The 562,126-nt window shown below is 55.9% G+C and overlaps 7 protein-coding genes and 3 long non-coding RNA genes across 31 annotated transcripts; 6 read left to right on the top strand and 4 right to left on the bottom strand.

Annotated features, from left to right (window-relative positions):
- The first annotated feature begins 3,712 nt into the window (after positions 1-3,712).
- On the top strand, positions 3,713-19,620 carry TSPAN32 (tetraspanin 32). Of its 11 annotated transcripts, XR_011564845.1 has the most exons (10): positions 3,713-3,821; positions 4,747-4,861; positions 5,560-5,657; positions 10,895-10,969; positions 16,354-16,396; positions 16,661-16,762; positions 17,208-17,294; positions 18,580-18,663; positions 18,845-18,915; positions 19,313-19,451. XR_011564845.1 is itself a non-coding variant. In XM_019955336.2 (9 exons), exons 1-9 carry the CDS (start codon positions 3,756-3,758, stop codon positions 19,509-19,511), a joined length of 897 nt encoding a protein of 298 aa, XP_019810895.2. In that variant the 5' UTR covers positions 3,713-3,755; the 3' UTR covers positions 19,512-19,615. The 11 variants fall into 11 exon arrangements, 10 of the variants coding, with proteins under 10 accessions (XP_019810895.2, XP_070638643.1, XP_070638639.1 ...); XM_019955336.2 differs by lacking the exon at positions 16,354-16,396 and having other exon boundaries at positions 19,313-19,615; XM_070782542.1 differs by lacking the exon at positions 18,845-18,915 and having other exon boundaries at positions 19,313-19,557.
- A 38-nt stretch (positions 19,621-19,658) lies between these two features.
- Positions 19,659-24,720, top strand: LOC139180616 (uncharacterized). Its single transcript, XR_011564850.1, has 2 exons — positions 19,659-21,440; positions 23,049-24,720. It is a non-coding gene; the product is annotated as an uncharacterized lncRNA (long non-coding RNA).
- On the bottom strand, positions 21,919-67,365 carry LOC109554675 (uncharacterized). 4 transcript variants are annotated; one of them, XR_011564848.1, is made up of 6 exons: positions 65,776-67,365; positions 52,799-52,950; positions 33,455-47,733; positions 25,810-25,925; positions 23,094-23,249; positions 21,919-22,928 (listed from the first exon to the last, which is right to left on the bottom strand). It is a non-coding gene; the product is annotated as an uncharacterized lncRNA (long non-coding RNA). The 4 variants fall into 4 exon arrangements; XR_011564849.1 differs by having other exon boundaries at positions 21,919-23,249; positions 33,455-38,304; positions 47,608-47,733; XR_011564846.1 differs by having other exon boundaries at positions 21,919-23,249.
- A 79-nt stretch (positions 67,366-67,444) lies between these two features.
- Positions 67,445-87,215, top strand: CD81 (CD81 molecule). The gene is made up of 8 exons (XM_070782532.1): positions 67,445-67,739; positions 80,715-80,829; positions 84,252-84,349; positions 85,111-85,185; positions 85,463-85,567; positions 85,901-86,002; positions 86,386-86,472; positions 86,621-87,215. The coding sequence occupies exons 1-8, from the start codon at positions 67,674-67,676 to the stop codon at positions 86,681-86,683; spliced, it is 711 nt and encodes a 236-aa protein (XP_070638633.1). The 5' UTR covers positions 67,445-67,673; the 3' UTR covers positions 86,684-87,215.
- Positions 87,216-88,818: 1,603 nt separating this feature from the next.
- On the top strand, positions 88,819-93,228 carry TSSC4 (tumor suppressing subtransferable candidate 4). 5 transcript variants are annotated; one of them, XM_070782533.1, is made up of 3 exons: positions 88,819-89,628; positions 91,750-91,865; positions 91,998-93,228. In XM_070782533.1, the coding sequence occupies exon 3, from the start codon at positions 92,020-92,022 to the stop codon at positions 92,995-92,997; it is 978 nt and encodes a 325-aa protein (XP_070638634.1). In that variant the 5' UTR covers positions 88,819-89,628; positions 91,750-91,865; positions 91,998-92,019; the 3' UTR covers positions 92,998-93,228. The 5 variants fall into 5 exon arrangements, with proteins under 5 accessions (XP_070638634.1, XP_070638637.1, XP_070638636.1 ...); XM_070782536.1 differs by having other exon boundaries at positions 91,718-91,865; XM_070782535.1 differs by lacking the exon at positions 88,819-89,628 and adding an exon at positions 89,635-90,032.
- A 776-nt stretch (positions 93,229-94,004) lies between these two features.
- On the bottom strand, positions 94,005-112,827 carry TRPM5 (transient receptor potential cation channel subfamily M member 5). Its single transcript, XM_070782531.1, has 24 exons — positions 112,710-112,827; positions 112,173-112,353; positions 110,465-110,631; positions 109,560-109,743; positions 108,196-108,260; positions 107,907-108,098; positions 107,562-107,664; positions 106,118-106,236; positions 105,463-105,804; positions 105,104-105,244; positions 104,831-104,954; positions 104,388-104,533; positions 101,448-101,560; positions 101,109-101,201; positions 100,738-100,996; positions 100,511-100,629; positions 100,212-100,344; positions 99,956-100,130; positions 96,776-96,929; positions 96,079-96,260; positions 95,783-95,915; positions 95,183-95,255; positions 94,800-94,866; positions 94,005-94,459 (listed from the first exon to the last, which is right to left on the bottom strand). The coding sequence occupies exons 1-24, from the start codon at positions 112,824-112,826 to the stop codon at positions 94,353-94,355; spliced, it is 3,489 nt and encodes a 1,162-aa protein (XP_070638632.1). The 5' UTR covers position 112,827; the 3' UTR covers positions 94,005-94,352.
- A 4,210-nt stretch (positions 112,828-117,037) lies between these two features.
- On the top strand, positions 117,038-125,169 carry LOC139180570 (uncharacterized). 4 transcript variants are annotated; one of them, XR_011564797.1, is made up of 6 exons: positions 117,038-117,154; positions 117,746-117,852; positions 121,406-121,534; positions 121,828-121,879; positions 122,689-122,805; positions 124,832-125,169. It is a non-coding gene; the product is annotated as an uncharacterized lncRNA (long non-coding RNA). The 4 variants fall into 4 exon arrangements; XR_011564794.1 differs by having other exon boundaries at positions 122,689-125,169; XR_011564795.1 differs by having other exon boundaries at positions 122,319-125,169.
- A 19,698-nt stretch (positions 125,170-144,867) lies between these two features.
- KCNQ1 (potassium voltage-gated channel subfamily Q member 1) lies at positions 144,868-526,023 on the top strand. 2 transcript variants are annotated; one of them, XM_019954464.2, is made up of 16 exons: positions 144,868-145,333; positions 200,777-200,867; positions 239,769-239,895; positions 240,325-240,403; positions 240,931-241,027; positions 241,619-241,759; positions 249,694-249,804; positions 250,072-250,167; positions 252,042-252,164; positions 253,044-253,188; positions 332,636-332,756; positions 448,636-448,711; positions 453,981-454,075; positions 454,964-455,010; positions 455,829-455,890; positions 524,790-526,023. In XM_019954464.2, the coding sequence occupies exons 1-16, from the start codon at positions 144,963-144,965 to the stop codon at positions 525,018-525,020; spliced, it is 2,013 nt and encodes a 670-aa protein (XP_019810023.2). In that variant the 5' UTR covers positions 144,868-144,962; the 3' UTR covers positions 525,021-526,023. The 2 variants fall into 2 exon arrangements, with proteins under 2 accessions (XP_019810023.2, XP_070638530.1); XM_070782429.1 differs by lacking the exons at positions 453,981-454,075; positions 454,964-455,010; positions 455,829-455,890; positions 524,790-526,023 and adding an exon at positions 449,139-449,381 and having other exon boundaries at positions 144,875-145,333.
- Positions 292,758-377,328, bottom strand: LOC139180554 (uncharacterized). Its single transcript, XM_070782402.1, has 2 exons — positions 376,359-377,328; positions 292,758-373,728 (listed from the first exon to the last, which is right to left on the bottom strand). The coding sequence occupies exons 1-2, from the start codon at positions 377,326-377,328 to the stop codon at positions 373,682-373,684; spliced, it is 1,017 nt and encodes a 338-aa protein (XP_070638503.1). The 3' UTR covers positions 292,758-373,681.
- Positions 526,024-554,335: 28,312 nt separating the features above from the next.
- On the bottom strand, positions 554,336-556,785 carry CDKN1C (cyclin dependent kinase inhibitor 1C). The gene is made up of 4 exons (XM_070783379.1): positions 556,623-556,785; positions 555,812-556,440; positions 555,142-555,278; positions 554,336-555,036 (listed from the first exon to the last, which is right to left on the bottom strand). Exons 2-3 carry the CDS (start codon positions 556,428-556,430, stop codon positions 555,145-555,147), a joined length of 753 nt encoding a protein of 250 aa, XP_070639480.1. The 5' UTR covers positions 556,431-556,440; positions 556,623-556,785; the 3' UTR covers positions 554,336-555,036; positions 555,142-555,144.
- Positions 556,786-562,126: the final 5,341 nt, after the last annotated feature.

Here is a 562,126-nt window from a genome sequence, read left to right as displayed (position 1 = left end):
TTCTCAGCCCTCAGACCTGCCCTAGGAGGATGGCAGAGCCCCACACTCCACGCTGCAGGGAGGCATTGTGCTCACGGCTGGCCCGGAGCTCCTTCCTGGGTGGGGGCGCCGTGGCACCAGCCCGTGAGGCCGAACATCGCCTCTGATGGAGAAGGAGGAGGGATGTCTCCCTCGGGGCAGCTGTTACGAAGCCGGGCAGAGGCTGCCACCTCCTCGCCCAGGGAAGTTGCCTCGTGGTAGGAGCGGCCTGCTTCATGGCTAACACCCCCACTCGGATTCCCAGAGGCCATTGCCCTGGTAAACTGAGGCGGGCGGCAGACAGAAGACAGGAGCAAGGGGCCAAGTACTGAAGCCACAACTGCATGAGAGGGTGTGAGAGGGAAGAAGGGAGCGAGGGGGGAGGAGGGAGGACAGATGGGCAGGTGAGCAGGCGGACAGGTCAGCAGGGGCACAGGTGGGCAGGTAGATAAGGGGACGGGGGATAGGTGGGCAGGTCAGCAGGGGGACTCGTGGGCGGGGGACAGGTGGGCAGGGGACAGGTAGACAGGTGGGCAGGTCAGCAGGGGGACAGGTGGGCAGGGGGACTCGTGGGCGGGGGACAGGTGGGCAGGTAGATAAGGGGACAGGGGGACAGTGACATCACCGAGTCCGTGAACATCTTGGTGACAAGCAGTTAGTGAAGTGGGGCTCTGCCAGGCCTGGGGCCAAGAGTTCAAGCCCCGGTAAGTGGACCGGCAGAGCCAACCCCAAGGAGCCTGGTCCCCTCTGCGCCCTGAGACGGGGGGGGGCAGCTAACACCACGTTCTTAAATAAACTCTATCTGAGGGTAGTCTAGACTCACAAAGGAGAGCCAACCAGAGCCTGGTCCCCTCTGTGCCCTGAGACGGGGGGGCAGCTAACACCACGTTCTTAAATAAACTCTATCTGAGGGTAGTCTAGATCCACAAAGGAGCTGCAAAGGTAAGTTCACCGATACCACCGCGCCCCTGCTGCTGCTGCTGCGGCTAAGTCGCTCCAATCGTGTCCGACTGTGTGCAACCCCACAGACGGCCCACCAGGCTCCCCCGTCCACGCCTACCGCCTCCCAATACCAGCATCTGAGCAGCGTGCAGGGTGTCGGTCACAGCGGTTCACTTCCCAGGACTCCGCTGTTACTGACTAGAGCCCACACGACACTCAGCTTTCGCTAGTCCTTGCCTGCTCGCTCTTTTCTGTACTGCGCCCCATCCCAGGACCCACACCCATTGGTCGTCACATCTCCTTGGGCTCCTCTGGGACATGACAGTTTCGATGACCTTGGCCGTGTGGGGGTCAGGGGTACAGGAGGACACCCCTCTGCTGGGGTTTGCCGGGTGTCTGTGCTGCAGTCAGACCAGGGCTGTGCATTTGGGCAGGAAGATGCAGGAGTGAAGCGCCTGCCCGTCGCGGCCCATGGACACAGCCCGCGATCACCTGGCTGAGGGGCGCTTGCCGGAGCCCGAGGAGGGGCCGGAAGGAGGTGCTCCCCACCAACAGGGGAGAATCCACACACGTTCCTTGGGATTCTCCTGCACAGGCAGTCTCCCTCCCCTCCCACTGGTGTGTTCATCCTTCCGCTGGGCCAGCACGTATTGCGGATGTCTGTTTAACATCGTGGGTTGTCATCAATCTGTTATTTATTCTGTTGCTCAAAGCATCCCAGCCATGGCCATGGGGAGCTCTGTCAGTCGGCTCCCCTGACAAAACAGCTTTCTATTAATCGAGTAATTATTAGATGAGGGCAGGAAGAGGGAGAAACAAGAAGGTCACTGGCCAGCAAAGACCGTTACACAGACGCACGTATGCACCAGCAGACATGCGCACACACTTGCACACCTGCGCACACACACCCCCCGTGGACACAGACAGGAGCGGCCTGGGCAGCTCACGGCGGGACCCTTGGCACAGGGTCCGTGCAGGGTGGGGGTCTATCCCCCAGCCCAGCGCCTCCGACAGAAGCTGCTGCTTTCTGCACCCTGCTGGCTCCCACGAGCCTGCCCTGCCCTCAGGAGGGGTGGCCGCCCTGGGTGCCAGAGGGGACAGGCGAGGGGCTGAGGGTCAGGGAGCTGGGCGAGGCCAGCACTTCCCCTCCAGATGTCATTTCCTGTCTCTGACTGGCTGTCAGAGCCGGAGGGAGTGGAAACAGGCTTCCTGGGGCAGGTGTGGACGGCTCCCCATGTGGGCCAGGCTCCCTGCCCAGGCAGCGGGCCCAGGGCAAGGGGGCCTCAATCAGAGGCTTGGACTTGAGGGGGTCTGAGCCGCGCTCAGTCCCCAGCAGCCCAGTCCCCAAGGAAGCCTCGTTCTTGCCCACAGAGGGGCTGATGTGGGGAAACATGCAGGGTCGGCACTCGGCAGGCCAGATCAAGGAGCCAGCTCTGACCTCTGGGAAAAGGTCAGGACATCTGCTTCCAAGTCAGAGGCAGACAGTTCCAGAAGTGAGGCCAGCACGGTGGTGACTGGCTCGTCTCTGCAGGAGGGCGGGTCCAGGCGGCCAGCCCCAGCCCACGGCCCGACTCCCACCCCTATCCAGGACTTCCACTCCCGCTGGCCCCTCAGGCTGCAGCTTGGCTTCACCAGCTCAAAGCACAGGCTGGGATGTTGGGGGCCCCCTCCTGCCCCTGTGGACACGAGGCAGGATTCCTGGCGCCAAGGGGCAGCTGAGGGCACAGGGGTAGATGAGGGGTCCTGGCTGCCCCTGCTCTGAACAGGGAGAGGAAGGAGGTGGCAGAGCTGCCGGCTAGCACAGGCCGCACTCTGCTGGCTTCTAGAAGGCCAAGGTCTCACCGCAGACACGGTGACAGCTGTCTGGGCACCTGTCCTCCCCAGCTGAGGCCCCCGAGCGCCCTGAGGACCCACATGATGAGATGTGGAAGAGGGGTGATTTCAGCACGAGAGGGGAGCTGTGCCCAGGCAGCCCTGGAGGACTGCAGCGGGGGACCCCGCTGGCCCAGCTGGCCCAGAAGGGACCCAGACTGGGGGCTCACCACGTGCCTCCCCCCCGGCTGCACTGGGTCCAGCCGCCCACGAGCACAGCCCCAGGGTCACATCAGGAGGTTTAATCACAGATTCGTGTTCCGACAGAGCCTCAATGTGGGTGCAGAGAGGGGCCCAGCCCCCTCCCCCTGCACACTCCGCTCTAAATTACTCATCTGTGCCGCTGAAGCATCGAAAATCAAGTGGCTTTTTGGAAAATTTTGATGTCACAGAACATTTCGAAAGATGTTTCGTAAGACAGTGTTTCGATAGAGAAGTTTATATACAGCCTCTCTCCCAAAGTCCTGCAAGGACAGCAGCCCGAGGCAGGACTCACGGGGGTCCAGCCTCTGCTTGCACACTCCCAGGATGGGAAGCTCACCCCCACCCAGGCGCCCTCTATCACCCGCCCACTTCCTCCCAGGGTCCTCCAAGGCCCTGCCAGGAGCAGGGCGCACCCCTCAGGGAGGCCTCGTTTATCTGCTCGTGTCCTGGGGGCCTGGGCCAGGGGAGGGGCTGCAGGGGGGCGGAAGCTGGCCTTGCCCCGCTCCCCTTCCTCCCTGCCCTTTTTCTGGGGCACCCAGAGGCTCAGTTCCTGGGTATGCTGACAGGCAGATGGGTGACCAACCTAACCCAGCTCCTTGTGGGGAACTGTGGTCTGAGGTCCCCGCCCAGCTGGAAACCAAAACCACAGAGGGAGGGGAGGGGAGGAGAGGAGAGGGTGGGGAGGGGAGTGGAGAGCAGAGGAGAGCAGACGGACCTCCATGGAGCCTTGCAGTCGAGTCAGGGTGGCCAAATGCCAGATGCTGGCCACCAGCCTCTTTGTTCTGGTAAGAGGCAGGCTGGGCAGGACGCGGCGGGGGTGGGGTGCGCCGTGCTCCTGGGTCTCCAGAACTGTGGGTCCTCCCCCTAACACACACACCTGCCTTCCCGCCCCCGTGAGCGTGCACCTGGGGTCCTGGGGGCAAAGTCTCGGCGGCGAAAGGTGCCCCCTGAGCAGTGTGCATCCTCCTGCTGGGCAGCAAGGGGCCTGCTGGAGGCCTGAGGGCCTTGGGTGGCTGGGGAACTGGGGTCGGAGAGGGGTCCCCCAGGGGTGCGGGCTGGGGGCTGGCCTCCTGCCCTTGGAGGTGCTCTCACAGAGAGGGGGAGCTGAGAGGACTGGGGGTGTCCACCCTCAGACGGAACCACCGGAGGTTCTGGGCCCTTGGAGGCGCAGGATAGTGAGTGTCGTGCTGGCAAGGGGGGTGTGAGCGTGAGTCTGTGTGGTGTGTGTGGTGGCGTCTGTGTGTGTGATGGGGCATCTGTGTGTGATGGGGTGTCTGTGCATGTAGTGGGGTGTCTGTGATGGGGTATCTGTGTGTGATGGGGTATCTGTGTGTGTGATGGGGTATCTGTGTGTGTAGCGGGGTGTCTGTGATGGGGCATCTTTGTGTGTGATAGGGTGTCTGTGTGTGTGATGGAGTATCTGTGTGTGATGGGTGGTGTGTGTGTGTGGTGTGGTGTCTGTGATGGGATGTCTGTGTGTGACGGTGTGGGGGTAGCTGTCTGCAGTAAAGACACCCCTGAGGCCACCCCCAGAACACCTGGAAGCCCTGAAGCTGACCCTGTCCCATGAGACCAGGATGCGGAGACAGGTGGGGCAGTCGGTGCCCAGCCCTGCAGCTGACCCTGTCTCATGAGACCAGGATGCTGGAGACGGCTGGTGGGGGTCGGTGCCCAGCCCCGCGCCTACCAGCTGTACGTGCCTGCCTGCAGCTCCTGGGCTCCGCCATGGCCGCCACAGCCGCGCTCAGCTACTTTGGGCCCCACTTCACTGTCATCGGCCCCGTGTCCGCAGACAGGACCACCTATGAGGCCTTGCACCACTGGGGTGAGTGATGCTGTGGGCAGCCATTGCTGGGGAGGGGCTTCAGAAGCAAAGGCAGCTGGGGAGGAGCCCTGGGCTGGGGTGAGGACTGCTGAGAGAAGCTGGGCTGGGGCAGGCAGCGGGGTCAGAGGCAGGAGGGGCTGCCCTGAGGTCCCAGCTCCCCCCGCAGAGCCTAGGTCTGCCTGGATCTTCCCTGGGCCTCTAGGGCAGCGTGGGTATGTCGGGAGGTAGGAAGGGGTGCTCACCCCCAATGAGGCCTTGAACAGCTCACAGAGATGGCATCCTATCCCCCCAACCCCACCCCTGGGGGTCTTGGCCTCAGGAGAGACCACGAGAGGCTGAGGAGGGCAGATGTGGTGAAAGCCGAGGCTGGCGGGGTTACCATGGTCCTAGCCCCAGGCCTCCCGTGTTTATCTCGAGCCCCAAACCCCAGAGCCCCGGGAGCAGGAAGCCTGGGGCTGGGCCTGGACTGATAAGATTACCAGCCTGTCAGCTGGGCCTGGGGGCAGGGACGGGCTTCTGACGGCCCCCAGGGGAGGGGAGAGGGGACGGGTGGGAGGGGCAGCGCAGGAAGGTGGGGGCACATCCCTGCTGAGGAGACGAGGCCCCTTCAGGGCCCCCGGGAGCCCAGCAGCCCCGAGTCCATTCTTGCGCACCCAGGACCCCTGCCTGGGCACCCTGACGCCTCTCTCTACCCCCAGCCTTCTCCGCTGGAATTGCCCTGGCTGCACTCCTGACCCTGGGGGCCATGCTGAGCGCCGCAGCCACTGTGAGAGGGGCCGGGGGCCTCATGGCTGCGGTGAGTGCCCCAAGCTGGGGGCTGAGGGAGCCCACCTCACCCCTGTGTCCCTAAGGAAAGCAAAGCCCAAGGGGTGTGGGACGGCCAAGACCCCCTCACCCGGGAGTCAGGACCCCCCACCCAGGAGTCAGGACCCCTCCACCCAGAACAGTTGCAAACCCCCGACCTGGGAGTCAGGACCCCCTCACCCAGGACAGTTGGAATTCCCCACCCCGGAGTCAGGACCCCTCCACCTGGGACAGTAGGAACCCCCCACCTGGGAGTCAGGATACCCCCCAACCCAGGACAGTCAGAACCCCCCACCCAGGACCCCCCACCTGGGAGTCAGGACCCCTCCACCCGGGAGTCAGGACCCCTCCGCCCAGAACAGTCGGAAACCTGCACCCAGGAGTCAGGACCCCCCTCAACCTGGGAGTCAGGACCCCCCCACCCAGGACAGTCGGAACCCCCCACCCAGGACAGTCGGAACCCCCCACCCAGGACCCCCCATCCGGGAGTCAGGACCTCTCCACCTGGGAGTCAGGACCTCCCCACCTGGGAGTCAGGACCCCTCCACCCAGGAGTCAGGACCCCTCAACCAGGGACAGTCGGGACCCTTCCACCCGGGAATCAGGACCCCCCCAACCTGGGAGTCAGGACCCCTCCACCAGGGACAGTCGGAGCCCCCCCACCTGGAGTCAGGACCCCTCCACCCGGGAGTCAGGACCCCTCCACCCAGGAGTCAGGACCCCTCAACCAGGGACAGTCGGGACCCCTCCACCCGGGTCAGGACCCCTCCACCCGGGAGTCAGGACCTCCCCACCTGGGAGTCAGGACCCCTCCACCCGGGAATCAAGAGCCCCCCACCCAGGACAGTCGGAACCCCCCACCCAGGACCCCCCACCTGGGAGTCAGTACCCCTCAGCCAGGGACAGTTGGGACCCCTCCACCCGGGAGTCAGGACCCCTCCACCTGGGAGTCAGGACCCCTCCATCCGGGAGTCAGGACCCCCCCACCCAGGAGTCAGGACCCCTCAACCACCCAGGAGTCAGGACCCCTCAACCAGGGACAGTCGGGACCCCTCCACCCGGGTCAGGACCCCTCCACCCGGGAGTCAGGACCCCCCACCTGGGAGCCAGGACCCCTCCACCCGGGACAGTCAGAACCCCCTACCTGGGATTCAGGACCCCTCCACCCAGGAGTCAGGACCCCTCAACTTGGGACAGTTGGAACCCCCCCACCTGGGAGTCAGGACCCCTCCACCCGGAGGAGTCAGGACCCCTCAACCTGGGACAGTCGGAACCCTCTACCCGGGAGTCAGGACCCCTCCACCTGGGACATTTGGGACCCCCTCCACCCAGGAGAGTCAGGACTCTTACCCAGGACAGCCAGGACCCCTGCACCTGGGCACCCTTCCCCAGGGGTGGTGTGACGGGCGTTCTACCTCACCCCCATCATCCATTGGGGCTTTGAAAGGCAGCATCGGCCCTCCCAGCCTTGGGTGCTGGTCCGAGGCCCGAGACGGTCTGGTTCTGTGACACAGGAAGCTCTGGGAACACAGTTCGGATGAATTCCACCCTTTAGGACGAGGCCAGGCCCGATCGGTTCGCCCATAGGTCAGGACTGGCCGTGGCCCCTAGACCCCGGGCTCCTCCCGAGCTGCATGCCCTCCGTGGCAGCTGCCAGCGGTGGGGCTCCCTCCCCTGCCCTGATCTCGCCCCTTGCAGGGGCCCTTGCTGCCCCCATACCTGCTCCTCCAAGTGGCCTGTCCTGCTGCACCTACCAGCCCCGCCTCCCCAAGGACTGTGGTGTCCGCTGTGGGCTCAAGCTGCCGTCTCTTGCCTGAACTAGGGCCTCAGCTCCTGGCTGGTGCCCCGTGGTGTCAGCTGCACCCCCAGTCCCTCTCAGGCTCCCCGAAACACCAAGTCTAGCCTTCCTGGGCCTCCAAGGGTCCCTGCGGTGCCCACTTTCTGGCTTCCAGCCCTCTGCGCCTGCAGACCCCACCCCTACCCTGGGAGCAGTTCATGAGGCGGCCCCCCCGGGAGCTCCTGCTGGGGGCTGTTTCCCCAGGTGTACTCTGAAGCTGACAACCCTGGGCTCCCTGGCAGCCTTCTGGGTCCCCACGGCTGGCAGGGGTCTCGGCCAGTGGTGTCAGCAAATGTGTTGAGTGACTCCTGGGTTACAGACACCTCCAAGGCCAGGTAGCTCAGTCGGTAAAGAATCTGCCTGCAGTGCAGGAGACCCAGGTTTGATCCCTGGGTCGGGAAGATCCCCTGGAGGAGGAAATGGCAACCCACTCCAGTATCTTTGCCTGCAAAATCCCATGGACAGAGGAGCCTGGTGGGCTGCAGTCCATGGGATCGCAGAGTCGGACACGACTGAGCCACACACCAAGGCCGGGGCAGTCACGTCCCAGAGCCGGGCCCGGGGCCTGGTGTGCTAGAGGCCCATCTGGCAGCTGGGTCGCAACCAGGACCCCACAGGAGCGTGGGCAGTGCTACCAACTTGGCCTGTATGGTCCGGCTGGGCAGGGGAGGAAGGGAGGCCCCAGGGGCATCCGACTAGGCAAGTGGACTGTCCCGTCGGAGGGGAGCCCTAAGGCCTGGGGCTGCCACAGGGGCTCACTGCTGGAGGTCAAGGCTGCCGGCAGCGGGGCCAGACCCGGAGGTCCCGGCGGCGACAGTCTGCCGCGTCCGCCGCCAGGGGGCGCCATGGTGTTAGGCGCAAATCTGCGGCCTGAAGCTGCTTCTGCCGAAGGCTCCAGTTGGCCAGGGTCTTCCCAGCTCCCCCGACCACCGCGCTCTGCGCCCTGCTCTGGGGCAGGGACCCGGGAGCACCAGGGCCTCGGTTCTGCTTCCCTGCCAGGGACGCGGCTTGGGCCCCACGACTGGCCTCCTGCTGCACCCCAGCCTCCCGTGGGCCCCCAGCACTGCCCCCGGAGGGGTGAGGGGGAGCAGGGGGCCGGGGGACCCCATCCCGCGCCCGCCCGGTGAGCAGGGCCCATGTGTGCACCCCGGGGTGCGGTGTTGTGTCTGGCCTCTGTGTGTGTCAGGAGCGTGCGAGCCCCCGGGAGGGCTAGGAGAGGGCGATCTTTCCCGTCCTGCCCCGCATCTTCCTGCTGCTCCCCCTTCCTGCCCCCGCCCCCTCCCAAACCAGCCTCGCACACAGGAAATGCGCGGCTGAGAGCATGGCTGGCCGCTGCGCCAAGGAGGCCATTTGGATTTATTTATGTTGCTGTTTAGAATCAGCAGAGAGGGCGGCAGGCATGGGGCCCACCGCACCCAGTGCCTCAGCGCACAGGCGGCCCGTGTGCCACCCAGGACCCTTCGTGCAAGGCGAACGGGTGGGCGGGCGGGCCGGAGTGATGCTCCCTCTCCTGGGGAATGGAACAGTTCCTGGAAAATGCTAGTCCCTTGAGCTGGCTCCGGGCCTCCAGCCTGGGAGGAAGCGCTGGGCAATGGCTTCCAGATGGGGAAAGGGGCCCTTGGCCAGCCTGGGGGCGGGAGGAGGAGGAGCGGGAGGAATAGAAGAGGGAGGAGGAGGGAGGGGAGGAGGAGGGAGGGGAGGAGGAGGGAGGGGAGGAGGAGGGAGGGGAGGAGGAGGGAGGGGAGGAGGGAAGAGAGGGAAGGGAGGAGGGGAGGAAGGAAGGGAGGAGGGGAGGAGGGAAGAGAGGGAAGGGAGGAGGGAGAAGAGGAGAGGGAAGTGAGGAGGAAGGGGAGGAGGGAGAAGGAAGAGAGGGAGGGGGAGGAGGGAGAAGAGGGAAGGGAGGAGGGGGAGGGAGGAGGGGGAAGGGGAGGAGGGAGAGGAAAGAGAGGAGGAGGGGGAGGAGGGAGGGGAGGAAGAGGCATCCTAGAGCCATCTGGAGACTGAGGCCTGGTGGACCCCTGGGAAGGCAGGAGAAAACGTGGGGTGGAAGCTGGTGGGCCTCCTACCCCTGAGGGGAGCTGGAGGTCCCTGCCCCTGCATGGAGTCTGGGAGCCGGTGGGCTGGCCCCCCATCTCCTGGTTGCAGCCCCTCCACCAAGTGTGGAACAGAACAGTCTTCGCCCCGTGCAGCCCGGGCACTGTCAGCGTGTCTGTCTGCACCTGCGTGTCCCTCCATGCTGGCCACGGACCCCGTGCTGGTCGTGGACTCTCTGGTGTCACCCCAGTAAGACCCTGGGTTGGGAGAGCCTGGCCACACCGGCCCCAGGCGGCAGACAGTCCCGCTCCCGGGAAGGAGCGATACCGGACTCCAGACCCCTGGGCCAGGTGGTCAGCAGGCGGACTGACCGTCCAGAGCTCCCGGAGGAGGCTCAGCCTGAATGGGAGCATCCCCAGCACGAAGTGACCAGTCAGACTACAGTGGGGGACGTCCCAGGGGCAGCCTGGGGTGAGCCTCTGAAATGACCCACAAAAGAGCTTTGGGGACATTTGTGTGTTTTCGGGGGAGGGGACAAACACTCGTCAGCTTCAGAACCCCCATGAGAGAAAGGGTCCGCCAAAGCCCGAGGCCCAGGCATGGGCAGGAGGTGGACAGGCCCGCTGGGTCCTGGGGAGCACACCGGTGGGAAGAAGAGCACCTCCGCTGGGAGTCACCCCATCTCAGGGTGGCCACTGGGCCATGCTCTTGGCTAGAACCCCAGCTCCTGAACCTCTGGGAGGCCTGTTTCAGAAAACCAAGCAAAACCAGCTGTCGCTTCTGGAAAAGGCCCTTCCTATCCAAGCGATTCCCTGATGGCTCAGTCAGTAAAGAGTCTACCTGCAATGCAGGAGACCCGGGTTTGATCCCTGGGTCAGGAAGATCCCCTGGAGGAGGGCATGGCAACCCACTCCAGTATTCTTGGCTGGAGACTCCCACGGACAGAGGAGCCTGGCGGGCGCCAGTCCATGGGGTCACAGAGTCGGACACGACTGAGTGACTAAGCACAGCACTTCCAAGTGCAGCCAACATCCCCAAGCCGCCCCTCCAGGCCAGGCCACTTGAAAGGGGGCACTTGTTCTGAATCTGACTCTCAGGCTCAGGGAAGGTTTGCCCGGCCCTTCTGGGGTTGGTGCCTTTCCTGGCCGCAGGCACAGAGGGCTGCCTCATCCGGGGGCCTGACCGCCGCCTCCCTGGGGTCCTGGGAAGCCAAAGCCAGCCGTGGGGGCCTCCTGAGAAGGGCCTAGCGAGGCCTGGGAGCCAGCGTGCCCGCCGCCCCAGGTCTGCCTGTGGCAGGGGGAGCCGCCAGGCCGCGGCGGGGCCTGGACTCAGGGTGCCTCCTCCCCTGCCCCTCCCAGGCCTTCCTGAGCTTTGCCCTGGTGTTCTGCGCCCTCGTACAGGCGGCCTTCTGGAGGGCCCACAGCCCCACTCAGGTAAGCGCGGCCCCGCCACGCAGGGGAGGCCCTGCTCCCTCTCTCCTGCGGCCCCAGGGGGAGGCAGGCGGGTGTGGGGACCATGCTGGGGACACTCTTTGCCTGCGGGCCGGCCCTCTGCTAGGCTGAGAGCGGCAGCTCCTGGGGCAGGAAGGGGGCAGGCCCCCCCGGGGCCCGGAAGATGGCACCTGGGGGGTTGGTGGAAGGGAGCCTCCCAGGCCTGCAGGGTTGACTGGAGGGGTCGGCTCCAGAAAAACGCACCTTCGAGGACTGCACCCTGACGGGGGCCGGGCCTGGCCAGGAGAGAGGCCCGTTAGCAGCAGGGGCTGCGGGACAGGGGACAGGGTGTCCAGCGGTCCTTCAGGGCAGCCCTGACCTGCCTGCAGGCGGGCTGCCTGGTGACCTGCTCCTTCCATTGTCACCGGGGGCTGTTCCCAGGGATGTTCACTTTGGTGGTGACCGTGGCGATGGTGGGCGTGGGTCCCTTTGCGGGGGCGGGGGGGGGGGGGTGCTCCGTTCTCCTCTCCTTCCTCCGTCCACCCACCCCTCCATCTCTGGGTGCTGCTGGTTCTGAGGGACCCCGGGGCGGCTCGAGGCTGGCAGGGAGGGAGGCCCCAGTTCTGAGATAACGCAGTCACGCGGGACGCCAGCCCCTGGACAATGGGGCTTGAGGCCTGCGGGCCCGGGTCTAGGGTGGGTGCCACCCCAGGGAGGAGGGCAGGACCATAGCTCGGGAGGGACCGCTCCCAAGTGACGGGGGGCGGGGACCGCCTGGCCTTCCAGAAATTCTGCCTGAACTCCAGGCCCTGAGACACAGCTGAAAGCCTGCCTGGGAAACGGGACTGGTCAAGTCCATGAGTGAAGCTGAGTCCTCCCAGACCAGGGCTCGGGGTCAAGGTCAGAACTTCTGTGGCCAGACAGAGGAAATGGGTGCCCAAGAGGTTCAGAGAGACGGGGGACGCAGCCCCAGATGGGCTTCTGTTTGCAGAGGCCGAGGCCTGGCGGGGCCAGGAGGGTCCGCAGTCTGTTGAGGAGGGGGCGCCGCTGGTCCATGTGGCCGATCCCAAGGGCAGAGCAGGGCTGGCCAGCACCCCCCGTGCCCTGTGCCTGTGGCCCTGACAGGCTCAGCTTCGCTCCCAGCCGAGCTGTGAGTCTGAAGGGCAGCTCCTGGGTGCCCCTCCCAAAGGGGCTTCTCTGTAGAGGCCTCCCCCCAGCCCCCAGGAGCGGACACAAGCCAGGCAGGAGAACCCAGGCCCAGGCTTCGCCTGAGGGAGCCCAGACCAGGCCAGACCCCAGAGCAGACCCTGGGGAGCCCAGCCCCACAGGCCCTGTCCAGACAGACTTTCCGAGACCCCGAGCGCGCGCCTTTCTCCTCTCTTTGGGCTTAAGATTCCCCTGCACTCCATAAGGACAAGCCCGGGGAGACCACGGCGAGTCCTGCTGGAGGACACTGGTGAGGGGAGCGGTTTAGTCTCTAAGTCGTGTCTGACTCTTGCGACTGTAACAAGCCGGCCTTCTCTGGCCACAGGATTTTCCAAGCAGGAATACTGGAGTGGGTTGCCATTTCCTTCTCCAGGTGGGGGGTCTTCCTGACCCAGGGATTGAACCCAGGTCTCCCACATTGCAGACAGATTCTTTATCGACTGAGCCACTAGGGAAGCCCTGGAGGATCCTGGGTTTCCAGGCAGGCAGGTGACCAGCGGCGTGTTTGACCGTGTATCAGGGATCCCAGCGGCCCTGGCCCCTGGTTGCACGGGCGCCCCAAGGTGTTCATGAAGCATGCAGGACAGCTGGGTCAGGAGACCAAGTTTGTGCTGTGCGTTTTCAGGCGTGTGGTTACCCACGCTAAAGCCCAGAGGGCTTCCCTGGTGACAGCGGGTAAGTCTGCCTGCAGTGCGGGAGAGCCGTGTTCGAGCCCTAGCTTGGGAAGATCCCCTGGAGAAGGAAATGGCAACCCACTCCAGGATTCTTGCCTGCACAATTCCATGCACAGTGGAGCCTGGTGGGCTGCAGTCCATGGGGTCACAAGAGTCGGACGCGACTGAGCGACTCACACTTTCACCCTCTCTCTTTACCCACTCTGGCCTGCCCTGCCTTATCCACAGCACCGGCCTGGTTCCCCTGTCCCCGCCCCGCCACCGCTGAACTTCTTGGAGTTGAGGGGGCATCCCCAGACCTTGCAGGGCGGTGCCATCCTCTTGGTCTGCAGATGGAGGGGCTCAGGCCCATGGGGGTGGGGAGGGGACCAGGTCACCCTGGCAGAGCCGGAGCAAGAGGGGCCACTGTCAGGGCTCTTAGACCTGAGTCAACGCCTCTTTTCCCGTAGCTGCCCAAAGATCACCCCAAACCGTTCACCACTATTCTGGGATCATCTGGGGTCACCCACCCCTGACCAGAGGGGAAAAGAGCATTCCTTCTGGTTCTTGGGGGGTCGGAGCCTGGAAAGGCAGCCTCGGCTCTCGGAGACCAGGGAGCACCGAGCCAGGCTGCTGGCCCCCCACCCAGGAGCTGCCGGGCCAGGCGAGGTCAGGGTCACCACACGGGTGGTCCCTGCCAAGACAGCTGCCAGGGTGCCCGGCCGGGCAGCTCCCCCGGGGCAGCTGCAGCCCCCTGTCTTGACTCTGACCCTGTGTGTTTACAGCTCCCAGATCAGGGCTGGCGGTTCTGCAGGGGCGGGGCCCACAGGCCGAAACCCTTCTGGGGCTCCCGCTCTGGGAAGGGGAAGGGGTGGAAGCAGACAGGACCCAGCTGGGCTTCCTCCCTGCACAGCCCCTGCCACCCCCGACAGAAATCATTCTGGTCTGGTCTGTGCTGCAGCTGGCCTTTGGGGTCCAGGGTTCAGGGCCCTGGCAGGCCCCAGTGGGGGCTGGGGCTTCCTCCCACACCTGAGTGGGCGCAGGGGGGCCTGGGTGGGGTCAGCCCTGCGTCCTGCGCTCTTGGGCGATCGGCCCACCTTCCTGGGCCTCCGTGTCCTCGTCTGTAAAGGAGTATGAAGACCTCCCCGTGTGCGGGAATGAATCAGCACAGGTGAAGGGACAAGCGGAACCCACTTGCAGCCGCTGAGCCCGGGTCTGACCTCCGTCACTCGCTCTCACGAGGGTGCGGGCCCCAGGTGGCAGGGGCCGAGGAGCCACCTGTCCTGTGCCCCCGACCCCGGGCACCTGGGGGCCCTTGGCATCGAGGCCAACCTGGGCCAGCAGATCCCTCTTTCCATGGGGTCCTCCTGGAGGCCGGAGCAGAGACCCTCAAAGGGCCGCGCTGTTTGCTCTAAGGGGTCTGTTCACCCCCATTTCTCCCCTGGCACCCCCTGAGAGATCCTGAAACACGGGGTCCAGATGGCCTGTCTACCTGAGGATGGCCTTGACTTCCAGTGGTCCCGAAGCCATCCCGCAGGCCCTGACCACTCCCTGCCCCCCTCTCCCGGCCCCTGGCCCCCCTCCCAGCCTCAGGCCCTGGTAGGTGCCCTGAAGCTTGGCGGGCATTCAGCAGGACTAGGCAGTCGTGCTGTGAATACAGAGCTTGAGGGCGCCTGAGAGCCGCTCTGCCCAGTCCCCAGACAGGCCTGCGGGCGATGAATTGCCAGGCCCCGCTTAATAATTCAGGCACGGATTGAGTGCGCGGTGCCTGAGCTGGGGAAAGGCTGCGCGTCCCCCAGCTCCAGGGCTGGGCCCCGCCCCTCGGGGCCACTCCCCGCCCCCACGGTCCAGTAGCCGCCAGAGCCGGCCCTGGGCCACCGGGGGCTGCTCCACACCACCTGCAGCTCCTACTGCCCCCGCCCCCCAGGCATCCCCCGCCAGGCAGGTTAGCAGACTATGGGAGGGTGGTCAGTGGTAAGATTGGGAGGGGTCCTCGTGGGGAGCTGGCCTGGCAGGGACGCCCCAGGCCCTTGGTTTGTATTCAGCAGCCCAGAAGCCCTGTCCTGAGGGGTGTCCCCCAGAGCCCTGGGAGATCGGGCTTAAAGATTAGGGCGCCCTGCAGGGAGCACCCAAATCTTGGGATCCAAGGGCCTCTGAGACCTCCCAGCCCCCCATGAATTTCTCTCCTAAAGACACACAGGACCCCTGAGCCCGGGGATGGGGTCCGTCTGTGGAGCACCACCCACCCAGGCACCGGGCCTCAGGAGAGTCAGACGAGCCCCACATCCAGGCCAGGGGTCTCCGGCAGGGGTGTGGCTTTGTCGGATCCACCTCTTCACCTGGAGGAGGAGCTCATGGCCCCCACTTGGAAAGAGGAGCCCATGGCCCCCCTTTCTGGGGTCGGGAGCGGGTGGGGAGCTAGGAGGGGGAAGAACCCACAGCTCAGCCCCGGTGGGCGTGCCCCTCCAGCCAGTGTTCCTGGTAGCACTCAGAGGGGCCAGGGTCTCCCTGGGCCCTAGTGAGGGGTAGGGGGGCTGGCCCCTGTCACGGCCTCCTGTACCCCTGACCCCAGGCTGGCTCTGCTCCCCCCACAGGCCCCCCCGAGACCTCCTCCCACAGAGACTAGGACAGCCCAGCCGGTCTCCACCCCCAGGAGAGGGCCCCCTCGCCAGGCCTCCTGCAGGGGTGGCCAGCCTGGCGCCTGGCCCCCCGCCCAGGACGCTGCCCACCTCCCCCTCGGGTAGTGAACAGAGCGGCCGGAGCATCTGCGAGGCTCGGAGATCTGGGTCTCACCAAGAGAGCAATGAGCTCGGAGCGCGATGTTGGGGGTGCAGATCCGCCTGTCCCTACAGGGGCACCAGGGCTTTGGGCAGCACTGGGCAAGAGCCCCCCCGCCGCCCGCCGGCCCCCAAGTCCTCCAGGCTGGGAGTGGGGAAGCCGGGTCCTTTCCGGAGGGTGGGGTGAGTGGCCAGAGCAGGGTACCCCCGAGCACCCGCCCACCTATCCCAGCGGGCACACGACTCAGGGGCAGGAAGGGAAGGGAGGCTGGGCTCAGGGTCTCTGAGGTGGGGAAGGAGGGCAGGGGAGCTCAGAGGCCTTGCCTGTGCCAGACCAGTGACTCCAGCACAATCACCAAAGACTCCCTGGAGGAGGCAAGATTCCAGTCTGCCTCTGGCGAAGTAACTTGGCAAGGGGAGGGCACTTCAGAAGGCGCAGGAGGGGACGTTTAGCTGGGCAGATGGAAGGAGGCCTGGGGAAGGGGCACAGGGTGACCGCACAGCTGGCCAGGCCCTTTTGCTGCTCTTCTCCATCGGCCCCAAGGGGCCTCTTCAGCCCTGGGTGCCCATGGCCAGCCCTGGGCTCTTAGGCCTTGCCTGCACCCCAGCTGCCTGGGCCTTCTGGAATGTACCAGATGGTTCTGGGGGACGACCTGGACCATCCCTGTGAGCTGAACTCCGGCACGAGGCGGCTCCTGGCTGTCTCCCCCAGGCCCACCCTTCGCTCTCCCTCCCCACTGTCCATTTCCAGATCAACAGAAGCAGGTGGACACAGGCCAGGCCCTCCTCCCACCGTAAGACAAGAGCTGGTTTACCCTGCGGGACCCCAGGGCATGAGTGGCATCAACAACCATTCTTGGGGGGAAGTCCCCACAGCTGGAGCACGGGAACCCCTGTGACCAGCACCCGGGGACGCAGGCCCTGCTCCTGGGGGGCCCGGTCCCAAGGAAGCAAGAGGAGGAGGCCGGTTGAGCGCCACTCAGCACCTGAGGGTCGTCAGGGGGTCCGTCAGGGACGTGAGCTTCACCAGCACGGCCTTCCCGCTGCCCTGTGTGCAGATGGAGGACGCCGTGCTGGACGCCTACGACCGGGCCTACGAGCGGGCGCTGAGGAGCGCATCCGGAAGCGGGCGGCAGGAGCTGGTGGCCATCCAGGACACGGTGAGCACGTGGGGGAGGTCTCCTCCAGCGCAGCTCTGAGCAGCCTGCCATCCAGAAAAGGGGCACAGGGGAGCAGTCCCCCAGAGCCAGCTGGCCAGGTGCGGAGCTGAGGGTCCTGGGTCACCGATGCCACGGCGGGGCAAGGCGCAGGGCAGAGCGCGCCTGTCTTCCTCCGCCCTGGGAGGCCTGGCTTCTGAGTCCGTGGGGTCAGAGTGGAGTGTGAGAGCCCGTGTGCACACGTGAGCTTCCAGCTGGAGGTGGCACAGCCGGTCTCGGTGCCCGCAGGCCGGGCTGCTGGGAGCTGGGTGTCCCCTACAGAGCCAGCCTCCTGGCCCTGCGCCCCCGTGCTGGCTGGGGGCAGGGCGGGGGGAGGACGTCATGCCTCAGTTTCCCCTCTGCCCCTGGGGTTCTCAGAGCAGACCGCCTCCCTTTTCCGCTCCTGCAGTTCCGGTGTTGTGGCAAGAGCTCGCCCCTTGGGCTCCTGGGGGGCTTGGAAGCCGACCTGTGTCAGGGGGAGGAGGCTGCCAGACAGGTGAGGGGAGGGCTCGCCACCATCCCTGGGCTCTCAGCCCCAGAGCAGCGCACACCCACCCACTGGCCCCCCAGACCCTCCCAGGGAGGCGGCTGGCCTGGGCTGGGTTCACTTGACCCGGCTGGGCCCAGGTGCTCACTCCTTCGTACAGCTCCCAGCTTGAGGGACTGAGACCCTCCCGTCAGAACCGTCTAGAAGGGCAGGGGAAGGTAGGAGACCCAGGGGCTGAGCTGTGCGGAGCGCCCGCAGAGCGCGGTGGGCAGCTCTGCCTGTGCCGGGGACCCCGAAGCGGGAAGGACATTTCCTGGAAGGTCAGCCTGGGCCTGAATCTGGCCACGAGGGCGTCGGAGGCAGGGACAGTGGCCTCCCCTCACCCCCGCCCCCTGGCTCCCCTCCCCCACCAGTCAGGAACAAACTCACCCCATCTCTGGCAAGAGGCTCCTGGCCACCCTCCAAGAAACAGACAGGAGGATGCAAATGGCTGGAAGCCCAGCCCTGACGGAGCCAGCACAGTGCCCTGGGCCCTGGCGCTGGGGGGGAGGTGAGGGCAGTGGAGGGATGGGGGGTGGGAGGCCCCAGGTCCTCGCCTGCAAAGTGGGGGTGAAGGCCGGCTTCCTGCACCTTCTGAGGCAGGCGACATGGGAAACTGCGAAAGCCTTGTGGGGAGAGACCCCTGGGGGAGGGGGTGGGAGGGTGGACCCCAGTCGCATTCCAAGAGGAAGTGCAGCCGCAGGGGCGGGGATGAGAGCCTGTCAAAGGGATTCAGGGGCAGATGGATAGACAAACACCAAGCCGGCCTCCACCCCTGCCTGCCCGCAAACGCCAAGTCCTTCCCCGGAGCCGAACGCCACCTCTGAGTGGTTCAGAGTGGGGGGGGTCCCCTCCCTCTTCCCTGCAGACAGGGTGCCTTTGTGGGCGCCACGGCCTGGGGAGGCCGGGGAGGTTCAGACGCGGCAGGAACGCCCCTCCCTGTTAGCCAGTGCCCTCTCCTCACCCTCAGTGGGGTACCTGGGACTCAGCCTGCCCTGGAGGGGCAGACACATGGCCTAACACCCAGAGGCAGGCTCCGCTGGGCCTCTGGAGCCCCTCGTCCCCACAGAGACAGGTTCCATCCTGCTTGTCTTTGCCTGTTTTCAGTACCTGTCTGGAGCTCGGGGCAGTTGTCCTGGGACGGGTGGCACCCCTAGCCTGGGTCCCAGTGTCCGCTAGGGCCCCCCGCCCCTGCGGAGGTGCCATGCCCGGGTCGGGAGGGGTGGTCCGGGCCCACACGCTGCCCTCTGCCCAGGACTGCCTGCGGGGGATCCAGAGCTTCCTGAGGGTGCACAGGAACATCGTCTCCACCCTGATCGGCCTGGGCCTCGCCTTCACGGTAGCTCTCACCACCCCCGCGGCCCCTACCCCCAGGGTCCTGGGGACCCGCAGGGCTCGCCCTGCACAGGGAGCAGGGAGGAGCAGGCCTGGGGGTGACAGGACCTCCTTGACCCCCTTCCCCGGGGGGCGGTGAGCCCCCAGAGCTGCTGGGACATGTGCTCTGTCCCCCCGCCCACCAGGTGTACGCAATGCTGCTTAGCTCCTTCATCTGGTTCACCATCCGCTTGGGCAGATACCCCGTGAGCCAACGGTAGGCCCACCCACCCCCCGCCCCCACCGCCACCTCCCCAGAAGGGTCCTAAGGGCCTGCAGGTGCGGGCAGGGGGCAGACAGCACCACCCCTTCCCGCTCCCAAGATCCCGCCTCTGCCCAGCTGTGGGGCCCCTGGACCGAGGGCCCAGGCCGACACCCTAGAGCAGGCCCTTGGGGGGCAGCAAGCACTCCGCCAGGCAGGCTCCGCCCCCTCCCCGCCCCCGCAGACACCCGGTCTCACAGCGGCGTCTCTGGGGCCCCCAGGACAGCCCCCTGCCTCCATCCATGCCGCAGGCTCCTCCACCGCTGACCCAGCCCCTCTGCTCTGGCCACCTGCCCGCCCTCCGGGCCCAGATCCCGGCCCCTCACGTCCTCACTGTCCCTCTGCCCCTCAGGGCCCGCAACCACCCTCCCCAGGAGCCCAGAGTCTACAGATGCATCCGGGAGGGATCCCCGTCTCCGCGCCCGTCCAAAGCAGATGCTCCTGGGGGCCGTCTGAGTCCAAGCAGACGCTCGGGTCAGCTTCTGCTGCTCCAGGACACCCACCCGCCTACCCACGGGAGCGGAGAAGCTACGGTCTCGACTCGCATGTGACCCTCGTGGGAGGGGAGGAGCTGTTTCCCTCCACGTGGTGGGGGGTCAGGGAAGAGGAGGCTTGACCAGACCAGCACCTCCATTGAAGCAGACGGGGGTTGGGGGAGCAGGGGTCAACTGCAGACTCTGGGGAGAGGCTGGGGGGTGAGAGTGCGGGCAGAGGGAATAGAGGGTGGGTTTGGCAGGGCTCCCTGGCCCCCCACTCCCAGGCTCTGGGGAGAAGGGAGGACCCACTGCAGGCTCAAGCAGACTGGAGGCAGTTCAGTTCTGCGCAGCGTCAGGACTGAGGCCCCACCCGTGTCGGCTGTCCACGGGCTGCTCGGCTCCGGAGACCACTTCCCCTCCTCACACGGCCCCCCATCCTCACATCGCAGGCAGGAGGGCTCCTGCTCCCCTCTGACCCTCCAAGCAGGACTATCTGCAGGCCCAGGTGACTAGGTGAGGGCCACCCGGGTGACTTCCCTGTTGTAAGGAGAAATCACTCGTGTAGTGATGCTGCGTGTACAGTCCCGGGGGTGCGTCTGAGAAATCCTGCCTGCTGCCGCCCCCGTGTCCGCCATCTGACCACCTGACGACTGGCATCCTCGGCTCAAGCCCCAGAGTCCTGGGCGGGACACCGGACTGGCCCAGCCCAGCTTGGGGGCCCCGCCGTAGCTGCCAAAGGAGAAGGAGACACGGCCCGTGGAGCTTCCACCAAGCGGGTGCGGCCCCGCCCCACCGAAACCGGCAGAGTCTGCTTCTTCCCCAGTGAGGAGCAGCGTCTGTGAGGTGCAGCCAAACGGGGACAAAGTGAACAACGCCCGCTGCCCGCAGTCACACACAGGCCGTAGTACACCTCCCAGAACAAGCAGCTCCCCAGGGACAGACGAGCAGCCTTGTGCCGGAAGCTCGTGGGCAGAAGTCTCGCGGTTCTGCGGTTCTGGGTTTGGTAACCGTCCAGGGCCTCTTGGGAGGTGTGTTCCTCTCCCAGTCTGTTCTTCTCATCTTACAAAATAAACTTTAAGGAAGGCACCAGCAGTGGTGGGAAGAAGAGGGAACAGGCTCGTATCAGGGACTTTCCTGGCAGTCGAGCGGTGTACGCTTGACGCTTCCACGGCAGGGGCCGTGCAGCATGGTGAAAACCGAAGAAGAAGAGAAGAGAAGGGGTGTGTCACGGTCAGAGTTCGTAGAATCGGATGTGAGAGTGCAGGAGAAGAGTCTGCGCCGGAAGCTGTGGCCGGCACCCTCTGCCATCAGGCTCGCCGCTCCCCTCCCACGCCCACCCGCTCCGAGCCCTCCCACCTGCTTCTCCTGCTGGCGAGCCCACTCTTCTTGGGGAGGGTGCTGGGAAGGAAGGCCTCCTCCCGGTGGTGACCTCTGCCATGCACCCTCATCACCCCCTCATCCCGCCCTCACTCAGGAGCAGGACCGCATTTCCTCTTGATCCCATCACCGTGGCCCCCTTCGGGGCCCCTTAATCCAGTGGCAAAGGAGCCCGGGTGGGCCAGGTGGGACCGCTCCCCCTTCCAGCTCAAGGTCACCACTGTTTTGTTCAAAGCATCCCTTTGCTGGGGCTGAAAACCAGGCGAGCAGGGCCCAACGGGGACGAGAGACAGAGCGTGTGTGAGCAGCCCGCTCATTCTAATCACAGGAAGCGGGCCCTCCCGCCGTGGCCTCCACCCCCGTGCATCCCGATTTGGGGGAGATGGCGGCGTTGACTAGCATGTCCTAAGGACACAGGGCCACGGTCACCCCACTGTCCCAGCCGTGGTCCTAAACGACGCCAAGGCCCCATCCCATGGGGTCTCCTCCTTGAGGAGCTGGGTATGGGGTGGCTCTCGGGGAGCCCAGGGCATCTCCGCTTGCCTTGCTCCTCTGGCTGTAAGGTCAGGTCCTTGCCCAGAAACAGGGATCCGGGAGGAACCAGCCCAGCAGCACGGCATTAAGTCGGTAAATAAGGGAAGGACGGGCGCGGGTGGGGGGCAATCCAAGTGCAGGGCCAGGGCCCGGCCGGTGGGAACCATCGCTGCCCTTCTCGTGAAGGGGGAGCCGGGTTCAGCAGTGTTTCAGCATGACCCGCCAGAGGGGACGCGACTTCTGGGGAGGCTGTGGGGGTAGTGTTTCCCGGGGAGGTTGGCACTGAACTGTGGACGCAGGAGAGTAGGCGGCCTCCCCCATGTTGGGGGGCACCAGCCAGTTCCCCGAGGCCTGAACGGAGCACATGGGGGAAAGGAGAACGCCCCTCCTCCGGCCCCACCGCCTGACCTGGGGCGGCTCCAGGCACCGCCTCCTGCCCTCAGACTGCGGTTTCCAGCATCAGGGGGCTCAGGCCTCCAGACTCAGGCTGGATGACGTCACCAAACTGGCCTTCCTGGGCCGCCAGTGTGCCCACAGCAGGTCATTCCCAGCCCCGTAACCACGCGAGCTGTTTCCTCGTAGTACATGCTTTATAGAGGGGTAGGTAGGTAATTGGCTGGATGATAGGTGGAGGGGTGTATGGATGGAAGGATGGAGAGATGGAAGGGTGGATGAATGGAAGATGGACGGATGGGTATAGATGGATATCCCACTGGTGGGCTTCCCAGGGGGCACCAGTGGTGAAAAACCCGCCCGCCAAGGCACGAGATGCAAGAGACGTGATTCCACCCCTGGGTGGGAAAGATCCCCTGGAGGAGGACAAGGGGCCCACTCCAGCGTTCTTGCCTGGAGAATCCCATCGACAGAGGAGCCTGGTGGGCTACAGTCCAGGGGGGTCACAAAGAGTCAGACATGACTGAGTGACTGAGCATGCATGCAGGCAGCCCACTGGTGCGGTTTCTCTGGAGACTCCTGACCCACACGGGGTCTCACGTCACTGAACCTGCTACCAGGGGGCAGGCCGGTTTCCCGGAGGTCCGGCATTGTGGTGCAGAGCTGGACGCGCGACTGTGACAGGCTGGGCACCCAGCTGTAGGGGTGTCCTGCTGGGCCCAGGGGCAGCTCCTCTCCCTGCCCTCTGCTTTGCGCGGGCCCAGCAGGCAGCATGGGGCTGACTGGGGAAGGAGACACTGCCTGCCTGCCCTGGGCTCCAAGGGCCTTACAGGAGTCCAGACCCCCAACCTCACTGGGCAGTGGGGCGCTGCTGGCCTGCCCAGCTACATGACCCAGTGCCCAATGACACCCCCTTCAGGACGGGCAGCTAGGTCACCCTGCCGCCCCATGTGCAGGGGTCCACCTCTTCCCCAGCCCAGAGGGGAGCCAAACAAGGTGTCCCAAAGGGAGGTGAGGTCCTGGCAAAGGGCACAACTATGTGCCCGCACAGGACTGGCACTGACCTTCTGCATCTCAGCTTCCCCAGCAGCCCTGGGGCCCCTGGGTCACAAGGACCAAGTCCTGTAACCCCGGGGGCACCTCCACCAACTCTGCATGTCGCTCAAAGTCAGCACCCCAATGCGCCGCCTGGATGCAGGTGAAAGCAAAGCAGATGCCCAAACAAGGCCTCCGCCTCCTGTGCACAGGGTCCAAGGCACGGGGCACACAGCTCTGTCCCCTGGGCCCAGTGAGGATCTGTTTTCACAGGGATTACTCGCGCTCTGCCATGCGGTTTTCACCCAAGTGGCCTACCATGCCTCCTCCAGATCTCCTCGGCAGGGGTCAGCAGCCCGTGGACTGAGCCGACGAAAGCAAGTGTCTGAGTGGTCCTGACGCAGGGCACGCTGCTGTCCCTGCAGGTGAGGGCACAGATGTCCGGCCTCTGGCTTTCTGCATCTTAGGACAGACCTAAAAACTCAAAAACAAAGCCAGGTACTGACTGGCCGGGCAGCCACACACCGGGGGCGGGGGGTGGGCACGTGCGTAGGTTTGTGCCGACTAAGAACACCTGGAGCAGGGCTTCCCTGGTGGTCCAGTGGTTAAGCTTTTGCCTTCAAACGCAGGGGATGTGGGTTCAGTCCCTAGCTGGGGAGCCAAGATCCCGTATGCTTTGGGGCCACAAAACCCAAACATAAAAAAAACATAAAACAGAAGCTATACAGTAACAAAGTCTCAATAAAGACTTATAGAAGCCCTGAAGCTAGGGCTGCCCGTACGCCACCACCTGATTTTTAAGGTTCACTCCTACCCCCATGGGGCGCATCTCACAGGCTGGGGACCCAATCCAGGGTCCCGTCCAGAGGTGGGGTGCCGAATCGCCGCACGTGCAGAAGCCACCCTCCTGGACATGGCCCATCGGTCCTCACACTGCTCGCTCCAATTCCAGTGCTCGCAGCAGCGCACGCGTGTTCTTGCCCAAAACCTGAAGACGTCTGTGCGTCCAGGAGACATGACTTTCCGTTCGCATGATTATTGGCTGTTTCTGTTTCCTGTTCTGCCAAATGTCTGCCTTTTGCCCATTTTTAAAATCAGATCCTATGTCTCTATCTTCTGAGGCGTGGGGAAGTCTGTATTACTGGGTAGAAGTCATTTGTTACTTGCATGGATTGTAAATACTGTCTCATATTTGCGACCTGACTTTCACTTTCCTTATAGTGACGTCTGTAAACAAAGGTTCTTTGTTCTTTAGCTTTTGATGAAAACTTTAATACAGAAAAGAAGTAGAAAGAGTAATATAACGAATACACATATATCCACGGGAAAGGCTAATTTTATGTGTCAGCTCGGCCAGGTCCTGGTGTCCAGCTATTTGGTCAAACACCAGTCAGATATTGCAGAAGGTATTTTTCGATGAGATTACCATTTTTGTGTGTTTGCACTGAGTCTTCCTTGCTGCGTGTGGCTCTTCTCTAGCTGCGGCGAGCGGGGCTCCTCGATAGATGCAGGCGCAGGCTTCTCAATGCGGCGGCTTCTCCTGTGACAAAGCCCGTGCTCCAGAGTGAGGGCTCAGTAGTGGTGCTCACGGGCTCAGTTACCCCATGGCGTGTGGGATCCTCTTGGATCAGGGATCAAACCCATGTTCCCTGCATTGGCGGGTGGATTCTTAACCTCTGGACCAACAGCAAAGTCTGATTGAACATTTCAACCAGAAGATTTGGAGTAAAACAGATCACCTTCATTGAGTGGGTGGACCTTGCCCAATCATCGAAGGCCTTCAGAGCAAAGACTGAGTTTTCCCAGAAGAAGGATTTCAACCTCAAGAGTGAAACACAGGGAGCCAGCGCCTGGGTTCCTGCCTGCCGACCTGCTCATGGAGCTCAGATGTGGCCCTCTCCCAACTGCATGAACCAGTTCCGTAGAATAAATACCTCGTTCTTCATTCTCTCTCTTTATATATAGACACACATACACATACACACACGTGTGTTTACTTTAAGATATGTGTGTATGTAAGACTCTTAAAGTCGATTCCATATGTCATGACACAGAAATTGCATAGACAAGTAGTTCAGCATTCATCTCCAAAAAAGGAAGCTGTTTCCCAGCAGACCCACAATCCCACTGCTGTGCGGCCACGTTAGCAATAATTCCCTGGCAGCGCTGAGAACACGATCTGCATTCCATTTCCACCACGTTTCCATCTTAGCTCTTATTGCTGGCTTGTTCACGCCTAGAGTCTGTCGAGCCCCCTGCCCTGGGTGTGTCTCCTCAGTCTTTTCGGATTCACAGCAGTTTCCTCCCACCCTCAGCATTTCTCCCTGAGCCACGAGCCCATTTCGGGAGCCCGGGTCAGTGGCCTGAAGGTCCCAGGTTCTGGAGGTGACGTCCTCCTGGTGCCCGTCTAAATGTGCCTCTCTCCCCTGTTTTTCATGTAACTGGAAGTGATCACTGAAGGCTTGGTGAGATGGCAAGTCACCCGCCTTAGAGGGAACCCTGCACAGGTGAGGCGTGGGGTCCTTGCTGCCCCTGCTTGGGAAGCACGGGCCTGCTTGTCACACAGGGGACGGCAGCATTTCCACTGTCAAGTTACATCTCTCCCTTGCCACGAGCAAGCACTCCATGGTCGTCCTGGTGACAGCCGTTCCCCAGCAGGCAGCCTCCTCCTGGCTGAGCGTCTGTTGGATTGATTATGACACTAGATGTGGCAACACGGCAAGTCGCTGTCGTGATAGTGAAAGTGATAGTCACTCAGTCAGGCTCGGCTCTTTTCAACTCTATGGACTGTAGCCCACCAGGCTCCTCTGTCCATAGGATGCTCCAGGCAAGAATGCTGGAGTGGGTAGCCATTCCCTTCTCCAGGGGATCTTCCTGACCCAGGGATTGAACCCAGGTCTCCTGCAGATTCTTTACCATCTGTTGTGATAGGCAGCATATACATTAGTCTCATCAAGCCCTGCCTCCTACTGGTCACACCCCCATGCAACCCACTTTGTCTAGAGCATGTGGGCTGATCTAGTGACTGACTTACCTCCAACAACTGAATGAGGGACAGTGATGAGGTGTCTTCTGAGGCCAGACCCAGCTTCTGTTTTCTTATCGTCCTTGCTCACTCTGCTGGGAGTGGTGACCGTACGGAGGGCTGTCCTGTGAAGGAAGAATTGATGCTTTTGAACAGTGGTGTTGGAGCAGACTCTTGACAGTCCCTTGGACTGCAAGGAGGTCCAACCAGTCCATCCTAAAGGAGATCAACCCTGAATATTCATTGGAAGGACTGAGGCTGAAGCTGAAGCTCCAATACTTTGGCCACCTGATGTGAAGAACTGACTCATTGGAAAAGACCCTGATGCTGGGAGAGATTGAAGGCAGCAGGAGAAGGGGACAACAGAGGATGAGATGGCTGGATGGCATCACCGACTTAATGGACATGGGTTTGAGTAAACTCGGTGCTGCAGTCCATGGGGTCACAAAGAGTCAGACGTGACTTAGCAACTGAACCACACGTATAAGATTTAAAATGTTTTCTTCATTTTTTGTGTTTTTTTTTTTTTTTATGTATTATTTGTGTGAAAAGTATTATAAACCTATCACAGTACAGGACCACATAGCCGACAGTGTTAGTTAGATACCCGGGCCGACCTTTTTAGACTTACAAGCGTGATCTCAGAACAGAGCTTGTGTGCATGCAGGGGACTTGCTGTACCACACTTGGGGCCAAGTCGCCTCATACCACCGCAGACAGCTAACATGGTGTATTTGTTACTCCTTCTGCGTCCCTTAGATGACCCTTCTCTAGGAAGACACTTTCCTTCAACTGAGACTACTCGTGAACCAGGACGATTCTTCATCTGACTTCTTCTTGAGTCAGTTCGGTCCATTCATAATTTTCTATCAATGTTTTGTTTCATTGAGGTTTTCAAATTTCACAGCCTACAACTTTTTTTCTGACACCCTACTTTGAAATAATTATAGCTTTACAGGAAGTTGCAAAGAAATATATGGAGACATCCTGGGCACGCTTCTCCCCTCCTCTAGAAAGCCTGATGGCAGAAACTGCTCTCAGCTGACCCCTCCCCGGGTCTAACAGTCGCTACTCAAAACATAACTAACCAACAAGAAAATGGGGAAAGGGACAGCCGGCCTCAAGGACTCTTCCCAGGAGGGTGGAATCTTTAGATCATCGTTAAGAAATAGATTAATAAAAGGGACATCGAAGGGGGCAAAACAAAGGTCTTAATACAGCTGTCTCAAGGATGGCTGGGCCAAAGGGAGGTCTTGCCGGTCTCCCACCATTAACGGGCCCTGAGCAAGCTTGGCCTGTTTCCACCAGTTTGGAGGAAAGCAAGAAGCAGGAAGGCAGCAGGCACAAAGAGGAAGCGGACCTACACTCTCTGGGGACAATGATCAGGCAACTTAATCAGAATAAAAGTTGACACTATCTTCAATAGTCAGGACATGGAAGCAACCCAAATGTCCACCTGCAGATAAATGGTGTGTGTATATATATACACACTATGGAATATTACTCAGCCACAAAAAGGAACAAAATAATGCTATTTGCAGCAGCATGGATGGATGTAGAGATGGTCATACTGAGTGAGGTAATTCAGACAGAGGAAAACAAATACATGAGTTGCTTTTGTGTGGAATCTAAAATACACAAATGAGCGTATTTACAAAAGGGAAATAGAGCCACAGGTGCAGAGAACAGAAGTATGGTGACCAGGGAGGAAGAGGGATACGTTGGGAGACTGGGATTCACACAGACACACCACTGCATTTGCTGCTGTTGCTCCGTCGCTCGGTCGCGTCTGACTCTTTGTGACCCCACGGACTGCAGCACGCCAGGCTTCCCTGTCCTTCACTATCTCCCAGGCTTCGGTAAAATTTATGTCCATTGAGTCGGTGATGCTATCTAACCATCTCATCTTCTGCGGCTCCCTTCTCCTCCTGCCCTCAGTCTTTCCCAGAATCAGGGTCTTGCCCAGTAAGTCAGCTCTTCACATCAGGTGGCCAAAGTATTGGAGCTTCAGCATCAGTCCTTGCAATGAATATTCAGGACTGACTTCCTTCAGGATCGATCAGCTTGATCTTGCTGTCCAAGGGGCTCTCTCAAGAGTCTTCTCCAACAACACATTTCATATACAAAATAGATAACTAATAAGATAATAATAATATAAAATAGATAACTAATAATGAGTATAGCACAGGAAACTCTACTCAAAACTCTGTAACGAACTATATGGGAAAAGAATCTGAAAGGGCGGGGCACGTGTATACGTGAAACCGGTGCACTGCGCGGCACACCGCAGCCGACACAGCACCGCACACAGAGCAGCTCAGCTCAGCTCGGTCGCTCAGTCGTGTCCGACTCTGCGACCCCACGGACTGCAGCAAACCAGGCTTCCCGTCCATCACCAACTCCCGGAGCTCACTCAAACTCATGTCCATCAAGCCAGTGATGCCATCCAGCCATCTCATCCTCTGTCGTCCCCTTCTCCTCCTGCCCCCAATCCCTCCCAGCATCAGGGTCTTTTCCAGTGAGTCGGTTCTTCTCATCAGGTGGCCAAACAATCAGAGTTTCAGCTTTAGCATCATTCCTTCCAAAGAAATCCCAGGGCTGATCTCCTTCAGAATGGGCTGGTTGGATCTCTTTGCAGTCCAAGGGACTCTCAAGAGTCTTCTCCAACACCACAGTTCAAAAGCATCAATTCTTTGGCCCTCAGCTTTCTTTTTGGTCCAGCTCTCACATCCATACATGATCACAGGAAAAACCACAGCTTTGACTAGATGGACCTTTGTTGGCAAAGTAATGTCTGTGCTTTTTAATATGCTGTCTAGGTTGGTCATAGCTTTTCTTCCAAGGAGCAAGAGTCTTTTAAATTCATGGCTGCAGTCACCATCTGCAGTGATTTGGGAGCCCCCCAAAAATGAAGTCAGCCACTGTTTCCCCATCTATTTGCCATAAAGTGATGGGAGCAGATGCCATGATCTTAGTTTTCTGAATGTTGACTTTTAAGCCAGCTTTTTCACTCTCCTCTTTCACCTTCATCAAAGGCTCTTTAGTTCTTCTTCACTTTCTGCCATAAGGGTGGTGTCATCTGCATATCTGAGATTATTGATATTTCTCCCAGCAATCTTGATTTCAGCTTGTGCTTCATCCAGCCCAGCATTTCTCATGATGTACTCTGCATATAAGTTAAATAAGCAGGGTTACAATATACAGCCTTAACATCCTCCTTTCCCAATTTGGAACCAGTCTGTGGTTCCATGTCCAGTTCTAACTGTTGCTTCTTAACCTGCATACAGGTTTCTCAGGAGGCAGGTCAGGTCGTCTGGTATTCCCATCTCTTTCAGAATTTTCCACAGTTTGTTGTGATCCACACAAAGGCTTTTGCATAGTCAATAAAGCAGAAGTAGATGTTTTTCTGGAACTCTCTTGCTTTTTCCATGATCCAGCGGATGTTGGCAATTTGATCTCTGGTTCCTCTGCCTTTTCTAAAACCAGCTTGAATATCAGGAAGTTCACGGTTCACGTATGGCTGAAGCCTGGCTTGGAGAATTTTGAGCATTACTTTACTAGCGTGTGAGATGAGTGCAATTGTGCGGTAGTTTGAGCATTCTTTGGCATTGCCTTTCTTTGGGATTGGAATGAAAACTGACTTTTTCCAGTCCTGTGGCCACTGCTGAGTTTTCCAAATTTGCTGGCATATTGAGGGCAGCACTTTCACAGCATCATCTTTTAAGATTTGAAATAGCTCAACTGGTATTCCATCACCTCCACTAGCTTTGTTCGTAGTGATGCTTTCTAAGGCCCACTTGACTTCACATTCCAGGATGTCTGGCTCTAGGTGTGATCACACCATCATGATTATCTGGGTCCTGAAGATCTTTTTTGTACAGTTCTTCTGTGTATTCTTGCCATCTCTTCTTAATACCTTCTGCTTCTGTTAGGTCCATACCATTTCTGTCCTTTATCGAGCTCATCTTTGCATGAAATTTTCCCTTGGTATCTCTAGTTTTCTTGAAGAGATCTCTAGTCTTTCCTATTCTATTCTTTTCCTCTATTTCTTTGCATTGATCGCTGAGGAAGGCTTTCTTATCTCTCCTTGCTATTCTTTGGAACCTTGCATTTAGATAGGTATATCTTTCCTTTTCTCCTTTGCTTTTAGCTTTTCTTCTTTTCTCAGCTATTTGTAAGGCCTCCTCAGACAACCATTTTGCTTTTTTGCATTTCTTTTTCTTGGGGATGGTCTTGATCCCTGCCTCCTGTACAGTGTCACAAACCTCCATCCATAGTTCTTCACGCATTCTGTCTATCAGATCTAAACCCTTGAGTCTATTTCTCACTTCTACTGTATAATCGTAAGGGATTTGATTTAGGTCATACCTGATGGTCTAGTGGTTTTCCCTACTTTCTTCAATTTAAGTCTGAATTTGGCAATAAGGAGTTCTTCACCTGAGCCACAGTCAGCTCCCGGTCTTGTTTTTGCTGTATGTATAAATCAACTGTACTCCAAGTATAAACAAAGAAAGTAAGAGTGGACCCCAGTGTCCCTCAGCTCAGCCCTCTGCTGGGGCCACAGAGCCTTGTGCAGAGTGGACACCAGGGTCAGGGGTGGAGAGACAGGGTCCAGGAGTCCTCAGTGCCAGAGCCCTGCGCACGGTGGGACCGACACGGGCTGGAGAAGCCAACAGTCAGAACAGCGGGTGAGAGGAGCACAGGGCCACGGGCCATGGCAGGATGATGCAGTGAGGACGTCTGGGCGGCTCTTGGTGCAGCAGTCATGCCCCCTTTACCTAGTGGTTTGTGATGTGGACATTATGCCGCAGTAAGGGATGCGTCCCCTGCCTAGTATTATGAAACCAGGCCCTGTAGATGGACCCCAGTGGAGGCCACTGGGAGGAACGTCAGGGTCGATGGAATTAAGGTCGAAGTTCAGAGAAGCCTCGGGATGCTTGGACAGGCTTTATGTGATGCCACTGAGCCTCTTCCACCGGATTGTGCTGGGGGATGGGGTGGACGTGGTGTCCGGCTCGGGGATGTCTCTCCTGCCTGGTCTTGTAAAGCTCGTAACTCTGCCCTTCAAGCCATGTTCACCGGACATGCTGAATGGGAACCAGTGAGATGACCTGAGCCACCCACCAGGGAGTAGAAGCTGGGGCGCCAGGCGGGCAGGTCCTTGAGCGATGCCCTGTGTGCAACCAAGACAGGGGCTCAGGGCAGCAGCCGTGGGCACCTCCTAGTGATGACCACCGGGACCTCAGACGAGAGAACTTCTATCTGCGTGGAGTCATCAAACACCCGCTTGCGTTTGCCTTGTTATCAGACACCCACTGGAGCTGTCCTGATGGCTGAAGGACGCAAAATGATCATGAAGGGCTTTCCTGGCGGTGCAGTGGTTAAGAATCCACTTTTCAATGCTAGAGATGCCAGTCTGATCCTTGGTCCGGGAAGATCCCACAGGCCACAGGGCAACTAAGCCTGTGCGCCCCAACAATTGAGGCTGAGCTCGAGAGCCCGTGAGCCGCAACGAGAGAAGTCACCGCAATGAGAAGCTGGAGCTCGGCAACCAGAGAGAGGCTGGCATGCAACAACGAAGACCCAGCACAGCCCCAAAATAAAACACATGAATTTAGAAAAAAAGACCATGAAACCTGAAATCCCCCTGAAGTCCAGGATGACACGGGGGGTGGAGCTCTAAGGGAGCAGAGGTGCCCCGGAGAGCTTTCTATAGGGTGGTGCCGCCTGGGGAACACAAGGCCCACCACCACCCCCCACCCCGCACAGGGAGCCTCTGCTTCCCCGGGACTGACCTCGGGAGGAGCTGCTGGGCTGTGCTGTCCCTGGGACGCAGCCCGACTTGCAGCTCTCCCCTGGCCGACCGAAAGCAGCTTGTCTGGATGGCCCCGCTCTGGCCGAGCTGTACGCAGCTCAGCCTGGCATCGAGCAGGCTGGCATGTGCTCTCCTCGAAGCGGGGGGAAGCACCGGATGGCAGGGGAAGTCCTGACATTTGGGTTTTTACTGACATGTAGGCAAGCCAAAGACCTGACCATCTGGTCGGGCAGGAAGCCCGTGGACCTGGCCTGTTACAGGGACGTCCGTGAAGGACGCGGGCCCATGGAAATCTCTGTGGGAATCTGGGGTGCGCTCAGGTAGGCATGTCGATGCCCCTCAGCACAACCCCGTCGCAGGCTCAGAGGCGACTGGAATCAGCAAGCGGATCCCGGGTTCTCACCTGAGGCATACACCTGGGACCCCGGGGTGGGCAGACGTGGGGGCACCGCAGGGGGATGGGGTCCACAGCCTCAGAGGCACGGCACCCCGGGAAGAGACGGGGGTGGCTGATGGCCATGTGGCCAGTTCTCAGGGCTGGGGGGAGGCCCCGATGGAAGCCGGCAGGCGAGACTGAGGCTGGGAGCCCATGGTCTGCACGGGGGTCCTGACGGGAACAGACGCTTGGCCCGGATGGTGTCTGGCTGACCCAGACACAGACACTCAGAGCCCTGAGAAGCCGGAAGAGGTGGGTCCCGCCAATCTGGGCAGCCAACTGCCATGGCTTCCGAACGAGGAACTCTGTAGGACCCAGAATGTGCAGCCTGGAGCGCAGGTCTGAGGGACCAGGGACCAGCGGGTAGAACGTGGGAGGGGGCACGCACGTGGGGGCCAGCGGCAACCCCCCTGGACCGAGACTTCCGTCTCCCGGGTGGGTCGGGGGCAGCGAGGGCAGAGAGGACGCTGGCATCATTGTGCAATTCCCGCCGGGCTGGGGGCGGGGGGCAGGCCCTGTTCTTTCTTCCCCAAAACACTTCAGTTTTTTCCTACCTGATGCAACACCAAAAAGACCAAGTCTGCAATGACCAGGGGCAGAAGTGGGGGGTTTCTTATGCAAGAAACGGCAACTGTGTTTTACATTTTAATTTCACTTTTTATTGGAGTAGAATTGCTTTGCAATCTTCTGTTAGTTTCTGCTGTGCAATGAAGTGATACACACCGTATAGCTCTTCCCTCTTGGACCTCTCTCCCGCCCCACCCCCGACTGGAATTGATATAAATACACTTGCTTTTAGTCACTAAGTCCTGTCCGACTCTTTTGTGACCCCACGCACTACAATGCGTAAACAGGTAACTGGTGGGGAGCCGCCGTGTAACACGGGGGTCAGCCCAGCGCTCTGTGCTGACCCACAGGCCGGGGATGTAACTGTGGTTTTAAACCTGAACGCCTTCGGGCCTAAAGCGGCCAGTGGAGCCGTGCTGCGCCGTTTGGCAAACCTGGGCTGACAGCAGATGTGGCTAGCCCGGCACTCGCCCGGAGAGGGGTGGACTGAGGGGAGGCATTCTCGGGGCTCCTATCCCAGCTGAAATCTAGACCAGCTCGTCCGGGAACCAGGGAGAGAAGGAACAGCAGCTGGGGGCAACGGGATGAACCCGCAGGTCCTGGGACGTGAGAAAGGAAACCAGCGTTACGCCAACACCCGAGAGAGGCTCAGGGCCGGCGACGCTGGTCCTCGTTTCAGCTTCACCAGAGGCCTGAGAGGTCAGGCCGCCGGGCCAAGGCCAGTCCTGCTTTGCAGCCTGACCAGATGGGCCTGCGGGCCTGAGGAGCCTCGCCCTGGGGGACGTTCCCACCCGACGTGACAATGCACTGCGCTGATTCTAGCGAGGCGCACATACCGTGTGAATTTTACCATCGTTTTGCTGGAAGGGATCCTGTCGGTGACCCGAGAGTGGCCTGTGATACAAGAAAAAAACAAATATTTGGCCTTTGTTCTGGCCCTTGACACACAGTCGCTAGAGTCCGTGGTATCTCTTGGGACGTCCCTAGCTGTCCAGTGGCTAGGACTCTGCACGTCCGCTGCAGAGGACGGGGTTCCATCCCTGGTCAGGAAACTAAGGTACCGTATCCTGCACAGAGTGGCAAAAAAAAAAAAAAAAAAAAGGAATTAATTAAATAAGACCCTTTCATCTGTGAAGTAATGAGCATGCTTCGTGAGCTGAGGGGACGACAGGTGTCTGGGGGCCCCAGGTCCTTTCAGGACGAGCTCTGGTCTCCGAAAGGACCCGGTGTGATTAGAGGGTTGGCCCTGGCAGCCCCACCCCTTGACCCCTGGGCGGGGAGAGCGGCTGGGGGCTCAGTCCTGCAGCCGGGGTGTGGATGGGGGCCCCGTGGAGGGGCCAGGAGGGCCGTGTCCCCAGGAGGCCACGGACGCTCCATGGGCTCCCCTCCCTCCCCTCCTCCCCCGAGCACCGCATCCATCCGGCTGTTCCCGAGTTGTGTCTTTTTTAATAAACAGGTGCTAGTGAGTGAAGCCCCTTCCTGGGTTCTGTGAGCCGTCCCAGGAAACAATCAAAGCTGGGGGGTGGGGTTGGGAACCCCCTATTCACCGTCATAGTTGGAGGCGGTCTGGACTCGGTACAGGTGTGGGGACCGTCTTGTGGGGCTGAGTCCTTAACCTGGGGGTCTGAGTAAACCAGGCTGACGCTGTCAGAATAGACTTGGACGCCCCCCCAACTGGGGTCCAGAGACTCAGAAAAGTGGATGTGGTGTTGGAACAGCCCCCTCCCCCAACCAGGGGCTGCGACAAGCAACGCTGCTACGGACATCTGTGTGCACTGTCTTGAGTGGGCGTAAATTTTCAGTTCTTTTGGAGAAATGCCCCAGAGTGTAATTGCTGGGTTGTGTGATACTCGCATGCTTAGTTTTACTGAAATGAATAAAAAGCCGCACGGTAGTCAAATGCGCTCTCACCATCCTTTTAATCTCCCGCTGTATCTGTTCGTAGGCCCCTTTCGCTTTCCTGATGCTTTTTCATTGGTTTCGTCTTTTCGTGATCCAACTTGCCAGACTTTGATCATCATGTCCATCTTTCCAGGCAAACCAGGGGCTGCGGTCCCTCCCGCACCCGCCCCGTCCCACCTCGTTACCTCTTGCTGTCGCTGGGCATTGCTATCGGCCATTCATTGCTTGGGGTAAAGGCTTTAAATTCTCTTGTTCCTGACTCCTGGCCTCCCGAGTCCTCGCCTTCACAGAGACGGTCCCGTGGGTGAGAGTGCAGGGCGGGCTCCAGGCCCCGCGTCCGTGCCAGGGAGGCTGGCCCTGCGTCCTGCCCACATGACCGTCGGCACCCCCTCCCCCTGCCTGGGGTCAGCCGGGGACGCTCACCCCACTGCGGGCTCCGGGGACAGGCCTGGGCCCTGGGCCGCATTCCCACACACAGTCTAGAGTCTGGTCTCTGGCTGCCCTTCCTCCACCGACAGAGGGGCCTGGTGGGGCCGCAGTCCACGGGGTCGCAAAGAGTCGGGCACGACTGAGCACTCACAGAAACGCAGCCACATGCGGCCCTGCTAACGGGCCAGCGCCCCGGCCTTCCTCACACCCGCATCTCCCCACAGGGGCTCCTTGCAGAGTCTCGAGGGCGGCAGACAGACCTGCAGACAGACGGGCAGGCAGCCCGTGCTCAGAGGCTCTGCTGGGCTCCACCCCCGGAGCCTCTTCCTTCCCGGTGGGCGTCTGCCGGCCTCTCGGCTCTTCAGCACCGACCAGTAAGCCCCCCAGCCCTGGATCACCCTGGCGGGTGAAGGCGGTGCACTGGTGGCTGTGGCCTGCTGGGACCCTGGGGGTGCTGCTGTCCGTCTTGTCACCTGCACACTGACACACCTTCCGTATGTGCAAAAACACGGCCCAGTTTCACAAATGTGGACAGGACGCAGAGGCCGGGCCGCCCCCTCAGCGCCCTCGGCCCCTGTGCTCCGGGGGCCATATGGGTCCCTGAAGTCACTTGGTGCCCGCCCTCCCCTCCAGGTGCTGACCGGCTCCTGTCCCGGGGGCGCACAGGCTGTGCTTCGGGGGACACAGACGACACGGGCAAGTAGCAGGCGGGGACAGCCCCCCTCCCGATCTGCAGCTCTCACACGGGGCAGGGCAGTGGGGCCGGAAGCCTGATGCACACAGTCGGGTGCAGCCCTGGGGTCCTGGCTGGTGGCAGGAAGGGGCAACCTCTGAGGAGCCCCCACCAGGAGTTCCCCCCCCACACTCTGTACCGTGGCCCACAGAGGCCCGGGCGCCTCTCCAGACGGTCAGAGTGACCCAGGAGGACAAACACTCGGGCGGTCAGACCAGGGGGGTTTCAAGTCCACATCATGCAGGAGGGGGACAGGTGGGCACCAGTGGCTTCTGCCCTCCTGGCCCGAGAGAATGGAAAGCCCCCAGTCCAGGGACAAGTGCAGCAAGGGAGGCCCCGGTCCTGGCTCAGGGGCCCTGCAAGGCCTCAGGGGCTGTGGTCAAGCAGCAACCCCGCAGCCAGGCCCCAGGTGTCCGCACCCGAGACCTCACCCTTCCCTGAGGGCTGTCGAGCACCTCCGAGCAGCTCTGGGGATGGCGAGGCTGGGGGTCTTGTCTGAGCCAACACATCTGGGGGCTCAAGGACCTCAGGGGGCAAGGTCTGAGAAGCCCCCGGGGACTGAAGTCTGCTTTGCGGGTCCCTCACATCCCCATCCCCACAGCAAGCGGCTGGGCAAGGACCCCTTGCCACCCGCTGGCAGCTTCAGGGACCACCCCCCCCACACCCAGGCCCAAGTCTCTTCCAGGCTGCAAGGATCCTGACACAAAGAGGCTGGAGTTGGGTGGGGGCCCCGGCGGCACCAGAGAACAGCCACTGCGCTGCTCAGGATCAGAACCCTGGACCCGCCGGCTGCTGCCTGTGTCCTGCCCTCAGCCTCAGAGCTGAAGGCTCCAGTAAAGCTGGGACTGGGGTCCCCCAAGCCCCGCCCCCCCCCCAGGCTGCCTGGTGCCCAAGTGGCAGCAGCTCTGGGCCGTGAGCTCACTCTCGGGTCCAGCACGTGTGGCCCAGCCTGGGGGTCCCTTCACAGCCTCCACGGAGGGCGCCCAGGGTCCCCAGGGTCAGTCCTGACCCCGCACACCAGCTTGGAGGCCACGGTCTGTCTCACTCCCGTGCACTCAGCCGGGCCCCCCTCTGCCCATGGCACCAAAGCCCACGGAGCCCACCCGGGCACCAGGGCCCAGCTCAGAGCCGGCAACACCAGCAGTGCCAGAGGAAGACCCGCCAGGGACGTGGAGGAAGGAAGACAGGGCTGGGGTGGGCCCGTGGTGGGTGCTGCGGGGGTCTCAGCCCAGCTGGTGGGCAAGCTCCAGGCTGAGGCCCAAAAGGCCAGGGGAGAAGAGTGTGAGTGTGTGTGTGCACGTTGGCGTGCGTGTGTGAACACACGTGTGTGTGCACATCAGTGGGCTGCATGTGTGCGCACAGGCATGTATGCACACGGGGTGTGCGTGGGTACATGTGGCTTTGTATGCACATGTGTGGGCATATGGCTGTGCTTGCATGTGTATGTGCGTGTTGAGGAGGGTGGCGTTCCAAGCAGGAGAAACCAAATGTCCAGCTGCTGGGAGGTGTGGGGCCCTGTGCCAGGAACGAGCACGCCTGAACGTCCAGTCTGGGGAGGGGTGGCGGGTCAGCTGTGGCCTCAGACTGGAGGAGTGTGAGGCTGTGACCAAAGGAGGACGGGACAGGAGACACGGGTGTGCACGGCGCCCTCTCCCTTCCAGGCTGGTGCATGTGGGCGGGCGGGACATACACACCCCACCACCCAGGCCTGGCCCTCCCGCCCCCTTGCCCACAACCCCAAAGGCCACCTGTCCCGTCGGCCAAGCTGCAGGTGGAGGACGGCTGCCAACCCGCGTCAGATGTGCCACCAGCTGCTGACACAGCCTTGAGCGCGTGTGGGGCCGTGTGCACTCCCACTTCTCTGCCCTGGCAGCAGCCACCTGGGCCCTCAGGCTCGATACACAGGTCTGACCCTTCCTCTAACCTTTGCTCCGCTTGCCCCAGCTCAGACGTTCTCCTGGGCCTCTGTTACCAAGCTTTGACTTTGCCAAGTTCTGAATTTCTGAATATGTTTTCATATTCACTTTCCTTTCTGCAATGTGTGCTCATATTCATTTTCATTTCTGTTTGCAAAGTGGACCTTCTTAATCCCACCTCTTCCTCGAACACACAAGTCCAACAGCAAGCAACACACACAGCACCCTAATACACACACACAGCGACCAACACACACACACAGCACCCTAACACACACACAGCATTCTGTTTCCAACTTTCACCCTTGGCTTTTGGCTCAGTCTCCTCGCGGTCCACTTGCAAAGTGACCACGAAGTGTTCTTTACTCAATGCCCCGGCACCACATGAACCATAGCTCCAGCCTCTGCTCTCACAGCCACTGTAACTGAGCAGGACCCGAGGGGGCTTCCCACAACAGAACTCCCCCCCGCCAATGTCCTCCACCTGCCTTTTGTCTGTAGAGAAACTTTAGTCAAAGGATAAATTTAATCAGAGAAACGAGAAAATGTAGAAACAAAGAAAAAAGTCAAATAAGACAAAATAATAATAGTTTAGCCACTAAACAGAGTCAAGGACCTTTAGTTCCTCCTCCAGGGCTGAGCCATATCCTTTGAGCTGTTTTGCAGATACTGAGCTTCCCTGTGGCTCAGATGGTAAAGAATCCACCTGCAACACAGGAGACCTGGGTTCAATCTCTGGGTCGGGAAGATCCCTTGAAGAAGGAAATGGCAACCCACTTCAGTATTCTTGCCTGGAGAATTCCATGGACAGAGGAGTCTGGCGGGCTACAGTCCGAGGAATCACAAAGAGTCGGACACAACAGAGTGACTAAACCCACAAGCCCCCACCAGGTGGAGGAAGTTAATTGTGTGCTGCCCACCTGCATGGAGACCCCAGACCCGTTGGAACCAAAAGGTTGATGATGCTGACTCCCAGTTACCTCACCACCAACCAATCGGAAGAGTATCCACAAGCGATCACCCTCCCCACAATCCCCTCCCTCACCCTGGAAGCCTCCGGGGAGTTCAGCCTTTTGAGCACCAGCAGCCTGTACTCCTTGCTCGGAGCCTGCAATAGCCGCCGCTCTTTCCTCCACCGTGACTCAGTGTGCGTAGACTGGCCGGACTGCACACAGGCAGGTGGATGCAGGTCTGGTTTGGTAACACCAGCAGCCTGTCTGCTAAGCCGGGGCCACGTCATCTCAGGTCACGTCATCTCAGGTCTGGAGCCTATTTGTCACCACAGCACAACCTGGCCTACATGACTAATACGGGAAAAGTTTTTGACTGTTGTCACAGCAGAACACCAAAATGAGCAACTACCCAACAGGTCGCCCGGATGCCAGGCGGTGCGCTCTGCAGAGCCTGAAGCAGGGCTCAGACTGCCTGGGCTCATGGCCCTGTCCGGGCGTTGGCTGCTGTCCCCAGACCTGGCTCCATGCCACCTGTGCCTCATCCTTGAGAAGGCTGGCCTGGCTGCGTCATCTTGATGAGAACAAGAGTGAGTCATATGACTAAGACTACAGTCAAGGGCAAAACTCCCCAGCGACAGTGGGCAGGCACCCCCAGGTCCCACAGCAGAAGTGTGGGCACAGACAAGGCTGAGGGTCTGGGGACACCAACACGATGCCAACTTTTCAAGTCAAAAGCTGCAGGACCAAGAGGAGGCACATGCCAACCTGACATGTCACCAGCTGGTGGCCTGGACTTGGCATGGCCATAGCCACAGGCGGGGCAGGCGGGGATGTGTTCTGTGTGTGAGAAGTCATCTGGTGGGCAGGCGGCCCTGTGGGAAGAGGTAAGGCTAGGTGCTGGGCAAACAGAAAGACTGCCATCCCCCATGTCCAATACGGGCACTCGGGGTCATGTGACTGTGTTCCGACCAGTGGGATTGCAGGGGGAGGGAAGCAAGCTACTTCCCACCTGGTCCCCCCTTTCAAGGTGACCTTGGAGGCCACAAGTTTCCAAAAAACAGAACATGAGGAAGAGTTGGTGGAGAGATCTGACAGAATGTGGTCCACTGGAGAAGGGAATGGCAAACCACTTCAGTATTCTTGCCTTGAGAACCCCATGAACAGTATGAAAAGGCATAATGATAGGATACTGAAAGAGGAACTCCCCAGGTCAGTAGGTGCCCAATATGCTACTGGAGATCAGTGGAGAAATAACTCCAGAAAGAATGAAAGGATGGAACCAAAGCAAAAACAATACCCAGCTGTGGATGTGACTGGTGATAGAAGCAAGGTCCGATGCTGTAAAGAGCAATATTGCATAGGAACCTAGAATGTCAGGTCCATGAATCAAGGCAAATTGGAAGTGGTCAAACAAGAGATGGCAAGAGTGAATGTCGACATTCTAGGAATCAGCGAACTGAAATGGACTGGAATGGGTGAATTTAACTCAGATGACCATTAAATCTACTACTGCGGGCAGGAATCCCTCAGAAGAAATGGAGTAGCCATCATGGTCAACAAAAGAGTCCGAAATGCAGTACTTGGATGCAATCTCAAAAACAACAGAATGATCTCTGTTCGTTTCCAAGGCAAACCATTCAATATCACAGTAATCCAAGTCTATGCCCCAACCAGTAACACTGAAGAAGCTGAAGTTGAAAGGTTCTATGAAGACCTACAAGACCTTTTAGAACTAACACCCAAAAAAGATGTCCTTTTCATTATAGGTGACGGGAATGCAAAAGTAGGAAGTCAAGAAACACCTGGAGTAACAGGCAAATTTGGCCTTGGAATACAGAATGAAGCAGGGCAAAGGCTAATAGAGTTTTGCCAAGAAAATGCACTGGTCATAGCAAACACCCTCTTCCAACAACACAGAGAAGACTCTATACATGGACATCACCAGATGGTCAACACCGAAATCAGATTAATTATATTCTTTGCAGCCAAAGATGGAGAAGCTCTATACAGTCACCAAAAACAAGACCAGGAGCTGACTGTGGCTCAGACCATGAACTCCTTATTGCCCAATTCAGACTGAAATTGAAGAAAGTAGGGAAAACCACTAGACCATTCAGGTATGACCTAAATCAAATCCCTTCTGATTATACACTGGAAGTGAGAAATAGATTTAAGGGCCTAGATCTGATAGATAAGAGTGCCTGATGAATTATGGAATGAGGTTCATGACACTGTACAGGAAACAGGGATCAAGACCATCCCCATGGAAAAGAAATGCAAAAAAAGCAAAATGGCTGTCTGGGGAGGCCTTACAAATAGCTGTGAAAAGAAGAGAAGCGAAAAGCAAAGGAGAAAAGGAAAGATATAAACATCTGAATGCAGAGTTCCAAAGAATAGCAAGAAGAGATAAGAAAGCCTTCTTCAGCGATCAATGCAAAGAAATAGAGGAAAACAACAGAATGGGAAAGACTAGAGATCTCTTCGAGAAAATCAGAGATACCAAAGGAACATTTCATGCAAAGATGGGCTCGATAAAGGACAGAAATGGTATGGACCTAACAGAAGCAGAAGATATTAAGAAGAGATGGTAAGAATACACAGAAGAACTATACAAAAAAGATCTTCAGGACCCAGATAACCATGATGGTGTGATCACTCACCCAGAGCCAGACATTTTGGAATGTGAAGTCAAGTGGGCCTTAGGAAGCATCACTACGAACAAAGCTAGTGGAGGTGATAGAATTCCAGTTGAGCTATTCCAAATCCTGAAAGATGATGCTGTGAAAGTGCTGCACTCAATATGCCAGCAAATTTGGAAAACTCAGCAGTGGCCACAAGACTGGAAAAGGCAGTTTTCATTCCAATCCCAAAGAAAGGCAATGCCAAAGAATGCTCAAACTACCACACAATTGCACTCATCTCACACGCTAGTAAAATAATGCTCAAAATTCTCCAAGCCAGGCTTCAGCAGTACGTGAACCGTGAACTTCCTGATGTTCAAGGTGGTTTTAGAAAAGGCAGAGGAATCAGAGATCAAATTGCCAACATCCGCTGGATCATGGAAAAAGCAAGAGAGTTCCAGAAAAACATCTATTTCTGCTTTATTGACTATGCCAAAGCCTTTGACTGTGTGGATCACAATAAACTGTGGACAATTCTGAAAGAGATGGGAATACCAGACCACCTGATCTGCCTGTTGAGAAATTTGTATGCAGGTCAGGAAGCAACAGTTAGAACTGGACATGGAACAACAGACTGGTTCCAAATAGGAAAAGGAGTACGTCAAGGCTGTATATTGTCACCCTGCTTATTTAACCTATATGCAGAGTACATCATGAGAAATGCTGGACTGGAAGAAACACAAGCTGGAATCAAGATTGCCAGGAGAAATATCAACAACCTCAGATATGCAGATGACACTACCCTTATGGCAGAAAGTGAAGCGCAACTAAAAAGCCTCTTGATGAAAGTGAAGTGGAGAGTGAAAAAGTTGGCTTAAAGCTCAACATTCAGAAAACGAAGATCATGGCATCCGGTCCCATCACTTCATGGGAAATAGATGGGGAAACAGTGGAAACAGTGTCAGACTTATTTTCTGGGGCTCCAAAATCACTGCAGATGGTGACTGTAGCCATGAATTTAAATGACGCTTACTCCTTGGAAAGAAAGTTATGACCAAGCTAGATAGCATGTTTAAAAGCAGAGACATTACTTTGCCAACAAAGGTCCGTCTAGTCAAGGCTATGGTTTTTCCTGTGGTCATGTACGGATGTGAGAGTTGGACTGTGAAGAAACCTGAGTGCCAAAGAAGTGATGCTTTTGAAATGTGGTGTTGAAGAATCTTGAGAGTCCCTTAGACTGCAAGGAGATCCAACCAGCCCATTCTGAAGGAGATCAGCCCTGGGATTTCTTTGGAAGGAATGATGCTAAAGCTGAAACTCCAGTACTTTGGCCACCTCATGTGAAGAGTTGACTCATCGGAAAAGTGCCGTGACTGGGATTTAACCTGGCTGAAACAACCTCTGCGTGGAATAGGCCAAGCACAGCAGGAGCCCAACTCAGCGAAACTCCCGCGCTAGAAGCGGAAGGCGAAGAAACCCAGCGCAGGGGAAGGCCCATCGTGCTGGAAAGCGGGACAGCGAAAAACGAACTCAGCAGGAAGCTCACAAGGCCCGGTCTCAGATTCCGGAAGACCTCTGGTTAAGGTAAGAGGTCCTCGCTCCTATGGCTGGAGGGACCTTTACAATCTCTCGTTTCTTGTTTCCTCGAACCTCCTGAGAACAGGCGGGTGGCAGGAGGCACAATTGAGAGACTCTGGAGAGGCTACTCCTCAGCATGTCCCAAAGGCGCTATCTGCTGAGCCCCTGTAGCTGTTACAGAAGCCGGTGGGAGTTCTTCTGTCCTTTCTCTTCTCTGTGCCAAAGATCAGACCAATGAAACTGTGAGCACCGGTCAGATATTTAGCAAATTTTCCAGCGGGCTATGAAGGGGATTCCTTGGCATGTTTTTCCCACTACTTTTTCCTTCTGTCCTTCAGCTCTCTCCCAGGACTCAAACCCGGCCAAAACGAATGAAACTCAGGCTCTGATGTTGCAAAAATTCTTTGAGAGACAAAGAGATAAGAGGTAGATTTGTTAGGATCCAGAGAGAAGCCACCCTTCAGGGTGTGAACCATTGCCGAGGGCAAGGGCTGAGGCCATGGAATTAGGCCTGGCTAGGTTTTGTGAGGGGGTGGAATTCATATGCTAATGAGCGAGAGGACCATCCCAGCCATTGGGGAACCACCCTCTCCTCCCTCGTGACCTTGTGCCTTGGAGCTGTCCTGCCACCTCTGGTGTGTCTGTTGGCTTATAGACTGGGGATTAAGGTTGTGATGGGAAGTTTTCCAGCCCCTAGAGCTCTGCAGCTCCTGTTACTACTGAAGAAGCCATTACACCTTCAATAGAGAGGGATCAAAAACTATGGGAAGACAAAATCAACCCCCAGGTGTGGGACCAGGGATCCCTGGACGAGCCCACCAGGATGAACCGGTCATCATTGTCCTCCGAGATCCCACTCGGTTTCCTAACCGGAAACAATATCCTCTCAAAAGAGAGGCTCGGGAGGGACTACAGCCTTTAATAAATAAATTCCCTGCTTGTGGGCTATTGGTCCCCACCAGCTCACCATGTAACACCCCAATCCTCTCAGTAAAGAAAAAAGACTGGTTCAAGATCTCCGGATCATAAATGAAGCTGTCATCCCCCTCCATCCCACAGTACCCAATCCCTATGTAATCTTGGGAGAAATCCCACCCAGTGCCAAGTGGTTTACAGTCTTGGGTCTCAAAGATGCCTTTTTTTGCATACCACTGGCTAAAGAATCTCAATACCTCTTTGCCTTTGAGTGGGAGGCCCCAGGAGAAAAACACCAACAGATGACTTGGACAGTATTACCTCAGGGGTTCAGAGATAGCCCCCACCTGTTTGGACAGGCCCTTAGCCAGGATCTCCTAGATCTGGACCTGGGACCTAATGGGAAAATATTACAATACGTAGATGACCTACTGATCTGCTCTCCAGATGAGAAAAGTGCCCAACAACATGCAATTCAGGTTCTAAACTTCTTGGCAGAAAGGGGATATAAAGTCTCCCGTGCTAAGGCACAGATGGTCGAGACAAAGGTCACTTACCTGGGAGGTCAGATTACACAGGGGTCCAGGAGGCTGTCCTCTGATCGGGTACAAGGAATCCTCCAGTTGCCCTCCCCCACGACTCGAAAACAACTGCGAGCTTTCCTGGGGCTAACTGGTTATTGTAGAATCTGGATACCCAACTATGGTCTAATTGCCCCGCCCTTATATGAAAGTTTAAAGGGACGAGATGATTCAATCCCACTGATGTGGGGAACTCCTCAAAAGAAGGCAGAGGCTACACTAAAACAGGCCTTAACTCAGGCGCCTGCCTTGAGGTTGCCAGACCCAGAAAAAGCATTCCAACTTTATGTCCATGAAAGAGAGGGAATAGCCTTGGGAGTGTTAACTCAAAGGTGGGGATCTAAGCCCCAGCCTGTAGCTTACTTATCCAAGAGGCTTGATCCAACTTCCCGAGGTTGGCCTCCCTGCCTTCGAAATCTTGCAGCTATTGCAATCATGATAGAAGATGCTTTAAAACTCTCCTTTCAGGGCAAACTAACTATTTTTACCAGCCACCAAGTAAAACAACTCCTAAATGGGAGAGGCTACTTATGGATGTCTGATCAAAGAATCCTCAGATATCAAGTAATGCTGATGGAAAATCCAGGCCTCACTATATCCCCCTGTGAGGTTCTTAACCCAGCCACCCTCCTACCTACCCCCGAGGGCTCTCTCCCCTTTCACTCTTGTCTAGAAACCTTGGACCACTGGACAAAACCCCAAGAGGGATTGTCAGAAGATCCTCTGACCAATCCTGAGGAAATCTGGCACACTGATGGAAGCAGCTTTGTCTTGGATGGAAAAAGAAGAGCCGGGTATGCAGTAGTCTCCAATTTTGAGACCATAGAAGCTAAGCCTCTGCCACCAGATACTTCAGCCCAATTAGCTGAGCTCGTAGCCCTGACTCGAGCTTTAGAGCTGGGAAACGGAAAAAGAACAGCCATTTACACTGACTCCAAGTATGCCTTTCTGGTGCTACATGCACATGCGGCTGTTTGGAAAGAAAGGGGCCACTTGACCACCCGAGGGTCCCCAATCAAATATGGTGATCAGATTCTTCGACTCTTGGAGGCGGTCCACCTGCCCACTGAGGTTTCAGTCTCCCACTGTAAAGGACACCAAAAAGGGAACACGGAAGTGGCACGAGGGAACCAAGCAGCTGATCAGGCAGCTAGGAGAGCAGCATTACAGAACCATGACCTAATAGGGATTGCCACCTTAGTTCCACAGACTAACTTGCCAGAAACTCCTTCATATACTGAAGGTGAGACTCTTAAAGCTAAGAGCGAGGGCTTTCAAGATCATATGGGGTGGTTCCAAAAGGAGGGACTCCTTTTCCTGCCTGGAAACCTCCAGTGGAAGCTGGTTAACTCCTTACATGCCACCACTCATTTAGGAGAAAAGGCCCTCCAAAGATGACTAGAAAGGTCCTTCAGAGGAACAGGCCTCCAAACAACTGTAAGACAGGTGGTCTCCTCTTGTCCCACTTGCCAGTTAAACAACCCCCAAGGAGCTCAAAGACCCCAGCTGGCCCAGCCCGTCCAACGACGTGGGGCCTACCCAGGAGAGGACTGGCAGATGGACTTCACCCAGATGCCAGTTTCTCAAGGGTATAAATACCTATTAGTCATGATAGATACATTCACAGGATGGATTGAAGGCTTTCCCATCTGGACTGAGAAGGCCAAGGAGATGGTAAAAAAACCGCTTCATGAAATCATTCCAAGATTTGGTCTGCCCAGGTCATTCCAGAGTGACAATGGGACATCATTTACTTCTAAGATCACCCAAGGGGTCTCGAAAGCATTGGGCATTACTTATTATCTCCATTGTGCCTGGAGGCCTCAATCTTCAGGAAAAGTAGAAAGAGCCAATCAATTCTTAAAATCAGCGATAAAAAAGATAACCCAGGAGACCTCCCTGGGATGGAAGGAGGCTTTACCAATGGCTCTCCTCCGCACCCGCATTGCCCCTAAGGAACAGGTTGGTCTTAGTCCTTATGAGATGCTATATGGGAGACCTTTTGTTTATGTCAGTGACCTTCCTAGATCCAGAGGCTCAGACCCTCCAGTCTTATACCATGGCCATTGGGCAATTCCACCAGGATATACGCTTGTGGGGTATGAACCAGGACCCAAAAGATTCTAAAGAGCCACCACTATATGCTCCAGGAACACAAGTCCTAAATAAAGTCTGGAAAGATGGGTCCCCAAAGGCTCAACTCCAGCCCACATGGAAGGGCCCCTACCCTGTAATACTTTCTACCCCCACAGCAGTCAAGGTACCAGGACGTGACTCCTGGATTCACTATTCACGAGTCAAGCTGTGGAAGAAAACAGAAGAGGACACTCAATACACCTGTGAGTCCCTGGGAGATCTCAGATACCTATTCAGAAGCACCAAGGAGTGCCATTCTAATGAACACCCCCAAAATCTGGTTTCTGGGGATAAGATTTCTCAGGATAACTCTAAGGAGCCAACACAGCTTGACAGAGATTGTACTCCAAGACAGACAGGAGATAGATCTTCTGATCCCTGAGCAAGGAGGGACTTGAGCCATCCTGGCGATGTGAATTTAAAATTGACCAATGTCCCTACTAGTCCTCGTTATGCTATATCGATGATGCTTATGATTATTCCATGTACTGTCAATCGTCTAACCTGTTTTGTCTCTGCCCAGGTCAACCAGCTACAACATGCAGTGCCAGTTCAACAAAGATATAAAACTACAGCTGACCATGGAAGATATCACACACCCTTGGACACCGCTATAAGGACTCTGAGGCTTGAGACTAGCAAGAGGGGGAGGCCCAATACCCCTCGCCGCCCCAGTTCAGCAGGAAGTAGCCAGAAAGACCTCGACGCCCCTATTCCCAAAGAATTGGGCCTCCCATCTCTTGAGGGGGGAATGTTAGGTAGGTAGAATAGGGAAAAGGAGTCCAAAATGGTGGTGGCTAAAAGACAAGGAAGGTCAAAGGAAGGTCCGAGGACCAGAGTGAAGACTTAAGGCAGAACAAACAGCACTCCTGGCTAAGCCCAGTTTGCATAGGGCAGGCCCAGGTGGAGGGAAAAACATATAAAAGGAGGAGCCAAAGTGCTTTCTCAGGGACTCTCTCTCCCGCGTGCGTGCGCACGCGCGCGCTCTCTCTCTCTCTCTCTCCCCCCGCCACCTCCTTCCCCACGCACTCCTCCACTCTCTTCTCTTTGAGTCTTGGATTCTCCTGCTATCTTCTAAATACAATGGAGCGGTAACACTGATTTGCCTAAGAGCTGTAGCATGGTTTGTCCAAGACCCAAGAGCTGTGACGCACCGAGGGCTTTAATGTCCGTCGCTCCAAATCTTTGTTGTGACGAGACAAAGAACTGAGGAACATACACTCACGTGACAGTCATGTATGGATGTGAGAGTTGGACTGTGAAGAAGGCTGAGTGCCGAAGAATTGATGCTTTTGGAGGTGACCCTCCTCCCTCCTGGCTGGTCTCAGGCTCTGGCCCCAGCTGACTGCTCCTGTGGAAATTGGAATGAGGATGAACTCCAGGCAGCTGGAAAAGTACCAGGCCACCCTGGAAGGGCTGCTGCGCGAAGTGCTGCCACCCTCCCGGAACGCCCAGTGACAGGCCACTCAGGGGAGAAGGTGGACAGAACTTGGATCCCCTCCACCCAGAGAGGCCCCAGAAATGTGCGCAGCTCATCCACTGTTAAAAAAAAAAAAAAAAGAATTGATGCTTTTGAACTGTGGTGTTGGAGAAGACTCTTGAGAGTCCCTTGGACTGCAAGGAGATCCAACAAGTCCATTCTGAAGGAGATCAGCCCTGGGATTTCTTTGGAAGGAATGATGCTAAAGCTGAAACTCCAGTACTTTGGCCACCTCATGCAAAGAGTTGACTCATTGGAAAAGACTCTGATGCTGGGAGGGATTGGGGGCAAGAGGAGAAGGGGACGACAGAGGATGAGATGGCTGGATGGCATCACTGACTCGATGGACGTGAGTCTGAGTGAACTCCGGGAGTTGGTGATGGACAGGGAGGCCTGGCGTGCTGCGATTCATGGGGTCGCAAAGAGTCGGACACAACTGAGTGACTGATCTGATCTGATCTGATCTAACCCATGTAAGACTGTGTGTGGGAGGAAGGAAAGGAATGAGAGCTTAGGGTGACTTTGTTACTGCAACAGAATCTAGCTTCAGAGTGGTGGCTGGACCAGCAAGCAGCCCCTGAACGGGGTGGAAATTCAGATCCTCATGGCACCCCCACCCCCCTGCCCCTGATGACCTCATGACTCAGAAACACTAGGCTGGGGCCCAGCAATTGTGTTCGGACAAAGTGCCCCCACTAGGGGAATGTGATGTCCACCGAAACCCCACCCCGTAGACCCCACGGGGATCCTGGGCATGGAAGTCTTTCAGACAGTTGCTAATCAGGGAAGGGCAGGGATGTGGAGACAAAGGAGGAGCAGCTGAGATACAATAGTGAAGGCTTGAGCAGGGTCCTGGTTCCACCTGAAGAGACACACAGAACAGGATCTTTGACCTCTTAAACCCCAAACAAATGGCAGATGTTAGCATCTTCATTCCAGAGAAGGCTGCAGTTTGATAACCTTGAGAACCAGAGAAGCTCATCGGGAGACCCACTGGTACCTGTGCTCAGCTTCCTCAGTCGTGTCTGACTGTGTGACCCTGTGGACCGCAGCCCAGCAGGCTCCTCTGTCCATGGGATTTTCCAGGCAAGAACACTGAAGGGGATTGCCATGCCCTCCTCCAGGGGATCTTCCTGACCCAGGGATCAAACCTGCATCTCCTGCATTGGCAGGCAGATTCTTCCACTTGAGTGCAGGGCCTGCACACACCCTGATCCTTGTTAGCAACCCTGCCTTTGAACCATCACTATCAAATTCCTCATCAATTTGCCCCAGGGTGGGGGCACACAGGTTTCAGGGCAGGAGCCCATGTGTCCCCCTCTGCCTGCTAAAGCTATTCTTTTCTACTTCACCCAAAACTCTATCTCTGGGGTTCAATTTGGGACCAGTGCACAGAGGCAGAGCTTTCGGTATCAACAGGAGCAAGGGCAGGATTAGCGTGAAGGATGGGTGTTCTAGGTTGGTGACTAAGACGTGAAGACAGGAAACGGCAGGAGAGTAGGTGACAAAGCAGATGTGAGATGAACTCAAGGCAGGCTGGAAAGACGGACGTGGGGAGCGGGCTGGAAGGACGGACGTGGGGAGCTGGGGTCCTCAGCCTCAGGTGAGGCAGGGCCAAGGCTGACGAGATCCAAGGGGCAACAGTGGGCTCTCACAAGCGGGGCTAAGGTCACTGGAGACGGGCGGCCGTGGTGTTGAGTGTGTTGTCCTGAACTCAGATTGGGATTTGAACCCATAAGGCTGGGACTCAAACATGGCCCAAACTCGTCCTTTAACTGAGATCTCACACCTGGTTTCAGGAGTTAATGCAGCTTGGGTTCTTGATCTCTCATCTCAGAAAGAATTCAGTGAGAGATGAAGTAGGAAATCAATTTATTCAAAAAGAAACACTCTCCACTGGCAGAGTGTGGGCCATCTCAGAAGGTGAGAGCGGCCTCGAAATATGCAGTGGCTGGCTTTTACGGGCTGGGTGATTTCATGGAGTAGTAATAAGGGGTTGGGATTATTCTAACTATTTGGGGGAAACAGTGGAGATTTCCAGGAAATGGGCCACAGCCCACGTTTTGGTCTTTGATGATTGATGTCAGAACTGTCAGGGCACCCGTGGGCATGCCGCTGGCTTGCTAAGGGCCACAGTGAGTGTGCACTGTGACAGTGTGCACTGTGACTGTACACCAAGGGAACGCGTGTGTGTGTGCCACAGTGAGTGTGCACTGTGACTGTACACCACGGGAACGTGTGTGTGTCTGCACACATATGAGATGAAGTGAAGTGAAAGTCCTTCAGTCGTGTCCGACTCTGTACAGTCCATGGAATTCCTAGACCAGAATACTGGAGTGGGTACCCTCTCCCTTCTCCAGGGGACCTTCCCAAACCAGGGACTGAATCCAGGTCTCCTGCATTGCAGGCAGATTCTTTACCAGCCGAGCCACAAGGGAAGCCCTCTGTGTGTGTGTGTGTGTATATATATATGTATATACACATATGTGTTTTATATATATGTGTGTGTGTGTGTGTGTGTATACACCAAGGGAACATTTTATGCAAAGATGGCCACAATAAAGGACAGAAATGGTATGGACCTAACAGAAGCAGAAGATATTAAAAAGAGGTGGCAAGAATACACAGAAGAACTATACAAAAAAAGATCTTCATGACCCAGATAATCATGATGGTGTGATCACTCACCTAGAGTCAGACATCCTGGAATGCAAAGTCAAGTGGGCCTTAGAAAGCATCACTATGAACAAAGCTGATGGAGGTGATGGAATTCTAGCTGAGCTATTTCAAATCCTAAATCCTAAAAGATGATGCTTTTAAAGTGCTGCTCAATATGCCAGCAAATTTGGAAAACTCAGCAGTGGCCACAGGACTGGAAAAGGTCAGTTTTCATTCCAATCCCAAAGAAAGGCAATGCCAGAGAATTTTCAAACCACCGCACAATTGTTCTCATTTCACATGCTAGCAAAGTGATGCTCAAAATCCTTCAAGCCAAGCTTCAACAGTATGTGAACCAAGAACTCCCAGATGTTCAAGCTGCATTTAGAAAAGGCAGATGAACCAGAGATTAGATCAAATTGTCAACAGCCATTGGATCATAGAAAAGGCAGGAGAATTCCAGAAAAACATCTACTTCTGCTTCATTGACTACACTAAAGCCTTTGACTGTGTGGATCACAATAAACTGAAAAATTCTTAAAGGGATGGGAATATCAGACCACCTGACCGACCTCCTGCGAAAACTGTATGCAGGTCAGGAAGCAGCAGTTAGACCTGGACATGGAACAGCAGACTGGTTCCAGATTGGGAAAGGAGTACGTCAAAGCTGTATATTGTCACCCTGTTTATTTAACTTATATGCAGAGTACATCATGAGAAATGCCAGGCTGCAAGAAGCACACTGGAATCAAGATTGCCAGGAGAAACATAAATAATCTGAGATATGCAGAAGAAACCACCCCAGTGGCAGAAAGCAAAGAGCAACCAAAGAATCTCTTGATGAAGGTAAAAGAGGAGAGTGAGAAAGCTGGCTTAACATACAACATTACAAAAGACAAAATTCATGGCATCCAGTTCCATCACTTCATGGCAAATAGATGGGAAAACAATGGAAACAGTGACATTCTTTATTTTCTTGGGCTCCAAAATCACTGCAGATGGTGACTGCAGCCATGAAATTGAAGCAAGACACTTGCTCCTTGGAAGAAAAGCTATGGCAAACCTAGTCAGCAGATTAAAAAGCAGAGACATTACTTTGCCAACAAAAATCCATATAGTCAAAGTTACGGTTTTTTCCAGTAGTCATGTATGGATGTGAGAACTGGACCATAAAGAAGGCTGAGCACCTAAGAATTGATACTTATGAACAGTTGTGTTGGAGAAGACTCTTGAGAGTCCCTTGGACTGTGTCAACTACAAATTGGCACTTACTAAGAGCATCGCCAACAGCTAAACAACAAAGATACTTGCCATCTGACTCTCCGGAGATTACACCCCATGCTGCGATGGCTGCTGACCTTCAGCAACCCCTGAGTGAGTTCAGGGTGGGTGGAGGCCGTCTGTGCTCCAGGGAATCTGGTGGGACAGGTCTTTAGACAGTTGGATGTTTTTAGGAACAGATTTTATGATCTCAATCCTTGCATCTCCTCATATCTAGAGAAGCCCTAAGTCCCTTCATGGTGACCTCAGAGCCTCACAACTAACAAAACACCTTTTGTAAAATGAGCGCTTCATGGTATTGAGCTCCCCCTTCTCCAAGACCGTATGTATTGTCTTTCCCCCACTGCTGCTTTGCAGCAGGCTCTCAGAGCTCTCTGAGATGCTGTCCCTGGGCTGCAGTCCTAATTTTGCCCCAAATAGAACTCAACACACAACGCTCAAGTTGTATATTTTTTTCAGTCGACAACTGCAAGGTGATCAAGCCAGTCAGTCCTGAAGGAAATCAGGCCTGGTGTTCATTGAAAGGACTGATGCTGAAACTGAAGCTCCAGTACTTCGGCCACCTGATGAGAAGAACTGACTCACTGGAAAAGACCCTGATGCTGGGAAAGATTGAGGGCAGGAGGAGAAGGGGACGACAGAGGATGAGACGGTTGGATGGCATCACTCGCTCAATAGACATGAGTCTGAGAAAACTCCAGGAGATGGTGAAGGACAGAAAAGCCTGACGTGCTGCAGTCCATGGCGTCACAAAGAGTCGGACACAACTGAGCGACTGAACAACAACAGTACTGAGACTCAAGGTCTAGTGGAGGTCAGCCCGTCCACCATCCTGGACCCACCTGGTTCTAGCCCGTCTCTGCCGCGCCCTCGGGCTCGGCCATTCTTTCAAAGGCTGTGCCCTGTCCGCTTCCCTCCTGTCTCAGCCCCACCTGGGACGGACATGGGGCTTGGCTGGGAAGAGTCCCATAGGCCAGTCCCCTCCAGATCCACACACCTGGCTCCAGGGATGGCGGGGCAGTCCCCTGCTGATGTCAGGCTCCTGTAGCAGAAGACACAGCGTAGAAATCAGGGTTCCGATGACAAGGAACTGGCTCACACCATCGGGGAGGCTGAGCAGCCCCGGGACCTGCAGTCAGCGCGTGGGACCTGGAGAACAGAAGGTATCAGTTCTAGTCCAAAAGCCAGTGGGCTCGGGTCTGCAGGAGGGCCCACATTGCAGCCTGAGTCTGAAGGCAGGGAAAGACTGTCCCTGTGTCCGGGCTCCTGACCAGGCCGGGGGAGTTCCCTCTCACTGAGCCTTTTGCTCTTTGTGGGCTTCACATGATTGGACAAGGCCCACCTTCAGGGGCAGGCCTCCTGCTTTATCCAGTCTACACGCTCCAACACTAAGTTCCTCTAGAAACACAGATATACCCAGGAGAATGTTTGAATAAATACCTGTGCTCCCCGTGACCCAGTCAGGTTGACACATGAAGCCCCTCATGTGGCTTCTGTCCTTTTAATGGTGTGGAATTCCATCTCCCACCCACTTCAGGACCAAGGCTGCCGTAAGCCCTGAGCTGGTTCAGACATGACGAGGACAAGACACAGAGGAAACCGCAGGACCTCGCTGGGCACTGGGAGAGGCCGTAGAAGCGGGTCTTGAGTGTGCTGCCTCACAGAGAATTTGAATAAGTGTGTGGATATTGAACACACTCTCCTGTGACACACCCCATAAAGAAGGCTGAGCACCGAAGAATTGATGCTTTTGAACTGTGGTGTTGGAGAAGACTCTTGAGAATCCCTTGGATTGCAAGGAGATACAACCAGTCCATCATAACGGAAATCAGTCCTGAATATTCATTGGAAGGACTGATGCTGAAGCTGCAGCTCCAATACTTTGGCCACCTTATGTGAAGAGCTGACTCATTGGAAAAGACCCCGATGCTGGGAAAGATTGAAGGCAGGAGGAGAAGGGGACGACAGAGGATGGAATGGTTGGATGGCATCACCAACTCAATGGACATGAATCTGAGCAAGCTCTGGGAGATGGTGAAGGATGGGGAAGCCTGATGTGCTGTGGTCCATGGGGTCGCAAAGAGTCAGACATGACTGAGTGACTGAACTGAGTAACTGAGATAGCATATTAGAAAGCAAAGACACCACTTTACCAACAAGGTCCATAGAGTCAATGCTATGGTTCTTCCAGTGGTCATGTATGGATGTGAGAGTTGGACTATAAAGAAGGCTGAGTGTCAAAGAATTGATTCCTTTAAACTGTGGTGTTGGAGAAGATTCTTGAGAGTCCCTTGGACGGCAAGGAGATCCAACCAGTCCATCCTAAAGGAAAGCAGTCCGAGTATTCATTGGAAGGACTGATGCTGAAGCGGAAGCTCCGGTACTACGGCACCTGATGCGAAGAGCTGTTGCTGTGGTGCAGTCGCCCAGGCACGTCTGACTCTGTGACCCCGTGGACTGCGGCTCGCCAGGGTTCTCTGTCCCTCACCATCTCCCGAAGGTTGCCCGTTTATGTCCTCTGCATCAGCGATGCAATCCAGCCCTTGTATCCTCTGACGCCCTCTTCTCCTTCTGTCCTCAATCTTTCCCAGCATCAGGGTCTTTTCCCATGAGTCAGCTGTTCCCAGCCGACGATCAAAATACTGGCGTTTCAGCTTCTGCATCAGTCCTTCCAAGGAGTATTCAGGGTTGATTTCCCTTAAGACTGACTGGTTTGATTTCCTTGCTGTCCAAGGGACTCTCAGGAGTCTTCTCCAACACCACAGCTCGAAAGCATCAGTTCATCCGTGCTCAGCTTGTTCATGGTCCAACTCTCACATCCGCACGTGATGACTACTGGAGAAACCATAGCTTTGACTAGACAGACCTTTGTTGGCAAAGTAACGTCTCTGCTTTTTAATATGCTCTTTAGGTTTCCTTCCAAGGAGTAAGCATCTTTTAATTTCATGGCTGCAGTCACCATCTGCAGTGATTTGGGAACCCCAAAAAATAGAGTCTGCCACTTTTTCCACTGTTTCTCCATCTATTTGCCATGAAGTGATGGGACTGGATTCCATGATTTTTTTTCTGAGTGTTGAGCTTTAAGCCAACTTTTTGACTCTCCTCTTTCACTTTCATCAAGAGGCTCTTTATTTCTTCGTTACTTTCTGCCATAAAGGTGGTATCATCTGCATATCTGAGGTTAATTGATATTTGTCCCAGCAATCTTGATTCCAGCTTGTGCTTCATCCAGCCCAGCGTTTCTCATGATGTACTCTGCACAGAAGTTAAATACGTCCGACTCTTTGCGACCCTATGGACTGCAGCACGTCGGGCATTCCTGTCCCTAACCATCTCCCAGAGTTTGCCCCAGTTCATGTCCATTGAATCGGTGATGCCATTCAACCATCTCACCCTCTGTCACCCTCTTCTCCTCTGCCTGCAATCTTTGCCAGTATCAGGGTCTTTTCCAATGAGTTGGCTCTTTGCATCAAAGTATTGGAGCTTCAGCATCAGTCCTCCAGTGAGTAGTCAGCGTTGATTTCCTTTAGAATTGACAAACTGTGGTCCTGGAGAAGACAACCGAGAGTTCCTTAGACTGCAAGGAGATCAGAGCCATTACACTCCAGTTAAAAAAAAAAGAACCAAATCTAAGTGTCACAGTCATCTAGGGCTACTGTGGAACAAAATACCACAGCCTGGATGAATCAGGTAGTAGAGGTTTACTCTCTCACAGCCTGGAGGCCAGAAGTCCAAGGTCAGGGTGTGGGCTTGGCTGGTTCCTCCAAGGGCTGTGAAGGGCCACTGGGAAAGGCCTGTCCCCAGCTCCTGGTGGTTTGCTGGGTTCCTCGGCTTGGAGAAGCCCACCCCCGGCCTCCGCCTTCATCTCCACATGGCCTCTCCCTGTGTCGGGGTCCAGTCTCCACATCCCTTGTGGAGAACACTTGCCCCTGGACTTAGGATCCACTCCAAATGCCAATTCAATAACTCTCCATGAAGGCCCTATTCCCAAATACAGTCACATTCTCAGGTACTGGGGGTTAGGACGTCAACATACAAGTTTGTCGGGGACACAATTCAACCCACAGCTCACCCCCGCTATCGTGGGAGCAGAGCAGCAGGTGAGACGCAGAGGGTTGGCTGGAGAGGGAGGCGGGCAGACATCACACGGCTGGGGGCGGCGGCTCCTCTGGAGGCCCAGCAGCACGAGGTACAGGAGCCATAAGGCTGTCCAGGCCTGTGCCTCCCAGTCCAGGCCCTGCCGGGGGGCCCCATGCAGCCTCAGCAGCAGCAGAACCCAGGCCCTTCCTTATACATGTTCTGTCCTTCACAACCTTGGATCCCAGGGCCCTGCAGGGATCAGGGTCTCGCCAGCATCCTTTGATCTGGTCAAAGGTGAAAAGATAACAGCCTGGGAGACACTGGGTGCCCGAGTCTCTGGACTTGGAGCAGGAGGTCTGGTGAAAGCCCAACCGTTAGAAGCAAAGGGACTAGGAGGGGCGGCGCCCGGGAGGAGGGGGCCGCTGCGCCCTGGACTTCTCGGGTCTGTCCCGGGAGCTGCCCTGGCCCCGCGCCTGTGATCGGAGGTCTGTCCTGGTCACTGAAGGGTCCTCCCAGCTCCCTCCCCACCAAAACCTACTTTCCTGGTGATACGCAGAAACTACTCTGGAGATGGAAAAACAAAGAGGAAGAGAGGACTCGGGGGAACTGGGAGTGGGGTGTGGGCAGGACGTCACCTGGAGCGAAGGAAAACCGAGAACCTCCACAGACGGCTCCGCGTGACCCCAGAGCCTGCGCGGCACAGACAGAGGAGCACGGCAGGGCGCGCGCTCTCGGAGCGGGACACCGGGTGCGGGAGGCACGGCGGCCCCCCCTGCCCTGGGAGGGATGCTGAGGGGCTGGCAGAGCTCGGGAGGCAGGTGGGGAGCCTCATGGGTGGGCCAGACAGGCAACGCCCATGGAGACCTGCAGGTCCTCAGCTCCAGCCCGGCCCCAGGGGACCCGGGCACGTAGCGGGTGGCATGAGGGGGCGCGGAACAGGGTCTGGAGTTAGAGACCGAGACAGAGAAGACGCCATCCCCCCCCAGCCCGGGGGTGCTGTGCCCGACCCGCACCCCGTACGGAGGGGCTCCTGGGAAACAAGGCGGAGCTGGACCGGGAGCACGGATGCTGCTGATCAGGCTCAGCACGGAGACGGCCGCGTCCAGGGAGACCGCGTTCTCGCGGCTCGGGGCTCTGTGAGATGGAAGGAGCAGGGAGGGGGACATGGTCCGGGCCAAGGTCTGAGGGAAGAGGGCGGCCCTACGGGCCAGTGGTCAGTCACTCAGGGCCATGCCCGCCTGCCCCTGGGCAGCCAGGCCAGGAGGGTGGAGGGCTGTGGGCTCCGCGTACTCATTTACACACGTTGGCTAAACCCTGACAATCCACAGCAGACGGCGCGAACGCCCCCAGGGTGCAGCAGGGCCCAGACTGGGTGGGGAGGCAAGGCTCGGCATCAGCCCAGCACAGGACCTCAGGCGGGCACCCATTGGGGAACGGGGGGAGGCGTCCTGGCATCAGCCCAGCCCAGCACCTCAGGCCGGGCACCCAGTGGGGAACGGGGGGAGGCGGGGATGAGGCCTCGGCGGGGCCTCCAAGCCCCGCCCCCCCACGCCTACCTCTCCTGAATGACGGACTCTGGGGAGACAGGAGGACAGACGGCAGGGGGAGCCTCGTCTCGCCCCCTGCTGAGGCCCAGTCGGACCCCGAGCCCCCAGATCCAGGCCCTGCCCTGCACCCTGCCCCCCTCAGGAAATGGCCTCTTCACCCCCACAGGGCAGCCAAGTCCCTCGGTGCCCCTCTTGTCAGTCTCCTGGCCTGCCCCCCGATAGTCAGGCCTTCACTGCCTCTTCCTCACCACCCACCTGGGCCCCTGAGGACCCCTGCCCACCTTGAATCCAGCCCCAGAGTCACCCCCGAGGCATCCGAACACGGGGAACATCCCACCCTCCTCCAGCTCCTCCCGGAGCCCCACCGTACTTGGGGTCAGCTTCTGTGCGGGGGGCCCTTGAGACCCCAGACCTGTCCCTGCCCCCTGCCCCCTGCCCCCTCCCCCATCCACTGCTGCCCTCCCACCTCTTTCTGCTGGTCTTGATTTTAAATTTTCTCTCCCAGTTTATTTGATTATTTAGTATTGATTTAGAAACCAGAGCTGAGTCCTTTGGTAGGCAGCATTGATTGCTATTCATTTTCCTTAATCTTAAGAATGGAAGCCGTATTAACCACCCCCACCCCCACCACCAAGCTTTCGATCCTGAGGGCCCTGCCCCCACTCCCCAGCCCGCGTCTCCACCAGCACGGCCCTCCTCGTCACAGTGGGCTGCTTGGGGGCCTCCGGGCGTCCTCTGGAAAGACCCACCAGCTCGTCAGTGGGAAGCGCCAGCAGGATGCGTCTCAGCCCCACTCTCTGCTGCACGCACCAGACGGGCCCCCTGGGGCCTGGGTGCTCCCCGTCTCAGGATAGAGAGAGCCCCCTTCGACCACATTTCCCGCTCCCAGTGGACCCGTCGTGATTCGGGGCCCCCTCCCCACACATGTGGGAACGAGCAGTGGACAGAGAACGTGGGCACCGCCTATGTCTCCCTGGGGTCTCAGCTGGGCAGCCGGGACTCAGCTTCCCCTCTGTGTCTGGATCTCACTGACACAAAGGAGATAATGGTACCATAGACTGTATCGGAAGGAAGACCCAGGAGCCTCTAGCTGAGGGCTTGGGAGGCTGGGGACACATTTAAGGGGCCCCGCCTCCCTCCGCCTGAGGCCCCCACCCCCCAAACCGGACACAGACCCTCTCTGTGCTTCTCCCCAAGGCGGGAGCTCCTCCAGCTCCTCTGGGCTAAGATTTCCACCCTGCCAGGGCTCCTGTGGCCGAGCAGTAACCAGACGCCTCAGCCTGTGACCAGCAGGAGCCCCGGGTCCATATGAGTATCCAGGGTTAATCTCCTTTAGGACTGACTGGCCTGATCTCCTTGCGGTCCAAGGGACTCTCAAGAGTCTTCTCCAGCACCACAGTCAGAAAACGTCAGTTCTTCGGTGATGGTTGGATGGCCTCACTGACTCAATGGACATGAGTTTGGGTAGATTCCGAGAGTTGGTGATGGACAGGGAGGCCTGGCGTGCTGCAGTCCATGAGGTCGCAGAGTCAGACACGACCGAGCGACTGAACTGATGCCTTCTTTATGGTTCAGTTCTCACATTTTTCAGCTTTATTGAGATGCAATTCGTGTACCATCAAATTCACCGATGTAAAATACACAGTTCAGGGGTCTTTGTACACCCACAGAGCTGTGCTACCTAATGCAACATTTCAACACCCGAAGAAGACAGCCCACGTGTACCACCTGCCCGTGTTACAAACCTTCTCCATAAGCTGGCTCCGCCCCTCGCCTCCTCTCAGGGTCACTGGGGACACTGTCTCCCTGTCTCCTGGGCTTGAAGGTCTTACAAATACCCACAGAACAGAACTAACTCTCAGCTTTTAGGTGGTGAATTTTGTTTTTTGGTTGACAGCCTATTCTGGACATTAGCCATAAACAGAATCATTTAACCCATGGCCTACTGTGACGGGTTTCTTTTGCTCAGCATCATGGTTTCAGGGTTAGCCACTGTGTGGCCTGTGTCACGACTTCCTTCCTGTGTATGGCTGAACGGTACAGGTGGCCCACACTTGTGTATCTGATCATCCATCCGTGGGCACACGAGTTGCTTCCACCCTTTAGCTGTTATGAACAACGCTGGACACGGCTTTGAATGGACGTGTGGTTTCATTTCTCTTGGGAATGTACCTAAGAGGCCTTGCTGGATCATGTGGGAACTCTGTTTAGCATTTTGAAGAACTGCCAGACTACTTTCCAAAAGGACTGCGTCATTTCACATCCCCACCAGCAGGGTCTGAGGGCTCCGGTTGCTCCGAGTTCTTCAAAGCACTTGGTACTGTCTGTCTTTTCTGTAGCAGGCATCCCGGCGGGTGTGAAGTGATGACTCACGGTGGTTTTGATTTGCGTTTCCCCGATGATTAACGACACTGAGATCTTTCCCTGTGCTTACTGGCCACACGACCCATCTTCTTTGGGAAATGTCTATTCAGGGAATTCCCTGGCGGTCCAGTGGTTAGGACTCCACTCTCACTGCAGAGGGTGTGGGTTCTCTCCTTGTTTGGGGAACTAAGATCCCACAAGCTGCTTAGTCCAAACAAAAAAAGTTTATTCAGATTCTCTGTCCATTTTTAAGTTGAGTTGTTTGCCTTTTTGCTGTTGCTACGCATTCTTTACATCTTGAGGATACTAGTCTCTTATCAGATATCAGACTTATCAATACTATCCCCCACTTCCTGGGCTGTGCCCCACTCCCCCACTTTCCCAATGGCGGTGTCTTGTTAGGGGGTGGCGGATCATGCCGAGGGACTGAGATTATCTTTGCCAGCGCTTCATTTAGCACAGGTTCACTGCCACGCCACGCTTGTCTGACTACTTATGACCCCGTGGACTGCAGCCCGCCAGGCTCCTCTGTCCATGGGATTCTCCAGGCAAGAAGACTGGAGTGGGTTGCCATTTCCTTCCCCAGGGGATCTTCCCAACCCAGGATCGAACTCACGTTTCTTGCGTCTCCTGCACTGGCAGGCGGGTTCTTTACCACTGCACCGTTACTGCAGGAGTAACAACAGTATCATGAGCATACAGGGTAATGTCTCTTCATGAGCCAATAAAGAAATAACACGCTCCAAACAAATGACGGATTACTCCATTGCTCCAGCCAGAGGGCAGTAAAAAGCACGAAGTCTAAATTCGGCCGAGATGTACCTTTTGAATAAAGTTTGGGCTCCTCCACAGACATGTCCAGCTGCCAGTGCAAAAATAAAAGTCTCTCCTGTTGCTGGGGAACCGAGGTGCTGCTGTTGGGTGGAAGGCTGATCTCCTTGGCGAGACAGCTGCACCATTCGTCACCATTTCTCATAAAGGAGTCACCTCTACCAAGCCGAGGGCTTCAGAGAGCTGGATCAGCAGTCTGGCTCCGCGGTCACAGACTCTTGGTATTTACAGCCCTAATGTCCGGGCACCACGGTGGCTTTTTCACATATTCTTATTGATAAGCCCCCAGGGGCCCTTTGAGCAGCTGAGCTCTGATAAATACGATGACATCCTGACACAGCCTATTCTTATATCGAAACAACCTTACTTCTTTCCTGCTTGCTTTGTTTTTAATTTTTATGTTATGTGGGTGCAGGTTTCATTAACAATGTTGTGTTAGTTTCGAGCATACAGCAAAGTGAATTGGTTATATATATATATATTTTTTTTTTTCAGATCCTTTTCCCATACAGGTTAATACAGAATATTGAGTGGAGTTCCCTGTGCTATAAGTAGGTCTTTGTTGGTTATCTATTTTGTATATAGTAGTGTGTGTTAATCCCAACCTCCTAATTTGTCCCTCCTCTCCAAACAACTTTACTTCTAAAAACATTTGTCTCTGCCATAATCAGTGGATTAATACATTGTCACTTATATTGTCAAAAGTAGATTTGAAAAAAAAAGAGTAGATTTGAAATCATATAATCTCAATACACAGTATCCTTTGATACACAAGAGTTTAACATTTTTACCAAGTCCAATTTACCTACTTTTTCCTTTTTCTTTTCTTTCAGCCACACCGCATGGCTTGCAGGATCTGAACTCCCCAACCAGGGATTGAACCCAGGCCATAGCAGTGGAAGCACCGAGTTCTAACCACTAGACCACCAGGGAACTCCCTACCTGCTGTTTTTTTCTAATTTTGTGTGTGCTTTGGGGTTAGTGTATATGAAATGGGGTTAGTGTATATGGGGTTAGTGTATATGGGGTTAGTGTATATGAGTGGGGTTAGTGTATATGAAATCACTGTCTAACTCAAGGTCATGAAGGTTCGCGTTTTTCTCTAAGAGTTTTACAGCTTCCGCTCTCACACTGAGGTCTGTGGCCGCTCTGAGCTGCTGTCTGTGTGTGGTGTGAGGTGCGGCCCTCCCTTCTTTCTTTTGCCTTTGGAGTTTCAGCTGTCTCAGCACCAGTTGTTGAAAAGACTATTCTTTTTCTCCTCGAATCGTCTGGGTGTCCTTGTGGAAAGCGAGTGGCTGTGGATGCGAATGTTTATTTCTGGACTCTCGATGCCGTTCCACCGATACGCTTGTCTGTCCTTAGGCCAGTGCCACACTGCCTTGATCTCTGTAGCTTTGCGGTAAGTTTGAATCGGGAATGTGACTCCAACAGCTTTCTTCTTCTTTTTTTGAGATTGTTTCGGCTATTCTGGGGCCCTTGCGTCCCCACAAGAATGTTGGGATCAGACTGTGAAAGGCCAGCTGGAGTTTTGATAGGGATTTCAACGCAGCTGCAGATCAATTTGGGAGCACTAGCAGTACAGCCATATTGCCGTAGCTTCTGATCCGTGAGCGCTGGCTGTCTTCGCGTTTCGTCAGACCTTCTTTAACTGCTTTTGGCAATGTCTTGTAGTTTTCAGCGTACTACAAGAAGTACAGTTAGCTTATGCAAAAGAAGTCTTACATAAGTCCGCAAAAGAAGTCTTATGCTTCTTTTGCCACATTTATTGCTAGGTATTTTGTTACTGCTGTTACACATGGGACTGTCTTCTTAATTCCACGTTTGGATTGCCCATTGCTAGTGTATAGCCGTACAACTGACTTTTGTGTATTGATCTCTCTTTTTTCGTCTGTGTTGGGTCTCGGTTGCGGCACGCGGGGTCTTTCCTTGGGCACATGGACTCTCTAGATGTGGCCTGTGGGACATGGGAGCTGCCGCACGCAGGCCTAGCTGCTCTGTGGCATGCGGAATCTCAGTTCCCCGACCAGAGATCAAACCCACGTCCCCTGCATTGCAAGGCAGATTCCTAACTACTGGACCAGCAGGGGAGTTCCTGTATATTGACCTTGTATTCTGCCCACTGTTGAACATATTTATTTATTGTTTTAACTTTCTGTATGTGGATTTCTTAGGATTTTCCATACAAGACATCATGTCATCTGCAAATAGAGATAGGTTATGCCTTCCTTTCCCATATGGGTGTCTTTTTATTCCTTCATCTTGCTTAAATGCCCTGGGCACAACTTGTAGCACAGTGTTGAACAGACGTGGCAGGAGTATGCGGCAACACGGATGGCCCTAGAGATGACCAAGTAAGTCAGAAAGAGAAAGACAAACAGCAGATCAGGAGTATGCGGCAACACGGATGGCCCTAGAGATGACCAAGCAAGTCAGAAAGAGAAAGACAAACAGCAGATGTTATCACTTACACGTGGAATCTAAAATACGAAACAAATGAATTCATACAAAACAGAAAGAGACTCACAAACACAGAGAACAGACTTGTGGTTACCGAGGGGAAGGTGGATCAGGGAGGGAAGGACTGGGCTTAGCAGATGCAAACGATTATGTATAAGATGGGTAAACCACACGGTCCTACTGTAGAGCAGAGGGGACTATATTCAATGTCCTGTGAATATATATTCGATACATGTATAACTGAATCACTTCGCTGTACAGCAGAAATTAACACAACATTGTAAGTCAACTATATTTCAATAAAATATATACATATATATATGGAAAGAGAAGGAGAGAAAGACAGAGAGAGGGAGAGAGACAGAAGTGGCAGGCTTTGGAGTCCTTCCCTTGACCCTGATCTCATGGGGGCCATGCTCAGAGTTCACCATTAGCTGTGATGTTAGCTGTGGTCATTTGTAAACACCCCTGATCCAATGGAGGACGTTCCTTTCTATTTTGAGCCTGTTGAGTGTTTTCATCATAAAAGAATGTTGAGTTTTGTCAAATGCTCTTCCCGCTTCTATTGAGATGATCATATAATTAGTTTTTTATTTTATTAATATGGTGTAGCACCTTTTTCAGATGTTAAGTTCTTTTTGTTTGTTCGTTTGTTTTTTAATGTAAACTTGTCTCCCTTGGGGGCGGCCTTGAGACCCTGTCAAATGCAGACCCTTCACAGGCAGACTCCCTGTGAAGCAGGCTTTGCAGAAACAGCCTGTCTCCTTTAGGTGGTCTTTGCTTATATCCACAGGAAATGGAAGGCAAGGAGGCGGGTCCAGTGATCCCACACCCCCTCCCACAACACACACACAGTGCTCGTGTCCCAGAAAAGCAGTGAGTCACCAGCCCCGGGCACAGAAGCCTCTCCGTCAAACACACGTGAAGAAGGCCCTGGCCTCCTGCCTCTCGGGAGCCAGGCCTTGCTCCGAGCGCCTGGGCCTGTGGTCGCGTTCACTGCAGACGGGACACGGACGAACCAGCCCCAAATCACTGGGAGGAGAAGACCCAGGCCAAGTCCAGCTGGGCAGTGAGGCCTGCTGGGCCTGCCGAGCTGCTGGCAACGCCCCCCATCAGCTCCCCATCTGTGCTGGGGCAGTCAGGGGAGGGCAGGGGTGGCACAGGTCAGGGAGGTGGGGGAGTTGGGGAGTGAGGGGTGGGAGGGTGGCCGGCGTGGGGGGCTCCCCTCCCAGGCTGGCAGGCCCTGCCTCCGCCCCCTCATTCTCGAATGCAGCCCATCTGGGAGCTTGTCCAAGTGTCCCGGCCCAGAGCTGGAACGGGAGCTCTGTGGCCCAGCCGACATCAGCAGCCTTGCCCAGGCCGTGCCCCCGGGGTGCCCCCACCCCCTCCTCAGGCCTTGCCTCTGGGGCGCACCCCCCCATCCCCAGCTCACACTGGCACACACGACATGCCACCTCTGTGAGATGTGGGCCCCTGTGTCAGTGTGACCCCTCCCCGGGCACCCTGAAGGGGCACGCCTTCTGGGGGAGTCTGGGGGTGCTCCCAGGTGGGGTCAGTACTGAACGTGGATGCAGGAGAACAGGTGCCATCCCCCAAAGCCTGAACGGAACACATGGGTGAAAGGAGGACACGCCCTCCTCCGGCCCCACCCCGTGAGCTGGGGTGGCTCCTGGCATCTCTTCCTGCCCTCAGACTGCAGTTTCCAGCATCGCTGGGGCTCAGGCCTCCAGACTCAGGCTGGATGACGTCACCAAACTGGCCCTCCTGGGTCACCAGCATGCCCACGCAGTTCATTCCCAGCCCTGTAACCATGCGAGCCGATTCCTCCAGGGCCAGGCCTGACGCTCTCCTGTGGAAACCCTCTAGTCACCTCCACTGGGGCCAGAATCCAGGGCAGCACCACCCTTCAGGGCCAAGAGCCAGCCTCGCCCTGACCTCACCACCAGCCCCCACCTCAGACCTTACAGTCTATCCCTCTTCCCACATTCTTCTGCTACCACCCACCAGCTTCCTGTTTCCAACCTCCCCCTCTGCCTGAAATGCTCCCCCCAATACCCCAACAAAGGTCCGTATAGTCAAAGTTATGGTTTTTCCAGTAGTCATGTACACATGTGAGAGGTGAACCATAAGAAGGCGGAGCGCCAAAGAATTGATGCTTTCAAACTGTGGTGCTGGAGAAGACTCTTGAGAGTCTCTTGGACTGCAAGGAGAGCAAACTAGTCAATCCTAAATATATATTGGATTGAATTGGATTCATTTATTCAGTCAACCCTGAATATTCATTGGAAGGGCTGAAGCTGAAGCTCCAATACTTTGGCCATGTGATGCGAAGAACTGACTCACTGGAAAAGACCCTGAATGTGGGAGAGATTGAGGACAGGATAAGAGGGGGCGACAGAGGATGAGATGGTCGGATGGCATCTCAATGGACACGAGTTTGAGCAAATTCTGGGAGATAGTGCAGGACTGGGAAGCCTGGTGTGCTGCTGTCCATGGGGTTGCAGAGTCGGACACGATTTAGCCCTAGCGACTCAACAACAAAAGCACCCCACAGGGCTGGCTCCGTCACTGACTTCTCCTGGAACCCACGGAGGAGTGGCCCCCATCCCCGGTGGCCTTCCATCCAGCATCCTCCGAACAGTGTCCCTTCCCAGCACTGCCATGACCATCATCGGGGGACATCTGTCACCCTCACCAGGGCCTGAGGTCTTCAAGCGAAGGGGTCCTGGCTGTCCAGCTGCTCACAGCGCCTGGCACATAGTTGGCACCTGCAGGACTGAAGGAGAGGACAGTAGAAGCGGGGTGCTGGGCCAAGGACGCAGGCACACGGTTCTGCGGCTCCCTGAGCTTGGGCTCTCTGCCCTACCACCCCCTTCCCAGAAGGCCCAGGAAGAGACAGCCCACAACGTTGGCAGGGAATGTCTGCATCACTGAAGGGAGAGGATGGGAGGACAGGGTGCCCAGGGCACCCAGACAAAAGTGAAAGTGTTAGTCGCTCAGTCATGTCCGACTCTTTGTGACCCCATGGACTGTAGCCAGCTAGCCTCCTCTGTCCATGGAATTCTCCAGGCAAGAATACTGGAGTGGGTTGCTGTTCCCTTCTCCAGGGGATCTTCCCAACCCAGGGATCGAACCCAGATCTCCCACATTGCAGGCGGAGTCTTAACCATCTGAGCCACCAGGGAAACCCCCTGTATGAGCGACTCTTCAGACTGAAGTCCTGTTGTGCCTCCTGGTCAGCAAAAAGAATCCAAGCAGACCCCTCAAAGACGTTACTTCTTTTGGTTACAACCTTCAACATGCACAAACCCCTCACCTGTGCTCCTGGCTCTTCCAGAAGCATGAAGCCAAAACAAATTTTTAAATAAACCACCGAGAAAGCTACAGGACTGGCAGAGCCTCTCGATGGATACGACACAGTAGCCACTGGCCTTCTTCAGCTACTGAAATGCAAACCCCTGCACCATGAGCAAAATCAGCACGTCAGTCCCGGGCGGCGGCACTGGCCATGTTTCAAGCGGTCAGTAGTTACTCGTGCCAGGGTGACTGCAGAGGCAGAGCTCCCGTCTCTCCAGCTGCTGTCACCTTGCTGTCACCTGGGCAGAAAGCTTGACGAATCACCTCTTTGCCCCCTGGTTAGCTCAGGCAGTGAGGGCAGCAGGGAACTCAGGAGACAGCAGGGCTGTGGGTAATGGCACCACCAGGGTGTGCGTGAAACACGCCCTATGTTCCTGAGGCGGCCTGGGCCTCTTGGACGCAACACTGGCCGGGGGGACACTCTCTCTGTGACCTTTCTAGCACAGACTCCTCTACCAGCTCTCAGCGATTCCCCGTTTCCATGGGGCAAGGGCTCAGCGACCTAGACTCGGCTTCTATGATCTTCACGCCAGGGCCTCCTCCACGGCCGCCTCACTCCCAACCCGACCCGGCTTTCTGTCCCGGAAAGCACTGTGAACAAAGCGCACTGTTTAGCTGTTGGCCGGTGCATCACCTCCTCCACGGGGCCTTCGAGGATCGTCCCCAGGAGCCTGAAGGAGGAGGGGAAGTGAGTCTTCCCTGGCTGCAGGCCAGTCCTCCCGCGCGGCCCCTCGGGGAATCGAGCGTGCCCGCAGCCTAGGGATGCATGCGGCGCCTGGCACTGCGCGCCCAGGCCCCTGCGTCCTGACTGCACTATTTGACACCCCGAAGTGTGTGAGCCACAGGGGGAGGGTCGTGCGCCCCTTCCTCGGGGGCCAGGCTGCTGGCTGGGGCTGCGTCCACTCCGCGCTCCGGCAGCAGGGGCGGGGGGGGGGGGGGGCCTCGGGGCGGAGCCTGTGGGCGTGGCTTCGGCGCCCTATTAATACCGGAGCGGGGCGCGCGCCCGAGCTCAGAGTGAGCGCGCAGCGGCTGCGAAGACTCAGGCGCGTGCCGGCCAGGCCTCCCGCTCGCCTAGTCCGCGTTCCTCGGCGCCCCTCGTCCGCGCCTGCCCCGCGCCTCCCGTCTGCGCACCCCAGCCGCCCGCCAGGCCCCCAGCCGCTCTCCAGGCCGCCAGGCCCCGCGCCCGACACCCAGGACAGGCACGCGCCCCGCAGGCCGCCCGCCGCCCGCGCCGCCATGGGGGTAGAGGGCTGCACCAAGTGCATCAAATACCTGCTCTTCGTCTTCAATTTCGTCTTCTGGGTGAGCCTGCACCGGGGTGGGAGGGCGTTCCCCGAGCCCGGCGGGCCGCGCGCTCGGCTAGGCCCCGCCAAGGGGCGCAGCCGGGCCGCTAAGTTGCGGGGCCACCTGTGTGCGCCCAGCCTGGGTGGGTGGGAGGGCCTAGGCCGGCGAGTCGCGAAGGTGGGGGTCGTCCGGGGCCGCCGCGTCCCTCGACGGCGGGTCCGGGGGCTCTAAGACGGGTTTCGGGCCTCTGCGCGTCGGGACCCAGAACCCCGCGGCCGGGCCCTTCGGGGACCTGGGGTCCGTTCCCGGCTGGTGATGGTGGTGGTGCGGTGGGTGCGTGTCCCGAACCCAGCGCCCGGCTACTGCTTAGTTCTCCGGACCGCTGTTTCTGGGGCCGCCCTGCTTCTTGGGGAAAGAGGGGCTCGAGGGCGGGGCTTGAGACACCCCGCCCCCATGAGCTCATCAGAGCCACCGCCCCTAGATGGGCGGCCCGGCCCGGTGCAGTGGCTGGCGGGCGGGCGGGGGGAGGTGGGGTGGCGCGCTACAGTTTGCCTTAGTCTTGGGGACTGTCCATCCCACTCTGGGCCCAACTCAGTTTCATCCTCCTGTTTGCTGTCGCCACCCTGAGGGTCGGTTTGGGGGTCCGTGCCCGGGCAAAGCGCAAACAAGAAGCGCCCTGCACCCGGGTGGCCCGCGTGCCGGGGTGCCTGCATAGTGGTGCCCCCAGTTTGAGGGGCCGAGCCTCCTCACCCAGAGGTAGATTCCAGCCCCTCCTCGCCCTGGGGCGCTGCAGAGGCTGTGAGGGGCGAGGGGCTGAGCGGTGTTCCAAGCTGGCACAGGCAGGGGGCCCGGAGAGCTGGGCGACTCCGAGCCTAAGGGTGCTGGGGCGGGGTGGATGCCCAGCTCCGGGCTTGGAAAGAGGTGCCCACAGGTGAGACGTCTGAGGGGTGCTGGAGGGTCTCCTGGGGCCTCTGGGCAGCAGGCCTGAGTTGTGTTTCCTGATCAGCCTTAACTGCTGGCTGGTGCCTGGTGAAGCTTTGGCTTTTGTTTCCATTTCCTGTTGGTGCTGGAATTAGCGGCGTGGAGATTTCTTGCTGTCCCGGGGGTCCCCAGGCGTGGGCGTCAGGAGCCCCTCTGGCAGCTGTGCGCTGCCACCCCTCGGGGGTCCCCGGGCAGGGACCTGGGCCACTTTCTGGCCCCTCGTTGCTCCTCCACCGCCCCAGGCTGCTCAGCCCTTGTCCCGGAGGACGAGGACTGTCTGCTGGATGTCAAGTCGACAGGGGGAGGCTAAAGTTTTAAAATGGCTCCTGGAGAACTGTGTGGGCCTGGAGACCTCTGTTTGCCCTCCGGACGGCCCAGGGTCAGGTCCCGGGACACCGAGGTGTTGGGGTGGGGAGGGCGGAGACTGGTCTTAGAGTGGAGCTGTCACATCCTGCCTGCAGGGGCACCCGTGGGGGCCCGTGGCCATCAGCCTCTGCTCTGGGGGTGGGAGCAGGGAGGTTGGCAGGATGGGCCAGGGGCCTTGGCAACCTTTGCTGAGGGGCTGGCCTTGGTGTTGATTTAGTAATCGCCTGCTTTGGCCTTGGCAAGGGGTGTCGACCAGACCCCCTCTCCCCGCGGCTTTCAAGCTTTTCCCTTGAGAGCAGAGCTTGGGAGGGCCCTGGTGGGAGGTGGGGGGCAAGGAAGGAGACCGAGCTTCCCGGAGAAGCCCCTCCCACCGCGCGGCCTGGGAGGTCTCCTGCAGACTCCCCCCTCCCCCAGCCCCTCCCAGCTGCCTCTGGTAAAGTCCCAGGTTTCCCAGGCAGCCCAGGCGGAGGCCTGACACATCCCCCGGGGCCACTCTATTCAGGCCGGAGGAATTATTTCCCCTCCCGTCCCCTCCCCGGGCCTGCCCTTCAGAGCTCTGACAATTGGCTTCCAGGGGCACAGAGGCCCCACCCACCCATGGTGGGGAGCGGGGAGTCCCTCTCTGCACCCCCAACCCCAGCCAAGAGTGTGGGGCCGGGGCCTGGACCCTGGTGGAGCCTGCTGCCCTGGTCCTGGCTCCCTCCCTTCTGAACTGGGGGTCCTGTTAGTTTAGGAGCTGGGTGCTGGGCTTGGTGGCCGTAGGGAAGACCGCTCTCCTTGGCAGGTGTAGGCTGTGACGTGGGGAGGCTGGGGTGCGAGCCAGGCGGGAGGTGGAGGCTGCGTGTCTGGATCCGGATCCAGGCACTTTCGCAAGTTTCATTTCAGAGAGTAAAGCCGTCCCCTTGGGAGGCGGCGGCACAGGCCTGCTGGCATGGGGTCCTGGAAGGAGCCCACCCCTACATGCCAGCGCACACGCGTGCGCACATACAGACACACACACAGGCTCACACACACACACGGGCTGACATACACAGGCTCTCACTTGCGTGCGCGCGCACACACACACACACACACACACACACGGGCTCTCACCCATACAGACACATGCAGCCTCTTACACATGCAGACACACACACGGGCTCTCACACACACGGGCTCTCACACACACACACACAGGCTCACACACACACATGGGCTCTCACACATACACACATATATGGTCTCTCACACACACGGGCTCTCACATGCACACACACACACACACACACGCTCTTACACACACACACCCCACGGGCTCTCACACACACACCCCCCACGGGCTCTCACACACACACACAGGCTCACACACACACATGGGCTTTCACACATACACATACACATACACATACGGTCTCTCTCACAAACACACGGGCTCACACACACACAGGCTCTCACGTGCACACACACACACACAGGCTTACACACACACACCCCCCACGGGCTCTCACACACACACACAGGCTTACACACACACACGGGCTCTTACACACACACACCCCCCCCACAGGCTCTCACACACACACACACAGGCTCACACACACACACGCACATACGGTCTCACACACATACACGGGCTCACACACACAGGCTCTCACATGCACACACACACACACACATATGGGCTCTCTCACACACACACACACACACACGGGCTTTCACCCATACAGACACATGCAGGCTCTTACACATGCAGACACACACATGGGCTTTCACACATACATACATACACACACGAGCTCTCTCTCACACACATACACACATACACACCGGCCCTGCGCCCCGCCACCACCCCCCCCCCCCCCCGCCCCGCCACACACACACACATGGGCTCTCCCACGTCTGCACACTAGACCCTGAGCCCCTGTGGAGGTGGCTGAGGGCTGTCAGGTGGCTGGGCTGGCGGACGAGTGGCCCGGCCCGAGCTGGGGAGCGGGGCCTGGAGCTCCTGCCCGCTGGGGTGTGTGTGGGGGAGCCTGGGAGCTCCCTGGGAGGGTGGGGCGGCTGGGACTCAGGGGCCCTGCTGCTGGGGCCGCTCGGGGTCTGTGCAGGCTCCTGGCCCTGCACTCTTGCCCAGCCCAGAGTGTGCAAGCTGTGGGAGCCTGCCAACCACATCTGTGAAATGGGTGTGATCACGGCTTCTCCTCTGGGACAGCGGCAGCCTCGCCCTGACACCCACTGCCCCCATGCACTCACGCCTCCTTCCAGAGGAAGTGGCCGGGGCAGGCGGGGGCAGGCTGGGGCGAGGCTGGTTAGAGGCCTGCTCACCAGCCTTTTGCTGTCGCTTCCAGACGGCACATGGCTGTCTGTCACTTAGCGGTTCTGTCACCTTCCTTCCCGGGAGAGGGGCCAGACCCAGGCGGGCTCTGCTGGGGGGCAGGGACTTTCTGCGCCTTGTTTCAAAGGGGCAGGTGGCCTCCCCTGGTGACCCCGGGCACCTGGCTGCTGAACTTTGGGCTACGGCTGTCGATCTGGGCCAGGCCAAGAAGTGGAAGTCTGTGGTCTGTGCCCAGGTCAGGCTTGCCCAGGGGGAGTGTCTGGGCACCAGGCGGTACAGACGTGGGCGCCCGGGACCCTGCTGGCTCTGCTCCACCCCATGGGGTGCTACCCGCGGCCCCCAGCTCAGTCTCCCTCTGGAAATTTGAGTTCACCCTGATCCCTATCTCTAACTGCTTTGAAGGCCAGACAGAAATAAGCTCGCCAAACCACCCTCCTCCCAGATAATCTACCTACACTCCTTCCCAGTGCCTGAGAGCCGTGGCGGGGGAACCTGGGCCGTGGTCAATAGGGTTTAGAGTCCAGTGCCCGAGGGAGGGGCCGACGGCACGTCTGCACTCGTTTTGGAGAGGGCCCCGGTTAGGGGTGGTGTGGGGGTGCAGGAGCCTGGCCCTGCCCCCCCGGGACCTGGGCCAGGCTGCGGCCAGGCCTGGGTATTTCCACCTTGGAGGCGGCACTGGCCGGTGGCCAGGACCGCCCGCCCTGCAGGAGCAGATTGACTACGACAGGTTAGCAGAGTCTCTCCTGGGCCATTTCCACCTGTCCGCCAGATGTGGTTTGACCCCGCAGGCTTCCTCCCAGAGCCTCTGGACTTTGGTGCCACCCCCGCCCCCCAGCACACACTCTGTTCTGTGGGGCCTGGGCCCCTCCTCGCTACAGCAAAGCCGGTGCCGATTCCCACAAGACCACCGGGGGCCTCCGGGTGGGCGCCCAGATGCTGGGGGAGGCCCTGCAGGGGTGGCCGACCAGCTGAGGGGCAGCCACCCTCCCTGGCCTTGAGGCCTGCTGGGCTCCGCGGACAGGGAGGCACCTTGGAGCTGGGGCTGGGGGTGGCGTCAGGCTCCTGAAGAGCCTGAAGCGTAGTGAGGATGCTTCGGGCAGGGGGCTCCAGAGCCTGGGTGTGGGTCGGGTCGCCACAGAGGCCTGGGGAGCAGGGCCCCCTTCCCCTCTCCACGGAAGCTGTAGCCCTTATACCTTGAGAAAGGTGCTGCTCCCTGCACCCCAACTGCCAGGGAGACGTGATGATTGTGGGGGAGGTGAAGGACAGGAAGCCAGGCCCATGCGGAGCAGGTGGGTGTGGGCGGGCGGCCCCCCCGCATCCCTTGCCCTCACAGTGAGTCTTCTGTTGCGACTCCCACGCCCAGGTCGCCCTGGGCCATAACTCTCCCTCGGGGAGCGTCCAGCAGCGCCCTGGAGCCCTGCCTCGCCTGGCGTGCCGTCTGCCTCACCTGCGGTGCCTGTTGAGTTTGCTTCAGCTCTGCAGCCCGTTGCTGGCTACAGCTCAGGCTGTGACTCTGGGGCTACCAGGTGCCCTGGGCATCGTGGTGGGGGAACATGAGTAAGGACCCCGGGCTGCCTGCCTGCCTGCCCAGCCTCCAGTCTGGGTGCTGGGAGACCCGAGCCCCAGAGCTCGATAGTGTGGGTCTTAGGTGCATGGGGGCTACCAGGGGGCGGTGGGCCTGGGAGCCGCCTTCCGCAGTCCTGCCTGCTCAGGGCTCATGGGGGTGTCTTCCTCACACACAGCCGAGGTCCTCTCTGCTCCCCACCCGAGGGGCTCAGCTGCCCGCTCTCTGGGTGGACAATCTTCCCTTCTGTCCCCAAGATATCAGCTCTAGCCCATGTGAAGCTCCTCAGCGCCTTCCCCTTGCCCACATCTGCGGCCCACTGGGGCGATAAGGAGCCTGAGGTTCCAAGTGGCCCACGTGAGGAAGTGGTAGACGCAGGCTGGAAACCAGGGCCCTTCCTTCAACCGCTATGGTTCAGGGCCGGCATGGCTCCAGGCGGCAGCAGGGTGGTGTAGCATTCCCCCAGGGCGACTGGCTGTGCCCGGGCTTGTGGTGAGCAGGTGCCGGTCAGACATCCTGAGCTGCCCCAGGGGCCCTCTGCTTGCCTCTGCCCCCTACCCGGGCCCACTCACCTGCCCTCTCCCTCTGCAGTGGGCTCCCAGTACCCCCAGACCCTCCTTGTCTGACGTGTGTGGCCCCCTGCAGCTTAGCCTTGGGAGGTCAGTGTCCACATGTGCCCCCCGCCCCCGCACAGGGGCCGAGGGGGCAAAGGGCCATCCACACGAGGGGCTCTTTCAGCTGGTGGGCCGGGTTTGGGGTGGAGGAGCAGGCCACTTCCTGGGCTCCTTGCCCACAGTGGGTGGTAGGCTCGGGAACTGGCCCAGAAAGTGACCAGGCCTGCTCTGCTGGGCCCCGGGAGGCGGCGGGGGGCCTGTGTTCACCTCCCGGCAGGAGGGCGCTCTGGGATCCCCTGCTGGTGGGGCCCTGGGGCCCGAGTCCTTCCCCACCCCCACGCCTATTTTTAGAGGCCGGGCCAGGCGGCTTCCTGAGGTCGAGGGGCTGGAGAGGGGTTTCCGCTTCCTGGCTGAGCCGAGGGTCCTGCTCCTCTGTCCTTCCTTCCTTCCTGCCCTGAGCTGGGCAGCCCTGCTCCCAGAGGGCACGGCAGGACTCCGGGAGGGCAGTCAGGCCCCGGGTCACCGTGTCTGTCCTTGTGGCGGGTGGAGGTGGAGGCTCAGCCTGTGGGGCCGCGTCCCGGCCCCGCCTGAGTGGGGTGCCCTCTGGCCCTCCTGACCCTCCATGCCCATTAGCAGCATCTGGGCTGCACCTCTGCCCTCTGAATTGTCCCAGGGTCTGCAGGGGCACTTCCTGCCTCGCTCTCTTCCTGTGGCCTTCACTGTGCTCCTGGGCGGGTCTCCAGGCCCCAGGACCTCTCGGGTGCCGAGCCATGTGGACACTCCCTGGGTCAGAGCGCCGTCCTCCCTGACAGCGCTGGGCTGAGGGCACGATGAGGGCACGAGCGCCTGGGGGCTGCTGGGGCTCAGCCGCCGATTAAAGGGGCACGGGGTACACGGATGTCCTGTCACTCCTGGAGCGTGTGGGCAGCACTTGGGGCGACCATGCGGCAGGGTTGGGGGTGGGGAGGTGCCCGAGGCCTGGCGGGGTTGGTGGGGGGCAGCAGGCTCAGCTGAGAGGGAAGCAGGGAGACGCCCGCTCCTTCTCCGTTTCAGCTGCTGCTTGGAAACGCAGACTGGCCGGGCGGGAACCCAGTGTACTTGGCAGCTCCCCACCCCCTCTTCCTAGCTGACGCTTTTATTTATTAATTCTGGGAAAGGAGGGAAGAAGAGAGAAACAGAAAGTGAGCCTTCAAAGCACTGCAAACAGCCCGTGCCATTCCCCGGTGTGGAGCCCCCTGGTCATCCCAGCAGCGGGCCAGCCAGCCCCTTCCTGAGCTGCTGCCCAGCCTCGCCCCCAGCAGGAGCGTCTTGGGTGCAAGAGCAGCTGGCAGCAGCCCTTCCGACAGGCCGGCGCTCTGGGATCCCCAGAGGGAAAGGGGAGAGGGGAGAGGAAGCCGTGCAGACCCCACCGGGGACCAGCCTGCCCGACGCTCCCAATGGCCGTCCCAGCAGTCGCCAGCGCTGTCGGGCGCGCTCCGTACACAGCGGCGTCATCCGCGTGCTCTGCCCGTGTCCACATGTGCACCATGAATTCCTCAGTGTGCACGTGAGGACACTGGAGGCAGGAAGACGCCCAGGGGTCCAAGGTGACCAGTAGCCGGAGGTCCCGGTTCCCATGCAATGCCAGGACAGCATGCTTTCCGTTAACACCGGACTCTGTTTTGTAGCGGGCGTATCCTTAGTTATCCAGTCCCTTGTTTGATGTTAAACCTCAGTTCTGTGGACAAGATTTCAACATTTCCAGATGCTTCCTGCTGGTCACTGGAAGCCTGGGGTCCTGACCTCGGTGAAGAAGGCAGCTGGGATCCTTCAGGACTTGCTGCTTAGAAGTCCAGTAGACAGGGATCTGGGTGTGGGGGCTTTTAAACAGCTTTGTGTGACACAGCGTCAACCGCACATTTAAGATGGACAACCTGGGGGCTGCCCTGGTGGCTCGGTGGTGAAGAAGCCACCTACCAGGGCAGGAGGTGCGTGGGTTTGATCCCCGATCCGGGAAGACCGTGCATGCTGCAGGATCACGAAGGCCGTGGGCCGCGGCGGGTGAGCCCGTGCCCTGGAGTTGGTGCCACAGCGATGAGAAGCTTCCCCTGCAACCAGAAAAGGCCCTGCAGCAGTGAAGACCCAGCGCAGCCGCAAACAGAATGTCTTCAAAAGGAAAGGCTTCCCTGGTGGCTCTGACAGTAAAGAATCTGTCTTCAGTGCAGGAGACCCAGGTTCAATCCTTGGATTGGGAAGAACCCCTGGAGAAGGGAATCACTTACTCACTCCAGTATTCTTGCCTGGAGAATCCCACGGGCAGAGGAGCCTGGTGGGCTACAGTCTGTGGGGTCACAAAGAGTTGGAGATGACCTAGTGACAAATTTTCACTTTCGTTTTTACCCAGCCCCCAAGGAAGACCAAACTAAACTTGTGTCCAGAGTACACGTGTGCTCTGTCCCAGCAGCCCTGGGTTTTGACGACCTGCTCAGGGTCTACACTGGCTCCTGAACGATTTTCTCTTTGGCAAACTATAGGGCTTCCTCCTTTTCAGACTGTTCATGGGGTTCTCAAGGCAAGAGCACTGAAGTGGTTTGCATTCCCTCCTCCAGTGGACCATGTTTTGTCAGAACTCTCCACTGTGAGGCGTCCGTCTTGGGTGGTCCTGCATGGCGTGGCTCCTAGTTCCATTGAGTCAGACAAGGCTGTGGTCCATGTGATCAGATGGGTTAGTTTTCTGTGACTGTGGGTTCCAGTCTGCCTGACAGAGAAGGACAAGAGGCTTATGGAATCTTCCTGATGGAAGAGACTGACTGAGGGGGAAACTGGGTCTTTAACTTCTATGCAGAGCACATCATGAGAAATGCTGGGCTGGAGGAAGCACAAGCTGGAATCAAGATTGCCGGCAGAAATATCAATAACCTCTGATACGCAGATGATACCACCCTTACAGCAGAAAGCGAAGAACTAAAGAGCCTCTTGATGAAAGTGAAAGAGGAGAGTGAAAAAGTTGGCTTAAAACTCAACATTCAGAAAACAGATCATGGCATCTGGTCCCATCACTTCATGGCAAATAGATGGGGAAACAATGGAAACAGTGACAGACTTTATCTTTTTGGGCTCTGAAATCACTGTAGATGGTGACTGCAGCCATGAAATTAAAGGACACTTGCTCCTTGGAAGAAAAGTTATGACCAACCTAAGACAGTGTATCAAAAAGCAGAGACATTACTTTGCCAACAAAGGTCCATCTAGTCAAAGCTATGGCTTTTCCAGTAGTCATGTATGAATATGAGAGTTGGACCATAAAGAAGGCTGAGTGCCGAAGAATTGACGCTTTTGAACTGTGGTGTTGGAGAAGACTCTTGAGAGTCCCTTGCACTGCAAGGAGATCCAACCAGTCCATCCTAAAGGAAATCAGTCCTGAATATTCACTGGAAGGACTGATGCTGAAGCTGAAACTCCCAATACTTTGGCCACATGATGTGAAGAGCCGACTCATTTGAAAAGACCCTGATGCTGGGAAAAATTGAAGGCAGGCAGAAAAGGGGACGACAGAGAATGGGATGGTTGGATGGCATCACTGACTCAGTTGACATGAGTTTGAGTAAACTCTGTGACTTGGTGATGGACAGGGAAGCTTGGTGTATTGCGGTCCATGGGGTTGCAGAGAGTTGACATACGACTGAGCGACTGGACTGAACTGACAGGGCTTCCCAGATGGTGCTAGTGGTGAAGACCCATCTGCCGATGCAGGAGATGTTGGTTTGGTCCTTGGGACAGGAAGATCCCCTGCAGGAGGGCATTGCAACCCACTCCAGTCTTCTTGCCTGGAGACTCCCGTGGACAGAGGAGTCTGGCGGGCCGCAGTCCTTGGGGTCGCAAAAGAGTCGGACACAACTGAGCGACTGACACTTTCAGTTTCACAGGACCTGGTAGGTTTTGATGTGGGAGGCCCCTGTGGACACTGAGCCCGCCACCAGGAGGGTGTGCACAGCGCTCACCCCAGCAGAGCCCCAGGGCCTGCCCCCAGGGCACCACCTCCCTGCTCCAGGCAGTCACTAGCCTGCCACTGCTGCCCATGTCTGCATGTCTTAAGTTTGTAAAGAGTTTTTGGACCCTTAGTTCCCTGACCAGGGATTGAACCTGTGTCCTCTGCATTGCAAGCATGGAGTCCTAACCCCTGGACTGCCAGGGAAGTCCCTCTTCTACCTTTTATACGAAGGGAATCAGAAGGTGGGTTGTCCCCGGTTTGGGGGCTTACCGGGAAAGCACATGTGTGTGGGCATGACGTCCACCCCCACTTCGGGCAGTACCTGGGGGTGCAGGGGATGGCACAGGCCTGCGGGGGGAGCATCCTGGGGGCTGGAGCTCTGTCCCTGGGGCCCTCGCCGGCACCTGGTCTGGTCTCCGTCTCACTGTGGTTTCGTTTGCATCTCCCCTGGGGCTGGTGACGTCAGGCATCTTTCCGTGTGTTTATTTGCTGCGCGTGTTTCTTCTGCGGTGAAGTGTCTGTTCAGGCTTAGGTTTTCGTGAGGTTTCTTGGCCTGTTTTTTAAAAATAGGGTTATTTGTGTTCTTGCTGAGTTTTGAAAGTTCTTGATACCTGTTGGATCCGGGTCCTTGTTGCCATTTGCCAGCGCCAGTCCGTGCTAGTCTTTGAAGAGCAGGCTTCTTTCAGACTTGGGGGTTTTCTGGGTCCCCCGCCCTGCCCTCCTGGGGTGGGGTTGGGGGTCGCAGTGCTGCTTTGCCCGTCCTCTGTAGGTGACCGTAGGTGAGTGCTCACCGCCCCCCGGACTGGGCTGGTCACTGCCCATTGCCTTCCCCAGGCCCACCCGAGCGGGCGTGTGCGGGGCCTGGCATGGCCGAGGAGGGGGCACTCTAGCACCAGGCTGCCCCCTGCCCTGTAGGCAGGACGGGCTTCCCTGTCCACCCCTCTGGAGGGTGGGGGAGCACAGGGAAGTCTGGAGACCGCAGCCCCCCTGCACATCCTGAGGTTTGTGCTGGGAAGCTCTTCCCGAGGTGGCAGAGGTGGGGGCTCTGCCTGCCTCTCGGTCCCCCTGCCTCAGCGTCTGGGGGTGGGGCAGGCGTGACCCTCACTGCTTCCGTTAGGACCAGGCGCCCCACATGGGCCTGTGCCCTGGGACCCTGGGGTGAGGGGCTGCAGGGGAAGATGGGTGGTCCCAGCACAGCCAGGGGCGGGAGGGGCCCCTCCGTGTCCGTCGCCCCTTGCAGTGGGGACACCAGGGCCAGGTCGGGGTTGGGGCCCAGCCTCTGGGGCCACAGAGGGAGGCCGGGTGAGGCTCCCCGCCCTGCCCGCTTGTCCCGGACTCTCACAGAGCGCTCTCTGGACCACAGTTTCCAAACAGAATAAGTGGCAGTTTCCAGCCAGAGTTACCACGGCAACCCTCAGCCTCACCACCGCCTTCCCCGGAGGCGCAGATGGCAGCCGGCTGAGCCAGGAGCCGGGACTCCCTCCGGAGCCGCCCGCCTCACCCACCACCCCCCACCTCACCTACTCTCGTCCCCCAGGCCCTCCTGCCCTCTCGCGGGTGTGACGGGCACCTGGGGCAGCCTCAGGATGCCTGCGGCTGGGGCACTGCCCTTCGCGGGGTCTGCAGGGCCTGGGTGCCCTGGGAAGGACCCTGCTGGTCCCGCGTGCTGCCCTCGGTTGGGAAGTGTTGGGGGGCAGGGAGCGCCTCCATCCTGGGGCAGGGGTTTGGAGGGTGTCACCTGCTCCAGGGAGGGGTGCCAGCAGCCTCCCCTGGCAGGGGCAGCCCGGCTGCTGCCAGGCACCAATGGTCCCCAACAGTCCCCGCCTTATCGTGCATGGAGCCAGCCCATTGTGGGAGGGTCTGGGTAGGGCTGCGAGCCTCCCGCCCCAGCAGTGCCCCGTGTCCCCTGCCTGGAGATCCCTGGGGGTGCTTGGGGCTTTCCTGGGGGCAGCCCATGGGGCCGGAGCCTCGAATCTCTCTTGCTCCGCTGAGCGTGGCCCCCACTGGTGACTTTGGGCCTCGCTCGGGGGCCAGCATCGGGCCGCCCAGGTGGTTTTCTTGGGGCCCGTGTTTTGGTTTCTCTTCCTCTTTGGACACAGAGCCAACGGTCTGTGTAGGAGCTGGCGTTCCTAGCTCCAAAAACAGTCACTGCCTCGCTGGTGGGGGAGCCCGGGGGTGCTTGCCTGGCCGGGTCGGATGCTCAGACGTGAGCCTGGCCTGGATGCGCCCTCAAGGGCAGACCCTGCCTACCCCTGAGCCACCGACCTCTGGGGGTGAGTCAGCCGGAAGCCCCCACCCCCATGCCAGGCTCTGCGAGGAGCCCCCTTTCCTGCCCGCTCTCAGGGCGGTCTCACTGCCGGCTGTCTGGGGGGGCACAGCAAGCTTCTTCCTCCCCAGCAGTCTCCCTCTCTCGGACGGTGACTGCCAGCCCTGCCAGGGCCCGGTGGCATCAGATTGCCACCCCTCACCGTGTCCTGGCACCAGAGACTTGGCATTCACTCCTTGGAGTTCCCGGATGAGCCAGCTCAGGGCAGTGCCACCCCCTCGGAGGAGGGCTTGGCCTTCCCCAGGTCGCGGGCTCCCGTGTGGCCTCTGGCCAGATTTAGCAAGTGAAATACAGGGTGTCAGTTACACTTCCGCTCCAGGTGAACAGCGAGTGCTTTTCTGGCGTGAGTGTGTTCCGGGAGCGTTTGGGACACGCTCGATACTAAAGAAGTGCTTGTGAATAACCAGGTGTCTGAGTCTCATCTGACAGCCTGTCCCGCAGTCTCCGGTGGTGCTTGGTGGGAGGGTCTGGATGAGTCCCCAGTTCTCCGTTCCAAAGCCCGCCTGGGGCATCTGGAAAACCAAGGGGGCAAAGCAGACACGAGGCAGTGGGCAGCCCAGACCCCAGGGCCTGTGAGCCCAGAGTCTGTGAGCCCCGGGCCTGTGACCCCAGGGCCTGTGAGCCCAGAGTCTGTGAGCCCCGGGCCTGTGACCCCAGGGCCTGTGACCTCAGGGCCTGTGAGCCCAGAGTCTGTGACCCCAAGGCCTGTGAGCCCCGGGCCTGTGAGCCCTGCCCTTGGTGCTGACCCTGCAGAGCGAGGGCCCAGGGCCCGCCTCTCTGCGCTGCTGCGTGGGAGATCCATGTGCGCCACGGCCAGTCTCTGAGCCGCGTGTGACCAGTGCCCTGCTCTCTCCCCAGCTGGCAGGAGGTGTGATACTGGGCGTGGCCCTGTGGCTTCGCCATGACCCGCAGACCACCAACCTCCTGTATCTGGAGCTCGGAGACCGGCCCGCCCCCAACACCTTCTATGTGGGTAAGTGATAGGGGATGGGTTGCAGACCTGGGCAGCTCTTGGCTGGGAGCCGGCAGGAACAGGCCACTGGGGGGTGTGATTGTAAGCTCAGTGAGGCTGCAGACAGGCAGTCAGGGAGCACTTCCAGGAGGAGGCGACTGAGTGGGCCTTGCTTCTCCCTGGGGCAGGGAGGAGGAGGCCCACCAGGAAGAGCTTGGGGGTGGGTTGCATCAGCCTGGGGATGCTGTAGGGGGTTGCATCAGCCTGGGGACGCTGAGGGGCCTGGGCGCCCTCTGCAGTTGTTCCAGGGCCTGCCTGGGCCAGGGTGCTCCCAGGGAAAGCTGGATGGGAGGGGTGTGGGGCCTGTGGGGATCTCACCAGATCGCCCTTAGGGGTGAGGGGAGCCAGGGCAGGAGCAAGCGGGTGGGAGCAGCTGGGGGGAGCCAGGGCGGGAGCGGGCAGCGGGTGGGGGCGGGGGTGCTGTGTCAGGCCGTGGGCCTTTCAGGGAGGCTCCTGGGCGGGGTGGAGCTGGATGCCTGGGCTGCCTGGGGCCCCTCGGCCACACTGGCTGCCTTATTAGGCCGCGGCCCTTCAGGGCATCTGTCAGGCTGGGTGTGGGGTTGGGGCCTCCAGGAGCAGGGGTTCTGGAGGATGGGGAGGGGTGCCTCCCGCATGCACAGCAGTGCCCCTCCTTCTGGTCCTGCCCCCCTAAGATGGGCCTGGCTCCCAGGGAGCTCAGGGAGGGTGTGCGGAGTCATTTGTGTCCTTTAAAGGACTGGCCCCTGGGCGGGCCCCGCTCGGCCCCACAGGCAGAGCAGCAGGCCGGAAGCCTGCGGGGCTCACGTGGGGCGCGACCACCTGCCATCCTGGGTGGACCCTGCAAGGGGTCCCAGTCCTCCCCGCTGCGTGGGGGTCCCAGTCCTCCCCGCTGCGTGGGGGTCCCAGTCCTCCCCGCTGCGTGGGGGTCCCAGTCCTCCCCGCTCGTGGGGGTCCCAGTCCTCCCCGCTGTGTGGGGGTCCCAGTCCTTCCCCGCTGTGTGGGGGTCCCAGTCCTTCCCCGCTGCAAGGGGTCCCAGTCCTTCCCCGCTGCGTGGGGGTCCCAGTCCTTCCCCGCTGCAAGGGGTCCCAGTCCTCCCCGCTGCGTGGGGGTCCCAGTCTTCCCCGCTGTGTGGGGGCCCAGTCCTCCCCACTGCGTGGGGGCCCCACTCGAGATGCACGCGTGGATGCTGGGCTGGGGTGGCCCACACGCACCATCCCGCTCGGCCACCCCGAGTCGTGGGGGGTCCTCTTTGGGCCAGCCCCAGGAGGGCTGGAGCCCGTGGTCTGGGGGTGGTCCCGGGGCCAGCCCTCCAGGGAGGGTCCCCAGCTCTTGTCTGCAGGGTCCTAGGCTCCCCACCCCCCAGGCTGCGGGGGCCCCCTCAGGTCTGAGTCTCAGGCGGAGAGCATGGGTGTGCACACCCCAAGAGTGCACAGGGGAACCGTGACCCGGCCCCTGCTGTCCCCACGCCAAGCACCCTCAGAGCAAAGCAGCCAGCCTTGCCCACACGTCTAAGGATGCAAGGGTGTCCTTTGGACGCTCGAGAGGAGTTTCTCCCTGGGGCTCCTCCCAGGCCTCTCCTCCCCCTGCCCAGGGCCTGCCCCTGTGTGGTCCCGGTCTTCTGTCCGCGTCCCCCTCTCCGAGCTCTTGGTGCAGGGGGTGTGGGCTCCCCAGGGCGCACCGTTTGGGAAGGGGATCCCTGTCCTCGTGGCTTGGCTGGCTCCTGCTCTCAGCCCAGCGTGTGGCCTGGCAGCTGGGAGAGGAGCTGAAGCCCGCCTGCCTCAGCCTGGACAGGGCAAGGGTGGCAGTGGGCTGCAGACCTGGGTGGCCCCACGCGGCCCCCTGGAGACACATTCCAGGCAGACGCCCGGGGGTCTGGGGAGACCTTGGTAGAAGACTGGAGGCTGGGGCCGGGCCCAGGCCGTGATGGGAAGGGTCCCATAGGGAGGCTTGTGGGGGCATGGCTAGCGTTGCGGGTGCCCCTCCAGCCTGTGCCACAACATGCTGTCGCTGGGCCTGAGGGCTCCCCTCAGGGAAGGAGTGAAAGAGGGCTGGACCACCTGGCAGGCCGGGTACCAGCCCCTGGACTCAGGCTTCTGTTGTGCCACCATGCCACCAGGGGTGGGCGCCTCTCAGAGCCCCTCTGGCCACAGCGTCCCTGCCCACCCGGGGCCAGCCTTTCGGAACCCCCTGGCTGGCAGAAGGATGAAGACGTCCGACGCAGACGAGCCTTGCCAGGGCGGTGGGGACAGACCTGGGCCCTGACGTGAGCTCTGTGTCCACTGCCAGGAAGTAGGGGGTGGTTAGAGGGACTTAAGCAGCACCCGGGCCATGCTGCAGGGCCCGGGAGGGTCCCCAGCCTCACAGGTCAGAGCCAGAGCCTGCTGCAGCAGGAAGGCTGCCCCGTGGGGCGGGCTGGGGGTGCTGGGAGCCAGCACCTGCCAGGACGCCCCTCCGTGGTGCCCTGGGCCGTCCCGCTGAACCTCAGGGAGGGATGTGGGGACGGGAGTCTCGGAACCTGGCCATGTCCAAGTGAGGAGCCCCCAGGGCTTACCCTCAGCCAGGCCCACTCACGGTCGCCCAAAGGCTCTGTCTGGCCCAGAGAGGGCCCTAGGCTTCTTCTGAGCCTGCCAATGGGTCCCAATTCCCAGACTTCTTCTCCAGAGACGGCCAGGCAGGACCAGCGGGCCCTTGGCACCAAAGCCCTGGGACCTGGTGTCCTAGCTCTGCCCTAGCTTCGCCTGCTGCGTAACCATGGCAACTGGGGGGTGGGCGCAGGTCTGCTGGAAGGACTAGGGTTGTGGGAAGTCCTTGGAGAGACGTGGTCAGCGTTTCAAGGGGCAAGGGCCCCTTCTGGGTGGGCTGCAGACTCAGGGAAGGGCCGCATGGCCAGCAGTGAGTGCTGGACAGGCCAGGAGGACAGACTGACCCTGTGTGTCACCCTCAAGTGAGCTGGGGCCAGCAGACCCCGGGCTCCACTCCGCCTCCCAGGCCAGCAGCTGGGCCCTTGGCACCGAGATGCGGGTGGCTCTCCAAGGCCCACCGAGTCCCGGAGGCTCTCAGGGGTCAGTGCGCACAGGTGGCGGGGTCAGGCGGAGACCCCAGAACACTCACCATTGGCCGTTCAGTCCTGGCCCTGGTGATGCCTGACTCCCTCTACGTCACAGAGGAGGAAACTGAGGCCCACAGAGGTGCCCACACGGCCCTGCCAGGCTGCTTCCCCCTCGAGGCTCCTCTCCAAGCCACTTGGCATCTGACCTCCTCCCAGCAGGGTGGGCGCCAGCACCTGGTGGGCCCTCCTGAGCCCTGGGCAGTGGTGTGCGTGCCCAGCGCAGGGAGGAGGGCTTCTGGGGGTTGGGGGTGCTGGGACATTGGGCTGCTGGGGGTGTGACCTCTCTCCACTGCAGGCATCTACATCCTTATCGCCGTGGGTGCTGTGATGATGTTCGTTGGTTTCCTGGGCTGCTACGGGGCCATCCAGGAGTCCCAGTGCCTGCTGGGCACGGTAAGGTCCTGGGCTGGGTATGGGGTCGGGGGGGAGGGCTGCAGGGTGGGCCAGGGGGCAGAACCAGGAGTTCGGTGCCAGCCCGGCCCTGCGAACCTCCCTCAAGTGCCAGCTCTCTGGTTGCCCCAGTTTGTTCTCAGACCCCACCATGGCAGACTGCTGCTATATCGAGTTTTTTGTCTAGTTCCTGGTTATAAGTCCAAGTTGTTTTTCTCTCTCTTCTTTGTTAAAACGAGCCACAGATATAGTAAAGGGTGAGTCCCTGCCCAGGTGTGGCCTCAGGTATCCCTGGGAAGTCACCCATCCACGGGAAGCAGAGGCCTGGCCGTGCTGCCCAGGGCCTGGCGTCTGGGTGGCGTGGGCTGGGGAGTCTGCGCCTGTGTCTCCGTGGGGGGGTCCCGGGTGCACCACAATGACTCCCCCCCCCGCTTCCCACAGGCTTTGCTCCCTGTCCCCTCCCACCTGCCCAGAGCCAGCCTTGCCCTCCCCCCACCCAGCCACCCTGTCCTCCAGAGCCCAGTCTCTCGGGGCTGATGAGAAGGGTGGCAGGTAACTGCCAGCCCGAGTCCTAGACGCTGCTTCACACGGTTCATCCCCCATCAGGGCTGGGGTGGGTGGATACTGCCGAGCGCCCCACATGCGCCCGTGGGCCCCTGGGGTGCTCGTCGTCTGTGGCAGGCGAGCCCCTGCCGGCCTCGGGGAGCCCTGGGCCCTCTCTGGCCTGTTCTGACCTCCTCTCTGCCCGCCCTTCCCCTCCCCAGTTCTTCACCTGCCTGGTGATCCTCTTTGCCTGTGAGGTGGCCGCCGGCATCTGGGGTTTTGTCAACAAGGACCAGGTGAGCCATGTCCAGGTGGAGGGCAGGGGTGCTGGTGGGGAGGGCAGGGGCTCAGGCTGTGGGGAGGGCTTGGCCTGTGGGCGCTTCTCTGGGCAGGCTCTTCAGGTAGGAAGCCACAGAGGGCTTCCTGGAGGAGGGGGCGTGGTGGCCGAGTGAAAGGCAGAGCCACCTCCCAGCTCCGGGTGGGCAGGTCCGTTCTGACCTTCAAAGCGAGCCAGGTGAAGGCACGTCTTGGGGGGGGACAGTCACCCTGCGCTGTGAGCACCTCCTTCCCCAGATCGCCAAGGATGTGAAGCAGTTCTATGACCAGGCCTTGCAGCAGGCCATCGTGGACGACGACGCCAACAACGCCAAGGCCGTGGTGAAGACCTTCCACGAGACGGTGCGGCAGGGCCGGGGCCGGGGCACGGAGGGAGAGGCCGGGGCCGGAGGCTTTGTCCTCTCGGTGTGACCTCAGCCAGGAGCGGGAGGGGCACTGGGGCCTGGCTTCCCCACTCTCGGGAACCTGGGGTCTTCTGGGGGGTCCCCGGCAGGAACTGGGTGGGCCAGCACAGCTAAGTGGAAGGGTGAGGAGGAGTGGGCCGCTCAGCGTGGTTCTCCCCCAGGAGGGGACTGCCCCAAGCCCCCAGCTTCCGGGCCAGGGAGGCTCCTGGGGCCTCTGCAGCCCATGGGACATGTGCCCAGGGCTGACGGCGGGCGCCCTCCATCCCTGCAGCTTAACTGCTGTGGTTCTAACACGCTGATGACACTGACCACCTCTGTGCTCAAGAACAGCCTGTGTCCCTCCAGCGGCAACGTCATCACTAATTTGTTCAAGGTGCGTGATGATTCCCCCGTTTGGCTGCCGCCCCTTGGGTCATGGGTGGTGGCCGGGGCTCCCTCAGGCCATGGTCATGCTGGGCCGTGCGGTGGCTGGAGTTGGAGCTGCTCTGCCTGGGGACCGTGGTCACTTCCGAGCCCCGCGTAGAGGGTGCCCTGGCCTCCCGGGCCAGCCCTGTCCTGACGGTGCCTCGTGGTCTCTGAGCACGGGAGGGTGCCTTTGGCATGCTTGCTGTTCACACCAGGCAGAGACCAGACACCGTTCACACCTCTTTTGGGGGGCCCTGGGGGCGGGGCTGTGCCCCTCCATGGGGCCCCGGGCTGCTGCCCTGTGGGGTCGGAGGATGGGCGCCTCTGATTGCCCTCTGGCCGCCCCTGCAGGAGGACTGCCATGGGAAGATCGACGAGCTCTTCTCGGGAAAACTGTACCTCATTGGCATCGCGGCCATCGTGGTCGCTGTGATCATGGTGAGTGGGGCACACTGGCTCTGCTTGGGGACCCCACCCCAACACCGGGGTCTCCGAGAGCTGACGGACCTGCCCCTGACCCCCCGGGGGTCTCCACCCCCTCCCACAATCTCCGGGAGCTGACCACCCGCCCGCCCCCTCCCTGCAGATCTTCGAGATGATCCTGAGCATGGTGCTCTGCTGTGGCATTCGGAACAGCTCGGTGTACTGAGGCTGCGGCCGCTGAGGCCTCAGGGAGGGCCTCAGGGACCCCGGCAGCGCCCCCCGGAGTGATCCAGACACTTCCAAGAAGGGGCCGCCGCCACCTGTGTATATAACCTCCTGGTACCACTGCTACACTTATCAGCTTTTTTACTTTTGAGGTTTTGTTCATGTCCTGAAGCTCCCTGTTAATTGTCCTTTTGGGGCTGATGTCACCTGTAGGGGCGTGTGAGTGGGCCGTGGGGACTGCAGGGCAGGGCCCCCCTCTGCTGCTTGGGGGCTCTGCTTGCTCAGCCAGGCCTCTCCTGGGGGCCACCAAGGGCCGTCCAGCCGAGCTGCACCCACGCGCCCGTCCCCATGAGCGACACACACGCTCAGCCTTTTTTTAATCCTTGTTCCTTTCCGGCCACCTGTCTCTGGAGCCGGGTCTACGAGCAGCCTTATGCCTTCAACGCGCACCTCTCCTTTCTAACGCGTCACCTTCAATTGTGATTACATCTTGAAAAGTCATTCAATAAAGAAGGAAAAACCAGGCATGCTAACACAGTCTGGCCCCTCCGTGTGCCCGTGGCCTCTGAGATCCGGAGGGCAGCCTGAGGAGCCGAGGAGCCCGGCACAGGTGGTGCTCAGCTCTCTGGACCCTGTTGGTGGGTGCCGGTGGGGCCCCTTTCTTGGGCCTCGTGTCGCCAGCAGCAGCCTTCACCTGGCCCTCACTCCCGTCCCCGCTCCATGGCACTGCTGCCCGGGGGGGCCTACGAGGGGTGCGCAGGACGACCCAAAACACTTGGTACAGGATATGAGGGCCCTGCAAGACTCCCCTTCCTCTTGACAGTCAGCTCCGTAGACGATGGACACACTGCTCCCTCCCTAGGGCCTCTTCTCTTCCTGTCTAGCTGGTTGTAATCTCCTGTAAAGGCGATGGGTGGCCCCATCTTCCAGGGGCTGTAGGTGAAGCCCTCAGCCACTCACTGGGGGAGCCCAACCTGGCCCAGCACCAGGGACTGAGGCCCAGCCAGAGGCTGCTGCCCCTGCCGGGAATGCTGGGTTATGTCGTCATGAGCTGCAGGCAGGTACTGACCTGTCTGTACACTAAACTGACCTCTTGAGAATCCAAGTCCCTGGCTGGAATTTGTATGTTAAGGGCTCCCAGTGGCCACCTTGGGGGCTAATATTGGAAACTAGGTCCCAGCCCTGCATTGGGGGTCACAGGGCTTCTGTATGTGGGTTGGGAGACGGATGGCCCAAGGAACCTGCTCCTTTTTACTTCTCCCTGTGCTGTGAAACCCTCTTCAAGCTGCGATGTGAATTAGTGCCTGGGGTGGCTGGACCCCCTCATTCCTGGTGAGGCCCTGAGTGTGGGCACCTTTAGGGATGACATGTCCCCAGTTCAGTTCAGTCACTCAGTCATATCTGACTCTTTGTGACTCATGGACTGCAGCACGCCAGGCCTCCCTGTCCATCACCAACTCCTGGAGTTTACTCAAACTCATGTCTATTGAGTCTGATGCCATCCAACCATCTCATCCTCTGTTGTCCCCTTCTCCTCCTGCCCTCAGTCTCTCCCCGCATCAGGGTCTTTTCCAATGAGTCAGTTCTTCACATTAGGTGGCCAAAGTATTGGAGTTTCAACTTCAGCATCAGTCCCTCCAAAGAACATTCAGGACTGATCTCCTTCAGAATGGACTGGTTGGATCTCCTTGCAGTCCAAGGGACTCTCAAGAGTCTTCTCCAACACCACAGTTCAAAGGCATCAATTCTTTGGTGCTCAGTTTTCTTTATCGTCCATCTCTCACATCCATACACGACTACTGGAAAAACCACAGCTTTGACTAGACGGACCTTTGTTGGCAAAGTAATGTCTCAGCTTTTTAATAAGCTGTCTAGGTTGGTCATAACTTTCCTTCCAAGAAACAAGTGTCTTAATTTCATGGCTGCAGTCACCATCTGCAGTGATTTTGAAGCCCTCAAAAATACAGTCTGTCACTGTTTCCCCATCTTTCTGCCATGAAGTGATGGGATCAGATGCCATAAGATGTGTCCCAAGGTTGCACATTAAAGTGGGCCCTGTTTCCTCTCTGGGTTCCTGGGCTGGGCAGCAGCACGGCCTGAACCCTGGATTCCTGGGTGCGGCCCTGGCCGAGGGGGCTCGCTCTGGCCGTCCACTAGGGGAGACGAGAATCTGCGCTGAGCTTCAGTGGGTGCTTCCCCGGTGGGTCAGCTGGTAAAGACTCCGCCTGCAATGCAGGAGACCTGGGTTCAATCCCTGGGTTGGGAAGACACCATGGAGAAGGGAAGGGCTACCCACACCAGTATTCTGGCCTGGAGAATTCCATGGACTGTATAGTCCACAGGGTCGCAAAGTCGGACACGACTGGGAGACTTTCACTTTCGGGGCAGAAAAGACCAGTCAGACAATCGGCAGGCGAGGCCAGGGCGCCTCCCTCAGGCGGCTTGCCACGCGGCGGCCGGCCCGAGTCGTCCAGTGGGCGAAACAAATGCACACCGCGGGACACGCCCCGCGGCCCGGTTCCAGGGACCCGAAGGAGCAGGGACGGCTGCTCCGGAACGGGATCGGAAGTGCCTGGAAACCGCGCCGGATACGTTACGCACTTCCGGTTCTTGCGGCTTCCGGCAAAGTGGGCTACAGTACCGAGAACGAGGCTCTGGCCGTTAGCCCTGGAGCATTCTGGGAGTCGCAGCACTGCCTCCTCACCCCGTCTCCCTTCCTGAGTCAATTCCGGTCTCTTCGCGAAGGAGCGCCACAGTTTCCTGTAGGGAAGCTAGCGCATGCGCAAAGACATCACTCCCGATAGGCCTCAGGAGTGGAAGCCAGGTGCCTTGTGGGAGATGTAGTTCTTCAGGCGCGGGAGAAGCGGCCATCGCCTAGCGGGGGACTCGGTTTCCCAAAGGGCTGAGCGTGGCTCAAGATGGAGGCAGCCAGGCCGAAGTGAGCCGGTAGGTTTTTGGTGGGGAGGGCCGTGCTGCTGACCCGTCGGGCTTCAGCGGGCCACTGTCCGTAGTCTGCTGCCCTAACCAGGGAGACCCTCGTGAGGCCCGGACCCTTGGCCCGCCCCCGCCCGACTTGGCCGCAGGACTCAGGCAGCTGACACGAGCGCCTGCTGGGCACGCGCCGACATTCTGGGCGCGTGGAGTGGAGAAAATCAAGGCTCTGCCTCCCGGGGGAGAGAGACAACCCTCAAGGAAGCCAGCGCTCCCTGGGACCTGGCCAGCCCCGACCCCGCGCCTCCGTCAGCCTGGACTCAGCTCTGCCCTGCAGTGAGCTCAGGAAGTTCTCAGAGAACTCAAGAGACGCAGACCTCGCATGCCCGATCTTGGGGCGCGATTCCCGGCTCCCCTCGGTGTGTCCCACTGATCACGGGCGTCCAGGGGACGGGAGTGCAAATTTAGGAAGCCAGAGGCTGGTTGAAACTCCAGCTCTGCCTCCAGTGTACTGAATGACGGGCAAATTATCTCCCCACTCCGGTCCTGCCAGCCTAAAACAGACACCGCTGGCGCTTACTTCGTGTCCCCTTTCTTGGAGTTGTTCCTTCATTTTGGGAGTCATACAAGGCCCAGAGGAATGGAGATCTCGCCTGTGTTTGGCCTGGAGCAGGGCACTCAGAGCCACTCCTGGTCCACCTGGCCTGGTCTTTGGTGGGTGCAGGAGCAACGGAGTCACCCTGGGCGAGCAAGGGAGGCTTGGTGGGAAGAGGAAGTTGGTGGACAGAGGCTGAGCCCTGTCCTCTGAGCCTGGAACCAAGTTTCAGGGTGCCTGGTAACACTGGAATGCTAACCAGGTGTTGGCAGGACTTCTGTGCTCTGCTGGGAAAGTGAAGGTGTGTGGAGGATCACAGATGTCCCTGGAGGTTGCCTCAGGAGCTGTGGGGCTGACCTCTGCCAAACAAGGCTGAGCCAGCTTCCTGAGAGCCTGACCCTCAGATGTCAAGGACCTGGCTGCAGTCCCTTCTGGAGCTCCCAGGGCATCTCTCTGCACTCAGGAGCACCCCTCTTCCCCACAGAGCTGGCAGGTGCCCCCGGCTTTGTGGAGTACTTCCTGCCTGCCCTTTTCCCAGGCAGCATCCCACATCAAGCTCTAACATTCTTTACTGCAGTTATTAGCAAAGTGAATAAATGTACTCGTCATCCACACGACAGATATTTGTGAAGTCCTGACTGAGTCAATTCGAGCTGTTCAGTGAGCCGGTTTGCAGTTACCGCCATGACTGTCAGCTGCTTCCCGTACCTCTGAGCACTCACGGACCTGAAAACGTATGATAAGCTATCACGTGGAGCCACCACAGGACGTGTCAGTTACCAGGATTAGCCTAGTGACTGACACGAAGTAGGTTCCATAATTTCACTTTTTGAAAAGCGTGATCACCCTTCACAACTCCTTGTAATCCATTAGAAAGTATGTATGTTACGAGGACAAAACAATTGAACAGTGCCAGTGTGTGTGTCAGAACGAAACAGTGACGGTCTTTCTCCGAAGTGAAAAAGTACTCAGTCGGTGGCCAGGATGCCCTCAGTTTCCAGTTTGTAGTCCACAGGTTTTTTTTTTTAATGTTTCACACCTGCAGCTGCTAGCCAGTGAAGGAGGACGATACCTGCTTTAGCACAAAATTATGTTATACGTGTCATTCATTCATTTCTTCATTATTTATTGGAGAAGGAAATGGCAGCCCACTCCAGTATTCTTGTCTGGAAAATCCTGTTGGCAGAGGAGCCTGGCAGGCTACAATCCAAAGGGCCGCCAAGAGTCGGACGCGACCGAGCTGCTAAGCATACTGCCTGCCACTACCGCACGTGGCCGACAGAGGGAGCGCAAGGATTGCTGCTGACCCCGGGTTGACACCCAGGCTGGCTGCTCTCTACCAGACCACCCCGTGCGGGTCCCCTAGTGGCTCTAGTCAGACCTGCCTGGCGAGGCCTGAGAGAGGTGACAAGTCACAGGACCAGCTCCTGGGCCTGGCTGTTCCGGGGGCTTTGTAAACCCAGGCCCACTCCGGGGGGTTGGCACCACTTCTGTTTGTCTGCCCTCTAGTCTGATGGCTGGCTGTCCCTCCCTGCCCTTAGCCGGTCACCGAGCCGCTGAGCAGAGCCGTGCGCAGGGGCCTTTGCCACCAAGAACCTTCGTCAGCATTCAATCCACCTGCCCTCCAGCGTCCAGCAGGCGCCCATCAGACGGGGAGGTAAGAGGAGGGCTTTTGGTCGGGGGTGGGGCTGGCCCTTCCTCCTGGGACACCGCTCTTGCTGCTGATCCTGCCCGGGGTGGTGGGTCTGAGCTTGTGTCCTCGGGGACTCCCGGGGCTGTTTTGGTGCAGGTGTGGCGTGGCCTGGTGACACATGGCAGAGGCAGGGCACAGCCAACACTTCCTTGACCCGGAGGTCGACGCCCTGCCTCCCGACACTGTCTCCCTCAGCGACTCGGACTCCGACCTCAGTCTGCCCGATGGTGCTGGGGTGGACGCCCTGTCCCCGGGGGGGCTGCCTGGGGAGGCTTCTGGGGATTCAGGCCCCGATGAGCCCCCCTCGCCCCCCAGGGGCCTCCCCACAGAGGCGGTGCGACCCTTCCACCTGAGAGGCACGAGCTCCACCTTCTCTCAGCGCAGCCACAGCATCTTTGATGGGCTGGAGGGGGCCGCCAGGCGGGCTGTGCCTGCTGTGACTCCAGCCAGCCCGGGTGATGGGGGGGGCTTCCAGCAGCTGCTGACACCCTCCAGCCAGCCTGCAGCGGGGGTCCCAGGTAGGGCTGCTGGGAGCCCTGCTGCCCAAAGGGCGCCCCCTGTCCCTGACTACGTGACCCACCCTGAGCGCTGGACCAGGTACAGCCTGGACGATGTGGCCGAGGCCAGCGAGCAGAGCAACCGGGCCACCGCCTTGGCCTTCCTGGGGCCGCAGAACCTGGCTGCCCCCGGCAACTACATGCCTTCCTTCAACCAGGATCCCTCCAGCTGCGGGGAGGGCCGGCTTGTCTTCACCAAACCCACCCGAGCCAGCGAGGCTCGGCCCGACAGGAAGAGGGTATCCAGGAAGGTGGGGGAACCGGGCAGGGGCGACCCTGGGGTTCCAGGAGCGGCAGGGGGCGAGGGCCCCGTGGAGCTTGCCCACCTGGCCAGGCCCGGGAGCCCCGAAGCCGAGGAGTGGAGTGGACCCCGAGGGGGCCTGCAGGAGGTGGGTGCCTCTGCAGGCGTGGCCCACGCCAGGCCTGGGTCCAGCCCCCCGCTGGTGGAGACAGTGGGTTTCCATGGCAGCAAGAAGCGGAGCAGGGACCACTTCCGGAGCAGGGGTGGCAGCCCCGAGGCCCCAGGTGCAGAGCTGTGAGCTGGGAGACTGCCTGGCCGCCTCCCTGACCTGGCTGTGCTAGAAGGCTGGCCACCGCTGCCCCCAGGGCGGCTTCAGGGCTGGAGCGGGCTCAGGGCTCCAGGGCAGCGAGCTGGCCCGCCGGCTGCCTGTAGGTGCCACCAGGGAACCGAGACCTCGCCAGGGTGTGGGCCAGGGGTGATGGAGGCCCAACCCGTTTCTGCCCGGGAGACAGTAAAGGCTCTACACGTTCCTCTGGCTCCGTGTATCTGTGTGGACCACCTCTCCCCCAGCAACTGCAGCTGGGGCCCTCCGCCCTCCAGCCCCCAGTGTCCTGCGCTCGTCAGGAGGTCTTTCTGTTGACTGAGGCGGGTCCCTCCTCGGGCTTGAGCAAGAGACTGAGACCCCAGCCCATCCCAGGGAGGACTCGCAGCTGCTCGCCTGAAGGCTGGGGTTGGGGGTTGATGTGGATCTGGGGAGAGCGGAGTGTGAGTGTGGCCGGGAAGCGGCTGCCCGTGGCCCTGCACGCTGCGCTGCCCCCGTGTGTGGGGATGACCGGTGTCACCAGGACTGCTGACTCTGTGCAGGGCGCTGAGCCTGGTCCCCAGAGGGCACTGGGAGGCAGACGGGAGCCAGCGTGGCTCCCGTGACTGCTGTCAAGCCCCGGCCTGGCCCTGTCGCTGTGTCCCCTGCCCGAGGGAAGGGGTGACCAGCCTGGCTGCCCACTCGCCTTGTGTGGGGTTCCCAGAGGGGCCGGGACTCCGTCCCTTGTCGCGTGCTTCACTAAGCGGCCGCCTCCCAGGGTCCCCTCTGCCTTGGGCTGCAGCCCCGGGTGTGGGCGCGCTTTCCCAGCTCCAGGGACCGTAAAGCAGTTTTCGGGGGTGGTGGTGGGTCCTCTAGGGTATGACCTGCCACCACTGCCCGGACGGGATGGCCCGGCACTCGCCGTGCGCGCTGTCGGGCGTGGGGGCGGCAGCCGACACAACACTCAGCCTGGGTCTTGGAGACAGAGATTCTAACTCCAAGCGTTTCAGAAAAAGACCAGTCTCTTGGTGGGTGACACAGGTTGGGCGTGGACCCCCAGGCAGCTGCCCACCTAAAGGGAGGCTCCCCACAAGACACTCAGCGAGGCCTGCTCTTCTGGCCCCAGCTGGTTGGCTCTGGATGGGGTTCGGGGGGCCCGTGACACACCGCTGCATTCCCAGGCCTAGGGAGGTGCTGGGCAGGGCGAGGGTGGTACATCGCGCCCGGGGTGCTTGACTGGTGGGGGGTTGTTCAGGCATCTCCACGAGGCCCAGGATAACCAGCCAAGGGCCGTGCCCTCCAGGTCTGGGCCCCTGGGAGTGCAGGGCTCCCTGTGCTCATGTCCAGGTGGCTCAGGGGTTGGAGGGCGGCTGGCCAGCCTCTGGGCACTCTGTGCTACCCAGGGCTCCTCCGTGGTCAGCAGAGGCCGATGGGTTCCCGCTGCTGGAGTTCTGAGAGTCTGGGAGGGAAGGAAGACCCCTTTACAGCTGCTGGGTGCCCAGTAGGGCAGCCCCGGGGAGAGCTGGCCCTGAGCGGGGTGGGTGGGGGAAGCAGCCAGTGGGGCCCATGAACCACGCTCCGGTTGAGTTGGTGGGTTCCCACAGAGGGCCCCAGCGCCCTAAAGACCATGGCCAGCCAAGGACCATCCAAAACCTGGGCCTGTCTTCTCCCAGGACAGGTGGAAAGTGGAGGCCTAAGGTGAGGCAGAGGACACAGCCCCCAGGCCTGCAGGCTGGCAGAGGGCTGCCCGTGCCCACCCGCCCCCCGAGCGCCCGGGGAATGGGGGCCGTCACACTCACTCCAGCTGGTGCTGCCACGGGCCAGCGACTCGGCCACAGAGGAGAGGAGCGCCGCGCAGTAGCCGACCTGGAGGAGGGCAGGCTGGGGGCTCCGGGGCCGAGCCTGCGTCCACGCCCCCCGCCCCCCGCCCCTGCCATCCGGCTGCCCCTGACACCGCTCTGATGGCTGTCACTCAAGAGAGGGAGGAAGAGGCTCCAGCGTGTGTGTGAGGAGTGGACGGGGAGGGGTCTTCAGCGCAGGACCCCTGGGGAGCAGCAGGGTCTCCTCCCGGAGGGGTGGGCACGAGTCCTGAAGCCCCAGGCTCTCTCCGCCCTGCCCCTGCCCTGACTGCATGCCCACCTGCCAGGCCCAGGGAGAAGGGCGCCCTGATCCACCAGCCCACCTGAGACTCCAGACGCCTGACGCGTCTCTCCTGTTCCCTGAGGCCCCCGAGGTACTTGGCTACGACGTCCACCCTGTGGCAGGAGTGGGCAGGCAGCAGGCGGCTGAAGGCCAGTGCCCCACACCGGGGGCCTTCCCACCTCCCTGCCCTGATGCCCAGGCCCTTCGGGTGCATTTGGGGGCCACTGAGCCTCTGTGGGCGCCTGAGTTCAGGGTGCTCCGGCCCCTTGGGCATGGTGGTGAGGGGGCGTCAGGGCTGTCCCCATCCACAGGCAGGACCAGGCGCGTGGGTGTGAGGTTTGCCCCAGAGCAGGAAGAACCCCATGAGTACTGGCACCAACCCCCAAGTGTAGGGCAGGCCTGGCCCAGCAGAGCCCAGTCCAGAGTGAGAGGCTGCTTGTTAGAACCGGGCCATGTCCCCACCCAGTCCAGACCCAGTGACATGAGGGGCCATGCCAGCCTTAACGCAGCTCACCATCCCCAGAGAGCTCCCAGCCCCGCCAGCACCTCCTGGCCCTGCAGGGAGGGCGCTGGCCCCCGTGGGTGGCTCTGTGGGCTCGGTGCCCCCGCGGCCCACCGCACTGGGAGGGCGCCCCCACACCTGTGCGCCGCCTTCCGCAGCAGCTCCTCCTGGCTCTCCCTCCGGCGCTTCTCCAGCTCGCTCAGGAAGTTCTCCTTCTGCACCGCCTCCCAGGTGACCACCTTCTGGTCCAGCGGCTCTGGCAGGTCCCTCTCTGGGGAGCCGGGCAGCCTCAGGGCAGGGCCCAGGCCTGGAAGCCCCATGGTGGGCAGGCCCTCGGGGCTGCCGCAGAGGGGGCCGGGGCCCGCTGCCCCCTGCCCCCGCCCAGGCCCAGGCCCAGGGCCCCTCCGTCCACACGGTTCAGGCAGGAGCCTCACCCAGGCGCGCCCGCTTCTGCGGGGTCCCCCTCTGCAGGAGCCTCTTGAGCACCAGGCTCAGGTGGCTGAGGAGGATGAACGGGGGCGCCAGTGCCGGGCGCTCGTGGTACTCCACGATGAGGTGGAAGCGCTGGAACTTCCAGAAGGCGTCCGCGTTGCCCTGCACCACCTGGAACGTGTAGCTGCGGGCGGCGGCGGGGGCGCTGCGTGGGCGCGGGCCCTGCTCCCCCGGGTCCCCCACCGCCCCCCTGCGCCCCGCCCTGCCCGCCCGCCCCCGGGGTCCCCCACCGCCCCCCTGCGCCCCGCCCCGGGGTCCCCCACCGCCCCCCTGCGCCCCTGGGGTCCCCCACCGCCCCCCTGCACCCCGCCCCGCCCCCCACCGCCCCCCTGCGCCCCGCCCTGCCCGCCCCCGGGTCCCCCACCACCCCTCTGCTGCAGCCTGGCAGACCCAGGCACCTGCCCGCACACACCTGCCAGGCCGGCACCACCTCCTTGGTGCCCTGAGCGCCAGAGGGGAGACCTCCAGAGGGGAGCCCCAGCTCTGGAGTGACACCCCTTATCCAAGCCCTTCCTGAAGGCAGAGAGGCGACTGCCCCCTGCGGTCTGGAGGGCTGGACAGGTCTGGGCTGGGGAGACCAGAACCAAGGCCCCCCCCCCCCCCACCAAAGTGGACAGATCCAGGCAGCAGGGCAGCCACCTGAACATGGCGATGAGCAGGTTCATGAGCAGCACGTTGGTGACCAGCAGGAAGGTGACCAGCAGGAGAATGACCACCCAGTTGGCATAGAGGTTGGGGCAGGAGGGCGAGCCTTCCAGCAGCAGTGGGTGCAGGGAGCAGTTCACGCGGGCTTCTGCAAGGGGCCGGGCGCGGGGGTTGGGGCGGGCCTGAGCCGCCAGCACCCTCGGGCATTGAGAGTCGTGTCCCCGTGGTTGAGGCCACCCGGGGGAAGGGCCCAGGGAGGTGGCCAGTCCCCATGCTTTCCCGGGCACAGTCCGGGCTTCGGCGCTCAGACTCCCAAGTCCTGGGACAACTGGGTCTTGGGTGGTCTGCCTGGCCGTACTGGCCCCGCTTCCACCGCTTTGCTGGGCTGAGGTCACAGCATCCCACGGGCTCTGGAGGCAGAGCCCAGCCCGTGTCACCCCACCCCCACCCAAAGCTCTGCTCACAGCCAGCGTGGGGGGTGCTGGCCTTGGCGAGGGCGTGGGGTCTCTCCCGCAGGACTTCGCAGGCCTGTGGCTCGCTGCCCGCCACTGGAGTCTGAGCCAGGGCAGGTCTGCACCTTCCCAAAGCCTGCAGCGGCAGAATGCCCTTGACACGGGTTACCGCGGCCTTGAGGACGAGCTGGCTCCTCGAGCCGTCTGGGCAGTAGAGGCGCGGGCAGTGAGCACCCAGCCTGGGGCAGGCTGAGCTCCAGGCCCTGGACGGGGATTCTGGAGGGGCCGTTATCCCTGAGGGGCCCCTCCCCTGCCTGTCTCAGGCCCTGCAGGGCCAGCCTGGCCCCCACCCCCACCCCAGGAGATGGGAGGGAGGTGCAGATGGAGGCCAGGGTAGGGCACACGGGTGCGGGGGCCCCAGGGGCTGGGGCGTCTCCCTGGCAGGAGGGCTTGAGGCTGCAGGGGTGACCTCCGCAGGCCGTGTGTGTGTGTGGACCTGGACACGCCTGCACATAGGACTGTGTTTCCCTGACTGCCCCCTCCCTGCCATCTTCATGCTGTACCTCAGTGGGGGGCATGGGGGTCTCTGTTTCTCCGTGTGTGCCCGTGTCCCACCTCTGGGCTTGCGTGTCAGGCTGGCAGGGCCTGTTCCCCTGTGTGTCTCCGTCATGGGATGAACCCCTCCTGACTGAGGTCCTTCATGTGAGACCCCTCCCCAGCCGCCCCTGCCCTTTCGGCCTGCAGATCCGTTCTCGCCCTGGGCACCCCGAGCGGCCTGGAGAGCCTGCCCGTCTGATGGAAGCAGCTCCGTGGTGATGAGGCGCCTGCGTCTCCCCTGGGACTCTCAGAGGCACCACCACGCCCAGCTGGGAGATGGGTCATCCCGGGGCCTCTTGGGGCCCAGAGGGGGGCTCTGCCCAGGACACTTGGAGCCGGCTTCCGCAGCCGCCCAGGACCCCAGCTGGGACCACGGGCTGCGGATGCCTTCCCTCTCAGCCTGTAAATAAGCAAACCACCTTCTGCCTGCCGGCCGGTGGGCTCCAGAGAGGGGCTGGCCAGGGTCCACTCTGAGAGCCGGGGAGGGGGAGGGACCCTCAGCGCACTGGCCCAGGCTGGCACTGCCACAGTGGGGCTCAGCCTGGCAGCTACAGTGGTGTTTAAACTGGACCCCTGGGAACCTGCACCCCCTCGTCCTGCCCAGGTGACCCCAGGCTCCTAGGGACCCCAAACCATAATAGAGTTCCCTCGTACCCATGTGTGGCCATCAGGGCAGGAAGGACCCCACCCCTGCCCGGTCCTGGGTGCCCACTTGTCCCGCCTCTTCCCAAGGAGCCCCGTGAGACTGGGGCAGTTGGAGGTCATGGCAGCGTCCCCCAGGCAGGGCCGCCCAGGCAGGCAGGGGCCCATTAAACTAATGGCCTGGAAAACGGCACCCACGGGAGAGCACACGTGGGGGGGACTAAGAAAACAGCCCAGGAAATGAGCCCGCAAAACCCTCTAATTAGGAGGCAGCTCCCGTGACGGCGCAGCCCCTCAGCCCGGAGCCCGCCGGTCTCAGTCACGTCCTCGTCCCATGGACAAATATTTACCAGGTCACGGGCGCTGACCTGCCTCATTAGCGGCTGTAGTCAGCCTTAGGGACTGCGCCCATGATCGCCCCGTGACACCCACCTGAGTGAAGGACCCCCTGCCCCGCTCCGCACCCTGGGAGCGCCCAGCACAGCTGGAGCCCTGGGCCCCCACAGTGGCCCCCCTTGTGGGAGGGACTGGTTCCCCTTCTCCTCCTCCGCAGTGCACCCCAGCCATGCCGGGGCCCACACAGGTGTTCCGGGTCCAGCCTGGGCCTCCCCGAGCACCCCCTATCCCCTACCGCACTATCATGGGAAATTCTCGGAGGATTCTCTGGGGGCTCAGATGGTAAAGAGTCTGCCTGCAGTACAGGAGACCCAGGTTCCATCCCTGGGTCAGGAAGATCCCCTGGAGAAGGAAATGGCAACCCACTCCAGTATTCCTGCCTGGAAAATCCCATGGATGGAGGAGCCTAGTGGGCTACCGTCCATACGGTACAAAAGAGCTGGACACGACTGAACGACTTCACTTTCACCAGCCCCCACCCCCACCCCTATGCGGGGGCCTCCCTGGAGACACCCCCTCAGGCAAGCCACACAAGCCAGGCATGGTGTTGGGCTCACATGTCAGGTGGGTCCCCAGAAGCTAGGGTGCCCTCAGGAGTGGCCTTCCAGCCGAGGGCCTCTCCAGTGGGTGGGCCGCAAGCATACTGTCAGCGGGGACGTGCTGGGAGGGCCAGCCTGGGGCCCAGACCAGGCAATGGCTGGTGGTGGGGGGCCCAGCCCTGTGCCCTGTGCCCAGCGCCTGCCCACCCCCCTGCAAGGCCCCGGCCCCCGCGGCCCTCTCTGCCCACAGCTCCATCTCTGTCTCCCACCCAGGGCCCGAGGTTGGGGCCTCCACAGCTGGCACCCGTCAGCCCGGACCTGTCCCCCACCGGACATGACCTGGTGGGTGTGCTGGGCCTGGGGGCCAGCCCTGGGGACTCCCCTTCCGTCAGCATCAGGCCAGGGTCTCCTGTGACCCCCAGAGGCCCTGCTGAAGGGCTGGGTGTCCAGGGTCTTACAAAAGGAGTGTGCTGCTAGGGGGTCTCGGTGCTGTGGCTCCCCGGGGTGGGGCCCCACGTGGAGCGCCCCGGCCCAGGCTGAGTGCTGACCGTCGATCTCATCCAGCGGGATCTGCCCGAAGATCTGCAGGTACGGCCGGTACAGCACGCGGCGGAAGATCCACTCCAGGCGGCCGTCATGCGGGTGCAGCAGCGCCTGCGTGGTCACGCCGTAGGCCACGAGCCACACGCTCAGGAAGAAGAGGAAGAAGAAGACGTCCTTCATCTCGGGGGGCGGGGGGCGGGGAGGAGAAGGGTCAGCACCCTCCGGGCGGGGCCCGGCCTCACCGCCCCGGCCCGGGCTCACCATCCGCTCCACGATGATGATCTTGGGGCCCAGCTGCTTGTGGACGGCGAAGATGTGGATGAGCCGGAGCGTGAACACCATGAAGTCAATGGCGAGTACCGTGCGGCCGGCCTCGAAGGCCCAGGGCAGCATCCTGGGTGGGCGGGAGGGCAGGCTGGGCGGCCGCCCGTGCCCAGAGAGGGCTGGGGCTTCCTCCGGGACGCACAGCGCGGGCGCCAGGCCCGGGCGGACCCATCCTGGAGGCAGCCCTGCCCCCCAGCCCCCCGAGGCTGCCCCCGCCAGGCCCCAGGGCCCCAGACCTGCAGGTGACCCCGGCGATGAACAGGAAGATGGCCACCAGGTCACACTTGTTCCAGCTGTCCTCCACGTAGAGCGTGAGCTTCTTCACCAGGTGTGTGTCCTCATCCGTGAAGAAGCCCTGGCGGGCGTAGATGGCCCGGTGATGGCGGCCCGGGCTCCCCCTCGCGGGGCATGGCCCCTCCTGGGCCGGGCTGTGACCCGCAACCCCCCGGGCTCCGTCACTGACCTGCCGGATCTCCTCCAGCACCAGCGTGAAGACCCAGAAGTAGAGGGCGACCTCAGACCCCGACGGCCCCTGAGGAGGCGGCCGGAAGTCCACCAGCAGGACGTAGGTGAACAGGAAGAGGAAGGCAAAGTACATGACCACGTTCCCAAGGAACACGGTGACGGGCGCCCCCCAGAACTTCCTCCAGCGCGTGAGCAGGAAAGCGGCTCTCCGGCCTCGGTCACGCTCACTCCTCAGCGCCTCGGACAGCTCCTCCGCCCTGCACCCGAAGGAGGCCACGGCCAGTGGTAAGACGGGCACCCGGGGTCCAGAGCTCGCCCCTGCCCACGGAAGTCCAGCTCCCCACCACTGCCCCCTCTGCAGGCCCTCACCTGCTGCCCAGGCCGCAGAGCAGGCTCTTCTCTGTGTCCAGACTGTCCAGCTCTTGCAGGTCCTCTGGGCCTGTCCTTAGAGGGGCCTCCTTGCTGTGAGCACAGGAGGCCCTCAGGGTCTTGGGGAGGGCACCCGAGGCTCCTGCTCAGCCCGAGCACCCGACCAGCGGATGAACTGCAGAGGGATGCGGGGAGGGGGCACGCAGAGGGGCCACGAGCATGTGGGGTCAGGGAGGGGGCGCACAGGGGCCACACAGGTGTGGGTCCCGTAGAGGGGAGGCTGGGGTGTGTCGCCACCAGCACAGGTCTGGCGAGCGGCTGCTGTGTGTGCTGACGGACCTGAAGGCGATGAGGTTGGTGTAGATGAGGGCTGGGCAGAAGAAGGCGCCCAGCAGCCGCAGGATGGGGGTGCCCGAGGCCATGTCCCCCCACCAGATCTTGGTCAGGAAGGCCTGAAACAAAGGGGTGCTGTTGCCCCACACACACACCTGCCCCAGTGCCCAGAGCAGCCTCCCTTCAGGGTTCAGCTAAGGCATCAGCCCTCCCAGCCTGCAGCCCCCAGAGCCTCCCTCCTGGTGGAGAAGGAACACCTTCCATGGAGGGAGGCCAGGCTCCGGGTTAGCAGGGTTGACTTGCTGAGACCGGAGGTGGAGAACTAACACCCCAAAAAAGATGTCCTCTTCATTATAGGGGACTGGAATGCAAAAGTAGGAAGTCAAGAGATACCTGGAGTAACAGGCAAATTTGCCCTTGGAGTACAAAACAAAGCTGGGCAAAGGCCAACAGAGTTTTGCCAAGAGAACGCACTGGTCATAGCAAACTCCCTCTTCCAACAACACAAGAGATGACTCTACACATGGACATCACCAGATGGTCAACCCTGAAATTAGACTGATTATATTCTTTGCAGCCAAAGATGGAGAAGCTCCATACAGTCAGCAAAAACAAGACCAGGAGCTGACTGTGGCTCAGATCATGAACTCCTTATTGCCAAATTCAGACTTAAATTGAAGAAAGTAGGGAAAACCACTAGGCCATTCGGGATTGACCTAAATCAAATCCCTTATGATTATACAGTGGAAATGACAAATAGATTCAAGGGATTAGATCTGATAGACAGAGTGCCTGAAGAACTATGGACAGAGGTTCATGACATTGTACAGGAGGCAGGGATCAAGACCATCCCCAAGAAAAAGAAATGCAAAAAGGCAAAATGGTTGTCTGAAGAGGCTTTACAAATAGCTGAGAAAAGAAGAGAAGCTAAAGGCAAAGAAGAAAAGGAAAGATATACCCATTTGAATGCGGAGTTCCAAAGAATAGCAAGGAGAGATAAGAAAGCCTTCCTCAGTGATCAATGCAAAGAAATAGAGGAAAACAACAGCATGGGAAAGACTAGAAATCTCTTCAAGAAAATTAGAGACACCAAGGGAAAATTTCATACAAAGATGAGCACAATAAAGGATGGACCTAACAGACGCAGAAGATATTAAAGAGGGGTGGCAAAAATACACAGAAGAACTATACAAAAAAGATCATCATGACCCAGATAACCACAATGGTGTGATCACTCACCTAGAGCCAGACATCCTGGAATGTGAAGTCAAGTGGGCCTTAGGAAGCATCACTATGAACAAAGCTAATGGAGGTGATGGGATTCCAGTTGAGCTATTTCAAATCCTGAAAGATGATGCTGTGAAAGTGCCGCACTCAATATGCCAGCAAATTTGGAAAACTCAGCGGTGGCCACAGGACTGGAAAAGGTCAGTTTTCATCCCAGTCCCAAAGAAAGGCAATGCCAAAGAATGCTCAAACTACCTCACAATTGCACTCATCTCACACGCTAATAAAGTAATGCTCAAAATTCTCCAAGCCAGGCTTCAGCAATACAAGAATCGTGAACTTCCAGATGTTCAAGCTGGATTTCGAAAAGGCAGAGGAACCAGAGATCGAATTGCCAACATCTGTTGGATCATCGAAAAAGCAAGATAATTCCAGAAAAACATCTGCTTTATTGACTATGCCAAAGCCTTTGACTGTGTGGATCACAATAAACTGTAGAAAATTCTTAAAGAGATGGGAATACCAGACTACCTGACCTGCCTCTTGAGAAACCTATATGCAGGTCAGGAAGCAACGGTTAGAACTGGACATGGAACAACAGACTGGTTCCAAATTGGGAAAGGAGTATGTCAAGGCTATATATTGTCACCCTGGTTATTTAACTTATATGCAGAGTACATTATGCGAAATGCCGAGGTGGATGAAGCACAAGCTGGGATCAGTGTTGCCGGGAGAAATATCAATAACCTCAGATATGCACATGACACCACACTTCTGGCAGAAAGTGAAGAACTAAAGAGCCTCTTGATGAAAGTGAAAGAGGAGAGTGAAAAAGTTGGCCTAAAACTCAACATTCAGAAAACTAAGATCATGGCATCAGGTCCCATCACTTCATGGCAAATAAATGGGGAAACAATGGAAACAGTGACAGACTTTATCTTTTTGGGCTCTGAAATCACTGTAGATGGTGACTGCAGCCATGAAATTAAAGGACACTTGCTCCTTGGAAGAAAAGTTATGACCAACCTAGACAGTGTGTTAAAAAGCAGAGACATTACTTTGCCAACAAAGGTCCATCTAGTCAAAGCTATGGCTTTTCCAGTAGTCATGTATGGATGTGAGAGTTGGATCATAAAGAAGGCTGAGTGCCGAAGAACTGATGCTTTTGAACTGTGGTGTTGGAGAAGACTCTTGAGTGTCCCTTGGGCTGCAAGGAGATCCAACCAATTAATCCTAAAAGAAATCAGTCCTGAATATTCGTTGGAAGGACTGATGTTGAAACTGAAACGTCAATACTTTGGCCACCTGGTGAGAAGAATCAACTCACTGGAAAAGAGCCTGATGCTGGGGAAGATTGAAGGCAGGAGGAGAGGGGGATGACAGAGGATGAGATGGTTGGATGGCATCAGTGACTCGATGGACATGAATTTGAGCAAGCTCCGGGAGTTGGTGATCGACAGGGAAGCCTGGCGTGCTGCAGTCCGTGGGGTTGCAAAGAATCGGACATGACTTAGCAACTGAACTGAACTGAGAGGTGGGGATAGGGCCGGAGTTGGGGCTAGTGGGGAGAGTCGCCAGCAAGGGGGTCAGGGGGGTGGCTTCCAGGAATGGACCTGCCCACCCCCATGGTCTGGACACTGGCCAGGTGAGGGCCTGAGGGAGCCGGCTGGGGCACCTGCTCTCTGCCCAGGCCGCGCCCACAGCATGCCCAGGGCTCACCTGCACCCCGTCGTGGGCAAAGAAGGCCTTGGTGTCGGCCTCGGTGGCCAGGTGCAGGCAGGTGGTTCTGCTCCAGCAGCGGTTCCGACGCACCAGCAGGGCGAAGGCGCGCTCCTCGCTGTGGCGGTAACACTGGGAGAAGAGGTCTGCGGGGGCGGCCGCTGCTGTGACGCCCAGGCCCACCCGCCGGGCTCCTCCCCCACAGAGCTGGACCCGCAGGACGGCCCACGTCTGCGCCCGCCCACCTCCCCCGGGGCTGTGAGAGGCGCCCGTCTGCACCCCGCCTCCCCGTCTGGACGTGGGAGCCTCCCTCTCCCCAAGTGTCCCCACTGGGCAGGCCGAGACGTGGGGCTTTGTTCTCATCACATGTACCCATCCGACCCCGCTGGGAGCACCGGGCCGCTCAGCCCCGCCCCGCCCCCAGTGCCCATCCCCGTGCTCACCCAGGGCCAGCTGCTCGTACTTGGCCTCCCGCAGAGTCCGGCCCACCTCAGCCTCCGTCTCCAGGTGGGACATCTCTTTGAGTATCTTGCAGGCGGCCAGAGCAGCGGCAACTCCCTCCTGGCCCTGGGAGAACGGGCCTAAGTGTGCAGCTACCTCCCAGCCCCCACAGGCCTCTCCCAGCGTCCTCCCAGCCCCCAGTAGGACCCCCCAGGGCCCCTCCCGGTGTCCTCCCAGCCCCCCGGGACCCCCAGGCCCCCTCTTGCCCTCCACACCATGGCCCAGAAGTAGGTGGCCATCTCGTGGCGGTTCTGCAGCACCGCCCACAGGAACAGGTCCCTCCAGGGGTCCTCGCTCCTCTGGTTCAAGTCCAGAAGCCCCTTCTGGCCCGAGGGCCTCCGGGCCAGGCCCCGCTCCTGGAGGGCAGGTGTGTCAGCCTTCGGCCACGGCCCCGCCCTCACTCAAGCCCCCAGCTCCCGGGCACTCGCCGCCCGCCCCCACCCGCACTCACCCGCAGTCACGCCCCCCGCCCCCACCCGCACTCACGCCCCACGCCCACCCCACTCGCCGCCCCCGCCCGCACTCACGCCCCCCGCCCGCCCCCCCGCCCACTGCTGCCCGCGCCCGCACTTACACCCCGGCCCGCACTCACCGCCTGGTAGAGCCCACGGCAGGCATCGTGCAGGAAGTCCTTGAGCACCCGGGACACCTCGTGCAGGGAGAAGGCGGGAGGCCCTGCGGGCGGCTCCCGGGCCTGCTGGGCGCCCAGCCCGGCCAGCGTCAGCCGGCCCTCCTCGTGCTTGCGCTGCAGCAGGTCGAAGAGCAGGCTCTTGGGGGCCACGGAGCGGTAGAGCTGCTGCAGCCTCCCATACGTCAGGAAGTCCGCCACGTCCGCGCCGTTGTCCACAAAGAGGCGCACGAACTCGGGCTTGTTGCTCACCAGTGCGTCCATCATCACCTCCTCCAGGTCGCGGGACTGGGGCGCCAGGTGGAGGGTGAGAGGGAGCCCGTGGGGAAGGGGTCCCACGGGAGGGGCGTGGGGACCCTCGGCAAGACCCCCAGCTCCCAGGTGCCCCGCCCTGCCTGTCCCTCTGCACCGAGGCAGCCTGCACCCACTGATGGACATTTAGCCCATCCTGCCTGGGATGTCGACAACTGAGGCCCAACGGGAGGTATCCTGGCCTCCCCGGCTCCCCTGGCAACAGCCGGGCCAGGCTGGCCCTGGACGCCACCTGCCCCCAGCCCCTCATCAGGGTCCCCGCCTGGCACCGGCCAGAGCCTGGAGCCACCTTCCACTCCACGTCCCCATTGAAGATCTCGCTCTTGGCGATGTCCACGCGGTCCCAGGCCACAGCCAGCTTCAGTTCGTCCAAGTAGTCCTGCGCCTCCTGGCTGTGGCTCTTGCAGGCTGCGGGCAGGGAAGGCGGAGTGGGTGAAGGGGAACCCAGGCGCCAGCAGAGCCAGTGGGCACAGGGTCCCTCAAGGTGGGTCTCCTAGATGTATGCCACGGAAATGATGCCCTGGTTCCCTCCACACCCTCTGAGTACTGGCAGGAGCCTCAAGACATCCACCCGCACCCCACCGCTGGGAGCTCCAGGACCCCAAGGGGACCCCAGGGCTGGGTGGAATAGTGGGGAGCGGGCGCCTGTCTGGAGGAGCCTTCCCGTCCTCAAGGGTGCCCCCTGCCCCACAGAGCCCCTTCCTGTCTGTGTCCCCGCAGCGGTCAGCCCCGCAACAGGTGTTTACATTCAATGAGTAACACACTGAGCGGCAGCCAGGAAGTGGAGGCCACCCGAATGCTCCTCCACAGGGGGCCAGAGAAACAAAATGCGGACTGTCGCTGTCCTAAAGGGCTGGCGCCCCTATACCGGCTACAGCGCACTGGATGACCGCCCAGAGCGTTGTGCTCAGAGAAGGACTCCAAAGGCCACAGGGTGTGTGGTCCCATGTCCAGGAAGTGCCCCCAACGGGCAGGTCCATAGCCACGCAGGCTCGTGATCGCCAGAGGCCGGGGGGAGCGGGGGTCTAGTGGGTCTTCTGGGTGGTGGACATGCTCGGGAGCTAGTAGTAGACATGGCCATCTGGAAAAAACACTAAAAACCCCTGAACTAACTGAGCACTGTAGTTTTCTAAGGACGTCCCTGGTGGTCCAGAGGCTAAGTGTCCGCCCCCAATGCCGAGGAACACAAGCTCACGCCCTGCTCTGGGAGGGCCCCCGTGCCGCGGTGCCCACACAGCACCACCGCTGAGGCCTGGGCGCCCTGGGGCCCATGTCCACGACAAGAGGAGTCTCCAGGGTGAGAGCCTGCACACTGCAACCAGAGCAAAGCCTGAGTGCAGCAACAGAGACCAGGCTCAGCCAAAAAACTAAATAAAAATTAGGAGTAAGTAATTAAATAGTTTAAAAATTTTGTGATAAAATACATCTAACGTAAAACCTCCAAAGACAGAACCTCTCGTGGATTTGCATGTCATCATTGTGTGGAGGCCCTGGAAGGTTCTGTGTTCCTTCAGTCTGGTCACACGTGCTGCCGCCCAAGTGAGCAGCGGCTGTACACACGCTCAAACACTCACACACGCTCACCCGCACTGACACTCGCAGCGGAGTGCAGCCACCCAGGCGCAGGCTCCTGGAGGCCGAGAGCCCGGGGGGTGGGGTGGGGGTGGCTGCCCCACCACCCTCCCCTGCCCGGTGCCTCCCGGGGGGCCCCAGCAGGCGCGGCCCGGCCCCACCTTTCACCAGCGCCTTGAGGATGACTGTGTCCAGCTCCTCGGAGCCCTCCTGCTCGAAGTCGTGCACTGTGAGCAGGTGCCGGTGGGACATGATGGTCTGTAGCTGGGAGCCCAGGACAAAGGCCCGGAGGTGACTCCACGGCCCCCAGCCGGAAGGCCAGCCCGCCGTCCCCTGGGCCCAGGGCAGCCCCACCCTCAGAGCCGGGCATCCCCACTCCACAAGGGCCTGAAGCGGGGGCCAGCCCGGGGGGGTTGCAGCCAGTGGGGCTGGGCACGGACGCGCAGTCCAGGGGCTGGGGTCTAGGGCGGGGGCCAGCACGCAGCCCTCTCTCCGGCGGCTCATACCAGCCCGGTCCAGCGCACGACATCCTCCCAGGAGAAGTGCTCGCTGGGGAACTTCTCCCTAAACTGCTTCTCGGCCACCTGGGGCGTCAGGAGGTGGGGCTGGTTCATGAGGGCAGCGAGCACGTCCGCGATGCCCCCCGAGCCCGCCAGGATCAGCCACGGGGCGGCGTGCTCCACGGCCCTGGAAATCCTCTGAGGCAGGCGGAGGGGGCACAATGGGCTGGGTCAGCGCCAGGCGCCATCCCAGCCCTGGCTGGGGGGCCCCGTGGGAGGTCCCCGCCTGCCCTACCTCCAGGGTGCTGGGGTCCCCATTGACCAGCAGACAGAGAACAGGGATCTCGATGCTGCTGGTTCCTGTGGACAGATGGAGCACAGCGTCCACCCAGGTGCCCGGGTGAGCGGAGGGCGTGGAACCCTCCTGTGGGGTAACCCCCCGGGCCTCAGACCACCAGCCTGCGGCATTTTCTGGGCAAACTCCAGGCAAGAGGCTTTTCCTCTGGAGAGGCTCCCAGCTGCCGTGTGACCCGGGACAAGGCCAGGCCCACACCCCACTCTCCCGTGTGGTGCTTCGTGGCTTTAAACGTCAAGTCGAACATCGGGTCCGTGGCCGCGCCAACCACGTTCCAACAGCGGGCATCTCTCCCCGGCCAGGGCAGGAAGCTCCACTGACCACTTGCCAGGCCATCCGAGTGCCCCAGAGCACCTCAATGTGGTGAAGGAGGGGCGTGGGTCAGTCACTTACCCCCGAAAAAGCAGATGTGAGACTTCGGAATGTGCAGCCCCAGAAGCCCGGGCCTGCCGGGTGGGCTGTGTGGGGAAAGCTTGGCAAACTTCCGGGAGGAGGCAGGACAGACTGGACCGCCCCTGGCCCGAGAACAGTCCCCTCTAACTCACGAGGCGCCTGCCAAGCGGGAAGGATACTGGGCGGAGCGGGTATGAGCCTCCCGGCTTCAGCAGCCCGGGCCAGCCCTGCGTCCTTAAGGTGAGGGGTAAACACGGCTTAGGTTGCATTTTCACTAAAGAGTGCTCAGTTGGTAGACACACACACACTGCTTGTAAATATTGCCAGCGATCACACGTATATTGTGATTGTAAATGTTAGTTGTAAATACACAGGCTTTGGCAAATCCCGCTTTCAGACCCGCCCTGGCCACGCTGGAGGCCGCTCCTGGGGCAGCACTGCCCCCTGCAGGCAGCGAACTTCCGGCGGGGGAGGGAGACAGGCCCCTGGAAACTCGCAAATCTCACTTTCTTGGCAGAGCCTGGAGCCCCCAGCCAGAGCCTCTGGTCGGGGTGGGGTCGGGGGGCACTGGAAACGGACCTTCACCCACTCTGCTGCCTGGGGGAAATGTTACCTCCTGGCAGGGACTCCCCAGTGTCGTGTTCCCCATCACTCTGGCCAGCAGCCCCCTCACCCAGGACCCCCCAGTGGCCCAGGTCTCAACACTCTGGCATGTTTGGTGGCTGGAATGCCCGTCCCGGCCCAAGCTGGTGGTCCTTCAGCCCTGACCACCCCTGCGACCCCCACCACGGTGCTCCCGGCAGCCCCCCCTCCCCCACGGGCAGCCCCTCCCCCGTGGACCGCCCCCCTCTGCCCCTCCCCCGTGGACCGCCTCTCGCCCCTCCCCTGCCCCGCCCCCCGGGCAGACTCACCCCCGTAACCTGTCCTCTGCTCCGAGATATACTTCTCCAGCCGCAGCCGCAGCTCCGTGGGCCCGTCGCCCTTCCCGGGGGACCCTGGCTCCACCAGGATGAAGTGGGAGTGGTTGTTGTCCAGGGGGCAGAAGGGGCCCTGGCCGCCTCCGTCGTCCAAGGGGTAGTGCACTGGGCGGTCCCCCTAGGCACACACACCGTGAGACCAGGGCGTGGCCCGCACCCCCAGATGGAGGAAGGGCCGCTGCTGCTGCAGGGGGCGCCCAGGGAGGGTACCCCCAGGCAGAACCCCGGGTGCCGGGTGGAGGGGGCTCCACTCACGGGGCTGCCTGGCCTTCTGGGGACCTGTCTCAGGCCCCCGTCTGGGTGGGGCAGAGAACACCAGCCAGCCCCAGGTCACAGAGCTTGCGGGGCTGTGGCTGAGCCAGGCGTTTGGGCACCGGTCTGGGTGGGGTCCTGGGAAACCAGGTGCCCACTCCAGGCCTGTGCCGGCTGGGAGCCTGGCAGCCCTCTCCCCACTCGTGTCCTGGGAGATGCTGCCTCCTGCTGGCCGCTCACTGGGCAGGAGGCCCCCGCTCCCTCCCACCTCCCTCCACCCCTCCCGGCTCTGGGTCCAGCCCCCCCTACCCCGCTGTGGCGTCAGGTCACTGCCTCTGTCCCTTAGATCAGCCTCACTCCCTCCCAGGCCCGTGACTGCCGCCCCCACCACCGAGGGTAGGGCTGGTCTGCCCACTGCTGCCCTGGTAGGTGGGGGCTCAGTCACAGATGGTGTAGTGTGGTCAGCCTGCGAGATGGCCCTGGGGGCCTCTGTCAGGCACGCCATCCAGCCCCGAGGCGGCCGACCTCTGGGGGCCTCCCTGATCTGCTGTGTCCCACGATCTGAGCGCCCAGAGCCCGGCGCCCACCTGGGCATGGTCCAGGAGCCGGCGGTGCAGCACGCGGCCCAGCGAGGCGATGCCGATGGCCACCACGCGGGCCTTGGTGGACGTGCTGGCCAGGGAGTGGTCGCGCACAGCCTGCCCGACGTAGCGGGCGAGGCCCACTCGGAGCGCGCTGGTCAGGATCCAGGCTCCTGCAGGCACAGGGGTCCCTGAGCACAGGGGTCTCCCCAGGCACTCTCCAGGACCAAGGTCAGGGTTAGGGCTGGAGGCAGGCCCCTGCTGCCCTCTGGACAGAGACTCTGACCCCAGCCTGTACTGGCCCAGAACCCAGGACGTCCTTCTAGCGCACAGAGCCCTCGGCCCAACAGTCAGCAGGGCCTTTGTCTCTTCTACAGTCATTTCTGGGGTGGAGGAGGGCGGAAACCCCCCTCCCTGACTGGGCTTTCCGAAGGCCCAGCCCCTGAAATCAAAGCCCAGGAGTTTAATTCTGACCCCAGCGACCAGCTGGCCAGAGTGCTGTCCCAAGAGATGGGGTGAGGAGGCCTGGCTGTGGACAGCAGCTTATGGAGGTCTCACCCTTCCCTGGGTCTTCCACTTAGGCCTGTTGGCCCTACACGTGGCCAGGCTTTCCTGGGGGAGGCTCTGAGCCCGGGGACCTTCAGTCCCTTGCCGTGTACCCCAGAGTGGCTCCCACCGCCCCGCAGCGCCGCGGAGGGAGGGCGACCATGGGGATGGCAGCTGAGGGCCGGCGTGGGGCCTCTCAGGTGTTCTGACCCACCTGTGCCCTGACCGGCCTGCCATGACTCACCTGCACCCTGAGCCACCTGCCCCCTGACCCGTCTGCGCCATGAGCCACCCGCTCCCGACCTGCCTGCGCCCTGACCCGCCCGCACCCTGAGCTGCCTGCCCCCTGACCTGCCTGCGCCCTGAGCCGCCTGCCCCCGACCTGTCTGCACCCTGACCCGCCCGCAGCCTGAGCCGCCTGCCCCCTGACCTGTCTGCGCCCTGAGCCACCTGCGCCCTGACTCGCCTGCGCCCTGAGCCACTTGCCCCCTGACCTGTCTGCACCCTGACCCGCCCGCACCCTGAGCCGCCTGCCCCCTGACCTGCCCGCACCCTGAGCCGCCTGCCCCCTGACCTGCCTGCGCCCTGAGCCACTTGCCCCCTGACCTGTCTGCGCCCTGACCCGCCCGCACCCTGAGCCACCTGCCCCCTGACCTGTCTGCGCCCTGAGCCACCTGCGCCCTGACCCGCCTGCGCCCTGAGCCACTTGCCCCCTGACCTGTCTGCACCCTGAGCCGCCTGCTCCCTGACCTGTCTGCGCCCTGACCCGCCTGCACCCTGAGCCACCTGCCCCCTGACCTGTCTGCGCCCTGAGCCGCCTGCGCCCTGAGCCGCCTGCCCCTTGACCTGTCTGCACCCTGAGCCGCCTGCTCCCTGACCTGTCTGCGCCCTGACCCACCTGCACCCTGAGCCACCTGCCCCCTGACCTGTCTGCGCCCTGAGCCGCCTGCGCCCTGAGCCGCCTGCGCCCTGACCTGCCTGCGCCCTGACCCTCCTGCTCCCTGACCCGCTTGCCGTGACCCACCTGCACCCTGAGCCACCCGTGCCCTGAGCCGCCTGCCCCCTGACCTGTCTGCGCCCTGAGCTGCCTGCGCCCTGACCCTCCTGCCCCCTGAGCCGCCTGCCCCCTGACCCTCCTGCCCCCTGACCTGCCTGCGCCCTGACCCACCTGTGCTCTGAGCCGCCTTCACCAGCCCCTTGCGAAGCACATCCCGCAGCCACGGCTTCAAGGCGAAGGGCCGCTCCTCGCCCACCAGCGACACCACCAGGTTGGGGGCTGGCAGGTGCCACTCGGCCAGCAGGAGGTCGAAGAGCACAGACGGGGCCACACCGCTGGGCACCCTCACGAACTGCAGGGTGGGAGCAGGGGTGCAGGGCGAGGGCGCGCTAGGCACAGGGGTGGGCTGGGCTCCAGGGGGTGGGGGCAGGGCCGCAGCTGAAGGCCAGGGCTCCCCAGGCCATCTGGACCCGCTGGGTGACCCGTGAGCGGCCAAGGCTGGCTGGAGGAGGAGCCTGGACCTGCTGTGTGTTGGGGTAGGAGGCAGAAGCCAGAAGGGGCTACCAGCTCCAGAATTCCTCCCTCCTGGGGGCTCCAAACAGACCCCTTATGAGACAGCGGCCCGGAGGAGATGGGCGTCCGGGGCCCAGGGTCCAGGGTAGCACAAGGGGTGGTGCCGGCCAGTCCCCAGGTGGGGGCAGCTCTCACCTTGCCTCGCTTCTTCCCAGACCGTCCGAAGATGATCTCACCCCGGCCCAGGCTCAGCTCCCACGTGTCTCCAGCACCCCTGGGGCTGCCAGGACGGGTGCCCCCCGCGTCCTGCATGGGGTCCTGTCTGCAAGGACAGAGCCCACCCTGAGGGCATGCGAGGCGAGCCCCAGCCCACTTCCTGCTGGAGGCCCTGCCGCCTTCGCAGGGAAGCCCAGGTGCAGGCGGAAAGGGGGAGCACCTGCCCCAGCGCCCTTCCCTGCAGTCCCCAGCCCTGACCGTGACCCCAGCCCTCCTGCAGCCCCTGGGTCTCAGCCTGCCTCCCGTCTGCATTGCTCTCTTCAAGCTGCCAGAGCTTCCGGCCCCAGGCCAGGATGGAAGCTCCTCCTGGCTCCCTCCCCACCCCGCACTTCTACTCACCCTCCCCCAGCACCACTAGCCAGCCCTTCCGTTGCCACTTCTAACAAGCCTTTGGCAGGGGGTGTCCTGGAAACCCCAAAAGGCAGTGGAAGTCTTGCAGCCCGCCCCATACCCCACCATGCCACAGCCCTGTCAACCCAGGACAGGCATGGACCCTGGGCGCTGGCTGCTGAGCAGAGGGGGCGGCAGGCAAACAGGGGCACGAAGCTCAGGTGAGGAGGGATGGGGCCCCCTCCTTACTCCCCACCCCTCCCACCTCCCAGACACCTGCCCACCGAGTCCTCATTCCGGCCCAGCACTGCCCATGTGCCTGGAGAGGTCCCAGGAACGGCCAAGGGACAGGACCTGGGTCCCATCAACCTGCCTGATGGCAAACGCCCCTGTGCCTCCTGGGCCCACCGCAGACCAGCCACCCAGCTCCCTGCCCCCGGGCCACGGCCCACATGCCCCCCCTCCCCCGCAACCTGCTGTCTCCAGCAGCCTCCTCTGCAGACCACGGGAAAGCGCATCCGCCCCGCCCTGGCCCTCCTGTGTCCACAAAAGGAGCAGAGCCGATGGGACCCCAGGTCCCGGCAGAACTGAGACGCTCTGCCCCACCAGGCCCACTCTGGGAAGCTCCAGCTCCATGGCTGCCCCGTCCACCGCCGTCCCCTGGGAGGTGCCCTGGGCAGGGCCCAGCCAGGATGGGCCCTCTGTGAAAGGAGAGTGACTCCCTTGGTTCTCAGGGCCAGGCCAGCCCTTTGATTCTTAGAGAGGGCCACCTGTGCACACAGGCGGGGCCGGCAGGCGTGGGCAGGGCCCCTGCAGGCCGCCACGGGCCCGCCACCGCGTCCCCAAAAGTGACACGTCCCCCAAAGTGACGCGTCCACGCCCTCGCTCCCGGGGCCTGCGAATGCGCTTGTTGTGGAAGTAAGCTCTTTGCAGATGTGATCAGGGAGAGGGGCTCATCAGGATGGGCTCTGATCCACTGGCCAAAGTGGCCTTAGAAGGAGGGGAAGAAGCCGAGTGAGGATGGACACAGAGGCTGGAGGGATGCGGCCAAGGCTGGGGATGCCGGTGCCCAGCAGTGGGAGGAGCAGGAAGGACTCTCCCTGGCCCTGCTGGGAGAGCGGGCCACGCTGCAGTGGGCTTCCGGCCTCCTGAGCAGAGACTCGCTTCCCCTTGTCCTCCACCCTCTGTGGGACTTTGCCACGGCTGCCAGGGCACTCCTACAGCCCGTGTGTTGCCCCCACACCCAGGCCCCGTCCCCACACACAGCCTCCAGGATGAAAGATCGTTAATCACCGGCTTGGAAAGGCCGTATTCAAATTCCCCCCATCCCTGCTCTGGGGGAGGGTGGGGTAGGATTTGCATCCGCCCCACCCTGCACCCTTCTCCCTGCCCCACGCTGGGCCCCCACTGCTGGGACACACACAGGGAGTGGGGGGTCCTGCATCTGACCACAGAGCCAGGGTAGGGGCGAGGGGGGCTAGGCCTGGCCCGGGCTCGGGCACCCCCTTGGCCCTGCCGCCCTTGGGGTTATAACTGCTGGAGGGTCCCAGGCGCCCTAACGAATGACCACCCGCTGGGCGTCTTAAAGCGACAGAAGGCTCTGGAGGCCAGAAACCCCAAATCAAGGTGCGCAGGGCCTCGTGCTCTCAGCAGGCTCTAGGGCCTTCTCACCCCGTCCAGCTCTGGGGGCTCCAGCGTCACTCCAGTCTCTGCCTCCATCTCCCCATCTCCTTATAAGGACACTGGTCACTGCTCAAGGGGCCGCCCCACTCCCTATGACCTCGCCATCACTCAGTGCTTCTGCAAAGACCCTCTTTCCAAGCATTCTGATATTTGGGGTGGACGTGAACTTGGGGGGATGCTCTTCAACCGCAGAGTGTAGGCAGCGATGTGGGGAGCCTTCCCACCGTATGGGGGGGACAGGGCAGGGCCTGTGGGGGTGGCCTCCCTCCCCACCGCTGGACGCGCCCCAGCCCGGCCTGTGGGGAGCCTGGGTAGCACTGGAGTGCTCACGGTCCGTGAGCCCTGGGCTTGCTCCGCCGGGGGGTGGGCCTGGGGCCGGCCTCTGTCTCAGGAGGGGTGCTATGGTGCCCACCCAGCCCATGCCGCCCTTTCCTTGCTGACAGGCAGCTGGTCCTAAGCCCCAGTTTTGCCTTCTCTGGGGCCACCACCTGACCCCTCACCCCACACCCCTCACCCCAGACTCCTCACCCCCAACCCCGAAGGCTGGTCCCTGGCCTCTGGCTTCCCAGCCGAGGGGCTGAGGGGCACTGGGTCCTGTGCCGAGTGCTGGGGGGTCACTGAGCATGGTGGGGGTGGCCGTGAGCGCCAGGGCGGGGGTGAGGGGGGCAGCGAGCGCTGGGGGTGGGAGGGGCGCCAGGCAAATGGGGCCGCGGAGCGGGAAGGACATGCAAACATCGGATTTGCATGAGCAGGTGTCCGGCTCGAGGCCCCTGTTCCTGGAGGGGGCAGTGGAGTCCAGGCGCCCGGGGGTCCTGAGTCGTCCCCGCTGGAATCCCACCCCCTACCCCTGACAGGCAGAAGAGAATGGAGGCGAGCTCTTCAGCTCCGGCAGCTAAGGCGCTGGGGCCCGTGCTCAGGGCGGGCAGAGGGGCAGATGGCCAGCCCTGGTCAGGGGTCTCCTGAAGCGGCCCCCGTGCCGTGGACCTGGGCAGCCAGGCCCTGGGGGTCCCAGCCCGACCCCTCCCAGGGCCATGTCATCGGGGCCAGCCCCTCACCACTCGGGCCCACCCCTCCCTCCCGAGATGGGAGAATGTGGTGACCAGGAGCGGGAGCACAGGGGTCCCATGCTCTGCAGCCAGCACTCAGCCCCCACCCAGACGGGCCCCGGCTGTGAGCGCCGGCTCCCTGCATCTGGCCCCCAAAGCCCTGGGGCTGCTCCTCCAGACCAGACCCTCTGCAGGTTCCTTCCCGGACACCCCACCTCACCCATGGAGGGACCATCCGTCTGCAGCCCCAGGAAGGTTGGACTCGTTCCAGGGTCCAGGGGGAAACCGAGGCACGGGGCAGAAAGTGACCGGCGGCAGGGCGCCCCCTCCTCCCACATGGGGGCTGGCAGCCGGGCTCCTACCTGCCTGCTTTCTCCCTGAGGCCCGGACGTGTGACTGCCGGCCAAGGGGCGGGTGGAGGGGCCCACAGCCCGCCCGCCTGCCCCTCCCCGCCCACCACACCTGGCACCTGGGCAGCCAATGCCGTGAGCAGAGCTGGGTGCCGCCTGACCTCGGCCTGGCCCGGCCCACAGGCCTGCTCTGGCCAAGCCACCAGGCACAAGGGCCAGCCGTCCCTTTCTGATGGGCCCAGGGACCCCTTGGGCAGCGCCAGTCTCCTGGTGTCAAGAGGCGGCCCTGTGGGGGGTGGCAGCGTCGCCCCCTCCTGTGTCTCTGCTTCCTCCCGGGTCTCGCCCATCTCTCCAGCAGGTGGGAGTGGCTGATCCCAGGGGGGTACAGCCCAGCTGTCCCTTCCTGGGTTCCGCCGAGCAGAGGTGTCAGCCCCCAGGAGTGCTGTCCTGGTTGGTGGGCAGGCTGCTGTCAGCAAGCAGGCTTCTCACACGCTCCACCGAGGAGCAGCACAGGGAGGCACCGGGGCCCTGGAGCCCAGGGTCCCGGCTCACGCCCTGCAAATCCTTCTGTCTCTCTAACTCTGGGCATTGGTTTCTCTGGAAAATGCGGATCCAAGCAGCTCGGCTTCTGGGGGTTTGCGGTAACACACGAGAGCAGGTGACACGTCCGTGCGCCCCTTCCCCTGAGCTCGGGGCTGGGTGGGAGGCCGGGTCCAGGCCCAGCTCTAGGACCCCCAACGGCCTCGCCGGTCGGGCCCATCGGCCACCAGAGGGCACCCCAGGACCACGGGCTGAGTCGGGGCCTGTGGACGAGGCCTGGCCCGCAGAGGCCGCTGTGTCTCTGCACACAACGGCTGTCCAGGCCGGAGCAGCCATAGTGTAGCCTGGAGCCCCCCCACCGCTCCCAGGGAGGGGAGGGGCCGCCTGAGATCCCTCAGGAAAGACTGGATTCCAGGTAAGTGGGGCTCCGGGACCCGGACACCACAAGCCCTTGGGGCCTGAGACCCTGAGGACCAGATTCTGGGGGGAGGAGGCCGTCCTTGGGGTTCCTGGGCAGAAGGCCAGACCCAGCCCTGGCAAGGGGTGGGACTGGGTCATACAGCCCTGCTGGCCTGGGGCCCGTCCCCCCGGGGGTCCTGCCAGTGTCCTGCCCAGGCGATGTGGAGGGTGAGGGGTGTCCCCAGAACTTCCGAGCCTGTGGGGCAGGAGGCACATGGTACTTCCCCTCCTCCCACCCTCCATTCCAGCCCTGCCCTCTACCGCTGCCCCCAGGACTCCCCTTTCCGGCCACCTCCAGCCTAGTACCAGGCTCTGCTCGTCCCTGCCTGCAAGTCTCCATGGCTCCCTACTACTCCAGCAATGACACCCAACCCGGAACCCACCGCCCTGGCCTGCCCACTGCCACTTCTCCAGCCACCTGGCCTCCTCGCACCCTCGTCCAACCTCAGAGGCCCCCCTGCTGTCTCCCCGCACCCCCCACCCTGCCACACAAGCTCAGCAGCCTCCCCTGGTCTTTCTCTCTGTGTCACCTGGCATCACTTTTCAGGAGGCCTGACCCTCCGAGGGGAACTCGTGTGCTGCCCGCCTGCTTCCTGCCGGGGACCGTCGGCCACTGAGCCTTCCAGGACCGGAGCTGCAGGGGCGACGCAGCCAGTGAGTGGGCGAGGGGTGCGGGCTGGCGTTTATGTGAGCCAGTGCCATCGGGGAGCCTTGGGAGCAGGGGGCTACAGCCCTCGAGGGGCCACTGCAGGGAGGAGACGCCAGGTGCCGCCTGCGCCCACGACATGGCCGGGGCCTCCCGAGGCCTGAGTCCTGCTCTGCTTTTTCTCAGCTGCCTGCATCCTCCCGGCTCCCTACTCAGGACGGGATTGAGTTCGCTTGACCCCTCATTTGTGGGGAGGTGCCTCGCCTGGCAGAGCGAGTGCCAGGTCCCAGGCCTCTGTCTGGGGACGGCGGGTCCCACTCCTAACCGCAGGCTCTCCACCGAGACACACTCATCTTCTGCTCCTTGCTGAGGCCTGGGAGAGAGGGACACACCCCCCCCTGGACAGGGGGCAGTCCCGGCCCCCGCATGCTGGTGCCACGCAGGGCTGAATTTGAAGGAAGACCCAGCCACCTTTGCTCTTAGTCTCCTGGGACAGAAGCCACAACCCAAAGAGGGGCCCAGCTGGCCCCACGTCTCCCCATCAGCCTGGGGTCCTCGCTTGGGTCTGCATAAGGTCTGGACTCAGGCCCTTGGACAGGAAGGACCCTGCCCTGGTCCTTCGTGGAGGACACCACCTCTGGTCACTTCAGGTTGGAGAGGACAGAGCAGGCCGCCGCCGCCTGCCACCTCTGGGTTGACCTGCACATCTGTGGGGAAGGCTGAGACCTGGTGGGCCACGCTGTGGAAGCCCCCTCCAAGCTGAGTAGCCCAGGCTCGCTCCCCGCCTCACTGACCCCCTTTCTCCCGGGTCTTCTGTGGCTCCCCGCCTGGGACTCAGGAGACGGGCAGGCCCGCAAGAATGTCCACGGCTCTGAGGCTGTGCCTCATGGGTCCTCAGGCCCCTTGACGGTGCCCTCCCCACAGAGTGACCCTCAACGTCTTCCCAGCCCAGGACCCTGCACTGGGCACGCGAAGCCTCGTCTGTGGCCCCAGCAACAGGAGCAGGACTGGGATGAGGAGGGCCAGGGGTGGCAGGAAGGCCCCGGCCCCACAAGCAGCGCCTGCAGTCACCCACCTCCGGGCCAGGTGCCAGTCCTTCCTTCAGCCCCCGGGGGGCGGGGGGAGCGTTAACCCATCACAGACACAGGGAGAGGCTGGCAGGGGCTGAGCGGACCCTCAGGCACAGCCCCCGGCCCGGGCTCACTCCCTCTCCCTCCACCATTCTCTCTGGAGTTTTCTGGAGCTCCAGGAAGGAGCCACCCCCAGCTCACTCCTCCTACCCCCCACTGCCTGAAGGAGGCTGGTGTGTAACACAGGGGGCTCAGCTCCCCGCTCTGTGATGACCTGGACGGGCGCGATGAGGGGCAGGTGGGAGGAGGTCAGAGAGTGAGGGGACTCCTCAAGTTCAGTTCAGTTGCTCAGTCGTGTCCGATTCTGTGACCCCATGGACAGCATCATGCCAGGCCTCCCTGTCCATCACCAACTGCTGGAGCTTGCTCAAACTCCTGTCCATTGAGTCAGTGATGCCATCCAACCATCTCATCCTCTGTCGTCCCCTTCTCCTCCCATCTTCAGTCTTTCCCAGCATCGGGGTCTTTTCCAATGAGTCAGCTCTTCCCATCAGGGGGCCAAAGGATTGGAGCGTCAGCTTCAGCATCAGTCCTTCCAATGACTATTCAGGACTGATCTCCTTCAGAATGGACTGGTTGGACCTTCTTGCAGTCCAAGGGACTCTCAAGAGTCTTCTCCAACACCACAGTTCAAAAGCATAAGTTCTTCGGCCCTCAGCTTTCTTTATGGTCCAACTCTCACATCCATACATGACTACTGAAAAATCATAGCTTTGACTAGACGAACCTTTGTCAGCAAAGTAATGTCTCTTCTTTTTAATATGCTGTCTAGGTTGGTCATAGCTTTTCTTCCAAGAAGCAAGGGTCTTTTAATTACATGGCTGCAGTCACCATCTGCAATGATTTCGGAACCCAAGAAAATAAAGCCTCTCACTGTTTCCATTGTTTCCCCATCTGTTTGCCATGAAGTGATGGGACCAGATGCCATGATCTTAGTTTTTTGAGTGTTGAGTTTTAAGCCAGCTTTTTCACTCTCCTCTTTCACTTTCATCAAGAGGCTCTTTAGTTCCTCTTCACTTTCTGTCATAAGGGTGGTGCCATCTGCATATCTGAGGTTATTGATATTTCTCCCAGCAGTCTTGATTCCAGCTTGTGCTTCATTCAGCCCAGCATTTCACGATGTAGTCTTTATATAAGTTAAATAAGCAGGGTGACAATATACAGCCTTGACATACTCCTTTCCCAATTTGGAACCAGTCCATTGTTCCATGTCCAGTTCTAGCTGTTGCTTCCTGACCTGCATACAGATTTCTCAGGACACAGGTCAGTTGGTCTGGTATTCCCATCTTTTTAAGAATTTCCCACAGTTTGTTGTGAGCCACAAAAAGGTTTTAGAATAGTCAATAAAACAGGAGTAGATGTTTTTCTGGAATTGCCTTTTTTTATGATCCAATGGCTGTTGGCAATTTGATCTCTGGTTCCTCTGCCTTTTCTAAATCCAGCTTGAGCATCTGGAAGTTCTAGGTTCATGTACTGTTGAAGCCTGGCTTGGAAAATTTTGAGCATTACTTTGCTAGTGTGTGAGATGAGTGGAATTGTGCGGTAGTTTGAACATTCTTTGGCACTGCCTTTCTTTGGGATTGGGATGAAAACTGACCTTTTCCAGTCCTGTGGCCACTGCTGAGTTTTCCAGATTTGCTGGCATATCGAGTGTAGCACTTTCACAGCATCATCTTTTAGGATTTGAAATAGCTCAGCTGGAATTCCATCACCTCCACTAGCTTTGTTCGTAGTGATGCTTCCTAAGGCCCACTTGGCTTCGCACTCCAGAATGTCTGGCTCTAGGTGAGGGGATATGTGTCTACACATGGCTGATTCGCGATGTTGTTCAGAAGAAACTAACACGACGTTGTAAAGCGATTGTCTCGCAATAAACAGACGTAAGTGCGGAGTGCGTCCCACCACCCCGTCTCCTGAGGAGCAGCCCTCTCCAGTCACCGAGAGCGGGTCCCACCATGCAGCGCTAGGCTGGCTGGCGGCCCCGGCCTCTGCAGGGTGGTGGGGTGGCCCTCGCTGAGTCCTTGGACAGTTGTGGGTCCAGGTCCTGATGTGAAGTGGGGATGATGATCACACGCTTTGGAGGACCTGCTGGGGAGGGGAGCTCTCAGAACAGAGCTGGCTTTAGCGCCACCAGGGAGTGCCGGTGCAAGGACCATCGGGGTGTGTGTCCAGTGCCTGCAGGCGTGAGAATACCCCGTGTGCGTGCGTGCGTGTGTCTGTGGACACTTGTGCTCTTGCCCTGCGGGTGCAGTTGGAGTGCCAGCATGCGGGCATTAGGCCGGGGGGACCACAGCCTCTCCGGTCCTCAGCTGTCCCTCTGTCCCCTTCCCTTCCTGGCCCCCGAGGAGGCTGAGAAGCAGATTCTCCCTTCTGAGGGTCGGTTAAAGCTCAAAACCAGAGGCCTCCGTGGACCCCCACCTGTTTTTCCAAGCCCACAGTCCCTCCACCTCATCTTCCGCCGTCCCATCGCCTGCCAGCTCGTCATTCAGCGTGGATTTCCTGAGCCACCCCCAGGCACCAGCACCATGGCTCAGGCGATGTGCAGACAACAAAGAAAGAAGTAAGAAACAAATTTAAAAAATGATTAAAATTAAAATCATTTAAAATTAAATGATTAAAGTAGAGCAGTTGAGAACCTGGATGGAGGTAGCTAGATGGTTGGGGCGTTCTACTTTTAAATGTCAAGGGACATCTCAGTGTGAAGGTAACGTTTGTGCCAAGGGGGTTCATCTGCTCATCCTCCTTCCTTAGCCACCCCATCTGTCCACCCACCCATTGTCCATCCGCCTGCCCACCCACCCCTGCCCGCCCGTCTGTCTGTCCCTCCGTCCGTGCTTCCACGCCTCTCTGCAGTCACACACTCACTCCCTGTCAAGTCCTCCCGGGTGCCTGGACTCAGCCGTGGGTGAGTCAGTCTCAGCCCTCAGGGGCCACCTCATGGGGGAGGGTTGGGCAGCTCCTCATGGGGGAGGGTTGGGCAGCTCTCCCCCAGGCTCTGGCCACTGTGGGGGTCGGGAGGAGGAGGCAGCTGGGGGAAGCCCTGCACCGTGTGGTGTGTGAGGTCTTTGTGTGGTGTCTCCCCTGGCCTGTGTGTCTCACAGAGACGCTCTCCACCCACTGCGGGCAGGGCCTCCCCCATGCCATGGCCAAGCCAGGCTGGGAACTCAGTAGGCGCCCCTTGGATAGCGAGCGCCAGGCTGGCTGAGTCACCCTCCCTCGTCCTCCTCCGGCCAGCCCTGCTTTGCTGTTGGCTCCTCCACCCCAGCCTCCCTGGCCCGACTCGCTCGTCTGCCCTCTCTAAGTCCACTCTCAGCTCAGGCCCTGCACGGGCTCTGGTTCTGCAGGGGGAGATCAGGGTAGCTTTGGAGGGCCAGCCGGGTCGGCCAAAGAGCTGGCTCAGCAGCTCTGGCGAGGTGGACGAGGACCCTGACCAGGAAATGGACACACAGCCTCAAAGGACCAAGGACAGGCCACCTCCCAGGTTTCCTGCCCCCTTCTCCCAGGGGCCGGGGACGCTCGCCTGGCTCTCTAGTGAGGAAAGGCCTGATGGCTCCTCAGACGCCCCAGCACAGACACCGTCTGGGCTCCTGGGGTGCACAGTAGCCTGGGGCCCCCAAAGGGTCAGCTGAGGCTGGCGGGCAGTGGGTGGCATGCAGGTGACCTGGGAGGATGGGAAGGTCTCAAGTCGTGCTAATCAGAATCGGGGTGTGTCAGGCCCCAGCCCTCACTCCCCAGGCCAGCTGGGGGCAGACCCAGGTCCTGGGGATCCCATGAAGCTCAGAGGTCCCCGACTTCACACCAGCAGGTCACCCAGGAAACCAAAGGATCAGGGTGAGTGTCTGAGGGAACACCTTTTAGGAGTGATTTCATCAAAGAGGGCCCCAGGCTGTGACCCCGCATCCTTGCAACAGATGCGCTGGCAGTCTGGAACAGATTCAGGTCAGTTTCGTAAGCCACTGGGGCAAATTCCCAGCAAAGATAAAGCAAGGTGGCCCTGCCAGCTGGAAGCTGACCCCGAACCCCAAGCCTGACTTTTCTGCCCAGCGCGATCCCAGCTGCCTGGGGCCCTTGTCACTGGGCTTTGGGTTCTGGAGCTGGTCCCTGAGGCATCCTCTTGGAAGTGGGGGAGGCCCAGCAGCCAGTGGGAGGGTGGCCAGAAGGGACCTTGGGGTGCTTGCAGCTCTGACCACAGTGCCCCGCGCTGAAGCTGACCCCTGCCCCACTGCCCGGAACAAAGCGAGTGCTCAGACTTGCATGGGATTTGGAGGACACGTCTTAGCCCCAGAGCATGTCCAGCAGGGCTCTGTATCAGCAGGGCCGGCCCTGATGGCTATCTGGAGACTTGTGACACAAGGGAGCATGAGCCCAGCTCAGCAATATCAGCTGACTTAACCTCAGATGAAAGGAAACACGCGGGCAGCCGGATCTAGGTCCGGGGTGGGGCGGGGTGAGTGTGGGGTGAGGCTCCGCGGGCCCAGCCCCGGATGACCGGGCCCTGACCCAGGGCCCCAGCTGGTCTGCTTTCCGGGAGCCCTGCTGCCAGCCCCCAGGTCCCACTGCTCTGGGCAGCCTTCGGGAGTGGGGTGGGGTGTCCCCTTTGCCCACGTGGTCCCTAAAGGGCTTGTGTGCCCCACCTGTGGACACATGGCCAGACACGCGTGTGCGATACACGTGTGTGCCGTACCCCCCAAGGGTGCCCACACAACGCACCCCACTCCCAGCGCGTACCTGGGACAGGAGGGCGGCGGCTCCCTGGACCTCGGGCTGCATGGGACCCTCCGCAGGGGGCCACCAGCTGAGCCGCAGGGCTCGACCCCAGGGCTGGGACCGCCTGGGCCGGCCAGCTGCTCAGTGAGCATCTGGCAGTCCCCGGGGGCAGCGGGGAGACAGATGCCCCTGCCTCCGCCCGGCCTCGGGTGCTGTGGGCTCGGGGTCCTCGGTCTCCCCTGCCCAAGAAGGAGGGAGAGGAGGCAGGTGAGAGGCCGAGTCCCGGGCCGGCGGGCCCCCCTGCAGCACAGCCCGCCCCGTCCTCATCCCCTAGTCCTCCTCCCCTCTCTCCCTGCCGCTGACCCCGGGCCTAGGGCGGCCCTCAGGGCTTTGCGGGAGGGAAGGGGTGAGTGGACACTCCAGCTGTGGGGCTGGAGTGGGGTCCCAGCTGGGCAGCTCTGGGGGCAGATTCCTGGCCTGGACTCTGACCACTCCCCCCACCCCAGCCTCAGTTTCTCTCTGTGTCCCTGACAACCTCTGGGCTTCTTGCACATCTGGCCCGGCGTGGGTCTAGGGAGCTGAGGGGTCTTGGCCAAGAGCTGCTGAAGGAAGGCGAGTGTGGTGTTTCCAGAATATTCTGAGGCCCAGAGATGGCCCATGGTGCCTGAGAAGCAGGGAGGGGGCCTCTGGGTCCGCACCCAGCCAGGTGGGCCTGTCAGCTTCTGCCTCCAGAAGCCCAGGGTGTGAAAGGAGCGGTCCCTGGGGAGGCAGGGGGCTTTCCTTGCTGTGGGGGGGGGGGTCCTGGAGGGCAGCTGGGGAGCCCATGGCTGAGCCAGGCCCCCTGAGAGCCCAGGCCTGTGTTTCCTGGGGGCTGGCCCTGCCCCTCCCCGGCCCCAGCCCCCCGCCCACCCTCTGAGCCCCTCCTCACCTGAGCCACAGCCCTGCTTCACGCACCCACTTCCCTCTCCCCCACCCCCCAGTTCTTCTGACCTCCCCAGGCCCCCCAACTCCTCTGAGCTTTCGGGAAACTTGCGGGGACCCCTTGTTGTCTGGCCTCCCATTCAGTCCAACGTCCCACGCTGGGGCCAGGACCCGCAGAACTGGCTCCCCAACTCCCAGGTGCTTGGGTGGCTACTGATTATAATTTCAGAATACGGAGACCTGCACGGAGTAAAGCTCACAGTCCGGAGCCTGAATCCGCCGGCGGCGCAACAGGGGCCAGTTCAGAGCAGGCTGGTCTCGTCTCCTCCGGCCACCGCCCTCCCTCCCGGTCACTTGCAGGCAATCCCCTGACTCCGCGTCGTCTGCCCCGGAGCCTCAGTACACAGGGCATGTGGGGCATCGGTGACCCTGAGGTCCAGTGCGTGCCCAGGAGGAAGGGCAAGCACTCAACTCTGTCCCTTTCTGATTTATTTTATTCCTTTTCAGAATAATGAGCCCTAGCCTCCGACCAAGGCCCAGTGAGAATTCTGTAGTATTCTTTTAAATAAAATGGATTTTAAAGATATTTGGTACATTTTAATCCATACTTTTTTTTTACTTTATAAGAGAAAAAAAATATGCATCAGCTTCAAATGATCATCATTTTCCATTTGATTGCAAAGCTGTCTGTGGATCCTGACACTGAAAACATCTTGAACTCTAAGAGCAGCCTTTACACAAAAAGTTAATGTAAACCATAGATTAGAATCTCTGTAGGATGAATTCATATTGCCATATTTCAAATAACAAGCAGAAAGAATGTCTACAAAGAGAAAAAAGAATGGTTATGGAGAACCCCAACCATGAGGTCTTATATTAAAGTGAAAAGCACTTGAGTTAATAATACTGTTAATTAGAAAGTTTTGGTCAATAACAATCTTACATATAAAGCATCATTTTTCCTGTCTGTAACGGTTTTTCATTTTACATTTCCATCTAACCTATTGTATTTGTAGTTATTTAAAAGCAGATGTTTCTCCTAAAATAGGCTCGCTTTACATGTCATCTTGCTGGTGCTGTTCAGTCGCTCAGCTGTGTCTGACTCTGCGACCCCATGGGCTGCAACACGCCAGGCTTCCCTGTCCTTTCCCACCTCCCAGAGTTTGCTCAAACTCATGTCCATTGACTCGGTGATGTTAAATAACCATCTTGTCCTCTGTCATCCCCTTCTCCTCCTGCTCTCAACCTTTCCCAGAAGCAGGATCTTTTCCAGTGAGTCAGCTCTTTGCATCAGGTGGCCAAAGTATTGGAGCTTCAGCTTCAGTGTCAGCCCTTCCAATGAATATTCAGGACGGATTTCCTTTAGTATTGACTGGTTGGATCTCCTTGCAGTCCAAGGGACTCTCAAGAGTCTTCCCCAGAACCATACTTCAAAAGTATCAGTTCTTCAGCACTCAGCCTTCTTTATGGTCCAGATCTCACATCCATACACGACTACTGGAAAAACCAGAGCTTTGACTATACACACCTTTGTCAGCAAAGTGAAAGAAACCTCACTCAGCTGTGTCTCCTTCTTTGTGACCCTTTGAACTGTAGCCCACTAGGCTCCTCTGTCCATGAAATTCTCCAGGCAAGAATATTGCCTGGATATTTGCCTTTATCCAAATATCCCTTGGATATTTGCCAAGGGATTGCCATTCCCTTTTCCAGAGGATTTTGAGACCCAGGGATCAAACCTGGGTCTCCTGCGTTGCAGGTGGATTCTTCGCTGTCTGAGCCACAGGGGAAGCCCATCGGCAAAGGGACATCTCTGCTTTTTTTTATGGTGTCTAGGCTTGTCATAGCTTTTCTTCCAAAAAACAAGTGTCTCTTAATTTCATGGCTGCAGTCACCATCCACAGTGATTTTGGAGTCCAAGAAAATAAAATCTGCCACTGTTTCCACCCCCCCCCACCTCCATTTATTTCATGTATCATTTTTATGCAATGAAATCCTTACTTCTTTTTGATGAGACAACTTTTCAGCAGTCAGAAATAGAAAGTAGTCTTATTTTGAGAAAACAGCTGAGGAGTTTATGTTAACATTCCCAATTCAAACTTAAGGATGGGTTTGCACTTTGATTTCCTATTTCTCTTTTCTCTTGTACTGAAAATCCTGGTTTCTAAGAAGTTTAACATGACACATGTACTACATATATCACACATATGTGTCATTTCAAAGCAGCAGCACCAGTATCGGTACTAACGGTGTGACTCCTGGGGGTCCTTTCGTCTTTGGAGTGCTAGGGTTAGGACGGTACTGACAACACCGTACGCGGTACCACAGCATGGTTCCGCCCACTGAGGGGCCTTCCGCTGTTTTTATTCTTTCGCTAACACAGATACGGGCTTCCCAGGTGGCGCTAGTGGTAAAGAAACCGCCTGCCGATGCCGGGGATGTGAGAGACCCGGGCTTGACCCCTGGGTGGGGAAGATCACCTGGAGGAGGCGACTCACTCCAGTGTTCTTAGCTGGAGAACCCCGTGGACAGAGGAGCCTGGCGGGCTCCAGTCCAAAGCGCCGCCAAGAGAGGGACAGGACTGAAGCAACTTAGCGCACACGCAGAACACAAATAAGCCACCACTCGTGGCCTTATGCATGTGTTGCTTTCTATTTCTCCTGAGTGTCTGTGGGCCAGTTCTTAGACGTGGAACGAACCAGCCCAACCGAATGATGTGAGCGCTTGTCCTAAAGCCGCCAGGACCCCCTCTGGCAGGTGACATGCCCGAAACACCTGCTCTCCCTCGGCTCCACCCACGGAGCCTGCGGGAATGCCTGGACTCTTGCCCATCAGATAAGAAAGCAAGGATCTCTCTGTGTACCTTCAAATTTACATTCTTTTGTTCCCCGTGACGTTGGGCATTTTTTCCACAAGAACAAAGATCATGAATCCCTTTTCCTATGAGCTGTTCACGTCTTTCACCTGCTTGTCCACAGGACTGTCTCTCATCTTCCCGGTCTCGGACGTTCCTTAGGTATCAGGGCCCTTAACCCTTGACCTGTGCTGCTGTTCGCAAATTCTTCTCCAGGTAGTCATTTGTTTGCTTTGCTTGGTTGATTTCAGTTATTGTCTCTGGGTTTCAGCCGCACTTGGGGATGTTTTTGCTACGTAGTTTGTGGAGGAACTCATTCATATTTTCCTGTAGAGCCCACACGGCTTCGTTTCAGCTTTTCCCGCGAAGCCTCTGAGCCGCTCAGGCTTTGCCCTTGTGCGCTGAGTGCAGGATCGATCAACTCTATTTCTTCCCTTTCTCTTTGGCTCTCCAGTTGTGCCAACACCGCCGATTAAAAGTTCATCTTCCTCCTGCTCAATGGGATGTGGACGTCCTTACCCTTCTCTCACACATGCCTTCATCCGGAAAGCATTGACTGAATGCCCGCAGGTGCCCTGGCTGTGCCCCGCCCTGTGGAGGCCACTTCCCGCCTTCTGGCGGTCTGCCCGCTTTCTGTCCTAAAGGATGTGCTTCCCAGCAAGGCCCTGCTGCCTCGGCCGCCCTGAGTCTCCACGTGCCCGGCACAGTGGGCACCACTTCATTCATTCCTCCTGCGAATACAGGCTGTGCTAGCCACACCAGCCGAAGTGTGGGGAGTCAGGGGGAAGGGCCGAGCTGCATCCGGTCCAGCAACGAGAGCTGACTTTCTTTTTTCTCCTTCTGGGAAGGAGAACATTTTCACTTCTGGTTTTACTCCCTAAATAAATGAACTGATTTTTTAAAAAATGTACGTATTTATTGTAATTTAAATTTTTTAAAATTATAATTACAGGATAATTGCTTTACAATGTTGTGTTGGTTTCTCCCGTACAGCAGTGTGAATGAGCTATAAGTATACATATATCCCTTCTCTCCTGAGCCTCCCTCCACCCCCATCTCACCCCTCTAGGCTGTCACAGAGCGCAGGGTCAAGCCCCCTGTGTTATATAGTAACTCCCACTAGCGATCTATCTTACACATCAGTTCAGTTCACTTCCTCAGTCGTGTCCGACTCTTTGCGACCCCACGAACTGCAGCACGCCAGGCTGTCCCTCACCCTGTCCATCACCAACTCCTGGAGCTTACTCAAACTCCTGTCCATCGAGTCGGTGATGCCATCCAACCATCTCATCCTCTGTCGTCCCCTTCTCCTCTCATCTTCAATCTTTCCCAGCATCAGGGTTTTTTCCAATGAGTCGGTTCTTCACATCAAGTGGCCAAAGTATTGGAGTTTCAGCTCCAGCATCAGTCCTTCCAATGAATATTCAGGACTGATTTCCTTTAGGATGGACTGGTTGGATGTCCTTGCAGTCCAAGGGACTCTCAAGAGTCTTCTCCAACACCACAGTTAAAAAGCATCAGTTCTTTGGCATTCAGCTTTCTTTATAGTCCAACTCTCACACCATATATGACTACTAGAAAAACCATAGCTTTGACTAGATGGACCTTTGTTGGCAAAGTAATGTCTCTGCTTTTTAATATGCTGTCTAGGTTGGTCATAGCTTTTATTCCAAGAAGCAAGCGTCTTTTAATTTCATGGCTGCAGTCACCATCTGCAGTGATTTTGGAACCCACAAAATAAAGTCTCTCACTGTTTCCAGTGTTTCCCCCTTTTATTTGCCATGAAGCTATGGGGCTGGATGCCATGATCTTAGTTTTCTGAATGTTGAGCTTTAAGCCAACTTTTTCACTCTCCTCTTTCACTTTCATCAAGAGGCTCTTTAGTTCTTCTTCACTTTCTGCCATAAGGGTGGTGTCATCTGCATATCTGAGGTTAATGATATTTCTCCTGGCAATCTTGATTCCAGCTTGTGCTTCATCCAGCCCCATATTTCTCATGATGTACTCTGCATAGAAGTTAAATAAGCAGGGTGACAATATACAGCCTTGACGTACTCCTTTCCCAATTTGGAACCAGTCCATTGTTCCATGTCCAGTTCTAGCTGTTGCTTCCTGACCTGCATACAGATTTCTCAGGAGACAGGTCAGGTGGTCTGATATTCCCATCTCTTGAAGAATTTTCCACAGTTTGTTGTGAGCCAAAGGCTTCGGCGTAGTCAATAAAACAGAAGTAGATGTTTTTCTGGAACTCTCTCGCCTTTTTGATGATCCAGCAGATGGTGGCAATTTGATCTCTGGTTCCTCTGCCTTTTCGAAATCCAGCTTGAACATCTGGAAGTTCACGGTTCATGTATTGCTGAAGCCTGGCTTGGAGAATTTTGAGCATTACTTTACTAGCGTGTGAGATGAGTGCAATTGTGCGGTAGTTTGAGCATTCTTTGGCATTGCCTTTCTTTGGAATTGGAATGAAAACTGACCTTTTTCAGTCCTGTGGCCACTGCTGAGTTTTCCAGATTTGCTGGCATATTGAGGGCAGCACTTCAACAGCATCATCTTTCAGGATTTGAAATAGCTCAACTGGAATTCCATCACCTCCACTAGCTTTGTTTGTAGTGATGCTTCCTAAGGCCCACTTGACTTCACATTCCAGGATGTCTGGCTCTAGGTGAATGATCATGCCATCATGATTATCTGGGTCATGAAGACCTTTTTTACAGTTCTTCTGTGTATTCTTGCCACCTTTTCTTAATATCTTCTGCTTCTGTTAGGTCGATACCATTTCTGTCCTTTATCGTGCCCATCTTTGCATGAAATTTTCCCTTAGTATCTCTGATTTTCTTGAAGAGATTTCTAGTCATTCCCATTCTATTTTTTTCCTCTATTTCTTCGCATTAATCGCTGAGGAAGGCTTTCTTATCTCTTCTTGCTATTCTTTGGAACTCTGCATTCAGACGCTTATATCTTTCCTTTTCTCTTTTGCTTTTCACTTCTCTTCTTTTCACAGCTATTTGTAAGCCCTCCCCAGACAGCCACTTTGCTTTTTTGCCTTTCTTTTCCATGGGGATGGTCTTGATCCCTGTCTCCTGTACAATGTCATGAACCTCAGTCCATAGTTCATCAGGCATTCTATCTATCAGATCTAGTCCCTTAAATCTGTTTCTCACTTCCACTGTATAATCATAAGGGATTTGATTTAGGTCATACCTGAATGGTCTAGTGGTTTTCCCTATCTTCAATTTAAGTCTGAATTTGGCAATAAGGAGTTCATGACCTGAGCCAAAATTAGCTCCTGATCTTGTTTTTGCTGACTGTATAGGGCTTCTCCATCTTTGACTGCAGAGAATATAATCAATCTGATTTCGTTATTGATTATGTGGTGATGTCCATGTGTAGAGTCTTCTCTTGTGTTGTTGGAAGTGGATGTTTGCTATGACCAGTGTGTTTTCTTGGCAAAACTCTGTTAGCTTTTGCCCTGCTTTATTCTGTACTCCAAGGCCAAATTTGCCTCTTACTCCAGGTATCTCTTGACTCCCTACTTTTGCATTCCAGTCCCCTATAATGAAAAGGATAGCTTTTTTGGGCATTAGTTGTAGAAGGTCTTGTAGGTCTTCATAGAACTGTTCAACTTCAGCTTCTTCAGCATTACTTGTTGGGGCATAGACTTGGATTACTGTAATATTAAATAGTTTGCCTTGGAAACGAACAGAGACCATTCTATCATTTTTGAGATTGCACCCAAGTACTGCATTTCAGACTCTTTTGTTGACTATGAGGGCTACTCCATTTCTTCTAAGGGAAGTAGTAGATATAATGGTCATCTATATTAAATTCACCCATTCCAGTCCATTTAAGTTTGCTGATTCCTAAAATGTCAACATTCACTTTTTCCATCTCCTGTGTGACCACTTCCAATTTGCCTTGATTCATGGACCTAAATTTCCAGGTTCCTATGTTATATTGCTCTTTACAGCATCGGACTTTACTTCTATCACCAGTCACATCCACAACTGGGTATTGTTTTTGCTTTGGCTCGATCTCTTCATTCTTTCTGGAGTTATTTCTCCACTGATCTTCAGTAGCATATTCGGCACCTACCGACGTGGGGAGTTCATCTTTCAGTGTCCTATCTTTTTGCCTTTTCATACTATTCATGTGGTTCTCAAGGAAAGAATACTGAAGTGGTTTGCCATCTGCTTCTCCAGTGGGCCACATTTTGTCAGAACTCTCCACCGTGACTCATCCGTCTTGGGTGGCCCTGTATGGCATGGCTCCTAGTTTCACTGAATTAGACAAGGCTGTGGGCCATGAGATCAGATTGGTTAGTTTTCTGTGATAGTGGTTTCCAGTCTGTCTGCCCTCTGATGGAGAAGGATAAGAGGCTTATGGAAGCTTTCTGATGGGAGAGACTGACTGAGGGGGAAACTGGGTCTTGTTCTGATGGGCGGGGCCGTGCTCAGTAAATCTTTAACCCAATTTTCTGTTGATGGGCGGGGCTGTGTTTCCTCCCTGTTGTTTGACCTGAGACCAAACTATGGTGGGGGTGATGAGGATAATGGCGACCTCCTTCAGAAGGTCCCATGATGCACTGCTGCACTCAGTGCCCCCAGCCCTGCAGCAGGCCCCCGCCCACCCACGCCTCCCCAGAGACCCCTGGGCACTCCCGGGCAAGTCTGGGTCAGTCTCTTGTGGGGTCACTGCTCCTTTCTCCTGGGTCCTGGTGCCCACAAGGCTTTGTGCCCTTCAAGAGTCTGTTTCCTCAGTCTGGTGTAGGTTCTGCTGGCTCTATGGTGGGGTTAATGGCGACCTCCTCCAAGAGGGCGTATGCCATACCCAGGTCTGCTGCACCCAGAGCCCTGCCCCTGCAGCAGTCCACTGCTGACGCATACCTCCTCAGGAGACACTCACACACAGTGCTGGCTCAGTCTCTGTCTCTGTGGGGTCTCAGAGAACATTCAATGCAAAGATGGGCACAATAAAGGACAGAAATGGTATGGACTTAACAGAGCAGAAGATATTAAGAAGAGGTGGCAAAAATACACAGAAGAACTGTACGAAAAAGATCTTCACGACCCACATAACCACAATGGTGCGATCACTCACCTAGAGCCAGACATCCTGGAATGTGAAGTCAAGTGGGCCTTAGGAAGCATCACTACAAACAAAGCTAGTGGAGGTGATGGAATTCCAGTTGAGCTATTTCAAATCCTGAAAGATGATGCTGTGAAAGTGCTATACACTCGATACGCCAGCAAATCTGGAAAACTCAGCAGTGGCCACAGGACTGGAAGAGGTCAGTTTTCATTCCAATCCCAAAGAAAGGCAATGCCAAAGAATGCTCAGATTACCGCACAATTGCACTCATCTCACATGCTAGCAAAGTAATGCTCAAAATTCTCCAAGCCAGGCTTCAGCAGTAAATGAACCATAAACTTCCAGAAGTTCAAGCTGGATTTCAAAAAGGCAGAGGAACCAGAGATCAGATTGCCAACATCCACTGCATCACCAAAAAAGCAAGAGAGTTCCAGAAAAACATCTACTTCTGTTTTATTGATTATGCCAAAGCCTTTGACTCTGTGGATCACAGCAAACTGTGGAAAATTCTTCAAGTGATGGGAGTACCAGACCACCTGACCTGCCTCTTGAGAAATCTGTATGCAGGTCAGGAAGCAACAGTTAGAACTGGACATGGGACAACGGGCTGGTACCAAATAGGAAAAGGAGTATGTCAAGGCTGTATATTGTCACCCTGCTTATTTAACTTATATGCAGAGTACATCATGCGAAATGCTGGGCTGGAAGAAGCACAAGCTGGAATTAAGATTGCTTGGAGAAATATCAATAACGTGATATGCAGATGACACCATCCTTATGGCAGAAAGTGAAGAAGAACTAAAGAGCCTCTTAATGAAAGTGAAAGAGGAGAGTGAAAAAGTTGGCTTAAAGCTCAACATTCAGAAAACTAAGATCATGGCATCCAGTCCCACCACTTCAAGGCAAATAGATGGGGAAACAAATGGAAAGAGTAAGAGACTTTATTTTTTGGGCTCCAAAATCACTGCAGATGGTGACTGCAGCCATGAAATTAAAAGATGCTTGCTTCTTGGAAGAAAAGCTATGACCAACCTAGACAGCATATTAAAAAGCAGAGACATTACTTTGCCAACAAAGGTCCATCTAGTCAAAGCTATGGTCTTTCCAGTAGTCATGTATAGATGTGGGAGTTGAACTATATAGAAAGCAAAAACTGATGCTTTTGAACTGTGGTGTTGGAGAAGATGCCTGAGAGTCCCTTGGACTGCAAGGAGATCCAACCAGTCCATCCTAAAGGAAATCAGTCCTGAATATTCATTGGAAGGACTGATGCTGAAGCTGAAACTCCAATACTTTGGCCACTTGATGCAAAGAACTGACTAATTGGAAAAGACCCCGATGCTGGGAAAGATTGAAGATGGGAGGAGAAGGGGACGACAGAGGATGAGATGGTTGCATGGCATCACCGACTCGATGGACAGGAGTTTGAGTAAGCTCCAGGAGTTGGTGATGGACAGGGAAGCCTGGCATGCTGTAGTCCATAGGTTCACAAAGAGTCGGACACGACTGAGAGACTGAACTGAGATGAACTCAACTGGACTGAACTGTGGGGTCTCTGGGTCCTGTGCACACAAGGTTTGTCTGAGCGCTCCAAGCGTCTCTGGTGTGTATGGGGTTCAATTTTCAATGCGATTTCGCCCCTCCTACAATTGCTGGGGCTTCTCCTTTGCCATTGGACGTGCGGTATCTTTTTTGGTGGGATCCAGCACTCTCCTGTTGATGGTTGTTCAGTAGGGAGTTGTAATATTTCACAACTTTTTTTTTTTTTTTTTTTACAATTTTACACATGGTAATGTATTTATTTCAATACTACTCTCTCAGTTCATCCCACCTGCTCCTTCCCTAGCTGTGTCCACAAGTCCATTCTCCACATCTGTGTCTTATACCTGTTCTGCAAGTAGACGCATCGGTATCATTTTTCTAGAATCCATATATATGCATTAATATAGATACTACAGAAAAAGAAAATTACAGGCCATTATCAGTGATGAACATAGGAAGATCTTAATTCATTTAGAGTCTGAAATGGGGGCAGGTATTTTTGATGAGTTTCTTGATTGAATTCAACCTGACATTTTGGCTGGGGAAAGTTAAGAATTCCGGGTAGAAATGGGCTAACTCTGTTTTGCGATTCAACGGGCAGTAGTTGTCAGGAAGGTGAATCAAGACTCCAGAGGCATCCGTGAGGGAAACAGTACGTGATGCCTCTCCCGGGACACTCTGCGAAGAGGAAGAAGGACACAGCAATCGGGGTGGCAGTGCTCGCCTTCTGTCTGCGGAGAAGCGACTCTCAGCTGGAGGCTCTGACTCGCAGAAACAAAGGAGGTCATGTACTGTTCATGTATTTATATGTGTGTACAGAAGCCTTTCTACTACGCTTGGTAAGGGCTTGGGAAAGAACATAAAAGAGGAAAATGGAGAAATTGGAAAACACAAACTAAATGAAACGGCAGCACTGAATATGAAATAAACAAAGGGAAACAAACGAGATAAAAGTAAAAGATCATCACACAGTCCAGCTGTTTTAAACACGGCTGCTCACTAGAGACACAGCTGCAGCTTTGGAGGAAAAAAGGCAATACCTGGGCATTTGTCTTTTTCAAAAAATTCCAAGGTAATTCTGATATAAATCTGGATTTTAAAAAGTGATTACAGGTTTTTCTATTAGATGGTAGTTTTAGTGATATGGAATTCTGCTATTTTTTGTTGACCAATCATGATACAATTATTGTACTAAGCAAAATCACAATAGCAGAAGGCATGTATCAGTTTTCACAATGAATAGCCAGACTAAAAATAAAATATCATTACAATTGCAAGCCATACCGGAAACATGATTAACCTAACACTATAAATAATTACATACGATCTGGGGGGTTAAATAGAGTGACGTGGTTAAGTGGAAGCACGTAAATGCACATGTTTGCATCTGCCTGGCCAGTCTGTGTCTTTTGGTTCATGCATTTAATCTATTTATATTTGAGGTAATTATCAATATGTATGATTCTATTGAGAGTCCCTTGGACTACAAGGAGATCAACTCAGTCAATTGTAAAAGGAAATCCTAAAGGAAATCAACCCTGAATATTCCTTGGAAGGACTGATGCTGAAGCTGAGGCTCCAATACTTTGGCCACCTGATGCAAAGAGCCAACTCACTGGAATAGACCCTGATCTGGGAAAGACTGAGGGCAGGAGGAGAAGGGGACGACAGAGGATGAGATGGTTTGATGGCATCACCGACCCAATGGACATGAGTCTGAGCAAGCTCTGGGAGACGGTGAAGGACAGGGAAGCCTGGCGTGCTGCGGTCCATGGGGTCACAAAGAGTCAGACACGACTGAGCAACCGAACAGCAGCCACGTGATCCTACTGGGCTTCCCAGGCAGTGCTAGTGGTAAAGAACCAGCCTGCCAATGCAGAGGTCACAGAGACACAAGTTTGATCCTTGGGTTGGGAAGATCCCCTGGAGGAGGGCAAGGTAACCCACTCCAGCATTCGTGCCTGGAGAATGTCATGGACTATAGCCTGCCAGGCTCCTCTGTCCAAGGGGATTCTCCAGGCAAGAATACTGGAGTGGATTGCCATGCCCTCCTCCAGGGGATCTTCCCAGCCCAGGAGTCAAACCCAGGTCTCCTGCATTGCACATGGATTCTTTACTGTCTGAGACACCAGAGAAGCCCAAGAATACTGTAGTGGGTAGCCTATCCCTTCTCCAAGGGATCTTCCCAACCCAGGAATCAAACTGGGGTCTCCAGCATTGCTTGCAGACTTTTTACCAGCTGAGCTATCGGGGAAGGCCTACGGGTCGGACGTGACTGAAGCAACTTAGCAGGCATGATCCTAACAACTTTCTGAATTGTTTGGGGTTTATTTTGTGTAGGTCTTTCCCTTCTCTTGTGCTTCCTGCTTAGAGAAGTTCCTTTAGCATTTGTTGTAAAGCTGGTTCGGTGGTGCTGCATTCTCTTAACTTTGACTTGTCTTGATTTCTCTGTTAAGTCTGAGTGAGAGTCTTTCTGGGTAGAGTATTTTTGGTTGTAGGTTCTTCTCTTCCATAACTTTAAAATAATCATGACATTCTCTTCTGGCTTGTAGAGTTTCTGTTTTCTGTTGAGAAATCAGCTGATAACCTTATAGGAGTCCCTCTGTATGTTATTTGTCATTTTCCTCTTGTTTCTTTTAATATTTTATCTCTGTTTTTAATTTTTGTCAGTTTTATTGTTATGTGTCTTAGTGTGTTCTCCTGGGGTTTATTCTGCCTCAGACTCTGTGATTCCTGGATCTGGTTAACTATTTCCATTCCCACGTTAGGGACATTTTCAGCTATTATCTCTTCAAATATTTCCTCAGGTCCTTTCTCCTTTTCAGACCCCTATAATGTCCCTATAATGTAAATGTTGGTGTGTTTAGTATTGTCCCTGAGTTCACTTAGGCTGTCTCATTTCTTCTCATTCTTTTTTCTATACTCTGTTCTGTGGCAGCAGTTTCCACCATTCTGTCCTCTAGGTCATTTATCCACTCTTCTGCCTCATCTGCTATTGATTCCTTCTAGTATATTATTCATCTCAGTTTGCTTATTCTTTAGTTTGTCTAGGTCTTTGGTAAACATTTCTTGCAACTTCTACATTGTTTTCCTGAGATCCTGGATTCGTCTTGAAGTGAAGTGAAGCGAAGTCACTCAGTCGTGTCCGACTCTGCGAACTCATGGACTGTAGCCCACCAGGCTCCTTGGTCCCTGGGATTTTCCAGGCATGAATACTGGAGCGGGTTGCCATTTCCTTCTCCAGGGGATCTTCCCAACCCAGGGATCGAACCCAGGTCTCCTGCATTGTAAGCAGACACTTTACCATCTGAGCCACCAGGATTCATCTTTACTATCATTATTCTGAATTCTTTTTCTGGAAGTTTGCCTATCTTCACCTAATATAGTCATTTTTCTGAGGTTTTATCTTGTCCCTTCATCTGAAACATAATTTTATGCTTTTTCATCTGGATTAACTTTCTATAATGTGGTTTTTGTTCTGACCACTGTGGGATTGTGGTTCTTCTTGCTCTGTCTGCTCTCTGATAGAGGCAGCTAAGAGGCTTGTGTAAGCTTCCTGATGGGAGGGACTGGGTGGGAAAAACTGGGGCTTGCTCTGGTGGGCAGGGCTGGGCTCAGTGAAGCTTTAATCCAATTGTCTGCTGATGGGTGGGGTTGTGCTCCCTCCTTGTTTGTTGTTTAGCCTTAGGTGGCCCAGCCCGGGGATCTATGGCTCTATGGGTAGAGTTAGTGGTAACTTCCAAAAGGACTTTGCCAAGGGGCCCCTCCAGGCTGCTGCTGCCAGTGCCCCTGTCCCCGCAATGAGCCACCGTTGACCCGCGTCTCCATAGGAGACCCCCTGACACCACCAGGTAGGTCTTCAGTCTCCAGTGAGGTCACTGCCCCTTTCCCCGGGGTCTTGGTGCATTCAAGATTCTGTTTGTGCCCTGTGAGAGTGGAGAAGACTCTTGAGAGTCCCTTAGACTGCAAGGAGATCCAACCAGTCAATCTGAAAGGAAATCAGTCCTGAATATTCATTGGAAGGGCTGATGCTGAAGCTGAAACTCCAATACGTTGGCCACCTGATGCAAAGAACTGACTCATTTGAAAAGACCCTGATGCTGGGAAAGACTGAAGGTGGGAGGAGAAGGGGACGACAGAGGATGAGATGGTTGGATGGCATCACTGAGTCAATGGGCATGAGTTTGAGTAAACTCCTGGAGTTGGTGATGGACAGGGAGGCCTGGCATGCTGCAGTCCACGGGGTCGCAGAGTCGAACACGACTGAGGGACTGAACTGAACTAACTCAACTGCAAGAGTAGAGTCCGCTTCCCTAGTCCTGTGGAAGGCCTGTAATCAAATCCCACTGGCCGTCAGAGTCAGATTCCCTGGGCATCCCCAGACTGGGAAGCCTGACGTGGGTCCGGAAGCTTCACCACAGTGGGAGAACTCTGGCATTGCTCTCCAGTTTGTGGGCTGCCCACCGAGTGGGTGTCAGCGTTGACTTTGTTGTGATTACACCCGTCTTACCATCTCAGTGCCCACCTAGTGGGTGTCAGCGTTGACTTTGTTGTGATTACACCCGTCTTACCATCTCAGTGCGGCTTCTTGTTTGTCTTTGGGCACGGGGTATCATTTTGGGGGCTTCCAGCAACCTCCTGTCCATGGTCGTTCAACAGTTATTTGCAATTTTGGTGCTCTCCCAGGAGGAGATGAGCACACATCCTTCTACTCTGCCATCTTAAACCAAAACTAAAGTTTATTTATTTTTAATTGAAGAATCATCGCTTTACAATATTGTGTTGGTTTCTGCCATACATCAACATGAGTCAGCCTTAGGTATACATATGTCCCCTCCCTGTTGGACCTCTCTCCCACCTCCCAACCCCCCACCCCCCCTTCTGGGTGTCACAGAGCACAGCTTTGAGCTCCCTGAGTCATGCAGCAAATCCCCACTGGCTGTCTGTCTGACACGTGCTGATGTCATGTCTCCACGCCACTCTCTCCATCAGGCCTGCGCTCTTCCTCCCCTGCTGGGTGCACAAGTCTGTCTCTATGTTTGTGTGTCCATTGCTGGCCTGTGAACAGGTTCATCAGCACCACCTTTCTAGATTCCATATATGAGCATTAATATACAGTATTTGTTTTTCTCTTTCTGACTTACTTCACTCTATAATACGGACTTTCTCTCCCACATGCATGCGCGTGTGCTCTCTCTCTCTCACTCTCTCTCTCACTCTCCTGCTATCTTCTAAATAAAATGGAGCTGTAACACTGATTTGCCTAAGAGCTGTAGCACGGTTTGTCCAGGACCCAAGAGCTGTGACGCGCCGAGGGCTTTAATGTCCATCGCTCCAAATCTTTGTTGTGATGAGACAAGGAACCGAGGAACATACACTGGCGTGACATCTATGGTGCTGTGACTCGGGTTTAACCTGGCTGAAACAACCTCTGCGTGGAATAGGCCAAGCACAGCAGGAGCCCAACTCAGCGAAGCTCCCGCGCTAGAAGCGGAAGGCGAAGAAACCCAGCGCAGGGGAAGGCCCATCGTGCTGGAAACCGGGACAGCGAAAAACGAACTCAGCAGAAAGCTCACGCGGCCCAGTCTCAGATTCCAGAAGACCTCTGGTTAAGGTAAGCGGTCCTCGTTCCTTATAGCTGGAGGGACGTTTACAATCTCTCATTTCTTGTTTCCTCGAACCTCCCATGACAGGCGGGCGGCAGGGGCACAAGTGAGAGACTCTGGAGAGGCTACTCCTCAGCATGTCCCAAAGGCGCTATCTGCTGAGCCCCAGTAGCTGTTATCCAAGCTGGTGGGGGTTCTTCTGTCCTTTCTCTTCTCTGTGCCAAAGATCAGACCAATGAAACTGTGAGCACCGGTCAGATATTTAGCAAATCTTCCGGTGGGTTATGAAGGGGATTCCTTGGCACATTTTTCCCATTGCTTTTTCCTCCTGTCCTTCAGCTCTCTCCTGGGACTCAAGCCTGGCCAAAACTAATGAAACTCAGGCTCTGATGCCTCATTGCAAAAATTCATTGAGAGACAAAGTGATAAGAGGTGGATTTGTTAATATCCAGAGAGAAGCCACTCTTCAGGGTGTGAACCATTGCCGAGGGCAAGGGCTGGGGCCATGGAATTAGGCCTGGCTAGGTTTTGTGAGGACTTCCCTGGTGGCTCAGACGGTAAAGTGTCTGTCTACAATGCGAGAGACCCAGGTTCGATCCCTGGGTCGAGAAGATCCCCTGGAGAAGGAAATGGCAATCCACTCCAGTACTATTGCCTGGAAAATCCCATGGACAGAGGAGCCTGATAGGCTACGGTCCATGGGGTCACAAAGAGTCAGACACGACTGAGCGACTCCACATTCACGTTCACTCTATAATAGGCTGCAGGTTCACCCACCTCATTAGGACTGACTCAAATGCATTCCTTTTTATGGCTGAGTAATATTCCATTGTATATATGTACCACAGCTTTATCCATTCATCTGTTAAGAATATCTACGTTGCTTCCATGCCTTCAGTTTAGTCACTCAGTTGTGTCCAACTCTTTGCAACCCAATGAACCACAGCACCCCAGGCCTCCCTGTCGATTGCCAACTACTGGAGTCCACCCAAACCCATGTCCATTGAGTCAGTGATGCCATCTAACCATCTCATCCTCTGTCATCCCCTTTTCCTCCTGCCCTCAATCTTTCCAAGCATCAGGGTCTTTTCCAACGAGTCAGCTCTTCGCATCAGGTGGCCAAAGGATTGGAGTTTCAGCTTTAACATCAGTCTTTCCAATGAATATTAAGGACTGATCTCCTTTAGGATGGACTGGTTGGCTCTCCTTACAGTCCAAGGAACTCTCAAGAGTCTTCTCCAACACCACAGTTAAAAAGCATTAATTCTTTGGCGCTCAGCTTTCTTTAGTACAACTCTCACATCCCTACATGACCACTGGAAAAACCATAGCCTTGACTAGACAGACCTTTGTTGACCAATAATGTCTCTGCTTTTTAATATGCTGCCTAGGTTGGTCATAACTTTCCTTCCAAGGAGTAAATGTCTTTTAATTTCAGGCTGCAATCACCATCTGCAGTGATTTTGGAGCCCCCCAAAATTAAGTCAGCCACTGTTTCCACTGTTTCCCCATCTATTTGCCATGAAGTGATGGGACCAGATGCCATGATCTTTGTTTTCTGAATGTTGAGCTTTAAGCCAACTTTTTCACTCTCCTCTTTCACTTTCATCAAGAGGCTCTTTAGTTCTTCTTCACTTTCTGCCATAAGGGTGGTGTCATCTGCATATCTGAGGTTATTGATATTTCTCCTGGCAATCTTGATTCCAGCTTGTGCTTCATCCAGCCCAGCGTTTCTCATGATGTACTCTGCAAATAAGTTAAATAAGCAGGGTGACAACATACAGCCTTGACGTACTCCTTTTCCTATTTGGAACCAGTCTGTTGTTCCATGTCCAGTTCTAACTGTGACACCACCCTTATGGCAGAAAGTGAAGAGGAACTAAAAAGCCTCTTGATGAGAGTGAAAGGGGAGAGTGAAAAAGTTGGCTTAAAGCTCAACATTCAGAAAACGAAGATCATGGCATCTGGTCCCATCACTTCATGGCAAATAGATGGGGAAACAGTGTCAGACTTTATTTTTCTGGGCTCCGAAATCACTGCAGATGCATGTGACTGCAGCCATGAAATTAAAAGACGCTTACTCCTTGGAAGGAAAGTTATGACCAACCTGGATAGCATATTGAAAGGCAGAGATATTACTTTGCCAACAAAGGTCCATCTAGTCAAGGCTATGGTTTTTCCTGTGGTCATGTATGTATGTGAGAGTTGGACTATAAAGCAAGCTGAGCGCCGAAGAATTGATGCTTTTGAACTGTGATTTTGGAGAAGACTCTTGAGAGTCCCTTGGACTGCAGGGAGATCCAACCGGTCAATTCTGAAGATCAGTCCTGGGATTTCTTTGGAAGGAATGATACTAAAGCTGAAACTCCAGTACTTTGGCCACCTCATGCGAAGAGTTGACTCATTGGAAAAGACTCTGATGCTGGGAGGGATTGGGGGCAGGAGGAGAAGGGGACGACAGAGGATGAGATGGCTGGATGGCATCACTGACTCGATGAACGTGAGTCTGAGTGAACTTTGGGAGTTGGTCATGGACAAGGAGGCCTGGCGTGCTGCAATTCATGGGGTCGCAAGGAGTTGGACACGACTGAGCGACCGAACTGAACTGAACTGAATGGTCTAGTGGTCTTCCCTACTTTCTTCAATTTAAGTCTGAATTTGGCAATATGGCGTTCATGATCTGAGCCACAGTCTGCTCCCGGTCTTGTTTTTGCTGACTGTATAGAGCTTCTCCGTCTTTGGCTTCCATGCCTAAGCTATTGTAAGTAGTGCTGCAGTGAACACTGGGGTACATGTGTCGTTTTGAATTATGGTTTTCTCAGGATATATGCCCAGTGGTGGGATCGCTGGGTCATATGGTGGTTTTATCCCTGGTGTTTAAAGGAATCTCCACAGTGTTCTTCATAGTGGCGGTGTCAGTTTACATTCCCACCAACAGAAAAGCACTGTTTTAAACACAGGCCCACGACGCCTAGCTCGGCAACACTAACAACCGCATCACAGCCGAGTCAGTGTCGGTACTGTGGATGCAGTCTTTCTGTTCACATTCGACTGACAGTCTAATTGGTTCCTGTGTAACTGGGGAAAATCTAAGAAAAACAGGAAGCAAACAAGAAGAGTTTTCCTGAAAGGTATTGATATTCTCTCGGAGAAGGCAATGGCACCCCACTCCAGTACTCTTGCTTGGAAAATCCCACGGATGGAGGAGCCTGGTGGGCTGCAGTCTATGGGGTCGCGAAGAGTCAGACATGACTGAGTGACTTCACTTTCACCTTTCCCTTTCATGCTTTGGAGAAGGAAATGGCAACCCACTCCAGTGTTCTTGCCTGGAGAATCCCAGGGACGGGGGAGCCTGGTGGGCTGCCGTCTATGGGGTCGCACAGAGACAGACATGACTGAAGCGACTTAGCAGCAGCAGCAGCATTGATATTCTCTAAGCGTAAATGTTGATCCAAGTCCTCTCTTTTTTTAATTTTTTGGATAATCTAATTTATTTCTTTATTTTTGGTTCTGCTGGGTCTTCCTGGCTGCACAGGCTTTTCTCTGGTTGCGGCGAGCACGGTCTGCTCTCCAGCTGCAGCGTGCGGGCTTCTCGCTGTGGTGGCTCCTCTTGCTGTGGAGCAGGGCCTCCAGGGCTCAGATCTTCAGCAGTTGTGGCTCCTGGCTCTGAGCAACAGCTCTGTAGTTGTGGCACACGGGCTTAGTTGCTCCACAGCACGTGGGATCTTCCCAGGTCAGGGACTGAGCCCGCGTCTCCGTCACTGGCAGGCAGATTCCCTACCACTGAGCCATCAGGGAAGCCCCTCTCTTATTCCACTTTCTGAGGTGTATCTGTAGAATCTCAGCTCTCAGTTGCTAAGTCATGTCACCAAATGTTTTGCGACCCCAGGGACTGTAGCCCACCAGGCTCCTCTGTCCATGGGATTTCCCAGGCAAGAATACTGGAGTTGCCATTCCCTTCTCCAGGGAATCTTCCCAACCCAGAGATCAAACCACATGTCCCGTGTCTCCTGCATTGCAGGCGGATTCTTTGCCACTGAGCCACCTGGGAAGTTCATCAAATATTCTCACCTGGAAACTCCCATCACTCAGTTTCATCTACCACTTCCTCTTTTTTTCCTCAAATCTTCACTGTAGTAACAATCTTCCAAAGAACTGACTTCCTGATGGGAGAGTACCTGAAATAAAGCAGCCCAGGGTGCTCAGTCAGGACCTGGGACGTGTCTCCCACGTTACGGGTCCCTGATGTGGTGGGCAGTTATTCCTCTGCCCGGGGCAACGTCCTAACAGAGGACAGTTTTTTTCTGCTTGACATCCTTTCTCCATCCTGATGCCAGTCAACGTGCAGGGATTGAAATGCCAGCACGGGGTAGGGGACTTGAGTTCTTCTGATCCACCTGGACACCGCCACCACTCAGAGGAGACAGGGCACCACAGCAGCCCTGTCCAGAGGGCGAGGAGGACCAGAAAGCGGTTCTCCAAGGCCTCTCCCCTGACCTGCCCAGGCAGCCCTGGGCAGCGGTGCCTGCAGGAACTCCCACATCCTCCCGGGCACAGGGCGCCCCAGCAGCCGGATGCTGACCCACGAGGGCCCGGATGCTCCCGACTGGCCTCCAGAGTTCACTGTTCCTGTGGGCACTGACCGGACTGCGTTTTCTGCCAGCAGCGTGCGTTGGGGCGCCCAGGGGGGCCCATATAGTTCACCGGGCCTTGCCGCCATCCTCCCGGCGCGCCCCTCCCCACCCCTACCCTCTGTGGAGGGACTCAGAGCCGGTGAAGAGGATGTCTGCGCCCCACCCCGTCCTCCTGCCCAAGCAGTTCGCGGTCCCGGCACCCTGCGGACCCCAAGCCTCCCTTGCTGGCTTATGTAGGTGCTTCGTGCAGGCGGCGCAGGTGGGCTTGGCGTTTGCGAGGAGCACGTGGGCGCAGGCTGGCGGAGAAGCGAGGAGCGCGGGATGGGGCGGACCGAGCAGGTGGGGAGGGCGGGCCGAGCAGGTGAACGCAGCAGGTGAACGCTGCGGGGGCGGACGAACAGGTGGGCGCAGACGGAGCGGGGCCCACCGGGCGGGCTGGGGTGCCCGGGTGCGCACAGGTTGGTGAGGGGCGGGGCGTCCGGCCTGGGGCGGGGCTCGCCAACCCCCGGACCGGCCCCTGGCAGCCGGCCCCGCCCCCCACGCCCGGCCGGCGGACAGCTGCCCCGGCGGGGCTGGCAGCAGCGGTCCCCCGCACTGCGCCCGGGCGCCCGCCTTCGCCGCAGCTCCTGCCTGGCCATGGCCGCGGCCACCTCCCCTCCTAGGGCGGAGAGGAAGCGCTGGGGCGGCGGCCGCCTGCCGGGAGCCCGGCGGGGCAGCGCGGGCCTGGCCAAGAAGTGCCCTTTCTCGCTGGAGCTGGCCGAGGGCAGCCCGGCAGGCAGCGCGCTCTACGCGCCCATCGCCCCGCCTGGCGCCCCGGGCCCCGTGTCCCCCGCCGCGCCCCCCGCCGCCGCCGACCTTGGTCCGCGGCCGCGCGTGAGCCTGGACCCGCGCGTCTCCATCTACAGCGCGCGCCGCCCGCTACTCGCCCGCACTCACATCCAGGGCCGCGTCTACAACTTCCTCGAGCGCCCCACCGGCTGGAAGTGCTTCGTCTACCACTTCGCTGTGTGAGTATCGCCGCCGGCCGGCACGGGGAAGGGCTTTCCGCGGGGCTGGGGAGGGCGTGCGGGCAGCGAAATCCCTGTGCCACCTGCTGCCAGAGGGACCTTGCTAGAGTGCGGCTTAGACCCGCCGGGAGGGAAGGGAAGGGTTAATGGGAAAGACAGAAACAGCAGGGAGCCTGTCAGGTGAAGAAGTTCAGGGCCTTGTGGGTCTGACCCTGCGCGGGTGGGGAGCTCCCCGCTGGCGCTGCCCGGGCATGTGTGTGGGTGGGGGAGCCAGCTGGGAGCAGTGCCCATGCCCAGGGCTGGTCTGCTGGGCCCCACAGGGCTGGCCCAGGTGTTAATCCTTCCGAGAGAGCACGTATGCAGGGGAGAGAACTCTGGGGAGCTGAGAAATAAGAGGAGACAGGGTCCCGGTGCCCCCCAACAGGGGTGGTCACCCCGGCCAGCAGAGCAGGGCTTTCGCAGGCGGTGGCCGGCCTTGTGCTGTGGCTGAGGCATCAGTATGGCTGAGAGGGGTGCCCATGGCCCCACGTGACCCTGACCTGACTCCTAGAAATCTGGGTTGAGGCAGAGGGGCCTGGAGGGGTCAGGTCTGGGACGAGAGGAGAGAGAGGGCCCCTGACTCTGCTGGTTGCTGGTGGATCGGAGGAAGCTGTGCGCGGGCCAGAGCTGGGCCCTATTGGCGGCACCTGGGCCTACTCCCGCCTGGCCCAGCCTGGTCGGTGGCCTCTCCGTGTGGTGCCGGCCTCAGAGCCTGGGCTTGACATTCGTGGGCTGCTCTGGGGGCTGCCCAGAGGGACCTCCCCCGATCTCCCATCGGTCGAGGCGGGTGCTTGGCCCTCCCACCTTGGCTGGCCTGGGGCTGGGAGACCCCTGGCTGCAGGGTGCCCAGGGCTGTCCCTGGAACCCCGGGGAGCAGAGGGGTGGCCATGGAGCAGGGTGTCGGTGGGCGTGGCGAGGTGGGGGGCACAGCCTGCATCCCTCACCTTCTCCCCTCCGAGCTCAGAGGGTACTAGGGGTGCGGGTGGGGTGGCCCTTCCAGAGCAGCAGGGCCGGGCCTGGAGACAGTGTCCTCAGAGGCACAGAGGGGCCACGGTCCTCCAGCCTTTTCCCCACCTGCCTTTCCCGCCCCCCGTGGGGGCGGAGGGGGCCTCGCCGTGGCCATGGCTATCTGCAGAGAAGGCGGCCTTGCCCTTGGCTGCAGCAGCAGAGGCTTTCTTGGGGTTTGGGGGATGTGTGTGTGCACTGGCCCCGGGGGACCGCGCCCCGTCTGATGCTGGCTATGTGAGCACCCTGCCAACAGCAGGCTCGTGGGAGCTTCTGTGCACCGCCGTCAGCTGCTGGGCCCCAGGATCCCTGAGGTGCCCACCGTGGGGGAGCCCACAGCTGGTCCCAAAGCAGACCCTGCCCAGCTGCCTCTCTGGCCGGGACCCTGCGTGCCAGCGCCAGGCACAGATGGGAGGACCAGGCAGAGCACCACTTAGGGGTCAGCAGTGCCCCCACATCCCCTGAGGGCTGCTGAGTGAGGGGTCTGCAGACACGCCACCGGTTCGCGTCCTGGGGTCACATGCCCGGGGGCACTCGCCTCGCCCCGGCTCCCTGGAGGCCACGGTGCCTTGTGGAGGAAGAGGGCCCGCCGCACCCCAGAGGAAGTCACTGCTTGCGCTCATGTTTTCTTCCTGATGCCGATTGTTTAGCTCTCGGAAGTTTGCTCAGCTCGGTCTGCCTTGCCCAGCCTCCCCAGGAGCTGTAGGGCCGGGGTGGCTTCTGCGGACTGTGGTGGCCTCTGGGGACAGTGGCCCAGCGGCTTCCCCATGTGGGGAAGAGGAACTGGGGAGGCGAGGCCGTGCGGGTGGCCTGGTGACCTTGGGCCAGTCTTTTCCTGCTTGTGTCCCTGTCCGTAAGAGGCGGGTGCAGCCCCCCATGCAGGGTGGGGCTGCAGGTGGACCCTGGCTGGCCGGGGGACGTGGCTTCCCTGGAGCCTGGGAAGGTGTCCTCTCATTTCTAGGAGATTGGCGAAAGCCACGGGACACTCTCTGAATTGGCCAGTCTCTCGAGGGCACCTGGCTTCAAGCTGGGGTGGCAGGGGCAGCCTGGGCTGAGTGGCCAGAGGCTGATTACAGCCCCTAGAAGAGGGGTGGATGGTACCCGCTGCAGCTCTGGCAGGGTCCAAGACAGTAGCAGAGAGAGAGCTCTGTCCTTGGTGAGGCTGACTGTGAAAGGGGCAGGATGGTTGTTACGACCCAGGCCGAGCTGGATTTCCGGCCCAGGAAGGATGAGCCTGGCCTTGAAGGGCTGGGGCCCAGGCGGGTGTGAGAGCCGCTGTCCACGGCCCCGCGGGGCTGGGCACGCTGTCCCAGGCGCAGCTGGGGAAGGAGGCCAGGATATCCTGTCCCCATCCTGGTCGGGGAACCCCTGCTCCGGCCAAAAGGAGAGCAGCCCTTCCTGTGTGCACCCGGCCTGCCCCGTCTGCCGGGGTCAGGGGGCAGGAGGCCACTGCCCGGGCACTGCCCCTGCCCGCCTGGCCTTCCTGCCCACTGCCCCCAGTCCTGGTCTGAGGCTCTTCACTGTGGGGCAGTGTCTACTCTAGTTCAGGGCATGGCGGGGGCCTTGGTCTCTCTGCTCATGGGCCTTGGGGAGGCTGTCTGGTTGGGGGGGGGCGCCTGCACTGGAGGCGGGCCCAGGGGTCCTGTAGCAGCTGGTCCCACCACTGACCCGGGCCCCTGCCTCCAACCGTGGAAGGCTGGGTGGACAGGGCCCCCAGGTTCCTCATCCCTCCTGCCAGGTCAGGAGCCCCCGGAACCGCTCCTCACTTCTTCGCCCTCTCCCCTCCTCATCTCTCCCCGACACCCCTTCCCCCGAACCCCACCTCTTGGGAGCTACAGGGTGACACAGGCAGATGCCTGCCTCCTCCTGGCTGCCCCCACTGCCAGCCAGGGAGAAACCCCCTGCCTCAGTTTCCCCAAGTCCCCTCCACCTGCACCCCTGCTGGTGGGGAGAAGCTTGGACACTGCGGGGGAGTCTTGGGGGGGTTGTGATGGGGCGCCTGGGAGTGCATCCTGTCCCATCCCTGCCCTCCCGCCACCCTGCCCTTCCCAGGTTCCCAACCACTTCCCGGCGGTTTGGGCGGCACCTTCACAGCGGGCGTTAATCATTGATGGCGCTGGCAGCTGGCCTGGCTGTTTGCTGGGCAGAGCCCGCCCGCCCTTCGGAAAGTGGAGGCCAGTTGCTGAGTGTATGCCCCACTCCCCGGCCCCTGGTGCCACTCACCCCAGGCTCAAGTCAGGGCCTTACAGGCCTGGAAGGGGAGCCAGTAGGGGAGGGCAGAGGTGGTCAGGCTCCCTGGTCTCCCCACTGGGCCCTTTAGGACGCCCCGAGGCTTTCCTCGTGGCTCAGAGGGTAAAGAATCTGCCTGCAATGCAGGAGACTTGGGTTCGATCCCTGGGTCGGGAAGATCCCCTGGAGAAGAGAATGGCAGCCCACTCCAGTATTCTTGCCTGGAGCATCCCATGGACAGAGGAGCCTGGCGGGCCACAGCCCATGGGGTCGCATAGAGTTGGACACGACTGAGTGACTCACACTAACGACTTTCCGCTAACTGTTCCTCGGCCCCCAACACCCTGGGAAGCTGGGGGGGTTCCTTCTACTTCTCCCCACGTCACGTCCTCCGGGACCTGGACCCTGGTCTCCCCCTCGCTGTCTGGAGACCCCACACTGCCACCCCAGACCCATCCAAGTGTTTCTGGGCCCACTGCCCTCTGCATGTCCAGCGTCTCGTCCTGGCCTGGCGTTAGTTGGGGAGCCCCCTGTGTCCCTTATACCAGGGCCACCAGCAGGGGAGGAGGGCTCCTAGGAGACAGAGTGGGAGGGGAGGGACGGTCTGGGAGGCTGGAGCCCCTGAGCTGGAAGGCGCACCAGTGCACGCTGAGGGTCTGGGGCCAGGGGGGCGGCCTGGTGCAGGACACAGGGCTGGCTGGGCACTCGGCCCCTGGCAGGGCCCAGGCTTCATGCCCCGTGCTGCCCCGTGGCTGGGCCACCCCGAGTCCCCACCCACTCCTCTGTGGCAGGCTTGGTGTGTGCTGGCACCTTTGGGCAGGGCTGCTCAGGTGGGAGGGAATGCTTGCCCGTGCCTGGAGCTGAACCATCAGCTGCCCAGGGACTTGGTGCCCATGGCCCCAGCCTGTGCCCGGGGCTGGAGGGGCAGGAGGGGTGCGTTAGCACTCAGCGCCTGTGCCTGGGGAGCTGCCTATGGCAGGTTTCGTGGAGCTGGGGTGGGGTTTGAACCAGAGAAGACAGACGCGGGAGCAGCCAAGGTGGGCCTGGGGCGCTGCACCCCTCACCCGCCCGGGGTCCAGGCTCCACCTGGGGTGTCCAGCTCCCATGCCCTGGCTTCTAGAGGTGCAGCAGCTTGCAGTCCTCTTGCAGAAGCCGGTTCTCAGGCTGACTCTTCAGTGTGAACGGGGCTCAGCAGACCAGCAGGCCCTGGGGACGCTGCTAGAAACCAGGGGTGTCCGTGGTCAGGGGCCTAGGTCCTGGTTCCCACCAGCTCTGGGTGCTGGGCGCCGGGTGGGGAGGTGCCCCCGACAGGGGCCAAGCACGCCCACCTCCTGGTCTGGTCCAGGGACCTGGGCAAGCTCTTCTCAAACCGCGTTCTGAGTCGACTCTCAGCTCGTGTGGCATCTCTCGTGGCTCCTGCCCCCGGTGAGATGGCCTGCTGGGACGGTGTCACACGCGGCCCCCGTGAGGTAGAGACGGTGTCCATGGGTGTGGTCATGCCGGGAGACGCCACAGACGCGCACGTGTGCAGGTGCCTGGGCTCCACTGCGGGGAGAGTGAGGGCCAGCTCCGCCACCTGACCTTTCACCTCGGGCGTCGAGGCTCTGGGTCTGGATAGGGGGCCTGGCAGGGCCAGCTTCCTCCCCGGGGAGGCACCTTGGAGCAAGGGGCAGAGCATGGAGGTGGCCTGGGGTCCTAGGCAGGTCAGGTGGCTGCAGTCTGTCTCGAGGGCAGGGAGGGCCAGGGCTCTCCCTCCCACAGTCCCCCGGGTGCTGTGACCACCCCAGACCTCACAGAAGGTAGGGGTGCAGTTGGCAAGGTGTGGGGCCCAGCTCTGCTGCAGGTGGAATGACCGCTGTGACTCCAGGTGACCTGAGCCCCAGGGGCCGTTTTTACACGCGGCTTCTGACCACGTGATGGCACTTGGTCCCGCCATGGTTTGCCTTCTGGCTGGTCCAGGTGACCCTGGGCCCCTTCTCTGAGCCCCGTGGGCACTGGCTGGGGTGCAGGTGCTGGGGCAGAGGGGCAGCCTGGCTCTCCCTGGGCCCTGGAGGAAGGTGGACAGGGATGGGCCTGTGCCCTGTGCAAATCCAGGCCCACAGAGGGGAGGGGACAGGCCCGTGGTCACACAGCTGGTGTGCCCAAGGCTGCCTGACTCCAAAGCCTGAAGCTCATCCTGCCCAGGATCTGGGCAGGCCTGGTGAGGCCCTGGGCGGGGGTCATAATGCTGACCCTGGGGTGGTGTGGGCCTGTGAGGGGTGGGTGTCACCATCTGTTGGAGGAAGAGAGGAGAAAAGGAAGCTCTATCTGGAGCACAGGCCGGGCCTTCCCAGATGTGCCAGCCAGACTGGGCCCTGGCTGTCCACTCTGGGGGCTGCCACCCTGTGGGTGGGAGCCTGGCCTTCGGAGGCCTTTGATGGGCTGTTTTAGGTCTCTGCCCTAAAGCCCTGCTGCCTAGAACCAGAGGCTGAGGCTCAGCTTGGAGGCCTCCCCCTCCAGGAAGCCTCCCCATGTTGTGCCAGGCAGAGCCATGCCATCTCTCACAGCCACCCTGTTCCATGGTGCTCAGAGCCCCCAGTGGCTCAGCCACTCCGGAGCTGGTGGGGCATTAGTGTGTGCTGTTCTCAGTGCCCCTGGGCATTGAAGGGTCTGAGTGGGTGGGCAGGGCCACTGGAAGCCGTCTCGATGCACAGCCTGCACCCAGCAGGGGTAGGTGCTGGGGGCAGGGTCATGTGGTGTCCGGCCCAGGAAGCCCAGGAGCCCTGTGGCCCGGCCGTGGCGGTCAGCCCACTGCCCGGCAGCCCTGAGCCCCACAGGCGGGCGGGCCTGATGACACTGGCTGTGGGTATTTTTATCCAGCGACATTCCTGAGCTGGGGAGGCGGGTGAGCTCAGAGAGTGATGGGCAGGCACCCCGGGACCCTCCTGGGCCTGTGGGAGAGTCCTGCAGGCCCCCAAGTGTTCGTGGGGGTTCCTTTCTCCTGGAATGCCTCCACCCTCACAGCAGCCCTTTCTGGGTGGGAGCCGATCCTCGCTGCCCGAGTGAAAAGCCTGCAAGGGGAGTGTGTCCCAAGGAGGGGCCGGAGCCCCCGTGGGTGTGTGGTCCCTGCCTGAGAAGGGACGCCTGGCCCAGGGAGGCAGCGTGTCGGTGTCTGTGGTGGGCTCTGGGCACAGGGAGAACCAGCTGCGGTCCCAGGCGCTCCGTGGGGATGTTGGCTCCACCCATCAGAGGGGGACTCTCCCAGCAGCCCCCTGACCTGCACACACTGTGGCCACCTCACAGGGGCTGCGGTGGCTGACCCTGGGCCCGCCCTGCCCACTCTGGGCCTTGGGCTTGGTCTCTGCTCACCTTCTCTGCTCAGTGACTCGTGATGGGGAAACTGAGGCCGGGCTGCTTGGCTCAGCCACCCCAGAAAGCTGCTCTACTTCTGCCTGATCTCTTCCGACACTGAGGTTCCCCGCGTCACGCCTGGTGTGCGCGTGGGCACCCGCCCCTGCTGGCCTGTACCCCCACTCTTCAGAGGTCCCCCTGGCCACGTCCAGGAAGTGCCTGATGGCCGCCCCCTTCTGACCTCCCATAGCACCGGTCTCATGCCTGCCTCTTGTCCCGGGCATGCTCCTGGCCTCCCCTGCCCATCGGGTGTTCACCAGGGACCAGGGGCTGTGGGCTTCCCCTCTGTTTCTCTCAGGGGTGGGCCCCCTTCTCTCCTTCTTCTGAAAAGCATGCCCTGGGACAGTCCCTCCATATCCTCCTGCCAGATTTGCGCTGAGCACTGCAAAGATCTAGAGGAAGTCAGGAAAATGAACCAGAGTCCCCGCCCTGCCCCTGAGTCCCTCCAGCCTTGGAACACTTCTCCGTATGGAGATGCCCAGCCATGCCAGGACCCCACTTCACCACACGCCGCCCCCCGGTCTGGGCCAGGGGCCCCTCCTCAACTGCCAGGCCGACCCTGCTGAGAAGGGCCCGCAGGAGGAGCCTTGACCCAGAGGTGCCCCACCCGTCACGGGGAGAAGTTGAGGGTTCCCAGGGCACCCAGGGGAGTGCCACATGGTGCCTGAGCAGCCCTGCGACCACGTGCTTGGGATGCGTCATCCCGATGGGCCACGTGGCCTGGATTTCTGCTCCAAGACATCCCCAGCTGGTCTCTCTCAGAAGTCACATCCACGTTCCTGGCTGGGAGGCTCACAATGTAATAAAACAAAGCTCGGGTAGTAAAAGCAGTGTGGTACTGGCATGCGGACAAGTAATAAAACAGAGTAAAGAAAATCCACGTGTGGACCCAGCCGCGCATGGAAATTTAGCCAGAGCTGTAGGCAGCACCTCCAGCCAACGCGATTTTCAGTGGTTGACGCACCGGGAGGAGCAGGTGAGGGTGGGCCGGCTTCTCTCGCTGCACCCTGGGGTGGCTCCCAAGTGGTCAGAGGACCACTCGAGCACCAGGAGGAGGCTCGGGGACCCTCCGCAGCCGGAGGGTGAGGGTGGGGTCGCTTCTCTGTGGCTCAAAGCCAGCGCATTAGGGAAGCATTAGGGTGGGAGGGAAATGGCGTTCGTGCGCAGCACCAGCTCGTGAGACGTAAAGAGAGTGGTGACCAAGGAAGGATCGCAATACAGCCACAGGGCTAGTGTCTCTAAGACAGAGAACCTTTCTAAAACAGAGGAGGAAAAGCCCAGTGGCCCCAAGGAGATGAGCGAGAGATGTGAGTGGAGAGAGCTCGTGGGCAAAGCAGCTGGCGGGGCAGTTCCTTAGATGTGTGAGAAGGTCAGAGACGCAGAGGTGGGGCTTCGCGGGCCCCCCGGGCTGGCGGAAATGCGGACGTCGCCCTCAGCTGGTAGCAGCCGAGGCAGGGAAGAGGCACCCCTGCGGCTGGAGGGCCTGCAGGACGGTAGACTCCGTGCGGAGCGGGCTTTGGCATTTGGCTGCACCTGGCGCGAGCGTGCTTGCCCGTACTCCGGGCCCAGAAGTCCCGCTTCCGGGGACCAGTCTTGAAGATACTGCCCCCTTCTCCCCCGGCCCCGCCAAAACCAAAGTACATGTGCACAGGGCTGATTGAATTTTTAAATTGTTTGGAAACTGGATTTTTGGCTGTGCTGGGTCTTCATGCTGTTGCACAGGCTTTTCTCTAGTTGTGGCGAGTAGGGGCTACTCTGTAGCTGTGGTCGGCGGGTGTCTCTCGTTGGGGAGCATGGACACTAGGGAGCCCTGACTTCAGCAGTTGCGGCCCCTGGGGCTCCAGAGCACAGACTCATAGGCTGCTCTGCGGCCTATGGAATCCTCACCGCCTAGGAATCGAACTCATGTCTCCTGCACTGGCAGGCGGATTCTTTACCACCGAGCCACCAGAGAAGCCCAAGGCTGACTGCTAAAGCATTCTTTCTAATAGCAGAAGATGGGGAACTCACGTGCCTACCATAGGAGGCAGCTTGGACTCACGGCCTGCAGAGTGTTGTGGAGGTGTGCCAGAGGGACAACGCAGTCTCCACATGCTTTAACGGAGGGACTACCAGGAAATTTTTTTTTATTTAGATTTTTTTTTTAACGGAAATTTTTATTTTTTGGCCACACTGTGTGCCATGCGGGATCTTAGCTCCCCGACCAGGGATCAAACCCATGTCCCTGGCATTGGCACGTGGATTCTCAACCACTGGACCGTCAGGGTAGTCTGGTCAGGAAATATTTTTACGTGAAAAAAACCCCACACAGGCAGTGGATAAAAATATAGTAAGCTGCTGCTCCTCTAATAAAAGGGGGCACTGATAAATACTCTATATTGAGCTTCCCTTGTGGCTCAGCTGGTAAAGAATCTACCTGCAATTTTATATTAAGAACCTAAAGTAGTGGAAGGATTAAACCCTCTGGGCAGGGGGTACGTAACAGAACCTAAATGTTTCTAAGGATAATTTGATGGTTTTATGGGCTTGACTTTGGAACCTTATAAATAGTTCCCATAATTTTAAATATAAAAGCAACCCCCAAGCTCCCAAATCCCTAAATAAATCTTAACGAGAAAAAGAAGTCCCTCAAAACATAAATGACCCTAAGCTTCACTGACGGGGTGGAATGATTCCCAGAAAAGGTCTTATTTCAGATGACCTGTTGCCAGTGGGTTGTCTGCTCAGGACGAGCAGAGCTGAGTGTGTGCACGCATGCTCTTGTGATGGTGTCACGGCTGTGACGGTATTTGTTTTGTTATTCTAAGTGCCTCGTGCGGGAATCGTGGGGTGAGGCTGCCGAGGAGTTCTGCTGGTGTCCCTGAGAGCTGGGACGTTGAGCGCAGAAAAGAGCTGCAGATGCTGTTCAGCCGCTCGGTCGCGTCTGACTCTTTGCCAGCCCATGGACTGCAGCGCGCCAGGCTTCCCTGTCCTCCTCTGTCTCCTGGAGTCTGCTCAGACTCATGTCCATTGAGTCGGTGATGCCATGCGACCACCTCATCCTCTGTCGTCCCCGTCTCCTCCTGCCCTCAATCTTTCCCAGCCTCAGGGTCTTTGCCAGTGAGTCAGCTCTTTTCCTCAGGTGGCCAAATCCTAAAAGATGATGCTGTGAAAGTGCTGCACTCAATATGCCCACAAACTTGGAAAACTCAGCAATGGCCACAGGACTGGAAAAGGTCAGTTTTCATTCCAGTCCCAAAGAAGGGCGATGCCAGAGAATGCTCACACTACTGTGCCACTGCGCTCAGCTCACAAGCTAGCAAGGTAATGCTCACAGTTTTTCAAGCCAGGCTTCGAGGGTGCATGAAATGAGGACTTCCAGAGGGGACGCGTGTATCCTTGTGGCTGATTCACGCTGTTGTACGGCAGGAACCAAGGCAACACTGTAAAGCAGTCATCCTCCAGTTAACAACAACAAAACGCTTCTTCGTTTACAGGAAAGGGCTAGACAGAAAGACGGACCTGTAGCTCTGAGCATCCCTGGGCCCCGGTTTGTGGTCCCAGGTTCCCTTTCCCTGGAGGGACACCAGGGGTCCTGGGGAAATGTCCACGTGCAGGGTTAGGGTCGGGGACACATCAGGTGAGCCCGGAACATCGCCCCACGAGGGAAATCAGGCGTCCTGTCAGGGCGCTGGGCGCCCCGTCTCGGGATTTGGAGTCAACTCGAGGACATGCCTGTTGGCTACATCGCAACAAGTCCAGAGTAAACCCCCCAATGGAGTGGGCCTTATGAGGAGCTTCAGCCCCAGGCTGCTCCCCAGCGTCGTCGCGATGCATGCCTTCGGGCCACGGTGTCCCTGGCCCACAGCCCGGCCAGCCTGTTGTCTCACCCACACAGTCCGAGCGGTTCCTTCCCTTCCCAGGTGGGGTCAGGCACTCAGGGGGCATAGCGGGTGTGGAGCAGCGGGCCTGGTCAGACCCAGCGCCCTGACTCGTCGAGGCCCCTCCGCCGGAAGACGGGGGCCAGAGGAGACAGGAGGCCCATCTCGGAGGGGGAGATCCATCTCGGATAGGGAGGTCCATCTCGGAGGCGCCCTTGCTCCCAGGCACGGGGCTCCTGGTTTCTTGTTTGGGGTCCTTGTCATCCATGCACAGGGAGTCTTCACATCAGTCTTGTCTGCTGGTGGGCTGAGGCCCTGTGCCCCTTCCTGGGGATGGGGTCCTGCTGTGGGAAGGAGCCCCGTGCCCCCGCGGTGCTTCCTGAGTCTCAGGAGTTTGAGGCCTGTAGTTGCTGTGGAATAAGGGGGAGGGTCTGAGATCCCCGGGCCAGTACAGGGCACAGCTTGGAGTAAGTGTCCCCAAGGGATGGGCGAGTGGATGGGTGGACAGACAAATGTAGAGATGGATGCATGGACAGATGTAGGGATGGATGTTGGATGGACAGGTGGAATGATGGATGGATGAATGGATGTAGGTGTGGATGGTGGACAGACAAATGTAGGGATGGATGGTAGATGGATGGATGGGATGTAGGACTGGATGGGTGGACAGATGGATGTAGAGTTGGATGTTGGATGGACAGATGGACGGATGGACAGATGGATGGATGTGGGTGTGGATGGGGGACAGACAGATATAGAGTGGGATGTTGGATGGACAGGCGGATGGATGGACGTGCGGGTGGATGGGTGGACAGGTGGCCGGATGACTCCACAAGGTTCCAGCACCCACTGGGTGTACTGGTCACCTGCTGTCCTGAGAGGGTCTACAGGCAGTGTGACTTTGGCCAGACTCGTCCCCGGGGTGGTTGGGGTGGATCGGCTGTCCGGGGACAACCTAGTTGAGCCCACAACCTAGAAAAGTTGCGGAAAGTCCTTGGTGGGGGAGACCAGTCCCGCCGTCCTGCCGGGGTCCCCAGGCCTGTCTTCGGGAGGGCTGTCCTTGCGGGCGTCACTTGGGAAGCCACGGGAGCGATCCGTGGACATGCGGGCGGATCTGCACACTGTCCCCAGGCTGCCTGCCATGGTGGGTGATGTGGACGTGAGCCTGCTGGCCGGCGGGGCCAGTGCCTGCACCGCATCTGTGGCGTTGAGTCTGGACGCGCTCCCTCCCTCCGACTGTCTCGTCCGGCTGCCCCACAGGCTCCAGCGAGGGCTCCATTTCTGGAACGTGCTGCCTCAGGCGCCATGGAAGCCTCGTGCAGTGGCAGCCCTCGCAGCGTCCCCGCGTCCCCTGGAGACCTCACGGCACTGGGCATGGCGTTCTGTGCTTGCTTCCCGCCCACCTCTTGTGTGCCCTGGGGTGCGGAAGGGAAGGGTGACCCCACAAAGAATCAAACCGCTCCGGGAGGCCTGGCAGGGGCAAGGGGCCTGGGGGCACGGGAGGGCAGAGTTCCAGCTTCAGTCGAGTGAGTCCAGCAGCTGTGTGGGGGCCTAGGTGAGGGTCCTGGCGTGTTTGAGACCCTTGGGTTGCTGAGTGGGGGGGTGAAGGGAGTGAGGTGGATCCCAGGAGGCCCCAGCTTGCCTGATCCTGGTGGGAGCCCCACCCCACGGCTCTGCTCCTGGCCTGTCCCTGACCTGTGTGTACCTGGGGGCCACCGGTGACCCCCTGTGTCCCTGGAGAGGCCTGCCCTCCACCCCCCGTCCCCAGGCTGAGGATGAAACAGGAAGTGGGTGAGAAGCCGCCGGGGGTGGAGGCTGCTCTCTGCCCTCCCTCATCTGGCCCCCTTGGTTGAGGCCCAAAGTCCCGCAGGCAGCTCAGCGGGGGTGTGGGCACCTCACTCCTGGGCACTTCCCAGGCAGCGCTGGAATGTTCTGGCTGCCCTTGCCACGAGGGGGACGGGCGGGGCCGGGGGCTCTGTGGGCCTCGCTGGCCTCATCCCCAGGACAGGCCCCCCCTCCGCGCTCTTATCAAGGTCTCTGGCAGGCCGCCTGCCACCGCCAAGTCACGCCGCCCCGGGTGTCCGCGGGCCTCCTCGGTGGGGGTAGGGTGGCAGGCGGTCACCTGGGGAGGGCTCCCTGTGCCCCCCTGGGGTGTCTTGGCACTCGCTCAGGGAGCTCGGAGACCAAAGGGCCAAGGTCTGACCCGGGTTTGGAGGACTCGAGGCTCTAAGCAGTGGCCTCCCAGCTTCCTGAGACCCCAGGATGCTTCTTAGGAGGGGGTCAGCCCAGAAGCGGCTGGCCAGGCCCCTGGCTACACCGGCCACTCCAGGGTCCATGCCCCTGGGGCCGGCTCCCCAGGAAGTGCTCGGCAAACCCATCACAGGGAAGGTGGAAGCAGCACCCGGGGGCTCCTTGTTGGGTGTGGGGCTTGGTTTGCTGCCAGGGGACCCGGATGAAGGACTGTGTCTGCAGTGAGGCAGAGCGCGGTCAGCAGGGGTGCCGGGGGGCGCATGCGGCCTGGACCGGCTGTGACCATGGCATACGGCGGGTCCCGGCGTCACAGGGCCCAAAACGCACAGTTGAGCAGATGGGGTGGCCCGGAAGTGGACGCTGAGGGGCTCCTGGTGGTCGCCCCCGGGTGTGGGTTTTGGGTTGCAATTTTTAAACTTCTGCTTCTCTGAATTTTCCACTTTGAAAATACTGGTTTTTTCAAAAATCATTGTAAAGGGTTGTCTTTACAAACATCAGCAGCCCGCAGGCCCTCGCAGGGTCCTGGGGCCCCTCACCCTGCCAGTGGTCGGGAATCCCGAGGGGGTTGAGCATGATGTGGGGTTGGGAGGGCAGCGAGGCGTCCGTGCCCGCCGGCATCCGGACGCTGCCTCCGGGTTGGGCTGGGACAGGCCTGGGCCCCCGGCCCTCCTCTTAGGGAGAGTTGGGGGCAGGGACTGCAGGGAGTGGGCAGGGCTGCCGTGTAGGGGACCCCAGCCTCTCTCAGGGTCATGACTGCACTGTCCGCTCGGGTCCTTCTCGGCCCAGTTCTGGGGCGGTCCTGCCCAGAGACAAAAGGAGCCGGCTGATGGCGGGAGGAAACCCCCCAGAGGCCTCAGCCCTGGGGCAGGAAGGGCACCCCAGGACCCAGACAGCAGGCTCCCGGGGCCTGTGGGGTCTGCGAGCAGTCAGCTCTGTGAAGGACAGGTCTGGCTACAAGTGCTTGTTCATAGTAACAGCTAAAGGTTCTCCGAGCGGCTTTGCTCTTTCAGGCCTCTGGACGGTCTTTCTCCAGGCTGTTCATCGTTTCCTTGTTTTTCTTCTTTATCAGAGAAGCCTGATTTCTATTTTAGCTGCAACGACACTGACCCCTGTGCCCAGCCTGGGGGCCGGGCTGCCCATCCAGGAGGGAGGCTGGGGCCCTGCCTGCAGCTGCGGCCCTTGGGGTGGCTCCCTGGGCCAGCGGCCAGCTGCCCTCTGCCCGGCCAGGTGGCCCGAGACCTCTGACTCCTCCACGGCCAGGCTTGTCTTGGGGTCCGAGCTGGAGGAGCTCACGCCCACCAGGGTGGGGGGCAGCTAATGGCCCCGCAGCCTGTCAAGTGGGTAGAGGCCCCGAGGGGACAGACACGTGCCCAGGTCCCATCAGAGTGGGTGGCAGGGCTGCGTCGACCCCCTCCTGGGACGGTCCCTGGCTCCCTGAGTTGCTGCTGGCCTCTTGCTCTGGGCTGGCTCAGCCCAGGGCTTGTGCCCTGGTGGTGGGGGACAGTGGCCTGGGGGCCTTCTGGGTGTCGCAGGGGTCATGAGGGGCCACTTTGCCTGCTGGTGGCTGGAGCAGGTGCCCTGCCTCCTGGGTGTTCCTGAGGTGTCTGGGCCTGAGTTGAGGATGCAGGTCCCGGGCCCAGCCCACCATAGGTGGGCTGGCTTGGTGCTCTGCCCCCCACCATCATGCCACATTGCGGGACCCCGGCCAGGAGCATCTGGGCTGGGGCTTTGCAGGAGTGGCCCGGGTGGTCCTGCAGCCTGATGCTTGCTTCCATGGACGGGCGTGTGTGGCCGGCCTGAGCCTGGCTCATTTGCTCACCTGCCTGCCTCGCCCCTGGGAGCAGGAAGGTCATCCTCGGCTTGGCAGGCCTGGTGGGAGCTGAGCCTCCCCGGTGGTTCTGGATCTGGGTGGTTCCTGGTGGCACCTGCCCAGCTGGTAACACGACTCGCCCTTCCTCGGGGAGCTGGGTGACCGCCTTGGCATGGCCTCCCGGGGTGGGGGCTGGGCACAAGGGCACTGCACCCCAAGGCCTTGACCAGGGGACTTGGGTGAAGCCTCTGCTCAGGACGTGTTGATGATGAGGGTGGACAGTGACCGCCCTGTGGCTGGGGGAGCGAGTAGGAGAAGGGGCCGCCTTGGCTGAGCTCCGGCCTGGACAGATGGGTGTCAGTGGGGCAGACCCTGGGCTTCCTCTCCAGAGGGCGGGCCTGGCCCCTCTGTGTCCGCACCGTCCCCGATGCATCTCCCACTTTGCAGGAACAGGGTGGGGCCTTGCAGAGTGAGGGTCCAGGAGGCGCTGTCCTCAGAGGGGCGAGGGGCTGGCAGTGTTCCCGTCCCCTGGGTGTGTCCCGAAGTGGGAGTCGGGGTGGCATCACAGACCTCTGCCCCGCCTCGGGGCTTGACCTCTGGTGTCAGCCTTGCCCTGGGGAACATGATCCTGGAGGCCAGAAGGCCCTGTGCGGAGCTCGCTGCTGGCTGGCCCTGCCCGTGGTAGCCAGGCTGCAGGAATGCTGGCCGGTGTCGTGAGGGTGGGCACTGCTAGGCAGGCATGGAGAGAGAGTGCTCCCGTCTGCAGGGTGGTGTGGGGCGGGCAGGCTCTGTGCCCCAGCCCTGGACGTGTCTGGCGTGATGGTGGCTTCATGCAAGGCCTCGGCCGTCTCATCGGCACCGGGGATCGTGAGAGCTTTCGGTTTATAGCGTAGGCGCCCCCGCCTGCCCCAGTGCTCCTGGCGTTTTAATCTGGATCATTCCTGGGGCGGTGAGGGGGGCATCCTGTGCTCTCTGGGGCAGCAGCACCCCTGGCCTCGGCACCCACCGGACACCAGTGGCGTCTGCCCCCAAGTTGTGCCGGTGAAGGCATCGCCGGGTGTCACGGAGGGCAGGCTGCGGGTTAGAGCCCGTGCTCGCGAAGGGTTGAGGAGGTCAGCACCCGGCGGGCCTGGAGGGCAGCGGGCAGGTGGATGCTGTGGGCAGCCCCCCAGGTTCAGGGGCACCATCGTGGGGAGAGGGTGAAGGTCTTCCTGAAGGGTGGGCCCCGTCCACAGTCCACTGAGCCACTGGGCGTGTCCCCGGCTCCCGGAGGCCCCAGGGTCAGTGCCTTCTGGGGGGGACGCAGATCCCAGAGAGGACCTCGGTGCTGATGAGAGCAGAGCTGGGAAGAGATGGGGCCGCCCGGGGGGTCATCACCCATGGGAACAGCCAGCCACAGCGATGTGGTCTCAGCGTGGTGTCCAGCCCAGGGACATACCTCCAAGCCAGGCCCGAGGACATCCGGCATGACCACGGCGTAATTGCTGGATGTCCTCGGGCCCGTTGGGGTGGGGTCTGTGCCCTCAGGCGGAGGCCCACGAGTGACCCCAGCCCTGGGGGTCTCAGGCTTCAGGCACCCCCGCCCGCCGGGTGCCCGCATGAACCCTGAGCCTGGGCTTCCGGCAGCCCCTCCACCTCGCTGCCCTGGGCCTGCAGTTCCATGTGACCTGGTGTCCAGCTCAGCTGAGGCCACGCCCCTCGCCCCCGCCAGCCGCTCCCCTGGGGGGCTGGCCTGTGTCCCGGCAGTGCCCAGCGGGCAAGTGAGCCCCCGAGGACCTGGCCTGCTGCCCTGTCCCTTCTGCTCCGCTGTGCCCTTTGCCCCTGAGCAGCCTGGATGCCGTGGCCCACCTGTGCCTTCTGCAGCCACTTCCCAGGGCCCCAGCGGGGCTCCAGGTCACGGCAGGTCGGGGGTGGTGGCCGCAGGCCTCTGCTTGCCCTGTCCTGTCCGTCCACTGCTCAAGGGGCACCCCGTGGGCCTGCCCCACACCTTCCCAGGGCCAGTTGGCTGGCAGTCCTGGGCACAGCCAGCTGATATGGTCAGGGGTCTTCCCAGGCTGTGGGAGCCCATGTGTGCTGTAGAGGGCCCCAGGGTGGGGGCCAGAGGGAGGTGCTCCCAGAGAGGTCAGGAGGCGAGAGGGGCCGGGCTGTGGCTGGGCAGCTGGGCAGGGCTGTGGCCCCTTGAGCTTACACCCTGCCCCCGAGTGGCTCCTGGGCTGAGGCTGAGCTGTGGACGCCCTCGGGTCTGGTGGGAGGTGGGTGCTGACTCTGTCCCGTCCCCTCGTTCATGGAGGGGTGGGGTGGGGAGAATGGGGCACTGTCCCCTGGCCTGCAGGGCACGTGGTGTGGCTGGAGGGCCGGCTGAGGGCGGACACTGTGTCAGGAAGTGGCCTTGCAGAGGCCATTGAGATGACATCGGGGTGCAGGGGCCCCGGGGGGCGGTCTTGGGGCCCAGGGCAGGCCTGCTCCTGCCAGGCTTACTGCCAGTGTGCCTGCCATGGGCCCTTTCTCAGAACACTTTTTCCAGAACAGCTTTGCGCATGTATGAGGTCACTTCAGTCCTGTCTGAGTCTGCGACCCCATGGACCGTAGCCCGCCAGGCTCCTCGGTCCATGGTATTCTCCAGGCAAGAATACTGGAGTGGGTCGCCATGCCCTCTCCTCCAGGGGATCTTCCTGACCCAGGGGTCAAACCCAGGTCTCTTACGTCTCCTGCATTGGCAGGCGGGTCTTCACCACTGGCGCCGCCTGGGAAGCCCTCGGAACAGCTTAGTGAGATACAACTGACATCCAGTCAACTGCTTTAGGGCACTGGGTTGGCCCCAAAGTTCAGGTTTTTCTGTTACTCTTGAATTCTTCGGCCAACCCAGTACGCAGCCTGACCCGTCTTGACATATGTAGAGCTCATGAAACCACCGTCAGCTTGGCGGGCGTGTCCGTCAACCCCCCAAAGTGTCGTCGTGTCCCTGGGGAGCCCTCCGTCTCGCCCTGCCCCCTGCCCCCTGGCCCCCACCTGTCTGCTTCCGGTCCCCACAGGTCGGTCTGTGCTTGCTGGCGTTTTCAGAGTGGGGGGCCCTGCACTGAGCACTCTGCCTCACTCAGCACCCCTGGAGCTTCATCCTGGGCGCTGCCCACCCCTCGCAGTGGGGCAACAGCCATCCACAGTGGGGCCACTTGGGCCCCCACTCGCCTGGCGTCGGGCGTCTGGGTTGTCTCCAGATGTGCGCAGTTACAAGGGCAGCTGGTGTTGAAAGGCTGGGAAGGGTGTGTTGCTCGTTTTCTTACTGGTGACTTCAGGGTTCTCCTGCACGCTCTGCACAGGTTGTCCCCAGTTTGTGGTGTCGTCCAAAGAGGAAAAGCCTTTGATGTTGGTGGACAAGGACGCCCCTGTTCTTCCAGTGCTTTGTGTAAGAACCTCTGCCTGACCTGAGGCCCAAAGGTTTTCTGTTTTCTTCTAGAAGCTGTGTTGTTGTTGAGTTGCTAAGCTGGGTCTGACTCTTTGCGACCCCACAGACTGCAGCATGTCAGGCTCCACTGTCCGTCACTGTCTCCTGGAGTTTGCTCAGATTCGTGTCCATTGAGTCGTTGATGCCACCCAACCATCTCATTCTCTGTCGTCCCCTTCTCCTCCTGCCTTCAATCTCTCCCAGCATCAGGGTCTTTTCCAATGAGTCAGCTCTTTGCATCAGGTGGCCAAAGTATTGGAGCTTCAGCATCAGTCCTTCTGATGACTGTTCAGGGTTGATTTCCTTTAGGATGGACTGGTTGATCTCCTCGCAGCCCAGGGACTCTCGAGAAGTTGTGTAGTTGATGGTGCTGGGTTTCGGTTGGGTCTGTTTGAGTCCGTTTCTGCATCAGACCGGAGCTGTGATGGAGGCTCCCTCCTGCCCATGGGCTCACTGCCGTCTGAGCTCCGTGTGGAGGGCCCCCCTCTGCTCCCACCGTGTCCGCCCCCCGCCCAGCTGTCCTCAGTACTGGCCCCTGATTCTGGAGCCTCTGACGGTAAGGAAGCTTGGCTCACACCTGTCCACCTGCTGGAGCCCAAAGGCAGGCACCACAGCCCCCATCTCACTCCACACGAGTCCTGGATGGGGTAGGCCCGGTGGTCCCCATTCCCAGATGTGGTTCTGAGTGTGGCAGCATCTCAGCCTTGTGTGTGTGTGTGCAGGTGTGCATGTACTTGTGTGTTTACACATGTGTGGGTATGTAGGTGCGTGTGACGTGTGTGGGTGTGTGCACATATATGGAGCCTGTGCCGGGGTGATGCGGGAAGCATGCGGTGCCCCCTGAGGCTGGCCTGTGCATCTCAGGGTGGGGGCCTTGCCCGCGGGGGGCCGATGAGAGCCAGGGCCTGGGGTCCGGCAGAGCAGTGGAGCGGGGTTGTGCTGAGAGCTCTGAGTCCCCACTGATGTGAGCACGTGGGTGGGCAGCCAGCGGGTGGGGCGCTGCTTGCTGACGTGGTTCCTGCCTGCACTTGAACTTGCCCCTCTCCTGTCTGGGGTGCGGGCGGCCATCCCTGCCCCCTTGACTGAGGAGTGGACATGGTGGCCCTGTGAGCGTGGCCAGGTTCCATGCTGTCTGCAGGGGCCTTGGGAGAACACCCCGACCGGGGCCTCCAGGGGGTGTTCACAGCTCTGGACCTCAGGGCTCCCGAATCCAGGTCCCAGATGGGCAGGGAGAGGGGGACTCTCGGTGGGGGGGTGGGGGTAAACGTCACTCAGGGAAGGAGCCTGCCCCCTGCCCTTGAGTCTTGGCCCCCAGGTGTGCGGCACCTTCCGGGCAGAGCGGGACACGGGGTCCCACCCACCTTAGGCCCCACCTCCCACTCTGGCCCCGGAGACCCCCACCCCAGCCTGGACTCCCTGTGAGATCGGACGCCCAGAAGGCTCTGCGGCACTGAGGAGGGGCTGGCCCCGGACAGCAGAGCAGGAGCTCTGTTGTCTTTCCTCTGCTGGCTGCTCTGCATCTGTCCAGCGATAAACCTGCAGACGGAGGGACAGGGGCCGGCCCACTGTTAGCTTGGGGGTTGCGGGCGGGCCTCAGGGACTCAGTGGGGACTCTGTTCTGGGGGCTTTGAGGGGGGCGGTGGGTCCCGCCAGGAAAGCTGGTCTTGGAGATGCAGGGTGGAAGGGGGTTGCCAGCCACTGGTGGGGGACTGGCGGCGGGGAGGGGGTTGTGCTGGGCAGGGGTGGTGTCTATCCGGGTCTGTCGTTGTGTCCCCAACAGAGACAGTGCCTGGGGCAGGACCTACGGTCAGGGCGTGTGGACAGGCAGGCGTCAGTGACCTGGCACTGCTCTGCTGGCTGAGGGCTTTTCTCCACGACCCAGAGCCTGCCGGTGCCTCCCCGAGCTTGGCCGGGCTGGCCAAGGGCAGCCCACCAGTCTACAGCTGAGTAGGCGGGGCTGAAGCAGCCAGTGGACAGGGTCCAAAGTGGCCGGCGGGTGGTCGGGGCTGCCTGAGGCTCCCTGTTCGCCCAGGGGTCCTGCCTGTGGGGCCGCAGCTGGGCTGGGTCTCGGAAACGTTCACGATGCCGCCCACTCACCACGGCCCTGGGGCTGCCCTGACCGAGGCCTGGCATCACAGTGTTCCACCTGAGCTGGAGATCCTCTCAGCGTGGCCAGACCTCCTGCTTTCCCAGCTTTTGTGGGTGCCGCATGCAGCGGGTGGCGTTCAGGCTAAGTGTCAGGAAGGGAGCGCTGGCATGGGGGCGTTTGGAGTCAGGGTGGATAGTTCTAGGTCGTGATGGTGGTGGTCAGCCTTACAGGGGTGGGTCCCGGACGTGTGCTAGTTGCCCGTTAGGCACTTGACCTGAATCAGCCTCGTTTATGGACCGGGAAACTGAGGCATAAGATGCCCAGCAGGTGAGAAGCAAGGCACATGGGAATCCAGATGCCTGACTTCAGAGAGGCCTCTGTGAGTGAGTGTGTGAGTGTGTATGTGTGTGAATGTGTATGTGTGTGAGTGAGTGTGGGTGAGTGTGTGTGACTGTGTGTGACTATGTGTGTGTGAGTGAGTGTGTGAGTGTGTATGTGTGTGAATGTGTATGAGTGAGTGTGTGTGTTTGAGTGTGTGAGTGTGTGTGTGACTGTGTGTGTGTGCATGAACTTAATATGAGATGAAAATCACATAAGTAAAGTCTCCCATTTTAATCAGCTGAGAGTGCACGGTTCTGCGGTGTCCAGCACGTTCACGGGGCTGCACGACCGTCACCTGACTCCTGAGCTTTCCATCACCAGATGGGAAATGCCCTACCCGTGACTCCAGCCCCTCCTCTGGCCCCGGGCAGCCAGGCCCGGCTTTCTGTCTGCGTGGCTTTGCGTGTTGTGGGTGTTTGGTATGAATGGAGTCATACACGTGTGGTCCTTTAGGGCTGACGTCACTTGCTGTAGTCGCTCAGGCTTTGCCCATGTCATAGGCTGGGTTTGAATGTTGTCGCTCTACACGCTGGATAATATTCCACTGTGTGGACGGACCACGTTCTGTTGACTCACTCGCCCTTCGATGGCCACTTGGGCTGCCTCCACCTTCGGGCTGCCGTGGGCAGTGCTGCTCTGGATGTGTGTGCAGGGTTTGTTTGAACACCTGTTTTTGATTCTTTGTCATCTGCACCCAGGAGTGGCATGACCGGGTCCCGTGACCGCTGGTTGGCGCTGCCCCGGCCGGGTCGGGGGGCTCGCCTGCAGCAGCACGTTCTGGGGGCCGTCCGTGCCGGATCACGGTGTCTGCCCACATCAGCTCCTGCCCTGCCCGCCCCACACCCTCACTGTCTGGCCCTGGACGAAGTCCTTGCTGCTCCCCTCTCTCCCCCGTCACCCCAGGCCCTTCTGGGACCAAGTTCCTCCCTCCGCGGGAGTGCCCCCACTTCTGTCGGATGAAACCCTGTTTGAAGTGGCAGTGGCGTCTCAGCCCCTCAGTTTCTACCTGTCATGAAAAAAGTGCCACAGTGATGGCCGGCCCTGGGCATATCAGGGACGGGGGTGCCCCAGAGCGGGGCCCTGCGGAGGAGCGGTTCTCCTGAAGGAGGGTGGGAGGGCCGCGACGGTCTCCCTCCCCATCCCCTCCCCTCCCCCCTCCCTCCTCCCCTCCCTCTCCCCTCCCTCTCCCCTCCCCCTCCCCTCCCCCTCCCTTCCCCATTCCTCCTCCCCTCCCCCACCACCCCACTGAGATGCAGCAGCAGCCACCACTGCTGAGCCCCGCCCGCAGCCTTGCCTTCTGTCCCTCCTCTCTTTTTGCCACCAGACTTCCGATCCCTCACATCCTTCCTCCCCTCTCCTCCCAGCTGGGCCGGTGTTCCTGGGGGCTCCGTCTCAGCATCACTGCACACACTTCTACCCTCCAGTCGACAAAATGGTAACCAGTCCACCTCTCAACTCTGCACTCCGCCCCACCTTAGACTGCCTTCTGTCTCCACCCTGGAAGGCCAGACTTTTCCGTGCATGTGAACAGTGGCGAGAGCCCCCTTACTAGGAGCCTCTGTCTTAGAACTGACTGAAAAAACACATATGTTGTCTAGAAAAATCACAAGGTCAGGTACAGCACCATCAGAATCAAAGAATGCCTGAAAATTTCCAAGCACGCGCACCAGGAGAGAACAGAGGTTGCAGCCTGAGTCTCGGGTGAAGAATTAGGCCCAGTGGTTAAGCATCCACCCTGCAGTGCAGGGGGCCTGGGTTCTGTCCCTGGTTGGGGAAGTGCGACCCCACATGCTGTGGAGCAACAGCGTCCACGTGCTCCCGAGCCCACACGGCGCAACTGGAGGGCCCCTGCGCTGCAACTAAGACCCAACGCGGCCAAACAAACAAACGTAATAACAGAAAGAAGAACCAGGGCAAAGAGGGTGATTTTGAAATACTAAAGATACAGTCGGGAGAAGGCGATGGCACCCCACTCCAGTACTCTTGCCTGGAAAATCCCATGGGCGCAGGAGCCTGGTGGGCTGCAGTCCATGGGGTCGCTAGAGTCGGACACGACTGAGCGACTTCACTTTCACTTTTCACTTTCATGCATTGGAGAAGGAAATGGCAATCCACTCTGGTGTTCTTGCCTGGAGAATTCCAGGGATGGAGAAGCCTAGTGGGCTGCTGTCTATGGGGTCACACAGAGTCAGACACGACTGAAGCGACTTAGCAGTAGCAAAGATACAGTCAGTGCTGAAGCTGATAAAGGATATTAAGACAAGAGTTGTTTAAAATGCAAAGAGAAATAACCTCATTCACTCTTTGATCAAGAAAGTGAAAAATCATTTGAGTTGTTAATATAATTAAATTGATAGATTTGCCAAACTTTGCACCCTATAAGCAACAGATATGTCTTTTACAATATTCCTGGCATAGTCACAAGAGTTGATTTTATGCTAGACTGAAAAAGTCTCAGTACAATCTAAAATCAGCAAGCTATACTGGAGTTCCTTGATTGCAATATAAATTTAATGCCAACTACAAGTTTAATTAATAACAGGTTTTTAGAAAAGCTAATTAGCAATGAAAACAGCAGCAGCACTGTTACTACATAATTTAGTCACGTTAAAGGGATGTGTGCACATCTGTACTCTGAGGCAAAGTCATAGCTACAGGTACTATCATTCTTAAAAAGAGGATAAATACACAAACTAAGCATGTACGTTTAAAACTTCTGTAAAAGAAAAGCAGAAATGAAGTAATAAGCGATAAGATAGGACTTCTCTGGGGGTCCAGTGGTTAGGAATCCACCTGCCAATGCAGGGGACATGAGTCTGATCCCTGGCCTGGGAAGAGTCCATGTGCCGCAGATCGCCCAAGGCCACGAGCTGCAACTGCTGAGCCCACACCCGAGAGCCCGCGCCCCGCAACGAGAGAAGCCACGGCAGCCCGCACCCGAGAGCCCGCGCCCGCAAGGAGAAGCCGCGCCAGTGAGGGGGCCACACGCTGCAGGTAGAGGAGGCCCTGCTCCCTACAACTGGAGAAAGCCTGCGACAAGGACCTGGTGCAGCCAAAAACAAATCAATAAATTTTTAAAGAGATAAGAATAGAAAATAGTATCGGTTCAGTTCAGTTGCTCAGTCTTGTCCAACCCTTTTCGATCCCATGGACTGCAGCACACCAGTCTTCCCTGTCCCTCACCAACTCCTGGAGCTTGCTGCTCAAACTCATGTCCATCACATTGGTGATCCCATCCAACCATCTCATCCTCTGTCGTCCCCTTCTCCTCCTGCCCTCAAGCTTTCCCAGCATCAGGGTCTTTTCCAATGAGTCAGCTCTTCTCATCAGGTGACCAAAGTATTGGAGTTCCAGCTTCAGCATCAGTCCTTCCAATGAACACCCAGGACTGATCTCCTTTAGGATGCACTGGTTGGATGTCCTTGCAGTCCAAAGGACTCTTAAGAGTCTTCTCCAACACCACAGTTCAACGCATCAATTCTCTGATGCCCAGCTTTCTTTATAGTCCAACTGTCACATCCATACATGACTATTGGAAAAACCATAGCCTTGACTAGACGGACCTTTGTTGGTAAAGTAATGTCTCTGCTTTTTAATATGCTGTCTAGGTTGATTATAGCTTTTCTTCCAAGGAGCAAGCATCTTTTATTTTTTTAATTTAATTTTAAATTAAAATTAAAAGAAAACAATAAGCAAAAAATGTGGATTGACAATCCTATTCAGGATCTGAATCTTGGTTCTTTGAGAAATAAAAAACTGACACAGCTTTCATAACTCCAGTTAAGGAAGAACAGCAGGTATATAATTTTAAATGAGGCCTGAGAAGGCTCTTGTGTGATATATTTAGATAAGGTTTTAAATTTGACAGTGACTTGTATAGTTCTTCCAGCTTTTGAACTGTGGTGTTGGAGAAGACTCTTGAGAGTCCCTTGGACTGCAAGGAGATCAAACCAGTCAATCCTCAAGGAAATCCATCCTGAATGTTCATTGGGAGGACTGATGCTGAAGCTGAGACTCCAATACTTTGGCCACCTCATGTGAAGAACTGACTCATTGGAAAAGACCCTGATGCTGGGAAAGCTTGAGGGCAGGAGGAGGAGTGGACGACAGAGGATGAGATGGTTGGATGGCGTCACTGACTTGATGGACAGGAGTTTGAGAGAGCTCCGGGCGTTGGTGATGGACAGGGGAGCCGGGCGTGCTGCAGTCCGTGGGGTCGCAGAGTCGGACACGACTGAGCGACTGAACAACAGTACACGTGATGGGGAGATGGACGTAGCTCACGAACACAGCGTCCACACGGACACACCTGTGTGTGGTTGTGAGCGAGTAAGGGGTGATGACAGCGTGTCCCCAGTGTGTGCGCCGACCAGGCAGGGGAAGTGGTGTGGAGGAGCGGCTGATGCAGGGGAATTTCAGGCTCGTGCATACAAGTCCACGCCCCCCTACGGTGCTGATCCATTGCTAGGGAAGATGGAACTTTCCAGGCTTAAAGCCTGCAGCCCCCGCCTCCCCCAGTGAGCTAGGTGACACCCCGAGAAGGGACAAACCCGCACGAGAGGCCTGGGACGATGTCCTTAATGAGCTGTATCCTCGCCAAAGACACAACCCGAATCTAATCACGAAGAAATCCCGGATAAACCCAAGTTGAAGGGCACACTCCAAAGCAGTTGGCCCGAACTCCTCAAAAATGTCAAGGTTAAAAAATGCAGAGACTAAAGAACTGTTCCAGCTAAAGGGGAACAAAGAGACAGGGTCCCTGGGGAGTGTGTGTGGCTCGGGAGGGAACCCTGCGGTTCCCTCGTTTTCCAATCTTGACAACCATACTGTGGTTATGGAAGAGCAAGTCCTTGTTCCCGAGAATACACATGGAAGTATTCAGCAGAAAACAGGCACAAATGTCTGCAGCCTACTCTCAGATGGTTCAGGACCCCCTTGGGGACGCGGAGGGGCTGGGGGACCGGGACACAAAGCAGGAAGTGGCCAACTGGCCGGCTGGGGACACGGGGCCAAGGGTGGTCAGGGGTACCTCACGCTAGTCTTGCCAGTGTTAGTGAGTTTGCAATGAAACGAGATAAAGGAAAATGTACCCACAAACGACCACAACCACTTTGGGTTTCTCTCCTGACCTCTCGAGTAGGCGGCCGGCCCTTCTGAAACTCCTGAAAGGCTGTATTACATCACAAATTCTAATCAAAAGCAAATGATTATTTCACCAGCAACCGGAAATCGCCAGACATCAGAACGTGTTTTTAGGAGATTAGCTTTTCTGATTATAAAACTCTAAAATGTGGACCATAGACCATTTGGAAGTTTTTTTTTTTAATTGGAAGATAATTGCTTTACAATATCGTGTTGGTTTCTGCATTTGGAAATTTTTAAAGAAGAAAATTGAAATTACTCGTTATACCAAGAACCAGACGTGTCACTGCTGATTCCCTTCTAGCCTTTTGGCTAGAAGTATGTGTGTGTGTATGTGTGTGTCTGTGTGTGCATGTGAGCACACTCAGTGATGAGCACACTCAGTGATGGGCACTGGGCCCAAGCCTAGACTGAAGCCTTCCGGCACCGTGGCCATTGGCTTATGCTATTGGTACCTCGGTTTCTTCACCTGAGAAGTGGGGTGATCAGAGCCCCTGCCTTGGATGGCTTTGAAGGGCTGACTGAGCTCAGCGGAGCACACTAAGTAAGTGTAGCTCGAAGGGAGCGCTCAGCACCTGTTACTCCACACCTATTTGAATGTGTATATTGATGTAAACACTTGGCAACATTGAGATGACGCTAAACCAGTCATCTGTACCCTTTTTCTCATTTGACGTGTGAACGTCCCTCCCATTGTCTGTCTTCCCCCACACATCTGGCTCATTTCCTATTTTATTCTTATAAATAACGCCGTGATGCAGATCCTCGTACGTGCATTTCCCCCCGGAACCCAGATTGTTTCCTTGGGTCATAGGAGGAGATGGACAGGATCAAAGGGTTCCTCCATTTTTACGGCTCTGACACCGCCAGCCCGACCAGCCTTCCAGGAGGATTCTCCTCACTTCACCTCCCGCCGCTGTCCTGGACATGACTCGTTATGTTACACCCTCTCCAAAGCAGGGTCGAATCACAAAAACACTTTGCCATTTGGACGAGGCAAAAATAGCATCTCGTTGTTCGTAGTGAGGGGAACGCTTCCGTGCGTGTCGGGCTCTCTGCGCAGCGGCCATGTGCTCGCTGGGCTGTGCGCCTGGGGTCTTCTGGGCTCCTGGGAATCTGTGGATTAAAGGGGTGGGAGGTCTGTCCCCCGGGAGGCTACACTTGAGAGAGTGAACCAGCGCACAGAGAGTTAGAGCCTGGAAAGCGCACAGCAGGCAGGGGGCAGAGGCGGCTGGGGTGCCCGTCCCCCTCCGTGGGGTGGCGGGTCAGCCTCTCGGGCTGGGCGGGGTTTGAGCGGAAACGTGAAGGACGGAGCTGGCCGGAACAGAGGCTGTGTGCCAAGACCCTGTGTTAGGGATGTGCTTGGCACCTGTGAGGAGGAGCGGGGGGCTGGGGGCAGAGCGGGCAGGCGGTGGGGGTGAGGGTGGAAGGTGGTCTGGCCACAAGAGTGGACCTGGGCTGAGACTCAGCACTGATGGGCCTTCAGGAGGAGTAACGAGAGCGGTCCTCTCTTAACGTCTCTGCTTTTTTTATTTTTACTGTTTTATTTTGAAAGAAAAGTTCCAGAATAGTACAGAGAGCTCCAGACCCCTCACCCAGCTCCTCCTTAATAGTAACATCTTCATGCCACAGGCTTTTATCAAAACGGAGGTTGATGTTGGTGCATTTTTGCTCCCTAAACCGCACACCATGCGAATCCTGCTGGTTTTGCCACCAACGTCCTTCGTCCACCCCGAGACTCCCACGCTGTGTCTGCTTGTCCCCTTCGTCCCCTCCTGCCCTGGCAGCTCTCCAGCGTGTCTTGACTTTCATGAGTTGGATGTTTGAGACAGGGGCTGGTCAGCTGGTGTGTGGAATGCCCCATGTTCTGGGTTCTCCCGCTGTGTCTCATGATTAGATCAAGATTAAGCACTTTTTGGCAAGAACACCTGGGGACCGTGCTGGGTCCTGCAAAGTGCCTCCTATCAGGGTGCAGGACGCCTTAGTTCTGTGGTTCGACCTTGATGTCCTGGCAGAGGCGTGTCTCTGGGGCTTCTCTGCTGCCAGGGGCTCCTTCCCCTCTTGTCATCAGGAGGCACGTGGAGGGAGTCTGTTTGACACGAGGTGTGCGTCTTCCTCCGGAAGTGCCGCCTGCTGGGGTCAACCATCCCTCGGTGGAAGTTGCTCTCTTAGTGATGGCTGTCCCGTGGGGGTGTTTTCTCTTCCCATAGTCTGTCTCCATTGATTAGTTGGGATTTCCTTGGAAGAACCTGTCCCTTTTCCTCTGCTGATCTGTTCAGTGGTTTATTTAAATCAGTGTGTTCCTGTGGATATTGACATTATTTATGGGTTGTAAAGGAGGAGAAGAGAATGACAGAGGATGAGATGGTTGGATGGCATCACCGACTCAACAGACATGAGTTTGAACCAAGTCCAGGAGATGGTGAAGGACAGGGAAGCCAGGCATGCTGCCGTCCATAGGGTCACGACTGAGTGACTGAACAACAGTGGGTTGCGACCCACTGCCATTGCTGCTGATTTATTTGGTGGCTCCGATGGTCCTGACGTGGGTCTTCGGGCATCATTCAGGTCCGACATTCCTCGTCTTCCCTGGAGCCGTATCCCTTCCCGGCTCCCCGAGATGCTTCAGACTTGGCTTGCATTTTCCTTCCCTGGCACTGCAGTCAGTCTCTTCCTCCCATGAGCCCTGGCTCCTTTTTGGCGAGTGTTATTTAGAAACCAAGCCATGGGTTCTGGCTGTGCTCCTGCCAGCTGCCAGATGGGGGAGAACATGTGTGTGTGCACTAGCCCACATGGGTGTACACATCTGTTGGCATTTCTCGGCCTGGCCACCTGTGTGTGTGAAGTGAAAGTCTCTCATTCATGTCTAACTGTTTGCAACCCCGTGGACTGTAGCCCGCCAGGCTCCTCTGTCCATGGAATTCTCCAGGCCAGAATACTGGAGTGGGTAGCTGTTCCCTTCTCCGTCGTATCTTCCTGACCCAGAGATCGAACCCAGGTCTCCCACATTGCAGGTGGATTCTTTACCTCTGAGCCACCAGGGAGTCCTTTGATACAAACGTGAGCTCACCCTGATGGCTCCCCACGGGACTCCTCTGGCCCCACGCCGCCTTCGGTACGCTGCCTGGCCTGACCTCGGGCAGCCTGCCCTCCCTGATGCCTTGTCCCTTCAGCCCTGGTGTCCACGATGTGTACTGATGGAGACTTGCCATCACATACCTGGGAGGGATAGACTCACTCACGGAGTGCAGTGTGTGCTGTTCCCAGACCTACAGGATTCTGTCCGGTTGCTGGAGCCCACCGTGACTCAGGACACTCCCTTTCTTTCCCACCCCGACCATGTGGCCCTGTCCACATGGAACCCAGTGGACTTCAGTCATTAGGCTGACCTTCCGTTTGGAGTTGCCCCACATTCTGATTGGTCTTATTACCTGTTGTGCCCCCTATTTGGGGGCACAGGGAGGGGACATGGAACTCTGTGGTGGTCCAAAGCGTCGGAGCTGTAGGACCCAGAGTCCTCAGAGGAGCGCTGTTCCCCCTGCAGGCCCGCCCCGACTCCTGTTGCTCCTTACCACCCGCCCTTACACGTAAGCCATCTTTTTAGTCTCTGGTTCATCCTTCCGGTGGTTCTCTTGCAATCACATATGTATTTTCTCATGCCACTTTCTATTTTACGCCACGGAAAGTGTATGTACTCTTTTGTAAACGTTTTAGCTTTGGTAAATTATTGGAAATGTATATAATTTGCCAAAATAATGGTAAAAGTGGCTTCCCTGGTGGCTCAGATGGCCGAGAATCTGCTTGCACTGGCAGAGACGCAGGTTCCATTTCCTCAAGGCCCCGCTCTCTGTCAGTTTGGAAGTGGGGCTGAAGCAGGGTGGCTGCGCGTGTGGCCCTGCGGGGTGCCGTGCTGCATTCTGCACTCCCAGCAACGCGCACAAGAGTTCCGATTTCTCCACGCTCTTATCTACACCTGTTATTTTCGGCTGTGTGCTGTACTCGTCTCCTTAATGGGCGTGAAGTGGCGTCTCGTTGTGGTTTTGATTGCATTGTTTCCCAGGTGGCACCGGTGGTGAAAAACCTGCCTGCCAGTGCGGGAGACATAAGAGACGTGGGTTTGATCCCTGGGTCAGGAAGATCCCCTGGGGAAGGAAATGGCGACCCACTCCAGGATTCTTGTCTGGAGGACGCCCTGGGCAGAGGAGCCTGGCGGGCGACAGTCCACGGGGTTGGAAGTAGTCAGACAAGCACGGCATGGTGGTGAACATGTTGTTGTATGCACGGGCTTGACTGTCCTGTAGCATGTGGGGTCTTCCTGGACCAGGTATGGGATCTGCGCCCCCTGCATTGACGGGTGGATGGTGGATTGTGGATGGTGGATGGTGGATTGACTTGGCCACCAGCCCACCAGGGAAGCCCTCACGTTTTCTCTATTCCTCTTTCAAAGGGCACTTCGATTGTTTCTGTTCCTTGGCTATGGTGAATAACACTGCTGCTGAGGTCAAGCAAATATCTCTTTGAGACAGTGAGTTCATTTCCTTTGGGTGAGTACCTAGCAATAGGCTTGCTGGACCTTATAGTAGTTCATTCTTAATTTCCCGAGGAGCCTCCGTACTGGTCTCTGTGACGGCTTCACTGACTTATATTCCCACCGACAATGCAGGGGGTGCCCTTCTTCCGCATCTTTGCCAACACTTGCTGTCTCCTGACTTTTGGATGATGGGCGTCCTCACAGGTGTGCAGTGACACCTCACTGTGGTTTGGTTTGCATCTCCCTGGTGATTAGTGACGTTTAGCACCTTTATATACCTGTTTGTCGTTGGTATGCCTTCTTTGGGAAAATGTCTATTCAGGTCCTTTGTCAAATTTTTAATCAGGTTATATACATTTTGCAGCCTAGTTCTTTGAATTCCTTGTATATTTAAATATTAACCCCTTATTGCATATGTAGTTGGCAAATGTCTCCTCTCACTCCCTAGACGGCCTTTTCATTTTGTTGATGATTTCCTTTGCTATAAAGGTTTTTGTTTCATGTAGTCTCACTTGTTTGGTTTTTTTGCCCTTTTGTTATCAAACCAGAAAAATTATTGCCAAGACCAGTGTCAAGGAGGTTGGCTTATATGTTTTCCTCTAGGAATTTTGTAGTTTCAGGTCTTAACATGTGAATCTTCAATCCATTTGGGGTTAATTTTGGTGCATGGGATCAGACAGTGGTCGAGTTTTTGGGTTGATTTTGGTGCATGGGGTCAGATGGTGGTCGAGTTTTGGGTTGATTTTGGTGATGGGGTCAGATGGTGGTCGAGTTTTGGGTTGATTTTGGTGATGGGGTCAGATAGTGGTCGAGTTTTTGGGTTGATTTTGGTGACGGCATCAGATGGTGGTCGAGTTTCCTTTTTTTGCATGTGGCTGTCCAGCTTTCCAACACCATCTGTTGAAGAGACTGTTCTTACGAGCTGTACGTTCTTGGCCCCTTTGTGCTCAGTTAATTGGCTGTGTATGCGGTGTGTGTGTGCGTCTAACCTCTGGACTCTTTGTTCTGTTCCACTGGTATATGTGTCTTTTCGTGCCCAAGCCATACTGAGTAGTTCTGTAATATAGTCTGAAACCAGGGAGGGAGATGCCTCCAGCTTTGTTCTTCTTTATCGAGATTACATTTGCTATTTGAGATCTTTTGTGATTCCATAAGAATTTTAGGATTGCTTGTTCTATTTATGAGGAAAATGCCACTGGAATTTTGGGAGGGAATGTGTAGAATCTGTAGTTTACTTTGGGTAGTATAGACATTGTAACATTAATTCTTCCAATCCATGAGCTTAATAAAATATTTCTCCATTTATCTGTGTCTTCTTTAACTTTGTCCGTCAGTGTCTTATCATGTTCAGTTACAGATCTTTTATCTCCTTGGTTAAATTTGCTCCTAAGTATTTTATTCTTTTGTGAATAGGGTTGTCTTCTTAATTTCTATTTCCAATAGCTTGTAGCTGGTATACAGTAACACAGCGGATTTTTAAAAAATTAATTTTGTGTCCTGCAACTTTACTAAATTTATTTATGAGACAGCTTTTGGTCAGTCTTTAAGGGTTTTCTGTATATAATATGTCCTCTGAAAACAGAACCAATTACACTTCTTTCCAGTTTGGATCCCCTTTTTTCCATTTTCCTTGCCTGATTGCTCTTGCTAGGACTCAGTGTGTTGAATTGTTGAGAGTGGGCACCCTTGTTCCTAATCTCAGAGGAAATGCTTTCAGATTTTCATCATTGAGTGATGTTAGCTGTGTGCTTATCACATATGACCGTTGCTATGTTGGGGTGCGTTTCCTCTGTGCTCAGTTTGTTGAGAGTTTTTATCGTGAAAGGTGATGAATTTCATCATACTCTTTCTCCCGCACCTCTGAGATGGCCACATTTACCTTCATGATGTTGATGTGGTGTTAGTCACTAAGCGTGAGTGTTGGTTGCCCAGTCGCGCCTGACTCTTTGTGACCCCCTGGTCTGTAGCCTCCAGGCTCCTCTGTTCATGGGATTCTCTAGGGAAGAATACTGGAGTGGTAGCCAGGCCCTTCTCCAGGGGATCCTCCTGACTGTGGAATTGAACCTGGGTCTCCCGCGTTGTAAGCAGATTCTTTATCATCTGAGGCCCCAGGGAAGCCCGATATGGTATAGCACATTGATTGATTTGTGAATATCGAACCACTCTTGCATTCTTGGAGTAAACCCCACTTGATCGTGATGTATAACCCTTTTAATGTACTGTTAACTTTGGTTTGTTAGTGTTTTGTTGAGGATTTTTGCATCTCTGCTCATCAGGGATTTTGGTCTGTAATTTTATTTACTTGTGTGTCTGGTCTGGTTTTGGTATCAGGTTAATGGTGACCTCGAAAAATGAGTTTTAGAAAGGCAATGCCAAAGAATGTTCAAACTACCACACAACTGCACTCATCTCACATGCTAACAAAATAATGCTCAAAATTCTCCGAGCCAGGCTTCAGCAGTACGTGAACCATAGCTTTGACTAGATGAACCTTTGTTGGCAAAGCAATGTCTCTGCTTTTTAATATGCTGTCTAGGTTGGTCATAGCTTTTCTTCCAAGGATCAAACATCTTTTAATTTCCTGCCTGCAGTCACCATTTGCAGTGATTTTGGAGCCAAAAGAAAAAATAAAGTCTGTCACTGTTTGCATTGTTTCCCCATTTTTTGCCAAGAAGTGATGGGACCAGATGCCATGATCTTTGTTTTCTGAATGTTGAGCTTTAAGCCAACTTTTTCACTCTCCTCTTTCACTTTTATCAAGAGGCTCTTTAGTTCTTCTTCACTTTCTGCCATAAGGGTGGTGTCATCTGCATATCTGAGGTTATTGATATTTCTCCCGGCAATCTTGATTCCAGCATGTGCTTCCTCCGGCCCGGCATTTCGTATGATGTACTTTGCATATAAGTTAAATAAGCAAGATGACAATATACAGCCTTGACGAACTCCTTTCCCCATTTGGAACCAGTCTGTTGTTCAATGTCTGGTTCTAAGTGTTGCTTCCTGACCTGCATACAGTTTTCTCAAGAGGCAGGTCAGGTGGTCTGGTATTCCCACCTCTTGAAGAATTTTCCAGTTTGTTGTGACCTACACAGTCAAAGGCTTTGGCATAGTCAATAAAGCAGAAGTAGATGTTTTTCTGGAATTCTCTTGCTTTTTTGATGGTCCAACGCATGTTGGCATTTTGATCTCTGATTCTTCTGCCCTTTCTAAAACCAGCTTGAACATCAGGAAGTTCACGGTTCATGTACTGTTGAAGCCTGGCTTGGAGAATTTTGAGCATTACTTTACTAGCGTGTGAGGTGATCGCAATTGTGCGGTAGTTTGAGCATGCTTTGGCATTGCCCTTCTTTGGAATTGGAATGAAAACTGCCCTTTTCCAGTCCTGTGGCCACTGCTGAGTTTTCCAAATTTGCTGCATATTGAGCAGCACTTTCACTGTATTTTGTCTATTTCCACTGTGATGTTTATTTCCTTCCTTCTGCTACTTTTAGGCTTAATTTGTTCTTTTTTTTTTTTTTTAGTTTTTTGAGGTTAGAATTAGGTTGTTTATTGAGAGTTTTCTTTTTTCTTAATGTAGATGTTTATCACGATCCCCTCTCTCCTTAGAACTGCATCTGGTATGTTGTATTACCATTTTCATTTGTCTCAAGATTAAATTTCCGTTTTGATTTCTCTTTTGATCCAGTACTTGTTAAGCAATGTGTTGCTTAATCTCCATGTATTTGTGTATTTTTCCATTTTTATTCTTGTAACTGATGTCTAGTTTCATACCATGACTGTTGGAAAAGATTCTTGATGTGATTTCAGTCTTAAGTTTATTAAAATGTCTTGTGGCCTATCATGTGGTCTATCTTGGAGAATGTGCCATATGCACTGGAGACAAGTATGTATTCTGGGTTCTTGGGAGAAATGTTATGTATATGTCTGTTTGGTTCATCTGATATGATGTGTGGCTTAATTCCAGTGCTTCCTTATTGGCTTTCTATCTGGATGACCTATTCATTATTAAAAGTCTGATATGAGTTGCCTTTCTTCAATTTAAGTCTGAAATTTGCGATAAGGAGTTCATGATCTGAGCCACAGTCAGCTCGTGGTCTTGTTTTTGCTGACTGCATAGAGCTTCTCCATCTTCCACCGCAAAGAATAAATCAGTCTGGTTTCGATACTGACCGTCTGGTGACGTCCATGGTCTGGTTTCGACACTGACCGTCTGGTGATGCCCATGGTCTGGTTTCGACACTGACCGTCTGGTGATGCCCATGGTCTGGTTTCGACACTGACCGTCTGGTGATGCCCACGGTCTGGTTTCGACACTGACCGTCTGGTGATGCCCACGGTCTGGTTTCGATACTGACCGTCTGGTGATGCCCACAGTCTGGTTTCGACACTGACCGTCTGGTGATGCCCATGGTCTGGTTTTGACACTGACCGTCTGGTGATGCCCATGGGTAGAGTGGTCACTTGCGTTGTTGGAAGATGGTGTTTGGTATGACGAGTGCGTTCTCTTGGCAAAACTTTGTTAGCCTTTGCCCTGCTTCATTTTGTACTCTAAAGCCAAACATGCCTGTTACTCCAGGTATCTCAACTTCCTACTTTTGCATTCCAGTCCCCTGTGATGAAAAGGATATCTTTTTTTTTTTTTTTTTTTTTGGTGTTAGTTCTAGAAGGTCTTGTAGGTCTTCATAGAACCGTTCAGCTTCTTCGGCATTAATGGTTGGGGCAGTGACCTGGATTACGGTGATATTGAATGGTTCACCTTGGAAATGAACTAAGATCACTCTGTTGTTTTTGAGATTGCACCCAAGCACTGCATTTCAGACTCTCTTACTGGCTATGAGGGCTACTCCATCTCTTCTAAGGGATTCTTGCCCACAGTAGTAGACATATTCTGTGCAATATTGTGTTATTAATTCTTCTCTAAAGGTTTAGGACAATTCACCAGTGAAGCCAGTTGGACATAAAATTTTCATTCTGGGTAGAGTTTTAATTATTATTAATCTAATTTTTTACTTAGTATAAGTTCATTCGTATCTTTATTTTTTCCTTGAGTCTATATTGTTTGTGTCTTTTTTAGAAATTGTATCTGTCAACTAACTTGTTACCATATAATTGCTCTTAAGATTCTTTTAAACCTTCTTATTTCTTTTAGGTAATTTGAGTGTTCTCTCTTTTTTCTTGATCAGTCTCAGTTAAGTTTTGTAAATTTTCTGATCATTTCTAAGATGCAACCATGCCGTTACACATTTGTTGCCTCTCAGTTAGCAATGTCACTCACTAGAATGCTGTTCTTCTTCCCCATGGATGGAAACACATTGACACGTCATAACCACACAAAGCTAACAGTTTACATCAGGGCTCACTCTCAGTGTTGGATATTCTATGGATTTGGACAAATGTATGACTTCCCTGGTGGCTCAGACGGTAAAGTATCTGTCTACAGTGTGGGAGACCTGGGTTCGATCCCTGGGTTGGGAAGATCCCCTGGAGAAGGAAATGGCAATCCGCTCCAGGACTATTGCCTGGAAAATCCCAGGGACAGAGGAGCCGGGTAGGCTACAGTCCGTGGGGTCGCAAAGAGTCGGACACGACTGAGTGACTTCACCATCACTATGATGGTATTATCCTTCGTTGTCATACATACTAAGTAGTCTCACTGCCCTAAAAGTCCCCTGTGACCCATCCACTCGTCCTTCCAAAGCCCAGACTCCTGAGAAACACTGATCTTTTATACTATCGCCATAGCTTTGCCTTTTCCAGAATATCGAGAGCAAAACCAGGCAGCTGGTGGTCTATGCATATTGGTATCTTACTTAGAAATACGAATTTAAGTATTTTTCATGTATTTTCGTGGCTTGATCACTCATTTCTTTTTAATACTGAATGACGTCCTACCCTTTGAATTGCACAGTATTAAATCCACTCATTTATTGAAGGACATATTGGTTGCTTCCTTGCTTTCTTAGTAACAAATAAAGCTGCTGTAAATATTCTTGAGCAACTTTGGTGTGCTACTTTTATGTTTTCACCATGCTTGGGTAAATACCAAGTCGTGTGTTAGTCACTCAGTCATGTCTGACTCTTTGTGACCCTGTAGACTGTAGCCCTCCAGACCCCTCTGTCCATGGAATTCTCCAGGCGAGAATACTGGAGTGGGTTGCCAATACCAAGTAGAACAAGTGCTAAATTGTACAGTAAGAGTGCGTTTAGTTTTGTAAGAAACTGACAGATTGCACCCAAAGAAGCCTGTTTTGTGCTCCTGTTGGCAGTGAAGAGCGCTCCTGGGCCGCACACCCTTAGCAGCGCCTGGTGCTGCCCGCGCTCTGGACTGCAGATGCTCTAAGAGACGCTCAGTGTTCCTTCACCGGTGTTTCAGTTTGCATTTTCATGATGACGTAAAATGTGCATAATAGCTTTAGATACTAATGGTTTTGGTTTTGGGTTGGCCAAAAAGTTCATTTCCATAAGATGTTATGGAAAAACTCGAACAAACTTTATGACCAATCTGATCATTTTTACAGGATTATATAAGAAGAGGTGGGGTGTTCGGGCCTGGTTTCATGAGCTTGAATCCTTGTGCAATCATGCAGACCTTCTGCTTAGAAGGTTCTGCCCAGGTTTTAACACTCTGCTCTTGCTAACTTAAAATTACTATACATTTTTAACAAGGGGCTCAACATTTTTGTTTTTACACTGGAGTCTGCAAATTACGTAGCCAAAATGATTCTTCACGCTTGAAATACTCCAGGGAGGTTTTAGCATCTTACAAGGATAACTCATAGAAAATAAAAAGCCTGGTTCCTTTTCTCCAAAAGGAAAAATTTTTCAGGAGAGACAATCTGTTACTGTGATCTTCACCTGGTTCTGAAGGATGTACATTTCAACTGTCTCTGTTTCATTGTGCTCAATGGCTCAGTCACGTCCGACTCTTTGCGACCCATGGACTGTAACCCACTAGGCTCCTCTGTCCGTGGGATTATCCCAGCAATAATACTGAAGTGGGTTGCCATTTCCTCCTCCAGGGGATCATCCCAACCCAGGAATCAAACCCACTGCTCCTGTGGCTCATGAGTTGGCAGGCAGATTTTTCACCACTGAGCCATCCTGGGTCATCCCATAAAAGAATGTGCTGGCACTTCAAGTCAAATCACTTAATGCTAGATTCAAAACATCACTTCCTAGGTATGGGCTAACTCTTGGTGACCCATGGACTACAGCGCACCAGGCTCCTCTGTCCTTCACAGTCTCCCAGAGTTTGGTCAAACTCATGTTCATGAAGTCGGTGATGCCATCTAACCACTTCATCCTCTGCCACCCTCTTCTCCTTCTGCCTTCAGTCTTTCCCAGCATCAGATTGTTTCCCATGAGTTGGCTCTTCACATCAGGTGCCAGAGCATCGGAGCTGCTACTTCAGCATCAGTGCTTGCAATGAGTACTCAGGGTTGATTTCCTTTAGGATGGACTGGTTGGATCTCCTTGCTGTCCAAGGGACTCTCAAGAGTCTTCTCCAACACCACAGTTCAAAAGCATCAGTTCGTCAGCGCTCAGCCATATTTATGGGCCAGCTCTTTTATCTGTACATGACTACTGGAAAAACCATAGCTTTGACTATACAGACATTTGTCAGCAGAGTGATGTCTCTTCTTTTTAATACGCTGTCTAGATGTGTTGTAGCTTTCCTTCCAAGGAGCAAATGTCTTTTAATTTCATGGTTGCAGTCACCATCTACAGTGATTTTGGAGCCCAGGAAAATAAAATCTGTCACTGCTTCCCTTTTTTTCCCCATCTATCTGCCATGAAATAATGGGACGAGATGCCATGATCTTAGTTTTTGAATGTTGAGTTCTCAGCCAACGTTTTCAGTCTCCTCTTTCACCCTCATCAAGAGGTTCTTTAGTTCCTCTTCACTTTCTGCCATAAATGTGGTATCATCTATATCTCCCAGCAATCTTGATTCCAGCTTGTGATTCATCCAGCCTGGCATTTTGCATGATGTACTCTATGTGCAAGTTAAATAGGCAGGGTGACAATATACAGCCTTGTCACACTCCTTTCCCAATTTTGAACCAGTCAGTTGTTCCATGTCTGGTTCTAACTGTTGCTTCTTGACCCACATACAGCTTTCTCAGGAGATAGGTAAGGTGGTCTGCTTTCCCCATCTCTAAGAATTTTCCACAGTTTGTTGTGATCCACACAGTCAAAGGCTTTAGCATAGTCAATGAAGCAGAAGTAGATATTTTTCTGGAATTCTCTTCCTTTCTCTATGATTCAACAAATGTTGGTAACTTGATCTCTGGTTCCTCTGCCTTTTTGAAACCCAGCTTGTATATCTGAGAGTTCTCAGTGTACATACAGGTAAACCCTAGCTTCCATGCATTGGAGAAGGAAATGGAAACCCACTCCAGTGTTCTTGCCTGGAGAATCCCAGGGACGGGGGAGCCTGGTGGGCTGCCATCTCTGGGGTCGCACAGAGTCGGACACGACTGAAGCAACTTAGCAGCAGCAGCAGTAGCAAAGCCTAGCTTGGAGGATTTTGAGCATAATCTTACTAGTATAGAGATGAACATAACCGTATGAGAGTTTGAACATTCTTTGGCATTGCCATTCTTTGAGATTAGAATGAACACTGCCCTTTTCCATTTCTGTGGCCACTGCTGAGTTTTCCAAATTTGCTGACGTGTTGAGTGCAGCACTTTATCAGCGTCATCTTTTAAGATTTGAAATAGCGCAGCTGGAATTCTGTCACTTCCACCCTCTTTGTTTGTAGTAATGCTTCCTAAGGCCTACTTGACTTCACACTCCGGAATGTCTGAGTCTAGTCTGTGAGCAGACCCAGGCGGTCATCTGGGTCATTAAGACCTTTTTGTGCAGTTCTTCTGTGTCTTCTTGCCACCGCTTCTTAATCTCTCCTGCTTCTGTTAGATCCTTACCTTTTCTGGACTTTATGGTGCCCATCTTGGCAGGAAGTGTTCCCTTGATATCTCCAGTTTTCTTGAAGAGATCTCTAGTCTTTCCTATTCTGTTGTTTTCCTCTATCTCTTTGCACTGCTCATTTAAGAAGTCCCCTTATCTCTCCTTGCTGTTCTCTACAGCTCTGCATTCAGTTGGGTGTATCTTTTCACCCTTGCCTTTCACTTCTCTTCTTTCCTCAGCTATTTTAAAGCCTCCTCGGACAACTGCTTTGCCTTCTTTCATTTCTTTTTCTTTGGGATGGTTTTGCTCACTGCCTCTTGTACAGTGTTATGAACTTCCATCCATCATTCTTCATGCACTCTACCAGGTCTAATCCTTTGAATCCTTTGAATTTATTCATCGCCTCCACTGTATAATCATGAGTTAGGTCATTGGCACCTCACTCCAGTACTCTTGCCTGGAAAATCCCATGGGCGCAGAAGCCTGGTAGGCTGCAGTCCATGGGGTCGTGAAGAGTTGGACATGACTGAGCGACTTCACTTTCACTTTTCACTTTCATGCACTGGAGAAGGAAATGGCAACCCACTCCAGTGTTTTTGCCTGGAGAATCCCAGGGACGGGAGAGCCTGGTAGGCTGCTGTCTATGGGGTCGCACAGAGTCGGACACAGCTGAAGTGACTTAGCAGCAGCAGCAGCATGCCTGAATGGCCTACTGGTTTTCACTACCTTTTTCGATTTAAGCCTGAATTTTGCAATAAGGAGCTCATGATCTGAGCCACAGTCAGCTCCATGTCTTGTTTTTGCTGACTGTATAGAGCTCCTCCGTCTTTGACTGCAAAGACTATAAATCAATCTAATTTGGGTATTGACCATCTGCTGATATCCACGTGCAGAGTTGTCTCTTGTGTTGTTGAAAGAGGATATTTGCTGTGACCTGTGTGTTCTCCTGACAAGACTCTGTTAGCCTTTGCTTGCTGCAAAGCACAATGAAACCGGATCTGCCAGTCGTTGGGTCTTGCCCGTTTAACTGGGTTTTGATGCTGTTATTGAGTTTAGGAGTCCCTTGTGTATTCTGGATATATGAGTTGTAAATACTCTCTCCCATGCTGTTGGTTGTCTTTTCACTCTGTTGATTGTGTCCTTTTGCTGCTGCTGCCGCTAAGTCGCTTCAGTTGTGTCTGACTCTGTGCGACCCCAGAGACGGCAGCCCACCAGGCTCCCCCGTCCCTGGAATTCTCCAGGCAAGAATGCTGGAGTGGGTTGCCATTTCCTTCTCCAAGGCATGAAAGTGAAAAGTGAAAGTGACGTCACTCAGTCGTGTCTGACCCTCAGTGACCCCGTGGACTGCAGCCCACCAGGCTCCCCCGTCCATGGTATTCTCCAGGCAAGAACACTGGAGTGGGGTGCCATTGCCTTCTCCTTTTGCTGCACAGGAATGTTAACTTTCATGACATCTAATTGATCTGTCTTTTCTTTTATTCCTGCACTTTTGGTATCCTAGCTAAAAAAAACATTGCCGAATCCAGTGCCATGAAGCTTTCCCCCGATGTCTTCTCCTAGAGTTTTACCATTTTAGGTCTTTTGCAGGAGATCTGTGTCCACTGCGAGTTCACTTTTGTGTACGGGTAAAGGTCCGACTGTGCTCTTCTACGTGTGGGTCCAGTGTTCCCAGCACCGTTTGCTGAAATGTCTACGGGTGCTCTTCATGGCTGTTCTCCTCACCTAACAGCACCTTCTGGAATTCACTCCATATCCGTCCTTCAAGAGCTTCTTCTTCCTTTTTCTCGGCTGCTTGGTACTTTGCCAAGTAGATGGACTATAGTTTCTTTATGGGCATTTAGGTGATTTCCAGCAGTTTGCGATTACAAGCAATGTCGCAGTGAAGAAACTTGCAGGTTTCTGTTTTCCTCTGTAGCCTGGATTTCTGGAAATGGAAGTGTGAGACTGAAAGATAGGTCTGCAGTCTTTGTTGCTGCTGTTTAGTCCCCAGGTCGTGTCAGACTCTTAGGACCCCATAGACTGTAGCCCGCCAGGCTCCTCTGTCCATGGGATTTTGCAGGCAAGAATACTGAGATGGGTTGCCATTTTCCTCTCCAGGGCATCTTCCTGACCCAGGGATCAAAGCCTCGTCTCCTGCGTAAGCAGGCGGATTCTTGACCACGGAGCCACCTGGGAAGCCCGAGGTCCTGTTGCATGGGTGTGGTGCTAAGTCACTCCGGCCGTGCCTGACTCTTCTCGGCATGACCAAATCCCCTTTCGGGAGGGTTTTGCCGTGTGCAGCCCCAGCAGTGTATGAGCAAGCTGCTTCCCGTGTAGCTTCTCCAGCTGTGTTATCACACTATTTTATTTTTTGCCAACCCGATAGCATTTCTGTAACTATGCACTTGGGCATTTTTCGTGTCTGAAGGTCACGTAGACGTGCATACACGCATGCATTTGTCAGCTGTCTGTCCGTGTCTTTTCTGTGCTATTCTATTGAGGTTTTGGTCCCTGATCTCTCAATTTTTAAGTCCTTTATGTTCAAGGAATGTGAGTTCTTTGTGGCTCGTATTGTGAGTGTCTTCTCCCAGTTGATCATTTGTCTTTTGACTGTATTCATGGTGCTTTTTGTTATATATATAAAAACTTTCTATGTTTAGGTATCAAATTTATCTATTTTTCATTCTATTGCCTCTGAGTTGTGAGTCATGATCGAGAACCTCTCTCTACACTGAAATGAAAGAGAAGTTGACCACGTTTTCTTCTAGAAGTTTAAGGCTTTGACTTTTGCGTCCACGTGGAGTCCGCTTGCTCACTGCTGTTCAGTCACTAAGTCGCGTCTGAGTCTGCAGCCCCACGAGCTGCAGCGCTCAAGGCTCCTCTGTCCTCCACTGTTTCCCGGAGTTTGCTCAGACTCGTGTCCGCTGAGTCGGTGAGGCCATCCAACCATCTCATCTTCCGCCACTCCCTTCTTCTTTTGCCTTCAATCTTTCCCAGCATCAGGGTCTTTTCCAATGAGTCGGCTCTTCACATCAGGTGGCCAAAGTATCAGCGCTTCAGCGTCAGTCCTTCCAGGGATCAAACCAGTCCGTCCTAAAGGAAATCAACCCTGACTATTCATTGGAAGGACTGACGCTGAAGCTGAAGTCTGCTCGTGTGTGTAATCTAAGGTCTTCTCTTTCATGATGCCTGCTCAGGGCCCCTTTCTTAGATGTCCAGACCGCTCACCAGCACCCTCTGACCTCTGAGTGGTGCAGGACTGGGGGCAGGGAGACCAGAGGCTGTTGCTGGGATGGGCTGTGGGAGGGGGATGCTTGCCCTGGGTGGGTTGGAGTGAGGATGACAAGCAAGGGGCCTGTGGATAAGAGGGTGTACGAGCGGAGCAGGTGGTGGGGAAAAAAGAGGGGGCAGGGCCCGAGGCCGTTTGCCCCGCTGGGTTGTCGCCCAGCCCCCTTGCTCTCCCTCCTTGCCCCCCTCACTCCTGGGAGACCCGCCCAGAGCCTGCTTTCCTGTCACCCACACAAAGATGCCTCGCAGACCCGGACCCTGGACCGGGCTCTCCCCCGATCTCCCACTGGCCTCACGGCACCTCAGCGAGCAGACCCCTCCAACATGACACGTCTCACCCCAGGCTGCTCCTCCCCACCTTCCCCAGCACAGGGCCGTCTCAGAACCCAGGTTTCCCAGGCCCTATAACACCGGTGAGACCCTGGGGAGAGGCCGTGTGCTCTTGACTAGGGCAGAACAGGCAGGGAGGTGGCGCGGCTGACTCAGGGTCTCTGCTTGCTCTTTCAGGAGACAGAGAATTTTAGAGTTTCCTCTCCTAGGACACAGTTTCATGAGGGGTGCATCAGGCTTTGGGGGAAGGCTGGTGGGACCCCAGAGCCTCTTCCCTTGGCGTCAGTCACTGATTCCCCTCCAAGTTCTGCATCTTAGCCCCCAGGACCCCAGGTCTGGTGAACCCTGACCCTGCTCGAGACCCGCAGGGGCTCTTTGCTTTCATGAATGCCTGGTTTCCGGAAGGCTGGGTGTCCTGCAGTGTGGGGGGGGGCGGAGGTCTTAGTCATGGGCAGGGTCGGGGAGGCTGCTTGGAGGATATGCCGGCTATTCTGGGCGGCCGGCAGGAAGCGGCAGTTCCGACGGCATGCGGAGGTGTCGGCCTGGTGCAGGCGTTTCCGGCCCCCGTGTCCCGCCAGGTCTGGGGCTGCTCCTCCCTGTCCTCTGCTTTTTTCCCTCTTTGGATGTGGCCGCCGTGGGTCGCGGCCGGACTGAGAAAGAAAAGAGGGGCTCTCGGGGCAGGGACTCCCAGGCCGCCGGCTGGGCCACGAGGCCTGGCACATGTGGGCAGGGGCCTCCCAAGGATGCCTGGGGCAGCCGCTGGGGAGATGCCCCAGGTGTGAGGGGCGGGGGTGCCGATGCTGCCTTTGGGTTGGGATGCAGCCCGACTCTGGAGTCCTGGTATTGGGGCCTCTGGCCCCATGGTGGGCGTGCATGAGAGGGGCGCGTCTCTGATGGCCTGAGCCCTCTTCTCACTTGGGGTCTCCGGGGCCCAGTGCAGAGTCCGTGTCTGCTGGTGCTGGGAGGCCCGGATGGCCTGGCACCTCTCCTGGGCTTGTGAGGGGCTCCTGGGCGTGGCTCTCCTCCGGCCTCCTGGCTGGTGGTGGTCCTGCCTTCCTCCCTGGCCTCATATGTGCCCTAACCTGCCTCAGGGCATTTGCACTCACCTCTGCGTGGACTGTCCACCCTGGCCCTCCCGTGGGCTGTGTCACCGCCCCGGGCAGCCTCCCCCACCCCAACCCCCCCCATCGCTCACAGTGACAGCCCCTCTCTGTTTGCCTGGTGCTGCTGTCACGGTCGTGGTTTTGTTTATTTCGTCTCTGGTTTACGATCTCGTTTCCTGGATCTGCCTCGTCCCTGGAGCCTGGGGCCTGCATGGCCAGCCCAGGCCCGGGCCTTCTCAGTTGGCCTCCAAGGAGGAGGGGGACTGCTTTTAGCTGAGTCGTGGTCGCTCCCAGGCCTGGGAATCTGCCCTCTGGGCCAGGTGACGGAGCATGTGCCTTGGAGCCGCTGGGCCGGCCAGGCTGGGCGGAGGCACTGACCTCCCACTGTGGCAGAGCCAGGCTGCCGGCTGTGTGGTGGAGGATGCGGAGACCAAAATAGATCCGCTTCTGGCATCCGGCATTGAGGAACCCACAGGGGGCCCTGACCGCGGAGCTCCCGCTTCCGCCCACTGTGCCCTGGAGCGGCTCCGGCTTTGATGAAGGCCGGGCCTGGTTCCGGGCGGCCCAGGGGGGTTGTCCAGCCTGGGAACTGGATGCAGGAGGGCAGGCTTGGCTTCAGGGGGGAGCCCCTCGACTGTCCGGCGGCCCAGGCTGCATTCACTGCGGCCCTTCCGTCACGCGTGTGTGGGAGCCCTGAGTGTGTCTGCAGAGATCAGAGCAGGCGTGGCCATGGGGCAAGGAAGAAGCACAGAGGAAGGGGGGGTGTTCGTCTCAGGCCAGCTGCAGAAGGAGGAAACAGGCCGCTTCCCGGAGAGCAGACCTTTCAGAGGCTGCGGCTCCCGTGGGCAAGGCTGCATCGTGTCCCAGGACGAGGCCGGGTGGCCCCCACGACGGCACCTGCCGGGCACCCGCCCTTGGTCACACCTATGATGAGGGCACTCCCCCGTCGCTGTGTCCACACGCCCCCTGCTCCTGGGACCTCTGGGCACATCTGGTGGGGCACCTGAGGTGCTGGAGCCAGGCTGGGAGTCAGCCACAGGGCTGTCTGCCCTCATCCTCCACCCGTGACGAGGGCCCGAGTGCTCATTCCCCGGGTTCCTGGAGGCCGCGTCTGGGGACGCGGTCCTGAGCCTGGGCGCGCTCGTCCTCCTCCTCCTCCGCCTCTGCTCCAGCCCCTGCCTTGGCCTCTCTGTGACCCCCGCCCACTGCTGCCCCCGAGTGTCACGGGGACAGCCTGCAGTGAGGGGCGTGGGCTTTCCGCGGGTAGGAGCCGTCGAACAGCATGCTTGCAGCTCCCAGGATGGCAGCTTGGCAGTGGGCGGGACCGGGGCTTCCATATGGCGGCAGGCAGGTGGATTCACAGCAGTGGCCACTGGGCAGGGACCCTATGGTCCTTGGGGGCTGACCACGCCTGGGCCCAGTGTGGAGGTGCTGGACAGGCTAGGGGCAGGGACAGCCATGGCTGCAGGCTGGCGGGCTCCTGGGAGGGGTCAGAGAGGGGCTAGGGACTGGATTTGGAATCAACATCCGTGAGGTGGGGTCCCCATGACAGGCACTCAGAGGAGCCATGTTTATCTCTCTGCCTGCCCCGATGTCCTTGTCTCGTCCCCCTAAATATCCTGGCCTCCCCCCAGATCTCCCTGGCTTCTGGGGGTGCAAGAGCCTGTGTGTGGCCCTGCCTGACTGGTCTCTCTCGCGCGGCCTGGAGCGGGGGGTGCTCCCAGCAGAGGCCCGGCCACACTGGAGCCCACCTCGGGCTGCCTGCTCTCAGTCTGACCCCCTTCCCTGGGGCGCCTCAAGGCTGCAGCAGAAGATTGGGGATGGCACCGTCTGCAGCCCTGATCCTCAGGCCTTCTCCTCCAGAGCAAAGCGGGCCCCAAAGGCCAGGGTGAAGGGCCCCGTTCAGGAGGCCTGTCTGGGCCGTGTGGGTTGGCGGGTCCCGCTGGCAGTGGGCCGTCCCCGTCCATCCTGGAACGCTGGTTTGGTCAGCAGCGGGCCTTCCTGGCTTGGGGCAGTGGGGAGACGACAGTGGAGTGTCCCTGCTCTTCGGCTCCCGCACCCCCAGTTTCAGCCTTGGGAGGGAGAGTGTGTCCTGTAGGGAAAGAGGCACGTGGCCTGGGTCACCCCAGGAGAGAGCCGCGAAGCCAGAACCTTTCCTGGCCTGGGGTGAATGGAGGGCCTGAGAAGCTTGGCGTCTACGTGCAGGGAACCTGGGCCCCTGGACGGCAGGGATGAGGGACAGCCCCTTCCTGAGCTCGTGGGATGGGCCGACTCTGGGGGTCCTGGGCACGGTGTCAACACCCAGGCCCTCCATGGAGCCAGGCCTGGCTGGGGGGCAGGGGGCGGTGCCCGGCGTCGGGACCTGCTGTCTCTCCATGCTCCCCAGGCACTGACCTGCTGGGCTCAGGGGCGCTGGGACTGGAAGAGAGTTGGGAACCCCCAAGGTCCTGGGCAGGAGACCACTGGGGGTGTGGGTGTGGGGGAGCCAAGGTCATGCTGGGGACCCACGTCTGCTTGGTGTGCAGCCTTGGCAGGTCGAGGACTGTCTCTGGAGAAGTTTTGGCAGGTTCCAGGGTGGGGGAGCGGAGGGGCTCTGCCTTGGGCCAGGGCTGCCCATATGGGCTTTCTAGCTTCTCAGAAGGGCCTCTACATCCAAAGTGTTGTGTGGGGGGCTTAGCGGGGGTCAGAGAAGGAGAAGGTGGGCTCCTCAAAGTCTCAACCAGGGATCCTGCCTCTCTGGGTCTGGGCAGTGGTCTTGACCCTGAGGACAGACTGTATGGGGGCCCCTGAGGGGCTTGGAGTCGGGAGGTTGCCTTCAGCCAGAGGTCAGGCCACACTGCAGCAAGGAAGACTTAGGGTGGACAGGAGGAAGGACTTCCCCCAAGCAGGGATGCCCAGAAACACCCACCCGCTCCGGCACCAGCGGGGCTTCAGGCACTTTGCTCCTCCTCGGACCTGGGTCCAGGTGTTCCGGGAGTCCTGCCGTGGTCTCCAGTCTGCAGAGTCACCCTGTTTGAAGTAGGGCAGGGCCCTGGGCCACGGGCAGGAAGCCCACCAGACCCCTCTCACCCCCGCTGGTGTCCGAGCCCTCTGCTACCTACTGCCTCTTCTCAGCCCAGGAGGGAGGCTGCCCGTCCCGCCCTGTCCCAGGTGAGGCCTGCAGGTGCTGGCCGCACCAGGTCGGGGGTCCTCCCCAAGGAGGGCCCACTGGGCCCCTCCCCCGCCCCAGACGGGCCCTGTTCACAGGAAGACGACATGCGTCCTGGGGCAGATAAGGGCCCTGTCCGTGGGGTCACTTCAGTTTGTTCTCCGGCACCTTCTAAATATACCCTCCGAGGGGTTCTTATCGCAGCCGGGCTGGGCTGGGCGGCCAGGCTTAGCGGAGGCGACGCTGCAGGGGTCAGCCACCCCCACAGCCGTGGGCCCTGGGTGAGCTTGTCTGCTCGGCCCGGCAGCCCTGCCTCAGGTGGGCCTGCTGTCCAGCGCCAGACCCCAAGGGCCAGGACACTCCCCAGCCCCCTGGCCAAACCCTGTCCAGCGCCAGACCCCAAGGGCCAGGACACCCCCCAGCCCCCTGGCCAAAGCTGTCTGGGGCCTGTCCTCTCACCTCCAGGCCAGGCAGCCCCTCGAGGGTGGGCAGTGGGCAGCCAGAGACCCTACCCTCTGGCTGGACCCTGTTTTCCTGGAGGTGTGGGGCAGGGCCTGGGGGAGGAGGCCTGCTCTGTAGTCCTGCTCTCCAGCCGGGGCTCCCCCCAGCCTCGGGCCCTCTTTCCCCTCTGATGAGGGACGGGCCTGCTTCTGGGGCTTCTCGTGACAACAGAGGGGACAGGAAGGTGTGGATTTACATGGCTGTCCCCACCTTGCTGCCAGGCACTGGGGCCGCTGAGGGGCTGCGTGGGGCCTGGTGGAAAGAGTCCGGGCTTCCAGTTGGTGCTCTGCTGTCCAGCGGATGCTGAGAAAGCGTCGCGTGGCTGACCGTGGCCCGGGCTGGACGTTCCAGGTCTGGTCGCCTGTAGCCTGGTGCTCAGACACGGCTGCTGTCTGTCTGTCTTCTCTTTCTCTTTACTTTCCTTCTCTCTTTCAACTTACTGTTAGCACCTTGCAGTGTGTGGAATCTTAGTTCCCCAACCAGGGATTGAGCAGTAGAAGTGCAGAGTCTTGGACCGCCAGGGAAGGCCCTTTTATTTAAAAAAAAATTTTTTTTTTAAGACACCAATGTATTTATTTTTAAACATTTTAGTTGCTTGGCGTGTGGGATCTTGGTTCATTGACCAGGAATTGAACCCATGGCGCAGCATTGGAAGGCAAAGTCTCAACCACTGGGCCCTGGGGACATCCCCAGTTGTTATGTTTCTTATTGTGTAACAGATCCCTGAGAAGACTTACATGCGCACCCTCACAGCGCCCGCATCTCTGAGACCCCATCCCTGAGACCCCCATAGCTGCCTCTCTAGGGCCCGGGAAAGGCTTTGATGTGACCGCTTAGGGTGATGTGGTCAAGCCCTCAGCCAAGGCCTGTCCTCGCCCGCCCCCAGCTGCCCCCAGCCGGCTTGGCCCTCGACAGAGGGGGACGTCCCAGCTCCTGCACACACGAGGGCCTTGTGTGGAGCCGCATGTGGGAAGTGAGGGGATGCTGGGCGTGGGGGGAGACAAGAGCACAGCCATCCGCCCGTGTCTTCAACGGAGCCAGGCGATGGCCTGGCCGCTGCCCAGGCTCGACTGGGCCTGGCCGTCCCGCCGCCCGCTCTGTGGAAGGCGCAGCCCGTGCTGGGGGCACCACACCCTGTCACCTCGGGCGGGGGGCGCAGTCGGGCTTTGGGGCCTGCAGTGCCCCCAGCCTGGGGCCACCAGGGTGGAGCTGGGTTTCTACCTGCGCTAAGCGGTCGGGAGCCCTGAGTCCAGTCGTCGGTGAGCAAGGCTGGCAGACCTGTCACAGGCCTCCTGAGCGTGACCCCACCCTGGTGCCCAAGTAGTCCCCTCGCCTGCGTCGTCCTGGGTTTCCGGAAGAGGCCCCGAGGAGGGCTGAGGGTGAATCTGGGCAGTCCCTGCTGCCTCTGGGGCCGACTTGAGGCAGCGAGACCGTGGTCCTCGCCTCAGAGCACCGCCCACTGCATCTTTTGCGCTCCTGGCAGCTGGGTGGCCGTGGATACTCCTCACTCACATCAGAGTTCCCTCCCACTGCCCCCAGCTCCCTTCTGCTTGGCACAGTTGGCATGCAGTCTGGGGGAGAAGGGGTACGTGGAGAGCTACCTGGGGTCCTGGCCTGTTGGAAACCCTGCAGGGCCCTGGCGGAGTGCACTGGGGTGGGGTGAGGAGGAAAAACATGTCACAAGAGGATTTCACTCTGGATGAAGCCTGGAGGCCTGCATGGAGGAGGTGGCATGGAGAATTCTGTCCACTGAGTTCCTGAGTTCAACCTAAAACATGCAGGCATTCGGGTACCAGGTCCCATATGGAGCCTTCAAAGCGGACATCAGACGTCCTCTGCCTGCGGAGCCCTTGCTCTATCAGGGGCAGCAATGGGCATAGGTGGCCAGTGGTCTGATGAGAGCAGGGCAGGGGACACAGGGCCCAGCTGGGCATCAGAAGGCCCCCCGCCCCCCTCAGGGAAGCCCAGGCCTATGGGGCAGGGGGATGCCCCAGAAGGTGGCTTTGGAGTTCAGACTTCATTGGAGGATCTTTAGCTTGGAGGGCTGGTGGAATTTGCTTCCTCCCAGGATCACCCCCAGCTGCCAGGTGGACGTCAAGACTTGGGCAGGGAGGCCAGTGGGATGTGGGCTGCAGATTCTGGTGCAGTCCTGGTGGCCCGTCCCCTGGGGGTGGAGACCCCCAGGCAGAGGTGGCCTGGCCTCTCGGGAGGTGCTGTGCACACGGGAACAGCCAAGGGCCCACCCAGAGTGCGAGGTGAGAGGCCCTGTGTCTCTGGGGTCCCCGGCCCAGGTCACTTTTAGAAAAAGTGTCGACTGAAAACCTGCAAGGCTGAGGACGGCCTCTGTCGAGAGGCAGGGATAAGTGTCTTCGTCTCCTAGGAGCTCCTTGCGGGCAGGATCTCTGGGATCTGTCTGATGGGATCTTACGCTCACGGGACCTTGGAGCGTGGGACTCTGAGAGAGGGGAGACTGGAGCTGCGGGAACAGTGGCCTCACCGCGCCCAGCTGCCCACTGGAGCCCGTGTGGCTAGGGGTCGCATCGCCCGAGAGAGCCTCTGAAAGGAATGAGAGTCAGGCCACTGAACACGCCTCACAGGAGGTTCAGAGTCGGAGTGGCCTGTGGGAGTCCTAGTCCCAGGAGCCCTGGCTTGGATGCCACCCAGCACGTCATGGGGAGAGGGAGTGGAGAGCCGAGTCCCTCCCTGACGTGATGGGGTCTGGACAGTGGGGTGCTGAGCTGTGCGTGACCTTGCAAAGACACCGCTCTCTGCATCCTAGTCCCTGGAGCCTGGAACCTTACTCGGGTCTCTGCAGATGCACTGAGGCTGTGAGGGGGCGGGCTCTGAACGTACCTTGGGCTGTTTCACAGGGGCACCATGGACACGCACTTTACCACATGCCTGATGCTGGCTTTTAAAGACTCACTGAAGATTTGCTGATAGTTCTCATCATCATAAGTGATTTATTCATTTAATTCAGTTCAGTTCAGTCGCTCAGTCGTGTCCGACTCTGCGACCCCATGGACTGCAGCATGCCAGGCCTCCCTGTCCGTCACCAACTCCTGGAGTTCACCCAAACTCATGTCCATTGAGTTGGTGATGCCGTCCAACCATCTCATCCTCTGTCGTCCCCTTCTCCTTCCGCCTTCAATTTTTCCCAACCTCAGGGTCTTTTCCAGTGGGTCAGCTCTTCGCATCAGGTGGCCAAAGTATTGGAGCTTCAGCTTCAGCATCAGTCCCCCCAATGAATATTCAGGACTGATTTCCTTTAGAATGGACTGGTTGGATCTCCTTGCAGTCCAAGGGACTCTCAAGAGTTTTCTCCAGAAGCACAGTTCAAAAGCATCAATTCTTCAGCACTCAGCTTTCTTTATAGTCCAACTCTTACATCCATACACGACTACTGGAAAAACCATAGTCTTGACTAGACAGACCTTTGTTGGCAAAGTAATGTCTCTGCTTTTGAATATGCTCTCTAGGTTGGTCATAACTTTCCTTCCAAGGAGTAAGCATCTTTTAATTTCATGGCTGCAGTCACCATCTGCATCATTTATTAGAACCCTTGATAAGTCACAGAGGCTAAATAATGGCCCCCAGAGATGGCAGACTCCCTGGAACTTGTGAACGTGACCTTAGGTATTTAGAAAAAGCATCTTTGCAGAGGTGATATGTTAATGATCTCGAGGGGGAGAAGATTCTGGGGCAGGGAGGCTGCAATTCAGTGATAGGTGTCCTCAGAAGAAACCCACAGAAGGGGGTTTCAACATGGGGGGGTGCGTGATGTTGGAGGCAGAGACTGGAAGGATGTGCCCTGAGCCCAGAAATCCCGGGGCCCCCGGAAGCAGTCCAGGGTCTCCATTCTGGCCCGGCCTGCCCACACAGCACCTCCCCGGCCCCTGTGGCTCAGCCTTGTGTGCAGCGCTCGCCCTGGAGGCCGTGGGGCGCTGAGTGCTGGCCTGGCCCCTGGAAACAGGGCCCTGCCCTGGGGAGGCTCGGCCTCTGCCCTGAAGTTGGGGCTGGCTTGGCCTTGCTGTCCCCGACCCCGGGTCCCCTTGCTGGGTAGCATGGACGGGAGGGGCAGCCCAGAGTCTCCTTCTGGGGGTGGTGTAACACCTTCCGCATGGGGTCAGGGGGTGCACAGAGCCCAGCACCTGGGCCAAGGTGTGATTGGCGACGTGCCCAACCCTGCTCCACCCAGGGCAGTGCTGGGCACAGGCTGGACCCGGGCGGGGCGTGTCTTGGCATTCTGTTGGGCAGTGTTTCCTCAGTCCCACGGACAGTCCTGGTGGGACCTGAGGCCAGCCCCCCCACCCCCGGAGGGGCTCAGTGCCACGGGGGCGTCCACGTCCAGGCACAGGCTCCCCAGCCCACCTTGTCCTGTTTGCTCAGGGATGTTTGGAATCTCCCAGGTGACTTGTGCAAAGAGGAGCCCCTCTGATACGGCCGGAGTTTGAACGTCAGCAGCTAATCTATTAAATCACACGCTCTGAGTTCGGCCTTGAGGTTCAAGCGGCGGGACAAGCCCTTTGTCTGTTATCGGCCCGAAGGTCCCAGCCGGGAGGGCGGGTCTTTGAACCTCACACAGCCTCATTTATAGCCTTAATCAAACACGGGCAGCAGTCCAGGGCTTGTGTATACATGTCATTTACTCAGTTTCCTTAAGAAAGCTGTGGTGAGATACGTGTAGCGTGAAACCTCCTCTCTGACAACATGTCAGTGTACCGCCCGGGCCGCGAAGTCCTGAGCTGTGCCGTGCAGCCACTAACTCACCCATCCTCAAAGCCTCCCCTTCCCGCAGCGACACGCTCTGTCCCCAGAGCCCCGCCTCCCCGCCCCCGGCCCCCGCCAGCCTGCTTTCTGTCTCTGTGGGTCTGACAGCTCCAGGGCCCTCGTGGAAGTCGAGTCGTACAGGACTTTCCCTTCCGTGACTGGTGTATTTCACCGAGCATGGTGCTCCCAACGCCCATCCCTTCACACGGAACGTTTTTCCTGGACCAAGACTTTTCCAGCTGCGTGATTGTTATATATTGAACATGCTCCCCAGGTGGCGCAGTGGTAAAGAATCCACCTGCCAGGGCAGGAGACATGGGTTCAATTCCTCGGTCGGGAAGATCCCCTGGAGGAGGATATGGCAACCCGCTCCAGTCTGCTGGCCTGGGAAATTCCCTGGACAGAGGAGCCTGGCTACAGTCCATGGGGTCACAGAGAAATTGAGCGCATAGATAGGGTGCAGCTACCGCTCGCTGACCAGCCCAGCGCTGTGTCTCAGCCTCCTGGACCTCGCTCAGAGCTCGCAGAGCCCGACGGCAGAGGTCTGTCTCTTCTGGTTCCGAGTGCGCCTTGAACACCCTCGCACGTGAAGCGTGTGCTTCTTATTCACGTTTTCGGCATCACTGGGGAGCTTCCAGGGTTGAAAGAGGTTTCCCTGTGGACCGGAGAGACGGTGCCCGTGGGCTTCCCTAAGGGTCCGGTCCACCCCACCCCGCCTGGGCTGAGCCCTCCAGGTGCAGGGGCCGCTGGGGGCTCAGCCCGTGGGCGTGGGGGTGGGTCCTGCCGTCCGCCCCCTGCTGCTCCCTGGCGCGCCTCCCGCTGGACCGCCGCCCTGGCATGGCTCCCGCGTTCCTCTGCATCCCCTGGGCACCTGCTGCCGCAGACGCTGAAACGATGTCTGATGTCTGATAAGGGCACGGACGTCCTCAGGCGGTTGCCGGTGGCCGTGCACCCAGGGTGGATCGGCCATCAGGGCATCAGCAGGCCATCGTCCTCGCCTTGGCCATGGCCGCCTCCCGCGGGCGTGCACACGCCCCCCTGGGAGGTCGGGTCAGGCAGTGCTGGGAGCTGAGGGGGCCTCTCCCCCGCCCAGCCCCGCTCCCACACCTGGGCAGAGAACAGGGCGGTTTTGTCCCTTCCCTGGGCCTTGCTCCCCCAGCTCTCAGAGGTCTGCGGCTGCCTGACTTTGGAGCCTTGGGACCCGAGCTGGGACGGAGGGGCAGACGGGGAGTGCCAGGCCCCCAGGTTGCTGCCAACACCCCAAGGGTAGGGACCCGACCTTGGCCTCGCTGAGGCTCCTGGGCCCACACGCTCGGAGCGGACAAAGCACCCTTTGTGAGATGATTCTGAAACCAGCACAGCGTGCACAGGTATTCCAGGAGCTGTTTAGGCCTCAGAAGACAGCGTGACCGAGGCCGAGACACCGTGGAGGGTAGTGAGCCCTGAGCCCCAGAGGCCCAGCGGCCCCTGAGGAGGTGCTCCTGGGGGGCCCCTGCACCCTGGCCCAGGGCCTCCGCCGAGGTTCTGGGCCACAGGGTGGGTGGGGTGGGGTTTCTGTGCGCCTCTGAGCAGGAGCCGAGGCTGAGGATGCCCACCTGATGTACCCTTCCTGCGGGCCTGGCCACAGGCAGAGCTGCCATGGCCAGAGCCCCCCCCGCCCCCCCGCACCGTCCTGGCAAGACTCTGTCCTCCCACCCCCCGGGCCTCTGTGCCTCGGTCTGGCGCGCGTTTCTAAACGAGCTCTTGCTACTCCATGTGCATCGCTGAGGTCGTCCCAACAGCAACAGTACATGGTCAGTTGCCACCCTGGCAGCAAGAGTCAACAGGGACAGGCCTCACAGAAGAGGGACCGCTGCGTCACCCCCGCGGGCCACAGGGCCCACTGCGATGCCTCGAGGGGGCAGAGATGCTGCGTGGGTTCTGTCCCCGTCCTCTGCCTCAGGAGGCAGGACCGGGAGAGAGTTCAGGACTTTTCACGCACGTCCCGGCGGCGGGGCTGGAGGTGGGGGACCTGGGGAACCGTGGACAGCAGGACCCGCAGACCTGGGTCCGGGCCCACCCCTTCCCCACCGAGGGTCTCACTGCAGCCCTGGGGACAGTGGCACGAGGCACAGGGCGTGTGGCTCGGGGCTTCGGCCAGTGCGTCGGCACGGTGACTGTGGGCCAGCGGGGGTGTTGGTGTCCTGACCTTTGCACCCGAGTGTGACCATTCGCGGCAAGCGGGGCTTTGCAGGTGTGACTCGGTGAAGGGTCTGGGTGTGGGCGACTGTCCGGGTCGCCTGGAGCACGCTCAGAGTCACTGCAAATGTCCTTTGTGGGGAAGGGGAGGGTCAGACGGGAGGAGACCACGCTGTCACGCTCCCCGGGGCCTGGCCGCACCCCCTCCGTGGTTTGGCCTCTTGGGGTTCACCCTCAGGAAGCGTGGAGCTCGGGCCCCAGTTTCCTTGTCTGTAGCATCTCTCCACAGCCAACGAGGCCGTCGTCTCACGGGGATGCGTGTTACTGTCTGTACAGTGAGGCTGGGCGGTGCGGGCGGTGGTGATGTCCTTCCCTGGGACGCTGTCTGTGGCTGGACAGGCTGTGCTGAAGCGTCTCCACGGGCAGGCAGGTTCAGGAGGAGAGGGCGAGGGGCGGAACACGGTCCAGCCTCGGGCGGCCCCGGGGCTGACCCCTGAGTCCCTGCCTGCACGTCTGCTGCTGAGAGGAAGTGGTCACGGGCTGTGTGGATGGGGAAGCAGGCTGGAGAGTGGTCTGGGCCGGCTGCCTGCACCCCCGGGGGCCTGGGGGCGAGCCCTCGTGTCGAGCACGCTGCACTGCTGTTGGGATGTCCACGGAGCCCTGCGACCGTCACCCTGTGTCCGGGACATTTGCCTCCCCAGAGGAGGCCTCTCGGGCTCCGTGGTCCCCAGGTGGCTCTCTGCCCCATGAATTTCCCCTCTGGATCCTTGGAGACCACGTGGGCAGTGCGTGGCTTCTTGGCCTGGGCCTCTGAGGCCCGTCTGCCCATAGCCTGGGTCAGAGCCCATCCCTTCCTGGCCGGGTGGTGACCTCCTGCGCTGGCTGTGCTGCCACTGGTGCACGCCTGACAGTCGGGGCTGGCGGCCCTGGGAGCCCTCAGGCCCCGGGGGATGTGCCCGGGCCCTGGGCGGTGGGCGAGCCTGCCCCCGCCCCTTCCTGGGCCGTGTCTGAGCAGGCAGGGTGGGCAGCCTGGCTGTGACACTGACTGGGTGTGCTCCTGTCCCGCAGCTTCCTCATCGTCCTGGTCTGCCTCATCTTCAGTGTACTGTCCACCATCGAGCAGTATGTCGCCCTGGCCACAGGGACCCTCTTCTGGATGGTACGTACCAGCGTGAGGGGCCCTGCGCTCTTGCCCCCGGGCAGGTGGGCTGCAGGGTGAAGCCCGCCGCTCCTGGCCTCTCCTACCCATGGGACCCTGTGCCGGACCCCCACGGCAGGCAGGCTCTGGGGGCTTGCCCTGACACCGGGGGCCTAGAGGTGGTGGGGACCCCGCCTTCCTGGGTCCCTACCTTGCCAGGATGTGACCACTGGGCTGAGAAGGCAGAAGAATGACGGGCCCCTGGGCCTGGTGGTCTGGGAGGGCTTCTGGGAGGAGTGGGCTGAGCTGGGAGGGAAGGAAAGACGAGAGGACATGGGCACCAGGCGCCGGGGGCGTGGTCTGCTAGGCCTGCACCGTGGCCCCGGTCTGGCTGGCACACAGATCTGCGGGCATCCCCGCCCCTGCCCCCAGCCTCGGCCCAGGGTGCCCCTGCCCTCACCAGCCGATGGCTGTGGGCCGGGGTCCCCAAGTCCTCGTGATGTGCCTCGAGATAACGCCTGTTGCACTCTACGCAGTCGGCTGCACTGTTCACGCGATGCTTCGGCATTCGTGCTCACGGAGTTTCCCCTTCTTAGGTTAGAGCTGTCTGGGTGGATCTTGTGGCTTTAAGTTGTCGGGGCTCGTTGGGCACATCCTGGTGGAGGGACGCAGTCCGCTCTCACCCTGTCCCTCTCGCCTCCACCCCAGCACCACTTACTCCAGAGTGTGTCTTTTCCCCCAACGCTGCTGGAGACCCGGACGGCCAGGGCTCTGCTCTGCGGCCTCCTGTTCGGTCCACGACAACCCGCTTCACCGTGCAGTTAATGTCGGGGCCCCTCTTCTCTCTCAGGGGTCCCCTGGCGATTCTTGCTTGTCTCGTCTCCCCAGTGACCTTTAGATCAGCTAGTCGGCCTCCCAGAAAATGCCGTTGGTATTTGATGAGTGAATTTGGGGAGGCCAGCATCTGTCTCTCCGGCGTGGGGTCGTTCTGTCCACGGGCAGGGCGTGTCTGTTTATCAGAAGGGTTCCATGGTTTGGGGATGTGGGTTTTAGACAGCTGTCATTGTTATTATCGATATGATAACGGTTGTTAGTTATCATCAGCAGTGGAATCTCTTCCGTTATGTTTCCGGAGGTTTATTTGGTGACTAGGAAGGTGACTGCCCTAGTCGCCCGTGCGGCCTGTGACCCCCTCTGCTCCATTCCTGTTTGCGGCGGTTTGTCCTCTGACCCTCTGGAGTCGCTGCTGCCGGGTCTGGTCCGGTGCCTTGACTGGGTGTGGAGGCTGGCGTCTCTTGGTCGCTCGGGCTTTACGGGGCGGGGCGAGGGGGCCCTCCACATCTCCTGGGGGAACGCTGTGCATTCCCGGCTAGGGGCGGCCTGCGACCCCCGGGAGAGGGCAGGACCTGCTGGGACAGTGGCCTCTCCTGTGTCGCTGTTCTGTGCAAGTCCGGGTCCTGACCTCCTCTCCTTACAAGGACGCCAGTCCTATCCTAGGGACCTCATTTTACCGTAATCATCTCTTTAAAGACCCGTCTCCAAATGCAGCCGCATCTGAGATTCTTAGGTCAGGATCCCAGTGTAGGGATGTGGGGGGCTCATCGCTCAGCCCATGAGGCCCCTGAGTGACTGGGTCGGCTCCCCCTCTGCTGGAAGGTTCACTCCTGCACTCTGAGAGGCCCCCACAGCATTGAGTCCCATCGGGGTAGGGGCCCCCGGGACCTGCCCCCCCAGCCTGGGCCCTGAAGCACCGGGGGGGCCTGGTTTGCAGGTTACTTGGCCCCACCCTCCTGTGGCTCAGGCAGGGCCCCCGGGTGCCGCCCACGCGGGATTTTGGCTCCTGAATCACTGCTGATGCCAGCGCATCCCAGGCCTGGCTCTGGGGCTGGAAAGCAGACCATCGAGGGTGTGGGTCACCCAGGACGGCTCCGGGGTCGGGGGCAGGCCCTGGCGGCCTCGGGCCTCGTCTGGTCCGGCCTCCCCTCTCCGTTTAACCTGTCTGGGAGCTCCCCTCTGACATTGCTGTTCACAGTCACACTGGGTTCCTTGGGGCTTCATGATGCGGGGAGGCCCAGAGCTGGGCGTGGTGGCAAAGGGGCCCCAGGCCCGTCCCCGCAGCCCCCAGGCCCTTGCCGGCTTCCGCCTCCGGAGGAACTGACCGCGCACAGTCCGGGCGTCGCTGAGGTCCGCGCGCCTCCTGGTGGCCATACTCGGAACTGCGGTCTCCTCCCTCTCTGAGGCTATCTTCGTGGCTCAGTTGGTAAAGAATCTGCCTGCGATGCAGGAGACCAAGGTTCGATCCCTGAGTGGGGAAGATCCCCTGGAGGAGGGAAAAGCTACCCACTCCAGTATTCTTGCCTGGAGAATCACATGGACAGAGGAGCCTGGTAGGCCACACAGAGTCAGACACGATTGAGCAACTAAACCACCCCCGCTGAGGATCGCAGCTCAGCTGGAGCTGGGACCCTGGGGGTGTGTGCCAGCGAGCAGCCCCCCACCTCCCAGCAGAGGGCCCCTGCTGCGGGTGCATCTCCTGTTCCACGCACCCCCATTCTCTCTGCCACACTCGTGCCCCCCACACGAGGCACCCTCTCTACACCGCAGCTGTTGGCTTGGGGCTGGGAGTGGGGTGGTGGGAGGGGGGAGGTTTTCCAAAACCAAGCTCTGATCATTCTAGCAGCTCTGGTGGGCTTTCGGATCTGCTGGGCCTCTTGGGCCCCCAGTGCTGCGCACTCCCTGTCTCTGCCCCCCACCCCAGCTCCCTCTGCTCCCGTGCAGTTTGCTGACCCCTGACCCTGGGCCCTCCCGCTACCTCGGGGCCCTGGCACATGCTCCTGCGGGCTGCCTGACCCTTTGACCTGTCGCGAGACTGCCTTCCCTCCCGCCCAGTCAGGCTTCGACTCAGCCGTCACCACTGGCGCCCCCCGCGACCACCACCTGCCGGGGCTCCCCCACTCAGTGCGCCCCACCCTCCCCCCGGTGGCTGGGCACGGGGGTCTGCAGGCTGAAGTGGGGAGCCCCAGGCTGTGTCTCCTTGCTCTGCTGCCCGCCCTCTACCAGGGCAGGGGCCCATGGGCAGCACCCACCACAGGCCCAGAACGGTGCTTCTGGTTTGGACACTCTGCTTTGAGTCCAGGAGCCCAGAGGGGGTTCCGTGGGGCTCCCAGAGCTGCTGTGGAGTCCTGGGCCTCGGCTTCCCCATCTGTGGAACAAAGGCCTGGGGGAGGATGGCCTCAGATGCAACCTTTTGATGGCCTGTACTGAGTTCCCAAAGATTTCGTAACTCGCTGGCCTGTGGAAACAGGTCCTTTGTGGTGGGTTTGAGCTGACCGTGTCCAGCCACTTTTGGAGTCATGGCCATGGGGCGGGCGGTGGGGTATCAGGGTCACCGGGAGGAATGCAGCCGCAGGGGCCCAGGCTCCAGGAAAGATATGAATTGTGATATGAATTATGTCAAGGGTTGGAGCAGGAAGGAGGCAAGAGGTGAAGTGGGACTGGGGGGCGGACAGGGTGTCTGCAGGGGTGCTGAGGGCTTCCTGGAAGAGGGGGAGCCCTGGGGGTGGGAGGAGGAGGTAGGTGGGTTGGGGGGTCTCCAGGGGCAGGCCAGGACCACCCCCTGCAGCTGGCAGTGGGCAAGACAGGCCCGGGGTCCCGGGGCTCTGGGTGGAGGCGGTGGCAGGGGGCTCCCTGGAGAGGCTGTGGTCTGCGGGCTGGGGACGGGTGTGACCCCAGGCAGGGCGTGACGGAGGGAGCGGGTGTGTGGGCAGGGGCCGCAGAGGCGGTGGTCGCAGGCCCCTGGGGTCGCCGCCCAGGCTGGGGCTTCAGGACGCCAGGTGGCGCTGTTGTCCGCGGCTCGAGGGCGCCGCTGGCCGCGACCCAGAGCTCCGAGCCAGACCACAGCCCGGAGCCCAGGAGGGGCCCGGGCTCGCACAGGGTTCCGAGAGCAGCTCGGTGCTTAAATGGTGGAAAAAAGTCCTTCGAAGCTGTGTTTTCCCACAGAGTCCATATGTCTTCCTTCCTCTTAATGTGCTGGTTTTTATGGGGCCGAAGAGCTGCTGTCTCAGCTCCGGGCGAGGGAGCCTCGGGCGGCCTCCAAGGGATTAAGTGTTTTGCTGAACCAGGGAGATCTGGGGGGGCCTGAAAAAGCCACTTGGGGTGGGGTCTCATTGCTGCCGCGGGGTCTGTCCCGGGGCTGCGGATGGCCTGTTCAAGATCTGAGCCCTGCTTGCGGCTTCCTGGGAACAGGGCTCCCGACATGGTTCCTGAATTCAGAGGAAGCCGTGTGTGTGTGTGTGTGTGTGTGTGTGTGTGTAGACGTGTCTATGTGCAAGCGTGCAGCGCGCCTGTGTGTCTGCTTGTGCACATGGCCGTGTGCATGCTGTGTGCCCATGTTTCGGTGTGCACATGCGCCTGTGGCCGGGCTCCAGCTCTGGGCGGCTCTCCTGTGTCCCCCCCCTCCTCCGCCCCCGTCCCCCTGCCGGCCTGCTGCTGTGGCAAACACACCCCCTCCCCGCTCCCTGGGGGAAGAAACCCTGGCTGGGCCCAGGTGAGGGGCTGGTTTTTGTCTCCGAAATCGCAGGGTGTTTTTTTTTTCCTTTCCTTTTTCAAATCCCACACAAAGAGAGAGGCCCTCAAAAGCACAGCACAGACCCCGCGTATCCCAAGCTTCTGGTGGGAGCATACCAGGGATTGTCCTGCGATGCCTGCGGTTGAAAACCCCGTGAGCCGCAGCCCGGAGGCCTAGCGGATGAGGTCATCGCCGAGGCTTCCTCCCTGGCCCAGGCTCCCGGGGGCCCCTCTGCTGTGACCCAGCCCTCCCTCTGGCTGGATCACCCACCCCGGGGCCCCAGCTCCCCCAGCACAGTCGAGAGCGTCCCGCCCTCCAGGCCTCAGTTTCCCAGCTGCGAATCCAGGCCCTACGGGGATCCCCCCGCCCACGTCCCCGGGCCCCTCGGTGGGCCCCGCGTTTCTCTGGAATGAGGCCTGGGCTCTGTCTCCTGACCCCCGGCCCCAGCGCACACCCTGCTCGCTCTGGCCTCTGCAGGCCCGCCCGTTCCCGGCTCTGCTCTCTACACCCTTCACGTGCCGATCGAGGCAGCGGCGCCGTCTGGGCCTGGGGCCCCGCTGGCCATGCTGTGAGCCTCCACATGGATGGGTTGAGGCTCACAGAGCCTGGGTCATGTCTGCCCAAGGCTGGGCTCCCGGTGGCTGGCCTAGGTTCTCTGTGAACAGACCCCAAGGTCGTGTCTGCTCCTGGGCTGTCGCCTCCCTGGGGGGCTGTTCTCTCAGCTTTCCCCTCTCTGCTTGGCAAACTCCTACACATCCAGCAAAGCCCCGCTCCTATACATCTGCTTCCGGGGCACCTTCCTGCTCGCCCAGCGATGTCATCGGCTTTGTCCTCTGGTCCCCGTGTGCTCTGGGGAGACGTCTCCCTGCTGCGGGGCCCTGAGCCTCCGGGCCTCTGTCCCCGGCACACGGGCGCTGCTCGGTGAGGACTGTTTCTGGCTGCTGGGGCCTTGTCTGTGTTCTTCCTCGGGATGTAGCCAGCCCAGGCACTCCCTCCCGGGGTGGGGGCGTCCTCGCCTGCGTCTGCTCAGCAACTGCTCCTAGTGCACGCACTCTGTGGCGGGGTCACGGGCTCCATTTCTGCACCCAGGCTCCTCCCTGGGGCCTGTGTAAGATGGGGCTGGCGCCAGGGTGTGGGAGGGCCTGACCCCCACCCCCAGGAGCCAGAAGGCCGTGGGGCGCCCCTCTGTGTGCACACGAGTGCCCCGCCAGGCCAGGGGCGAGCCATTGCCTGGCTCAGGTGTGTCCCGCTGCCTGGCTCAGGCGTCCCGCTCGGCGCGCTGTGGCGCGGGGACTCTGGACTGCCCTGTGGGCAGAGCAGAGCCTCCTGGGTCTGGGGTAGAAACACTAGGAGCTGGGGGTGGCTCCCCGCAGCCAGTGTGCATTCTGGATGTTTCTGTACCAGCTCCTGGTTCTGGGGTGGGCACCGGTGCTGGCTCAGGTGCCCTGGAGGCCTGACCGTGGGGTCTGACCCTACAGCTCAGGGTGCGGGGGGGCCGTGGCTCCGGGATGCAGGGGGCCCTCCCCTTCCCGAGGCCCCGCTGCGAGCCGCCGCCAGGAAGGTGGTGTACAGGGACCCTGGCCCCCGGGTGAGGGGGCTCAGGCGAGCGTGGGGGCTCCCTGCTGCCCCGTGGGCAGGAATGAGCTAGGGGCTCACCCTGGACAGTGCGTGGCTGCGGGTGGGGCAGGCTGCTGGGTTTGTCTTCCGCGTGCCAGGAGGGGTGGGCAAGGCTCAGGCGGCCCCCAAACCCCCCCATGTCTGGGTGCCCCCCCAGTGTCTCCTCGTGAGTTCATGAACAGAGGCTTCTGGGCCACCAGGCAGAATTTGAAGCTGCTGTCTTCCGGGGTCTTGGCCAATTCTCCAGAGCCCCATGGCCACCCAGTGGGGACCCCTGAGAACAAGAGCGCCCCGACCCGTGATTCTGTGGACATGGGCCTGAGCCGCCTGCCGCGTCCCTTGAACGAGGGGCCCTGCATCTGCGCCCCCGGGACGGCCCCCTCACTTGCTCCAGCCCCTCCGGGCGCCTCTGTCCACCCACCCCTGCCACCCCCTCGGGTGCCTTCACCCTTCCTAGTGTCTGCCATTCCCCCTCTCTGTGCATGCTCGTCACGGGCTTGTGGCCTCTTAGGTCTGACAGGGTCCCAGCTGTGCCTGCAGGGTCTCCCTCCTGAGCTCTGAGGGGCCAGTGCCACCACCCTCGCCCTGTAAGTGGGAAGGGCCCCCGCCCTGAGGACCTCTGTGCAGGAGGCGGCCAAGGGCTCAAGGTCACTGGGCCCCCGTGAGGCCCGGGGTGCCGGCTCTGCATCCCACCCCTGGGCCATCACGCCCGCCCGCCAGGGGTCCCTGCCCCTGGGGCTCCTGGCCGCGTTCCTGGCCTGGAGGCAGCTGCTCCTGAGGGGACAGCTGACATTCCTTTCTGCGGGGTCTGCCCCTGGCCCGGAGCCGTGAAAATGGGAGCCCTCAGCTGTAACTGGAGCCTTCCGCGGGGCGCGGGGCCCTGTGGGTGGAGGGGTCCTGGGGCGCCTCACGTGCGCTAACAAAGGCGCCCTCTGTGAAGCCCACGCTCTGTCGCGGGCCAGGACTGTCCTGTCCATCAAATCGGCTCAGAACTGGGGCGGTGGGGGTGGGGGGGCCTGGGCAGGAGGTGGAGGGGACTGCAACGTGTTCGAAACTTTCCAGAAAAACACGTAACCCGATCCCGTGCAAGTGGCCTGGGCTGGGTCACGCCCTGGGCTGGCCAGGCAGTCCTGTGCGCGGGAGGACAGGGCCCCACCTGGGGGCTGAGGGCCGGGGCGGGGGCCCGGCCGCGTCCACCTGCAGTCCCGATCCCTTGGGAAGCGGGCGCCTCCTCCGATCTCTTCCCCCAAGGCCCCATGTGGGCCCCCGGGCCCCCAGCGTTTCCTCCGGGAGGAAATTGGAGTCGGGGGCCCGCGGCTCCTGCCAGGCGGAGGGTGCTCTGCGGTCCAGGGGAGCTCCTGTGATGGCCACGTGGAGGCCCTGGGGCTGCGACCGGCCAGGGCTCTGCCGGCTGCGTGAACCGGCCGGGTCCGGGTCTGGCTCTGTTTGTTTCCCTGACGTTTCCTGTTTTCAGGCTGTCAAGCTCTGTGAGGCGAGGTGGGAGGTGGGTGCTGGCCTCTCAGCTGCCTTCTTGGGTGTCTTTGCCAGGAGTCCACTGAGAGCCCCTGAGGGCACCCCATCTGCCCAAGGCCCTCCCCGTGAGGAAGCCTGTCCCACTGGGCCCACGGCCCCCAGGGCCCCTGGAGGGAGAAACGGTCGTCCCACTGGTGTAAGCAGCTGGGCCGGGCGCCGCCCTTGGGCAGCAGTCAGGCAGGGCTCGCAGCGGGCCCCACGGCCGCTCCTGACACCAGCGGCGCCTGCGTGTTGGGTTTGCGTGGTCCCCATGTGCCCATCTGTGTGCGTGTGTTTGCGTGGCCCTGGGGCTTTCTTAGGAAAGACCCCGATGCTGGGAAAGGTTGAGGGCCAGAGGAGAAGGGGACGACAGAGGATGAGATGGTGGGATGGCATCATTGACTCCATGGACACGAGTCTGAGCAAGCTCCGGGAGATGGTGAGGGACAGGGAGGCCTGGCGTGCTGCGGTCCACGGGGTCGCAGAGCCGGACATGACTGAGCCACGGAACAACAGCAGGGCTTTCTCTCCTAGCCGCCAGGTGTTGGTGGCCTCGCTCCCCTGTTCCCCTCACCGCACCCTCTCATTCATCTCCCTTTTTGGAGGCCATGGTGACTCAGCCCCGGGCTGGGGTGAAGGCGGGTGGGCACGAGTGGGGGCCCTGGGTCTGGACAGACGGGAGCTTGGCTCAGCCTCCCGTGTCGAGCCAGGTGCCCCTCTGGCGCTTCGGGAAGGCACCGACCGTGCAGGCAGGGGGCCTTCCCCGGCACCCAGGCCTCCCATCAGCCGCCCCCAGGAAGAGGGTCCCCACACTCTGCCCCCTGTGGCGTGGGTCCTGCCGGGGGGGGTCTGCTCCGTGTTTTCCATCCCGCCTTGCCCGCCAAAACGCAGGGCCCAGGACAAAAGTCAGACGCTGGGGCGGGGGCGCCTGCTGCGGCCCGCAGCCCCTCCACCGGGGATTTGGCGGGATTAGCGTGTGCTGTCCGCGGGACAGGTGTTTCCTTTATGCTGGCCGGGGGCTGCAAAGGAGCGCGTCATGAAGTGCCACATTCAGTGGGGTCTCCGCTCGGGGTAGCTGGAGGGCCGGGTTTTGTTAGGGCTTGTTTTCACGTCTGACCCCGGCCAGCTGGAGGGCCTTGTTTTAAGCACGGGGTAACAGCTGACATAACATGACGGGATCAGGCTGAACAGGCAGCCGGGCTGGCGGGGGCTGGCACCGGCACTCCACGTGGGGGCTCCCGGGGGGCTGCCCAGGGCGTCGTCAGGGATAATAGGATGAGCCCGGCGGGGCCTCGTGGCCGTGGGGCACAGCGTGGTGGGGTCCACCAGCTGTCGCCCCCCGGACGAGTGGGCTGCAGGAGTCGCTGGTCGCTGGGTGGGGGCTGGGGGCTCGCAGGTGCCAGAATAATTGCCCAGGAGCCTGCATTCAGAGGGGCTGTAATCGCGTTCTCTGCCTCCCCAGGTCACGGAGAATGGAAGCCAGGGGCCCCGGCCGTGCGCCCATTGAAGTGCGTCATTGTGTGGCTTCACAGGAGAGTGGAAAGGGCTGGCATGGCCCTGCGGGGTCGCGGGCCGCCACCATGCACCTTGGCCACCCCCACCCTCTCAGTAAACAGACCTGGGAGCGGGGCCGGGGGGTGCGACTTCTCTTTCTGCATTTTCTGCCTCTCAGTTACGTGGTGGTCGGGCATACTGGGTGGGTTAGGTAGAAGGAGGTAGCTGTGGGGGGCCCTGGGTCTGGGGGCTGCTGGCAGCCCCCTCTCATAACCCAGCGGGAGACCCTCCTGAGCCAGCCCCCCATGCCCAGCGGGCTGCCTGTCACTTCCTTCTGGGCCCCTGGGTGCCCTCCTCCCACCCCAGCTGGGCTCAGGAGGCCTTGATGACACCCATGAGTGCAGAGGGGGCTGAGAGAGGCCCTCCAAGCACCGGAGTGCTATCGTTCAGTCATGTCCAACTCTTTGTGACCCCAGAAGCTACAGCCTGCCAGGCTCCTCTGTCCATGGGATTCTCCAGGCAAGAATCCTGGAGTGGGTTGCCATTTCCTCTTCAGGGGATCTTCCCAACCCAGGGATTGAACCTGGGTCTCCTGCACTGCAGGCAGATTCTCTACCACGTGAGCCACCGAGGAAGCCCAAGTATCTGAGGGTCATGAGGGCTTGGGGGCGACAAGCCCCTCCTCACGCACACAGATCTGCAGGCACCAGTCCTGCTGGGCCGCCCTGGAAGGCGAGTCCAGGCTTCAAACCTTCCACACTTCCACTTCCCCTCGGCTGGTGGCTGTGAGAGGGAGACCGCCCCCGGGCCAAAGCTCGCAGCAGGGGTCTCGCCTTTGCGTTTCCAGGTGGACCCACGCCCGCTGGGCTGAGAAAAGTTCCCCCGGCTGGCTGGCACCCAAGCCGGGGTGGCTGTGAGGTGGTGGAGTCCATCTCCCCGCTCGTGTGTGGTCCAGCAGAATGCTGCCGGAGAGGCAGGTGTGCCCAGGGATGCACACACACACACACACACACACGGGGGGACACGCGTGTGGAGGCCTGCACACGTGGACATGCTCACGTGTGGACACTCATGTGGTGTGCACACTCAGGCACACCCATGTGTCTGCACGCACAAGTGCACACAAGCACGCTCGGCCCAGAGCTCCGGCCGGCAGGGAGCGAGAGCCCTCGGGGCCGCGTTCCATTTGCACGTTTAATCCAGACACTGTCAGCACGGGAAGCTGGATGGGAACAAAATGTGAGGTGTGTGCTGAGAGGGCGTCCTTCTCCCGCCTCTGGCCCGGGACGGCCTGGTCAGTTTCCGAGCACCACAGAGCTGAGGTTAATTTGTGTTCAGAACACAGTTTGGTTGGGAGACCTGGGCGGGGCTGGGAAGGGATGGCATCTTTATTTCATCCTCAGTTTCTTGAGCTGGGCTTGTGTCTTCTCCCAGACCGTTCTCTGAGCCCAACCGGGAGGGTCGGGGATGGGAGCTGAGGTGCTTGGTGGTGGGGACCAGGCTGGGTCCATGTGCATTCGTTTCTCAGCGTCATCAACCCCTCAAGGTCCCTGGGCCTGGCTGCAAAAGCCTGAACTTGACCCAGAACCCTGGTGACCTCAGTGTGTTCAGGGTCCCGGAGAGTGGCCTTGACTCCCTCTGTTGGGGTCCCCCAAACATTGCCGCTTTTGCTCACGGGCCCTGTCTTCATTCAGGTTCACGGTGACTTTCCTTCAGATGAGGACGTCTCGTAGACTACTTGGTGGCTCTGGGACATTGGGAAGAGGTCTTCTCGTCTGGGAGCCTGTGAGGATTTCTGCTGCTGGGAGAGTCCTCCCTAAGCTCCGTCAGTGGTCTCTGTGTAAATGGGCATCTGGAGGCAGCTGGTGGCCCTGGAGGCCTCTGTGCCCCGTCTTCAGAAGGTCACAGTGTGGGGCGGCAGGCCTGGGGCTGCAAGGTTCCACCACTTTCTGGTTCGGAGTAGGCTTGCTGTGGTCAGTGACTCTCCAAGGGCCCAGAACTGGGCTGTGAGCCCTCCTGGGCCTCACCAGAGAGACTCTAGGTGGTGGGAAGGGGTCCAGATACACCCCCTCCCCCTGGAGCTTGCCCAGGGTCCCCACCCTCTGCAGACCTCAGCATACAGCTCGGTGCTGTGGTGACTCAGGCGCCTGGGGCCGTGGGCATGAAGGTTCTCAGTCCAGGACTGATGGCCTTGAGGGCCAGAGGGACCCAGTCAACAAGTGGCCTCCCCTTCCTGGCGGGGTGGGGTGCTGGGGAAGCAAGAGGGAAGGCCTCAGTGCCTCCCAGAAGTGCCTCGGTGGGGAGCCAGTTAGGAGTCTGGGTTAGGAGTCTTTTTGGAGCACTTCTGGGTCTACTGTACCTGAAATGCAAGGTAGACGGACAGACAGACAGACAGGCTTGGGCTTGCCGTGGCGGCTGGGGGACCTTTATGCAGTAGTCTCTGGTTTATTGACTCTGCTCAGTTCAGCCAGAGCCAGCTTTAACGCAGCGTGATTGGCACCTGCTCGATGGCCATATTAAAAGCGCGTGGCAGACGCCACGAGGCTGTCACCCCAGAACCGTCCTCAGGCCCTGGGCCCCCTCCTGCCGCCCCACCCCACTCTGCCCGTTGGCAGACACGGGCCACACTTCCTGGGTCCCCTTGTCAGCGGGTCCCATGCGCGTGGCCCTGTCTGGCGCCCCATGGCGCTTCTCGGAGCTGTGACCAGGGGGTTGCGTGTGTCCGTGGGCCGTGTCCATGAGCCGTGTCCGTGGGCCGCCCCTTTTGTCGCTGACTTGTGTTCCGCTGGACGGATGGGCCACAGTCTGTTTATTCGGTCACGTGGTGGCAGGCCTTTGGGTTTCCCGTTTAGAGCTACTGAGAAGACATTTGCATTCCAGTCTTTGTAAAGACTTGTATTTCTTCTTTTTTTTTTATTTAATATATTTTATTGAAATAGTTGATTGACAAATGTTGTGTTAATTATTGCCGTACAGCCAAGTGATTCAGTTATATTCTTTTTAATATTCTTTCACATTGTGGTTTATCATCGGATACTAAATACAGTTCCCTGTACTATTTCAGTAGGACCTGGGGTGTTTCTCCATCCCTGTATAATAATTTGCCTCTGCTAACCCCAAATTCCCAAGGCTTCCCTCCTCCCTGCCACCCCACTTGGCAACCACATGTCTGACTGAGGCCCGTGGACTGCGGCGCGCCGGCGTCTGTGTGTGGGTGGAATGAGCAGGGTGTGACACCATACGGCCCTGACACGGTGCTACCACCATGTTTCCACGGGTGTGCTTTATCAGGCCGAGGAATTTTCCTTCTAATATTAATGCTAATTATTTTAACATGAACGGATGCCGAAATCCGCCCACTGCTTTGTCTATACCTCTTGAGATAATCATGTTTTTTCTTCTTTCGTCTCAAGATGGTAAATTATACTGATTGATGTTTTCAAATGTTAAACCCAGTTTGTGTTTCTGGATAAACCTGACTTGGCCATGTTGTATTTTTACCTTTTTTTGTATATTGTTGAACTTAATTTGCCAAAATTTTGCTGAGAACTTTCGCATCTAAGTTCACGAGGAATAATGACTACAGTTTTCTTATAATGGTTTTGCTTTTGCTGTCAGAGTCATGCTCTCTGATAGCGTGTTCTGGGAAGTGTTCTCTCTTCACGTGGGGAGGAGAACTGTGTAGAATTGGTCTTTTTTTTTCCCCCACGGTGTTTTTTTTTCCTTGTTTCTATCTCTGAATTTGTTTATTTTTTTGAATGGCCAAAAGTGATTCATTGCTTCTTTCACCTTCTTGAAAATGTTTTGTGAGCTAGAGAATTGTTCTTATTTCTTACCTATATACAGGCTGGAATTCATCTGTAAAGGCATCTAGGCCTGGACTTCTCTTATGAAAAGAGTGCTGACTAGGTTTTATATTCAAGTTCTCTATTTCTTCTTGAGTAGACTTTGTGTTTTGTGTGTTTGAAGGGCTTCATTATTTCACCCAAGATGTTAAATTTATTTATGAACACACTTCACAGTGTCTCATTATTATTATTAAACAATGGTAGGATTGTGGCGATGTCTCTCCTCTTGTTCCTGTATATTGGTAATTAGTGCCTTTTTTTTTTTTTTTTTTTGGTGATGATCAGTCTGGCTAGAGTTTTAGTGATTTTGCTGATTTGAAACAACTAACTTTTAACTTTGGATTTCACTGGATTTTTTTCTTTTTTGTTGTTTCATGGCTTCTGCTCTGATTTTTCCTGCTTGCTCAGTTTCAATGTTCTCTCTCTTTTCTAGCTTCTTCAGGTAGAAACCGAGGTCAGTGAAGTGAAGTTGCTCAGTCGTGTCCGACTCTTTGTGACCCCATGGACTGTAGCCAGGCTCCTCTGTCCATGGGATTTTCCAGGCAAGAATACTGGAGTGGGTTGCCATTTCCTTCTCCAGGAGATCGTCCCGACCCGGGGATGGAACCGAGGTCTCTGCATTGTAGGCAGACACTTTACCCTCTGATCCCAGCTCACTGATTAAAGACCTCTCTCATTTTCTAATGTTGGTGTTTGGTGGCCTGTGTTGCTGTCGTTCAGTGGCTCAGTCGTATCTGACTCTGCAACCCATGGGCTGCAGCACACCGGGCTTCCCCGTTCTTCACCATCTCCCAGAGCTTGCTCAAACTCAAGTCCATCGCGCCAGTGATGCCATCCAACCATCTCATCCTGTCGTCTCCTTCTCCTCCTGCCCCCAGTCCTTCCCAGCATCAGGGTCTTTTCCAATGAGTCAGTTCTTCGCATCAGATGGCCAAAGTATTGGAGTTTCAGCTTCAGCATCAGTCCTTCCACTGAATATTCAGGACTGATTTCCCTTAGGATGGACTGGTTGGATCTCCTTGCAGTCCAAGGGACTCTCAAGAGTCTTCTCCAACATCACAGTTCAAAAGCATCAATACTTCAGTACTCAAAGTGTTCTTTATAGTCCAGCTCTCACATCCATACATGACTACTGGAAAAACTATAGCTTTGACTGGTCTAAAGACCATTTTAGTTGCATCCCACAGATTTAAATGTACTATGTTATTTTCATTCCATTCCAAATATACTGATAGTTTCTAATTTATTTATGATTTCTTCTTTGATTCATGGGTTATTTAAAAGCATATCACTTACTTTCCAAACATTTGTGGATTTTCAAGATGCTTTGTCTGTTACTGATTTCTACTTTAACTCATTTGAAGTAAGAGAAAACACTTAACATGATTTGATCCTTTTAAGATTTGTTTTATGGCCCCGCATGAGCTTTATCTTTGTAGATAGTCCATGCAGACTTGAAAGAAGCGTGCATTCTGCTGTTGTTGGGAGGACTGTCCTGTAAGTGTCAGGTCCTCGTGGTTGGCAGCGTTCTTGTCTCTTGCTCCCTCACTGTCTGTGTGGCTGCTGGTTCTATCAATTGTTGAGACGGGGCTGGGCATCAAAACCTGCAATTTTTAATAATTGTAGATCCATCTTTTCGTTCTCCCAGTTTTCGTAGCTTCTGTCCAATGTTTCTAAGCTTTGTTCCTGCATGCGTTAGTATTTAGAATTGGTACGTCCTCTTGATGAATTAACCCATTTATCATTATGAAAGTGTCCTTCTGCTTCCGGTGATTCTCTCTGCTCTGAAATCCACATGGTCCAGCTTTCCGTTCATTCGTGTCCACGTAGTGGCCCTCGTTCGTTTACTTTACTTTAACCTCTTTGTGTCTTTATATTGAAAGTGTGTTTCTTGTGTGCAGCACGTAGTCGTCTTCGTTCGCGAATCGCGTTTAAACCTTCTTCTCTTAAAGCATACGTTAAGCTTATCCGCTTGTGTTAACACAACCGACGTTCTTGGTTTCGCTCTATCACGGTCGGTTACGATCACGCGGCTCTTGTCATAGTTACTGCGGCGGTTTTCTCATCAAGATGTGTGTTCTTTGCTCTTTAAAAGTATTTAGAAAGGCTTGTGCTTTTGTTCTGAGAGTTACTTTTGTCCTTACACCTTTTTAATTTCTTCAGTGGCTTATTTTTTGACCATGCCTGGTGGCATGTGGGATCTGAGCTCCCCAACCAGGGATCAAACCCGTGCCCCTGCCCTGGAAGCCCTGCACTCCCTGCCCTGGAAGGCCTGCGCCCCTGCCCTGGAAGGCCTGTGCCCCCTGCCCTGGAAGCCCTGCACTCCCTGCCCTGGAAGGCCTGCGCCCCTGCCCTGGAAGGCCTGCGCCCCCTGCCCTGGAAGGCCTGCGCCCCCTGCCCTGGAAGGCCTGCGGCCCCTGCCCTGGAAGGCCTGCGCCCCCTGCCCTGGAAGGCCTGCGGCCCCTGCCCTGGAAGGCCTGCACCCCTGCCCTGGAAGGCCTATGATGCCCCCTGGCCTGGAAGGCCTGTGCCCCCAGCACTGGAAGGCCTATGCCCCCTGCCCTGGAAGGCGTGCAGCCCCTGCCCTGGAAGGCCTATGCCCCCTGCCCTGGAAGGCCTGTGCCCCTGCCCTGGAAGGCCTGCACCCCCGGCACTGGAAGGCCTGTGCCCCCTGCCCTGGAAGGCCTGTGCCCCCTGCCCTGGAAGGCCTGCGCCCCCAGCACTGGAAGGCCTGCGCCCCCTGCCCTGGAAGGTGTGCAGCGCCTGCCCTGGAAGGCCTGCGCCCCCTGCCCTGGAAGGCCTGTGCCCCCTGCCCTGGAAGGCCTGTGCCCCCTGCCCTGGAAGGCCTAGGCCCCCTGCCCTGGAAGGCCTGCGCCCCTGCCCTGGAAGGCCTGCGCCCCCTGCCCTGGAAGGCCTGCGCCCCCTGCCCTGGAAGGCCTGTGCCCCCTGCCCTGGAAGGCCTGCGCCCCCTGCCCTGGAAGGCCTGCGCCCCCTGCCCTGGAAGGCCTGCGGCCCCTGCCCTGGAAGGCCTGCACCCCTGCCCTGGAAGGCCTGCGCCCCCGCCCTGGAAGGCCGAGTCTTGACCGCCAGGCCACCAGGGAGGTCTTCTCAGTCTTTGTTTCTGACGCCGGTGCCTGGCTTGTTGGTGTCATTTCTCTCCTTTAAGCCCCACCTGTAGCCTGTACCACAGACAAAAGCCTCATTCCAGTCCCCTTTTTTGAGTCTCCCCCCACACATCCAGGATCAGCAAATGAATGCTCAGAGGGTGAGGAAGCATGAGTGATGTGGGAGGTGGGGTCCTGGTGGCCTCGTGGAGCAGCTGTTTCTGAGTTCGGGGGGAGGACCGAGTCATCTCAGCATTTGGGGGACAGCGGTGCTCTCCACAGAGGGAACAGCTCGTCCAGTGGACCCTCAGCAAGTGTGTACCTGGCCCGCACGCATGCATGGGGGTTCAGCCTCACACGCAGGGTTGGGGGCTTGCTCTGGGCACTTGAGCTTTTCCTCCCGGGAGCTCGCGGGTTCTGGACGCGTGATGCCTCTGGCTGGTGGAGGAGGGGCGGGCAGACTGCAGCAGGAAGCAAGGAGGTGATGGATGGTGGCTTGACCAGAGATACCATGGATGCACGATTTTCTTTCTCAAAAAAAAAGAGAAAAGCAATAAAAAACTGACCGTGTGGCAAAAGCAGGAAACGGGGTGGGAATTTTTCTTATCGTGTTATCTGCCATATTCTTATGTCTATTTTTAAAGTCTCACATTGAGCTAAGAAAGAAAAATCTCTATTTAGCTCAAAAATTTCCGCCTGCAGTTCCTGTGCCCTTTCTCAGCCTTGTGGGCGCAGAGGGCACCCTGATATCCTGTGGGGGTCACGGGAATGTGTCTGCAAATGGCAAGATTTACCAGTCCCTCAGGGAAAGCGTTTCTGCCAAAGATGTAGGTCTGTGGGGAGGTGGGGTTGTCTTGCTGCATCGCAGCCTAGCTGGCCGAGTGCAGGTGTGTGTGTGAACGCTTGTCAGAGAGCGGGCCTGGGGACCCTGCACCACACCCCCGAGCCCCCCAGCCCCAGCCTGGGCAGTTGCAGGGGAGCCGGAACTGGCAGAAGCCATGTGGGGTCACTCCTCCACATTGCCCAGCTTGTCACCATCTTCTCCACCCCCGTTTTGCTCTTTGGTGTCTTGATAGCCTCACCCGCTGGTCAGTTGTCCTGGAAGCTAATGTGAGCTCCCGGGCCCCAGACCGTATCTGGAGCCCCCGCACCTGGGGTGAGGTGTTGTCTCAGCTGCCAGCTCCAGGGAGGAGGTGGTGGTCCCTGAGGGGCTGCAAGGGGCTTCAGAGGTGGATCCCCCATCCAAGCCTTCAGCTGATGCCAGGGTCCTGCCTGTGGTGGGCAGTGTGGGAGCCCAGCGCTGCCGAGTGTGCTCGCCATGGCAGATCTGTCTCTGGAGGCCTCCGTGCCTGTTTACGTGCAGGGCCGCGTGCTCCTGGAGGCCTGCCGTGTGTCCACCCAGCACCAGGGTGGGCTCTCCTGCACCCCCAGTGCCTGTGATGGGGCCGAGAGGTGGTCTGCATGCTGCGGCCCCTCCTCTAGCAGGACGTGTGGCCAGCCCCCCCCGTCCTGCTCAGCCCTCCTCTGCCACCGATCTGGGGCCTGGGTCCCCTGCCACCAGCCGCCCAGCGTGAGCCTGAACCCACACTGCCATTTGTCGGGCAGGGAGCCCAGGGCCACTTTGGGGGTAGGATGCAGGGGGCTCAGGCCTGCAGGGGTGGGGACTGGCCTGGTTTGGCGAGTGGGTCCGTAGAGGCCCGAGGGTGGCTGTCCCAGGCCCCCGACCACACCACAGATGCAGAGAACTCCTGGAGAGAGCATCACGCCATGGGCAGAGCGCGCCAATGAAATGTCCTTCAAATTAACTTTATAAAACCAGCAGACTCTGCTACAGAAGCACAGAGCCGAAAGCGTAGGAAGTTCCCGCTTCCCTCTCCGCCGTGAGCACGGCTCACCGACTAGAGGCTGCGATTAACTCAAGCCCACGGCTCCCATCAGGGGTCCCGCTGGGCTCTTCTCTCTGCGGGTTTTGACAAATGTGCGGCGACGTGTGCCCCGGGTCACACAGAGCGGGCTCACCGCCCCCACGTTCCCCCGCTCACCCCCTTCCCCGGGGCCCGGCCACCGCTGCTCTTTTTGCGTCTCTCGAGCGGACAAAAGCAGACACCATGGGCTTTGGCCTCCGCAAAGTGTGAGGCCCTGGCTCAGGCCATGTGTGGGAGCCGGCGGGCCGCGTGCCCCGCCCCGGCCCCCTCACAGCTCGAGGGCTGCCCTTCCTCCTGCCCTACAGGCTCTCACCCAGCCAGCGGGGAGGCCCACCCCTCCTCGGAGCCCAGCGCCTGTCCGAAAGCGGGGGAGGGGTCTGGCTCCCATCTCAGAGTGGCCAGGCCCTGCTCGTGGTTCTTCTTTTCCAGAAGTGTCTGTGCTCCACGGCCATAAACTGGGCTATGCTCTGAGCATACCTGGGCTTGGCTGGTAGGGGTCAGAGGTCAGGCTCTCTGACCTGGGGTCACCGGGCCCCAGAGGGTGGAGTGTCCTCCAGGACCACATGCCTATTGCCATTTGGGCGTGGCCTTCACTCTGTCCCGGGTCCGAGCTCTGCTGTCCCCAGTCCAGAGCGTGCCAGCCACCGGCTCCTCTCCCCCAGCCAGCCTCAGCAACACCCGTGACATGGTGGCCAGGACAGACATCTCCAAGGGACACTCAGATCCTGTCCCATCTTGTTTACAACCCCCTGGAAGCTTCCCAGACTGGGAAGGGTCACCCCCTGCTTCCGTGACCCACAGAGCCCCTTGGGGCAAGGTTCTTGCCCCACCAGCCTGCCTCCCGACACGGCCTCCCCAGGGTTCGGCCTTCCTGCACGTCCTTTACGCTGGAGCTCAGATGTCATGAAGCAGGGCAAAGGCTAACAGAGTTTTGCTAAAAGAACACACTGGTCATAGCAAACACCCTCTTCCAACAACACAAGAGAAGACTCTACACATGGACATCACCAGATGGTCAACACTGAAATCAGATTGATTATACTCTTTGCAGCCAAAGATGGAGAAGCTCTATACAGTCAGCAAAAACAAGACCAGGAGCTGACTGTGGCTCAGATCATGAACTCCTTATTGCCAAATTCAGACTGAAATTGAAGAAAGTAGGGAAAACCACTAGACCATTCAGGTATGACCTAAATCAAATCCCTTATGATTATACAGTGGAAGTGAGAAATAGATTTAAGGGGCTAGATCTGATAGACAGAGTGCCTGATGAACTGTGGACGGAGGTTCGTGACACTGTGAAGGAGACAGAGATCAAGACCATCCCCAAGAAAATTGAAAAAAAGCAAAATGGTTGTCTGAGGAGGCCTTACAAATAGCTGAGAAAAGAAGAGAAGCAAAAGGCAAAGGAGAAAAGGAAAGATATACTCATTTGAATGCAGAGTTCCAAAGAATAGCAAGGAGAGATAAGAAAGCCTTCCTCAGTGATCAGTGCAAATAGAGGAAAGAAATAGAATGGGAAAGACTAGAGATCTCCTCAAGAAAATTAGAGATACCAAGGGAACATTTCATGCAAAGATGAGCTCAATAAAGGACAGAAATTGTATGGACCTAACAGAAGCAGAAGATACTAAGAAGAGGTGGCAAGAATACACAGAACTATACAAAAAAGATCTTCACAACCCAGATAATCACAATGGTGTGATCACTCACCCAAAGCCAGACATCCTGGAGTTCAAAGTCAAGCAGGCCTCAGGAAGCATCTCTACCAACAAAGCTAGTGGAGGTGATAGAATTCCAGTTGAGCTATTTCAAATCCTAAAAGATGATGCTGTGAAAGTGCTGCACTCAATATGCCAGCAAATTTGGAAAACTCAGCAGCAGCCACAGGACTGGAAAAGGTTAGTTTTCATTCCAATCACAAAGAAAGGCAATGCCAAAGAATGCTCAAACCACATAACTGCACTCATCTCACACACTAGTAAAGTAATGCTCAAAATTCTCCAAGCCAGGCTTCAACAGTACGTGAACCGTGAACTTCCACATGTTCAAGCTGGTTTTAGAAAAGGCAGAGGAAGCAGAGATCAAATTGCCAACATCCGCTGGATCATGGAAAAAGCAAGAGAATTCCAGAAAAACATCTACTTCTGCTTTATTGACTATGTCAAAGCTTTTGACTGTGTGGATCACAACAAACTGTGGAAAATTCTAAAAGAGATGGGAATACCAGACCACCTGACCTGTGTCCTGAGAAACCTGTATGCAGGTCAAGAAGCAATGGTTGTAACTGGACATGGAACAACAGACTAGCTCCAAATTGGGAAAGGAGTTAGTCAAGGCTCTATATTGTCACCCTGCTTATTTAACTTATATGCAGAGTACATCATGAGAAACGCTGGGCTGGATGAAGCACAAGCTGGAATCAAGATTGCCGGGAGAAATATCAATAACCTCAGATATGCAGATGACACCACCTTTATGGCAGAAAGCGAAGAACTAAAGAGCCTCTTGATGAAAGTGAAAGAGGAGAGTGAAAAAGTTGACTTAAAATTCAACATTTTGAAAACTAAGATCGTGGCATCAGGTCCCATCACTTCATGGCAAATAGATGGGGAAACAATGGAAACAGTGAGAGACTGTTTTTTTGGCTCCAAAATCACTGCAGATGGTGACTGCAGCCATGAAATTAAAAGACTCTTGCTCCTTGGAAGGAAAGTTATACCAACCTAGACAGCATACTAAAAACCAGAGACATTACTTTGCCAACAAAGGTCCATCTAGTCAAGGCTATGGTTTTTCCAGTGGTCATGTATGGATGTGAGAGTTGGACTATAAAGAAAGCTGAGTGCTGAAGAATTGATACTTTTGAACTGTGGTGTTGGAGAAGACTCTTAAGAGTCCCTTGGACTGCAAGGAGATCCAACCAGTCCATCCTAAAGGAAATCAGTCCTGAATATTCATTGGAAGGACTGATGCTGAAACTCCAGTACTTTGGCCACCTCATGTGAAGATCTGACTCATTGGAAAAGACCCTGATGCTGGGAAGGATTGGGGGCAGGAGAAGGAAACGACAGAGGATGAGATGGTTGGACGGCATCACTGACGTGATGGACTTGAGTTTGAGTGAACTCTGGGAGTTGGTGAAGGACAGGGAAGCCTGGTGTGCTGCAGTCCATGGGGTTGCAAAGAGTCAGACACGACTGGGTGACAACTGACTGACTTGAATGTCACTTCCTGGGGGATCCGGCCTCCCCTCCTCCCTTTGCCCTCCTGTGTCAAGTGGGGGTCACGGTGCTGGGGCCCCTTGGGGAGGGCCTGAGTTGCCAAGCTGGGCCCTCTTAGTGGGTGCCTTTGCTCGGGGGGTGGAGGAGCCATGTGCCTGCTCTGAGGTCTCAGGGGGCCCTGGACTGTGGGAGGGGGCGTGCATGGGGGTAGGGGGCTGCAGCATTCCTCGTGGTGGCCTGGGTTGTGCTTCCCAGGGTCAGAGTGCTGGGTGAGGACCTGGCCCACACGTGAGCCCAGCCCTCTGAAGGCAGATGGGTGAGGCCGTGAGTCTGGGGGCCTCCCAGGGGGTGGGGGACGTGACGGGTCAGGAGCTTCTGGACAGAGCCTTCACGGGCCCCCTTGGCCTTGGGCCGAGTTCAGTTGCAGGACTGGGATTGGGGTCCAGGGGGTGAGGTCTGGATGTCGTCTGGGCTTCCAGCTTCATCGGCACCTCCTTCCTGAGCGTCCATACTGAGTTGGGCTGGGGGCCTGGGTGTGGACAGGGGACAGTGAGCCGGGGGAGTTAGACGCTGAGGGGCTCAGCAGACGTGGGTCTGGCTGCGTGGCGGGGGCAGCAGGCGGGGAGTGTCCACCCTGGAGGTTGGGGGGCTGCCGGCACCCAGGGCACGGAGGCTCTGAGCTCGGTGGGCCTGGCGAGGGTCAGGGACCTACTCTGGGCAGATAGGGGGGCGCAATTTGTCACACAGGGTGATTTTAAAATAATCTCCCCAAACCCCATCTTCCACTTAGCACATCTCTCCCTCTGATACACCAGCTCATCTTTCAGACCATGCGCTTACTCTCCCGTCTCTCGCACTGGTTTGTGATCTTTCTGGTTCTTGTTTTCATCCGCTGAAGTTTCTCCTCCCTAGGTGCACAGTTCAGCGAGTCCTGGCAAACCTTTACCGTCTCTGCGTCGCCACCGCAATCAAGACCTGGAACGTCCCCCCCACCCCGAAGTCCCTCTGTGCCCTTGGCAGCCCCCCGCCCGCCCCCGCGCCCCCAGCACCTGGTAATCACGGACGTTTCCTGTCCCCATGGTCCTGCCTTTTCCAGGACGTCATTTGAAAGGCATCCTGTGCTCTGCAGCCTTTGTGTCTGGCTTCTTTCACGGAGCAGAACACATTTGAGCTTCATCCATGTTGTGGCCTGCGTTCAGTAATTTGTTTCCTTTTAATTGGAAAGGATAAAATGTACCACAGTTTGTTTATCTGTTCGCGGGCTGATGGACATTTGAGCTGTTTCCAGTTTTCGGCTGTTATGATTAAAGCCGCACTGATTACTGCCGTCGGGTTTCTGAGTGGTCATATGTCTTCATTTCTCCGGGGTAAACCCCTGGGACGCTGGACCGTGGGCTCCGTGTGCAGTGACCTTTCTAAGAAACTGCAAAGTGTTCTCCACGCTTCGCTCCTTTTGCCTTCGTTCCATCTGCGTCTGCTTCGACCAGTCCGAGTTTTCATCACTGCCTAGTATTGCCCTAATTGTACACCTCAGCCGTCCTAACGTGTGCGAGGCCCTGTCTGTGGCTTTAACCGCATTTCCCTGGTGACTGATGACATCGGGCATCTCCCCCTGTGCCCGCTTGCCATTCGTGTGTTCCTACGTCTTTTTGGACTCAGTGTCTTTTCCATTTTTGTCCATCCAAGTAACTGGCTCGTTGGTCATGTGAGTGAGCTGCAAATGTTGCTCATATATTCTGCAGATAAATCTAGATAATAGATTTTGATGAGGAGGTTTGTGTTTTCTGATTATTTTCTCCCAATCTGTGGCTACTCTTTGCTTTTCCTTAACAGCTTCTCTCAAAAGAACAGAAGTTTTTGATTTTGATGAAGTCCAGTTTTTCAGGGTGTTTTTTTCCCCCTTCTCCAAGGTTCTTGCTTTTTTGCGCTCTAAGAACTTTTTGCTGGATCCAAGGTTACCGAGAGTTTTCTCCTACGTTTTCTGTGGATGTTTTATAGTTCTACGTTTTATATTTAGATCTGCGATGTGTTTCGAGTTTAATTTTATAAACAGTGACGGGTATGGACGGAGGTGAAATCTTTCGTGCCTGTGGTTGCTCAGTTCTGCCAGCCCCGTGTTCCCACCGCATCACTTTGACACCTTTGATGGAAATCAGCTGACCATCCGTGTGGCTGTGTTTCTAGACTTTCTAATCTGCTCTGCCACCATCACCCTTCCTTAATTCACGTGGCTTTTATCGTAAGCCTTGAAATCAGGCCGTGTTAATCCCTCAGTTTCGTTCATTTTCAAAAGTATGTGGCAAAGCTAGTCCTCTGCTTCCGTGTGCATCTCAGAGTCGGTGTGTTCGTTTCTACCCCCAGATCCTGCTGGAAACTTGATCAGCCCTGCTGTGAGCAATCAGATGCCTTCGTGTTTCACATACATCTTAATAAAGGCGGTTTTTTCCTGAACACGACGTGCGTCTGCGCTTACTTAGATGTCCTCTAAGTCACACTCACCCGTGTTTTTGGGGCACGGGTCTCACGTCATTTGTGAAGTGGGCTCTCGAGCGTCTCTCGGTTTCGAAGCTACTGAGATGGTATCGTTTTCTCAGTTCCCCTCTTGGGTTGCTTGCTGCCAGTGTCAACCTCGTACCCTGTGGCTTTGCCAACCTTATTAGTTCTAGAAGCTTTTTTTTTTTAAGTAGATTCTTGAGGATTTTCTATGGAGATGAGCATGTTGTCCTAAAGAAAGTCAGCTTTCCTTTTTTCCTTTTCAACCTCTGGGCCTTTTGTTTCTCTTCTTATCTGACGTCCTGGCCGGGACCTGCCCAAGGTTTGGCCCCGAGGAGAGAGCCGGCGTCCTCGTCTGGTTCTTAGTCTTGGGGGCAGACTTTTGCTCTCTCCCCCGAAGTGTGGCCAAGTGGAGGGGTTTCATACATGCCCATTATCCGCACAGGAAGCTCCTCTCTCCCCAGCTGGTTGGGAATGGAGTCTGTGTCTGGTGTGGCTGTTGGATCTCGTCAGACACTTGTTCTGCTACTGAGGTGACTTTCTCCATTTTTCACTCTGACTTTTAATATGGTGAGCCATACCGACTGGTTCTCGGGTGTGAACCAACCCTGAATTCCTAACAGAAAGCCCAGTGGTCACCACGCGTCTTAATGGAGGACAGTGTGGGGTCTGACTTGCTGGCTTCCGCGCAGGCCTCTGGCCTCTGTGCTCACGAGGGCGGCGTCTGTGGTTTGCCTGCAGCATCACTGCTCTTGGCACTGGGACCCCGGGCCTCACAGGATGAGCTGGGCAGCCTTTCGGTTTAGGAGGGGCTGGGGCAGAGCTGCTGTTTCCCTGGGGTGTTTGAGGGAACACGGGAAGCCACCCGGGCCTTGCGTTTTCTCTGGAGAGTTTTCTGTCGGGAATTCAGCATCTACTGTGGATCCCGGCTTGCTCGGGTCATCCACCCATGGTTTTCATCTTTAGAGGTGTCGTCCCGAGTGGCTGGGGCCACAGCCCACACTGGAGACAGGACTGTCTCGCAACGGGAGTCACTCCCTGGCGGCTTAGGGGCCGTGGAGTCGTCCGTACACAGGGGCCTCCTGGGCGCCCCGTGAGGGGATGAGGGTGGGCGGCCTTCAGCCCAGAGCTGCTCCAAGCCCCCTCCCTGCTGGGGCTGCCGCCGCCCCAGCCCTCTGGGGAGGGCTCACCAGCGAGGGGGGCCCCAGGAGGCTGAAGGTCAGACTTCCTGCTGCTTTCTTTCGGTCCTGCTCCCCGGGAAGGCGGCCCCTCTCCGTTGCCGGCTCTCGCATCCACTGCACGTCCGCCCGTCTCACACGTGTACTCATAAACATCAGCCCTGAAACAACGTGTGTCGTCCGAAGCTGCACACTCACCCACACCTGAAACAGCACAATCCGTGCACAGTTTCCTCTCAGTCCCTAAAAATGTTACTGAAAGGAAAAAAAAAAGTTTCAATTCACACCTGTCATTAAAATCTTTAGACGTGGGGAATCTGATCAAGTCCCTGGTGGTCAGGACCCAGAAGTGGGGCCCGTGAGGAGCACACGGGAACTTCCACACATGCCCGCACACGAGCTCGTGCACACACGTGGATGAGAGCGCCTCGAGCGCGGCCCAGCACCTCCACCGGGCCCCTAGGACGGACCCGCGTCCAGATCCGGTCCCCTGCTTTGGTCAGCTTCTAGTTCTGGGTCAGTTCTTTTTCTTTTTTTTTTTTTTGATGTGGACCATTTTTAACGTCTTTATTGAATTTATTACAATATTGCTTCTGTTTTATGTTTGGGTTTTTTTGGCCCAAGGCATGTGGAATCTTAGCCCCCTGACCAGGGATGGAACTCGTCCACTCTGTGCTGGAAGGTGAAGTCTTAACCACTGAACCGCCAGGAAAGTCCCAGGGCCAGTTGTTAAATCAGACACTTTGAGAAGCTGGGGCTCTTGGCAGAGGAAATCACCCGTCCCCCAGGACCCTCCTCCCCTCACCCAGCAGCTGAGGCAGCGACTGGGGTGGGGGGCTTCCTTGGGGTGAACAGCCCTCAGCAGTGGGGCTCCTGGGCTGAAGGTCAACCCCGTGTAGCCAGCCCAGGCCTGAAACAGCCCTGCACCAGGGAAGATGGGAATTTCCCTCTAATACACGTCAGGGTGGCCGCTGGGTGCCTGATGGGACCGGAGGCCTCCCTCCTGCCCTCCCTGCTGGCCACTCCTCCTGGGACTTGGGGCCTGCCTTCCCGAAGCCACCCCCCCACCTTTCCTCTGCTTGGAGCCCAATGCCTCTCCCACCAACACTCCCCTTCTCCGGCCTGGGGCCTTGGTTTCTGCTGGCCAATGGCATCGTGAGTCTGTGCGTGGAGTGGGGAAGGGGTGGCCGATGTTCTGGGACCCCTTCCCAGGAGGACGTGGCCCAGATGCCCCCGGGGCCCCTTGGCTTGGCCTTGGTGTCCAGCTGCAGCCCTGGGCACCGCTGAGGTCAGGACCCCACGATCAAGGTGTGGGGTTTGGTACCTGAGTCTGGGCGTGCGCCTCTGGGGGGCCTCTCACCCAGCTCTGGGGGGTCGGTGTTGTCAGGGCCATCCCTCAGCTTGCCGAAGTGTCACCCCGCCTCAGCTTCATGTTCATGTGGGGTTCTGTGCGTCCGTGCGCTCACGTCCGCGGTTCACAGGGAGTCCCCTACGTGCCGGTGAGTTCGTCCGAGAGCACGTTAGTAAGGCCAGCTTGTTCCTAGGTCCCACACGGGCAGCCTTGGTACCCAGGTAACACGGTCGGCCGTGACACAGGCAGCCTCAGTACCCGGGTAACACGGTCGGCCATGACACGGATGGCCTCGGTACCCGGGTAACACGGTCGGCCGTGACACGGGCGGCCTCGGTACCCGGGTAACACGGTCGGCCGTGACATGGGCGGCCTCGGTACCCGGGTAACACGGTCGGCCGTGACACGGACGGCCTCGGTACCCGGGTAACACGGTCAGCCATGTAGTGCCCTTCTGTGCTGATGTACGCTTCTCACATTCCTTGCTCCCCTGCTCAGTTATTTCCACTTGTGTTTGCATCGTCTCCGCTTGGCTCTCCTTAGCAGTGCCAGCTGCATCACCGGCGCCTTTACGCCTGGTTCTGGGCATCCTGGGCTTGAAGCAGAGCCACTGCACCTCTGCTCTGCGCAGCCCTGGAAAGCACACGGAAGCGCAGCCACCCGTGACGTACACTGCACGCACGTGGCAAAGTGCCGCAGTCACGTGCAATGGCTCCCGTGATCGGACGTGCACGCACACGGGCGTCTTTGAAGGTTCGCCGTGAAGGTTCGTGTGTCGGGGACCTGCTATATAAGGGCCCCAGTCGTGCTGGATCAGGGGCCCCTCCTAATGACCCCGTCTTAACTAATCACAGCTGCGGGGACCATGTTTCTAAATAAGGTCACGTTCGAGGGGTGCAGACTTCACCATGTGAGTCTGAGGGCACACAGGTCTGTCTGGGATCACCCCTGAGTGGGGCGGGCTGGTCGACAGGGGCAGCGGGAGTCACTCTGACCTGCCCTGTTGGTGTGAGAGGGGAGGGGCCCTCAGGGGCTGTTGTTGCCCCCGGTACTGACAGCCCAGCCTGGTCCTGGACCCCTGCTCAGAGCCCGGGACTCAGCCAGAGCGGGACCGGAGAGGCTCCTGTGTTCCGGCCGTGCGTCCTGCTGGGCGTGACCACAGTGATCCCATGAGCGGGAAGTGAGGTGGCTCCTGGTGAAATGAAAGGAGCGGGCAGTGGAGGAAGCTGGTCGCGGGGGTGGACTGGCCCCGAGAGGCAGCGAGAGGAGAAGGAGGTGAGGGGCAGGGGAGAAGCCACAGAGGTGAAGCCCAGGGCAGGAAAGAGGGGGCCGCTGGGGCGGAAAGGAGGCTGCGTGGACAGAAGTGCTTTCCCCACCCTGGGTGCTCTTCCCTGGCGTCCCCGGAGGAAGGGTGGCCTCGGGCATGGGCTGGAGGCCCATGTGCCCAGCAGGTGTGTGCTGAGTGGCCCACAGAGAAGCCGGAAGCCCTCAGGGGCAGGCCTGTGAGTTAGTGTCAAGAACGTGGTCCGCCCAGAGCACCTGGCTTGCAGCGGGTGCAGCCGGATGGACTGGCGTTCCCAGCATCGGGAGGATGGCAAGCTGGCCCAGCAGTTTCAGGGGGCAGGGGTCAGCGTGCTGGAACCAGGATGAATACATGAAGGAAGGAAGGATGGGTCGTTTCCTCCTTTTTATCTGCTTGGGAGGAAGACGTTCCCAGATACCAAAGTACAGGCACTCGAAGAATTTCACTTCTTGAAATGTGGGAGCAAAACACAGGCAGCTTGGCTTCATTTGGTTTGCAGCATCATCAAGATTCTGAAGCCTGGTGGGTCCTCCCTGTCTCATCATCACGGCAAGTGGTTGCCAGAGAGGCCGTGGGGAGCGAGAGCAGAATCCTCAGGACAGGCACGCCCCTTGATGAAGTTGGCACTGTCGTCCATCCTGCCCAGAGACCCCGCCGGCCACCCCTGCTCCCACCCCGGCCCTGCCGTCTGTGTCCGACTGCAGAATGCTAGTTGACTGCGAGGGGAAGTTAGCCTTCTTGCAAACGGTGCTGGGTTTCAGGGGATGCTGGATGGTGCATCCACCCGCACAGCCGCTGCGCTCGAGCAGCGCTGGGGAGAGAGCCGAAGGGGACGCTCTGTGGTGGGAGCTGCTTCTGGGCCAGAGCAGGTGTAGCTGTGGGTTCAAGAACCAAAGGATCACAGTGGTGGGATGCAGGGGCTCAGTGACACTCCCAACTCCGTGAATAAAAAGGGGATGAGTAACGTGCTGATCAACTTGGCAACTACAAAGCGGATGAAAGAGACAACAAAGCGAGATAGCAAATGGAGAGTAAGGCGGGAAGAAGCCAGAGACGTCCAATTTTATACTAAATGTGAATCGCTTGAATCCCTCTGTTTAAAGGCAGAGACTGCCAGAAGGGTTTTTATTTCTATTTATTTTCTAAAAGATTTATTTTTTGCTGCAGTGGATCTCGGTTGCTGGACTCGGGCTTTCTCTAGTTGCGGCGAGTGGGGCGCCGCTCTCCAGCTGCGCTGCTCCGGCTCCTAGTTGCAGCGGCTTCTCCGCTGCAGGGCGCAGGCTCCAGGCTCCCGGGCCGCAGCAGTTGTGGCTCACGAGCAGGCGCTCACGCTCACGCTCTGTAGCTGTGGTGCACGGGCTTCGTTGTCCCTGGCATGTGGGATCTTCCTGGACCAGGGATCTAACCGGTGTCCCCTGCGTTGCAGGGCACATTCTTAACCACTGGACCACCAGGGAAGCCCCCAGAGGGTTTTTATTTTTAACAAACACATTGTTCAAAGGAATTCAGTCAAACAAACTGGTCATGACAGTTGAAAAATGAAGGGAAGGCCAAGGGATGCCCAGCAAGTGGACACAAAAGGAAAAAACAGACGCAGGGTGGAGAGCAGTGGGGTCAGCGCCGCTCCTGGCCCGGAAGAGGCACCGTTTCCAGAAGACACGGCTGTAAACTCTCATGCCTCCGAGAGCAGAACAACACATGGACGGCAGAAGCTGCCGGAAACCAGGGGTGACCGCAACACTCACGGGACACTTCAGGACATCTCGCTCAGGACGGGCGACTCCAGCCCGGGAGATACAAGTCACAGCGTTGACGGTTAGAGGTTGCCGTGTGGGTCGTTCTGGACTCCGACAGGAAGCCCGGATCACTGTGCCTGGCACCTACAGCCGTGAAGCCAGCACCCCCAAACCCGGCGCCTTCAAACCACCAACCTGCAGGTCTCACAGGCGCAGTGTGGGCAGGGTCCCCGGGGACAGCCCACCTCTGTTCTGCCTGGAGCCACTTCCGGATGGTGGGCCGCGCGGGGGAGGCCTTCTTCCCCCGGGCCTCCCCGGGCTGCTTGGCTTTCTGAGAACTTAGATCCAAGTGCCGGGAGGTGGCCGGGCCTGGGGGCCGTCACTTCACCCTCTGCTTTCGGTCCAGCATCCACAGAGCCCAGACACAGCAGGAGGAGAGCCAGAGTCTCAGGACCACGTTTCAAACCCGCGTTTCAACTGTGGAGCCTCACGGTGGGGCGTTTTCTTGGTTTGTGCCTGTGGAGCACTTGTGAACACCAATCGTTTCACGTGACCACGCCAACACCTGACACACTTTGAAAAACTGAGATGAGGCTACGTATATTAGAACCCAATACAATTAGAAGTAAATGGCTATGAGGTCACCAAAAAGGCTGAACCATTCGGGGATGAAGCGCGCTCCTGAATGGCCACTGGGGAGCTGAGCGTGGAGCGCGCAGGCCGAGTTTGGGGCTGAGCACAGCCCCTCCGGGCGCAGGAAGGCACCTCCTGGCCCGCCCCCGACCCTCCGGCGGCCCCGACACCAGGGACGTTGGTCGTTTCCGCACTGTTCCCCCGTTGCTTGTCAGGGCTGTGTTTGTAAGTGCCTCTCCCCGGGACGGTTGAAACTCGCTCATTAATACAAATACTAGGACAGCAAAATACATCGATTATATTTTGTGTAAATACACATGCACATTTTTTTTCTTACCGAATGCCTCCTGGGTGCCCACCATCCACGAGGCACCCTGGGGTGTGGGACCAGTAGGCTTTGCTTCACCAGAATCTGCCCAGCCCAGTGCTGGCACAGAGCAGACGGCCGCTAGAAGCCCTCTTGCTGGCCACACCTACCCACCCCAACCCCACTGAGCGTTGGAGTGCCTGCTGACCTGGGGACACCAGGGCGGGGAGGAAGCAGGCAGTGCCGGATGCCCTGTGTCGCTGGTGTGTATCTGGGAGGCGAGCTGGGTCCCGGGGCTGGAGGTGGCTCTGGTCGCCCATGGGTTGGCACCGGCAGTCCATGTGAGGGTAAATCATGGAGGGCCGCTCTCCTTCCCACCACGGGTGGACGGCCTTTCCTCCCAGGCTGAGCTCAGAAGCCTGCGGTGCTGGGGGTTGGTCTTCTCGATAACAGGTCTGAAAGTGTGCAGGGTGTGATGTGCCCCGAGGCGCAGGGCTCGGACCCGTGTGCAGTGCCCAGAGTGACAGGCACCGGAGCTTACAGTTATTATAGAACTTCACACAGGAGGAGGGGGCTGGAGGGGCCTGGACTGGCCCCATGCACCCGGCTCTCCGTAGAGTGGGCTACAGGAAGGGGTTGCTCCTTGAGCTCAGGGGGCCTCCCTGAGCTTGGCTCGCTCCCTGGAAGAGGGCTTCCCAGGAAGCTCGTGGTAGAGGAGGTGCCCCTCTGGGAGGTGGGCCATCCTAGGCCCTGCCCAGTGGCCGCTGAGCCTGCGATGTCACAGGCAAGTGTTAGAGCGTAGCTCCCAGGAGGCTGGGGCAGACAGTACAAGGGGGAGTTCAGGGGACCCGACCTCTTCAGGGAGAGGATGCGGGCCCATCGAGGCGTGGGGAGACCCTGGCCCTCCCCATCTCCCGGGCACGCCGGGCAGCCCCATGGGTGGGATGTGGGGCTGGGGAAGGAGCTGGAGTCCCCCCCGCCAAGCGGCGGTGTTTCTCTGTGGTCTTCCCAGCACCAGGTGGGCGCCCTGTGGACTCAACACTGGGCCAGGCTCGGAGACACAGCCGAGGAAGCGGGCAGGGGAGGGGTCCACTGGCTGGGCCGAGTGCTGCTGCCCGGGGCAGGAGGTTGGGCAGCGAAGGGCTCAGTGGCTGTCGGCGGCCTGGGCGCCGGTTAGGAGGGGCTGTCTGAGCAGAGCCCTTCTCCACATGCCCCCGCCCATGCTGGGGACCCTCTCCCCCAACCCAAGACCCACCTATCTTCTAGATCCTTCCTGCAGCCCTTCTCATGTCGCCTCCCCACTGCCCTTGGAGGTGGGTCCCGCCAGCACCCCCATTCCACAGACGGGGTCACCACTGGGTGTTCGGTGACCTTGGATCTTACCATTCTCTGGGGAAGCGGGAGCAGCCTGCCCTTCTGTCCCAGCCTGGGTGCCCCTTGGGTCACAGAGACATCACCGAGGCAGGGCCACCCCCTTCTCCCAGCACCCGACCCAGGCCTGGTCCGCAGGCCCCGTGGAGCAGAAGGTGGACCTGTGAGGGCCACTGCAGGCGGCCGAGACCTCAGGCAGGATGTGGAGGGGCCCAGGTCAGGCTGCACATTCAGGGGCGTCGTGGGACCGGGGGATACAGCTGGGCAGGGGGGCTCCCTGCAGGTCAGCCGGTTGGACTGGGGAGGGGTGGTGGTCAGTCCCCCACAGGTCCTGGGCGGGCTGCATCCCAACGCCGCGTGGGCCCCTCCGCCCCCTGCCCCTCTGTGAGGCCAGCATGTGAGCCTGCCCCCCTGGGCAGCGCAGCGCTGGCAGGGGGAGGGTGGGGGAATAGGGGGGTGCTGGTATTCCTCGGGGGGGGGGGCCCAGCTGTGCCCAGCACATGTCACCAGGAAGCCCAAGGCCCTCGCCACGGGCGCGCGGCTGGGAGCAGCTGGCCACAGGCAGGCCCCAGAACAAAGAGCCTTTGAGCAGCGTACGCGCCTGCCCTGCGCACTCGGGCCAGCTGACCCTCCCGGGAATGCCGAGGCCGGCTCCCTCTGTGGCTTATCGGGTCCCACGTGGAGGTGGAACAGCTGGCCCTGGAGCCCGCCGGCCGGGCTCGGTGCGGGGGACACCAGCCCCCACCACGGGAGCACCTCCTGGCCAGGACTGGGCAGCCGCGTGCCCTCTGCAGACCTTGCCCTGGTTGCCCGCACCCCCGGCTCCGGTGGTGGCGTGGGCTGGCCCCCACGTCTGCCTCTCCTCTAGGCCCCTTGTCTGCCTGGTGAAATCCTGTTTACCCCAGAACACACAGGCATCCTTCTCACCCAGGAAGCCTTTGAGGAACCAGGAGCTCCTGCAAGGGCCCCCCAGCCCCTGAGTTGGCTGCACGTGGCATCCGTGGGGCTCCCGGGGAGGACGTGCAGCCTTCTGTCTGCAACCCCAACCTCTGCTTTCCATCAGCGCCCACCCCTCCAGCCCACAAAGGTCAGCGCTTAATTCCCGGCAGTTAAGCTTCTCACTGTCTTTAAAATTGGTTTTTCATTATGAAGATAACAGAGCAGTAACATCTGAGCACCAGGGAGATAAAGATAAGGGCCCATGAGGCTTCCTTGGTTGTTTGGCAGAAGCACAGAACAAACCCTTTCATCCGAGAAACCAGGCTCCACGTGTAGGCTCAGATGTGCGGGGCTGAACCCCCAGGCCACTTGCTATCTGTCGCTCGGGGGCTGGGCTCACGGGCTGTTCCCAGAGCCTCTGAACCAGGTGGTGCGGGCAGTGCTGGGCCTCAAAGCCCCCTGGACTGCGGACCACCTTCCCGATGGTTGAGAGGGTTCACAAGCTGATAGAGACGAAGCGACAGATAAGACGGCCGCGTGGACCTTCACCCCTCTTGCGGGGAGCAGTGGAGCCACGGCGATTACGAAACGCCCGAGGAATCTGTCTTCCCCCCTCTGTGGACCGGAGCTGGAAAAGCCAGATAAGCACCTGCGTCGCTGAACCTTTATCTCAACTCTCAGGCTTTGCAGATCTGCTGTCAACCCCCGTCAGCCCTGAAACCCCGTCTGTGGGTGTGGGCCGTGCCCCTTACTGGTATCGTGGTCGAGTCCGGGGGTCCGGCATCCGGCTGCCCCCTGGCAGGGCCTGCTCAGGCAGAGTGCAGGGGTCCCCAGACCAGCGCCCCCTGCCCAGCTGGCACTCAGGCTCAGGGGCTCAGACCCACCCGTGTCCAGCAGTGGCCTGACCTCTGCGCGTTGCTTCCCCCCCCTTGTCCTCCCCCAGGGTCTTGGCTGGGCCGCGTGGCTTTTGCACACAATGCCTGAGCTCCATCTGCTCATTTAATGCTGAACTAACACATGTGCCGTGAAGATTCAGAACCAGGGGCTCCAGGGCGGCTGTTTCTGCCCTGCTGGACTGGCCCTGAAGGTCCAGGCGAAGGCCTGAGCGCAGAGCCGCAGGGACATGGGGGCGTTTGTGTCATGGAAAAACACATGAATCACGCAGGTCACTGTTTGCAAGCGCGTTTAACTTGTCAACAGTATCATGCCCTGACCACCTCCGTCTCGTTTCGACCTTCGTCCTCACCCATCAGCAGCGGTTCCCATTTGTCCCCACCGCCCCCACAGCCCCTGACAACCAAGGACAGGCTTTATTTTTATTAGCATTGTAGCAACATGCGTAGAATGTACAGTTACTGTCCTAACCATGTTTAAGTGCACAGTTGAAACATCACGCTGTCCGCCTCCAGAAGGTCCCTATCTTTCCAAACAGAGACTCTGCCCCATTAGCCACTCCGTCCCCCGCCCCCCAGCCCCTGGCCCCACCGTCGACTTCCTGTCTCTCTGGATGTGACCCCTGCAGGGGCCTCCTGTGAGTAGGATCACGCAGGATTCGTCCTTGTGTGTCTGGTGTATGTCACTGAGCGCAGTGTCCCCAAGGTTCGTCCACATCCCAGTCTTGTCAGCGTTTCCTTCCTTTTAAGGCTGAGTGAGATTCCACTGGGGGCGGGGCAGGGGGCACGTGGGTTGCTTCCACCTTCTGGCTGCTGTGAGCCATGCTGCAGTGCACACGGGTGTGCAAACATCTTTGAGCTCCGACTTCCCGTTTTCTTCTCCTTTCTTCATTGTTTGGAGGATCCGTCCAGGAGTGGGATTGGCGAACGTGTTCTATTTTTGATTTTCAAGGACCCTCCATCCTGCCTTGCAAGGTGGCCGCGCCGTCGTGCGTTCCCACCAGCCGTGCACCAGGCTCTGGCTGCTCCACGCCTGCCCCAGCACTCGCTCGGTCTCTCTGGCAGCTGCCGACCTGATGGGTGTGGGCGCCTCACTGTGGGTTCACAGCTTGCTGATGAGCAGTTGAGCATCTTTGGATGTGCTGGGGGGCCATTGTACGTCTTCTCTAGAGAAATGCCTTCTTTAGCAGAGTTAGTCGCTCAGTCGTGTCTGACTCTTTGCAACCCCATGGACTGTGGCCCGCCAGCCTTCTCTGTCCGTGGGATTCTCCAGGCAAGAATACTGGAGTGGGTTGCCATTCCCTTCTCCAGAGGATCTTCCTGACTCTCCTCCATTGCAGTCGGATTCTTTACCGTCTGAGCTGATTTCTTCTTTACCGATTTTTAATTGAGTGGTTGCTTAGGAAGTTGATTTTAGAAATAAATTTAAATTTTGCAAATAGTCACTGCCAATGGCCACTCCACACCCATCGCCCGCGATACACACAGGGGGCCCGGGACCTGCTGCACAGCAGGAGGGCATGGGCTCCCCCTGGGGGGCTGCCTGGATGCTCAGAGCCCCCAGGTCTACCTCCCCAGCCTGCTTCCTGCAGGCATGGAGTCTCAGGTCTGTGCCCTGGTCTCAGCGCCCAGCTGCTCAGAGGCCTCTGGTCTGTGAGGCTGCCCGCAGCTGGGAGGCGACCTTGCTGTGTCTGAGGGATGGTGGCTGGGTGGGAGGGGGGTGGGAGAGGGCCCTCACCCCTCCGGTGGTGGCGGTCTTGGCAGAGGTCCCTGGTGGGAGGACGCCCCCTCCCCCATCTGCAGAACGGAGCTCAGGGCTGCATCCTTGACCTCTGCTCACATCCGGGCACACGGGCCCCACGTGGGGCCGCGGATGGGGCCTCCGCACCGCCTCTGCTATCAGTGGAGGAGTCAGGTGTGCTGGGGGGCTCTGGGGGGCGGGGCGGGAGCCTGAGCTAGACTGGGAAGGGGGGCGGGAGGCGGGAGGAGCCAAATACAGAGCACTGGGGACCGGGGGTGGGGTGTGTGCCTCGAGCCAATGGGAGGCTCTGGGAGGCCCAGGGGAGCCTGACCCTCCCTGGGCGTCAGGGGCCAGGCCAGGGGCTTGAGCAGGGGGTGGGGGAGGGGTCGGCCGTTGCCGGGCCCTGGGGGAGCCGGAGGCCTCTGCGGCTGCTGTAGGCCTGTGCGGGTCCTGGTCTGCAGAGACGGCTGAGCCGTGGGCCTGCCCCTGCCCAGGGTGGAGAAAGCCCAGGGCGAGGAGGGCGGCTGGGCAGGGGAGAGGTCATCCTCTGGGTCTGATTGCTGACACTAGAGGCTGGACTCACTGGCTCTCCCCGGAGCCGAGAGGAGTTGTCCCTGCCCTACCCTGGGCCTCTTGGCATTGGGCTGGGGGGTCTCCTGACTCAGAGGTGGTGCCACAGGACGACGTGGGGTCAGCCCTCCTACAAGCCCTGGCCCACCCACCCCGAGCCTCCACAAATGGACAGTCGAGCCCAGTCAAAGCTCTGGAGCAGCCCCCAGCCCAGGGTGGCTGGGACCAGAATTCCTGCCCTGCCACAGCTTTGGGCCTGCCTGTCTGCCCTCCTGGCACCTGGGTCAGTGAACAGGGGGCTCCAAGAGATGGTGATGGCCCAGGCCACAGGGAGGCCCCGGGTCCCAGTGAGCAGCACCCAGTCCTGGGGCCCTGGACCTCGGGGAGGCTCTGGGTCCCAGTGTGCAGCGCCCAGTCCTGGGGTCCCAGCTTTGCCCCAGGTGCCACCCTGCCCAGCGCATGGGGCTGGTGGCATGGAGAGCCTCTCACCCCAGGGCACGTGTGTGCCCACTGCCCCAGGACCTCCCCTGCCCAGCACGCTGGTGGCAACACTTTGATGAGCACTGCGGCTGGGTCTCGGGCTCGCGGTGACAGGGTGAGGGCCCCCAGCAAGCAGCCCAGCCTCCAGCTGCATTCCAGACTCAAACAGGATTTGGGGATTAGCCTTGTTTTAAATTATCCCTACACCTCACTCCTCCAAAGGAGGAGTCCTGCAGCCTGAGCCCACCAGCCCCAGGAGGGCCTGGGTAGCTCTGAGTGCGAGGCTAGGGTAATCGAGTGGAGGGAGGGGTGGGGAGCACCCCAGCAGCATCCCAGGAGGCGCTTCTTCATCTGAATGTCTGTTGTAAGCTCTTTTCTTATGGTCCTAAGACTTCTACTGCATTGAATATACTTAGGACGTGGCTGAAGAATGTATTTAAGTGATTAAAAACAGGCATCAAAATAAGAGAAAAATCTCTTTCGTGGTTGATCAACCCAATGGTGTGTGGATTTGCAGAGCTGGGGTACAGGCTCTGGGGACTGCTCTTTGGGGGAAATCTGTCCGTCCCCTTAGGGCCATCAGTGGGCCCATGGCCCCCTCCTCTGTGGAGATGCTGGCATTTACTGGTGTCTCAGCTCTGGGGACCTGGAGGTGGTGGCTCTGTGGCCCTTGTCATGAGGGCCAAACACGGAGCCGGACCATCCACACCCGCCTCCGTGCACTGCTGGGGCCTCCTTGGCCACCATCCGCTCATCACACTCTCTTAGGACCGGCTGGGCCGGAATCTTGGGAAACACACGTACGAGACAAAGCCCTTGTCCCAGGGAGCCCCAAGCTGCTCATCCCTTCATTCGGCAGAGCCAGGTCCAGGCCACCAGGGCCATTAAACGTGGCCCCCGCCCTGGTGGGCTCAGCCACCCTCTAGGCCCCAAGGCCACGGGGCCTGCACGCGTCCACACCCTCGAGCTCCACTGTCCCAGGTGCCCCCAGGAGTTCACACCCCACCCTGACCAACTCGGCCTTGCCCACCAGAAACCTTTTCACAAAAGGAAGCCGGTACACTTCCCCACCTTTTCTCCCAGCACGCCCTGAGCGTGCCCTAGACACACTCTGGGTGCTGTATGCCAGTCTGACTGCAGAGCCCTGGGAAACACCCTCCACCGTGGCTCCCTGGGGAGGACAGGCAAGGCCGGGCGTGGGACCCGGGCCTGTGCCCTTCCCCGTGGGAGCCGAGTGCTCTGGCAGGGCTGGGCCCCCGGGGGGAGGACGGAGCAGGACAGCAGCTGCAGACGGCGCCCTCAGGCCTGTCCGAGGGGGCCTTCTCAGAACTTCCTTCCTCTACGAGGCCGAGGAACAGCCCACTGTTGGTGCCCCACACCTCGCTCTGACTGTTCAGAGCCCCTTAGCATTTCTTTTGCATTTAAGAGGGCTATTTCTGGGTGAGGGGGGACCGTCTTCATGGTTTTGAGAGGGATGGCGTTGAATCTATGGATCACTTTGAGTCGTTGAGTCGTATTGACCTCTTAACTGTATTAAGTAGTCCAGTCCGTGAACATGTATTCCCATTTATTTGTCGTCTTTCATTTCTTGAAACAATCGTTTTCATTGTACAAGTCTCGAACCTCCTTAGTTGATCCATAAGTCCTTTTTTTTTTTTTTTTGCTGCTAGTGTAAATGGAATTGTCTTATAGCGTTCTTTCCATATTGTTCATGGTTTGTGTATAGAGACGCAAAGATTTTTGTGATCAACTTCCCTGGTGGCTCAGATGGTGAAGAACCCGCCTGCAGTAAGGGAGGCCCAAGTTCCATCCCTGGGTTGGGAAGATCCTCTGAAGAAGGGAATGGCTACCCGCTCCAGCATTCTTGCCTGGAGAATTCCATGGACAGAGGACTCTGGCGGGCTACAGTCCATGGGGTCACGGTGTCCTACTCTGCTGAATTCATTATTAGATCTGACAGGTTTTTCGCATGGAATCTTTAGGGCTTTCTATACCTAGGATCATATTGTCTGTGAACATGGATAATTTGACTTCTTCCTTCCCGACTTGCCAGTGTCTCATTTATTCCCTAGCAGCCCTGGCCGGGACTTCAGTACGGTGCTGACTAGACGCGGTGAGCGCGGGCGCCCTCGTCTTGGTTCCGAGCTTGGAGGAAATGCTTCGAGCCTTTCCGCGCGGCTGCGCTGTTCACTGTGGGGTTTTCATTTGTGACTCTCGTCGTCCAGTGGCAGGTCCCCTCCGCGCCTCGTTTGATTACAGTTTTTATCCTGAAAGGTGCTGAACTGTGTCAAGTACTTTGTGTTTTTACGTCTTTTGTGATCAGGAGATCACGTGATTTTTCCCCCTCCATTCCATTAACGTGATGTATTGTATTGCTTGGTCTTCATGTGTTGAACTGACCTTGCATTCCGGGTGTAAAGCCCACTCGGTCATAATGTCTCACCTTTTCTCTGTGGTACCGAGTGCGGCGGTGGGCCTGGGCTTGGGCGGCTGGCCTGTCCAGGTGGACGATGCGGCAGACGGAGGCCCAGGCCGCCTGCCCCCCCACCCCCACACGTTTTCTCAGCAGAGGCTCCTGGCATGGCGCCTACCCCAGGTGCAGCTGCAAGGTGAGCTCACGCGCCCTGCCCCCGCAGGAGATCGTCCTGGTCGTGTTCTTCGGGACGGAGTATGTGGTCCGCCTCTGGTCAGCTGGCTGCCGCAGCAAGTACGTGGGCATCTGGGGCCGGCTGCGCTTCGCCCGGAAGCCCATTTCCATCATCGGTGAGTCACATCTGCCCCCTAGAAGGTACACCCCAAGGTTTCCAGACACAGGCTGGGCACCGTCCCCTGGAATCTGGCAGATAGACCCCCATCACACACACCACCAGGCAGAGTCGCCTCCTCCAGCTGTGAGGGGCTGGAACCCAAGGCCAGCGGGGTGACTTCCCAGGCGCCCCGATCAGCGGCCAGGTCTTCTGCCCCCAGATGCTGCTGACAGGGCAGGGTTGGGGTCTGGTCACACTCAGCACAACCTGAGTGTCCACCGCCCTCAGCAGCCCACGAGCCAGGGCTGGGCGGGGGGCTCGGGTGGCCTTGGCATGTGCCTGGGATGGGGGCCCGGCCTCCCCCTGCGGGGCCCTGTCGCGCTGACTGCCAGCCTCTGTGCTGGCGTCTGGCTGCCTGGCTGGTGACGGCGGCTCTGCCCCCCAGACCTCATCGTGGTGGTGGCCTCAATGGTGGTCCTCTGCGTGGGCTCCAAAGGGCAGGTGTTTGCCACCTCGGCCATCAGGTAGGTGGGGCTGCGGACCGGCGGCGTGTGGGTGCGAGTGCTGGGGGGCAGGCTCCGGGCCCACGCTGAGTCAGGTGCAAGCACTGGCCCTGGGAAGCAGGCTGGGACCCCAAGGTCTGGGGGCCGCAGTCTGCTGATCTGTAAACTGGGGTGATCCTGGGGCTGCCCCCCAGAAGGCCATCTGGCAGCCCAGGGAATTGAGGAACGTGCGGGTTTGGCTCCAGGCCTGTGTGCAGCCCCTGCCCTGACGCTGTGCCGCAGGGCCGCCTGGCACCCACAGGGGCCTGTCCTCCGCAGGAAGGGGGAGGGCAGCGTCGATGGGCGGGGCGGGGGTGCAGGGCCGCCTGGCGCCCACAGGGGCCTGTCCTCCGCAGGAAGGGGGAGGGCAGCGTCGATGGGTGGGGTGGAGGCACAGGGCCGCCTGGCGCCCACAGGGGCCTGTCCTCTGCAGGAAGCGGGAGGGCAGCGTCGATGGGCGGGGCGGGAGTGCAGGCCGCCTGGCGCCCACAGGGGCCTGTCCTCCGCAGGGGCATCCGCTTCCTGCAGATCCTGCGGATGTTGCACGTTGACCGCCAGGGGGGCACCTGGAGGCTGCTGGGCTCCGTGGTCTTCATCCACCGCCAGGTGTGTGGTCGGGGGGCACGCAGGGCCCTAGCGCAGCCTCAGCTTGAGCCAGCCCGGCTGTCCCCACCCCGCCCCCTGCCACCGAGGGGCTGGAGTCCCTGGCTGGCCAGGCAGGTGGTGTGCCCACGTTCCCTCAAGCTGGGACAGGAGACGCTCGGGTAGGTGGAAAGATGGATGTGCAACGTGGGAGAAGCATCAGGATGCCCAGAAATCTGAACCTGTGCAGATCCTGAGCAGCCCTGTGAAGGCGGGGTGGGGGCCAGCCTGAACCCCTGCGTGAGGCCCGTCCCTGCGACTCCCCAAGGTCCTGCGGGAAAGAGCTGGGTGGGCGGGCCAGGGCAGTGGCTTCACTCCTGGACGGGGAGACCCGATCTCACCGTCGACAAGTTGGGGAACCTAGATTATTTTCCAAGCCCAACGTCTGCCTGTCAGACATGCTGGCTTTTAACGTGGAACTTTCGGGTAATGGTTGGAGCTGGTCTCCGGCAGGACCTCACCCCTGCACGTGATGCCTGTCTGGGGCACATCTGCAGGGCCCCCGGGCGCCCAGGGGCGCTGGCTGACCGAGCGCCCTTCTCTGTCTGTCTCCAGGAGCTCATCACCACCCTGTACATTGGCTTCCTGGGCCTCATCTTCTCGTCCTACTTTGTGTACCTGGCCGAGAAAGACGCGGTCAACGAGTCGGGCCAGGTCGAGTTCGGCAGCTACGCGGACGCCCTGTGGTGGGGAGTGGTAAGTTGGCACCTCTGAGCCGTGAGATCACTGCACACCCCGGGCCCGGACAAGTGGTGGGGCACAGCGTGTCGCCCCGGGTCCTCAAGACCCGCCCCCCCGCAGGCTTGAAGCCTGCGCACAGGCGTGTCGTTGGGCGGGCGGCCGGGTCCCACACTGGACGCCCGGAGCCTAGCTGTCGCTGTTGTGGGGCCCCTGACGTTTCTATCTGTGATCCTGGCTTGGCGGAGGGAAGTCTGACGGGATGGAAGGCGAGTGTGCGAGGGCCACCTGCTGGGGATGTGGCCGCAGGCGGCTCCAGCTCCTCCCCCAGCCCTGGGCAGGGCCCTTCATCGCCGACCACCCCCACCCCTGCCCCGAGACCCCCGCCACCCCAGGGCCCACCTCTGTGCGGCTCAGCGCCAGGCCCCCCAGTGTCCCTGCGCTCAGGAGCTCATGGTCAGGTGGCTGACAGAGCCCACCACACCAGGCCGGGGACCTCGGGAGAAAGCGCCGAGCTCCCCCATTCTGACAGGGCGCCTGGCCCGCGTGTCTGGCGCTGGCTGTGGCTGGGGCAGTGTGCAGGGTCCCCGGGTTCTGCTCTGGGGGGCAGAGGTGGCACTTGGCCTGGCCGTGGATGGCTGCAGGCGCCTCAGCCAGGGCCAGGGTGTCTGAGCCACGCACACCCCCCACCCCACCCTGGGGCCTGGTTGTAATAGGAACCCAGCATCACTGGTGTGGGACCTCAGGGCACGGAGGACGCCCCCCAACAACCCTCCACTTGGGCCTTGTGGGGAGACAGGTCCCAGGCTCTCCTTTAGTCACAGGGTGGTCAGCAGCTTACTGGCCTGGGAGCGGCACGCATGGGGTCCCGGTGCCCTGGACAGACCCTGGCTGTGGAGGGCAGGTGGGAGAGTGGCCCCATCTCTGGGGCATCAGCCGGGCCTGGCCCCTCTCCCTCCTCCGCAGGGGGCACTGGACCCAGTGCCCGGGAGCGTCCAGGGCAGCCCGAGCCGCAGAGCGCGTGACGCCAGCCCCGGGTACGAGATGCCCGAGGTCAGGGGTGGCTGATGGAGCCCCTTTAAGTCGGGGGCTGGGTGGCTGATGTCCAGGCCTGCTCAGCCCGGGAGAGGAGGGGGTCTCAGGCTGCACACACGAGGTGGGGCTGAGGCCTGGGGGCAGCGCCGGCTCCACGGAACTGCAGGTCCAGGCTGAGCTGGGCCCTGGACATGTCCACTTCCGACCTGTTTCCTTCCAGAATGGTGGCGGGGTGGGGGACTCTGCCTCTGCCCAGGGCCCCCACCCTCCATGGGGAGGCCTGTCCCTGCTGCTCTGGGTGGGGCAGGAAGCTGCTCACGTCTCCATCCCCACCCCCAAGAGGCCAAGGCCGGGGCTCCTCATGTTGGCCAAGTCAGCATTTTTTTTCTGGAAGCTTCCAACATGCCAGGCTGCCCGGGAAAGGTGAGGATGTGCCGACCTGCTCTGATACTGCCTGCGGGCTGGGGCATGGCTGGCCCCCCAGCAGGTTTGGAGGGAGGGCACTTCGTCCCCTGCTCCGGCAGGGGAGGGGTCACTTTCTGGTAACAGGCAGGGCCTGTGGAGGGACACACCATCCGGGACCATGAGGATCCCCAGGGCCAGACGGCGCGGTGGGAGGCGCGTGGGTGTGGGGTGGGGGGGCTCGGCTGGTGAGCGGTGCCCGGCCCCGGCCCCCCCGCCCGCCTGCCTTCCCGGCCTCTCCCTTGGAGCTGCCCCCGGCCTGGCCCCTGCGGGCCCTGCTCCCGCGCGCACACCTGTGCAAACATCCGCCCGCCAGCCGGGAAAACGGCCCCTTTGTGCCCAGCTTGGCACCGGTGCCCCGGTCTCGCCGTCAGCTGCGGCCCCAGCCTGGCCATTGTTCCCGCGGGCTCGGTGCCCCCGCCACCCGGCTCCGGGCAGACGACCCCCATTTGCAGCCGTGGCGCCCCTGCAGCTGTTCAGGCGGGCGGAGCAGGCCGGGCTGCAGTTTGGGCTATGCCCCCGGCAGGTCCTGGACAAGCAATCAGGACATGCGAACGGGACCGCCCGCGGTGGGCTTCGGGGCCGGGCGGCCCTCCCCCTGCGTGGCATTGCTGCGGGCCACCAGGGCAGTGAGCCCAGCCCGCACCCTGAGGCTCCCCACCTGGGGCGGATGGCCCAGGGCCTGCCTGCAGGCTGTGCTGCTGCTGGGGACTGGCACAGCAAGGCCTGCTGGCCGGGCAGGCTACCCTCCATGGGCACACAGCATCGCCCCAGACCAGCTCCTCTGGCTGGACACGGGAGACGGACCCTGCGGTTGGGTGTCTGGGCTGTGGGACAGGCCCTGCGCTGTGCTTCCTCTGCAGAGCCGGGGGTGGGGGCGGGCTGGGGGAAGCCTGCCAGGACCACGTGTGGACCCACTGGGCAGGCTGCAGGTGCCCCGGCACCCTCAGCACCAGGCTTGGCCGGATGAGTGGATGCGCCTGGGAAGCGGTCGGTTCTGTCTGGGGCCCACGGGGTGCCCACAGCAAGGTGAACCACCAGAACCGTGCTTGCTCATGCTTCTGGAGACTGGGAGTCGAGATCAAGGCTGGCTGCCTCCTGAAGCTCCAGGGGAGCGTCCTTCCCACCTCTCCCAGCCTCTGAGGCCCAGGTGCTCCAGGGCCTGTGGGCGTACCTTCCTTCTCCTATGGGGAAGCCGGTCAGTGGGTGCAGGGTCCACGCGAGAGCTCAGGACCGTCTCCTCTCAAGGTCATTAACCCAGTCACATCGACAAAGACCCTCTTTCCAAACAGGCCTGTGTTCCGAGGGCCCAGGGGCACACGGACGCTGGGGGACGCTCCACCGCCGGGGACAGCACTGTCCCAGGTGGACTCACAAGTCGGTCCTCCACTCACCGAGCCTCGGTTTCCAGGCCGGGGTCGCCTCCACTCCCCCCGCCCTAGGTGGGGCGCCCGACGCGGGGGCGAGAGCTCCCCACCCCCTCCCAGCGTGGCGCCCCACGCCTGGCTGCTGAGGTGTCGGGGAGGATTTAAGACTTTCTTCTCTGCCCTTGGAACAAAATGCGTTTGTTTGTATTAAAGTTTGAGTGGAGGGAAAAGCAGCCTTTGCAAACACGGGCTTCTCTGTTTAGCGCCCGGGGGTCTCAGATCCGGAGGTTGCCAGGCTCTGTTTACCCCTGCACCTAAATTTAGAACTGGGAGTGAAAAGGGTGGAAGCCGCCCTGCGTTCCACCGCTGTTTAAAACTGAGTCTGACTCCGGTTCCTTGGCTCCAGAAGGTTCTACTTCCCAGGCCGGACTGTGTCCTGGCAGGGTGAGGCCAACAGGTCTGGGGGCTGCATGGGGGGCTGGGTGAGGACAGGGCCCCCAGATATTCACAGGCAGGGTCTGTGGGCCCCGCCCAGTGTGGGGGCCCGTGTCAGGCCCTCCTCTGGAGTTGGGGAAACTGAGGGCCCAGGGAACAGTGGGCTGCCCCCCACCTGACAGCGTCCAGGGCTCCTCCCCTGCCTGGACTCCGTGCAAAGGAGGGGGTGCCCTGCAGCTTTGATGGGAGGGTCCACAGGACCCCAGGCCACCGCCAGCTCTGAGTCCCTCCTGCACCTGTCATGGGTCACGTATGCGGCTGAGACTGTGGGCGCTGAGAGCTCAGCCAGAGAAGGGTCTTCACGGCCGGGTGTTGCGGGTTGAGTAGGGTCCACAGGGCGGGTCCGTCTCTCCATCCTTACCGTCCAGGGATGGATTCTTACGTGGACTCGGCAGGCCCAGTGAGGGTGGTTTCAGGCCTGGTTTCCTCTGGGGTGGGGTTCAGCCCTTGTCATCTGGAGAAAGAACTTTCCGGCTTCAGCTCGAGTGAAAGAAGCACGGTCAGCATCCGGAAGACAGGCAAACAGGAAGCAGTGAGGTGACCCGGCCAGGAACTGGGGTGGAGCCTCGCTGACCTGCCGAGTGACCCTGGGCCTTGCTGGGTGTAAGGTGGGTTCCCACTTCCGAGAGCCGGGGGAGGGCCGTCAGCGAGAGCTCGGAGAGCCTACGGTGTCCGGGGTGTGCTTTAGTCGCTCAGTCGTGCTCGACTCTTTGTGACCCCGTGACCTGTAGCCCGCCAGGCTCCTCTGTCCTTGGATTTCTCCAGGCGAGAATACTGGAGGGGGTTGCCATTTCCTTCTCAAGGGGATCTTCCTGACCCAGGGATCGAACCCAGGCCTCCTGCATCGCAGGCAGATTTTTACCGTTTGAGCCCCTGGTGCCCAGTGAGGGCTCAGCAAAGGCTGGTTGTGCATTTCAGGGGCCGTTACTGCTCACGGTTCTCCTGGTGGCCCCGCAAGCCAGACGCCAGGCGGTGACCGCCCCCAGCTGATTCACACTTGCGTGTCTGTGGCCGCCAGGCGGTGACCGCGCCCAGCTGATTCACACTCGCGTGTCTGTGGCCGCCAGGCGGTGACCGCCCCCAGCTGATTCACACTCGCGTGTCTGTGGCCACCAGGCGGTGACCGCCCCCAGCTGATTCACACTCGCGTGTCTGTGGCCGCCAGGCGGTGACCGCGCCCAGCTGATTCACACTCGCGTGTCTGTGGCCGCCAGGCGGTGACCGCGCCCAGCTGATTCACACTTGCGTGTCTGTGGCCGCCAGGCGGTGACCGCCCCCAGCTGATTCACACTCGCGTGTCTGTGGCCGCCAGGCGGTGACCGCGCCCAGCTGATTCACACTCGCGTGTCTGTGGCCGCCAGGCGGTGACCGCGCCCAGCTGATTCACACTCGCGTGTCTGTGGCCGCCAGGCGGTGACCGCCCCCAGCTGATTCACACTCGCGTGTCTGTGGCCGCCAGGCGGTGACCGCGCCCAGCTGATTCACACTCGCGTGTCTGTGGCCGCCAGGCGGTGACCGCCCCCAGCTGATTCACACTCGCGTGTCTGTGGCCGCCAGGCGGTGACCGCCCCCAGCTGATTCACACTCGCGTGTCTGTGGCCGCCAGGCGGTGACCGCGCCCAGCTGATTCACACATGTGTGTCTGTGGCCGCCAGGCGGTGACCGCGCCCAGCTGATTCACACTCGCGTGTCTGTGGCCGCCAGGCGGTGACCGCCCCCAGCTGATTCACACTCGCGTGTCTGTGGCCGCCAGGCGGTGACCGCGCCCAGCTGATTCACACTCATGTGTCTGTGGCCGCCAGGCGGTGACCGCGCCCAGCTGATTCACACTCGCGTGTCTGTGGCCGCCAGGCGGTGACCGCGCCCAGCTGATTCACACTCGCGTGTCTGTGGCCGCCAGGCAGTGACCGCGCCCAGCTGATTCACACTCGTGTGTCTGTGGCCGCCAGGCGGTGACCGCGCCCAGCTGATTCACACTCGCGTGCCTGTGGCCGCCGAGGTCCATCACGCCCTTCAGCCCTGCTGGTCCTGAGGCTCCTGCTCCCCGTGGCCCACAGTCGTGTGTGCATGTGTGTGTTTATGCCCCTAAGCATGTGGGCCCTTCCTGACCCCTCGAGGCTGGCAGCAGGCGCGGGTGGCCCCGGGCACACCAGGCAGCCTGCCCTGGGGCCAGGGCAGAGCTGTGACCATCTCAGTTTCCCCATCTGTAAAATGGGGTGGCAGCAAGTCTGCCTCTGAGGACCAGCTCCCCGAGAGGCCACGATCCCAGGAAGGAGGCCCTTCTTCCCACTGCTTCAGAGACATCCCTGGGGTGACAGGGCCTCTTGACCCAGCTGGTTCTCCCCGCCGGCACGTCCCCGAGGTCCTGTGTGTGCGGGGCACTGGGGCCTGCAGGGGTCAGCCGCCCTGGCCGCACGCGCTCAGAGACTTGGTTGAGGACGGTCATGGTTGGTCGTGGTCAGCTGTGGTCCTCGCTCTGTGATCCCTGGGAGGCAGGAAGGGCCGCCGAGGAGATGTCTGCGCCGGGCGCCCAGGGCAGAGTCCGGGGCCTCTGCTGAGGGGCTGTGGGCCTGGCCCTGCCGAGGGGTGGATGTGGCCTGGGCAGGGCCCAAGGGCCCACAGCATCCTGCCAGGGGCTGTGTGGGGCTCCCTTGTGCCCCCCAAAGGAGGGAGAGAGGCAAGCCCCCGCCCCTGCGGTGCTGGCCCCACGGCGCCCTGACCCCTGCGCCTTCTCGGCCGTGGTGATCACAGGCTGCTTTCCAGAGGCAGAAGGGGTGCTCGCATGATGAGGAGCCCTGGGCCTGCATGGGTTTCGGTGCTTTTATTTATGATTTTCCTCGGAAAGGAAGCGGGCTTGTTTGGGGCTATATGTTTGCTTTTGTTTTTATCCCGAGTTTGCAAGCCTGGCTGGGTGGGCTCCTCATCATGCGAGCTTCTATCTTTTCAGCCTCCTCCCTGAGGCTGGGTGAGGCCTGGAACCGCCCCCAGCGCAGCAGCCTCTAGCCTTGGGTTTGTCCTCTGCACCCTCCCATCCCGGCCTCACAGCAAGGAGCCGGGATGTACAGCCCTGGTTTGGGGCCACCGCTCATTCAGCAGTGGTGAGACCCCCGTCAGACGGTCCGGAGCTCACGGCGTGGCTGCACGTTGGCCGGACCGTGCTGCACCCCTGGTACGAGCGCTGTGGGTCCACTTCTGTCTTCGCCCCCACTCCTGGCCGCCGCTTCCCACCCTGGACAGATGGCCGTGGCCTGCAGGGTGGCGGCAGGCTGACCACGTCCCCAGTGGAGCCGGGCTCCTAGGCTGGGCCTCCTGCTCCCCCCACAGCCCGCTGGCGTCCATGAGGCGGCTTTAGAAAAGAGGAAACGGAGTGACACCGTGCGGTGTATCGGGGGGACGGGCAGGCCCTCTGGAGTCTCCAGTCCCGGGTCTGTGCCCGGGGGACGTGCAGCTCGGCATTCCGGATCGCCTGCCATCGGGGGCGAGCACACAGGCCGTAAACAGCCCATTCCTGAGCTGCTTGTGTCTGTAAATTCAGGAAAAACAAACAGCTCTGTGGGGATGGGCCGTTTCCTCCGAGAGCTGGAAGGATGTCGTTAACTTGACAAAGGAGGTCTGTGACAGGGTCTGAGGAGCCCGGAGCGTGCCCTGCACCAGGGGGTGGGGGACACCTGGCCTCCCACACCGCGGTCCTCACCCAGCCTCCGAGCCCAGACTCGGTCACTCTCACTCCCCGGGGCCTCTTGCCTCTGCCCTGGGCTTCCGAGCCGTTGCGAGTACCCATCTCCTTGTGGACGACTGTGCTGGTCTCTGTCTGTGTGGACACATGCAGACCCTTCTGCAGAGCACGCTGAGTGGCCTGGCTCGGGGGGCCTGACTTAGGGGAGGCCCAGCCACCCGTCACAGGGCTGTATGCATGTGCTGACAGGACGAGCTGGGACTCTGGGCACCCTGGGTCCCCTTGCCAAGCTCAGAGCTGACTCCTCGAAAACCCAGCAGGCAGCCCACGGCCCAGGTTCTGGCACCGGCAGGCACAGCCAGGGTGAGTCCCGAGGCCCTGGGAGCCAGCCTCAGATGCCAGCAGCAGGCGAGCCTGCGGCGGGATGGGGGGCGCAGGGGATAGCAGTCCCCACCCCGCTGTTCCGGCACACACCCTGGACGGACAGCAGCCCCACCATGGACAAGACGGCTCGTCTGGTTCTCCCAGAAAGAAGGGCGCATGAAGCATCTGGTGCCCAGGCTGGCGTCTAGAAGCAGCGTGCCATCTGTGGCCAGGCTCTCTGTGGAAGATGGGCCTGGGATGGGGGCTCCTGGCCTCCTGGGCGGTGGGCCTCCTCGGCACGGGGTGGGGTGGTGCAGCGAGGCCGAGCTCCCGTGCACACGCCGTGGACTTGCTTCCTTTGTAGCATTAGGTTTGGGCTCCAGACCCTGTGGGCTGGGGCTCTGGCCTCGGAGCTGCCCAGCCCATCGGTGCAGGGCTCTCTCCCTGGCCTCTGTATGCATGCAGCAGGTTTTGGGTGGAGGGGCTTCCGGCTGGACAGACGCCTGTGCTGAGGTTCTGGGGCTGATCGCCACCTGCTGTCCTCCTGCCCGCAGGTCACGGTCACCACCATCGGCTACGGGGACAAGGTGCCACAGACGTGGGTGGGGAAGACCATCGCCTCCTGCTTCTCCGTCTTCGCCATCTCCTTCTTTGCGCTCCCAGCGGTAGGTATGCTTCGGGTTGGTGGGGCGTCTCCATGGCCCCTCAGCCTCCTCTGGGTTCTGGGGGCTGGTTGGGGTGGGGGCCACCCCGTGAGCAGACACCCAGAGGTGGCCCACTCAGACCCCTAGCTTGCTCGCCACACGCAGGGTCTCTGGAGGCACTGACCTGGTCTGTGGGGCCCGCGGCACGGAGCCGGGCCCAGGGCGCCCAGTTTGCCTGCCTCCCACTCCTGCGTCTGCAGGGCGTGAGCCTTCCCTCTGTCCTTCCAGGGGATCCTCGGCTCCGGCTTTGCCCTGAAGGTGCAGCAGAAGCAGAGGCAGAAGCATTTCAACAGGCAGATCCCGGCGGCAGCCTCGCTCATCCAGGTGACGGCCTCCCCGCCCCGCAGCCTTGGCAACGTCATCTGGTCGTCCGTGTGGCCTTGTCACCCGGGGAACACGCACCGGGTCTGCTCGGGGAACCGAGCGTGGCCCTCGGCCCCCAGCACGGCCGGACCCTCTCCCATGGACCCCCTGAAGGGTGGAAGGGCGGCGGGCCACGGCACGGACTCGCCTGCCCGGTGTAAGCCCTGTCCCGGGAGCTGTGGGATGATGCCAGCCGGCTGGTGGGAGGCACGGTGCTGGGGAGCCCAGCTCCCCCTGTCCTGCGGGCCAGGCTCAGGGACGAGGAGGCGGCCTGGCCAGTCCTGCTGTGCCTGCTCCTCTGGACCTGTGGCCTCTGGCTGCAGTGGCCCCCTGAGTGTCTGCCCTCAGCCTCATCTGTGTGGGGGCAGGTCTGGGAGGGAAGCAGGAGTCAGCAGGTGGCCGTCCCCCAGGGGGTCAGGGCCTGCCTGTGCAGCACCCACGGGGCTCGGTCCTCCCGGCGGGGCCCGGTGACCCAGGAGCGCGGGCCACCTTCTGGACCTACACCTTTACCTCCCAGAGGCTCGCGTCTCTCCAGGGCCGAGGCTCAGAGCGCCGGGCCTCTGGGGGTGGGGCAGGGGCTGCAACTGCCCTGAGGCCCCTTGTCCCCCCGCCCCCAGGCTTCTGTGACGAGGCTCCAAGCCCGACAGCAGTGGGGAGAGGCAGGTCCCAGAGGCAGGCGGCCCTGAGCCCCTGGACGTGGGCTCCAAGAACAGCCTGGAGCGCAGGGCAGGCCTCTCAGTGCCAGTGAAGCCTGGGCACAGGGACCACTGGCAGACGGTGGTGTCCCGAGGTGTCCACCCAGAGCCTGGGAGCAGCAGGAGCGGGCCTGGGGCTGTGGACGGCGTGGCCGGGCGGGGCCGGGAGCAGGGCCATTGTCTCGTGTCAGCCCGGACGCGGGCCCCTGTGCCCATCAGGGTGGCCCGGCCCCCAGGGCTGAAGGACCCCTGGGCTGCAGCAGCAGCAGCTGCAGCTGCAGCTCAGCGGGGGGTCTCTGCCCTGTCCCTCTGGAGCCTGTCCGGAACCACCGCCTGGGGCCGGACGCTAACCCTGGACAGGAAGGAAGTGGAGGCAGCGGCCCTCAGGCTGGGGGCTCGGGCCCCGCAGCTGGTTTTATGGCTCCACAGCGTCTCTCAGGGAGACCATAAATCAGGCAGCAAATGGCCCGCCTGCAGGAGGGGGTCCGTGGACTCCCCGCGCGGTGGGTGTACAGCCTCGCGCATGCCTCCCAGGAGATGGGAGAGGCCTGGAGGGGGATGAAGGGCAGCTGGAAGCCCACCCCTGCCTGAGGGGCCGGGGCATCACTGCCCAGGAGCGTGTCCCTACCGCGTCTCCCTGGCTCCCATGGCCGGCAGCGCCAAGGCCCTCAGGGTGCGTTCTCCTACGAGCTCCTGGCCACCCTCCTCATCCCCAACACCCTGCTTCCTCCAGGTCACCCCACGTGGCAGCTGCCAGGAGGGTCTCTAGGCCTGAGACCTTCACCCACACGCCGTCTGGAGGTTCCCAGAAACGGGGTTCCTGGGGGGCGGGTGGTGCTGCCTCCTGGACACTCAGTCCTCCCTCTGCTGGCCTGAGGCCCTGCCCCTTGGCGCTCCCTGCGAGCGCCCCACCACAGCGTCCCCGGGGGTGGACACAGGGACTGGGGTTCGCAGGCTTTTGTGCTGTCTGAGCGTTCGCACCGCCTGGGGAGGCGGGGGCGGACTCCGACCCTTGGGAAGGGGCTGGTGGGCAGGAGGCCCCGAGGCCCAGCCAGCAGGGGGCCCAGGAGGCGGTGTGGCTGCAGGGCCTGCACGTGGGCCTGTGGGTGAGGTGACAGCCGCCCTTCCCGCTGGTTTCAGACGGCCTGGCGGTGCTACGCAGCGGAGAACCCGGATTCCTCCACCTGGAAGATCTATGTCCGGAAGCCGTCCCGGAACCACGCCCTGCTGTCCCCCAGCCCTAAGCCCAAGAAGTCCGCCATGGTAACCGCCGGGTTGCTATTGGGGGGAGGCCGCGTCACAGCCAGGGTTGGCCCTGACCCTTCAGTCCCGCGTAGCCGCGTCGTCGTGGGCACTGGGAGTGTGCACCACGCTGGGCTCCCGCCATCCGGGTGGCCCAGGACTGGCCCCGCCAAGGCCAGCGCTGGGCAGGCCCAGAGGAAGGCACCACGGGGAGAGGCCCGGCTGGATCCTGGCCAGCCCTGCCGGCGGGGTGCTCTCCACAGGCCCTGGGTGTTGGGCTGTCTGTGCCGGGCAGGTGAGTGGCAGGGTGGCCATGGCTGCCTGGCTCAGAGAAGAGGGCCTTGGGGGTCTCGGTATAAGGGAGCTGAGGCAGGCTCAGGTGTGAGTCCCGAGAGTGCAGGGTGACTGGCCCGGCAGCGGCCTGCCTCCGGCCCGCACCCACACCGCCCTGGAGAGACGCCGTCTCCCAGGCGCTGGCTGCCTGCGAAGCCTCTGCACCCGCCGTTTGCTCTGCCAACACTCCTCCCAGACCCCAGCGTCGCCGGCTCGCTCACTTCCTCCCAGTCACCACCTCAGAGATGCGTCCGCTGTCCGTCCGTCTGTGCACCCCGCTGCCCCGTGCTCTCAGCCCCACCGGCCACAGCCCTCATTGTCCCCTGCCCTGGGGCGCACCTGTCTGCTTACTGTCTGCCAGTTTCTGTCCGCCTGCCCCCGAGGCTGTGAGCTCCCGGGGGACCGCTGGCAGCACCCCACACTGCAGCCCCGCCCGCCAGTGTGTGAGGGTCCTGGAGCCCGGCCCTGGCAGGTGCCCCGAGTGTGTTGCCAACAATGGTCAGGGGTCAGCAGAGGGCCCCGGCAGGGGATGCGCAGGACCTGACTACTTCCTGTCTGGATTTCTAGGTAAAGAAGAAAAAGTTCAAACTGGATAAGGACAACGGGGTGAGCCCAGGCGAGAAGGCGCTGGTGGTTCCCCACATCACCTGCGATCCCGTGGCGGAGGACCGCAGGCCCGAGCCCTTCTCAGTAGACGGCTACGACAGCACTGGTGAGGAGCCCCCACTCACGGTGGGAGTGGGGGTGGGGGTGGGGACGGGCCCTCCCTCAGCTCTGAGCAGGGCTGCCAGGGCCTGGGGGGTTGGGGCGGCCTCGTGTCCCCAGCCGGTTGCTCTTGTCCTGGGGATGGCTGGCACTGCCACGCCTGCTCCGTCAGAGCGGGCCCTGTCGCTCATGGAAGTCCTGCCCTGCCCTGCCTTGGGCTCTGGGTTTCTGGGAGCCAGGCCCTGCCTCAGCCATGCTAGACACCTGGCGCCCAGGCCTGGCGGAGAGGAGGGGCCCACGGTTCATGTAGACCCCTGTCCCAGGAGGAGTGGGGCTGAGGGTCCTAAGCCAGCCTGTGTGTGCCCAAAGCTGGCCCCTGCTCAGCTCTGCAGCTCTGCTGTCTGTCTCCTCCGTGTCCACCTCTCCCCTCTTCCTGGGACCCCCAGGGTTCCAGTTGGCACCAGGACATGCCAGTGTGTCAGGGGTTGAGGCTGGTGCCGCTGTCTCAAGTGTGGCCGAGGGGGCCGAGCCCATGTGGTGCTGGTGGGTGCCTGGTGCCCTGTCCGCCATGTTTGTGGGTGGCTAAACCGTGACGTGACCTCCGTGTCTGGGCACGGCCTGCAGAGGGCAGGGTGCTCTGGGAGGAGCCATGGCCCGTCCGTGCTCCTGAGGCTGTCTGTAGGCGTCCTCTTTGGGAAGCTGGGTGTGCAAGACCCAGCCTGGGTGCCCGGGGTCTCCTCACAGACCGTCGGGCCCCTGGGATGCGCCACCCGCCTGCCCGCTGCCGTGGGCACAAAGGACGATTGTGCCCGCCGTCCGGATCTGGGCAGGACCATTGTCACCACGCAGATGGGGCTTTCTGCGCACACTAATGCTCAGGTCGGCACGGGGCGGAGCTGCGCTCGCTGTTGGCTGAACAGAGCCCCCGAACGCGGCGTCCATTCAGCCCGCACGGCATTGTGGAGTCCTCTGTGTTGCCTGCGGAATGTTAATGAGGGAGCAGGGCCGGGAGTCAGGCGCTTTCTGTGGAATGGCCTCGCACGGAGGGCTTTCTCCTTCTTGCCAACGAGATAAGTCCACCCAGCCCAGAGCTGCCGGCCGGGCCCGGGCACGCAGAACGCCTCTGCCCAAGGGGTCCCTGATGCACCCACCCGGCGGCTCTGGGGAGCCCTGGGGTGGGAGCAGGGGCGCGCCTCCAGGGTAGACGCTGTCACAGGGACAGGCCCACAGCCCCACTCCCAACACTGGGCACCACCCACTAGGCTGCACCCAACTCCCACGCCAGACCCTGACTTGAACCTCTCCGCTCCACACACAGTGCCTGTCTACAGCACACACCCCTAGCCCTGCCCACGGTGCCCGCCGCGCCACCCACAGAGCGTCCACCCACATGCCTCTCCCCGCCGCAGGCAGGGCTCTCTGTCTCGGGCTGGCGGCTGCTCGGGCTCCTGTCCTGTGACCCTGGGACCCCGGGTCCCAGGCACAGCCGGTCTGTGGGTCCCAGAGCCCTGTTGAATCTGCTCTAATCCCCGGACGGTGGCCCCATCTACAGGGCCAAGGAAGGGCCTGGCAAGCAGCAGGACCATCTTAGACAGAGGTGTTCAGGAGCTGGCTGTTCCTCTGCATGGTGACCTGGATGCGGCTTCCCGCGGTTCCCCCGCCTCCTTCCTGTGGGGCTCCCACACGTGCGAGGGCTCTTCCCATCTGTGACCTTGACCAGGCCGGTGGCCCTGGGCCTGAGTCATGACTGGAGCCAGCAGGTGCTGGGCGGGCCAGATGGCAGAAGGCCACGGAGCAGGAGGGGCCACAGTCAGCTCTGTGCCCTGTGGGATTTCCTGGGGTGGCACCCATGGAGCGGTGAGCAGGACTTGGTCAGGACCCACGGGCAGGACTTGGTGGCAGGTCAGCTGGGAGCTTTCAGTGATGGTGTCTCGGTGTGGGGAGCGGGGAGGAGGCAGAAACCAGCAGGAGAGGGGACCTGCGGCCTCAGGGGTTCCCCGGGTATCGGTAGAGTTGGGGGCAGCGTGAGGTCTCTGGGTGAACAGAGCCGTCTGCTCCCAACACAAGGACTTCAGACAGAATTTCAGAGAATGAAGGGCGGGAGCCCACGTGCCCGCTTTGTGGAAGGACCACGGCGATGCACAGAGACCTTGCCTGCTCCAGGGGTTTGCGGCGCCCTCACGCCGTGTCCCACCCACCAGGTCCAGCCTCTTGCCTTCCTGCGAGTGGAGGCTGTGTGAGCCCCGCCCCGGTACTGACCATGGCCTGGCCGCCTGCCTGCCTCCGGCGCCTGCACCTCCCTGAGCAGCGAGCAGCGGGCAGGACAGGCTCTCGCGCCAGCACCCTCCCGCTTGGTGGCCTGCTGCGCCGTGTTTTGCTTCGACTTTGCAGACTGTGCTCGGCATTAGCGGCTCATTGTTGACAGTGGAGGCTCGTATTTGCTGACAGATTTGCCAGTTTTCTGTGTCTCGGTTGGCGTTTAATTTCCTTCTTCCTGAAGCCGGTGCTCTCTTCCGGGACAGGCTGTCGATGGCCCACTCGGTTCCTGCTTGTCTGAGATTTCCGTATTTTACTTTTGCTCTTGAACCATGGTCCAGCTTGCTAGAACAATATAGGTTGAGATCTGTATTTTCTTTAATTTTTTTTAAAAAATTTTAAATTGAAATATAGTTAATGTACAATGTACCAGGCATACAACAAAGTGAGTCAGATATATAGATATAGATATATGTCTTTGTCGTATTCTTCTTCACTGTAGGATATCAGAGATTTGCATTTTCTCTGGACGGGCTGGAAGTCCACCACCAGCTCCCAGCTGGTGTGCCGTCTGGAGCTGACCAGCTTCTGTAGGCGACCCATCCTCTCCTCTGATGACCTTGAACCCCTTCTCTTTGACTTTGGTGTTCTGTAGTTTCACAACAAGGTTCTGTGACCCCTGACTCTGTGGGTTTGTGTCTTTCATCAAGGGGGAGATCGGCCCTGCAGGGTCACAGCCTGCCGCCTGCCCTGACTGCTCTGGTCTCTCCTGGAAGTGTCAGCTCAACCCTCCCGCGCAGTGCTCCTCGCCGTCTCTGGTGCCGCCTGTCTCTGTCACGGCGCTGTGCCCTCAGTGACACTATCTGGTCTCCTAGCTCCTCACCCGCGTCTCAGTTTCCACCTGTTCTTTCTCTCCCGTGTGTCCCTGTGTGAGGGTCTCATCTGCTTGGTCTTAGCATCCTGTATCTTCCTCGTGCGTGACATCATGGCTTTGAGCCCCTTGAATGTGCTGATCCCACCCTATGCGTCCTGGAACATCGTCAGCTGCGCTCATGGAAGAGTCTGATTCTGTTTGCAGCGGCCTCTCTGATGCTTGCCTCCTCATGGGCTGTGGGCTGAGGTGGTGACTGTGGATGTTTTGTATCTGTGGGTTCCTCTGCGCTCCGGTTGAGGGGACGCTGCTCTGGAGAGGCGACCCCGTGAACCACAGCAGGACCTGCGTGCAGTGGGCGTATAGGTGTGGGGCTTCCCAGACAACCTGTGTCACAGGCCCTGTGAGAGCGAGTCTGAGCACGCCCACCGCTCGCACTCTAGGCAGACGGCCGCTCTCCCCGCTGCCGGCCCGTGCGAGCGTTCGCCTGGGCTTTGTGGTGCTTTGTCTGCGTCTGCCCTTTGGCTCTTGGTCCCTCTTTTCGATGTGGAGCCTCAGCTGCCAGTTCCTGCCTCACGTGGTTTCAGGTGCAGCCTCTTCCCTCTGGGGGCTGCACGGTCCCCACTGTAGCTGCTCAGGTGGGCAGCCCAGGCAGCCTGTGGGTCAGAGCCAGGACCGCCTGCCTGCCCTCTCCACTGGGAGGACACGTGCCCGGAGCCAGGTGAGCCCCGTGGTGCCCGCAGGAAGTGTGCTCTGTTCCAGAACTTGCAGAGAGACGCTGTCCACTCCTCTTGCCAGAAACGGAAGTCCTCCTCTTGGAAATGGACAGAGCTGCTCCTGATGAGAGGTGGGGCGTCCCTGTTGGCGGAGGCTGGGAGGGGATGCTCCAGGTTGGGACTTCTCTGTGGATCCCTTGAATTCTACTTTTAACACAGACTTGGAGACCCACACCTCAGATACCGAGTCACAGTGCTGTGGGCAGGCCAGGGACGTGTGTTGGTAACAAGCCCCCGGTTACCCTGCAGCTGGTGGCCTGGGAAGCAGCACAGCTGTGAGAACAAGGCGCTGCTTCTACAGCACCTGCCACACGCCGCCTTGGCCTCACCTGGGACTAAGCTGCCGTGTGCAGGACTGAACGGGCTCCAGATGCCCTCCTGGCATCCACCTGCCTGGCCTGGTCTGAGGGTGTGGCATTCTCCTGGCTCTAGACACCACACTTCACTCACGCAGCCCCAGGATCACGGGGAAGTGGTGTCATGAGGTCTTGCAGGCCAGGGCCTGTGACCCCTGCAGTAGGTGTGGGGGTCAGGATGGGCCTGTGGCCCCTCCAGTAGGCGTGGGGGTTCCAGATGGGCCCTGTGGGCCCTGCAGTAGGTGTGGGGGTCAGGATGGGCCTGTGACCCCTGCAGTAGGTGTGGGGGTCAGGATGGGCCTGTGGCCCCTGCAGTAGGCGTGGGGGTCAGGATGGGCCTGTGGCCCCTCCAGTAGGCATGGGGGTTCCAGATGGGCCCTGTGGGCATGTCCTCACGTCCTGGGTCAGAGCCTTCTCATTGGCCCTCTTCCCTGCTCCTCACCCCTAGCCCCTCCTCTCAGCCCCAGGGCTTCGCCAAGATGGACTCGCATTCTCTTCCACACTGCCTTCCCCTCTGCCGTCTGCCCTGGGCAGTCAGTGAGCAGCTTATCAAGGGTACCTGCCTCAGGCCCACTCAGAGCCCTGGGATCCCCGTCCCCTCGGGCTGTCATCCAGATGCCCCGGGTGTCTCACGAGAACCTGGCCCTGACGCATCTGCCCACTCTGCCCCCGGGCGGCATCCCGTCTGCACCATGGCCAGGCTTTTCCACCAGGACCCCTTTGCCCAAAGGTCACCTCACCGCTGCCCACCTCTTCATGACCAAAAGCTGTCACTCCCAAACTTCAAGCATTTCCTTCTTTTTTTTTCTGATTAAAAACGTGGCATATGCTCCTTGTGAACCTCTGAGACACACACAAGAGAACAATGAAGAAAAGCAAGCTCTGGTTGTCTCAGCGCCCAGATAGCAACTGCTGAGCTCTGGACAAATGTCCTGTCTCCTCACTTGGAAAGAACAGACACACCTGTTCCGCCTACACTGTCCAGTATTGTTCCTACTTCTATCGCTTCTGATGTGATCGTTACCAAGCATCACATTAAATTCTTGTAGAAGGGATTTTTTGCTCTTTCCGCTCACACGTGTATGCCAATGGTTTCGTGTTCCTGACGTTCTGTCTTCGGAAGGGTCTGCAGGGTGATCTGGAAATATAGTGGGCAAGGATTCTGTGACATGTTTCTGATTTTGCTGAAATTGGATTCAGTATTTTACTACTTCGATTGGCGGTGTTGCTGGCTTTTAAACTCTGACGAAGAAGTAAAATCCCCAATTAGAGAATATTTAGAAAACTAAGAACAGAAACACTCTGTATCAGATCCTATAATCTATAAAGTATTTAAAGATGACTACTGGTTCATACGATCATACAATGTATCTAAATATGACTTTAAGTCCAATAGCCAAAAGGGAGAAAATAATGAATGACATATAAAAGGCGAAAGAAACAAATCCAGGATTAGAACTGGAGATTTTAACACAGCTATCTCAGAAGCTGACAAAACAAGTAGACAGAAAAGCAGTGAGGATAAATGTGTGTGTGTGCTCAGTCATGTCCAGCTCTTTGCGACCCTGTGGACTGTAGCCCGCCAGACTCCTCTGTCCATGGGATTTTTCAGGCAAGAATACTGGAGTGGGTTGCCATTTCCTCATCGAGAGGATCTTCCTGACCCAGGGATTGGACCCTTGTTTTCTGCGTCTCCCACATTGCAGGAGGATTCTTTACCTGCTGAGCCATCAGGTGTAGCCCAGAATAATCCTTTCAACCAAGATGACCCAGTGAACACTTGGAGACAGTCGTTCTAGCAGGAGCACAGCATGTACTGTTTCCGAGGGTACACAGAACACTCACGAGATAGACGCGGGTTCTGAACCCTAGAACAAGTCCCCGTCCATTTAAAATGATTCAGGTGATACGTACAGTACGTCCTCTGACCATGGTAGAATCCAATTGAAAATCAGTAGTAAGAAGAGCTCTGGAAAACCCTCACATATTTGGAACCTGAATAACATGCTTCAAATAGCACAGGGCCAGAGAAGAAATCCAAATGAAAAACCAGAAAATACTTCCAACTTGATGAAAAAGAAGTACGGCGTGTCAAAATCTGTAGGTGCTGTTAAGGGCGGCAGCAGCACGAGAGCAGGGCCCAGCCAGCCGCGGCTCCTACCACAAGAAACCGGGAGAAGAGTAACACACTGACCCCAGAGAAGCAGGAACAAGAAAATGATAAGCTCAGAGCAAAATGAAACGGAACACACAAAAACAAAATGCATAAATAATGAAACAAAAATACGATTTTTTAAAAAGAATATCAATACAGTTGATAACCCTTTACCCAGAAATATCTGGAGCAAAAGAGAATACACAGAGTATCAGGATTGCAGGATTCGGTACAGATTCTACAGACGTAAGAAGGATCATAAGGGACCAGTCTGTAAATTCAGCAACTCAGATGACATGGGAAAATGTCTTGAAAGATGTAAACTACTCAAGATAGATAACCCAAAGAGTTCTCTGCCTGCTGATAAAATCAAAGTTATAGTTCAAAACATCCCCCCAGACATTCTCCAGGACCACGTGGCTTTACTGCTGAATCCTGCCAAACATTTAAGAAAAAATAAAGTCAATTCTAGACAGCATTTCCTGGAAAATTAAAAATTAGGCAAGAGTTCCAAGCTCACTATAAGTTTTACAGAAATTAACAAAACTGAATCTGAACTCATATGGAAATGCATTGCACGTGACCTAGAACATAGAAACACGTTTGAAAATCAAGAAAGCTGGGGCAGTGCATCAGCAGTGTGCTAGCATCAAGGTAAGCAGACAGGCCGGCAGAGCAGCCGAGGCAGCCCGGAGAAGCCTGCACGTTACGGACAGCTGACTTTTGACCAAGATACAAGGGCAGTTTGGTAGAGAAAGGATAGTCGTTCCAACAAACAAGGTCGGAACAATAGGATACGCATCTGTCAAAAAAAAAATGAACCTGGATCTGCATCTCATCTCAAATATAAAAATTAACTCACAGGTTGTCATAGACCTAAATGTAAAGTCTAAAAACATAGAAGAAAACATAAGGAAAAAAAATCTTTGTGACTCTGAGTTGCAGATTTCTTAGACATGACACCGAAAGCAAAAGCCAGGCCCTGGAACAAATTAATTCAACTTAACAAAATTACAACTTTTGCTTTGAGAGACCCTACTAAGAGAATGGAAAGACACACCGGAAATTGGGAGGAAGCACCTTCAAACCATACATCTAGTGAAGGCCTTGCACCCAAAATATGTGAGGGATACTTACGACTGTACGAAGTGAAAGTGAAAGCTGCTCAGTCGTGTCCGACTCTTTGTGACTCCATGGACTATACAGTCCACGGGATTCTCCAGGTCAGGATACTGGAGTGGGCAGCCTTTCCCTTCTCCAGGGGATCTTCCCGACCCAGGGATCAAACTCAGGTCTCCCACATTGCAGATGGATTCTTTACCAGCTGAGCCACAAGGAAAGCCCAAGAATACTGGAATGGGTAGCCTATCCCTTCTCCAGGGGATCTTCCCAACCCAGGAATCAAACCAGGGTCTCCTGCATTGCAGGCGGATTCTTCACCAACTGAGCTATCAGGGAAGCCCTATGATTATATAGTGATGACAAATAAAAATGGGCAAAAGCTTTGAGTAGACTTCATCAAAGAAGATTTATAGGCAAGCATATAAAAAGATACTCTGCATCATTATTGTGCTCAGTCGTTCAGAGGTATCTGACTCTTTGAGACCCTACGGACTGCCCAGCTCCTCTGTCTGTGGGATTTCCCAGGCACGAATACTGGTTGTTAGTCACACAGTCGTGTCCAACTCTGTGATCCCACAGACTGTAGCCCACCAGGCTCCTCTGTCCATGGAATTCTCCAGGCAAGAATACTGGAGTGGCTTGCCATGCCCTCCTCTAGGGGATCTTCCTGACCCAGGGATGGAACCCAGATCTCCTGCATTGCAGGAGGATTCTTTATCATCTGAACCACCAGAGAAGCCCAAGAATACTGGAGCAAGTTGCCATTTCCTTCTCCAGGGGATCTTCCCAACCCAGAGATCAAACCTGCATCTCTTGTGTCTCCTGCATGGGCAGGCAGATTCTTTACCACTAGCGCCACCTGGGAAGCCCCCATTAAATTATTGGATGTGAAATTGTTAGTCACTCAGTCCTATTTGACTGCTGAAACTCTCGTGGACTGTAGCCCGCCAGGCTCCTCTGTGCATGGAATTCTCCTGGCAAGAGTATTGGGAGTGCGTCCCCATTTCCTCCTCCAGGGGATCTTCCTGACCCAGGGATCAAACCCAGATCTCCTGCATTGCAGGCAGATTTTTTACCATCTGAGCAACTATTAGGGAAATGTAAATTAAAACCACAATGAGATACTACTGCACATTACTATATTGGCTAAATTAAGAAGACTGACCATGCCAAGTGCTGGTAGAGAGGTAGAACTCTTATACTCTCCTAGTGAGACATAAAATGGTGTAGCTGCTTTGGAAGACAGTTTGGCCATTTCCCAAAATGTGAGATACAGGCCCATCATGTTATCCAGGCGTTCTGTTCCTAGGTATTTGGCCAGGAGAAATAAGAGCAGATGCACAAACTGGCACTTATACACTGAATGTTCAGAGCTGTTTTATGAAAAATGGAAAACACCACAGAGCCCATCAACATTTGGATAATTTTTTAGAATATCCATACCGTGGAATACTACTCAAAAATAAGAAGTAGCAGCCTAGATGAACATCAAAATAACGATGATGAGTAAAAGAAGCCGGAGAAGAGCACATACTGTCTTAAATTTATATAAAACTCTAGAAAGTGCAGACAAATCTAGTGTGACAAAAAGATCCATGGTTACTCTGGGATGGGGTTGGGGGAATGGGAAACTTGTTGGGAGGAGGAGGGTACAAGACAGCTTCTGGAGGGTGATGAGTGTATTCAACACATTGATTATTGCACTGGTTTCATCGTATGTCAAAAGTTACTAAATTGTATACATCAAATGTGCAGTTTATTGTATGTCAATTACACTTTAATGAAAAATATAGAAAATATACTTGTCTTAGCAGAAAAAATACCAAAAGTAATTTTTAAAAAAATATTTATTTGGCTATTTCAGGTCTCAGTTGCAGCTCACGGGCTCAGTAGCTGCAGCACGCAAGCTTGGTTGCTCCGCCGCGTTGGGATCTTAATTCCATGTTGACTTTTTGCGACCCCAGGAACTGCAGCCCCAGGCTCCCCGTCCTTCACTGTTTCCTGGGATTTACTCACACTCATGTCCGTTGAGTCGGTGATGCCATCCAACCGTGCCATCCTCTGCTCCCCTCTTCTTCTTTTGCCTTCAGTCTTTCCCAGCATCAGGGTCTTTTCCAATGAGTTGGCTCTTTGCATCACATGGCCAACGTACCGGATTTTCAGCTTCAGCATCAGTCCTTCCAATGAATATTCAGGGTTGACTCCCTTTAGGATGGACTGGTTTGGTCTCCTTGCAGTCCAAGAGATTCTCAAAAGTCTTCTCAAACACCACAATTCGAAAGTATCAATTCTTTGGTGCTCAACCCTTCTTATGGTCCAACTCTCACATCCATGCATGACTACTGGGAAAACTGTAGCTTTGACTATACAGACCTTTGTCAGCAAAGTGATGTCTCTGCTTTTTAATATGCTGTCTGTGTTAGTCATAGCTTTCCTTCCAAGGAGCAAGTGTCTTTTTATTTCAAGGCTGCAGTCACCATCCACCATGATTCTGGAGCCCAAGAAAATAAACTCTATCACTGCCTCCACTTTTTCTCCTGTTTGCCATGAAGTGAGGGGACCAGATGCCATGATCTTTGTTTTTAGAATGTTGAGTTTTAAGCCAGCTTTTTCACGCTCCTCTTTCACCCTCATCAAGAGGCTCTTTAGTGCTTCTTCATTTTCTGCCATTAGAGTGGTATCATCTGTGTATCTGTGGTTGTTGCTATTTCTTCCAGCAATCTTGATTTCAGCTTATGATCCAGCCAGCTCAGCATTTCACATGATGTCCTTTGCATATAAGTTAAATAAGCAGGGTGACGATATGCAGCCTTGTCATACTCCTTTCCCAATTCTGAATCAGTCAGTTGTTCCATGTACAGTTCCAGCTGTTGCTTCCTGACCTGCATATAGGTTTCTCAAGAGACAGGTAAGGTGGTCTGGTATTCTCATCTCTTTAAGAATTTTCCAGTTTGTTATGATCCATTTTGTCAAAGGCTTTTGCATAGTCAATGAAACAGAAGTAGATGGTTTTCTGGAATTCCCTTGCTTTCTCTGTGATCCAAGAAATGTTGGCAATTTGATCTGATTCTTCTGCCTTTTCTAAACGCAGCTTGTACATCCGGAAGTTCTTGGTTCACATACTGCTGAAGCCTAGAGTATTTTGAGCATTACCTTGCTAGCATGTGAAATGAGTGCAATTGTATGGTAGTTTGAACATTCTTTGGCATTGCCCCTTTTCAGGATTGAAATGAAAACTGACCTTTTCCAGTCCTATGGTCACTGCTGAGTTTTCCAAATTTGCTGACATATTGAGTACAGCACTTTAACAGCATCATCTTTTAGGAATTCCATCACCCCCACTAGCTTTGTTTATAGTGATGCTTCCTAAGGCCCTCTTGACTTTGCACTCCAGGATGCCTGGCTCTAGGTGAGTGGCCAGACCATCATGATTATCTGGGTTATTAAGACCTTTTTTGTACAGCTTTTCTGTGTACTCATGCCACCTCTTCTGAGTCTCTTCTGCTTCTGTTAGGTCCCTGAGCAAGGATCAAGCCTACATCTCCTGCCCTGTAAGGCAGATTCTTAACCACTAGACCACCAAGGAAGTCCCCAAAAATAATTTTTAAAATTTATATCTTGAGGAAAATAGTTACCACTCATATCATAAACATAGGGCTCATTTCATCAATATATTAAGAAGCTCTTATAAATCATGAAGACAAAAGATACAAAAACCGTTCTCAGAAAAGAAAATGCCAGTGATTCTTAACGATGAGAAGATGCTGAGAACCTCAGTTACAAGACATGCAAGTTAAAGCAGCAGTGGAATTTTTAGCTTCTCTGATTATTAAACATCAAAGAGTGGATAATACTTTATGGGTGAATGTACTGGGACAGCCTCCACCTCATTGATGTTGGAAGGTTAAGTTGCTACAATCTCTATGGAGACAAGATAATTTCAGTGAAAATGAAAAACGCGTACACCCTTCAAAACCCTGACAGAATTTTATTCTACACTGATATTACACATTTACACAATGATCCATTTTCACGATACTGATTTCTACGATTGTTAAACGGCAAAAGATAGCGCATCACAGGCCTACCTGTCGGTTGAGGTCTGCGTAAAGAAAGTATCGTGTGTGATAGCGAATCACAGGCCTACCTGTTGGTTGAGGTCTGCGTAAAGAAAGTGTCGTGTGTGTGTTAAACACCCATTGAAACCGTGAAACCGTATTCTCAGTCCTGACGAGAGACCTCCCTGACATCTGACCCCAGAAATAAAAGGGGCTCAGGTTCAGAAGAGCAGGAAATCTGCCATCAAGGGTGTGTAAATATGATGTTTTACAAAAGGGAACTCTGGCTACCTTTTTCTGTGTTCTGGAACAGTTTGAAGAACTTTGCAGTTATCTTCTCTTTAAAGGCGGAATATTGGAATTAATTTGTAAAACTATCTGGTTGTAAAGCCATGTTTTAAAGGAGATCTTTAGTCCCCTCCTAGTCTGTTTTATGGTAATTTGTTCTAAATAAATTCACTGCATCCTTTGGGGTAATTTATTCATTGCTATTTAACTCCCCGAGGATTTATGTTGCCACTTGGTAACAACGATTTGTCTCTCTTGGTGATTTTATGTCTTCTGCATCTCTCATCTCTTTCCCCTTGCTTGAGCTTTATAGTTTTGTCCTTTTTCCTTCATCAAATTCATGAGAGAGTCATCTGTCTTATTTATTATACTCATTATCAGAAAGCTACCTTTTTTTGCTATTTTTGTTTTCTACTTCACCAGTTTGGGCTTTTATGTCTATTAATTCCCCCTTCCTGGTTAACCTTATTAATGTTTAACTTAATTGGGAGTAACAGTATGGTTAATTAGTCTTTCTTTTAAGAAGCATTTTAAAGGTTATAAATTTTCCTCTGATTACAGCATTAGTTATGACACATAGATCTTACTGTGTAATATGTTCCTTCTCATTGCTTTCTTGATAGTTTTTATGTCTTGATTTTCTCTTTAATCTAGTGTTCTTTTAAGAAATGTTTTCTTAATTTTTAAGCAGTACCTTTTTTATTACTGTTATTTATTTCCATTTTAACCAGGCTTACAGTGAGAGGATGTGGCCTGTGAAATCTCTACTTTTTTTCATGAAGGTTTTCTTTCTGTCCAAGTACAAAAATAGAACCATTGCTTTTGTAAGTGTCCCATGGACCTAAGTTAAGAAAGTACATTTTCTATTTGCAGGACATAACTTTATTTGTACACACAAATACAGTGTACACAGAAATGGATAATACCACATACATACATCACACACAGCTGCTGCTGCTGCTAAGTCACTTCAGTCGTGTCTGACTCTGTGCGGCCCCATAGACGGCAGCCCACCAGGCTCCGCCGCCCCTGGGATTCTCCAGGCAAGCACACTGGAGTGGGGTGCCATTTCCTAATCCCATACATACACAGGCACGTACATATATACTTACTCACTGTGTCATGCAGATCTGCTCCAACCTTCCTTATTTTTATTTTTTATTCTTAACACATTTGCCGAATTCTGAAATGGTAAATCCTTCCTTCACAATTATGTTTTCAAAAGTCAAGTGGCAGATTCACGGAGTGGTTGGGAGCACAGTCTGAGAGCCGGCCTTCCTGGGCCGAAGCCAGGCTCAGCTACTGCCTTCTCTGTGCTCAGTCTCTGTATCCATGAACTCAGGATCCTAACAGGGCTGTACCCAGGAGTGCTGTGACGACTGAGTGAGCAAAGACACACAGGTGCCCCCCAGGGCCGGCATGGGGCCAGCAGGCTGGTGTCTCTGGCCTCTGCTCCAACCCCCTCCCCTCTTCCCTGCCTTCCACTCAGCACCTCATGCCACGGATCCCAGGGCTGATCTTTTTTCCTTTTGCTTTCTCGGCTTTGTACTTTACAACACACACCTGCAACTCTACAGAGGTTTACCGTTGTCATTCAGTCGCCTAGTCGTGTCTGACTCTTTGCGACCCCGTGGACTGCAGCATGCCAGGCTTCCCTGTCCTTCACCGTCTCCCAGAGTTTGCTCAAACTCATGTCCATTGAGTTGGTAATGCCAACCGATTTCATCCTCTGTCGCCCGCTTCTCCTCCTGCCCTCAGTCTTTCCCAGCATCAGGGTCTTTTCCATTGTGTCGGCTCCTCACATCAGGTGGCCAAAGTATTGGAGTTTCAGCTTCAGCATCAGTCCTTCCAGTGAACATTCAGGGTTGATTTCCTTCAGGACGGACTGCTTTGGTCTCCTTTAACGCGTGTTTTTCTGCAGTCCTTCCTTTATATTTGCATGGTTACCTTACTTCTATGACCTATGTTAACAATCTAAGATTTATTCTCGTGTTTTTCCCAGTGCTCATAATATACAATGAACTAAATATACATGATTTAAAAGGGGTTGATCATGGATTTCCAAACACATGGGATTGTATCATATATGCTTTTCTGTATCTTGCCTTTCTCATTCAGTAACATGATAAGACTCCCTCCAAGGATGCTAGAACAGTTCATTCTAAAGTTTAAACCTTAGGTCTTCCTGGATGGTCCAGCGGTTAAGATTCCATGCTTCTGGTGCAGGGGGATATGGGTTCGATCCCTGGTTGGGATCCCACCTGCCGCACAGCCAAAAAGTGAAAAATAAAACTTAAATCTCTCCTTTATTCCCCTTGGTATGTACATGCCACAGTGTTCCCTATTGCTGAGAATCCGTTTTGCATCAGGTTTTGGCAGATTTTCTAAAAGCCTCCCTTGAGCCCCACTCCCCTACATACGAGTACAGTAGCCCCCATCATCTGTGGTTTCACTTCCCACAGTCCCAGTTACCTGTGGTCAACCATGGTCCAAAAATATTAAATGGAAATTTCCAGAAATAAACAATCCATAGTTTTCCAGAAATAAGCAATCCATAAGACTGTGTGCCAGTCTAAGAAGCATGATGAAGTCTCGCACCATCCCGCTCTGTCCCCCCAGGAGATGAATCACCCCCTTGTCCGACGCGTCCTGCCCTTTACTGACTTGGTGGCCCTCTTGGTTATCAGATCGACCTCCGTGTGGTTATCAGGAGACCCTTGTTTTATTTCACAGTGGCTCCCAAAAGCAAAAGGAGTGATGCTGGCCGTTTCATGTCCCAAAGAGAAACCGTAAGGGGTTTCCTTTAAGCAAAAAGGTGAAAGTTTTCAACTTTTTAAGGAAAGGAAAAAAAAATTGTATGCTTAGACTGCTAAGCTCTGTGCTAGGAACAAATCTTCTGTCTGTGAAAGAATGAAGGAGGAATGATTTTGTGCTAAATTTTGCTGCCACACCTCACACTGCAGGCTGCAGTCACAGTGCTTAAGATAGAAAAGGCATTACATTTGTACAATAAAATATTTTGAGAGAGACCACATTCATATAACTTTTATTACAGTGTATTGCTATTCTATATTATTGTTGATCTCTTACCGTGCTTAATTTATACATCAAACTTAATCTAAATTATGATATAATTTAAATATAAGATTTATTATATTTAGTATGGAGATTCCTTAATAAAAAACTAAAAATAGAGTTAGCATATGATTCAGTAATCCCCCTCCTGGGCATATATCCAGAGAACACCATAATTTGGAAAGATGCATGCACCCCAGTGTTCACTGCCGCACTGTTTACAACAGCCAGGACACGGGCAACCTAAGCGTCCTCAGTATATGAGTGGATAAAGTCATGGCATGTATACATGATGCAATACTGCAGAGCTGTAGAAAGAAATAATGCTATTTGCAGCAACGTGGGTGAACTAAGAGATTATCACACTAAGTGAAGTAACTCAGAGAAAGACAGACCCTATATCACTTACGTGTGGAATCTAAAAAATAATACAAACCAACTCATTTACAAAACAGACTCACAGACATGGAAAGCAAACTTACGGTTACCAAGGGGAAAAGGAGGAGGGGAAAGTCAGGAGTATGGGGCTAACACACCGCTGTATATGAAATAGATCAAGTGGGGTTTACTGTATAGCACAGGGAATGAGACTCAGTATCTCACAATAACTTATCATGGAAAAAGAACCTGAAAAAGAAAGCCAATGTGTTTCATATTTGTATGTAACTTGTACATTTATATTTGTAAATTTGTAAAACTTTGAATTTGTATATATTTGTATATAATGAGTTTGTATTGCAGTATATGACTGAATCACTTTGCTGTATGCCCGGAACTAACACAATACTATAAACCAACTGTGGTTCAATTGTACGTATATGAACTTCAGGTTTTATGTGTATAAAAGAAAGCATGCAGGGTTTGCTACTCTCCTCAGTTTTAAGCATCCACTGAGGATCTTAGACGGTGTCCCTGGCGAATAAGGGAGGGCTCCTATCTATGATAATTTCCAGGACGTGTTACTTTTTTGAGACTGCCATAACAAACCGTGACAGACTAGGTGGCTGAAGCAACAGAGGTTTGAGTGTCCCAGAGGCTGGAAGCTAGAAGGCAGGGGTCCGTAGGGTAGATTCCTCTTGGGCACTCTGTCCTTGGAGATGGCTGCCCTCTTGCCACGTCCTTGTGTGGTCTTTCCTCTGTGCGTGCGTGTCTCTGGTGTCTATGTGTCCAAACTTCTTATAAGGACACCAGTCTCATGTAATCACCTCATTTAATAGCCTCATTTAACTTAATCGCCTCCTCAAAGGCCTTGTCTCCAAATACGGTCACATTCTAAGGTGCTGACTTTTAGAGCTTCGGCATCTGAAATCTGGACACACAACTTGGCCCGTGACACGGGTGTTATTGGGTATGTGTTGCATTTCAGAGGGCACTGCCAGGCCACCCTCCTCAAGGGCACCCCGACACCTGCCAGCCGTCACCGGCAGCGCAGTCTTCCATCTCGTCAGCACACTGTTGGTATTTGGAGCTGACCATTCTTTGCGGAGGGGGGCTAACGTTGTGGGATGTTTAGCAGCGTCCCTGGGTTATGACAACCAGACTATCTAGATCTTGCCAAATGCCCCCTGGCTTGGGGAGGGAGGGGTGGGTTGCAAAACTCCACAGTGAGAACCACTGGGATACCTCAGAGTTTGGGTTTTTTTCTTTCCAATTGTTTATTTGGAAGTGATTTTTAATTACAGAAAAACTGTAACGTTAACAATGAGACAGAAAACATGCACAGACCCTTGACTAAGATGGGATCCACTGATCGCGAGCATCGTGCCCACTTTCTGCACCATTAGAGCCCCCTTTCTGTATGTATACTCACATCACATTTTTTTCTGAACTGTCTGAGAGTACGTTGCATACTCTACACCCATAGGCCCCTAAACACTGTGCTGCGTATTTCCGAAAAAAAACAAAGATGACCGCTGTTAAAGCTCTGGCAAGGTCATCAAACCCTGCCATGAAAGGTGGATCCAGCCCTTCCGCAGTGTACCATCTGCCTCCTGGCTTTGTCAGAGGGCATGACAACGTCCTTGGCATCAATAGCTTTTTTCCCGTCCAAGGCAGGACCCAGGATCCCTCGGCTGTCCATGTCTCTTTCTTGTGGGTTGCTCAGTCTCTAGGTCGTATCGGACTCTCGTGGCCCCATGAACTGCAGTGCGCCAGGCTTCCCTGTCCCCCACTGGCGCCCAGTGTGCTCCAGCTCACGTCCACCGAGTCAGTGATGCTATCTGACCATTGTCTCTTTAGCCTCCTTTAATGTAGATCAGTTCCAATTTCTGTCTTCTATGACATGGACATTATTGAAGGGTACAGTCCGGCCATTGTGGGGTGGAGGGTGGGGTGGGGCGGATGTTTCCTCGTGGTCAGACTTGGGTTGCACACCCCCAGCGCTCACACGGCCCATGTGACGTGGAGTTCCTCTGGGGTTGTCCGATCCCTGAGGCACATGAACGCATCTGCCTCTAACTTTAATCACCCGCTGGAAACACTGTCCAGTTATTTTTCTGCATAGGACACTCTTGCCTTGAAACCCATAAACTATCTAGGGGGCATAATTTGAGGTTATGCAAATAATCCGGCTCCTTATCAAAAAATTCCTCCCAGGTTTAAAGGCTTTTCTTTATTACAGACTTTATCACAGTGACTGCAACATGCTGATTTGCCAACCCCACCGTCCCTTCCTCGGAAGTGCTAAAAGAAAAAATACCGTCTCACTAGAATAGTGTTCCAAGAAAAACTATCTCAACACGCTCCTGTAAGAAGGAAACTCTTTCCTCTTCCACTGATTTATTTCTGTTGATCGATGGTCTATATCCATGAGCTTATGGATTTGTACCATGATCCTTTACTGTCCTTCATCATTTTGATATTCAAATTGTCCCAGATTTGCCCAGCGGAAGACGCTTCACGCTGACATCTGTGTCCTTGTGATACACGTTCTGTTGTTGCTTGTCTGTTTCCACTTCTTTAAGTTCTGGTGTGACACGATTTGGGCTCTTCCCCAGCCCTGACATCAGTTTTCCCAGGAGCCCTGGTTCCTTTTCATGGAGAACGAAATCACTAGAAACCCAGACCTGGGCGCTTCGTATGCTATTAGATGTCTTTTCTTCTGGGCCCTTTCTGTGCACAGAGTTACATGTACTTACACAGATACAGATGCACACAGAGAGGCACACGCAGAAGCATGTGCACACTTCAGAAACCTTGAGTCCCTACCAGTGTGTCCAGTTCTTCTCCGTCGATCCTGCTTCTTCCTTGCTTGCACGTCCCTCTGCCCACCATGAGATGCCTGGTTCCCCATCACAACCACGTGAAGGCTTGTTGCTCAGTGTACAGTGTATCTGAAACTCTTTCTTAATTCTTTGTTCTCATCACCGCAAAGTCAACACCACTGACCAGCGTCCAGGGTCTGTCTGTAACTGTCCACATCACCCTACTCAAGATTAAGGGTGTGGAGTGAAATACTGTAGTTTCAAATATGGGCCCCCCTGGTGACTCAGAGGTGAAGAATCTGCCTGCAATGCAAGAGACCTGGGTTCGATTGCTGGGTCGGGGAAATCCCTTTGGGGACAGAGGAGCCTGATGCGCTACAGTCCACAGGGTCACATACAGCTGGACACAGCTGAGCGACTAACACTCTCCTAGTTTCAAATACGTAAGGATTAGTGATTTTTCCTCTCCCTCCTCTCTTCAGTGCAGTCATTACTCATTTGAAAATTAGTTGGGTACATTTTTTTAAACTTGTTTGTTTCCTTTTCCAGCTTTCTTTAATTGGTCGAAAATTGCTGTACAATGTTGTGTTGGTTTCTGCTGTACAACACGCGAATCAGCCGTAGTTACACACACACACACACACACACACACACACACACATATATAGAGCCCCACTGCCCCCATCCCAACCCTCTAGGTCATCACAGCATGCCAGGCTGGGCTCCCTGTGCTATATACCAACGCCATGCTATCTGTTTTACACACGATAGGGTATGTGTCCATGTTACTCACTCAATTCACCCCACCCTCACCTTCTCCTGCGGTGTCAACAAGTCTGTTCTCTACAGGGTCATCAGTACATCTTTCCAGATTCGACATACATGCGTTACCGTACGCTACTGGTCTCTTTCTGACTTACCTCACTGTGTATGAGAGGCTGTAGGTTCATCTGCCTCACTCTGAACGACTCACGTTTGTTCCTTTTCATGGCCGAGTAATATCTCACTGTATACGTGTACCACATCCTCTTTATCCATTCATCTGTTGATGGACATCTAGGTTGCTTTCATGTCTTTGCTATTGTAAATATTGCTGCAGTCAACATTGGGGTACACGAGTCTTTTAGAATTGTGGCTTTCTTAGGGCATATATGCACGAGTGGGATTGCTGGGTTATACGGTAGCTATATTCCTTGTTCGTTAAGGAATCTCCATGCTGTCTTCCATAGTGGCTGTATCAGTTAACATTCCCGCTAACAGTGCAGAAATGTTCCCTTTTCTCCACATCCTTTCCAGCATTTAAATGCTTTATTGATGCTTAATTTGCCTACTATCAGTCAGTTCAGTCCCTCAGTCCTGTCTGACTCTTTGCGACCCCATGAATCGCAGCACGCCAGGCCTCCCTGTCCATCACCACCTCCCGGAGTTCACTCAGACTCACGTCCATCGAGTCAGTGATGCCATCCAGCCATCTCATCCTCTGTCGTCCCCTTCTCCTCCTGCCCCCAATCCCTCCCAGCATCAGAGTCTTTTCCAATGAGTCAACTCTTCACATGAGGTGGCCAAAGTACTGGAGTTTCAGCTTTAGCATCATTCTTTCCAAAGAAATCCCAGGGCTGATCTCCTTTCAGAATGGACTGGTTAGATCTCCTTGCAGTCCAAGGGACACTCAAGAGTCTTCTCCAACACCACAGTTCAAAAGCATCAATTCTTCGGCACTCAGATTTCTTCACAGTCCAACTCTCACATCCATACATGACCTCTGGAAACACCATAGCCTTGACCAGATGGACCTTTTTTGGCAAAGTAATGTCTCTGCTTTTCAATATGCTATCTAGGCTGGTCATAACTTTCCTGCCAAGGAGTACACGTCTTTTAATTTCCTGGCTGCAGTCACCATCTGCAGTGATTTTGGAGCCCAGAAAAATAAAGTCTGACACTGTTTCCACTGTTTCCCCGTCTATTTCCCATGAAGTGATGGGACCAGAGGCCATGATCTTCATTTTCTGAATGTTGAGCTTTAGGCCAACTTTTTCACTCTCCTCTTTCACTTTCATCAGGAGGCTTTTGAGTTCCTCTTCACTTTCTGCCATAAGGGTGGTGTCATCTGCATATCTGAGATTATTGATATTTCTCCTGGCAATCTTGATTCCAGCTTGTGCTTCTTCCAGCCCAGCATTTCTCATGATGTACTCTGCATAGAAGTTAAATAAGCAGGGTGACAATATACAGCCTTGACGAACTCCTTTTCCTATTTGGAACCAGTCTGTTGTTCCATGTCCAGTTCTAACTGTTGCTTCCTGACCTGCATACAAATTTCTCAAGAGGCAGGTCATGTGGTCTGGTATTCCCATCTCTTTCAGAATTTTCCATAGTTTATTGTGATCCACACAGTCAAAGGCTTTGCCATAGTCAATAAAGAAGAAATAGATGTTTTTCTGGAACTCTCTTGCTTTTTCAATGATCCAGCAGATGTTGGCAATTTGATCTCTGGTTCCTCTGCCTTTTCTAAAACCAGCTTGAACATCTGGAAGTTCACAGTTCATGTATTGCTGAAGCCTGGCTTGGAGAATTTTGAGCATCAAATCAGATCAGATCAGATCAGTCACTCAGTCGTGTCCGACTCTTTGCGACCCCATGAATCGCAGCATGCCAGGCCTCCCTGTCCATCACCAACTCCTGGAGTTAACTCAGACTAACGTCCATCAAGTCAGTGATGCCATCCAGCCATCTCATCCTCTGTCGTCCCCTTTTCCTCCTGCCCCCAACCCCTCCCAGCATCAGAGTCTTTTCCAATGAGTCAACTCTTCACATGAGGTGGCCAAAGTACTGGAGTTTCAGCTTTAGCATCATTCCTTCCAAAGAAATCCCAGGGCTGATCTCCTTCAGAATGGACTGGTTGGATCTCCTTGCAGTCCAAGGGACTCTCAAGAGTCTTCTCCAACACCACAGTTCAAAAGCATCAATTCTTCAGCGCTCAGCCTTCTTCACAGTCCAACTCTCACATCCATACATGACCACTGGAAAAACCATAGCCTTGACTAGAGGAACCTTTGTTGGCAAAGTAATGTCTCTGCTTTTGAATATGCTGTATAGGTTGGTCATAACTTTCCTTCCAAGGAGTAAATGTCTTTTAATTTCCTGGCTGCAGTCACCATCTGTAGTGATTTTGGAACCCAGAAAAATAAAGTCTGACACTGTTTCCACTGTTTCCCCATCTATTGCCCATGAAGTGGTGGGACCGGATGCCATGATCTTCGCTTTCTGAATGTTGAGCTTTAAGCCAACTTTTTCACTCTCCTCTTTCACTTTCATCAAGAGGCTTTTGAGTTCCTCTTCAGTTTCTGCCATAAGGGTGGTGTCATCTGTATATCTGAGGTTATTGATATTTCTCCTGGCAATCTTGATTCCAGCTTGTGTTTCTTCCAGTCCAGCGTTTCTCATGATGTACTCTGCATATAAGTTAAGTAAGCAGGGTGACAATATACAGCCTTGACGAACTCCTTTTCCTATTTGGAACCAGTCTGTTGTTCCATGTCCAGTTCTAACTGTTGCTTCCTGACCTGCAGACAGGTTTCTCAAGAGGCAGGTCAGGTGGTCTGGTATTCCCATCTCTTTCAGAATTTTCCACAGTTTATTGTGATCCACACAGTCAAAGGCTTTGGCATAGTCAATAAAGCAGAAATAGATGTTTTTCTGGAACTCTCTTGCTTCTTCTATGATCCAGTGGATGTTGGCTATTTGATCTCTGGTTCCTCTGCCTTTTCTACAACCAGCTGGAACATCAGGAAGTTCACGGTTCACATATTGCTGAAGCCTGGCTTGGAGAATTTTGAGCATTACTTCACTAGCATGTGAGATGAATGCAATTGTGTGGTAGTTTGAGCATTCTTTGGCATTGCCTTTCTTTGGGGTTGGAATGAAAACTGACCTTTTCCAGTCCTGTGGCCACTGCTGAGTTTTCCAAATTTGCTGGCATATTGAGTGCAGCACTTTCACAGCATCATCTTTCAGGATTTGAAATAGCTCAACTGGAATTCCATCACCTCCACTAGCTTTGTTCGTAGTGATGCTTTCTAAGGCCCACTTGACTTCACATTCCAGGATGTCTGGCTCTAGGTCAGTGATCACACCATCGTGATTATCTGGGTCGTGAAGATCTTTTTTGTACAGTTCTTCTGTGTATTCTTGCCACCTCTTCTTAATATCTTCTGCTTCTGTTAGGTCCATACCATTTCTGTCCTTTATCGAGCTCATCTTTGCATAAAATGTTCCTTTGGTATCTCTGATTTTCTTGAAGAGATCCCTAGTCTTTCCCATTCTGTTGTTTTCCTCTATTTCTTTGCATTGATCGCTGAAGAAGGCTTTCTTATCTCTTCTTGCTATTCTTTGGAACTCTGCATTCAGATGTTTATATCTTTCCTTTTCTCCTTTGCTTTTCTCTTCTCTTCTTTTCATAGCTATTTGTAAGGCCTCCCCAGACAGCCACTTTGCTTTTTTGCATTTCTTTTCTATGGGAATGGTCTTGATCCCTGTCACCTGTACAATGTCACGAACCTCATTCCATAGACTGATTATATTCTTTGCAGCCAAAGATGGAGAAGCTCTATACAGTCAGCAAAAACAAGACCAGGAGCTGACTGTGGCTCAGACCATGAACTCCTTATTGCCAAATTCAGACTTAAATTGAAGAAAGTAGGGCAAACCACTAGACCATTCAGGTATAACCTAAATCAAATCCCTTATGATTATACATTTTGAGCATAGAATTCACCAATTTGGGGTGTGACTTTAGTAATTTACTGACTTGTGCCATCAATCTCCACAGTCTAGGGTTAGAGCATCTCCCAGCCCACTGTAAATCCATCATGCCAGTTAAGAGTTAATCCCTATTCCTGCTCCCAACCCCCAGCAACTTGCCAGTGGTCTCCATAGATTTGCCTGCTTTGGACAATTCATATAAATGGGATTGTATAAAATATAATATTTTCTTTTCTTGCTTCCTCAGGCATATTTTTGAGGTTCATCCAAATCACAGCACATACAAGTATTTCAGTCCTTTTTATGCTAAAAAGTATTCCCCTGTGTGGACAGACACATTTTGTCCGCTCACCAGTGGAGGGACATCTGTGTTGTTTCCTGCTCTGTTATTGTTGTTGCTCAGTCGCTGAGTCATGTCCAACTCTGTGACCCCGTGAACTGCAGCACGCCAGGCTTCCCTGTCCCTCACCATCTCCTGGAGCTTACTCAAAGAGATGCCATCTAACCATCTCACTCTCTGTTGCCCACTTCTCCTGCCTTCAGTCTTTCAACCATCAGGGTCTTTTCCAGTGAGTTGGCTCTTCACATCAAGTGACCAAAGTACTGGAGTTTCAGCTTCAGCATCAGTCCTTCCAGTGAATATTCAGGGTTGATTTCCCTTTAGGATTGACTGGTTTGATCTCCTTGCTGTTCAGGGAATTCTCAAGAGTCTTCTCTAACACCACAGTTCGGAAGCATCAATTCTTCGGCACTCAGCCTTCTTTATGGTCCAATTCTTACATTTAAACATGACTATTGGAAAAACCATAGCTTTGACTAAATGGACCTTTGTCAGCAAAGTAATGTCTCTGTTTTTTAGTACACTGTCTAGGTTTGTCATAGCTTTCCTTCCAAGGAGCAAGCATCTTTTAATTTGGTGGCTGCAGTCACCTTCTGCAGTGATTTTGGAGCCCCCAAAAATAAAGTCTGTCACAGTTTCTACTTTTTTCCCACCTATTTGCCATGAAGTGATGGGACTGTATGCTATGATCTTAGTTTTCTGAATGTTGATTTTAAGCCAGGTTTTTCACTCTCCTCTTTCACCCTCATCAAGAGGCTCTTTAGTTCCTCTTCACTTTCTGCCATGAGAGTGGTATCATCTGCATATCTGAAATTGTTGATATTTCTCCCAGCAGTCTTGATTCCAGCTTGAGATTCATCCAGCCCAGCCATTCACGTGATATACTCTGCATATAGGTTAAATAAGCAGGGTGACAATATACAGTCTTGGCGTATTCCTTTCGCAATTTGGAACCAATCCATTGTTCCATTCCTGGTTCTGACTGTTGCTTCTTGACCTGCATACAGGCTTCCCAGGAGACAACCACTTTGCCTTCTTGCATTTCTTTTTCTTGGGAATGGTTTTGGTCACCACTTCCTATACAATGTTAAGAACCTTCATCCATCATTCTTCAGGCACTCTACCAGATCTCATCCCTTGCATCTACTCACCACCTGCACTGTATGATCATAAGGATTTGATTTAGGTCATATCTGAATTGCCTAGTGGTTTTCCCTACTTTTTCAATTTAAGCCTGAATTTTGCAATAAGGAACTTATGATCTGAGCCACAGTCACCTCCCGGTCTTGTTTTTGCTGACTGTATAGAGCTTCTACCTCTTTGGCTGCAAAGAATATAATCAATCTGATTTTGGTATTGACCGTCTGGTGATGTCCATGTGTAGAGTCGTCTCTTGTGTTGTTGGAAGAGGGTGTTTTCTATGACCAGTGTGCTTTCTTGGCAAAACTCTCTTAGCCTTGCCCTTGCTTCATTTTGTACTGCAAGGCCAAACTTTCCTGTTACTCCAGGTATCTCTTGACTTTCTATTTTTATATTCCAGTCCCCGATGATGAAAAGGACGTCTTTTATTTGGTGTTAGTTCTAGAAGGTCTTGTAGGTCTTCATAGAACCATTCAACTTCAGCTTCTTTGTCATCAGTGGTTGGGGCATGGACTTGGATTACCGTGATGCTGAATGGCTTCTCTTGGAAATGAACTGAGACCATTCTGTCATTTTTGAGATTGCACCCAAGTACTTCATTTCAGAGTCTTTTATTGACTATGAGGGCCACTCCATTTCTTCTCAGGATTTCTTGCCCACAGTAGTAGATATGAGTAACATGGCTGTGAATATTTGTATGGAAGTCTCTGTATGGTCGTGTACTTTGTCACATTTGTCATAAATGGACCCCTAGGAGTGGACTGCCGAGTCAGATGGTAGCTCTGTGTTTAACGTTTTGAAGAACTGCCAAAGAAGTGCCGGACTAGATGTACCATTTTCCATCCCCCCCAGAAAACTGAGGGTTCCTATTTCTCTGTCTCCTTACCAATATTTATTACTGTCCATTTCCTTTACTATAGCAATCCTAGGAAGGGTAAAGTGTTACCTCATTGTGGGTTTTTATTTGCATTTCCCTAATGACTGATGATGCTGAGAATCTTTTAATGTGCTTATTGGCCAGTTTATATATCTTTGAGGAAATGTTTTCAGATCTTTTGCCCATTAAAAAGGTTTAAAAATCCAAAGTTTTTTAAACATTCACGTGCAATCACAGAAATAATGCCCAGCGATCACATGCACCCTGTACGCTGCCTTCTCCAGTGGTAATATCTTCTAGAACAGTTGACCCTTGAACAACACAGGTTTGAACTGCACAGGTCTACTTATATGTGGATTTTTTTCGATAAATATGTGCTACTGTATTACATGATCCATGGTTCATTAATCCATGGATACAGAACTGTGTATATGGGGAAACCCTACTCCAAAGTTATAAGTGGATTTTTGACTGCCCAACGGGTCAAAGTCCTTGGCCCCTCCACAGTTCAAGGGTCAGCTGTGTAGTTCATCATCACTAACAGCACATCGACAAGTGCACGTTGGCAAGAGACGGTCAAGATGCAGAGCATTTGCACAGAATCCCAGGGGTGGCCCCTTCGTAGGCACACCCACCTCCCTTCACTCCCAACCCTCCAGAATTCATGAAAGCCACTAATCCATTCTCCAGGTCTACAGTTTTATAATTTCAAGGATGTCATGTAAGTGGAATCACATAACACGTAACATTTTGGATTGGCTTGGTGGTTCAGATGGTAAAGAATCTGCCTGCAAGATGGGAGACCCAGGTTTGATCCCTGCTTCAGGCAGATCCCCTGGAGAAGGGAGGGGCAACCCACTCCAGTATTCTTGCTTGGAGAATCCCATGGACAGAGGAGCCTGGCGGGCTACAGTCCATGTGCGGTTGCAAAGAGCTGGACACTTCTGAGCGACTAACACTTTCACTTTCTTTTACTGTAACGTAATTATCAAGATTCAAGTTGTTTCATGTATCGATATGTCATTTTTAAATTGCTGAGTAGAATCCCATGGTTTTGATGGACCACAGTTGTTTAACCAGTCGCCCATCGAGGGACATGTGGGTCATTTGCAGTTTGGGCCTATTGACAGTTTGCGGCGGGATGAATAACAGCCTCCAAAGAGTGTAAGTTCTAATTTCTAGCCCCTGTCCTGTCATCTTATCTGGAAAAGGAGGCTCTGCAGATGTGCTTAAATTCAGTATCTTGTGATGGAGAGGATCCTGGCTTATCCAGGTGGGCCCGGTGTCACCACAGTGTCCTTCTGCATAAGGATGCAGAAAGGGACATGACCCTTATCACGACAGCAGTAGGAGCCTGATCCACAGATAAAGTTGGTGTGAAAGCCTACGTGCAGGCTCTCGTGTGGACTTAAGGTTGCATTTCTCCGAGACGAAGGCCCAAGAGTGTAGCTGCTGAGTTGTGGGGGTAGCTGCGTGTTCAGTTTTGGGGCTTTTTTGTTTTGTTTGAGAAACTGCAACACTTTTCCCAGTGGTACACTTTTTCCAGCTGTACCATTTTATGTTCCCTCCAGCAACATATGAGCAACACAGTTTCTCTGTGTCCTAACCAGCATCGGGTATCCACACTATTTTTCATCTGACAGATTCTCAAAGGTGTGTGGCTGTGTCTTCCTGTGGTTTTGATTTGCATTTTCCCAGTGGCTAGTACTACTAGAAGTTGTTTCATACACTTATTTTCCATTCTACACACTGTTTAGTGAAATGTTTGTTTTCATCGTTTGTTCATTTTGCAGTCACATTACCTTTTAACCGTGGAGTCCTGAGAACTCTTTATATGTTCTGAATTGTTGTGGTTTAATCACCAAGTTCAGTCCTAATTTCTGTGACCCCGTGGACTGCCACAGGTCAAGCTCCTCTGTCCTCCACTTTCCCCAGGAGTTGGCTCAGATTCATGTGCATTGAGTCTGTGATGCCATCTAACCATCTCATCCTCTGTCATCCGCTTCTCCTCCTGCCCTCAATCTTCCCAGCATCAGGGTCTTTTCTCATGAGTCAGCTCTTCACATCAGGTGGCCAAAGGATGAGAGCCTCAGCATCAGTCCTTTCAATGAATATTCAGGGTTAATTTCCTTTAGGATTGACTGGTTTTTCTCCTCGCTGTCCAAGGGACTCTCAAGAGTCTTCAGCACAACATTTTGAAAGCATCTATTCTTCAGTGCTCAGCCTTCATTATAGTCCAACTTTCACATCTGCACCTGACTACCAGAAAAACCATAGCTTTGATTATATGGGCCTTTGTTGGCAAAGTGATGTCTCTGCTTTTTAATACTTTAGGTTTGTCATGGCTTTCCTTCCAAGGAGCAAGTGTCGTTTAATTTTGTGGCTGCAGTCACCATCCACATTGATTTTGGAGCCTAAGAAAATAAAATCTGCCACTGTTTCTATTTGCCATGAAGTGATAGGACTGGATGTCATGATTTTAGTTTTTTTTTAATTAATTTATTTTAATTGGAGGCTAATTACTTTATAATATTGTAGTGGTTTTTGCCAGACATTGACATGAATCAGCCATGTTTTTTGAATGTTGAGTTTTAAGCCAGGTTTTGTACTCTCCTCTTTCACTTCCTCAAAAGGGTCTTTAGTTCCTCTCTACTTTCTACCATTAGAGTAGTATCATCTACATACTGGTTGTTGATATTTCTCCTGGCAGCCTTGCAGCCAGCTTGTGAGTCATTCAGCCCAGCATGCTGCATGACACACACTGCATACAAGTTAAATAGGCAGGGTGACAATACACCCTGGACGGACTCCTTTCACAATTCTGAACCAGTCCATTGTTCCGTGTCCAGTTCTAACTGTTGCTTCTTGACTTGCATACAGGTTTCTCAGGAAGCAAGTAAGGTGATCTGGTACTCCCATCTCTTTAAGAATTTTCCGTAGTTTGTTGTGATCCACACAAAGGCTTTAGCATAGTCAATGAAACAGAAGTAGATACTTTTCTGGAATTCCCTTGCTTTTTCTATGATCCAATGAATGCTGGCAATTCGATCTCTGGTTCCTCTGCCTTTTCCAAATCCAGCTTGTACACCGGGATGTTCTTGGTTCATTTACTGTTGAAGACTAGCTTGAAGGAGTTTTGAGTGTTACCTTGCAAGCATGTGAAATGAGTGCCATTGAGTTGGACACGACTGAGTGACTTCACTTTCACGTTTCACTTTCATGCATTGGAGAAGGAAATGGCAACCCACTCCAGTGTTCTTGCCTGGAGAATCCCAGGGACGGGGGAGCCTGGAGGGCTGCCCTCTATGGGGTCGCACAGAGTTGGACATGACTGAAGTGACTTGGCAGTGGTGGCGGTGGTGGTATGGTAGTTTGAAGATTCTTTGGCATTGCCTTTCTTTGGGACTGGTGTGAAAACTAACCTTTTCGAGTCCCATAGCCATTGCTGAGTTTTCCAAATTTGCTGGCATACTGCAGGCAGCACTTTAACAGCATCATCTTTTGGGATTTCAAATAGCTGAGCTGTAATTCCATTACCTCCACTAGGTTTGTTCATAGTGATGCTTCCTAGGGCCCACTTGACTTCGCATTCCAGGATGTCTGGCTCTAGGTGAGTGATCACACCATCGTGATTATCTGGGTCGTGAAGATCTTCTTTGTACAGTTCTTCTGTATGTTCTTGCCACCTCTTCTTAATCTCTTCTGCTTCTGTTAGGTCCATACCATTTATGTCCTTTATCATGCCCATCTTCACATTAAACATTCCTTTGGTGTGTATGATTTCTTGAAAAAAATCTCTAGTCATTCCCATTCTATTGTTTTCCTCTGTTTCTTTGCATTGTTCACTTAAGATGAGTTTCTTATCTCTCCTTCTATTCTCTGGAACTCTGCATTCAAATGGGTATATCTTTCCCTTTCTCCTTTGCCTTTCACTTCTCTTCTTTTCTCAGCTATTTGTAAAGCCTTCTCAGACAGCCATTTTTCCTTCTTGCATTTCTTTTTCTTTGGGATGGTTTTGGTCACTGCCTCCTGTACAGTGTCACGAACCTCCATCCATAGTTCTTCAGGCACTCTGTCTACCAGATCTAACCCCTTGAATCTATTTGTCATTTTCACTGTATAATCATAAAGAATTTGATTTAGGTCATACCTGAATGGCCTAGTGGCTTTCCCTACTTTCTTCAATTTAAGTCTGAATTTCTCAGTAAGGAGCTCATTATCTGGGCCCCAGTCAGCTCCTGGTCTTGTTTTTGCTGACTGTATCTTTGGCTTCTGCATCTTTGGCTGAAAAAAGTATAATCAGTATTGAAATTGTTATTGGCCATCTGGTGATGTCCACGTGTACAGCCACCTCTTGTGTTGCTGCAAGATGGTGTTTGCTTTGACTAGTGTGTTCTCTTGGCAAAACTGTTAGCCTTGGCCTTGCTTCATTTTGTATTGCAACGCCAAACTTGTCTGTTACTCCAGGTATCTCTTGACTTCCTACTTTTGCATTCCAATACCCTATGGTGAAAAGGACATCTTTTGGGTATTAATTCTAGAAGGTCTTCAAGGTCTTCATAGAACTGTTTGACTTCAGCTTCTTCGGCATTAGTGATTGGAGCATAGACTTGGATTACTGTGATGTTGAATGGTTTGCCTTGGAAATGACCCGAGATCACTCTGTCAGCAAAGTGATATCTCTGCTTTTTAACATTTTGCCTAGGTTTGTCATAGCTTTCCTTCCAAGGAGCAAGAAGCAACCTTCACATAGTTGCTTAAGTCCAACTTTCACATCTGTACCTGACTACCAGAAAAACCATAGCTTTGATTATATGGGCCTTTGTTGGCAAAGTGATGTCTCTGCTTTTTAATACTTTACGTTTGTCATGGCTTTCCTTCCAAGGAGCAAGTGTCGTTTAATTTCATGGCTATGGTCACCATCTACAGTGATTTTAGACACCAAGAAAATAAAAAATCTGTCACTGTTGTCACTTTTCCCCCTTTTATTTGGGGAATGCTTTGATCTTAGTTTTTTGAATGTTGAGTTTCAAGCCAGGTTTTTCACTTTCCTCTTTCACCCTCATCAAGAGGCTCTTCAGTTCCTCCTCACTTTCTGCCATTAGGATGGTATCATCTGCATATCTGAGGTTGTTGATATTTCTCCTGGCAATCTTGATTCCAGCTTGTGATTCATCCAGCCTGGCATTTTGCATGATTTACTTTGCACATAAGTTAAATAAGCAGAGTGAAAATATACAGCCTTTCATACTCCTTTCCCAATTTTGAACCAGTCTGTTGTTCCATGACCAGTTGTAATTGTTGCTTCTTGACCTGCATACAGGTTTCTCAGGAGACAGGTAAGGTGGTATGGTACTTTAGTCCTCTGTGGTTTGCAAATATTTTGCCAAAACTATAGCTTTGCTTTTCATCCTTTTAACAGATTCCTTTTAATCTTGATGAAGTCCATTTTTTTCCTTTCTATGGATTGTACCTTTGTTAGGTCTAAAAACACTGTGCCTCACTCTAGACCCTGAACATTTTTCAGAATGTTTTTCTGCTGATAGCTTTATTAATATATACATTACTAATATAATTCCTGTACCACACAATCCCTCCTTCTTAAAGAGGACGGTTCACTGGTTTTCAGTGTTTTCCCAGGCTTGTGCGACCATCAGCACAGTCTGCTTTTGAACAGTTTCATCACCTTCAAATCAGTTCAGTTCAGTTCAGTCACTCAGTCGTGTCCAACTCTTTGCGACCCCATGAATCGCAGCATGCCAGGCCTCCGTGTCCATCACCAACTCCCAGAGTTCACTCAGACTCATGTCCATCGAGTCAGTGATGCCATCCAGCCATCTCATCCTCTGTCGTCCCCTTCTCCTCCTGCCCCTAATCCCTCCCAGCATCAGAGTCTTTTCTAATGAGTCAACTCTTCAAATGAGGTGGCCAAAGTACTGGAGTTTCAGCTTTAGCATCAGTCCTTCCAATGAACACCCAGGACTGATCTCCTTTAGGATGGACTGGTTGGATATCCTTGCAGTCCAAGGGACTCTCAAGAGTCTTCTTCAACACCAAAGTTCAAAAGCATCAATTCTTCAGCACTAGGCTTTCTTCACAGTCCAACTCTCACATCCATACATGACCACTGGAAAAACCATAGCCTTGACTAGACGGACCATTTTTGGCAAAGTAATGTCTCTGCTTTTCAATATGCTATCTAGGTTGGTCATAACTTTCCTTCCAAGGAGTAAGAGTCTTTTAATTTCATGGCTGCAATCAGCATCTGCAGTGATTTTGGAGCCACCAAAAATAAAGTCTGACACTGTTTCCACTGTTTCCCTATCTATTTCCCATGAAGTGATGGGACCAGATGCCATGATCTTAGTTTTCTGAATGTTGAGTTTCAAGCCAACTTTTTCACTCTCCTCTTTCACTTTCATCAAGAGGCATTTCAGTTCCTCTTCACTTTCTGCCATAAGGATGGTGTCATCTGCATATCTGAGGTTATTGATATTTCTCCCAGTAATCTTGATTCCAGCTTGTGCTTCTTCTAGCCCAGCATTTCTCATGATGTACTATGCATATAAGTTAAATAAGCAGGGTGACAGTATACAGCCTTGACGTACTCCTTTTTCTATTTGGAACCAGTCTGTTGTTCCATGTCCAGTTCTAACTGTTGCTTCCTGACCTGCATATAGGTTTCTCAAGAGGCAGATCAGGTGGTCTGGTATTCCCATCTCTTTCAGGATTTTCCACAGTTTATTGTGATCCACACAGTCAAAGGCTTTGGCATAGTCAATAAAGCAGAAATAGATGTTTTTCTGGAACTGTCTTGCTTTTTCCATGATCCAGTGGATGTTGGCAATTTGGTATCTGGTTCCTCTGCCTTTTCTAAAACCAGCTTGAACATCAGGAAGTTCACGGTTTACGTATTGCTGAAGCCTGGCTTGGAGAATTTTGAGCATAAATTTACTGGCGTGTGACATGAGTGCAACTGTGCAGTAGTTTGAGCATTCTTTGGCATTGCCTTTCTTTGGGATTGGAATGAAAACTGACCTTTTCCAGTCCTGTGGCCACTGCTGAGTTTTCCAAATTTGCTGGCATATTGAGTGCAACAGATTCACAGCATCATCTTTCAGGATTTGAAATAGCTCAACTGGAATTCCATCACCTTCACTAGCTTTGTTCGTAGTGATGCTTTCTAAGGCCCACTTGACTTCACATTCCAGGATGTTTGGTTCTAGGTGAGTGATCACACCATCATGATTATCTTTCATGATGATCTTTTTTTGTACAGTTCTTCTGTGTATTCTTGCCACCTCTTCTTAATATCTTCTGCTTCTGCTAGGTCCATACAATTTCTGTCCTTTATGGGGCCCATCTTTGCATGAAATGTTCCCTTGGTATCTCTAATTTTCTTGAAGAGATCTCTAGTCTTCCCCATTCTGTTGTTTTCCTCTGTTTCTTTGCATTGATCACTGAGGAAGGCTTTCTTATCTCTCCTTGCTATTCTTTGGAACTCTGCATTCAGATGGGTGTATCTTTCCTTTTCTCCTTTGCTTTTTGCTGCTCTTCTTTTCACAGCTATTTGTAAGGCCTCCCCAGACAGCCATTTTGCTTTTTTGCATTTCTTTTCCATGGGGATGGTCTTGATCCTGTCTCCTGTGCAATGTCATGAACCTCATTCCATAGTTCTTCAGGCACTCTGTCTATCAGATCTAGGCCCTTAAATCTAATTCTCACTTCCACTGTATAATCATAAGGCATTTGATTTAGGTCATACCTGAATGGTCTAGTGGTTTTCCCTACTTTCTTCAATTTAAGTCTGAATTTGGTAATAAGGAGTTCATGATCTGAGCCACAGCCAGCTCCCGGTCTTGTTTTTGCTGACTGTATAGAGCTTCTCCATCTTTGGATGCAAAGAATATAATCAATCTGACTTCGGTGTTGACCATCTGGTGATGTCCATGTATAGAGTCTTCTCTTGTGTTGTTGGAAGAGGGTGTTTTCCATGACCAGTGCGTCCTCTTGGCAGAACTCTGACCCTCATTCTGTCCTTTTAAGCCCTTTGTTTTTGTTCAGTTGCTAAGTCACGTCGAACTCTTTGCAACCCCATGAAGTGCAGCAGCCTCGGCTTCCCTGGCCTTCACTGTCTCCCAGAGTTGGCTGAAACTCATGTCCACTGAGTCCATGATGGCCCGGGCAACAACTAATCTACTTTCTGCCTCGATGATTTGCCTCCTCTGGACATTTCATAAACATGAAATCATGTGTTATATGGTCCTTTGTGGCTTGCTTCCTTCACTTAGCATAATGCTTTCAATTCATTCATGTTGTGGTATGTAAAAGTACTTCATTCCTTTTTATATAGCAGAGTAATAGTCCATTTCATGGATATACCACAGTTTATTTATCCATTCATCAGTTAATAAGCATTTAGGTTGCTTACACCTCTTGACTATTAGGAATAATTCTGCTGTGAATGTTTGTGTGCATCTATTGGGGTAGACATATGGTTTCATTACTCTTGGGGTAAATACATGGGAAAGGAATGCTAAGTAAAATTAATACCATGTTTAAATTGTTTTTTAGAAACCACCTGATTTCCAAAGTGAGTGTGCCATTTTACATTCCATTTTACATACCAGCAATGTATGAACACTATACAGCTTCTCCATATCCCTGCCAATACTTGCTATTATCTTTTAAAATTTACTATTATGGTCACCTTCAATTCAGTTCAGTCCACTCGCTCAGTCATGTCCAACTCTTTGCAACCCCATGAATCGCAGCACGTCAGGCCTCCCTGTCCATCACCAACTCCCGGAGTTCACTCAGACTCATGTCCATCGAGTCAGTGATGTCATCCAGGCATCTCATCCTCTGTCATCCCCTTCTCCTCCTGCCCCCAACCCCGCCCAGCAACAGAGTCTTTTCCAATGAGTCAGCTCTTCACATGAGGTGGCCAAAGTACTGGAGTTTCAGCTTTAGCATCATTCCTTCCAAAGAAATCCCAGGGCTGATCTCCCTCAGAATGGACTGGTTGGATCTCCTTGCAGTCCAAGGGACTCTCAAGAGTCTTCTCCAACACCACAGTTCAAAAGCATCAATTCTTTGGCGCTCAGCCTTCTTCACAGTCCAACTCTCACATCCATACATGACCACTGGAAAAACCATAGCCTTGACTAGACGGACCTTTGTTGGCAAAGTAATGTCTCTGCTTTTCAATATGCTATCTAGGTTGCTAGGTAGTACATGTTAAATGGAATTTCATTGTGATTTTGACTAGCATTTGCTAGGACTACTGATGGTGAGCATTCTTTAATGTACTTATTGCCATTTGTGCATCTGTATTTTCAGAAACGTCTGTTCTTCATCCATTTTTTTAAAACTAGAATCTTTGATTTTTGTTTTTGTGTTGTAAGAGGTCTACAAATATTCTGGCCACAAGTCCCTTATCAGATTTATGATTTGCAAATATTTCTCCTATCGATGAGTTCACTTTTCACTTTCTTCTTGTTTTTGAAGCATAAAAGCCTTTAATTTTGATAAAGTCCAACGTACCTATTTTTCCTTTTATTGCCTCTGCTTTCAGTGTTACATCACAAAAAGCACTGCCAAATCAAGGTCGTGAAGATTTTCTTCTAAGGTATTTATACAGTTTTAGCTATTATATTTAGAGCTTTGATACAATTTGAGTTAAATTTTGTATATGTATGAGCAAGTGGTCCAACTTAATTTTTTTCATGTTGTTCCAACACCATTTGTTTAGAAGACTATTCTTTCTCTATTGAATGATCTTGGCACCCTAGTCAAAAATCATTTGACCATAAATATAAACCTTATTTTTTTTAAAACTCTTATATTCTTCCATTCATCTATGTCTTACTCTATGCCAACAGTACACTGTCTTGACCACTCTGTAGTAAGTTTAGAAATTGGGAAGTGTGCATTCAACAACTTCATTCTTTTTCAAGATTGTTTGGACTATTCTGGGTCATCTGAACTTCTATATGAATTTTAAAACCCACTTGCCAATTTCTACAAGAAAGCCAGCTGGGATTTTGGTAAGGATTGTGTTAAATTTGTAGATCAACTTGGGGAGTACTGCCGTATTAATGATATTGATTTCTAGTCCATGAAGATGGGATGCCTTTTATTTAGATATTTTCTTTAAATGATTTTTTTTTTTTTTTTTTGGTTTTCAGAGTATATATTTTACACTTCTTAAATATATCCCTGAATATTTTCTTTCTTTGTTGTAGTAAAATACATATAAAATAAAATTCATCATTTTAAGTGTACAAACGTCTGTGGCATTAAGTACATTCACATTGTTGTGTTTTATTTTTTGATGTGATGTTTTCTTAATTTCATTTTCTGAGTTTTTTATTGCAAGTGTGTAGAAACACAATTAATACTGATCTTTCAGCCTTGTTAAACTCATTTATTAGTTACAATAATTTTTTAGTGAATTCCTTGAGATTTTCTATATATAAAATCATGTCATCTGTTAATAGAGGTAGTTTTACTTCTTTCTTTCTAAACTAGATGCCTTTTACTTCTTTTTCTTGCCTAATTATCATGGGTGGAACCTCCAATACAAAACTGAATAGAAGTGGTTAGAGCATATATGTTTGTTTTATTCTTGATCTTAAAAAGAAAGCATTTTGTCTTTTACCATTAAGTATGAAGTTAGCTGTGGTTTTTATATAGATGCCTTTTATGAGGCTGAGGAAGTTCCTTTCTATTTCTAGTATATCGAATGCTTTTGTTCATCAGACAAATGTGCTAAATTTTACCAAATGTTTTTTCTGGGCTTTTTCTTCCACTGATAATCATGTAGATTTTGTCTTGTATTTATTGATACAAATACAGCCTTATATTTTCCACTGTCAATCCAACCTTACACTCCTGGACTAAATCCCACTTGGTCATAGTGTACATAATCTTTTTTTATACATTTCTGTGTTTTATTCTGGTATTCTGTTACCATTTTGCATCTATTTTCACAACAGTTATTGTTCTGTAGTTTTCTCCTCATGGTATATCTTTGTCTGGTTTTGGTAGCAGGGTTATACTGGTTTTAGGAATGTTTTGGGAAGTGATTCCTGCATTTCTATGTCTGTTTTTGGTGGAGGGAAGAGTGTATAAAATGGTATTAATTCTTTAAATTTTTGGTAAAGTTTACCAATGAAGCCATCTGGGCCTGCTGGGTTTTTCTTTGTGTGTAGTATTTTGATTACTAATTAAATCTCCTTATCTGTTATAGGTCTATTTAAAATTTCTACTTATAGTTAATCATTTTTTATTTTCTAGGAATATGTCCCTTTTATCTAAGTTGTACAATTTATTGGCACAAAATTGTTCACAGTATTTATTATAATCCTTACTATTATTTCTATTATGGTTAGCTGTAAAGTTCTTTTATTCCTATTTTAGTAATTTGGGTCTTCTGTTGTCAGTCTAATTAAAGGTTTGTCAATTTGTTCATCTTCTTGAATAACCAACTTTTGGTTTTGTTGACTTTATTTTCTATCCTTTATTTCATTCATTGCTACTCTGATATTTAGTATTTCATTTCTTCTACTTGTTTTCAGTTCAGTTCAGTTCAGTCACTCAGTCGTGTCCTACTCTTTGCGACCCCATGAATCGCAGCACATCAGGCCTCCCTGTCCATCACCAATTCCAAGAGTTCACTCAAACTCATGTCCATCGAGTCAGTGATGCCATCCAGCCATCTCATCCTCTGTCGTCCCCTTTTCCTCCTGCCCCCAATCCCTCCCAGCATCAGAGTCTTTTCCAATGAGTCAACTCTTTGCATTAGGTGGCCAAAGTACTGGAGTTTCAGCTTTAGCATCATTCCTTCCAAAGAAATCCCAGGGCTGATCTCCCTCAGAATGGACTGGTTGGATCTCCTTGCAGTCCAAGGGACTCTCAAGAGTCTTCTCCAACACCACAGTTCAAAAGCATCAATTCTTCGGTGCTCAGCTTTCTTCACAGTCCAACTCTCACATCCATACATGACCACTGGAAAAACCATAGCCTTGACTAGGTGGACCTTTGTTGGCAAAGTAATATCGCTGCTTTTGAATATGCTATCTAGGTTTGTCATAACTTTCCTTCCAAGGAGTAAGCGTCTTTTAATTTCATGGCTGCAGTCACCATCTGCAGTGATTTTGGAGCCCAAAAAATAAAGTCTGACATGGTTTCCACTGTTTCCCCATGTTTTTCCCATGAACTGATGAGACCAGATGCCATGATCTTCATTTCTGAATGTAGGTTTAGTTTTTTCTTCCAGCCTCATAAAGTGGAAACTTGTTGTTGTTTGTTCAGTCACTAAGTCACGTCCAACTCTTTGCAACCCTATGGACTGTAGCACACCAGACTTCCCTGTCCTTCACCATTTCCTGGAGTTTGCTCAAACTCTTGTCCATTGAGTCGGTGATGCTATCTAACCATTTCATCCTCTGTTGCCCCTTTCTCCTCTTGCCCTCAATCTTTCCCAGCATCAGGGACTTTTCCAGTGAATTGACTCTTCATATCAGGTGGCCAAAGTACTGGAGCTTCAGCATCAGCATCAGACCTTGTAATGAATATTCAGGGTTGATTTCCTTTAGGATTGACTGGTTTGATCTCCTTGATGTCCAAGGGACTCTCAAGAGTCTTCTCCACCACCCCGATTTGAAAGCATCAATTCTTTGGTCCTCAGTTCAGTTCAGTTAAGTCACTAGGTCGTGTCCAACTCTTTGCGACCCCATGAATCGCAGCACGCCAGGCCTCCCTGTATATCACAAACTCCCGGAGTTCACTCAGACTAATATCCATCAATCAGTGATGCCATCCAGCCATCTCATCCTCTGTCGTCCCCTTCTTCTCCTGCCCCCAATCCCTCCCAGCATCAGAGTCTTTTCCAGTGAGTCAGCTCTTCACATGAGGTGGCCAAAGTACTGGAGTTTCAGCTTCAGCATCATTCCCTCCAAAGAAATCCCAGGGCTGATCTCCTTCAGAATGGACTGGTTGGATCTCCTTGCAGTCCAAGGGACTCTCAAGAGTCTTCTCCAACACCACAGTTCAAAAGCATCAATTCTTTGGTGCTCAGCCTTCTTCACAGTCCAACTCTCACATCCATACATGACCACTGGAAAAACCATAGCCTTGACTAGACGGACCTTTGTTGGCAAAGTTATGTCTCTGCTTTTGAATATGCTATCTAGGTTTGTCATAACTTTCCTTCCAAGGAGTAAGCATCATTTAATTTCATGGCTGCAGTCACCATCTGCAGTGATTTTGGAGCCCCAAAAAATAAAGTTTGAAACTGTTTCCACTGTTTCCCCATCTATTTCCCATGAAGTGATGGAACCGGATGCCATGATCTTCGTTTTCTGAATGTTGAGCTTTAAGCCAACTTTTTCACTCTCCACTTTCACTTTCATCAAGAGGCTTTTTATTCCTCTTCACTTTCTGCCATAAGGATGGTGTCATCTGCATATCTGAGGTTATTGATATTTCTACTGGCAATCTTGATTCCAGTTTGTGTTTCTTCCAGTCCAGCATTTCTCATGATGTACTCTGCATATAAGTTAAATAAACAGGGTGATAATATATAGCCTTGACATACTCCTTTTCCTATTTGGAACCACTCTGTTGTTCCATGTCCAGTTCTAACTGTTGCTTCCTGACCTGCATACAGATTTCTCAAGAGGAAGATCAGGTGGTCTGGTATTCCCATCTTTTTCAGAATTGTCCAGTTTATTGTGATCCACACAGTCAAAGGCTTTGGTATAGTCAATAAAGCAAAAATAGATGTTTTTCTGGAACTCCCTTGCTTTTTCCATGATCCAGCGGATGTTGGCAATTTGATATCTGGTTCCTCTGCCTTTTCTAAAACCAGCTTTAACATCTGGAAGTTCACGGTTCACGTATTGCTGAAGCCTGGCTTGGAGAATTTTGAGCATTACTTTACTAGCATGTGAGATGAGTGCAATTGTGCGGTAGTTTGAGGATTCTTTGACATTGCCTTTCTTTGGGATTGGAATGAAAACTGACCTTTTCCAATCCTGTGGCCACTGCTGAGTTTTCCAAATTTGCTGGCATATTGAGTGCAGCACTTTTACAGCATCATCTTTCAGGATTTGAAGTAGCTCGACTGGAATTCCATCACCTCCACTAGCTTTGTTCGTAGTGATGCTTTCTAAGGCCCACTTGACTTCACATTCCAGGATGTCTGGCTCTAGGTCAGTGATCACACCGTCGTGATTATCTGGATCGTGAAGATATTTTTTGTACAGTTCTTCTGTGTATTCTTGCCACCTCCTTAATATCTTCTGCTTCTGTTAGATCCATACCATTTCTGTCCTTTATCGAGCCCATCTTTGCATGAAATGTCCCCTTGGTATCTCTGATTTTCTTGAAGAGATCTCTAGTCTTTCCCATTCAGTTGTTTACCTCTATTTCTTTGCACTGATCGATGAGAAAGGCTTTCTTATCTCTTCTTGCTATTCTTTGGAACTCTGCATTCAGATGCTTACATCTTTCCTTTGCCCCTTTGCTTTTCACTTCTCTTCTTTTCACAGCTATTTGTAAGGCCTCCCCAGACAGCCATTTTGCTTTTTTGCATTTCTTTTCCATGGGGATGGTCTTGATCCCTGTCTCCTGTACAATGTCACGAACCTCATTCCATAGTTCATCAGGCACTCTTATCTATCAGATCTAGGCCCTTAAATCTAATTCTCACTTCCACTGTGTAATCATAAGGCATTTGATTTAGGTCATACCTGAATGGTCTAGTGGTTTTCCCTACTTTCTTCAATTTAGGTCTGAATTTGGTAATAAGGAGTTCATGATCTGAGCCACAGTCAGCTCCTGGTCTTGTTTTTGTTGACTGTATAGAGCTTCTCCATCTTTGGCTGCAAAGAATATAATCAATCTGATTTCGGTGTTGACCATCTGGTGATGTCCACGTGTAGAGTCTTCTCTTGTGTTGTTGGAAGAGGGTGTTGGCTATGACCAGTGCATTTTTGGCAAAACTCTATTAGTCTTTGCCCTGCTTCATTTTGTATTCCAAGGCCAAATTTGCCTGTTACTCCAGGTGTTTCTTGACTTCCTACTTTTGCATTCCAGTCCCCTATAATGAAAAGGACATCTTTTTTGGGTGTTAGTTCTAAAAGGTCTTGTAGGTCTTCATAGAACCATTCAACTTCAGCTTCTTCAGTGTTACTGGTTGGGGCATAGACTTGGATTACTGTGATATTGCATGGTTTGCCTTGGAAATGAACAGAGATCGTTCTGTTGTTTTTGAGATTGCATCCAAGTACTGCATTTCGGACTCTTTTGTTGACCATGATGGCTATTCCATTTCTTCTGAGGGATTCCTGCCCGCAGTAGTAGATATAATGGTCATCTGAGTTAAATTCACCCATTCCAGTCCATTTCAGTTCGCTGATCCCTAGAATGTCGACATTCACTCTTGCCATCTCTTGTTTGACCACTTCCAATTTGCCTTGATTCATGGGTCTGCCATTCCAGGTTTCTATGAAACATTGCTCTTTACAGCATTGGACCTTGCTTCTATCACCAGTCACATCCACAGCTGGGTATTGTTTTTGCTTTGGTTCCATCCCTTCATTCTTTCTGGAGTTATTTCTCCACTGATCTCCAGTAGCATATTGGGCCCCTACTGACCTGGGGAGTTCCTCTTTCAGTATCCTATTGCCTTTTCATACTGTTCATGGGGTTCTCAAGGCAAGAGTACTGAAGTGGTTTGCCATTCCCTTCTCCAGTGGCCCACATTCTGTCAGATCTCTCCACCATGACTCGCCTGTCTTAGGTTGCCCCACGGGCATGGGTTAGTTTCATTGAGTTAGACAAGGCTGTGGTCCTAGTGTGATTAGATTGACTAGTTTTCTATGAGTATGGTTTCATGGTCCAACTCTCATATCCATACATGGCTACTGGCAATACCATAGCTTTGACTATGTGGACCTTTGTCGGCAAGATGGTATCTCTACTTTTTAATATGCAAACTAGGTTTGTCATAGCTTTTCTTCCAAGGAGCAAGTGTCTTTTAATTTTGTGGCTGCAGTCACCATCTGCAGTGATTTTGGAGCCCAAGGAAATAAAATCTATCATTGCTTCCACAGAGGACAGTCATTCCCTTCTCTAGGGGATCTTCCCAACTCAGGGATCATGCTTGGGGCCCCTGTATTGCAGGCAGATTCTTTTACCATCTGAGCCACCAGGAAGCCCAATTACATAACTGCCTTTCAGTTCAGTTCAGTTCAGTCACTCAGTCGTGGAGTCCATGCAGACCCCATGGACTGCATCATGCCAGGCTTCCCTGTCCATCACCAACTCCCAGGGCTTGCTCAGACTCGTGTCCATTGAGTAGTTTTTGTGGCAGTTGTGATGCCATTTAGGGACGCTTTTTGTTTCCTTGTATGCGTGAATTCAACCATCCATGGTCACTGAGAACATTTCTCAGTAGTTCTTATAAAGTAGATATGCTAACAAGGAGTTATCCATTTTTCTCTATCTGGGAATGTCTTTATTTTGCCTTCTTTTCGAAAGAAAGTCTTTCTGGGTATAAGATTGTTCATTTTTGTTTGTCTTTAAACACTGTATATTAGCCCACTGCTTTTGGGTTCTAGTATTTCTGATGAAAAATCACCTGTTAGTTTTCTTGGGTTTCCCTTCTTTCTCCTACATCTTCAAGATTTTCTCCTTGTCTTTGGCTGTTGGCATTTTTCCTATGATATCATCATCAAGTAGTGACAGTTTTATCCTTTCTTTTCCTATATGTATGCTTTTTATGGACTGTTCCTGTGCTATTGAAGTGGCTATTACTTCCAGTAGTATGAATAAGAATAATGAGTGATCATTGCCTTCTTCATAATCTTAAGGGGAAATCATTGAGTCTTTCACCATTCAGTATAATGTTAGATGTAATTTCTTTTAGTATATCGTATTTACCAAAACAAGAAGGTGCCCTTTCATTTTAATTGTTTCTGACTTTTTATCATGAAAATACATTGCATTTTGTCAGATGAATTGTGTGCATCAGTTGGTGTTATCATGTAATTATTATTTATTAGTATGGTGCATTAAATGGAATGATTTTGAATACTGAACCACCTTTTGCATTCCTAGAATAAATCCCACTGGTCATGGTGTATAATTCTTTTCATACATTGCTGAATTGTATTTTCTAATATTTCATTTATTCTTATATTACTTGGGCAGTTGATAATGCTGTTCTCATTCCTCTGTTGGTGACTTGCTTCCTCACCTCTGGAAGCTTTTTTTTTTTTTTTTTTAATATATACTTAGCATTTTGCAATGTCACAATAAGCTGAGAAACGGGGTATTTTATCCCTCATCTGTTTTGCTAGACACTTGGTGAGTGAGTCCTTTTAATCTGAAGACTCACATACCTCTACTCTGAGATGTCAGCATTTTATGTATTAATTTCCTCCTTTTTATCTTCTCCACCCTCTCTTTCTAGAATTCCTATTAGTTTGATGTGTCTCCTGGATGATTGTCTTTGCTTTTATATATTATTTTAAAATTTAAATTTGTTATGTTTTTAACTTTTTGACCTCCCCTTCATTCATTTCTCACACTTCCCCACCCCTTCTCTCAAAACCACCAATCTGTATCTGTGAGCTTCATCTTTGTCGTTTCATTTTGTGCTTGATTTCACATGTAAGAAAGATCGTACAAAACGTATTTGTCTTTCTCTGACTTACTTCACTTAGTATAATGCCCTTCATCCATGCTGTTGCAAATGACAAGATTTCACTGCTTCTTATGATGAATAATTCATTGTACATATATAATACAACTTCTTTATCCATTGATTCATTGGTGGATATAAGTTATTTTCTTGGCTCTTGTAAATAAAGCTGCAGTGAACCTGGGGGGTGCACAAATCTTTTTGAGTTAGTGTTTTCATTTTCTTTGGATAAATACTCAGAAGTGGAATTTCTAGGTCATATGATAGTTCTGCCTTTAATTTTTTTCGAGGAAACTCCATTCTGTTTGGCATAGTTGTTGCACCAATTTATAACCCCAGCAACAATGCACAGAAGTTGCCTCGTGTCCACATCTTCACAACACTTGCTATTGTTTCTCTTTTTGATAACAGCCATTGTGACAGGTATGAGGTGATGTCTTACTGTGGTTTTGACTTGCCTGTCCCTCATGATCAATGATATGGAGCATCTTTACATGTACTTATGGCCATCTGTTAGTCTTCTCTGGGAAAATGTCTACCCATTTTTTTGTTTATTTTTGGCTGCAATGCCTGGCTTCAGGGATCTTAGTTCCTCAACCAGTATGCAGAAGCTTTTTACATGTTTTCTTCTAGCAATTTCATGATTTCAGGTTTTCATTCAGGTCTTTAATGCATTTAGAGTTGATTTCTGTGTATGGTGTTAGATGGTGGTCAAGTTTTATTCTTTTGCATGCGGTTGTCTGGTGTTTCCAGTACCATTTAATGAAGAGACTGTCGTTTCCATACTGTATATTCTTGGCCCCTCTGTCATAAATGAATTGACTATATAAATGTGGCTTTATTTCTGGGCTCTCTATTCTGCCCGTAGATCTATATGTCTGTTTTTATTCCCGTGCCAAACTGTTTTAATTACTTTGGCTTTGTAGTATACTTTTAAATCAAGAAGCATGATAGACTATTAAGAGTCTGCATATGGATTAATGAGGGATATTGGTGTGTAGCTTTCTCTTTTTTCACTCTTTGTTATTGGGGGAATTTTACCTTCCTTAAATGGATTAGCAAGTAAGTCCTTCCTCTTCTGGGTTTTTTTTTTTTTTTTTGGAAGAGATTGTGTCATCTTTATTGTTCATTGTTCAGACACAAACCCTGTCTGACTCTTTGCAACCCCTTGGACTGCAGCATGCCAGGCTTCCCTGTCCTTCATGATCTCCTGGAGTTTGTTCAAATTCATGTCAAACAGCATTGAATCCGTGATACTATCCAACTTTCATCCTCTGTGGCCCCCCTCTTTTCCTGCCCTAAATCTTTCCCAGCATCAGGGTCTTTTCCAATGAGTCTGCTGTTTGCATCAGGTGGACAAATTATTGAAGCTTTAGCATCAGTCCTTCCAATGAATATTCAGGGTTCATTTCCTTTATGACTGACTGGTTTGATCTCCTTGCTGTCCAAGAGACTCCCAAGAGTCTTCTCCAACACCACAGTTCGAGAACATCAATTCTTCAGTGCTCAGCCTTCTTTTTGGTCCAGCTCTCACATCCATACTTATCTGCTGGAAAAACCATAGCTTTGATTATATGAATGTTTGTCAGCAAAGTGATGTATCTGACTTTTAACATGCTGTCTAGGTTTGTCAAAGCTTTTCTTCCAAGGAGCAAACGTCTTTTAATTTCATGGCTGCCATCACCATCCACAGTGATTTTGGAGCCCAAGAAAATAAATTCTCTCACTGTTTCCATCTATTTGCCATGAAGTGATGGGACTGGATGCCACGATCTTTAGTTTTTTGACTGTTAGGTTTTAAGCGAGGTTTTTCACTCTCCTCTTTCACCTTCATCAAGAAGCTCTTTAGTTTCTCTTTGCTTTCTGCCATTAGGGTGGTATCATCTGCATATGGGCTGTTGCTATTTCTCCTGGCAATCTTGATTCCAGCTTATGATTCTTCCATCCCAGCATTTCACATGATGTACAAGCACAGTGACAATAAACAGACTTGACATACTCTTTTCACAATTTTGAACCAGTCTGTTGTTCCAAATCTGGTTTTAACTGCAGCTTCTTGACCCACATACTGGTTTCTCAGGAGGCAAGTAAGGTGGTCTGGTATTCCCTTCTTTTTAGGAATTTTCCACAGTTCATTGTGATCCACACATTCAAAGGCTTCAGCATACTCAGTGAAGCACAAGTAAATGTTATTCTGGAATTCTCTTGCTGTTTTCTATGATCCAGTGGATGTTGGCAATTTGATCCTGGTTCTTCTGCCTTTTCCAAATCTAGCTTGTACATCAGGAAGTTCTTGGTTCATGACCTGTTGAAGCCCAGCTTAAATGATTTTGAGTGTTACCTTGCTAGCACGTGAAATGAATGCAACTGTAAAATAATTTGAAAATTCTTTGGCATTGCCTTTCTTTGGGATTAGAATGAAAACTAACCTTTTCCAGTCCTATGGCCATTGCTAAGTTTTCCAAATTTGCCTGCATACTGAGGGCAGCACTTTCACAGCATCATCTTTTAGGATTTGAACTAGCTCAACTGGAATTCTACCACCTCCACTAGCTTTGTTCACAGTGATGCTTCCTAAGGCCACTTGCCTTCATAATCCAGGATGTCTGGCTCTAGGTGAGTAACCACATCATTGTGGTTATTGGGGTCATTAATACCTTTTTTTGCACAGTTCTTCTGTGTATTCTTTTACCTTTTCTTAATCTCTTCTTCTGTTAGGTCCTTGCCATTTCTGTCCTTTACTGTGCCTGTTTTCTCATGAAATGTTCCCTTGGTATCTCCAATTTTCTTGAAAAGATCTCTAGTCTTTCCCATCCTATTGTTTCCCTTTACTGCTTTGCATTGTTCACTTAAGAAGGTTTCTTATCTCTCCTTGCTATTCTCAGAACTCTGCATTTAGTTGGGTATATCTTTCCCTTTCTCCTTTGCCTTTCTCTTCTCTTCCTTTCTCAGGTATTTGTAAGGCCTGCTCAGACAACCATTTTGCCTTCTTGGATTTCTTTTTCTTTGGGATGGTTTTGGTCACCACCTCCTGCACAATGTTAAGAACCTCTGTCTGGAGTTCTTCAGGCACTCTATCAGATCTGATCTCTTGAATCTATTTCCACTTTATAATTATAAGGGATTTGATTTAGGTCATACCTGAATGGTATAGTGATATTCCCTAACTTCTTCAATTTAAGTTTGAATTTTGCAATGAGGAGTTCATGATCTGAGCCACAGTCATCTCTATGTCTTGTTTTTGCTGACCATATAGAGCTCCATCTTCGGCTACAAAGAATATAATCAGTCTGATTTCAGCATTGACCATCTGGTGATGTCCCTGTGTAGAGTCGTCTCTTTTGCTGTTGGAGGAGGGTGTTTGCTATGACCAGTGTGTTCTCTTTGCAGAGCTCTGTTAGCCTTTGCCCTGCTTCATTTCATACTTCAAGGTCAAACTTGCCTGTTAACTCTAGGTATCTTGACTTCCTACTTTTGCATTCCAAACCCCTGTGAGGAAAAGGACGTTTTCCAGTGTTTGTTTTTTGGTGTTGGTTCTAGAAGGTATTGTAGATGTTCATAGAACAGTTCGATTTCAGCTTCTTCAGCACTAGTGGTGGGGCACAGACTTGAATTACTGTGATATTGAATGGTCTGTCTGAAAATGAACCGAGCTCATTCTGTCATCTTTAAGATTGTACCAAAGTACTGCATTTGGAGAGCTTCCCTGGTAATTCAGCTGGTAAAGAATCTGCCTGCAATGCAGGAGACCCTGGTTCGATTCCTGGGTCGGGAAGATCCCCTGGAGAACGGATGGGCTACCCACTCCAGTATTCTTGCCTGGAGAATCCTCATTGACAGAAGAACCTGGCTGGCTATAGTCCATGGGGCTGCAAAGAGTTGGACATGACTGAGCGACTAAGCACAGCACCACTCTGCATTTTAGACTTTTTTTTTTTTTTTACTATGAGGGCTACTCCATTTCTTCTAAGGGATTCTTGCCCACATTAGTAGATATAATGGTCATTTGAATTTTGAATTACGTTCACCCATTTCTGTCCACTTTAGTTCACTGATTACTGAAATATCAGTATTCACTCTTGCCATCCCTGTTTGACCATGTCCAATTTACCTTGATTCATGGACCTAACATTCCATCTCCTCTAAAAGTTTGGCAGAAATCTCCAGTAAAGCCATTTGGTCTGGAGACTCCTTGGGAATTTTTGAATTACAAATTTAATCTCTTAATAGTCACAGAGCTATAAAAATTAACTATTTCATATTGGGTGAGTTGTAGTTCATGTTTTTTGAGGAATTGGCCCATTTCATCTAAGTTGCCAAACTTATCTGTGTAGAATGTTTGACAGAGTCCCTTCTTATCCTTTTGAAGTCTGTAGTGTCTTAGAGTAAAAAGTGTTACATGGTTTTCTTAGTAATTGCCATAGGTATTGAGTATAAATATGTGATTTATCATAATTTACTGATATCAGTGCTTTACTTCTTTGAGTAAAATATTGAAACCTTACTTCCATCTAGTTTCTTTTATCCTCACTATTTCAAAAATACAATTGTCTTTAAGTTTTGCCTTCTCATCCACTGAGCACATTAGATGGTACTTTCCTTTGCTGTTCTTTAAGGGTAGGCTTGCTAGTGACAAATTCTGTTTCCCTTCTTCTCACAATGACTATTTCCCCTTCATTCCTAAAGTTTATTTTGCTGGTTATAGAATTCACAGTTGACAAATCTTTATTTTTTGAAAAATATTACGCTACTTCTTCCTGGTCTTCATGTTTTCTGATGAGAAATCCACTGCTGTTCAAATTAGTGTACCCTCTGAAAATACTTTTCTTTCAAAAAAATTTTGGTTTTTAGTTTTAGTATTTAGTTTTCAGATATTTATAATATGTCTTGATACAGATTTGGGGGGGTATGTTTGGGTTTATACTTTGTATTCATTTTGTTTCTTGAATCCAGAAGATTCAGTTCAGTTCAGTTCAGACGCTCAATCGTGTCTGACTCTTTGCAACCCCATGAATCGCAGCACGCCAGGCCTCCCTGTCCATCACCAACTCCGGGGTTCACTCACATTCACATCCATCCAGTCGGTGATGCCATCCAGCCATCTCATCCTCTGTCGTCCCCTTTTCCTCCTGCCCCCAATCCCTCCCAGCATCAGAGTCTTTTCCAGTGAGTCAGCTCTTTGCATGAAGTGGCCAAAGTACTGGAGTTTCAGCTTCAGCATCATTCCCTCCAAAGAAATCCCAGGGCTGATCTCCTTCAGAATGGACTGGTTGGATCTCCTTGCAGTCCAGGGGACTCTCAAGAGTCTTCTCCAACACCACAGTTCAAAAGCATCAATTCTTTGGCACTCAGCCTTCTTCACAGTCCAACTCTCACATCCATACATGACCACTGGAAAAACCATAGCCTTGACTAGACAGACCCTTGTTGGCAAAGTAACGTCTCTATTTTTGAATATGCTATCTAGGTTGGTCATAACTTTCCTTCCAAAGAGTAAGCATCTTTTAATTTCATGGCTGCAGTCGCCATCTGCAGTGATTTTGGAGCCCCAAAAAATAAAGTCTGACACTGTTTCCACTGTTTCCCCATCTATTGCCCATAAAATGATGGGACCAGATGCCATGGTTTTCGTTTTCTGAATGTTGAGCTTTAAGCCAACTTTTTCACTCTCCTCTTTCACTTTCATCAAGAGGCTCTTTAGTTCCTCTTCACTTTCTGCCATAAGGGTGGTGTCATCTGCATATCTGAGGTTATTGATATTTCTCCCGGCAATCTTGATTCCAGCTTGTGCTTCTTCCAGCCCAGCATTTCTCATGATGTATTCTGCATGTAAGTTAAATAAGCAGGGTGACAATATACAGCCTTGACGTAGTCCTTCCCCAATTTGGAACCAATTTGTTGTTCCATGTCCAGTTCTAGCTGTTGCTTCCTGACCTGCATACAGGTTTCTCAAGAGGCAGGTCAGGTGGTCTGGTATTCCCATCTCTTTCAGAATTTTCCACAGTTTATTGTGATCCACACAGTCAAGGGCTTTGGGATAGTAAATAAAGCAGAAATCAATGTTTTTCTGGAAATCTCTTGCTTTTTCTATGATCGAGTGGATGTTGGCTATTTGATCTCTGGTTCCTCTGCCTATTCTAAAACCAGCTTGAACATCTGGAAGTTCATGGTTGACGTATTGCTGAAGCCTGGCTTGGAGAATTTTGAGCATTACTTTACTAGCGTGTGAGATGAGTGCAATTGTGTGGTAGTTTGAGCATTCTTTGGCATTGCCTTTCTTTGGGATTGGAATGAAAACTGACCTTTTCCAGTCCTGTGGCCACTGCTGAGTTTTCCAAATTTGCTGGCATATTGAGTGTAGCACTTTCACAGCATCATTTTTCAGGATTTGAAATAGCTCAACTGGAATTCCATCACCTCCACTAGCTTTGTTTGTAGTGATGCTTTCTAAGGCCTACTTGACTTCACATTCCAGGATGTCTGGCTCTAGATGAGTGATCACACCGTCGTGATTATCTGGGTTGTGAAGGTCTTTTTTGTACAGTTCTTCTGTGTATTCTTGCCACCTCTTCTTAATATCTTCTGCTTCTGTTAGGTCCATACCATTTCTGTCCTTTATCAAGCCCATCTTTGCATGAAATGTCCCCTCGGTATCTCTAATTTTCTTGAAGAGATCCCTAGTCTTTCCCATTCTGTTGTTTTCCTCTATTTCTTTGCATTGATCACTGAGGAAGCCTTTCTTATCTCTTCTTGCTATTCTTTGTAACTCTGCATTCAGATGCTTATATCTTTCCTTTTCTCCTTTGCTTTTCACTTCTCTTCTTTACCTTTCACTAAATTTGGGAGTCTTTGGCCATTATTTCTTTGAATACAACTTTTATTTCACTCACTCCTCTCATTTGGAATTCCAGTATTGCAAATGTTAGTTGTTTTCCTGTCGTCAAATAGGTCGCTGAGACTGTTCACTTTTTGGTTTAAGTCTATTTTCTGTTGTTCAGCTTGAGTCAATTCTGTTGACTAGCTCTAAGTTCGTTAATTCTATTCTCTACAATTGAGTCTATTAAGTCAGTCGATTTTCAGTTACTGTATTTTTTAGTTCTGTAATTTCCATTTTTTTAAATGGAAACTGCTGATTCTTTGCTGAGATTTTCTATTTTTTTCACTTGTGTCAAGAAAATTTCTAATTGCTTTAAAAAGCATTTTTAGGATTTCTTAAAGTCCTTATCAAATAATTCCAATGTCTTTATTTATTTTGATTTTGGCATCTCTTTTGATTTTTTTCATTTATATTGTGACTATCCTGATTCTTGTCATGAGAAGTGATTTTTCTATTGTACCCTGGAAGTTTGAGCGATTACAAGACTCTGGGTCCAATTTACTATTTGGCTCTGGTTCTTTGTCATGGTGATGGTGACCTTTTGCTGTTGTTATTTCTTGTTTGTTTTAGTAGACAGCTCCCCTGTTGAAGTGCAGCATGAGGGCTGGATGAGCTTGTCTATTCAGCTTCCTACTGTGCCCCCCAGCAATCCCACTCCAAAGATGTAGGGAAGTGCCTTACATGACTTCATTTTAGACAAGTGAGTGGAAGTTTAGCTTCCGTTTTGTCCCACTGACATCCTCCCAGTGTTAGTGGGGGAACCAACACACACAGTCTTGTTGCCTCTGAGTTGGGTATAAGATCACCTCCCCAGTGGACCCTGTTGCCAGGTTAGGGTACCAGCTTCCCATTGCGTCCCTGATACCAGAACAGATGAGGTCATTAAGCAAAGTCCCACATGGCCCGTGTTCTACCACCTCACTCAATAATAGTAGTTGTGTGATAATTCAGCACTCCACTTTGATGAAACAAGATAGAAAATCAAGAGATATAAAACTCTTGATACAAACAATTTGAACGATACTACTATTTTACTGGTGAATTCTGTGTCATTTTTTGATCTTTAATTTTTATTTATTCAGCTGTGCCAGGTCTTGGTTGTAGCATGTGGCCTCTTTAGTTGTAGCTGTGAACTTTTAGTAGTGGCATGTGGGATCTAGTTCCCCAACCAGGGATCAAACCCTGGATTTGCATTGGGAGTGTCGAGTCTTAGCCACTGGATCACCAGGGAAGTCCCTGAATTGTCTATTATTGTTGAATTGCCTATTTCTCTCATCATTTCTGTCATTTTTTGTTTTATATTTTTGGGACTCTTGTTAGCTGCATATAATTTTTATTTCTTTATAGTTTTTAGTTTTTTCTTTTTTTTTTTTTTATTTCTTCTTGATGAGTTGACCCTTTTATCATAATCAGTTCAGTACAGTTCAGTCACTCAGTCGTGTCCAACTCTTTGCGACCCCATGAATCGCAGCACGCCAGACCTCCTGTCCATCACCAACTCCCAAATTCACTCAAACTCACGTCCATCAAGTCGGTGATGCCATCCAGCCATCGCATCCTCTGTCGTCCCCTTCTCCTCCTGCCCCCAATCCCTCCCAGCATCAGAGTCTTTTCCAATGAGTCAACTCTTCAAATGAGGTGGCCAAAGTACTGGAGTTTCAGCTTTAGCATCATTCCTTGTCCCTAAATGTCTCCAGGAATATAGTTTAAGGTCTATTCTGTCTGATATTTAGCCACTCCAGCTTTCTTATGTTTAATGTTTACATGTCATCTTTTTCATCCTTTGAGTCTATTTGTGTCTTTCAATATATAACATATATATTGTAGGCAACATATACTTGGTTTCTATTTTATTAATAGGAGTCTGGCAATCTTTGCTTCTTTATTGAGAGTTTAATTCACTTACAGTTAGCATAATTGTTGACACAGTAGGATTTTAAACCTGCAGTTTGCTGTTAAATTTTCCGTCTCATGTCTCTTCTCATTGTATTGTTCTCCTTTACTGCATTCTGGTTTATTAATAGGTATGTTTTAGTGTGACATTCTTTGTTAGTCTCTTTTTCCTATTTGAAAAGCTACTTTCTTAGCAGTATAACTGGGGATTATAATAAGCATCTTAATTGAAAACAAAGTGCTTCAGGTTAATGTTAAAGTCCCTCTTCAAATATTTTTTCTTTCCTCTTATCTCCTGTGGACTTTAATTATTCATAGGTTGTCACTTTTAATGGTATCCAGTAAGCCTCAGAGGCATTGTTCAGATTTCTTCATTCCTTTATGTTCTTTAGAATGAATCATCTTTATGGACCTATTTCCAAGGTCCTTGATTCTTTCTTTCTTCTGCCACTCAAATCTGCTGTTTAGCCTCCCCCACTCCTGCCCAGTTTTTCATCTAAGTTGTGCTTTCAACTCCAGAATTTCTACTTGGTTTACTTTATAATTCATATCTCTTTATTGATATTCTCCATTGATGAGTCATTATCATCACATTTTCCCTTCATTCATTTACTGTTTTTCTGGAGGTGTTTTTTTGTTTTTTCAGTTCTTAGAACAGATTTATAAAAGCTGTCCTTAAGTCTTGGCCTACTAAAGACCCTTTCAGGGATCATTTCTATTATTATTCTTTATTTCTGTTTCAGGGTTACACTCCTTGCTTCTTTGCATGTCTCAAAATTTTTGGTTAATAACTGATCATTTTATATGATATAGGAATTCTGGGCTCCTCTTCTTCCCCCTGACCAGAGGTAATTACAGTTGCTGTGCTGTGCTTAGTCACTCAATCATGTCCGACTCTTTGCAACCCCATGGGCTGTAGCCTGCCAGGTTCCTCTGTCCATGGGATTTCCCAGGCATGAATACTGGACCGGGTTGCCATTTCCTTCTCCAGGGAATCTTCTCAACCCAGGGATCAAACTCACATCTCCTGCATTGCAGGCAAATTCTTGACTGCTGAGCCACAAGGGAAGACTGCAGTTGCTAGGGCTTTTGTTTGTTGACTTGCTTGTGCCTCGCCTGCACTGATTCTGCAGTCAGTGTGTCATGCAGCATATGAGCACTGATTTCTCTGCTCAATTTTGTTGTTGTTTCATTCTTATTCAGTTTTTCAGCCTGGCTTCTTCAGTGTCATCCCGATATCAGCAAACCCTAGTGGTGAGGCTGACTGGTCCGTTTTGTTGAACCGTCTTAAGCAATGAGGCTTCCACCATGTGCTGAGGTGATCTGTGTATGAGTTGAGATATTCACTCAAGTTCAAGTAGTTCAAAAGTCTTCCTGGGTTTTACTTTCTGCTTGCACAGAGTCTCACAGTCAGCCAAGGATACATAGACAGCAAGGTTCTCTCTGATCTCTCTTGAGAGGATGTACAGTCTTCCAGATCTCAGGGATTCATTAAAATATTTTTGCTGGTCTATTGCTTGCCCCAACCAATACTGCAGGCTTTGGTAGCTGTGATGTTGGCTTTCATCAATTATTTTCCATGGAGATCACTATTGTTTGACAGTGTTGTTGTGAACTGCAGCATGCCAGGCTTCCCTGTCCTTCACTATCTCTAGGAGCTTGCTCAAACTCATGTCCAGAGAGTCAGCAATGCCATCCAACCATCTCATCCTTTGTTGCCCCCTTCCCTTCCTGCACTCAGTCCTTCCCAGCATCAGGGTCTTTTCCATTGGGTCAGCTCTTTGCATCATGTGGCCAAAGGATTAGAGCCTCAGCATCTGTCTTTCCAATGAATACTCAAGGTTGATTTCCTTTAGGATTGACTGATTTGATCTCCTTGCTGTCCAAGGTACTCTCAAGAGTCTTCTCCAGCACCACAATTTGAAAGCATAAATTCTTCAGTGCTCAGCCTTCTTTATGGTCCAACTCTCACATCCATACATGACTACAGGAAAAATCAAAGCAAACCATAGCTTTGACTATATGGACCTTTGTCAGCAAAATGATGTTTCTGCTTTTAAATATGTTGTCTATGTTGGACATAGCTTTCCTTCCAAGGAGCAAGCGTCTTTTATTTTCATGGCTGCATTCATTGTCCACAGTGATTTTGGAGCCCAAGACAAGGGTTTTTCCATGGAGCTCCAAATCAAGTTATTCCTCTTTATTGGCACCGACACCAAAAATTCTTAAGGACTGCTGTTGTTCAGTCACTAAGTCATGTTCAACTCTTTGCGACCCCATGAACTCCAGCACACCAGGCTTCCTTGTCCTTCACTATCTCCTGGAGTTTGTTCAGACTCATGTCTGTTGAGTCAGTGATGCCATCCAACCATCTCATCCTCTGTCATCCCCTTCTCCTCCTGCCCTCAATTTTCCCCAGAATCAGGGTCTTTCCAGCGAATCAGTTCTTCACATCAGGCAGCCAAAGTATTGGGGCTCCAGCTTCAGCATCAGTCCTTCCAATGAATATTCAGGGTTGATTTCCTTTACGACTGACTGGTTTGACCTCCTTGCAACCCAAGGGACTCTCAAGGCTTCTCCAACACCACAATTTGAAAGCATCAATTCTTCAGAACTCAGCCTTCTTTATGGTCCAGCTCTCATATCCATATGACTACTGGAAAAACCATAGCTTTGACTATATAGACCTTTGTCAGCAAAGTGCTATCTCTGCTTTTTAATACATTGTCTAGGCTGGTCATAGCTTTCCTTCCAAGGAGCAAATGTCTTTTAATTTTGTAACTGTAGTCACCAACTGCAGTGATTTTGGAGCCTGAGAAAATGAAATATGTCACTGCTTCCATTTCTCCCTTCTATTTGCCATGAAGTGATGGGGCTGGATGCCATGATCTTGGTTTTTCTTTTTTGAAAAACCAGCTTTTTCACTTTCCTCTTTCACCCTCATGAAGAGGTTCTTTAGTTCCTCTTCAACTTTTGCCATTAGAGTGGTCTTGTCTGCATATCTGAGGTTGTTGCTATTTCTCCTGGCAGTCTTGATTCCAGGCTCGTGAGTCATACAGCCCAACATTTCGCATGATGTACTCTGCATAGAAGTTAAATAAGCAAGGTGACAATATACAGGCTTGATGTACTCCTTTACCCAGTTTTGAAACAGTACATTGTTCTATGTCTGGTTCTAACTATTGCTTCTTGACCTGCATACATATTTCTCAGGAGACAGGTAAGGTGATCTGGTATTCCCGTTTCTTTAAGAATTTTCCACAGTTTGTTGCGATTCACACAGTCAAAGTGTATTCAATGTGTATTCAATGAAGCAGATTTTTTTTTTTTTTTGGAACTTCTTTGTTTTTTTCTATGATCCAACAGATGTTGGCAGTTTGATCTCTGGTACCTCTCTCTTTTCTAAATCCACCTTGTTCATCTGGAAGTTCTAGGTTCACATACTGTTGAAGCCTTGAAGGATTTTTAGCATAACCTTACTACCATGTGAAATGAGCACAACTGTGTGGTAGTTTGAACATTCTTTGGCATTGCCCTTCTTTGAGATTAGAATGAAAACTGATCTTTTCTAGTTCCATGGCCACTGTTGAGTTCTTAAGGCTATTATGCTACTGCACTTGGGTGAGGGTATAGAAGCAGTCCCAAATTAAACTGTCACAGACCCTGCTGTTCCTACTAAGGTTTATTAGTTATTTTTCTTGAATAAACACCTATAAATTTGTCATATGCCTTTGGTTAACTTCTGGAGTTCTTAAATGATGGTTTTTTTTTAACAATTCTGTCCAATTTTATCATTGCTTTCCAGGGAGCAGTTTTTTTAAGGTCCTAATTCCACAGTTCCAGAGGCACCCCATACCTTGCTGACTTAATTTTATTTTTATATGCACAGAATATTAATATACTTTTGAAGTCAAAACTATACAAAAAGGTCTTCTAAGGGAAATGTCCTTCCTTCCATATCCCTCCCATCCTGATTTCCCCTACTCCTTGTTTGTAACCAGTTTCAGTGTCTTCTGATTACCAGTAGTGTGTGACTGTGTATGTTATCGAACATATGCTACTGATTTCTCATTTCCTCTTCATTACAAAAACATGTGGTATTCTGTATATGCTCTTTTGTACTTTGCTTTTGTCACCTAGCAGTATCTCCCAGAAACCATTCAATATCCATTCATAGAGAGCTTTCTCTTCCTTTCTTACAATTGCATGATATTCTTTGGTGTATATGTTCTACAGTCTTTTCAAGCAATCTTTTATCCCTGTATGTGTAGGTAGCTTCCGGTTGGCAGTTTGCTCATCATTGTTTGGTCAGTGCTCTGGTTAATCTCCAATATTTTGTAATTGCAAATAATGTTGCACTGAGTAATCTTCTGCATATTATTAGAGGTGTATCCTAAAGTAATTTCCTAGAAGTGGGATTGTTAGGCTGAGAAATACACATTTAATTAAATATTCCCAAATTCCCCTCTATAAGGCCAGTGGTATTTTGAAGTCATACTAGCAATGTGAGACTATCCCCACACAGTCTCACCAAAGGAGTATGTTATAAAGATTTTGAATTATTGTTGATCTGAGAGATAAAAAATGATCTCTCAATGTAGATAGAGCTTGGATTTATCTTTTATGAGTGAAATTGCAACTAATGCACCATTTTTATATTCCATTTCTTAAAATATGTTTACATCTTTTGCTTCTCTTTCTGTAGTCATCTTGGTCCTTTATTCCCTCCATTTAAAAAAAATGCGTGTGTGTCATAGCCATTAGCCTTCTATTGCAAAGATTTCTTTTCATTTTGTCATTGCCTTTTGATTAAGATATTTTCTATGCTCAAGGTTTAGTAAATCTGCAGTCAAATTTATCTTCTTATTACAACTAGATTTTTAACCACATAGGAAACCTTTTTCCTATGCATAGTTTTTGAGAGGAATTCACTCCTGTTTTCTCCTAGTATCTGTGTGGTTTTGTCAGTGAAGTGTCCATTCATTTGTGTTTTCACAAGAGTTTAGTTAGGATTGAATGATGAAATCCCGGATGTACTCCTATGTTTCTTCTCAATCCTACTAATATGGGGAAATACAATTTTTAAATCAGCATTCGTAAATAATATTGGTCTTTTATGTTGTTTTTATCGGGTTTATATATCAATGTTACGTTTGCTTATATAGTGTATTTGGAAATTTTCCTTCCTTTTTTCTCTGAAACAATATATGGAAAATTAGGACCCTCTGTTCTCTAAAAGATTATAGTAGAAATCTCCTGTGCAATCTAATGGGTAGCACACTTTCTCTTAAGATAGTTTCTTGACGCATTTTTTTTTTTTGCAATTAGGTGTTCTTTTGCCAGAGTTTTTCCAGTCTTCTCATGGTTGGATGAAGCTTATCCTCTAGGAACTTGCTTAGCAAGGACTCATGTGTACAGTATTTTATATGTATGTAAAACTTTTTCTATCACCTTGATGCATGAAGTTCAGCTTGACTGGATATAAACTCCTCAGTTTGTACTTTCATAAGTTTCTTGAAAATTCGGCTCCACTCTGTCTTGCTTTGTATATTGTTTTTGACTAGTCTGTTGTCCATATAATTCTCTTGCCTTTTTAAGTTATTTTGCTTTTAGCTTGCAGGCCCTAGGGATTTCTTCTCCATTTTTCAAGTCTAACAGTTTTAGCAGGAAATGTCTCTCAGAGTTGATTGTTTCAGGTCAACTTCCTTGGTACCCATATGGGTCCTTTCAACGTGTCAGATTTTATTGATACAGATTTATATAGTTTTTTAACATATGGCTTTAAATATAATTTGTATTGTTTTTATTTTCTTCTTCAGAGACTTGAGTTATAGGCACATCGGACCCCCCTTTGCCTGTCTTCACTTCAACCATGGTCACTCTGACTCTTTGTCTTTCATTTTAATTACCTTAAGCTTTTTCCGTGGTTTTCATCTATTTCTATCTTAGGTTTAATCACCTCTTGTCATTTCTTGTTTTTATTTTTGTCCATTTCTGATTTTAAATAATATTATTACTGATTCAAGGTATGTTTTAATATCCCAACTGTTGACAATATTTAAGTTAGTTGGGAATATTGTTGATAGTCTTCAGCTTTATTGTTCAATTTTTAAGGTAACTTTTGTAAGCAGAAAATCTTTTCTAATTTTTTTTTTTTTTTCCCCTGATAGTAGTAGTATGCTTACTAGTAATAGTAGTCTGCTTACCTGTATTCCTGTGTACCTAGTGTCAGAGTTCCTAGCTCAAAAATCCCCTCTTCTTTCAGGCTCATCCTCTTTTAGGCAGTTCCATTTCTAGATACTGCTGTCGTGGAGATGTGTGTGAGGCAACTGGCACGTCTAATTTTTAATTCCTGCAGGAATCTTTCACTTCCTCCTCTTATTTCCTTCTTTTACCTTACAATCATGCCACTTCTGTATACATCTGAGCCTCCCCAAGACATGATTCTCTGAGACTGCCGCATCTAACCAGTCATTTCAGAGCCCTTTGCTGAGGCTGCTGTGAACTGCTTATTTCTGTCCTGCATTCTCCATTCTGACACCGAATGGTGGACTTTGTTTTTCTGGGGATAATTCTGTCTGTGCTTCCTGTAACTCTTCTATGGCCCCTGTTTTTTTTAACGAGGTGAAACCTACATGACATAATTAATCATTTTAAAGTCAAATACTTCAGTGGCATTTAGTGCATAATCCAAGGTCATAAAGATTTATTTCTGTGTTTTCTTCTAAGAAATTTATGGTTTTAGCTCTTATATTTAGGTTGCTGGTCCTTTTTGAGATAATTTTTATATGGTACGGAATGTGTCCAGCTGCATTCTTTTTCCTGTGTCCAGCTGTCCAGTTGCCCCAGCACCATTCTTTTTCTACCAAATGGTCTTTATTGAACATATAGTTGACTATATATGAGGTTTTACTTCTAGGTTATTTTATTCCATTGGTTTAAATGTCTACCCTTATGCCGTACCACATTATTTTGATTAATATAACTCTGTATGTTTTCAAACTGGGGAGTGTGAGTCTTCCAAGTTTGTTCTTTTTCAAACTTGTTTTACCTGTTCTAGGCCCCTTACAAATCCATAAACATTTTAGGATCAGTTTTTCCATTTCTGCAAAAAAGGCCATCAGAATTTTGATAAGGATTGCATTCAGACTGCGAATCACTGGATAATATTGCCATCTTGACAATATTGAATCTTCCAATCCATGAATGAAGGATGCTGTTCTATTTATATAGATCTTTAATTTCTACCAGTTTTGTAATATTATCATAGAAGTCTTTTGCCTGTTTAAATTTATTTCTAGGTGCATTACTCTTCTTGATGCTACTATAAATGGAACTGTAAAAATTTCCTTCTCATGTTGTTCATTGCTAGTGCAAAGGAACAATGATTTTTGTGTGTTGATCACATGTCCTACAACTTTCCGGAATTTGTTTATTAGCTCTAATAGGTTGGGTGTTTTTGTTCTCTTGATTCTTTGGGATTTTCTAGATAGGATCATATCTGTGAATAGAAAGGGTTTTCTTTCTTCCTTTCCAGTTCGTATGCTTTTTATCCATTTATTTGCCTAACTGCTATGGCTAAAACTTCCAGTACATTGTTGAAAAGTGGTGGTAAAAATGGGCATCTTTGTCTTGTTTCTTGTTTTAATGTTTTTAGTTTTTTCACAATTACGATGTAAGTTACAGACTTTTCATAAATGCTCTTTATCATGGTAAGAAAGTTACCTTCTTTTCCTAATTTTCTCAGTTTTTAATCTTAAAAGTTTGCTGGATTTTGTCAACTGTTTTTTTTTTTTTTTCTGTGTCAACTAAGATAATTCTGCTACTCTGATGTATTAAATTGATTTTTCCTGATTAACCACACTTCCATTCCTGAGATATATCCCACTTGCTCATGGAGTATAATTCTTTTAATATGCTAGTGGATTTGGTTTACTAATATTTTCTTCTATTTGTTCCTTTTTTCTTTTTTTGCATCTATAAGCGATTTTACTATCTAGCTTTCTTTTCTTGTGGTTTATTTCTCTGCTTTTTGTTTCAAAGTAGTACTCATCTCACAGAATGTGTTGCAGTGTTCCTTCCCTTCTGTTTTTCATTAGAGTTTGAGAAGTCCTGGATTTCTCTTCACTATGTTTGATTACTGATTCATACTTTTTACTTGCTGTATGTTCAGAATTTTTATCTCTTCTTGAATCAGTTTTGGAGTTTATATTTTGCTAAGAATTTCTTCATTTCATCTTGGTTATCTAATTTTTTTTGGACTAGAGTTCAGTTGTCCACAGTATTTTCTTATTGTTTGGTCACAAAGTCGTGTCCAACACTTTGCAGTTCCATGGACTGTAGCATGGCAGGCTCCTCTGTACTACATATCTCCCAGAGGTTGCTCAAATTCATGTCCACTGAACCGGTGATGCTATCTAACCATCTCATTCTCTGCCACCCCCTACTCCTTTTACCTTCAGTCTTTCCCAGCATGAGGGTCTTTTCCATTGAGTCCGCTCTTCATATCAGGTGGCCAAAATATTGGAGTTTCAGCTTCAGTATCAGGCCGTCCAATGAATATTCAGGGTTGACTGCCTTTAGAATTGACTGGTTTGCTCTCCTTGCAATCCAAGGGACTCTGAAGAGTCTTCTCCAGCACAATTTGAAAGCATCAATTCTTCAGCACTCAGCTTTCTTTATGGTCCAATTCTCACATCCATACATGACTACTGGGAAAACCATAGCTTTGACTAGACAGACCTTTGTTGGCAAAGTGATGTCTCTGCTTTTTAATATGCTGCCTAGGTAGGTCACAGCTTTTCTTCTAAGGAGCAAATGTCTTCATTTCATGGCGAAAGTCACCATCATCAGTGATTTCGGAGCCCAAGAAAACAAAATCTATCATTGCTTCAAAATTTCCCCTTCTATTTCCTATGAAGTGGTAGGACCAGATGCCATGGTTTTAGTTTTTTGAATGTTGAGTTTCAAGCCAGCTTTTTCACTCTCCTCTTTCACCCTCAAGAAGCCCTTTAGTTCCTCTTTGCTTTCTTCCATTACAGTGGTATCATCTGCATATCTGAGGTTGTTGATACTTCTCCCTGCACTCGAGTTCAGCTTGTGACTCATCCAGTCCAGCATTTTGCAAGATGCACTTTGCATATAAGTTTAATAAGCAGGGAGACAGTATACAGCCTTATCATAATCCTTTTGCAATTTTGAACCAGTCCATTGTTCCATGTCTGATTTTAATTGTTGCTTCTCAACTTACATACAGGTTTCTCAGGAGGCAGGTAAGGTGGTCTGGTATTCCCATTTCTTCAAGAATTTTCCACAGCTTGTTGTGATCCACACAGAGGCTTTAGCATAGTCAAAAATGCAGAAATAGATGTTTTTCTTGAACTCCCTTGATTTTTCCATGACCCAACAAATGTTGGCAACTTGATTTCTAGTTGCTCTTCCTTTTCTAAACCCAACTTGTATGTCTGGAAGTTCTTGGTTCATATTCTGTTGAAGAGTAGCTTGAAGGATTTTGAGCATAATCTTCCTAGCATGTGAAATGAGTGCAATTGTATGGTAGTTTGAACATTGTTTGGCATTGCCCTTCTTTGAGATTGGAATGAACACTGACCAGTTCCAATCCTATGGCCACTGCTGAGTTTTTCAAATTTTCTGACATATTGAGTGCAGGACTTTAACAGCATCATCTTTTAGGATTTTAAATAACTAAGCTGGTATTCTGTCACCTGCACTAGCTTTGTTCATGGTAATGCTTCCCAAGGGCTACCTAGGTGTCTCAGTGGTAATGAATCTGCCTGCAATGCAGGATCAGTTCAGTTCAGTTGTTCAGTCGTGTCTGATTCTTTGTGACCCCATGGACTGCAGCACACCAGGCCTCCCTGTCCATCACCAACTCATCCTCTGTCATCCCCTTCTCCTCCCACCTTCAATCTTTCCCAGCATCAGGGTCATTTCAAATGAGTCAGTTCTTCACATAAGATGGCCAAAATATTGGGGTTTCGGCTTCAGCATCAGTCCTTCCAATGGATATTCAGGACTGATTTCCCTTAGGATGGACTGGTTGGATCTCCTTGCAATCCAAGGGACTCTCAAGAGTCTTCTCCAACACCACAGTTCAAAAGCATCAATTCTTTAGTGCTCAGCTTTCTTTACAGTCCAGCTCTCATATCCATACATGACTACTGAGAAAACCATAGCTTTGACTAGACGGACCTTTGTTGCCAAAGTAATGTCTCTGCTTTTCAATATGCTGTCTAGTTTGGTCATAACTTTCCTTCCAAGGAGCAAGTGTCTTAATTTCATGGCTGCAGTCACCATCTGCAGTGATTTTGGAGCCCAAAAAAATAAAGTCTGACACTGTTTCCACTGTTTCCCCATCTATTTGCCATGAAGTGATGGGACCAGATGCCATGATTTTCGTTTTCTGAATGTTGAGTTTTAAGCCAACTTTTCCACTCTCCTCTTTCACTTTCATCAAGAGGCTCTTTAGTTCTTCTTCGCTTTCTGCCATAAGGGTGGTGTCATCTGCATATCTGAGGTTATTGATATTTCTCCTGACAATCTTGATTCCAGCTTGTGCTTCATCCAGCCCCACATTTCACATGATGTACTCTTCATGTAAATCAAATAAGCAGGGTGACAATATATAGCCTTGACATACTCCTTTCCCAATTTGGAACCAGTCTGTTGTTCCATGTCCAGTTCTAACTGTTGCTTCTTGACCTGCATAGAGATTTCTCAGGAGACAGGTCAGGTGGTCTGATATTCCCATCTGTTTCAGCATTTTCCACAGTTTGTTGTGATCCACACAGTCAAAGGCTTTGGCATAGTCAATAAAGCATATGTTTTTCTGGAACTCTCTTGCTTTTTCTGTGATCCAACAGGTGTTGGCAATTTGATCTCTGGTTCCTCTAATTTTTTAAAATCCAGCTCAAACATCTAAAAGTTCACGATTAGTGTACTGTTGAAGCCTGGCTTGGAGAATTTTGAGCATTACTTTGCTAGTATGTGAGATAAGTGCAATTGTGCAGTAGTTTGGGCATTCTTTGGCATTGCCTTTCTTTGGGATTGGAATGGAAACTGACCTTTTCCAGTCCTGTGGCCACTGCTGAGTTTTCCAAATTTACTGTCATACTGAGTGTAGCACTTTCACAGCATCATCTTTTAGGATTTGAAATAGCTCACCCAGAATTCCATCACCTCCACTAGCTTTGTTCATAGTGATGCTTCCTAAAGCCCACTTGACTTCATATTCCAGGAGTCTGGGTCTAGGTGATTGATCACACCACACCACTGTGATTGGGTCATGAAGATCTTTTTTGTATAGTTTTGTGTATTCTTGCCACCTCTTCTTATCTTCTGCTTCTGTTAGGACCATACCATTTCTGTCCTTTATTGTGCCCTTCTTTGCATGAAAAGTTCCCTTGGTATCTCTCATTTTCTTGAAGAGATCTCTAGTCTTTCCCATTGTATTGTTTTCCTCTGTTTCTTTGCATTGATCACTGAGGAAGGCTTTCTTATCTCTCCTTGCTATTCTTTGGAACTCTGCATTCAAATGGCTATATCTTTCCTTTTCTCCCTTGCCTTTTGCTTGTCTTCTTTTCATAGCTATTTGTAAGGCCTCCTCAGACAACCATTTTGCCTTTTTGCATTTCTTTTTCTTGGGGATGGTCTTGATCATTGCCTCCTGTACAATGTCATGAACCTCTATCCATAGTTCTTCAGGCATGCTATCAGATCTAATCCCTTGAATCTATTTGTCATTTCCACTGTATACTCATAAGGGATTTGACTTAGGTCATACCTGAATGGTCTAGTGGTTTTCCCTACTTTCTTCAATTTAAGTCTGAATTTGGCAATAAGGAGTTCATGATCTGAGCCATGGTCAGCTCCTGGTCTTGTTTTCGCTGACTGTATAAAGCTTCTCCATCTTTGGCTGCAAAGAATACAATCAACTGGATTTCAGTATTGACCATCTGGTGATGTCCATGTGTAGAGTCCTCTCTTGTGTTATTGGAAGAGGGTGTTTGCTATGACCAGTGTGTTCTCTTGACAAAAGTCTATTAGCCTTTGCCCTGCTTCATTCTGTACTCCAAGGCCAAATTTGCCTGTTACTCCAGGTGTTTCTTGACTTCCTACTTTTGCATTCCAGTCCCTTATAATGAAAAGGACATCTTTTTTTAGTTCTAGAAGGTGTTGTAGGTTTTCACAGAACCATTCAACTTCAGCTTCTTCAGCATTACTGGTTGGAGCACAGACTTGGATTACTGTGATATTAAATGGTTTGCCTTGGAAACAAACAGAGATCATTCTGTTGTTTTTGAGATTGCACCCAAGTATTGTATTTCAGATGCTTTTGTTGACTATGAGGGCTACTCCATTTCTTCTAAGGGATTCTTGCCCAATGTAGTAGATATAATGGTCATCTGAGTTAAATTCACTCTATCCAGTCCATTTAAGTTCGCTGATTCCTAAAATGTTGATGTTCACTCTTGCCATCTCCTGTTTGACCACTTCCAATTTGCCTTGATTCCTGGACCTAACATTCCAGATTCCTATGCAATATTGCTCTTTACAGCATCGGACTTTACTTCCGTCACCAGTCACATCCACAACTGGGTGGTGTTGTTGTTTTGGCTCCATCTCTTCATTCTTTCTGGAGTTATTTCTCCACTGATCTCCAGTAGCATACTGGGCACCTATCGACCAGGGGAGATCATCTTTCAATGTCCTATCTTTTTGCCTTTTCATCCTGTTCATGGGGTTCTCAAGGAAAGAATACTGAAGTGTCTTGCCAGTAGTGGATGGAGCATAGACTTGAATTACTGTGATGCTGAATGTTTTACCTTGGAAATGAACCAAGATCATTCTGTCATTTTTGAGATTGCACCTAAGTACTGCATCTCAGACTCTATTGTTGACTGTGAGGACTATTCTGTTTCTTCTAAGGGATTCTTGCCTACAGCAGAAGATATAATGGTCATCTGAATTAAATTCTCCCTTTCCCATCCATTTTAGTTCACTGACTCCTAAGATGTCCATATTCATTCTTTCTATCTCACGTCCTTGATTCATGGACCTAACATTCTAGGTTTCTACACAATATTGTTCTTCACACCATCAGACTTTGACTTTTACCACCAGACATATCTACAACTGGGCATCATTTCTACTTTGGCTCAGCCTCTTCATTCCTTCTAAAGCTACTTGTCCATTCTTCTCCAGTGTCATATCTTTTTGCCTTTTCATATAGTCTATGGGGTTCTCCAGGCAGGAATAATGAAGTGGGGTGCCATTTCTTTCTCCTTTTGTCCGAACTCTTCACTATGACCTATCTATCTTGGGTGGTACTAAATGTCATGACTCCATAGCTTCATTGCATTACATAAGCCTCTTCACCATGACAAGGTTGTGATCCATGAATGAGAGTATTGGTATAATTCTTTTTATTTCTGTATGATCAGTCGTAATGTTCCCACTTTCATTATGTTTTTATTTGCATCTTCTATAGATTTTTCTTAGTCATTACAGCTAAGGGTTTGTCAACTTTGTTGGATCTTTTCAAAAGTAACCTACTTTTTATTCAGTTGATTCTATTGTTTTTTTATTCATTTCTCCACTGTCATATTTATTATTTCCTTTTTCTGGTAACTATGGGTTTAGTTTACTTTTCTTTTTATAGTTCCTTGGGCTATAAAGTTGTTGAAATTCTTTATGCAAGAATTCATAACTATATTTTTCTCTATGAGCACTGCTTTCATTGCATCCCATAGGCTTTGGTATGTTGTATTTTAATCTTAAAATTTTTTTAATTTCCTTTGTAATGTCTTCTTTGACCATTAGTTTTTAATGAATGTGTTGTTTAATTTCCACATATTTGTTAATTTTCTAGTTTTCCTTCTATTATTGATTTTTAGGCTAATCCCAATTTGGTTACTTCACATGATTTTAATTTTTAAAAATTTTCTGAGACTTTGTGGTCTAACATGTAATCTATCCTGGAGAATATTCCATGCATACTTGAGATGAATGTGTTCTGCTGTTGTTGGGTGTTCTACATGTGTTTGTCAGGTTTAATTCCTTTTCATAATTTCTGTATTCTTTTTAGTCATACATCATTCTCATGGCTTTCCTTTAGTTCCTTGTCTGTGATTTCCTTCAGTTTCTTGAACATCTTTAACAAAGTTGATTTAAACTCTTTGTCTAGTAAGTTTAATGTCTGCACTTCCTTAGGGTTGGTTTCCATTAATTTCTTCTATCAATGAGCCATACTTTGTTTCTTTATAATTTTGTTAAAAACTGGCTATTTTGAACACTGTATATAGTAATTCTAAACAGCAGATTCTTTCCCCTTCTCAGGAGTTATTTTTCATTGTTGTGAACTGTAACTGTTTAGTGACTTCTTGGCTATTTTTTTCAATATCTGTATTCTATGCCATGTGTGGTCTCTAAGGTCACTGTTCTTCTTGTGTTCAGCTGGTGTTTTGACAGAGATTTCCTTGAGTGCCAGAGTCAGAAGAGGAAGAAGGAGGGAAAAAGTAAAAACAAAACAATTCTCCCAACCTTTGCAGTTTAGCTCTGTGCTGGGACAAACCGTCAAGTCTTGGTCAGGCTGTTTACAACTCTGCCTCAGCCTTCATTTCCTGCTTGAGGTGGGCACAGAGACCAGCCAGAAATGGAAGCTTAGTGTGTTATCAGGACTTTTTTGAGCATGCATCCTGCCCTGGGTAGGCTCTTGGCTTTCTCAGTTCTTCAGTATTGTGTCTTAATGGCTTGATCTCCAAAAGAAACTTCCCCCAGCTTTTCCTCCCAGGCTCCCAGTGCTCTGGTCACTGAACTAGAAGCTTGTGTATGCCTTACCTGTAATCCTGTCCCCAGGAGGCTCTGATTTGTTCTACCCCCTCACAGTGTTTTCTAAGAATTTGAAACATTTTTCACTTGAGTTCTCTTGTGGAGGAAATAAAGGCAACCACTCTCTGGAAGCCTCCAGACAATACAGAACAGATACAATTGCTGGAGCGTAAGATCAACTCTGCTCCCTCTAGAACCAAGGGCTCAGGTCCCACACTTGGAATGTGGACGGCCATCTTCCAGACTGCTCATGAGTGGGGGACCAGGGGTACTGCCAAGACAAGTAAAAATGCCACAAGGCTTTCATTTTTAAATTGCCTGTTTCTTGGTTGGCTGTTCACCTGGGTGCTATAAACATTGACCGCTTTCTAGAGTTCTGACAAAGTTGATTCTGACAGAGGTTTCTGGGAAGGAAAGTCTCCTCAGAGGTACTTGTCTATCTTTGCTGAGGTCACTCACTTCCCTAATACGTTTGGACTGGGCATTGTAAGCCTCATCTCCTGACTCTTCTGCTAGAGTCTCGTGGTGGTGGGCAGGTGGCTGCCGTGCTGCTGGACTTTGGTTCGTTTCTCAATTCACAGGTAAAAACGTGAAGGCCACACTGTTCTGTTCCCTACTGCTGCTAAAGGCATGAGTTGTGTGTGGTCTTATTTGCACTCCTTTCTGGTCTCATGCTTTGGGGGAGGAGAAGCAGGGAGATGTGAAGCCAGACAGAAGAGGAGTGGCATACTGTTTTTCACTAAACTGACTGGAAACCTTTAAAAAGGACACCTTCTCCCCAGTGCCCGTGTCCATCAGCAGGCCTTGGCAACTTCCTGAACTTTGAGCACTCTTTGCCTTCACACCTCCCTGGTCAAAGCTGTCTCCATTTCTCTGTCTCAGTTGTTGCCCTCCACTCTTCACCAGTCTGTTGCCACTTCTCCGCCTCTCCTCCATACGGCACATCACAGTCCAAGGGAGTTCTTTTAAAGCAGACCTTGCCACTCTGCTGCAGAAAGTGCACCAGCAGCTTCCTGTCAGTCTCAGGTCGGTTTCTGTGCGTCCCGAGTCCACCCTGGAAATGCCTGCTGAGGGAGAGCTCCATGTTGGGCAGCTGGGAAGCCACAGAGAACACTCCTCGGAGCTGCTCCGCCAGCTGCTCAAGAAGCTTAGGGTGTTTATCTCTCACTGCTGAAAGCTACCCCTCGGGGGTTCATTGTGCGTCACTCCTGGCCTGCCCTGTGTGTGGCTCAGCAGGCCCCCGAGGTCAGAGATAGCGCTCAGAAAAGCATCTGGCAGGCCCACATTAGGGGCCTTCGGTGCTGCTGGGACGTGAGTGCTGAGGGTACACAGTGAGGCCCCCGTGCTGCCTCTGTGTCCTTGACAACAAGGATCATGTGCTCTTTACCTCTGTGTCCCTGATGCCTGCCATACGCCAGGGTCTCCGAGATGTGCTAAGCTGACTGACCCAGCTGGGGTCCTGTCTCTCACAGCCAGCTGATACTAGCCTTGTGGCCCTCTGCCCTCTGCTATGGGCTGTTTCTTCTGCAAGCGCCGTCCTTGTTCATCCACGTTTTTGTTTTTTTTTTTTTTCCTGATTATTGGAAATTTCCTCATATTTGACCACTTTGACTCCTGGGCCCATGAAGAGGCTAGCAGCATTGGAACGGGGCCTGGGGGGCCACACCAGATCGAGGCCACCGTGTCTTTTCATGAAGTTGTGTTTGTGCAAACTAGGTGGGGGCTGTCAGAGCTGAGAGTTCTCTACAGGGCCCCTTGCCCTCTCCCTGCCTCCAGTACTCCTGCAACCAGCAGGGACCCGTGGGGGTGAGAGGGGAGCCAGGCTACGTTGATTATCTTTGACATCAGTTGTTAATATAATTTTGACATTAAGCCTCCCCCTTACCAGCTCCGGGGTAGCTCTGTGTCCAGGCTCTGGCGTGGGGAGCTGTGGGGAGCCTCTCAGCCCTGGATCTGGCCTGGCTGGGAGGCGGCCTGGGAAGGGACCTGTGTTTCTCAAGCCCGCGCCCTCGGGGCCTGGGGGTGGGGCCCCAAGCAGATGTCTGGATTTGGTAGCCAGGGCCTGGAGCCGGATGCTGAGAACGAGGCCTGCAACTCATTTCCCCATTAAACATTCTGAGAACATCTGCACCGGTTTCCAAGGCTTCTCCCTCACTAATTGCTTTGATTATTGTGTGAAGTTAAGAACTGGCACATTTCCGTGATGTTGTGATGAAGGTGAAAAGATCGCTCTTAATTAGATTAAAAACATTTTTTTCTTCCTCTGTAATTTTGCCTTGAAAATCAAGGCCATTTTTTTGTTTTCTTCATCCAAAGACCTCCAGAAACTTTCCTCCCCACCTCTCCAGAGGTTTCTTGGGAATGTCCTGTGAGCTCAACTCTTGGAGAAGACAGTGCTTAACCCAAATTCCATTGTATATTAACGTTTCCCGGGGCTGCTCTTGCTGCCGGGAACCATCCCCGGGAACTGTGTCTTAGGAGATGTGGACGGTGACTTCCCGGAGCACAGAGACCCCAGAGGGTTACCCGAGTTGTGTGGGTGGCTTTGTTGCTCCCCTTCCGTTTCCTGTGCTGTCTTGGGGTCGACCCTGTCCTGGCTCTGTTGCCGCGTGTGTTCCTGAGCACCCCCGCTTTTTGGACCCCACCCTTGGTTCTGCAGAGCCATTTTCATTCTCTCAGATTTGTGTGTGCTGAGGCCTGTGCACCAGTGTGGAGGTGAGTGCTGGGGACCAGGGTCCTCAGTGCCCTCACCTCTGGGACTAGAAGGCCAGTGTCCTCCCTAGGGTTGGTCACATTTGACTGTCCACATCATGGTCATGCTCATGTCCAATCTAGGCTGCACACCTTTGACTGGTGTGGGATCCAGCATGTTCCACAGTTGACTTTAAACAACCTTACAGCAGCACCACAGCACAGAAAGCCAGCCTCTGGCTTTAGGGAGCCACCTTCTGACAACCCCCTGGGCCATCATGGAGGTAGCTCCTTCCCACCTGCTTTTGTTCCTCTGCCCTGTAACCCCCAAACCACAGTAAGGGGAGTGTGAATAATCCAGCTCCTGTGTGACCCTGCCTGCTCAGACCCACCCCCTTGGGCTCAAGCCTCACCCCCAAGTTTGTCACATTCCTGAAGATTCTCTTGGTAACAAACAATGGAACCCCAACTCCATCTAGCTGAAACCCAGAGAGGACATGTTTTGGCTCGCACAACTGGACCCAGCTGTTTCAGGCACAGCTGGACCTGGGGCTGGGATGCTCTCACTGCTCACTCTCACTCTCCCCCTTTGCTGCGCCTTCCCCTCGGCCTCCCTGTTCCTTCTGCTCCCCCTCCCCTCCCCACTGCCCCTGGGATGGCCATGTCCTCAGGCAGCCACTTTCTGAAGGCGGCAAGATGGCTACCAGCTCATTAAGCCCAGCCCAAAGAGGTCACTACTTTCCCCATCACATTTGCCAAAGTCTGGGGCCAGGCTCTCAACAGCCCCAAAAGGGGTATGAGGCATCTTTGGACCTGCCTCTGTGCCTCCTAAGGCCAAGGCCTGGGCCACGGGCCCTCTCTGGGGATGACCAGTAGGTACCTGTATCCTGTGGCCTCAGGAACAGGGAAGGAGCAGCCCGCCCTCCCCCAAGGAAGATTTGAGAAGCTGTTCCCAGAAGCCAGACCTAGCTGCTGGACAGGCACAAGCAACAGGTGTCCACTCAAGCAAGGTATTTTCCTAAGCGGAACTGGGTGCCAGCTGTGAATATACATTTTCCTTCCACTCTCTGCCCTGTTCCTGGCAGCTGTTGTGGGAATGGCTTTTACTTTCTGTCCATGTCCCTTACTTCTCGCCTCTGAGTGGAGACACAGGTGGCGACGCGGCAATGCTGGCTTGTGGTCTGTGAGCTGGGCATGAGCAGCTGGCACAGACCTGGGGCCTCAGCTCAGCAATGTCACGCAGGGTCTGGCTGCAGCTGTCCGGATGCCCTGGGGAGGGGGTTCTCGTTCACAGTGCAGGATCTGCAGGGCTTTGGCAAATCTGCCAAGAGGGGGTGGATTTTTTGGCGGGGGAGGTTGAGGCAGGCAGGTGGGAAGGGGCTTTGACTTGGGAAGGACAGGGGCAGCTTCTGTTTGTCCCTGCGGAGAGAGCTGGCTCGGGGAACATGCCTGTGCCAGGCCCTGGAGGGATATGGGGGGAGGTGGAAGGCAAGGTGCCATGCCAAGGAACCGGCAGACCTGTGGTCCCAGCACGCATAAGCCCCATACCCATCCAGAAGAGGGGGTGGTCTTGAGAGCCTTGGAAGGCCCTGTGAAGGGCTCAGCAGGATTTTAATCAGTCACCAGGGGGAGAACCAGGCGAAGGCCCAGACACCAGAGGGACTCTCCTGAGGACAGGGGGCAGTAGGGAGGGGCTGGGGCCTTACGGCAGGTCTGACTTGGTGCTGAAGTCCTGGCCTGGTCTGTGTGGTCCAGGGCATCATTTTTAGCCTTTTAAACTGGTTTGCTCATCAAGAGATGGGAATCAAAGCTGCAATCCCGCAGAGCTGCTGTGACAAAGAAATGAGGCCACAACTGGAGAAGAAGACAGGGATGGGAATTCCCTTCCTGCATCGTGTAGAAGCCAAGTGTGTTCCAGTGTTGGGGATCAGCTGGACTTCCTGTGAGAGTGAGGGACTGGACTAGGCAGAGGCTGGATGGAAAGCCAAAGGAAGTGAGACCAGGTGCTCCCGGGAACAGAGGGTTCGGGAGGTACCTGTGGTAGGAGAGAGCTCTGTTCGGGCACGTGGGCAGTTCCAGGTCAGGATGAAGGGTGCTCTCCCATACTCCGATGTAACTCCAGGATGGATGTGCAGGGCTGTGGGATGAGGCAAAGTACACACAGGGGTGACTTCCGTAAAATATTGTTTCCTGGCTTGAGAAAATATCATCCAGGACAGAAAACATGAACACTGTAAGGGAAGAAATGAAAGTCATCCAGTCTCTTCTCCCTAAAGACAAACAGTATTTTGATCAATTTCCTTCCAGTCTTTTTTTTTTTGTGCCCATATTTTTTAAAAGAAAAATTCAAGTCACCCCACTAAGCGGACCCACTGGCTAGAAGGAAAGACTCTGTGCTGTTTGGTTCCTGTTCTCTGGAGAGAGGGTGAGACTTGGCAGCTGGTGTCGCCAGCTGTGGTAGTCGCCACGCCAGAGGCTGCGTTCGCCATCCCAGACCTCCCATTTTCCTAGAAAACAAAATTGTTTTGTTCTGCCTTGAAAACTTAGGCCCAGATTCTGGCCTTGACAAGGCAAAGGCAGCCAAGGAATTAAAGCACTGAAAACTGGGACTATCTCATGAAAGTGTGACTTCTCTGTCGCCAGGATGCAGGGCTCTTTCCCCCAAGGTCTGGCATTCTGGATGGCTCACCTGGCATAGCTCTGATGCCCTCCTAGGGGCCTGGGTGTCCACACGGGTTGCTGAGTCTACCAGGGGCTCAGCCTGCTCTGCAGTTGCAAGGCCAGGGCTGTTGGTTTTATCACATCTTTGCAAAACACCAACCACAGTCTCCTTGAAGTTGGGGATGAGAAGCCAGGTTTCTTGGGACACAGCATTTACCCCAAACCTTGGCCCACAGGGGCAGTATGCCACTGTGTCTGCCAAGGATACAAATCCACCTCCCAACCCCTCCACACTCTCTGTACCTTCTTGCAGGAGCCTGACCAGGCTGGGACTACAGGTGGGAAGTGGGGAGGGGTTTGTGACCCTGACTGCTGCCTGCCTGTGATAGGTGAGGCAGACCCCACAACATCCGACATAGGAGTGGGCAAGAAAGTGCCATTCCTGTCTATTGGGAAAAACCAAAATGTGGGGCCCCTTTCTTTGCCCCTTGCTGTGGGGGCCCCATATGCTGTTCTCAGGATAAAACCAAACATTGCACATTCTTCTCTGGCAGGTGCAGGCCCTAACTGCTCTGACGAGCCAACTGACATGCACAGTTTAATTTCCTGAAACACCAGGGATGGGCCTTTGTCAGGGGTCAGGTGGCTCACCCTTGGCCCTGGGGCTTTGGAGATGGCACTTGTCATCTTGGGTGTTTGGAAAGTAGCTCCACTTTCCAGCCACTGCTCTGCTGTTCCTTCCTTCTGTATACAAGTGATGCAGACGTAAAAATATGTATTTGTGCTCGTTTTTCCTTTCCTTTTTTTTTTTTTTTTTTTTTTTTGAGAGAGAACATTTGAATCCTGGATGAAGTTCTAGCTCTGTCACTTGACAACTGAATAATATAATCCAGGGTACTTGAATCTCAGCCCCAAATCTCTAAAATGGGGGCCATAAATGTTCCTGCCAGGTCCCAGACCTGGGAGCCTTTGAATGCGCACGCATTCTTCAAGACTTAGCCGTCACTTTCCTGCACTCTCCGAGAATGTCACGGGCAAAGAGCCCTTCACTCGGAGCCCTTCTCCAGGGTGTGACTAAGTAATGTCTGTGCGGTTTCCTGCTGGAAGTCTGCCCTCGCCCCCATGGGCTATGAGCTCCCTGAGTTTATTTACATCTCTCTGATTGCAAGTCAGGCACAACACCTTTCCACATGTTCATCAGCCATTTGGATTCCTCTTTTGTGATGTGCTTGTCTCTTGCCCTATTTTTCATTAAGTTGCTAATGTTTTTTTTCTTATCGATGTGTAGGAATTATTTGTATTTTGTGGATACTCTTCTATGGTTGGCTTTTTACTCTTACATACGTTGTCTGATGATTCTTGTTGTTTCATTGCCAAGTTGTGTTGGACTCTGCGATCCAATGGACTGTAGCTCTCCAGGCCCCTGAGTCCATAGTGTTTTTCAGGCACGAATACTACAAGTGGGCTGCCATCTCCTCCTCCAGAGGATCTTCCTGACCCAGGGATCAAACCCACATCTTCTCTATCTCTTGCATTGCAAGCGGATTCTCTACCTGCTGAGCCGTAAGGTCTCAATTTTAATGTAGTTGAATTAATCAATCTTTTCCTTTATGGTTATTGCTGAAGTCTTAGAAAATTCTTCCAAACCCTGAGGTCATGAAGATATTCTTCTAGATTCAGCCAGAAAGTATAGTTTTCTCTTTATTAGTCTGTAACTGCCAGGAATGCCATTAATGAACTGTTGATGTATGGTGTGAGGTAAGGGTCCAGTTCAATGTTTGCCTCGTGGGAACAGCCAGCTATCCCTGAACATCCTCGTCCCACCATCTGCAGGCCACCTCTGATACACAGAAAGCATTCATTATGTGTGGGAGCTGTTTCTAGACAGTCAATGCCGTCCCCTTAGGCTGGCTGTCTCTCTCTGCATCAGCACCACACCACCTCGATTACTGCCACTTGGTAAAGGTACTGATGTCTAGCAGAGCAAGTTCTCTTACCTCATTGTTGTTCAAGAGTTGTGTTGATTCCTGGCATTTTGTACTTGCAGGAATCTTAGAATCAGCTTGCCAGGGTTCCAACACAGAAACTATGGTATTTTTATTACGATTTGGGGAGAATCTTTTTACTATTGAGTTTTCTAATCAATGGAACAAAGCACATTTCTCCTTCACTTATGTCTTCTTGAATGTCTCTCGTTAAGGCTTTGTAATTTCTCTATAGAGTTCTTATATATCCTAAATTAGATACTAAAGATTTTTTGTACTACTGTATACAGGATTTTTTCCCCTCATTTAAAAATAATATTTTTATTTACAGAGAGGTAAAATAGTACAGAGTCCCCATATTCCTCTCACCAGCTTCCCCTAATGTTAGCATCTTATGTAACCATGGTACAGTGATAAAAACTAAGAAGTTAACACTGCAACAACGCTAGGAGTTAAGCTACAGTTTCACTCATTTATCTGGATGCTACTTGTTTAACTGCTAATGTCCTTTTTCTGTTGTAAGATCAATCATTACACTTATTCAGTTCTCCTTAATTTTCTCTGATCCATGACGACCAGTTTTAGCCCCTCCTTGTTTTTCATGTATCTCCTTGACATTTTTTAGGAATACTAGTCAGGTGTCGTGACCCCCGGTTTGGGTTTGTCACTGCTTTCTCAGGACTAGACCAGGGTTTGGGGGAAGAATGCCATGAAGTGAAGGTACTTTTCTCCTCATACCATACCACAGTTCATGACATCAACATGGTTTATCACTGGTACTGTTAACCTTGACCCATGTGGTTAAGGTGGTGTCACCCAGCCTTATTTAGCATTTTCCCCTTTCCACAGTCAAGTCATAAGAAGGGAGTCACCATTCCTGCCCACACCCAAGGGGTGGGGAGTTACACTCTATCCTGCCAGAATGAAAGGCAAAGCACTGGTGAACATATGTTAAAACCACCACAGAAATGAACAAAGATTAGCGTGGAGATCCTTTGAAGCTTTTCCTTAAAGTTTCACCTACTGATTTTAGCATTCATCCCTGGATCTTGCCTATAGCAAGTAACACTGAGGTGTTCTAGTGGTGATTTTTTCCCTCAGTCTTTCTGCATTTATTATTTGAAATTCTTCTGTAAGGAAGATATATACCTCTCTTTCAATTACTTGTTAATTTGTATCAGTATGGACTCAGGAATATTTATATTTTGAGCTGTAATCTAATAGTTCTATCATTAATATAATTTTGTTGCTCAAATTATTGTAGCTTTGGACACTGGATTGAGAGCTCTTTTAGGTTAGTTCCTGTGTCCATCTGACATGCCCTCATCCTTCTCATTTATTAATTTTTTAGCATTTCTTTCCTTTCTAGCACTAGACAGTGCTTTAGACTTATTTTACATTTTCCCTGCCCTAGCCCTACAACCATTCTGTCAGAGTGTCCTGATTCCTTTTACTGGAGAACATACAGGATTTAGAAGCCAGGATCTGGGCACTGGATGTGCTCACTGCTCTAGGGTTGTCACTGCTTCTGGAGTCTCTCAATGGACAGAGCTAGGAAATATGTGTATATGAAAATAACCCAAGTGTGCACGCATATCTATATGTATTTGTGTCTGTATCAAGTATGAGTTCATTCTGGTATTTTCTCATTACCGGTTCACTCACTGCCCCCCAACTCTGCTACTTTCCTTGCTCCCACTATCTATAAACTTACTTATTCAAGGGTACCTGTAGTGCCCCTTGAGAAACAAACTTACCACCTACAATACTGTGCTTATGAGTTCACTTTAACCATGTCCCGTGAAAGATCATTTCCCAAGGATTCATAGGTCAGCTCCTTCTTCCGCTCTCCTTACAGCACTGTGTTATATATCTGTAATACAGAATTCACTGGGCACAGTCTGCTTTCCATCCCGGATCCTCCAACAGGCTTATTTTGGTAAGGGGCGGGGGTTGGTGGTGGTGTATACAGTGAAATTTATTCCTGGAGATGTATAAGTTCTGTGGGTTTTGACAAATGCTTGGAGTTGTGTATCCAACACCACATCATCATGCAGAGATGTTCCATAGCCTGTAAAATTCCGGGGTGCAGCTCTTCTGAAGTTAAGTACTCCCCCTGCCCTAAGTACCAGCAGTCACTGATCTGTTTTATGTCCCTGTAGTCTTGCCTTTTCCAGAATGTCATAGAAGTGATATCGTATCGTATGTGGCCTTTTGCACCTGGCTTCTTTCCCTGCTTAGCCGAATGCATCTGCGGCTCATTCATGCTGCCACGTGCATCGTGAATGAGCTCGTTTCTTCTGTTCCGGACGGTGTTCCGCTGCGTGGACGCTCCACAGTGTGTTCACCGTCTCACCCACTGAAGCGCGTCCTGGTTGCCTCCAGGTTTTGGCAATTGTGAGTGAAACTGTTAGACACATTTATGTACGAGTTTTTGTGAACGTAAATTTTCCGTTTACTTGAATAACTGGGACAGGGACCAATGCGTCACAAGACAAACATACGTTTAACATTAAAGGAAACCGCTAAACCCTCTTCCAACATGGCCGCACCATTCTGCATTCCCACCAGCAACATGAATAGTTCTAGTTGCTCAGCGTCTTCATGGGTATACCATACTGTCAGACTTGAATTCTTAATGTAAGGTGAAAAGTAAGGCTCTACCTTTATTCTTTTCCGAATATCCAAACTTGCTACCATTTAAAAATTTTAGTCATTTCAATAAGGGTATAATGGTAGCTTGTTGTGGATTTAGTTTGCATTCCCCTAAAAACTACTAATTTTGATTGAATTGGGCATCTCCCCATGAGCTTATTAGTAATCCATTTTTCAAATTGGGTTGAAGAGTTCTTTATACATTCTGGAAAAAAGTCCTTGACCAGAGAAGTGACATGTAAACATTTTTTTCAAGTCTATGACTTGTCTTTACATCCTCTTAGCAGTGTCTCTTACAAAGCAAATGCTTTTAATTTTGATAAAGTCCAGTTTTTCTTTTTTTTTCCTGCTCACAGACTGAGTTTTTTGTATCATACTTCAACACTCATTGCCAAATCCAAGGTCCACAGGTTTTCTCCTATCCTTCCTTGAAGAAATTTTAGTTTGTTTTGCTTTAGTTTTTTCAGTAAGACTGAATACAGTACTTTTCACATTTTCATTTTCTGACTATTGATGACCTCCTACAATGTGAGGCATAAGTGCTAAATGTATTAAAATCTACACACACACTTACACATTTAGGAGATAGTTATACTACTTTGACAAAGAAAAGGGAAATCTTTCTTTTTCAAAAGCAAAACATAGGTTGTTGTTGTTGCTCAGTTGCTAAGTCGTTTCCAACTCTTTACGACCCCATGGACTAGAGCATGCCAGGCTTCCTTGTCCTTCACTATCTCCTGGAGTTTGCTTAAACTCAGATCCATTGAGTAGGTGATGCCATCCAATCATCTCATCCCCTATCATCCCCTTTTTTTCCTGCTCTCAATCTTTCCCAGCATTGGAGTCTTTCCCAGTGAGTTGGCTCTTTGCATCAGGTGGCCAAAGTATTGGAGCTTCTGCTTCAGCATCAGTCCTTCCAATGAATATTCAGGGTTGATTTCCTTTAGGATTGACTGGTTTAATCTCCTTGCTTTCCAGGGGACTCTCGAGTCTTCTCCAGCACCACAGTTCGAAAGCATCAATTCTTCAGCTCTTGTCCTTCTTTATGGTCCAAGTCTCACATCTGTACATGACTCCTGGAAAAACCACAGCTTTGACTATACAGATCTTTGTCAGCAAAGTGATGTCTCTGCTTTTTAATGTGTTATAGGTATAGCTCCAAAATCATAAAAAAATTTCCTACGACAAAGCCATAATTAGGGTTAAAACACTGAAGGTAGACTGGGGAAAGTATCTGTACCCCAGATGACAAAGGGTTAGTTATCTCTATCTAACATATTAAAATTTTCCTACAAACTGACAAACAAAAATGAGTAAAGGATACGAACAGATAATTCCACAAGAGGAAAACCAAATAGCCTCAGAGCCACAACAGGCATTCAACGTAGAAGGAAAACCAGCATGCCAGTCTTCGTCTGTATTTGGCGGGCCCCGAAAAGACTGCCAAAGGCTGGTGCCCGCATGGATGTGGGGAAGCTGCCATGTTCGCACACTACTGGTAGAGCCCAATACAACTTCTGGGGAAAACAATTCAGCAACATCTATTAAAATTACCAAGGAAACACCCTCTCACCTGCCTTAATGTGTCAGGTTTCCATAGAGACGGATGGTGCATCATTGTCTTAAAGTAGAGGCTTAAAGCTCATGGAACCAGATGTCCATCAAACATGGACTGGCTGAGTTAACTGTGGCAGATCTAAGCTACAGACTGTCGTGCAACTACTAAAGTAAGGCTTAGGTCCATGTCTACGTACCTGTAGAAAAATGAGATGGGCATGCTGCAGAGTGACAGGAACGTCATGTGTGTGTAAATGCAAGTCCCACCAGGTGCCAGCGGCTCTGATGCACAGAGAGGGATGAGCTCGGAATTTAGTTGGTGGTTAACACTAACGACCTCAGCGGGGAGGAAGGACTTTGTGAATCTTTGACTTGCCTCACTTTTTACAAGTACTTATTTTACAATACAAACTTTAAATGAAAAAAAAAAAAAAAAACTCAAGGGTCCAGATTGCAAATCCGGGGACTGACAGGTACTCTTAGTCAGCCCTGAGGGCCAGCGCCAGCCCACTGCAGGTGGGCCCGGGAATCTGGATGCTAACACGGGCTGTTGAGTGCTTCCTCAGGGTGCAGGCAGTGGGTGCAAGGGGCCAGGAGCTCTGTGGCTTCCCCACACCCGGCCTCCGACTCTTCATGAGCAGGAGTCCTACCGCCCTGGGTCTGTCCACATGACCATGGACAGTGTTGGGAATCAGCGTCTTACCAGATCTGTGCTTGTCAGCTATTCTCGACCCTAACGTCTGGTGTGAACCTGAGGAGAGGCCCAGACCCCTGAGCTCAGCCCGGCCACAGTCCTCACTCTGAGGAGATGTCATGCGTGATAAGTCACTCAGTCATGTCCGACTCTTTGTGACCCCATGGACTGTAGCCCATCAGGCTCCTCTGTCCATAGACTTCTCCAGGCAAGAATACTGGAGTGGGCTGCCATTACCCCCTCCAGGGGATCTTCTGGATCTAGGGATCAAACCTGCATCTCTTGCATCTCCTGCACTGACATGCAAGTTCTCTACCAGTAGCACCACCTGGGAAGCCTTCCCACTGGCTCTCAGTTGCACCTTGACCACTGAGGGCTCACGCCTGTGGGAGCCATCGTGAACCCAGCCAATCCTTGTGCTGAGACTTCTTACATCACCTCCACTCCTCCCCAGTGCTGTGAGTGGGTCTCTTACCTGCTTGTGGGAGGGCTCCAGGGGTTTGAGGAAGGCAGGTCTGAATTGGCATCTAAGCTCTGAGCAGCCCTGGGCCCCTCTGCCATCATGCCTAACACGCTGCCCCGCATCTTTCCCAACAGTGAAAAAGAGTCCCACGCTGCTGGAAGTGAGCACGGCCCATTTCATGAGAACCAACAGCTTTGCTGAGGACCTGGACCTGGATGGGGAGGCGCTGCTGACTCCCATCACCCATGTGTCACAGTGAGTGCTTGCTCACCCAGGGGTGATGAGCGGAAAGGACGTGGGGCTCAAAGGGGCAGCCTCGGTGCTGGACCAGGGCTCAGGTCTGTTAGCCCAGTGCCCACCACTCACTGCCTGCCCCTCAGCAACCGAGGGCCACTGGCCCCCAGGGGCTAGACCCCACGCTGGGGCACCCAGCAGGGACATAGCAAGGGCATTTCCCACCAAGTTTGGGAACACGATCCTCTTGTTGTGACTTATGGAAAACCGGACTGATTATTTTCCGCTTGCTTCCGTGCTCTGAGCGTCTGGGAAGATTGTTTTTCTCTCTGAGCCCCCTCCCCTGCCCCCCAAAAGAGAGACGACTTTGTTTTCCGCATTTCCCCGTGGAACCCTGGCCAAGCCACGGGGCAGATGCTGCGGCTGTCCTCAGGGGCTCCTTCAGGTGGAGGAAATGGCTGATTCTCCACGCCTTCCAGTTGGCCTGCCCCCGAGGCACAGCTGGCCTGGGACTGTGCCCGTCCTCCCCCGCCGTCACGGTATCCCCAGGCCAATTCCCGGGGCTCAGCTGTGGTGTGATTCCCCTGCGACGTGACTCCGTGCTCCCAGCTAGGGCACCCCACGCACAGTGACAGCCTGTGCTGGGGCAGTGGGACACTCGGGCCGTCCCGGCTGCTGCCCCACTGAGGATTCTCCTGGAGACGTCCGTCTGTGTCAGGATGTCCGCACGGTGCTCACCGTCCTTCCAAGAGTCACTTGCTGGCCTTCTTTCCTTCTCTCCTTGGAGTCAGTGAAGTGTGTTCTGGTTCTCCGGACTCGGGGTCTCCAGGTCGCTCTAATCGTGTGCATCTCTCTCAAGGTGAGGCCCCAGGCTGGCTGCCTTTGCTGCTGCCAGGTGTGGCCTTTGCCTTGCAGATGACTAAGGAAGTCAGGACCCCAACCGCAGGGCCTCCTGGCTGCTCTGTAACCCGAGGACTGGCCGGGCCAGGGAGCCAGAGCGAGAGGGGGACAGGACTGTCTCGAGGTGGTACCATGATCTGACAGGGCCCCCCAGGCTCACAAGGAGCTTGACAGCACCTGTGGATGGCAGGGCACACACAGAAAGCATGCTCAGGTGCAGTGAGAGCCACACAGGGGGCTGGAAAGTAGGGGTTACTCATCCTCGTGGACTCGGCACTGGAGCAAGCTTCCAGGCCACCACTGAAGGAGGGCTCTGAACTCTGGGCCCATCCTGGAGATGACCCAAGAGGCTCACTTGGTAAGTGAGCAAGGGCAGAGGTAGGACTCGTGCTGGGAACCAGGAGCTCTGGGCAGATGCAGGTCGCTGGCATTCCAAGGCAGGGTGTCAGCTTACCCCCTGGCTGAAGCCTGTTGCGAATCTGGGGCACAGTTCAGTCACTCAGTCATGTCCGACTCTTTGCAACCCCGTGAATCGCAGTACACCGGGCCTCCCTGTCCATTACCAACTCCCGGAGTTCACTCAGACTCACATCTATCGAGTCAGTGATGCCATCCAGCCATCTCATCTTCTGTCGTCCCCTTCTCCTCCTGCCCCCAATCCCTTCCAGCATCAGAGTCTTTTCCAATGAGTCAACTCTTCGCATGAGGTGGCCAAAGTACTGGAGTTTCAGCTTTAGCATCATTCCTTCCAAAGAAATCCCAGGGCTGATCTCCTTCAGAATGGACTGGTTGGATCTCCTTGCAGTCCAAGGGACTCTTAAGAGTCTTCTCCAACACCACAGTTCAGAAGCATCAATTCTTCCGTGCTCAGCTTTCTTCCCAGTCCAACTCTCACATCCATACATGACCACTGGAAAAACCATAGCCTTGACTAGACAGACCTTTGTTGGCAAAGTAATGTCTCTGCTTTTGAATATGCTATCTAGGTTGGTCATAACTTTTGGTCATGGTTATGGTCATAACTGGTACACGCCTTTTAATTTCATGGCTGCAGTCACCATCTGCAGTGATTTTGGAGCCCAAAAAAATAAAGTCTGACACTGTTTCTACTGTTTCCCCATCTATTGCCCATGAAGTGATGGGACCAGATGCCATGATCTTAAGTTTTCTGAATGTTGAGTTTTAAGCCAACTTTTTCACTCTCCTCTTTCACTTTCATCAACAGGCTTTTTAGTTTCTCTTTACTTTCTGCCATAAGGGTGGTGTCATCTGCATATCTGAGGTTATTGATATTTCTCCTGGCAATCTTGATTCCAGCTTGTGCTTCTTCCAGCCCAGCATTTCTCATGATGTACTCTGCATATAAGTTAAATAAGCAGGGTGACAATATACAGCCTTGACGTACTCCTTTTCCTATTTGGAACCAGTCTGTTGTTCCATGTCCAGTTCTAACTGTTGCTCTGGGGCACAGGAGACCCCAAAGTGTTGTGTGAAAGTCGGGGTTTTGTGGCTGGTGTTTGTAGCACAGGTGGCAGGGCCTGCTTAGAGCAGGGACAGCCAAGAGCCTGCTGGGACCCGGGACCTTCACTGTACTGCTCAGCGACCCCTCCTTGTCCTCCTGGCGCTCTCTTCCTATCAGAGCTCGCTTTCCCTCCCCTCCTACCTGTGGCCCAGCCCCACAAGGCACATACAAGGCGTCACACCCCGGGTGGACGGGGTGGTCACCCATCATCCGTCCAGCTGGGCAATCTTCACCAGCTCCCAGGGCCCTGTGAGGCCGCTGCAGGGAGGCCCAGGGTGAGGGTGGTGAAAGACTGGGAGCTGAGGTGACCTAAATCCGAGCTCACAGCTGCCTTGCCTGGTCGCCGCTTTTGAAGAGAGGTCCATGTGTGTTGGTATCTGCAGGGACAAGGTTTCCGGGGAGGCGAGAGGTGGTCCACCTGCCCAGGGAGCCCCAGGAAGCAACTCAAGCTGGTTGAGCTGCGCAGTCAGAGGAACCTGGCCATTCCTTGTCTTCTTTCCTCCAGGACAGAGGCCGTCTGACCTGACAGCCCCAAGCTCTCTGCCTGCAGGGGGCCTGGGGCATAATCAACCAGAGAGCCTGCGGTGGTCCTAGGGTCATCACTCCCTGGGTGCAGTCCGTTGGTTATAGGAGAAGGGGCTCCCTCCAGTGCTAGCTGGACCTAGGCCATCCTTCCCCAGGAGGGTCCTCACCCTGGAACCTGTGAAGGCCTTTCCTAGTACAGACCCTGCAGAGGAGCCAGGGGAAGGCAGGTGCTGGACTGAGGGGTCTGCAGTGAAGGCTGGGCTGAAAAGACAGAGTGCAGCAGAAAGGCCTCCTCCAGGCCCTGTGATCTGGTCAAGGTTGAGACAGCAGGGGCTCTGCATGTCCCTGTCCGCAAAGGTCAGGGTCCTGCCTGCAGGAGCCCAGGGAAGGTGGGGTACAGGCACAGTGCAGGAGCCGGCAGTAGAACTTCAGATCCTAGGTACCCCTAGGGCTGGGCTGGGATCCTGGGGCTAAGGGCTGGGCCAAGGCACCACCCCCACCATGGCAGGGGAAGGAGGCAGCAGTGATGGGCACCACACTTACTCTGGGCTGTGGCAGCCCGCAGGGCAGTGGGGGGAAGATGGCCAGGCCTCAGTGTCCACGCCGGGCCGCATTCCTCTGCATCCCGCATAGCCTGCCTGCTGATTGATGCCCCTAATTAAACTCAGCTCCAGCAGCTTGGGGACCCATCTCAGCTCCTGCAGGCAGCTCAGACCCATGGACTCCATGCAGGGGAGAGAGATGCACACCCTGGACTGTGTGCAAAGGACTGGGGATGTGCACAGGGGTCTCACAGGGGCCAGAGTGGGTGGGAGGCAGTTACTGAAAAACAGATCCATTTTTCTTCAGCATTTGACTGAATGTTAAATGTATTACCATGTTGGGACAGTTCCAGAATTCAAATTAAAAGCATAAATAAAGACACATTTTGTTTCCATCTCAAGCTCTCCCCGCCCGTGGGGCCCCAGGGAGGTGAGGTCACTGCAGCATTGATTACGGGATGGTCCCTGGGGCTGGGCGAAGCTCCTCTTTCCGGGGCCTGTTGGCCATTGGTGGAGTGAGGGGTCAGGGGAGTGGGGGTCAGTGAGCCAGCCTGGTGCAACCTAGGGAGTCGTCAGCGAGCTGGGGTCAGGGTCCAGCGGGCTGGGGAGAGAGAGTGGCTCTGGCCACGTAAGCTCCACGGGCAGGCCCCCAGGCCCACTCACAGCTCTGGATAGCCAGGCCACAGGCTCACCCACATCTCTCAGGCAGATGCAAGGGAGCTTGTCTGCCCTTGGGCCCCCACCCTGAGCCTTGCCACGAGGCTGCCATGGAAGAAGTGTGAGGCAGGAGACAAGGCATCTAGGGCATGGGGCAGGGGGCAGGGAAACCCTGCTAGGGGCTCTTGCCCACTGTGGGGAGGGCCACCCTGTGTCCATCCCTGTGCCTTGCACATGGTGTCCCACCTGGAACATCCCTGTCACTCATCAGCAGCCATCAGATTCCCACTCATTTCTCCAGCGTCCTCACAGCCCTCCTCCCTTCAAGGAGGCCCAGGACGCCCCCAGGCCAGGCTGCCACATCCTCCTCCAGCCCCTGAGGCCCTCTGTATAGGCTCCCTGAACCCTTGTTCGGGGCCTGGGTCTCTTTCGGGGTACCTGTCTACCAGGACCCTCATGTTTGGCTCCCCCAGGCCTCTCCTTGTCTGGCACCCCTCAAGCCCCAGGCTGTTAGAGCTCCAGGACTATGGCTCCCGCCTCAAAGCAGACAGGGTCCCCCAGCCAGGGCCCAGCCAGCGCCTCCCAAGGAAGAGATGAAGCAGGGGCTGTGGGCGCCTCAGTGCTGCTAGATGCAGGGCCAGGGTAGCTGGGTCAGGACCGGCCTTGGGTCGGCATCTGTGGCTCTGGGCTCCAAGGCTGTGTGTTGGGAAGTCCTCCCCACAGCTGCCGAGTCAGCCAGGACTGGCCTGGCATTCACATCCACCCCAGTGGTTGCACGTGAATACCCACGGCAGGTGGTTCCAGAGCCAGACCCTCTGTGCGCACACCAGTCTCTGGTCTTCCGGAAGGGCCCCTCCTCGCTTCTGTCATGGCCTCCCAGGTAGGCAGGACCCAGCTCTCTTTAACCAGCCACCCCTCTGTCCTGCTCTGCAGGGGGAGAGTCTGGTTAGCACCCTGTACACCAAGACAGGCATGGGGAAGACCAAGAACCTTCTAGGGAAGAAAGGCAGAGGGAAGGCGGGGCCAAGGCTGGGGCCCCACAGAACACCCGCCAGGTGACCGTGAGTGCAGACACACGCGCACACGCCCGGCGAGCATGGACTCGCAGGCCTCCTTCGGCATGACAGCCTTGAGATCCTTGAGCAAAACCAGCCCTGCGTGCGTTAATTAGAATTTCCATGTCTTCAACTTTCTCCTGGACCCTGCAGAATCTCACGCCAAAACGTTCAAGTTTCTCTTTTCCAGCGAGGCCGCTGTGGCCTGGCTTTCATCCACATCACTGCTAACGTCTCCTGAAATCTGCGTTTGTCAGCGAGGCCAGGGCCAGCCCCATGCCTTCTGGAAACAAGGGCAAATGTCACAAGGCTTGGTCCCGCACTCCGTTCCCTGGACCAGGGTACTAGCTCTCTTGGCGGTACCAGGTTTGCCTGGGACATTTCAGAGACACCCAGGGCCCACTGCAGCCCACACCCATGGACCCCGGGGGCGCCAGGCACGGCGCCTGTGAATGCCCAAGCCCCTTGCTCTGTTTCTCACCCTGCAAACCGTGGTGGGAAAGGACTGCGAGGCCTTGCTGGGGCCAGCAGCCAGGGGGATAAAGGAGGGGGCTTGCCAGGAACAGATGAGGCTAGTTTGTCTTTCCAGACCAGTGTCCTCTTGTTGGAGCTCCAGACCACCTCTGTCTGCACGAGGTGCCAAGGAAGCCCCGTGGGAGCCCGCCCGGGAGGGCTGTGCAAAGCTGCATGAGTCACAGGCTCCCCGTCAGAGCCTCACAGCCCCGGCCAGGCGCAAAGCTGTCTCCGAAATGCACGGGGGGATTAAATGTTCTCCTAATTAAATTACAAGCGAGGCGGAGTGGCTCAGTGGGAACAACGAGGGACTGGAGATCGGATGCCCTTCATCTGGCGCCCAGCCAGTCCTGGCCCAGCTGTGGGCCGGCTCCAAGCCCCCCAACCTCTGGGAGCCTCACTTCCTTTGTGAGCACGAGAGGAGGATGCAGCCCATCGGCTGGGGCTGGCTACCCTGGGGAGTGGGGCCATGGTCTGGGAGGAAGGCCCAGAGGCAAGCAAGGGGACTTCTTACTGCCTTAGGCGCCATCGATAACCCCAGGCCTCGGCACGTTCAGGGCCCGCTCGGCTATCTCTGCGACACAGGTCCGCAGCAAGGGCGGCATGGACCATGGGCAGTGTTAAGGAGGATGTTAAGGAAGAGAAGGCCCACACCCTAGGGGCGGCGGGAGGAGAGGACTTCACAAATGGCACTGGTGTTGATGGAGAGACATTTTTGACTGTCAGGGAGTCCCACACAGCTCCCTCCTATGCTTTGCTTGAACCTGGAAGGGGAGACTGAGTCCCAGGGCAGCCTGACCAGGAAGCCTGAGGTGGGGATCCCTTGAGCCAGGGGTAGAAGGAGTTTAGGGCAGATCCAGCCCCTCTGTAGGCCTGCACTGTCCATCTCTCAAGTTAAAAGGCTTGTCCTTATATAGAGGACATTGTTTTCAACTTTTTAGTTGAAGTATGAAGCACACAGGTCTCAGGGTACTGCCTCGTGCATTTTCACCCCCTGGGACTTGTGACACCAGCCCCCAAGTGAGGCAACAGAACCTAGCAGAAGCCCCTAGGTTCCCCCTTTCTGTCACCAACACCCAAGAGTAAGCAAGTCCCAGCTCCCAGCAACAGGACCAGCTCTGCCTGTTCTTGAACTTTTCAGCAATAGACTCCTACAGTGCACACACATATGTCCGACTCCCTGTGAGCTGCACAGTCTGGCTGAAGAGAGCGGGGCCTCCCTCTCCCCTGGCTGGCTGGCACCCCGCTGTGTGAAGGGCCTACCCCTCCTTTATCCCTTCTCCTCTGACGGCCACTTGGACTGTTTCCAGTACAGCGCTGTTATCATCATTGCTGAGAATATTCTGTCTAGGCTCTTTGGGGAACGCGTGGGCTGCCTTCTGGTGAGTATGTTGCCAGGTCATCAGATGAGCTTGTTGACTTTGAGTACACACGGCCTCACAGCTGCCCAAAGTGGGCATACGTGTCCACTGCCACCAGTGGCGGCAGGGCGTTCTGGCTGCTCCATATCCTAACACTTCTCACACAATGGCGGGTGTCTAATGGCATCAAACTGTGATTTTTAACTTGCAGTAATAGCTATGGGCTTCCCTGGTGACTCAGGAGTAAACAGTCTGCCTGTCAATGCACGTTCGATCCCTGGGACGGGAAGATCCGGTGGGGGAGGAAATGGCAACCCACTCCAGTATTCTTGCCTGGAGAATCCCATGGACATAGGAGCCTGGCAGGCTATGGTCAGTCCACAGGGTCACAAACAGCAGGGCAGAACTTAGTGACTAACAACGACAAAGTCAGTGGCTAACGCAGCTGAGCCCTTTTCACGTTGTTATTATTTAGTTGATTACTGTCCTTTGTAAAATGCCCATGTTGGCGGCCCATTTCCTTTTGGGTTGCCTTTTCTTCTGATTTGTGGGCGTTCTTCATCCTGGATATGAGTCGCTGGTCTGATACATGTATGCTCATTCCAAAGAAGCAACACCACTCCCTCTGCGGGTTGCCCTTTTCCTCTCTTGAGGGTGTCTTTTGATGAACACAAGGTCTTAATTTTAACGTCATCCAGTTAATCAAACATTTCCTTTCTGGTGAGTGCTATTTGTATCCTCTTTAAGAAACTTTGACTACTCCAAGGTCATAAAGATAATTGTTTTTTTCCTAAAGTTTTATTAGTTCACCTTTCACATGTAGATCTGCAATCTGCCTGGAATCAATTTTTGCATCCAATGTGAGGCTGAGGTCAAGGCAGTTTTCCCCCATTTGGATATCCAGTTTGACTCAGCACCCTTTATTGAAAAGACCGCCCTTCTCCACTGCCCTACCAGATAAGCACCATTATAAAGCAGTTCCCGGTCTACACGTGGTTGTTTGTGGATCCTATGCACTTCGTCGGTCAGATTTTTATAGTTTTTCTTGCCAGGGCTGTTTCATTGTCAGTACAGTTTGATCCCAGCTCTGGATAGCTGGTCATGCAAGCTCCAGCCAGTTCTCCTGCCCTGCGTGGCTGTCTCTGTGTGGCACCTCTATTCATCCACGTGCCAGTCTCCACAGGAAACTTCTAATAGGTAGGCCGGCTCCCTACCTAGATAGGGAGGACAAACAGCTTTACTACCCTGAGTCTTCACAACTGTGTTCTTGACGTGTCCCTCATTTGTTAAGGTCCTCTTTCATTTCTTCTACCGTGTCCTGTAGTTTTCAGGGCAGTGGCCAAGCATACCTTTGTTAGCTGGTGTTTGTTATGGGTTTACCAAGGCTGGGAACGTTGCCCACCAGGGAACTCTGACCACCCTGGGCCATTTCCTCCTGCGTGTGGGATGCTAGGGCAGTCAGCTCACTTCTCTGAGCCTCAGTGTCCTCTTGTAGACATGAGGGACGCACGTCATGGTGCTGGTGTTAGCCTTCGAAGAGATGGGGTCAGGCATCTAGCTGTGTGCCTGCTTCGGGAAAGTGTGTGATAGATGTCAGACCGTGTGAAACGTCGCCTTGTGATGAGAGGTCCCATGGGGATGCCCCTTACTTGGCCTGAAAGCTTCTGAAACGGCCGGGTCCCAAGTCTCCACAGGGCACAGAGGAGGTCGGTGTGTCACCATCACACGCCATCCCTGTTTCATGAGATGCACCTTGCTGCTGCTGTCCTGTCGCTCAGTCGTGTCCAGCTCTTTGCAACCCCATAGACCGCAGCACACCAGGCTTCCCTGTCTTTCATCATTTCCCGGAGTTTGATCAAACTCATGTCCATCGAGTCGGTGATCCCATCCCACCATCTCGTCCTCTGTCGTCCCCTTCTCCTCCTGCCTTCAATCTCTCCCAGCATCAGATGCAACTAGAAAGCCAGAATCCACTGTCTCTCATCCCAGGGCACGGGGCTCATGAGCTGTGCTGTCAGTGGAGGGAGAAACCCGACACCTGCTCTTCTCACTCCACTCTTGGAGGGGATGCAGAGGACCATACCCCAGAGCAGCCACAAGTGCCCCAGCGTGCCTCTGCCCTCTGTTCTCATCACAGCTGGGCTCACCTGCTGAGGATGACATCCATCTTCAAGCAGAGCAAGGACCAGGGCAGGCACAAGGTCTGCCTTCGCCCAGGACCGCATTTGGCAGGGAAGGGAGATGCCACGGTAGTGCTCAGGTTCTGAGCGGCTCAAAGGCAGCGTGGCCCCAATGTGGAGGTGGTGTTCACAGCCCACATGGCTTTCAGGTGCTTAGCAGAGGGTGAGCCCCTGTCATCCATGTCTCGTGTCAGGGGTGGGAGGGGACACTGCAGCTGGCTGAGACCAAAGCTTGAGTCCTCGGTGGGGCCCTCAGAGGATGCCTGGTGAGTCAGTCCCCTGACTCATGGAAAGATGGATCTTGCCACCTTGAACCTGGGAGGGTGAGGGGCACCCAGGCCTGCAGACCACTCTGGGGCAGCGCTGACCTGGCCTTCCAGAGTGTCAGGGCTTCTCAGGCTGCTCCAGCGCCCCTCCATCTAGCATTCATTCTTTAAGATTTACAGGCCCTCTTGGGACAATGCAGGTGTCCTCGGCAATGACTGGCTAGCAGAGAGAGGTCTGGCCTGCCTCTGGGAGTGCCAGGTGGAGGGAAGAGGAAGAAAAGATGGAGGCAGAGGGAGACAGGAGTCCAGGGCCAACCTGAGTCTGGCAGCCACGGCATCCCGCCCTCCCCACAGATCCAGTCATGACCCCACGATGGCTGTGATCTTCCCAGGAAGTGCTCTCTTCACGAGGGCAGTGGCCCCAGAGGCTCACAGTGAAGACAGCTCGGGAAGGATCGTGGTGCAGAGCAGGGATACCCTCGGCGTTCACAGGCAAGGTCTTCCACTACAGTCAGCACAAGAACAGCTTAGTAGGGGTTTACATCAAGCTCTGAGAAGGGAATTTGGCGGGGGGGCGGGGGGGGGGCAGTTCAAAGAATTTTCAAAGGTAATGTTGACTCTACCTGATTTGTCTTCCAAGACCTTGGAACTGGGCCATCACACAAGATCAGACTACACTGCACTCAGAATACCACTCATGCCATAGCTGTGCCCCCTGGGAAACTGGGGCACACAGCAGAGTGGCCTCACAAAGCAGGAGAAGACATCTGGGGACTGGAGGGGGTATGTAAGGTTGTTCAGGGCACCGGCTACACACACAGTACTTTCGGTGTTCTTCCCCATAGCCTCACCTGTGGTTATGGGCAAGACTGATGCCCTCAGAGAGCCAGCCCCTGAAGAGGTGGCGGGCAGCACTGGGCAGCCAGCTACTGGTCCTCGGCTTTACCCAGCTGACCTCTGTATCTGCGTATAAAGTTCAGGGCAAGGGCACACTGGGACCTCTGGCTTCATCCCTTGAGCACACCCTGGGTGTGTCCTCTGGCCCAGCTCGGTCTGCATGGGGGCCCAGTGTCTCCACTCCTGGGTTGGGATGGGGCAGCTGTCCTCAGGCCCAGGGGACCTTTCTTTCCCTACTTAATCTCTTCTCTTGGGCCTTTCACAGGTGGGCTTGTTTTCCAATGTTTTCTTTAGGTTCATGTCCAGATTTGTGAAGTTAAATTGAATCTCTTCCCATTTGAAACACCTGAATGCTTTTTTTTCCTGCTCTTCTCTTTGAACTGCCACATGAAACCCCCAGCTGGGTGTGTGGGCTCCAGGTGGAAGCTCGTAGGGGCCTGGCTGCAAGGCCAGGGTCAAAAGCTGGGGCTGCCTCAGGTGGAGCAATGCTCAGAAAGACTGGCTCCCAGCCTCAATGAACTTGGGGCAGTGTGTGTGCAAGCGTCAGGGGCAGGACTGTCCCCAGGGGCTCCAAGGGCCTCACCTGAGATGCTCTCCCAGTGACCCCTCGCTCTGTGGCAGTGCCTGAAGGCTTGGTGCTAATGGGCCCCCCTCCATCACTGGCCTGTCTCATGCACTGGGAAATGGACTTGGTCAGACCACACGGTCTGGGTCTAAGGTGGGAAAATATGCCTGCAGATGTCAGGAGATGGAGTGTGGGAAACGGGAGCCCCAAGACCAAAGACAGAGGACCTTGCTCAGCTGCTGGCAGAGCCAGGTAGGCACTCAGCTCCGAACTCTGAACCCTATGCTCTTTTGCAGTCCCAAAGCAGCCTGTCTCCTCGAGTGGGCCCTGCCTCCATCCCACACCAGTCCCGGCCAACTTCCTTCATCACCTGGGCCAAGTGACCTCAGTCCTAGGGGGTTGGTTGGGGTACTCTCCTGAGACCCATGCCTCAGTCACTCAAGGCCTTCAGCCTGGCCATGCCCTGCCCATTAGCTCTCTGCTTCCCCCACACCCAGGGACAGGAAAGCATCCCCCAGTTAACTCTGCTGCAGGCCAGGCCTAGAAGGAGAGATTGGTGGAGCCGAGTCAGCACAAGAGAAACACTGAAACTCGGGGTCAGAAAGTACAGTCAACTTAGTCTCTGGGCCACCTCAGGACCTCATACTTATCCAGGAGACCCACATGGGTAAGGCCAAGACAAGGATGCTGCCTTTCCCAAACCAGGCAGGAGGGTCAGACAGCTGTGAGAAAGGTCAGAAGCCCAACTTGAGACTCCAGGTGCAGGGGGAAAAACTGTGGCCTTCTCCCCAGGTAGCAACGCAGGCCACCCCTTATGAAAACAGTCCTGTGAGCACATGAAGGGCACGGTCTGAGGAGACTGGAGCTTGACCTTTGTTTAGCAATGGACACTCTGCGGGGGCACCAGGCCTCCCTCTGCACTGAGCCCCTAAAATGCCATAAATGCTGCTGCTCATCACAGTCCTCATTGACTCTGATCATCTGTGGAAATATCACTCTCTCCGTCTGATGCCACCTGGCCACACAGGTGCAAGTCCCAGTGACTCGGGAAGCTGAGTGTAACCAGCCAGCCCACCATGTGAGGCTGATCACGGACTTGTCTCATTTACTGGGGTTGGTGTTGGGCTCTGCCTGTCAATGTTTAACTCCTGAGGAGGCCGACCTTGGGGCTGGAGAGGCTCAGACTGCAGAGAGGAGAGCGGCTCCTTTCTGCTGTGTGTGTGCAGGGACCCTGGGGTGGGGAGGGGCAGTGTCAGCTCACAGCAAGCAGAGCACAAGCTGGAGGGAAGAGGGCCTTCGGCGTGAGCTCCACCCCACGGTGTGCCGGGAAAGGGCGGGGCGTGCAGTACCCCCACCACCGCCCCCACCCCATAGGTGACAGTGGGCCCCAGCAGGATGCGCAGCTCTGAGGACCCCTCTGTGGTTTGCGGCGGCTTCAGACCTGGGGTGCGTGGGTGCCTCATTTGCAATTGCTGGTTGCCCCACAAGGGCCTGGCCTAGGTCTCCCCGCTGGTGGGGAGGAAGGTGTGGGAGCTGGTTTGCCGGGGCCACCCAGTGTGGGCTCAGGAAGGGAAGGAATGTGACCGAGGCCGGGTGTGGCTGAGGAGAGTGCAGCCAGTTGTGGGTTTTTCCTGGGGCCGAGATGGACGTGAGCAGAGATGGAGGCCCCTCTCTCTGCCCCCACCACACACACTAGGACCTTTCTTCAGCGTGCGGCTGTGGAGCTGCAGGCCAAGGACACCCTCTGGAAATCTGAATTCCATTCGCTCTTGGCAAAGAACAGCTTCCTGCTTGGGGAAGGTGTGCGCGTGTGTGCGCGCGTGTGCACACAGGGCCGTGGGGGCTGGCAGAGGGAGAGGCACGTGGGTGGAGCGATGTTTGATGAGACGTGTAAGGTGACCCCAGTATTTCCCGGCACTGGATGGCACTTGCTCCTCCATCCGGAGGAGCTAAGACAAACACCTGGGGCGGCTGAATCAGAAACGTGCAGGCTGCGCTGCCTTTGAAATAGGCTCTGGCTTAAAACAGTCACGGCAAAACATGCCTTTGAATCTGAAAGCCAGGACTTTTGCAAAATAATTCAAAAAGTTTGTTGAACCTTAAACCTTTCCTGATGATTCCTTCCTTCTGAAGTTAACTCGTTAAAGTTGCTCCAATCCCAGCCTGGTGCCAGACCAGCTTCCTGGAAACGCTCGCCAACTGCTGGCCTTTGGAAAGACTTGTCACCCTAATAGCTGTTTAAAAAAAAAAAAAAAAAAGCTCCCTGGGCACCTTGGCTGCAGGGTCTGAAAAGTCCTTTGTGTTCGCTCCAGCTGCAGAGCCATTCCAGGCCCCGCTCCTGGGGCTGACTGGAGCTGTCTCTCTTCGTTTCCTCTTACAGTGGCGGGTGCTGGGCTGGCTTCTTCCCGCCCAGCTTCTCTGCCAACGGTGTATCCAGGCCTCCCCACACGGAGGTGGGGGCCAGGACATCCAGGGCAGAGCCCTTGGAGAGGGTGGGTGTGGGCATGTCCCAAGAGGGTCACCAGCCAGAACGTCTCTCTGTTTCTTCTCCCCAGAGGGAGAAATCAGGGCCCCCTCCCAGGTCAACACTGTGTCACTTCCCCGGAAAACCCAGGACCCAGCCAGTTCCCAAGCAGCGTGGCTTCAGAAGTGAAGACAGCATGCCCCCCCCACCCCTCCCAGAGCAGTGTTTCGGCAACATAAAGCCTGAATGTAAAATGAGGTCTAAGCTGTAGTTTAAAAAAGAGTTTAAAATGTGAATATGGGTTGGAAAATATTTAGACTAACACAGATATTAGGCGAATCAACAGAAAAATGTACTAAGCATTGTCACTGTCGCACTAATCAAAATCAAAGATTACCTGAAAATGGAAGAAAAGTTACATAAAAACTTGAGCCTTTAATGAGACACAGCAGTCAGAACATGTACGGCGTTCACTCCTCTAAAAATCACTCCTCGCAAACTTCCATGACGACAAAACCTATGTAGCATTTCATTTCCTAGGAGAGCCTTGTTGGTCTGCAGACGGGTGGAGGGCACCCCTTCCCATCAGAGGGGGGCGGGGGCGCTCCCTGCTCTCACTCGGGCTCTGCCTCTCCCTGTCAAAAACCTCTTTGTGCAGGAGCAGCCCTGCTCCTCGGAGGGACATGAACCAGAGCCCACAGCACCGCGCCACCGCGCTCCACAGCCCACCAGCCCGGCCCTGCAGCGGGGGCTGCTCGGTCACAGCCTGTCAGAACTTCTGCAGGAACTGCAGCACGCCCTTCTTGCCCTATTAAGATGTTGCTCTTAAAAAGTAATAATAACGTAGCTTTACACATGCTAGGGAAAACAGATGCAGTATACAAAGGGAAAATGGCAAAAAATCAGGTTGTCCCCACCCCAACCCTGACTTCCTAAGTTTCCTTCCCTAAAGGTTACTGCTGTCCAAGCTTCCCATTGTATTTTTCAGTGTGTTATCTGGGCAAACGTATTCATAATCTACCTCCTTTTCACTCAAGTGGTAGCATACATTATTTAGCTGCAGTCTGCCTTTCTGACTTCATACAGGCATGCCAGCCTTCTTTTTGAGCTGCCCAGACAAGCTTGGTTCATCACGGGGCAGTGCTCCTGAGGGGCACCTTTATCCTGCAGTGTTGTTTGTGTGCACACAAGAACAGGTGACAGCTGGAGCGCTGCTTTCTCGTGAGTGAGCTTCTAGGATCCTTGAGAGAACGTGGTCTCTGCTCTCGGTCCACTGGACTGGGCTTTCCCCAAATGCGACTGTGCTCCTGGAGCACTAGTCTTTGTGGCATCGGTTCTGTTGCTGGTGAACACGGGGACCCAGCCACCTGAAAAAGGCATGTAGGTGGCGGGGTGGGAGGCCTGTGAGGAGGCTGAAGAACATCATGTTGAGTGTTAACCAGTGAGCCTTCCATCAAAGAATGCACAGATGGGCTGCTCAGTAAAGCCTGATGAAGGCCCTGAGCGTTTTCAAGGGCAACACTGCCTTGACTGCAGCTGGCAGGAGGTGGCCAACAGTTCCTTGCTTGATGGTCTGGGCAGGAAGCAACCCCAGGGCATCTGAAGAGAATGGAGCCCTGGTCAGTGCACTGGGCAGGGGCCCTGTCTCTGTGGACATCATGCTATAAGGAAACCCTTCAGCTTTCAGTAGCGAGCCCTCTCATTTCTCCATAAGCACGCAGCCCCAGTGTGCACTGTTCAGAGAGAAGATGCCTGTGTGTTCTGGAGATGGATCTATATTAAGACATCTAGTGCTTCTCCTGTTTATTAACAGCTGCAGAGCATTCTGTTGTGCCATAATGTATGGAACAAGTCCCCTATTGACAGATGTATAGGGCAGCCAAAGACAGCCATTAACTATTCAAATATTCACTAATGAACTGCCTGATTTTGAAATTAGTCCCTCTGAAATGTCCCTCCCCACTGAACACTGTTGTTTCTCCCTACCCGTCTTATGCCTGTTCTACCTCTGTTGACTGAGTCACCTAGGCTGTCTCTTATCAAATAAGGACAACATAAATTATGAATAAGAACTGTAAACCTTGTCAAGATACGAGATTTCATGAAGTTAAGGGAAATGAAACTGAAGAATCTCTCTTCAGAGATTAGACAATTGGGCAGAGTTAAAGCATTTACCAACTGAAGAGAAAAGCAACGCTGATACCTAGAAAACCATTTCAAAGGGGTGCAAAAGAAATAATAAAAGATTAAGAGTGGCCCCTTGGTGAAGCCATGAAGCCCTACCTTCTATAAAACTGAGCCTCTGTGTGAAAGTGCTCCCAGAGTCCATTATGAAGTGAGAGGTGCCCTGCTGCGATGTCATGCTACATCTTACAACATTCCATCAGAACCTCTCTCAATGCATTTTTTCTAATGAGGAGGTATCTGCAATTATGACAATGTATATATAGGACAATATGATTTTCCAGACTATTATTACTACTCCTCAAGGTAACTTCCCAATCAAATCTATTTTTCATGAAATGTTGGTCTCCGTTATAAGTGCATTCACTTCAAGAGGCCCACTGTCCCCCATTCCCAGCAAGGTTAAGATATTTGTACATGTTTTGATAAGATACTACCAAATAAAGGCTTGTGCCCATTTACACTACAGTGAATATTGTGCAAACATGCCCGTCTTCCCACACCTTCACCAACAACTGCTACTCACTAGTAGTCACAGCTTCCAGCTTCATTACTTTGGTTGATAAGACATGGTGTACTGGAGTTTCCATTTATATTTCTTTTACTATAAATGAGGTGTTTATCTCTTTAAATCGGTAAACATTTGCTTTTTCTTCTCTGTGAACCATCTCTCCATACCTTTTTTAATATCCCTTTTTACTAATTTATAGGATTTCTGTCTTACATGTTGAAAACATTTTATCCCAATTTTCCTTCATCTTTTAGCTTATAGATTTTTCTGCTGGCAGGACTTTTAAACTTGAGGATTTTTTGCTTTTGTTTATTGTTTTGCATTTCTTATATTTTATTAAAAGTTGAATTTCTTTCTGTGAGTCAGAAACCAGATGCATTTTCTTTTCATACGCTGTTCAAGTTTTTGGTCCATTTTCTCCCTATGGGCTTCAGAATTTTTAAATTCTGACATAGTCAACCTTGGCAGTCTTTTGTGATGTGAGATTCTTGTCTTAAATTTTGAAAAAACTTCTGAGATTGTTTTAGTAAGTTCTCCTGTGTTTTCTTTTGTCATCTTGTTTTTCACAGTAAAAAATTTTAATTGATACATGGTTAATTACGGTGTTGTGTTAGTTTCAAGCATACAGCAAAGTGAAAGTGATTCAATCACACACACACACACACACATTTTTTTTCAAATTCTTTTCCTTTATAGGTTAGTTCAGTTCAGTCACTCGGTCGTGTCCGACTCTTTGCGACCCCATGAATCACAGCACGCCAGGCCTCCCTGTCCATCGCCAACTCCCAGAGTTCACTCAAACTCATGTCTGTCGAGTCGGTGATGCCATCCAGCCATCTCATCCTCTGTCGTCCCCTTCTCCTCCTGCCCCCAATCCCTCCCAGCATCAGGGTCTTTTCCAATGAGTCAACTCTTTGCATGAGGTGGCCAAAGTACTGGAGTTTCAGCTTTAGCATCAGGCCTTCCAATGAACAGCCAGGACTGATCTCCTTTAGGATGGACTGGTTGGACCTCCTTGCAGTCCAAGGGACTCTCAAAGAGTCTTCTCCAACACCACAGTTCAAAAGCATCAATTCTTCGGTGCTCAGCTTTCTTCACAGCCCAACTCTCACATCCATACACGACCACTGGAAAAACCATAGCCTTGACTAGACAGATCTTTGTCGGCAAAGTAATGTCTCTGCTTTTCAATATGCTATCTAGGTTGGTCATAACTTTTCTTCCAAGGAGTAAGCGTCTTTTAATTTCATGGCTGCAGTCACCATCTGCAGTGATTTTGGAGCCCCCAAAAATAAAGTCTGACACTGTTTCCACTGTTTCCCCATCCATTTCCCATGAAGTGATGGGACCAGATGCCATGATCTTATAGGTTATTATGAGTATAATTCCCTGTGCTATACAGTAGGTCCTTATTGTTTACTTATTTTATATATAGCAGTGTGCATATGTTAATCTCAAATTCCTAATTGATCTCTTCCCTGCCCCACTATCCTTTTGATAACTGTAAGTTTGCTATCTATGTCTGTAAGTCTATTTCTATTTTGTAAATAAGTTCACTTGTGTCATTTTTTTAATATTCTACATATGTAGAATATCACTTATGGGATATCAATGTTTTGTCTTTGTCTGACTTACTTTCAGTTCAGTTCAGTTGCTCAGTCGTGTCTGACTCTTTGCGACCCCATGAATTGCAGCACACCAGGCCTCCCTGTCCATCATCAACTCCTGGAGTTCACTCAGACTCACGTCCATCGAGTCGGTGATGCCATCCAGCCATCTCATCCTGTCGTCCCCTTTTCCTCCTGCCCACAATCCCTCCCAGCATCAGAGTCTTTTCCAATGAGTCAACTCTTCACATGAGGTGGCCAAAGTATTAGAGTTTCAGCTTTAGCATCATTCCTTCCAAAGAATACCCAGGACTGATCTCCTTCAGAATGGACTGGTTGGACCTCCTTGCAGTCCAAGGGACTCTTAAGAGTCTTCTCCAACACCATAGTTCAAAAGCATCAATTCTTCAGTGCTCAGCTTTCTTCCCAGTCCAACTCTCACATCCATACATGACCACTGGAAAAACCATAGCCTTGACTAGACAGACCTTTGTTGGCAAAGTAATGTCTCTGCTTTTCAATATGCTATCTAGGTTGGTCATAACTTTCCTTCCAAGGAGTAAGCGTCTTTTAATTTCATGGCTGCAGTCACCATCTGCAGTGATTTTGGAGCCCAGAAAAATAAAGTCTGACACTGTTTCCACTGTTTCCCCATCTATTTCCCATGAAGTGATGGGACCAGATGCCATGATCTTAGTTTTCTGAATGTTGAACTTTAAGCCAACTTTTTCACTCTCCTCTTTCACTTTCATCAAGAGGCTTTTGAGTTCCTCTTCACTTTCTGCCATAAAGGTGGTGTCATCTGCATATCTGAGGTTATTGATATTTCTCCTGGCAATCTTGATTCCAGCTTGTGCTTCTTCCAGCCCAGCATTTCTCATGATGTATTCTGCATGTAAGTTAAATAAGCAGGGTGACAATATACAGCCTTGGCGTACTCCTTTTCCTATTTGGAACCAGTCTGTTGTTCCATGTCCAGTTCTAACTGTTGCTTCCTGACCTGCATGTAGGTTTCTGAAGAGGCAGGTCAGGTGGTCTCATATGCCCATCTCTTTCAGAATTTTCCACAGTTTATTGTGATCCACACAGTCAAAGGCTTTGGCATAGTCAATAAAGCAGAAATAGATGTTTTTCTGGAACTATCTTGCTTTTTCGATGATCCAGCGGATGTTGGCAATTTGATCTCTGGTTCCTGTGCCTTTTCTAAAACCAGCTTGAACATTTGGAAGTTCATGGTTCATGTATCGCTGAAGCCTGGCTTGGAGAATTTTGAGCATTACTTTACTAGCGTGTGAGATGAGTACAATTGTGCGGTAGTAACATTCTTTGGCATTGCCTTTCTTTGGGATTGGAATGAAAACTGACCTTTTCCAGTCCTGACTTACTTTACTTAATATGATAATCTCTAGGTCCATCCATGTTGCTGCAAATGGCATTATTTTGTTATTTTTTATGGCTGAGTAATATTCCATTGTATATGTACATATTTGTGTGTGTGTGTGTGTGTGTATACATACACATGGACACACACACATTTTTTTATCCATTCACCTGTCAATGGGCATTTAGGTTGCTTCCATCTCCTGGCTATTGTAAATAATGCTGCTGTGAACACTGGGATGCATGTATCTTTTTGAATTAGCATTTCGTCCAGATACATGCCTAGGAGTAGGGCTGCAGGAATGTATGGTAGCTCTATTTTTAGTTTTTTAAGTAAACTAAAGTTTTTAAGTAAACTAAGTTTTTTAACTTCCATACTGTTCTTCATAGAGGCTGCACAAATTGACATTCCTACCAACAGTGTAGAAGGGGCCTTTTTTCTCCACACCCCCATTTATTATTTATAGACTTTTAAATGATTACCATTCCAACTGGTGTGAGGTGATACCTCACTCTAGTTTTGATTTGCATTTCTCTAATAATTAGTGACAGCGAGCATCTTTTCATGTGTCAGTTGGCCATCTGTGTGTATTCTACAGAGAAATGTCTATCTAGGTCTTCTGCCCAATTTTTGATGGGGTTTGGTATTTATATATATATATATATATATATATATATATATATATATAAATATATATATATAAAACTGTATGAGCTGTTGAATATTTTGGAAATTAACCCCTCGTTGGTAGCATCATTTACAAATACTTTCTCCTAGTCCACACTTGTCTTTTCATTTTGTTTATGATTTCCTTTGTTATGCAAAACCTTTTAAGTTTAATTAAATCCCACTTGTTCACTTTTGTTTTTATTTCCATTACCCTAGCAAACAGATCCAAAAAGAAATATTGCTGTTATTTATATCAAAGAGTGCTTTACCTATATTTTCCTCTGTATGTGCACTCAGTCATGTCCAACTCTTTGCAATCCCATGGACTGTAGCCCACCAGGCTCCCCTATCCATGGAATTTTCCATACAAGAATACTGGAGTAGGTTCCCATTTCCTTTTCCAGGAGACCTTCCCAAACCAAGGATCAAACCTGTATCTCTTGTGTCTCCTGCACTGGCAGGTGAGTTCTTTACCAGCTGAGCCTCCAGGGAAGCCCCTCTGTTGTTTATTGTATTTTCCTCTAGGAGTTTTATAGTCTTACATTTAGGTCTTTAATTCACTTTGAGTTTTATATGGTATTAAAGAATGTTCTAATTTTACTTACACACAGCTGTCTAGTTTTCCCAGCACAAGTTAAGAGACTATCTTTATTTCATTACATATTCTTGCCTCCTTTGTCATAGATTAACTTTCCGTAAGTGCATGGGTTTCTGAGTCTTCTATCCTGCCCCACTGATCTCTATGTCTATTTTTGTGCCAGTACCACTGTTTTGATTACTGCAGCTTTGTAGTATAATCTAAAGCCAGGGTAGCTGATCCCTCCAGCCCCGTAATTCTTTCTCAAGAGTGTTTTGTCTATTCAGGATCATTTATGTTTCCATACAAATTTAAAAATTTTTTGTTCTCATTTTGTGAAAAATGTCGTAGGGATTGCACTGAATCTGTAAATTTCCTTGGGTAGTACAGTCATTTTTAACAATATTGATTCTTCCAATCCAAGAACACAGTATATCTTTCCATCTGTTTGTGGTCATCTTCAATTTCTTTCATCAGCATCTTATAGATTTTGGAGTAAAGGTCTTTTGCCTTTTTAGCTAGATTTATCCCTAAGTATTTTTTTCTTAGGGATGTGACAGTAAATGGGGCTGTTTCTTTCATTTCTGTTTCTGATATTTCATTGTTAATGTAAGGAAATGCAACAGATTTCTGTATATTAAGTTTGTATTCAGTAACTTTGCTGAATTCGTTGACGAGTTCCAGTTCATCTTCTGGAAGCATCTTTAGGGTTTTCTGTATGTAGCATCATGTTATCTGCAAACAGTGACAGTTTGACTTCTTTTCCAATTTGGATTTCTTCTTCTTCTCTGATTGCTGTGGTGAGGACTTCCAAAACTATGTTGAATAAAAGTGGTGAGAGTGGGCAGCTTTCACTTTTTACATTTAAATTGTGCTCTATTTTTATATAAGGAGTTATTAAATTCAATTTATTTTCTATGTGTCTAACTAGTTATCCCAACAGTATCTGGATGCATCATCTTCTACTGACTTAAATTGTCATCTTTATCATATTTCAAACTCTCATTTAATGTGTATCCATTTCTAGACTGTCTTATGGATTGCTGATGGGCCTGATGATGGGCCAGACTCAGTTATTTGACTTTCAAACTTTATGATATACTTATGAGTACAACAGAGTTTCCCTCATCTCTCTAACTCAAAAGAGGAAGCCACATTTCACACAGTACAGTCAACCACGGAATCCATGGCATGGCCTCAGACCAAATCACTCTAGACACAGGATTGGCTCTTGAGTTGGACAGGAAGCCTGGAGTGTTTATAACTGAGTCCTTGCATTGACAACTAATAAGGTAAGGGAACAGGAGCACTTGTTTCTTCCAGGCTCACACAGCCGAATCCAGACAGTGGATGCCCAGAGGTCATGGCTCTGACCCATGTAGGGTCAGTAGTGGGTAGGGGGCCATTTCATACTCATGTATGATCACAGTTTCAGGGCATCTTATGAAAACTGAATTCAGTAACTCAAAAAAGTAAATAAGCCTAATTCGAACAGGAAAAGAATGGCAATAAGAAAAATCTGTAAGGTGTAGCCAGTCCCTCCCTTCCCCAGGCCAAGGAGAACAATGGGCATGATAAACTGTTATAGTTGGAGTGATGTTATAACCAGTGCAGGTCAAAATGGTTTCACATCATGACCTGGACAACAGTGACTCAGTTTCCTTATCTAACCTAGGTCACCTGTACCAATGTGGTTTTTCTAGCCTCACCCATGTGAAACTGGCCCAGAGGAACATGGCCCCTATCCCCTGCCCTCCTGGCTTGGGTGCTCTCCTTTACTGCCCTGTAAACAAAAAGTAGTGCCTAAGAGCAGATTCTAGAGCCACAGCACAGCAGATGCACCGGTTCCTACCTGCTGGACCTTGGGTGGGTCATTTAACCTCAGTTTCGTCTTCCCATTTATAACATGGGGATAATAAGAAAGAGTGCCTTCCACAGAGGGTTACTGCGAAGATTAAATGAATGACTAATGTGAAGCACACAGTATGGTGTTGACATATGTAAGGCTATATAGCGTTAGTTAAATGCATGCCCTACCTCACGATGAGTCATTCAGTTCATCTTTATCACAGTAAGTGCTTGACAAGGTCAATGGAGAGGGGAGTTCGAATGAGTAAAATCACCTTCAGAAAAAAGTGTAGTTGCATTCTCATTAGACTACTTAGGACAATGGGTAATCTTTAAAATCTGGTGCTTTCCTGGAGCAGGTGCTTTCAAGAATTGTATAGGACTTACATTACATGCTCATTTTTTTCACATAAATTTTAGAATCAGCTTGCATGATTTAAAAAACAATGTGTGTGGCCATCCATATTCTGCTGGTAATTTCTACTGAAACTACAATCAGTTTAGATTAACCTAGAATTATCTTTTCTTACAAATATTTTTTTACTTCCTAGCCAAAAAGAGAGATTTATCCATATGTTCAAATCAGTTGTAATGTGTCTCAGTATTTTTTAGCCCTTTGTTCATATACATTTTGTGCAGTTTGAAATTCATCATTGGGTATTTTCAGACAAGTGAAAGTGAAGTCGCTCAGTCGTGTCCGACTCTTTGCCACCCCATGGACTGTAGCCTACCATGGGATTTTCCAGGCAATAGTACTGGAGTGGCTTGCCATTTCCTTCTCCAGCGGATCTTCCCAACCCAGGGATCAAACCCAGGTCGCCCACATTGTAGACAGACACTTTACCATCTGAGCCACCAGGGAAGTCTACTGATTTTAAATTTGGTGATCATTATTTTTTTCAACTGAACTTTTCATTTTGAGATCATTGTAGATTTACATGCAGCTAGCTGTGAGAAATTATAATAGGGTCCATGTAGCCTTAGCTCCAGTGGTAGCATTTTGGGAACTGGGACATGATCACTGCCAGGACACAGGCCGGTGCGGGGGAGCTTGCTGCCCTCGTGCAGCCCTCTGAGAGCCACACCCCTCCTCTCCCATTCCGCTTCGTCCCTAGGCCCTGACAAGCACTACTCAGTTCTGCGCTGCTTTAATGTTGTCACGACAAGAAGGGTCTAAAAATGGAACCAGTGCACTCAGGGCCTTCTGAAACTGGCTCTTTTCACTCGACACAGTTCCCTGAAGATTCATCCAGGTTGTTGAATGTATCTTTGCCTTCCTGGCATGACCCTATTTTAGGTTTATATTTTTAAAGCTGATGGACCCTGGTTATTGTTTCCCTTTTTCTGCACTGACTATCATAGATGAAATCAGTATGTGTTTTTTCATTATGCCAACTGTCAGATCAGTGGAATTTTGGCTCCAGAAAGAGACTTTGGAAGATTTCAGTAAGAATGTGATTATTTTAAAATACATATTCTAAAAGAAAAAAAAAGCTCTTGTGAAAAAAAATTGTTTTATTTGCTCTTAATTTTCTTTTTCTTAACCACTTTACTGAGGTATGATTGACATACACAATCTGTATGTAATTAATATACACAATGTGACAAATTTGGAAGTAAGTATATACCTATGAGACCATCACCACAATCTAGGTCATAAACATACGCATCACCTCCCAAAGTTTCCTTACGCCCTTCATATCATGTATATTATTTCCTAGGGACACTACCACGAGACCTCCCCTCTTACCAAATCTGGAAGCACACAATGCAGCTCTGTTGACTACAGGCCCTGTGCTGAGCAGTCGCGCTCCAGGACTCATTCATCCTGCAGAGCTGAAACTCTGTGCCCTCTGACAAATTCCTCTAAGCTGCCTCCCCCCTGCCCCTTGCAACCACCATTCAACTCTCTGCTTCTCTGACTATTTTAGATTCTTCATATAAGTGGTATCATACAGTATTTGTCCTTCTGTGTCTGGCTTATTTCACTGTCCTCCACATTCATCCATGTTGTCACAAATGGCAGGATTTCCTCCTTGTGAAAGAATTCTTGTACAACCATTCTATTTCTGAACGCTACCAGGATTCGGGGTGGGGGTGGGGAGTGCTTTTTACATCGTTCATGTATGATAGAGAGTGGGACAGAAGGAAGCAAGTTTGTTCCCAAGGGGACAGATGCAAGCATTCAGGGAGCCCCCAAGGAGGGGCCTGGGAGCCCTGGGGCCGTCCTGTGGGCGGTGGGAAGAAAACATTCCTGTCTTCAATGCTCCCCCTAGAGAAGGCCTCACTTTCTCCCATTATCTTCCTGTCTTCTCACCAGCCCACCCAGTTCTCTCTCTCTTGTCTCTGTATCTCTCTGTGACTCCCAGTCACCTTGAAGCTCCCTGCTCACCCCCATGTACAGGCGCGCTCTTAGGGCTGGGGTGAATGCAAACAAAGAATGGGAATCTTTGCGAGAGCTCTGGGGGAGGGTAGGCTAAGCTGACCATGGCCTCAGGCTCCCTTGAGGGGAAATGGGGTTTGGCTGGGCTAGCCCATGAAGCCTTTCACTTCTCTGGAGCTGTGCCTACCACCATCACCCCCTTCCATATACACACCCAGAGCTAAGACGGACAAAGAGCAGTTCCAATCTGAAGCTCCGATGGGCTCCCCCAGGGTTGATGTGTGTGGGGTCTAGGCACAAGAGCTGAAGGAACCTGTGAGGCTCAGTGCGGTGCCCTGTAGGCAGGTGGAGGAAAGGATGCCTCCTTGCCCTGTGTGTCCACTCTTCTAGGCAGAAGGTTCAAGCAGGCTCACTAGGCTCTGTGCAAGCCCCGGGGGACCAGGAGGAGCCAGAGAGGGGCCACCCTGCTCTCTCAGAGATGCTGGTCTCGTCATCAACACACCCTGGGCACTGCGTTTCGAAGGAGGCCCAGCACTACCATTCCAGTGAGGACAAAGTCTGCTAACCCTGCACACATCTTTGGACTAAAGAATATCCCTAAAACAGTAACAGTACTTGCCCTTAGCCAGGCCATGTGCTCAATGCTTTATAAACATTTCACTAATCCTCACATTAGACAGCTTTTGACATAAGAATATTATCGCTCTTGTTTTATATATAATCAACCTGAGGCTTGAGAGGTTAAGTCAGGCCCAGGGTCACAAAGCTAGTGTTGACCCTGAGCAGTGGATCTGGTGAAGCCACTGTGGCTCCTCCCACCCTCCCTTGGTATCATTTTAAACAAGTCAAGCTCTCTCTCCTGACCTTCTGCCCTTCCCCAGGCTGGGGCTGACTCATGTCCCTCTCTCAGAGTGGCCAACTGCTAAGCCTCAGATTGGACCACAGAGAGCCCATCTCCCCTCCTGTCCTTAATGGATAACCGGGTGTTTGTCTGTGGTGAAGGGTTACAAGCCGTCTCCTTCGATCCCAAGGCTGGGGAAGGTACAAGTACGTCTTTTTGTTCCTCATTATCTTCAATGCTTAATCCGCATAGGGCCCATCATGGCTGCTCTGTGAATGTTTGACGAATAAGCAAGTGAATGAATAAGCAAGGAGGGGTTTGCACCCAGGGCTGTCAGGTGAAGGACCCTGGCTGTGGTCCATCTTCCTCAAAAGACCTGCCCGGCCTGCAGTGAGTCTCCAAGCAGCAACGAGGCCTCTGTGCTCCTTCTGGAGCGCCTTCCCTTGCTCTTCCTCCAGGGCTCAAGTCCCCACTCACAGAGTCCATGGCAGTTAAAGTCCAGAGCTAATCACAGAATCCACCCCCCCTGGAGCCCACTCCCTTCTGCTGCTGTTTTAGAAATGCAGGGAACTCAAATGCAGTCAGTTTAATGTCCTCCAGGGTCTTGTATATAGACAATTTCAGTCTTCACAGATCAAGAGATCAAGGCCTGGGGATGGCAGATGTTCCCACGTAGAAAACAGTGGTACCTGGTGAGGAACTCAAGGCCATGCATGCTGAGCTCAGGAGTCTCTCCGCCACCAGGCCATGTTCACACGCTTTCCTTGCTTGGTTGCCCCAGTTCTGCCCTCCCCAGGAAGGAAGTCTACTCCCCGTTCCTAATGGCAAGTCTCCTGTTAACCTGAGAACCAAGGGCCTTTAGATCTTCTTGTTCCCAGAATAATAATTCTCACCAGCTCCAGAGGCATGGGAATGGGCCGGCATTAACAATGGGGCAAGTTCCCGGTGAAAGGCTCCAAACGAGGGCTCTTAGACTGCAGGTGATGGAGCTGGACGTGAGGCATGGAGTGAAGGGCCTGGCCTTCTGCAGCCTGCCCACCTGAGTATGGGCAGTGGTTTGAAAGACCAGTCACATGGAGGCCAGGTTGCTGTGCCAAGCGTGAAGCCACTCTGCCTGTCACTACTGCCTGCAAAGGCAGGTCCTAGGCCTCTGGCTGGTGGGGAAAAAGTAGGAATTGCATTTGATTCCATCAAAGATGGTTTTCCTATTAAAACATGACTCGTGTTAAAACGCAGGGCTTAGTTCAGAGTAAACATTTCGAACTGCTGAGGAGAAGCAGAGATTTATAACACAGAGCAAGACTTAAAAAAGTAAAAGCCCCTATATACTGACTGAGGCCAGGAAAGCTGCCCTAAAATGCCAGCTCAGTTCAGACACAACTTTATCCAACCTGCTCCGTCTTTGCTTCCAGCAGCCCCCCTGGTTCTTCATCTCAGGACTCCCAGGTTGGAAGGTCTACAGCCCAGCCTGGGCCTCAGGCCCTCCTCGCTCCCTCCTGGCTTGAGCTCCGGGGCAGCCTGGATGACCTGGGCTCCCAGGACGACCACCCTGTTCTGTGCCCCTAAACAGTGGCCTCCACGAGCTTTGTTAAGATTCCTCTCCCGGGCCCCACACTCACTGCTGCCTCTCTCTTTCGAATCATATACACAAAAGATGGTCAGAGGTACACTCTCCACGATGCTTTCCCTAGTCGCACAAAACCTAATGACTGTCTTTTGTTTCTTTCCATTTAGAAGCATTTCCCTGGCAACGCTGTCTCTCCTTAGTCAACAGCAGCTAACTTCATCCTTCCCCTTTATCAAGATATTGTTTAGAGCAAATAACTCATTAACTGGTACAGCAACTTGGGAACCCTTTCACACTGGCTCTCAAGAGGACTTTTCTCCTGAGAACGGGGCACCCCACAGAGCTTAGGAAGAGAAGTGTCTGTGGGAGTTTTGGTAAGAGCTCTGACAGCAGACAGGCAGCTGTCTGTTAATGACTGTGCCCGGTACCTTCCGTGATTGGATTAAGTACCTTAACAAAAGGGAAGCCAATGTGGCTGGAGGGACCTGCCACATTGGTATCCCTGTGGCATCTCCTCGGTGGCCGAGGTGTGTGTGTGAAGGTCCAAGGCCTGCTGCCGGCACCACATAAGCTCCAGGAGGTCATATGGGCTCAGTCCCCACTGATTCCTCAGTGACCCAGCAGCATTCTCTTTCAATGGAAAACATACTCATGTGGTAAACAGACTGTGTTCCAGAACTTTCTAGGTGACATCCCTTCTCTCCCTCCTTTGCCATAGTCAGGGGTTGGAAAAGCAACAGATCTGCTTTCTCGGTGCCTCTGAAGTGAGTTCTTGGCAGAGAAGAATGTCCCTTGTCTATTGCACCAGAGTTCAGGTCAAGCTTTCCTAGAAGAGCAGGCTCACTGGCCTGGCTGGAAGCTGGTGGCCAGCTGAGAGCTTGTTTTGGTGGAGGGACCTGGGAGGAGCCCCTCAGCTCAGCCTGCTTACTAGAAAGTGAGGCAAGCTTCCCACCCTCCCAAGCAGACTTCTCCAGCCACAGGCATGGCTAGGAGTCTCCCCCACAGGGCAAGCCCTGGACCAGCCTTCAGAGAGTAGTCTGAGATACAGGTGAAGCTTTGCAGAGAGTCTGTCTGTAACAGAAAGCAGGACTGTGTTCCTTACACACCAAACACACTAGGTGTGTGCTGGTGTCCTGCATGTGCAGCAGGTGACTAAGAAGTGAAATGGCTTCCATCTCCAAGTTCTGCTGCTCTGCATTTACAATTTCCAGCCCTGCCTCACTCATATTTCCTGGATTTGACGTATATGCCTCCTGGGACAACCTGTGAGAACTGTGAGAAGTACAGAAAACTGGAGGTAGGGGTATGGAGTCCAGTGGATACAGAGGGTCTAATGGTCAGGCCTGAACAGACAGGGAAGGGGTTGCCTTGGAGAGGGTCCCCATCTGGACAGAATGTTCCCCTACGTGTGACAGCCAGCGCAGCTCGCAAGAGCATGTCTTCAGTCCTCAAATCCCACAGCATGCATGCCCTGACACATCACACCCAAGACACAGCATGCCTTACACCAGAGGGCTGCTCACACTGAGGCATGGGACCCTGGCCCCACTGTGCAGTGGCAGGAGCCATACAGATATTGAGCCTGGCAGCTGCAAGGTGGGTTGGTGTCATTCCGTGTGGGGTGGGAGGATGAGCCCATGCAGGCAGTAGAGGCCACAGGCCCCCACAACCTCTGCCTAGGCACTACAATTCCAAAGGCCTCACATAGGCTTTGGGCTTTTGGGTCTGGGGCTTATGGAAGCAGGTCCCTGCCCGCTGGTGCTATGATGCCATCTGCACAATGGTGCTTGTGGTTTCAGCTGGCCTTCCTTTGGAATAGGACTCCCAGGCAGGGTGGGCCAGGATACTTCTAGTCATCTCCCGACTCACCGGGGGTTGGGCCATCACCTTATTGTTGTTTAGTCGCTTAGTTGCGTCCAACTCTTTTTGACTCCATGGACTGCAGCACACCAGGCTTCCCTGACCTTCACTATCTCTCAGAGTTTACTCAAACTCATGTCCATTGAGTTGATTATGCCATTCAACCATCTCATCCTCTGTCGTACCCTTCTCCTCTTGCCCTCAATCTTTCCCAGAATCAGGGTCTTTTCCAGTGAGTTGGCTCTTTGCATTCGGTGGCCAAAGTACTAGAGCTTCAGCTTCAACATCAGTGCTTCTAATGAATATTCAGGGTTGATTTCTGCTAGGATTGACTAGTTTGATCTCCATGCTGTCCAAGGGACTCTCAAGAGTCTTCTCCAGCACCACAGTTCGAAAGCATCAATTCTTTGGCACTCAGCCTTCTTTATGGTCCAACTCTCACATCCGTACATGACTACTGGAAAAACCATAGCTTTGACTATATGGATCTTTTGTCAGAAAAGTGATGTCTCTGCTTTTTAATATGCTATCTAGGTTTGTTATAGCTTTACTTCCAAGGAGCAAAGCATCTTTTAATTTCAGGGCTGCAGTCACCATCCATAGTAATTTTGGAGCCCAAGAAAATAAAGTCTGTCACTGTTTCCATTGTTTCACCATCTATTTGCCATGAAGTGATGGGACTGGGTACCATGATCTTAGTTTTTTGAATGTTGAGTTTTAAGTCAGCTTTTTTACTCTCTTCTTTCACCTTCATCAAGAGGCTCTTTAGTTCCTCTTCACTTTCTGCCACTAAGGTGGTGTCATCTGCATATCTGAGGTTACTGATATTTCTCCTAGTAATCTTGACTCCAGCTTGAGCTTCATCCAGCCTGGTATTTCTCATGATGTACTCTGCATATAAGTTAAATAAGCAGGGTGACAATATACAGACTTGTTGTACTCCTTTCCCAATTTTGAACCATTCCATTGTTCCATGTCCAGTTCTAAGTGTTGCTTCTTGACCTGCATACAGGTTTCTCAGGAGGCAAGTAAGGTGGTTTGGTATTCCCATCTTGTTAAGAATTTTCCAGTTTGTTGTGATCCACATAGCCAAAGGCTTTCATGCAGTCAATTTTAGAACTAGTAAGTGTTTTTCTGGAATTCTCCTGCTTTTTCTATGATCCAGAGGATGTTGGCAATTTGATCTCTGGTTCATCTGCCTTTTCTAAATCCAGCTTCTACATCTGGAAGTTCTTGGTTCACCTACTGTTGAAGCCTAGCTTGAAGGATTTTGAGCATTACCTTGCTATAGTTTGCAAAATGAGTGCAATTGTGCAGTAGTTTGAACATTCTTTGGCAATGTCCTTCTTAGGGATTGGAATGAAAACTGACCTTTGCCAGTCCTGAGGCCACTGCTGAATTTTCCAAATTTGCTGGCATATTGAGTGCAGTACTTTAACAGTATCATCTTTTAGGATTTTAAATAGCTTAACTGGAATTCCGTCACCTCCACTAGCTTTGTTCGTAGTGATGCTTCCTAAGGCCCACTTGACTTCACACTGCAGGATGTCTGGCTCTACGTGAATGAGCACACCATCACTTGGGCTAAGCCAAACGTCCTCTTTATGGACAAGCCTGCACCAGTCCTGGCCCACTCGCCACCAGCCTGCATACTCTGTGCCTCACTCTAGTGAGAATCATGGTGGGGTCTGCCCTAGGCCCCTCTGACTCTCACCCACCCAGGGGATGGGAGAGTAGAGAAGTGTGCTGGGCCCACCTCTAGCAAGCCTATGTCAATGGTAAATCATCCTTTGCCCCATCTCGCTCCCTCACTTTTGGGGTTTTCTATGCTTTCCTGAGAACACAGCTGTGCCTGCCCATCCAGCCCCCCGATAACCAGCTCCAGTCTCGCTGTCTGACTCTAAGGCCCTGTGATGCAGGGAGCAGACATGCCTCTCCCGATAATGTCACTGGGCTGGGAAGCCAGGCCCCAGACCACAGCACACTGTGCCTGGCCAGGGGAGGAGCACACTCATCAGCAGGACATGGGTCCCATAAGGAGACTGGGCCCCTCACGTGCAGAGTCCCTGCCTGCCAAGTTTCTGTGATTATTTTGAAACAATTCCCAGCAATGGACACCCCACCTGGCCCAGCACTGAGTCTCCTCGCAGCCCCGGAACAACAGCTCCCAGCCCTGGGCAGCACGTTCCTGTGAGACAGCTGCTGTAATTGGATCTTGAGCCTGGCTGCCAGCACTTTGCACACGGACACGCCTGCTCCTAGGCCGAGCTCTGGGCTGTATAGACTGTGGCTGCTGGACTAAATGTGGGTCCCCACTCAGATGGCAAACCCTTGTTCAAGACTGGGGTGTCCTACTCAGCCCCGTCTTCAGCCCGGGACCGCTGGCCTCCAACCACAGAACCGCAGCTCCTCTGGCGCAAGCACTCCTCTGCCCACTCCCACAGGACAAACAAAGGACTCAGGGGCAGTTTCTCCAGCCAGAGGTCCCTGGCGTATATCAGTCCAGTCACCAGCCTAGAGGCCAACCCAGGTCCATGAGGGTCCTCGTGACCCGTGGCATGCCTGGTTCATCCTTCTGGTGAATGAAGGCAAGGACAGGGCCAGGGCTGGCTTGCTGAGGCAGGAGCAATAACTTGGGGTGAAGACATGGTAGTCTCAGCTGGGGACAGGGTGCCAGGGAGTGACACAGATGCCCTTATCAGGGTGTATCAAGTGGATCATAGCCCACAAACTGCAGTGGAGAGACTGTTCACCAAGTACAGTGACTGTCGAGGGTACCGGATTCCCAGGCCTCATGGCCTCGGGTTGAGGCTGGGAGAGCCCAGCCTGCCCACAGCTGCCCTCAGCGCTACACTGTGCAGAAGGCTTTGGTCAGCAGATACACACCCGTGAGCCCAGTGGTCCACACAGCGCCCCTGCCTGCACTGGGGCTGCTGCAGAGTATTCCAGAGGGCTTCCTGGGAACCTGGGACTCGGGACTGTTTGTATGGTCCACCCTCTGACACAGCCTACTCAGTGGCCTTGACCCCCTGACCCCAATCAAGGAGGGATGACTAGCCGGGGAGCGGCAGGTTCCCTTCTCCATTCTTCTCAGGCCCTCTGCTCAGTCTGTGGCCTTCCCTCCCCAGCCAGGTCCCAGAGCCCAGGGTACAGAGTTCTGACGTGTCTGGGCCAGCAGCCAGCAAGTCACAGAGAGACTGAGGACAGGGGCTTCCAGTCCAGACCCTGGTTCCCAAGGAGTCTCTCGGGCTGTAGTTGGGGTGTCCTGCGGAAATCCTGGTGGGATGGAAAATCCCCAGCCGTTGGGCCCCGGCTGAGCTGTGACCCTGCACTTTCCCCACCCGCCAGGGGTCAGCCGCTCGCTGCTTCCTGCTTCCCTTTGATGTCCCCGTGTGAGGGAGGGGTCAGTGCCCCTCTGGGCTTGAGCACACATGCTCACTGGGCTGCAACGAGCAGCCATGCTTCTGGGGCCTGGGGATGCTGGGGTCAGGCGGGGGACCTAGGGGGTGGGGAATGAGGCCAGGTGGAAAAACCCCAGCCTGGGCAGAGAGTTCCTGGGAAAGAGGGAAGGAAGGGGTGCCCTGAGACCACCAAAAACACGCCCACTCACCCTCCTGGGCTGTCTGATCAGGGAGTGAGATGCTATGATGAGTCTCTGTCTAGACAGGGGAACTGAGGCCTCTGGACAATCCAGGCACCGCCACTCGAATGGCCTCCTCGGGGCCTTCCTCTCACGTCTGGGGAACGTCCCAAAAGACTTCAGTAGTTGCTGCCATTTGCCAGGCCTCCACGCAGCACCAGGCCCCAGTCTGTGTGTGTGCCCTCAGCAAATCACCAGCTCTGGGCGGAGGGCAGAGCTCACAGAGCCAGGCCTGCTGGCCCTAGTGCCACCGTTCTGCATGCTCCCTGCTAACAAGGCAGGTGCTCTCCTGAACACTGGGGAGGAGGCAGCCTTTTAACCAGCCCAATAACCCCAGAAGGTACCTGCTAGTTTTAATTCTGGTTCACAGATAAGGAAAATGAGGCAAAGAGAGATTAGGTGACCTGCTCAATGACACGTACCTCATCTGTACTAGAACTGGCATCTAAATTGAGTGGCCTGGAGCTGTTTTGTGTGACAATGCTGTGCTGTCCTGGCAGGTCACACCTACACATTCTAAGGTCCCCAAGAGCCCACCAGGCCCAGCCACCCTGGAGAGGTGCCCCAGGGCAGCGGGTAGGCCGAAGTTCATGCAGCAAGGTCTTGAGGCAAGCTGGGGAGGGGAGGGGGCCCTGCTCTCTGCTCCTTCCAGCTGTAGGTTGGGGAGCAGGTCAACTCTCTAGAAGAACCTGAGAAAATGGCAGGGGCAGGGCCCAGATGGGAACCCTGGAGGCATGCGGACCTTCAGCAGAAGCCTGAAGGGCAGTTCGCCCTCCCTGTAGTAGTGGCTCATCTGCCTGGGAGTCCGGGGGTCTGGCCCCCACCAGCCTGTGCAGAAAGGGCTTTGAGATCCTGAGGGCAACACTGTGGAGATGCAGGTGGCTGGAGAGGTGACTCTCCCCACCCCTTTTAATGTTCAAACAATTCAGCTTGTTGACTTTGATGCACAGGGGTAGGCAGAGTGGCTTTGAAGTCAGCCCTTAGGGGACATTCCTATCAGCCCCTGCAGAGATAATCTCCCACCCGACCCTGGGACTCAATGCCATTCCTGGGATCCCCCCTAACAGCAAGGGACCTTTCTGGCAGCCTTGGGAAGAAAGGGCCTTAGGTGGGTCTTAGAGGAAGACTTGCCTTGGGATGGGGAGAGCGAGGGAGGGGCAGCCAAGGACACAGGCCCTCAGACACCCCTGCCCTCTGCTCTGCCCACCCCCCAGGCACTGATGTCCTCAGAGAGAGCCCAAGGGGTAGAAGGTGCTGGAGAACCATCCTCCCTGACCACCCAACCTGACCATAACCAGTGTGGGGCCAGCAGGCTCCACCTTGGAGCTCGTGATCTGCTCCTTTGTACTGTCTGCCAGCCCAGGAGCTCACAGAGGGGCGCCCCCATCTGATGGCCCCCATGTCCCAGCAGTGGGCCTGCACAAGAGGGACAGAACGAATGATGAATCAATAAATGACTCAGAAATTGGTTAGCATGGGTACCTTCTGAATTCTCAGATATCCAGACATTTAAGGAGCACAAGAAGCCAGGAAGTGGCCTGCAGCCTTGGCAGCAGGGGCGGCAGGGGCAGTGGCATGAGCAGCCGGCCGAGGCAGCCAGGGTCAGGGAAGCAGCTGCAGGAGATGGCATCCCCATGCACTGGGGTGGGCACAGTCCCATGGGGAAGCCAGGTGAGGGGTGACATTTGGTTCTGAGTAGCCCATGCAGGAAGGGAAGCAATGCCTCATCAGGGTGGCACTTGGCCCTCCCAGGTGCCTAGCTGGGGCCCTGGGCATCTCTCTGGGCTCGCACCCACACATGTGCAGGGAAGGCCTCTTGGGCTCCGAGGCCACCTCCCCAACAACGATAGCAGTGGCAGGCCTCAGCGGGCCTAGGGACTCGATTGCCTGGGAGGTCTTTGCCTGAGGACAGGCTGAGGAGGCCCCTGAGTCTAAAGGCTGGCCCTGCCACTCCCCTCCCCTCTCTCAGCCTGGTTCTCCAGCGAGAAATGTTTGAAAGTGCCCCTCTCTCCCCCAAGATCAGGACAGGGAGCCTGGCAAAGGCCTATGCCCTCCCCAGCCAGGAGAGCTTGGGGAAGGCTGGTCTCCTCAGAAATCCTGCTGTGTCAGTGCCCAGTGGTCTCAAGAAAATCACTCCGTGTGGCCAAGATGGTTTTTGCTGCATCCGCACGGACCTCCCTCCCTGTGCGGTTGTTCTGAGATTAAATGCAGTCGACAACGAAGTTAAGGCACTTCACAGTTACAGAGGGCTGGTGCTGCAGGCGTGACTGGTCTTCGGGTGACATGTGCCTGTACTAGGAGGCTATGAATGAGGCAATGTGAGAGCAGAAGCCAGGCCCTAGGACCTTGGGAACAGCCCCTGGGCCTGGCAGGATCTTGGCTTCCATCATGAAGAAGGTGCCACAGGGGCCAGGGGCTGGGCAAGAGGCAACATGAAGAGGGGACAGAACCCCAGGCCTTGTCAAGGAGTAGGTCCCAGGCAAAGCAGGCATGTGTTTTAGTGCATGAGTTAGTGTGTGTGAGGGTAGACGGGTGTGAGGAGCATCCGCGAGAATTTCTGATCAGCTTCCATCCCATTGCTATAGCCTGCAGGGGGGTTCAGCCTGGCAGGGGTGTCAGGGGAGACTGTGGACCTCAGGCTGTGGGAGCACTCTCCCTATGGCCCTGAATCCCAGGCTGCTGCTTTCCCACTGCTGGGAACTAGTCTCTGGGGACACAGGGGTCCAAGTCACTACTCCCATCCAGGTTTCACCTGGGTGTAGGTCTCAGCTCCTTTAAGCTAATCTCAAAGGTTCATTTGGGAGTCATGGCCACATGTTCAAGTCCAGGCTTGGATGCAGGGCAGAGGCTTTGGGGTGAAGTCTGGTCTTAGGCATCAGAACAAGCTGGACGAGGGAGGGAATGGGAGCCTTTGTTCTAGATGTACACAGATTCCTGGCGACACCAGGGGGCGGGGGCTGCGCAGAGTCCCTCTAAGGGCCTTTCGGGAGGGGCACTCAGAACTCTGCTCAGCTGCGTTTAAAAATTAGCAAGCGGAGGAGTTGGAGGCCCTGCAGTTAACCCCTTTTAAGCCTTTGAAGGTTGTTTGAACTGTTAATCAGGAAGGCTGAGCTGAAGGGCCATGGCCACCCCCGCCTCCCCCCGCCCCGAAGGCTTGTCCCTAGCTGGGTCTCTGAGGCTGGGCATTAAAGCCGAGAAACTGCTGTCTGCGTGGGGTCTGCTGAAGCCCCCTGCCCCCTCCAAGACTCTGATGTTGACAGCCTCTTTGTTTTCTCATCTCAGCCTATTCAAGGCCATTTTTCAGCTTGCTGGCTTTGCGTTAAGATTGGGGGGATTTTCCACCCTTCTGAGGTTATGAAATAGCTCAGCAAGGACGAGGCCTCCCTGCAGGAGTCAACCCAGCTTCTTCCCGCACGTGCTGCAGGGAAAGGCTCTTTATTCCCACAATTCCAGGAGTGAAATGAGACAGGAGGAAGGCCTTTGGGGAAGGGGGTTTCTCCTTGTCTGTCCTGGGGAAAGGCAGCCAGCAGAGAGCCACACTGGCTGGAGGTGCATCCCAGCAGGGCCATTTTTAGGCCAGTGGCCATCCACTGCCAAGGGTCAGAGGACCAGGAACTCTGATTTCAGTCTGGGCTCTGCAGGGGACACAGTCCCTGGGCAGGTGACCTTCCCCTCTTCCTGGTCTCTTGGCTTTCCTGCACCACTGTGGTTCTATCCTCAATCTTCTTTATAGGCTCTCCCTTCTGGCCTGGTGGTTAACACCTGAGCTCCTCAGGACTGGCTTCCCTTTGCTCTCCAAAACACTTCCTTGAGCAGCACCTGCAGCTTCCAGCACTGTCTGTGGGTCCCTGATTCCAAAACGTGTCTTCAGTTTGGCCCTCGCGCTTCAGACCTACATTCCAGTCACCAGCCCCACAGTGTCTTTCCACAATCTCTGTCTTTCCACACTTCACAGCACCAAGACACTGTTTGCTCCCACAAAGATCCCTACCATCCACCCTTGCCATGAAAGCCAGAAACCCCAGAATCATTCCCAGCACTTCCCCTTCCTAGCTGCCCAAGTCAGTCCAACACCAGGCCAGAGTGTTTTCACCCTGAGATCTTTGGAAGAGTTCTGCTTCTCTCTGCTCCCTTCACCCCTGCCCAGGCAGGCCACAGTCTCTAGCATTGCAGGGCCTCTGTCCCCTTCCAGTACCTTCTCCACTCAGAGGAGGGGGATCATTTCAGAATGAGAATCCCAGTGGGCCACTCTCTATGTGGAACCTTTCAGTGGCTCTCAGCACTCTTAGAACAAGGCCAAAGTCAGCAGCAGGGTGGCCTAGCTGGCTCAGCCTCCACCTACAGCTCCCTCCTCTTCGCTTGTTTCCCATGTCTGGCCTCTTTTGGACCTTCTGGCTCACGGGCTCCCTCCACCAGGGGGCCCTTTGCCTTCAGCTCTTGTCCAGCTGCTCCGCCCCCATTTCCCCAAGGGAACTTTTAGAACCCCAGACTAATTCCTGGTACAGACCCTGTTCCAGGTGGCCCCTGTCATGAAACCCCTGTGTGTTCCCACCCTCAGAGCACTCCCCTCGGGATGCTGTAAAACACAAATGCACACAGTGGGCAGCTTCTCTGCCCACTGGACCACAAGCCCCATGAGCACAGGGGCTGCTCAGTTCCTGTTCCTATCGAATTCTGACTGCCTGGTGAGTTTTCAACAAAGATCTTTTCAATGACTCAATCTATAAAATGGCAATGATGGCTGCCCTGACTCTCAGACAGAATCTACTGCCTGGGCAAGTGCTGTGTAGGCGGCAGAACACTTGCTGTATATGGCCTGGAGTGCAGGCGGGCTCTGCGGGGGCCTGCTACAATGTCCCAGAACAGCACAGCAGAAACAGGCTCCGTAAGCAAGCGGAATGAAGGAAGAGGGGCTCCCTTGTTGGAGGGAGCAAGTGGGCCACACTGGGAAATGGCTCCCCACTCTATAAAAGTAATTTGCCCCAAGACTACTTCCTGTCACACCATCAGCTATTCCTCACCTCTGCCCTCCTGGACATACACTCAGGCAGACACAATCTGGCTCTCTGCTCCCATCGGGCCCTATTCACAGCCCAGGGTCACCTATGTGGCCTCTGGACTGAACTGCTCTGGTGCACACTTACCACAGCTGGCCTGGGCACCCAATGGCCCTGGCCCTCTCTCCCACCCCCATCTCTACCCTGAAGCCCAGCCAGAGCCTTGGTAGGGGCCCCCTCGGTCTGGGCAATGGCCTGAGGAGTTGGGCGTGGGCCTGAGCTGGGGATAGGCTTGTGTGCAGGGCACTGGCCCCCCGGGGAGTCCTCATTCTATAACACTAATTGCTACAATTAGCAGGAGAAAAGGCTATTAGATCAGTTTCTTCTCCAGGCTAAAGCCTGGCTGCTGGGGAGGGTGAGTCCTAGCCCAAAGCTTTTCGAAGCAGCAAAGATTCTTCCATAAAGGAGGCCACATTTAAATTGCAAACAAGGGCCTCGCCCAGCCCAAGGAAAGGCTCCCAGGATAAGGCTTTAGTTCCCCAGATGGAGCGGCTGGGGAGCAGGTACAAACTCCAGTTCTGGGATTCTTGTACCATCCTGATCTGATCAGAACTTTGGTTCATCCAGGTGCCCATCAGTGACCCAATTCTGTAGGGCCTGCCAGCAGGGAGGAACACAGCAATGGCTCGAGAAGGAAGGACAGTGCTGGGGGCCAGTCCCGCCCCCTTGCCCCACCAATACCAGGCCTGCTCTGAAGCCCCCTCAGATGCCTCCTCCTCACAGGGCTTATTGCAAATCTTCTGGGTCTGCTGTCTATCAAGAGCTAATCACTCATCAGTCTGTGCTAACTGGAAAAGGTGAGAGGGCCATTCAGCCTCTACCTAGGTCACCTCTAATTTAAACAAGTCACAGGTGCCTATGCTAGAAATGGCTTAGGGACTGCAGCTTAAAGACAGTTCCAACTAAAGCCCCAGGTGGCAGCCCACAGCCTTGGGATGGAGGCACCTGCCAACCTAGAATTACACGGTTAGCCAGGGAAGGGCGTTCTCCAATTGGCCGAGCCTGGGTCAGGGTCTCAGGAGAGGGTGAACTGTGTATGATGGATATGGCAGGATGTAGGTCAGGGCTTGCTTCATTTAAAGGGCCAGATCAGAGATCAGCCCGGCCCCCAGAGCTAGTCTCACACAGCAGGACTCACCTAGGGTGCCCCCCAGGGGATATATGGCAATGTTTGGAGACATTTTTGACAATTACAAGTGTGGAGGTGCTGCTGGTATCTATTGGATGTAGAGGCCAGGCAAGCTGCTAAACATCCTATGATAGCCAAAGGACAAAGGTCAGCCCCCCTACCAGAAAGAATGATCTGGCCCCAAATGTCACCAGTATGGCAGTTAAGAAACCCTTGGTCTGTGGGGCTGAGATTCTGACATGCTGTGTACTTTCTCACTGCGTTCTGAAAATGGATGCACACTTTCCTGGCCTGGCCTCTTCCTTCATTCAACAAATCAATGAAGCCATTCAACAGAAATGCATGACGTACCCCGCCGTGTGCAGACCCTGTAGAAAAGACAGACACGCTCTCATGGGGCCTCCCTTCCGGTGGAGGAGACCAGCAGGCAACAAATAAGTAGATGCCTAAGGACAGAAAATACTGTGGCGTAGTCTATGCCTACAGAAGCTTGAAATGTAGTGGTCACCTAGCAAGTGCCTGGAGGGGCCAACTAAAATGGCAGAGGTCTCTTTGACAAGCAGCATTTCAGGTGATACCTCAAGGAGAAGAAACTGTAATGGGAAGATCATAGGGAAGAAGGAGCCAGGCAGAAGTAGCTGGTGCAAAGGCCCTGAGGCACTTGGCTGGTTGGAGAAATAGGTAGAAGGCTGGTGTGATGGGAGCTCAGAGAGGGAGAAAGACAGTAGGCAGGGCAGATCTTGTAAAGCCTCATGGAATTTGAATTTAATTTCCTGAAAATAGAAGCTACTGAGGATGCCTGGTAGAGGAGGTATAGGACACACATTCATTCGTTTGTTCTTGGCTTTGGGGACTCTACTGCATAGGACATGGGATTATTCACAGCCCTAAATTCATGAAACACTGTCACCCCATAACGGTCTGTGGGAGGCATCCCTGTGTTCTTTTTGATTTTCTATTTAAAGCTGTTCTCTGTCCTCCTCTCCTTCCACTGTAAACAGCTGCTCCAGGGTAATTTATTTATCACTGTGCGCACGTGCCCTGGTGATGCATGTAGTGTCTTCTTGCATGTCTGGATGGTGCGTAATTGTGATTTAAATACAGAACTGTATATTGAGGCCCTTGTTCTGTTCGGCATTTGTGTCCCTCAGTGTCACGTGTGCACACGTCTCCATTTTGTGAGGTGTACATCCAGTCCTTCCTAGTAGCCACAGCGCCAGGTTCCAACTCCCCACCCCCACAGGCCAGGCTGCACAGAGTATGCACACACACAGCCCCTTGTTCTGGTGAGAACTGCTCTCACTGTTTACCCGGGAGGGAAACTGCTAGGTTGCAGGTATTGAATATTTTATTTAAGGAAGAAGTGCTGGATGGCTCTCCAGAATGCCTGTGCCTGTCTCTATTCCCACCTGCAACACACAGGAGGCTTGTTTCCTGCATTTCTGCCAACACTGGCATTATCCTACTTTCTAATTCTTCTCAAATGAATATCTATTGCTTTTGTTTGCCTTTATCTGATTATTGATAAGCTTGAGCGTCTTTTCACATAGTTGTTAACCCTCCTGCAAAAAGTCAACTAATATATTTTGCCCACTTTTCTTTGGGGCTTTTTGTCTTTTTCTTATTGATTTGTGAGACTTTTGGTGTATTTTAGCCATTGTCTCCTCATCAATTATATTTGTCTCAAATATCTTGTAATATGTCATCTATAACCTGAGCAGAGTAATGCAAGTAAGAGCGAAAAAAGGGAAGACACTATTATGAAAATAGTTTTGACCTTTGCCATGATGGATTTATTTAACAGATAATTAGCATGTATTCAAGTTCATAAATTTTAGTCTTGAGGTTTGTGCTTTCCGGGTCCTGAATAAGATCCCAAGGCCACCCTGCGCCATGAAATTCTTCATAGTTTCCTCCTACTACACAAATGTCAAGTACTTTTTAGTTGTAAATCTTTAAGTGCCTGTGGAGCCTGTTTTTCCAGGGGATCACATAGGAATCCACACTTATATTTCTCCATTTAGGGCTAACTTTCCCAATACCATCTTCTCAATAGTCTGTGGTGCCACCTCTATTTCATGCCACCTCCCTTTAGATGCAGGGCTGCCTTTGAAGTTTCTTCTGGGCCTCTGTCTCCCACCATTCCAATTACTGAGGCTTGGAATATGCCCCAGGATCTGCTGGTACAAGGCCTTCTCTGTTCTCCTTTTCCAAAGTTCACTTGGTGTTTGTAGATCTTTTTCTTTCACATACACTTTAGAATATGTTTGTCAAGTTCCTCAAAAGCTCCAACTAGAAATTTAACCAGAGTTGTATTGAGTTTACAGATTTGGAAAAACCTGACATCTCTCTAGTGCTAAGCTGCCCCATCCAAGAGGACAGAATGTCTCTCCGTATCAAAGATCTTCAATAAAATTTTATCCTTCAATTAAATTTTAAAATTTTCTTCATAAAAGCCTTTTTTGTTAATTCCAAAGACCTAATATAAACTTTGCTGCTATACTAATTTCTACCTTAGCTGCTAACATGCTTTTAAATTATTCACTACCAGCTAAAGAAAAATGCTTTGGGCAGGGGGTACATTGATCTTATATCCAAAAACTTTGCTGAAGTCTCTTTTAGAGCCTAAAGTTGAATTTTTTTCCCATGTAGCTCAGTAGTTTTCGGAGTGTGGTCCAAGGACCCCCAGAGAGCCCCTTGAAATGCTTTCTCAGAGCCCAAACTATTTTCATGATACTACTCAGACAACGTTTGCCTCTTCTGTTTCTACTCTCAAAAAGTTAAAGAGTTTTCCAGAGGCAGCAGGACCCCACTGGAATATGTGCTTGTACTATCCTATGTTTTAAGCATTTCTCAGTTTTAAATTCTAAGAAGGTAACTATCAGCAGATGCAACCCATATTAACAAAAGCTCTTTAGGGACTTCAGTAATTTTTAAAAGTACAAAGGGTCCTAAAACAAAAATGTTTAAGAACCCTGACACAAACAATCTAACTTCGATCAGCAGTTTTGTCTTTCTCTTTAGCTCTCTCCTTACATTTCCTTTGCTTTTCCTGTACTGGGGGATGGCCAGGATGGCATCCCAAGTGTACTCCTTATCTTAAAGGAACTATACACTTTCGTTTTCTCTGTTGAGTTTGTTGAAAAGTAAAGTTTCTGTATATGACTTGTATCAGTTTAGGGAAGTTCCCTTCTAGTCTTAGCTAGTTAATGGTGCCCTCCCCCAAATCATAAAAGGCATTAAGCTTTATCATATAGTTTTTCTGCCTCTATTGAGAACCATATGGTTTCTCTCCTTTAGTTTCTTAATGTGGTGAATTACATGGATAGAATTTCTGATACTGGATCATATTTGCATTCCTAGGAGAAATCCCACTTGTTTAAGAATTGTTTAATATACTGTTGGATTCAGTTAGCTAATGCTGTACATGGGAGTTCTGCACCTATGTTAATAAGGGAAATAGTTCATAATTTTCCTGTGCTTTCCTTATTTGAATTTGGACATGCTCTGATTCACAATTTAAAAAGATCCCTCTAGCTGGAGCATAAATCCTGAAACAGGCCCACTTTTCTCTTCAACATGTTTGGAAACACATTAAAATAGAACTGTAATCAAGCAACTCAATCCTTAAATTTTTCTCCTAGTGAGTATCTGGAAAACAGGTGCAGAAATGGATCATTTGAGACACCATAGAAATCTGGTTAATCCTGCCTGCCTGCTTTCCTTCAAGGAGTATTGCCTGAGCAAGGTTGTATATCAGGCTCCTGGTTAGGCAGTGGAGAACAGACCAGAAATGTCCCTTCTGGGAGCTCTCTGCCCAGACAGGCGTGAGGCAACCAGGAAAGGGACTGGGAAACACACCTCAAATGTAGTTTTTACTATTACTAGCAACATTCTCGTACTTTGCAACACTCAATCTAGGTCAAAAGTATTCTGTGTGGATGAATGATTCTCTCTCATCCCCAGAACAGTCCTATGGGAAGGCACTTAACCTCTATTTTACAGAAAAGGCACCAGAGGAACAGTGGGGGGTGGCAGTGAGACTGTCCCAGCTACTGCCCACACTGAAACCCCTGACCTGAGTCATCAACCTCCATCGCCACAACTTCTGTGGCCACAATTTCTATTCCCTCCTCCCACCCCACCCCAACCCAACCTGGACCTGAGATCCTGACCCCCAAATCGGGACCGACCTTTGACTCAGAATTTCCACTGCACCTAGAAACCTCGACCTCAACTCTTGGCTCGAATTCCCAGCCCGGACTTCTAACCGCAACTCCGATCTCCGACTCGCAGCCGCAAATCCCAACCCAGACGCAGATCCCTGCCTCGGGCTCGAATCCCCAACTGGGACGACCGCCCTGGAGCGCTTCCATGGAAATCGGATCCCGACTCGGCCTCCAGGGCGCCCAGAACCACAGGGCGGACACCACACACTCACCCTGACCCCCGCCTCAGCCTCGGACCCTAGACTCAACGGGGTTCGGTCCCAGGCCCTCGGCCCCTTAGATCACCGACGTAGACCGTGAGGCGGACTCCAGTCGCGGACTCCGACCCCTGACTCGGAGCCCACACGCAAGAGCCGTGAGGTGGACTCAGCTACGCGACTCAGAATTCCGATCTTAAGGCGCGAACAGACCCCGATCCGATCACGGACTCGGAGCCCCGACCCGCACCGAGACCGGGACTCGGACCTGGGTCCCCGAAGCAGAACGGCGAGGTGGCCTCCAGACACAGGTCCAGCCCTGGACTCGGACCCTGACTCTCCTCCCATTCTCGATCCTGCGTCCCTGACTCGGAAGCACGACGCGGTTCTTGCACCCACGTAGGCGCACAGCGAACAGCGAGCGCCTGCCCGGCTCTGCCCGGGCGACCGTGGCGACCTAGCCGCCTACCACCCACCCACGAGACACTGGGCTCACCTCGGCTAGTCGGCGATTGCCAGTCCCCGCGCCGCCAGGCGGACCACGCCCAGAGCACTGTGAGCCCAGACGGCTGTGAGGAGATCGTGGCCACGAAGACGGCGGCACTAAGGTGAGCGCAGCCGTGAGGAGCGCGGTCGGAGCGGCGACTCGGTGAGGTGAGCGCAGCCGTGAGGAGCGCGGCCGTGAGGAGCGCCGCCAGAGGGGCGTCTTCATGAGGAGAGCGCGGCACTGAGGTGAGCACAGCCGTGAGGAGCGCAGCCATGAGGAGCGCGGCCGGAGCGGCGGCGACTCGGTGAGGAGAGCGCGGCACTGAGGTGAGCACAGCCGTGAGGAGCGCGGCCGTGAGGAGCGCCGCCAGAGGGGCGTCTTCATGAGGAGAGCGCGGCACTGAGGTGAGCACAGCCGTGAGGAGCGCAGCCATGAGGAGCGCGGCCGGAGCGGCGGCGACTCGGTGAGGAGAGCGCGGCACTGAGGTGAGCACAGCCGTGAGGAGCGCGGCCGGAGGGGCTTCTCGGTGAGGAGAGCGCAGCCTGCGAAGTGCGCTGAAGGGAGAGCGGCGTGAGGAGCACGGCACTGAGGTGACTGCGGCCGTGGAGTGCGCGGCCAGAGGAGCATCTTGAAGAGACGAGCGCAGCCTGAGCAGAGCGCGCCCCAAGGACCGCGGCCTGAGAAGAGCCAAGTCGTGAAGAGCGTGGCCGCGAAGAGAGCGCGGCACTGAGGGGACCCGCGGCTGGGAGGAGACAGCTGCGCGAGCTGCTGCGCGTGCAGGGCGCAGCGACCGTCTACAGAGTGGCTGCAGTGGCCCCCGACTGGGGTAGATGTGGCAGCCACCCCGCAGCTGATTGGATAGCCTGCAGGGGCGGGCGTGCCACGTGCCGCTGCGCGGATTGGCCGCGGTGTGGAAAGCGGTGTGCCGCGCTCTGCCATTGGCTGAGAGGGCTGATGCCGATGCCACCCAGGCTCGCATTGGCCGGGCGAGCCCAGCGCCACGTGCCACACCCCGCCCAGTCCGCCCAGACGCTATGCTGATCCACCCCCACCTTCACCCCACCCCCACCCCAGCGGTCTGAGCGTCCACCCTTGCGATCGGATTCAGTTCCCCGCCCGCGGCGCACTCAGCGCCCAGCTTACCCCTCATGTGTAGCCGTGAACCCCGGAGTGACCCTGAGGAACATCTGTGGCTTTCCACAAGGGTCTGGCCCTCTGTGCAGCCCTCCCCAGGGTCCGAGCGGGCAGGTGAGCGGGGTGCACGGGCTCCCGTGTGGCTGCTCGGGGAGCGCACCTCCCTCTCCCTTGGGGGTGAACCTCTCTTGGGAGCTCTGCTCCTTCGTCTTCAGGAGACCCTGTGAGGAAGACGCCACGACTTGCCCAGGCCACCCTGTGGGAGCTGGCAAGGCTGAGGTGGCCCACGTGTTTGGCCTTCCTCCTGGACCCTGACTGCTCTGTATGAGACCTCCTCCTTCTCCTCCTAGTCCTCCAGAACCTGAAGGGGGGTCCTGGCTTTGTCTCTTGATTGCCTCCCCTACCAACCATCCTTCCACCCACCACCACCTAACCACCCAATCGTCTGTTCACCTACCCATTGGCTCATCCATCCACCCACCCTCTCTTTCCTTCCCTCCATCCTTCCCTCCATCCATCCCTTCATCCTCATGTCTATGGAGCTCCTCCCTGGTGCCAGGCACCTACCAAAACTTCAGTGAGAAACCCTGTCTTCATGGAGCTCTTGCTCTGCTGAGGTGTTACCAGCAAGCCTGGGGCAATGTGAACCTCCCATTCCAATTGCAAAAACAGTCTAGGGACATGGAACTCTAAGGGTGTTCTCCGAAGTTGTTACCCCTGGCCTTCCACCCAGGGTTGAGTGGGCAGTTGTCCCCACACCCAAGGCGTGCAACAAGGGCGTTCATCTCAACTGCTTTGAAAAGAGCCAGGAATCTCTCCAAGAGCGACTGTCTGGTTTTATCTTGTGATTCAGGCTAGAGAAGAAAGGGAAAATGGTTTCGTCTTTTCAGAATAGACAGCTTGCTCTTGGATCTTCAGAAACTGACCAGATTGGCCATCTCCCTGGCCCCCTGATCTCCATCCCAGCCAAAAGCCAGGTTGGAGCACTTGATTCAGAGGGTCATCCACCCTTGCTGGGAGGTCAAATACCAACCACCAGGGTCTCTGTACTCAGAGGGCCCCATGCTTTGAGTTTAATACTCTTTTGTCACCATCTTGAAATTATTATTTCATCTTGAAACTTGTGTTTTATGAGTAAAGTCTAATGGGACAATGGAGAAGGCTCCAGGGGCTTGGAGTCTAGGCTCACAAGTGGTGCCACCCCACTCTCTGGCCTCCTATGCCTGCTCTGCCTCGTTGTCCACACTCCCCAGGGGTGACCCTCTTCACTGGCCAAGAGTGGCGGGAAGGGACTGGCATCCTGGGCCGCAAGCTGCCATGCTGAGACCCCTACTTGAAAATGGAGGTGTTGCTACCAGCTTCACAAAGCTGCCAAGACAGGAACAGAGGGAACACACAGAAAAGCAAGGCAAGGACAGCAGGCCCAATGTGCCCCCAGGCAGCGGCTCTTCCTGCTCCGAGCAAGCAGGATCCGGTTCAGACCTCTGCCTCTGGGGCCTCCCACAGCTCTCTGTGGGAGGTAGGGCCCCTTCCCCGGACACCCTGAGGTCTGTCCATCCCCACCCACCCCCAAATATCAGGGGCGCAGGAGCCCCAGGACTTCAGAGCAATTTCAGAGATTTCTACAGAACAAAAATCCCTGCCTGTGTGGGGTTTACATTCCAGAAGGAAAGACAGAAAAGAAATTCTCCAAGTGCTCTGGATATTCTCCTTTGTCAGAACCGGTGATCCCTGGGTTGCTTTCCTTAGCTCTGTCGTAGGAAGTACCAGGTTTGACCCCTCTAGTCGTCACTCATGAATGCCAGCTTTTTCCCAACTTTTAGATCTTGGTTTGGGGTTTGCTTTTAATCCAAGGATGTTAAGCATGAGATGAAAAGTCATGTAAAACAAATCCACTTAAAATGGTGCCCACCTCTTCCCAGCAAAGACTGACAAAGCACGTTGATTAGACTTTCGTCTTGAAAGCTGATGTTTTTTCACTGAAGTTAATTTATAAGGTTATGTGAGTTTCTGGTGTACAGCAACGTGGTTCAGATGTGTGTGTGTATATGCTCTTTTTCGGATTCTTTTCCACTCTAGGTTATTACAAGATACGGAGTATAGTTCCCTGTGTTGTACAATAGGTCCTTGTTGTTTATATATTTTAAATATAGTAGTTCTATCTGCTGATCTCAAACTCCTAATTTATCCCTCCCCTGCTTCCCCCTTTGGGAACCATAAGTTTTGAAAACTGATTTTTAAAAATCCTTAAAATTGACTTGACCTTATGCCTCACAAACATGGGCTTCTAATTGTGTGCCTGGGCGGGGCGCATTGCAGGAGTGGCTGAATCCGTGCGTGCGTGGTTTCCCGTGACGGGGCTCGCACCCATGTGCCCTCTCACCTCAGGCCCTGAGACCACAGGCCCTCGGACTGTCCCCTCACAGACCAGCTTGCGGAGGAACGCCGTGGGCACCGCAATTTTGTGTGCCTGTGTGAGCGTCTCCCCGGGGCCATGTTTCAGCCAGGCCTGGAGCCCGCTGCTGTCCTTTCTGACACGGCCTGGGGAAGGGTGGTTCCGTGTGCTCAGCCCTCACCCCCTCGCCGCACATGGGGCGCTGTCAATCAGCCGGTGCTGCCGCCAGCCCGGCGCACCTGTTGTGCGCCCCCCGGCCCCGCCTCCCCCGGTCCTCTGGGGGAGACAGAGAGGAAAACAGTCCGATACTGAGAGGGGTTTGTTGTCTCGTCGGGAGACAAGAGACACGTGGGAATTGGCTGAAGAAGCCTGTGAGGCTGGGCAGACTCCAGGCCAGCCCGGGACAGACTGGGGGCTGCCAGGCGGGCAGCGGGGGAGGGGAGCCTGGAGCTGGCCTTAGGCACATGGGCAGAATTCAGCAAGGGAGTGCCAGGCATGGCCAGCTCCTTGCCGGGTTATACTGAGGTCCCTTCCCAGCCCGGAACAGCCACAGGGGCTCCCTGGTCCTGGAGGCCCTGGGGGTGTGGCACCCCTCAAGACTGCGGGGTGGGCGTGGGGCAGAGAGCCTGGGCACCTGGCGGCCTTGACTCTGGCTCCCCATGTGACAGAGGGCATCTGGTTTATCTCATCCATCCCTGGTGAGGGCTGCTCCCTCCGGCACTGATATTTGAGGTTCAGAAGGTTTCCTTGCGGGCCCCTGCGCCCGAGTGCACGCACGCACACGCACTCACAGCTGAAGAGAATTAGGCTCTGAATGTCCACTGGGCTTTTCTCTCGATTCTGAGGCATTTAGAATGGGGGCGGGGGATTAAGGGAGGAAGTCGCTGAGCTAATTCTCCTGCTTTTGCCAGCACAGAAGTGCGGATGGGGCCCAGAGCCCCGCCAGTCCCGGAGGAAACACCAGTTCTCCTCAACGCGGGGGCCGGGAGGGCAAGGGGGTGGGAGCCTCACCAAGTGCCAGGGGTGCAGGACCCGCCGAGGGTGCTCTGAGCCACGGCTTGCCTCCAGCTCTCCCCACCCCGAGAGTCTCAGGGTGGGACCAGCTTCAGCTCAGCCAGGTTCCCAGAGAGCTGCTTCCCTCCAAAGCAGAGAGGCCCAGGGCCACGTGGCCAGCTCAGCCCCATCTTCCCCGGGAGGCCCCTCTCCCCACGCTGCTCCCAGAAGTGAACAGGAATGCAGAGAGGGCCGAAGAGCCTGGGGTCTCCCTGTGTGCCTGACGCAGTTGCCAAGACAGTGGAGACCACAGTCTCCACATCCTCTGCCCACGGCGCCCCCCCTCCCCCAACCCCGGGTCCCTCTCAGAGCTGCGCACTCGCTGCGGGCGACACCCACCCCCACAGCTGTCCTGGGTGGGGGCTCTGTGACCCTCCCATCCCCACCCACTGCTCTTTCCCCCAAATCTCCCTGGCCTGTGTTCTGCACTTCTGAGCTCGACAGCCCCATCGAGGGCGGGGTGGCCTTGCAGGCCAGGGTGGGGATGAAGTACAGTGTGGGTCAGCTCTGCAAAGTCTTGGGGAGAGAAGAGAGGTGGTGAGGCTCAGGTCTCCCTTCTGGAAAGATCACTCTGGCTGCTGAATGGAGAGAGAACTGGAGTGGGCAGGGAGGCAAGGGGGCCCAGCAGGGCTGTGGAGAGACTCGGCATTGCCCAGTGAGAGAGGCAGGAGCCTGGGCAGCAGGTGGTGGCCACGGAGGTGAAAGAAACAGCCAGGCCAAGGGCTCCTGTGTGAGGCAGCTTAGGGAGGACTCCGAGACTGAGGCCAAGGGCGAGCTGCAGGAAGGCACAGGGTGGGTTTGGAGGGAAAGTTAAGGGTCAGCTGGACAATCTTAAGAGACCTCCCCTACCCCCAGCTACAGAGACACCCCACGGCCTGGGGGGGTATCCATCCACAGGCATGGCCGTCTTGGTACCCTGCCCATGTTAGCTGCTTGGGCCCGGGGTGGGGCCCAAGTGTGACCAGCTGGGGCCTGCGCCTCCCAATTCCAGGATGTTCTTGGGCCTCCCCCCCAGCACCCCTTCTCTAAGAAGGAAACAGGAGTGGAATTATGGGGTGGGGGAAGTGCCTTTAGACAATCACGCTGCCCTCAGGTCAGTCCCGCCTTCCCTCACGAGCAGATTTCCTTTCCTGAATTGGGGTCAGCAAGAACGTGATGCCGGATGGGTGGGGGGTCTCGAGGGCAGGCGGTCCTGCTGAGTGGCAGCGTGGGGTGTGGGTCACTTCCCATCAGGAGGGCAGCTGTGCCGTGTGTGTGTGTGTTTGGGCATTGCATGGCCAAGCCTCCCTGAGCCAACCCCGACTCCCCCAGGGCCCCCGCTTCGACGCGGGTTAGCTCAGCAGCTGTCTCCTGAGCACCTGCTTGGGCCTGGCTGCACGCCAGGCATAGGGGGTGGGAAAGCAAAGTGAGCTGCGCCCTGCCAGACCCGTCGCCTACAGGGCCTTTCTTATCACTACCTTCCAGAGGCAGCTTCTTCCCACGGCGCATCCCACCCCAGAGCGTGCCTGCCCCCACTTCCTGCCCAGGCCTGCCGTTTCCACAGCCATCACTCATCCCTGATCTCCAGGCCCTTTGGGCTGGGTGGGCCCAGGGCCTCTGAGGACGTGGACAGCGCCAAGGCCACCCCGGAAAGGGCTTTCAAGGCTCTCTCAGGTTCTGGGAAACGTGCGTTCAGACCAGAAGTCCCATCCCCATATCTCTGGCGGTTATGGATTGTTTTTTAACCATCACAGGGTCCTCAGCTGATATTTGTGGTGAGGACAGATCACTGCAGAGAATTCACCATGTCCTCAGTGTGCTGCTGAGGGGCCAGTCAGCTGCAGGGAAACCCACCAGCCCTCAGATGAGGGGTGGGTGCAAGCTGATTGACTGTGAGGGGCTGCGGGTGGAGTTTGGACCAAAAAGACAGGAATGGGAAGAAAAGGCCATCTGACTCTGGTACCCTGTGGCTGTGGGGCTTTAAGAGCCATCCATGAGGTTTTTGAGGCTCCTCCCTTCCCCCTGATTCTGGTCTGGACTTAGTGGTCTGCTTCTGACAACTAGAGAATGGTGGCAGGTACACAGCATGACTTTCAAGGCCAGAGCATGCGTTCCTCCACGCTTGCCCTCCCTGGGATCAGTGACTCTAAAAAAAGCCAGCCACCATGTTGCAAGGACACCCAAGCATCCCCGTGGAAGGGTCCGCTCAGTGGGGAACAGGGCCCTCTGGCCAACAGCCCCATGAGTGCACCATCTTGGAAGCGGATCCTCCAGTCCCAGTCAAGCCATCAGAGGACAGTGGCCCTGGCCAACGTCCTGATTCCAGCCTCCTGAGAGACCCTGAGCCAGAACCACCCAGCTGCTTCTGGGTTCCTGACCCCCAGAAATGTGTGTGATTATAGGTGTTCCTCTCTTTGTGAACAGTTGTGAAGCTGTGAGGTTGTAGGGTAATTTGTTACTTGGCAGGAGCTAGCAGATACAGCCACCCTTGCCAGATTCAAGCTGACACTTGCCAGGGCACCACAGAGGGTGCAGCCTGCCTGCCTGCCAGCTTCGCCCGTGGTTGACAGCTTTCAGAAAGGTGCTGAGTCCCTGGAGAAAGCGTGCTGTGATGGGACAGAACATCTGCCCTACGAGGTAGGCGAGTCATAGATCTCTACTCTCTCAGAATTGGAATTCTGCCTCCAGGCCAGTGGCTATCAGCCTGGAGTTCCCATGAGAACCACACCCCACGCAGGTCCCACGAGCACTCTCAACTCGGTGGGTGGTCTCTGGGCAGCGGAAAGCGGTCCATCCCAGCAGGGGGGTGGCTTTGTGACATGGTGCTTGTGGTGGGGAGAAGCTGACAGCTTGACTTTAGCCCAGCCACTGTAGTGGCTCTTCCTCCCCCGGAGGATATCCACGTCCAGGTCTTTTGGACATGCCAGCCTCCAGGGCTCCCGGGCATCAAGGGGTCAGGTCACTGTGGTGTCTTCTCACTGAGCGGGTCTGAGCCCAGCCCAGCTTGCAGGACACGAGCCTGGGGCCAGCGCAGATCCCATGCCCTCTTCCCTCCTCCTTTCCTGGTGCCCCGCCCTCGGGACCTGGCTGTGGACCTGCACATCGGTCCTTTTGCTTCCCGTGGGTGGTGGTTGTTCTGTCGCTCAGTCATGTCCAAGGCTTAGCAGCCCTGTGGACAGCAGCACACCAGGCTTCCCTGTCCTTCATCTCCTGGAGCTTGCTCGTGTCCACTGAATCAGTGATGCCATCCAACCATTTTGTCCAACCTTCTCATCCTCTGTCTTCCCCTTCTCCTCCTGCCTGCAATCCTTCCCATGGGTGCAGCTTCCTGTTCCTCAGTTGTGGCCTATGGGCTGGAGGACGGACCCCGAACTCCTCAATGTCTTGTCCCACATGGCTGGTTCTCAAGGGACCGAGGCCTGGGAGAAGCCTCAACAGCCAGCTGTGTCCTGGCTGTGTTCTCTGTGCCCATGAACATTGATGGCCATCTCCTCCATCAGCCCCAGAGAAAGGGGAGCAGGCGTGCTGGTGGAGGGGGCAGCGGGAGGCCCTTTGTGGGTGGATGGGGCACTGAAGGGCCCCCCTCCATTTTTCTGCTCTTCCTGAGTCTTTGGGAGAGACTAGTGCTCATTGGAACAAAAGGCAGAAGCAGCAGGAATGGACGGGGTTCTGTTAGAGCCCCGGCGGTTGGGCACGAGCCTCCCTGGACATGGACCCCATGTGGGGACCGAGCCCCTGCCTCACCGGGCAGCCCCTGCCTCCGAGGACTCCCCCACTGGTGGTGTTCTAGGCCACCCACTTGGTGTCCAATTGGGAGTCCCCGTGAGGCTTCAGAGCAGCCTGGACCCAAGAGAGTGATGGGTGGGCATGGCTGGGGCCCCTCCATGTAGGAAAGTCTGTTTTACCAACAGCTCAAGGTGGTCAGTCTGGGAGGCCCAGACGTAGTAGCTCATTTAATCCTGTCACAGCCACTGTGGCAATGGGGGAGCCGAGGCACAGTGAGGTCAAGGGACTTGCTGGTCACCCCACAGGCAGCAGGTGCCGGAGCCCAGCTTTGGGCCCCCAGGCATCCTGGATCTGTCTGTCTGTCCTTCCCTCTCCACCACATGGCCTCAGTGTGCAGGACACGGCTCTGTCTGCATGGCTACCACACGGCTCAGATGGGGGGCCTGCCTGGCCGTGGACACGGGGCTCACTGGACAGGAGGGCGGTGTGGGTGGTGTGGGCCGTGGACCCCCCGAGGCGCCCCGCCCTGGAGCCATGCTCCTCCCCCTGGGATCCCCCAACAGATGACCAGGATAGGGACCCACACCACCCTGCTTGCTGACTGTTCCCCTTGACATGACATTCTTCTTTACGTAGTTGGGGAGCCTCTGGAACCCCTCCTCAGTCCACACTGGCTTTCATTATTGCAGGCACCGAGCAGACCCGCCTGCACACGTCCTCAGCAGAATCCTTTCCTTTCCAGGGTCTGCCCTCTGATGCCAGCCACGGGGGCAGCCGAGCAGCACCAGGCCGGGTTTCAGCCCCGGACCAGGTCTGAATGCAAGCCTCCGGCAGGCAGCCTCACTCTGAGGAGTCAGAGGACCCGGTCAGAGGTGGGGGCTCCCTCTCCTCCACCCAGCTCCCTCCCCAGGCCCATGACCAGGGGCCCAAGCCTTCCTCAGGACACGATGGCAGCAAACGTTTTGCAGATGGGACGCGCTCAGAGCCTGGCAACTGGGGCGGCTGCAGCTGCTGGAGAACATGGCTGGGTTTTTACGTGCACAGCAAAGCACCCGGTCACCTTTCTCTGCTTGGAGTGTAATCTTTTTTTGGAAGCCTTGCTGGAAAATCTGAATCTTGTGAGCCATCAGCTGTTTATAATCAGCGAAGCATATGTTTAAAAGAGCTGAGGGGCCCTATAAACTCCGTGTGCAAATTACCTTTGGGGCTGCTTGCTCCCCGCCCCTCCCCACGGCTGCCATCGCTGGCGAGGGGTTCTGCGCGCTGCACGGCATGGCCATAACCCCACCGTGGCATGGGGTCTGTTTAGCTTTAGTCACGTCAGCTTGGCCCTGGGGCGTGGGAGCCTCCAACTCTGCTGTGCGGCTTCCAGGCCCCCCACCCCCCGCCCCAGCTGCAGAGGACTTCTGGCTCCCTGTCCTTGGGCCTTCACCATGAGAAACATCCAACCTGGGAGCCCCGGAGCAAGACGTGGGTAGGAGCCAGGGGGCCCCAGGGCCCTTGGGGGCTGCCTGGGCCCCAGCACATTCAAGGGCAGGCTGGATCTGGGGACAGGGAGGGTGGGGGCGTCGTTGCTGTGCTCAGGGCCTGCTGGGCGCTGCTAGTGCCCCGCGGGGTTATTTGTTCGGTGTATTTTTGGTTTTGATTTTTTTGTTTTTATAACCGCTTTATTGAGATAGAATTCACCCAGTTAAAAATGTACTATTCAGTGTTTTTAGTGTGTTCAGAGTTGTGCAACCGTCCCCACGAGTTCCAGGACGTGTTCAGCGCCCCAGGAAGAAACCCCGCCTCCTCTGGCCATCACTGCCCGCTCCCCCTCCCACTCCCCGAGCCCGGACAGCCACAGAGCCACTTCTGTCTGTATGGATTTGCCTATTCTGGGTTTTATAGAAAGGGAACCTCACGATGTATGGTCTTTCTGACTGGCTTCTTTCACTGAGCATAATGTTCCCAAGGTTCAATCATGTTGTAGCCTGCATCCTTGGTTTATTCACTGTTATGGGCAAATAATACTCTCTTTTATGGCTGAACCACATTTTATTTATCTGTTCATTCACGGATGGACATTTGGGCTCTTTCCACGTCTTAGCTATTATGAGTATGTTCTCATGGACATTCGGGTACAAACTTTTTTATGGATGTGTATTTTCATTTATCTCGGGTATCCGTGGAGGAGTGTCATTGCTGGGTGGTGAGGTCGCCCAGTGTTTAACCTTCCGAGACTGTTTTCCAAAGTGGCTGCACCATCTCGTGTTCCCACAGCTTTGTTTGAAGGCTCTGATTGCCCCACATCCTCCTCGACACTTGTTACTGACTCTCATTTTCATCCTAACCATCTTAGTGGATGTGACTTGATACCACACTGTGGTTTTGACTTGCACTTCCCTGATGGCTAATGATATCGAGCATCTTTGTATGTGCTTATTGGCCATCTGTATTATCTTCTTTTATGAAATGCCTAGTTAGATCTTTTGCCCATTTCTTGGTTGGGTTATTTATCTTTTTACCATGGAGTAACTGAGCTTCCCAAGTGTCACAGTTATTAAAAAAAAAAAAAAAAAAAAAGTCTGCCTTCCAGTGCAGGGGACTTAAGAGACGCAGTTTTTCGATCCCTGGGTTGGGAAGATCCCTTGGCGTAGGAAATGGCAACCTACTCCCGTATTTCTACCTGGGAAATCTCATACCTGGTGGGCTATAGTTCATAGGGTTGCAGAGTTGGACACGACTGAGTGACTGAGCATACACACACATGGAGTGTTAGAATTCTTGAAATATTCTAGATATAAGTCCCTCTCATCTGTGGGTTGTTTTTTTCACTTTCTTGATGGTGTCCTTGGGCTCTTAAAACTTTAAAATTTTAATGAAATCCAATTTATCTACTTTTTTCCTTTTGTTACTTGTGTTTTTGGTCTTGTGTATAAGTAACAGAGCACAAATCCAAAGTCACAAATATTTATCCCCATGTTCTCATCTAGGAGTTTTATAGTTTTAGCTCTGACATACTGGTTAGGGATCCATTGGAGTTAATTTTTGTGTGTGATGTGAGGTAGGAGTCTAGCTTCGTTCTTTGGCATGTAGATGTTTGGTTCTCTTAGTACCGTTTGTTGTAAAGTCTATACTTTTCCCAAAGAACGGTCTTGAACACACTCTGAACAAGAATCAATTGACCATCAATGTATGGGTTTATTCCTGAATTCTCAGTTCTGTTCCATTGATGTGTATGTCTGTACCACACTGCCCTGACCACTGTAGCTTTGTAGTAAGTTTTGAAATCAAAAAGTGTGGGTCCTCAACTTACGTTCTTCTTTCTTGAGACTGTGTAGCTGTTCTGGGTCCCTTGAATTGCCCTGTGAATTTTAGGATCAGCTTGTCAATTTCTGTAAATAAGCCAGCTGGGATTCTGAGAGGCTCTGCCCCGAAACAGTAGATCAGTGCGGGGAAGTACCGGCATCTCGACCGCCTTGAGTCTTCCAGTCCGTGAGTGGGAGACGTCTTTCCATTTATTTAGATCGTCTCTCGTGTCTTTCAAGAACGTCTTCCAGCTTTCAGAGTATAACTTTCGCACTTCTTTTGTTGATCCTACGGGGTTTTTTTTTCAGCCGTGACCCATGCTTCCTCCCCACCGCTCCAGGCCCCAGGGCTCCTCTCTCTGGGCTCCAGCGATGCGTCTTCATGGTCTTGTCTAGTGGCAGCACCCAAAACATTGTTCTGGCCCAAGTCCACACTTCCTGCCTTCCTGCCTGGGACGTGCACTCCCCTCCCTTCTCTGGGAGTCCCGGCCGGGTCCCTGAGCTACCGCCACTCACATCATGACGCTCTCGTGGATCTTTACAAGCCTCGATCGTCCTCCACCAAGCATCCTGCCACCTGCAGCCTCCAGCTCCGCCGTCCTAACCATGGTGCACCCTGAGAGAGGTGAGGGGTGTGGAGAGCCCAGGAAGGTCTGCAGGAATCACTGGACTGTTTCCCAGACAAGCTGTTTTATCACGAGTCCCCACGACTGATAAATAGTCCTAAATACCAAGTGAGACATCTCGGGGCCTCCCCGCCAGGCAAACAGGACTTTGGCAGCTTATAAAAGGAATTCAATTTTTCATATTTCCTTTCAACTCAAGGGTCTCAAATCCAGTCTGCAGCCCTGGAGGGGAGGGTCCTGGCACTGCTTCTGAGGAGGGTGCCTCTGAGGGGAGGCAGAGTCAGCTCATGGTGAGCTCGCCTGGAGCCGGTGGCAGGTGGCCGGGGCTGCTCACCTGGCTCTGTCCCCTTGGACGGGGCGGTGGGGACCAAATCGGATTCCTGCCAGCTGGTATGCCCGACCTCGCTGGGTCTGTCTCTCCATCTGTAGAGCAGAGAAACCCTCCCTGGATTCCCTGACCCCTAGAAAGTCAGCAAGGGGAGACCAAGTCTGAGGAGGTTATGGTTTGAGTCCTTTGCGAGCAGGGAGGGGCTTTGTGGCCCTGCTTTTTTGAGCCATGAATATCACTGACTGCTCTCATTTGTCTGCTCAGTGGCACTTACTGGGCTCCTTCTGTATACCTTGCCCTCTGCTCAGCTTGGGGACCAGTAGTGTGGAGTGGAGGGACTCCAGGGCTCCCCGCCTGCGCCTGGCGGGGTGCAGGATCCTGAGGGCAGGGCCAGGATGGGGTGCTGTGCTCACCAGCACCCCCCAAGGCTGTGGGGAGGCTCAGAGCAGGGTTCCCAGGGATGACAGTGAGGGCTCTCCTCCCACCTGCCTACCCCAGGCTGGAGGAAGGTGTGTAAACTGGAGTCTGGAGACCCACGCGCCGGACTCTGAGCCTCATCCCAGCTCGTGAGACAGAGCTGGGCTGAGGAGCTTCAGGGGGCTTCAGTGCAAGTGTGCAGATGGGGTGGAGGGGAGCCTGTGGCGGGGGCACCCCCTGCCCACTGCAGCCTCGGGCCGCCTGGCCCGCAGCCACAGCCCGTGGCAGGGATGCTGGAGCCCACGCCCCTGGCTCAAGGCACACACTCGGTCTCCTTGAGAGTCTCAGGCAGGACAGAAGCTGCGGGGGAAGCAGAGGGACTCCCAGCCCTGCCTCCACCCAGGGCCGACCCCTGGCTGTGAATGGGGGTGGTGAACGGTCCCAACACGAGAGGACACAGAGGCCTCGCCGGGCAGGACACCCCTTGGCACAGGGGCACCGGGAGGCGGCAGGCGAAAGGCAGGCGATGCCGTGAACTGCCTCTCCGAGCCATTGGTGTCTGTGGGTTTTTCACGTCTGGGAGGGATTAATGAGCCTCTGAATGAGATCCCAGAGAGCAGCCAGGACCCGGCCTGAGATGCAGCTTCCGTGGGCCGCATGTGGGCAGCCCCCGCGCCCCCACAGTGCCCCCCACCAGCCGGACCCGCTCCTCCTCCCGCCCTCTGGATGTGTTCCCTGAATCACACTATTCGCTGCTCTCCACCGGCCCTTCTGGGCTCCTCTCTGCCGCTCGCCATAAAAACGCTCCAGTCATCTTTTCCGCTGTGGTTTTTATTGTTTTATTTTATTATTCCAGCTCTATTAAGTTGGGAAGAGCTGGAGAAACAGTTCCTTCTCCTCCAAGCCTCCAGGACGAGTCACAGCCATTGTAGATCTTAATTAATCACCCCACCTCCGCCCCACTGGTAGGTTTTACTTTCTTCAACTTTACTTTCCTCCCTGTGAACATGGGGGAGTTTTAAGGAGGGAAACCTGTGGTGCTCCCGGAGCAGCCTCCTTTCCCCCACTCCCACCAGAGGTGAGAAAAAAGTGAGCTCAGATGGTGGGTCAGCTCCACTTCTGGAGGCCATGGCCACAGGCGCTGCTGGCCTCCGGCTGGGCCTGGCCTCAGTGGAAGCCAAGTGCAGGGCGAAGGCCCCGGGAGGAATCTGGGTTCTTTTGGCTGCTGGTAAGATTATCCATTAAATCCATATTCCTCACTGTAGAGTTCACGTATTCAGAGGCTAGCCCGTCCTCCGGCCGTCTTACATTACTGCAATATTGCTTCCAGATGGGCAGATACCCACTCGGAGCCCGGCCCCACAGACTCACCGGCCAGCGTGCCGCTCACCACCCAGCCTTTGTTCTGCGAGTCCCCCTCGGTCCCCGCTCACTTGGGGAGCTCTCGGGAGTGGAGCGGGGGTGCCAGGCCAGGGCCCCCATGGGAATCACCACAGAGAGCGGGCAGGCTGGTTGCCAGAGGGCCCCTGGTCCCAAGCTGTGGGCAGAAAGACCCCTTTCCTGCCCCCGCCCAGCGGTCAGGGCTGTGACAGGCGTGGACAGTCCTGGCCTCACCGGGGCCCCAGGCGGAGGCGTCCTGTTTGTGTGTCCCGCCCCAGGGAAGTCACACAGGACCATTCCGGCATTCTTCCCCTGACGGGCCGGGCTCATTCCCCTGGTGCAGCCCGAGCACCGTGGGTCAGCCCCTCGGGCCCCACGGCCCCTGCCTGCCTCCCCGCCCCTGGGGTCTGCCTTCCTCGCGTGGCTCCTCGGCCAGGTCTGAGAGCTCCAGTGGAGTCAGGGTGGCCGTCGTGCCATCAGCGGGGACAAAGCTCTGTTTTCTGTCCTCCTCGTCTCTGGGCCCCTGGGTTCGGGCACAGGGTCGGGCAGGCTCTGTGCATGGAGGAGCTTGTGGGAGAGGCGGGTGGCAGGCAGGCAGGCAGGTAGGGGGTGCGGCATCAGTCAAGGCTGCACATGAGCCCAGGGGAGAGGGCGGTGGGGGGACCTCGGTCTCTCCGCAGGGGGCTGGGGGCCGACGCACCCTGATAAAACCCCATCCCGCCCACCTTGGGCCCCACCAGCCTTCAGAGCTTTGACCACCCCAGCGGCCAGATCCAGAAGGACCGCTCATGTAGGGAGCAGGTTCTGGCTCAGGTGGTGGGGAGCCCTCCTGGGGCACCCCCAGATCACACTCTGCCTCTCTAGCCACATTCCAGAGAGACCTGGCCCGAGGCTTGACCGGCTAGGGTGGCCCCGTGCCATCCTGAAGCCCCATGTCCTCCTGGGTGGGTGAGCCGCCACAGCCCCCAGGCTCTAGTGGCTGAGTGGGCAGGGGACAGCAGGGTCAGAAACAGTCCCCAGGACTCCTCTGTTCAGCCCCCTCTGGCTGGAAGGGTAGGGGAGAGGCCTCCCGCCCTTGTACTCGAGGGATGAATTTTGGGCTTGATTACCTGAGATAAAACAGGGCTTCCCTGACAACCTCAGGCCTGCGGCTTTGGGATTAACTCCCTCCTGTAAAAGCAGATTTCAGAGGGTTTAAGCCACCCGGGGGCCGCGCCCTGCCTTTGACCTCGCCTATGCTCTCCTGTCAAGTGCTGACCCCTCCCGCCCCCTGGGGAGGTCAGAGCCCCTGTTTCTCACCCAGCTCGTTTGTCTTGGTTGCTAGGCCAACATTAATTGCTATTTGTATCCCTTACAATTTTTCACATTTAGGGCGGTCGTAAATAACCCCACAGAGATCTGTGCCCCTCTTGGGGGCGGGCTCAGGTGGGTCTCTTGCTGCGAAAGAAGCAGGAAATAGGCATGGAGCTGAGGCTTCCCTGGTGGCTCAGACTGTAAAGAATCGGCCTGCACCATGGGAGACCCAGGTTCAATCCTTGGGTCTGGAAGATCCCCTGGAGGAGGAAATGGCAACCCATTCCAGTGTTCTTGCCTAGAGAATCCCATGGACAGAGGAGCCTGGTGGACTACAGTCTGTGGGATCACAGAGTCAGACACGACTGAGTAGTTAACGCTTTCCTCTCTTGAGGCCCTCTTGGTTTCTTCAGATACGGGTCATCTGGGGTCCCCTTGGGGAGGCAGTTTCAGGTGGTGGAGCCACATGGCTGGCTGGCCGAGCCACGGTGGTCAAGGCTGCCCAGTGGCCAGCAGTGCCACGCACGTGTGGCCGTCTAGGAACTTGTGAGTGTCCCTTCTCCACGGACAGCCTTGTCTTTGGTGCCCAGGGCACGTGGCTGCCCGCCTGGTTCCCAGGGTTAGGCTGCCAAGTAGTGTCACTGTGAACAGCCTCGGTTCATGGAGCCTGGTGGGTTTCCACTCCCTCCCCCCCACCCCCCGAACATCATATCTTGAAGGCTTCCCAGTGGTCACCTGGCCCCGACCAGTCCAAGATGTGGGGTTCTCGCTAAGCTGGGGCGGGGGGGGGCTGTGGACAGCACAGGTGGCATGGTGCTTCTCCAGGAGGGGGAACCAGAACTCGGCGGCCCACCTTGAATGGAGCAGGGCTCTGGTGTTCTGGCTCGGAGGCAATATTTTGATTTCTACATTTAGAGGGAGGTACAGGTGGCCCAGAGCTAGAGATAACGAGGCCCGGGCAGTGACCGGCTCTAAGGATGGTGCCCAGCCCAAGGCCAGGCACACAGTGGGGGCTTGCCACGCAGCTACTGGGCACGCACGCGGGGCTCGACGTCAGGTGTAGAGTCGGCTCGGGCCCTAGACCGGCCGGGTGGGGGTGGGTTTCTTCCCTCTCAGGTTGCTTGTCTGATGTGGGACAGCTGGGGGCCTGCACAGGGAGCCAGGCTGGTCTCACGGGCAGGGAAGAGAGCCTGGAAGGACGGGCTGAGGCATTTGGGGCCCTTCCCCCCAGGAGAAAGGAGACCATCGGAGTCTGGGGGTCAGAAAGCTGCACACGGGGGTCTCTTCTTTTCAGCCCCCTTGTTGGGACCTCCCCTGGCTCTGGCCTTGCGGCCCATGGGACCGCATATACCTGGAACCCAGGGCAGGCCCGCGTTAATGTCCTGCTTCACTGCCTCCGAGGTTCGTGTTCTCAGGCTTGACGTTTACTTTTCCTGAGGGTCAGCTGGGGAGCATGGGCCCTCCCTCACAGGGCGATGTATGAGCTTAAATGAGATTCATGCCTGTGAGGTGCTAACACGGTTCCCAGCACGAAGCGGGCCGTTACCGGGGGGTTGGACTGTTATCGAAACGCTAGCCGGCTGGGCCTTCCTCCGGGCCTCCCACACCCGGCAGGCCTGCAGACTCCACGCTGTGTCCTGGAGGAGTTAATGATCAGCCAGAGTCTGGCCCTGGCTGCGGAAAGGGTCTTGCTAGCTGCTGATGCGGGGCTGCTGGGCACCAAGCCGCCCCGGGTCCGGAAGCACCAAGGGTGGGGAGAGAGAGGGGTGCCTGAGCAGAGCGCCTCCCCCTTCCTTCTCACTCCCAGCAGGGCAAACAGACCCCGCAGCCCCTGCCGGTTCTGGGTCTCTCCAGCCTAGTCAGGGCTCTTTGTGGGAGGGCGGGGGTGTGTGGTGCGGGCTCGTGGGTCACCCTAAGATGAGAGCAGCCACAGCCGGCCCGTCGGGCGCGTCTGACTGCAGCCCGGCCTTCCGTGTGCCGGGTACTAAATTTCTCAAAACGCTCAATATTGGAAAGTCAGCAGAAAGGAGACGGAGGTGGCCATGGTCGGCGAGCTCCTCCCCACCTCCCCCACTTCCTCCCTCCCTCCTTCCTGACTTTCTGCCCTTTTCCCTGCCCTGCTCCCACAGCACTACGTGCCCCGCCCTGCCAGGCCCGCCAGGAGGAGCCGCGGTGTTGGGGGAGGGGAGTTCCCACCAGTCACAGCCCCCTCCCCCACCTCCTGTATTTCAGGAAAGTTCCTCCAGCCCTACAGACTGGCTTCTTATTTTGTTCTGAGCACAAGCTCTCCTAAGGGTGGAATGTGGGGGCTCCCTGAGGGTGGCAGTGGGGAGGGGAGGGATGGGAAAATTGCTCCAAGGGTGAGGTACAGCCCACCGGACCCCCACCATGTGCCCGTTCCCCCCAGACCTCAGGTCTGAGTGCCCCAGGGGGTAGCTCAGCGTCAGGGTACCTCGGAGACCCCAGAGAAAGAGCTGACCTTGGTCCCGGAGGCTGGGAACGGCTCGTCCGCTGCAGAAGCGTTTCTCCCAGCTTTGCCTTGTTGAAAGGGTGTAGCCTGGTCGGTGGGGTTGATGACTTCTCAAGACGAGCCCAGGAGGGTGACAGGCCAACATGCCTGGCCTGGCTTAGAACCCTGGAGGACCTCCTCGGTACCCAGGGCGAGGCTCGCAATAGGGTTTCGGCCTCCACTCTCCCGAAGCCCCCTTGCTCGCCCTGATGTCACTTGCCATCACCCGCGTGCACCCTCCTCCTGCTGGCCATCGGCTGCTGGAAGCCTCGGGAGCCCCCACGCCGCCACCCATGCATCCTGGCTGCCCTTCTGCCTGGCTGAGCCCCCTCCTCACTCTGCTTCCACCCCATCCTCTGGACTCACAGAGGCCTCCCCACCCCGCGACCGCCCCCTCGGAACCTGATGTGGTGGGGGACCAGAAGTAGGCAGGGCAAGGGTCCCCCAGTGGCCGCAGGGCGTCCGGACCTGTGACTGTGGGAGCACGTTGAGTGCCGCGGGCCTTCCGGGGACCCCCCCGGGCGGCTTTGCATAGGCAGGTGGCACGGCCAGTGCCACCTGTGGTCAGGGAAGGGCAGCTACTGTTAAGACACCCTGAGTGTCAGTGCCCACGTGGTGTTGCCCCAGCCCCAGCCTCCTTGCAGATGTGGTCCTCACTGTGGCCCCTGTGAGAGCATGAGGGGACAGGAGGCCACCTCGCCAGCCACCTAGGAGCTGTGCGCTCCGGATACAGGGCTGACTTCCCCTGTCTGGACTTCCGCGTCTCTCGGTCAGGGATGCTATCAACCGCGTGCCTTCACAGGTGGGTGTGAGGCCCTGAATACGTGTGTCCAGCCATCACAAGAGCTGACGGTGGTTAGTGTCGGTGTCACGCCAGGCACACGCATCTCCCCAGAACTTGGGGAGCACAGATTGAAATAACAAGTCAGGAAAATTGTCTCTGCCTGAGAACACTCGTGGTATTGCCAGCCCTGGTCACAATGCTGCTGCTGGGTGGCAGCCTTATCTGGCGTCCCCGTGCCTGAACCCTGTTGGTAGTACCCGAAGCTGGGGACCGCCACAGGCTGCGTGGTTTCAGACAAACAGCCCCAGTGTGGCTGTGACCCCCAGAGCCGTCCTCATTTGCCATAGTCTTCATTATGAAAGACAGAAATGAACAGATGGAGCTCTTACCGCAGATCTGTGACCAGGCCACGCACATCACGTGTCCCTGTCCCATCGTGCACCCACCGTGGGTACAAACACGCCGACTCTCAGTCTCCCGGTTACACGTCTCCCCGCAGGCTGGAGTGGCCAGACAGCGGGGTCCTATCCTCGATCTCACTGAGACCTGCCGGGAGGCAGACCTGCCACGGGAGGTGGCACGGGGGCTGGGCATCCTTGCGCGTCGATGGGACAGGCGGGATAGAGAGCCTTGAGGCAGACAGAGCACCCCTGTCCCTTGTTACCCGTGAGAGCATCGGTGGTCTCGTGAGGACGCGCGTGTGGGCAGCTGTCCGCGTCCGGTGCTTCTGCACACACAGGCACAAGTTCGCTGGCTCGGCCACCTTGCGGGGCCACACTGAGGTCAGGCCTCCTTCGGGCCAGGCCCACGCTGGCCTTGCGAGGGGACAGCTGAAGGCCAGGAGGAGGCCCCTGGCCTTGGGAGAGCCTCCCAAAGCAGCAGTAGCCCCCTCGAAGGTCGCCTGGCTTCTCTCTGTGAGGGGAGTGGGACCCAGGGCAGGCAGCAGCAGCGTACCATTAACCCCTGCCTGCCTGCAGCGCCGAGCCCCTGCCAGGGCTTCCCAGAGTGTCCTGCACTGGGGCCCTCTTCCTGGGCACCAGGGGCCCAAGAGTGGCCCCTGAGAATGGGAGCTAAAGTATGAGCAGCCTCTGCCACCCCCTACCCCTTGGCAGGCCTGGCTTCCAGAGCCCAAGGGCCCCATGCCTTCTGGAAAGTTCTTAGCATCTCTCTTGTGGCCTGAAGGAAGTTAGGCCCCTGGAGTGTTTGGGGCAAATGTCCCTCATTTTTCTCAGTAAATTGGGTTAGTAGGCTGCTGGGGGTCAGAGATTGGCATAGAATCCTTGGCCACTGGAGCTTGGCACTGAAGGGCTGAGGGGGTTCCCCTGGGTCTCCCCATCCCAGAGGCCAAGCAGCAACGCCCCTCCCCGACCCCCACCACCACCACCAGCCTGCCTCCAGAGTTTCCCCTGGGACAAGAGCAGGGTGGGCAGGCACAGCTCTGCAGCTCAGAGCCACAGACAGACAATCCTTGGCCCCTGCAGAGGCCAGGCTCAGATGCGAGAAGGGTTTTGTCTTCGGAAGCTTATAAAGAGTTAAAAAGGCAAGAAGGGGGCCAGCTGGGGCCTGCTTCAGGTTATCCTCTCTGAATGTCAAGGAGACGAGCTGCTAGGGCCAGACCAACTCCAGGGAGACAACAGGACAAGTCACAAAACATCCAGCAGCGTCCACGACTAATTTCTTCCCCTGTTTATCCTGCTGAGGAGGCTGAGTTAAAAGGCAGTGCTTTGGGGGTTGAAAGGCTCCCTGCGGGGTCTGTGTGCAAGGGGACCCCAAGCCTGGGAGGCCTTTGTTCAAGGCCGTTAATCAGCCAGCCCCCTCTGGGCACTTTGAGGACCGAAGCTCCAGCCCCAGCCCCGCACTACAGTGAGGGGAGCACTATCTCCTGCCACTACAGCCTTAGGAGGGTAAGCACCGTGCTCTCCATCCCATCCAAGGTGTGAGTGGAATTAGCAGATTGTACCAAGAAATATTTCTATGGATTTACATTCCGGAGGTCAAGAGTCTTCTCAAGAGTTTTCTCCTGTGTGTTGGGGTGGGAACCGCCCTACAGAATGGGCAGGGTGGGCGGGGGCATTCTCAGGGCATGGGGGATCACCCTCCTCATCCCCACAGAGCCTTACTAGGACCCCCGTCACCCTGCTACTTGAGACGTGGCCAGCAGTGCCAGACAGTGGTTCTCTAGGGCTGTCATCCCCATAGCTGCCAAGCCATCTGCCATCCAAGGAGGCGTTGAGCTCACCCAGAGCCCTCTGTCTCCCCTCTGCCCCCCAGTTCCTTCCAAGGCCTTAGTCCAGCTGAGGGAGGCCCCAGAGTGGCCTTGTCTGGGGAGGCCCATCGAGATCTGGCTCCTCTACCCTGCGCGGGGCCAGCACTCTGGAGACACCCTTTTGGTCAGTCCCAGAGGTCCGGCCCTGTCTGAGGGATTCCTGTACCTCTTTCCGTGGCCAGCTCGGCCTCCACATGGTCTTGCAGCCTGGCCTCTTGCATGAGTGGCCCCTGCATGCAAGGAGCACACAGCCAGCCTCTGGGGGTCCTGCCAGCACCAGGTGGGGGAAGCCTGCACCCCGCTCTGAGAGCAGGGCTGAGTCCTGAGATCCCAGCCAGGTAAGTCTGGGCACAGGGGCAGGGGAGGGATGCGCCTGTCCCTCGGAGTGCACAGGTGATGTGACACCCCATCAGCTTGACGGGTAGAGAAAGGCAGGTGGGGTGAGGGTGGGAAAGGACTGCAGACAGCCGGGGTGGGGCTGGGTGTGACCCCTCAGCCCTGGGGACAGCCTCTCTGAGGAGGTGACAGTTGGGCAGCACCAGGGGAGCCTGTCCATCATGGGGGCGCTGAGCGTGGTCCATAAGAAGCCGGGGCGCTGCTCCATCTGCCCAGGGTCCCGAGACACGAACGGCTGGGATGGGCTAGGAGGCTGAGTCTGGGGCTCGAGAGCCACAGAAGGCTTCAGAGGGCTGTGAGTGAGGGGTGACCACAGGCAGAGCCACTCAGGATGCCCCCTCCTCCCGTCCTGCAGGGCGGGTGTGGCCGCTGGTGGTGCCTGCACCCCTCTGTGGAGCTCCACGTGCCCGGCCTCCACTGCCCCAGGGTGGTGGTGGGCACTGTGCTGTCCCCACTGACCACTGGGACAAGTGAGGGGTCACTGAGTCTCAGAAGCCTCCTGGGGGCACATGGGTCTCTTGGGGGAACACAAGAGGTGGGCGGATCCCCCCAGACCAGGAGTGGCCCTGGTCCCAGCCCTTGAGCTCCCTCTCCGAGCCTCACCTGTCCCAGGCATATGATGCCACCCTCCTTGCCGCATCAGAGGGGCAGCGTAGGTGAGACCAGATGGCACTTGTTATGTGCCTGCCACGTCTGGAGGCCCCATGAAGACAGCACCAGGCCTGGTCCAGTTCACGGACCCAACCCTCGCATGCCGGTGTGCCTGGAAGCAGCAACGGGTAGCCAAAAGACGATGCTGAGACTCAGGGAGGCAGTGTATCTGTTAGCTTTGCTGCCAAACAAACTGTCCTCAGGTCACATGGCCACGCCCAATTCCAGAGTGAAGAGATGCTTCTTGCCGCAGATGAGAACAGTGAAGTCACAGGGCAGAAAGGCACTGCCAGGCATGGCGGTGAGGAGGGGGCCCTGACCTGCCACAGGCACAAAGGAGCTGGCTCTTTTCAGTGGGTGGAGGAGGAATTTAAACCCCCGTCTCTCAGTCTGACTCCGAGCCCTTCCATCCACCCCACCCCACCCCCAGCCCCCGGCTCCTGCCCAGGGACCCCCATCATCATGCTAGAAAGCCACATCTGGACCTGGACGCTCCACTACAGTCGCTGGGGAGCCACGGACAAGGAGTCCAGGAAGCGCAGAGGGAAGGAAGGCCGTGCACACGTGCAGGTTTAGGTAATATACGGTCCTCCCCGCAGGCCTGGCATCGCTTGGCGGTGTCAGCTTTCGGCATGTAGCCACTTATTCCATCAGGGCAGACAGCCCTCCCGCTCCACCAGGTGACGGTCTTAAATCCTTGGGAGCGACAGCCGTCCTCCCAGAGGGATTGGGTTTCTGCAAAGGGGCGCAGGGCTGACAGCCAGGGTCCCCCTCGCTTCTGTGTGCCCTCCAGCTGCCTCTGAGCTGCCGGCTCTGTGTCGAAGGCCGGGGACCAGGGCTGGATGCCTCCCTGGGAAGCGGGACGTGGAGCTTTGCCCCCAGCAGCCCTCAGTGCTGCACCCCGTTTGCAGTCCCTGAAGGAGAAGGGTGGGAGGACCCTGGGAGCCCACTGCTCACATTCCTCCCCTCTGCTCATGGCCCTCCATGAGGCAATGCTGTGATTCTCTGGGCTCACAGAGATGGGGCCGTGGGGACTTGCCCAAGGAGAGAGGGGCTGGGGCAGAGTCAGCGCTCAGAATGGGGGTGAGGTTCACTAGCCCCCCGCACATAGGAACGTCTCTAGGATCAAGCTTTTGGTCTCAGAGCTGGCTTCATCCTGCCCTCCCGCTGGCCAGCTGTGCGACCTTGAGCAAGGTCCCCAGAGGCCCGGGCCTCAGTGTTCCCAGCTCTGAAGTGGGGACACCGTCTCGTCACAGGGAGTCAGCGACTGACCCAGTGGCCTGATCCAGGTTCTCAGAGTGGCGCCTGGCATGGCCGGGCTCGGAAATGGATGGCCCATCAGAGCAGTCACGCTGGAGTCTGTAATGTCCCCAGGGCACCGGGTCTATTTAGAGACAGTCAGGGAGCCGGACAGTCGCGTGTGTGATTGGCTGAAAGTCGTGGACTCGTCTGCTAAATGCAGGTTTTGCACCCAGGGTTCGACCTGTCCCCGCCCCATTTCAGCCCCCAGGAGTATCGTCCCCACAGGGAGGGACGTCTGTGAGAAGGGGACCTTTCACTGTGCAGACAGCCAGGACCATCCACAGCAGGGACGGTGGTGACAGCTGGGAGCTGCGGTCCATCTGTCCCCACCCAGACACGCGGCCACGGCCACTCACGAGACATCAGTGGTGGGGGCTCAGCTGCAGGGCCGGCGCTGGGGGACATGCCCCCAGCAGGTTGCAAGTCGCTTCAGCTCTTTGGTGGCTTGACTTCCAGCACACAGGCTGCCAGGCTCTCAGACAGGAGAGGCCCTTCTACCACCTTTTGCCTCAAAAGAACAGCTTTCATGGTGGAGGCGCCCTGCCGGTCTTCTCTCTGGGGCCCTGAGTGTCTCTCTGAATCTCTGAAGTAGAGGCCTGTGTTTAGCTGTGACTGAGGAAGCACTTTAGCGAGAAGGTCCCCACGTCCCCCCAGGACCTGGAGGCCAGTTTGCTTTCTCCCTTTCCCAGGCATCACCCCCCAAACCAGGCCGGGTGTCGCCCCGACCCCGGCTCCAGACTCCACAGCTGGATTCCCACATCTAGCGAAGGGGAGTCTGGGGGAGGCGTGGGCTGCTGGCTTCTCTGAAACGGGGCAGCTTGCGCAAACGCTGCCTCCCCGGCCCCGGGTGCCGGTCACCTGCCCGGTTAATCATCCAGGGGCCCTGCGGGCCAAGGAGAGGTGGGAGGCCGACTCCCTGCTCCTCAGATTCTGCTGAACTCACTGAAACCCTAACCTTCGGGCTTCCCCACTAATTTGTGATAAGGCCTCGCCAAGAAAAACAGCAGGCAAGAGACCCCTGATTTCTCTGCGAATTCCAGAGCGCTTGGTTCATTCCAGCAGGGAAGGGGCCCCGAGGCAGCCATGCATGCAGAGCCATCGCTGTGTGGGTGCAGGGCTGGAGACGGCCTCTCGGGAGTAGCTAAGGAGGACCACCTGCCCGCTGGAGGAGATTGCTTCCAGCTGGCCGGGGCAGGAGGCCGAGGGTGGGTCCCACGGTGGCTCAGGCTGAGCTGTACTTGCTCATGTGGTGTGTGTGTGTGTGTGTGTATGTGGCCCACGCAGGTGGGGGTGAGTGTGGAGACTCGTTTCCCCACCACCACCAGGCTCCTGACCTTAGAACCCCAGGGCCTGCAGATGGATGGGGGAACTGTCCGTGCCCTGAGAATAGGAGACAGCTGTGTATCTGAGGGAGGCAGAGGGGCCTCCCGCAGGCAGCAGTGGGCTCTCAAGCAGCCCGGACACCCCGAAGGAAGTGGCTACTGCCCCCTCAGAGCTGGGGAAACCAAGCCTGAGGGTGGGAAAGTGACCAGCTCCAGGTTGAGCACTCCTCGCCCCATCACCACCACAGCCCACGTGGCAGGGCAGTGGCCAGGAGCCCAGAGGGGCTCTGGGCGGGACGTCGGTGACGAGCCAGTGGCCCGAGGCCAGAGAGATGGCCGGGGCCCAGTCCCAGCAGGGAGGAACATTATCCGATATTTCTTTCCCAAATCACGTTGTTTCTGTGCTGGCCCGAGGAGAAGCTGACTTCAGCAGGGGGTGTGAGGGTGTCAGGGGACTGGCCTGTCCACCTTCCCCTGGAATTGCCCCTCCTCCATACGGTGGGCAGTCTCCCTATCAGGGGCAGAGCCCCCCCACCCAGCACCAGGGCCAGACCTGGCCTTCCAGGGGCTCCAGAAGAGCACCCAGCCCCCCGCCAGCTGCTCAGCAGACTTCCAAGCTCCTTAAGGAGAGACAGATCACGTTCACTTCAGCCCGGGGCTCCCCTGGATCTGCCCCCCTCCCAGGTGGGGGGTGGCCCTGGGCACAGAGGTCAGCAGGGGCGGAGGACATTAGAGCCACTTGGTTGGAGGCTCAGGCTCTGCGGTCCCAGCTCCGTTCCCCGAGTGGGTCCTAACAAGCCCTGCGTTGTCTGTAGAGAAAGCCTCCCTCCTGGGCCTGCCTTCTGCTCTGCCGGGTTTGTTTCACGTTCTGAAGTCCTGGAACCCTTCCGCCCAAGTTGGAGCCAGGCAGTATCACACGCCAGACGCCAGAAGGACACCCCACCCCCAGAACACGGGGGCGCCGGAGCAGCCAAGGCTCCCAAATCTCAGCGTTCGCAGATTTTAGGGGGTGAGGAGGTGGCCTGGGGGCTGTGAGGGTCTCTGGGCAGGCACCCTGGACTCAAACCCCAGCTGGCCAAGACCCAGGGGCGGCTCACGGCCGCTCTGAGTTTCCGTTTCCTTATCTGTAGTGTGGAGATAGTTGAGGGTAGCTATGTGTGTGGGGCAGGATCCATAGAAAGCAGACACACTTCAGGATTATGCTAGTGTGGGCGGGGAGCTGGGGAGCATGGGGCCTCCGGCAGGAATCTGGGGCTGATGTCCTGCAGCGGAGCCGACCATGACTTGGAGGCTGGGGGAAGGGGGAGGAGACAGCCCTGGAGAACAAAGGTCAAGTGAACAGTTTACCTTAACAAGAGCAGGGAGCCCAAGATTGGGGGCGGGGGGAGTGCAGAGCGGGTCGCAGCCAGTAGGGAGACCCAGGCCCAAGTTGGAAGGCCCCAGGAGGAAGCCTGGGACGTCCATGCAGAGATCAGGCTCCAGGACACAGTGAGCCAGTGGAGAGGGCTGTGGTCCGGAAGGGCAAACGGACAGCACCCTGGATTCAAGGACCCGTGGGTGGGGGACACGCGTGGCTGAGCCGGGACCATGCCTTGCTCGCTCCATGACGGGGTGCAGACACAGGCAGGCATTCGTTCCTTCCTCTGTGGAGCTCCAAGGGGTCAAAGGGGAGGCAACGAGCACCCCATGTCTCCTGAGACCCTGCCTTCGTCACATGACCCCTTCCATGACTTACAAGGGCCACCCACCATCCCCAAGCAAGGTCCCTCCTCTCCTGTCCCCTCTGCCCCTTGCTTCTGCTTTGACTCTGATTCTGGCTCCTCACAGCCCTTCCCATGCCCCCCAGGGTCCATAGTCTCCTGTGCCCCAGACCCAGCACCCTGAGGGCAGGGTGGGGGGTTCCTGTTCCTGTCCATCAGGTCCAGGCCACTTTCTCCTGGAGATGCTCGAGCCACCTGGATGGAGCCCAGGTCAGAGCTGGGCCTCAGGGAGGACGAGGCCGGGGGAGCCCAGGTCCAGGCGGAGCCCACAGCCTTCTCACAGAGGCTGGCCCCAGGGGAGATCAAGACGGCCGGTCGGGTCCCTGAGGGCTCAGACTGGGGGACAAGTGTCCCAGGAGGGTCCCACAGAGCAGGTGGCCAGCCAGCTCAGAGCCTTGGCAGCCCCCCATGCCCTGCACCTCCCCACCCCCTCACACCTGCCCCAGAGGGCTACGATGCTGTTGAACCGCCAGAAACCTAATCTATTATTACACAGAGACTTCTGTGAAGTCAGGGGTTTGAACTCCCCAGAAGTGTTTGCCCGATTTGGGGCCGATAGCGGGTGATAAATGCTGGCGATAAGGTGTTGATTGGTTCTGCGAGACTCTGCAGACACAGGGGCCGTTGTGCGCGCCGGGCAGTCAACTGCGCTCGCCGGGACAATAGCCCGTTTATCCGCCACTCGCTCTGCGGCCTGCCCACCCCGGACAGGCACAAAGGACGCTCGGGCCAGGGACCCCTAAGCCCGGCTCTCCTCGGGGGGCAGAGCGAGTGTCCCGGCCTGGAGTCAGCGTCTCGTGCTCCTCCTCCCTGGAGCACGCAGCACCCTAGCCTCAGTAGCCGCAACTGTGAAGTGGGATCATGAAGTCTCCATTGCAGGGCTGCCAGCAATTAAGCTAGATCAATACACAACTCTTTGTGGAGAGACGTGCACGTGTTTGTTTGATAAATGTGAGCAACTGCTCCAGGTGCAGGGCTGGAGGTAGAAAATGGACCCAGATCGATACAATGTGGACACAAAATCAACAGAAGTGACCATGAATGGATACAAATTTGATACAAATTGACAAATACTGGAGAGTCGATAATCCAAAGGGGCACAGTGGACAGGCACAAAATACACGTGGGAATACATTTAACTCTTTGTTACTTCTCGATAAGTGCCTGGGAGGGAAATGGAAGGAAGGCCGCGCCTGCCGGAGGCAAGGGCACATCCCAAGTTGAGTCCGGTGCGTCTCACAGAGAGGGTGACCAGACCACAGCCCGGGGAAGGCGGGTTACAGGGCAGCAGCATCAGGGTAGAGTCGTCGATGGAGGCAGGTGGGACTGGGACCCTGGCTGCCACATGAGGACCCTGGCGTTTGCTGCTCATGGGGCCCGGCCCAGTGTGGGTGGGAGCTAGCGCGGTCCCCAGCTGCAGAGCTGAGGATGGACTGTGGAGGTGCCGGGGGGCAGCTGGGGGACCAGGGCGGGGGCTACTGCACCTGCACAGGGGAGCCGGAGGGCACGGCGGACGGACCCACCGGGCGGGAGGGAAGTGGTGGATTCCGGGCCTACTTGGAAAGGGGCTGTTCTCATCTCCCTTGGCAGCTCTAACAAATCCCTGCAAACTCGGTGACTTTCGGCAGTGCACATTTCTTATCTCATAGCTCTAGAGGCCAGAAGCCCGAGATTGGGCTGAAATCAAGGTGCTGGCTGGGCTCTTTCTGGTGGGAGGCTCCAGGGAGGCTCTGTCCCTCGCTTCTTCCAGCTCCTAGAAGCTGCCCGAATTCCTTGGCTCGCGGCCCCTTCCTGACAGTGCTCGGACCTCTGCTTCCACTGTTTATGCCTCTCTGACCTCCTTCCGTGCCCCCCTCTCTCCCTTCCATGGCGCACGGGGTGCACTGCAGGGACTGGCAGGGGGTGGCATGGCTGCGGGCAGGGTGGGGGCAGACCACGCAGGGCTCAGGAGGCCCCAGGAGGCAGGTCAGCTTTGTCCCTGGGCAACAGGAGCTGGCATCAGGCTTGTGCGGCCCCAGAGGCTTCTGTCCTGCCCGTCCCAAGGGAGGCAGATGGGAGGCGGCTGCAGCCACGGAGGCTTCAGCGGGGAGAGTGAGCTGGGGCCAGGCCTCGGAGGCCGCAGTGAGGACAGGAGCTGGACCAGGCGGGCCACAGGGGCCAGAGCCCTGACCCGGGTGCTTTGCGTCTCTTGGAGCTCCGCTCCCTTAAAGGCAAAGGAAAGAGGCCCTATCACCATGCGTTGTAAGCAAACACCTACTTCTGGCCGCCAGCTGAATGTAGACCCTACAGGTCCCGGGCCTCCCAGAGAGGACGGGGCTGGCTGAGTGTCTTTGACCTTCCCAGCAGGGGAGCCGCCTCCCTGCCCTCCCAGGGGCAGCTCAGACTCCCCGACTTGAGGGCAGCTGCAGTCCTCGAGGCCTGAGTGGGCTCCATGGGATGCCCTCACCCACACTCCCAGTTGTCGCGTGGAATGCCCTCGTCCCACAGTCCGAATGCCAGGCCCCTGGGGAATGTGAGCCCCAGTGAGCCTGGCATATTCCAGCTGTGTCAGTGGGAGAGACCCAGGAAAGGGAGCCAAGGCCACACGCAGGCCGCCCACCCAGCGCTGGGCGCAGGGCAAGGGCACCCGTGAGGCTCACCCAGTGGACCCGGTGCGGCCCCGTGGGCTCACCCAGCAGGTGGACATCCTCCCATGTCCTGTGTCCCCTTCTGAGCTCCAGGCCACACACCCCCCCCCCCCACCCACCGCCCAGTGTCACCCTGCGTTCTCAAGTCAAAGCCCTCTGTGGCCATACACAGCCTGTCTTCCCTGGGATCCCTGCCGCCCTGGGGGTCGGGGCCCTGGAATCCCCACGGAGGAGGGACCAAGGGCCACCCAAGGCAGCCTGGGCGCCCAACCCTCTCCTGTCCGGCTACGCCGATGCTCTGCTGTCCCAGAGGCCTCCGGCAGCACCAAGGCTTCGGGAGCTACTAGAAGCTCTTCCCTTGAGCCACCTTTGTCCATGTCTCAGCCTCAGGTCTTCTGGTTGAAAGGTGGTTTGTGGGAGGATGTGGGGGGGGGACTCATTCAACCAAAGTAGGTCACTGGGCCACAGCCTCTCATGGATATTGTTCTTAGGGCAGCAAGCCCACCGACCCCTGGGCCCCAGAGCCGGAAGTTCAGCCGCCGGCTCCGAGCTTGGCCGCCCTGGTAGCCCCAGCTGTGTGCCTGGGTGCGTAGACGTCAGGGGTGCCTGGCATGTGGCGGTGAGCAGACCCCCTCCTTCTCTCCCCCAACCAGTGCCCAAGACACCGTCCCCAGCACAGTCTTGTCTATAGAGCTTCCTCTGCAGGGAAGAGGAGGAAGGGCAGCAACAGTGACCCAAGCGGGGGCCGGGCGGGGGTGACAGGGCATCACCCCAAGGCTGGCACGTGCAGGGGTTCGGCCTCTGAGCGTTCTGAGCTCAGGAGGGCCATGGGTGCCCAGGCCAGGCCCCTGCCCGATGCGTCCTTTGCACCGAGGTCTGGCTGGTGCCTGCAGCGAGCCAGGCGCTGCTCCAGAGGCCAGGCTGCAGCCATGAGCGAACTCCCAGGGCGTGGGGGGGCCGGCTGGGTCACGGTCCGCACGGCCCAGTCTCTGCCCTGCTCTCGTCCCAGGCGTGCAAACTCTGTGGTCAGCCCCCGTGAAGCCCCTGATGCCCAGAGGCACTGCACCCAACCCTGGCTCGCTCCCTCCCAGGCACCGGGGCCAAGCGCCCGCTGTGCTGACGTCCGCCCTGCTGGCTGGCGGGAGGCTCCGAGCTTCTCCTCCCCTTGCCTTTGCCAGGACCGCCATTCAGACCCAGCCCAGCACCTTCCCACCCCGTGCCAAGGCCCAGAGGGCCTGCGGGCTGTGCCCGCTACAGCTGGGAGCAAGCACAAGGGGCCCGAGGCACCGGTTGCTTCCGACGGGGCCCGAGGGGCGTCTGACCTTTCCGGCCACGGGGCAGCAGTTGCGTGAGCACGAACAATCACCCCAGTGTGCAAGGCACAAGCGGCCTTTTCTCCCTCCCCAGGCCAGCGCGCCCAGCTCCCAGCCTGGCTTCCCTTGAACAAACATATTTATTGTGGCCGTCACCGAGGGCCTCGCCTCACAGTCGGAGCCTGGGGGCCTCTCTCCCACCCACCAGGGCCCCAGGAGGGGACCCCTGCCCCTGACAGTCTCCCCCCCAGCCCCCCTGCCCTCCAGGCTCAGCTCTGCCATGCCCGAGGCAGGGCGGATCCAGCGCAGCACACACACACACACACACACATACACACACCCCCCAGCAGGCTGCTGGCGCTCCCCCGGGGAGCCCATGACCACCCACAGGCAGCAGGCCAGCCCCCAGCCCCAGGCAGGTGGGGGAGGGGCCGCACCAGAGCCCACCCTCCCCTCCCATGCCTTAGTTTCCTCTTCAGTGAGACGGGCAGCATCACCCAGCGCTGGGTGTCTCCCTGACCACCTGGGGTAGCGGTGAGCACCCCAGCCTCCTCCCTTAGCTGAGGTCTTCCCGGCCAAATTTTGTTTAGTCCTCAGGCTTCAAGGGCCACTGCCTCTGCGACCCCTCTGTGGACCAGCCCACGCTCGGAATCAGGACCCCCTCGTGTTCCCCCAGCCGTGGCCCTGCTTTATAGCGCTTCTGGTCTTTGCTCACACATGTCGGGGTGCCTTCTCTTCCTGAGAGCAAGGAGAGTGGGCCCCTGGCAGGCGAGGCCATCCCTCTGGCCTGGGGGAGCCACAAATGTGTGCACGAGGGGCTGCTTGGTCAATATTAGGAGAACCAGCGAACAAACGATCCTGTAAACAGAGAACTGCGCGGGCGGGCGGCAGGAGAGAGCGGGCGCCGCGCTCTGGGACAGGGCCTCCAAGGGGGCCGCCCCACCGGCCATGTGGACTCTGCTCCAGGCAGGGGGTGGCGTGAAGGGCGGGGGTGAGCGGTCAGATGAGTGAGTTTTCTGAGCCCTTCCGGCCACTGCGGACATGGAGGAGAGCAGGCCTGGCATCCAAGGCTGCTTGGCTGAGGCGGGAGAAGGGGCTGGGGGCGGGCGGGGAGGGAAGGGAGGGGCTGGAGGCTGACCTGGCAGCGGGCGTAATGAGTGAGGGGGCGTGGAGGCCCACCTGGGGCGGCTTGCTCAGGACGGAGGGCAGTGAGGCGCCAATGCGAGAAGCCCAGGAAGAGAGCGGGCCTCAGGTGGGGGGCTTCCTGGGGGTCCAGCCAGGTCCCCGGTGTGCTCCGTCACATGTAGGGAGCTGGCAGTTCTGGGCGTCCCTGTGTGGACAGGGCCCCAGGCTCCCCTTCTCAGCCACCGGCGGTGGCACCACGGAGCCGCCTGCCTCTTCTGGCCTTGGTTTCCCCTCCAGTAGGACCCGCCCACCAGGCCCCGTGTGTGGGAGCTTGTGGTCCCAGCTCTGGGAGGGGCGGTGGATAGAGCTGTGGCTTCCCCACTGCTCGGCTGGGGCCCCTCACAAGTGAAGTGCCGTGGCAGCCTCTAGGGTGGCCCTGGGCCGGGGGTGGGGGGACCCTGGCTCACACCAGACTCCCCTGTAAAGGCATGAAATCTGACAGCTCCGCTGCTGAGAATGTCGAAGTCCCGCTGGGGAAACAGGAGGAAGGGCGCAGAGCTGACCTCTGTAGGGTGGCCACCTCCAGAAAAGCTGCTGAGGGAGGGCCTGGCCCTTGGAGAACAGGACACTGGAGCCAAGTGTGGAGACAGGTGTCCATGGGGAGGAGGAGAGGGGGCCACCCTGCCACCTCCAGGCCTCACCCACCCCGGGCCTCAGCCTCAGGGCCAGGGACACTCGATGCCGGGCCTCTGTGCCTCCTCCTTCCAAAGGCCGCCCCTTCGTGCCCATCCCTCCAAATCCTGCCAAGACCTGGCTCATCCCCACCCCCTCCTTCCATCAAGCACAGGCGTGCACGTCCAGCACCCCTGAGAGCTGAACCACGAGTCGACTAGAGCGGCTGCAGCAAAGTCCCACGGCTGGGGCAGCTCAGACCACAGGGTTCACTGTCTCCAGTCTGGAGGCTGGACTCCCAGGCCCAGGTGTGGCCAGGGCTGGTCCTCCTGAGGCCCCCTCCTGGGCGTGGAGACGGCCATCTCCTCCCCGTGTCCTCACAGTGTCGTCCCTCTGAGTGTGTCTGTGTTCTGACCTCCTCTTATAAGGACACCAGTCCTGTGGGGTTAGGGCCCCATCCTCGTGACCTCATTTGACCTTAACCTTGTCTTTAAAGGTCACGTCTCCAAATGCAGTCACGTCTGAGGCAGGATGGGGTCCATGGGACGAGCCTGCCGTTTCTTCCTTGTCTGGAAAGGGGGCAGGCAAGGAGGGGGACCCTTGAATCACACCATCCCTGGGCACCTGGGCCTGGAGAGCCCTGATCCAGGGCCTGTGAGTTTGAGAGCCTGGAAAGTCTGAGGGGGGTGGGGGCCAAAGGGCAGTTGCTGTTCTCAGAGAGCAGGAGCAGACTGGGCACCAGGCACCAGTCGTCCAGGGAGGAAGCCACCATCTTCACTGCGGTGAGCTTGCTCAGGCCAACCCCGGCCCTCAGCTGACAACCCGCTTTCCCCATCCCAGCCCCTGCCAGGTGGCCTGTGCAGACTCCTCACGGAACAAGCCCAGTGAGGCAGGGGCCACACGGACGCAGGTGTGGCCGGAGCAAAGGGCAGCCCCCTGCCAATCTCGCAGCTGACATGCATGTGGCCGCCTGGTGGGCTCTTGGGGCCAGCCCTGGGTGCCGTGTGCCAGCCTTGGGCCAGGTGAGGCTGGGGGCAGGATCTGGGTGACCCGCAGTGCAGGTGGGGAGCCAGACCTGAGCAGGTCACCCTCAGGTCACCTTGGAGGTGCTGGCCGAGGGTGGGGAGGAAACACTGTCCTGCCTGCCCTTCCCAGTTGGGTCTTGAGGGCCCTGGGCCAGATCTCCACATCCTGGGGCCCCCAGCACCCGGGGAAGGGGGAGGAACTGGGGGTCCCACATCCCATTAGTGAGTTCAGAAATGTTCCGGCAGGAAGCATGTAGGCTGGGGCTTTGGAATTAAGCAGGACTCCCCGGGGGCTGAGTGCGGAAGGGGACGTGGGGCCGCACAGGATGGATGAGGCCTCTCGGGTCACCCGGGAGGGGCTGGAGGGAGGGCTGGGAGTGCGGCGAGGCATGAAGGGAGGAGAGGGTCACCTCTGCCGGTCTCTGCACCCGGAGCTGGGGAGGGGGCCCGGCAGTCAGAGCTCTCCTAGGCATGTCGACCTCTCCGTGGGGGCAGCAGGGGCCCCTGGATGCCTGAGGCCTGCAAGGAGTTAATTGCTGGCCTCATGGGCTGGCAAACCCTGACTCACAGGGCTGTAAAAGTCTTGTGTTTTAAAAAATCAGTATATTAGCTTAATTTTATAGATTTCAGAAGTGCTACTTGAAAATAAAACTCTCCTAATTATATTTATGATCCCAACGTGAATCCATTTGACTCCATTCGTGGCGAAGAACCTTTGTGTGAAATGCCGGGAAGCAGCCCCTGCCAGCCGTAAAGCGCAGCTGGTGGGTCCGCAGTGGGTGGGAAGCTCTGTGGCTCTGTGTCCACCATAGAGGGGTGCGTGGGCCTCGGGGAGTCCGGGGGTGTTGGGGATGAGACCCCTCGGAGCCCCATCTCAGAGCTTACCGGAAGGCCTCGCTGTCCCCGTCGTGACCCTCGGGAGCCGTCGGGGGGCTACACGGTTGGTGGGCAAAGGCTTGGTAACCCCACCGCCCATGGAAGGGAGCTTCTGGGCACAGAATGGATGCTGTGCCCTTCTCAGGGGCCAGGGGAAGACTGCATCCCCTCCAACAGCAGGGTGAGGTTGTCCTCACTGATCTGGGCTTGTAGTCTGGGAAATGGGAGTGGAAATGGAGGTGAGCAAAGAGATTGTCCAGCAGAGGGGAGGGAAAAGAGACACAATGAGGGGGTGGGGGTGGCAAGAGGGAGCCCCCGGCTGGCAGAGGCAGGGGTGGGGCCCTGCCAGCTGGCTCCCTGGGCCAGGGGGTGAGCAGTTGCGTTGTCATGAGGCCAGGTTGATGGGGGAGGGCTCCCTGAGGAGGTGATGTTTGTCCCAAGTGTGACCAAGAGGCAGAAAGATCCCCCTTCCAGGCTGAGGACCAGAGAGAGAAAACAAAGGCGGCAGGGCGTGTGTGCCCAGGTGTCCCCAGGGCCTCTGCTCACCGCGCCCACCCCTGGGGGCAAAGACCCCCAGTCCAAGCTGTGAGATGCACCTGAAGCCCAGTGCCCTCTGCCCGCCCCAGCAGGGACCCTGGGTCCCAGGGAGGGCCTGGGGCTTGGCCTGCAAAGGTCTTGTGTGGCCTCCAGGTGTGGGGGCCGCCTGATTTTCCCTGGGGCCCCCAACCAGGCCAGGCGGGCCTCTCGGCAGACCACGTGCTGGGCACCAGCCGCAGGACCGCTGCGGGGGGACGCAGTCCTCCCCCGGCCCGGCCTCTGAACACGGCCTTCCTTCCGCAGGAATTCAGGGCAGGCCGCCGAAGGGGCCGGACCAGGACACCAGGCCAGCCTGTCCCTGTTGTTGCAGGTCCACTGTGGGGGCCCACGGCCGGGACAGGGGAAGGCAAGGGGGGCAGTGGCTGTCACTCAACAGCCGGGACGGGTGGGGTCCCCTGGTAGGAGCAGAGGCGGGGTGGTGGAGGATGGTCCAAGCCCCGCTGCCCACACGCAGCCTTCAGCAGGGACTTCCCTGTGCCCCTACCTCCCGCAGCTGACCCCGGCCAGGGTTCCTGCAGTGACCTGAGGAGGCACGACGGCCGGGTGCCCCGCACAGGCCCAGTGTGTAGGGACAGGCCCACCCCTCCGGGGTGGATAGGCTGACCCAGTGCTCATGTGTGAGGCGCTGCAAGCCCATCCCACGGATGAACCAGCCAAGGCTCCAGAAGGTGGGTGGCAAGGCCAAGGTCACCCAAGGTTGCATGGTGAGAGAAGGATTTAAACCTAGGAGGTGTTCTGGATCCCAAAGGGGGCAGTTTCTACCCTTAGCTATTTGGATTTCAGTTTAGTTCAGTCGCTCAGTCATGTCCGACTCTTTGTGACCCCATGAATCGCAGCACTTCAGGCCTCCCTGTCTATCACCAACTCCTAGAGTTCACTCAGACTCACGTCCATTGAGACAGTGATGCCATCCAGCCATCTCATCCTCTGTCGTCCCCTTCTCCTCCTGCCCCCAATCCCTCCCAGCATCAGAGTCTTTTCCAATGAGACAACTCTTCCCATGAGGTGGCCAAAGTACTGGAGTTTCAGCTTTAGCATCATTCCCTCCAAAGAAATCCCAGGGCTGATCTCCTTCAGAATGGACTGGTTGGATCTCCTTGCAGTCCAAGGGACTCTCAAGAGTCTTCTCCAACACCACAGTTCAAAAGCATCTATTCTTTGGCGCTCAGCTTTCTTCACAGTCCAACTCTCACATCCATACATGACCACTGGAAAAACCATAGCCTTGACTAGACGGACCTTTGTTGGCAAAGTAATGTCTCTGCTTTTGAATATGCTATCTAGGTTGGTCATAACTTTTCTTCCAAGGAGTAAGCATCTTTTAATTTCATGGCTGCAGTCACCATCTGCAGTGATTTTGGAGCCCCCCAAAAAAAGTCTGACACTGTTTCCACTGTTTCCCCATCTATTTCCCATGAAGTGATGGGACCGGATGCCATGATCTTCGTTTTCTGAATGTTGAGTTTTAAGCCAACTTTTTCACTCTCCTCTTTCACCTTCATCAAGAGGCTTTTGAGTTCCTCTTCACTTTCTGCCATAAGGGTGGTGTCATCTGCATATCTGAGATTATTGATAGTTCTCCCGGCAATCTTGATTCCAGCTTGTGCTTCTTCCAGCCCAGCATTTCTCATGATGTACTCTGCATAGAAGTTAAATAAGCAGGGTGACAATATTCAGCCTTGACGTACTCCTTTTCTTATTTGGAACCAGTCTGTTGTTCCATGTCCAGTTCTAACTGTTGCTTCTTGACCTGCATACAGGTTTCTCAAGAGGCAGGTCAGGTGGTCTGGTATTCCCATCTCTTTCAGGATTTTCCACAGGCCCCATCAAATATCCATTATCCTCCGTACACCCCCAAAAGAGATTGTTGTTCAGTTGCTCAGTCGCATCTGACTCTCTGCAACCCCAGGAACCTCCAGGCTTCCCTGTCTTTCACTGTCTCCTGGAGTTTGCTCAGACTCATGTCCACTGAGTCAGTGATTGCAGCCAACCATCTCATCCTCTGTCGTCCCCTTCTCCTCCAAAGAGATGGGGTGACATAAAATGGTGAACTTTTTATTTATGTGGGAAAAGGACATTTTAAAAGACAACTGGTCTGTTATTAAATACCATCCCTTGATTCTAGAAAGTCTGAGAATGTCATCTCAGACCAGAGGAAGGAGTCCTGCATTTTCTGGCAGGATCTTGGTCCCCTGGGCCGCCCACCAGCCCAGCCCCCGGAGCCCCTAGAAAGCAGTGAGTCCCAGAAACGTTCGGGGAGCGTGCGCTCTAGAACCGCAGGCTCCATCAGCGCCGGCCCCCAGTGGGTTAATACTGGCCCAGTTGACCCTGTCCAGGGGACCGGGGTTGGGGGACAGGGCTGTCGGGAGCCGTCCTGGGAATGTGACTTGGAGGAGGGTCCTGACGGAGGTCAGCTCTGTGCACCAGGACCAGAGGCCTCCCGGATGTGGGATCTGGCCACTGAGCCTGAGGGCACCATGCAAAGCCCCCCGGGCACCTAGGGCCCGCCACCCTGTGCCCACCTCTGCCACGCCCCTGAGGAGCTGGGAGGGTGTTCAAGAGCCACGCCCAGTGGGGCTGGTGGGCTCTGGTTGGCTTCCAGACCATAAGAAGCCCCAGGACTCACTTCTCTCTCTGGTGAGATGGGTCCGTCTCTGGGGGTGCCCCCGAGGGTGGCCGGAGCAAGCTGGGGGTACAGGAGCGAATGTGCTGCTGCCTACCCATCTGGACAGGGGCAGGGAAGCGTCAACAGACTCAGTGAAGTTGCCTCTTTATTGTGGGTGTTTTGACAACTTCCATCTACCTGGAGTCACTTATTCTGGTTTCAAATACACTTAGAGAAGGAGCTGGAATCTATTTAAAGGAGAAACATTAGATAAACAGCGGTCGAGATGTTCAGAGGGACAGCGTCAGGGACAGATGCGGTGAGGGGCCGGTGTGGCCCCGCCAGGGAACGGCACATGCTGACTTTGAAGGACACCCCCACCCCCGCTGCTGCGCCTGAACCTGGCTGGACGGCCCCAGGGCTGGACCCTGCACATGGCGTTAGTCTTCTCTGTCTGCTGTGACAAGTGACCAAACTGTGGTGGCTTGAAGCAACACGAATTTGTCTCCTTACTGTCCTGGAGGTGTGCACAGCCTCACCGGACAAGGCGTGGGCCGGCGGGGCCCCTCTCCGGCGCTCTAGGAGAATCCACTCCTGGCCTCTCGCGGTTTCTGGAGGCACCCGCTCTCCAGGTCCCTGGCCCCCTGCTCCATCTGCACAGGCGGCTGGGCCAGCAGCGTCCTCCTGGTGTGCCCCTTCCTCGGAGCCTCCGCTCAGGGTCACATCTCGTTCGCTGCCTCTGCCTCTCCGGCCTCCTCCCCTTGCCATCTCACCAGGTCCACTGGCATAACCCTGGGGTGTCCCACCTCAAGGTCACCTGCTTAGCAACGCTCATTCCATCTTCAAACTCCGTTCCCCACTGCTGAGTCACCAGACACAGGCCTGGATTCCAGGGGCAGGACGTGCTCATCTTTGGGAGCCTTAATTTCCCCCCCGTGCCCTGGGTGGGGTGTGGTCCCTGAGTCTCCTTGTACCCGTCACTGGCTAGCTCCGGCTGCATGGTCTTAGACAGGAATGAAGGTCCCTTGAGGGGCTACAGAACAGGGCATGGGAAGGTGGGTCTCAAAGGCGGGGTGGGTCCCTGTGAACTCGGGGGGATGGGGGTGGACCTTCCCCTAGCCTTCCCAGCTTACCTGCCTCCAGCCCCAGGCTTGACCTCCCTTGGGGGTCTCTGTGTTCCTCCCTGTAACCCCCTGTAACTGATGAAACCTTCCAGAACATTCTACCACCACTTGCCTGTCGCTGTGAGTGCAGCCACCAGGCTATAGCACATGCTGGCCTTCTCAAGGGGCAGCCAGCTGTGGGCACACGGATAACTGGGACCAGGGGCCTCTTCTAGGACCCTCGACCTTCTCAAAAGGGCCCATCACTTCCCTTCTCCCAGCTGAGCCCCTCTCTGGCTCCTGGGGTTGGGGCAGGGCAGTTGCTGCCCGTAGGAGCCCCCCGAATCCCCCAGGAGTGCCCATCCTTCCCCAGCCCAGAGCCACCACTCCTGGCCGTATCGTAACCCCCAGAACCCCTGGCTCTGGAGTCTGTCTGAGCCAACTGCTGCAGGGCACTCTGCTGGGCACTGCGACATCATCAGATTCTTCTACATCAAAAGGTGAAAAAAAAAAAAAGAAGAGAAATAAGTCCTGAAAAACAAAGCAGGTTTTTTTGCCCTGGCCTGCTCTCGAGGCCCGCATGGACTTTGCACAGAATGGTGGAGCTCTCTCCCACACCCGGCGGTGGGTGGCTCGGACCCCAGGCCGTGCTGGTAGGAAGCAGCCCCCACAAGCAGAAGGAAGAGTCCAGGGAGGAGCTGTCTGCTGCCCATGGGAGGGGGCTGCTGGCCCTGGGCTCTGATGGTTTCCTGTGGAACCGAGTCCAGCATGTCCACCTACAGCCCGTCCTGGGGCCCATGGCCACCTGGCCACACCCCATGCTACAGCAGGGCCCTCTCTCTGGCCAGTCGTCTGTCTGCCCAGCTGCGCCACCTCACTGGAAGGATTCATTTGAATGCGGGTCCAGGGGGCCCCCAGTCCCCTGCTGCCCTTTCTTGGGGGCAGTTTGCACTTTGCAGCTGAATCAATCAGAGGCCGAGATGCCATGTCGGGGAGTGTTTACTGATTTGGCTCTTCTGGGGCTGCGGACGCTCCGTGTTTGTCCAGGCTCTGTCCTGCCTGGTCCCCAGGAGCTTTGCAAACAAGGGCCCCGGGAGGAAGGGTGGCCTCCCCTCCTCCAAGCGCTCTGCAACCTGAGGGGCCAGCTGCAGTGCCAAGGGGCTGGCGGGGGCCTCCTGCCCGGCTGTGGCTGCGGAGGAAACGTGGGCCCAGCCAAGCCAGGTGACGGCCAGGGGGCCCAAGGTAGTGGGCGTGGGAAGCCCAGCGCCTCCAGGCCTCCGGGTTCGGTGCAGAGGTGACTGGGGATACAGGGCTGCAGCCACGGGAGGCCCACCATCAGGGGTCCGGCGGGGCTTGGGGGTGGCTGCTTCTCAACTCCAGGAGTGTGTCCTCTGCCCACACCCGAGCTGGCTTCTCAGATTTTCAGCCAGTTCTTTATTGAGGCCACAGACCAGGCAAGCCTTTGATACGTGCTGGCAGGAGACAGGCCCCCTTCCGTGGTGAGGAGACCCAGGCTCTGATGCTCTTAACAGTCACTCGGGGACAACTGGTGTGACTTGGACACCCCCACCAAGGGGATGAGAGACACCCAAGCCACAGCCCCTGTTCTCACTAGAGCTGCGTCTGCCCTGGCCTCCCTGCCCCTGTGGGGACTGATTTTGTCTGGAGGGTGAGGGCGGGTCTCCTAGCCCCAGGACCCAGTGCTACTCAAGTGGAAGGGATGCCTGGGGTTCAATGGGGTGTCTTTCCTCCCTCCTTCTGAGGCATTATTCTGGCCTCTTCCCCCACAAGGCCTGGCCTAGATGACAGAGAAGGGGCCTCTCACTCTCTGACGGCTGAGCTCAGGGTTGGAAATAACCCAGGTATTTGCCCAGCACTCAGGGCCCAGGCCTGCTGTCACTCGGCCCCGACTCCCCCTAGCCCCCCGATCCTGGCTCCCAGAGGCAGAGCGTGAGCAGGGAGAGTGCCCCCCTAGAGCAGAGCAGCCCCGCCGGCCCCCCTCTGCCCACCTCTCTGAGTCTGCACAGCTGGGCCCCAGTTACTCTTAAATAACTGGGTCATTTTTATAATTGTTTATAACAAATATATAAATTAGCATGAGTAAAATATATGATGCAATTATTATTATTTTAGCTACTTTAAAAAATTATTATGACCTGTGGCTCAAGTATGAGATGGTTAGATAGCATCACCAACTAAATGGACATAAATCTGAGCAAACCCAGAGATGCTGAAGGAGAGGGAAGCCTGGCGTGCTGCAGTCCATGGGGTTGCAGAGTCGGACACAGCCTGAGCAATTAAACCACGACCAATGGTGCAGATGCTCTGCTCGGCGCATCCGTTGCCCGTTGGTGTGCCTGCTCCCTGGGACCCCGCTGGTTCAGCCAGGTGGGAACGTGGCTATGAATGTCTTGTTGAAGTTCATGGACCAGGTGGGAGGGTGTGCACAGACGTGGATTTCAGGCTTCCATGACAACTTAGCTGGCAACTTGGGGAAGGTTCAGTTGAGGCGTGTTGGGGTCAAACAGCTAATGAGAGCAGGAAGAGTGTGGTTATGGGACTCGCACGACTTCTGTTCCCAGAAGTGCCTTGCGCTCTCTCCCTGCCTGAAAGGAGAAGCCCAGAGGTCTGGGTGTGCTCAGAGCGTGGAGGTGCACGCCTGCATGGCAGGGTGGCCCACGGGATGCACCACAGTGCTTTTCAGCTGAAGACCGTGTGTCTGGTTTATTGTTGTTCAGTTGCTAAGTCTTATCTGACTCTTTGTGACCCCATGGATTGCAACACACCAGGCTTTCCTGTCCTTCACTATCTCCTTGAGTTTGCTCAAACTCTTGTCCATTGAGATGGTGATGCCATCCAACCATCTCATCCTCTGTCATCACCCACTTCTCCTGCCCTCAATCTTTCCCAGCATCAGGGTCTTTCCAGTGAGTCGATTCTTGGAATCAGGCGGCCAAAGTATTGGAGCTTCAGCTTCAACATCAGTCCTTCCAATAAATATTCAGACTTGATTTCCTTTAGGATTGACTGGTTTGATTTCCTTGCTGTCCAAGGGACTCTCAAGAGTCTTCTCCAGCACCACAGTTAGAAAGCATGAGATCTTGGGCGCTGAGCCTTCTTTACGGTCCAATAAAAGAACTGCGTGTCTAGGTGCCCGGGATCAAATTCACCACTTCTGCTTCACGGCCAGCCCTCTTGGTGACCAGCCCGCTGTTGCTGAAGTGCACAGACCCACAGGCAGTTGCCCCAGCGATGGGTTGCTGCCTGTTCACACACCGCCTCGGGTAAGGAATGTCACATGCGGCCGGTCCTTCCAGTGGGGCGGGATGTTTCAGGGGAGATTACACAGGTGTCTTCACAGGACGTCAACTGCAGGTCTGCCCTGTGAGCCTGGGGGCCAGGGCTGCAGCCTGAGGGAGAGCCAGCTCCTGCCTGTTTTCACTCAACCTGGCCTCCCCCGTCCCCAGGCCTGAACTCTGAGACCCAGCTCCCCCGCCCTGTGTGGCTCCAGACAGCAGCCACACCCCTGCTGGCACCCAGACACCTTCCCCTCCTCCTGGTCACAGTTTCTCCCTCCTCAGACACACTCCCACTCCCCCAGACCAGGAGCCTTGGGGCCCAGGCCCAGCGGGGGCTTGCGAGGTATGGCCCATGCTTGGTTGGCATTTCTGGGACCCTGTGGGGTTGCCTTCCTGGGACCCACTGTGAAGCCTGCAGCTCTTGAGTGTGACCACCTGCCCTCTACTCACCCCATTCGCTGAAAGGCTTCTCTCTGAAGCCTGGGGTTGGGAAAACTAGGAATGGGAGATGGAGGGGCTGAAGGTCCAGGTTTTTGGCTCAAAGAATCAGAGGGAAAGACCCGTCCCTTGTCTGTTTCCATGATGCTTCAGGCAGCCTTTCCTGGCTGCTTCTGAGGGCTCAGCCCAAAGGTGTGGCCTGCATTCTGCATGCTTCAGATGCCCTGCATCTACACTGGTGTTTCCTCCAGAACAGCAGGCAGCACCCCACCATGAGCATGAACGTGGGATGCAGAGGACAGAGAACGTTCCAGGCAGGACTGGCACCAGACGGGCTGGTCAGCCAGGGCATCCGAGTGCCCTGAGGTGCTCTGGTCAGCAGAGGGACATGTCTCCCGCCCACTCCAGCCCCAGGTAGCATCTGGCACCTGTGGGGTATGAGCACACCTGTTTTGGAGCCCTCACCTGAGGCCGGGCAGACCTGAGGCTTATCTGAGCTCACTTGCAATTGCAGCTGTGCACGGGTGCATTTAAGTCCTTCCTTCATTGTTTCGTTCATGCTCCATAGGTACCTGAGACCCCTGTGTGCCAGGCTATCCGGGATCTAAAGATACAAAAGTCAACAGAGATGACTTCCACGGAGTTTAGGAAGGGAAGAAGGGATTTCCGTAAAGAGAACATTCTGATGGACATTCTGAGGGAGGGTGGGAGCAAGGCCTTGGTGGGGAGAGGAGCAGCCCAGCCAGTCATGATGTCCCACCTTGAAATCCTAAACTGCCACATACCAAGCACGTCTACTTGGGGCTTTATGGTGTGTGCTGTTAGGAGGTGATTTTCATGCGTTTTCTCCCATCGGTGTTAACAATTCGCCTTTCGTCATGTAGGTCTATAATCACTTCCATGTATACCTTTCTGTGCTAGGTGAGAATCCAGCTTCATCTGCCTCCATTTGTCCAGTTGCTAAGTCATGTCTGACTCTTTGTGAGCCCATGGACTGCAGCACACCAGGCTGCCCTGTCCTTCACTATCTCCCCGAGTTTGCTCAAACTCAAGTCCATTGATTCGGTGATGCCATCCAACCATTTCATCCTCTGTCATCCCCTTCTCCTCCTGCCCTCAATCTTTCCCAGCATCAAGGTCTTTTCCATTGAGTTGGCTCTTTTCATCAGGTGGCCAAAGCATTGGCGCTTCAGCTTCAGCATCAGTCCTCCCAGTGAATATTCAGGATTGATTTCCTTTAGGATGGACTGGTTGGATCTCCTTGTGGTTGAAGGGACTCCCAAGAGTCTTCTCCAGCACCACAATTTGAGAGTACCAACTCTTTGGCACTCAGCCTTCTTTATGGTCCAACTCTCAGATCTATAAATGGCTACTGGAAAAACCATAGCTTTGAGTATATGCACCTTTGATGGCAAAGTGATGTCTCGGCTTTTTAATACATCTTCCCGCTCCCCTCCCCATCTCTCTTGCCTGCCCCCGTGGCTAGTGAAGCCATTTTAGTGGCCTTCTGCTGGCTGGCTATATCCCCACGTGTTTGAGGGTGTGCTCCTGCACCAGTGTCTGCTGTTTGGAGGCCATGGCAGCGCCAGGCAGAGTGTGCAATGCCAGCAGAGGCCCTACCCTCCTGCCCATATCACCCCTTTCTGAAGTTTGAGTTCTGTATTCAGAACCTGTATTCCTCCATGTCAACCTTGATGTACATTTATGGCACTTCTGAATTTCAATGGAAAGCTTGTTTGAGATTGCGTTGACTTGACAAATTAATTTGACTTGACAAATTTGGGAAATACTGAACTCTGTGTCATATTACACCATCTCATTGAAGAGCAAGGAATCTCTCTGCGTTGACTTGAGACATCCTCTCGGCCCTGCGTTTGGGTCTGACAGCGTTTCTGGAGGGGGCCTCTCACGGGGGTTGCTTCTGTTCTGTGCAAGTAACACATCCTCTCTAGTGCTAAGTGGGGGCTTATGTTTCCTAGGACTTTATTGCTGGCAGTGAAGAAAACCTGCCATTGAGTTGAGCCGGTTCATCCTCTATCTGACAACTGAGCTGGACATTTTTATCTGTTCTAATAATCAACCTGTTGATCACGTTGATTTTCTAAGTGGATGGTCTAATCAGCTATGAATAATGACAGTTTCATCTTTCCCTTTCAATCCTCAGACCTATTTCTTTCTTTCTTTTTATTTTTTTTGCATTAAGTGAGCTCTCTAGGACCACCAAAAACAGTGTGGGGTCAAGGACATCCTTGTCTCGCTCCAGGTGTTGGTGGACGTGCGTCGAAAGTGTCTTTCATTAATTAGATGGTTTATTCTAGGTTTTGATCTATAAATTGCCAAGTTAAGGAAATTCTCTTTTATTTCTATTCTTTAGAGAATTAATTATTTTACTGTGGTTTTTTTTTTAACTTTATCAAATGCTTCCTGTACTAACAGGGATGATCATGTAATTTTTCCCTTGAGATGAGAATCACATTGATAGATTTCAGGTGTTGAACCATCCTTGCATTCCTGGCATAAATCTTAATTTGTATTTCTTTTTAAATACAATGTCATGTTTGGTTATCTAATATGTTGTTTAGGATCTTTGCCTCTATGTTCATAAATGAAATGGGCCTATAATTCTATTTTCTTATATTTTCCTTTCATGGATTCACAATCAAATTCACTAGCCTGTTAAAGGGAACTCAAAAAAGGTTATTCTTTTTCCACTTTCTGGAATATCTTCATGAAGGCAGGATTTCTATCTTGAGTGTTTTATAAAACTTTGACAGATGTCTTCTACAAAGACAACCAGGCATGAATTTTTGGGGGGAAGCCTTTGGTTACATTTTAAAGTACATATTTATTCACATCTTCTATTTCTTCCAGCACCAATTTTTACATTTTATCTAATTCTAGGAATTTATCTATTTCATCTGTTTTTTTTTTTTAAGTTTATTGACTCACAGATGTCCTTAATACGCTTTTTAAAAATTAATTTTGCGGTTTCCATCCCATCTTTCATCACTTTATCAACACGCACATTGACATCGTTGGTCAATCTCTATGCCTCCATCAAAGGTGTTATGTGTTGCATCTTTTTTAAAAGCGGTGTTGCCGAGGTCTGTCTGCCTTGTTAATCTTCACCAAGTACAATCCACTGCTTACTTTTGTACAGCCCACGAGCTAAGAATGGTCTTTAAATTTTTAAATGGTTGAAAAACCTCGAGCCTAATCATTCTGATCCGCAACACTTATACAAAATCTGAATTTTAATGTCTAGAAGATAGGTTTTGTCAGCATGAGTCTACAGTCAGCTGTTTGCTCACTGTCTGTAGCTGCTTCAAACTACAGTAGCGGAGGGGAATGGATGTACTGGCTCATTCAGGCTCCTCGTCCTGGCCTCCCAAGGCCAACCTGCTGGAGCTTCATCACCGGCATGTCTGGCCCCGCTAAACACGTTCTTGCCTCCCAACCCTCCGCACCTTGGGTGTGCCCTGTGCACTCAGTGGGCTTGATCAAGGTCCTGACCCTGATAGGGTTTGTCTCCAAATCTTATGCTCCTCAAGCTCTTCTTCAGGACTCAGCAACGCAAGTTGCTTTGGTGGCTCCCGCCTTCTCTCCAGGCACTTACTCTGCCTGCCTCGCCTGCTCATGCTGCCACCTGAGTTCACAGTGGTCCTGGGGTAGAGACCAGCCCTGGGTGATGGTGCCCGTTACACAGTGGGGGGATGGGGAGGCTGGGGGAGACGTTAAAGCAGCTTTAGAATCACAGGGTCGTTGCAGAGGTCGTTGCAGGGAGCCCCCACCTGGCCCCTCACCCCGTCTCCCCGACGGTAACGCCTTCTGTTAGGGGGATACTTTGTCGCGAGCCAGGAGTGGTGCACTGTAAGTCACCAAAGCCCACACGGCACTCAGATTTCCAGTGTTCACCCCACGTCTGGGGCCCCGCCCAGGACCCCCTGTGACATCCAGTCGTCACCTCTCCTCAGGCTCCCTAGGCTGTGACAGTTGCTCAGACAGTCTTGGTTTTCGGTGGCCTTGGCAGTTTTGAGGCAGACTGCCAGGTGTTCTGTGGGCTGCCCCTCTACTGGGATTTGTCTGCTCTTTCACGGGTGAACCAGGCTCGTGTGTTTGGGGAGGAAGGCCCCCAGAGGTGCAGTGCCTTCTCATCCCATCATGAGGTCACCCTTACCATGGTGGGCTAGACTTTGATCGCCCAGCAAGGCATCACTCACTGGGTTTCCCCACCATGCTCTTGTTCTTCTTCCCCTTTTCCCGTACTGTCTCCTTCGACCTGCCGGGGTTTGTCTCTGGCATGGACCTCTGAGAGCCCCAGGGTGGGCAGAATCAGGAAGGGACTCTCTGGAGAACGTAGTCTGGCCTCCGCCTGGATCAGAGCCGTGCCCCCAGTTGAGGGGGTGGGGAAGCTGGGCAGGCAGACAGAGTGTCAGGCCAGACATGGGAATCCACACATGGCCTCTTCTCAAAGGCGGGTGCTGTCCCCGGGGCCCCTGCAGGGTCTTTGGGCTTCTTTCATTGGGCACATGCGAGCCTAGTCTGGCCCATGGTGGAAATGCAAATCTAATTAGTCTGGCATTGAGCCCGTCTTAAAAGTATTAACAGAGCCTTAAACTGTGCTGTTGGATGGGGATGAAGAAACGCCTTAGAAAGAAATTACCGGATGGTGACAAAGCCCCAATTTATTAGTCCTCTCCAATGGGGGCTGTGCAAAGGACGTTAATTACTTTAATGGGACTTATTTTGCTTCGTTGCCCAAAGTAATTGGTTTATTAACCTCTCCTTTCCTTTGGGGGGAGGGAAAGGTGGAGGGCTGGGTGGTAGCCCCAAGAGAGCCTTGCCCAGCGCTCTGCCCTTCGGCCCAGCAGGCCCGGCCCGAGGCAGCCCACGCCCTCCCCCCACCCCCGCCCCTGCAAGGGTGGCCAGCACACTGTGCCTCTGGGCCTGGCCCAGGGCAGTCCAGCACCGTCGATCTGTCCTTGTTTGCTGGGCACTCGCGGTGGGTCCAGCACTGGGGAAGCGGCTTTGAGAGCCAGGCGGTCCAGAACTCTGCTGCAGCCCCATCTGTGTGCCCCGGCACCAAGGAACACGGCTCTGGGAGGTATGGGTCATCGGCCAACGGCCCACAGGAGGGCCCACGGCCGGAGAGGGCAGGACGGGAAGAGATCACCTAGAGGAGGGGGAGCAGAGAACGGAGCAGGCAGGATGTCCAGGCCGGGGTGAGAATCACGGGGGTCAGGGGTGCAGGCCAGGCAGCCCAGCCTGGGGTGCTGGCTTCTTCAGGCGTGAGCCGATGGAAGCGATAACGTTTGAATTTCAAAACATCTCTCCAGCTGGAGCAACCTTCTCAGAGACAGAGCAGGGGTCAGCTCCCCGCCTCCCCCGCCCTCCGCCCAACCACCCACAGGGGCATTCTCAGGCCCTGAGAACTGTATCTGATATGCAGGAGTCAGCTAGCTCAGCCCCTGCTCAGCCCTCAGCACTGGGGGAAAGGCCAGCGCTGTCATCGGCCTGGCCTGGGAGAGTCCCGGACCCCACAGGAAAGACACCTGGCCCCCCGGGTAAGGCGAGCGTGGGGCAGGGTCTCCTCGCATCCCCAGACCCTGGGCAGGGGGAGAAGACAGCCCCAGCGCCACTCGGGAGGCCTAGCCAAGTCAGAAGGTCTCGCCCCACAGCACTCACCCTGGCGGGGCCCACACACCCTGTCCTCCTCGTGACCCCCAGGGACGCACCTGCCCACTGTGCCCAGGGAGACACTGTGTGCGCATGGCAGGACGGGGCTGGTGTTGGGAGTTGTCGTGGGACTGCCGGGCTTGGGGCTCCCCCTCCAGTGGGCTCTTGCCTGGGGCGATGCCCTGAGTGACACCCCCTCCTCCATCTGGGTTGGATCTCAGGCTGGACCAGCGTGAGAGTGAGGGCCCGGTGGGGGTCTGGGCCCAGTGCTGACCTGGCGGAGCCCCCAGGCGGCCTGGAAAGTGGGATCTCTGATGCCCTCCCTACTTACAAGTGGAGACAACATGACCCACAGAGTGCCAATGAGGCCCCGGAGGCCCCCAGGGCCCACTGCAGGGACCCCCACGGCCACACCCGGCCTGGCCAACTGGTCCTGCCACGTCCCCACTCCCCCAGGGACCCTGGGCTGTCCCTTCCTCTCAGAGCCTTGGTGTCATCCGTCCTGAGAGAGACGTGCAGGACCGTTCTCACCTGTGCTGGGAGCTTTGCGGTTGTTCTGGCCAGGCGAGCCGTGCCTTGCCGAGGCTGGGTGTGCGGGGCCCACCCACTGTCCAGAGCCCCCGCCTCCACTTTCTGCAGTTACCACCTTGTCCTGGAGTTTACCCATGAACTGAAGGGTCAGCGCGTGCCCTCTGTGCTGGTCAGAGTTGGGGAAGGAGGATTCCGGCCTCCAGAGCACAGGGAGGGGGCCAGGCCAAGTCTGGCGCTTCCCTGCAGCCACTCTCAGTGTCCAAAGTGGACTCTCGGCCCCTTGGTTAACCTGAGTGGGGCTCTGGGAGGAAGGAGGCTCAGGGCCTGGCTGGGCACCATCAGGATCCCCAGTGATCAGCCGCTTCACCCCCGATCCGGAGGCCTGTCCCCCCAACACCCTGCCAGGAAGGACCTGTGGATGCCATGATTTCCAGGCGGTACAGGCTCTGCAAGGGCAAAATGGCCCCAAAGCTCAGCCTGAAGCCTAGGAGTTTGTGTCCAATATGAGAGGGACCTGGGGTGAGGCCTCTGCTGGGGGACAGGTGAAAACAGGCCCCCCGCAAGTCAGTTGGTGTCTTCCAGTCTGGGAGGGGTTGGCACTCTGAAGGCAGGGCTCGCTCTCCCCCAAGGTGTACAGGGTACATGGCTCCTCACCCTTGACCTCCAGCACCCTCACCGGTACTGTCGGGATAAGGAGTAGGCAGAGCATGTGTTTAGAAGCCGTGGTTCACAGGAGGTGCTTGTCCATGGATGGGGACAAGAACAGGGTGGGAGGAGAGGAGCACGGCAGTGCAGCCAGACCCCCGCCCCCGTCTAGGGGCTCCAAACCCAGATGTGTGCTGAGAGGAGCCAGGGACGGAGTCTGAGACGCGCCGTGGTTCTGGGGGCGGTGGGGTCCTCACTCCAGGGACCGTGGTCACAGGATCCGGGGGTGTGGATTTGTGGGTGACGTGGCAGGTTAGGACATCTGTGCCATGGGGAGGAGATAGCAGAGACTTAACACGGGGTTTGCCTCCAGACTCGTGAGGAATCAGGGCCCCAGGGCAAAACCCACAGCAGCTTTCCATTCTGGAAGAAACCGGCTTGGAAGAGCAGCAGTCTTTCTAAGTCCCACACAATAGTCTCAGGGGCTGACTTGCCTGCAACCCATTCCTGAGCACAGGAAGGCAGGGCCCCCGGGGACAGGGCAGGGCGAGGCCACACACAGGACCTCCCCCACCGAGGCAGCAGGCCCGCTCAGCCCTCCTAAGGTGCCCCAGGAGCCTGGCAGAAACTTCTGGCTTCTGACCTCCGTCCAGCTCACCCCTCTGGAGACCCCCTATTCCCCGGATCTTTGTGGAATAGCCCCGGTTTTAACTCTGAGTCTTCCCTTTCCTGCCGGGCACCCGAGTGGCCGTAGAGACCCCCTCTGGGACCAGCTGGTCCATAATTCTCAGGGCTTCGGGAAGGAAATGCACACGGGTCACTTTCTGAGATGAAAATCAGTAAGAAGCCTGTGCCACTCTTCCCCAACGTTAGAGGTTTTCTCTTGCTGCTTTAATCAACACATTCCCAACAAGTCATCTCAGTGAGGCCATTACTGATGGCTCATCGACTCCCGGGGCTGTGAGCAAAATGGGACCCACAGCTCTTTTCTCTGAAAACACTTTTCTTGTTTTCTTTCTCCGGCACGCTGGAATCAAGCCAACTCGCCAGTTCCATTAACTTAATGAGGGCTGACAGCCCGCAACAAACGTCCTCATAATCTCCCCGGGATTTAAACGGGGTTCTCCCCAGCCGCCTGCTCACGCCCAACCTCGCAGGCTCTCCCCCTTCTGTCTGCACGCCCGCCCCCTTCCAGGGACAAAGCCGGAACAAAGGTGCGTTTCTCCCCGGCTCGTTCCCAGCAGCTCAGGCCCGGGCAGCCTCAGACTTTCAGCCTGCCCACCCAATTTAGGGCCCCCCACTGGGGCCCGGGGACCGTTCTCCCCACAGCCCAGGAAGGGCAGGCCTGTCCAGTGATTTCTCAATCGCTCCTAATCTCCGGAGCACAGAGCTGCACAGCTGCGACGGCTTCCCTGGGCTCCGCATCGTGCCGAGGCCACGTCCTTCTCATGACGAAACCCCAGTCCTGTTCTGCACTATCTTTGTGGTCCCTCCAGCTCCTGAGGCCTCCAGAGCTCAAGGAATTTTCTGGAACCAGCTGAAGCCTAGCAATGGGAATCTGTTTGGGGCTCTCACGCCCCCGTCCAAACCGCCCCTCTTCCCCCCTCTCCACCCCATCCTCTCCAAACAGATCCTCGGGCTCCTGGGAGGAAAGCGGACGCCAACATTGGCGAGAGGACCCAGGTCACAGGGCAGTGGTCTCCCACAGCCCAGGGAAGGGGGAGGCTGGGCCACGTGTCCAGGATGGCTGGAGGCAGCATGTCCCGTCACCAAGAAACCTTTTCCCTGATGGAAGGACTCGAGTCTCGCCCGTGGTCTCGGGGAGCCGTGCTGAAAGGCCCAGACCTGTGGCCAAGTTTGCCCTCCCGGCCGAGTTCGTGCCGTCCACAGGCCCCGAGCTCCGGCTCTTCCACCCTCCGTGGGCCATCCCAGGTGGCCCTGGGCCGGTGTCAGGGGCAGTGTTTGCATGCAAGCCATGCATCTCTGGGTCCCATGCCCCTGCCCACGTGACAGCACCAACCGTGAGCGTGGATCTGGGTGAGGCAGGGGCAACGGCACGTTAGGAAAGAGAGGCCACCACAGCCGGGGGCTTCACCCCGCGGGGCCTGCCGCCTCTCCCCAACAAAACGAGGCCCCTGAGTGCCTCGGGCTGGGCCAGCACAGGGAAGAAATGACCCTCGGACGAGTCTACTCAGGGCCCCGCCGCCACCGCAGCCACTGTGGCCCGTGTTTCTGTCTGCACTATGGGAGCTCGAGGTGGCCCTTTTCCGGGGGGTACTGGGTGCAGAGTTGCCCATTCTCAGCCTCCGCATGTGCCCACCTCTTGCCCTCACTTGGGCCACCAACCACGTGGACCTTCTTTCGGTTGCCCCCTCTGCTCCTCAAGCCTTGTTCGTGCTGCTCTCCCCACTGACCTCCAGCTCCCCTCCTCCTTGTCTCTCCAGCTGCCCGAGAGGCTGTCAGGCTCTTGGGATGGGTACTACCCCCACACTCTGTAACCCACCGTATCCCCAAAGCTCCCCCCTCGCTGGCGCAGGTGCCCGCCTGCCACCCTGTTCAGGATTACTGATCGGGGTGGTGCTTTGCGGCACCTGGGCCACTCCTGACTTTCCTGTGGTCTCTGTATTTTGGCTTTTCCACCCTCGTGCGGCTCAGGGTGTCCTCAGCAGAGGTCACTCTCCTGCCCGGTTGGTTTCAACTCCCCAGGGCCGTTGACTTGGGTTGCCTTGGTCTGCACTGAGTTGAATGGAGTTGTGTTGCCTGAGTCAGGCTTAGCTGCACCGAGGCATCTGAGCCAAGCCGAGTGAGTTAAGTGGGGGTGACATCTACCGAAACGAACTCAGTTGAACCGAGCTGCTGGGTGGTCTGATCTGTGCTGGGTGGTCTCTGGGGGTCCAGTCGGCTGCCCGGATCTTAGAGAAACAGAGAATTTACTTCTTTGCCTTGGTTCTGGGGTGTGTTGAAATGAGTTAAACCATTTCAAATCCATTGCCAAATCCATTTCGGACACCTGTCCCAAGGTCCTGGAAGAGTTTTGCTGCCAACCCGGGGGTGGGGGGGTGGTCTGCTCAGGCTGGCTGGGCCCAGGGGCCTACATGGACTGCTCTGATTTTTGGATCATCGACACGAAAACAATCTTACAAAGACTTAAGCACCCTGTGTGTCTCGTGTTATGTGTGGGAAACAGTCTAGCGGACAGAGAGAAGGTGCTTTGCCTCAGAACCCGCTTGGAGCACCGAGCATTTTGTTCCATTTGGGCCGGTTGTGAAGGGCCTGGCAGGCCACCCTCGGAGCTGCACATCGTTGGCAGGCTTGGGAGCTGGGGCGGGGGTAACAAGGTCTGCCATTTGCCCCTTGGATTGAAAAGTGCCCTCTGGCAGCCACTCGGGGTGGGATGGACTGTGAGCGGGGAGGCTGAGCCAGAATGGGGAGTCCGGAGGCCTCCCAGCGTCCGGGGAGGGAGCGAGGCCAAGCCCAGCTGCACGCCTGAGGCAGCTGGCCCCTGACCGTGTCCGAGAAGCACCCCGAGGCGAGGTCCCTCCCCAAAGACACAGGTGCCCTGGCCAGAGCTGGGAGGGCTGGGGGCATCCCAAAAGCTCCCAACCCTCCACCCCCAACCCCCCGGAGGAGCCAGACCTTCCCCCCAGCTCCTGCTGTCAGGAGCCATCTCGGAGGATCAGCCACACCTTTCAAAGCAGTTTTTAGTGTGTTCACGGAGTTGCACAACCATCACCACTGCCTGATTCTAGAACCTCCCCCCTCAAAAGCAACCATGGCTCCACTTCCGCCCCCCCCCCCACCCCAGCCCCAGGCAAGCACTCGCTGCCCTTCCATCTCCGTGGATTTGCTTGTTGAGAACATTTCACATACACGGGATCCTATGAAACGTGGTCTTTTGTGCCTGACTTCCTTCACTCAGCACGCTGTTTTCAAGTCCCACCCACGGCCTAGCAAGTGTCAGAGCTTCATCCCTTGTCACGGTTGAATACGATTCTGCTGAACGGACATGCCACGTTTTGTTTGCCCACTCACCGGGTGATGGACACCTGCATGACTGCCGCCTCTAGACTCCGAGGAACAAAGCCGCTGCGAACGTTCGCAAACAAGCTCAGGGCTGAACCTGAGTTTCCATCTCTCAGGCGTTTCCCGGCCACGGGGACTGCCGGGTCACACGCAGCTCCAGGCCTCATGCTGTAAGGAAGCTCCCGGCTGTTTTCCACACCGGCTGACTGCCCCGTCGCATGCTGTCAGCCGCCACGCACATTCCTGAGGACTCTGGTTCTCGTCTTTTCAGGGGAGCCATCCTGCTGGGTGTGAAGCGGCTCTCACCTGCGTGTCCTTCACGGGCAGTGACACATTGAGCTTCTCTTTACTTGCCAACTTGCCATCCTCGTCTCTTCTTTGCAGAAATGCCTCTTCCGGCCCTTTGCCCATTTTTAAAAAAATAATTTTTATTTTTCCAATGTGTTAGTTTCAGGTGTACAGCAAAGTGAGTGTGTTACACACGCACGTACGTTGCTGTCGTTCCGTCACTAAGTCATGTCCAGGTGTTTGCGACCCCGTGGACTGCAGCACACCACGCTTCCCTGTCCTCCACTATCTGCTGGAGTTGGCTCAGATTCATGGCCATTGAGTTGTGATGCCAACCAACCATCTCATCCTCTGTCACCCCCTTCTTCTCCTGCCCTCAGTCTTTCCCAGCATCAGGGCCTTTTCCAATGAGTCGGCTCTTCGCATCAGGTGGCCAAAGGATTGGAGCTTCGGCTCCAGCTTCAGTCCTTCCAGTGATTCACTTCACTTTTTCATATGCACACACCCACTCTTTTTTAGATTATTTTCTCATATAGGGCTTTACAGAGTGTTGCGTAGAGTCCCTTGCGGTATACAGTAGACCCTTATTAGTCACCTATGTTGTATATAGTATATGTATGTATATAGCATGTGTATATGTCAATCCCACTCCCCCAATTTACCCTCCCCTCCCCGCAACCTGCCGGTCACCGTAAGTTTATTTTCTATACTTGTGACTCCGTTTCTAGTTTGTAGATAAGTTCATTTGTAGCCTTTTTAAAAGGTTCCACAAGACTTAGCACCTGTATGATTTGCAAAGAAACAACGAACAAGCAAAAACAAAGCCAGCAGCAGACACCTCACTTCCTCGCGGTGTGATGGAGTGAGCCTCAGACAGAGGGCCACAGAAGTTTCCTGAATGAGTGTGCCCCCGGCCACAGAAATAAAGAAGCAGATGAAATAGGAGGCGGAATCAAGTGGAGGCAGACCCCAGGATTTCGTGCCACGGTGAGGTGTCCCCGCTGTGAGATGGAGCTCTGTCCCCAGGCGTGTGCTGAGCCCAGTTCCCAGCTCAGCCGCACGATTTCCACGACGGTAACCTTGCCGGAGTCGGGGCAGGTCCTGACCACCTGCGGTCCTCACCCCTGACTTGACTTGATGGTTGAAGGGCCACACACCCAGCCCAGGCCGAGCCCTGTGCCGTCAGAGAAGAGCAGAACCTTCTAGACCTTCCTCCCCAGCACATGGGGGCCTGGGGTCTTGCGGGGCCTCAGGTCAGGGCTCATCATCAGCTCCAGCCTCTGAGCTGGACGTGGGGGATATCTGGCCCCCATGCCTCAGCCCCGGGAGTGACGGTGAATTATCTGGTGGTCATTTGATTACAGTGTTTGGAGCTCCCGGATGCCATGAGAGCCAGGGAGCGGGGCCTCCCCAAGACCTCCCTGGGAAAGGGCTGTGGCTGCACATGAGTGAGGCTGGGCTGTGTGACTGGGAAGGAGGTGAGGGCGGGCTGCAGCATGCCTAGGGCCCCATGAATGGGCGAGACCGTAGCCCTCAACATGGCAGGGGTTCATGGACGTGGGAGCCGTGGGGCAAGGGGCGCTGCAGAGCCAGCCCCCACAGGGCCTGGGCTGGGCCCTTCTGCTGACAGCTGTGGCTGTGACCCCCATTGGAGGCAGCCATGCTGGCCAGCCCTGGAGCCACCGTCCTACTACTGGATCGGGGTCAGCAAATGACAGCACGGTGGCCTCTCATTCTACCTGTCCTTGGATGGCTTCTCAGACCCAGGCCGGGCCAGGCTGGGGCGCTTCAAAGCATGTCCTAGACTGTTTTCTTCCAGAAGCCAGTGAGCTGTGTGGGCTGGTGGGCTGGTCTGAAGTCTCTGGATTGCACAACCCTCACCCCTCAGGGTGCTATCTCTAAAGAAGTCACCAGATTCAACCACAGACTCCCCACACCCCTCAGGCGTGCACGCAGAGCTGGAAGCCAGAACTGCCCCGGGGAGCATTGGTCAAGGACAGAGAGGCTTCAACCAGCCCGGGTGGGCAGGCCTTGGACACAGGGTCCAGACTAAGCGGGATTGGGGGCGAGGGGGCCTGGGCTCCCACTCTGCACCACTACCCCCTCCCCCCAACCCAGGAGCCTGAGGCAGAGCAGGAGGGTGACTGCGCCATCACGGAGACAGAGCTCACACCACAGTCTTGCCCTCTACACCGTGGGCCAAGTCCCTGAGCTCTACTTCCCTGGATCTGAAAGGAGGCCACCTTGCCTTCCTGTGAGAGCCAGCGCTGGGCAATGAACATAAGCCAGGCCTCGGAGGGAAAGGTGACCACAGCCGGCTGCCTCTGCGTGCCCTCCACAAACCCCTTCCTTTGGGAAGACCTAAAAGGGAGAGTCTCCAGAGTCAGCCACTTTCAAGGGCGAAGGGGCAAGTGTTCTGGGAGAGCAGAAGGCCGGGTCACGGAAGTGTTTCTGGGTGGAGACCTTTGGGGCCAGAGCTGGCGAGGAGCTGGCCCTCTGTGGCTTCAGTTGGGCCTCAGGCTACACCGAGCACTGCAGTCCAGGCTCTGACCAGGGCCACATCCTGCTCCTGATTCAGTCATTTCAGCTCAATAGTATTTCCTCTCTACTTCTTGCTGTTGCTCAGTTGCTCAGTCGTGTCCGACTCTCTGTGACCCCATGGACTGCAGCACGCCAGGCTTCCCTGTCCTTCACCATCTCCCGGAGCTTGCTCAAACTCATGTCCATTGAGTCGGTGATGCCATCCAACCATCTCATCCTCTGTCATCCCCTTCTCCTCCTGCCTTCAGTCTTTCCCAGCATCAGGGTCTTTTCCAATGAGTTGGCTCTTTGCATCAGGTGGCCAAAGTATTGGAGCTTCAATGACTACTCAGGGTGGATTTCCTTCAGGATTGGCTGGTTTGATCTCCTTGCTGTCCAAGGGACTCTCAAAAGTCTGCTTACTTTGGGTTTAATTTGCTCTTCTTTTTCTAGTTTCTTAAGGTAAAAACTAGATCATTGATTTGAGACTTTTCTTTTACTATGTCACTGAATACATAAATTTCCTTCTGAGAAATGCTTTAGCTAGGTCCCTCAAATTTTGATGTGCTTTCATTTTTCATTCAGTTTAAGATGTTTGTACAAAATTGTGATGATTTGTTCCTTGAAAGTTTGATTGTTGTTGTTCAGTCGCTAAGTTGTGTTTGACTCTTTCTGACCCCGTGAACTGCAGCACACCAGGCTTCCCTGTCCTTCCCTATCTCCTGGAGCTTGCTCAAACTCATGTCCACTGAGTCAGTGATGCTATCTAACCATCTCATCCTCTGTCGTCCCCTTCTTCTCTTAAAAATTTGATAGAACTTGGGATAAAACCATCTGGGCCTGTTTTGTTTTTGTTTTTCTTGTGGGAAGACATTTAACCACCACTTTAATACCTTTAGTATTTGTAAGCTTGTTTAAATGTTTTGTTCCATCCTGAGTCAGTTCTATTGAGTTATTTTTTTTTTTTTTCCCTGAGAATATACCTGTTTCTACGTAGGTTTCCCAAAGTTTTTGGCATATAGTTGTTGAGAAGATTCTTTTGTTATCTTTAAAATCCCTATTTGTAGTATTTTCTTATTTTCCTTTATAATATTTTTATTTCTATCTTCTCTCAGTCTTACCAGAACTTTATCTATTTTGTTAGTTTTTTTTTTAAAAGAACAAGGTTTTGCTTTATTTAGAAATTTTAGACTTACATAAAGGGAAAGATATACCATATTCATAAACAAAAGGCAATGTTATAAAGATGTCGATTCATTTCTTCCCCCTTCATCTGTGAATTCACTATAATTCCAGCAAAAACTCGAGGGTTGGATTTTTTGTTTTGTTTTTTTTCACGAAACTTAATATGATGCTTCTAGAATTCCTGTCGAAGAATAAAGAGTTTCAAATACCAAGGCTTTCTTAAGATCAAAGAAAGGCCTTTCCTTCTAGATATCAAGACATGATATGAGACGTAGTAATTAAGATGTTTCAGTGAAAGTGCAGAAATCGGTAGTCAGCCCAGAGGAGAGCCCAGAAGGGGCTTTCTGGGGCATGAGGTTTTCAAGGATGATTGAAATAGCATTTGTGACCACGGGGCGAGGTTGCTCACCCATCATGAAAAAGGGAGCCTGGACCCCACCTCACACCCTGTTCAAAAATTCACTCCAGGTGGGCCTAAGAATTAAATGTTAAATACAGAACTTATAACCTTTAGAAAATATAAGTTAGTTTGTATCTTTCAAAACTTAGCACAAGAAAATATTTCTTACATGGGACACAAAAGCATCTGACTATGAGAGAAAAATATTAATTAACGCGTTTGTGTAAAATAAGGAATTCTGTTTGTTAAAAGACACCTTGAGGGGAAGAGATAACGTGCAACCTGGGATTTGCATGAGTTTTCTATCGTTGCTGTCACAAATTCCCTCAAAGCAAGAGGCTTCAAACACATATTTACCATCTTTCCGTTGTATAGGTCAGAAGCCCCATCCAGCCTAAGGGTCTGGACAGTCTCACAGGGCAGGTTTCTCCTTGATGACCCGGGAGACAATCCATGCCAGACCTTTTTCAGCTTCTAAAGGGCCCTTGGCTCTTTCCTCTATCTTCAAAGCCATCACATTGCTGCTCTCAGGCCTTTTTTCCACTGTCGTAACTTCCTCTGACCAGAGCTGGGAAGGGTTCTCTACTTTTAAAAACTCAAGCATCTAACTGCGCCTAGCTGGATAATCCTGACCCTCCCCATCCCAAGGCACCGAACCTGAATTGCATCTCGAAACTCCCTTGTGCCACGTAAGGGGACACATTCACAGGTTCTGGGGATTAGAACATCTTTGGGGAAACTTTTTCTACCTAACATAGAAGCAGGTGTTCCCAATACATGCTGCTGCTGCTGCTAAGTCACTTCAGTCGTGTCCAACTCTGTGCGACCCCATAGACGGCAGCCCACCAGGCTCCCCCGTCCCTGGGATTCTCCAGGCAAGAACACTGGAGTGGGTTGCCATTTCCTTCTCCAATGCATGAAAGTGAAAAGTGAAAGTGAAGTCACTCAGTCATGTCCGACTCTTAGTGACCCCGTGGACTGCAGCCTACCAGGCTCCTCTGCCCATGGGAGTTTCCAGGCAAGAGTACTGGAGTGGGGTGCCATCGCCTTCTCCATCCCAATACATAAATTGACCCAAAAAATGGTTGGTCAGTAGGGAGGGAGGGAGGAAGTCGGAGGGTGGGGAGCCAGGGAAGGAGGAGGGAAGGAAGAGAAAGAAAGGGAGTGAGGGGGCAGAGAAACAAAGGGAGCTGCGTAGGCAATTCATGTCTAATCAGCGCGTGCAGGACTTCCCTACTGGCTCAGTGGTAAAGAACCCACCTGCCAATGCAGGAGGCACAGGAGACATGGGTTCTATTCCTGGGTTGGGAAGATCCCCTGGAGAAGGGCATGGCAACCCACTCCAGTGTTCTTGTCTCAAGAATCCATGGACAGAGGAGCCTGGTGGGCTGCAGTCCGTGGGGTCACAAGCCAAGGATACAACTTAGTGACTAGACAACAATAAAGATCAATAAGGACACAAATGACTGAACAGAAGAGTGACCCAGGTGGGGCCTTCACGGTGGGGGAAGCACGCTTGGCCTGCAGGTGTCTGAGAGCATGGCTCCATCACGCCCGGAATCACGACGCCTGATCGCTGGGCTGCAGACAGGGGTGTGGGGCGAGGGCTCCTCCTGCACTGCTGGTGATCCCTTGGAGGGCCACCATGTGCAAGCACAGTGTGGCCTCACCCGTGAGCCTGAATTTCACACACCCGTGAGCTGGCTATGGCACCCCCGGGTACTCACGCAAGGAAAGCTCCCGTCTACCGCCAGCTGGAATAGGCAGCCCGGGGTGTGTGTCACCAGGGGTCCTGACCACCAGTCAGAACAGACAAACCGGAGGGAGGCAGATGGACAGGTCTTGGCAACAAGAGCCCGAGGAAAAGCATGACACGTTTCTGTAAAGTCTAAATCACTAACAGAGAAAAGCTGTGCCCCTTTCTGGATGCGCGGAAATCTGATAAAGCTGCATAATCAGGAAAGCACAGGCAGGAGACACTGATTCAGGTCACCGCTTACCAGGGCGGTAGAGGCAGGGGGAGGCTTGAGTTGGGGGCTGATGGGGTTTAGTTATTATTTTAGGTGGGGTTTTTCTACATTATTAAGAAAGAACAACCAATTATATATTGATGTATTAAGAAATGAAACACCACAGCCAAGTGACAGTTACTCATTTGTTCCAGATAAAGCAGCCCGTTCAATATGCAGAACTCAATTAACATAGCCCATGACATCAACAGGCTGAAGAGAAAACTCAAATGATCCTACCTAGTGATGTGGAAAAAGTGTTGATAAAATCTAATATCCGTCCGGCCCTTCTCTTTGCCAGGGGCAGTGGGTGGGGGAGGCTGTCTCCTTTCTCCGGCAGAAGGGAGGGGAGATTCGCTCACCTGCAGGGCTCAGGGTGCCCGTCCCACCTGCCCGGTGTCAGTCGTCATGTCCTCAGGCCGAGCCCCCCTGGAGAGAGGAGCAGGCCCTCTGAGAGAGGGGCCAGCCTGGCCCTTCCGCGCAGACTGCAGCATCCTGTGTCTGGCAGGGAGGCCAGCCACGGGGTGTCACCGGTCAGGGCCAGGCCACGGCAGGCCTGAGTGGAGCTGGCAGGGCCTGGGGTCCCCAGCCCTGGCCTTCCAGCAGCCTGGGGTGAGGGAGCTGCTTGGTTGCAAAGGCCACGGCTCGTTCTGTGGACCTGGCAGAGGGGAGCATGGCGGCAGCCTCCAGAGCAGTCACTGGGTGCGGTCCTTTGTTTCAGGGAAGTGGGAGCTTTCTCCCCGAACCTCACACTGCATCCGGGCCTGGCCAGTCACAGTCAGTGGGGCCCTTCCTAGGGGGGCACCCGGGGAGCCCCCGCCCCTCCACCTGCTCCCACACCACCTGGGGGGCATGCCAGAGGCGAGGACCTGAGGCCAGGGTACATCGCCCCGTGGCTCAGGCCTAGGATGCGGGGCTCATGGGGCCCACGGCCCTGACCCCAGAGGAGAAATCTCAGGGCCTCCCAGAGCCTGCTGCAGCTCCGGTTCCGTGTGTGTGTGAATGCGTGTATGTCCTGACGTGTGCTGGTTGCCATCCCCCCCTGTGCAGCTGTGGAAGAGTCACCAGGCCTGGCTCCTGCATGGACGTGTCAGGTGGGCCCAGGTTACGGCAGGTGTGGGGACACAGCCTCGAATGCCTTCTGCGCGTGGGGCCCCCATTGTCCAGTAGTGTAGGGGGCTTGCTCTCACCAGAGAGCATCTCATATACTTGGGGCTCAAGAGTGGTCAACCCAGAGCTACATAGAAACCATTTGTTCCTGAGAACTTTAAAAGCCGCTTATCTTTTTAAAACCCATGGAATGAATGATTGTAAAACGCACAAATCCTAAAGGAACAGATCAGCCCAGGCGGCTCAGTGGTAAAGAATCCACCTGCTAAGGCAGGAAACTCGGGAGACAGAGGTTCGATCTCTGGGTCGGGATGCTCCCTTGGAGGAGGAAATGGCAACCCACTCCAGTATTCTTGTCTGGGAAATCTCACGGGCGGGTGGGCTACATCCATAGGCGGGCTACTGTCCATGGGTCAGAGTGGGAAATGACCGAGCAACTGAGTGTGCGTGCACGCGCCCTGCATAAACACCCGTGTGTGCTGTGTAAGTCAGCTCAGTCGTGTCCAGCTCTTTGCGACCCCATGGACTGTAGCCCACCAGGCTCCTCTGTCCATGGGATTCTCTAGGTAAGAATACTGGAGTGGGTTGTCATTTCCTCCTTCAGGGGATCTTGACCCATGAGGTCAAGACATAGACACTTCGGTCCCACCAGAAGTTTCCTCCCCCAGGGAAACGACCCCCACCCCCGCCAGGGAAACTCTGTCCTGACCTTTCTCAACCTAGAACAGTCTTGTCCATTCTTGAGGCTGCATGGAATCAGATTTGCCTGCAGCTTTGTCAGTGGCCGGCTTTCCTCCGAGGAAAGCTGCTGTAATCCTCCCCATCGACGTATCTGGTGGATGCGAGTATGTGTCTCTCTGGAGTCAGTATCTGGACATGGGAATGCCTAGTGGTGATGTGTGCCCAAGGCTATAGCCAGGCAGCTTTCCCGGGTGAACCAACGCATGTTCCCACCGGCAGCACACAGGGGTCTGACACCCCACACCGGTCTTTGTCATTTTGGCCACTGTAGCCAGCGTGTGGGCACCTCATGTGGGCTTTCGTCTGTGTTCCCTCATAGGCGGTGATGTGAGCACCTTCTCATGGGCTTATTGACATCTGGTGCTTGTCCAAATCATCTTTTTAAAGCACGTGGTCTTTTCCTTATTGATTCGTAGGTGTTCTTGAATGCTCTGAATACAAGTCCTTTGCCAGAAAATACCCTTTCCCAGCCTGCAGAGCGTCTATTCATGTTCGTAACAATGTCTTTTGATGTATGGAAGCCTTAATTTTTATAAGGAAGAGCAATTTGTCAAATATTTTATTTTGTAGTCAGGGCTGCTTGTGTTTTGGCAAATCTTCCAAGGTCATAAAGATAATCCCCTCCTCTCTTCTCCAGTCCTGATGGTCTCTGCCTTCATGCTTTGATGTAAAACCTAACTTGAATTAATTTTATGACTGATGTGTGGTGGGGATCATGGTTCATATATTTTTTTTTTCATACAGCTATCCAAACTGTTTCACTACCGTTGATCAAAAAGGACATTCCTTCCCTCCCAGATTGAAATAGCGCCTCAGTTATAAACCCGGTGACCACATATGCATGTTTATGCTTCTGGATCTGTCACTCTGCCCTGCTGACCCGTCCCGTCTGACGCTGCTGTGTCAGGAGGTGTTCAGACTGCGTCTCTATAACCCGTTCTCATCCTGTAGCTTACAGCACGTCTACAACCGGAGGAGCACGCCTCTCCAACTTCATTGTTCTTCCAAAGTGTCTTCTCTATTCCTAGTCGTTCGCTTTTTCACAAATATTTTAGAATCAGCTTGAAAATCCTTCCCATAAATAAATAAAACCATTCTGTGTTGACTGGAATCAGATTTGATCCATACCTCAAAATTCACATCTGACAAATATTAGCCCTCCAGTTTATGAACATGTCATAACCCTCAACTCATGAAGGGTTTCTTTAGTTTTTCTCACTAAAGTCTAGTACTTTTTTGCATAGAGGTCTTGTTCATCTCCAGGCAATTTCCTTTCAGGTATTTTATGGGTTTGGATGCTGTCATAAGCGGTCTCTCTATTTCATTTTCTAATTGCTTGTTACTAACACATAGAAAAGGCTTCCCAGGTGGCTCAGTGGTAAAGAACCCCCCTGCCAATGCAGAAGACTCAAGACATGGGTTGAATCCCTGGGCTGGGAAGATCCCCTGGAAGAGGAAATGGCAACCCACTCCAGTATTCTGGCCTGGGGAATCCCGTGGATAGAGGAGCCTGACAGGCAACAGTCCACAGGGTTGCAGAGAGTTGAACGTGACTGAGTGACCAAGCACACACAAGTGTGCTTGTATGGCTATGTTTTGTGGCTAACTTACAGAAATAGAATTGATTTTCACATATTGTCTTTAAAACCAGTGTTCTTGCTGAATTCATTTAACAATAGAACAGTTTATCTTAAGATTCTATTGGGGTTTTTTAAAATACATATGATTATGTCATTTGTAAATGGTGACAAAACAGTTTTATTTTGTCCGGTCTCATTATTTTTTCCTATGTTTCCCTTTTCTCACCTCAGTGCCCTGGCCGAGGCTTTGGGGGTAACGTTAAGTAGACACAGCAATGACAGACACCCTTGTCTTATTCCGCGTCTCGGAGGAAAGCGTGGCCTTTCCGCACGATGGACGATGGTGCCCAGAGTTTGTCTGTGTGTTTGCTTTTCACATAACAGAATTCTCTTCTGTTCCAAGTTCTCGTAAGAGTTGTGTGTTTAATTATGAGTGGGTCTTGAGTTGTATCACATGTTTTTTCTGTATCTTGTGAGTTGATTGTATGTTTTTTTCTTACTCGCTCTGTCGATCCAATAATGCTGATTGGATTTCAGATGCTGAACTAAACTTGCATAACTGGATTGAACTAGGATTGTCTGTCTTTACATATAGTGTTGGGTTCAATTTGTTGGTGTTGCATGTAGAATATTTGCTGTCCTATGTTAACGAGAGATGTTGGCCTATGACTTTTCTTTCCTGAAACATCCTTGTAGGATTTCGATGTCAAGATTATACTGACTCATAAAAAAAATCTTCTAAAAAGGTTTATACAAAATTGGTATTATTTCTTACCATGTAAGGAAGAGTCTACCAGCGAAGTCATCTAACCTTAAACTTTTTTGTGTGTAAATTCCAAATCTAATTTATTTAATTAATATTGGGCAATCTGGGTTTTTTAATTTCTTCTTCTATCTACTTTTGTATATCATGGTGTTTTAGAAGTTTATCTGTTTTATCTAAGCTATCAAGATTATTTTTGTATATCATACCCTCTAAATATATTTTTAAATGTCTCTAGCTAGTCTCTTCAGAGAATCAAGGTTTGGCTTTGTTGAATTTCTTAATGAAATGTCTATTTTTTTATTTCACTAAATTTATTCATGTATCTAATTCATTTGTTTTATTGCTCTCTCTTATCTCTTTCCATCTACCTTCTTTGGGCTTAATTTACTATTTTTTTTAAGTACTTGAGATAGACTCCAGTCTCCCCTCTTCCCTTAATGTATGATTTAAGGTCATAAAATATCCTCTAAGAACTTATTTCATGGTACCTCAAGCACTAATTTAGCTATAAGTTGTGATACAAGACATTTTTATCATGATTCCACTAAAAATATTGGATGAGCCTAGAGTCTGTCATATAGACTGAAGTAAGTCAGAAAGAGGGAATCCCCAGTGGCTCAGTGGTAAAGAATCCGTCTGCGAATGCAGGAGATGCAGGTTTGATCCCTGGGTCAGAAAGATCCCCAGGAGAAGGGAATGGTAACCCACTTGAGTATTCTTGCCTGGGAAATCCCGTGGACAGAGGAGCCCTGCGGGCTGAGGTCCGTGGGGTCACAAAGAGTCGGACACGACTGAGTGACTCAACAAGTCAGAAAGATTGTATATTAACGCATGGAGTTAATGCATGGAGATATGGACTCTAGAAAACCAGTAGTGATGAACCTGTCTCCAGGAAAAGAGACACAGATGGAGGGGACGGACGTGTGAACACAGGGAGGGAGGGAGAGGTTGGGACGAACTGAGCAAGCAGCAGTGACGTCAGTACATGTCCACGTGTAGGATAGCGAGGGGGAACTTGCTATATAGCACAGGGAGCTCAGCTTGGCGCTCTGTGATGACCTAGAGGGGTGAAATGGGAGTGGGGGGTGGAGGGAGGCTCAGGATGGAGGAGACATATGTATACAAACGGCTGATTCATGATGTTGTACAGCAGAAGCTACCATAACACTGGAAAGCAATTATATGCAACAAAAATAAAGAAATGAGAAAATAAATTTTACTTAGAAAACAAACAAACAAAAAAAAACTCTTCCAATTCTTATTAGGTTTCTCCTTTGACCCTTAAGATATTTAACTTCTAAAACACTTGAAGATTTTCTAGTTATCTCTGCCTTATGATTTCTAGTTTAATTTCTCGGAGGTCAGAGAACGTACGTATATGACTTAGTTTCTTTGAGACGTGTTGGCACCTGCTCTTTCAGCCCTGCATGTGGCCCCATCTGTAGAAGTTCTGTGTGCACGGGGGAAGCTGACGCGCTCCCAGGACACCCAGCACATATTCTATACGCGCCGATCATATCGAGTTCGAACTCAGCTTTTCAGACGTGTTTGTCTCCTGATGCTCTCACAGCTCCTCTATCCGTTACCCACAGAAGGGCAGTCAAATCTCCCACCATGATTGTGGATCTTCTCTTTTACCCCTTAGTTCTGCCAGTTTTTGTGACATATACGTGAAGCCTATGGTTTTAGGTACGTACAGATTTAGAACTGATCTCTCCCTACCAAATCTTGACCTTTTGCTTTTTTTTGCCCATGGCACATGGCCGGCAGGATCTTAGTTCCCTGACCAGGGATGGAACCTATCCTGCTGCAGTGGAAGTGTGGTGTCCTAATCACTAGACTGCTGGGGAATCCTCTTAATCAATTGTTAAATGATAACATATGCCTCTTTATTTCTGGTAATACTTAAAGTCTGCTTTGTCTGATGTTACTTTACCTGGACTAGCTTTCTTTTGGCAATACGATGATATATCTTTTTCTATCTTTTTGCTGTCAACACTTCTAAGCCTTTCTATTTCAGTATATTTATGTGAAGTATAAAAGTGTCAGTTGCTCAGTTGTGTCTGACTCTTTGCAACCCCATGGACGGTAGCCCACCAGGCTCTTCTGTCCATGCAGTGCTCTAGGTAAGAATACTGGAATGGGTAGCCATTCTCTTCTCCAGGGGATCTTCCTAACCCAGGGATCGAACCCAAGTCTCCTCCATTGCAGGCAGATTCTTTACTGTCTGAGCCACCAGGGAAGCTAGGTAACATCAAATTATTTTTTTTAAGCCCACCTAACAATCTTAGTCTTTCGATGGGGATATTTAGTCCCTCTGGAATGCATGCAATCTACTCTTTCATTCTGTTTTTTCATTTGTTCCATCACTTCCTTTTGACCTCCTTTCCTGCTTCTTTCAGTTCGGTCACTCAGTCGTGTCCGACTCTTTGCGACCCCGTGAATCGCAGCACACCAGGCCTCCCTGTCCATCACCAACTCCTGGAGTTCACTCAGACTCACGTCCATTGAGTCGGTGATGCCATCCAGCCATCTCATCCTCTGTCGTCCCCTTCTCTTCCTGTCCCCAATCGCTCCCAGCATCAGAGTCTTTTCCAATGAGTCAACTCTTCGCATGAGGTGGCCAAAGTACTGGAGTTTCAGCTTTAGCATCATTCCTTCCAAAGAACACCCAGGACTGATCTCCTTTAGGATGGACTGGTTGGATCTCCTTGCAGTCCAAGGGACTCTCAAGAGTCTTCTCCAACACCACCAACATCAATTCTTCGGCGCTCAGCTTTCTTCACGTCCAACTCTCACATCCATACATGACCACTGGAAAAACCATAGCCTTGACTAGACGGACCTTCATTGGCAAAGTAATGTCTCTGCTTTTCAATATGCTGTCTAGAGCCTCCAAAAATAAAGTCTGACACTGTTTCCACTGTTTCCCCATCTATTTCCCATGAAGTGATGGGACCAGATGCCATGATCTTCATTTTCTGAATGTTGAGCTTTAAGCCAACTTTTTCACTCTCCTCTTTCACTTTCATCAAGAGGCTTTTGAGTTCCTCTTCACTTTCTGCCATAAAGGTGGTGTCATCTGCATATTTGAGGTTATTGATATTTCTCCAGGCAATCTTGATTCCAGCTTGTGCTTCTTCCAGCCCAGCGTTTCTCATGATGTACTCTGCATAGAAGTTAAATAAGCAGGGTGACAATACACAGCTTTGACGTACTCCTTTTCCTATTTGGAACCAGTCTGTTGTTCCATGTCCAGTTCTAACTGTTGCTTCCTGACCTGCATACAGATTTCTCAAGAGGCAGGTCAGGTGTTCTGGTATTCCCATCTCTTCCAGAATTTTCCACAGTTTATTGTGATCCACACAGTCAAAGGCTTTGGCATAGTCAATAAAGCAGAAATAGATGTTTTTCTGGAACTCTCTTGCTTTTTCCATGATCCAGCAGATGTTGGCAATTTGATCTCTGGTTCCTCTGCCTTTTCTAAAACCAGCTTGAACATCTGGAAGTTCACAGTTCACGTATTGCTGAAGCCTGGCTTGGAGAATTTTGAGCATTACTTTACTAGCATGTGAGATGAGTGCAATTGTGTGGTAGTTTGACCTGCTTCTTTGGATTGATCAAAAATTGTTATTAATTAATTTTTATCCCCTCTCCGCTTGTTAAATCTAGGCCCTGTATTATCCCGTCCGTGGTTGCCTGGAGATGATCGTACGCATCCTCGGCTCACTGGAGTCGACCTCAGATGAGCGCTGTGACCGTTGCCCTGGCAACACGTGGTGCTCACAGCTGTTTAGCTCCATGGACACCCCCTTCCTTGTGCTATCTGTAATCATGCATTTTTAGCTGTGGCTATGGACAGGGAGGCCTGGCGTGCTGCGATTCATGGGGTCGCAAAGAGTCGGACACGACTGAGCGACTGATCTGATCTGATCTGATACATTAAACCTCAGGAAACATTAGCGTGATTGTTTCAGTCCATTTAATTCACTAATTTAAGCTTTCTCACATATCTGTCCTTTTCTACCGTCTTAATTGCTTCTTGTATTGAAATATCTCTGTGCATCTTTGTCGTTGCTGAGTCCCGGCCCGGAGTCATCCTTCCAGTACAGGTCTCAGCGCCGTGGATTCTCTTGGTTTAGCTTTACCTTCTCTTACACTTATTATTGTAGAAAAACACGCATAACCCAGGATGTGCCATCTGTGTCATTTTAAGCATTTTAAGTGCCTCACTCAGGATCGTTAATCCCCTTCACGCTCTTGTGTCACCATCACCGCATCATCTCCAGAGCTTTCCACCTTCCCAAACAGACTCTGTCCCCACTGGACACTCCCCTCCACCCCTCCCACCCCGTACCCTCCTACTTTCTATCTCCATGGATTTAATGACTCTAGGTACTCATATAAGTGGAATAGTACAGAGTTTATCCTTTTGTGACTGGATTATTTCACTTGCACCTTCATTTCTAAAAATACATTTGATGGGTATGGAATGCTACCTTGGTAGGAATTTTCCTTGAGCTCTTTAAGGATGTTATTCTGGCTTTTGTCCTCCCTGTTGACAAGTCAACCATCAAGATAACGTGTCATCATACACACACACACCCCCTCAGTAATTCTGTGCCCTTGGCCTCCAGCAGGGTGACTCGAATGGGCCTGGATCTGTTATGCCTTGTCTTTCTCTCCAGCTGGAGCCAAGTGAAAAGAAAGTGAAAATGTTGGTCACTCAGTCGTGTCTGACTCTTTGCAACCCCATGGACTATAGCCCACCAGGCTCCTCTGTCCCTGGAAATCTCCAGGCAAGAATACTGGAATGGGTTGCCATTCCCTTCTCCAGGGGCTCTTCCAAGCCCAGGGATCAAACCAGGGTCTCCTGCATAGTAGGCAGATTCTTTAATATCTGAGCCACCAGGAAAGCCTGGTGAATCCAAGGAGCTGCTTAAACCTGCGGCCTGATGTCTTCCATCATTTGGGGGAAATTCTGAACCATTCATGCTTCAAAATTCCTTGTCCTCCACTTCGTCTCCTCTCCTTCTGAGACGTCACGTGTATTACAGCCTCTACCTATATCTCAGGTAGCTCGTGTTTTTTCTGTATCTTTAATTCTACTTTCCCTCCACACTCCATCCTGGCTACTTTCTCTAGTTCACAAGTACTCTCTCTTTTTTTTTTTTTCTATGTCTCCTCCACCATCAAATTCATCTCATGCATTCTTAACTTCCCTGATTGTCCTTTCTGTCCTAGGATTTCCCTTTGTTTTCTTTTTAATATAGATTTTACTTCTGTGGTGAAATTCTTCATCTTGTCTTCTACTTTCTTGAACCTATTTATCAACACTATTTTCAAGTCCTTATCTTACAACTCTGAAGCAAATCGTCTCATCTATTTGCTCCTGACTCTGTGGATCAGCATTTTGGCTTCCTCATCTGGATGGTTTCATCCAGCGCCTTCAAGTGGCAGCTTGGTGGTGACTGGGTGGTCTCAGCTCGCCTCAGGAGTCTGGAGCCGTCAGGCTGTTAGACAGGGTGCCTCAGCTCTCCTCCACGTGGCTTTTCCGGCAGCCCGGCTCAGACATGCCCACATGGTAACAGTGTTCCACAATGGTGGGAACAGTGGGGTTGAGGGGGGAGGCCCTGCTGGGGGGACTGCAAAGGACTTGCACCCATCTCTGACTTTCCCCAGTCCGCCTTCTGGCCATAACTTTACACACTTCCACCAAAGCAAGATTCACACACCCCTCAAGAGACCCCAGAGTCTCATGCAACTAGAGATGGTACCATGCCCAACACCCAGCATCTTACAATTGGCCTTTTTTTTCCCTTTGTCTTCCTCTGCCCGAAGCCTGGTCCCAGCACTATTTCAGGATTGATGCGTGTACCCCACTTTGGGGTCTAATTTCTTTTAATCTATTGATGCATAGCAAACCACACCTACATTTCCTGGCTTCACATCACAACTCTTCCGTATTCATCATTCCGTGGGTCAGTAATTTGGGCTCGACTCAGCTGGAAGGTTGTTCTGGTGGCTTTGCGTGAGGTGACTCACACAGCTCCAGTCACCTGGCGGTTCGTCAGGGCTGGACGCGGGGCGGCGGACGATGGCCGCGCTCACCTGTTCTTGCTCTTGGCCCGGGCACCTCGGTTCTGCACACGGCCTCTGAAGCCAGCCAGTTCACGTGGTCCCCGTAACCACATTCCAAGAACACATGAGTTATACCCAGTGGAGCTTCCCCAGCTTTCTTTTCACCACGATGAAGGTCAAGGTCAGCCCGAATTCAGCAAGTGGGAAAACCAGCCCTTATCTCTTGGTGGAGGAGCTACAAGTCAACTCAACGCACATGAGTTTGAGCAAATGCTGGGAGACAGTGAAGGACAGGGAAGCCTGGCGTGCTGCAGTCCGTGGGGTCTCAAAGAGTCAGACCCGACCTAGCAACTGAACCACGATCTGCCACACCTTCAGATCTGTTTCTGTGGTCTGTTTTGTCCCTTGGTTTTCCGTCTGTTGTGTATGAAATAAATAGAGGCTCCATGACCTCACCTCCCTATGGATGTCTTGGTTTTCCCTGGAGAGCCAAAGGTGCCAGGCAGAGCATTTGATTCAGGTGGAGACTGAGGTGACCTGAGGCCGTGGCAGGGCTGGGGTCTCCTCTGAAAGCTTGGGCTGTTTACCAGGACCCCATCTCCTTGATGACTCGGAACCAGAATCCTCCTCTCCTCCACAGCATGAGTCTGCAGGGGACTCTGCTTAGCTTTTTGTCCTTCTGGCAGCTGTCTTTTGCTCCATTTCTAGAATCTCACCCCATGTGTGCAGCTTGGCTCACAAACCCTTCAAGGAGAGACTTGGCCAAAGGGGCCCCCTTCTCTCTGCGCCCCCCATTCACCAGGGTCTCGGTCTGTCGAGTCCTGGACGTCTTTGGAGCCCTAGCTTCCTGTTTATCTCGCCAGCCCAGGGGGCCCCAGCCTCACACTCAGCCCATGTGCCCCACACACTAAATGCATGTATGCACATGTAGGCTCACCCAGCTTGTTTCTCTCCTGGGATCGTTGCCCTTGGAGTCTTCCCTGGTCATAAAGCTGTCACACAGCTGTGGTGGTGTCTTCAGCAAAAAGTGTGATCAGACCAAGCTTCAGAGCCAGAAGCAAAGTCTGCACTAGTTCCGTGTGCGTTATCTCCTTGCAGACGGTTTCTGTGCACGTACGTTAGCCACTGTGTCCCCTTTTGATGATGTTTCTAGAAGGAACTCTGGGGTTCCCCAGGTGGTGCTAGTGGTAAAGAACCTGCCTGCTAATGCAAGAGACCCAGAGATGCAGGTTTGATTCCTGGATTGGGAAGATCCCCTGGAGGAGGGCATGGCAACCCATTCCAGTATTCTTATCCAGAGAATCCCACGGACAGAGAAATCTAGTGGGCTATAGTTCACAGGGTCGCAAAGAGTTGGATATGACTGAAGCAACTTAGCACACACACACACACTAAAAGGAACTTCAGAGGGGAGGAAACGCAGCTCCCTTAACAGAGGGGTTCCTAATGCTGTTCAGTCGCTCATTTGTGTCCAACTCTTTGCAGCCCCATGGACTGCAGCACGCCAGGCTTCCCTGTCCTTCACCATCTTCCAGGGCTTTCTCAAATCCATATCCATTGAGTCAATGATGCCATCAAACTGTCACATCCTCTGTCTTCCCCTTCTCATCCTGCCCTCAATCTTTCCCAGCATCAGGGTCTTTTCAGATGAGTCAGTTCTTTTCATCAGGTGGCCAAAGTATTGGAGTTTCAGCTTCAGCATCAGTCCTTCCAATGAATATTCAGGGTTGATTTCCTTTAGGATGGACTGGTTTGACCTCCTTGCTGTCCAAGAGATTCTCAAGAGTCTTCTCCAACACCACAGTTCAAAAGCATTAATTCTTCAGAGCTCAGTCTTCTCTATGGTCTAAATCTCACATCCATACACGACTACTAGAAAAACCGTAGCTTTGACTATATGGAACCTTTGTTGGCAAAGTAATGTCTCTGCTTCGGTGTGGCTAAGGTGGTTTAGGTGGCAAAGGTAGTACCTATCCCTGGCTGATTTGTCCTGCCCTACATTTTCCAAGTGGGTACCGGTGGGCGGGCCATGGAACATTCTAGCCGCAAGGGGCCTTAGGGGTCATCTGCTTGTACCCCTTCCCACTGTACTGGTGAGGAAGCCAAAGGCCTCAAGGTAGAAAGAAGCCTGTGCGGCTGTACCATGGGTAAGGGGCATAGCCACTGCCAATACAGGACCCTGACTCCAACCCCACTTCTGAGTGAGGGGCAGGGCAAGGGTCCCTCTGGGGCCATCCCGTTAATTAAAAGCCTCTCAGCCTCAGCCTTTCCTCCTGCCAGTAGGACGGCGGCTTGCAGATCCCCATCCCCAGAGGCTGAACATCCTCCTTGCTCCTGGAGGGGCCCAGCCGTGTGCCCGGGGATACTCGGGCAGCCTGCAGGCCTCTGACAGCGGCAGGCACGGGATGACCACCCTCCTCCCCTCCCTTCTCCACCGCAGGCTGCGGGAGCACCACCGGGCCACCATCAAGGTCATCCGGCGTATGCAGTACTTTGTAGCCAAGAAGAAATTCCAGGTGAGTCCTGCACTCAGCCCTCCTGCCCTGGTCCACTCTGAAAGCCGCTCGCCCACCCACAGCACAGGCCATACCTGCCATGTCTGAGACCTGACCCTTCACCCATCAAACACCCTGCCATGACTTCAAGATCCGTCTCCAAGATAGCTGGCCCTGGAGAGATGTTTCCCTGATAGGGCTGGACCCCGGGGCCAACCCAGAACCACACGGAGCCCTGGAGTTTACTCACCCCCCACCCACACCCCCTAGACAGGAGTGGGAATGACTCAGGGAGGGTGCAGAGCCAGCCCTGTGTCACCTGGACAGGAAGTACCTGCCTCAGGCCTGCCCAGGGCTTTTGTCCCCATCGCCCACCCTGTGTGAGTCAGAACAATGGGAGTGACCTCCCTGGCGGTCCAGTGGCTAAGACTCTGTGTTCCCAATGCAGGGGGCCTGGGTTCGATCCCTGGTCAGGGAACTAAATCTCACATGTTACAACGAAGACCGAAGATCTGCTTGCTGCAACTAAAGACCCTGCTTGCTGCAACTAAAGACCGTGCTTGCTACAACTAAGACCCCACATGCAGCAAATACTGGCACAGCTAAATAAATATATATTAAAAAAAAAAAAATAAAACCTAGCAGAGAGGAGTCCTGGCCCTGCTCTGTGCCCTGGGGCGGCCCCCTTTACAGGGAAGGGTAGGGTCTCCCTGGCCAGATGGGGCTGGAGACTGTGGACTTCCCCATCGGCCCTCCTTCCAGGAGTGAGTCTCCTACAGCAGCCCCTGGAGAACGCCAGGTGATGCCAGGCTTGGCACCTCTTTCCTCCGTGGAGACTGTCATCTGTTGGAGGATGGGGCCCAGCTCAGCTTTCCCTCCGAGAACATGGAGGCTTGGGAAGCAGGGATCCCTGGGGGAGGGCATTCTCTTTCCGGAAGGCTTGGCCACCGGTTCCTTTTCAGAAGAGAGTTCCTGGCGGAGCCAGGTCTGAGGGTCACTCGGAGCCAGCGGCAGTGTCCAGAACCCCCGGGCCTGTGTGTGGTACCAAGTGGGGAGGTTGGGGTGACTTGTTCACACCCCCGCCCCGCGAGCAGTCACAGCAGGGCTGGGGCGAGAACCAGACCCTGGGTCCCCTCCGGTCTGTGCCTCCCATCCCAGACTACAAGCCTGACTCCAGCCCCGGCCAGTCTCCCCAGCAGAGCCCCCACCCACCCAGGCCAGGGAGCCAGACTCAATGGGGAGCTCTGGACAGACCCCACTCCAACAGCCCTAATGAAGACCTCTTTCCCATCTGGACTGGGAACAAGAGCCCAGGGGGCTGCCCAGGACCATGCCCACCTGTGCCCTCAGCCTGCCAGGACTCTGGTCCCATCGCATGTGGCCCCTCGGGAGCGGGTAGGGGCGGGGAAGGGAGGGGGACAGAGGGAAAGGGGGTTGCACACAGTCCCCAGGGGCGTTGTGCTGCCCGCCTGCCCATCTGTCTGCCCACAGCCTGGCAGGAGGCCTTTCCCCCCCAAACTGGGCCAAGCAGTGTTAAAGGCTCCCGCCAGGGCCTGGGACCCCTCATTGTGGGATCAAAGAGTCCGTGAAGGCCATTCCCAGCCGGCGCCAGGAGGTCTGCCCCGCACTGTTCTGGGCAAGATCCAACGTCCCCGGATGGTGGGCCTTTGGGTCTGTGGCTGCTCCTTCCCCGAGGCCCGGCTGCCCTGGTGGAGCCAGCAGAGGGGCACCTGGTGAAACAGGGAGCTCGAGGGTGCTAGGCGAGGACGGGCTGGCCTCTCGGGTGGGGCGGGAATGGCAGGAACTTCTGCCGGGATCAGGTCTGGGCAGGACTGTCCCCAAGACGAGAGGAGGCCCGGGCAGGGCCCTCGCTGGAGAGTGGCTGGTGGTGAGGGCTAAAACTTCTGATGCCAACCGGGGAGGAGGGTACAGAGGGGTCACTGCGACTCTCCTAGGATGGGAACGGTCCCCAGCCTGAGCAGCCGGGCCACTGTGCTTCCGGAGCAGGCCCCCGCTGGGCAGAGGCCAGAACCTGCTGCCTGGGGCACTGCTGGACCATGCAGAGCCATGCCAGGGTGGACACCAGGCTTCCTGGGGGCCTCTTCCAGGTCTGGGTACCCACAGGGCAGGCCCAGCTCAAGGGTGATGTGTGCAGCTTCCAGATCAGAACCACAGATGCCCTGGGCAGACGGGCACCCACCGTGGCCAGAGAAGGTGTGGGTGCTGGGGAGCGCCTGTCACAGAAACGCAGGCAAGAAAACCAACAGCTGTCCTCAGGGGGCACCCTGCCCTCCCTTCCAGGCCAGCGGCCTCCCTTCTGCCTCAGGATACAGGCAGCGTCCCGCAAGCGGCCTGGGAGGCTTCTGGAAGGAGGCCGGGCAGCCCTACGGGCCTGCCCCCTCCCCTCCCCTGTGCACAGGGCCCCGAGGCCCTTGAATAGACCAGGTGGGGCCTGTGAGTGCAGCAGCTCCTCCTGCTCTGCCCCTGGGACAGAGGCTCTCAGGCAAGGCCCAGGGCTGGGGCGGCTAGAGGGGGTGGGCAGCAAGAGGCCTCCAGGGAGGAGGGACTCAACAAGATGGAAGTGGTGGATGAGCCCCTGGTGGTGAGGAGCTCTGGGGGCCTCCCGGGGTGGCCCCCGCCTCAGGCCCAGCTGCCAATGCCCCTCCCCCGCAGCAGCCTGTCTGTCTGCCCACACGCCCACCCCCATCTGGCCCCAGGGGCAGCAGACGTGGCTGGTGGCCCCCCTGCGGCCCCGCTGGCCGATAAGTACCCGGCTGGCCGCCCCTGTGTCTGGCCGGAGGAGCCAGAGCCTCTCAGCCCTTCAAGTTTGCCTTGAACTCCCGTGTCCACCGTCGGTCAGTCTGGACAGCCCGGCATTATCTCGCTCATCTCAGGCTCCTGCTGCTGCCGCCAGAGGAAATTAGCTTCAGAGAGAAAGCTGAGATGAGCTTTGCAGCCGGACCCCAGGCAGCCACTTGACAAAGGCCTCCAGGAGCGCTGACCAGACCCTGGTGGGGGCAGGGCGGGGAAGGAGGAGCTTATCAACTCCAAGATGAGTCTCAGGGGGCCTAAGAGCCTGCCAGGCCATGGGTCCCGGGTGTCAGTCAGCTGTCGGTTACCTGCTGAGGTCCACACCCTGCACAAGGCGAGGCGGGGGGCCGGCTCCCAGGCTCCTCTCCACCCTTGCTCCTGCAGGCTCACACACACCCGTCCCCTGCACTCTCGTGCCTTTCCATGGAGACGTCTGTGTACATTCGTGCACACAGAGCCCCTCAACACACTCAGGGGCCCACAGTGGTCCGTGACCTCCCAGGGTGTACGGGAGGCCAGGACAAGCACTCACGCCATTCTGGGCCAGGCCTGCCCAACTTTGACCTCCGAACCCCGCCTTGCCTCTTCTGAGCCTGCCCCTGACCGCACTGGCAGGTCGAGGGTGGCCCCGAGCCTCATAAAGCCCTTTGGCCCACAGGAAAGCAGGCATCACCTCTCAGGACCACCTCCCCATAGGCATTAGACACAGCACGGACCCTGGGCTCAGCCACAGCCACCGTCACAGCCATTGAGTTCTCCTGGCACGAGCCACTCAGGGCCCTCCAGCCCTCTCTCTCCTCGCATCTTACGTTACCCTCACTCCCCTTGTCAGCCAGAGGGCTCAGCATCCCCATCGTACAGAAGCAACACTTGAGTCCTGGGCACGTCACCACTAGCCTACCACCCAGCGCCACTCTCCACTTGTCCTGGAGCTGGGTGTGTGGCGTCAGAGAGCCTGCCAGACTTCATCTCACCCCTGACCCCAAGATCCTACGACGGGCCTTGCGTCTCAGCCCTATGGGGATGCAGGGTGGTCCCAGAGTCCGAAGTGGGGCTGGGTGTTGGCTGTGAGGGCCCCACCTGGCGAATCTGGTGGGGACAGGAGCCACCCTGGCCTTCTTGTGCCCAGTCCCTGATGGGGAGGAGGGTTCTGTCCTGCCTCAGGATTCTGGGGTCCCAAACCATGTAGGGAGTTGAACTTTAGCTGCCAGTGTTGATGACAGGGCCCCTGGGCATGTCCAGAGGTGCCCAGAGATGGAGGCAGAGGTGGCCTTGCCCGCAGCCTAGGGTAGCCTGCCTCTGGGGTGGTACCACAAGGAGAGGTAGGGCTCATTCGGGCAGGGAGGACAGGGCCCCTGGGGCTCCCAGATTTGAGACCTGGCCCTGGCCCTCGACGGGCATCTGAGTCTTATTCCTTCTCTTCCTCTGACCCGACAGCCCCTGCTTGCCCTGCAAGCTGTCTGGAGCTTCTTGCAGACCCGCTACCCCCTGCTCCCCAGCAAGCAGCAGTAACCTCCCAGCTCATCGCTAGTGTGAGCCCTTCAGAGTTAATGAGACCACCTGGGCCCCCCCAACCCTGTCTGCCTGAGGTCCCCCCAACAGAGTCCCTTTCCCCAATGAGCCCTGCTTGCTTGTGTGGGCAAAGGGCCTCCTGAGCCATCAGACCCCCACTCAGCCAGTACCCTGCTACCTGGGTGGGACCCACAGCCCGTGGGCTCCTGGGATCGAGGCCATAAATGTGGCTGGAGGTTTTGCTGACATCCCGAGAAGCCTCCTTCTCTCTGTTGTGGTTTCACCTGAGCCCCGGATGCATTTATGGGCTCAGGGCTGGCGCTGAGCCTGGAGCTCCAGGGTCCCCTGCCCTGCCCCCCTGGCCCCAGGCCCATAGTGGGACCATCTTCTCCTCCCAAGCAGCCTGAGAGCTCCGGTAGGAGGCCTGCCACCCACAGCAAGCACTGCAGGCCGAGGCTGTCCCTGGGGCCCTCTCTGCTCACCTCAGGGGACTGACTGCCGGGGAAGGGGGTGGGGTGGATCGCCCCCACCCCGAGAACAGTGCAGGCGCCTGCCAGCGAGGGTGTGGTCAGCTTGGGACCCAGGCCGGTGGGGGCTGCACAAAACTGCCCTCTTTGCCACTGACCGGAGCCATGCTCATCGCCCCCTGCCCCCAGGCCCTCAGCTGGGCCAGCTCTTCCAAGGCAGTTTGGAAACAGGGCTGGGGGCCTGGGAATGGAGAGTAGGCAGGTCCCTGGGTCCAGAGAGCCCGAGTCACTGGCCTGGGGTCACCCAGCTCCCGGGTGGGGTGGGGGATGGGGGCTGGGGGCTGAGCCCAGCCACGGCAAGTGCGCTGATCCAGGCCTGCCCCTTGGTGCCACATGGGCGGCTCCTTAAATCCCAAATGCACACGGAGGATAGGGACCGTCCTGTGCCCGGCGCTGGCCCACACACGCAGGCACAGCCTGACTCTGTCTCTCTGCTGCAGCAAGCGCGGAAGCCCTACGACGTGCGAGACGTCATCGAGCAGTACTCCCAGGGCCACCTCAACCTCATGGTGCGCATCAAGGAGCTGCAAAGGAGGTGAGCGCGCCGGGCTGGGGGCAGGGCGGAGTGTGGTCAGCGTGGAGCGTGGCGTGGATGGCAGAGGGCGGGGCATGGGGGGTCGCTCCACCAGCACCCAAGTCTCGGGGTGGGGACGCTTCAAATCCCAGCTCACCTGCTGTTGAGCAGGCCCAGGTCAAGTCCTGGGAGATACACGGCTGGGGGAGAACCTACCGGTTGGGCGCTGAGCACCCCAACTCTTGGAAGCCCACGTGTTCTGGCTTCTGGCCCACGGTCCAGAGAGTTCTTCTCCCGGAGGCCGCCTGCCCCTGAGGGGCCTGCATGGGCTCAGACCAGCTGCACATTGGCAGTGGGTTGGCCTGGGGACTGAGCTCTGTGAGGCACAGGGTGTGGCTGGGAGACCACCCATGTTGACCACCCTGGCCAGGCAGGGACTCAGGCTGCCCCCTGTTCACCCCACCCCTGTCACTGACCTACAACAGGGATGTGAAGCCCATCCAGCCCAGCAACCTGGCCTTGTCCTGGAAGGGACCTCTTGCAGTCCTGCCTCTCTGGACACTTCCAGGCACCTGGCCTGGGGTGTTTATGAAGCGGCCACAGGACACTGGGCTATTCTGGGATCCTGCTGTACCCAGGGAGGATGACAAAGGGACAGTCCAACCACTGCCCTTCACCTCTGAACCCCCCACCCAGGCCCCCCATGGGAGTATGGGCCTCTGGAATCTGAGAGGCACCTGGCTGGTTTTGGGGTGGTGGCAGGGGGCGGCCCCCAGAAGGGGCGGGCAGCTTGTCTTGCTGGGGACTTTGGCCCATCTGCCCACTGATCAGCCAGATGTCAGTATGGGGCCCAGGGGCCAAGCATGAGCTTCTCCATCTCCCTCTCCCCACCCTCCCCCCTCCCCCCAGGCTGGACCAGTCCATCGGGAAGCCCTCCCTCTTCATCTCCGTCTCAGGTGGGTTTCTGCATCAAGGCACCCTCAGCATGGCAGCCCATGCCAGACCCTCCTACCATCGCCCCACCCATGCCTGCCTCTTCCCACCATCAGAAGGTACATGTCTCGCCAGGAAATCCAGGGAGATGGGGGCAGGTTGACCCACCCAAAGCAAGGTGGCTTTGAACATAATTTACACAGGATTTGCAGTTAGCACAGGAACCTACAAGGGTCCCTATAAGGGCAGGCCTTTCTAGGCCACTGATGATCTGGGTGTAGAAACGTGACCAGGTCTTTGGGAAGGTATGGGCCTGGAAGTGGGGCTGGGGACTGAGAAGCCAGCCGGAACATCGCGGCAGAGGTGGGTGCTGCTCTGCAGCTCTGAGGATGTGGAGCGGGCTGCGGTCACATGGGGAGCACAGGGCCAGGCCAGTTCCTTGGGGTTGCCCCAACCCAGGTTCAGGCGGGAGGCGCAGCTCAGGCAGGGGCAGGACAGCGGGGGTTTCAGGGGCAACAGGCATCCCCAGCCAAAGCAAGTGTCTCCCGGGGGTGGAGGGCACAGTGGGCACCATCTCAGGCAGGCTGTCCCTGTCTTCCGCGCTCTCGGGAATCAAGGAAACGGGAAGGGTGGGACACTGACAAGCCGGCCAGCGCCCGCCCACCCCCTCCCCCTACCATCGCCTCCTGAAGTTCCCACCACGGAAGAGCTCTTAGGAGATGTCCTCGGAGGTTCAGACCTTCGACTCAGCTCCCTCAACCCCCGTCACCCTGGGGTCGCCTGCCCACCCCACCCCATCAGCCAGCGCCCGCGTCCCTGACTCGGGTGCTTTGCCCCACAGAGAAGACGAAGGACCGTGGCAGCAACTCGATCGGTGCCCGCCTGAACCGCGTGGAGGACAAGGTAAGCACCTGAGCCTGGGCTGGCTCCCGCGGCCACGGGCGGCGTCCTGGGGCCTGGACAGTGCTGTCCCCGGCGACGCTCCACGCTGCCGCTGGCCCCGGATGGCTCGGCGTCTGGGGTCTCCCCCGGTCCGTCCGTCTCCCCTTTTTCCTTCCTCCTCCTCTCCTTCCGTCTGAGCTTGTGTGGCCTTCCTGAGGTAGGCGCCGTCTACTTCCCCGTCTGCAGTGGGTATCATCCCCGTGGGAGGGAAGAGGACGCTGGAGTCCAGGCTGGTCTGAGACCTCACACAGGGGGCATCCTTATGGGCAAGTGGCACCGAGTACCCACAGGCCCCTCCCTGGCATAGCTGAGGTGGGCATCGCTCCCTTGGCTCCAGCCCGAGGGCACTCAGGGACTTGGAGATGCTGACAGGGGCACAAGGGTGCGTCATGCGGGGAGCAGGGGCTGCGGGCATCTGAGCGAGGGCAGCGGGAGGTGGGCAGTGTCAGCCCAGGCCCTGCTGGGCGTCCAGGCGGGATGTGGACACCCACGCTCCCTCTGCTCCAGGGCACGGCCGCCTCAGTGGCTGGGGTGCCCTGGTCCTCCCCTGGGTCTGCGCCAGCATCCTGGAGCCCCCACGGATCTGTGGAACAGGAGGGGCAGCCATGCTGCCCTGTGACGTCTCCGTGGTCAGGTGCGGGCTCTTATCTTACCAAACAGCTCGTTCATCTGCATGGACCTTATCTGAGAGCCGCAGGGGGGGCTAAAAATAGAGGGATTTTGCTTGGGCAGGGAGGGCATCCACTGCTCCGTTTCCTGGGCGACGCCTGGCTCTGGCACGTGCCCATCTCTGCTGCAGCTGGGCGGGCAGGCAGGGGAACGGCTCCCAGTTGCTGCCCTCCCCCCCAGCCTGGGCCTGCAGGACTACCCTCTGCCCACCTGCAATCTTCCCCGGCTGGGGCGGGTGTGGGGTCACGATCCAGTACGTGGGGTCTGAGAGGGAGGGCTGCTGTCCAGCTGAAACGGGGGCCCTCACCCTCCGGCCTGCCCCCCGGGGCTGTGTGAGCCCGACATCCTGACGCCACTGGAGGGCTGGCCCGTCTCGGTCAGCACAGGCCTAAGCAGGGCCTTTGTCCTGTCCCACAGCAGACAGCCCAGTGGCAGGTGCCCTGTCTGGCAGGATGGGAACTGAAGCCCACAATGGTCCGCTCCCCGGGACGGCGGCATCAGGGCCTCAGGGGCCCTGGTCTCCGCCTCCCTGGTGGCCGGCCCTTGGCTCTCACTCTGCCTCCTGTGTGTGACCAGGGCTGGCGCGTTCCGTGAGAAGCCGCAGGTGGCCGTGCCGAGCACAGCAGACCCAGCCCTCCAGGTGGGGCTTCCGGTCATCACAGGAAGCAGAGGGGGCTTCCCTGGTGGTCCAGGGGCCGACTCCGCTCTCCCAATGCAAGGAGCCCAGGTTCAGTCCCTGGTCGGGACCCAGACCCCACGTGCCACAACAGGAGAGTCCATGTGCCCATCCCACATGGAGCAGCTAAAAATAAGAGCCCTTGCGCCACAGCTAAGACTGGTGCCGCCAAACAAACATTTCAGCAGAAAAGTAAATGAAGCAGAGGTAGAGCCAGGGAGCAGACCCGGTCCCCCACCCCCCAGCCCCTCGCCTGGCCCTGGGACAGCACTTGCTGAGTGAGCTCCGCAGCCAGCGCCCCCTCCCAGCCGTCCTGGGGGCATCCGCCACCCCACCGTCCAGATGCTCCCACCCCGCCCCGCGTCCCTGCCCTGGTCTGGTCTGTCCCCTGTCCCGCTGCCCTGGGGCTTTCCTATGACTCTGCCCTGCTCAGGGCAAGCCACTGCTTTAAGCCTAGACTGGAGCCCGGTGTCCTCTGGGGGTGGTGATGGGGCTGCCTAGGGTCCCCTGCAGCCCTCCAGCCACCTGTGGGGTCTAAAAATCAAGACATGGCCCTTAGTCAGCCAGGGGCAATGTGGCGGGCGAAGTGGGACCTGTGCTGGCCTTGGGGGTACCCCATCACGGACCCAAATTTCTTCAGATCCGAACAACAAAGCAGGGGAGGGTCCTGGAGGACAAGGTTTGGGGGCAAGGCCCCTGGCGGCCTCCGCCCATCAGGCTCTGCACCCAGGAGAGGGGCCACCTGTTCCTGGGCAGCGAGGATTCTGCCTCACCCCCTCTGCCCCGTGGACCTGGTTCGGCCTAGAGGCTCCATCACTCAGAGTCCTGAGCCTGCTCCACGCTCCCCGCCCCCCGTGGACCTGCAGAGACCCAGGCGAGGCCTCTGTGGGCCCCTCCCCCGCCGGCTGACGCCCCTCGCAGATGGACCCTGGGAAGGGGCCCCATGTTATCGGCTTATCGCAGGGGCCATCAGGACCATAAACAACCCCCTGGCAATCCTGCTGACGCGGGAAGTTGGGGGCAGGAAACGCAGCAGCCGTCCGGCCCTCGGACGCCCAGCAGGCCCGCGGCGGTGGCAGTGCCAGCCGGCCCGCCAGCCAAGCCCCCGCCCCGGGCCTTCCCCGCACGCCCGGCCTGCCTCAGGCCGGAAGGGAGCCTGGCCCCCAACTGCTTCCTCATCTGGGCTCCGGTTCTCGCCCTCGGTGGGGAGGGCGGCGGTCTCCTCCCAGCCTCCTCCCAGCAGGCTCACTGCCGCAGGAAGAGGGGCTGGGAGAGGAGGGGGAGGGGGCTTGGGAGGCACGCGGCCCCCCACCCTCCCAACCCCTGTCTTGGGGCGGGGAGCCCGGCACACCTGTCCCCGGCCTGGGCTGGCTGTCCAGGCCTGCCTGGCGCCAGGGGTGTGCAGGGCCGAAGCAGCGTCCTGCCCGGGCCCACACCACACACCCCCACCCCGGCCTCACCCGGGGGCCTGGGGGACCCGCAGGTCCCCAGAGGAGAGGCGGGAGCTGCTCTTGCAAGTTGTGCCCCATGCTTGGCGGAGGGAGCGGGGGAAGCACAGCCTTTGCACAAATAAATTCTCTTTTACAAGTGGGGAAACTGAGGCCCAAGGAGTTTGTGCAGCTGTCTAATAAGCTGGTTACTAGAGCTAGCCCCAGCGGAAGCCACGGACGGAGGGGCAGATAAGGTGGAGAGAGACAGCAGAAAAGAATTTCATAAACACAAGGGGTCTGGTGAGAAGAGGCTGCGTCTGAACAAGGAGGGCCAGGCTGGGGGCTGGGGTGGGGGCAGGCAGCGGGGTCCGCTGGCGGCGGTGGTCAGACTCTGCCCTGGAGGGGGGCACGCCTCGCCAGCCCTGAGACGGGTCCTGAGAACACGACCCCCAGCCCCGGGGCCCCTCCCTATCAGGGCTGCCGCGGGGCAAGGACCCTGGGCTCTCTGGGGACCCGATGAAGCAGTCGGCTCCCACCTTCCTCCCCCCAGTGTGTATTCTTAGCTCCGGCCCCTGGACCTGCTGCAGTGTTTACATTGAGCCCTGTTTATTTTGCAAGCTCAGCTCACACTGCTTTTGCTGATATGAGGAACACAGTGGGCTGGGAGAAGTTCTTTCTTCTCTGTTTTTGCCGGAAATGTTCATGGCTCAGGGCCGGACACCAGGAGTCCTGGGTTTCCAGGCCCCAGTTCAGAGAGCAAGGGTGGGAAGGGCCCTCCCCCACCTGGCATTGCTTCACTGCCCCCTGTCCTAGAACCCTGGCCGGGCACACCTCTCTCCTGGACAGACATGCCCCCAGCCCGGGTCCCCGGCTGCTGCACCTCCCCAGCCCCTGCCCTGCACCAGGAGGGCCCAGTCTGCCCCAACCTCCCTCCTCCTGCTCAGTCCTCCTCCCAGACCTCTCCACCCCCCAGCCTAAAAGCAGGACCCGGAGGCACGACCATCCGGGAGGCTCCCCCTGCCTCCGTCCCTGGAGCCCCTCAGAGCTGCTCACCTTGCATGCCCGCTGCACACCCTGCCCACTGAGTTTGGGCCTCTTTTATCTTGGGCTTAGGTTATTTTTCCAGACATCGATGTGGTCTCTGGCCTCTCCCCACTGAACCACAGTCCTTCCCATTGTATAATCTTTCTTAGACACTGCAGCAACTCTCTTGCTCACCTTTTCTTCAGAATCTTTGTGCTCACATTTGTGGGTGAGATATGTCTTTCTGTTCTCATCTGTTTGGGCATCCAGTTTAGGAGAGCCTCACGAAACAAGTTAGGAAGCAACCTCTCTTCTTTTGTATTCTAGAATATTTTGTATAGGACTAGGGTTTTCTTCCCCAGAATGTTTGGAGAAACTCGAAGGCGAAGCCGCCCGGCCTGCCGTGTTCTTTGTGGGCAGATTTTTAATGGAGTCCATGACGTGGATGGTTATGGGACAGGTGGGGTTTTCTATCTCTTCCTGTGTCAGTTTCCATAAGCTGCTCACTCTAACCACGTGTGCGTTCCACCCTAGTTTTCGTGTTTATTGGCATTTCTCATCGTTTTAGCACCTTTACCATCAGCAGTTTGCTGCTTAGTCGCTTAGTCGTGTCCGACCCTTTGCGGCCCCATGGACTGTATAGTCTGCCAGGCTTCCCTATCCGTGGGATTCTCCAGGCGAGAATCCTGGAGTGGGTTGCCATCCCCTGCCCCATCCAGGGGATCTTCCCAACTCAGGGATCAAACTCTCTTGTCTCCTGCATTGGCAGGTGGGTTCTTTACCATTGAGCTACCAGGCCCCTATTTCATTTGCTTGTTTGTGCCTTCACTTATCTCCACTGGCCAGGCTTGCCGGCTCCTTGACAATTTTATTCACGTCTTCAACCAACGCTTGACTTTGCCGATCCTCCCTTTTGTTGGCTTGTTTTGTTTCATTCACTTTATTTTCTTCCTTCTATTTACTTGGGTTTAATGTATTATTCTTTCTTTAACTTCTTAGGTTGAATTCATTTTAAGACTTTCCACATTTCTAATGTGTGCTCTCAAGGCTACACTTTGGTTTTTCTCTAAATGCCACTGAAACTTCATGCCCCAGGTTTTAATCTGCAGCATTTGATTTTCATGTTCATTCACATAAAGATTTCTCGCGTCTCCACTATGACCTCTTGTTTATCCCAGGAGATGTTTTGCAATATGATTTTCATCATTGTTATAAGTGTCATTGCTCTACTGTCAGACAAAGTGCTCTGCGGGGCATCAATCTTTTGAAACATTTTGAAATATGTTGCAAAGGTACAAGATGTCATCAATTTTTGTAAGTGTACCTTCCCTGTTTGAATACCACACGTATTTTGAAGTTGACAGGGCGGTGTTATACTTGCGTCTGTTAGAACAAGCTTGTTAATTGGTTCCTCACTGGAATGTTTTTATCTACTTGATCTATCATTACTGAGAAGTGTATTGAAGTGCCAACTATTGTGGAGGATTTTCCTACTTTTCTTTATATTTCTGTCCTTTTTTGCCTCGTATATGTTTTAGATCTTCTGATCAGGTACATATAATATTCACTTTTTTGTATATTCGCTGCTGGATTCAATGTGTTCTAATTCCATAGCACCCTCTTTCTCTCAGGCAGGCTTTCCCCCCTCTTAAAGCCTATTATCATTGTTATACAAACCTAATTTTCTTTGTAATCTTTTTCTTAAGCTTTCTTGAGGTACAATTTACGTGCCGTAAAATGCACCCACTGTAAATGCAGACAACACATTTTAGTAAATCTCTAATTTGATGTGCAACGAACATCAAAATGAAGTTTGAGAACATTTTCAACACCCCCAATTCCCTCAATTCCATTTGCCAGCTCCTGCCACCAGCCACAGTCAATCACTGACCTGCTTTCTGTCTCTGTATCCTTAAATTTCTGTAAGACTAGAAATCTGCCTTTTCTGGATGTTCCCTGTAAATGGAATCAGACAACTGGTAGTGTTTGTGTCTAGCTTTTCTCACATAATGTAACGTTCTTGAGGGTCGTCTGCGCTGCATCTGTATTTCTTGCCTTCTTAACGCTCAGCAGCATTCTGTTGTATGGATCAACCACATTCTGTTTATCCATTTGCAAGTTGATAGACGTTTGGACTGTTTCCAGTTTGGGGCTATTATGGTCAATGCCGCTGTGAACTTTTTATCTACGAGTCTGTGTATGGACATATGTTTTCGTTTCCTTCGGTCAGGTTCCTAAGAGGGGAATTGATGGGTCATATGGTAAGTTTCTGTTTAACTTTCTAAAACGCTTCTAAACTGTTTTCCAAAGAGTTGGTACCATTTTGATTTCCCACCAGTAACACACAAAGGTCCCACTTTCTCTATATCCTTACAAATGCATGGTATGGTTGATCTTTTTTCTTTTCGCCATTCTAGCTGTGGGTTTGATTTGCATTTCCTTAATCACTAATGATGTTGAGCAACTTTTCATGTGCTTATTAGCCATTCATAGTCTTCTCAGGGGAAATGTTTATTCAACCCTCCTGACTATTTTCTAATTAAGTAGTTCTGTTCTTGAGTTGTAAGAGTTGTTGATATGTTCTGGATACACTCCTTTATCAGATATATGACTTGCAAGAATTTTCTCCCCCTCCGTGGCTGTCTTTTCCTGTTCTTAATCATGTCTTTTAAAACACAAAAGTTGTAAATTGTAAAGAAGTCCAACTTATCTTTTCTTGTATGACTCATGCTTTTGATGTTATATCTAAGACTTCTTTGCCTATTCCAGGGACATGAACATTTCCTTCTATTTTTTTTCTTGTAGAAGTTTTTTTTAGTTTTAACTCTTACATTTAGGTCTGTGATTTATTTTGAATTAATTTTGGGATGTGATCTGTGGAAACGTTTGGGGTTTTTTGTTGTTTTGGTTTGGTTTTTGTTCCTTTTACTTAAAGATATCCAGTTGCCTTGATACCATTTGTTGAAAAGGTTACATTTCCCTCATTGAATTTTCATGATGCCTTTGTCAAAAATCAATTGAACGTAAGTATATGGGTTTATTTCTGGATTCTCAATTCTGGACTGCTAGTCTCTAGCCCTGTCTTTAAATGCACGTTACTCTATTTTGATTATTGTAGCTTTGTAGTAAGTTTTGAAATCAGGTAGTGTTAGTCCTCCAATTTTCTTCTTTCTCAAATCATTTTGCCCTTTCTATATTTTATGAATTTTTATGTGAATTTTAGAGTCAGGTTCTCAGTTTCTACCAAAAAAATAAATAAATAGAGAAAAAAAAAAGAAGGAGAAACCTGATAGGGTTTTCCTGGAGATTGAATTGAATCTCTGACCAATTTGGGAAAACTTGGCATCGTAACAGTATTGAGTCTTCCAGTTCATGAACATGGTATATCCTTCTGTTTATTTGATCTATTTTAATTTCTTCCCATTATATTTTATAGTTTTTAGTATATAAATCTTACATATCCTTTGTTAACTTTCTTTCTAAATATTTTATTATTTTTGATGGTACTGTTAATGGAATTGTTTTCTTAATTTCATTTTTGAGTTGTTACTAGTGTATAGAAATTGGAGAAGGAAATGGCAACCCACTCCAGTGTTCTTGCCTGGAGAATCCCAGGGACAGAGGAGCCTGGTCTATGGGGTCGCACAGAGTCGGACACGACTAAAGTGACTTAGCAGCAGCAGCAGCACATAGAAAGGCAATTAAAATTTTATATTAAGCTTATAAACTGTGACTTCACTGTTATTAATGCTAGTAAATTCTGTTGTTGATTCCTTAGGATTTGCTATATATAGGATCATGTCATATATGGGGCTTCCCTGCTGGCTCAGATGGTAAAGAATCCGCCTGCAATATGGGAGACCTGGGTTTGATCCCTGGGTTGGGAAGATCCGCTGGAGAAGGGAATGGCTACCCACTCCAGTATTCTGACCTGGAGATTTCCATGGACTGTGGAGCCTGGTGGGCTGCAGCCATGGGGTCGCAGAGTCAGACACGACGAAGCAACTTTCACTTTCGTCATGTACGAATAAGGACAATTTTATGTCTTCCTTCCAGTCTGTATGTCTTTAACTTCCTTTTCTGCCTAATTATACTAGCTTCATGGGGTTGTAAAGAGTCGGACATGACTGAGCGACTGAACTGAGCTGAACTGTCTAGTAAAATGTTAACTACAAGTGGCTGGAGAAAGTCTTGTAGGGCAAAGTATTCCATCATTTACCATTAAATACGATGCAGGTTTTCATTAAGTGCTGTTTGTTGAGTTGAGGGTGTTTCCTTCTATTCCTACTGTATGTTTAGGGTTCTTCTCACAAACGGATGTTAGATTTTCTCAAGTGCCCACTCTGCAACTTTTGAGATGGGCATGTGCTTTTAGCCCTTATTTCTATTAATGTGATGTGATACATTAACTGGCTGGGGGGTTTTAAGCCAATCTTGTCTTTCCCACTTGATCATGATGCACAGTCTCTTTTGTCTGGCATTGGATTTGGTTTGCTAAGACTTTGTTAGGAATGTTTGTGTCTATATTCATAAAAGACACTGTTCTGTAGTTTTCTTCTTTTTTTTTTTCTTTCTAATTTTGGTGTTGGGTTTTTTAATTCTTTTTTTAATCATATACACATTTTACATGTCTTTTGTAAACCCTAGATTTTAAAAAATCATTTAATACATCTATACTCAATTTCTTAATAATTATATATTTATACTTAATAAATATATTATACATCTATACTTAATAATTTCCAATATATTTTGATAGATTTATAGCCATGTATTTTGTGCTTTTTATTTGTACTAAACTTTCTAATGTTTACTCTGCTCTTCTTTCCTCTCTCTTGTTGAATTGATAGTTATTTTTCGCTGCATGTTTTCTTTTACTGGTTTTAAAGTTACATGACCGTTCTTGTAGAGGGTAACCTAGGACTTTATAACAGTTATATAATACATCCATTTCTATGTTTGCCCACATCTGGAATAATATAAGTACCTTAAACATTTTAGTTTCAATCTCTCCAGCTAACTGATATGCTTTGTTGTGTATGTAAGTTCGAACATAATTAGTAGTGTTTTATATAATCAATATGTGTTTAAATTTACCCATCTATTTGCATTTTTTGTCACGCATCATTTATTTTTCGTCTAAGATCTTATATGTGGGGTCACTTTTTTTTGACTGAAGTATTCATTAGAATTTTATTCAGTGAAAATCAAAACCCTTCTGATTTTATTTGTTTTAAAATGACAGTTTTACTGTTGTTCTTAAAAATATTTCCACTGGCTACAAAATTCCAGACCCTAGGTTACCAAAATGATGTCCTTTTAACACATTGAAAATATCATCAAGCTGTTCTTTGACTTCCATTGTTTCTATTGAGAACAGAGATGGCAATGAGTCATTGCTCTTCAGAAGGCAGTGCATCTTTTCTTTCTGGCTGGTTTAAGCTCTTTCCTTTACTCTGTGTTCTGCATTTTCACCATGTTGTGTTATTAGAGGGGAGAAGGCGATGGCACCCACTCCAGTACTTTTGCCTGGAGAATCCCATGGACAGAGGAGCCTGGTGGGTTGCAGTCCATGGCGTCACTGAGGGTTGGACACGACCGAGCGACTTCACTTTCCCTTTTCAGTTTCATGCATTGGAGAAGGAAACGGCAACCCACTCCAGTGTTCTTGCCTGGAGAATCCCAGGAATGAGGGAGCCTGGTGGGCTGTCATCTGTGGGATCGCACAGAGTCGGACATGACTGAAGCGACTTAGCAGCAGCAGCGGTGTTATTAGAGAGTGTCTTTTGTTCATTCTGCTTGAAATTCATTGAGCTTCCTTAATCTGCGGTTGGTGAAATGCATCAGGTCTGGGTTATACTCGCCACTATCTCTTCATATTTTGCTTTAGTTCACTGTTTCTTCTGGAACTTTCACGAGACACTTGGTCAACCATCTCAGTTCTCTCATATCTCTTACTGCTTCTCTCTTTCTCTTTTATAAAAAATCACTTGGTTCTCTGTACTGTATTCTGGATACTGTCTTCTGATCCATCTTCCAATTCACTAATTATTTCTTCAACTGTGTCTAATCTACAGTTAAATTTATCCAAAGAATTTTAAATTTCAATGATTGTTTTTCTATTTATGGAAATCCTATTTGGTTCTTATGCATACTTGATAGACCTTTTTATAGTACCTTTCTTTTCACTTGTACATTCAAACTTGAAAAAAATTTCGTGATGTATATTGAATACAGCTATTTTATGTTTGAACGCGTGAAAATGTAAGTTGCTCAGTCATGTCTGCCTCTTTGCGACTCCATGACCGTAGCCTGCCAGGATCCTCTGTCCATGGAATTTTCCAGGCAAGAATACCGGAGTGGGCAAGCCATTCCCTTTGCCGGGGGATTTCCCCAACCCAGGGATCAAACCCAGGTCTCCTGCATTGCAGGCAGATTCAGTTTCTGTTAATTCTGGTGTCTGAGTCTTTGTGAGTCACCTTATCTGTTTATGCTTTTTTCTCATTCATGGTGTTTTGTTCCCTTTGAGAATTTCCTTTTTTAGTCGTAAGTTCGTATATCTTACCATGTATCTCTGAGGATTTTTGAGGTCTAATGTGGAGCTGACCTTGGGGAGGATCCATGTTGATTTCTTCCATTGCTGTACATGTGGGAGCACTACCAGCCTGAACTGTAAGTTCTGGGCTCAACATTTTTGAGACCGCTCATGTGGTATGCATTTGGGCTTGCAAGCTGAGCACACCAGCTGTGGATATGGCTTCTCAGATCAAATGTTGTTCCACTCCTTTTAGCAGCAAAGCAATTTTCTATATAGTCTTTTCAGGGACTGGGTTATTTCTTACTGACCATTGAACCTTCACATTGAACACAGAGCACTTTGAAGGTTCCAGCTTTACGTAGGGCTCTGCCGTGACACTTCCCACCTGGGGCAGGTCTGGGCTTGGATACCTAAGCATCCATCCCCTGTGAGACTGTGAAAACCAAAGCTCAAGTTTACTCAGTTCATCAGATGCCTTCAGGACACCTCTTACCTCTGTGGGTTCCACGCCAACTGCACGTTCAGCGTCTGATCTCTCTTACCTCCAGACTAGCTCATCAAGGCCAATGAGTCTTGTGGGCAGACAAGGTCTCATTCACTCACAGGGCATGGAGTCAGGGTTTGGAAGGTGGAGTTTTTCTGGGCACCCTGGGTCTGATGGCTGCTGCTCCAGCTCCGTGTACTGATTCCTGACCTTCCTAGGCTTCATCTCCCCATGAAATTGGGAGACGTTGGGCAGTAGCAACGTGTCTGGTTCATGCTGGTCTGTGGGGTCTTAGTGATAAGTAGATCTCATTCTGGGGCTCCAGCGGTTCTGTATTGGGCCAGCAGTCGTTAGGGACTGGACTGAGAAGAATGCTCTTCTCCAAGCCCCCTGGCCCTCAGAGAGAAAGGACTCCCCCACTAACTTGCACTGAAGCCAAGGATCTAGAGATAGGAGCCTCTAGACCAGGGGGCAGCAAACTGGGGCCCAAGGACCAGATCGGCCCCTGACCTAAAGAATGTGTGACAAAGCCTGTGTATGATCCCTAATGCCTATAATATTTATTATCTGGCAGTTTACAACAAAGTTTGCTGATCCCCAATTCAGACCAACGTTGCCCAATAGAAATATAAAGGGAACCACAGGTATAATTTCAAACTTTCTCTAACAGCCATGTCAGAAAAATAAAAAGAAACAAGTTAAATTCATTGCAATATATTTTATTTAACCCAGTAGATTAAAACATTATCACTTTGGGACTTCCCTGGGGGTCATTGATTAAGACTCTGTACTTCCACTGCATAGGGTGCAGGTTTAATCCTGGGTCAGGGAACTAAGATCTCATATGCTGCACAGCATGACCAAAAACTAAAAAAAAATGTTACATTATCATTTCAATATATAATATTAAAAGAATGGCTGGGGTGGACAACATCCTGTCTCCAAAAGCCAGTGTGTGTTTTAAACTTAGAACATGCCTCTATCTGGATGCTGAGTTTTCCTAAGAACTGCTCGGTCTGCATTTAGATATCAGAAGATTTACAGTTGTCAAGGGAGATTCTCATGCCTAAATTAGCATTCCTAAGCAACTGTTGTTAAAGTTTTCTAATAACTGAGTTGGGGATCTGTATTTAAATCTGAATTCATTAAAACTCAATCAACTTGAGATCCAGTTTCTCAGTGTCAGCCGCATCCCCAGCGCTCTGTAGGCAAGCTTGGCTGGTGAGCAGGCTCTGGCACCATAACTTCAGACTGTGGTGTGCTGGCGGGCGGAGTCGGGAGTGGCCCCCAAGCATGTGACCGGGCCCGGCCCAGGGAAATGCTGGCGAACACCAAGTGGGTGAGCAGGTGCTGACGTGGGGCAGGTGGTGGGGGCGGGTAGGGGAGCGTCTCCCAGGCCCAGCATCCCCTCTGAACGTCCTTGCACCCTCTTGGGCTCCCAGTCCTCAGACTCGAGCCTCCAGAGCCCGTGACCCACTCTTCCCTGATGACCACCCGCCTGGCATTCTGGTTCTTATAACAGCATCTGTCTCCCACCAGCCTTGGCTCCTGGGGGCCATAGGGACAGTGTTCACCTTGGGAGGCTGTGTTCCCAGGCTGCCTCGGACTCCACGGGGCACCTCATCTCCAGCTGGGGCTAGTTGCCTCTGAAGGCTGGGCAATCTCAAAGGGGCTCCCCCACCCTGTGCCCAGCTCCCCAACATCCCTCTGCTCCTGCAACACTCCTCTCTTTGCTGGTGAACTGCTCTTGAGTGGCAGGGCCGTAAATAGGCAAAGGCGTGGGCTTTGCCTGATCAAAGGGCCCCCTTCAGAAGCCGTCATTAGCTGCTATTCTGGGAACTGGTTATTTTAAGGTTAGTGTATTTTTTCTTTCCTGAGGAACCGTCTTAGTGGATGGCTAGGTCCTGAGGTGCTGGCTCTTCAGTCAAACCACACAAGCCCTGTGTTGTCTAGGGTTTCAAAGATAAACCTAGAATGAAAGCGTCACTTGGCGCTAAGCACTGCCATCCCTGTTCCTGGGCAGAGGTGGGCAGGCCTGCCAGGGAGTCCCTGCACCCCTCGAGCCACGAGACTTGCCAGCCCTGGGACGGGGCTGCTGTGCTCCTGGAGGGAGCCAAGGTCAGAACCCAGCGTTCTCACGGCCACGGCGGCCCCACAGGCCTTGCCTAGAGCCTGGCTCAGGGGGCGTCTTTCAACAGACGGCCCAGCTTTGGCCAAAGATCTGTGGGAAGAGACCCACCCCCACCAGTAGCCAGGGGAATGCACAGTGACATCATGGTTTAGGAAAATGATAATGCCCGGTGCTGGCATGCATGTGGAAAAACAGGCATTCTTACACATTGCTGGTGGGGACTCTAATTACTACAGGGTTACATGTCTGGAAAGGAATCTAGCAGCATCTGTGAACATTAAAAATACATGTACCTTGAATCCCAGGAAAGGAAGCTCCAGGGTCAGAGGCCTACGTACCAGGATGCTAGCCATGCTCTGAGTGACAGAGAAACGAGGAACCACTTAGCTGCAGTGAACAAAGAGCTGCGTAAGGAGACTCCTCCAGCTGTGGGTGCCACCTGGCCCGATGGCTGTCAGTGCTGACGAGAGGCTAAGTCGGAAACCCGAGATGCCAAGAAGCCAGGTTCCCAGAAACCGCGCTGCCTTGGACAGCCCTGGGAGGGCTGGGGAGCACGGCCCAGCCCCAGGGCGCGGGGCTGTCCCGGCAGCAGACAGCCCGAGTGCAGCTGTGAGATGCTCCATCCCCGTTTGTTCAAGGTCAGGGTGCCCCTTGCAGTCTGTGTGCGAGTTGGAGGTTGTTCAGGTAGAAACGTGGTGTCCCGCCCCGGTTCCTGCTCTGGCCTCAGTCCTCTGTCTGCTGGGGCTGCTCTCCCACCAGAAAAACTAGCCCCTAAACTCAGCCTCCCCCCACAGCTGCTCCCCAGGACTCGGGGTTCCCTCAGCACCCAAGTCTTGGTCACTGATCTGAGCCTCCTTTCCCAAAGACCCACTCCGTGCCAAGACGGGGGACGTGGTCCACCGGGTCTAGCCCCGAGGTCCAGCCCCAGCGCAGAAGCCGCACACACACACCACTGCTGCTCCATCCCACTGGCAGAACCAGCCACGTGGTCCCACCCGGAGCAGTGTGGGGAATGCCGTCCCAGCAGGGCCCTCTGGGGTCATCTGTGTGGCGGGACGCCCATCTCCTCCACCCAGGTTCCCCCAGAGACGGCAGACGTACCCCGTGATGCGGGCCTGCCCACCTGCCCCCGCCCGCACACAGCTCCCCTCAACAGCCCTCCCCAAGGCCCCAGGTGAGCAGCCGCTGTGGACGGGAGCAGCAGCATGGCCCGGAACTCTGCCCACTGCCCCAGCAGGACCCCTAGCACAGCCCAGCACCCTGGGGCCCACATGCCAGACTTGGTTTTATGGGTGAAGCCCCCATCAGGGTTAGGGGGCACCCCGGGACAAAGGCCTGGGAGACTCAGGTCTGACCATCTGACCCCCCACCCAGGCTGGCACCACCGTGAGCACGAAAGGGAGGAACCAGGGCCGATGGGCAGGCAGTGTGGTCAGCTTCGGGGCCTGAGCCGCCGTCCAAACCCTCCTCACTCCACCCTCGTCCCCAAGGTCCCACTGAAAGGGCTGGAGCAGGACTCCCTCTCGGAGGGGCTGAGCCACCTCTGCAGGAGCCCCACACCCCACCCCCAAGGTCAGAGGACCCGGCCGCCCATCACATCCGTGAGTCTTGTTTTTGCAGGAGATGCTAAAATCCCACCCCTTCATTTCAGAGGCTTGGCTCCCTGTCCCTGAGTGAGGGCATAGGTCGGGTGGTCCCAGGGGACCTATAGGCCTCCCAGCCCTTCCATCCCATCAAGGGTAAGATCCTTAGGACCCTGTAGTATCCAGGGGGGCATGTCCAAGAGGCCACGGTCACAGGAGGGAGGTGAGCGCTCCACTGGCCTGGAGCTGATGCTCAGGGCGGCGTGCCCGCCCTGCTGGGGTCCTGAGCCTCTCCTGACGTGGAAGCAGGAGGGCTGCCCTCGTGGCTCACCCCATCTCTGTACCCCGCCAGTCCAGCTCCTCCTGGCCAGTAAGAGCCCGTCCCCCCGTCATGGCAGCCTCACCCCCTCGGAGGCCTGGCCTCCCAGGAAGGAATGTGAGTGCTGGCTTTGGGAGTCTGTTCCAGCTCAGGTTCTAGGCTGGGGGCCTGGCGTGGGGGGTGTTCAGCCAAAATGGTGATCTGGAAGACTGCACCCCACGTGTCATAGGCCCCACCTCCGGGGGGCTTGGGACTGAAGGAGGCCGGTGGAGACGCACCCGGGACATCCCAGGGACGCCCTCCCCGGGGGTGGGCACTGCTCACCAGCCTCTGTGAGCCTCAGTTTCCCACTCTGCCCAAGGAGAGGGTACGTGGGCACTGGGCCACCTGTCCAGGCCTGGTCTCCTGTGGCTGCCGCGCCCATACCCGACACCCAAGGGCCTGGGGTCTGCCCCAGAGCTGCCTGTGGCGGGGCCAGTCAGGGGCTTCTGAGGCCCCTTGTACCCCCTCTTCCCCCGACCCAGACCCCACGCGTCTCTGCAGTCCTGCCTCAGGGGGCAGAGCCAAGTCCAGGGCCGGGAAGCCCGGCTCCCACGCCTTGTGTTCTCACACTCACATGCCTTCCTCTGACGGAAAGGACAAGGCCGTGCACACACGCGTGTGGGCCGAAGGGGCACCCTCCTCCCGTTCCACAGAGGCAAAGCCCCAGCCTCCCCTGTGCACTTTGCAGCCAGCGGCCGCAGCTCAAGCCGCCCCCGACTCACGGGTCCTGGACCCAGGAGGTCACATCACATCAGTTTTCACGTGTGCGTCTTCCCACTGGTCAGCGGAGGGGACGAAAGGGGATGGTGCGACTAAGGCAGGCGCTGTCGGGAGGATGCGGGGCTTGATCCACGCCCCGGGGAGAGGAACCTCACGGCAGAGGGCCTGGGGCAGGGGAAGTGCGGCAAGCCCAGCCTCAGGGCCTGGCGTCTGACTGCAGAGCGGGCGTGAGTGCGGGCAGGGAGGGCGTCGGGGCCAGCCGGAGAGCCCCGCGCTGCTCCGCCTCGGTGTCCCCACCTGCACTGCGGCCTCCTGCTCCCCACATCCGGGGCAGCCCCCCGGGACCACTTCCCCCCTTTTCCTGGGTGTTTCTCTCCCACCCCAGCCGGGGGACGATCACCACTCCCCCTAAGTCGGCCTCTCCTGAATGACTCTATTTATAGGCCTCCAATATTGGCCAGAAAGGAAATTTACATTTTTTTTTTCAAACTTTAGCTCCAGTCTGTGTCGGCTTCTGTGGGTGGATGGCTTCTGAGAGAGGCTGGGGGCAGGGAGCAGGCGGGCAGGGCCTTGCGTATCGGGCTGGCGGGCAGCGCCCGGCAGCCTGTTCGCGGTTCTTTAATCAAGGGCCGGGCTTAGGCTGGGCAGGCCGTCCGGGGGGCCGGGCCGTGAGGGCGCCCCCAGCTTCGTCTCTGTGGCGAACCCTGCCCCGCCGCCTTGGCCGACCTCAGAAGAAAACATGTCTTTTGATCAAAATGGGCCCTTTTTTAAACTTGTCACCCTGCGGGTCAGGGCACAGCCTGCCCCCGGCCGGTCCTGCATATTAAGCAGTGGCTTGGTCACCACCAAAAATAGACGTCCCAGAGGCAGGGCTGTCCCCGCCGCTCCGGGAGGCGACCGGCTGGGAAAGGGGCAGCCGGCCCAGGCCCCGGCCCTGCGGATGCTGCAGACGGTGGGCCCAGAGTCGGGCTGGACTGGGAGTCCGGCGGTTGGGTTGGGGACCACCTCCCAACCCGGGGTCTGTGGAGCCGGGCAGGGGTGTCCGGGAGCCTTCGAGGCTGGGAGCGGGGTGGCGGCCCGGCGGGGTCAGAGGGCAGCCCCCGCCTGCCTGGGCCGGGCGGCAGGTGGACGGCAGCAGGTCCCGCCGCAGGCCCCGCCGGCGAGCGCGGCCTCCTCCCCCGGGCCGCGGGCCGCGCTGCAGCCTGGCCGTCGGGAGGCACAAGATGGCCGCCGCGGCGGCTTCTCCCGGGACGCTCGCACACGCGGCAGCGGCCGTGCGGAGCTGTGTTTACTTTGCCGAGTGGACGGCCTCTCGCTGCCCGGGTTCCGAGCGCTGCAGAGGCAGATGGAAATTTTTGTGGATTAAGCACGGGGCTGAGGCGCGCGGGCTGTTTGGGTTGGCAGCACTCCCTCCCCACCCCGTTCCTGGTCCGCACTCCTCACCGGGCGTCCGTTCACGCCGCTCTCCCGGGCCCTCCTCCAGCCTGGCTCCTGCTGCCCAGAGCAGGGCGGCCGCGACCCCCTCCCCGAGTCTGGAAGAGGCCTGCTTCTCCGGGGTAACTTCTCCAATGGCGGGGTGGGGGGCCCCTCTGAGCTCCGGATCCTCGTGTAGGAGAGGCGGGAGGCGGTGTACAGACCAGGCGAGCCACGTGTGGGGCCCGTGCGCGTGGGTCCAGCACCAGAAAATGCCCGGCACCCAGGCTGGTCTTCAGAAAGGCCTTCGCTGCCTCTCAGGAGAAGCTCTCCATCCAGATGAGACCTGGGCCCTTCGGGAAGGACGGGAGGGTGTGCTGGGCCACAGAATAGATCTTCCCGGGCTCAGGGAGCAGGGAGCCAGGATATCTGGGGAGCTGTGCCCCCAAGCAGAGGGCGCGGCAAGTGGAAACGCCTGTGGGGTGACCCGCTGGCTTGTGTGAGCAGCACCAGCGCGGCAGAGCACCTGCGGGTTCAGGAGGAGCCTGGAGGGTGGAACAGACAGGTGAAGGGATGGGCCGACCTGAGGCCCGAAAGCCCCGGGAAGGACCTGAGGCTTCGCGTGGAGGGAGGGGGCTTTGGGGCCACCGTGCAACCGTGTTGTTTTTAGCTGTTAGCCTGGCACGTGGAGCACAGACTGAAGGGGGGCAACTGTGGCTGCAGCCAGAGCTGCGGGGCCGGCACGCCGCTCCCTGCCCCGTCCTGCCCTGCAGGAGCTGCTGCCCCCACCCCCACCCCTACCCCGGGCAGCAGGTTGGTCAGCGTGCCCAGCACCCCCTGCCCCCGCCAGCCGGGAGCCACAGGTCAGGTCTCACATAAAGAGCCATCTGTGTGGGCAGCGAGGTGGCCAGCCCGCCTGCCCCCGCACAGGGGCACTCTCCCCAGCAGGGTCCACCCACCCCCCACCCACTGGGGCCTGTGGACACCCCAGCAGACCACTAGCACCCACCCCCGGCGGGGGCTTCTTGGGGTGGTGTGAGACCCTGGCCCGAGATGCCGATGCCAGGGTGGACCTGTGTCACCTGGCCGCTCTCAGAGTAGTGCTGGAGACGGGGAATTTGGCGCAGCCCAGGCAAAGCATGTCTGGGGATGGTGGGGGGACCCCGCATCACAGCCCCCCAACATGTGGCCCACCTGGGTGCACCCAACAGCCATAGGGTCTTGGTTTTAGGGCTTTACAACATCACCTTGTGATAAGAGGTCACATCCGATAACCGGCGTGGAAATTTCACTGCATACTCACTCGCTCAGTCATGTCCAACTCTTTGCAACTCCACGGATTGAAGCCCACCAGGCTCCTCTGTTGATGGGGTTATCCCAGCAAGAATACTGGAGTGGGTTGCCATTCCATTTTCCAGGGGATCCTCCTGATCCAGGGATCAAACCCAGGTCTCCTGCATTGAAGGCAGAGCCTTTACTGTCTGAGCCACCAGGGAAGTTAAGTGAAGTGAAAGTCTCCCAGTTGTGTCCGACTCTTTGTGACCCCATGGACTATACAGTCCATGGAATTCTCCAGGCCAGAATACTGGAGTGGGTAGCCTATCCTTTCTCCAGCGGATCTTTCCGACCCAGAAGTCGAACCAGGGTCTGCTGCATTGCAGGCGGATTCTTTACCAGCTGAGCCAGCAGGGACCCAGGGAAGCCCACATCTGGAAACTGCGCTATGGAGGCCCATAAGAGTGTCTTTTGAACATTCTCCAGGCAGCTTCTCTGGAGAACCTGCACCTTCTCCAGAACCACAAGTGTCCCCAAACGTGAGCCCTCTGATCTGGACAGAGGGACCAGAAGTGACCGCCGCGGAGACTAAAGCAGCCACTGAGCGGTGGCACCACTGAGAGCAGCCCCTGTGATGGGCTGGGCTGGTTCCTGCCCTGGGAGTGCAGGGGTCGGCAGGCAGAGGCAGGGACGCACAGAGCGGCCCATAAGCCCCTCTTTCCCAGCTGAAAGAGGCACATACCGGACGAGCAGGGCCTCCTCTGGCTGGGGGTCAGGGGCCTGGAGACCACCAGGAGTGAGCAAGGTGGAGGGCAGTGTGGCTGGCATGTTCCCAGCGTGAGCAGCCTGTGCAGAGGCCCAGGGGCCCAGGGTCATGGCCATCTGAGGCTGAGAGCGGGCGAGATGGAGCCGGGCCCTGCTCATGAGTTAGGGGCTTTAGAACTCACTCTGTGAGCCTGAGGGCCAGGCGGCCTGGCTTCCCGGGGAGGACAGGAGGCTGGGGCAAGGGAAGCCCTGGTGAGATTAGGACACACCCCGTGTACCTTGTCCTGGGGTGGACGCCTGTGGGGTCGTAGCCCACAGTCCCCCGGACCCGTCGTGGACAGGGCAGACTGAGGGGACAGGGTGTCGGGAAGGTCCAGATTTCTAATGAGAGCCTCTGGGTGGGGGCACTTCACATGGGGGGGCATGCCAGGGTGGGCAGGTCAGGGGTCATCTCGAATTCTGTCGTGGACCTGTTCAGTGGGCAGGTGGACTCCAGAAGGAAGAAGATGGAGAGGGAGGGGCCACAGACACAGGAGGGGTGGCCAGACTGGCCCTTGGCAGAGCCGCAGAGGGGAGAACTGGCCCTCAGGCTGGGCCAGGAAGCGGCTGGGTTCACTCTGATCGGGCCAGGCTTCCCCAGCCAGAGCTCGGCCGGGCCTTTGGCGGCTGGGAGGATGTGGGCCTCTGAAGGCACCAGAGAGGGGCTGGCATGTCTGGGGCTAGAGGGAGCAGCCCAGAGCCACCGGCATCCAGGGATGGCTTTCCGGGGGAGCAGGGCTTGGATCGACCATGCCCAGGGACCGGGGACCAAGGCAGGCCCCACCATCAGCGCTGGGGGTGCCCCCCAGGTCCCTGCCCATCACTCTGAGACCAGGAATCCCGACACCTGCCTTTCAACGGCAGCAGAGCATGGGCAGAGTGGATGTGCTGGAAAGCCCTGGGCTGGGCCTGGATGGTGGCAGGTACCAGGCTGCAGAGCCATGGGGGGCGGGACGGGGGGTGGGCGTCCATACCCAGGCAGTGGTCCGTTTGATGACTGAGCCCCTGAGGATTCAGCCTCACCTCCCTCCTCCACGTCCAAGCAACCCCCTTGGCACCAGCTGAGGACCCGCAGGCGAGTCGCCTTCCAGTCTCTGCTCCCTGACCCCTCCTCCCTGACCCCTGGAGCTTTGCTGGGGTAAAGGCCAGCATCTTGAAGCAGTGGGGACCCCCGTTCTGGGGCCTCTCTCTGCCAAGGGCCAGAAAAGGAGCAGCACTCACAGAGAGGGCCCCGCCATTCCTGGGCCTGTGGTTGGGGGTCTGTGTTGCCTTCTGGGGAGCCCCTGACGTGGCCCCGAGAGACCCGGTGACCTGGCTCCTCAGTTTCCCTCTGCCCCCCAAACCAGAGCTCTGCCTGAGCACCTCCGAAGCCCCCACCCAGGGACAGAGCAGCAGCTAGCGGGGAGGGCCCCTGGGGCACAGGGGGCCCTGAAGCCTGACTCCCTCCCCGGCCAGAGCAGACCCTCGACACAGCCTCACCCACCCCAAGACGCACCACGGGGGCTCAGCCAGAGTCCTTCAGAGTCAGGGTCCTGCCCCGTTCAGCTCGCCCCCAGAAGCAGTTATCACGGAGACACCCAGCCCCGCTCCCCCTGCCCTTTTGTCAGGAAATTAACTGACTTTTCAACTCCCTAAACCTGGCGGCAGCCTGTCTTTTCCAGGCGGTGGGAGACCTGTGGGTAGCTGCCTCCCCTGGGGGTCAGGTGTGGCCGCCACGCCACCCCCCTCCCTTCCAGATGAGGAGGTCGTGGGTCCTCAGCAGGTGAGGGGAGGGCTGCCCGCCACCCTGCTCCTGCCGCGGGGTCATGCGGGGGTCCCTCCCCTGCCGTAGCGCCCTCATCACGCCCACCCCCTCTGCAGGCACCAGTGGCTCTGCCGGGACCACGCCACCCCTAGACGCGTGGCCGTCCGCCTCACCCACCAGGGTACTGAGAGGTCTCACTTAGAATAAGCATGAACGCAGCTGGGGAAAAGGAGCCAGCACAGCCCCCTTCCCCTCGCCCGGCATTGCCGCCATGGGGGCCAAGGTCCTGAATCGGCTCTGTCCAAGGCGGAAGCCAAAGCCAGGGCGCCTGTGTCCATCCCTTCAGGGCCCAGACACAAGCAGAGCCACTCAGCGGTCCAGTGGGTTGCCCTGACCTCTGACATGACGTAGCGGGAGATGCCCACTGCTCCTCCATGGGTGCCCCCACCCCCACGCCTCCCGCCCCCTGGGAACCTCGCCCCCCGGCGCCCCTACCTCTAGAGACCAGTCAAGCCTCTGCCTGCAGGCGTTCCAGCCTGGGGCCCGAGATGCCAGGCAGGCATCTGGCTTGCTCGTGTCTGGGGGTCACAGACCCTCTCCTTCGAGAAGGAACCGTCCCCAGAGGGGCCAGCGTCCAGGTCATGGGCCCCCTTGGTGCCCGCTCCCCACCTCCCCAGCCCCAAGGGGCCACAAATCCCCTGGCCTCGGGGCCAGGCCCCCAGGAGAAGGGCCAGCCGAGCCCGGGGCAGTGGGAAGGCCTTGGGTTCCCAGGACGCCCAGACTGTGGGCCGTTCTTCCCTGGCCTGTCCGCACACAGGCCTGCTGCTGTGCCCCGCGGCCCTCGCCACCTGACAGATGGGACGGGGAGGTGGGGCAGGGACGTGCACGCCTCTCGATGCCAACACAAGCGGCCTTTATCCCTCCCGTAAATGGTTTCTGTGTCCAGGGAGCCAGTGCCCGGCCCGGGCCTAACCCCCTGGCGGCCAGTGGGGCGAAACTGGATCCGTGGGGACGGTGGGCAGCGTGCGGTGGCAGAGCGGCCCGGTGGCCACAACAGGACGTTGTGCCGGCCTCGCCTGGGCTGGCTGCGGCGCCTGGGACCCTCGAGGACACTGGCCATGGCCTCGCAGGTCCAGGGGGACGTCCTGGGTGGCCGAGCGCAGGAAGGGGCCGGGCAGCTGCTGGCCGCCGCCCCCACCCCCTTCGCCAGCCAGCCGGCTGGGCAGGGGCAGCAACAGGCCTGCGGACCATGGTGGGTCATGCTGGGCGTGCACCCTCTCTCACAGTGTCCCCCACTGGGAAGGCAGGGGACAGGGTTCCCAGGTCAGGACCATGCGTGGAGGCCTGGCCCACCGGAGGCCCAGCCAGCTGTGGGGACCGTCCCCCCCTGGCCTGTAGCGAGGTGCTAGCCAGGCCCCCAGAGCCCACCCAGAGCACTGGCGGCCGGGCCAGCCCTGAGTCTGCTGTCCGCGCAGGCAAAGCCTCCTCCGGCCCACCTGGCCGCCCCCAGCCCTCATTCCAGGGCCCGAGGGTCCTGGCCCGCGGCCGCTTGACGCCCGGCCCCCTGTATGTCCTGAAGGCTGCTCGCCTTCTCTGCTCCTTGCCCTGTCTCCGCGCATCCTCTGCCCCAGCCTTTTCAGGGCAGCTTCTCACACCCCTGAGCCCTTGCCCCTTCCCTCCTGGGATGCCCTGGAAAGTTGGCATAGCCCAGGGCTCAGGAACGCCCAGGGACTGGGGCATTTGAGCCCTGACTGGCCTCTGTTGTCCATCCTGCCGTCAGAAGGAATCTTAGAGAAGGTTCCACGGTCCTACCCACCTGCAGTCCCGGCTCATTGCCGACAACCTGGGGCCTGGCCCGTCCCCAGAACTCATCCCGCCCAGATCACCTGAACCGTTCTCGTAACAGCTGCCTCCCGCGTGTTTGTTGGCCCTGCAGGGGCCCCCCCTCACCAGCCAGGGTCACCTTTAAAATAGCAGCACCAGCAGATCCTTTTAGGCTAATTCATTGGTGATGGCAAAATGAGGCCGAGTTCCAAAAAAAAAAAAACAACTCTATTTCCTCATTAACATAATTGCAAACAGAACGAGCCTTTCTTGATTTCATGTAAACAACAGCTTGAAATAGTTTATAATCCTTGCAGGTATCAAATTAAGTTTTTACTTATGGTCTGGAAATTAATTACCCTTACAGAGAGACAAATGTGAAAACTGTGTATTTTTGACAAGAAAATTAAGCAGCTATCGGGGAAATGTAACTTAATCGTCGCGGAGAAAATTGTTTATAAATTGGTCGCGTTGCTTGAACTCTCGCCTCTTCTGCCGGGGGCGGGCTCGGTGGTGTGTGTGCGTCTGCCTGATTCGGGGCAGCACTGGGCCAGCTGCAGAGGGAGGGTCCAGAGGATCCAGAGGGTCCAGGGAGGAGGAGGTGAGGGGGCAGAGGGAATTCCAGGCAAGGGCACCGATGGCAGAGGGCGGGGACCAGGATGGGTGACGAGGGGCAGCCTGGGGCTGCAGGGGAACGCACAGCTCCCCCAGTGACGGGGAAGGGTGCTCCCGGCAGAGGGCAGGGCACTGGGGCAGGAGCAAGCCTGGAGCGCGAGGCGGGAGGGGACGTGCAGGACAGGAACTCGCAGAGGCTGGCGGGGCCTCACCCCCCAGAGAAGTGGTTCTCAGATTCTGAGTCAAGGTCACCCGGCCTTCAGGGCCCTGAGTGTGACCTGTTTACAATTTTTCATCATTATCTATCCTGTTACGGCAAACCTCTTCCTACGTTTTCCCCTTGCATTGTGTTGTTTTCCGGGAGTGAAATTTCCGGGTCAACACCAGGAGCCTTGGCGAGAATTTCTCAACATTCCGAGCGGCACAGGGTGGAAGTCAGTTCCCCCTGTCAGGGGAGGTGGCCACGCTGAGGGCAGCAGGCCACTCGGTGCCAGGGGCTGCGTGGAGGCGGGTGGCCAGGGAAGGGTATGTCTTGCATGCCTGCCCTTCAGAGCTCCAGGGTCCCACCCCGCCTCCTGCCGACACACACACACGCACACACACACACACACACAGACAACCTCCCCCTGAAGCAAGCCCCTTCCCCCGGCCCTTCTCCACCTGCACCTGGGCAGTGCCAGGGGGGCCTCTGTCTGCTTTGGCCCCTCTGATGCTGTGTTAGGCTCAGGGAAGTGGTACAGAGTGGCCAGAGCTGGGTATACTGTTGAGACAAGGCCCTTGAGACCCATAACCAGAGAGGCAATGCCCACTGGGCCCTGGCCTGTGGTGGAAGGCTGGCAGGGCAGGAGGGGGCAGGATGAGGGCTTAGCATCCACCCATGTGATGACGTGGACACGTGGCACAGCCCCTCTGTGCCTCAGTTTCCTCAACCCCAGAGAGGGAGTGTCTGCAGGGAAATTCAAGGACTGGGAGCCCCAAGCAGGCACATGGCAGGTACTAGGGGCAACTGGAGACCACAATTCTCCAAGTGATGGAATAATCCAGCTGAGGCGGCAGCAGGGGACAGGGGTGCAGGGGACAGGAGGCAGAGCCCACTCTGGTTGCCCACTCTGGAGAAGGTTCTGGAAGGGATGGGAAGGCAGGGATCAGCAAGGCTCCCAGGCTGGGCACTGGCCATGGGGACTGAGGATGGTGCGGAGCTGGTGAGAGGTAGAAGCGACAGCACTTGGTGAAGGGGCCGTTCCGGGGGCCAAAGTGGGGCCACGTGGCTGGAGCCAGGAGGCCAGGGTGAGACTGTTAGACCTTGGCCGTGTCCAGCGCTCTGGGGCATGAGCTCCTCCGCTCGACAGGTTGTACCCAGAGTCTCAGGCGGAAGGTCTCGAGGCTGGGGGCCGTGCTCGGCATCTGCCCCCAGGGGCCCCCACGTCCAGCCCCCCACACAGCTGTCTCTGCAGGGCCCGTCATGCTGGCGGCCGCAGTGTTAGCGCAGGCTGATTTAACAGGACCCCGCCAACAGGCGCTTCAACAAGACATCGATTTCACATAGTTCCAGGGGCTGGGAGTCCAAGATCAAGGTGCCGCCTGATTCAGGGTCTGGAGAGGGCTCGCTGCCTGGCTTGCAGAGGACTGTCCTCTCCCTGGGTCCTCTCTCTGCGTCCTCTCCAGGCCTCCTCTCTGCACACAGAGGAGAGGGTGGACGCTCCAGTGCCTCTCCTTCTGCTTCCAAGGACGCTAGTCCCGCAGGATGAGAGCCCCATGCTTAGGTTCTTGTTTAGCCTCATTGTTGCTGTTTAGCTGCTCAGTCTCATCTGCCTTTTTGTGGCCCCAGAGGCTCACACGTCCCCTCCAAGCCTCTGTTTTCCCATCTATAAAATGGGATGACGAGAAGCCCCAGCTCAGAAGGAGTCGGGCTGCAGTGAGACAGTACACATTTAGCCAGAGGACGTGCTTGCTAAAAATGGCTACAAAAGGGGGTCCCACTGGCGCTTGGGGTGGCCCTATGACCAGCAACTCAAGAGGTCAGGCGAACCACTCTCCTGTCCTGGAGGGGAAAGTGTGGAATGTTCTAGACTCTCTATTGCAGGGGAGGAGGGCAGCAGGACAGTGGACTCGGCCCTCGCCCTCTCGCTGTTCCTGGCCAGCAGGGCTGGCGCCCTGGCGCTGCCTCCCAGGCTTGCCCACGCCCACCGTCTTCCCAGTGCCATCCTCGGGCACAGGCAGCCAGACTCCACCCGCACCATGGCAGTCCCCTTCCAGGGCTCAGGGTCTCACCCCGGCTTCTCCCACCGCCCATGCCTTGGGGATGGTGCTTCTGGCAGCTGCCCTACTTCTCGACGCGAGCCCAGCACCCCCAGGGTCCCTGAGAAGTGGGGACAGGTGCCAGGGCACACGTGGCCAGGTGCTGACCTCCCCAGGCACCCCCAGGGTGGCTCTCACCAGGGGATAGAGGGGCACCGGATGCTTCCTCCATGGTCTGGAAAGTAGGGGCTCACAGGGGAGGGGAGCGTCGCCTCCTCAGGACTGCCAGCTGGGAGTGGTGAAGCTACTGCCATCTCTCCATGCCCTTGTGCTGCAGGCCGAGGAGCACTGCCCACCCTGAGCGCCCCCGCCAGCCCCGAGCCGCAGGACCCTCCCAGCAGATGCTCCACATTGCTCATGCCCTGGCCTGAAGGCAGGCTAGACCACGCCCTGGCTCTAATGCTCCACAGCCCACTCTGAGGCCCCCACATGGCCTCATGGCATTTAGGGGGCCCGCCCAGGCGGGGGCTGCCCTGGCCACTCCTTCCAAGAAGGAGATAGGGGGACAGCATGGGTCCCAGTGCGAGCTGGGCAGCAGGGCACCTGCCAGCGTGGCCCCTGGGAGCCTAAAGACAGAGAAGGGACAAAGCCGGTGAGGCCGTGAGCAGCCCTGGACCCCAGCCGGGGCTCCATGCTGGGCAAATGAGGACAAAGGCCTCCACACGGGATTCTGGGGCTGTCCGAACGTGCTCCCAGCCCTCAGCTGCGTCCAGGACAGAGGAATAAACAGTGTTCACGGATCCACCAGGGCCTCCGAGGGGCCGCGCGAGCCTGCACAGAGCTGGGCTTGGCTGGGGAAGGACGCTCCTGGCCGCGGGTCAGCGGAGCCCAGGCAGGGATGAGCAAGGGCGCGGGCCTGGCCTGGAAGCCCCACAGGAAGGGCTGGGGGAGGGCAGCCCGCTGCAAGAGTAGGGGGCCGCCTGAGGAGGCTTTGTGCTGTGTATAAAAGGCTGTCTTCAGCCAGATGGGGTTGCCATGTCCCCCAAACCCTGGGGAATGCCCCCAAGTCCCCAGGAACTGCCGAAGGGGCCCTGGGCTCTGGTCAGGAGCAGGAACTGGTGTGCCCCTTACCCCTGCCCCTGTGCAGGAGGGGCTGGCGGGGAGCGTGTTGGGGGAGGGCCTGTGTGCCAGGGTTCAGGAGTGGGATTCGGAGCGCCTGCCAGGCCTGGGGCGCACAAGCCTGGGCCTGCGGCCTCTGCAGCCCTGCCGCCAGCTCCTCTCCTGCCCGCCTGCCTCAGCCTGCCCGCTCCGCAGCTCAGGGGCCAGTGCCCACCCGCAGCCTGCCCTGAGTGCCCAGGGCTGCTGTCTGCCCAGACTTGCCAGGGGCCTCCTGGGTCTTCCGTCCTCTCGGTGTCAGTCACCCCTCCGCTCCCGGCTCCTCTCCACCCTCCTCGCCCCCACTTCGGCCTCACTAGCGCCCACCCGGCTGCTCCACAGATTCCCACGCACGGGGCTCAGGGCACCTATGCGCCCACTGCCTCCAGCCACTGATCCCACAGCCCCAAGGCCAGTGGCGTCCAGCCCAGCCTAGGGGTGCTGGGTCAGCAGGGTCACCCAGCAGGTCCCGTTCTTGCTGAGCCCCAGGCCCGCACATGGCGGTAGCCCCTAGCACCTTCAGGGCCTTGAGGAGATGAAAGCCAAGGGGGAGGATGAAGTGTGTGCCCTGGGCTGTGAGCAGAACCCGCGCAGCTTCAGCATCTTCAATTTGGAGTTTACAGGGGTCAGTTCTCCACGGCAGCCAGCAGAGATGTCGAAGGGAGGGTATCCTGTTCCGGGGACCCCGGGAACCACGGTCACACGTGCTGGAGAATCACCTGCTGCACAGGTGACCCAGGCCCCGTGACATCACCTCGCAGGGGGGCTGAGGCCCCGCCCCATCAGAGTGCCCGCAGCGGTGGGGGTGGTAGAGCTGAGGTCTAAACCCAGGTCGTGTGGTCAAGCCCATCTGTTTAGCAGGACATGGATGCCCAGAGCAGAAAGGACGGGTGTCCCAGCGGTGCTGGCGCGGTGGGAGAAGCAAGTGGAGGCGGCCGCAGACAGGGCACCTCTGACCCACAGACTGGGCATCGGGGAGCTACACACTCACCCCAGGGCCGGTGGTAGGGTTATCACCACCCCGACCTAGGTACCCCGGGTATTTTTAACTTGACAAAATGGTGCCAGGTCTCACACAGAGGTGAAAACAGCTGTGATGTTTCTGGGGAAAGAGAACTGAGGAAGGCGTGGTTCTAGCCCAATGCTGAGGATCAGGCCACAACCTTTGATGGGTCACAGCCTTGGGCCGGGGAAGACCAGCCCCGTGGCAGGGGCCCCCCAGGTTCACCCGTGCCAGAGGCGAGCGGCAGAGCCCACAGGCGCAGCTCCACGGCTCTGCCCATCTACGTTCAAAGAGACTGAGGCCTGTGGTCATGTGGCTGCCAAACAGCAGGAATGGCCTCAGCTCCCCGGCTCTACGCAGAACACGGGGTGACGCTCTGACAGGCGAGAGGCAGCAGCATCACGAGCCAGATGCGATGCTGACGCCACCAGCCGTCTAGGGAAAAACTAAGGTAGCGTGTCCCTGTCAGCAGACAGCAAAACGGCATAGTGATAAGGCTGCCATTTATAAAAAGCAATACTGGGAGATACGTTTGAGCAGCCAGACGTCCTTGGGCTTCAGACAGAGCCGCCCTCTGGCCTCCCTGGTTTAGGCGGAGCCAGGGTCCGAGATGGGGCTGAGAGCCGGAAGTGGGGAGCAAAGCCTGCAGCCCCCGGGGCCCTCCAGACTGCAGGCTGGCAGACGACCTCAGCCAGTGGTGAAGAGTGCCCATTTTTGGTGTTAAAGACTCCAAATCTATGAGAAAAGCACTCAAGAGTAGGCAAAAAAAAAAACCCCTAGAAACACAGTCACCAAAGGGCCTCAAAGACTGAAAAGATTCCTCATTCCTTCTGTCCTCTAAGCCAGGGCCAGTCAACTGCGGCCTACAGGTGTGATCTGGCCCTCAGCCTGTTATTGTCAATAAGGTTTTATTAGGACACAGCCACGCCCACTGGCGTGTGCCTAATCTCTGGCTGCTCTCATGCTGACAGGCAGAGTTGAGATGTTTTAGGAGAGACCACGTGGCTCTGAACCTGAAGTCCTTTCTACCTGGCCCTCCCTGGGACCACTGAGAGCCCCTACTCTCCGAACTCAAGTGGGAAGACTCACGGTGGACATGGACATGGCCCATCCGTGCTGGGGGTGCAGAGGAGGAAGGTCTGTTGGCGGCCGGCCCTTCCCCTTCTGGGGAACGTCAAGTGCTGCAGGCCGTCCCTCTCCCATGACCCTGGACTCCTGCTCCCGGCACTGCGTCCCTGGAGGACAAACGAGCGTCTCCACAGAGCCGTGCACGAGCAAGTTAATCACAGCCTCCTCACGGTGGTGAGAAATCCGAAACAGACGGCATAGAGGGCGTTCGCAGGATGCTTGCTCCTGGCCATGAGCGTTAGGGACAGTAGGCAGCTCGCAGTGACCCCGGAAAACGTCCAGAGTACACAAGGACTTGGGGCTGGGCCGGGCACGGCGCGAGCCCAGCCTGGGTGGGCGTGTACGCGCGTAAAATACCCCCTCACGGAAGACACACCAAAACACTCCCGCCGTCGGCTCTGGAGGGTGGACATAAAGGTGCAGTTTTTAAAGAGGTTTTACCAGAATTTTCTGGCAGGAGCGGTTTTTGCTTCTGTGACTGGGACGAGTAGACGTTAACACGGAGAGGCTCTGACCCCTGTGGCCTCACCCCCGCGTGGCCTCATCTCCATCCTTCCCAAACTGTGGCCACAGCAGTTCACTGTGCAGAGCAGAGCCTGGCCACCTTGTCCAGGAACAATGAGTGACCCCACGCTGGGCCATGGGGACCCAGGACCCCAGCTTCAACCCAGCTAGGCCGAGTGGCCGAGCTTCGGTGACCTGTCCCCTCTGCCTGCCCAGCAGTGGCTGGCGTCTGCTCAGTGCATGCCCTGGGGCCACCTGGGGCTTTGTGGGGGCCTCAGCCCCCAGCAGGGGAAGGGTAGGGGCCTCAGACCCCCCCCCAGCGCTTCCTGGGCTCACCCCGCCCTAACTTCTCCCCCCACTGTCACCCTCCTTCCCACACGCCCTGGCACCTCCTTCACTCCCCGCCGTGGGCCTCACTGGGGCCCTGCCCCAGGACATCCTGGCCCAGGGTCTGCTGGAGGACGGACTCCCCTCCCCACAAGGAGGCTGACGCCCTCCCAGAAATGGGGCTGAGGCCTCCCTCCCAAGCCGACCGCCCCGAGCTGGGCAGGGGGTGGTGGACGCAGCCACAGCGGCCGGGAGGGCAGCAGGGCCTGCGAGCCTGGGGCCGGCCTGGCCATGACCGCGGGGGAGTCTGGGCTCTCACAGAGGCGCCGGCTCCCTGTCACTGAATGAAGTAAATGGGACAATTAGGGGGCAGTTTTTAAATTGCCGCTTTAACCCACTTGGAAGTCTGCTAATTATTCTCTTGGGGAAAGAAATGCAGGTTCATTATTATAATGAGCTTTGGGCAAAATATTTCATCGGGTCTGACAAGCTGCAGCAACTCCTTAGCAAAGTGCTTCGTGATCGCTGGGGGGGCTTCTACCCCCACAACCCAGAGCTAATTGCCCGTCCAGTCCCTGGGCCCTGGGTGTGCTGTTTTAATTCGCTTATGAAAAGCCCTGCTTTGATGTCGTGGAACAGATAAGGACCGCGGGCCGCGAGCTGACGGCCGAGCGAGCGGGTCTGCGGCCTCCGGGCCCCCAGCCAAGGCACTGCCATGAGCAAACTGCACAAACAGTCCTGCCTGAAAAAATATGCTTTTGTTTCACTAATAAATCTCTACGTGGAACGCTCCCGCCGGCTCTGGCCGCTCCTCGGCCGTGCTGCCTTGGGCCTTCCTGCTGGGCACAGTGTGGCCACTCCGGACAGGACAGGACGCGGCTGGGCTGGCGCTGGGGCGCGGGGACTCAGGGCCTCTCCCCGCCCCTCCCCCACTGCCCTTCCGCCTCCCCCTCCTCCTCCCCCTCCACTCCCCTCCAGAGCTCCTCCCTCACTTCCTGCACACTGTCCTCCAGACCTCTCCCTCTGCCCCTTTCCCTCCTGCGATCTCAGTCCTGGGGAGGTGCTCGGCCTGCGGTGGGGCAGGCCAGCATGGCAGGCTTGTCTGTGCCACCCCTGCAGTTCCGAAGCCTGGGGGCCCCTGGGTGCCCTGCATTCTGGAGCCTAAAAGGCAAGGCAGCCCGGTCTGCCTGGTCAGCGGGGTCCTGCTTTGTGGAAAAGAGGCCAGCACAACCCCTGAGCCATCCCGAGACAGGCCCCGTGCCCACCCCAGGCAACCCCAGAGCCAGCAGCCGTGGGATGTGCGGGGTGCCTGCAGGGGTCCCCAGAGAGTGGCAGGTAGCAGCTGTGGCACCTCTGGGCCCGGGTCCCCCCCGCCTCTTGTCACCCGCTCTGGGCCCCCTGCCCCAGTCTCAGGGGCATTCCTCAGCCCCGACTCTGCCTGGCTACCGCCTATTCATCTCCTCTGCTCCATCTCTCCTCCCTTGTGCTAACCTCTGCCCTAGGCCCAAGTGGCCACCAGCACCTCCTCCCTTCACCTGTCCCTCCAGGCCGCACTGCAGCCCCTGTGACCTCTCCTAGCAGTGGCTGAGCAGGGTTAGAGCAGAGGAAGCCTTCAGACTCGGCCCTCCCTGCTGTGAGCCCCAGGTACCCCACAGGGCCCCTCTGGGCCTCGGATCCGGCATCCTCAAGGAGGAGACAGGGATGCCAGCTCCAGGACCTTGGCCAGGATTACCTGGAGCCTTGTCTGCTGAGCACCTGGCCTGGTGCCCGGCACGTGGCGAGGTGGAAGCTCTCACTTCCCGCCCCCTCTTGTGGGCAATGCTGTGGGTTCGTCTTCCCCGCCTGCTGCCAAGCACCAGACCAAGATTCAGTGCCATCTGCTCAGGGCATCAGGAGTCTGGTGGGTGCAGTTCAGAGGGAAGGCATCCAGGCTGACCCAGTGCAAGCCCCCCACAGCACCCACCCCAGGCCCTGCCATGTCCCAGACGGCGGACAGCGCTGGAGGCACTGCAAGGACGAGACGGCACTCCTGGCATCACGGAGCTGCCCCCGGTCAAAAATACACCACGTAATTACAGACCTGGATAATTACTGGGCAGGGACAGAGCAGGGCACTGTGACGGAAGGGAGCCAGGGTGGTCAGGGAAGACCTCCGTGGGAGGGGCATCCGAAAATAGCACTCAGAGTTGCTATTAATAGGCTTCAGGGCCGAGCTGTCCAGAGGAGAGAACCAAAAAAGGACCCTAGTATCTCCATACATGACTATCATCAATGTTTTTCAATGGAAGTGTTTAGACAGATTGATAGCTATTTTAGTTCTGTTTGAATTTCTAGAAAATTAGAATAGAACAGAAAGGTTGGAAAAGGCAAGACCTGTAGGACCTCCCTCCTTCCGCCTAAGGGTATCTCTTGTTATTCCAGAAATACCAATCATTAGTATGAGGGGAGCAGCATTCCAAACATTGCTCTGCATGTTGTGTAGGGAAAAGGGTGGGTAGATAAACAGATGGATGGATATGCATTGGGGGGTGAGGAGCGGGTGGAGGGAGAGATGGATGGATGGATGATGGATGGATGGAGGGAGAGCTGGACAGAGGAATGGATAGATGACGCCTGAAGGGCTGGGCGGATGGATGAATGGATGGATGGATGAGTGGATGGATGAGGTGGGCAGGTGGATGAATAGACAGGTGGATGTGCGGTTGGGAGATCGGTGGGTGGATGAATAGACAGACACACACACCATCAGAAACTATTGTAATGTGGTAATGCTACTTTTGATTTATTCATTTTTCTCAACGAATAAAAGAGGGGAAGAAAGTGAAGTCGAAAAATCACCGAATTAGATAAACATCTCTCCACCAAAGGAGAAGTTCATTTCTAGATGTCACTTTCATGTCAAAGGAAAGCGTGTTATACAGTGTGGGAAGCTGGGAGTCACTGTGGGGCTTTGCGGTCCTCTTTCGGCTTCATGCAGCGTTGAACGAGGCCGCGATCCTGCCCCCCCCTGCTTCCTGCCTCCCAGCACATGAGTCCTGTTGTCGTCATGACATCTGTCCAGGGATCTAACATTTGTGTGCTATTCATTCTGCCAGGGTATCTTGGTTCTGTATTAAGGTGGAGCTGGGGTTCACCCTGATCTTTCCAGCCAATGCCCGTTCCTCCGTTCTTTATTCTGATTTCGATTACTCTCCTGACTGGTTGGATTTCTTTCTTAAGTTACTGATTCAAGAAGGTCCTGTGGTCCTTGCCTGCCCCACTGCTGTCCTTCCTGCCTTGTACCATCAGCCTTCAATATCTCCTGCAAGCAGTACCCCATCTCTCAGCTTCCCCCCACCCCATGTCCTGGTCACATTCCCGCTGGAAGCTCCCCGCCCATCCCTGCTCCAGCCTGGATTTTCTGCCCCCAAGGTCACCTCCCTAACTTCCTTTGGGAACTTACCTGCATGACTATCCTGGGCTGGATTCACTGCTCCCGGGATCTCACCAGTTCTTTGTTGTTTACTTCTTCAGTGTCTTGGGAAAATCTTCAAGGCCTTCCTGACAAGAAGTGTGTGGAAGGCAAGCATTCTGAGTCCTCACACACGTGAAAACGTCTTTATTTAGCCATTATGCCCTGCAGATAGTTTAACTGGGTATAGAATTTCCAGTTTTCCTTCAGAAAGTCATTTTCCTTCAGAATTTTGAACCTTCAGAATTTTGAAGACCTTGTCCTGTGCTCTTCAAACACTCAGATTTGCTCTTAGGAAGTGCATGCTTGCGTTTGTAAGTGTCTTCTTTTTTTTCCTAGAAGTTTTCAGTCTCTACGCTCTAGCCTCAGGGTCTGAGTTCCAGGCAAGTCCCCTTTGTGGTTGATCTGGACCATTGATGGTGCTGGGCACATGATGAGCCCTTTGGAGACTGGAGTCTTTGAGCTGCAGAAAGTTTTCTTTATTATTTCTGATCATTTCCTTCATACTATTATCTCTGTGCCTCTTACTGTTCAGTTACTGTATCATGTCCTGTTTGCAACCCCAAGGACTGCAGCTCGCCAGGCTTCCCTCTCCTCTACTATCTCCTGGAGCTTGCTCAAACTCATGTCCATTGAGTCAGTGATGCTATCTAAGCATCTCATCCTCTACCACCCCCTTCTCCTTTTGCCTTCAATCTTTCCCAGTATCAAAGTCTTTTTCAATGAGTTGGCTCTTCACACCAGATAGCCAAAGAGCTTCAGCTTCAGAATCAGTCCTCCCAGTGAATATTCAGGTTTGACTTCCTCTAGGATTAATTAGTTTGATCTCCTTGCAATCCAAGGGACTCTCAAGAGTCTTGTTCAGAACCACAATTTGAAAGCATCAATTTTTTGGCATTCAGCCTTCTTCACAGTCCAACTCTCACATCCTTACATGACTGCTGGAAAAGCCATAGCTTTGACTATATGGACCTTGGTCAGCAAAGTGGTGTCTCTGCTTTTGAATACACTGTCTAGGTTTCTCATAGCTTTCCTTCCAAAGGGCAAGTGTCTATTAATTTCATGGCTGCAGTCACTGTCCGCAGGAGCCCAAGAAAAATAAAATCTGTCACTGCTTCCACTATGTCTCTAGAATTCTGTTTAATCACATTGAAGACATTTTTTAAGAAACTGTAGGCTCTCATTTCCCTCTTTTCTATTTACAGGATTATGTCCTCAACTTTACCTCTTCCAAGTTCCGTGACATTTTGTTTTACTGACCCACTTTTGAGCATCCTCTGGCATTTTCTTGTCCTCTAACATGTGTCGTGGCATTCTGAACTTCCTTGATGGGTATAACTGCTCCTAGAATCTTTCTGGAAATTCCAGATACATCCTTATATCTTAAGACCTGCTTTGTTCCTTATCTGCAGAATGGGGATGGGCTGGTTCAGAATCTCTGCCTGACAGGTCAGCATGGGAAGGGCCTAGCAGATGAACACACAGCTGTCAGGGTTGAGGGCTGCTGCTAGGGGCTCAAACAGCCCTTCAAAGCCCTCACTGCTCAGTACCCAGTAGTGACTCAAGCCTCCTACGTGGCAAACCGGCCCCAGGGCCTCTTCCTCAACAGCAAGTGTGCCAACCTCGTGCTCCTGCCCACCCTCACACCACCTCTCCTGTCCCTCTAAGTCATTCCCTCCTTGGGAAGCCCTCTCAGGCAGCCATGGCCCTGTGCCCCTACATGTGCCCAATGTGCAAAGAAGCCCAGAGACCTGACCCTGGACTTGATTTTCTATTTCAAGGAATAGAAACTCTCCCCAAACTTGCCTGAGCAAAGAAGGAAATGTCTTTACTCATTAAAAAAAAAAACTCAATTAAAAAAAAAAATCACAGTAGCAACTTCAGGTACAGCTTGATCCAGAGGAGGAGGCTATAGCAGTGGCACTTTCAGCCTGCTTCTCTGATTCAGTTGCTCTCCATCAGGTGGCAGGTGGGTGTCAATAGCCCCAGACTTACATCCCCAAAGCTCAGTCTTGTGCTTCCTGACACTTGTCGCCAGAGTCCCACTCTGCTGCCTGACTCACACTGACCAGCGTGGGTTGTAGGCCTTTCCAGGTGGGCTATTTTCTGATCCGGCTTGTGCATGATTTTCAGGATTGCATGCAGAAGGGAATGACAGAGAATGCATAAGCTGCAGAGCAGGCACCCTGAGGGCTGCCCCTGATGAGGAAGTCTGAAGGCTGGAGGGTCCCCACAAGCAGGCAGATGGACCTTCTATCCTAAGGACAGGTGGGGGCTCCCAAGTCTGAAAGGACTTGGGACTCCCAAGCTGTGGGGTCTCTGGAAGCTGGCAAGATTTTGCAAATAAAAATGCAGGACACCTAAAATGTATGATGTTTTAGGATAACATGCACCCCAAATATTTCTTGGTGGCTCAGATGGTAAAGAGTCTGCCTGCAATGCAGGGGACCCAGGTTCGATCCCTGGGTCAGGAAGATCCCCTGGAGAAGGGAATGGCTACCCACTCGTATTCTTGCCTGGAGAAGTCCATGGACAGAAGAGCCTGGCGGGCTACGGTCCATGGGGTCGCGAAGAGTGTGACAAGACTGAGTGACTAACACTTCACTTCACTTCACACCCCAGACGTTTCATGTGCCACACTTATACTATAAGAACTCACTGTTGATTTGTAGTTCAGATTTAGCCGGGCATCCTGTAGTGCTTCCAGCAGCCTCACTCTGGAGGGTCTCAGATCCCTCCGTGCCTCGGCCCTTTGCCTCCTGGGACTAGAGCAGAGAGGACTGGACAGAGTGCTGCCAGGGCCCAGCATGGGTCTGAAGGAAAGTGAATCTGTCCTTCCCCTCCCTCTGTCCCCTCCTCTTTCCTTCCCTCCTTATTTCTCTCCCTCTCTTCTCCCCTCCTTCTCTCCCTCCCTCCTGTTGACCTGGGGCAAGGAGGAGGCTCTTCCCCCAACCACACCCTGCTTGCTGCCCACCTCCTGGGCACCATACCACCCCACACACCATGCCCTAGCTGCTGGAGCGGGCCCTGCTCACTCAAGGGGTCTTCCCATCAGAGCTGAGACCTCATGCATGCTCAGAGGGGTCCCGAGTCCCTGTCCACAGCAGACAGGGCACTGGGGCGGGGGCGGCTGTGTTCTGGGCCACAGTGATGGACTCGCCACTGTCTTCATCACAGGGAGCTGCCCTCGGGCATCTGGCCTTCAGCTCAGCTTGGCAGCACAGCAAGGGCCACGGCCTAGTGCCCCCACGCAGGGAGTTCCTTGCCTAGCGGGTGAGCTGGCCACACAGCTGAGGGACCGCATGTGCCCTGCGTCCCAGCAGGCGGAAGCTGTGGGCACTCAGGGAGGGCTGCTGGAGGAGGTGGCTCCGAGGCCAGCAGCAGTGCCAGGCTGTGCAGTGGGTGCAACTGAGGCCACTTGCAGCTGAAGGAATTGAGGCCTGGAGAGAGGGGAGCAGGGCGCCCAGGCACGCAGGTCACAGAGATGGGTCTGAGTCCCAGCCGCCGTCCTCTGCAGCCTCTGCCCGGGGTGGAAGGGCATTTCCAGCAGACGGGACAGCATGTCCAAGTGCAGCCTTCCTTCCCGAAGCAGAGGACCCACACTGTCCCAAGGGGCGCCCCGCAATCACTCTCCCCTCACATTCCTGTCTCCACGCAGCAGCCAGAGGGACGGGTCAAACAGAAACAAGAACCCCCACCCCTACTCAAACCCCCCACAGCCTCCCTTCTCCAGGGAACATCCCTAGAGTGCCCCCATGGCCCACAGCCACCTCCCGTCCAACATCAGCTTCGTAGGACTCCCTGCTCAATACCCTTTGCCCACATGCAGGGTGCCCCGGAGCTGGCCTGCCCACCACCCCAGGACATGACCTGCATGTGCACTTCCCTGCCTGCATGCCTTCCCCTCTCTGCTTGTGGGTCTCGGCCCCCAGCAACCTGGTCCCTCATCACCCCCTGGTCTTAAAGCTGGGCTGGGTGTCTTGGTGGCCAGACACTTGGGTGGCCCCCACCATGGGAAGGGAAGCTCTCCCAAGGCAGGGCAGGGCTGGTCTGACGCTTTCCCCTGTGTCCAGGACAGAGCCAGGTACAGGATAAGTGGCCAGCAAACTCTGTGCAGTGGACTCGCTGCCCGAATGCCTTAACCGTGAACACAGGCTAGGCTGAGCCAGCCTCAGTCCTGTGTGTCACAGCGAGGGGGTATGTGGGATCGGAGGGCATTGTCTCAGCTCCCAAAGTCATAAATGCCTTCTGATTTTCTTGTTGCTGTTGCTCGATGCTGCAGCTTGATGGGGACCCTGATGGCCCTGCCAGTGCCCTGGGCCCATTTCAAGACTTTGTGGTCCCAGGAACCTGACCCCCACCCAGCCCACACCCACGTGTCCCTGTGTATCGACACTCGGGGGACCCGGGCTCCCCACACTAAGAGGGGCTGTGCCCAGGTGCCACCTCCTCGTCCCCCAAACCCACCCGCCTTGGGTGTTTGCTCTCTCCATCAACGGCGCCCATCCACAACATCCACCAAAATCCTCAGAGTCAAACAGACTCACCTCATCCCTCAAACTCGCAACTGGCCACCCAGTCCTGACTGCACCCCACGCCTGCCCCCCGTATCCCCTTTGATCTGGGACCTTTCAGCCACATGGATTGTGTCCCCTGTCTAGAGAGGCAGGGACCCAAGAGATGAGAGAGGGGACACAGAGCGGCCGGCATCTTGATCCCGGGCTATTTTTAGCTGGTGGCAGGCTGTCACTCCGAGGCCAGTGGCTGCGTCATAAATGCCTTTTGATCTTCTTGTTGTTGCTGTTACTGCAAGATACACAGGAGGCAGCTGCTAACTGCTTGTGGAAAGAATGAGGGCAGACACACAGGGGCAGGGAGTGGGGGCAGGGGGAGTGGAGAGAAAAGTACGTAGGTGGAGGGGGAATGGATAGATAGGTGGCTGGGGCGATAGGGGGAGAGAGGGAGAGCTAGGTGCACTGGATGAGTGAACGGAAAGAAGGGAGGTTGGATGGTAGATGGTGGATGAATAGAATGGTGCCTGGCTGGCTGGCTGGATGGATGGGTGGATGGATGGATGATGGGTGGATAGATGACTGGTAGATGGATAAGTGACTGTTTGGATGGAGTGATGAAGGGATGGATGGAGGGAGGAAGGGAGGAATGAATGGATGGATGGATGGGTAGATGGATGGATGGGGAGAGGGATGGGTGGATGGATGAATGGATGGATGGGTAGATGGATAGATGGATGGATGGATGGATGGATGACTGGATGGATGGATGATGGGCAGATGGATGGATGGGTGGGTGGATGGATGGATGGATGGGTATATGGATGGATGGATGGATGGGTAGATGGATGGATGGATGGATGGATGGATGGATGACTGGATGGATGGATGATGGGCAGATGGATGGATGGGTGGATGGATGGATGGATGGATGGGTATATGGATGGATGGATGGGTAGATGGATGGATGGATGGATGGATGGATAGATGACTGTTTGGATGGATGGATGATGGGCAGATGGATGGATGGATGGATGACTGGATGGATGGATGATGGGCAGATGGATGGATGGATGGATGGATGGGGAGAGGGATGGATGGATAGGTAGAGGAATAGATAGCTGGCTGGCTGGCTGGCTGGCTGGATAACGGGAAGATGGATGGGTGGCTGTTTGGATGGATGGACGGATGGAAGGGGCAGGAAACAAGCAAACGTGGATGAGTAGATAAAGGACCTCGAGCAAGGACTCATCACTTAGGAGCATGTGGGCCCTGAGCCCTCGAGACTAGCAGCACTTCCTATGTCTCATCTGCCTCTGGCTTCTGAGTAGATGCCTTAGCCACCCTGCTAAGGCTTAGGTCTCCAGCTGTTTCCGTTTGGGACTCTGTGTCTCTGCTTCCTGGACCCAATGCTTCTGGGGCTGGCCTGAAGCTGGTGAGACCCACATATACCCTCATGGGCCTTGTGGACACCCAGGCAGGGGCTCGCTGCACCCTGGGCTCAGGGAGGGGGCTCTGTGGGCTCTCAGGCTTCTGGAGAGACACACGAGTCTCTTGGGTGGTGCTGGGCCCAGGGCTGGGAGCCCCCCGCTCTCTGTGAGTCCAAACACCTGGTATCAGCTCAGGGTCCCCAGGCAGGGCCCCAGCCAGAGCCTCTGGGAGTGGGGGCTAGAACCCTAAGAACATGCACTCCTGACACCCTGAAAGTAGAGTCACAGCCCCAGCACCCCCAGTCTCAGGCTGGCACCAGCATGTAGGAGGAGACCCTCCTGGAGGGCTCCCTGTCCCCATGCTAGCAGAGGAGGAGCTGGGAGGTGCTGAGCCCTTCCTCAGGCAAGGGTGGGGGAAGAGGAGGCCCAGAGGCACAGGGCTGAGCTGCCCCCTTTCCTGCCAGAACTCCTGGCTCTGAATTCCCACCCTCAGCCTGGGGCGGGCTCAGGGGTCTCAGCCATCTCCAACAGCTGCCCGTGCTGAAAAATTAACCGCCGCTGAGTCACCACACACCTGTCGGAGCGGGAGGGTGGGGAGGGGTGCGGGGGGCCGGACCAGCTGGACACGCCCGGGGAGAGGGGCCGTGTGTGCCTGCCTGAGATGAATGCGGACAGCTGGCAGCCTGGGCCTGGGAAGCGGAAGGCGACTGCAGGAGCAGGCCTTCAGCCCGTCCACTCTCGGCCCGCCCCCATGCCTGCCTCCGTGAACAGGCTGAAGGCCCTGTCCTGGGGAAAGTGGCCATCATCCATGTGGCAGTGGAAGGGTTAGCAGCCCTGGGCCCAGCGAGCGCCGGCTCCGAGCAATGAAGCCCACCACCAGCAGTGGTCAGGAGACTAGGACTTGGGCGGAGGGAGGAAGGCTCTGCACAGCAGGCTATGCAGATGAAAAAGGAGAGTAACACTCAGTACTGGTGACGCCGTGCGGGAAGGGTGTCGGGGCAGCGGGGAGTTGGTCTTCCAGCCATCTGGGGAGACTTCTGCAGCCTCCGGTGAAGAGGGCAGGCCCTCAGCATGAGATGACACTTACCTTCAGCCACGCTTGTCCTTTGGGGAATCTATGGGAGAGCACTGGGTGTTGGGCTGGGCCTCCCGGCTATGTGCTGTAGTGGTTCCTGTAGCTGTGGAAAGCTGGACCCGCCGCCCTGCTGTCGTGGGGGACATGGGCTGCCTCCCACTCGGGTGGGGTCCCTGGCATATGCCGCCCCGTGTAGCCCCTCAGTTTTATTTCTCTGCTTGTCATATCTCTACGTAACTCCAAGGTTCCAGCTGGGTACTAGTGGGATCTGCTTCATAGGTGCCCCCAGCCCCTGATCGCAGCACGGCCCTCTAAGGGTCCCCCAAGTGAATGAGGACATGTCTGTGAGGCACAGCCCCACCCCCTGCAGCAGGCTGCCCCCTCGGCCTCCAGAGGTCCCCTCCCGACGCCTTGATGTCCCCAGCCTCCGAGGACCTCCAGGCCCAAGGCTACCTGCCGGAGCCCAGCAACAGCCTTGACGCCCCGGGCCTGCCCCCGCAGGCTGTGCCCTGGGCTGTGTTCCCTGCTGTGGCCGAGGCTGTGGCTGGAGGCCGCGACGGCTGCGTGCACGCTGCCTTCCAAGGGTTAACGCGCAGCCTCCTCGCCGCACCAGCGCTTGCATTTCACATGAAAATGTTTTCGCTGCAGGCCCGAGGCCAGCATTTTTGTGGTCGCAGTCAGATGTTTTTAACTACGTTGGACAGAACCCACGACGGCTCTTTCCGAGGCTTCAGCCAGTTTCTGAGCGCTCCCTCGAACCCCTGTCTTCCCGGGGTGAGGGCCGTGCTGGAGCCCCCAGCCCCAGCTTGGTGCAGACATCTACAACCCCCGGGTGGAGCCGCCCAAGAGGCAGCCGGCCCAGCAGACAGGGCTGGCAGAGGCTGTTCAGCCCCTGAGTCCAGCCTGGTCGCCCCACTCCCTGGCCGCCCACCCCATGGAAAGACAAGCTCCCAGTTCCAGGTCCCCCTGGCTTCAGAGGGCTCGCTCAGCCGGGGGTCCGTGGCCAGGAGGGCTGGGAGGGTGGGTAGGGGTCGGGGCCCCGCAGAGCCTAGGGGGCGGGGGTCAGGTGACACAGCCTGGCCTTCTCCGCAGGGGCAAAGGCAGAACGTGGGACTTACGGCGACCTTAATCAATCCTTAGAGTGCTGCTCAGAATTCCAGCCGTGGGTCCTGGGTCCAGAGCCAGAGACATTTCAGAGAGCTCACACAGACCCTCCCCCCCTGCTCGGCACCCTCCCCAGGCTTTGTGCGGGACTGTGTCCATTTGCATTTTAAAGGCCCTGAGAAGGCCTCCAAGTCAAAGAACCTAATTTTGTTTAACCCAGCAGTTCCCAAACTACTGTCCACAAAACCGTTTTTCTTTTCTTCTGGCAGAATATGTATTAACATCTAAACCCACTCTCTTGGCAGAGAAGCCACGGGACCATCTAAAGAAACAGAGTCGCCCCCCCACACCCCGGGTCCCACGCTGTGGGAACCCAGCCTCCCGCCGCCCCCACCCCACCCCTGGCAGGAAAAGCTCGTCCTCCCGACATCCACGCTCTGCACCCCCCCAGTGTGTGCATCCCAGGGCGGCCGGAGTCCTCAGAAAAGGAAAAAGAGGCCTTTCTCAGGCAGAAAAGCCCGCGGCACATCGGAGCCAAGTGCCGGGGGCTGTCACAGAACATCGCCGCTCTGGGCGAGGGGCCCAGAAAATGCCCGCATTGTCCCCTGTCCTACGCCAGACCCCCTGTACCCACCCCCCACACACACGCAGGCACACACAGGCCAGGGGCCGGATCTGCCCCCGGGATGCCCCCACCCTGCCTCCAGTTGTTGCCAGCCCAGCTGCTGAGCCCCCCGGCCCACCTGTCGGGCCCACAGGTCCCGGGCACCAGCTGCCCGGAGCCCCCAGCCCCAGTCTGATGACCCGGGCCCTCCCCCGGCCCCAGGCGGGCCCACTCTCAGCTGCCAGCCTGGGCCCCTGTGACACCCTCCCCAACAGGTGCTCCCACAACTGCTGGGGAGACAGCCCAGCCTGGCCGCTCGTCCACCCGCCCCGCAGAATGCGGGGGTTGGGGGGTGGCAGACCATGTGGGAAGGCAGGTGGCCCGAGAGGGCTGGCCCTGTGTCCAGCAGAGTGGCCAGTCCCTGCCCCAGCCCCACAGGACTCCCATCTCCACATGCTCCCCGTTCCAGCCTGGAAGGGGCCGGGGCAGTCCCACCTCTTTGAAAAGTCCACCCAGAATCTCCCCAGGGAGAGTTTCCCGGGCGGTGTCCCCGCCCGGCCCTCACTGGCTCATTCATTCGTTCAACAAGCTCTCACTGTGCACTGTGTGTGTCGGGGGTGGGCTTGATGGCAGAGGTCCCAGTTCCCAAGGGGTGTCATCTGTTGGGGAGGACAGATAGTAATCAAGCAACCAAACAAACAAATTAAAAAAAAAAAGAGTTTATGGTGCGAAGTTCCATGAAAGAAAGAGCACAGGGGCCGTGATGTGGCCTCTAAAAGGGGCCAGGAGGGTGTCTGTGTGGAGCTGAGACCAGCAAGGAGACGGAAGCAGCCTTGCAAAGAGCAGGCAGAGCGGAGGGCAGGTGCAAAGCCAGCGGTAGGAATGACGCTTTCCCGGAGAGGCCACAGAGCCTGACCTCAGGGCTGCAGCCTGACTCTGCCGTCTTTCCTGAGAGCTGGCCAGATGGCCCCATGGGGCTGCTGCTGTGGAGGGTGGGGTGCTCCGGGCAGCCGGGACACAGTGCGGGTCATGCCGGGCTGGCACAGGCTTGGGACGCAGTGCGTAGCGAAGGCATTGGGCAGGGCTCCCAGTGACGCACTCCGGCCTTCTCTTGCCTGAACCCTGGGTCTCTGTCCCCTGAAAGGCCCACGGGCTCATGTGAATGCCAGTCAGCATCCATGCATTGGTTCAGCTAGGGGATGCCTGCACCCCATGCCTCCTGCTGCTGGGGCTCCCGGCGCCCATCAGCCTGAGTCCTCTGGCTGCCTTGCGCCCCTCCGCCCACAGTCTGTACACTGATCTATCCGTCCCTGCCCACCCTTCCGTTCCAAGCTCACTTCCCATTGGTGGAAGAAACCTGGAGGCTTTTTTGTAATACTGATTCACTTATCTGGCTGTGCCGGATCTTCCTACAGCACTCAGGCCTTTCGATCTTTGTTACGGCACATGGGATCTAGTTCCCTGACCAGGGATCGAACCTGAGCCCCCTGCACTGGGAGCACAGAATCTTAGTGACTAGAGCCCCAGGGAAGACCTCTGGCCTAGAAACTTCTTGTATTTCCTTACCCAGTTTTGCTGCCTGGTTTTATTTTGTAAGTTGGGCAGTGTTCCATCTTTGCCTATGACTGGAACCCTTTGTGTGGGATGGATGCTATCCGCTTCTTGAAAACATTGTAAAAACAGACCAAAACAGTGGGCTTAGAACCTTGAGGAGGGGAGGCAACTATCGTTTCAATTTCCTCAATGGGTTTCTGTGTATTAGGATTTTCTATTTCATAAGCCACTTAGTCTCGTTATACTGTTCATGGGGTTCTCGTGGCAAGAACGCTGCAGTGGTTTCCATTTCTTCCTCCAGCAGCCCATGTTTTCTCAGAACTCCCCACCATTACCAGTCCGTCCTTGATGGCCCTGCACAGCACAGTTCATAGCTTCACTGAGATATACGAGCCCTTTGACCACCACAAGGCTGTATCCCTTAAGGGAAGCTAAGACAAACCTAGACAGCGTATTAAGCAAAGGCATCACTTTCCCAACAAAGGTCCATCTAGTCAAAGCTATGGTTTTTCCAGTTGTCATGTACGGATGTGTGAGTTGGACCATAAAGAAAGCTGAGCACCAAAGAACTGATGCTTTCAAATTGTGGTGTTGGAGAAGACTCTTGAGAGTCACTTGTACTGCAAGGAAATGACACCAATCTAGCCTGAGTATTCACTGGAAAGACTGATGTTGAAGTTGAAGCTCCAATACTTGGGCCAACTGGTGCCAAGAGCTGACCCTTTGGAAAAGACCCTGATGCTGGGAAAGGTTGGAGGCAAAAGGAGAAGAGGATGATAGAGGGTGAGATGGTTGGATGGCATCACCAGCTCAACGGACATGAATCTGAGCAAACTCCAGGAGACAGGGAAGGACAGGAAAGTCTGGCGTGCTGCCGTCCGTGGGGTTGCGAAGAGTCAGACACGACTTAGTGACTGAACAACAACAAAGACACTTGGGATAATTTTCTTCTTGAAAATTATTCATCATGTTGAGTTTGTAGTTTTAGGGACGTGAGATAACGTACCGTGATGACATAATTACTCAGCTCGCTCTCTGTGTGCAGTTGCTGCTCCCTTCCATTCCTGACACTCTGTTACTTTATTGCTCAAACCTTATCTACCTAGTGAGTCTTCAAAACACCAGTAGTTGGTTTTATTGATCAATTTTATTGTTTTATTTTCACAAAAAAATTGTTTAATATCCTCCTTTATCTTTCCTTGTATTTATTTGATGTTCCCTTTCTAGCCTCTCGACTTGAAAGCTTAGCCCATTTGTTTTCAAAGTTCCTGATTTTTAAAAACTGCTATAAATATTCCTCTGAATATCCTTTTGGCAGCATCCCACACGTTTTGTTATGTTATACATTCACTGCGAATCTATTCTAAATGAATTTAACTTCCATTTTATTTTAATTTCTCTTTAACCAAAGAATTATTTAGAAACATGTTTTTTAACTTCCAGATGTGTCATTTTTGTTTCTCTCTTTTGGTTACTAATTTCCAATTTCATGTTAAGTTATGACTTTTTCAGCCTTACCGACCTCTCCTTTAGGGCCCAGTAAGGTCATTTTTGTGAGCTTTCCCTGCGTGCATGGAGGCAGCAGGGCCCTTCTGTTAGCTGAGTCGGTCACTTCCTCTTCATCCTTGTTTCGTTTGTTCACTTTTCCTGCTGTAATATGTCTGTCAGCTTCTGAGAGAAAGATGCATAATTGCCAGCGGCATCGTGGATTTCTTTGTTTCTCGGTCTTGCTTGATTTTTTTCTGTCTGCGCTCTGGGCCCTTCAAGTCGGACACGTCTCCTTCCCTGGGATGAGCAGTGGCCTCCACCCACCCCACTCCCCTTCCTCCCCGCAGCTTGCCTCTCCATTAGTCCTGAGTTCTCCCAGCTCCGGATCCCCTTCCTCTCTGCAGCCTGCCTCTCCATTAGTCCTGAGGTCTCCCAGCTCCAGATCCCCTGGCCTTCCCCGCGTCCCTCACTTCTCTCTGATGGCGCCGAGCCATGAGGGCACCCCCTGACTCAGCTTCCACGCCCTGCTCCCCGCGTTGGCCCATCCTGCTCATTGTCCCGTCCCTGGAGGCTTCTTCTGGCCGTGATAGCAGTCGGCCCTGAGGCCCATTCCTTCTGTAGACGTCCCTTTGTATTTCTCCAAGGACCACGCATCTATGCCGAGCCCCCAAGTCTGCCTCCTCGGCTGTGAGCTCACCTGCGTTGAGGCTCCGGGCCCCGCGGGGCTGGGGTCAGACCCCGCAAGCATCTGATGACCCTTGTCTCAGGGGTAAGCCCCTGCAGACTGGGGGAGCTTTGGAGCTGGGGCCTCCTCCACCTCCCAGCTGTGTGGTACCAGGGGCAGAGGGCACAGCACAGGCAGGGCAGCAGTGTGGTGCATGAGAACAGAAAGTGGACAGAGGGCCTGGCCGGGTGAAGTAAGGGGGGCTGGGTGAGGACCCCGCCCCTTGGGTCTTCAAGCCAGCCCAGGGGCAGCTATGGCCAGGTTTCAGGCGAGGCTGCTGTGTGATGTGAGTTGTGGCTCTGACTGTGGGAGCCAGGAGCCTGGAGGCTGGCCGGTGGGGTTCAGGTGGGACGGGCGTGCACCAGGCCTGAGCCAGAACAGAGGAGGGCAGGGGATGCCAAAGAGGAGTGCCTGGGGAAGAGCCTGTCCAGCCGGGCACCACAGTGTCCTCTGCCCTTGTTGAGGTTCTAGACTTCTCATGGCAGCTCCTGGAGCTTTGACAGGGGTTCTGGTGTTGTCCCCTCGAAGTCCTTTGGGCTGCTCAGAGGCTCCGTCCACTTGTTCTCCATCTCTTTGCCAGGGTCACCTTCCCCTTCCCTGCCTGGTCCTTGAGGTGTCTGTCCCTTTAAGCACCCCCCCCCCCGGCCCCCCGACCCACAGGAGACCAGTCATCCGGCCCTGGAACAGTGTCCCTGTTCGGCAAGCATATAAACACACTGAGGTCACACAACAGCCCCCGAAGATGCCCCTGTCCTGGTGCCCACGCATGTGAACCTGTGACCTCACACAGCAAAGGGGACTTTGAAGATGCAGCCAAGTGAAGGCTCTTGAGGTGGGGAATCACCCTGGATTATCCAGGTGAGCCCAATGCCATAGCAAGGGTCCTTATGAGAGGGAGAGCAGAGCGTCAGAGTCAGAGAAGGGGCTAGGACAACAGAAGCAGAGGTCAGAGAGAAAAGATGCCACATGCTGCTTTGGAAGTAGACACATGGGCCACGAGCCAAGGATGCAGGCACCTCTAGAAGCAGCAAAAGGCCAGGAGACATTCCCTTCTGGAGCCTCCACAGGGAATGTAGGCCTCACGACACCTTGGCTTTCACCCGGGAAGGCTCCTGACCTCCAGAGCCATAAGAGAATAAGTGCATGTATTGCTAGGTTTGTGGTAGCTTGTCAGGGTAGTGATGTGACTGACACACGCGCTGAGCCCTGGGATACAGCAGAGGAGGTGACAGACCAGACCCCGCCCTGGTGTAGGTTACGCTGCAGGGGGCAGGGGCAGGGCCTGACACTGCACAGAGGAGAAGCGGGCGACAGAGGATGAGATGGATGGATGGCATCACCAGCTTGGTGAACATGAGTCTGAGCAAGCTCCAAGAGATAGTGAAGGACAGGGAAGCCTGGCATGCTGCAGTCCATGGGGTCACAAAGACTCAGACATGACTGAGCGACTGAACTGCAACATGTCAATTATATCTCAGTAAAACCAGGAAAACAGAAAGGATCATGCTGAGTGCTACAAGCAGAGCTAAAGAGACAAGGAACAGAGGTTATGATGCTGCCCAGGAAGTTACTGAAGTCATCTGAGGAAGCATGAGTGGAGATTAGCTCGGCTAAGCAGAGGGATGGAGACAGCCTTCTAGACAAGGAGCCACGCATGCAAAGACCCCAAGGCAGCGAGGACCAGGCCTGCCTTGTGCATCTGTGAGGGTGTAGAGGGCTGAGCACAGAGGCGGGGGAGGAGGGGAGGAGAAAGAGGCAGGAGCAGACCAGGAGGGGACACTCAGGGTGAGCGCAGTGGGCACCCCGAGGACATTAGGCATTGGGGCTGTATGAAGAATGTTGCATCTGTAAGGTCACTCTGAAATTCAAGAGGATAATGTAATCATTAAGCCAGAACAGGATGCTGTGAAACAGAAACAATTAGAGAACCAGAAAGAGCTCTTGGAAATGTAAAATATGCTGCTGAATTTTTAAAAAAAGCACACAGTAAAAGATTGAAGTAAATCTCCCAGAAAGTGGAATAAAGACAGAGAGATGGAAAATAGGAGGAACAGCCAAGAAGCATGGAGACTCAGTCCAAGGAGATTCAACATCCAGCGCCTGGGTGTTCCAGAAAGGGAGGTGAGAGACGGCCGAGGAGAGGAAGCAGCGAAGGAAGGGGGAGCCCAGGGGGGACTTGGACTGAAAGGCGGCCACGGTGTCCTGTCCTCCAGAATCTTCCCAAAGAAGTAATAGGGGATCTGCCCCATCAGGGGCTTCAGAACAGGTTGGTTTTCAGTAGAGAAGACTTACAAAGACGCCTCCAGCCTTCCAAAGGAAAGTACAGTTCTATACCCAGCCAAAGTATCTACCAAGAGAGAGGCGTCCACGAAAGCACGTCTGAAAACACACAGGAGTTCATGAAGTTTACTTTCTGCACTTTTTCCTAGAAAGTTATGGAGAAGGTGGTCCAGCAAGGTGTGGGAGCAAATGAGGACAGAGGAAGACAAGGGAGGCAGGGTGGGTTCAAAATCAAACCTGGTGCCAAGGGCTTCTGAAAGTGCCCATGGTCACCCCAAGGAAGGTGATGCTAGGAAACAGGGGTGGCACTGAGGCCCCAAGGGGGCTGGCTGGGCACTGGGCACAGATGGCCTTGTGCACTGAGCCACAGTAATGGTGAAGCAAGCCTGGGAGATGAGAGGGAGGGGGCACATGGCTGGTGCATTGAGAAGGCTCAATTCTCACCCTCCAGAGAAGGAACTATACAAAAGATGTCTGAAGTGGTCAAATCAAGAAATAACATGGCAATAATAGTCCAGGAAATACTACGACAATGATAGTATGGTTCCTCGAGGCTGATACGGGAATTGCCAAAGGGAAGCCTTAAAAGTAGCTGCCCCATGGACGGCACAGGTGTGCACACGGATCTGAACAGTTCATTTGTTTAATGTTCATTCATTTACTTGGCCACGCCCGGTCTTAGTGGCGGCATGCAGGGCCTTTGGTCTTTGAGGCGGCACATGGGGTCTTCAGTCACAGCTTGTGAACTCTTAGTTGCAGCACACGGGATCTAGTTCCCTGGCCAGGGATCGAACCTTGGTGTCCTTTATAGAGAGCGCAGGGTCTGAGCCACCAGACCACCACTTCAAGGGAAGTCCTTGAACGGCTCATTTTCGTTACAAGCTATACAGTTGGATGGTTGGATGGCATCACCGACTCCACGGACATGAGTGTGAGCAAGCTCTGGGAGTTGGTGATGGACAGGGAGGCCTGGCGTGCCGCAGTCCATGGGGTCACAAAGAGTCGGACACGACTGAGCGACTGGAATGAACTGAACTGAACTGAACTGAAGCTATACGGCATTACCCCCCCAGCCAGTCTCTCACACGCGTGCACACTCGTAATAGGCACTTTGCACAAGAGGACACGTGGGGTGATGCCAGGGCAGCCAGAGGAGACGGGGAGAGCGGTGAGGGGCCAGAGCCCTGGGGGAGAGGCGGGGGAGAGAGTCACCTGCAGAAAGAAAGACGCCGCAGGAGTCGTGCCGGGGTGGAGTCCTCAGGCTTAGAGACAGGTTGGATGTGGGGGTGGGAGTGGGGTGTCCTCAGAGAAGATCCCCCAGCTCAGGTTTGGCCACAGTCGTGGTTCCTAGCAGGGAACACAGCGTAGGAGGAGGTGACATGTGTCTGAGACGTCTGTTGGGGGGACTTGCTTGCAGCTGGGGTGTGAGGCTCCGAGGAGGTGTTGGCAAGGCTGAAAGGGCTGCCGGGAGGTGGCATCTGAAGGGTGAGGTCACCCCAAAGAGAGTTCCCGCAGAGTAACCCGGGGCGTCCCAGAAGCTGCGGCATGGTGACTGCGGGGAGGATGGGAAGCCAGTCCGGGACGTCCCCCTGGGTGCGGCCACGCAGGGCCATGCGTTTCCTCCCCGGGCCTGAGTCCACACTACCGCTGTGTCCTCTCTGAGCCCACCAGACCCTGTGCTGACCTGATCGGGTGTCCGGATCCACTGCCTGGGTCAGCAGGCCCCCGTGCCGGAGCACAGCAGGTGCCCCATAAACCCTGGTGGCCTGGGAGGAGGAGGAGGGGGGCGTTCGGGACAGGGGCGGCTGGGTGTTGGCTGTAGAAGCTGGCTGTACCCAGAGAGGGGCCTGGCCAGAGTGCTGCCCGCCGGCTCTGCCGTCCACACCTCAGTCCGTGCGCGGGGACGGTGCAGGAGGACTGGCAGGCTTGGCCTCAGCCTGGGGCCTGAGGCCGAGCTCAGACCCGCAGGGGGACAGCCGTGTGCCCAGAGACAGTCACACAGCAAGTGGAACCCGGAGAGGGCGGGGGGCGCCGCTTCCCAAGCCGGGGCTGAGGCCGGGCCGGAGCGGGGCAGCAGGCTGGCTGGGCGTCGACGCCCTGCCGGGAGCACACCCAGGCCGACAGGGGCGGCCCACACGCTCAGAGTCCTCCACCCGCCTCGGCTCAGCGTCCTTCCAGGGAAATGGGCGTTTCCTGCGGGAGCTTTCAGGGGCCCAGGCGGGGGAGGGGAGCAGGGCCGTCCGAGTCCTCCCCTTGCCAGCATCTCTCTGGCACCGGCTGCCGGAGGCCCCGCCCCGTGTGCCCGCAGTTACACCAGCGATGCTCCCTTCTTTGGGTTAGGAGTCATCTTCAACAAATATTTTCTGAATGTCTGCTATGTACTAGGCGCCGGGAACACGGAGGGGAAAGTATGTGGACCTGCCCTTGAGGGAGTCGTGTTCAATGGGGCCACGGACAGTAAACAGACAATTAGTTATCTTCCACGGGGGGCGGGGGGAGGAGGTGTGCCCAATGCAGTTAGTCATTCGCACTTCAGTATGAATGAGAGTCTTCCATGCCTCGCTCGGGAACAGACAGGGCTGGGGAGGCTCACCCTCCGGGGGTGGGGGCACCGGTGGCAGTCGGAGTAGGGAGAGGGCAGGGAGCTACTCCCCACCATCGCTTCTGCGGTTCCCCAGTCCCAAGGCTGCAGCCCTGGGGCCCCCGGGAGGCCCTCCCTCACACCCACCCCCACCTGGCCTGCTCCCAGCCCCTCCAGCACAACCCCCGCCCCAGACCCTCTCCCCGAGGCCTCGCCCTCCCCACCATCCTGGAAACGATTTTGTTGTCTGCAGAGATCATGTGTAGCTGCCTGTGAGTTATAAGTCTCCGGAGCAAGCAGCCTGTTACCTAACCAGGCCTGGCTCATGCCAATGTCTTGAGTAATTATTGGGGGGCGGGGGGCCGTCCAGCCCGCAGTAGAGCCTCTCCGAGGGAGTGCTATTGTTTTTCATGTCAGCTGTGACTTGGAAGGAAAGAGGGCCTGGCCTTTGAGAAATGAGATGGGGTGGTGGAGGGCAGCTTAACCCTTTGCAACCCCCCCCCATGACCGTGCTCCCCAGCTCCCCAGAGCTGCCTGACAGAGAGCAGGCTTGTCGGGGATCAGAACCCAGGCCAGGCCCGGCAGCCGCCACTTGGCAGCGCCGATGGAAACCGCCGTGCGGTTACGCACAGACAGTCACGGAAACTCGGAGGACAGCGGCGGTGGAGGGCTCGCCAGGCCCGGCTCCGCGCCCTGCCCCCACGCCTGCTGCCGCCTCCCGCAGGTCTCCCCCTCACCCCCCACCACAGCTCTGCAGCTGTCGGGGAAGGGGCTCTGGGGCACGTGGGGTGGGGGCAGGGGCTTGCCCAGCCCACCTCGCCTCCTCCTCCAGGGGGCCCAGGGCAGAGCAGAGAGGGAACCGGGAAGTGGGGCTCCCAGAGCATCTCTGGTGTCGGGCCCCAGCCCGGCCTCCACCCGGGTCTGTTGACTCAGTGACTCAGGCACTGACTGGAGGCCAGAAGTGGCCCCACGTGCTGGGGAGGCCGTGCAGACCCCTTCCTCAGGAAACTCAGTCCAGGGAGAGGTGGACCAGAAGTCAGCAAGCTGAGGGGTGGGGCGCCGAGTTCCCGGGCAGCAGGACAGGAGCGGGGGGCGGGGGAGAGCGGATTGGCGGCAAGGGAGCAGTGGAGGAGCTGGGCGGGGGGGTCTCCAAGGAGGTGGCGTGGAAGCAGAAACCGAGCAAGAGTGGGCTGTGAGCCGGACAGACGCCCAGAAGCAGGGGAAAGGCGGCCTGACCCCTCCTGACACCGATGCTGCTGCTGACCAGGGTCTGAGCCCCACCCCCGGGGCCTTGGGCAGCTCCTCGGTTCTGGTTCGGGCTGAGAGGGACTCACTCACTCACCCATTCACTAAGCCATTCAGCAAACCTTTAGTGTGCTGCGGCGGGCTGGGGTGAGAGCCTGGAATACTGGGGCACAACGGCTCCCGGGCAAGCGGGACTTGGGTTAGTGGGATGAGGTGGCAGTGGGGTGCTGGTAGGGGCCAGACTGGGCCCTGACAGCCCGCACAGGGAGTTTGCATTTCTTTTCACTCAATCAGAAGCTGGAGGTGGGTTTTCAGCTCTAAGCCCAGAGGTGACATGCTCTGATGTACATGTTTCTGAGTGCACAAGTTTGAGGGTTGGGTGTGGAGAGGCAGAGAGAGCAGCTAGTGAGACGATGGACAAGAGTCAGGGCAAGAGGCTTGATCCCAGCTGTTGCTTCGATGATGAAACTGGTGGCAGCCTAATCAAGAGAGAATTCTGCCACCCATGCTGGGAAAGATTGACTGCAGAAGAAGAGGGTGGCAGAGGATGAGATGGTTGGATGGCATCACCAATTCAATGGACATGAACTTGGGCAAACTCTGAGAGATGATGAGGAACAGGGAGGCCCGGGGTGCTGCAGTCCATGGGGTCGCAAAGAGTTGGCCACAACTTAGCGACTGAACAACAACAAATCTACCACCCACGGGGTCCCAGCTGAGCTGGAGCGTGCAGGGCTGAAGCATGCACAGCACTGCAACAGGATTCAGGGGCCTTCTCTCTGTCGATCTCACTGTCTGAAGCACCCGAAAGAGTTTATTTTCAATCTGGGATTCTCTACCCACTCACATGCACAGATCTGAGAGTAAACGAAAGTTTCAGACATGCGTAGCCAGAAGCTTTGCCTGCCACATACTTTTCTCAGAAAGCTATTTGAGGACGTGCTCCAGAAAAAGGAAGGGGAAACCAAGATGGGAGAAACACAGCATTCAAGAACCAGGGGACTCCAACACCCCACTCCAAAAAAGAGGCCAAGGATGTTCACAACAAGATGGGGGGAAGAAAGTCTGGCATTACAACCATTTAGCAGGCCTAGAGAGTAACTAATCCTTCTAGGGCCCTAGGAAGAAACTTCCAGAAGAAAAACAGTAAGGCTGGTAGATTGCTGCTGTTCTCAGCAGAATGAGTAGAAGCTTTACAACTCTGGCAGAGAGGTCAGGAATGAACTAGTGAGAGATGCGCTGAAAACTAAGCAAATCGTAGAAAATGTTTTACCCGAGGGAAAACGAAAGGTTATCATCCTACACCACATGACTTGGCTGAAGACAGCCGTTGCATAGTGATGTAAGTTGCATAATGTGTATGTCAAATGCAAGCAGTAAGTATTTATTTAGCCTATAACTGCAGTATAACTGTATTGAGAGGATGGGGGAATGGCAGGGGGCAGGAGCTGTGAAAAACCTGCATCTCTCCGGGTTAAGTGGTCACTAGATAATGTCTGAAACTTTAAAAGCAAGGAATAGCCATATAAGCATGTGGTTCAGAAATACTGAGGTGAAGCCAAGAGACAGCGGAGAGGGTTGAGGGGTTGCCTATGGGTCAGGAATTGGGGATGAAAGATGGAGACTCATGGGAGCTCTCTTCGGGCGGGTTTCTGCTGATGCTGCGAAAACTCCAGAATGGGGGAGAGGACGGGGAGGAGGTGGAGCTGGTCAGAAGGTTAAGTGTGTCCTCGGGTTTGGGACGAGATGACGCACGGGTGACCAGGCAGCCAGACGTGTCCGCAGGCTGGGGGCCGGCTGGTCCCCACACAGGAGCCCCCCAGGTGGCAGAGGGCTGGGGCGGGCGGTGCGGGTCAGGGCAGCAGGGAGAGGGTCGGGTTCACAGTGGGCACTGCCTGCCCACTTTTAACCCAGGTTGACAGGGGGACCGGGCCTCCTGCCGGGGTGGGCCTCCCGGAGCTGTGACCCCAGGGGTACCCAGGATGGTCTCCAAGGCCCCCAGACCCAGGCACCAACAGGCACCCGTGGGCTGAGCCAGGTCATCACAGAGGCCTCCGACCACACCCAGTCTGCTCAGCATGGGTCCCCCCCACCCAGGCCGTGTCCCAAGGAGCTCTTCCTCTCTGCCCCAGGAGCAGGAAGGGTGGGTGGGGATCCCAGGACGGCCTGAATCTCTCATCAGCCTCAGGTCAGCCTAGGCCAGGTGGGCCGAGGGCCAGCCCAGGGCCTCGTTCTGGGGTGGAGGCCTCCCCAAACTTCCGCTCACCTTCCGAGCATTGTGGGACTTCCTGGGAGCCCCCACCACTCAGCGGCCCTCCGGCCTCTGACCCACCCCGAAGTCAGCCCGCCCTGGCCCCTCCAGGGCCCTGGCCACTGGGCCACACACCTAGGGACCAGGGCCAGGCACCCCAAAGCTGTGGCGGCTGGATAGAGGTGGGCGCTCGCGTGCGGAAGTGGGGACAGTGAGGGCAGCCTGCTCACCAGCCTAGTTCCCAGGGTGGGAGGGAGCTGCGGGGGGCCCGCCAGGGTCCCGGAGCTTTGGAGATGGATGGGGCAGAGGCAGTGCCCTACCAGGGGCAGGTGTGAGCCTCCATCGCTCGGGCGGCATCCCTCTGCATCCTCGCCCTGCAGAGGCAGAAACACAGGCACAGGGAGGGGCCAGGGAGGCCAGGTCTCACGTTTGCACGTGGCTGGGGACCCGGCAGGAGGGGAGCCACTCTGAACCGCACACAGGTGGCAGGAGGGAAGGTGGGCCAGGGGGCCAGGACGGGCCGGGGAGAGGGCTGGGAGCAGAGCAGGGAGGGACCCGCCCAGTGGGTTCAGGTGGGGCTGGAGCTCCCAGGCCCTGGCCTGGCCTGCTCCCCACCTCCTCACCCACTTCCTGGACAGGGGTCTCGGGGTGGGGGTAGCTGGTGCAGCAGCAGGCCCTCAGCCACACAGGCCACCCCACACAGGCCACCTGCATAGCCAGGTGACCGCGCAGAGCCCCCGGGGCCACATGCCCACGTGGGTGGGTCACGACCCAGTGATGCGAGGGACTCGTCAGGGTAAGGTGAGCAGAACGCAGGCTGGGGCAAGGGCGGCCCTCAGACGGCCGTGAGGAAAAGCACGGAGGAGGGAGTGGGGCAGAGAGGAAGGGACGGGACCCCGGGGCCTGTCTTCCATCTGCAGGGGCTGCCCCCACCAAGAGCAGGGGAGACCGGGAGACCAGCAGAGGCAGGGAGGGAGCCCGTGCTGCGTAGGGGAGCGTGGGGCCCGGCGGCTTCTGGCTCACAGGCTGTGGGCCCCCCCGAACGGGGAGAAAACAGGCTTAGGAGGGTGTGGTCATGCCCAAGAGGTGGGGAGGCCCAGCTGAGCCCCCAGCCAGGCCCCCAGATCCAGGGAAAGGGCAGGGCCCGGCCCTGGACAGGTGGAAACCCGGCCACTTCCCCTGGAAGGCACTGGTTCCCCCTCACCTTCCCCACCGGGCTCTTCCAGACCCCAGGGCTGCACCCCTGTCCCTGAGCCCCCCACCCAGTCCCCAGCTCGGGTCCAGCCTCAGAGGAGCTGTCTCAGGAAGTCCGGGCCTAGAAGCAGGAGCCAGAAGTGGGGGACAGGGCCGTCCTGGACGTGGGCCCCGGGGGCGGCCCTCCTGTCTCTGACAGCTGCCTCCACGGCCCTGGCCCTGGCCCGCTGAGTTGTGGGGCCACCGTTTCTCGGCCTGGACCAAGGCAGGAAGGGCAGGGAGACTGGACCCCTTGGCACCTGGAGGGCACCCAGGCACGGCCCCCTGGACTGGAGGTGGTCAGCCTGTATGTCCACTCTTCCAGCCCCCCAGCCCTGGACACCACCCTGGATCCCGCCCCATGAGCCAGCTCCCAGGTCTCCCCCACTCCCCAGTGTAGGGCCCAGCACAGCCCTGGTGGAATTGTGCACACACGTGCACACACACACGTGCTCACACACACCAGAATGAATGCACACCGGTCAAGCCCTGCACCCCTCTGCTGGTCGCCCTGCCCGTGGCTGATCTGGGCCGTGGGGGCTCCGCTGGGCTCATGCACTGTCCTGAAGGTCCCTACTGAGCACTGTGGTACGCTGGGCACGGGCCCACCATGACAGTGCTGCCCAGCAGAAGCCCTGCCTTCCAGGAGCTGAGCGTCGTCGCAGGGGTGCCAGGGCAGGGGAGTCCCTCAGAAAGAGTGGGCAGGCAGCCCTGAGAGGGTACTCAGAGGACAGAGGCAGCTTGAAGGTTGTCGGGAAAGAACCTCCCTTCAGGGACAGCAGGTGCAAAGAGCCTGTGGCAACTTGGGGCCTGGACAGGAGGCCCACGGGTCTGGGGCAGCGAGGCGAACCCGGCCAGATCGTGACAGTTTTGGGGCCACTGCAGTGACCCTGGCCTTGACTCTGTGGCCATGGGGAGCCCTGTTTTAACATCTCCCTCCTGGGAGAGGGGAGAAGGCTGAGGTGCCTGGGTGCGCTCAGAGGGCGGGCTGGGTCAGGGGCTCCTCTCGCCCAGATCAGGGAGCAGAGTGGGATGGGGAAGGGGCGCAGGGCTGGGGCAGACTGTCAGGGAGCCATGTGGAAGCGCCCCTGCAGGGCAGCCTCGCCAGGACCGATCCTAGAGAGGGGGCCCCCCGCCTGGCACTCCCAGGGGCGGTCAGCCTCCCAGTCCAAGGGCTCAGCCACGGTGGCATTTCCAGAGCCCCGTGGAGAGGCCCATGCACCTCGGCCCGAGGAGCGGGCTCAGCGGACATGTCTCCACATGGCGGGCCCCCAGCCTGTGCTAGTGAAAGGGAGCATGCAGAGGGCCCAGCTTCTCAGGTTACTGATCTGCTAAGCCCACCTGGACGGATACTGCGTTGCAGGCGCGTGCTCCTGTTTTAAAATGGCCGGAAGGATAAACAGCAGATCGCTAAGGTGATCCCCTGGTGAGGGGCGGACCACAGTCAGACGGGCCAGGCAGGCCAAAGGGGGACGTTTCGTCACAATGTTTTTTACTTTTAAGGGATTATGGTTTTGAACAGTACAACCCAGCTAGTTACATCTTGCAAACTCTTGTAAGGGGGCTGATTTAACTGCAAGACGTCCAGCTGGGCAGAGTGTATTGCTGGAGGGGCGAGGGCAGGGGGCACACAGGCGCTGTCCTGGAGGCCAGCGGGCCAGAGGTCAACAGGCCCCAGCTGCCTGGGGAAGGGGCTCCGGGGCCTGGGCGGTCAGGGAACAGTGGGAAGCTGTGCAGGTGTCCGAAGAAAGGACACGGTTCAGGACTGAGCGGGGACAGGTGAGGGGCCGCAGAGCGGCGAGGAAAAGCCATGCTGGGCGGTGGGTGCAGGGGAAGCGGTCAGAGGCAGCTGGGAGGTGCTGGGGGCCTGGGGGCACACGGGGCCTCCTTCTTCCCTGAGACGCCCCGCAGGCCCGAGAAGCTGTCCAGGGGAGCTAGACCGCCGCCCCCCAGGAATTCCAACCACAGACGCATCAATCTCCATTCTGAGCTGCAGGGAGGGGACTGAGGCCCAAAGTCCCCCAGCCCATCGTGGGTGTGGACAGCCTGGCAGTGTCCCGGATTTCAGGGAGGCGGATGTTTAGGAAGCAGAGGATGAAACCAGTACCCAGGCAGACTAGAGTGGCTGTGAGGGGTCGGTCAGGGAGGTGATGGCAGGCAGATGGAGCCGGGGGGCCTTTTCTGGAGGAGACCCTCACCTTGGGGCCTGAGGAATGAGATGGTCTGCTGGCTCAGGAGAGGGGTGGAATGTTCCAGCAAGTGGACCAGCTAGTGCAAAGGCCCTGGGCACAGAGGTGGGCACCGCACATCCAAGGGACTGACAGAGCCGATGCAGGGCAGGGAGGGGCAGTGGCCAGGCTAAGACACTGGGCCCAGACTGCGGGGACCCTCTGGCCAAGATGGGGCTGGGTCTTTGTCCAAGAGCTGTCGGGCGGCCGGCAGGGGTCCCACCAGGGGACAGACAGGGTGTGAGGGCAGAGGGAGGGCTGCTGGATGTGGAGCTCACAGAGGGCGAGCAGACCTCAGGGGCGCTGCTGGGCGGCCTGTGGGCTGATGGGCCCAGCACTCCTGAGCTGCCCGTGCCCTGGCACCAGGGGCCCGAGATGAGGGGTCCCAGAGGGCAGCCAGGGGCAGATGGAACTGTGACGATGGAGACACTGGGCGGCCCCTGCCCACCTGCCCGCCCGCCTGCCCAGGCCTGGTGTTTGGCTGGGCCAGCCGAGCGCGCACTGGCTCCTGGTACAAAGTGTTCTGCCCAGCGTCCCTGGCTTCCGGGACTTCGAGGCTCGTCAGAGGGGCAGCGAGGAAGGGGGAGGCGGGGGAGAATCAAATGCAGGTGGGGCCTCCGCCCGCCGCCAACACAAACACGGCCTCTCGGCTTCCAGCGCCTTTTTCCAGCCTGCCCTACATTCCCGCTCGCCCGGCCCCGAGCAGGGCGGCTCAGCCAGCCAGCCTGGGGCTGCCCGATGCAGGCAGGGCGGGCGGCCCCCGCTTAGCCTCTGCCCGCAGGACCCCCCTGAGGCCCCAGCTAGGGGCTGGCCAGCCCACTGGGAGACCCAGCCACACACGTCCAGGGCCAGTCGCCGCCCCCTGCCTGGCCCACCCACCACGTGGCCATGAGCAGCTTCCTGGCCTCTGTGTATCCTGCTCCCCACGACCCAGGCCCCCTTCCAGCAGTGGGGTGGGGGCAAGCAAAGAGGCTTCTGTGCAGCCCAGGAAGCCGTGTGCCCGGCCCAGGGCCCCTGACTCTGCAAGCTGCCGCAGGCACCTCCTCCCCGGGGTCCACGCAGGGCAGTGGTTGTGGACTCTGGGCACAGACGTGGCCCCGCGGAGCTGCGGGGGGAGGGAGGGCGTGGCTCCGTGTCCAGCAGCGTGGATGGGGCACGTCGGTGAACACGGTACACGCAGAGCCCCCCACGGGGCTCCCGCCCTCGGTGCGAGGAGGGGGCAGGGAGAGACAGAACATCGAGTAAGGAAACCAGTAATGTCAGCGAGCGTCCTGGAGGGAAAGGAGTGGGCAGAGGCCCGCAGGCAGGTCACAGCATTCAGCTCAGGGCCCAGGGCGGCCTCGTGGGGAGGGGAGACGTGAACAGAAATGTGGATGGGCTGAGGGCGTGAGCCGCGCGAGAATCCAGGGAGACAGCCTGGCGGCGGGGGCAGGGCAGAGGGGAGGCCTCCCGCTGGAGCCGCCTCGGGGAGGGCTGACCGCCTGGACCCCCGGCCAGGACTTCCTTCTCTGTTCAGACCCCACGGCGGGTCTCGCAGAGTTCTGAACAGAGGAGCGAGATCTGTGGGGCCGAGGGCAGAGGTCACTGAGGTTGCCCAGCTGAGCTGGCCCACGTCCCCCTGACCACGACCACTGCTGGACGCCCTAGACAGAGCCCCCAGCGTCCTCACCCCCACAAAGGACAGCCCTGCCACCCGCTAGCAAAACACATCGTAAGGCTGCCATGATCAAGACGGTTCACTACAGGCTGCAAAGCACCTATAAAAAGAATGTTCCATCCTTCAGGGAACTGCAGGCTTCAGGGAAGATTGACAGGCCGATCGCTGAAAACCCGTCTCGAAGCTCAAGTGAGCCCCACACCATTCAACGATTTAATGGTAAAAATCTAAAAAATTCTAGAAAAAAAAAATTGCTTCGAGGTAGGAATGGGGAAGGCTACTCCAAGCATGCAGAAAATCTAGAAGCCACAAAGAAAAAGATAAATAACTCTGACTACATAAAAAGTGAAGAACTAAATAAAACTTCTGTATGACCAGACCAAAAATAATAATCATAACTGCCATAAACCGATTCACGAGACCAGTAGCACGCTGTGGGCAAACAGTCATGATGTCCGTGTCAGAGGACAAACTTTCTCATGATACGAAGACCCCTTACGAGTCAATGACGATGAAAGGCCTGGCCAGTGCCACCCTGGGGAGGGAACAGGCTGTGGGCTTGGGGGACCTGCACAGCCCCCACCCCAGTCCTGGGGCCCTGGGAGGCGGCAGAGGGCTCTTTATTCATCCAGCAAATATTTGTGAAGCACCAACTCTATTCCACATGAACCAATGCCTTTGAGCTGTGGTGCCGGAGAAGACTCTTGAGAGTCCCTTGGACTGAAAGGATATCCAACTAGTCCATCCTGGAGGAAATCAACCCTGAATATTCACTGGAAGGATGGATGCTGAAGCTGAAGCTCCAATCCTTTGGCTACCTGATGCAAAGAGCTGACTCATTGGAAAAGACCCTGATGCTGGGAAAGATTGAAGGTGGGAAGAGACGGGAGTGACAGAGGATGAGATGGTTGGATGGCATCACCGACTCAATGGACATGAGTCTGAGCAATCTCTGGGGGCTGGTGCAGGACAGGGAAGCGTGGCATGTTGCAGCCCATGGGGTAGCAAAGAGTCAGACCCAATTTAGCGACTGAACACAACAACACTTAATCCGTACTATGTTCCAGGTTCTGGGAACATGTCCCCTCTGGGGACATGACCGTCCAAGTCTTAGCTGCCACAGGAGGTTTCAGTGATGGAAAGGAAGCCCGCTCCTAACACCTGAGCTGAGGTTGTATGTTGTGGTGGAGAACGGTTTTTCAGGCAGAGGAAATGGCAAGTGCAAAAATCCTGGGGCGTGATCAAGGGGGCTGTGCTCAGGATCTGAGAGACAGAGTAGGGGTGCTCAGGGAGGGCTGTGGGGGGGCCGCAGAGCTCAGAGGCTTCGGCAGGAGGTTGGATTTCACTCTGGGTACACTGGCAGTCCTTTGAAGGGAGGCAGCTCAGCCTGGCTGCTGCCTGGAGCGAACAGGAGGCAGGTGGACAAGTCCAGTAGAGGTGATCACAACAGCGCTGGCCGGGGATGCCACTGGACTGGGCAGGGGCTGCTCGGGAGGCTGGATTCAGAGCGTGTGCCCTAGAGAACAGGTCGGGCATGGGTGAGCGCCAGGCGGATCCAATGCTTCTCTGTGTGGTGTCGGCGCCCCTTTCTGAGACGTGGGCAGGCCCAGGGCGAGTCGGAGTTCCTTTTGGAACCTGCTGGGCCAAGGTGCTGTGAGACCTGCTCACCAGTGAAGACGGAGTGGCCTCGGGGAGCACGCAGAGCTGGGCTGCAGTGCTGAGGGTGTCTGCGTGGACGGGTGCAGGCAGGTGGGGGTCCTTGGGCTGGGTGTGGAGGGCAGGCGAGGTTGTCCTGGTGGGTGAGCACGGGGCAGGTGGGCGTGGCTTATGATAGAGATCCCAAGGTCCACCCCACTCAATGGTCAAGCTGGACCGAGTCACTGCTGGGGCATCCCCAGCAGAGCCCAGGCACCTGTGGGGCTGCCCCCAGGCAAGTGTGTGTCTGTGGGGCAGGCAGAAGGGTCTTGCTCCCATCACAGCCATCTCTCAGAGGGAAGCAGCCTGTCCTCCTAAGGGGTGGTCTGCAAGGGCCAACCAGGGACACACAGGCCCCCAGAGGGGTCTGGGGGTGACCAGGTCGTTGGCCATGCTGTGCCAAGGACCCGGCTGAGGGGTGACTGACTCGGGTGATGGCTCAGACCAGCTGCCGCCCTGTAGGCAGAAGAGTGAGAGGTTTGCAGGACCCGCTGGGACACAGTCCTCAGTCTGCAGCCTCTGAAATGCCCACCCTGGCTGATGTGTGAGGCCAAACCAAGGCACGCGTTCCGGGGGTCAGGGCACAATGGCTGCCCCATCGCCCACATCTTCTGGCCAAGGCTCACCCCCGCCTGGACTCCACCTGAACAGAAGACCCTGGGGAACAGGAGAAGGGCTGGTGTGTTGGTGACCGCGGGTCCCAGAGGCCTGTCTCCCAGTTAGGAGAGTTCGATTGGCCCCCAGGCAGTCCCTGTGCTGAGCGGCACAGCTCGCCCTCTGAGCGGCCCCCTCCCAGCAGCTTCACTGCCTAGTGCCAGCGTGCTCACTTCCGTGGCACGTGCCAAGGCCCAGGGGCCCGAGGTCCAGACAGATACACGTGCACCCTTGGGCAGCTCAGGGAATGATCTGGTGGTCTTGTGCAAAGGAACTGTGTGAAGACGGCCTAGGCACTCTTGCACATTCAGTCTCCCTGGTCTTATAAAGTTGGAGCACTCGTGTGCACACATATCTGTGCACACACGTCTGTGCACACACATGCCAACCAGCCCTCAGGCCACGCTGGACACATGCAGATTGCTAACAGTAGTTACAACAATGGTCAACGGGAGACTTAATCCGTGTTTGCTGGATGCCAACCCCCCTTTCCAGCGGTTTCTTGTGTTCATTCAGTTAATCCTTACAACATCCTCCTGAGGGAGACTCAACCAACATGCCCATTTTACAGATGAGGAAACTGAGTTCGGGGAGGCAAGGTCAAGGTCATCCCACCAAAGAGGCAGAGGCAGAACATGAGCCCAGGAGCCTGTCTACTGCCCAGGCCCTCCTGAGGACCCTGCCCCACTGCCGTGGGGCCCACACACCCAGAATGCATGTGGGGGCCTCCCACGGACCACAGGGCACACACCCTGGCCCGGCCCGGCTGCCATGGGCCCGGCTCCGAGGCCGTCTCCTGGGCCACCTGGGTGCGCCTTGTGCCACCGGACCAAGAGCTCGGCCGGCCGACTGGCCGCCCTGGGGACGGGCAGTAAAACCTCAGCAGCTAGAACGATGGCTGACTTTTCTCCAAGAGCTAAAGCACTAAGACAAAGTCATAAACACAATTACACCGTCTCTTGCCATAAATCACGACGTTATGAAGCGCTGTGATCTATTTCCACTCATACCCAGCTCTGTGAGACCAGCCAGCCCCATGGGCTCTAACGAAAGGGTGATTTATGGGCGTTATTCCCGTGCTCTTGCCATGGGGGAGGGGTGTTCCCAAGCCCCAAGGAGTCGGGGAGGCCCGGCGCCGGGAGCAGGACCCACAGGCCCCGTGCGTGGTCTGGGGCCAGGTCTGGCTGCCACTGGGCAGGGACCTCCGGGGACAGCTGGGCCCAGGCGGTGGGTGCCCTGCACCTCCACCCCCTTCCTCCTTGGTAGGAGGGCTCCTGGGGACTCTGGGGTCCAGGCTCTGGGCCGGGGAGCTTCCAGCGTGTTTGTTCCACACGTGTGAATAGGGCCCCTGTGTGCCAGCCAGACCAACAGAGGAGCAGGGCTCCTGGGGCCTAATTCTAATGGGAGGCACAGACGAGGACGGGCAGACGTAACCCCACGCCAAGGGCCTTGGAGGAAGTACGGGCAAGGGGAAGGCCGTGGCAGAGGAGGGAGAGGGCCTCAGATCAGTGCCTCTGGTGAGATCTGAGGGTGGGGGTGGCTGATGCAGGCGGGCGAGCAGCAGGAGAAAAGGCCAGGCCTGGCACAGGCACGTGCCACCGTGTTTAAGGACCAGTAAAGTCGCCTGGAGTCAGCGAGGAGGGAACGAGGGTGGGTGCACGCGTGAGGGCGTGCTAAGTCGTTCAGTCGTGCCCGACTCTTTGCAACCCCATGGACTATAGCCCACCAGGCTCATCTGCCCATGGGATTCTCCAGGCAGGAATACTGGATTGGGTTGCCATGCCCTCCTCCAAGGGATCTTCCCAACTCAGGGATCAAACCCACGTCTCCAGTGTCTCCCGCCTTGCAGGAGCCACTAGGGAAGCCCAAAGAAGGGTTGGGGGTTGGAGGCCAGAAAGCAAAGGGAGACGGGTCTGAGGCCACATGAGGGACTCAGGCTTCTCCCGGGAGTGAGAGGGGAGCTCAGGAGGGTATGTGACGTGAGCGGGTTTGTATTTCAGAAGAACTGCCGTGTAGAAGCACATTGCAGGGGGAGGCCGGCTGGCAGGCTACTGCAATAGTCCTAGCATATAAAATCGGCACTCTGGCCTGGGCTGGGAGCTGTGGAGCTGTGGGTGCTGAGATGAGAATGGAAGGGACAGGGTGGGTGCTGAGAGGCAGGGGCCTCAGCAGAAGGGCAGGGAAGCCGTGGTTTCACGGTCTGTGTTCAGGCCTGAGGCCCCGTAGGGCCGCGCGTGCGGGTCCTGGGTGTGTCCCTGGCCTGAGCCTGTGCACCCAGGCTCAGGGGTCAGCAGACCACGGTGGTCACAGCAGGGTGACCTCCCGTCCTGGTCAGTGGGGAAGGGCCAGAGGACACCAGGGCTGCAGCCGGTGCCCCTCTCCTTGCTGCTCTCTCTCAGTGACACCCCCTGCCCTTGACATCGGTGCTCAGCGTTACCTGCATGCACCGAAGGGCACGGGGGCAAAGGTTGTAGGTCACAGGGACACCTACTCCCCTCCCTCACCAGGCTGCAGAATGAGGGCCAGGGTCGGGGCGGGGGGAGAAAGGGCATTCTATGGGGACAGAGAACCCAGGAGTCCCGGGCGGGGGGTGGGGGATGGGCCTGGGACCACCGCCTGAAACTCACTCTGCAGCCGCTAGGCCCAGAGGGGCAGGGTCGCCCTCTCAGACTGAGTCCTTCCCGTGTCCAGTGGGGCCCGACGTCCGAGGCTGCGGCCAGACTCTTTAGTAGGGGCAAGCGCGGGCCCCTCGTCCGCCAAGCAGCACTCGACACACCCCGAGTCCTGCCCTGCGTCCTGCCCCGTGCTGGGGGCTTCTCACTAACTGTATGCATGCGAGGGGCAGCAGGGGGGAGCTGCCCACCCAGGGGACCTGGAGGTGTGACTCTAGCCCTGCGCAGAGCAGGTAGGTGGGCTTCTGCTCTGAGCCCGCCAGCCTGGGGCTCCCTTCCTGGCTGGACAGTCCCCCACTTGGCGGGCTCAGCACCCCTGCCGTGGGTCTCCAGACCTGCCCCACTGTTGGGTGGGCACAACCGGGCCCCTCAACCACGCCCAGAAGTTCAAGGCCTCGGGGCCTCCGCCGGGTCACCTGCCTGTGGGCTCAGGGGCAGCTGGGAGCAGCGGCTTGTGAGCTGGGCAGTGCTGGGCCGTGCAGGCCTGCGGCCAGGGCGCAAGGGGGAAGGCAGCCAGGCCGGCGGCAGCCCCTCTGTGCCCCTGCCCCCGGCTTTTTGCTCCCAACCTCCCTGCGGTCTGTGGAGGGGGTGGGGAGAGGGGGCTTAGAGCCATGGCGGGAGGCCTGCCGGAAGATGGAGTGGGCCTGAGCATCACGGCCGTGTCCGCAGGCCCATCCCTGTGCTTGGGCAGGGCTCACCAGGCTTCAGGCTCCCCCGCGCCTCCTTACCTACCTGGAATCCCCAGCTCTCTGCAGCCCAGCTGGATGTGTCCAGCTCAATGCCTGGTGTTGAGCATCGCCCCCTGAGAACGGCTCCGTGACCGTCGGTCCAGGAGAGGGTGCAGACAAAGGGAGCGCCCAGAGGACTTGTGTCCCGTGACCCCGCAGAGGGTCCTGGGCTGTCCCGAGAGGAGCCCCACCCCGCCTTCAGATGGCCCCAAAGGGACCCTGGCCCCCCAAGCTGCCCCCAGGGCCTGGGGCTCCTCCCCGTGAGCCACAGGCAGTCACGGCCCGTCTCCCGCCCATCTTTGGCCGGCACCACTGGCGGGTCCAGAGCTGGGATCAGGGCCGAGCAGGTTCTGCAAAATGTCCCTTGAAAGACTCTTTTTCAAGATTTTCTTTTGAAAACAAATTCATAACCACATCAAACAGGGAGCCCGTCGCCTTGGGTTTGATCATCAGCCGCCCGGGGCTTTCGAACTGGCTGTTATTCTAATTGCTCTTTTTCTCTTCCGAGGGCCGTGAGTCGTCTTATGGTTATTAACTTGGTGAGTTGAGGCAGGGAACAAGGGCGCTTTGTCGGCCTTGCCCTTTTCGTCACTATCAAATTGCAAATAGTGACGAGACTCAAGATCCCCCAAACTGATGTGCCCCCGTGCTTCCTGGGGCACGCCGCCCTGTGCCCACAGTAGGCACTGCCTTCCCGCTGAAGGTGGCGGCGCCTGCCCTGGGCACCCGCCTGGACCGGTGACTTCTCTGCAGCAGGGGCCCGGCTCAGGCCGCTCCCTCCAGCCGGCTGACGTTCTCACAGTTGTCGTTCAGTCACTCAGTCGTGCCCGATGCTTTGGGACCCCGTGGACTGCAGCCCGATGGGCTTCCCTGTCCTCTGCTATCTCCCGGAGCTTGCTCACACTCCTGTCCATGGAGTCGGTGATGCCATCCGACCGTCTCATCCTCTGCTGCCCCCTGCTCCTCCTCCTGCCCTCCATCTTTGCCAGCATCAGGGTCTTTTCCAATGTGCTCGCAGCTGCTGCTGCTGCTGCTGCTGCTGCTGCTAAGTCGCTTCAGTCATGTCCGACTCTGTGTGACCCCATAGACGGCAGCCCACCAGGCTCCGCCGTCCCTGGGATTCTCCAGGCAAGAACACTGGAGTGGGTTGCCATTTCCTTCTCCAATGCATGAAAGTGAAAAGTCAAAGTGAAGTTGCTCAGAAAGTGCTCGCCATCAAATATGAAGTGAGATACAGGCTCTCTGCTCAGAGCCAGGGGTGGAGGGGGGCGGGGAGGTGACCAGGAACCATCTCCCTGGGACGCGCTCAGCCTGGAGAAGCGAGGCTTGCTCGCTGACCCGTGTGCACAGGCTCCTACACGCCTGTCCTGCTCCATCCTTAAGAAAACCCTCCAGGGGGGAGCAGGATCCCCCACTTCTCAGCTGAGAAACTGGGGCCCAGGCAGGAGACCCTTCAGCCAGGGCTTAGGGCGGCACCTCACGTGGCCCCCAGACCCGCCTGGCCAGGCTCACCCCACACGGCGGGGCCGGGGCATCGGCCACTGTGCAGGGCAGGCAGGGCGGGGTGGGCTCAGGGGGCCAGCGGCGAGCAGCAGGCAGGCCCGGGTGGTACGGGCTCACCCATGGAGCCTTCGGAGGGGGCCTGGCTCAGGGCGGGGGATCCGGCCCACCTGCTGCTCACCACAGCCTGAAGCTGGAAGCGGCGAGTGAAGGAGAGGATCTGTGTCCAGAGGACCCTGCAGGGGCGCCCAGAGGGTGGCTGGAGAACCAGGGGGATGGCGTGATGGCCGGGAGGGTCTGGCAGGGTCTGGGTGTGTCGGCCAGCTTCCCCGCTTCCCCACTTCCCCACTGTCTCTCCCATCACACCGGCTGTGACAATTCACACTCCTCCCCAGACCCACTCCTCTCCTGTATGAGAAGGAGGGAGGCCCAGGCTTTGGGCTGACTCTGGGATTCTGACCCAGATCCCAGCTCCCCCAAGTCCCCAGCAGTCTGCCTAGTGGAACCGAGATGCCAGTAAGCCCCTCGAAACCCCCCTGACGTGAGCAGCAGCCCAAGGGGCCGAGGTGGGCTTGGCACCCGAGGGCCAAGGGCAGCAAGAAGGGCCCCGGGAGACCTCAAGGGCGAGCTCGCCCGCGCTGACAGCCCCTGGGACGGGCCCCTTCTCCAGCCAGGCCCAGGACCCCACCCCTTCCTGAATCCCAGCCCTCCTTCCATTTCCTCTTTTCCCGAGAACACCCCCACGGAGGCTTCCAGACCCACTTGCCTTTCTGGGCACTTTTGATGTTCAAGCGCCGTAAAGTGAAAATGTATGAAACCACAGATTTTCTTCCGTCATGTATTTGGGGCTTTAATTGAGGCCAAACCAATCAATACCCAAGCTGGGGCCCGCGCAGTGAAGCAACATGAAGTCTTGCCCGGACCAGCCGTGTGCAAGGCTCGTTCAAGGCTACTGAGCACCCAGGGTCCTCCTGACGGATCTCCCAGGGCGGCTTTGGGACTGGGGGTCCAGTCCTGCCGGCAGCAGGGCCCAGCAATCTTGGGCCAGTGAGAAGGGCAGGGTTTGGAGGTGATGATGGGCAAGTCCCCGCCATAGGCCCCTCTGGCCCCTCTCCCAGGAGCACTTGCTTCTTCTAAGCCCAGCTTGGGCCCCCTCCCAGGAGTGTCTGCTTTCGTCCTCATGAACCACCCTTCCACGGCACACAGGTCTTCCCAACAAGGAACCTGGGGGTGGGGGCTGCAGCGGTCCCAACCAGAGACCCCAAATGAGACCCTTCTCCTGGGGCCCCGGGAGAGACCTGTCTTCTCATCCCCGCCCAGCCAGCCCCACTCCTCCCCCTGACTCAGTGTCCCCCACAGGAGGGAGGCTATGGCCTGCCCCCAGCCCCGGGAAGCCTGACCTGGGCCCCCTGGGACCTGGCTACACAGGGTCCACGGCCTCCTCACCCTACTGTCTTCCCAGGGCCAACCCGCTTGGCCGGCACCCAGCTCCATGCGGCCCCGCGGTGGGGAGACTATGGAGGGCAGTGGGCCCAGATGGGTGCCCGGGAGTCTGGCCGCGATGGCACACACTGCCTATATCTCGAATCCCGCGTGTGTCCGGGTGGACGGCCGGCCCCAGCCAGCTCCGCCTGCCTGTGCTCGGCCCCGCGCTGAGCCTTGGCCGAGCCGCCATGGGGCTCTCACCCCCAGACATGCTCTCCCACGGGGCAGCTCAGTGCTCCTGGGGCCTGGCCCTTATCCCTGACCATCCAGCTGCCTCTTCTCCCTGCTCTGCCATTCCAAGGCTCCCCAGGGTTCCAGGTCCCCAGAGTGGATATTATTTTCTGACGGAGCCCACAGCGGAACAGCTCCCAAGGGTGCTACAGGCCCCGGGGACAGCCGTGCCTCCCCCCACAGTCTGGCCCACTTGGGGTCATGTTCTGTTCCCCACCCCTGCTTGGAGGGCCCTGGCCTCCTCTTCCCGCCGGGCTCACATCAGCCCCGTCCCCCTCTGGCCATCAGCCACACCTGCTAAGCACCTGTGGCCCCAGGTCCATCCTGCCTCCAGCTGCCCTCCAGTTTCATGGGCAACTCCACCTTGTGGGCTGGGCAACCCTGTGTTCAATGCAGGAAAGGCTTTGGTAGAAGTGTGGTGGGGATGTGGCCCTGGCTGACCCTTGGGCATTGGCATGGACAGGGTCTGGGTTTTCCAGGGACTAGTGAGTCCTCTAGTGAGTCGGGAACAGGGCTGGGACGACGGGACAGCCTGGGGCACGAGCCCTGTTGGGGGCGTGGAGGGGAGTGGGTCGAGGAGGAGCCCCGCCCTGTGACCGGGAGCCCTTCGGCAGAGATAGCCACTCAACCCCAGTCTCAGGCGAGGGCTGCTGAGCAAGACTCCTCAGGGCACGCGTGTGCACACACACAGACACGCACAGGGGCCACAGACGCCACAGACACACACGTGCGTGTTCCATAAACAGGCCGCCCCGCCCACCCTCAGGGAGCCCCGACCCGAGGCCGCCCCGCCGCTGCCCCGCCGCCGGTTCACCTCTGCTCCTGTCCCCACAGGTAACTCAGTTGGACCAGAGGCTGGTGCTCATCACAGACATGCTGCACCAGCTGCTCGCACTGCAGAACGGAGGCCCCCCTGCGGGCCGGCCCCCCAGCACAGCAGGGGCCCAGGCCGTCCAGCCTTCAAGCGGCGGCTCCATCAACCCCGAGCTCTTCCTGCCCAGCAACGCGCTGCCCACCTACGAACAGCTGACCGTGCCCCATGGGGGGCCCGACGAGGGCTCGTGATGGGGGCACAGGGCCCCTGAGAGGGGAGGCCTGCGGGAGGCCCGTCCCCCATCCAGCACGGCTCCACCGGGCCTCGGCCACCTCTCAAAGGCCGGAGGGCGCGGTCCCGCTCCACCAGGCCCCTGACACCCAGTGGGTCGCGCGGCTCCCTGGCCTGGACTGGGGGGCTCGCCGAGACTGCCCCTTCCCAGCCGGCAGGTACTAGACTTCGGCTGGGTGTCGGGGGGGGCAGCTCTCGGCTCTGAGACCAGGGGGCCCACATCGCTGGTGTGACACTCAGGGCAAGGCCGGCGGTCTGTCCCACGTACGGCCAGGAGGCAGCAGGGCTGTGTGCCGGCCCCAGGGGCTGCCTGCGGGGAGACGGGGGACAGCCTGGACAGGGTCTGTGAAGACCCTTCCCCAGTCTCAGATCCAGGACCCAGGGGGACTCGTAGAGAAGGCAGGCAGGGCAGGGCAGGCCCAGCCCAGCCAAACAAAGGAGGCCCACAGTCGAGGCTCGATCGTGGCCTGAGAGCCCGTCCCGGGACCCCGGAGTGGGCCTGGCTCCCTGACACCCCAGAGATGCTGACCCCGGCAGGAGCTGGGGAGCGGCTCCTGAGGCCACAGCTTCCAATGGGAGGGACAGGCCCACCACTGCCCAGAGCTCTTCACTCTGTCCAGCAGCAGAATAGGGGTGCTCAGGCTCCCCACTCTGGACTGGCAGCTTCTCCTACCCATTCCGGAGAAAAGAGAAGGGGCCCCGAGCCGCCTCCACATGCGTGCCCTGCCTCCAGGTCCCTCCTGGTCCGAGCAGCTGGACAGACGGTCACCCCACCCCCGACCGCAGGGGAGCAGACGGGCATCACCATCTCTAACAAGACAAGCGTCCTCCCGGGCGCTCCGCCCCACCAAATCAGAATAATCTGTGGTGATTTGGAATCTGTGCTTTAATGAATTTCACGGTGTGATTTTGATTCTTAATTATTCAGGTTTTTCCTAATAAATGTGGAATCACAAAATTTAACCTGCCCTGTTCTCGCCTCCACTCCTGGGGGAGCAAGCACCCATCTTTGGGACCACCTATCCCCCCACAGAGCTGTCACCCACCCCTCAATACCCCAGCACTCCTCACCCTATCGGCGCCCACCTCGGTGAGAGGAGGGGGCTGGAAGCCCCAACCCACTAGCCTGGGGGTTCTGGGACCCAGGAGCACCTTGAGGCCAGGCTGCTCCTGCCCACCCCAACCCAGGTCAGACCCCAGCCCACCGTCTGAGCTTTGCTCCTGCGGGAGCCTTTTCTGGGAGAGTCTCCCATCCCCTCTCCATCAGTTAAAACCATTCCCTTGGTCTCCAGCCAGGCTCAAAGCCCACTCCTGCAGGAAGCTTTCCCTGATAGTGCCTCATGAGACCCATCCCCCTCCCCAGGCTTGTGACGCTTCAAGGGGGAAGTGGTGATCAGGTGGGGTCATGGCCCCCCGACAAGCAGCTTGGGCACCCTGTTTTCAGGGCATGTACCCCACAAACACTTCTCAGGCCTTGAGGCTTAATTCCTAATTCCGGGACGCCTGCCCACCTCCCACTGCTGCCCACGTCTGGGCCCCTCACTCCTCCGGGGCCCACTCCCTTCACCCTGCGCCTGCCTGGAGCCCTCCCCAACTGCCCTCATGGCCGACAGCCCTGGAGGCAGGTGCCCAGGTGAATGCTGAACTGCTGGTCCTCGCCGAATGGCAGCTGGGGCCCGTTGGGAGAGGAGGGGTCTGGGTCCCACTTTGCAGAGCCCTGGGGCTCCCCAGAGTCCAGCCCTGGCTCCTACTGGAGGAACTGTCTAGCCCGCCGGGCACTGGCCGGCTCGGGGGAGGGGAGAAGGGGCCGTGAAGGCCGGGGCCTCCCCACCCCTCGCCCCTGGGGGGAGGGGCAAGAGCAACAATTACTGGAAAGGCAAAAGCTGTTGTTTCCTTGTTGAGTAAATATTTGTGGAAACCCCAGGAGGCGGCTGGCGGGAGAGCAGGCCCTCCACGGAGCCCCCGCCCCGCCCGCCGCCGGGCACGGCCCCCAGCCCGAGGGGCACTCGTACGGGCCGCCCATCTGGGCCGGGCGCGGCCCCTGCACCCAGCCCGGCTTTGTTTGGCGTATTATCGACTGCACACAAAGTGCCCAAGTGCTTCACTCCTGGACGGGCCATTGCAGCCCTCTCGGGTGTGAAATGCAATTTACCTGAAATAAAGCCCAATTATGGAATTAGCTAATTAAAGCCGCGGCGGAGGCTGGGCCGGCCGGCCGGCACTCGGTGCCCGCCTGTGCCCGCAGTCTGAGGGAGCAGATGGCGCCCCAGCCGGCCGTGTGGCTGCATTCCTTCACTCGGCCCCCGATAACTGACTCACACAGCACACGGCCATCTGGTGGATGACACGTCCTGTGTGCCCCGGACAATGGCCCGGCGGACCTCTCCCGGAGAGGGCCGTCGCCCGGGCAACGGTGGCATGTGCAGCCCAGGCCCCTTCCCAGCCCCGCCCCCGCCCCTTTGTGGGCCTCGCCCGGCTGCCCGGCCGCTCCTGCTGACAATGTCCGTGAGCATTTGTCCCCCGCGTCCGGCCTTTGTCTCCCAGTTGGGCTTCCTTGTTGGGGTCTTAGGTGCCCGATGGGTGCTGGGAGCATCTGCTGGAGGGACGAGGTGTGGGGGCCCGGGGGGCTGCCTCGGCCCGCTTCCTGGGACGCCCACGTCCTCTGCCCATGCCCTTCCCCCACCAGTGCCCCCTGGAGCAGGGCGGAGGGGTGGCACCTGGAGGGCCAGTCTCTGAGGCCAGCGTCTGCCCCCAGAGGCCCTCCCAGTCTTGGGTGGGGGCCAGCCCGACCGCTTGCCCCTCCCCAGCCGGGGCAATGGGAACAGAGTGCCTCTCAAAGGGGCGTGGGGGAAGGGCTGATGACAATAACGTGTGAGGCCTAGGACTGGGTCATGCACACAGTAGGTGCTTACTAAAGACAACTGGTCCCAGAGGTGCCTGCTTCTGGGGCCTACCTCCTCATTACAGCCCCAGTGCCCGGCTCATGTACCCCTCCAGCCTCACCTGCCAGGTCCCCCACTGACCCAGGGCAAGCCGTCCATACCCCGCTGTCCTGCGGCCTTGGCAGCTCTGGCCCCCACTGCCCAGGCCTTCCCCTCTCAGCCGTGTGGTCTCCACCCAGGCTGACCCCCCATCTGACAGCTGGGTCCTGCCCCTTAGCGGAGCCCTGAGCCGCCAGCAGCCACAGCTCCCTCCCCACTCAGGACCGTTTTTTTGCAGGCAGCCCCCCACTGGGCAGGGTCGGGCGCTGTGCCCTCCAGCCTGCCCTGGAAAAGGCTGTGTGCGGGGACTTCGAGGCCCCCAGGGGAGCCAGAGCCCAGGAGCACCTGGCATAGGGCCTGTGTGCCTGGCCCACCAGGCACTCGAGAAGTGCCAGTTAAATTAAGGGGTAAAAGTGGAGCTTGAAACTGGACAGCTACATGTAAAAGAATGAAACTAGAACACCTCCTCACACCGCAAGCAGAAATAAACTCAAGATGTGAGGCCAGAGACTGTAAAGCTCTTAGAGGAAAACAGGCAGTACACTCCTTGACATAAAATCACAGCAAGATCCTCCATGACCCACCTCCTAAAATAATGGAAATAAAAACAAAACTAACAAGTGGGACCTCATTAAACTTTAAAGTTTTGCACAGAAAAAGGAAACTATAAACAAGGTGAAAAGAAACCCTCAGAATGGGAGAAAATAATAGCAAATGAAACAACTGACAAAGGATTAATCTCCAAAACACACAAGCAGCTCATGCAGCTCAATACCAGAAAAACAAACAACCCAGTCAAAAAGTGAGCAGAAGACCTAAACAGACATTTCTCCAAAGAAGACATACAGATGGCTGATAAACACGCAAAAAGGGGCTCAGCATCGCTCATTATGAGAGGAATGAAAATCAAACCTATGAAGACATAGCACTTCACACCAGGCCAAAAAATCTGTAAACAGTAAATGCTGGAGAGCGTGTGGAGAAAGGGAACTCTCTTGCATTGTTGGCAGGAATGTAAACTGGTACAGCCACTATGGAGAACAGTATGGAGATTCCTTAACGAGTAGGGATAAAACTACCGTATGACCCAGCAGTCCCACTACGGGGCATATACCCTGAGGAAACCATAACTGAAAAAGACACATGTACCCCAGTGTTCACTGCAGCGCCACTGACAACAGCTAGGACAGGGAAGCAACCCGGATGCCCATCGGCAGATGGACGGACAAAGAAGCTGTGGTACATACGCACGATGGGATATTAGCCGTAAAGATGAACACACTGGAGTCGGTTCTAATGAGGTGGATGAACCGAGAGCCTGTTATACAGAGTGAAGTAAGCCAGGAGAGGAAAACAACTATCGTATATCAACGCGGGTACGTGGAGTCCAGAAAGATGGTGCTGATGAAGCCTTCTCAGGGCAGCGGCGGAGATGCAGATGTAGAGGGCAGACTGTGGGCCCAGCGGACGCGAGGGCGGGACACGTGGACGGAGCAGGCGGGAGACGTGCACACCGCCGCGCGTGAGGCCGGGGCTCGAGCCCGGCGCTCCGGGACGACCTGGAGGGGGGGGACGGAGGCGGCGGAGGGAGGGGACACACGTATGCCTGTGGCCAGCCCGTGTCGCCGTGCGGCAGAGACCAGACAGCGTTGTGAAGCAGTCGTCCCCTGGTTAAAAAGAAATACATTTTTTAAAATTTGAGTTTGGAAGGAGGCTACAGGCGCTGGAGACACGCCCAGACTGGTGGACACAGGCAGTGCCGTGTGACGGGAGCTTGGGGAGAGGGGCTGGCCACCAGGCCCTGAAAGAGGCTCGGGGTGCAGTCTGCCTAGGGGCCAGACAGCTGGGGTGGGGTGGGGTGGGCTGGCAAAGGGCAAACGTGGGCCAGGCTCCCGGGACGGCCCCGCACACGGCCCTGAGCCACCGTTCACCCCGTGGGGCCCCGCTGCGTCACCTGCGAGGCCAGACACCCCCCTCCGAACACGAAGCCAGGCCCCAGCATGGGAGGCCCTTCCTAGATCCCCGGAAACCTATCCCCAGGACAGCCCTCAGGGCCCCGGACCCCAGGGCTCACTGGGGCTCTGAAAGGGGGTCTGTCTCACCATTCCTAGCCCCAGCAGCTCCCCTCTGGGCTGTGGCCCCATCACTGTGGCCCCGGGGCCTGGGGGGCTGGGAAGACCAGGCCCGGCACGGGTCAGCGGGGCAGCCAGGCCTGGAGCGTGCTCAGAGCAGTCGGGCCTGGACAAACAGTTCAGCTCCCATTGACCTCTGAGAGCCGGGGGCCAGAGGCCGGGCCCTCTGGAAGCTGCCCGCCCCCACCCAGGCCCCTTCCGACCTCACCGTGCGGCAGAACCCCAGCGAGCAGGCAGAGGGCCTCCCGGGCGGGCAGCCCCAGGGCCCAGGAGCAGGCGACCTCTGACTCTGCCGGCCAGCTGCTGCGTCTTCACCTGCTCTGGCTCCAGCAGGCCAGGCCTGGGGGGTGAGGGGGCTGGAGCGGGGCACAGTGGCTCTTCACTCTGATCGGGGATACTGGCCTGAGGAAGGGTCTGATGGGGGACATTGGCCTGAGGAAGGGTCTGATCAGGGACATTGCCTGAGGAAGGGTCTGATGGGGGACATTGGCCTGAGGAAGGGTCTGATCGGGGACATTGGCCTAAGGAAGGGTCTGATCAGGGACATTGCCTGAGGAAGGGTCTGATGGGGGACATTGGCCTGAGGAAGGGAGTTCTCTGAAGCTGGGGGGCCCTGCCAGTTATGCCCCAGCCCAAGGCCTCTGAGGCCAGGACGCCAGCCCTTCGCTGCCCAGACCTCAGGTGCCAGCTGGGTGACAGGAGGGAGGGGTCCACTCTGAGCCCCAGGCCCTTATCTCTCCGTGGGTCCCTCTGGGGTTCCCTGCAGCCCACCCCTGCCCCCAGCACCCAGGCACCTTAGCGAGATGGATGATGGGGGAGGGGGAACACCCTGCTCTGGGCAGACAGGGCGGACGTCAGAGAAAGCTCAGACCCCTGTCGTCCCCGCACTCGCTGTTCAGCCCCCGGCCCGGGGCTTCGTCCCACCTCTGTGGCACCCGGAGCCACACCAGCCCCGCCCCTCCCCCCCCCACCTCTGGGCACTGACCCCGCAGACTGACCAGGCCCAGAGCCAGCCCAGGACAGGCGCCCACTGGGGGCCTGGCACACCCACTCCTCCTGCCTCTGGGTGTGGACCCCGGGCTCACAGTGCGGGGTGTCGAGCCTGAGTTGAAACCGTGTCACTGGGAAGAAGCAGTAACCCCTGCCCCTCTCCCACCCAGCCCCCTCCACACGCTGCTCGCAGACTCTCCCCAGGTTTCCAGCCTGAAGGAAGCCTGTGCTCTTTCTGAGCAACATCAAAGCGGGAGGCGCAGGCTGCCCGGATCAGTCAGGCGGCAGCCTAGCCTTCCTGCCCAGCCTGCGGCCCCCGGGAGCTGGAGGGGGCAGAGCACACGGGGGCAGGGGGACGAGGTGCTCGGGGGGCACACTGATTGTGACAGGGGGAGAGAGGTGCCCAGAGTAGATAGGCCTCAGGGCACATGAGTCCTCCCCACCCCCATCCCCCAGTGCAAATGGGGAAACTGAGGCCCACAGCAGGGCCAGCCCAACACAGCTCCTGGTTTTGTGAATTTGCATCAGAAAAAGCCTCAGAGAAGAACAAGACTGCCGGTGGCAGAGAATTTTGGGGGGGTGAGCCAGTAAGTCAGAGAGCAGGGAGGAATGGGCTGGCTAAAACAAAGAGACGGCCTTCTCAGACTGGATGGTGAGGCCAGAGATGCCGGATCCAAGAACTGTAGCTAGTGGGCAGTGGGGAGGAATAAACAGCTAGCAGAGGATTCCCAGGCAGTATGGACAGAGCTCCTCTGCTGGCCCACCTGGGCCAAAGAGCCAGGAATCACTGTGCCTGTCCAACGTATCCAGATGCAGTGGGTCCATCGGGACATGCCCACTGGCTCCAGGAAGGCTGCCACTGCACCTGCCATGAAGGAAGATCCCAAATTCTCTTTGGGTCTTCGAGAGACTCAGTCACAAGCCTAACTACTGATTCAATCTACCAAACCTCATTGAATTCCTTTTGGTTGTTTCTTCTTAGCTTTATTCCTCCCCACTGCCTACTCCTTTTACACACGGACACGCACACAATGCAAGCACGTTCCCATCCTGACTCAGCCACTGAGTGCCAAGATGCGGGCTGGCTGTGCGTCCTGGGCAGGGCCCCCAAGCTCTCTGAGCTTCAGATCATCTTTGCAGCCCCACCTTCTCAAAGCTGCCAGCAGGGCGCAAAGCCTAAGAGAAAACAGGACGAAAGCCCCAGGAGCCTCACACCCGGACACTGATGACGGAGCTCACTGAGGTCAGGGAGAGGTGTGCACGGGAGCTGTTGTCTCTAGCCCAGCAAGACAACTTTACACATAACTGCAGCACACAACACACTCACAACCGCTGCTGACAAAGACGTCTCTCCAAACCCACACTGAGCGGGCCCCTGCCCGACCTTCCACTTGACAGGCCCGCTCAGGTCACCCGACGGGGAGAGGCCCATATCCCCATCCAGCTGTCCCGGATCAGTGGCCCAGGATCCACAGGGACGGTCAGCCCCTTCTGCAAGGCCGAGACACCCTGCAGTCAGAAGCTTCTCACAGCCACTCATGGGACACCCGTGGAGCAGACTCAGCTCCACCTCAGTGCACCCCCCAACCAGGGCCAGAGAACCTGCCAGAGGGGCCTGGGGGCATGCACACAGGGAGCCGGCTCCCCCACCGGCGCCCTCAGCCCGCGACCCAGGAGGCGGGGCCACAGCCCCTCTGCCAAGGACAATGGAAGTGACAGAGCAGAGATGGATCGGCCGGGCTCAGGAGAGGAGGCTCGTGCGGGTCAAGGCCCCACACTCGCGGGTGGAGGTGAGGGGCCCTGACTGCTGGTGCGCTGGGGGCCATCCAGCGAGGGTGGGAGACCCCTCAAGGCAGACACCTTCTAAAGAGAGGGTTGTCAGGATGGCGGGTGGTGTCCGGATATCAGGTTGTCAGGATGGTGGGTGACGTCAAGGGTCTTATCAAGTCCCTTCTGGCATCCACAAGGCCTCGTCTAAAGGACTTGTGGGGGAAGGGCCAGCGGCTGACACTCAGCGGGCCTTCCGCTCGCCTGGCCAGCCCGGGGGCAAGGCCTGAAGGGCTCCTGCCTTGCTCTCGACTCTGTTTCTGACCCTAAGTCCTCCGGTCTCCTCCTGGGCGTCTCTCTCATCCTGCAGGGCCCGGGGTGAACCAGTGCTGTCCCATTCAAGGCCGGCCGGCAGAAGGAAGGCTCCCTCCCCAGCACCCCAGGGAGCCCCCTGGACGGCCCCTCCAAAGCCTCAGTGACACAGCCGCTGAGAACCGCCACCAACAGGGAGGAAACTGAGGCGGGGGGGTGATGGGGGGGCCTCGAAACACAGGCCTGCACCTGGGCCCCCCACGCATCAGGCTTGCTGTGAGCGAGACAGTGAGGCGCATGCAGTAGGCACCTACTGAATGCTCTCCTCCAGTGCCGCAGGCCCACTGTCCCCAGAGGTCCCCCAGGCTTCCTCCTTTGACTTCTTCCTAAGGTACAGACCTGAAAACATCCTCATTGTGTGTTTTCAAACACCCCCCGTCCATAGACTGGAAAAGGGCAGGTCCCTCCTGAGAGGTGAAGGAGCCAGCGCGCACCTCTCCAGCTCAGCAGGAGCCTGACTCCAAGTCAGGTGCAAATTCACGCGTTTGAGTGCCACAGGCTCCTTGAGCACGTGGGCTCCATGGGCACACGGGCCCCTCACGACACAGGGGTCCCTCACACACAGGTTTCTCAGGCACACAGGGTCCTCGGGCGCACGGGGTCCTCGGGCGCATGGGCTCCTTGGGCGCGTGGGCAGCAGCACCGTCCAGGCTGTTCTGCTGCTGGTCCTGCTCCCCGGGTCTGGAAGCGCCTCTCGGTTCTTGGGGCTTCAGCACGGCCTCTCCCTCCATCTGCTGCAGCCATGCTCAGCACCCCCTACATGTGGACACTCACTTGCTTCCGGGATGTGACCGCTGTGGGCTGAACTGGAGACACCAAGACTCACACACCCCTGGGGCCAAAACCATTCTCCAGGCCCTGACTCTGTTCCTCGCCACCCCACAGAACAGAGCACCCCAGACGCTCCAGAAAGACCCTTCAGGCACACAGAGGAGGCTGCAGCTCAGAGGACCCCTCCTCTCGGGTTTCGAGGCCGAGCCAGCCACCTCTGACCCAGGGTCTGGCCCCAGGCAGCCAGGTGGGCACCCGCAGGAGGCTGGCTGTGGGCAGAATGAATGAATCTGTGAACCAAAGATTCAGCAACAGGAAACACTCCCCAAAGCGTGCCTTGTGCAAGGGAGGCCCTTGGAGGATGGGCACACGGCGAGCTGGCACGCATGGCCCCAAGCTCCTTCCTCAACCAGCCTGAACCTCCGGGCCTACTTACGCCCTGGAGCACCTCTGTCCCCCCAAAGGGAGCAGGGCGGGCCAGCCCCCACCCTCACCTCCCGCAGAACCCAAGCTGCATGGAGACAAGAGGCAGTGGGCAGTCTGACCCAGCACCTCCCCACCGCGGCGCCCACAGACACACTCATCTCCTCCTTCCCTGCCTGTCTCCATCCTGCCACCAGCCCCAGGGGGAGGCAGGCAGAGCCATGCCCCGAAAATGCTCCACAAAACCCCGCGTGTGTCCAGGCAGCTTCGGTTACCCGGTGTCCGGCTGGCCCAGCCTCCCACAAGCCCTGCCAAGGCCTGGCACCACTGCCCCGGCCGCCCCTCTCCCTGCCAGCAAGCCCGCAAGGCCCGAGGGCGCAGGCAGATTGCTTTCCCGGCAGGCTCAGCCCTGCTCCCCCGGGAGAAGGCCTCAGTGTTCCCACCCCCAGCGGCCGCCGCCTGGCTCGGAGGCACCCGGGCTCTGAGCCTCGCGGTCACCGGGCCGCGCGGAATCCACCTGCAGCCACACCAGCTTCCAGGAAACCGAATCCCTGCGGCAGATGACAGCCGTGGCTGCAGGACAGAGTGCCCATTCAGCGTCCGCCGGAGCCGGCCTGGCCCGACCTGGTGGCCGCCTCCCGCACCCGGGCCCTCCCGCGCCCGGGTACCGACTGCCCAATGCCAGTGCTGCCCAGACCACCCGCCCACCCAGGAGCTGCAGGTGGGATGGAGGGCTGGGACATGCCTCACCCTGGATGCCCAGGACAGGCGTGAGGAGGAGCGGAGAAGGGGCAGAGGCCCTGTCCCACCTGCAGAGCCTCACAGACCGCAAGCTGCCTGGGTGGGCACAGGGAACTCTCAGAGCCAGCCTTAGGGGAGGCAGCCCCCCACAGGAGCCAACATGTGTCAGGCGAGTCTTACTGCACTCATTTCACAGATGGGTCAGGTGCAAGCAGCCTAGGAAACAAGTGGATTCGTGGGTTGCATTGAAAGCAGAAGGTCCCCACCCTCCCCACTTTAACACCTGCAGGGGAGTCCCAGAATGACCTGGGGCTCCTGAGTCCACCGGCCTTGGATGGTCTGGTTGGCCTAGCCCAGCCCTGGGCTCTGCATCGGGGCACGGGCTGCAGCCTCCCAGAGCTCAGGGATGCGGCGGGGGACAGGCAGAGGGAAGCTATTTCTCTTCCAGCGGGGTGTCCCACCACCAAGACTCCTGCCAGAGGGGGCCACATGTGGATCAGGTAGGAAGAAAGGAGAGGGAAGGGAGGGGGGCTCAGCTTCTGCACGCCCACACCCTCTGTGTTTGGAGGCACCTGCCCGAGAGACTCGGGCTCAGACACTTGTCCCTGGATTCCCAATTTCCAGGAATATTAGTTGGCAGGCTAACTTTCACTAGAGTGTTACTGACTACTCAACTTTCAGCTTCTCTTTCTGGTAGTAAGCCCCCCGAAGGAGCAGCTAAAGAAGACCTCACCTGAGCCCTGAGGAATATATTTCGGGGGATATTTTAGAATTCTGACCCCTGCTAAGGGGAAGTATTTGAAGACCCCCTCACACATACACAAATCATGACTCAGCCTAGCTGCTCACAGCCTTAGAACCCAGCACCTCCCGCATCTCCAGCATCGCCCCCTCATACACCAGGGACAGAATCCCAGGCCTCAGCCCCACCCAGCTGACCCGGAGATGGACAATGGTCCCCCTGCCCTGCCTCTGTCTCCCTCCTCCAGGAAGCATCCTCACCCTCGGGCTGGGTCAGGGGTCCCTCACGCCACAGCCCCTTCAGATGTGCTGGGAGCTGGGGCTGAAAGGCAACAAGGTCCAGCGGCCACAGCCCAAAGGGTGTCACTCTGAACAGGATCAGCAGGAGCCCATTTGTGCCCCCTGGGGAAACCAAGGCCCAGAAACGGCCTCACGCACCGTCCTCGGGCAGGTGTCCAGAGTCTGAGCGATGCTGTTGAGGACTTAGACAGGCATCAGGTGACCCGGGAATCTATCTCCAGGGCTCCCGGTCCTGCCTCCTGCTTCCAGAACGCTGGGCTAACCCGGTTTACCCGCAGGGGGCTCATGGGGCTCCTCTAGCACCACCCTCTCCCACTGTTGAGATTCTCTGAGGACTTGGTCCTGAGCAAGGAAGGTGTGACTGCTGACTAGTCACTGAGCCTGGGTCACCAAGCTGGAAAGCCATGTGCCAAAGAGTCCCCCTGCCGTCTAAGGCCCACAGAAGACTTTACAATCACCGTTCCTGAAGATGTAGGGCATTAAAGACCATGGGGGGAGGGGCTGTCCAGATGTTCAGTTGGTCAGTTTTTAGTATCTCGACCCCCTCCATCCATGCCCCCTCCACCCACCAGCTGGGATTCTAGGAAGGACAGCACCCCCTCTCCAGAAAGTCCTGCCCCGGAGGTAGGCAGGGCAACCCGAGGTGCTGCAATGGGGGCTGGGGCAGCTGGGGACCCCCACCTAGGGGCTCCGCTGACTGTGCGGCTACGGACCCGCCCTGCGAGGGGCTCCAAACCCCCAGGCCAACCTCCGGCACAGGCCCAGCGAGAGCCAGGCCTCCGGTGCCCGGCCCCGGCCTGGGCCGCTTGGGGCCGCGGGCCGGCAGGCGGGGCGGGGGCCGGGTCGGGGGTCCGGCCAGCTTTAACGCGCTGACAAAGCCTCATTTGCAGGTCAATGCCGCGGCACACTCGCCGCTCCCCTCGCCCGGCGCCCTTTGTCCGGCCGCGCCCGCTCCTCGCGCCAGATGGCCGCGGAAATGCTAATTTCGGGCGCCCCCCGCCCCCCGCGTTTAATTGCGCCTTTGCAGATGGGCCGCGAGTGTGCGCTTCATGCAGATGAGGGCTGCGTGGCCGCCGCCCGGCCTGCGGGCCGCCGCCCTCGGACCCGGGCCTGCCAGGCCTGCGGGCGCGAGGGGGAGGGGGAGGGGCGCCACCCCCCAACCCGCGCGCCGCCGGGCACGAGCGGGCACCCAGCGGGCCGGGCGCGGGACGCGCGCTTTTCTCCTTTCATTTCTCCAAAATGGGATCTTAAGTGATTCTGAATGAAAACAAATTGGCCCGCTTTCTTCTCCAAACAGACGCGCGCGGAGCAGTGGGGGCGGCAGGCGGGGAAGGCACGGCCGGGCTGGGGGTGGGAGTCGGGGGGCGGCCACAGAACCCCTGCTCTGGTCGGTCCCTCGTACCCCGACGGCAGGGCCCCGCCCCAGGTTGGCACTTGGGGCGGCCTGGTAAGTCCTGGAGAGCGTGGGACCTCCTTAAACTGGACCGACTGCTCCTGGGACTCAAGCAACCCAGAATACGAACAGACGCCCCTCCCCCGATTTCCAGGCAGAAACAGATGCCCAGGCCGGACTGGACGCAGGGGGCAGGCCGCGGTGGGGCGCGGGGGTGGTGGGGGACAGCCTCTGGGGTCAGCAGAGCCTTTTATCTGCTCTGTCTCCAGCTCCAGGAGCCTAGCTGCCCCTCAGGCCTCTGCCCCCATGAGGGGAGGACGAACCCTCAGATGCAGGGTTCCCCTCCGCACAGAATGGGGCTCAGACTGCACTCGGTGCAGGGGTGGGCAGGGTGTGCAGCAGGACCCAGGATGGCGGGGCTGGGGGTTGGGAGAACCATAGGTGATGACGATCACCGAGAAGGCCCTTTGTGACCTTGTGTTTTAACCATGAACTTACAAACCTTATGCTTTGCTGGGTGAGGGACTTGCTCCACTAACAGCTCCGAAACAAGGAGAGGGCCATTTTCTGGACCAGCAAATACTCCTGACACATAACTCAGGCCACAGCACCCGTTAGAAAGACAGGGGACCCGTATGCTCCTCAGAGCATGAAATTAAAAGACGCTTGCTCCTTGGAAGGAGAGCAATGACCAACCTAAACAGCGAATTAAAAAGTAGAGACATCACTTTGCCAACAAAGGTCTGTACAGGCAAAGCTATGGTTTTTCCAATAGTCAGGTACGGATGTGAGAGTTGGACCATAAAGAAGACCACACATTGAAGAACTGATGCTTTCAAACTGTGGTGTGGAGAAGACTCGAGAGTCCCTCGGACTGCAAGGAGATCCAACCAGCCAGCCCTAAAGGAAATCAGTCCTGAACATTCACTGGAAGGACTGATGCTAAAGCTGAAGCTCCAATACTTTGGCCACCTGATACAAAGAACTGACTCATCGGAAAAGACACTGATGCTGGGGAAGATTGAGGGCAGGAGGTGAAGAATGAGGGCAAAGGATGAGATGGTTGGATGGCATCACTGACTCAATGGACATGAATTTGAGCAAAACTTTAGGAGATGGTGAAGGACAGGGGAGCCTGGTGTGCTACAGCCCATGGGGTCCCAAAGAGTCAGACACAACTTAGCAACTGAACAACGCCAGTGTTCCTCAGACTTTCTGTTCTGTTTCTGTGGTCCCCTCAGGCAAAGGGCTGACACAGCACTATACCAGGTGATCCATCGGTCAGTTCCAAACTCGGCCGGCACCAGGGAACTGGTCCAGCTGCCACCAGCCCAGTGCTGGCTCCTGGCCGCTGATCCCTCTGCCCGGAGTGCCTTCCCTGCTGGCTCCATGCCCCTGCCCCTTCCCCCAGATTCTTCCGGGCTTCCGGTACAGGCCCCAGCCCCTCCCTCACCCAGGCCCTCAGGGGAGCCCTCGGCCCACTTCATCTATGCATGCACAGCACCCAGCCAGCACAGAACGTGGCTCAGGGGGCTCAGAGGGGGACGTCACAGGGGCATCAGCTGACACTCAGGCCTGGGCCAGAGAGCTCCACCGACCCCTGACGCCCGACCTGCTGCGCTAGGACCTGCACCGACACGGTGACGAGCTGCGGGGAGGCAGGAGGGCTCGTGGGAAATACACAGCTGGACGCACCATGGAAGTTTCCATGGTCACGGGATGGAAACCATTTCCTATCAACGTGGAAATAACAGGTGCCCCCTCAGGCCTCCCCTTTCATTTCTTTCCAGGAAACAGTTCAAACAAGATTTGCACATGCGTTTGAGACAAACATGGTTTGTCTAACCTAACCCCTGTGATCACTTCATTAACCAGAGACTTCCGTCTTCATGGGAATGGTCCTGGAGGCCTTGTGGGAATGGAGACCATTCGTGGGAAGGGTGGAGCGCTCCCCCACCCCTGCGAGGTGTCCTGGGACGGCAGCCCTGCCGAAGCCTCGCCGGCCACCCTGGACCTCATGTCCAGTGACCGCATGTCTTTGGGCGAGCGGCCTCTACAAGCATGCCTGCTTTCCTCCTGGTGGTGTTACCACGCTTCAACCTGTCCACTGGGGAGGGTCCAGCCCTTCACCAACACAGGGACTAAGACACAGATTTTGCTACAGCCGCCTGTTGCCGCTTGGGCTGAAATCTTTCTTCCAAACGGTGTCTGTCATTTCGTTTACCACACTCATATTATGGGTCTCAAACCTCTCATCATGGTTAAATATTTTGAAATTAAGCTATGTGCGTATATGTGTTTACTCTGATGCTTTAAAATACGTACTAGAATATGTGCTTTGAGTCTTAAGGTAAACGTGGGCCCGACATTGTGTAGAGCCCCAAACTGCCATCTCTGATGATGCTCGGGTAGGAGGTTCTGTCTGGAGGAATTTTACTTTCTTTTTGATGCATTTCTGTATTTTTTGAATTTTTTCACAATGAGTGTATAATACTTCTACAATCAGAGGGAAACAGAAGGCTATTTTCATGTTGGGAATTTAAAAAAAAAAAAAAAAAACACCATTGGTTTGCCAACCGTGTGACCTGAGCCTTGTGGCAGCAACTCAGGGAGCTGGCCCAGGGCCAGTGGGGGAGCAAGGGTACGAGGCAGGACCACCTTACAAGAGGAACCGCCTTCGAATGGAGTCCTGGGGTCGCCTCAGTAACGAAAGCCCCTTGGACACAGGCCAGGGCAGGCCCCCTCCATGCCAAACTCCACTCGGGCCCACTCGAGGCTCCAGCAAAATTCCAGAGTATATTGTTGTTATCATTATTATTTTGCAATTACGTGACATTTTTTAAATGCCTGGAGTGTTTTTTCAGCCATTTTCATTAGCTCCTTCTCACTCTGCCCACGAGCCTGGTCAGCATTTTGCTTGACATGGAAGAGGCCTGCCAAGGCTCAGAGAGGTCAGGAAAACCTGTTTGGGTCACACAGCAACTGGGGGAGTTGGGGGGTGCCGGGCTCCGGCCCCAGGTCATCCTGCAGAGTGTGGAGTCCGTCTCACGTTTCAGCCCCTACTGGGCTTTTACTTGGATTTAGAAATTGTGGGGGGCGGGGGGACATTGGGAAAGAAAAGAAAAGTCAGGAATGTGATAAGAGAGGGAAAAAAAGGAAAGAAAAGCCCAAGTCAGGCACGAGGGACAGAGCAGGAAGCGCTGATTCTGTGGGGCAAGGGGCTTGGCAGAGCCGCCACCCCGAGGCCCAGGAGGGGGACTGGGGCCCTCGAGGTGGCCCTGCCCCCCTGGACTGGGGCCCAGTTCCAAAGGACCTGCGCTTGAGATAAGCATCCATTTCTGGACTCCAAGGGGAATATTCAGTCCAGAAAGGAGGTGAGATGGGCCTGGAAGGGCGGGGGTCTCTGAAAAATATGAGGCCCTATAGCCTGCATTACTCATGAGCGTCGGTCACCAAGCCCACCCCCACCCCCAGCCTCGGGAGCTGGCACCACCGCCCAGCCCCCACTCTCACACTGACCCAGGGTGCTGGAGGCAGGACAGGGTAGCTCCCTACTGGGCATCCCAGGTCACAGGGCATGAGGCCCTAACTGGAAGCCCAGGATTATGGGCTGAGCTGTGCTGTGTCCCCCGAAAACTTCTCCTGGAGTCCTAACCCCCAGTATCTCAGAGTGTGACCTTATCTGGAGAGATGACCTTTAAAGAGGTGAGTCAGTTCAAATGAGGTCACAAGGATGGGGCCCTAATCCCACAGGACTGCTGTCCTCATAAGAAGAGGAGGTCAGGATGCAGACACACTCAGAGAGACGACCCTGTGAGGACACGGGGAGGGGAAGGCCGTCTGCACGTCCAGGAGGGGGGCCCCAGGAGGACCAGCCCCGCCCACAGCTGGGTCTGGGATTTCAGCTCCAGGACTGGAGATGTGAATGTCCAAGGGATGTTGTCAGAGCAGCCCTGGGAGACTAATACCCCAGCACCCACCCAACCCCAACTCTACTGAGGGGAGACACCTGTCCAGACCCCTGTCCAGACAGAGAGGCCACGCCCCCGGCCTCCAGACCCACACAGGCCAGGCTTTGAGACGTTTCTGATTCAGCGCATGACGCTGCCTCCCAGCCAGCTTCCACTAGAAGCAGCGTCCCGACACCTGGGGACTCCTCATGGAAGTGGGGAGTCCCGCAAAATGCCATTTTCCGAGGACAAGATGAAAAAGCCAGGAGCAAAGCCCATGGCGGTGTGCCCCTAACACTAACTGGGGAGAGGGCAAATCTGGAGCTGACAGGCTTGGGTCCCCTGGAGAATGGGGCCCGTCTGCAGGGCCGAGCCCAGGCCGAGGGCTGCAGAGCTGCTGGGCCTCCGCCCCGCCCACCGGGCCTTCATTAGCAGCCTCATCCAGTCCAGCTGGAGTCAGCTGATTAGCCCATTCTGGTGGTATTGGGAGTCCCCTATATCTATTTTTCCACCCTCGCATGTTCAATTAAATTTTGCTTTTGTGCCAGAGGGGCCTCTGATGTGAGCGTTTCTTGGGAGTTTTTCCATGTTTCTTTATGTCCTTGAAACCAAAGTCAATCACCAAGTTTCAGAAAACACCCTCCTGGATGGAGCGGGTAACAGGAAAGAAAACCACAACACAAAACAAAAGCAGAAGAAACAAAAGAGAAAGCATTGGGTGCCTTTGTACAGAATCCTCCCGCGAGGAGACAATTCATTCCGACTGAAACGTCTCCATTGTGCAGCGTTCGCCGAACGCGCTCGTCGCGTTGGGCAGAAATGCAAATCCTCCTTTTTCCTTTGATTCAAATATTTAAATTTTCAAATATATATGCTGTGACAATTGAATGGCAGCTGACCTCACTTATTTTCATAGAAGATGTGGAAGCCACGGGCGGCAGTTAATCTAGCCAGCAGAGGCCCCCACGGTCCTGGGTGGGGGGGAGCGGGGGAATAATCCTTTTATTCAGACATTTGGCTTAAAAGAATAACAAGGAGAAAAAGCTGGAACGTAATTGCATTGCATGGAAAACAGAGAAAGATTTCTCTCTCTCTCTCTCTCTCTAACGAGCTTTCTCTTTTTCCTTCTTCAAAGAATGGGGCGTATGGCCGGAGGCTATTTTCTTGGTTAAGAAATCAGAAGTGTTTTCCTTCCTCATTGCCCCCCCACTCCCACCCACCCCCAAGGGATTTTCTCTTGGGGGTTGGGTTGGCTGCCCTTGGTTCATTCATTCATTCATTCACTAAATTCCATTGGAAGACCTACTGTGTGCACAGCCCAACCCATCTCAGCTCTGGCTGGCCCAGTGGAACCAGACTCGCTACCCCCACCAACCCCATCTTCCTTCTGGTTCCTTTCCTGGGGGCGATTAGGGTACTTGGTGCCCAAGCAGAGCCACCCCTGACCCATCACTGCTGGGAGGTTCCCTGCGCACCTCCTCCCCGCTACCTAGAGCACCTAAGAGCCAGGCGTGGGAGCACAAGGGAAGGGGGAGGAGGCGGGGACCCGCGCTTGGGCCGCAGGGCCGGCGTCTGCCGCTCTTGCTGCCTTGTTCCCTGGTCTGGGGCTCCCAGAGGACCCCGGCCCAGCCCCTCAGCAGGGCTGGGTCTTTAATATTTAAAGAGCTCTCCCGGACATTTCAAGAACTCCCCGACACGATTTTCTGTGATGCGTGTGCTGTCCGGACATCTGTCTTCTATACCTAATAAAGTCGCCCCGATTCAGAATGAACTCCTCGGCACCACTTTGAATCCGGGCTCACATATGGTTGGTAATTAGCTGGCTATCTCTTGGAGTTAAATGATTTTTTTTCTCGCCCGTCCGCATCCATAATAGACGCGAACAGAGTTCTGATTGTTCCCCGTTGCGGGACATTCTGCGCCTGAATGAGCGGGGGGTGCTGTGTCGACGCGGATTTGCCATATGGTTGCACGGAGCCGGGAAGAATGGGCCCCTGTGTGTGCGCCCTGGACGCGGCGGCGCGGGGCTGTGCCAGCCGGGCGGAGCCCGATGCCCGACGGCGCGTGAGGAGCGGGCACCGCGGCCGCGGGCGCACGTCGGGGCGCGGGGTGCCCTCCGGCTGGGCTCTCGGGTCGTGCGCGGGGCCAGAGGCCCGGGCGCGCGGGCCCGGCTCCCCGCCGCTGGGCGCGCGGATGGACGCGCCAACAAGCGCACGACGGAGCGGTGGCCCGCGCCGCCCCGGGGCCCTCGCGCCCGGGGAAGGCCTCGGGCCGCCGCGGGGGCCGGCCCTGCGGCTGCGGCAGCCCCATTGTGAGGCCGGCGAGACAATGGGCGGCCCGAGGAGGCACCTGCTCGCCTGAAAGGCCCATAAATCGCCGCCGCGTCCAGCTGCCTTCACGCCCCTCCCCGCGGACCGGCGAGCCGAGCGCGGCCGCGGCCCGGGGAAGGAGCCTCCCGCCTGCCACTACCGCGCCCGCGGCCGCCGCGCCCGCCGAGCGCCCTCCCCTCGGGAGAGGCCTGCGCCCCGGACCGCTGTCCCCTCGGGTGGCCAGTGCTGGCCCTCCTGCCCGGCGCCCAGGCACCCACACACGCACCCGGGCTCAGGTGCTCGCTCGGGCTGCCCCCGAATCAAATTCTTGAGCTTTGGAAGCCCAGTTGTTAACTGTTGAGCTGCGGTTTACAGGGTTGGGGGCCTGGGAAAGCACCCTGACCCCGAGGACCAGGCTCCCCGCCGACCGAGTGTGGGATAAACAATGCTTCCTCTGCGCCCCCAGCCAGCCTTGCTCTGGCCTAGCTCCCTAAACTAGGTCCAGCCCATTTAAGGACCTGCCAGCCTGTAAAAAGGCCCGTCTAGTCAAACCTATGGTTTTTCCAGGAGTCACGGAGGGATGTGAGAGCTGGACCATAAAGAAGCCTGGGTGTGAAGAATTGATGCTTTTGAACTGTGGTATTGGAGAAGATGCCTGAGAGTCCCTTGGACTGCAAGGAGATCCAACCAGTCCATCCGAAAGGAAATCAGTCCTGAATATTCACTGGAAGGACTGATGCTGAAGATGAAGCTCCAATACTTTGGCCACCTGATGCGAAGAGCCTACTCATTGGAAAAGACCCTGATGCTGGGAAAGATTGAAGGCGGGAGGAGAAGGGGACGACAGAGGATGAGATGGTTGGATGGCATCACCGACTCAGAGCACATGAGTCTGAGCAAGCTCTGGGAGATGGTGCAGGACAAGGAAGCCTGGCATGCTTCAGTCCATGGGGCCTCAGAGTCGGACACGACTGAGGGGCTGAACAAGAACAGCAAGCTTGTAAAAGAGGGGCGGGCACCTGTGTGTCCCAGTCACACCTGGCCCTCCTGGTCCCTGCCAGGCCAGGGTCCCCACACTTCCTATCGGCCTGCCCCTTTCAGAGGCTGGACTGAGGCCTGCAGCTGGAAGGGCCACGCCCTCAGGTACCTGAGTGAATGGCCTTCAATTTGTGGACACTCACCCGTGCACCAGCACCAATGTCCCCTACAACTTGTGATCAAGAAAACCAGCCTGTAGCCACGGTCATCTCCGTGGTGACCCCGGGCAGAGAGGGCGGGGAGACACAGCAAGTGCAGAGCCCATGGGGTCGGGGTGGGGGTAGACCACGCATTCCTCCCTGTTTCTCATGCAGCTGTGGGCCTTCCCAGATCTTCAACATTTTTGGTGGCCCCCAATCTCCCTCCCTGGAGGGCGGAAGAGACAGCCAGCCTGGGCCCTCTTGACCACTGGGAGGTGGTGCTGCTACGGAGGCTATCATGGTGCCCCGGGTGCCCCCAATGCAGCAGGCAGGCTCACCTGTGAGCATCTGCAGAGTCAGGGAACAGGGCCTGCCCCAACAGCCGGCTTCTCGCCGACACTGAAGCTGGGCCTCGGCCTGAGTGGAGGGTGGGGATGGCTCCAGGCTGTGGACAGGCTGTGAGTTCGGCTGTCCCTGCTGTGGAGCACCCTGTCTGTCCATGGAGGGGGCTAGACTTGGGCACCACACGGTCTAGGCATCTTCACGTGTTGGCACCCAGTTCTGCTAAGAGTTTTCTTCCAGGAAAAGGAGTGCATTCAGCAACCAGGTCTTTGGCATTGCCAGCCCTGTGCTGGTGGCCTGCTGCGTGCACCCTGAGGGACGCCTCATCCCTCCGCCTGCAGGAGCCAGCGGGGATGGCCAGGCCTCTCAACGTGGATCTGGGATCCCAGCAGAGGGGCTCCCCAGGAGGCCCCTGAGCCGACTCCTTGGGTCCCCTGGCAGCAGGAAGGTGCTCACCCCAATCCCAGTTCTCCAGTTCTGTTGATCTCCATGATCTTGATTTTAATTATCCTGTGCCTCCATCTCCCCCCACCCCTCCCCTCATCAAGGGCGAGCATTTCCCCCACTCCCTCTTTTCTCCCTGACATATTAGAAGAATGTTTTTCCATTTCCTTTGATGTCCTTTACAAGTTGCATCTCATTTCCTGCTTGGGCATTTCTGACCTGGCATGACCCCCAGCAGCGGGGCTATGTGGCGGTGTCTCCCCCTGAACACCCCGCCCAGATGCCACTTCTGGTTCCTGTCTGTGCAGTGGCCCAGCCAGTGCAATTTCCTCCCACCGCCTTCCCTGCCTCCCGGGGGGCAGCCCCGGCCAGCGTCCCTGGAAGGCTCCTCAATGGGAGGCCCATCTCCCCGTAGAACCAGGGTGATCTGCTTCCCAGGGACCCATGCTCTTTATTTTCTCGATTCTTTGGGTGGGCTGGTTCTGCTCACTCTTCTTCCCTTGGCAGTGAGCTGGGTGGGAGGGATGGGGGGCCTTCAGCTCCCCAGGCAGGTGGCAGGAGTCTGTATTGGAACCCAAGGGACACCGTGGCAGCCCGTGGGGCTGATCTCTCCTTAAGCCCCCAAAGCAGCTCAAGGAGAACTGAAAGGCACGTCCCTGAGATGAGCTACCCAAGAAGGAAAGCAGAACAAGAATTAACTCGGCGGGGATCTGCTGGAAGGACCCTCACGGCATGTCCTTCGCCCACCTCTTCCTTCTCCCTTCCTTCCCTCCTCTTCTTTCTTCCCTCCTTCCCTCCTCCCTCTTCTTTCTATCCTTCTTTCTTTCCTTTCTCTCATGCCCCCCAAGACCCAGTCCCTCGCCCTCTCTTTCCTGATCAGGCTCCTGACTCTGAGCTTAAAGCACCATCACAACCCGTGGAGGTCTCTCCATCACAGGCTGGGAGCTGGGTCCAGGGTCCTGACACCCAGTGCCTACGCCCTGGGGTCTAACAGGCCACACTGGGATCCCCCTGGGGCAGGAGGACAGTTAGGGAAGGAGGTTTGCACAGGAAAGCGGAGGAGACAGGCACTTGTCTTTGTCTCAAACCCCAGCCAGACTCCTCCCCAGGGAGGTCTGCATGTGCGACAGCTCCACTTTTATTAGAATTTCTATTTCAGTCACCAAAAATGGACTCAACAGAGGCTCAGAAGAGCAGCCAGGACTCTGGATGTCCTCTCCAGGCAGGGACTGTCCCCCCAGTGGGAGGCTGCAGAGGAGGCCCTCTGGGCGGCGAAGACCGTCTGCAAACAGGACATCGTGCGCTGGTCCCCTGCGCCAGGCCTCTGCTTCAGCACTGGCGTGACGTCGGTCCCCTGCGCCAGGCCTCTGCTTCAGCACTGGCGTGACGTCAGCAAGGTTTCTGTGCTGTTTTCAAATGAAGCCCAGGGCTGTCCCCGGAAGCCAGCAGTGATCTTCTAGGACGCGGGGAAGGAGTGCTTTCTGGACAAACTGCCCTGAAGGCGGGGCCGGACCACAGCCGCCTCGGCCCTGAAGGTCAGGGCACTCGCTGACCGATGCCCACCACGTGGTGGGGACAGACTTAGCCCGTGAGAGGATTCGGGGTCTGGAATCTGCTTTAAAACAAACAGCATTAAAAAAAAGTTAAAAGTTGGGGGAGGGAAACAAATGGACAAGTTTAGGAAAATGTTAAGGATTGTTGACTCTGGCTGGTGAGCACGTGGAGCTCAAGGTGCACTTCTGTGAACCTGGTGTGTGTTTGCAGGTTCCAAGTTCCCTAAGCACTTTTTTAAAGGAGTTACAAGTGATACTATTGCTGAGAAACTTGAGCGCTAGCTACAAAGTTAACAAAGAAAAGGAGAAATGATACATGTGTGTGTGCTCTGTACATGATACACATATATATAATACCTGTCACGTGTTGCATATCTGTATAAAGTATACACACGTACAATAAAAGAAGAAGGAAAGGTATTGTCATGCTGCCAAAGTTTCCGTGGTCTTGGTGGGGAGGGGTCCCTACTGGCGGTGGCATGTGCCCCCAACTCTGACTCTCGCCTGGATCCAGCCACCCCCGGCGCTTGGTCCATTCAAATACAAGAAGTACTCAGTGTTTTTTTCCTGCTTATTACTAAAATTCCCTGCTGAAGGAAACCAATTTTGTTTTTCATCTGGGTAACAACTGTCAAACTTGGGAAAACTCGGGGAGACGGTAAGAAGCAGGGGGGGCTGGTGTGCTGCGGTGCATGGGACCACAAAGAGTCGGACGCGACTGTCAACTGAGCAGCAGCAGCAGCTGTCCTGTGAGTCCTGAGGCAGAACCGCAGAGCACGCCGGGTACTCACCGAGCCCCGGGGCTGAGCACTCCCGGGAAGGGCGCTGTGGCCAGGTGGTCGCAAACTCTTGGGCAACGTATCTGTTTGGTCGGACGGGGCAGAGGTGTCTGGACTCAACATCCCAGGCCCGGCTCCTACAGACCCTGCCGCTCCTGCCAGGACCTGGATCACGAGTACTCAGAACCCAGCAGCCACGCTGCGAGGAAGCCCAAGCAGGCCTGAGGAGACACCCCACGGGAAGGAGCGGAGGCCCCAGCTGGGGGCGGCTCTGCCTTGCCGGGCGTGGGAGTGAGCCAGCCAGCCTGGGAGCCAACCCCCAACCCCATCAAACCACCCTAGCTGATACCCCTTACACCAGAGCCAAGCTACCTGCCAGCGCTTCCCAAGCTCCTGACTCATCACAGCCTAGGTATCAACAAAACGGTTGTTTCAAACCACAAAGCACTGGATGGTTTTCACTTGGCAAGAGACCATTGGAGCAGGTGTTCTCACGCCGGTGGGAGAAAAGGGCCAGGTGCCAGCACTCCTCTGACTCCGTGCCCTGGCATCGAGGGGCATGACCCCGGCTGGGTTCCAGGGCTGACGGGGAAGTGGGCTGGCTCCTGGGGGAGCCCAACCCCAGGGCTCAGGCAATGCCTAAGTTCACAGCATTTCTTCTTAAAGCCACTCATGCCACCAAAGGCCATTTCCCTGTCTCAGTCTAAGGGACACAGGCCAGTGGTACAGTCTGTATCTTCACCACCCCTGAAAAACTCACTTCCAGGCTGAAAAAACACCAACGTTAAATTTCAGAATAAGTGACTGGGGTTACTTAAGTATGGTTGAGACTTCCCTGGTGCCCCAGGGGCAAAGGCTCCATGCTCCCAATGCAGGGGACCAGGTTCAACCCCTGGTCGAGAAACTAGATCCCACATGCTTCAACCAAGAGTTCACACACCTCAACTAAAGATCCCACGAGACCTGGCACAGCCAGATAGATAAATAAGGATGGGCACAGAGTTTAATCTCCGAGGCTGTGTTGTTGCTGTTCAGTGGCTAAGTCGTGTCCAACTCTGTGACCCCACAGAGTGCAGACTCCTCTGTTCTCCACTCTCTTTCAGAGTTTGCTCGAATTCATGTCCACTGAGTCAGTGATGCTTAACCATCTCATCCTCTGCTGCCCCCTTCTTTTGCCCTCAATCTGAGACTGGGACTCATTCCCAAATTTTGATAATTTTCCACCTTCAACAAATAAAAAAGTTAGATGAGTTACTGGACATGTGTGTATGTGTGTATGTGTGTGTGTGTGTGTGTGTGTGTGTGTGCGCACGTGTGCAGGAGGTTTCACTTGGGACCAGTCTCAGACTCACCCATACAGGGGAGTGAAGGAGCAGGCTTGGGAAGGAGAGAAGCTGAGCTCTGAACGCAGATGTGACAAAGGTCTCCGCCAATCCCCTGCGAGCCCCAGAGCTGGGACAGCCCCTCAGAGTTGTCTGTTTAAGGCAAGGGGCCAGGGCTTTCCCTCCAGATCTCTCAGCCTTTGGAGGTGGGGCTTCTACGCACAGGGATGAGACTGGTCTCTTCGACCCAGAACAAGACCTGCAGAAACACTCGCCTGAGCTCCAGCTGCCAACCTCCCTGCGGCGGGGGCCGATGCCTTCATGGCCCGCACACTGAGATGTGGGAATGTGAGCCTTGCTTCCAGGGCCCAAGTCCCCTGACCACCCAGCCGGCTCAGTGCGGGGCCCAGGGGGAAAGGCGGAAGAACCATGTGGGGTCTCATTCGGGTGATATCTTGTGATCAGTCCTATTGCCTCAGGAAAGCTCAGGATGGTGGGTCCCCATGGTGGGGCTGAACACGCGGCCAGCGTGTACATCTAGGGATGAGTCAGAAGCTGGGTCACTGTGCCATTAGCCCTGCAGAAGAACCACCGTCCTGCCCTCAGATTCTTCCATCCCACCTGCAGCTCCTCTGCCCCGATGCTCCCTGATGTGCCTTGTCGTTCAGCCACCCAGGGGCCTTGCTATCATTCCTGGAAACCTAAAACAGTGCGTTGGGATCTTCGAAGAAGCTGTCTGTGTCAGCTTAATTTACCTTATGCTGCGTAACAAAAATCTCAATTGGTGGCTCACACCGCTACAGAGGTTTTCCCTCTTCGACAGTCCCGTCCTGGTGGGAGTAGGCTGGGGCTGGGTTCTACTGCAAGTCAGCAGAAGGGGCAGCCCGTTGGGACCCTGCTGGTCTCATAGCAGAGAGATGAAAAGGTGGCCCCCCACCCAGGGGAGTAAGGACTTCTGCTCAGCCGTGGCATACGTCACACCAATCACATTTCACTGGCCAGAGCAAGTCACGTGGCCAAGTCTGATATCAACATGCAGGAGATATAGAAGCTTCCCACGACTTGGGGGGCGGGCAGCAAATACTTGGACAATGATGCAATCCACCACCATGCAGAGCAGCTGACCAATGTCTTGGGCTTTCTGTCCCAGCCATGTCAAACCTGAGAGGTACTGAGAGAGAGCCATAGTCACCATCAGGGTGCTTTTGTTTTTCAGTCACTAAATCATGTCCGACTCTCTGTGACCCCATGGACTGCAGCGTGCCAGGCTTCCCTGTCCTTCACCATCTCCCAGAGCTTGCTCCAACACATGTCCATTGAGTCAGTGATGCCATCCAACCATCTCATCCTCTGTCGCCCCCTTCTCCTCCCACCTTCAATCTTTCCCAGCATCAGGGTCTTTTCCAATGAGTTGGCTCTTCACATCAAGTGGCCGAAGTATTGGAGCTTCAGCTTCAGCATCAGTCCTTCCAGTGAATATTCAGGGTTGGTTTCCTTTAGGTTGACTGGTACATCTGTCCAAACCCACAGAGTATCCAACATTGAGTGAACTCATATAAAATATAGACTCTAATTAATATTTGAATAACATTAAATATTTGAATAAAGAGTCGTGTGACTCTTTGTGACCCTATGGACTGTAGCCCATCAGGCTCCTCTGTCCATGGTCTCCAGGCAAGAATACTGGAGTGGGTTGCCATTTTCTTCTCCAGGGATCTTCCCCACCCAGGGACTGAACCCGGGTCTCCCGCATTACAGGCAGACTCTTTACCAACTGAGCCACCAGAGAAGACCATTGAATAATGTATAACTTAAAAAAAAAAAGCTCTTGAGACAGCATCAGCTAGTCCCGTGGGGCCAGCAGCGTCGGCTGCATCCTGACTGGCGCTTTACCAGTAAGTGACCTTGGGCCAGTGACCTTGGGCTTTGCCATCCTCACCTGTAATGTGGAAAGCTAAGGCCTCATTGACAGGACTTTTGAGAGAAAAAATGTGTCATGGTGACCACAGGGCCCGGCTGAGAGTGGAAATCAGGGCAGCCTGGACAACAACTTGTGTCCAAAAACGGGGGGACTCTCCCTTCCTCTGGAAAGGGTTCCTGAGCTCTGGGAATGGCCCACGTTCACCTGTGTCTGGGACCAGGGCCCCCACAGGCCTACCCCTGCCGGCCTTCTGGCCCCGCACTCCCAGTCCCAGCCCAGGCCACCAGCAAACCCCAGCGGCTCTCCCTCCCACTATATCCCACAGCTCACCCTCTGCAGCCCCGCTCCGGCCCCTCCAGTCCACCTTCCAGACCTCAGGGCCTCTGCACCAGTGGTCCCCCTCCTGTGACTGTCTTCTTCCAGTTAGTCCTCGGGACCAGCACCCCTCACATCCACCGAGCTCAGGTGGCACTTGCTGCGGGGTGGGGAGGGGGCTTCCCCACGTGGCCTCCCTTAGACAGTAGCCCCCAGGCCCCAGGCTCAGCTCTGCGCACTCCTCACACCACCCAGGAGCTCACTCATGAGGTTTTAGGGGGTCAGCTCCCACCACGGAGGCAGCTCCAACGAGCAGAGAACCATGTTCCTTTCCTGCACTGCTGTGTCTCTGGGGTCCCGAGCAGGGCCTGGCATGTCAGAGGCTCTGGAATTATTTGCCGACCTGGTACCTCTGCCTGGGTCGCCAGAGGAGCCCCTAAGTGGCCACTACTTCGGTCCCGTCCCAGCAGCCTCAAGATGCTTTCTGAAATGGCCTCAGCTTCTGTCCCCCATGAATCAGCCCACCCCCCACCAAGGGCTCCCTACGGACTAGAGTCAAAATCCAGCCGTTATTCCAGCTCATCAGACCCAGGAAGGTCCAGGAGACCAGGGGGACACCAGGGAATGAGGAGGCCCGGGAGGCATACCCTAAAAGGAACGATTACATTGAATAATACTTAAACTGTGTGCCCAGACGACATGCACCAAGCAGGCCAGGCCAGCTCCAGGGAAGACCTCCCTCTGCGGCCCCCTTGGCCCCACTCTCCTGCTTCACCAGGACCCTCCGGGTCCAATGCGCTCACCTTGTCTCCCTCTCGGCCTTGGTCCTCCGTCCACGCACAGGCCCCATCCCACCCAGCACATGGGTGCCAGCCCATGCCCGAACACCCAGCTAAAGTGCCTTGCCCATCGCTGCCCAGGGCAGTTCCTCCTCAGATTCTGCCCTTTATCCTCCCTTCCTTGGTTTATGGTTAAAGGCCCTACATTCTGTCTTCCCAGTCTGGTCCAAATTAAGCTGCCTGGTCACACATGTGTGTCAAAATGCAGGGCTTTTTCCCTATGGGGGGCAGCCTCTGGGTCTCTGCTGCGAGCCCCTTCCCCTAGGGGAGGGGACTAGCCCCCATCCCTACACAGCCCTGGCGCTGCTTTTGAGAAAGCCACCCTCGGTGACACCAGGAATCCAGGTGGCAGGGGGCTGCCTCTGCAGGTCCCAGGCGGGGGCTAGAGCTGTGAGAGGCAGACAGGGGCTAGGATGCCTGGGCGGTACTGAGTTTGGGAGTGGGGAGGTGCCCACCCTGGCCAGACTCTGTTCTCAGTCACGAGTCTCCTTCAGGCAGGGTGTCGCTGCCCTCGATGGCTCCCAGCACCCTCCCCCGCTCAGCGGGGCTTCACTGGCTTCTGGTGTGCAGGGGGAGGGCAGGCGTAGCGCAGACCCCCATGTTGGAGGAGAGGCGTGGAGTCTGAAGTCCTGGCAGGCCTCCGTGTATTCAGGCTGTGCTGAAGGCAGCAGGGGCCCACTCTCATGTCCCTGGGTGGCGGTGGGGGGCTTTTCTCAGCCCCAACTGGGCCTGGGGACCGTCTCCATCTCCCTCCTCCCCACCCTTTCAGGCAGCTAGGGGAGGGTAAGTGAACCTCCAGGACTGAGGCTTCAGCCAAGCCTTTGACCCTGACCCGTGGGGGACATCAGTGTCGCAAACAGTCCAAAAACAGTTAACTCAGGAAAATACACCACCGCTTCTCTGCTTCCCCTGGTCTGAGGCACCAGCAAAAATACCACTAGCCGTCGGATTTTGCTCTTTTCCGTCACCCTTTCCATTGTAAGCCATAATTTTCAGGGGTTTATAGGTCAGCTACTAAAAATATATATATAATAAACTTCTCCTTTTGACTAAAAGGGAGCAGTTAGAGATGAGAAGGCTGATGGGTGCGCGCGTGGACCGAGCCTTGAATTCTTCCACCGAAGCCGCGGCTCATGGCATCCCTCCCCACCCCCGCCTGCCTCTGGGCGCCTCCCCATGTCTCCCCCTCCCCCTTCTTCCCCCGCAGCCCGCCCCTCCCCCACTGTGGGCTCAACGAGCCACGAACACATCTGGGTCGTGCGGCCCCACCCTGGGGGACACCGGGGCCCACGAAGCTGGGGGCTTCAGAGAGGCTCGAGGTTCCACCTTGTGCGGGGTCTCGAGAACTTGAAAAGCTCAGGTCCCGCTCATTGCGCCTGCGGCCAGCCCGGCCCCTCCGGTGCCCACCTGAGTCCCACTGGGCAGCCGGGGTGTGGGTGGTTTCCCCGCAGCCAGGGAAACTGAGTCTTGGTCCCCACTCCGAGCCCTGCACGGGGTGTGTGTGTGTGTTCGTGTGTGTGATAAACCGAGAGCGAGGGCGGGGCCGCTCATCCCTAAATTAGTGCCCTGGTGCATGTGGGCGCGCGCCAGCGCTGCCAAGAGAAAGTCCCCGTTGTGCCCCGCCGTCCTAGGCTGCCCCCCTGAGCTCTAACTCCCTAACTTTTGGGGGGCGCCAGGGGTGAAAGCTGGAGGCAGTACAAGCACACAGGGGCTGATTTGCAGCAGTTTTCGGCCTCTTTATTTAGAACCCGGCGGACGAGGAGCCGGGGCAGTGGTGCAGACGGCTCAGGAACCATTTTTTAAAAAACAGATTTGTCTTCAAGTTTAAAATAATCATAATAGTAAAAAGAGACAGCGAAAGCGCGAAGAGACTGCAAGCTAGATGGGCTTGTACGGCAGCTACAGCTTGTGAGTGACCCACTCCCCCTAGAATACGCTATAAAAAATAAATTTACATTTGTTGATAACCAGATGCGAGTGAGGTGCCTTTGGCATAACCAATAACCGAGCTGCGGCGTGGCAGAGCGGCCCACGCCTCGACATAAATAGAAAATATAAGTTAGTATAATTTTAAAAACTTTTTGTACAAATATACAGGTTTTTTTTCTTTTTTCCTTTTTTTTTGTCTTTTTTCATTTTTTTTGCACTGAGTTTCAGCAGAGATTAAACATTTTATATAAATGACTCTTAAAGCTTTACACCTTGGGACCAGTGTACTCCTTGGGCAGAATACATTTAGATATAAAAGACGTTATTAATACATTGCACAGTTGTCAAACTTTAAACACGAAACCGAACGCTGCTCGCGGCAGCTGCCGCGGGTTGCTGCTACATGGACGGTCCCAGCCGAGGCCCAGCGCTCCTCTCCTGTCCACTGCCCAACGGGCTCCGTCAGGGCTCTTTGAGCACGAGGCTACGGGAGAGAGGCGCGGTGAACGAGGGGCGACAGAGGGGCCGCGAGGACCGCGCGGGGCGCCCCGCCCCACCCCCCCACCCCCGCCACGGCTGCCGCCCTCACCTCTCATCGCAGCCGCTTGCGCGGGGTTTGCTCAGCCGAGCCGACGGCTGGAGCGGCGCCAGGCGCGGCGCATCCCCCAGGAACCTCGTTCGACGCCTTGGCTTCGGGCGCGGGTCTCTTGCGCTTGGCGAAGAAGTCTACGGGCGACAGCGCGCGTCGCCGTTCAGGGCGGGGCGGGCCGAGGAGCCTGAGAGGGGCCGGGGCAGGGTGGGGGGCGCGCGGGCGGCTGCCGGGCCGGGGTGGGGGCGCCGTCCCCGCCCGCGCCGAGGTCCGCGGCGGGTCAGCTTTGTTTACGTCGCCGCGCAATGTGCTGTGTAAGCATTTCCCCTTGTCCCGCGGCCAAGCCCCCCGGGGCTACCGCCGCGCTTAACCCCCTCCGCGCCGCAATCGCGGCTCCGGGCCGCGCCCGAGGAGGGGCTTCGGTGGCCCCGGCGAGGACCGTGCTCGGAGGGGACCAGGGCGCGCCCTCCCAACCCCCCCGTGCGAACCTCTCGAGAGCACGACCACGGGGTGGGGACGGGGTGCGGGTGCAGCGTCGCCCCGCGCGGTGCGGGCCCTTTAACGCCACGGAGGAGGCGGGGACCAAGCGAGGCCCCCGAGGGCTGGGGAACCCGGCCGGCCGGACAAAGCAGGGCCGAGCCGGGCCGGGGCGGGGCCGCGCGGGACTCACCGGAGATGAGAGGCCCGGACAGCTTCTTGATCGCGGCGCCTCCGGCGGCGGCAGTGGTGGCAGCAGCGGCGGCGCTGGTGGCAGCGGCCGCAGTGCCCGGCGCGGGGCGCCCCGAAATCCCTGAGTGCGGCGGCTCGGCCTGGGGCTCCTGGCTGCGCGGCGGCGGGACCGCCTCCAGCTCGGAGCCCTCCTGAGGCGCCGGGGCCGCGGCCTGGGCAGGCACTACGGCCGGGCCGCTGGACGGCGACGCCGGCGCCTCCCCGAGGCCGTCGACAGACTCATCGGCCGGCGGCCCGGGAGGCGGGTTATTGACCGCGCCGTCCGGGCGGGGACGAGGCGCCAGAAGCAGGCGACAGCGCCCCACCTGCACCGTCTCGCGGTAGAAGGCGGGCACGGAGTCGCTGTCCACCTCGGTCCACTGCAGGCGACCGGGGCCTCGCAGTGGCATATCCAGCTGGAAGTTGTAGTCCCAGCGACGCTGGTCCTCGGCGCTCAGCTCGGCCAGGCGCATCTGCAGCTCGCGGCCCAGCTCCTCGTGGTCCACGGGCCCGAAGAGGCTGCGGCAGGCGCTGGTGCGCGCGATCATGGGAAAGGTGCGGCGGGCGACCAGGCGCTCCATTGCCAATGTGCTGCGGAGACACACGTCGGACGTGTCCGGGGGCTGCGCGGGCCGGGCGGCAGGAGAGGAGAGAAAAGGAGGAGGGAGGAGGAGAAGAGGGAAGGAGGGCGGGGGCCGCGTGCAAGTGAGACCCCGCGCAACCGGAGTCTGCATTTGCACAGGGACGCGGCGGGAGCGTGCCGCGGCGGCTACCTGGCTGTCGGGCAGCTGACTGCTCCTGAGGCTCGTTTGCGGTGTCGTCCGACCGGCGGCCGCGCCCCCTCTGTGCCTGTCCTCGCTCGTTCGGCTGGCTCTGGCCTGGCTGGCACCCACCGAGCGCAGAGCACTTGGCCTGTGGAACGCCCAGTCCTCGCGCGCCCCTTTATACGCGAGGGTCCCACCCCCCCCCACCCCCCCCCGCGCGCGGGCCCTGATGCTATTAGCATAATGTAGTATTTTCAGTTTCAACAACACCGCGGCGATTGGCCGGCGCCGCGCTACCCCCGCCCCTCCGGCGGCCCGGCCCCCGCCCGCCGCCCATTGGCCCTGCGCACACACCCACCCGAGGGCGGGGCGGGGCGCGAGGGCCGATTGGCAGGGCGCGGGGCGCGCGCGGCGGCGGGGGCGGGGGCGGGGCGCGGGGCGGGGCCGGAGTTAAAGGGCGCTGCGGGCGGTAACGTGACACCGCGGCGCCCCGCCCCCTCGCCCCATTTCCCACCCCCACCCCCCCACCCCCCGCTCCCGCCCCCCGCCAGCTCCTTTGTCTGCAAGGCGGGGGCTGCTAGGCGATGGTGGCGAGGGCCCCCCCACCCCACCCCAGCCCGCGCGCCCTCTCGGGCTTGGCGGGCGACGACCCCCCGGCAGGACCGGCGTTCAGCCTGGCCCAACTGGCCCCCCGGGGGTCGTCCAGCCGGGCCGTCTGCGCTCGGCCTTGGGCCTCCGGTGCCAGTTGACGGGCCTTGAAGCCGCCGCGGACAGCTCGTCCCTGACTGGAGCTAGAGGGGGTCTTCGGCTGCCCCCGCGCGGCCAGCCACGCCCAAGGCTTGTGTACCCGCCGGGGTTCCGCGCACCTGGAGCCCTAACACCTGCTAGACCGAAGGCCTTCGGCGCTAACAGAAAGAGGGCATTGGGGGACCAGGCGGAGGAAAGCTCTGCTCCACTGTTTTCTCCGAGGGAAAGTGGCAGACACCTTGAGGGCCAGCTGTAATCGTCTGGGGCCAGGGTCTGAAGACCCTAGCTCTTGAGGCCGCCCACCCTGCTCCGTGGATGGGAAACTGGCTGTGCCTATCCTGAGCTGTGCCTATCACGTCACTAACTGGATGCTCAGCTGCACAGGGCTTGGCCAGGGGCGGGGGGCTCTGGACTGCCCAGGCTGGCTGGCTAGAGGCTGTAGTGCTCCATATTGGACAGGGCACTGGAGGCTCCACTGGGGTGGCCTGGCCCTGCCCAGCCTGGGCCCCTGACTGCCTGTGCTGAATGCTGACCCTATCTCTGTCACCGAGGGAGGGCAGTCAGCTCTGCTCCAGAGCTGCACCTCTCTTCCTCCATCCTGGAAGGCTGGCACTCCTTCATTTGTGCCCATAAACATTGTTAATTGAAAAGTACACCCCTAAGAATGCTAGTGTGCCCACCCACAGTGGCAGGCAGAGAGGCCAGCCCAGAAAGGGCAGGCTCTGCCAGGCAGGGTCATGACCGCCTGCCTCCACTCCTTGGTGCTCTCTGGGCCGGGTCACAGGAGACCATCACATTCATCTGCTTCCCCTTGGCCCAGCCTGTCTGGGGGCTGAGAGCCTAGGAAGTGCCTCCAGCAGCCCAGGCAGGGATGTGACCTGCTAGGTGCCTACTGCAGGGCCCAGCAGAGCCCGGGGGAGCCCAGGGCCCAGTGAAGGAGGTGAGAGGAGGCTGGCCCAAACCCACTTGTCTGCCTCCCCCGCAGGGTCCCGTGGGTTCCGGGACACTCGGGGAATGGGGCTCCGGGATGACACTGCAGACGTCCCGGAGGTGGCTCAGGGGAGGCAAGGTTTGAAGGGAGGGGCATCAACCCAGCTGAGGGACAGGACAGGTTACCACTCTTGGCTCTGGAGAGCAGGACCAGAGGTGATGCTTTGTATCAATTTCTTTATTCTTTTTTGTGCACTCTAGTCCAAATTTCCCACAGCAAGTACAGATGCTACACATTTTTACCTTCAGGAAAATAAAAACAAAATGACAAAGGCTGCCCTGGCCCTGTGGATCCCTTGGGTGGGGCTCGTGTCTCCCAGCCTGGGCCTCCCCCCACCTGAGTGCCACGGCTGTGCCAGCCTCCCCAGAGGCCGTGTGCACAGATCACAGTGGGCAGTGAACACATAACGTGGAACCACGCCCCTAGGATTTCCCACCGGGTCAGAATGCCCCGGCTCCAGCCATCCAGGAAGGCAGGCCAGGGAAGGGCCAACTCCCAACCCAGGCTTTGTCTCCAGACTGTCTCCTTTCCACAAGAGAGAAGCCGCCACCCTCCCAGTCCCGCTCTGGACCCCGGGGACTGCGTGGGGTGAGCACCTGTCCGCCCAGGGCCCCACAGGGCGGGAGACCTAGCACGCTCCTCGTACACGACCGGGATCCGGCCCTAAACCAGGCCTCCACGAGACCCGCCCTCCGCAAGCATCATCCGTGGAGCGGCTTGGGAGAGCCGCCCCACCCACCTCGGGGCACACGGGACACCTCCATGGGTGCCAGCTGAGTCCAGGCAGGTGGGCCCCAGTGACAAGCCTCCACAGTGACAAGCCCAGCAGCCTGTGACCCAGAGCCTGATCTCCACGATCAGGGGTGGATGTGCCATCTCACCAGGTCACACAGTGCCGCAGCCGTGGAGCCCTCGGGCAGCTGAGCCCTGGGCAAGATGGTTGGTGGGGCGGGGGGGCCCTCGCTGAGCCCACCTGTCCTACAGGGGAGGGAGCAGAGAGCCTGGGTGAGCCGCCAGGGCCGCAAGGCAGGGTTTAGACCCGCCCCACCACCAGGCTTCTGACTTCCTACTTAACACTTCTCCAGGGGCCTTGGGGACACCTCCTCTCGGGGCCACCTTCTTAGTGAAGGGAGGTGACTTTCTGAGTCTGGGATCTAGAATTTGATCCAGGGTGGTACCCACTGGCCTACTAAACCTGCTGGTCCCAGGAGTGGGCTAGGTCCCCCCTGAACCTGGGATGGGGGGTGGGGGGGTGCTGAGTTCTGCCCTGAGAAGAGGCCCACAGCCTCTGAGAGCGAGCATCTATCTAGGCACAACAACCAGGCTCTACTTTTGTAATTAAAAATGTAGCCGAAGGAAAAAAGCAAGGGAAAAGGAAAAAGGTTTGTACAGGCATCAGAACCGGGAGGGGTGTGGCTACTGTTGCCCCCAAACCCTGCAAGAGGGGAGGGGAGCAGAGCCTATTTGCAGCAGGGATGAGGGGGGCGGGGTAGCAGGCCTAAGCACCGGGCCCCCTGCTGGCATCCTGCATCACCCTGGGCCAACCGAGGAGGGCACAGGAAAAGCTGTGAGCTCACCAAACCTCTGCCTTCTCCTCTAAGCACACTGAACCACGTGGTTCTCCCCAAGCCCTTAGCGGCCGGGAGTTGGGGGGGCTACAGAACGTGGGTAGGGGTCACTTCCCCACCAGGCCCGCAGGGCAATCCTCTGCCTCCCCGCTGCAGGGGGCAGGAGCCCCGAAAGCCCATCCAGAGTGGGACCCCCCCCCCAGCGTGGGACTCCCCCAGCCCCAGCGGTGCCCTCTGCACACCCACGTGACCATCTTGGGAGTGCGAAATGAACTTTTAGAGCATCTTCAGCCACTGTAAAAATGAGGGGTGTCTGCGACAGACACTGGTTCCCCCGACTCCCATAGATGGCCCAGGGATACCCAGGCAGGCACTTTGTAGGCGAGGAGCGAAGGTTGGGGAAGACCCAAGGGCCTGCTCCAGCTTAAAGTGGTCAAGGCCCCGGTGGGGTTTAGTCCTCCCAAGGCCCCCCAGGCAGTCATGGCTATTGTGGGCTCTGTTTACAGCTGTGGAGGCTGAGGCTGGGAGAGGGAGCTGTTCTGGACTTAAGCGGGAGCCTGGTCCCTGGTGCCTGGAAAGCGCCATCCTCAGCCGCATGCTGCCCCCTGCTGGCCGAGTCCCCCACAAGCCGCCTCTCTAGCTGCCCCAAATCCCCTTTTCCCGGGGGTCCCACTGGGCCAGTGTGTGTTGGGGGGCTCATCCCCCACAGTTCTCCTGGGCCTCTCTTGTGTCTGTGCCCCTCCCAGCAGCTCCCCAACTGCTATACAGAGCGGCGCCCCATCTGAGAAGTCTGGAGGGACACGGTGAACGCTGACCTCGCGTTGGAATTGACCTTTTTAGTGGAGAACCTCTGTGAAATGACTGCTTCTGCAGCTCCCCCACCGCACTGTCAGCGACCTCCAGCCTGCCCTGCACCCCAGCTGGGCACCTTGCCTCATAAACCTTTCCAGAACCTGCAGAGGGAGACGTTTTGATGCCCATTTTCCAAGAGAGGAGCCCAGGGCTCAGACAGGTTAAGCACACTGCCTGTGGTCACCCAGCGCTCAAGGGCAGCTGGTTCGTGCCCCTGGCCCAGCCCCCTGGACTCCTCTGAGGGTCTGGTAGGCAGGAAAGCAGGAGAGGAAAGAAGTCAAGAGCCCACAGGTCAACCTCCCCTGACATTGCTCCCAAGCCCTGCAGGGATGGCTGACCCCTAGGGTTCATCCCACCAGGGAGCTGACCATGCTCCTGCTGGGTCAAGTCTTCCTTCCCCCATGTAGGTCTTAGCTTGTCCACCTGGCGCCCACCAGGGCAAGGCCCTCCACCAGCCCATGCAGAGTGCCGGGGGTGTTAAGGCGCATCCCGCAGTAGCGAATCGCACCAAGGCTCCGGGCCGGCCCGCAGGCCACTCTAAGCCTCACTTTCCCTCGTCTGTAAGATGGGGCCTCCAAGGGGTATGGAGAGTTACAGATTAACCGACAGCCCCCAGCGATGGGCGGCCCGACCGGCTCTGAGCCCCCGCGCCTGCTCAGGAGGGTTCCCGGCGCACTTGGCGGGCGCCCAGCGCCCGCGCGGCCGGGCTGTCCCTCCCGCACCGAGTTCCCGCGCTTGGCTCGCCCCGCCCCCGGCCCCCCCAGGACGGGCTGTTCTCGGGCCGCTGCCAGGCACGTCCTCCGCAGGTGCCGGCCTCCCTCCGCTGACGCGTCCACAAGCTGCACGATGCGAATCCGAAGCTCCGATTACAGGAACGGCCTTGTGCTCGGGGGTCCGGGCCGGGGTCCTCACGCCCCCCTCCCCTGAGTCGGCGGGAGGGACTGGGCAGCCCTGGGTGGGGGGAGTAGGGGGAACAGGAGCAGCCCTGGGCCCCAGAGCGCCCCAGCCCCAACTCCAAAATAGCCCGGGGCGGCTCTCCGCGCTCTCCCCGGGGTCTCAAGCAGGGGGATCCCCCGTCCCACCTTGCCGCGGACTTTTCTGGCTTTAGTCCTGAAAGGCCCCGGAGACCCTGGTCACCCAAGGCTCCAGACAGAGCTTCCCAGGGCTGAGGAGGGGGTCCTGGGGCAGGGGGCAGGCACCGAGGAGGGTCCCAGGGCCCACCTCAGACCCCCTCTGTGGTCAGCTCTGAGCCCCACCAGGCTTCCCTCCTCCTCGCCCGCAGGAGACAGACTGGACGGTCCTACCTCGGGAATAAACTGCCCCCATCCCCAGACCTCATGCCCACGATGCCCCCC

This window comes from Bos indicus, chromosome 29 (assembly GCF_029378745.1).
Source record: "Bos indicus isolate NIAB-ARS_2022 breed Sahiwal x Tharparkar chromosome 29, NIAB-ARS_B.indTharparkar_mat_pri_1.0, whole genome shotgun sequence".
Lineage (NCBI taxonomy): Eukaryota > Metazoa > Chordata > Mammalia > Artiodactyla > Bovidae > Bos > Bos indicus.
This window is presented reverse-complemented; position numbering and strand designations above follow the sequence as displayed.

Bases quoted from the DNA above. Each gene is read 5' to 3' on its own strand.
- TRPM5 (XM_070782531.1), bottom strand. From the start codon at position 112,826: ATGCAGGACGCGGGGGGCACCCGTCCTGGCAGCCCCAGGGGTGCTGGA. The intron at 110,632-112,172 runs GTGGGTCAGGGC...CTGTGCCTGCAG, and splicing joins GAAGGCGGCTCAGAGCACAG to GAGCCTGGATCCTGACCAGC. The intron at 95,916-96,078 runs GTGAGGCTCCTG...CCGGCTCCCCAG, and splicing joins GCAGAAGCGGGCGCGCCTGG to AGAGGGACCTGCCAGAGCCG.
- KCNQ1 (XM_019954464.2), top strand. From the start codon at position 144,963: ATGGCCGCGGCCACCTCCCCTCCTAGGGCGGAGAGGAAGCGCTGGGGC. The intron at 249,805-250,071 runs GTAGGTATGCTT...CTGTCCTTCCAG, and splicing joins CCTTCTTTGCGCTCCCAGCG to GGGATCCTCGGCTCCGGCTT. The intron at 250,168-252,041 runs GTGACGGCCTCC...CGCTGGTTTCAG, and splicing joins CGGCAGCCTCGCTCATCCAG to ACGGCCTGGCGGTGCTACGC.
- CD81 (XM_070782532.1), top strand. From the start codon at position 67,674: ATGGGGGTAGAGGGCTGCACCAAGTGCATCAAATACCTGCTCTTCGTC. The intron at 67,740-80,714 runs GTGAGCCTGCAC...CTCTCTCCCCAG, and splicing joins TCTTCAATTTCGTCTTCTGG to CTGGCAGGAGGTGTGATACT. The intron at 85,568-85,900 runs GTGCGGCAGGGC...CCATCCCTGCAG, and splicing joins TGAAGACCTTCCACGAGACG to CTTAACTGCTGTGGTTCTAA.
- LOC139180554 (XM_070782402.1), bottom strand. From the start codon at position 377,328: ATGCGAGCCTGGGTGGCATCGGCATCAGCCCTCTCAGCCAATGGCAGA. The intron at 373,729-376,358 runs GTGAGCCCAGTG...TTAAATTTCTAG, and splicing joins GCAATCGCCGACTAGCCGAG to TTGGAGCTTTTGAGGAACTT.
- TSSC4 (XM_070782533.1), top strand. From the start codon at position 92,020: ATGGCAGAGGCAGGGCACAGCCAACACTTCCTTGACCCGGAGGTCGAC.
- TSPAN32 (XM_019955336.2), top strand. From the start codon at position 3,756: ATGGAGCCTTGCAGTCGAGTCAGGGTGGCCAAATGCCAGATGCTGGCC. The intron at 4,862-5,559 runs GTGAGTGATGCT...CTCTACCCCCAG, and splicing joins TGAGGCCTTGCACCACTGGG to CCTTCTCCGCTGGAATTGCC. The intron at 5,658-10,894 runs GTGAGTGCCCCA...TGCCCCTCCCAG, and splicing joins CCGGGGGCCTCATGGCTGCG to GCCTTCCTGAGCTTTGCCCT.
- CDKN1C (XM_070783379.1), bottom strand. From the start codon at position 556,430: ATGGAGCGCCTGGTCGCCCGCCGCACCTTTCCCATGATCGCGCGCACC. The intron at 555,279-555,811 runs GTGAGTCCCGCG...TGTCGCCCGTAG, and splicing joins GTCCGGGCCTCTCATCTCCG to ACTTCTTCGCCAAGCGCAAG.